The 576,716-nt window shown below is 43.5% G+C and overlaps 7 protein-coding genes and 2 long non-coding RNA genes across 20 annotated transcripts in view; 4 read left to right on the forward strand and 5 right to left on the reverse strand.

Moving 5' to 3' along the window:
- The window catches only part of TTC28 (tetratricopeptide repeat domain 28), a 652,388-nt gene extending 542,851 nt beyond the window's left edge, over positions 1 to 109,537 (reverse strand). Inside the window, exons 1-3 of one of the 3 annotated variants that reach the window (XM_056529536.1) lie at positions 109,520 to 109,537; positions 99,979 to 100,247; positions 35,116 to 35,394 (exon numbers count right to left, since the gene is read on the reverse strand). In XM_056529536.1, the coding sequence (XP_056385511.1) occupies positions 35,116 to 35,394; positions 99,979 to 100,011 (312 nt within the window). In that variant the 5' untranslated portion in view covers positions 100,012 to 100,247; positions 109,520 to 109,537. Of the gene's footprint in view, positions 1 to 35,115; positions 35,395 to 99,978; positions 100,452 to 101,371; positions 101,750 to 109,519 lie in introns of those variants that run through there. The other 2 variants (XM_056529528.1, XM_056529545.1) reach the window with 2 other exon arrangements.
- LOC130281878 (uncharacterized) lies at positions 103,913 to 109,996 on the forward strand. Its single transcript, XR_008846147.1, has 3 exons — positions 103,913 to 104,329; positions 106,036 to 106,157; positions 109,532 to 109,996. It is a non-coding gene; the product is annotated as an uncharacterized LOC130281878 (long non-coding RNA).
- An 86,738-nt stretch (positions 109,997 to 196,734) lies between these two features.
- Positions 196,735 to 284,647, forward strand: LOC130309111 (solute carrier family 2, facilitated glucose transporter member 11-like). Of its 4 annotated transcripts, XM_056552285.1 has the most exons (13): positions 196,735 to 196,854; positions 197,006 to 197,152; positions 235,036 to 235,134; positions 236,116 to 236,276; positions 253,377 to 253,501; positions 261,748 to 261,877; positions 265,508 to 265,656; positions 266,787 to 266,974; positions 270,729 to 270,839; positions 279,051 to 279,152; positions 280,127 to 280,202; positions 282,054 to 282,181; positions 284,259 to 284,647. In XM_056552285.1, exons 2-13 carry the CDS (start codon positions 197,096 to 197,098, stop codon positions 284,460 to 284,462), a joined length of 1,530 nt encoding a protein of 509 aa, XP_056408260.1. In that variant the 5' UTR covers positions 196,735 to 196,854; positions 197,006 to 197,095; the 3' UTR covers positions 284,463 to 284,647. The 4 variants fall into 4 exon arrangements, with proteins under 4 accessions (XP_056408260.1, XP_056408261.1, XP_056408267.1 ...); XM_056552286.1 differs by lacking the exons at positions 196,735 to 196,854; positions 197,006 to 197,152; positions 235,036 to 235,134; positions 236,116 to 236,276 and adding an exon at positions 238,432 to 238,527 and having other exon boundaries at positions 284,259 to 284,645; XM_056552292.1 differs by lacking the exons at positions 196,735 to 196,854; positions 197,006 to 197,152; positions 235,036 to 235,134; positions 236,116 to 236,276 and adding an exon at positions 252,866 to 252,903 and having other exon boundaries at positions 284,259 to 284,644.
- A 5,679-nt stretch (positions 284,648 to 290,326) lies between these two features.
- Positions 290,327 to 291,845, reverse strand: LOC130309157 (uncharacterized). Its single transcript, XR_008857869.1, has 3 exons — positions 291,754 to 291,845; positions 291,317 to 291,435; positions 290,327 to 291,035 (listed from the first exon to the last, which is right to left on the reverse strand). It is a non-coding gene; the product is annotated as an uncharacterized LOC130309157 (long non-coding RNA).
- A 772-nt stretch (positions 291,846 to 292,617) lies between these two features.
- CHEK2 (checkpoint kinase 2) lies at positions 292,618 to 334,455 on the reverse strand. Of its 6 annotated transcripts, none has more exons than XM_056529655.1 (15): positions 334,319 to 334,455; positions 329,663 to 329,901; positions 326,852 to 326,976; positions 322,134 to 322,281; positions 319,554 to 319,644; positions 316,666 to 316,771; positions 307,925 to 307,978; positions 305,124 to 305,188; positions 302,769 to 302,865; positions 298,398 to 298,487; positions 296,747 to 296,910; positions 295,348 to 295,463; positions 295,138 to 295,223; positions 293,772 to 293,843; positions 292,618 to 293,149 (listed from the first exon to the last, which is right to left on the reverse strand). In XM_056529655.1, exons 2-15 carry the CDS (start codon positions 329,877 to 329,879, stop codon positions 293,030 to 293,032), a joined length of 1,551 nt encoding a protein of 516 aa, XP_056385630.1. In that variant the 5' UTR covers positions 329,880 to 329,901; positions 334,319 to 334,455; the 3' UTR covers positions 292,618 to 293,029. The 6 variants fall into 6 exon arrangements, 5 of the variants coding, with proteins under 5 accessions (XP_056385630.1, XP_056385622.1, XP_056385605.1 ...); XM_056529647.1 differs by having other exon boundaries at positions 334,201 to 334,319; XM_056529630.1 differs by lacking the exon at positions 334,319 to 334,455 and adding an exon at positions 333,943 to 334,287 and having other exon boundaries at positions 319,554 to 319,629.
- On the forward strand, positions 334,341 to 362,793 carry HSCB (HscB mitochondrial iron-sulfur cluster cochaperone). Its single transcript, XM_056529671.1, has 6 exons — positions 334,341 to 334,806; positions 336,738 to 336,834; positions 338,975 to 339,064; positions 341,638 to 341,782; positions 360,949 to 360,996; positions 362,297 to 362,793. Exons 1-6 carry the CDS (start codon positions 334,481 to 334,483, stop codon positions 362,383 to 362,385), a joined length of 795 nt encoding a protein of 264 aa, XP_056385646.1. The 5' UTR covers positions 334,341 to 334,480; the 3' UTR covers positions 362,386 to 362,793.
- A 1,022-nt stretch (positions 362,794 to 363,815) lies between these two features.
- LRRC74B (leucine rich repeat containing 74B) lies at positions 363,816 to 402,794 on the forward strand. 2 transcript variants are annotated; one of them, XM_056552297.1, is made up of 13 exons: positions 363,816 to 363,952; positions 371,500 to 371,677; positions 379,389 to 379,531; positions 379,737 to 379,869; positions 380,164 to 380,370; positions 386,781 to 386,890; positions 387,714 to 387,829; positions 389,793 to 389,871; positions 391,002 to 391,097; positions 393,700 to 393,816; positions 394,967 to 395,095; positions 401,242 to 401,327; positions 402,010 to 402,794. In XM_056552297.1, the coding sequence occupies exons 1-13, from the start codon at positions 363,950 to 363,952 to the stop codon at positions 402,035 to 402,037; spliced, it is 1,425 nt and encodes a 474-aa protein (XP_056408272.1). In that variant the 5' UTR covers positions 363,816 to 363,949; the 3' UTR covers positions 402,038 to 402,794. The 2 variants fall into 2 exon arrangements, with proteins under 2 accessions (XP_056408272.1, XP_056408268.1); XM_056552293.1 differs by lacking the exon at positions 363,816 to 363,952 and adding an exon at positions 369,333 to 369,747 and having other exon boundaries at positions 402,010 to 402,793.
- Positions 402,795 to 421,769: 18,975 nt separating this feature from the next.
- Positions 421,770 to 461,538, reverse strand: SLC7A4 (solute carrier family 7 member 4). Its single transcript, XM_056529685.1, has 6 exons — positions 461,502 to 461,538; positions 460,071 to 460,275; positions 442,242 to 443,291; positions 438,346 to 439,040; positions 436,265 to 436,373; positions 421,770 to 422,480 (listed from the first exon to the last, which is right to left on the reverse strand). The coding sequence occupies exons 3-6, from the start codon at positions 443,221 to 443,223 to the stop codon at positions 422,284 to 422,286; spliced, it is 1,983 nt and encodes a 660-aa protein (XP_056385660.1). The 5' UTR covers positions 443,224 to 443,291; positions 460,071 to 460,275; positions 461,502 to 461,538; the 3' UTR covers positions 421,770 to 422,283.
- Positions 461,539 to 475,550: 14,012 nt separating this feature from the next.
- On the reverse strand, positions 475,551 to 492,774 carry LOC130281926 (protein DGCR6-like). The gene is made up of 5 exons (XM_056529689.1): positions 492,471 to 492,774; positions 491,315 to 491,475; positions 488,051 to 488,151; positions 485,341 to 485,481; positions 475,551 to 476,297 (listed from the first exon to the last, which is right to left on the reverse strand). The coding sequence occupies exons 1-5, from the start codon at positions 492,578 to 492,580 to the stop codon at positions 476,211 to 476,213; spliced, it is 600 nt and encodes a 199-aa protein (XP_056385664.1). The 5' UTR covers positions 492,581 to 492,774; the 3' UTR covers positions 475,551 to 476,210.
- Between the last annotated feature and the right edge of the window lie 83,942 nt (positions 492,775 to 576,716).

The following is a 576,716-nucleotide window of genomic DNA, read 5'->3' on the forward strand; positions in this document are numbered from 1 at the left end:
GCCTTCTAGCCACTGTGACTATAGTGACCAACATGAGGACTGCTACCCTTAGTATTCCCACACATCTGCCTCCATTGTTCTATCAGTGCTTCCTCTGGGCTAGCGTGGATGCACAAGGGTGAAAATATTTCATCTCTGTACAGACATGTCATTCCATTCCATTTATATGTCCATTATACAACTAAAGAAAGTAGCAGAAGAATGGTGACTGGAGCACAACCCTATAGAGCAATGTGCCTTGTCAATGATCTGTTTCTAAGAATTGGGCAAAAAAAAGTTTAAGCATGTGACTTCACACACGCAGATTTTTGGCAAAACACTGCAATTTTTACAGCAATTTCTCTTTTATCCCTTTTTTGTTTTAATACCCAAAAGGTGTTCAAAAGGTACAATACATATAAAGGCAATATTAATCCTTCTGTTTGCTGGATCAACTTCTGGCATTTGTAAAAAAAAAAAAAAAAAAAAAAGCAAAGAAAAACTGTGTGTAAAACCGTCCTTAAAGCAATAATAAATATGTCTGTGCTTGAGGAATAACAGAGATCAGGCAGCAGCGGCAGCTGATCATTTCTCTTCTGAGCTAATATAACTTCGAGCTATGTCATTCAGTTGAGCCAATTCATTAAGTCTGTGAAATCATATTCTCTGCTTGATATACTATCCTTGAAGAATAACAGTTTAGCTGGGTTGGCAGTATAACCTTTACCCACTTCATGTGCATACATTATATCTTGCAAATTACTGCAATCTGACAAACTTGCTTCTTAGTTTTTGCTGTACGTACATGAGGGGGGGGGGGGATCCACCTGCTTATTAGACTAAGCGGGAGATCCTAGTGTTTTGTTCATTTGTCTATATAGCTCTTCAGACAATCCTAATGAGCCATGTCTAGTATTTCTAAAAATTGCATTAAAATGACATTTAGAATTTGGGAATAGGATATATAGTAAGTAGTGTCTGCATTTGTATTGTACTACTATGAATTTTATCTTATAACAGAAGTATCAGTCGACATGGTGGTATTGTGCACTGGACTGTACTGTTTGTTTCTATCTGCTATGTCTACATATAAAAAGTAAGAGTACAAACCTCCATGTCAGCATACCTAGTCCATGGATGGTCTGAATTGATAAACACATATATCCAAAGGATAGGGGAAAAGATGCTTGATCGCGGGAGTCCTGCCGCTGGGGACCCCGGGATCTTGCATGCGGCCTGGTGGTCGTCTGTAATCAGACCCGGAGCGAACACGCTCCGGGGACTGATTACAAACAGGGTGCCGCGTGCAAGATCCCGGGGTTCCCCAGCGCCGGGACTCCCGTGATCAAGCATCTTTTCCCCTATCCTCTGGATAGGGGAAAAGATGTGTAAGCACCGGAGAACCCCTTTAAGGAATGTTCAGAAGATGATAGAGCAATTTGTTTTTTTATTAACACACTGGTCCACATGGCTGTTGTGTATGAATTTTGGCTCCAAATGCAGGCTGAATTATGGTACGCAGCAAATGAGACTCATTTATTATGCATAGGGCACCAAAAAGAGTAAAATGTGCCTTGCCACAGGGGGGCATCAGTTATTGGAAAAGGGATGTGACATGGGAAGAAAGGGACATGGCCTAAATTGTGATGACATGCACCAAAAAATGCTAATAGTAAGCCAACTAATAGTTGGTCTGAATTTAGACTAGACAGTACAAGTAGAAGCTACATCAGGCATTGGAAGCATGAGTCAGACCATAAGTGTATGAGTAACACACATTAAATTAACCACAGGACACCCCTCCATTTTGACATCAATAGCCGAGAGATTTAACCATGTAACAAGATTACCACTAATCCAGTCTTAACCTATTTGAGCACTTCACCGGGCAATAGAACACCGCCAATTAGCAGGAAACCACCTGGAATACTAGGATAATCCCAGCTGTATGACTACTTTGTTTTCTGTCTCTCACCCTCTTCACTTTTCTGAAAATACCGTGTGGCTGTCAGCAGTGCTTCTGGCTTTTTTGTCAGCCTTTCTGAATTTCTCTTCTAGTAAATGTGAAGAACTTCATCTCAGGTTGCCAAGGAGCTTACTTTAGTCTTTTTTATTAGTAAGGAATCTTGCACAAAACAATACTGTACAGTGTTGGGCAGACTATGGTACAGACCCATAGGACAGTCAATGTGGTGCCTATGTAAACACCTTCCTATTACAGCTTGTAGTGCAGCATGGCACAATTACCAGGAACTGTAAGAAAAACCTCTATGTGTCTCCACACACATTTAGCATACCACGGACCCTGTATGGAAGGTCAGAATACAGAGCTATAGATACCCTGTGTGCTGTTGTACAAAGCCTCAATTCCATCTAGCACTTGAGCATGCCGCAATTTTATATCTCAAGAATTCATATGGAATCTGTGTGACAACATAAAAGTGGGAGTCACAGACATCTGTACAACGGGGGTATAAGTAATATTGTACAGCCATGTGCAAAGGCTATAAAGGGAAACTGACAGTAGCATAACCCACACTAACCTGCTAATCCTCCTTCACACCCACTAATAAATACGCAAATTATTTCACAATCAGCCAACATCCCTCGGTTGCACATTGTTAGGGCTGACCATGCTGGAGATGCACACCTTTGCTTTGCGTTACTTTGCTCCCATTGGTTTATACTCATATAAATACGCTATTGTTTGACCATATACTACACTCCTCGAAAAAGCCTGCTATCTGGCGAAACGCGTCGGAGATCCTTAGCAGGCGTGGGGTAGAGTCCGGTATTTATATGTCCTCTATTCTTGTACGCAGCTGCTATTCTCCCTTCCTGCACTTTTTAAGTTGTTCTTTTATCTATTTAGCGCCCACAAAGCACTATATATATATATTTTTTTAATATATTTTTTATCTTTCGTTATTACTGATAGTCAGCACGTTGCACTTTGCCCTGCTATGCACTTTGTGATTCATTTTTTCACTTTTGCAGTGAATGTTCTTTGTTTGTAAGCACTTGCACTCATTACAACCGCATCCTCCCCCCCCGTCTTTCCCTTTTGTCTTCTGGTAGCTTGGGCCATACTAGTTGTGCTGGGTCCTTGTTTACATATTTTGGACCTTACCACCTTTTATAAATATATATTTATTCTTCTATATATACCTGTTCTACCGGCTCATATATTTTTATACTCTACCCATATGGACTCCACCCTCTTTTTTCCTGCTTTTATTATTATATGTTGTAAATTTGAGATTAATTTTTATTAAAGGGTACCTCTCATCAAAAAAACTTGATATATTATAGTTTAATGTATGCAGAATAACTTTAAAATTGCATGTTATTATAAAAAAAAATATGCTTCTTTCTATTTAATTTTCCACTTTGAAGAAATGACCACTAGGGGTCTCCCTTCCAGTCCTGGCAGCAAGCATTTCAGACTCATGCTGGAGTCCTAAACACTACGAGCTGCCAGTCTGCTTTGTTCACAAAGGAGAACACTCAGAGCTGCCAGCCTGCTTTGTTCACAGCCTATTTGGCTGTGAACAAAGCAGGCTGGCAGCTCTGAGTGTTTAGGACTCCAGCATGAGTCAGAAATGCTTGCTGACAGAACTGATCGGGAAAAATACAATAGAAAGAAGCATATTTTTCATTAACATGCTATTGGAAAGTTATTCAACATTCATTAATCTAAAATATATCAAAAGTTTATTTGATGAGAGGTACCCTTTTATGTACTTACACTGATTGTATATTATCTGTTCCGTCCTATATGCATATATATGAATATATGTCCTTGTATCTAATAAAACTATATATTTTTATATACTAATTATTTGTTACTCACATTTATTGGGGCTCAAGGGTTACGCCTTGGTGGCGTATTCTTTTCAGAGACCAACATAATAAACTGTATCATAGCTGCAATTCTAAGGAATCTATAGAGAATCTTATTTTCGCACAGGGTTGTTGGATGGAATTCAAATGGTCCACAACTGTACCCAACACTATACCACCCTTTTGAATAACTTACACATTGTTATGTACCTCTTCTATCATTATTATTACAATTAAATTGTATTCCTTCCACTGTATGCCTCCCAATGTACTTGTCACTGCTTAGGCATTCATGCCTATTGTTTACTCTTTATTTCATGTTTGCCATGTTAATACTTTACCTTCAAATGGTACCCAATTGCAGCTGGGGCGCTTGGTTAATCATTTCTTGTCTCTTTCTTTTTTATTCTTCAATGAAAACTCAAATTAATCTGATTCCATATTATGCCATTATTACTGTTGCAGACATCACCCTCACAGCTCGCACCGTGTTTTTTTATTCAATACATACTGCAGTTGAAAAGAAACAGAAATGAGAGACCCAGCAGTTCTACACAACCAACGAATAAGTGCTGATTCTGCAAATACTGTGTTTTATCAGTAAGGCGGAATTCCAAAACTGCAGTCTTTCATATCAAATGCTTTTAAAGATATTAAAGCTTTTTCAAATGGTATTATTGGGCAGCACATGAATCCGCATATTGATAGTAGTTACCAGACATAGAATTATACATTGGCACTTTCCAGGATACACAGGAGTGTGGGAAGTCTAGGGCTGGGTCTGACACATACAAGCAGCAGTAGGACACCATGTAAACAACAATACCAAGGATAAAATTCACTGAGGTAACTGATGTAAGGCTATGATTACTTGATCTACGTTTACCCACCAAATTAATGGGGGTTATTCAGCAAAAATGCCCAGGCTGCCAAAATAAAGGTAAGAAACACTACATTTACCTCTCACTTGGTTCCCATAGCCTGTTGCATCACCATGCCAGTGACCACTGTGTTCCACTTCCTGGTGTGGGACACAATTACTGGTGGGATACCAGCGCAGTCAGTGATTGGCTGATTGGCAATGTGAAGCACACCAGGAAGTAAAGTTTACTGAAAACCAGGTGCTGGGATCCACAAAACACATTGCCGCTCCACTCGTTACCACTGCTGTGGTCTCCGGCTGAGCGGCACTCTGATGTATTGGACCCCAGCACTAGGAAGTGGAGCGGCTAACATTGGATCAGTGATACCTGAGGAGACTACGGGGACTGAGTTAGAGGAAAGGATTTTGTTTTCCTTTTTTATATTTTAGCATTACCACTACAAAGTTCAAACTGAAATAGACTTTTGAAAGGTCGTTTGCAGGTTTTTGACTACTGTGACATGCTTAGGTGCATGTGCGACATTTCATTCACCTACTGTAAGCAAAAAAAGCTCTAAATACAATGATAATTGTCCCCCAAGGTGTGCAGGAATATTGGCCCATGCGGAGAGGATAGATTCTCATAGCTGTTGTAGATTAGATGGCATGCTCTGAACATCCCATTCTACATCATCCTAAAGATGCTTTATAGGATTAAGATCAGGGGGCAGTGAAGGTCGGGAAACAAGGATAACTATACACCCATGACTATACAACCTTTGTAACATGGTGCACTTTCCTGCTGACAGTCTCTTTCTGCCATAGGGTAAACAGCTATCCTAAAAGGATGAACTTGGTCATCACAATGTTTAGAAAAGCCTACTGTCTAAATATCCATCCACAGATGAAGCCTGATTCCATATTATGCCATTATTATGCCAGCTGAAATGATCATACAGGCAGGCGTCATCTAGGACACCTGGAGCTTGTTAATTTTTCTTCTGGTAATTTGTTATCTATAATCCATGTCTATTTAACATTTTATTCTTTCTTCGCATTATGGCACTTTACTTCTAGTGATGGAATGTTTAAATTGGAGACGGCGAAAGAAGCAAGCAGTGGAGCTGCAAATAGAATTTTCGAAAGCTGATGAACTCTCCTAGTAACTACCAGCGGACGTTTCTTTTCTGTTCCACACTGCGTGATTATATTGTTCTGCTGTATTTTTGTATTTCGGAAGAATATTTATAAAGAAGAAGAATTGATGAAGTATTATAGTGTGTGTGAGCTCCCTTTTTTCCATTGTGTTACTACTGGGATTAGAACACCCAGAAACCACATTAAATCTCCCAGAGATTATATCAGTCCCTTCCATATTTGCTTGAATTGAATGTTTACATTACCATTAACTTGGATATTTTTTCATTGATATTATTTAATATATTGTGAATTGCTGACACCTAACAAGAAGGGTCCATTAATTCATGCCTCTTGTGCTAATTTCTGACATGATGCAACACAAACCTGGATTCATCTGACCAGATAGTGTTTTTATACTGCTCAGTGATATGTTTTTTGATCTCTTTTGTGCACTGGAGCTTGGCCTATCTGTTTCCCTTAGACAGAAAAAGCCATTGACTGGTCATCTGCTGTTATAATCTAGTTAAGAGGTGGCACTTTGGGATTTGAAATGAAAATGCCAGGTGCAGTTTTATTGATCTACGTTGTACAGATAATTTACATTGTAATTTTACATGTAGCCATATGGTGCCTCTTCCACATGGCTGGTGCAGCAAATGCACCTCTGCAAGACCAAGACATTCAGCCACGTGCCTGATGAAGGGCAACTGTCCTAAACGTTGTTACCATATGGCTACATGTAAAATTGAACGTTGATTTATCTGTATTATATGGATCAATAAACTTTGCACCTGGTATTTTCACTTCAGATGACAATGTGTTGACTTTTAATAATAAGTATGATTTTATTACCTGCAGAGGTAAACCACAGGTTTTGTTGAGTTTTCAAATTCCTAGGCATTAGAGTTTTTCTTACACATTCCCTCACATTTACTAACATCTACTCTTTGTTTTTGTTTTTTTGTCAAATTGCACAAATTTTTATCTTTTATTAACTGTGATACAACCCATGTGATTTATTTGGTAACGTGCAAACATTGCAATATGCAGTATGTTGGTTACACAACATAAAAATTCAAAAGACGCCTCTATGAGCATTTTCACAGTTCAGATGGTGTGTTAACATTATCTCGTTCTATCTCAGGCTTGTATAAGCATATTATTGAAGTTCACCAAGGTGATGTGTTATACCTGGAAGTATGTGGCATTGAACGAGTCCATCCGCCATAAAGAGGTGGTGATTGGTCTCGGGCCTTGTTAAGAAGAGAGGCTTTTTGGATATTGTCCCTCAATGCCAGGTTCCCACAAGGAATGAACTACTATTTTTTAGACATTCAGTGTATGTGCTTCTCTGGTCTCCCTCCGACAAGAATGAGTTCCTCCCAAGGGAGAGGAGTATGGGTTGTTCCTGAATTGTTTGGTGAAACCAGAGTACAGTGGGGCAAAAAAGTATTTAGTCAGCCACCAATTGTGCAAGTTCTCCCACTTAAAAAGATGAGAGCGGCCTGTATTTTTCATCATAGGTATACTTCAACTATGAGAGACATAATGAGAAAAAAAAATCCATAAAATTACAGTGTCTTATTTTTAAAGAATTTATTTGCTAATTATTGTGTAAAATAATATACCCTTTGTTGGCAATAACAGGGGTCAAACGTTTTCTGTAAGTCTGTAAGTGATGTTTTGGGGCTGTCGCTGGGCAACACGGACTTTCAACTCCCTCCAAAGGTTTTCTATGGGGTTGAGATCTGGAGACTGGCTATGCCACTCCAGGACCTTAAAATCCTTTTACGAAGTCACTCCTTCGTTGCCTGGGCGGTGTGTTTGGAATCATTGTCATGCTGAAAGACCCAGCCACATTTCATCTTCAATGCCCTTGCTGAAGAAAGGAGGTTATCACTCAAAATCACACGATACATGGCCCCATTCATTCTTTCCTTTCAGTTGTCCTGGTCCCTTAGCAGAAAACAGCCCCAAAGCATGATGTTTGTACCCCCATGCTTCACAGCATGTATGTATGGTGTTCTTTGGATGCAACTCAGCATTCTTTTTCCTCCAAACATGACGAGTTGAGTTTTTACCAAAAAGTTCTACTTTGGTTTCATCTGACCATATGATATTCTCCCAATACTCTTCTGGATCATCCAAATGCTCTCTAGCAAACTTCAGATGGGCCCTGACGTGTACTGGCTTATGCAGGGGGACACGTCTAGCACTGCATGATTTGAGTCCCTGGCGGCGTAGTGTGTTACTGATGGTAGCCTTTGTTACTTTGGTCCAGGTTCTCTGCAGGTAATTCTCTAGGTCCCCCGTGTGGTCCTGGGATTTTTGCTCACCATTCTTGTGATCATTTTGTATATCTTCCATTTTCTAATAATTGCTCCCACAGTTGATTTCTTCACATCAAGCTGCTTGCCTATTGCAGATTCAGTCTTCCCAGCCTGTTGCAGGTATACAATTTTGTTTCTGGTGTCCTTCGACAGCTCTTTGGTCTTAGCCATAGTGGAGTTTGGAGTGTGACGGTTTGAGGTAGTGGACAGGTGTCTTTATACTGATGACAGGTTCAAACAGGTGCCATTAATACAGGTAACAAGTGGAGGACAGATGATACTCTTAAAGAAGAAGTTAAAGGTCTGTGTGAGCCAGAAATCTTGCTTATTTGTAGGTGACCAAATACTTATTTTCCACCATAATTTGCAAAAAAAATTCTTTAAAAATCAGACAATGTGATTTTATGGATTTTTTTTCTTATGTCTTTCATAGTTGAGGTATACCTATGATGAAAATTAAAAGCCTCTCTCGTCTTTTTAAGTGGGAGAACTTGCACAATTGGTGGCTGACTAAATACTTTTTTGCCCCACTATATATAAGGTCTGTTTGTAGGTAGTAGATCTCATGCCATGACTAATAACTTTATAGTTTGAAATGTAAGAGAGTAAGTGGGTTTTATCTCACTGGATAACTTATATTTTGTTTTGTTTCTCTCTGGATTTTAACATGTACCATTTATTAAAGGAATAAGTTTTAGGTTTTTGTGGAGCTGAAGTACCCTTCCCCCACTTGTTGGATTGCTGCACAAATTTATATACCAAAAGACTGCCCTCAGGCAGTCCACAAGAACTTTATATTTCCTGTTATACTACTTAAAGGAAAAGTGCAGTGAAAAATAACTTATCCCCTATCCAAAGGATGTCCTGAACGGGGCCCCGGCAGTCTGCTGGAAGCAGCTGTTCCGACCCCTGCAGAAAACCGCGGTCGACACATCCTCCCATGTATCTCTATGGGATACATGGAGGGGGTGTGTCAGCTGCCGCTCCATGTGGGGTTAGCACGCCCCCTTCCAACAGACTGCTGGGGCCCCATTCAGGGGATTGCAGGGGGTCCCAGTGGTCAGACCTCCTGTGATCTATAACTTATCTCCTATCATTTGGATAGGGGATAAGTTATCTTTCACTACAGAACTCCTTTGTAGTAATACTACACACATGTAAATTAAAGGTTCTATATACACTTTAGTTGATCTTAGTGCCTCTTTACAAAGCTAAATTGCCGTATACTGATAAACTAAGTGTGCCTGCAGTATACACCTAGGTGAGTCATCCAATGTATAAACCTATAGGTGTATGCATTGGACACTTAGGGTATAGGTGTATACCCAAAAAATAATCTTGGACAGAATAATTGTGAGCTGCACTCCCTTTTGTATTAAGTGGTCCAATGTATTTAAAATTGATTCAATCAGCCCCCCTTAACATGTTTCATTACATAGCTGTGGCTTTGTCTGATGGCAAAATTATACAAATAATACAAAGAATACAAAGAAATGTAAATCATAGTAATTTCTATCTCTGCCCCGTGTGAGTTGATAACAAGTTGCACTGTAGGAGTATCCCCGCCGAAACAGCCAAATTCTCATAAGAGCTCCATCTCTGGTAACAGTAGACTCACTACAGATATACATGTCTACTAAATATTTTTGTTGCTAGATTACTAAAGTACTCTGCACTATTCTATTTAGTCAGGATGTATTCCACATGCTGATAGTAATGGAAAATACATGTTTCATCTATTAACACCATAATGACAAAACCCAAATTAAAAACCCTGGTGCCTAAGGGGGCCCCAAAGCACATCTTCTGCCCCATAAGAGACCAGTATTATAATAGGCACATGGGGCCCTGTTGCAGATTTTACATCGGGAGAAAGAAGCTACAAGTTACGCCTCAGCCTAAGAAGTATAAGCCTATGAAGTTCACAGGCAGATATCTATTTTAGATGACTACAGGGCAAATTAAAGGGAACCTGTCATGTTAAATAAAGCAGTCTAATCTTCAGGCATCATATTATAGAGCAGATTGATATACAGTTTTGTGATATAAATTCCATGATAAATCTCTGCTCATTCTGTGCTAAGTAGCCAAATGGGCGGTCCTATTCAGTAAACGGCATTACCCTTATCCACAGCCCAGAAATAGCAAAGATTTGCATAAATAAATGACAGGTTATCATGCAACATTTCCAATAAAACCCCCTGCTATATAACATGATGCCTGAAGAATGGATTGTATTTTTAATGACAGGGGTTATACTATTATGAAGAATTCTAAGCAAAAGACTATTTATGTAATTCATTCTCAATATACTCTCATAAAATATTTTTCCTTTTATGACACCCATTTCACTTCACTTTTCACTTTTGAATGGACGGTCCCTCTTTGTTACTTCAATGTCCGTCTTTGTTACCTCAATGTCCCTCTTTTTAACTTGGGGAAAATATTTTTATTAATGAACTTTCTTTATTGCTCCAGAAACTCGCTCCTCACTGCACATTAGACATTAAATGGTTTATCCAAGAATAGAAAAACAGAGCTACGTCCTTTCAAAAACCGCTCCTTGTCTGTCTCCAGGTTGGGTGTGGTTCTGCAGCTCAGTTCCACTGAAGAGAATGGAGACAAGTTGTAATACCACACACAACCTGGGGACAGACAGGGAGCGGTTTTTGCAAAAAATTAGCTCTTGATTTTTCTGTTCTTGGCTAACCCCTTTAACTTCATAATATTCCATTATCTAGTGCAATTCAGACCTTAAAAATTGTTATATTAAGATAAACTGTGTGATAAATAATATTAAAGATGAAAAGTATTAGGGCATACAGAAATGCATGTACAAATGAAAATGTACGAAAATGTACGATGTACAAAGTGTCAATCTTAGGGAGCAGTCACACCAAGTTTTTGCAATACAGTTCCTGTATACATTTTCAATGTAAAAACCGTACAGAACCGTATTGAAAACCGTATGCATTGACTCTCCATTGAAAACCGTATGCCAAACGATGCATCCGGTTGCATCCATTTTGCACCATGTAAGGTTTTGTCTGTTTTTTTTTTCCCGTACCCAAAACCATAGCCTGCCACAGTTTTTGGTCCAGGGAAAAAACCGTATTGAACCGTATATGTTTTTTTTAACATGGGAGTCAATGGGAACCGTACAGAACCATATGTGCGTACGGTTCCATCCGGTTTTCACCAAATGGCTTTTGAATTTGCACAGTTTTTTCTATTGGAATTTCAATCAAACAAGTGAAACTTTATTCATAATGGAATGAAAAGTTAAACACGTATACGTTTTCTTCTTAAAAGACGGATGCAACCGGACATCCTTTTTCAAACCATATACGTTTTTTTACTATATACGGGTTAAAATTTCTACACACATTTTGATACAGTTTAGTCAGGTTTTGAGGAATCGTTTTTTTCATCAAAAACCTGATATGGTAACTGTATCGCAAAAATGTGGTGTGAATGCTGCCTGAAAAGTTTGAAGTTCTGACATTTCACTGTGTTGTTAGAGCGACACCTACTGTTCATTAAGCATACTTATATGGCCGTCCTGATAATCATCCTATGGGTCTGGTCAGGCATGTGCTGCTCAAGCTGTCTCTGTAGTCTGATCATCCGTGTATGGCACATGGCTCTCCATTCTGCACTGACTATCTGCCTGGCAGAGAGAAAGCTGAGCATGTGCACTGACAAGCTATTGCACTGACAGCTGTACAGTATGTTATAGTAAAGAGTATGGTTCCTGCTTGCAGCCAAGTATGTTGAGAACAGAATGTGCAGTGAACGCTATGCAGGGCCTGTGCTCTGGAGGGAGACAGAACAGGTAGAAGCAGTGGAGTGGCAGGATGAGCTAGCAAACGGCAACTACAATAATTATAGTAGGAATGGACAGAGCTGCAGCCACGTGCCACATTCTTGACCCACCCCTAGAATCGCTCCTTTGACCTAAGAAGGGGAGAATGGAAAGCATACAGTCTGGAAAAAATGTATTAAAACAAAATAATCCATTTCTTTTATGTTTATATATAATGTACAGAGTCTTTGGGGGGTAGAAGTGCATTGTGGGCCAAGCTCTTTCTTCTTAAATTTCCTAGTCTGTAGCGTTATTTTCCACCTAATGGTTAACATTTGTAATAACTTCTTATTTGGTGTCTAATGAAAGGCTTAAAGGAGTATTCCGGGCAAAAACATTTTATCCCCTATACAAAGGATACAAAGGATAAGGTGTCTGATCTCGAGGGCCCGCTGCTGAGACCCCCCGCGATCTCCCTGCAGCATCCGCATTCTATGCGGGGACTGTGTCTCTAGTTTCAGAAACCTCTGGGTTTCCGGGACTGGGGACGTGATGTCACGCCCCCTTCATTCATGTCTATGGGAGGGGGCGTGACGGCCGTCACGCCCCCCTCCCATAGACATAAATGGGGGGGGCGTGGCGTGACGTCACATTCCTAGTCCCGGAAACCTGGAGGTTTCCCAAACTGGAGATTCAGCACCCGCATAGAATGCGGGTGCTGCAGGGAGATCGCGGGGAGTCTCAGCAGCGGTCCCCCGAAATCAGACACCTTATCCCCTATCGTTTGGATAGGGGCTAAAATATTTTTGCCCGGAATACCCCTTTAAAGGGGTACTCCGGTGGGGAAAAAAAAATCAACTGGTGCCAGAAAGTTTGTAAATGACTTTTATTTAAAAATCTTAATCCTTACAGTACTTATCAGCTGCTGTATAATACAGAGGAAGTTCATTTCCTTTTGAATTTATTTTCTGTCTGTCCATGGTGCTCTCTGCTGACACCTCTGTCCATGTCTGGAACTGTCTGGAGCAGGAACAATTCCCCATAGCAAACCTCTCCTGCTCTGGACAGTTCCTGGCATGAACAGAGGTGTCAGCAGAGAGCACCGTGGACAGACAGAAAAAAAAATTCAAAAAGAAAAGAACTTCCTTTGTATTATACAGCAGCTGACAAGTACTAGAAGGATTAAGACTTTTAATAGAAGTAATTTACAAATCTGTTTAACTTTCTGGCACCAGTTGATTAAAAAAAAAAATAATTCAGCAGAGTACCCCTTTAAAGATTTCTAGTTGGTATTTATTTAAAGTGGACATGTCAACAGGAAAACAAGGGTGTAAAGAGTGTCACAGATACACTTCAAAGAACACCTCTACTCTGTACACTACAGGAACCATTGCAGCTCTTGGGACTTTGTGGGAAAAAAAAATGGTTACACTGTTTACATCTGAACTATTGAGGTAAAATTATGTGGCACCTTGCCCTCGTTTCCCTGTGGTTTTCTGCACCCATCATTAACACCAAGGGCATCCTGACCAACACTATCAGTATACAGGGATGCGCTCCAAGGGAATTCCACTATGGTACCAGTTCGCACCTAGGGTGGGTTACCAGGGACTGATATACCACTCGGGCACTATTAACATATTGGGAAGACTACTAGTCCCAGCATACAACCTCCTGGGTCACACCCATGTTTAAAGGGGTCCTGTGGAAAACTTTTTTTTTTTTTTTAATCAACTGAAGCCAAAAAGTTAAACAGATTTGTAAATTACTTCTATTAAAAAATCTTAATCCTTACAGTACTTATTAGCTGGTGTATACTACAGAGGAAATTCTTTTCTTTTTGGATTTCTTTTCTGTCTGTCCACAGTGCTCTCTGCTGACACTTCTGTCCATGTCAGGAACTGCCCAGAGCAGGAGAAAATCCCCATAGGAAACCTCTCCTGCTCTGGACAGTTCTTAAAAAAAAAATGTTTTCCACCAGAGTACCCCTTTAACTAGTAGGTTACATTTTGCAGCCCAAAAGTCTATATGCCAATGTATGTAATCTCAAAATCCAGAATTACTTATAAAACTAAAAGTGGACTCGATCAGCTCATGGGGCTGGAAGCTTCCCTGGTATACGTAATATTACACAACAACATTTGATGGAATATAATGTATCCCCAGACAATATTAATATTGAATTTGCTCTCATGTACCGTATATGGGTACTAATGTTACTAAACTGCCAGTGTGGGGGATGAAATATGTACAAACGCTTGCACTTCACATGCCAGCTGGCAATAAAATTTCCCCGTATACTGGCTAGGAGATGAAGAAGTAAAAGTTGCCATGGAAACTAAATTGATGCGTTTTTACAGACAGTCTAATAAAGCTGTGATGGGACTCTTCGATATAAAAAAAGAAACTTCCACCGTAAAAATCAATCATGAAAAAAAAAAAATCAAAGGAAAAAAATCTTACAAAAACTCTCAAACAGCTGCCATTAATGAAAAGTGAAATGGTGGTCGCTAGTTTAAAGCTTAGACAATATGCGATGCACTGAGAAACAACATACGTCTTACATCTCCAAGTATGATTGATATGTTTGCCTTGGGACCTTAACCCTAACAGACTGCCTAATGCTTCAAACATATTTAGGACATTAGGGAATGTTGGGGCCAAGCTGGGTAGAACACCGCCCCGGCCTTTATAATATAAGACTATTAAAAGTCAAGCAAACAACTGATCCTGATAATCCATATGATACAGTATTATATGTAGTCTTCTCTGGAGGATTCACTTGTATTTGCCATCAGAAATACAGGAACCCCTCAGGCAAATAACCTTGGACTATGATACTGCAATACGTTTGCATCCAATAGATTATCCCTACCATATAGTTTAAAGGGGTACTCCGCCCCTAGACATTTTATCCCCTATCCAAAGAATAGGGGATAAGACGTCTGACCGCTGGGGACCCCCGCAATCTCACCTGGCTTTCGTTTAGAGTGTCGGGTGCAGCGCCGGATGCTCTTGATGTCACGACCACGCCCCCTCAATGCAAGTCTATGGGAGGGGGGCGTGACGGCTGTCACGCCCCCTCCCATAGACATGCATTGAGGGGGCATGGCCATAACGTCAAGAGCGGGGCGTGACCCTGACATCACGAGCCTCTGCCTTGCATCGCCAGTCATCCGGCACGGAGTGAAGTTCGGGGTGGCACAGCCGAGATCGCAGGGGTCCCCATCGGCGGCACCCCCGCGATCAGACATCTTATTCCCTATCATTTGGATAGGGGATAGGATGTCTAAGGTTAAAGTACCCCTTTAATTACTTAAACCACATAGAACATCAGGACTTAACTGAGCTATGATCAGCACCTTAGGTTATGTTCACACAGTGTACTATGAGGCCGTAGGAATATGCTTGGATTCCAAGTAAAATGTAATTTTTTAAAACTTTTTGTCATTTATTTGTGTTTATATCCGTGTGTTTTGCTTTACAGAGTGTTTCTCTGGTGTTATACAGGCATTGATGCACATCAGATCTATGCTTGCAATTGTCAAATGTTTTGAAGAATTTGTGCACAAAACATGTACAAATGAAAAGGTAAATAACATGCAAAAATGTTAGTTTTTTTTAAAACTTAAAATAGCCCAAAACATGTACCATTCACCTGGTATAACAGTGGCTGTGAAGTTAAACTGTATGTGAAATGTCAGTTTTTTTCAATTGAATTTAATGCAATTTTATGTGAATAAATGGATGTAAAATGGGCATTTTGAGGCACCAAGCGAACATTTTATACCTTAAAACACCCCCCAAATGTTACATGTGAACAAAGCCTGTGAGCTCTTACTTTTGTATTGTGTTACTTTTGTATTTGGACAATGTTATAATGCTTTCTACATTTTAAGAATTTACAATGAAAGTTGTATACCTCCCTTTAAACACCAGAGGGGGCTAAAGTAAGCAAGATGCAAAAGAACACATTACAATAACAAATCAAGCACCAACATAATACAAATCCCAAGTAAAAATCCTAAATCATGAGAATTTTTTTTTTCTTTCTGCTAAATGACTAGTGGGAAACAACAAGCTGAAAGACACCATAAGAAGACAATTTGGTCTCATATGGATTAGAAATAAGAAAAACTTGCTACATATTTAATCCATATGAGACCAGACAGCCGCTTATCAGTGTTAATTATTTGAGACTGACTGGGAATTTATCCGCACACTGTCTAACATATGTTGAGGATTCTATTCAGGAACAAAAGTCTACAAAGTGGATAAAAAGGAAATTGTAACATTTCGTAGAGGAAAGATCAATAGTGCAGGGAGCACACAAGCACGTGGACTCTGCTGCCTGGTTTTATTGACAAACTGTCTTTATTTAGTCTTTGAAAACGTAAAATTTTCAACCACAATTTCTACTGAAGCCTCAAATAACATGTTTCACGTGCATAAAGTCCAGCTCTGCTATATAACTATCAGGCTGCTTCTTGTAAGCATCAAACCTATAAAAGGGAATTGAAAGATGCAGATAGCTACAAATAAAACGTTGGCTTGACCTTAAATGGTACAGATGCATTACTGTGATTATACAATCATGTGGATTGGACAGTAAGCTGTTATTGTGACTCCTGCTGTCTCCTCTGGACAGTGCCTTAGATGAGGCTTCCACTAGCGTAACCTGTTATTAGAGAGGGGGTCCTTGGTGCGGAGTGCACCTAACTTGTGTGGCACATGTGCTTTATTGTAGTGGAGGATAAAATGTATGTGCTAATTATACAAAAAAATCTACACATCCATGTACCTCTACACTGTTTACAATGGGTTAAAGAGAAGCTGTAATCACTTTCATGCTGCCTGAAACATGAGACATCAGGATGGTCTTCCACGGCTTCTCCGTGCCCCGCTGGCCATGACATGAGTATAGGGATAGATCTATCAATCAAGTCTGGTGGGTGAGGAGAAGCCACTGGGGACCGCCATGATGACACATCAGTCAGTGGATTAATGCTGCCTGAACCATGGGCTGCATCAAATTCCAACAGGCTTCCTTATCACTGACAGGTGGTCTTTATGCCTTCTGGACACTTTCCCAGCTTGGTTTAAAACTAAGTTCTCAGAAATGCCGCAGAGTAAACTTTAGTTGTCAGTGATAAGAACGTAATATTTCAGTATTTGATGCTGCCTGTGGTTCAGGCAGCATAAATCTACTGAGAGACAGTTAAAGGATGCATTCCCACCTGGCATATTTTGCTGTGTATTTGCTGCTGCGTATTTTATTTCCCATTGAAGTCAATGGGTTAGAAAATACGCAGCAGCAAATACGCAGCAAATACGTAGAAAAATACGCCAAGTGGAAACCCTGTACAAAGAATAAGGTAAAAATCTTTCTGTTCTAGTTTTTCTCTTTGATGGTTCTACTCCTGGTTTTAGGTAAAAATACTGACCAAAATAATATGCGTAAAGCCATGCTAAGACTGCAGTCACATCAGCATTCCGTGTAACACTATTCTTCCTGTCAACATGATGGCCAGCATAATAGGTCAATTGTAAGTCAGTGGGGTATCAGGAGCACAGGTGATATCGGTCATATGTCATGTGTTTTAACACAGATGTGAAGAGAGCCTTAGATCTTCCGCAGTGGGATTTACCCTCTCCATTGAGTAGACTATTAGTGTGAAATCTCCCTTAATGGAAACCTCCCATTAGGGGACCCCTCCCAATAGTGGACAGTTTTTAATTCCCCGGCAGGGTCCCATAGAACTTAATGTATTTGCACCCTCCGAATACGGGACATTCCCAATAACGGTTGTTGACACACCCAATAGGGGACAAAACACTCCCAATAGCTGACAAAACACACCCAATAGGGGACAAAACACCCCCAATAGGGGGCAACTAGGCTTATGTGCCCCCCTACCTTGTACACAGATCTGCCATCAGGTGGGTACAGCCAATACCCCAGTAGGTGGCTCGGGTTCCCAGGGGGCCCTGGCCCCTGCTGGACCCCCTTGTAGCATCCCCAGCACACCCCTTGTGCCAAATCATCCCCCCCGTGTCAAATCATCCCCACCTGTGCCAAATCATCCCCACCTGTGCCAAATCATCCCCCCTGTGCCAAATCATCCTCCCCCCATGCCAAATCATTCCCTCGTCCCCATGCCAAATCATTCCCCCATTCCCTCATCCCCTTGCCAAATCCCCCCCCCCCCCCCCCATGCCAAATCATTCCAGCATTCCCTCATCCCCCTGTTCTTCTTACTTCTTACCTGGCCAGCAGGCAGTGATGAGTGACGCTTCTCTGCTCTTCACTCAGTGAGGACAGTGACGACCGTGAGCAGCAGCGGCTGTCCGAAGTGACGAGTGACGCTCCTCTGCGCTGCACTCACTGAGGGCAGCGGCAGCTGCCTGAAATGATGAGTGACATAAGGAGCGTCACTCGTCACTGGTGACAGCCGCTGCTGCCCTCACTGAGTGAAGCGCAGGAGTGTCACTCACCACTTTGGACAGCCGCTGCTGCTCACGGTCGTCACTGTCCTCACTGAGTGAAGAGCAGAGAAGCGTCCCTCATCACTGCCTGCTGGCCAGGTAAGAAGTAAGAAGAACAGGGGGATGAGGGAATGGGGGAATGATTTGGCATGAATGATTTGGCATTACTTTTCCTAATTAATTATATTGTTGAGACGTTTTAAAAGCCTTATTATAGTGCAAAATTTATTTATATTTAGCTTTTTATCGTGTTTTGTCATTAAGAAAGATTTAACGGAGATGTCCGGTGCTCACTTTTCTTATTTTATCCGTTCCGGGCTGAAAAATAAAAGAAAAACATTTTCTCTTACCTGCCTAGGCTCCCCCGGTGCTTCAGTACAGGTGTTCGGTCCCCGGGCTGTATTCTTCTTACTTCCTGTTAGCCCGGCACGTCACACGGAGCTTACACCTATGACCGGCCGCAGCGATGTCCCGCCTCGGCCAGGTAAGCGTATGCTGGTAAGAGAAAGCTTATTTTCTTTTTTTTTGCAGCCCGGAACGGATACAATAAGAAAAGTGAGCACCGGACATCTCCTTTAAGCCCTTTTTCCCAATAAGGGACACCTCCCAATAGTGGACACTTTTTTATTCCCTGTGAGTGTCCGCTATTGGGAGATTCTACTGTACAATGTATTTAATTAAAATAATGTATAAAGAAATCATGTCAAACTAAAGGGTGAGCTAAAATAAAGCAATTTCCAGGGGGAAATGGGAAAAATTCTTCTATGCAGGTGTTCTAGACCTCTAAATCAATAGTACAGCAGTCCATTAAACACCCAAGTTAGATAGCCCTGAAAACACAGTAAAAAATGGTGTGCTGTACACTCGTGCTTGTAATCCAGCCGCATACAGCTGTTTCCTTCTCATTAGATTCCATTAGCATGAAGTATGGCTGCTGACTGCTGTAGGGTAAACACTGGACTGAGAAAAGCCAACAGCGGTGACCAATTGGCAGAAAAGTTTAATAGATTTTAATAGATCATTTTAATATGATAGTTAGAGTAGATAGATAGACAGACAGATAGATAGATAGATAGATAGCAATAGGTAGGTAGTACATATGGAACTTAAAGGTGTACTCCGCTGTAAACATCTAATCCCCTATTCAAAGGATAGCAAAATGTTAGATTGTGGGGGTCCCGCTGCTGGGGTCCCCTGCAATCTCTGCAGCGGCACCCCTCTCATTCGGTGCACGGAGTGAACTCCACTCAGTGCCCGATGACTGGCGATGCAAGTCGCCATGCCCCCTCAATTCACGTCTATAGAAGGAGGCGTGATGGCTCCTCTCATAGTCATGAATGGATGGGGTGTGGCGTCACGTCATGAACGTGGAAGCTGCAAGCTTCCGTGTTCCGAACGCCGCCATTGCCGGCCCAGAGATCGCAGTGGTCCCCAGCAGCAGGACCCCAGAAATCTAACATCCTATGCCCTATCCTATGGACAGGGGATAAGATGTTTACAGCGGAGTACCCCTTTAAGGCTGGGTCCACACTACGTTTTGTCCCATACGGGAGCGCATACGGCAGGGGGGAGCTAAAACCTCGCGCTCCCGTATGTGACCGTATGCGCTCCCGTATGTCATTCATTTCAATGAGCCGACCGGAGTGAAACGTTCGGTCCGGTCGGCTCATTTTTGCGCCGTATGCGCTTTTACAACCGGACCTAAAACTGTGGTCAACCACGGTTTTAGGTCCGGTTGTAAAAGCGCATACGGCGCAAAAATGAGCCGACCGGACCGAACGTTTCACTCCGGTCGGCTCATTGAAGTGAATGGCATACGGGAGCGCATACGGTCACATACGGGAGCGCGAGGTTTTAGCTCCCCCCTGCCGTATGCGCTCCCGTATGGGACAAAACGTAGTGTGGACCCAGCCTTAGCTGGACATGCAAAAGGTTTGATTTTTCCTTTTAGAGAACAGATGACTACTAACGGAAAAAAAGGAGTGGAATGGGGAGGGTCAAACTCATTCCATGGGCTGAATAATCGATGGCAGAGTTTGTACTACATCTGGCGTGGACTGCTGTCAATGGTATTAATATTAACAAGACATAACAATAATAATAATAATTATTATTATTATAATGCAGAAACATCTAACTTCAGTACTTCTACTGACTGATGCAAAGGGTTGGCCACAAAAATATGAATAAAAAGCATTTTCATTTTCCAGTAGCAGACCTATCTCTATATTTTTTCTAACTGATATCATGCAGGGAAACAGAACTGGACACGATTGTAATGGGTGGATGACCAAGTGGTCGCTACTAGAATTGTTACGCTACTCTTCTGCTGAACACCTGCTGCCACAAGGAAAACCACTTATTATTTAGTTCCCTTGGGGCATAACTTTTCATGATGCTGCCAGCATGTGTAAACAATTGGTAGATTTGGAAGTAGTAAAGGGAAGACTAAAGGCCAAAATTAGGTGAGCAACAAAATGCCGAATAGTATGTTCTCTTGTCATTAAAGGGCTATACCCATACCCTCTATATTAATGGCATATCTACAGCTTGTGTCATAAATGTCTGATAAGGTGGGATCAGCACTTATCCATAGTTTGAGGGCTCCCCAGTCACTAGTCTGCCACAGCTGGGGCTGGTCAGCAAGCCTACAACAGCTGAGTGGGCTGTTTTAACCCATTAACTAGGGATGAGCAAATCGAATCTGACAAATGCAAATTCGTTACGAATTTCAGGAAAAATTTGCTTCACAACGAATGTGAATATTGCCGCGATTCGATCGCACCAATTGCTTCATGAATCTTAATTTAGTGTGATCCAGGCTCCAGGGCATCTAAGATGGCGGCTCCACATGTGAAGACATAGGGCAACGAATGCTATGAAGGCGGGAACAAAAGTAGGCGGGATGATCCTGAATCAGCAGCCAGCCACCCCTGTGATGTCACAGCCCTATATAATTGGCAGCCATATTGCAGCCACTCACATCAGCGTTCTATTGCAGAGAGAGAGTGACAGAGAGCAGTGTGTGCACAGAAAAGCTTTTTTACAGCAGCGATTCACCTCCCAGTCACATCAGGGTTCTATTGCAGAGAGGGACAGAGAGCATTGTGTGTTGCACCAAAAAGCTTTTCTACAGCAGGGATTCACCTCAAGCCCAAATCCAGCCTAGAAGCACTGAAAGGGAAGGGAGAGAGATTGAGAGAAAGTGCAATTGTGGGTATATTACAGCAGCGATTCACCTCAAGCCCAAATCCAGCCTAGAAGCACTGATAGGGAAGGGAGAGAGATTGAGAGATACATTTTGGGTGTAGTGCACAGCGACTGTGTGCGGCAGCACTGGTGTGTACAACAACTGAAAAGCTAATAGTAGCCAGCCAGTAAGGGTGAGCAGAGCACTAAAAGCCACAATCACCTGCTATTAGTGCCTAATACTGGTTGAGTAGTGGAGCGTATTGTCCTCTATTAAGTGTAATCTGTGCATACATAGATGGTGTACCATTTTGTTCCTGTTAATGTCTTTAGGGCCTAGTTACTGTTAAAGGCCAACCAAAAGTACACACCTGCTGCTGTTCTAGAAAAATACTGTCTTAAGTGTAGTGGAGCGCATTGTACTCCCTCATAAGTGCATACCACGTATGTACATCTAAGTGGTGTACTACTGTGTCATTCAGCCACTCTCCTCATGCTTCCGCCACCTCCAGGCTGTGTCACTGTACTGCCATGTGGTCTCCTCATGCTGGCACATTAAATAAAACTTTTTAGGTTCATATATTTGAAATCTTCAATTTAAATGTTAAAAAATATATTTAATCTTTTCAATTGTGAGGCCCTATGGTCTCGTCAGGCTGTTGGTCTCCTCATACTGATGCCACCTCCAGGCTCTGTCATTGTGCCACTCTGAGACAGTGATTCTAATAGAAATGCCTCTAATCTGCATGTCATACTGAATAACAGTATTATTTCACTAACCCAGCACACACCCTATGCGTGTTACAGCAAGGCAAAGTGTTCTACACCCCTATTGAGGCTCTCTGTAGGCCTGAAATAGCCATTTTTAATAGAGATTCGCCACAAATAAATTTGTACCGAACCAAATTTTTTCAGTAAATTCGGCTCATCCCTTTCCTTAACAATAGGCTTATTTTCACTTTTTTGGTTTTGTTTCTTCCACCTTGACTTCTAACATAACTATTTTACATTTTTATATACAGAGCCATATGAGTAATGTTTTTGTGCAGGATCAATTGAACTTTGATAATGACTTTTTGGGCCTTTTGTTATAACACAATGCACTTTACAGTAAAACCGGCAATGTTATCTTTATTCCATAGGTCAGAAAAATTTGAGTAACAATAATAATTATATATATATTTTACGTTTTGATACAACATTTTAAAGTAAAAAAAAAACATTTTCTCAAAGTCACCTTATTGGAGTAGATGGAACTTTTAGTATTTTTGCTTCGTTCTCGCTCATCACCATGCAGGATCAAAACAATTTTATTTTTAAGGTGCCACCATAAGGTGATTTTAGTACTTACCTGCCAGACAGTAATGGACATGCATAGGAAGGATCTGTGCTTGTCTTGGGGCTAAATGTCTATGCTGTAAGATTACCATAACGCTGTGGCTATCTTTTTGTGAACTGGGTATTTCCTTTTGGATTTGTTTTCTAAAACTACACATCCCATAGTTCCTCGTTTGATAGTGTGAGGTTACTTTCCTCCCTCCCACACATCAGCATCCCAACCCACTGAAACACAATTGAGCTGCATTCCATTCAAAAGACCAGTGTTTTCTAACCAGGTTTCCTCCAGCTGTTGCAAAATTATCTCTCTCCCACCCAGTGGTTCATCCATTAACCCCTTAAGGACCAAGGACGTATGAGTACGTCCTTGGTTCCGCTCCCATGATATAACGCGGGGTCCCACAGTGACCCCGCATAATATCACGGCGGGCCCGGTGTCATAGTGAAGCCGGAACCCGCCTCTAATAGTGCGCGGCACTGATCGCGGTGCCGCGTGCTATTAATCCTTTAGCCGCGCGCTCAAAGCTGAGCCACGCGGCTAAAAGTGAAAGTAAAAAGTGCAGGTTAACTCAGGGAGCTGTTCGGGATCGCCGCGGTGAAATCGCGGCATCCCGAACAGCTGTACTACAGCAGTCCAATCGCCGATTGAATGCTTCAAGCCTGAGATCCAGGCTTGAGCAATCAATCGCCGAAAACCCTGATCAATGCATCCCTATGGAGATGCATTGAACACTGTTAAAGATCAGTAAATGCAATGTTATAGCCCCATTTGGGGGCTATAATATTGCAAAAGAAAAGTGTAAAAAAATAATTAATCCTTTGAATTATCCCTTCCCCTAATAAAAGTTTGAATCACCCGGCATTTCCAATAATAAAAAAAAAAACTGTGTAAATAAAAACAAAAATAAACATATGTGGTATCGGCACGTGTGGAAATGTCCGATTGAAAAAAATATACTGCTAATTAAACCGCACAGTCAATGTCGTACGGGCAAAAAAATTCCAAAGTCCAAAATAGCGTATTTTTGGTCACTTTTTATATCATGAAAAGATGAATAAAAAGCGATCAAAAAGTCCGATCAATGCAAAAATGGTACTGACAAAAACTTCAGATCACGGCGCAAAAAATGAACCCACATAGCGCCCTGAACATGGAAAAATAAAAAAGTTATAGGGGTCAGAAGATTACAATTTTAAACGTATACATTTTCCTGAATGTAGTTATGATTTTTTTCTGAAGTAATACAAAATCAAACCTATACAAGTAGGGTATCATTTTAACCGTATGGACCTAGAGAATAAAAATAAGGTGTCATTTTTACCGAAAAATTTACTACGTAGAAACGGAAGCCCCCAAAAGTTACAAAATGGCTGTATTTTTTCAATTTTGTCGCACAATGATTTTTTCTCCTGTTTCGCCGTAGATTTTTGGGTAAAATGACTGATGTCATTACAAAGTAGAATTGGTGGCACAAAAAATAAGCCATAATACAGATTTTTAGGTGCAAAATTTTAAGAGTTATGATTTTTTAAAGGTAATGAGGAAAAAACGAAAGAGCAAAAAACGAAAAACGCTCGGTCCTTAAGGGGTTAAAGCAGGACAGGCTGCCTTTGCACACCTTACTAGTGATGTCACGTCTTGACGCACTACAACCTGGGAAAGCCGGAGACCTGACTAAATTTGTTTACTGTTAAAAATTTATATTGGGGAGAAACTGACAGAAGAGTTGCGAGACCACCATCACACACAGGTATAGACACTCTATTATGTACTACACTAACTTGTAGTGTAGCGTTGTTTATATAGTGTCTTGTTCTACAGTGTACCAGTTACGCCTGTTACATTCCCTGACCTTGATTCTGTGACACCTGTCCTGACCTCCTGCCAGTCCTGACTACGCCTTTGTCTCATCCTTACTGTACCTCGTTATATCTCGGCAGCCTGTGTGGACAAGTCATATAAGGGGTAGTGACCTGGGTGCCCACTGCCGTAGCAAGTCCATCCCGCTTTGCGGCGGGGTCTGGTGAAAACCGGCGGCACCTTAGACTCCGCTCCCTGATACGGCCCGAGTCATCATCCACACAGGTTCAGCGGATCCACTTACCACAGCCATTACACCGGGTCATCACAAACCAGCTTTGGGGCCTGACATGCAAGGAGAACAATACTAATAGAGCCTGCAGTCACAACTGATCCTTACATCTAGAAGGGAACACAGACTACATGCTACCTTAGCGAAAACAGGTTCAAATGTACAAAACTGTATGCATCATGTTAATAGAGATGTAATTGCACTTGGAGCTGTCTTATCATAGAAATGTATACTCTGAGTAGTATTTATAAATTGCATATAAACAATATTGTTGCTTTACAGCACTGGAGTCCTAAATTTCAATCCAAACATCTTCATAGAGTTTGTGTTCTCTCCCTGTGCTGGTGTAGGTCTCCTCCAGGTATTGACAGAATAATGTGACACTTAGATTGTGAGTCCCAATGGGGACAGCAACTGAGTGATTTCTTTGCACTATATGAATAACTATACATAGCAGTTCACATAGCACTCTACACAGGAGTTCACATAGCACTCTACACAGGAGTTCACGTAGCACTCTACACAGGAGTTCACATAGCACTCTACACAGGAGTTCACATAGCACTCTACACAGGAGTTCACATAGCACTCTACACAGGAGTTCATATAGCACTCTACACAGGAGTTCACATAGCACTCTACACAGGAGTTCACATAGCACTCTACACAGGAGTTCACATAGCACTCTACACAGGAGTTCACATAGCACTCTACACAGGAGTTGACATAGCACTCTACACAGGAGTTCACATAGCACTCTACACAGGAGTTCACATAGCACTCTACACAGGAGTTCACATAGCACTCTACACAGGAGTTCACATAGCACTCTACACAGGAGTTCACATAGCACTCTACACAGGAGTTCACATAGCACTCTACACAGGAGTTCACGTAGCACTCTACACAGGAGTTCACATAGCACTCTACACAGCAGTTCAGATAGCACTCTACACAGGAGTTCACATAGCACTCTACACAGGAGTTCACATAGCACTCTACACAGGAGTTCATATAGCACTCTACACAGGAGTTCATATAGCACTCTACACAGGAGTTCACATAGCACTCTACACAGGAGTTCACATAGCACTCTACACAGGAGTTAACATAGCACTCTACACAGGAGTTCATATAGCACTCTACACAGCAGTTCAGATAGCACTCTACACAGGAGTTCACATAGCACTCTACACAGGAGTTCACATAGCACTCTACACAGGAGTTCACATAGCACTCTACACAGGAGTTCACATAGCACTCTACACAGGAGTTCACATAGCACTCTACACAGGAGTTCACATAGCACTCTACACAGGAGTTCACATAGCACTCTACACAGGAGTTCACATAGCACTCTACACAGGAGTTCACATAGCACTCTACACAGGAGTTCACATAGCACTCTACACAGGAGTTCACATATCACTCTACACAGGAGTTCACATAGCACTCTACACAGGAGTTCACATAGCACTCTACACAGGAGTTCACATAGCACTCTACACAGGAGTTCACATAGCACTCTACACAGGAGTTAACATAGCACTCTACACAGGAGTTCATATAGCACTCTACACAGCAGTTCAGATAGCACTCTACACAGGAGTTCACATAGCACTCTACACAGGAGTTCACATAGCACTCTACACAGGAGTTCACATAGCACTCTACACAGGAGTTCACATAGCACTCTACACAGGAGTTCACATAGCACTCTACACAGGAGTTCACATAGCACTCTACACAGGAGTTCACATAGCACTCTACACAGGAGTTCACATAGCACTCTACATAGGAGTTCACATAGCACTCTACACAGGAGTTCACATAGCACTCTACACAGCTCAGTAAAATGCTACAAATCTATAGCTAATAGCTATCACTTGTAAAAGCCACTGTTGTCAGATCACCCAACTTTCTATCCATCTGGACTGATATTTCATCAACTTTTAATTAAAACAAATAACAATATAATGAAACACTACAAGACATAACTGCACATCCTGGCGCTCTACTACTCAGTATTCATTGCTGTATATTAACTTTCTATTGATCTCTAAGATTAAATGCAAATTTGGACATTTCTAACCAAACTTGTTTTCTAGGACAGGATATTAAAATGAGGTAGAAGAGATGGGGATTTCACATAAGATGATCTATTGTGTGACGTATGACAAAACAGTCAAATATCTACAATCATTTCTCTACATAAAATAAGTGATGTATTCATATCTGCCGCTGGAGGTTACTTATCTAATCTCCATACCTTACAGTCTTTCATCCTGACCCCATCCCTCATAGTCTCTAAGATCTTGCAAGCAGGGCCTTTACTCTTGTTTGAATATTTAGAGTATAATATTGTTATGTCTAATACTTGTCTTTATTTTTACCCATAAAAATGTAAAATGCTGCGTTATCTATTGGTACTATATAAATAATATTATTACAGGCTGCAATTTATCAAATAGGAAAAAAAATATTTATTTTAAATATGGGATGAGATAGGGTGGAGAATCCCAAATGGCAGCAATGATAGCTACTTGACCACTTTAGCTATAGCTTGTATTGTATTCCTCTAAGCTTATGTGATAAAGAATATACATTTAGCCGAAACAGACATATAAAAGTGCAAATAAAGAAAACCATAAAGAAGCTATGTCAAATAATTTCAATAGGTGAGTGGTATGAGACAACTGCTCACTCATTATACATCTATTGTACAGAAGATTGGAACCTATTACTCTCAAGCTATGCTAAGACAAAATTGGCTCAGACTCCTTAAGTCATATTGATCCAGACAAAAGCTAAAGAAAGAAAAATGATGTGTAAAACATTTGTCAATTACAGCTAATAATGTGCAACAGCTCTTTCTCTGCCTCTGTAACGGCCATCAGACATTTCGCTGACTGAATTCTGAGCATAGCATATCACCAGCCAGCAACTTAGAATTGTCAAAAAAGGCTAAAGAAGTAAAGATGTCAGCAGCAAAATGATCTGTGCTATTTTGTTATATCTACTGTAGACTAGTGGTCCTCAAGATTGTCTTATCCCAACTTTTTATAATACCGTATCGAGTATAAGCAGACACGAATAATACCGTATAATACCGTATCGAGTATAAGCTGACACGAATATAAGCCGAGGCCCCTAATTTCACCCCAAAAACCCAGGAAACGTTATTGCCTCGACTATAAGCCTTGGGTGGGAAATACATCATCCCCCCCCCTGTCATCATCCAGACCCCCGTCATTAACACCCCCGACATCATCACCCTGTCATCATCCAGACCTCCGTCATTAACACCCCCGTCATCATCACCCTGTCATCATCCAGACCCCCGTCATTAACACCCCTGTCATCATCACCCTGTCATCATCACCGCCTGTCATCATCACCCCCTTCATCATCACCGCCTGCCAATCCCTTCATCAGTGGTCTTCAACCTGCGGACCTCCAGATGTTGCAAAACTACAACTCCCAGCATGCCCGGAGTTGTAGTTTTGAAACCTCTGGAGGTCCGCAGGTTGAAGTCCACTTCGGCCTTCATCATCATCCAGACCCCCGTCATCATCCCCCCGCCTTCATCATCACCGCCTGTCAATCCCTTCATCAGTGCTCTTCAACCTGCGGACCACCAGATGTTGCAAAACTACAACTCCCAGCAGGCCCAGACAGCCATGGGCTGTCTTGGCATGCTGGGAATTGTAGTTTTGAAACCTCTGGAGGTCCGCAGGTTCAAGACCACTGCGGCCTTCGTCATCATCCAGACACCCCCTTTAGTTTTCTACTCACTTCCCCTCGGTGGGAAGGAAGGGTGAGCTGGTCTGGGCCATCTATGCTGCTGGGACTGTCTGGTGGGGATGGTTAGTCGTTCCGGGCTGTCCATTTTCACCGGGGGGGGGGGGGGCCCTCTTCTCCGCTCCGGGCCCGGACTACTGACGTTGCCTTGACGACGACGCACAGGGACGTTCATGCGCGTCCCTGTGCGTCGTCGTCAAGGCAACGTTGCTAGTCCGGGGCAGGCCCGGAGTGCGGAGAAGAGGCCCCCCGGTGAAAAAGGACAGCCCGCAACGACTAACCATCCCCACCGGACGGTCCCTGCAGCATAGATGGGCCGGACCAGCTTACCCTTCCTTCCCACCGAGGGGAGGTGAGTAGAAAACTAAAGGGGGTGTCTGGATGATGATGAAGGCCGCAGTGGTCTTCAACCTGCGGACCTCCAGAGGTTTCAAAACTACAACTCCCAGCAGCCATCGGCTGTCCTGGCATGCTGTGAGTTGTAGTTTTGCAACATCTGGAGGTCAGGAGGTTGAAGACCACAGAGAAGGGATTGACAGGCGGAGAGTTCACTCGAGTATAAGCCGAGGGGGGCATTTTCAGCACGAAAAATTGTGCTGAAAAACTTGGCTTATACTCGAGTATATACGGTAGGCATGAAATTCTATGTCTGGTACCACTAGTATTACTAGTAGTATTAAGTATTATAGGAAGACTTTGGCAGTAGCTAGATAGCTATCACCATTTTATAAAAAGTTTTTAGATTTGTGATTACCCCCAGCTATTTATATATACCCCATATCTCCCTTTATAAAGAAAGACCACTGATCCTTTTTAACTTAAATTCATGACTCTTTCCTAGATTAAAAGTTATCTTCTATCCACAGTACTGGGGATAACTAGAGGATACTTTCAATTACAAGACGGTAGGTCTCTCCTCTCAGTGAATGGAACAGCAATACACATACTTGGCGACCACTCAACTCACTCGCAGAACAAGGGAAGATGCCCGACTCCATTCACTGAGAGAACAAGCTAAAGCGTTTGGCTCCATTTACTCGGGGGATCAGGGATCATGCTCAGCTATGACTGGATATTCCATAACAATGCAATGGAGCAGTAGTTAAGCATGCATGCTGCCGCTCCATTCATTCGGGAGACAAGGAACCTCCAGGTAGGAATCTAAGTCTTCAGACCCTCATTGATCACATAGTTAACCCTTATCCTGTGGATAGTGGATAGCTTTTAATATCTTCTTTAAGGCAGATTCTTAAGCAGCCACACGAAAATACTGTATATATATGTATCGTATAGTTGTACGACATTGTCCCAAATTTATAAAGTATGCACATCTTTTCCACTACATTAACCTCTTGTTCAGGGATGTCATAGAGCGTGACTAATTATCTAAATTCATTTTAAAAAGTCTATACAAGATCTATAGTTGAACAGATGACAAATGCTGCATTTTATATACTACATTTTATAAAATACTATATTTTATAGGCAAAAAAAGAAAAGTGTTGGTATAATGTTACCAAAATATAAATCTATACATTCTTAATAAGCAAGTAAAGGCAAACATAATCTTCAGGGAGTTATATTAAACAACTGCCTATTTTGTCACATAAGTGTGTTGCTTATTTGTAATTGTTACATTCCATACAGTACAGTATACCAGCAATTCACCTACAGAATTTTGCAAGAAAACAGTTACCTTTGTATGAACTTATCATCTGTGCAACGGCGGACCACAAATGTGTCATGGCAATATACTATATATTATACTCCAGGCAAAAAGATGTCAAAGCCTCAGCCTCCCTTTCCTTAATAAGCCGTGTTTATATGGATTCAGATTCCATGTAGCTTTTCATTGCTTTTCTCTCATGTGTCAGATTCCCAATACAGATGTGAACAGAAAATGTGCAGGGCTTATACATTATTCTTTGCAGAAACCGAAAAAAGACAGAGAGGTTTTCTGGGACTTTAATATTAAGGCCTATTCTTAGAATAAGCCACTCATATCATATGACTAAGTCCTGAGACCCCCCCTAATTATCTGATTGATTCTGTGAGTGCCGCAGCCCCTTTATAGTTTACCAGGCTGTGTGCTTTATACATTTTGTAGTGGTTGTTGTTGGTACTGCAGCTCCAAAGGATAGGGGATAAGATGTTAGATCGCGGGGGTCCTGCCGCTGGGGACCCCCGCTATCTTCGCTGCAGCACCACTGTCATTCGGTGCACGGAGCAAACTCTGCTCCGTGCCCGATGACTGGCGATGCCGGCAGCCACGCCCCCTCCAATCACCTCTATGGGAGGAGGCGTGACGGCTATGTACTGGCAGGCATCCCGTGCATATGCCCAGGGGGGTCCTGAGACCACCCCCCCAAGTTGGAGATCGCCGGAAATCGCCGAGCAATTCAGACTGGCGATTTTCGGCGATTCTGGGTCATACGGGTCTCCGGTGACCCAGAAAATCAGGGGGATTGGGGGATGTCCAAGACACCCCTGGTCCCCTTGAAGGGATAGTTGAAGGGATAGGAGTTAGGTGGCAGGGGTGCCACCCCTCCTATCCCTGCTATTGGTCAGTCAGAAGACTGACCAATAGCAGATCGGGGGTGGGGGGGAGTTAAAGTTCGGTTCCCCCGTTCTGCCCACCGACAGTAAACCAGGCAGAACGGGGGAACTGTAGCGTGACCGGCGGCGGTGGTGGTGGAGGTCCCTTACCTGCGATTGGCGGTCCCGGGTGGCGATGACGTGCGGCTCCCTCGTGCGGCTCCCTGGTGAAGACTACAGAAGCCGGTGAGTAGTTGCTTAGCAACATGTGGAGGGCTAAAGTTTGGAGACCACTATACAGTGTTCTCTAAACTGTAGCCCTCCAGATGTTGCAAAACAACAACTCCCAGCATTTCTGGATAGCCACTGACTGTCCAGGCATGATGGGAGTTTAGCAACAGCTGGAGGCACCCTGTTTGGGAATCACTGGCGTAGAAAACCCCTATGTCCACCCCTATGCAATCCCTATTTTAGTCCTCAAATGCGCATGGCACTCTCACTTCGGAGCCCTGTCATATTTCAAAGAAACAGGTTACAAATGTTGGGGTCTTTTTCTCCTTTTACGCCTTATGAAAAGGAAAAGTTGGGGTCTGCATCAGCCTGTTAGTGTAAAAAAAAAAAATGTTTACACTAACATGCTGGCGTTGCCCCATACTTTTACAAGAAGTAAAAGGAAAAAAAGACCCTCAAAATTTGTAAGGCGATTTCTCCTGAGTACGGAAATACCCCATATGAGGACGCACAACAAGGCTTAGGAGTGAGAGTGCACTATGTACATTTGAGGCCTAAATTGGTGATTTGCACAGGGGTGGCTAATTTTACAGCGGTTCGTACATAAACGCAAAAAAAATAATTACCCAGATGGAAACTACACCCCTCATGGAATGTAACAAGGTGTATAATGAGCCTTAACACCACACAGGTGTTTGACGAATTTTTGTTAAAATTGGATGGGAAAATGAAAAAAAAATATTATTTTTTTTTTACTAGAATGCTGGTTTCATTTTCACAAGGGAAAATAGGAAAAAAGCCCCCCAAAATTTGTAACCCTATTTCTTCTCAGTAAGAACATACCCCATATGTGGATGTAAAGTGCTCTGCGGGCGTGCTACAATGCTCAGAAGAGAAGGAGCGCCATTGGGCTTTTAGAGAGAAAGTTTGTCTGGAATTGAAGGCCACGTGTGTCTACAAAGCCCAGATCATTTACAGATCCAACTTTAACGAAAAGTCATCAAACACATGTGAGGTGTTAAGGCTCACTGGACCCCTTGTTACATTCCCTGAGGGGTGTAGTTTCCAAAATAATATGCCATGTGGGGTTTTTCTTGCTGTTCTGGTACCATAGGGGCTTCCTAAATGTGACATGCCCCCCAAAAAACATTTAAGAAAAACTCACTCTCCAAAATCCCATTGTTGCTCCTTCCCTTCTGAGCCCTCTACTGCGCTTGCTGAACACTTCACATACATTTATGAGATATTTCCTTACTCGAGAGTAATTGGGTTACACATTTTAGGGTGATTTCTCTCCTTTTACCCCTTGTAAAAATTCAAAAACTGGGTCTACAAGAACATGAGAGTGTAAAAAATTAAGATTTTGAATTTTCTCCTTCACTTTGCTGCTATTCCTGTGAAACACCTAAATGGTTAACACACTTAATGAATGTAATTTTGAATACTTTGAGGGGTGCAGTTTTTATAATGAGGTAATTTGTGGGGTATTTCTAATATGAAGGCCCTTCAAATCCACTTCAAAACTGAACTGGTCCCTGAAAAATTCTGATTTTGAAAATGTTGTGAAAAATTGGAAAATTGCTGCTGAACTTTGGAGCCCTCTGATGTCTTCCAAAAGTAAAAACATGTCAACTTTATGATGCAAACATAAAGTAGACATATTGTATATGTGAATCAATATATCATTTATTTGGGATGTCCATTTTCCTTATAAGCAGAGAGTTTCAAAGTAAAAAAAAAAAAATGCAGATTTTTTGAATTGTTCATCACATTTTTGAATTTTTCACCAAGAAATGATGCAAGTATCGACAAAATTTTACCACTAACATAAAGTAGAATATGTCACAAAAAAAAATCTGAATCAGAATGAAAAGTAAAAGCATCCCAGAGTTATTAATGCTTAAAGTGACAGTGGTCAGATGTGTCAAAAAGGGCTGAGTCCTTAACCCCTTAACGACGCAGGACGTATATTTACGTCCTGCGCCGGCTCCCGCGATATGAAGCGTGATCGCGCCACGATCTTGCATCATATCGCGTCGGTCCCGGCGCTCATCAACGGCCGGGACCCGCGGCTAATACCACACATCGCCGATCGCGGCGATGTGCGGTATTAACCCTTTCGAAGTGGCGGTCAAAGCTGACCGCCGCTTCTAAAGCGAAAGTGACCCGGCTGCTCAGTCGGGCTGTTCGGGACCGCCGCGGTGAAATCGCGGCATGCCGAACAGCTGACCGGACACCGGGAGGGCCCTTACCTGCCTCCTCGGTGTCCGATCGGCAAATGACTGCTCCATGCCTGAGATCCAGGCAGGAGCAGTCAAGCGCCGATAACACTGATCACAGGCGTGTTAATACACGCCTGTGATCTGTGTAAAAGATCAGTGTTTGCAGTGTTATAGGTCCCTATGGGGTATAAAAGTAAAAAAAAAGTGTTAATAAAGGTCATTTAACCCCTTCCCTAATAAAAGTTTGAATCACCCCCCTTTTCCCATAAAAAAAAATAAAACAGTGTAAAAAAAAATAAAAATAAACATATGTGGTATCGCCGCGTGCGTAAATGTCCGAACTATAAAAATTTATCATTAATTAAACCGCACGGTCAATGGCATACGCGCAAAAAAATTCCAAAGTCCAAAAAAGCGTATTTTGGTCACTTTTTATACCATTAAAAAATGAATAAAAAGTGATCAAAAAGTCCGATCAAAACAAAAATCATAGCGATAAAACTTCAGATCACGGCGCAAAAAATGAGTCCTCATACCGCCCTGTACGTGGAAAAATAAAAAAGTTATAGTGGTCAGAAGATGACATTTTTAAACGTATAAATTTTCCTGCATGTAGTTATGATTTTTTCCAGAAGTGCGACAAAATCAAACCTATATAAGTAGGGTATCATTTTAACCGTATGGACCTACAGAATAATGATAAGGTGTAATTTTTACCGAAATATGCACTGCGTAGAAACGGAAGCCCCCAAAAGTTACAAAATGGCGTTTTTTCTTCGATTTTGTCGCACAATAATTATTTTTTTCCGTTTCGCCGTGCATTTTTGGGTAAAATGACTAATGTCACTGCAAAGTAGAATTGGCGGCGCAAAAAATAAGCCATAATATGGATTTTTAGGTGGAAAATTGAAAGGGTTATGATTTTTAAAGGGTAAGGAGGAAAAAACGAAAGTGCAAAAACGGAAAAACTCTGAGTCCTTAAGGGGTTAAGGTGAAAGAGTCCTTAAGGGATTAATATTATTTCCTTTTTAGCATAATTGATTTCAGGGTGCTGTACATATGAGAGTAGAAGAGGGCATTGCAAAGGATTCATGTCTGGTCACTGAACACATATAAAATATAAAATAGGATATCAATCTCAGTTATAAAATTCCAAAGTGTAGAACAAAATAATTATAGTAGAATTGGGAAATTCTTCCAGATATGTACAAATCTCAGACTATACAAAAGCATTTACATTTAAAACATGCAAAATTCATACCTTTGGCCATTTAGGATTTAGCAGGCGCGCTTTAATGGCATCATCCAACGCATTTTCATACTGTGTGGTTTTAAGGTAGGCAGCTGATCTGTTGCTATACAGTATACAGTTCTGTGGGTCAACCTGCAGAGTCTCGCTGTACAGCTCAATAGCCAGCTGAAAGTCTCCATTTTTACAAGCATCATTGCTCTGTCGAACTTTCTCAATAAATTCTTCCTTGCTGAGAAGAGAGTTCTCAACCACTTTTCCTCTAAAAGCTTTCACAGCGATAGCTGATGACTGAAAAATAAGATGCAAGGGGGAGGGGGGCATTAATACCATCTTCACAAAGCAAACAAAGACAATGGGGGAGATTTATCAAAACCTGTGTAGAGGAAGAGGGGTGCAGTTGCCCGTATAACTTATCAGATTCCTTCTTTCATTTTTCAGAGGCAATTTTAAAAATGAAAGAAGCAAGCTGGTTGGTTGCTATGGGCAACAGCACCCCTCTTCCTCTACACAGGTTTTGAGAAATCTCCCCCAATATTTGTATTTATCATAAAGGACAAACAAAAAATAAAAGGGTAGCAACTAATAAGATTCCAGCTTCTGTTCTTAGACAGTTGGATAGAACAAAGAACATTTGCAAATTTGCATTTTCTAGTTTTTATTACTTCACTATATCACATATATATATATGTATATTAAATTTAATAAAGAGTTAGGAGGGCACTGCTTTTACTTTCCATTTATTATGTAACCTCATGGTGGAATAACTAAAGCTGCCAATATTACTGTTCCCTGCCGTGGTGCTAAGTGATGTGAAATACTAGTACAATAATATAATTGTTGAAGAGAAAAATCACTTGCACTCACCGGTCTAGTGGACTTCTGTGTTCCGGAAAATCCGTTGTGCCGGGAGATGTGTGGATGAGGGTGCACCCTCATCCACACGTCTCCCGACACAACGGATAATCCGGAACACAGAAGTCCACTAGACCGGTGAGTGCAAGTGATTTTTCTCTTCAACAATTTTATATATATATATATATATATATATAAAAGTTCAACAAAAAGGACCGCACTCCCGGGGTGTCCACGGGTGCAAGCTGGTCGGGCCCAGGTCAAGAGCCCCCACAAACAGGTAGCAAAGCAAAACAGCAGCACTCCGACTTAGATGAAAGCGTGTCAGGCTTTATTCATCAGATGCCACAACGTTTCAACCGTCTCTCACGGTCTTTGTCAGGCTTGACAAAGACCGTGAGAGACGGTTGAAACGTCGTGGCATCTGATGAATAAAGCCTGACACGCTTTCATCTAAGTCGGAGTGCTGCTGTTTTGCTTTGCTATATATATATATATATATATATATATATATATATATATACATATATATATATATATATATATATATATATATTATTACTTCTGTGAATGAAAGCATTTATATGAACTTTGTTACCGAAATTTCTGTGGTTAAAAGGCCCCATACACATTAGTGGAAAGTCAGCCGGTCCTGCCATCTTTGGCAGGATTGGCTGACTATTTAATGTGCATGGTGGCCTAGCCACTCTCCCCTGATATGATTTCAGGGGGAAAAAGGATTGGGCATATTGGAATTTCAATTCCAATATGCAAAATTGCTGGACCCTTTTGTTGTTGGGGAGGGAAATCACTGCCAGAGGTATATGGCAGCATCTAATCACTCCCTTTTCCCCTGTACGTTCATGTGTACATAGTGATCAGGTGATATGCCTGATGGCTGAACAAACACTGGGCCAACAATTATTATAGGTGTATGGGTGCCACAGAAATTAGTGCCATGAATTCACCCTAAAGTATATCAGAATTCTAACTTGAGAGCAAGGACAGAGGGGCATTAACCATATAGTGGGTTCCGATAGTATACTGCAGTGTCAGCGATATATAGCAGTCAAAGCCAACCAGATTTATTCTGAATGTTTATCGCAGGGATGGTTTTCAAAAGAAATTGTGGTCATTGATTATTCCTGTGCATTTTTTCAATTGACTTCTGAGGTTACACAATAGGAATAAACAAAAACGACATTGCTAGGGTTCATACACACAACAGAAAAATATGTGTGTTGCGTTGCTCCCATGTGTGTTGAGTTAGCTTTGTCTTGAGTTAGCTTTTGCAACTATATATAAAAATAAAAAAAAAGGATTTCTACTCCTATGCTTTCACACCTTTTAGTGATATAACAAGGACAGTCGGACTTATTGCAAGCAATCAGAATCTGCCTTTTTTTAAAAAAAAACAGGGGTAAGGAAGGGAAAATAAGGCTAGGTTTCCACTTTTTTTTTGTTTTCTTACACTTAAAAAAATGCCAGCAAAAACACCAGAAAAACTGCGAGAAGGTTTTTCCTACATTTTGGCAGTTTTTCTGGCGTTTTTGCCTTTGAGTGGAAATTGCATTTATGGCCCCTTTGGTGTTTTTTTCTAAATTTGTTGGGTACTAAAAAAAAAAAAAAAAAGATGCAGTAGGGATGGGAAAACATGTATGTAACAAAATTTTTATTTTTTTATAGCGAAATTATTATTTTTTAATAAAGTTCTCTAATAATAAAGTTTTTTTTCACTATTTAAATTTTTTTTTAGGTAGTACTACTACTCCGGCCGCATCTACAAATGATACAGGAGGATTGCAACGGACCCGGGTCAATTAGTACAGGTACTACTACTCCCATCATGGAACAGTGTGTTCTAGTAGTACTACCAAAAAAAAATTAAAAAAAAAGTGAAAAACAAACTACATTTTTATTATTGTCGGCTACATTTTTAGTGCCCTGCCCGCACACACAAATTGTCCCTGTTTAAAAATTAATAAAAATGTAATTATAAAAAAGATACATTTTGTTAAATACAGTTTTTTCCATCACTACTGTATCCTTTTTATTATTTTTGTTTTAATGGTACCCTACAAAATTTTATCATAAAAAGGTAAGTCAAAAAAAGAATTAAAAACGCCAGAAAGAACGCCAAAGTTAAAACCCACGTGGCGTTTTTCTTGCAGTTTTTATACTCCCATAGACTTCTGTGGGAGGAAAATGCCAAGATTTTCCTAAAAAAAAACGCCAAAGTCTCAACAAGAGGTCATTTTTGAAAAACTGCCAAGGAGCCAAAAATAGCTGAAAAACACCAGAAGGATAAAAAAAAATGCAAAACTGAAAAACGGCAAGTGGATATGGCATTTCCAGTTCACTTTTGACTTTCAGCTAACATCTGGCCGCAGCGTTTTTTCACAAAAAAAAAAACCGCCATGCGGCAGAATGGGCTCTTTTATTGGCAGTTTTGCAAAAAAATAAAAATAACAAGTGGAAACCTAGCCTAACTGCTGCATTCTGATTGGCTAGACTGACCCTATGTGCTCCCAGTAATGATTGCTCAGTATATGGAAAATGTTTAGGGGTGTTATTTAGGTTCTGTTCATGCTTGTTCAGCTTTAACATCTGTTTTCATCATCTTTTGTAACCACAAGAAGGAAATTGACATCAACATGTATCCACTCAATCTTAATGGAATAATGGTTTGTTCCAAAACATCTCCAAATGCTACTACTGCTCATTGTACTGATGGATGTAATTTGTGGTATTCAGAAAAAGAATGCATGTATTGTTATCTGCTTTAGGGTAACCCATGGTTATTTAAAAGTGCAACTGTTGAATTAGAAATTAGCCCTTGGTTCGCAGGAAGAGACACAGTGTGCAATATATATATTGGAGGGACAAACAAGTGACACAGACTCTGGCTGGTATCAAGATGGTTCCTAGTTTATTATTCATAAGCACTAGTATTTATAGTCAAAAATATTAATTGCATAATGATCAAAGGTTATTGTGATTATTCAAAAGCTTGTTTTTTTAGGTATTTTCTACTTGCTTGAGGACGTGGCAAGTTCCGATCAACACTTTCAGGGCCAAGTTTCGATCATGCCACATAGGCCGTTGATGACAAAGTTTATCCTGATTAAGAGCAAGTTTTATTAGTTTTTATTAGGATATTCATTGGAACCTGTAGGTGATACATGATACGTAGCTAACCGTAGAATTAAATATGGATTTCTTACAATGGAAAGCTACTTTTCTTAAAGAGACAGATCCCTACTTTAACAATTTCCCAATTTTTTATAATTGTAAAAATATAAATTTAATTATGCTTTGTTTGTGGCTTAATGATCAAAATGTGATGTACTAACACTAGTCTAGTCCCATGTGGAGTACTTAATCCTGCAGTCTTCATCCCAGATTCCCCCCCCCCCCCCCCAAGGATTTTGACCAATAAGCTTGATTTCCTCATGTGTTGTTGGATAGAGTTGCATCAATATTGAAGTATATGTAACGCTGTGTAGGTTCTTTTTACTGCAACATTTGGGAATCAAGTACATCAAATATACTATCAGAGCAACAAGCGATCCCTCTTCAGTTAATTTAATACTGGCTTGCACCTCTAAATTACCTGCTGGGTCTATATAGTGACAACAGGTTGGTCCAATTGTTTGACAAAAAAAAACCTTGAGCAGCTGTGAGGTAATTCAATACTATTGCATGCTAATTTGTAACTATAATTATTTATGACTGAACTATGTTTGTCTGATTTACCAAGTCCAATGTAGCAAAAATTTGGTCATCTAAATAATCAGTGGCTTCTACTAACTTATCCCACATCTGCATCATCATAGGATATAGGACTGTGCTAAAACATTGAAACAACATGTGGTTTACCATTTGCACGCTCCCTATTGTCTGCTACTCGTCTAAACTAGGTTGTGTCTAGGTATGCTTGCGTATGGTAATCTGTCATCAGACAAGATGAAAGTGGCAGGTGTCAGTCTAGCAAATGTACACAATCTCCCTCTTTGTGATGGTAACCATTTGTAGGCCCTTACATCCACAGACAATGTATATACTAGGAGGTAATGCTAATATAGTATGATTGCGTACACTAGATAAAGCTTTAGCCATCATGAAGTCTGCAATTTTCCCTTCTATGTCTGCCTCAAAGATTGTGCTACTTTTTCCTCCTGCCTTCTCATACTTCATTTCTCTTGCTAGCTCATGTCCCAAATGCAACCGATTAGTGCATGATTCACTAGGATTCCCCATATTTACTCCCCAACATTTACTTTGTACACTGTCTTGTTTGTCACAGGTCATTGTAGGTGTGTGTGGTAATAGTGAATGTCCGTCTTCTACTTGGATACAATTATCTCTAGAGGGAAAACAAACTGTAGTCGTAGTCTTTTCACTAAAAGACATGTCATGATAATCTGGGTCTGCAACATCAGTTAGGTCAAGCACCAGCCAAGGGTCTTCTAACCATGCATCTACTGGTAATGCCACTGCTGCATGTCCAATGTCACCCTCAACAATGTAAGTGTACGTAAAAATTCGAGAAAGATTTCTTATTTCCTGTACAGTGAGTGGTATTCCTAGATATGGCATAGTGTCTGCAGCTATGGGACTATGTGTGCATACCCAGCAATCCTTTGGTTTTTCGTCTGGGTCAAATGCTTTTACAAGTGATAAGTGGTTTGATAAATTATCCCATTCACTATTCAGCAGTTCATTTAGTGCCCTTATGGGGGGGCACTAGCATCATTAATCCTAGCAGCAGGTGGATCATCATCATTATTACTTCCGCTGGTCACTCTTTTGCAATGGCTGGCGAGTATCCAGGTGTTCTTCTCTTCCAATTTCACAGCAGTGCTTGTTATTAGCTGGATTTGGTAAGGACAGTCGTATTGAGGCTTCAAAGCTTTCCTTATGGGTCTTTTGACCACCACCCAGTCCCCAGGCTTCAGGGTATAAGTCCCTTCCAAGGACTCAGGGTATGGAATCAAGGCAAAACATGTTTATGAGTTTCTGTGTGATGTTTATGCAAATGTACAAGGTATGATGTCAGATCCCCATAACCCTTTTGCATCTGCTGTGGAAAATAAAATCCTGTACTTGGGACTGAACCAAACAAAATCTCATATGAAGAGAGTGACGTCCTCTTAGTAGGTGGGGTAGAGTTCTATTGGGAGACACTCAGTTCAGGGTTTCCCTGTTTCTGACATGGCTTTTTGAATCTTCAGTCTGCTACCCATCCTGAGAAAAGGTCAATACAGACAAGTGCATATTCATATACGCCTACCTTTGGTAGATGGATATAGTAGATCTGCAGTCTCTGAAAGGGGTAATCTGTCTTTGGTGTACATTTAACCGGAACCCAAGCTGCCTTACCAGGGTTGTGTTTGGCGCATGCGATGCAAGAACTAACAAACTGATGGGCAAAGTTATTAAAACCAGGCGCTAATAAAGCTGTGCTCACCTGTGCACACATTGCATCTTTGGACATTGCATCTTATAGTAAGCATACCTTTCCCCTTTTTCCCACAGGCCGACAGGGTTCACTACTGTGCCTTTGGCGACCCATTTCCTCCATTGAGCTGTGTCTGCTTGTTTCTGGAGGTTGGCAAGGATTTCTGGGGTGAGGTCTAGTGAGAGCGGTTGTACTGAGAGGGGAGTAGTGGTTTGTCTTAGCTGTTTTAGAGCAGCATCTTTGGCAGCTGCATCGGCTGCAGCATTTCCTCTGGAGCAGTGATCTTCTGACTTTGTGGGTGCTTTCTTCACTATTCATTAGGTTTGCGATAGTCTGAGCATTTTTAATAGTTTTCCCACGGAGGTAAAGAAGTGCTGATACCTCCAAATTGCCCCAAAATCATGCGCGATCCCAAAGCATGTCTGGAATCAGTGTAAATGTTTGCAACCTTACCTTTGGCCAACTTACACACTTCAAAGAAAGCCACTAACTCAGCTTCCTGTGCAGATACACTGGGAGGAAGAGAGTTAGCCATTACAACACCTTTATGATCGACTATACCATACTGACTGCAAGTAAGACCCTAGACCCATCCACAAAGAATTCAAAATCAGGATTGGATAGTGGTGTTTGGTGTATGTGTTCAAAACCTTGTTTCTCCATCTGCATGAGAGATAAACAATCATGTTGGTGATATGCATCAAAAAATTCATCCTCATCATGTTTCTCTAGGAGCTGGTGATGTAGTGAGTGAGGCTCTGTCGTGGTAGGAAGTAATGAAGCTGGATTTAAAGTAGTACATCTTTGAATTGTGAGGCTAGTTGTTCCTAACAGAAGGATCTAATATTTTGTCAGTCTTTGTACAGAAAGCTGCTTAGTCTTTGTTTGATAGAGAATTTCATCGACAGAGTGTGGTACATTGTAAAATCATTTGATGATCCAATACCAGATCTGCTGTTTTGGTCACAAGATCTGCAGCTGCTGTCACTGCTCACAGACAGGCTGGGCTGCTTTGACAACCGGATCCAAATGGCATGAGTAATATCCAAGAGGCCTTTGTTTTCCCCCAAGCTCCTGAGTGAGTACTCCTGAAACATGTCCTCCCACCTCATGGCAATAGAGGTTGAAGGGTAGCTTGTAGTCGGGCAGTCCTAGAGCAGGAGCTGCAGCCACAGCCAGCTTGAGGGAATTTTGGTACAAAATTGTTATAGTAGGGATCTGTCTCTTTAAGAAAAGTAACTTTCTATTGTAAGAAATCTATATTTAATTCTATAGTTAACTATGTACCATGTATCACCTACACGTTCCAATGAATACCCTAATAAAAACTAATAAAACTAGCTCTTAATCAGGATAAACTTTGTCATCAACGGCCTACGTGGCATGATCGAAACTTGGCCCTGAAAGTGTTGATCGGAACTTGCCACGTCCTCAAGCAAGTGGAAAATATCTAAAAAAAAAAACCAAGCTTTTGAATAATAAACTAGGAACCATCTTGATACCAGCCAGAGTCTGTGTCACTTGTTTGTTCCTCCGATATATATCGCACACTGCGTCTCTTCCTGCGAACCAAGGGCTTATTTCTAATTCAACAGCAACAGAAGGACAATGGAAGCCACATTCACATCTGTGTTTCCATCCATGCCTTACTGATAAGTATATTATCAGAAGTATGATAATAACAATAGAGTAAATTTTATATGCAGCAAAAGCAATGAAACATCAGTGTGCCGTTCCTATCATGTATAATTGTATCCCTCCTAGCAGATAAGAGATAAAAGAGAAAAGTATGGCCCACAGAAGAGCAATGCTTATAGTTAATAGTTTACAGTTAGCTCTTCTAAAGTAGGACACTAAATTAAAACCAGCGCTTTCATTAGGAAACAGGCAGAATACCAAAGGTGTATGTCATCACTGGATAGACAAAACTACTACTTAACTTTAAATATAACCTCAAAATAGTAGGCTTTTACTAACAGCAAGAAAAACAAGACATTTAGGCATGGCAAATTCTGACTGGAATGTACAAAGGTTTTATATAGACTTTTTACTCATAATACGTATATATGGTCATTCTTGGCTATACATGCAAGGAAATATTTGAGAAATGCAGAAAGAGATTCTGTAAAATAAGTGAAATAGAACACTATAGTTATGTAACGTAGGTCAACATTTTATAACATGCAAATATGCTGACAGAAATGAGAAAAGGCTTTTATAGGTTCCTCACAGCCTCAATTGCATACTGACTCTCACCTAGTTTTAAAGTCCACTGACAATATCCCTTCTGCACCTGTGTTGATCTGGGCTAGACTGAAATCCAAGTGGCCTAGAAAGAAGAGAGAGCCTACTACCAAACTTGCCCTTCCTCCCCCAAAAAATGCAGGCCCAGTTACAGGATTTACCAATTCTCTAGCAGCTAAATCTCACCAGAGATTTAAAGGGGTAGTCCAGGAAGATGAACCCTTTAGATACTTATCCACTTTCCACAGGCACCTAGAAGAAATATAACAATCCCCAACAAGCAATCCTGGCACTGCCTGTAATACAAATATATATTTCCTACAGACATAGTGGGCAAATAACAGTGCTAGAGGAAATAAATAGCAATCAGACATTAAAAATGATACATACAGTGGTAACAGGGTTATGGGCAATTAAAAATAAACCCAGTAAAACAGTCCTCTTTCAATTGGGTAGGGTAGGTTCACATATGGCATATTCTGTGTTGAAAATACTCAGCATTTACAATATCAGCAAAGCGAAAAATCTGAAGAAAATCCTTACAGAAACTAACATATGGTACAAAATTCAAATATATAGCATGTCAGTTTTTTTGTGTCACAATGGCTGGAGATTTTGGCTGGGATTTGCCTAATGATACAGAGCAAAACACTACCTGTAGACCAGCCGTAAAGTATGTTCCTGCTGCTGGTTTAGGCTATCCAAACATGCATTGGGAAACTCACTGTAGACCCGCCCATGTGAATGTACCCATAACCCTTTGGGGACGGAGGTTTTTTTTTCGTTTTTGCACTTTAGTTTTTTCCTCCTTACCTTTTAAAAATCATAACCCTTTCAATTTTGCACCTAAAAATCCATATGATGGCTTATTTTTTGCGCCACCAATTCTACTTTGTAATGACATCAGTCATTTTACCCAAAAATCTACAGCGAAATGGAAAAGAAAATCACTGTGCGACAAAATTGAAAAATAACTGTGTAAATGTTGGGGGCTTCCGTTTCTACGCAGTACACTTTTCGGTAAAAATTACACCTTCTCTTTATTCTGTAGGTTCATTCGATTAAAATGATACCCTGCTAATATAGGTTTGATTTTGTCGTACTTCTGGAAAAATTCATAACTACATGCAGGAAAATGTATACGTTCAAAATTGTCATTTTCTGACCCCTATAACTTTTTCATTTTCCGCGTAGGGGGCAGTATGAGGGCTAATTTTTGGCATCGTGATCTGAAGTTTTTAGTGCTACCATTGATCTGACTTTTTGATTGCTTTTTATTCATTTTTTGATGATATAAAAAGTGATCAAAAATACGCAATTTTGGAGTTTGGGATTTTTTTTGTGCGTACGCCATTGACCGTGCAGTTTAATTAACTATCCTGGGTCCTTTCCGTTTCTATAACGCAAAGCCACAACGTGATAGCGGGTCGGGCCCGGCCTCTAACAACGGCCAGGACCTGTGGCTAATAGCGCATGGCACTGATCGCGGTGCCGCACACTATTAACCCTTTAGACGTGGCGTTCAAAGTTGATCGCCGCGTCTAAAGTGAAAGTAAACCAATGCCGGTTAGCTCAGGGAGCTGTTCGGGATCGCCGCAGTGAAATCGCAGCATCCCGAACAGCGGTAGAACAGCAGGAGGGTCCCCTGTTGTCTAATTGCCGAATAACTGCTCAGTGCCTGATATCCAAACATGAGCAGTCAAGCAGCAGAATCATTGATCAATGGTTTCCTATGAGAAACCATTGATCAATGTAAAAGATCAGTGTGTGCAGTGTTATAGTCCCCTATGGGAGTTATAACATTGAAAAAAAAAAGTGAATAAAGATCATTTAACCCCTTCCCTAATAAAAGTTTGAATCACCCCCCTTTTCCCATTTAAAAAAAACCCAGTGTAAATAAAAATAAATATAAACATATGTGGTATCTCCGCGTGCTGACATTTTTTGAATTATAAAAATATATCATTAATTAAACCGCATGAAAAAATGAATATAAAGCAATCAAAAAGTCCGATCAATACAAAAATGGTACCGCTAAAAACTTCAGATCACGGCGCAAAAAATGAGCCCTAATATTGCCCCGTACGCAAAAAAATTATAGGGGTCAGAATTTTAAAAGTATACATTTTCCTGCATGTAGTTATGATTTTTTCCAGAAGTATGACAAAATCAAACCTATATAAGTAGGGTATCATTTTGATCTTATGAACCTATAGAATAAAGATAAGGTTTCATTATTTCCGAAAGATTTACTGCGTAGAAACGGAAGCACCCAAAAGTTATAAAATTGTGTTTTTTCTTACATTTTGTCGCACAATTATTTTTTTTTCTGTTTTGTATTTTTGGGTAAAATCACTGATGTCATTACAAAGAAGAATTTGTAATGCAAAAAAATAAGCCATCATATGGATTTTTAGGTGCAAAATTGATAGAGTTATGGTTTTTTAAAGGTAAGGAGGAAAAAATGAAAGCTGAAAAAAAAAACGGAAAAACCCCTGGTCCTTAATGGGATAAAGGGGTACTCCACTGAAAACATCTTATCCCCTATGCAAAGGATAGAGGACAAGATGTTAGATCGCGGGGGTCCCACCGCTGGGGACTCCGGTGCGGCACCCCTGTCATTTGGTGCATGGAGCGAACTCCACTCCATGCCCGATGACTGGTGATGCCACACCCCCTCCATTCACGTCTATGGGAGGAGGCATGATGGGTATTAGCCATCACGCCCCCTCCAATAGACATGAATGGAGGTGGCGTGGTGTGACTTCATGAACATGTGTTCCAGACGCTGTCACTGCCAGCCCGGAGATTGCGGGGGTCCCCCATGATCAGATATTTTATCCCCTATCCTTTGGATAGGGGATGAGATCTTTTCAGTGTAGTACCCTTTAAGCTGTATGTTGCCATACCCATGAAGTTTTTACTGGCTGGCTAAAAAAGAATCCAACTTGCTACAGCATCTTTAGAACATGCTGTGTGTAAGACTCACCGTAGACAACTGTAACTTGGGAGGTAGTAGATCCGCAATACCACGGTGGTCTGGAGCAGAAGATGTAGTGGATCCGCTTAACCTGTGTGGCAGATGGCGCAGGCCATGCCAGGGAGTGGAGTCTAAGGTGCAGCTGGTTTTCACCAGAGCCCGCCGCAAAGCGAAATGGATTTTCTGCGGAAGGAAGCACCCAGGTCACTACCCCTGGCACGGCTCGACCACACAGGCAGCTGAGGTGAAATGTGGCATAGAAGGGAAAAGTCAGGCAAGCAGAAGGTCTGGGCAAGCGGCACAGGAGCATAGTCAGTAGAATAGCAGAAGGTCATTAGGCAGGTGGCTAGGAACATGGTCAGGTCACGGGATGCAAGGTATGGTACACGGCAAGGAACACAGAATACTACTTTCTCTCAGGCACAAAGGCAAACAAAGATCCGGCAAGGGCAAGAGGGAGGAGCTAGAACTTATAAGCGAGGTACAGGTGTCAAGTAATTGTGGGCGCACTGGCCCTTTAAATTTCAATGTCTGGCCGGAGCGCAGAGTATAACAGTACCCCCCCCCCCCCCTTAGTCTCCCCCTCTTTTTATGGGACAAAAATTTCTTGAGGAGATTACGGTCCAAGATGTTCTTCTCGGGCTCCCAGGATCTCTTCTCAGGACCAAATCCCCTCCAATCAACCCAAACAAAAATTCTGCAACATACCGTTTTAGAGGCCAGGATTTCTTTAACTTGAAAAATATCTGAGGAACTGGAGACAGGAGTGGGAGCGGAGTTTTTTCTTTGAGAGTAACGGTTGATAACCAGAGGTTGGAGGAGAGATACATGAAAGGAGTTAGGTATGCAAATAGAAGGGGGTAAATGGAGTTGGTATGAAACTGGATTAATCTTTTGTATGACCTCGAATGGACCTAGGAAACGAGGACCTAATTTATAACTTGGGATCTTGAAACCAATGTAAGAAGATAACAACACTTTATCACCAGGAGAGAAGGATGGAGGAGATCTTCTTTTCTTGTCTGCCTGGTTTTTCATGCGGGAGGAGGCCAGAGATAATGACTGCCGAGTCTGTTGCCAAATGGAAGAGAAATCACGGACAAGTTCGTCTACAGCTGGGACACTGGAAGAAACTGGAACAGGAAGAGGAGATCGGAGCTGATGACCAAAAACAACAAAAAACTGACATTTGTTGTTCTATGCTAACTCCCAAGCAGGGGTGCGAAACTGGACAGCATAGACTCCCACGGAGGAGGTCCCTTGTCTTAGGTTAAGAAGAGCAGTCTCGGCAGAGGAGGCACGTGCGGGTTCTTCAAAAATGGTGCGGAACTCAGCTAAGAAGGCCGTGAGATTAGAGGAAATTGGGTCACTGCGATCCCAAAGAGGAGTAATCCTGGCCAGGTGACAAAAGCCACTTTTGCACGTTCTGTCGGGAACTGATCTGCCATGAGCTCCAGGTGCATGGAGCACTGAGTCACAAAGCCTCTACACAACTTAGGATCTCCGTCAAACTTCTTGGGAAGGGAAAGACGAAGCTTTGATCCAGAGGGAACTGCAGGAATGGGTGGAGAGGCTAGAACAGGTTGCGACTGCGGTTGCATGGTCAAAAGTTGCTGCATCCTGGCAGACAGTTGATTTAGTTGCTATGCCTGACGGGCCAACTGTTGCGACTGACTGATGTTGCGACTGATGATCCGAAACCTCAGCGGGCTCCATGGCCGGATCTTACTGTAAGACTCACCGCAGACGACTAGAACTGGGGAGGTAGTAAATCTGCATTACCACGGTGGTCTGGAGCATGAGATGTAGTGGATCCGCTGGACCTGTGTGGCAGATGACACGGGCCGTGCCAGGGAGAAGGAGTCTAAGGTGCCACTGTTTTTCACCCGAGCCCGCCGCAAAGCAGGATGGACTTGCTGCGGCAGGCGGCACCCAGGTCGCTACCCCTGGCATGACTCGACCACACAGGCAGCTGAGGAGAAGCGTGGCACAGAAGGTACAAGGCAGAACGTAGTCAGGCAAGCAGAAGGTCTGGGCAGGCGGCACAGGAGTGTAGTCAGTAGAATAGCAGAAGGTCAACACGTCAGGTCACGAAATGCAAGGTCTGGTACATGGCAAGGAACACGAAATACTGCTTTCTCTCAGGCACAAAGGCAAACAAAGATCCGGCAAGGGCAAGAGGGAAGAGCTACAACTTATAAGTGAGGTACAGGTGTCAAGTAATTACGGGTGCACTGGCCCTTTAAATTTCAAAGCCCTGGCGCGTCCCGCGATGCGAGTTTCAGCCCTGCCGACGGCTGGAATGTCCGGCCAGAGCACAGGGTAGAACACTGTGTCTCAAGTCTGACTTAAATAGATGACATAAGAAGGTAGAAAGAGTCCCAAGTGTAACAGTAACCTCTGCACTCAACCCTGGAAGAGTAAAGTGCATCCACAGACAAAAAGTTAATGTCAGGGAAGAGAGAAGGAAGAATTTCCATTTTTCATTGGATGATGCACTGCTGACTGGAAAAGCCTACAAACTATGGCAATAACTACCTGAGACTATAGGGTACAGAATGAAGTGAAAATTAGCACAATGCAAATTCCTCTGTCTTGAAACCAGAAAAGTCTCCCAAGGAGGCTGGTATGTAAACCAGGTACAAACATTCCAGGGACCAAATAACTCGACAAGGATTTACAAGCATAATCCCTTTTTAATAACATAATCTCTTTTTGAAAGCAACCACAACAGCTGACACATCCCCTGGGTGGCCCGCTGAAATGAATGTGCCCTTTTTGTTCTCTGCTGACATTGGATTGACACAAAGCACTTTCAACATAGATACCTTTTTTGACTATATAGGATAATGTGGAGTGCAGATTTTATTTTTTTAAACAGAGCACCATGGAAAAAAATCTACCAGGTTCAGGGAAAGATTTTTAACTTTTAAAATATGTTTTACCTATGACATTTTATAGATTTTACCTGACATTTTATACATGGCATATTTTTCACCAGCATTTTGGAGCTTAAAATGCATATTTAACCATTTTGTGGAAAAGTAGCAGTGTTTCCCTGTCAAAACAATGGGACTCCATTACAAATCAGTGTATTGTTGCCAGTGTGTCATCCATTGTAACTGAAACCAAGACACATATAATATAATAAAACCCTGTTAAATACTGAATGTGAAGGATCACTTGAGTTTACCAGGTCTGTACCACTGACCTACTGATGTACCTACTGTTCATTTAAGAGCCATAGCTCTTTTAGTTTTCCACATACAGAGCCACATGTGGTTTGTTTTTTTTGGACCAATTATACTTTTTAAGATACCCTTTAATTTATCATAAATTGTGCCATGAAATAGAAAAAAAAGTATTTGTGGACTGAAATTGAAAAACTCTGCAATTCTACAACTTTGTGCAGTTCACAAATTACAATACACAAGTTATACAATTTTTTTTTTGTGTTTTAACATTTAAAAAATAATCTAAACAAATTAAAAAAAATTGTTACTGGGAAAAGGGGAGAGATTTACATTTTTCAATCAGGCTAAAGTATGAGAGCTCAAATTTAAAGGGTTAAATGGTCATAGTATATTAAAGTTCTGTACTAAAAAGCAAGTGCAGGATTATTTAAAAATGCCAGTTGCAGGAGACTGGATTCACATATATATCAGTCGTCCAGCATAGTTTCCCTTTGGCGTGCACCGGAGGGAAACTGATGCTAGAACTGATCCCATTCATTTGAATGGGACAATTCACAATCATCCAGCATCTCAATTTTAACACCGGATGGTTGGACACGCCAGAGGTCACACGACAGGAGAATGCAGCCTGCTGCGTTCCCCTGTCCACCATCCAGAAACAATGGACGCCGGATGCCATATAAATGATGACAACTTGTCCTCAGCTGTGGCATCAGTTGCATCGAGATCTAGGCTGAGTTTACCTATGCTGGATGCCGGACATATGTGAACCCAACCTTATTCTATGAGCCTTTCTCCTGCAACTAGGCAGAGATCACAGTGAGTCGGGGAGTAAATCGAATGGCCATGCACTTTTCCCCACTAGTTCTAATGATTGTGGGGTCTAAACAATCAGAACCCGACCAATCAAAACTTCTGACTTGTCTCTGTGAAATGTTAAAAATATTGTTAAATAGAAAATAATTTGATGTGGATGTACTCAATCTGTGTGGTGGTCCGAGAACTTTCACCTGGTGGTATCCTCAACCCACCTTAAATATTTGAAAAATAGGAAGTAAAGGATTGGAGAGGTTCTCAAGGACTGTGGATGAGTCTGTGTATAGTGTATGAGAATTAGTACATAGGGGTAGGGCCTAGAAGGTGATGTTTAATTGTGAAAAAATGGTAGTGTTATAACAATGGGATGTTCAGATATAAAGCAAGTACTATGCAAAATGTGTAATGTCGCTGTGGGATATGTAATGTAACTGTGTCAGACTGAGCAAAATGTATCAGGTGTATAGATAACTGTGTGTTAAGCGCTGTGTGTTGTAACTGATGGCAATGCATGTAAGATAGATGTAACTGAATGAAACTAAAACTAAAGGTCCAAGGTACAAGAATATTTATTTGGATATATAATCAGAAAACAGAGAGATGTAGGGCCCTTGCACTCTTCTCCTAAACGCAATACAAATAATAAGGATAATAAAAAAATTGCAAACAATATAAAATTGTGAATGATGCCACAAAAATGCCACAAAAAATGGTCCAATAAGTATGGTATGCCTCAGTTCTTGAGTGAGAATGGTATAAAGTCTTAATGGTAGAACTACAATTTGCAACCTCTGGAGCTACATGAAAATAGCCCACTGTTGCTAGAGTGCCGCACGGCAGCAGTAGATAAGTGGAAAGATAGAACAGATAAATCCTCCAATGTGGTAACTGGGTTCAATGGGGGTGCAGTGGTACTTCCCCTTATAGTGACACGGCGGTCACACAAGTCAAACAGGGGAAAGTGCCAAGGAATATGCAGGGCGGCTTGGCGGCCGCGAACTATGAAGGGCGGCTCGGCGGCCGCGATCTAGTTATTAAGCCTTACGGTACTATGTACCGCTTACCCGTACCACTGAGGATGGACCACGTAGGTCCGAAACGCATCTGATCTTACTGCCACAGACACACATCATCTATCTTTTGAAAGAACTACATCACTGTCAGCCAATCAACCTACCTACAACTATCCGACCTACACCAAATGCTGACATCTCATCACGCAGGCTGACACCACCACGAGGAAGGGAAACCGGTGAACCATCCTTGAAGCAACGAGCGCAGCCAGTGACCGGTCTGTTGAGAGATGGACCTCGCCGCTAGAATCCACTCCGCCGCAGCCACCAGGACACCGAAGACCCCAGCCCCTCCATGGTCGGGAAAGCGGTACATAGTACCATAAGGCTTATTAACTAGATCGCGGCCGCCGAGCCGCCCTTCATAGTTCGCAGGCCGCCATGCCGCCCTGCATATTCCTTGGCACTTTCCCCTGTTTGACTTGTGTGACCGCCGTGTCACTATAAGGGGAAGTACCACTGCACCACCATTGAACCCAGTTACCACATTGGAGGATTTATCTGTTCTATCTTTCCACTTATCTACTGCTGCCGTGCGGCACTCTAGCAACAGTGGGCTATTTTCATGTAGCTCCAGAGGTTGCAAATTGTAGTTCTACCATTAAGACTTTATACCATTCTCACTCAAGAACTGAGGCATACCATACTTATTGGACCATTTTTGTGGCATAATTCACAATTTTATATTGTTCGCAATTTTTTTATTATCCAAATTATTTGTATTGTGTTTAGGAGAAGAGTGCAAGGGCCCTACATCTCTCTGTTTTCTGATTATATATCCAAATAATTATTCTTGTACCTTGGACCTTTAGTTTTAGTTTCATTCAGTTACATCTATCTTACATGCATTGCCATCAGCTACAACACACAGCGCTTAACACACAGTTATCTATACACCTGATACATTTTGCTCAGTCTGGCACAGTTACATTACATATCCCACAGCGACATTACACATTTTGCATAGTACTTGCTTTATATCTGAACATCCCATTATTATAACACTACCATTTTTTCACAATTAAACATCACCTTCTAGGCCCTACCCCTATGTACTAATTCTCATACACTATACACAGACTCATCCACAGTCCTTGAGACCCTCTCCAATCCTTTACTTCCCATCTCATACAGACCACCATAGTTTGTAAAGGTACTTGTCAGTAAGTCTCACTCTCCTCCTATATTTTATTGTATGCTGAGTATGAGGTATGTTCACATATGGTTTTATTGCCGACCTTTATGTGGCAGAAGTTCATTCCATACATATGAATGGGATTGCTCCTGCAGCATGAAAATGGAACGGTGTTGCCGTTCCCAGCACAACAGGATTTTTTTCATGGAAATACCCATAAGATTCTTAGCAATTTTACACGTTCTAGATAGTATTTCGATAATACAAGCTTTATTTTCTAAAAAATGTTAACAAGGAAACATTATGTTATGCTTTTAAGTAGTTTCCAAGTAGATATAATCAATTTTGCAGCTAGCTGCTGATCTCAAGCTTGGGAACACATTTTATTTAATTGATTCTTAAGAGATATCTCTTAATAGATATTTGAGTTTATCAGATAATATCAGGATAATAGCTTCATACCCAAATGGAAAATGCATACACATAATAGAAACCATTAGCTATAAAGATTACATTTTCCTATCTTGGTAATTCTCAAATTGTTGGTAATTCTTAGAGCGCAGTCATTTGGATGGAAGTATGTAATACACTGTAATGATTGGTTTATTTATTGGTCAGAACAAAGTCTGAAGAACAATATTATCCTACTGTACAGATAAAGTACATATAAACAGAATTGTAAAGTGCTGCAGAATATGTTGGTGCTATACAAATTCATACAATTAATTTAATTATTATGATTATTATTATGAATAATAATAATGGATGATGAACCTTAATAATAATAATTTATTATTATTATTATTATTATTATTATTATTATTATTATTAATGATTATTGTTATTATTAATAATAATAATCCTCATAAGAATTCAGTGTTCTATGTTTTGTTTACAATGTTTATAATGATTTGTAGTAGTGTTGAGCGAATTTACAGTAAGTTTGGCCAAACCCAAAAGGCTGTTGATTCTTCAGACTTAGAGATTAGTTCAGTTTTCAGCTAAATGAAAAAAAATCCATATTTTCAGGAATATCACAGCAGTGTTTTTTTTTATTCTAATTTCTCTACATGATTATGGAGACAACCTTCTTGCCTGAACTGCTGCTCTGAAGTTGAGATGAGATGACTGCTGATAAGTGCCCAACTATTATGAGGCTCTGTGGCCTGAGTATAATCTACAAGATTTCAGAATTAAGATGGTAGAAATAATTAAAACATAAAAAAAATATGTTTAACATAAACAATTGATATATTCCATTGAAATACTCTGTTTCATAAAGATGACCCCTTTTGTAATGAAAGTGGTCCAGCCAGCCTTTATGGTATACTGGTATACAATGGTGTCTGTACTCTTGGTTGCTAAAAAAAAAAAAGAGGTTACTCAACAATGGGTGGTAAAAACTGACAATGCAATAGTAGGGTACAAATGAAGAGCTGCAGTATCAATATACAAAGGGTTTATTTATTGTCAGTAAAAGGATATGAACACTTTGTGATTTATTTTAAATATTTTCTTAAAATAAAAGAGTCTACGTAAAGCTGGGTTAACATATGTCCAGCATAGTTTCCCTCTGGTGTGCACCGGAGGGAAACTGATGCTAGAACTGATCCCATTCATTGGAATAGCACAGTTCACTATCATCCAGTGTCTCAATTTTGATGCCGGATGGTTGGACACACTGGACAGCACAATGAAACAATGGACGCCGGCTGCCATACAACTGATGACAACTGATGCACATTGTCATCAGTTATGGCATCAGTTGCATCGAGATCTAGGCGGAGTTCACCTATGCCGGACGCAGGACATATGTGAACCCAGCCTAACTCATTTACCTAGCTAGCTGCCCTGATGCTTTTGACATGCTCCAGAGGAAGTTGTGTAGTTCTTTCCAGAGTGACCACAGTGCTCTCTGCTGCCACCTGTCTGTGTCAGGAACTGTCCAGAGCAGAACAGGTTTGCTATAGGCATTTGTTCCTGCACTGGACAGTTCTTGACATGGACAAAGAGGTCGGCATCAAAAACTGCACTGTGTTAATCATAAGTGGATACATACAAGTAATTGCTGTTTTTGTAATTAGTTTATTTATGTGTTTTGTGTGACCTCTTTTAGATTATTATGTTATAAGAAAAAATTTAAATAATTTTTTTTTAAAGGGGCATGCAAGCTACTGTCCCCCATGTCCTTGAGTTTAAAAAAAAAAACTGTACAATGGCTTAAATTTCCTGCTCACCAAACCTAAATGTCCTGTATAATTTTATTTTTTATCATCTACTCCAAGGAATAAAATAAAATCTTTAAATTTTTTTTTAAAAAGGAATATATATATATATATAATATATATATACACACACTGTTCAAAAAAACTAAGGGAACACTAAGATCACACATCCTAGATCTGAATGAATGAACTAATCACATAAAATACTTTCTTCTATTCAACATAGTTGAATGTGCTGACAACAAAAAAATTATCAATGGAAATCTAATTTATACACCTATGGAAGTCTGGATATGGAGTCACACTCAAAATCAAAGTGGAAAACCACACTACAGGCTGATCCAACTTTGATGTATGTATATATATATATATACTTACATTAGGGCTGTAGCATCTACTGTCGTACCATTCTACAACTGTCTATAATGCAAATGTCTATAAGAATGTCTAATATTTTTCTTGTGTCCACGTGCCCAGGATACTTTGCTGGCCAGAAGGTATTCCTGTTAACCCACTGCGCACGTACAGTAACAAAATAATGTAATAAATGTCTAATGATGTCTAGTGATATACATAGAGTTCTGGGGAGAAGTGTGTCCACCGAGGGACCCCAGTAGCCAAGGCATTGGGTAAAAAGCCTCTGGCAGCCCAATCCATCAGAATAGTTTGTAATGTTATGTATAATGTCTTAGTCATATCTTAAGTAGTCATGCAGTTAATAAATCTTTTTATAGTTCACAGCGTGTATGAACATTTTATAATACATGGACTCTTTGTCTTCATCTGCATCAGACATGGATATGGACGTTGTTTTAAATACCCCAGGAACTGTCTGTGGCCCCTGTGATCATTACGGTACTCCGCCCTTGAGGACTGGACATTGAGGAAGACTTCATTAAAGATGGGGAGTTTGTGGTGGCCCAGTACAGGATGGTGTTTCCATGTACTTCTCCTGCCCTTTCAGGCAGAGTCTCTCCATGTCCCCAGGGCCCCCTTTATGTATTATCCCCTTGGTATATAAGTTGTAATATTAATAATGTACTGTTTCTTTAATTGTTATACCACGTGATTGTTATCCAGGAGGCACTAGTGGCCAGGTGATCCCCCCCCAAGTGACCTATGGGATCCTTGCACAGCCCCCCTATATAACCAGAGGAGGGGCTGCAATCTCTTTCTTAGCACATTGCTACTTCTGCTGAGGTCAAGTCCAGTCAAGTTCTTCCAGTGTCTGTGTCCAGAGCATTGGAGGCCTCAAGCCTAAAGTCCTGCAGCCACAAGTCAGTCATCAGTAAGTCGTCATCTTATTGTCAGTCACCATCTCTGTCAAGTCCATCTGTAGTCACCGTGGCCTGCACTAAAGTCAGTCTAACTACTGCAAGTCCCAGCAAGCCTGCAAGGTCCCCCTGTGTCACTGGTCACCTCCCTGGGATATTTGGCTGTACTGCAAAGACTACATCACCTGTCATGCCTCAGTAAAGCTGCCGTTATCCTTAATCTGGTGTCTTCATTGCCCCAGCCTATCCCAGGATCAGTGGTATAAATTTCGGGTGGTTAAGGCTAAACCACGCCCTGGCGTCATGACAAGAAGGGGTTAATACCCTCTGCCCCTTGGGTCATAAAATCTGCCCTGCATCTACCCTGCATTGCACCCCGACTCCACAAAAGAATAGTGGTTACATTTCCATACAGGTTTCTTTGCTATTGCTCTACAGTACATATATTTAAAAGAGTGTTTTGTAAACGGTGTGACTCCAGCTGTTGAAAAACTATAACTCCCAGCATGCCCGGACAGCCAAAGGATGTCGGGTCATGCTGGGAGTTGTAGTTTTACAACAGCTGAAGTCACATTGTTTGGAAAACACTGATTTTGAAGGTGCTGCAGGAAAGGACCAGGACGGAAGGATTTCAGAGCTGTTCTGTAAAGGATTTGTGAGTGTGTTTTAAAGCCACTCTCTTATAATGACTTTGTGTTTCCAGTGTCAGAGCAGAAGAATTGTAGCTTAGCCAAACACATGGAAATCTGTGCATGCTTTCACTGCCGGCCCTAATCAGATCTTCTACATTGAAAGCATTCCTTTGAAATGCTCATGAAAATAACATATAATTCTAGTAACCTGAATGATCACTGTCAGGGCTGTCTCATGGCAGTATTGCTTTCCTGATTTGTGATGTCCTGTGCAGTACTCATAGCTATGTCGTACCAGATTTATTGTATTCAGTTCAATTCTACTGGATGAATACAGTATCATAAACAATTCATACCGAGTGCATTCAGTATCAGGCAGTATAGGCAGATGAAGTAGTACGGATTGATGACTACTAGAATGCCAGAAAGATTTGTTATCATGTGCTCGAAATCCTAAAGTTCAAAAGAATAGGCACTAGATTGGGGAAAATATACAGACTGCAGAATACGTTTTATCAAGATTGCGTTTAGATATAAAATTTGTCAGTGCTATGCAAGTATCTGATAACAAGAGCTAAGCACATACCTAAAAGGGATCCGATACTGGCCCAGATTTACTATTTCAAATGCATCAGAATTGCACAATTCTAGTGCAATTTTGTATGACATCTGCCACATTAACCATATGTTTTTGGCACTTTTGTTAAGGGAAAACTATCAGCCTGTTCACTTATACTAAACTCAATAAACTGGGTTATAGTGTGGGTGACCAGGAGTCCAATGAGGGGTCACTTTCTTAAATATGTCCAGTAGGTCCTGAGATATGTCCCCCAGAAATATCCTCTGCTAAATTCAGTGAATCACTGCGTGGGTTTAGTTGAATTTAGCAGAGGATCTCCTGGGGGACATATCTTAGGACCTACTGGACATATTTAAGTAAGTGACCCCTCTTTAAACTCCTGTTCACCCACACTATAACCTTTGTTGCCAGGTCCAAAAAGGGGAATTCTGTTCATGAGGAGAAAGAAAAAAGGGGGGGGGAGCATGTGTTCAGGAAAAGGGGTCGTGGTTTTAGGTGGGCCAAAATATGTTCCAAATTCTGATGCATGTTTGAGACAACTAAATGTTTTACCTGTCCTTTGGAAAAACTTTTCACATGTCCTAGCGACATGTCAAAAGTTTTGATCCGCGGGGGTCTGAGTGTTCAGACCCCTGCTAATCAAGAGAACGATGCAAGAGAAGTATGTGCCGCCACTCGCTCCTCTGCCTGCTCTGTGTCACGTGATAGAGACATTCTCCATAGACTTACATTGCGATGGTGTCTTGATCATGTAGCATGGAATCGGGAGAGAATGCACCAGACGACAACTTCTCCTGGCACATTCACCTAATTAGTGAAGGTCTAAACACTTAGACACCCGCCGATCAAAATTTTGAAAAGTCACTAGGAAATGTCAAAAGTTTTTCCAAATGCCAGTGACCATTTTATCTAGACAGACTTAAGATGCAAACAAAATACAGTAGTACTGGCACGCAAAGTTTAAAAATATTGGAGACATACAGATTAAAGATTAAAAAATTATTATTATTTTTATTTCATTCCTTCATATAATAAAATATCATTAAAGGGGTACTCCGCCCCTAGACATCTTATCCCCTATCCAAAGGATAGGACATAAGATGTCAGATCGCCGGGGTCCTGCTGCTGAGGACCCACGGGATCTGCCATGCGGGCACCCCGCTATCATTACTGCACAGAGCAGACTCGCTCCGTGCATACTGACCGGCGATACAGGGGCCTGAGCATCGTTATGTCACGGCTCCACCCCCTCGTGAAGTCACGGTCCGCCCCCTTAATGCAAGTCTATGGGAGGGGCGTGATGGCCATCACGCCCCCTCCCATAGAGGGGGTGGGCCGTGACGTCATGATGTAATGATGTAACGATGCTTCGGCCCCTGTATAGCCGGTCATTACGCACAGAGCGAGCCTGCTCTGTGCAGTAATGATAGCGGGGTGCTGCAGCGGCGATCCTGGGGTCCCCAGCAGCGGGCCCCGGTGATCTGACATCTCATCCCCTATCCTTTGGATAGGGGATAAGATGTCTAGGGATGGAGTACCCCTTTAAGTCATATAAAATAACCCAAATAATAAAGTAAAAAGCTGATATAGATAATGTATACACATATTCACACTCTCTGGCCCTCAGAGTAAACTACCACAAATAATTATATATAATTATATATAATTTGTGTATGTATGTATGTATGTGTATGTATGTATCACTTGTTTTATTATCTCAGGGATGGTCAGATTAGAATTGAAATATGATATGAATTACATTTTCTGTAAAACAGTTCATTACAAGCATTAAAGGGAACCCAGCATGACATGTTACCATATATAACAAGTGGCAATGTGTTATATATGGTAAAACCTTCTTCCTCACCATCCCTGGGAGACATTCCTGCCTGCAGGGATGGTAGGGCTACTATTTTAGAAAGTGTTCCCAGCCAGCCCCATAAGTAGTCCCCAGGGCGGGAAGCTATACTCACTTAGTCCTGTATTCTCTGGCTGTAATCACGCATGATTGAAAGCCTGCGTCACCACTCGTAACATAGATTACGATTAGAATTTATTTGTTACATTGAGAGAACATCAACTTGTTACATACAGATAGAATCCACTAGTTTAATAGAGAGAACATGGCAGTGGCGGCGGGACATGCCACTATAAAACCGGGGACGGGGAGGGAATCTGGCAGTGGCGGCGGGACATGCCACTATAAAACCGGGGACGGGGAGGGAATCTGGCAGTGGCGTCGGGACGTGCAACTATAAAACCGGGGATGGGGAGGGAATCTGGCAGTGGCAGTGGGACTCTGCCCCGACAGAAGCTGCTGCAGTTCAATGATTTAAAGCGCCCGCTTTAAATCATTGAACTGCAGCGGCTTTTGCAGGGTCACAAACAGTCTATCGGCGTATAACACGCAGATAGACTTTAGGCTAAAAATTTTTGCATACAGGCCGATAAATACGGTACTTGTTAAATATAGAGATAATCAACTTGTTAAATAGAGAGGATCCACTTGACAGGGGTGTGGAAATTTTCTAATAAACTACTTGTCCAAAGGACTAAAATGGAGCAAAATCTACTTGTCCCTCATGACGATCCACTTGTCCAGGGCAATTTTCGCTTTTACGCTCTCACTTTTTCCTCTGCCCTATAATAGCCATAACTACCTACTATAATGATGCCTTTTAATTTTTCAATAACATATTCTCTGAACAAAAAAATATATATATTTTATATATATTAGGTGAAGTGAAATTGAAATTGTAAAAGATAATTTTGCAGATTTGGTGGGTTTCTTTTCTACGCCATTTACCTTGTGGTTGAGATAACATGTTAATTTCACACTTTAGGTCGGCCTGATTACAGCAATACCAGATTTGTATAGTTTACGTCATGTTTTACTTATTTTTAAAAAATTCAGAACTTTTTCACATTTTTTTAATTGCCATTTTTTTAACCCCTGTTGCTTTTTTTTCTCGCTTACCAGGCTGTATGAGGGCTCATTTTTTGCGCCATTATCTGTTTTTTGTATCTTTACCATTTTTGTATTGATCTGACTTTTTTATCGTTTTTTAACTTTGTTTTTTCTGGGATATTATAAAAATTGCAATTCTGTTTTTTTTTTACATTTACCGTACGGGATACATAATGTTATATTTTAATAGGTCGTACATTTACGCACAAAGCGATACCAAATATGTTTGTTTTTATTATGTTTGCATGTTTTTTATATAGGAAAAGGGGGTGATTTGAACTTTTAACATGGAAGGGGTTAATGTGTGTCTTTTAAACTTTTCTTAAAACTTTTTTTTATATTTTTTTTACACTTTATTAGACTTATAGGAGGAATCATTAGATTCCTCATACAGATGAATAGATTCTATTGAACTCTATTGATCTGTGTGCTCTGCGATACATTGATGGAGCCTGGTCCAGCCAGGCTCTATCAATGACAGAGCCGGGACAGCAGGGAACAGAGGTAAGCCCTCCGGCTACCTCTATAGTGGATCGCACCCCTGCAATCACGCTGCGGGAAGGCGATCCACCCCACTAGCCCACCAGGGAGCATTCACATGTCCCTTTAGACGCCGCTGTCAACTTTGACAGCGGCGATCTAAAGGGTTAATAGCCAGCCACGGCAATCGCTGCATGCTGGCTATTACCGGCGGCCCCTGGCTACTGAAATCATCCGGGGGCTGCAGAGTATGGAGCAGGCTGGAGTTTGGAGCCTGCTCCATACAGACTGCAGAGCGCCGCATGCCGGCTATTAGCAGCGGTGTGAGGTGGAAACTTTGCCCCGTGCAGACTTGCGGCCGCTCCTCCCCTCAGCTCTCCGAAGCTAGAGCTGACGCAGGCCTGCTCCACACAGCTCTAGCTTCGGAGAGCTGAGGGGAGGAGCGGACGCAGGTCTGCACGGGGCGCAAGTGTCCACAGCCGGGGGCTGCAGAGTATGGGTCGGGAGCCCGCTCCATACAGACTGTGGAGCGCCGCAGATCTTGTCAGGTCTGGCCCTGCTTGCCCGAAGCCGGGCTAAGGGCCGGAAAAATTCACCTGTCCGGCGCCCGGAACTGCAGAATTCCCCATCCCTTCACCTGTTACATAGAAGAATCTACTTGTTACATTGAGAAAGAATACAACTGTTATACTAACAGAACATCTAATTGTTATATAGAGAGGCAATGTTTTACATAGAGAGAGCATACACTTGTTACATAGAGAGCATACACTTGTTACATAGAGAGAGTATACACTTGTTACATAGAGAGCATACACTTGTTACATAGAGAGTATACACTTGTTACATAGAGAGAGTATACACTTGTTACATAGAGAGAGTATACACTTGTTACATAGAGAGAGTATACACTTGTTACATAGAGAGTATACACTTGTTACATAGAGAGAGCATACACTTGTTACATAGAGAGAGTATACACTTATTACATAGAGAGAGTATACACTTGTTACATAGAGAGATTATACACTTGTTACATAGAGAGAGTATACACTTATTACATAGAGAGAGTATACACTTGTTACATAGAGAGAGCATACACTTGCTACATAGAGAGAGTATACACTTGTTACATAGAGAGAGTATACACTTATTACATAGAGAGAGTATACACTTGTTACATAGAGAGAGCATACACTTGCTACATAGAGAGAGTATACACTTGTTACATAGAGAGTATACACTTGTTACATAGAGAGCATACACTTGTTACATAGAGAGCATACACTTGTTACATAGAGAGTATACACTTGTTACATAGAGAGCATACACTTGTTACATAGAGAGTATACATTTGTTACATAGAGAGTATACACTTGTTACATAGAGAGAGTATACACTTGTTACATAGAGAGAGTATACACTTGTTACATAGAGAGAGTATACACTTGATACAGCTTGTCCGCAGGATAGGGGATAAGTTTCAGATCATGGGGGGTCTGACTGCTGCTGCCCTCCGTGATCACCTGTATGGAGCCCAGGCTCTCCCCAGGAGCGGCACATCACAACCCTGCCCAAAGTGGGGACTGGCACGACCCCTCCATATACCTCCATACGAGAACTGTTGAGCTATCTTCGGCTCTTTCATAGAGCTATATGGAGGGGGCATGGCAGGGGTCATGATGCGCCACTCCCAGAGAGAGCTGGGGCACCATACAGAAGATTGCGGGGGGCCCAGCAGTCGGACCCCCCACGTTCTAAAATGTATTCCCTGTCCTGTGGATAGGGGATACGTTTCTCACCACAAGACTTCTCCTTTAATAGGCAGACCAGTATGTCACCCCACTTGGTTGATACAGCCCCTGATAAGTAAGCCTCCCCCATTAAGTAGGTAGTCCCCCCCCCTTCAGGTAGGTATGTCCCTTTATCATGTAGGTAGGTTCCCTCATTAGGTAGGCAGTCAGGTAGGGCTCCCCCAGTATGTAAATAGGGCCCCAGATATATATTATTTCCCAGTTGGTAGGCAGGTAGGGCTCCCCCAGTAGGTAGATATGTCCCTCCTGTTGGTAGAAAGGTAGAGCTCCCAGACAGAGCCCCAGATAGATATGACCCCCATTAGGTAGAGCTCCCCCAGTAGGTAGACAGGCTCCCAGATAGATATGACCCCATCAGGAAGGCAGGTAGGGCTCCCATTTAAAACAAATATATCTACTAAGTCAGAGCTTTGCAAACTTTTCATGGTGACACCCTTTTTAGACATGCATTGTTTGGTGACACACTCCTTGCTATACTGCCAATTACACTTATCGCGTTGACTGTGAACAATGCACAACGTAATACCAGTATCACCATTAAAAACTGTGGCTGCTACCCCCTCTGTGCCATTTAATCCCCCCTTTATTACTCCCTGTGCCACATCTTTCCCCCTTTGATCCTTTCCTGTGCCATATCATTTCCCAATGCCATTTTGCTCCCCCCCCCCCTCTGATGCTCCCTGTGCCATTTTCTTCCCCCCTTTGATACCCCCTGTGTCATAATATTCCCCCTCTGAAGCACCCTATGCCATTATATCCCCCGAAGCCCCCTGTACCCTTCTATTCCCCCTTCTGATGCCCCCTGTGCCATTATATTCCCCCCTGATGCCCCCTTTGCCATTACATTCCCTCTTATGATGCCCCCTGTGCAATTATATTTTACCCCCCCCTTTATAACTCCTGTGCCACATTATTTACTCATTCCGTCCCCTGGTGCGCTCCGGCAAGGCTCAGGGGCTTGGCAGCTTGGCGGTCCAGCACTGTTGTTGCTGGACCAACTCCTAGGTCCTGACGGAGGTGCGCCCGGTGGGTGATGTCATTGCATGCACCTACATTGGTACGATGATGTCCTGCGCTGCACGCTATCGGCTGCAGCATACAGCTGTGGTCTATAAAGGTTAGTGATGGGGCAAAACTGATTGTCCCGTCATATGTGAATTCTTCAGGCCTGAAGCAGGGCTAAATGCCTGAAGAATTCACATGCTTGTCACATAAAGAGAATATCTACTTGTTACATAGAGGAAACATCCGGTTGCTAAAGGTATTCTTTAAATGTTCTTTAAAACATACAAAAATCCAGAAAACCCACAAAAATGAACAAACTGGCAAAATGACCCTTGTGTTTTTATATATTTGATGTTAGGCTGTAAACCTCAGTGAAGTAGTGTCAAATGTTTATAACTGAATGCTATGTAAAGCAGTGCAATTTATGCTGGTTCCATATAAAAAGGGTAATAACCATAATGACTTAGTGAGCCATGGTGTTATTAAATACACAATATATGGAATGGCATCATAAAGGAGAAGAGCTGCATTTGGGCTGCAGAATCCAAGCTTTGTCCGTCTCTGCAGTCGCTGTACAGAACATCCAACCATCCTGAATAACGCTTGCCATAATATTTGCCTTAATTATACTGCTCCAGATTGATTCTACGATAGCTGCATATTACTTTTTCCCTCCCTGGGGCTGGACCATTTTTCAGGCACACAGTAAAATGAAGAGTATCATAAAAAAGAAATGTATTACCGTTTCAGAGGCTCAGATTGTTACCTCCTATCTGCTCCACAGAATTGTTTTTTGTGTTGGGTATGTAAGTAAAAAATTTTAACCAAAGGATTCACTCATTATATGGGATTTCTGTGAAGCATACACTCACCGGTCACTATATTAGGTACACAGGTATAGTTAAATTCTCGAACCTTGTATGTTATAGACTGATTTCATTCTGTTTAAATTGTGTTCTATGCGCAAATCAATCTTATTGCTGAAAGCAAACTAAGATATATATATATATTTTTTTTATTAAAGGGGTTGTCCCAACAGGACAACCACTGTTTATATGCACAGTTAGGGACGACTGCGAAGAACTCCAACTTTAAATTTATAAGCCTGAAAGAAGACCCACTGCAAAGATTCTCTTTCCCTAGAGCACAACATTATCTGGTCAGAAGTCTGCATTATGAGATTAAACAATTCTCAGGGCCTGAGTAGTTGTCCTGCTAAATTTTTGTGTATGGGCTGAGGCTTCCATAAAATTGAAAAAAGTAATGTATAGAGCTTCTCTGATCCCCCACCCTGCCCATGTTCTCTTGACCCACAGGAAAGTCCACTCAGCCACCACTGGCCAAGATAGGTCACAGCTACGACCATTGTGGGATTGGGCAGCACCTTTTGAGTGTTGATAGGAAAGTGGTAAGTGCTGCTCAGCCAGGACACTGCACCATCAGGACACACATGGCCAGGGATGAGGGCAGAAAAGCATATTATTCTTCATAGCAGCCACAGCCTGTACACAAGGAGTTTGTGGAGCTGATCAATCCCTTTATATGTCTTTTTATGTTCCCATAAATGTCTGATAAGTGAAGGTTCCACCTTTAGGACTCCCAAGTATAAAAAGGATAGGAGCCCCTTTCTCCCTGGTTTGCCAGTCCACTGATAAGAAGGAGAGGTGGTCACCATCTCCGTTGTAGTTTATGAGGGTTGTAGTTTATGAACTGATGGTCAAAGTGGTCAACGCATAGGCGCAACACAGGTATAGTTTTGTCTGGACTGCTCCTTTCAGCTCCTCCAAGCTGCACAGGGGCTGTAACTTGTGTCAGTGCAGGCTGCATGTAAGCTGCAGTTTGGTCTCCTTTTCTACAGTAAAGTTTCTTACTCTAGTACTCAAGTGCCGATAACAGGTCATGACTTTAAGATATACCCTACCAAGAGCACTTGTGGTGATGCCTAATGCACTGACTATAATTATATCATCAGTAAAATACTAAGGAAATCCTGAAAACATGACCTAATGTGGGGGCTTGAAGACTGGATTGAGAAAAACTTCCCTACAGAACCATGTATATTACAGTTATGTGAAAACGTAAGGACTCCAATCATCAATATTTAAAGGGTAGCTCCCACCATCCCTTTTTTTCCCTCTCTGTCCCTTCCTATTTCCCATCTATCCCTAACCTCCTCCCTGCCTAATTTCTTTTTTTTTACTATATAAAAAATGCAGTTTTGTCTGCCTGGTAGTGTGCTCACTACCAGGCAGACTTCCCCAGCAGGCGTGAGGGCACTGATGCCTGCTGGGGCTGACTTCTGCCCTTAGTTCATCTACACAGGGTGCCTCCAGCTCTTTCACCACTACAACTCCCAGCTTGCCCTGACATCTATTGGCTGTCAGGGCATGCTGAGAGTTGTAGTGGGGAAAAACTGGAGGCACCCTGTGTTAAAAACAATACATTGCCACGACGCAACCCGAACCCCCGCTACCCCTCCCCTGAACCCCGCTACCCCTCCCCTGAACCCCGCTACCCGAACACCCGCTACCCGAACACCCCCCCCCTAACCCCCCCACCCCCCAGACATACCAAGACAGCAGCGACAGGATGCCAGGAGGCGGGGCCGGCGTGCAAGGCCAGGGAGCAGGGGAGCCAATGCGCGCTTCTTTTGTTCTCAGCGCTCGCTTCCGCCTGTTTGATTGACAGGCGGGAGCGATCACCGCAGTGAGTGAATTCCGACTCATTGCCAGGCTTCAATGAGTCGAAATTCACTAGTGACGTCACTGCCGAATGCATTCGGCCACTAGGAGGGTGACCCCTAGTGGCCGAATTTAAAAGTGATTTTAAACTGTTTTAAAATTACTTTTTTTAATTAAAGTATATTAGAGATATGTTGTAGTACTTAAGTACTACAACATATAAATATTTTTATTTCATGACAGTGCCCATTTATTCTTCACTCTAACATAAAGTATATATAAAGTAATGCTTCTATATAGGAACGAAAGCCATGGAACAACATTACAGCACTAGCTAAACAGTGTTGCGTTCTTATGGAAAGAGACCTTAGCTTAGAGGAAGAAGATCTGTTGTAATAATGTCCCCCAAGGAAATCTGTGGTAACAAATCCACACCAAATCGTGTGGCTTTCTCTGTGGATTTTTTTCTGCTGAAGTTGAAGTTGGAGAGATAAATAAAACTATTAGCCAAAAATCTGGTTCAATTTGCACACAAAACTGGTCTTGGTTACTTGCAGCACATTTTAAACGAAAATCGCTTACGGTACTTGAAAGTGGGTGCGGGTTTACTGCAAAAGGGGCTTGGCTTAAATGCAAAGCTGTCAGAAATTCACCAATGCTGGCATACAGTAAGCCAACTTATAGATAGTTTTAAAGGGGTACTCCGCTAAGCATCCATGTCTATCCATGTCAATCTGCTGAATTCGGTTGCGGCTGTGCCTGGTACAGCAGCTCTTGGCAGCATGCTCTGTGAGTGGGGATTATGCTGGAGTCGGCGACTGGGGCTCGTGACATCATAGCCCTGTCCCCTCATGCCGTCACAACCCCTCCCATAGACTTGCATTGAGGGGGCATGGCATGACATCATGAGGGGGCGGGACTATGACATCACGAGCCCCCGGCGCTGGCTCCAGCATTCGGAACAGTTTGTTCCAAACGCTGAACAGCGGAGTACCCCTTTAAATCCACAATTGCAGATTTTGCTGTGGACCTGCAGGTTATTGCCTTTTGTCATCAGATTAACTGAATAAAGGAGCCACAGTGCTTTAGGGATTGTTTCTTTATCTTCATTATGGGAACAGCCTAATACTTTTATTTGTGGCTGTACCTTGTACTGAAACATAATCCCCACTCACAGAGCATGCTGCCAAGAGCTGCTGTACCAGGCACAGCCGCAACCAAATTCAGCAGATTGACATGGATAGACATGGATGCTTAAAGCTGGACCACCACCATGAAGATAATAAGGATGGGTCATCAATATTACAGTCCTCAAAAATGCCATTAATATCTAAAAGCTCCAAAATGTTTTATACTTGTGAAAAAAAAATCATACTAATGCAGCTCCTTCACTAACTCTGTAGGATTGAACACTTGAATGCTTTTTAGGAAAGGGATGCAGATTAATGGGCTTGTCTTGAAAGATAAGTCCATTGCGATAATGGGTCTTGTATGCACATGAAGAGAAGAACATGAAAGCAAAAGCAAGGTCAACAATCAAAGCCAACACTAATGAGCAAGATAAACAACAAGAACCTAAGAGCATGAGAAAATGAAAAACATATTGACAAAAAGCAAAGGGCAGAATAATGTTACACAACACACATTACACATAGAGAAGAACACTTCTACACACATATTCAGAAGGAAAAGCCAAGTCTATTCACATCATGTTTTCTGAATATATGGTCAGTCAAAATAATGGCAAAATGGTATGCCAACGTAGATGGTGGCATACCTGTTGTTACGCCGAGCGCTCCGGGTCCCCGCTCCTCCCCGGAGCGCTCGCTACACTCTCTCCGCTGCAGCGCTCCGGTCAGATCCACTGACCCGGGGCGCTGCGATTCTGCTGCCAGCCGGGATGCGATTCGCGATGCGGGTAGCGCCCGCTCACGATGCGCACCCCGGCTCCCGTACCTGACTCGCTCTCCCTCGGTCCTGTCCCGGCGCGCGCGGCCCCGCTCCCTAGGGCGCGCGCGCGCCGGGTCTTTGCGATTTAAAGGGCCACTGCGCCGCTGATTGGCGCAGTGATTCCAATTAGTGTCTTCACCTGTGCACTTCCCTATATCACCTCTCTTCCCCTGCACTTCCCTGCCGGATCTTGTTGCCATTGTGCCAGTGAAAGCGTTCCTTGTATGTTCCTAGCCTGTGTTCCAGACCTCCTGCCGTTGCCCCTGACTACGATCCTTGCTGCCTGCCCCGACCTTCTGCTACGTCCGACCTTGCTTCTGTCTACTCCCTTGTACCGCGCCTATCTTCAGCAGCCAGAGAGGTTGAGCCGTTGCTAGTGGATACGACCTGGTCACTACCGCCGCAGCAAGACCATCCCGCTTTGCGGCGGGCTCTGGTGAAAACCAGTAGTGACTTAGAACCGATCCACTAGCACGGTCCACGCCAATCCCTCTCTGGCACAGAGGATCCACTACCTGCCAGCCGGCATCGTGACAGTAGATCCGGCCATGGATCCCGCTGAAGTTCCTCTGCCAGTTGTCGCTGACCTCACCACGGTGGTCGCCCAGCAGTCACAACAGATAGCGCAACAAGGCCAACAGCTGTCTCAACTAACCGTTATGCTACAACAGTTACTACCACAGCTTCAGCAGTCATCTCCTCCGCCAGCTCCTGCACCTCCTCCGCAGCGAGTGGCCGCTCCTGGGCTACGCCTATCCTTGCCGGATAAATTTGATGGGGACTCTAAGTTTTGCCGTGGCTTTCTTTCCCAATGTTCCCTGCATCTGGAGATGATGTCGGACCTGTTTCCCACTGAAAGGTCTAAGGTGGCTTTCGTAGTCAGCCTTCTGTCCGGAAAAGCCCTGTCATGGGCCACACCGCTCTGGGACCGCAATGATCCTGTCACTGCCTCTGTACACTCCTTCTTCTCGGAAGTCCGAAGTGTCTTTGAGGAACCTGCCCGAGCCTCTTCTGCTGAGACTGCCCTGTTGAACCTGGTCCAGGGTAATTCTTCCGTTGGCGAGTATGCCGTACAATTCCGTACTCTTGCTTCAGAATTGTCCTGGAATAATGAGGCCCTCTGCGCGACCTTTAAAAAAGGCCTATCCAGCAACATTAAAGATGTTCTGGCCGCACGAGAAATTCCTGCTAATCTACATGAACTTATTCACCTAGCCACTCGCATTGACATGCGTTTTTCCGAAAGGCGTCAGGAGCTCCGCCAAGATATGGACTCTGTTCGCACGAGGCGTTTCTTCTCCTCGGCTCCTCTCTCCTCTGGTCCCCTGCAATCTGTTCCTGTGCCTCCCGCCGTGGAGGCTATGCAGGTCGACCGGTCTCGCCTGACACCTCAAGAGAGGACACGACGCCGCATGGAGAACCTCTGCCTGTACTGTGCTAGTACCGAACACTTCCTGAGGGATTGTCCTATCCGTCCTCCCCGCCTGGAAAGACGTCCGCTGACTCCGCACAAAGGAGAGACAGTCCTTGATGTCTACTCTGCTTCTCCACGTCTTACTGTGCCTGTGCGGATGTCTGCCTCTGCCTTCTCCTTCTCTACCGTGGCCTTCTTGGACTCTGGATCTGCAGGAAATTTTATTTTGGCCTCTCTCGTCAACAGGTTCAACATCCCAGTGACCAGTCTCGCCAGACCCCTTTACATCAATTGTGTAAACAATGAAAGATTGGACTGTACCATACGCTTCCGCACGGAGCCCCTTCTAATGAGCATCGGATCTCATCACGAGAGGATTGAACTTTTGGTCCTCCCCAATTGCACCTCGGAAATTCTCCTTGGACTTCCCTGGCTTCAACTTCATTCCCCAACCCTGGATTGGTCCACTGGGGAGATCAAGAGTTGGGGGCCCTCTTGTTCCAAGGACTGTCTAAGACCGGTTCCCAGTAACCCTTGCCGTGACTCTGTGGTTCCCTCAGTAACCGGTCTCCCTAAGGCCTATATGGACTTCGCGGATGTTTTCTGCAAAAAACAAGCTGAGACTCTACCTCCTCACAGGCCTTATGATTGCCCTATCGACCTCCTCCCGGGTACTACTCCACCCCGGGGCAGAATTTATCCTCTCTCTGCCCCAGAGACTCTTGCCATGTCTGAGTATGTCCAGGAAAATTTAAAAAAGGGCTTTATCCGTAAATCCTCCTCTCCTGCCGGAGCTGGATTTTTCTTTGTGTCCAAAAAAGATGGCTCCCTACGTCCTTGCATTGACTACCGCGGTCTTAATAAAATCACGGTTAAGAACCGCTACCCCCTACCCCTCATCTCTGAACTCTTTGATCGCCTCCAAGGTGCCCACATCTTTACTAAATTGGACTTAAGAGGCGCCTATAACCTCATCCGCATCAGAGATGGGGATGAGTGGAAAACGGCGTTTAACACCAGAGATGGACACTTTGAGTATCTGGTCATGCCCTTTGGCCTGTGCAACGCCCCTGCTGTCTTCCAAGACTTTGTCAATGAAATTTTTCGTGATCTGTTATACTCCTGTGTTGTTGTATATCTGGACGATATCCTAATTTTTTCTGCCAATCTAGAAGAACACCGCCAGCATGTCCGTATGGTTCTTCAGAGACTTCGTGACAATCAACTCTATGCCAAAATTGAGAAATGTCTGTTTGAATGCCAATCTCTTCCTTTTCTAGGATATTTGGTCTCTGGCCAGGGACTACAAATGGATCCAGACAAACTCTCTGCCGTCTTAGATTGGCCACGCCCCTCCGGACTCCGTGCTATCCAACGCTTTTTGGGGTTCGCCAATTATTACAGGCAATTTATTCCACATTTTTCTACCGTTGTGGCTCCTATCGTGGCTTTAACCAAAAAAAATGCCGATCCCAAGTCGTGGCCTCCTCAAGCGGAAGACGCCTTTAAACGACTCAAGTCTGCCTTTTCTTCGGCTCCCGTGCTCTCCAGACCTGACCCTTCCAAACCCTTCCTATTGGAGGTTGATGCCTCCTCAGTGGGAGCTGGAGCTGTTCTTTTACAAAAAAATTCTTCCGGGCATGCTGTCACTTGTGGTTTTTTTTCTAGGACCTTCTCTCCGGCGGAGAGGAACTACTCCATCGGGGATCGAGAGCTTCTAGCCATTAAATTAGCACTTGAGGAATGGAGGCATCTGCTGGAGGGATCAAGATTTCCAGTTATTATTTACACCGACCACAAGAACCTCTCCTACCTCCAGTCTGCCCAACGGCTGAATCCTCGCCAGGCCCGGTGGTCTCTGTTCTTTGCCCGATTTAATTTTGAGATTCACTTTCGTCCTGCCGATAAGAACATTAGGGCCGATGCTCTCTCTCGTTCCTCGGATGCCTCAGAAGTTGAACTCTCTCCGCAACACATCATTCCACCTGACTGCCTGATCTCCACTTCTCCAGCCTCCATCAGGCAAACTCCTCCAGGAAAGACCTTTGTTTCTCCACGCCAACGCCTCGGAATCCTCAAATGGGGTCACTCCTCCCATCTCGCTGGTCATGGGGGCATCAAGAAATCTGTGCAACTCATCTCCCGCTTCTATTGGTGGCCGACTCTGGAGACGGATGTTGTGGACTTTGTGCGAGCCTGCACTATCTGTGCCCGGGATAAGACTCCTCGCCAGAAGCCCGCTGGTTTTCTTCATCCCCTGCCTGTCCCCGAACAGCCTTGGTCTCTGATTGGTATGGATTTTATTACTGATTTACCCCCTTCCCGTGGCAACACTGTTATTTGGGTGGTCGTTGATCGATTCTCCAAAATGGCACATTTCATCCCTCTTCCTGGTCTTCCTTCAGCGCCTCAGTTGGCTAAACAATTTTTTGTACACATTTTTCGTCTTCACGGGTTGCCTACGCAGATCGTCTCGGATAGAGGCGTCCAATTCGTGTCTAAATTCTGGAGGGCTCTCTGTAAACAACTCAAGATTAAATTAAATTTTTCTTCTGCATATCATCCCCAGTCCAATGGACAAGTAGAAAGAATTAACCAAGTCTTGGGTGATTATTTGCGACATTTTGTTTCCTCCCGCCAGGATGACTGGGCAGATCTCCTTCCATGGGCCGAATTCTCGTATAACTTCAGAGTCTCTGAATCTTCCTCCAAATCCCCATTTTTCGTGGTGTACGGCCGTCACCCTCTTCCCCCCCTCCCTACCCCCTTGCCCTCTGGTCTGCCCGCTGTGGATGAAATTTCTCGTGACCTTTCCATTATATGGAGAGAGACCCAAAATTCTCTCTTACAGGCTTCTTCACGCATGAAGAGGTTCGCGGATAAGAAAAGAAGAGCTCCTCCCGTTTTTTCCCCTGGAGACAAGGTATGGCTCTCCGCTAAATATGTCCGCTTCCGTGTCCCTAGCTACAAGTTGGGACCACGCTATCTTGGTCCTTTCAAAATTTTGTGTCAAATTAATCCTGTCTCTTACAAACTTCTTCTTCCTCCTTCTCTTCGTATCCCTAATGCCTTTCACGTCTCTCTTCTTAAACCACTCATCCTCAACCGTTTTTCTCCCAAATCTGTTCCTCCCACTCCTGTTTCCGGCTCCTCGGACATCTTCTCTGTCAAAGAGATCTTAGCCTCTAAAAAGGTCAGAGGGAAAACTTTTTTTTTAGTGGACTGGGAGGGTTGTGGTCCTGAAGAGAGATCCTGGGAACCTGAGGACAACATCCTAGATAAAAGTCTGCTCCTCAGGTTCTCAGGCCCTAAAAAGAGGGGGAGACCCAAGGGGGGGGGTACTGTTACGCCGAGCGCTCCGGGTCCCCGCTCCTCCCCGGAGCGCTCGCTACACTCTCTCCGCTGCAGCGCTCCGGTCAGATCCACTGACCCGGGGCGCTGCGATTCTGCTGCCAGCCGGGATGCGATTCGCGATGCGGGTAGCGCCCGCTCGCGATGCGCACCCCGGCTCCCGTACCTGACTCGCTCTCCCTCGGTCCTGTCCCGGCGCGCGCGGCCCCGCTCCCTAGGGCGCGCGCGCGCCGGGTCTTTGCGATTTAAAGGGCCACTGCGCCGCTGATTGGCGCAGTGATTCCAATTAGTGTCTTCACCTGTGCACTTCCCTATATCACCTCTCTTCCCCTGCACTTCCCTGCCGGATCTTGTTGCCATTGTGCCAGTGAAAGCGTTCCTTGTATGTTCCTAGCCTGTGTTCCAGACCTCCTGCCGTTGCCCCTGACTACGATCCTTGCTGCCTGCCCCGACCTTCTGCTACGTCCGACCTTGCTTCTGTCTACTCCCTTGTACCGCGCCTATCTTCAGCAGCCAGAGAGGTTGAGCCGTTGCTAGTGGATACGACCTGGTCACTACCGCCGCAGCAAGACCATCCCGCTTTGCGGCGGGCTCTGGTGAAAACCAGTAGTGACTTAGAACCGATCCACTAGCACGGTCCACGCCAATCCCTCTCTGGCACAGAGGATCCACTACCTGCCAGCCGGCATCGTGACACCTGTGGTGGCCGTTGACTTGCAGTAAATAGACCAACTATAGTCTACTAGTGACTATGTACACTATTTCCTGAATGTAGCCTTTATTTTTAATGGGCTCAAAAGCATAGTCTACCAAACATAGACCAAATGATCTATAAAGTAAACAAATGTTGGTCCATTAACATTAATGGGCCATCACAGGTACACTGCAGTATACCAATTTTCCAGTATCCTAATACCATTGACATACCTAGAAAACATGATGTAAATGTGACCTAAAAAGAAGCTTCCTGGGTCCTTTGGCTGTAACTCCTCCCAACATAAACTTTTTACGCACATATATATATATTTATTTTATTTTACTTTTTTACTTTCCCCCTTCAAAAATTTCAGATTGTTTTGCAATTGTATTGTTAGTGTTATAGGTCACATTACAGGTGGAAAAAGTTCTTATAGTATTTATCTTTGTCTCATTCTTAAACATCACAAAAACCTGGCATTTTACAAGGGTGTATAGACTTTTTATATTCACTGTACCTGTGATGGATGCCACTATAAATGTCACGATGCCGGCTGGCAGGAGGTGGATCCTCTGTGCCAGAGAGGGATTGGCGTGGACCGTGCTAGTGGACCGGTTCTAAGTCACTACTGGTATTCACCAGAGCCCGCCGCAAAGCGGGATGGTCTTGCTGCGGCGGTAGTGACCAGGTCGTATCCACTAGCAACGGCTCAACCTCTCTGACTGCTGAAGATAGGCGCGGTACAAGGGAGTAGACAGAAGCAAGGTCGGACGTAGCAGAAGGTCGGGGCAGGCAGCAAGGATCGTAGTCAGGGGCAACGGCAGGAGGTCTGGAACACAGGCTAGGAACACACAAGGGAACGCTTTCACTAGGCACAAGGGCAACAAGATCCGGCGAGGGAGTGCAGGGGAAGTGAGGTATATATATGGAGTGCACAGGTGAACACACTAATTAGAACCACTGCGCCAATCAGCGGCGCAGTGGCCCTTTAAATCGCAGAGACCCGGCGCGCGCGCGCCCTAGAGAGCGGGGCCGCGCGCGCTGGGACAGGACCGACGGAGAGCGAGTCAGGTACGGGAGCCGGGGTGCGCATCGCGAGCGGGCGCCACCCGCATCGCGAATCGCATCCCGGCTGGAGGCGGTATCGCAGCGCACCCGGTCAGTGGATCTGACCGGGGCGCTGCAGTAACGAGAGTGTAGCGAGCGCTCCGGGGAGGAGCGGGGACCCGGAGCGCTCGGCGTAACAGTACCCCCCCCCCCCCCTTGGGTCTCCCCCTCTTCTTTGAGCCTGAGAACCTGAGGACCAGACTTTTATCTAGGATATTGTCCTCAGGTTCCCAGGATCTCTCTTCAGGGCCACAGCCCTCCCAGTCAACCAGAAAAAAGGTTTTCCCTCTGACCTTTTTGGAGGCCAGTATCTCCTTTACAGGAAAGATGTCCGAAGAACCGGAGACAGGAGTGGGAGAAATAAGTTTAGGAGAGAAACGGTTGAGGATGAGTGGTTTAAGAAGAGAGACATGAAAGGCATTAGGAATACGAAGAGAAGGAGGAGTGACCCAATTTGAGGATTCCGAGGCGTTGGCGTGGAGAGACGAAGGTCTTCCCTGGAGGAGTTTGCCTGATGGAGGCTGGAGAAGTGGAGATCAGGCAGTCAGGAGGAATGATGTGTTGCGGAGAGAGCTCTACTTCCGAGGCATCCGAGGAACGAGAGAGAGCATCGGCCCTGATGTTCTTATCGGCAGGGCGAAAGTGAATTTCAAAATTAAACCGGGCAAAGAACAGAGACCACCTGGCCTGGCGAGGATTCAGCCGTTGGGCAGACTGGAGATAGGAGAGATTCTTGTGATCGGTGTAAATAATAACTGGAAATTTAGATCCCTCCAGCAGATGCCTCCATTCCTCAAGTGCTAATTTAATGGCCAGTAGCTCTCGATCCCCGATGGAGTAGTTCCTCTCCGCCGGAGAGAAGGTCCTAGAAAAAAAACCACAGGTAACAGCATGCCCGGAAGAATTTTTTTGTAGAAGAACCGCTCCAGCTCCTACTGAGGAGGCATCAACCTCCAATAGGAAGGGTTTAGATGGGTCAGGTCTGGAGAGCACGGGAGCAGAAGAAAAGGCCGACTTGAGCCGTTTAAAGGCGTCTTCCGCTTGAGGAGACCAGGACTTAGGATTGGCATTCTTCTTGGTTAAAGCCACGATAGGAGCCACAATGGTGGAAAAATGTGGAATAAATTGTCTGTAATAATTGGCGAACCCCAAAAAACGTTGGATAGCACGGAGTCCGGAGGGGCGTGGCCAATCTAAGACGGCAGAGAGTTTGTCTGGATCCATTTGTAGTCCCTGGCCAGAGACCAAGTATCCTAGGAAAGGAAGAGATTGACATTCAAACAGACATTTCTCCATTTTGGCATAAAGTTGATTGTCACGAAGTCTCTGAAGAACCATGCGGACATGCTGGCGGTGTTCTTCTAGGTTGGCAGAAAAAATCAGAATATCGTCCAGATACACAACAACACAGGAATATAAGAGATCACGAAAAGTTTCATTAACAAAGTCTTGGAAGACGGCAGGGGCGTTGCACAGGCCAAAGGGCATGACCAGATACTCAAAGTGTCCATCTCTAGTGTTAAATGCCGTTTTCCATTCATCCCCCTCCCTGATGCGGATGAGATTATAAGCACCTCTTAAGTCCAGTTTGGTAAAGATGTGGGCACCTTGGAGGCGATCAAAGAGTTCAGAGATAAGAGGTAGAGGGTAGCGGTTCTTTACCGTGATTTTATTAAGACCGCGGTAGTCAATGCAAGGACGTAGGGAGCCATCTTTTTTGGACACAAAGAAAAATCCAGCTCCGGCAGGAGAGGAGGATTTGCGGATAAACCCCTTTTTTAAATTTTCCTGGATGTACTCAGACATAGCAAGAGTCTCTGGGGCGGACAGAGGATAAATTCTGCCCCGGGGTGGAGTAGTGCCCGGGAGGAGGTCAATAGGACAGTCATAAGGCCTGTGAGGAGGTAGAGTCTCAGCTTGTTTTTTGCAAAACACATCAGCAAAGTCCATATAGGCCTTAGGGAGACCGGTTACAGGGGGAACCACAGGGTCACGGCAGGGAGTACTGGGAACCGGTTTAAGGCAGTCCTTGAAACAAGAGGTACCCCAGCTCTTGATCTCCCCCGTGGACCAATCCAGGGTTGGGGAATGGCGTTGGAGCCACGGTAGTCCAAGGAGAATTTCGGAAGTGCAATTGGGGAGGACCAAGAACTCAATTTTTTCTTGATGAGGTCCGATGCACATTAGAAGGGGCTCCGTGCGGTAACGTATGGTACAGTCCAATCTTTCATTGTTAACACAATTGATGTAGAGGGGCCTGGCGAGACTGGTTACCGGGATGTTGAACCTGTTGATGAGAGAGGCCAAAATAAAGTTTCCTGCAGATCCGGAATCCAAGAAGGCCATAGTAGAGAAGGAGAAGGTAGATGCAGATATCCGCACAGGCACAGTAAGACGTGGAGAAGCAGAGAAGACATCAAGGACTGTCTCACTTTTGTGCGGAGTCTGCGTGCGTCTTTCCAGGCGGGCAGGACGGATAGGACAATCCTTCAGGAAGTGTTCGGTACCGGCACAGTACAGGCAGAGATTCTCCATGCGGCGTCGTGTCCTCTCTTGAGGTGTCAGGCGAGACTGGTCAACTTGCATAGCCTCCACGGCGGGAGGCACAGGAACGGATTGCAGAGGACCAGAGGAGAGAGGAGCCGGGGAGAAAAAACGCCTCGTGCGAACAAAGTCCATATCCTGGCGGAGCTCCTGACGCCTTTCGGAAAAACGCATGTCAATGCGAGTGGCAAGATGAATGAGTTCATGTAGATTAGCAGGAATTTCTCGTGCGGCCAGAACATCTTTAATGTTGCTGGATAGGCCTTTTTTAAAGGTCGCGCAGAGGGCCTCATTATTCCAGGATAGTTCAGAAGCAAGAGTACGGAATTGTATGGCGTACTCGCCAACGGAAGAATTACCCTGGACCAGGTTCAGCAGGGCAGTCTCAGCAGAGGAGGCTCGGGCAGGTTCCTCAAAGACACTACGAATTTCCGAGAAGAAGGAGTGTACAGAGGCAGTGACGGGGTCATTGCGATTGCGGTCCCAGAGCGGTGTGGCCCATGACAGAGCTTTACCAGACAGAAGGCTGACTACGAAAGCCACCTTAGACCTTTCAGTAGGAAACTGGTCCGACATCATCTCCAAGTGCAGAGAACATTGTGAAAGAAAGCCACGGCAAAACTTAGAGTCCCCATCAAATTTATCCGGCAAGGATAGTCGTAGGCCTGAAGCGGCCACTTGCTGCGGAGGAGGTGCAGGAGCTGGCGGAGGAGATGATTGCTGAAGCTGTGGTAGAAGCTGCTGTAGCATCACGGTCAGTTGAGACAGCTGGTGGCCTTGTTGCGCTATCTGTTGTGACTGCTGGGCGACCACCGTGGTGAGGTCAGCGACAACTGGCAGAGGTACTTCAGCGGGATCCATGGCCGGATCTACTGTCACGATGCCGGCTGGCAGGAGGTGGATCCTCTGTGCCAGAGAGGGATTGGCGTGGACCGTGCTAGTGGACCGGTTCTAAGTCACTACTGGTATTCACCAGAGCCCGCCGCAAAGCGGGATGGTCTTGCTGCGGCGGTAGTGACCAGGTCGTATCCACTAGCAACGGCTCAACCTCTCTGACTGCTGAAGATAGGCGCGGTACAAGGGAGTAGACAGAAGCAAGGTCGGACGTAGCAGAAGGTCGGGGCAGGCAGCAAGGATCGTAGTCAGGGGCAACGGCAGGAGGTCTGGAACACAGGCTAGGAACACACAAGGGAACGCTTTCACTAGGCACAAGGGCAACAAGATCTGGCGAGGGAGTGCAGGGGAAGTGAGGTATATATATGGAGTGCACAGGTGAACACACTAATTAGAACCACTGCGCCAATCAGCGGCGCAGTGGCCCTTTAAATCGCAGAGACCCGGCGCGCGCGCGCCCTAGAGAGCGGGGCCGCGCGCGCCGGGACAGGACCGACGGAGAGCGAGTCAGGTACGGGAGCCGGGGTGCGCATCGCGAGCGGGCGCCACCCGCATCGCGAATCGCATCCCGGCTGGAGGCGGTATCGCAGCGCACCCGGTCAGTGGATCTGACCGGGGCGCTGCAGTAACGAGAGTGTAGCGAGCGCTCCGGGGAGGAGCGGGGACCCGGAGCGCTCGGCGTAACAATAAAGGCATACAGTGATGACATCTGTTGCCCATAGGCTCTCATTAAAAAAGTGTATACCATATGTTATGGTACTGGATGCCTCTGTTAGGAATAGATATTCTATATAGTATAAAAATAAAATAAAAAAGTTCTACTGATGTCTGCCTAATGGAGACAAAAAGAGAACCCCCAATATTACAATGGCAAAAATGCTTCTACTCCCGAAGATATTGCACTATTTTAGGAACCTGCCCATGCGTGCTAATATTTTATACTTACTGGTGACAGATGGGGGTATTGGATGCCCTAAATTGAGAGTTTATTACCACGAGACTCTAATGGATCAGCTTAAGCAATGGTGGTTGGGCCATAATGCACCCCTTTGGGTGGATATGGAGTCTGACCTTCTCGGCCAACCCTCATTACACAATTTCTTATGGTTTGCCTGCTTATCTCCTAATACAGCTACTATTACCCCTTTCCCTTCTATAGCGGCTATATTTAAGTTGTGGTCCAGGTTGCCCAATACTTCTCTCCTAGTGCCTTTAGGTATATGTGACATTCCTCTAAGTGCAGTAAATCAATCTATGTCTAACATTGACTTGGGCGAAGATTTTAGAAGGGCATTTCTATAGGCTATTTGGAACTCATATCAGCTAAAAAAAACCTGACCGTTTTCCCTTCCAATGTAGGTGGGAAGGTAATCTGGCTCTATCCTTCTCTGATGAGCAATGACCGTTTGAGTTTAACCTACATAAAGGTATATCGAAATGTGCTAACCATTTGGAAGCCTCACGTAAATTATTATACCGCTGGTATTACACCATGTAACGGCTGACAAAAATTTTACCCACAGCTTCTTCTATGTGTTGGAGATGTCACAAAGGCTCCGGCACTCTTATAGATGTTTGGTGGCATTGTGAATATATCAAACCCTTAATAAACAATATACAGTCTTTCTTGGGGCAACTTTTGGGCTTGGACATCCCCTAGGGTACAGAGGTTGCCTTATTATCCTTGACGCTTCATCACCTTCCCAAACAAATGCTAGTGGTAATCTTTCACATACTTACAGCAACCAGAATTTCTATTGCTAGTAATTGGAAGTCGGAAAAGGTCCCCACCATGCCTGCTATTAAAACTATTGTCCAACATAACTGTACAATGGAAGGGCTTATAGCCAGACACCTGAACATGGGCTCTGTGGTTAGATTCTGAGTGAGTACTATTGTATGTTTTACACTGCATTACAATTTGCAATATGTGGATCATATGTACCTGTGTTGACAGCCTTTATATATATATATATTCCTGGACATTTTTGTATTATTCCCATCCATTATTGAGTTGATGTGGAGCATTGTTCTTGTTATACCCTCATGAAAACTTAAAGGGGTATTCCAGGAAAATACTTTTTTATATATATCAACTGGCTCCAGAAAGTTAAACAGATTTGTAAATTACTTCTATTAAAAAAATCTTAATCTTTTCAGTACTTATGAGCTTCTGAAGTTAAGGTTGTTCTTTTCTGTCTAAGTAATCTATGATGACACGTGTCTCGGGAACCGCCCAGTTTAGAAGCAAATTCCCATAGCAAACCTCTTCTAAACTGGGCGTTTCCCGAGACACGTGTCATCAGAGATTACTTAGACAGAAAAGAACAACCTAAACTTCAGAAGCTCATAAGTACTGAAAGGATTAAGATTTTTTAATAGAAGTTGTTAGGATTCGGCAGGCTGGATGTGGATACTCTGTGTCAGCGAGGGATTGGCGTGGACCGTACCGGTGGACCAGTTCTAAGTTGCTACTGGTATTCACAAGAGCCCGCCGCAAAGCGGGATGGTCTTGCTGTGGCGGTAGCAACCAGGTCGTATCCACCGGTAACGGCTCAACCTCGCTGACTGCTGAGAAGGCGTGGGACAGAAGGACTAGACAGAGGTGAGGTCAGACGTAGCAGAAGGTCAGGGCAGGCGGCAAGGTTCGTAGTCAATGGTAACGGCAGAAGGTCTGGAAACACTGGTAAGGCAATCACAGGAAACGCTTTCACTAGGCACAAGGGCAACAAGATCCGGCAATGCTGGGAAGGGGAAGTGAGGTTATAAAGGTGTGGAGCAGGTGGGAGCTAATTACACTGATTGGGCCAGGCACCAATTAGTGGTGCACTGGCCCTTTAAATCTTAGAGAGCTGGCGCGCGTGCGCCCTAGAGAGCGGAGCCGCGCGCGCCAGGATGTGACAGCGGGGGACCGGGACAGGTAAGTGGATTGGAATGCGATTCGCGAGCGGGCGCGTCCCGCTATGCGAATTGCATCCCCGTTGGCAGTGTCAGTGCAGCGCTCCCGGTCAGCGGGTCTGACCAGGGAGCTGCAGAGAGAACGCCATGAGCGCTCCGGGGAGGAGTAGTAATTTACAAATCTGTTTAACTTTCTGGAGCAAGTTGATATATATATATATATATATATATATATATATATATATATTAAAAAAAAAAAAGCTTTTTCCTGGATAACCCCTTTAAATAAAATGTTATAATAAAAAAATTAAAGAAGGGAACTCCCAGTGCATCCTGCAAACCAATGTAATGTAAATGCAAACCTTTACATAAATGGTTTTATTACAACATGTAAAAGAGTTGGCTGCCTTACTATCCCTATTGTTATGAATAAATGTGCAGACATTATGATTCATAGTATATGTAATAACTGTAACAGGAGAAAATACATTACATGGTGGTAGTAATTTCCGCTATTCAGGGCTCTCTGAACTCAACAGCTTCCTTTAAATTATATTGGGGTCCATTTAGTTACTCTGAGAGAACCTTTACATGTAAAGAATATTAGAGGTGGAAGGAAAATAAATGGTGTGTTTGTTCTTTTATGTTGTAGATATTTATTTTCTATTTATTTCCTAAAACTTTCCTAGGGGTGGCCATATTGGATATATACACTTCCTTCCTGTAACGGAGCAGCAGGGTATGTATGGCAGCCGAAAAATGAATGGGATTCAATAGAGAAATAAAATAGATAACTATTCTCCATAAAATGATGGAGTACAGCTCCATGACAGGGGAAACGCGTGGAGACGCTTATCTGTGAGTATGGTGTACAGAGAAGGGTTCAAGCAGAGTTCAACACAGGAAAGTGCCAGACGTCCCTATAGCATATACACTGCAGATTTTCTGTGCTGAAATCTTGCAGTTTTCATATATAAAAACTCCCCTTTGATTTCATCATCCAAATACAAATAAAATACACAGTGTTCTACTGCAGACACACCAGGGATCTACAGCAAAATCTGCGACTGCAGATCCCAGAAATGGCGTCTCCATAAGTAGAGTACTTACCCCCTTTGCCAACTGCAGATTTGTAAAGACTAAGCTGTATTGCCATTTGCACATTTTGCACCAAACTCCACAGTGAACTATCTGCACCACAATCAGCACAATTTGGTGCATATTTTGGAGGAAAGTTTAGTGCACAGAAGCTGTGGTTTTTCCACTGGGGAAGATATGTTGCCATACCTTAAAGGGGTATTCTGCCCATAGACATCAAGGGATAAGATGTCTGATTGTCATCTGGTGTACAGAGCAAGGTCCATGCACCAGATAACAGGGGTGCTGCAGGAGAGATCGCGGGGGTTACCAGCGACAGGACTCCCGCAATCAGACATCTTATCATCTATCCTTTGGATAGGGGATAGGATGTCTAGGGGCGGAGTACCACTTTAATTTATTTAGTGATCAAGAAATTAAAGAACCCTCAACAGCAACTGTTATTAGGAAACCCTCCACTAGCTGCCAGCAATGTCAAGTCCTTTTTCGAGGACACCTTTCAGGGGTAGCGACTTTGTAGATTCCAATTGTATCACATTTACTAAAATTGTCAGTATAAAGAAAACAATTTAAATTCTAGTTGGGTCCTGCAAGTAAAAGCCTTTAACCCTTTCACTGCTAAGGAAATAAGCAACATGTCATGACTAGAATGTAAGAGACAGGTCATATTTGTTGTGTGTCAGGGTTTTTAAGGCCTTTAACATGAGAAATTATCAGCCAAACTGGACAAGTATTGCCTTGTGTAGAAGACCCCGTGATCAGCCGAGAAACAAGCAATTGACTGATCGCTGGAATTATCATTGTTGGTTAGCTGCATATATCCCTGTGTCGACAGAAGTGCAGCTGACAATGGTGTTAGTGAAGGGTCACATGAGTGGTCAAGCGAACGTTGTGCAGCCCCGGCCACAATCATTGAGCCATGTAAAAATATCATTAAAGGGGTACTCCAGCACGAAGACATCTTATCCCCTATGCAAACGATAGGGCATAAGATGCCTGATCGCGGGGGTGCCGCCGCTGGGGACCCCCATGATCTTGCACACAGCAACCCGATAGAATCAGTCCCCGGAGAAAGTTCGCTCCGGGTCTGATTGCTGGCGATCACGGGGGCCAGAGCATTGTGAGGTCACAGCCCCGCCCCCGTGTGACATCATGCTCCGCCCCCTCAATGCAAGCCTATGTGAGGGGGCGTGACAGCTCAATGACAGTCAATGAGCAGCAAATTCTGCAGCAGAAAATATACACCAAATATGCAGCAGATCCAGTATGTGTGAACGTACCCTAAGGCAGAAAAAAAAATATCCTCTCATTACATATACCAAAAAGATAACTCTCTAATGGGGTTATGCTAAGAAAATTATTCATTAGACTAACAGAACATGTTAGCATAGCAATAGAAATCCATAAAAACAAAACTGGGAAGAAAAAAACTTGCACTGGTGGTATTGTTCTCTGGAGTTTCTTCTGTCATGGATATGTCTGTCCACCTTTTCCATCAGGCAGCAGTGAGCAGACGTGTTTATTTATTTTTTTCTTTAAATTGACTGGTGCCAGAAAGTTAAACAGATTTGTAAATTATTTCTATAAAAAAATCTTTACCCTTCCAGTACTTATTAGCGGCTGTATACTACAGAGGAAATTCTTTTCCTTTTGAATTTCTTTTTTGTCTTGTCCACAGTGCTCTCTGCTGACACCTGATGCCCGTATCATGAACTGTCCAGAGCAGGAAAAAATCCCCATAGCAAATCTATGCTGCTCTGGACAGTTCCTGACACGGACAGAGGTGTCAGCAGAGAGGACTGTGGACAAGACAAAAAGAAATACAAAAAGAAAAGAATTTACTCTGTAGCATACAGCTGCTAATAAGTACTAAAAGGATTAAGATTTTTAAATAGAAGTCATTTACAAATCTGTTTAACTTTCTGGCACCAGTTCACAAAAAATAAAAAAAAGTTTTCCACCGGAGTACCCCTTTAAGAATTGCTCTAACAGTGTTACCCTTTCATTCTCCTTAATGGGATTATCTAGGTCAGTGATGGCGAACCTTTTTGAGCCCGAGTGCCCAAACCGTAATGCACGCCAACTTTTTTCCCCTCAAAGTGCCAGCGCAGCAATTAAATCGGAATACTGAGGTTTAAGTTTAGAAAAAAACGCTCATACAGTTGCCTTAGTAATTAACATCTTTTGTTAACATTCTAGTAAAGAAAACACACTGGTGGTTGGTGGTGCAATACCTAAATAAGCTCTTGTTTTCGTTAATGTTATATTTTAAAGGAAAACTGTCCGCTTTCTCCCCCCCGCACTAACCAGTAGTACTGACTGCTAGTGCGGGGGACGCTGATCAGTTTGAGCCTTACCGTGCCCGGCTCCGCCCTGCTGTTTCTGCCGTAATCTTCTGTGACATCACAGTGCCAGTTAGCCTGATCGGTGCAAGTTAGCACCTCATTTTCATATATTGAAAAAAGAAGATTATGGCGGATCTGGGCACGCACGGTAAGGCTCAAACTGATCAGCGTCCCCCGCACTACCAGCCAGTACTGCTGATTAGTACGGGGGGGGGGGGGGGGAGAAAGCGGACAGTTTTCCTTTAATAGTTTGGATATTTACGCATGCAGCGATTTTTTTTTGGTAACATTATTTTATATAAAAATGGGGAAAAAGAGGGTCGATTTAACCTTTTATTGGGGGGCTTTAGGGCTTTAAACATTATTTTACATTTTCTTTTTACAAATTCTTTTAGTCCCCATAGGGCAGAGTTTTCCAAACGGTTTGTCTCAAGTTGTTCAAACACTACAACTCCCAGCATGCCCGGATAGCCAAAGGCTGTCCAGGCATGCTGGGAGTTGTAGTTTTGCAACTGTTCTACTACCTGCACTGCAATCTATTCATTGCAGACAGTGATCAGTGTTATAGGCGCTCCATTACTACAGCCTGCAAAGGCTATCAGCATTATTGGAGCGCCGATGGGACAGGACGGAGGCAGGTAAGTAACCTCCATCTGTCCTCTCAGCTGATCGGGACCCGGCAGCATTATGTCGCCGGTGTCCCGATCAGCTCCACTGAGCTACCGGCAGTCACCAGCATTTTAGACGCCGCGATTAGCTTTGATCGCCGCGTCTAAAGTGTTAATGCCGGACATCACTCGGATCGGTGATGTCCGGCATTAGCCAGCATGAAGAGAGCTCAGCTGGTGCACCTGGCCGTGGTGGGGTTAATTCACCTCCCAGCGCTGCGCACTGCTGGGAGGAGACAGTCAAAGTCAGCTGCACAGTGAAGGGACCGGACCGTGCTGCAGGGAGCTAACTTACCGCCGGAGCCCGGCTCTGCTCCCTTGTTTGTCTGCTCCCGTGTGGCCCGGCCGGCACCTTCATTGTGCGACTGATTGTATAAGCATCCATGGCGAACTATGGCTGGGTGCCCACAGAGGGGGCTAAGCGTGCCATAGGTTCGCCATCACTGATCTAGGTGATGGGAGCCATCTTACCCGAAGTATGACCTCAGACTTTGGTTGTAGCGGTCACATGACATCCGCTCCAAAAAAAAAAAAAAAAGACCAGGGTGTCCATGGGAGCCTGCATGGGGGAGGTTCAGAGAGATAAGTAACTGTTAATTTTGATATTTTGATGCATTTGAGGCCCAAAAAATGATAAAAAATAAAACCTGGATAACCCCCCTTAAAGAGGTTGTCCAATACACGCTGCATATTTTTTTTCCAAAAACAGCACCCCTTCTGTCCACAGATTGAGTCTGGTATTTGCAGTTCAGCTTTATTGAAGTGAATGGGACTAAGCTGCAGTACTACTCAAAACCTGTGGACAGAAGTGGTGCTGTTTTTGCAAAAAAAAGAGAAGCAGAATCTTTCTAATACTGGACAACCCCTTAAAGATTTGCCAAGTCATTCTCTCCACTCATTTACTTTAGTTTCTTTTCTTTATTTAAACTAAATGTACCGTATATACTCGAGTATAAGCCGAGTTTTTCAGCACGATTTTTCGTGCTGAAAACACCCCCCTCGGCTTATACTTGAGTGAACTCTCCACCCGCAGTGGTCTTCAACCTGCGGACCTCCAGAGGTTTCAAAACTACAACTCCAAGCAAGCCCGGGCAGCCATCGGCTGTCTGGGCTTGCTGGGAGTTGTAGTTTTGAAACCTCCGGAGGTCCGCAGGTTGAAGACCACTGCGGCCTTCGACATCATCCAGCCCCCTCTCACCCCCCTTTAGTTCTGTACAGTACTCACCTCCGCTCGGCGCTGGTCCGGTGCTGCAGGGCTGTCCGGAGAGGAGGTGGTCCGGTGGGATAGTGGTTCCGGGCTGCTATCTTCACCGGGGAGGCCTCTTCTAAGCGCTTCGGGCCCGGCCCCAGAATAGTCACGTTGCCTTGACAACGACGCAGAGGTACGTTCATTGCCAACGTACTTCTGCGTCATTGTCAAGGCAACGCCTCTATTCCGGGCCGGAAGCACGGAGAAGAGGCGCCCCCGGTGAAGATAGCAGCCAGGAAACCACTATCCCACCGGACTACCTCCTCTCCAGACAGTCCTGCAGCACCGGACAGTCCTGCAGCACCGGACCAGCGCCGAGCGGAGGTGAGTACTGTACAGAACTAAAGGGGGTGAGAGGGGGCTGGATGATGTCGAAGGCCGCAGTGGTCTTCAACCTGCGGACCTCCGGAGGTTTCAAAACTTCAACTCCCAGCAAGCCCGGACAGCCGATGGCTGCCCGGGCTTGCTGGGAGTTGTAGTTTTGAAACCTCTGGAGGTCCGCAGGTTGAAGACCACTGAGGGCGGATGATGAGAAGAGGATGATGAAGGGGGGGGTGTGGGATGATGACAAGAGGATGATGAAGGGGGGGTGTGGGATGATGACAAGGGGATGATGACAAGGGGATGATGAAGGGGGGGGTGGGATGATTACAAGGGGATGATGAAGGGGGGTGGGGATGATGACAAGGGGATGATGAAGGGGGGTGGGGATGATGACAAGGGGATGATGAAGGGGGGATGTGTGGGATGATGACAAGGGGATGATGACAAGGGGATGATGATGAGGGTCTGGATGATGACAGGCGGTGATGATGATGAGGATGTTAATGACGGGTCTGGATGATGACAGGGGGGGATGATGTATTTCCCACCCTAGGCTTATACTCGAGTCAATAACTTTTCCTGGGATTTTGGGTTGAAATTAGGGGTCTCAGCTTATACTCGGGTCGGCTTATACTCGAGTATATACGGTATGTCCTATTTTTCTATTTATTTAATTTTTTTCTGATTAGAGCCAAATATTGAAACATGTTCTTTTTTTTTCTAATATGTTCATATTTTCTGATGGATTTTTTTTCTTTCATTGTAGCACATTTTTTTTTTTTGGGGGGGGGGGGGGTAGCCATCTTACCTGGGCAGTTTTGACAGCATTTATGCTTATGGCTAGCCCGCTGAACACAATAGACTGGCTCTGATGCTATTTACATGAATGGTATAGTTTACTAGGCATGCTATGTGACCTGTCCTGAAGTCATTTCACAGGGAGGAGGGGGCTAAACTTCCTGTCACCTTTCATTGCACTCTTTCATTTCTGCTCGTCAAGACGACTGGGTCGATTTACTTCCTTGGGCAGAGCTTTCATACAATCATAAGAATTCTGAATCTACTGGAACTTTGCATTTCTTTGTAGTTTATGGACTTCATCCTCGTCCTCCTCTTCCTTTATCTTCTTCTTCTGGAGTTCCTGCGGTTGATGAGCAAGTAGAGAACTTTTCCACCATCTGGTAGAGGACACGTTCTTCTCTTTTGCACTCTACGTGTTGAATGAAGTCTCAAGCGGACAAGAAAAGACGTTACCCTCCCGAGTTCTCTCCTGGGGACAAAGTCTGGTTGTCTGCCAAGTATATCCGCTTCAGAGTACCCAGTTATAAACTGGGCCCTCGCTATCTTGGTCTCCATAAAATCAAGAAAAGTTTAAATCCTGTGGCCTGTTTTCTCCATCTGCCATACTCTCTCCGGATCCTGAAATCTTTTTATGTCTCCCTCTTGAAACCTCCCTCTACAACCGTTTCTCTAAAAAAGACATTTCACCTACTCCCATCTCTGGTACCTCTCATGGTTTTGTTGTTAAACAGATTTTGGACTCCAAGTTTATCAGAGGAAAATGCTTTTATCCTGGGGATTGGGAAGGATTTGGTCCAGAGGAGAGATCTTGGGAGCCTGAAGAAAATATCCTGCACCGTGACCTACTCAGTAAATTTCTAAACCACAAAAGGAGGAGGAGACCAAAAGTGGGGGGGTACTGTTACACCTTGCGCTCCGGCCTCTTCCCCTGACCATGAGTGCACTGTCCCTCTCTCCCCTGCTGCGCTGCCGGCGGGGCTGGGATTCGCATTGCGGGACGCGCCCGCATGCGAATCCCAGCCCGTCACTAACGGGCTTCTTCCTCTGCCTCTCAGCTCCAGCGCGTGCGTCCCTGTCTCCTAGGGTGCACACGCCGGAGCTCTGAAATTTAAAGGGCCAGTACGCTCATAATTATGTTATACACCTGACACTATTCTATAAGTCCCTGCACCTCCCACTTTTCCCTGCCAGATCTTCAGTGCCATTTGACTGCGATTAAATGTTCCATACTGTCTGTTTGCCTTGCCTGTGTTCTGACCCTTCTGCTACGTTATTTGACTACGCACCTTTGCCGCCTGCCTTGACCTTCTGCTAAGTCCCACTATGCCTCTGCCTCTTCCTACTGTACTTCACCTCTCCCAGCTACCTGTGTGGTCGAGTCGTATCGGGGGTAGCAACCTGGGTGTCGCCTGCCGCAGCAGATCCATCCTGTCTTGCGGCCGCCTCTGGTGAAGACAAGCGGCACCTTAGACTCCGCTCCCCGATACGGCCTGTGTCATCTGCCACACAGGTTAGTGGATCCACATCCAGCATCATTACAGTGACTTATTGCGATCTAAACCCTTTACATGTCTGGAAGACATGTTAAAAGTTTATATAAATAACAGTAATACCTTAACCTAGAGTCTTTTTATGTGGTTGGTGGGATAACTCCTTTAGGTGTATGCTTTTCCCATAGAAGTCTTATTTACATATTAGGTATTCCTCGAAATCTCAATTTTTATGCTGCAAGTGACTACAATAAAACTATACAGTGATGAAATAACAAATTCATAATACATAAATAGATAAAGCCTACAAAAGCAATAAATAAAGAGAATGTCTAGCATTAGAGCACGCTAAAATCACAGATAATCTCTCTAAAATAAAATGATTTTGATTTGCAAAATTAACAGACAGGCAGTTTACAGACTGGTGGTGCAAGACATAATATTCTTACAAGCATCACTAAGTTGTTATATTTACAGACTGGGGCCCTTGTTGTCACCTTGAAGAGAACAACACACGGATTTTCCCTAGAAAACGCAGAGCAAGTGTATTTTGGACAGGATAATAAGTGGGCATTGGAATTCAGAGTGTGTTCCCAAGTGCAGAAGGTTAGATACAAGTGGTTCATCAAACCATTCGTAGGAGAAACACATAAGGCATGTTCTGGCAGAATGTGAGGGCCCACACATATATATGAGCCGTATGAAAGATGTTTTTTATTTTTACCCTTACAGCTACAATTTGAAAAAGAATATCATTGTTGGGCATCATTGTTGTGAGATTTAATTTTTTTTACTTTTGTGTTCCTTTAAAGGGGTACTCCAGTGCTTACACATCTTATCCCCTATCCAAAGGATAGGGGATAAGATGCCTGATCGCGGGAGTCCCGCAGCTGGGGACGCCCGTGTCATGATCACACCCTATCAGTCCAGCCAAGACGCTAGAGAGAGTGTCATGGTGCAAGGGTTAAAGCCGCCAGACCTCTGTGTATCCACTAGTAGTCCCAGCAAGTCACCAAATTAACCCTTAGATACGTGTTTCCACCATAGCTGCCTTCAGAAAGGTGAGCTCATATATTTAGAGATCAAAGACCAGAGCTGATTAATTAAACATTTAATCTGATAAAAGGTATCACAGTGCTATGCATAAAAATAAACAAATGACATACAGTTACAAAAATGTATAAAAGAGTTTAGCAAGTCAAGTTCAGAAAACAAAAGATGAAGTTCTTACAGCATGATGGTATCAGTCCAAGAGAGTGAGTTTAAGCTGTTCTTAGGATGGTCTTGTCAGCTTATGCCACAGCATTGAACACACTCACTCTAGCATTGTTAAATATTATATATCTCCTTTTTGGAGGGAGACTCCATTCCCCCCTCCCCTCTGATCCCACCAGGGGGGCATCTCTCTTCCTGGCCCTCTTTTCTGGTTGATTATATGATGGGACCAGAGGACATGACTTCAAAGGAGATGTAAACACACAGCCAGACCCCAAATAAACTGCAATACACAAAAAACACAGGATACACCGTCTGAATGACCCCTCACCCCCAGGTCTTAGTTTATACATAGATGCAATTATAAAACACATGTATGTTTCCATAATCAGGCCTTGGGCCTGACAGCCCGTGATTATGCACGTGGCACCCCGTTTGTAATCAGTCCCCGGAGCGTGTTCGCTCCGGGTCTGATTATTGTCGACCGCAGGGCCGGCGGAATGTGATGTCACGCCTCCGCCCCCCTGTGACGTCACGCTCTGCCCCTCAATGCAAGCCTATGGGAGGGGGCATCATCACGCCCCCTCCCATAGGCTTGCATTGAGGGGCGGAGTGTGACGTCACACGGGGGCGGAGGCGTGACGTCACACGCCGCCGGACCTGCGGTCAAGCGTAATCAGACCCGGAACGTGGTGCCGCGTGCATGATCACGGGCGTCCCCAGCTGCGGGACTACCGCGATCAGGCATCTCCTTTGGATAGGGGAAAAGATGTGTAAGCACTGGAGTACCCCTTTAAATAACAACTAAATGTAGAATATACGTATTTTTTGCAATTGCTTCCTTTAACTTTTTTTTTTGGCCCTAGTGTTTAACATATTGTATTCATATAAAGTCATTTTAGTAACTGGCAATGTTAAAAAGTAAAAAAAATTGAATATCAGTTAGTTAAAAATACTACATGGTAACCTGATCAAGCGAAAACACTTTCTCTATGAAATAAAAAATAAAGAAAACTAATGACTAATCCAAGTTTGTAAATACACTTCTTGTGAGTCTTAAAGGACATCTGCAGCGCTCATACATAAAAAAAAAAGTTTGCCTCATCTGATAGCTCTTTCAAAGACCTTTCCAACGATACCTCATTTGTCAAATTTGGCCCAGCCATTCTCTTGTAATTGCCACCTGTAGCAGTAAGCAGCCATGTCATAAAGACTACATTTCCTATGACTCCCTGCACCAGCTTCCTGTTAGCTGCTGCTCTCCCCCCCTCCTCTCCCCCCCCCCCCCCCCCGAGGAAATTATAATAAATTATAATAAAGTGACGCTCACAGCTCCTTCCCTTGTGGTTATCTCCTCCCATCCTCCCAATCCCAGCTCATCAGCCCTCTCCACCCTCACCACATGTACTCATAGGCTGCAGCCCCTACTGTGCGCTCAGCCAATCAGGGCTGAGCGCATAATAACATTATGAATATTTATAAGATGGGAGGAGAGGGGCCAGCACGATGAGCGGCAGGGGGAGTGAAGCAATCCCCCGGCGCATTATGGGCATTTGTGACGTAGCGTCGACCAAGATGGCGGCTCCATAGAGAATAATAGGTCGACGCTACGCGCGATAGGGGACCAGGAGATGACTTCCGGTGGCGGCATAGCGGGGAAACGGGACCAGCCAGGTAATGGAACCCATTATATAACTTGTGATATATAACCCACTTATATAACTTGTGATATTATTACATTTGGGCCCTAATTTGCTAGCGCTGCAGTTGTCCTTTAAAAAAAAAAAATATTTACAAATTGTTTTTTATTTTAAGTTATAAACAAAAGTTCAGGTTTGTTTTATTTTGATGTAAAAAAAAAAATTCTGAACTGCCAACCAATAACAGAATTCACAACTCTGCCCCCTACAGAGGTCACCACCTCCTTTCCTTCATCCATATAATGCTCTCTCTGTGTACATGCCACAGGACCTTGGGAAGATGTGTACAGCTGCCATTATTTCATGAACCACCAGTGTTCTGTAGGACCTTCCCAAACAGGAATACATGGCAAAATTTACACTAGTCATACACCAGTTTTCTTGCCTTCAAAAGTTGTAACATTTTGCCAAAATAGTGTTTTTGCAGATGAATCTGTGTCTTTTATGCTGCCTATGCTACTTTTCAAAAAGAACAAAAAATTGAGAAAGGGCATGGCCTCCAGTAGCCCGGTGGACATAACCCAGACAGGTCAAAACATTTGATCAGTTTGGGTCTGGGTGTTCAGCTGAGCACTTCTCTCTCTATTTCACTGCATGAGACAGGCTCCAAAGACTTCCAATGGAGCCTGTTTACTGTAGCGACACAAAATAGGCAGCAAGCAGGGGAGTAAAGCCCAGACCTCAAATGATCACAACTTTTGACATGTGTGACAGGAACATTTTAAAAGTTTAATAACTGATTGTCTGACTGTCCATAAGAGGTTATCCACCATAAGGTGATTTTAGTAATGGACATGCTTAGGAAGGATCTGTGCTTGTCTTTGGGTTAAATGGAACTGGATATTTCCTGTTGGAGTTTTCTCTTTTACTACAAATCCAATAATTCTACTTTTCTCCCTCCCACAAATCAGTAACCCCACCCATTGAACCACAAATGAGCTGAATTCCATGCAAAAGACCAGTGCTTTCTAATCAGAATGCCTACAGCTGTAGCAAATTCCCTGTGCTCACTCCACCCATTGAAGCAGAACAGGCTCCCTGTCATCACCTGACTAGTGAGGATGCCGCACTACATCCTGGGAATACCGACAGGAGTTATTTCATATGCTGTTAAAGATGAACATTCATAGCAAAGCTCACATAAGAATGCGAGACCAGCCATCAGAGACAGGTGCAGACACTATATTATGAACTACACTAACTTTACAGCCCCTGTAGCACAGTCAAATAAAAAAAATTCCTGGAATACCCCTTTAATCTGTACTAACCCACACATGGAGAATAAGACACATATGTGTGCAGCTTTCTCTGTTATTCCTTAAGGGAGTACAGGAAACAACACCTATGCACAGTTCTCTATTATAATACATAGGATTCACAGAAACAACAGCTAGAATGAAAGCAAGATATAGTCCGCTTCATCTGTATAAAGGAGGTCATAAAACATCTACATTTGTCCCCTGAAGTGTTAAAACCATAAATATACACAGGGGCCTAAAAAAGTAATGTTTAAAATTATTGTTTTTCCAATAGTTTTGAGGCATCTTCTTTAAAAAGTCATGCTCTGTCCCCAAAAATGTATATATGTCACCATTATAGCTTACTACTCCCTATTGCAAAGCAATAGTTCTTTTTCTTTATGTCCCCCACTACATCAGTGCCATTAATTTCCACTTCTGATACATACAGTACTGGTTAAGAAGAAATGGACAACTCAGCCTGTACCAACTAGAGTGACAGAGGTGTGACCCTGCTGCTCTGTCACTGTCCAGTCAGCCTGGCATGTCAATGGCACTGCCACCGCTGCCGTGAGCTGGCTGTAGGTGCAGTGGCTCCCAGATCCCTCTGGTTACTGTCTGAAGTGGTTTAACCTTTATTAATCCCCAAATAAAATCGACTAAACAATATGCAAACAGTGATAAATATAAATATAAATTTGTGATAAAAACAAATTATAGTGTCTCGGTGGTCAGGGGCTGCGAAGCTTGACTATATCGGTATCAATATCCCAACTATCTAGGGAATTGATTTGGTCCCAGACTTTCAATATAAGGCTCTCTCTTTCCCTCCATTTCCCCCTAATGCTCAAATGATCTACAGTATTGGTAGCCATATCAGCATACTAGTGCTAGTACTGTTTATATACTAAAACCTAACTGTGTTGTTACCTTTTACAATATAGTGTGATTTACCCTGCACCTATTTATCTATTCTTATAACATCTAGATAGAATATCGAATTATCTACTGCTTGACATATCACTGATGGATATAAGGCTAAGTTTGAGAGACTATTATCAGTTTGACATATCCAGTGAGCATCACTAATGTACCCCTATATTGGTTACAACCACAGTTGTGTGGTTATTGTTTTTTGGTTCCCTGATGAGTCCGTGAATAACTGACGGTAGAAACGCGTCGGAATAGCTATTGGGAACCACATGATTTTATTCATTTCCTGGTAGCTGATCATGTACCAGTGGAATACAGTTTTATTTATACACATGGTTTTTGTTTGGTGGTACACATTGGGGTGTCCTGGCTAGGGATCGACCGATATCGTTTTTTTAGGGCCGATACAGATACCGATAATCGGTGGAGGTTAGGGCCGATAGCCGATAACTTATACCGATATTCCGGTATAAGTTATCGGCTATTTATCCCCCCGTGACACCACTGCAGATCAAAGATTTAAAGCGGCGCTTTGAATCAATGCACTGCAGTGGCTTTTGCGGTGCCATAGACCGCCGCCGCCACCCGATTCTCTCCCCCTGCCTGTCCGGGGGTCCTGAGACCTATCAACGCCACCGCTCCCCCCCACCGCCGCGCCGCACCGCATCGCGACCGCCGCCGCTGCACTCGCGACCGCCCCCCCCCCAGACCCGCCGCACCGCGACTGACCCCCGGCACCGCACCAGCCCCATTGCCTCCCCCATTATAAAACCGGGGATGGGGGAGGCAATGGGGGCGGTGCGGTGGGAGGTGCAACGCGGTGAGGTGCGGCGGTGGGGCGGTCGCGGTGCGGTGCAGCGGGTCGGGGGGGGCGGTCGCGGTGCATGGGGCAGGGCATTATCGGCTTATCGGCAAGGTAATTGCCGATATCGATAATGCCCAAAATCGTGATTATCGGCCGATAATATCGGCCATACCGATAATCGGTCGATCCCTAGTCCTGGCAGTTGCGGACTGCGGAGTACTTAAGCTAGCTATCTATATCCTCCTTCATTTGACTGTTTATTGTTTTCTCCCTCACTTAGTTACATTCTGGAAGGCACTGTGGTTAAGGCCACCCTGTTAAGGAGGTGGGTCCCTCAAAAGGCAGGGACAGAGGGACGGGGCCTGTAGGTCTAGAGTGCACTTAACCCTATTCCCTTCAACTCTGTTTCCTGACCATTATAACTGAGGTCAAAGAACTCATCAGTAATACTATGGGACTACCCTGCTATATCCACTATTATATATAGGTCCTCTCCATCTGTATTGAATCTGCTCTGCAGCCCTTGACCCCCGTGACACTGTCATTTGTTTTCCTTTTTGTGGAGTGTTCATATTTATATTTATCACTACTTGCATATTGTTTGGTCAGTTTTATTTGGGGATTAATAAAGGTTATATTTTATAACTGTATTGCTATTCAAATAAGAGGCTTGTTTTCAGTGAAACTGCTTGATTTCCTCTTTGAATCACTTGGAAGGAGGTGGGCACTCCTGATCATTGACAGACCCTTGCTGGAGAAATACTGTCTGAAGTGGGCATGATGTTAGCAGATGGTGCAAGTCAGTCAGTCTTTACTGATTGGACAGTGATAGAGCAGTTGAAATGTATGAATACCTTGACAAATAAAAAGATTCATTTTACCAGTTGGAGAAGTGCCCCTACACCCTTTTATTATGTGCATTCACTGGTGAGCAAAGGCATATATACCTTTGTGGTACACCATGCTGCTGCTTTGGGGCCCATGGAGACAAGGGACCCATCCTGGTTGCTTCTATTCCTTTTCTATTAGTAAGAAACTGTGCAGATCTTCTCTCTCCAGGGAACTGCACTGTCAGAAAATTAATGGCATCATGGAAATTAAAGGACAAGTATCATGAAAAAAACGTATCCCCCCGCGAGCTCCTGTTTAGAGCCCCGGCTCTCCTTCACAGTGGCGCATCATGACCCCTGCCTGAAGGGGGGCCACCACGCCCCCTCTATATAGTTCTATGAGAGAGCTGAAGATTGCTGAATGGCTCTCCCATAGAACTATATGGAGGGGATGTGGCGGCCCCCACTTCGGGCGGGGGTCATGACGCGCCGCTGTTTTTTTTCATGATACTTGTCCTTTAAGGGCCCTTTCAAACGGCGGAATTTCCAAGCCTAATCCAGCAGAAAAATTCAGCTCGAAAATATCCATGCAGCAGCCTTCCATTGTTTTCAATGAGATTCTGCTGCACCTGCACATCAGAATTTCCGCAGCGGAAAACTTTGCCATAAAAATTCTAATTGAGGCCCATTTCGATATATGCTATAGGGCACCCTTTATTTTACTTACACCACGGGTGTTGACCATAATTGGTATTTCACAGGGTGTACAAATATATACTAAAACACACGTGGGAGAACCCTTTAACAGCTATTCACAGTGGCAGTAGAAGCAAAAAAATCTCAATTGGGTATTCCAACTTAAAACACTTATCCCTTATTCACAGCAAACTTGAGAACTGGCACTTAAAGGGGTACTCCGGTGAAAACCTTTTTTCTTTTAAATCAACTGGTGCCAGAAAGTTAAACATATTTGTAAATTACTTCTATTAAAAAATCTTAAGCCTTCCAGTACTTATTAGCTGCTGAATGCTACAGAGGAAATTCCTTTCTTTTTGGAACACGGATGGCATCACGACCACAGTGCTCTCTGCTGACATCTCTGTCCATTTTAGCAACCATGCATAGCAGATGCAAGCTAAGGGCAGCATGGTGGCTCTGTGGTTAGCACTGCTGCCTTGCAGTGCTGGGGCCTTGGGTTCAAATCCCACTAAGGACAACAATAAATAAAGAGTTATTGTTATTATTATTTTAATGACGTCAGCAAAGAGCACTGTGCTCGTGATGTCATCAGAGAGAATTCCAAAAAGAAAATAATTTCCTTTGTAGTATTCAGCAGCTAATAAGTACAGGAAGGATTAAGATTTTTTTAATAGAAGTCATTTACAAATCTGTTTAACTTTCTGGCACCAGTTGATTTAAAAGAAAAAAGGTTTCCACCGGAGTATCCCTTTAAGTTTCACCTGGGAAAAGATCAAGGAGTCATGCATGTGCATTGCCATTCCACATTCATTCTCTAGTGAGCTGTCGAAAATAGACAGAGGCTATACAATAAAAATTAAGGCAATAGAAAGTAACAGTGGTTTGCACAAACCCCTTATACCAGCAATCCCCATACGAGAAAATTCACAATGCCAAATGCAGTCCTAGTAGAACTCCTAAAGTGCTGGTGCAGTTACTGTAAACATTCGGGTGCTTTACCAATAAGATAGACAAAGTCCATAATAATCCAATGTGTAGAAGAAGATGACAACACTCACCAGTACAGTAGAAAATCTTCTTTATTGAAAGTTCAAAAACTCACATATAGGTTGGCTGGACCAGGACGCATGCTGCTAATTCTGTCTGGCGTCCTGGTCCGGCCGCACTATATGTGAGTTTTTGTACTTTCAATAAAGAAGATTTTCTACTGTACTGGTGAGTGCTGTCATCTTCTTCTACACATTGGACAATTAAAATTAAGCTTACCTTCACTGAACCCTAAAAGATGCCGTGTGGATCCCTACTTGTCACCGCTGCTTTCCTGTGACACATCATGGACACAGAAACTGCCTTCTCTGCCAATCACTGACTGCAGCGATGTCCAGTGATTGGCTCCACGGGGCAGTTCCTGCAGCAACGACTTATCACAAGAACATGGAGGCAGCACTGACGAGGGGGGATTGGGAGCAGCTGCAGGGGATCAGGGGAGGTGAGTATCACTTCTATTTTATTTTTATAGTGCCTCCTAGCCATATGTAATTTTTTTATTCTTGTGCCACCAATTTTATTTATTGTTTGAATGAAAAATTTAAAAAGTATGGATTCTTAAACATTTGCCCTTTATTGAAAAATGTGGCTAGTGTCAAAACAAGATTCAAAGAAATGATAACATAGCACTCCACTTGCGGGGAAAATAGTAGTAAATTTTATTCTTGCAATCAAAAAATATATATATATGTGACGTTTCGGTCAAAAATGACCTTCCTCAGACCGGATTGCTGCGGAGGAGAGGTGAAGTTAAGGAGAAATGGTATCCTGTGACCGTGTGGCAGGTAAGTGGAGATGGCGACAGAAGTCGCGTGTGAATCCACACCTGCCACACGGTCACAGGATACCGTTTCTCCTTAACTTCCCCTCTCCCCCGCAGCAATCCGGTCTGAGGAAGGTAATTTTTGACCGAAACGTCACATATACATTTTTGGATTGCAAGAATAAAATTTACTACTATTTTCACCGCAAGTGCAGTGCTATGTTATCATTTCTTTGAATCTACATGGGTTGGGACCCTAACAGTGCACCCACGAGTTCACAGAGAGTGCCGTATCTTCTATCAACATAGTCTCAAAACTAGACCACAAATTATGTGATTCCCTTTTTGTTTGGGACTATATGATTTTATATATCATCAATAAAAATGGTGAATATGTCAAATTTTTCTGACAGTCATACAAACACAGTAACAGGTTTTAGAAAAAAAATAATTGGCATAGGACAATTGCTGCTCAATGACTTCCCCAAAACCTTTATATGGCCTCCATTCTCCATAACCCATCCTTCATGTTCATGAATGGCCTGTCCCTCTGCCTTTTGTTTCATACATCTATGCCCCTACTCCCAGACCCCACTTGTTCTATAGGTTTCCTATTTAACATGCTGTTCATCACTTCACAATCTATAATAGAAAGTGCAATATAATGAATGGGATCTAAACTCTGTATTTGTACAAATACTATGTTTCTCTAGTAAAAATAAAAATGACATCGAACGTGTACCACAATGTCATTGAACAGCGTACCACAATGGCATTGAATGAAATTGCTGAAAGACATAAATGGGAATTTCATACATCTCTGTTCACTAACATGTGGCTGCAAAAACTGCACTAGGACGCCACGTGAGAACCAAGACTAAGGGGGTTACCCTGCTGATATGGAAGAGACCAGCACATGTCCATATTCCATTACTGCCTGTTACTGCCCTCCACTGTTGTCATTCCTCTGCCGCCTCCTATTGCTTTGGCATCCCCTGCCCTCACCCTAGAGAGGGGGTCAGCACAGTGTCAGGATGCCTTATAAACTTTTACTACTACTCTCTACACAGCATGGACCCTACATGATCACATGCAGACCACAAAGAGTTAACCCTTATTATCCTACACAGCACAAAGAGCAGGAAAACAAGCACAAGAGGGTAAGAAGGCAGCAATGAAATGGTTACATAAAGTTGCATTGTCTCCAGTGAAAAGCTTGGAAGAACACAAAGGTGTACACTACACCCCCTTCTAAAACACGACCCATCTCTTTGTGCTCAAGCTCATATAATGGAAGCCCCCATTACCATCCCACCTAATAAAAACAATGGTGCCTGCAGGAGGGACCTGCACAAGGGGTTAATTAGAAAGTCAACAAAGAAGTAGCGAGCCTCGTACCCTGTCTTTCCTCTTCATAGCCTGTTGCTCCATTGTTCCTCACACAGTAGTAGCAGTGCTGACAGGGAAAGCCATGGCAGTGCCGGAGAAGTTCTGCTGGTCAGGCTGTGCCTCTAATACTCTTATTACAAGTAACGGTTCGCACTCAGCATTTCCCAGGAAAAGTTCGCCATATTTTCACATCCTTTTCTCGTAGCCAAGTCTCCCCCCTTTTTTTCTAAGGAGGAGGAGGAGGAGGAGGGAGAGGCGGAAAGAGGTTTCAGTTTTCCCTGCAAAGTCAAACAATGAGCTCAGCCCTGCTGGAGTTTAGTTACGTCCTGCATTGAGGAAAGGAACCAAGGCAACAGGAGCACTGCAAAGTGTGAGAAGACTGCACTGCCTGCCACTGCAACTGCCTGTCTCCTGCCACTGCCTGTCTCCTGCCACTGCAACTGCCTGTCTCCTGCCACTGCCTGTCTCCTGCCACTGCAACTGCCTGTCTCCTGCCACTGCAACTGCCTGTCTCCTGCCACTGCCTGTCTCCTGCCACTCCCTGTCTCCTGCCACTGCCTGTCTCCTGCCACTGCAACTGCCTGTCTCCTGCCACTGCAACTGCCTGTCTCCTGCCACTGACTGTCTCCTGCCACTGCCTGTCTCCTGCCACTGCAACTGCCTGTCTCCTGCCACTGCAACTGCCTGTCTCCTGCAACTGCCTGTCTCCTGCCACTGCCTGTCTCCTGCCACTGCCTGTCTCCTGCCACTGCCTGTCTCCTGCCACTGCAACTGCCTGTCTCCTGCCACTGCCTGTCTCCTGCCACTGCAACTGCCTGTCTCCTGCCACTGCCTGTCTCCTGCCACTGCCTGTCTCCTGCCACTGCAACTGCCTGTCTCCTGCCACTGCAACTGCCTGTCTCCTGCCACTGCAACTGCCTGTCTCCTGCCACTGCCTGTCTCCTGCCACTGCAACTGCCTGTCTCCTGCCACTGCCTGTCTCCTGCCACTGCCTGTCTCCTGCCACTGCAACTGCCTGTCTCCTGCCACTGCCTGTCTCCTGCCGCTGCCTGTCTCCTGCCACTGCAACTGCCTGTCTCCTGCCACTGCAACTGCCTGTCTCCTGCCACTGACTGCCTCCTGCCACTGCAACTGACTGTCTCCTGCCACTGACTGCCTCCTGCCACTGCAACTGACTGTCTCCTGCCACTGCAACTTACTGTCTCCCGCCACTGACTGTATTCTGCAACTGACTGTCTACTGCCACTGACTGTCTACTGCCACTGACTGTCTCCTGCCACTGACTGTATTCTGACACTGCAACTGACTGTCTACTGCCACTGTCTCCTTCCACTGACAGTCTTCTGCCACTACAACTGTCTCCTGTCACTGAGACTGATTGTCAAATGCCATTGCAACTTACTATCTCCTGCCACTGCAACTGTCTCTTGTCACTGTAACTGATGGTCTCCTGCCAGTGCCACTGCAACTGTCTCCTGACACTGTAACTGACTGTCTTCTTCCACTGCAACCGACTGTCTGCTATCACTGCAGCTGTCTCCTGACATTGCACCTGACTGTCTTTTGCCACTGCAGCTGACTTTCTCTTGTAACTGAATGTAATGTAAATCTTACTGTCATCCAGTGGAGCAGTCCATTCACTCCTTACACTAGTCCTGTCTCTTGTATTGCACATTGTTACATTTGTATATATTTTTATATTGCTAGTAGTATTTATGTTGTACAGAACATTGTGCCAGCTACATTTTTGGCTTTTGAGACCTTTTTGGGTGATTTTTCTCCCGGCCTTAATTTTGTTACAGTTAGAATGATACAATTCTGTGTATGTTTATAATTTCTGTAATATTTGTTTAATATACACTATATTTAAACAAAACATTGGGTTGTGTTTTTTTTATATGTGCTAGATTATTACTTATGTAATATTTATGTGATTTGTTTTATATTTTTCTGGTTACATTAAAGGATTTTTTAAATTGTAATCTTTTAACCAAACTTGTAAATTCTATTACCTTACTGATTGTGCATATTAGGCTTTTATTTAATTTTTTTGTCCATTGGAGGTATACCTAGTGAGCATTCCCTGATTTCAACAAACTGCAATGTATGCCAGTATATATACACTGACTGCACACTTTTTAGGGACACCTGTTCAATGGGGCTATAGCACAAATAGCTTATCAGCCACTCATAAAGCAGCAACTAAATAGATTTAGGCAGGTAGATATGGTTAAGACAACTTGCTTAAGTTCAAATCGAACACCAGCATAGGGAAGAAAGGGGATTTAAAGGCGTACTCCAGTGAAAAACATTTTTTTTTTAAAATCAACTGGTGCTAGAACCTTAAACAGATTTGTAAATTACTTCTATTTAGAAATCTTAACCCTTCCGGTACTTATCAGCTGCTGTATACTACAGAGGAAGTTCTTTTCTTTTAAAATTTCTTTTCTGTCTGACCACAGTGCTCTTTGCTGACACCTCTGTCTCAGGAACTGTCAAGGGCAAGATAGGTTTGCTATTGGGATTTGCTCCTACTATGGACAGTTCCTGACATGGACAGAGGTGTCAGCAGAGAGCACTGTGGTCAGACAGAATAGAAATTTAAAAAAAAAAGAACTTCCTCTGGAGCATACAGCAGCTGATAAGTACTGGAAGGATTAAGATTTTGAAATAGAAGTACAAATCTGTTTAGCATTCTGGCACCAGTTGATTTAAAAAACAATTGTTTTTCCCCGGAGTTCCTCTTTAAGTGACTTTAATGGGGTACTCCACTGGCCAGTGTTCTGGCTGCGTAAATGTTCCGAACGCACCCAGAACACTGGCCAATGGAGTACCCCTTTAATTTTTTTTTTTTTTTTTTTTTTTATGCAAAAACCATCTTCAGGGTTTACAGTGAAAGGTCTCTGATTAAGAGCAAATTTTCAGTGAGTGGCATTTGTGTGGCTGAAAATGCCTTGTTGATGTTAGAGATCAGAGGAGAGTGGTTTGAGTCTGGTTCAAGATGACAGGAAGGCAACAATAACTAAATAAACCATTTATTGCAACCAAGGTACTCAATGATAATCATTTAAAGGGGTTATTTGGGAGGGAAGGTTTTAAAACTATAACGATTGTGTGAGATATAAAAAAATTAAACTGTACTTACCTCCAGTGCTTAGGTAAGTAAAGGTAAGTAAATCGCAGGCCGCAGCAATGTCCTGACTCAGGGATTTACTGAGTGGTAGTATGACAAATTGGGCCCAGGTGCTTCCCAGAGACAACATGTCACGCTGTACCTTAGGAAGACGGTTGTATTGAAGACCAGAGCAGGACAAGAGGCACTGCAGGAGCACTGGGGGAATTATTTTTTTTACCCCACACAAAGCCCTTTAAACCCCTCTAAAAAGAACAGCCTACCTGTCCTACCTCACTCCAGCAGGAGCATGCCAGACAGTAGACAGTGTTCCGAAGGAGAGCTAATGCTTAGGCACTCTGCAACATCGCACGAGAGTGCCCGAATGCCAACTCTCCAGTGACCCACATGTTGTCCCTTGTGAGTCACTGGATGTAACCGCCATGTAATCTCTTAGGTAGGGCTAGTGCCGAGGTCACCACTATATGGGTCATCATTATTTGGTGGTAATGTTAGTGGACATTTATCTGTTTTATAGTGGTGTTATTGGTAATATTGGTCTCTTTATAGTAGTTTTTATTTCATACCAGTATGATGTTATTATTAAAATATCGTGCATATTAAGTCCTGGTGTTGATGTCTTTTTATTTATTTTTTTATTTTTTTTTTTAAACCACAACCCTAAAAAGATCTTGCGTACACCCCTGGTATACATTGTATTTATCTCTATTCACATACATTCACAGGCAGAGTTGGTGGGGAAAGGCTATAATTTTCCAATGCCCCAGGCTCTGCCAACCCATACTGCACCACTGTATACGCAGCAAAAGAGACAACTTTATATGTTAGAAGGAGCCATGGTTCCCACTTGTCATATACAGAACAGCAGGCCCAATGTCTGAAAGCAATGCTGTATTTGACAGGACAGGAATCATTAGGGCTCACCTTTAAAGAAACCATGCTGCAGATATCTATAATACTTTACCTAAAGCATACAAAATGTATTTTATATGGTTACTTTTGTGCAGAGGCAACTGGGAACATCATGACATGGCATAGTATGCAATATTAATGAGATATTCTTCTATATCAGCACAGAGCATCACACCTGTGCATTGCCTACAGAAACAAAGGATCTGCAAAGACTTTGAAAAGAAAACCAGTGCATGAAGGTATTGGGTGATGTGGGTTTAATGCCATTAAAAAGGAAGCTTAATTTATAATCACACAGATTTTACTGCCAAAATTGTAAGTATATCAATTATAAAGCATTGTCTTCTTCTTTTTGTTGTAAGGTATGTTTTTTCTAGTGGGTAAATGACAAAACATAATATCAAACAGTCTATTGGTCAAAGACAAGGGTCATAGTTTATATCCTAGTCAAAGTAATTTGTGAGAATTCTACAAGAATAGTAACATAGTAACATAGTTCATAAGGTTGAATAAAGACCAGAGTCTATCAAGTTCAACCTATATCCCTAATGAGTCCTTACTGAGTTGATCCAGAAGAAGGCAAAAAACCCTCATACTAGAGGTAAAAATTCCTTCCCGACTCCAAATATGGCATCAGAATAAATCCCTGGATCAACGTTCTGTCCCTATAAATCTAGTATACATAACCAGTTATGTTATTATTCTCCAAAAATGCATCCAGACACTCTTTTACAGAGTTCACCATGACCACCTCCTCAGGCAGAGAATTCCACAATCTCAATGCTCTTACAGTAAAGAACCCCCGTCTGTACTGGTGTAGAAACCTTCTTTCCTCTAGACATAGAGGATGCCCCCTTGTTATAGATACAGTCCTGGGTATAAATAATCATGGGAGAGATCTCTGTACTGCCCCCTGATATATTTATACATAGTTATTAGGTCGCCCCTAAGCCTTCTTTTTTCTAAACTAAATAACCCCAATTCTGATAATCTTTCTGGGTACTGTAGTCCTCCCATTCCCCGTATTACCCTGGTTGCCCGTCTTTGAACCCTCTCCAGCTCCACTATATCTTTCTTGTACACTGGTGCCCAGTACTGTACACAGTATTCCATGTGTGTTCTGAATTATTTCCTTGTCGTGGGCATCTATGCCCCTATTGATGCCCCCCATGATTTTATTTGCCTTGGCAGCAGCTGCCTGACACTGGTCACTACAGCTAAATTTACTATTAACTAAGATCCCTAAGTACCTATGACCCTGGGAGTAACGTTTAGGCAATCTTAAAATTTACAAAACCTATTGGCTCCGATTAGATAAAACAAATAATGAATTAAGTGAAGCAGATAATGCCTCACCATTAGCATCTATAAAGATGGGGTGCTCTCCTTGTAAGAAGACACTGCTTGTGTTGCAGTATGATTGGTAGCCACATTAGTACTTTTGCATGTTATCAAATGAAAAATACATTCTTTATCTCTCATTCAATGAACTGTGATACTCAATTTGCCGTTTACCTGTTGTCTTGCAGCTGTCGTCTGCAATATGTTGGACCATGTGTTCACGCATGTGTAAGCATAGGTCAAATATCAAAAATAGTTATTTATTACACAGCGTTTTGAGACATTTCTCACAAATTTACAGAAATTATATTACTTCTTTAAAACTTGTTATACTTGAAACCATACCAGAGGGGACTCCAAACCGATATCAATGGCTCATAAACCGTGAATCATTTTGGATATTTAAATTGGCAACATTGACACCGCTGGGCATGAATGAGACCATAGAGTATGTTCGCTAATTGTATATGGCACAATTGTGATTAAATGACTATACTGCTGTTCACATTGCATTTTATAATCATGTGACTTTTGTGTTTATTTTTATTATATATTTTCTTTATATGTATACATTATGTGTAGTCTATAATTATGTCATGTATACATGTATTTTGTCAGTGAAACGCATTGCATCTTGGAAATAAAGTTTATATCTCCACCTTGTCCTGCATTGTGAGTAGTTCCTGCGCCCAGCTGAGCCAGCATTTACCTGAAGCTATCCTGATCCATACAGCCGGAGGGCAGCGGAGCTCTCTTTATATTCATTATCATTGTTGTGTATGGAGCTGCACAACATTTCAGGGTGAGCGGTTTGATTTTCTCCCCTTCACCTTTATGTCCCCTTTTTAATTACACTATGGAGCACTCTCTGTACTATGTTTAGAAAGTCCTTTTCCACGTCAGTCGTCCCAAGTGTTCTCCCATTTAATACATAATCCCAGCCCGGATTTTTCCTCCCCATGTGCATAACCTTACATTTATCAGTGTTGAACCTCATGTGCCACTTCCCAGCCCAAACTTCCAACCTATCCAGATCCATTTGTAACAGTGCACTGTCCTCTATTGTGTTTACCGCTTTACAGAGTTTAGTATCATCTGCAAAGATTGCTACTTTACTATTCGACCCTTCTACAAGGTCATTAATAAATATATTAACCTGTTAAAGACCCATGACATACACGTACGTCATGAGTCCGCTCCCAATCTATAACGCGGGGCCACGGCGTGTCGGGCCCGGCCTCTAACAACGGCCGGGACACGTGGCTAATAGCACGCAGCATTGATCGCGGTGCCGCACGCAATTAACCCTTTAGACGCGGCGTTCAAAGTTGAACGCCGCATCTAAAGTGAGAGTGAAAGCACGCCGGTTAGCTCAGGGAGCTGTTCGGAATTGCTGCGGCGAAATGGAGGCATCCCGAACAGCTTACAAGACAGCCGGAGGATCCCTACCTGCCTCCTCGCTGTCTGATCACTGAATGACTGCTCAGTGCCTGAGATCCAGGCATGAGCAGTCAAGCGGCAGCATCATCGATCAGTGGTTTCTTATGAGAAACCAGTGATCAATGTAAAAGATCAGTGTGTGCAGTGTTATAGGTCCCTATGGGAGCTATAACACTGCAAAAAAAGTGAAAAAAAAGTGAATAAAGATCATTTAACACCTCCCCTATTAAAAGTTTGAATCACCCCCCTTTTCCCATAAAAAAACTGTGTAAATAAAAATAAAAATAAACATATATGGTATCGCCGCGTGCGGAAATGTCGAAATTATAAAAATATATCATTAATTAAACCAAACGATCAATGGCGTACGCGCTAAAAAATTCCAAATTCCAAAATAGTGCATTTTTGGTCACTTTTTATATCATGAAAAAAGGAATAAAAAACCATCAATAAGTCCTATTAATGCAAAAATGGTACCGCTAAAAACTTCAGATCACAGCGCAAAAAATTAGCCCTCATTCTGCCCCATATGCGGAAAAATAAAAAAGTTATAGAGGTCAGAAGAGGACAATTTTAAACGTATTAATTTTCCTGCATGTAGTTATGATTTTTTCCAGAAGTATGACAAAATCAAACCTATATAAGTAGGGTATCATTTTAATCATCTGGACCTACAGAATAAAGATAAGGTTTCATTTTTACTGAAATATGTACTACGTAGAAACGGAAGCCCCCAAATTTACAAAATGGCATTTATTTTTTTCAATTTTGTCTCACAATAATTATTTTTCCTTTTCGCCTTAGATTTTTGGGTAAAATGACTGACGTCATTACAAAGTAGAATTGGTGGCGCAAACAATAAGCCATCATATGGATTTTTAGGTGCAAAATTTAAAGAGTTATGATTTTTTTAAAGGCAAGGAGGTAAAAACGAAAATGCAAAAACGGAAAAACCCCGGGTCCTTAAGGGGTTAAATAGAACAGGACCCAAGACTCACCCCTGTGGTACCCCACTAGTAACAGTCACCCAATCAGAATAAGTACCATTAATAACCACCCTCTGTTTCCTATCATTGAGCCAATTACTTACCCACTTACACACATTCTCCCCGAGCCCCATCCTTCTCATTTTATGCACCAACCTTTTATGAGGCACCATATCAAATGCTTTGGAAAAATTGCCCCTGGTCCAGTCTGGAGCTCACCTCCTCATAAAAGCTGATCAGGTTAGTTTGACAGGACCGATCCCTCATAAATCCATGCTGATATGGAGTCATACATTTATTTGTATAAAGATACTTCAAAATAGCATCTCTTAGAAAACCCTCAAACAATTTACATACAACAGAGTTTAAACTAACAGGCCTATAATTCCCAGGGTCACCTTTTGACCCATTTTTAAATATTGGCACCATATTTGCTATGCGCCAGTCCTGGGGAACCTTCCCTGTCAATATAGAGTCCTTGAATATTAAAAATAGGGGTCTGTCTATTACACTACTTAATTCCTTTAGAACACAGGGGTGAATGCCATCTGGGCCTGGGGATTTGTCTATTTAGATTTTTTGTATGCGGCACTGTACTTCTTCCTGGGTTAGACAGGTGACCTGTACTGGGGAGTTTACCTTATCTAGTTGTATTTCACCTGCCATTTCATTTTCCTCGATGAATACAGTGGAGAAGAATTTGTTTAATATATTTACTTTGTCCTGATCCCCGTTTATAATTTCTTCTTTATAAGTTTTTTTTGGGGGTTAGTTTTACTCTCTTTGGCAATGAGTTTTTCTGTCTCTATTTTGCGGCGTTTATCTGTTTTTTTTACATATTTTACATTTTTCTCTATAGCTTTTTAATGCTTCTTCACTGTTGTCCTGTTTTAGTAGTTTAAATGCTTTATTTTTGTTGTTTATTGCCCCCTTAACATTTTTATTCATCCACATTGGTTTTCTTTTATTTCTGACCCTTTTATTCCTTTTATTCCCATAAGGTATATACCTCTTACAGTGAGAATTTAAGATATTTTAAATTAAGAAAAAGTCTCCCATTTAGTGTCAGTATTCTTGTTTTTGAGGACATCATTCCATTTTATATTGTTAAGGGCTTCTCTGAGTTGATCAAACTTTGCCTTCCTAAAATTCATTGTTTTTGTGGCCCCTCGAGAGATTCCCTTATTAAAGAACAAGTTATAATGTATTATATTATGATCACTATTTCCTCAAATAGTCACATTCTTTGCCTCATTGTGTGATCTAAATTCCTTGATAACAAAAGTCTGCTACACCAATAGAGAATACACGACATCCTCGGGACTATTGTGCCTGGATAAAAATAAGTCATTGCGAACTAAAGCAATATGGGGGGAGATTTATCAAAACCTGTCCAGAGGAATAGTTGCTGAGTTGCCCATAGCAACCAATCAGATAGCTTCTTTCATTTTTCAGAGGCCTTTTCAAAAATGAAAGAAGCAATGTGATTGGTTGCTATGGGCAACTGGGCAACTTTTCCTCTGCACAGGTTTTGATAAATCTCCCCCATGGTGTCCACCCTAGCAGAGTGTGCATGCTGGTCTGGCATACACATGCATTCATATTACAGTTACATATATGGCTCAAGTAGACTGGTGAAAGCATGAATTACAGGTGAAATATCATTGGGAAGTCATCTTTACTTACAAAATGCTGTACTATATATACATAGCTTTAGTATATTGGTGTTTTTTCTCACTTTAATTTTTAGGTCAGTGGTGGTTTTTCCAAAATGCAGCATGTAGTAATCCCCAATCCATGGAATAAAGTCGTCCAACCGCTGGGATCTTCCTCAATCCCCATGAAGTAATGAAGTAAAAATGCAGCAAAGTACAGCCCCCTTAATGCACCTGAGAGCCCCCACTGCCCCTTATTGTTCCCCACTATATTTTCTACGTGACCCCACTCAGCACTGATGCACTCTTACAACCCCCAGTGTCACCTTAATGCCCCTACTAACGAAATGTAGTGTTGCCTCCTTATATTACCCATCACTCAGTAATAGTGCTACTCATATGTCCCTCACTTAGAAATGGTCACTCCTTGTGTCTTTGGGCTTATAATCTTTAGGATGCTGGGATGGGATCCTGCGCAGAGATCCTGTCCTGTTGTCTCATAGGCTGTAGGCCTAAAGGACAGTCACATGGAAATCTGGGACACTATTTCAAAAACCTGACATGAGCCCCAAATGTCTGGTTCTAGTAACACTCCTACTTCTTCATCATAAAAACTGTGGAATAGACTACCCCAGGTGCTGGATATAGCAGTTACAGCTGAGTGCTTCAAATTAGGCTTAGATGATTTCTTACAACAAAATGACATTAAAGTTTATGCAAATGTATAGAATTAGAAACACAAGTTGAGTTTGGTTGGTCCTCGGACTTTACCTTCCACAGTGATAGCACATTATTATTTTTGGGTGTTTCTTTTGTTTGCACATGTGCTTAATTGTATTTTTACATGTGAAGTTGTGTCCAAAAGAGCTAAAGGTTTTGTTCTGATGACAAATTCCCTTTAACCTTCCAACGTGTAGATGAGGGAAACTTTTCTAATGTACACAAACATTGGCCACCTGGACTTACCATTTTTTGATCCTTAATAGTTTTTTGTTATTTCAGAAAAAAAGCTGATTTGGAATATTGGAATATGGAATTGCTTTTAGTGGGCACCATATTTATTAATAGGGCATGGGGCATTGTCAGGAACCGGACTGGAAGCGGTAGTGGATCCTCTGTGTTAGTGAGGCGATGGCGTGGGCCGTACCAGGGGACCGGTTCTAAGAAGTTACTGGTTTTCACCAGAGCCCGCCGCAAGGCGGGATGGACTTGCTGTGGCGGTAACTCCCAGGTTGTATCCCCCGATAGTGACTCAACCTCACTAACAGCTGAGATAGGCGTAGTACACAAAGATAAGGCGAGGGCAAGGTCGGACGTAGCAAGAGGTCAAAGCAGGCGGCAAAGGTTCGTAGTCATGGGCAACGGCAAAGGTCTGGATACACAGGCTTGGAAACACACAGAACGCTTTCTCAGGGCACTAGGCAACAAGATCCGGCAGGGACAGGAAGGGGAAGTGGTTTTTTATAGTGTAGGGAGTGTTTGGAACTAATTGGGCCAGGCACCAATTAATGGTGCACTGGCCCTTTAAATCTGAGAGACCCGGCACGCACGCGCCCTAGAGAGCGGGGCCGCGCTCCGGGACTGGGCAGGAGGACGGGGCCGGTGAGTGACACGGGATGCGACCCGCGGGCGGGCACGTCCCGCCGCGGGGATCGCATCCCCGCCGAGAGACACAGAGCAGCGCTCCCGGTCAGCGAGTCTGACCGGGGCGCTGCAAGCAGGAGTGTAACGCTGCGAGCGCTCCGGGGAAGAAGCGGGACCCGGAGCGCTTGGCGTTACAGGCATACTGCATGCAGAAAAGATATTGGCATAATGTTTCCTACCTAAACCTTGTGGGAGAGGAAAAGCAAAAAGCATGACGCTCTTGTCCTCATATCCCGACCTCATATACAGTCCTCAAATCTCGTCCTAATATCTTGACCTCATATCCCTTCCTCAGCTGGGGCTGAGCTGTGAAGAAAAGATTATAGGCTGAAAATAGAAGCCGGGGGTTGACCTTATGGAGCATAGCTCGTTGGAGGGGCGTGGCTTGCAAGCTAAACCAACAAATTCACCCGAAGATGTAGAGCTTTTGGGGTAAGGTAGGGCTGAGCTGTAATGAAGAGATTGTGGTTGAAGGACCTGTGATTGCGCGAAAATGGTGTTTTTAGCCTTGAGCCAAAACAAAAAAAAGGAATGAAAATTGAAGGAATGTGGTTTGTAAAAGGACGTAGCTTGCAAGCGAGACTGATACACTCACCAGGAGATGCAGATCGGAGCTTGTGGAGTAAGGTATCGGAAGTCTCATAGACTTGCATGGGGCTTTAGACAAAAACGTCAACCCTCGAAAATGGTGGTGGGTTAAGGTTAATTTAACTATCCTAGATATAACATGTGTACCAGGTTTCATCGAAAAATCTCCATATGTAGTGATGCTGGAACATACACACACATACATACATAAAGACATTGAGGGAGATTTATCAAATCCTGTGCAGAGGAAATGGAGTGTGGCGCAGCTAAGATAGAAGAAAGGGGAGCAAACGAGAAATGGAAACACAAGGTTTGCAATGTACTTTCATTAAACAGCTTCAGGTTGTCATGGCACGGACAGTTAGGGAAAGTCGGGTAAGACTGCAATGCATAAGCTCCTGCCAAGAAAAAAAATAACAGCTTAAGTAATGAGTAAGATTAAGATGGAAAAATGTGGCCGTATTACAACTGTATGAATCTGGCATTAACCCTATAGCCATCTGTAAATTCACCAACAATTCATAGGGGACTTTAGACAGTGAATATTAGAAAACAAATAAATAACTTAAAGTTTAATGTTTTTTCAAGACTTTGTGATTAAATAGTTCACAGGAAATACTGCTAGTGTTCCTATTATTACTCTGAGCAATAGACATATCAGCTATCGTCTTCACAATTCATTTCATTTTCACATTTGTCCAAGAAATGTCTTTCTGTGATTTTTATCTAAGCTGTCCAGAAAAAGAAAAAAACTGATGGCCACCCTGATCTAGTCTAGAGCTATGTCCTAAGACTATTATCCACTTTCCTTTAAACTGAACTATCAAAAGTACCAAAAGAGCTCTGCATACTAAGCATAGCTAGACAGGGCCAACATTTTTCCATTTTGGTTGCTGGACAACTCCACCACACTTCTACCAATCCTCAACTTGAAATCCTGGTCTCGGCCTCACCTGAGAACATTTTCTGCTTCCTTGTTTGCCAACAATAACTGTTTAGACCACAGACTGTCATTATCCATTAAAATGAGGGCAAAAGCAACCAGCATTAGGCTCCCTACCTCGAGCCCCAAAGCAGCTAGCTACATTGGTAAGCCTGTATAGTACCGCAGTCTCTTAACATGGTCATGCTAATTCTTGCCTATTTTGCCAATAACTACAGTATATATTTATTGTGGCATTTTCTACCAAATTTAACATTAGGAAAAATAAATAAAAGCCCCAAATTTCATAAAATAACATTAAGCACTTTACTCACCTCTCCTATACCAAAGTGATCCAGCAGCAGAAGCTGTGTGGTGTCTTTCTTTACTATAGACCACCACCTGACTCCTGCAGCCAGTGGCCCCAGTGTTCACAAGTCACACCACTGGTATCTTGGCTCCCAGCACCAATGATGATGCCAGTACAACGGTACATGACCACTTAGGCCATTGGCTGCAGCAGTCACGTGCTAGCCACTAGTAAAGATGGGCATCCACCAGAGCTACTGCACTGGATCACCGCTGGAGGGGTGAGCAAAGCTTTATATGTTATTTTATTACATTTGAGGCTCTTATTTTTAATATTCACAACATTGATAACTCCTTTAAAAGGGTACTCCACCCCAAGACATCTTATCCCCTAACGATAGGGGATAAGAAGTCTGATTGCAGGGGTCCCACCGATGGGGACCCCCAGGATCTCTGCTGCGGCACCCCAGACATCCGGTGCACAGAGCGAACTTCGCTCCATACCGGATGATTGGCAATGGGGGCGGAGGCTCGTGATGTCACCGCCATGCCCCCTCAATGCAAGTCTATGGGAGGGGGCGTGGCCATGACATCACGAGTGGGGTGCTGCCGTGACGTTACAAGCCTCCGGTGCTCCACCTGACGCTCTAAACGAACGACGAGTGCAGTAGGGAGATCGGCGATCAGACATCTTATTCCCTATCCTTTGGATAGGGGATAAGATGTCTAGGGGTGGAGTACTCCTTTAACTCCATCTAGGTTAAATATGTCTTCTCCGTATGATATCTGTATTCGCTTTGTATACCTATGTGTAAACCCTTCAGGAGTAAGAATGTTTAGGTAAACAGACTAAACTCATTTATATAATTACTTTCTCCAGACATGCTGAGCATCGCTGTAACCCACAGGGAATAATAAATCCATAACATGTTCTGTGAGAACAGCTAATGTATCCATTTTTAATCAAATTGTTTCACTTGGATGTATTATACAATTACATTATGTTCTTTCTCTTCATTTCCAAGTGTTTAAAAAAACAAAAAAAAAGCAAATTGTACAAAGAATCTTGAACAATAATATCTTACATTTTAGTTTAGACAACTCCTATGCAGACCTATTGGTCTGTGTGGTTAAAGGTTACAAATAAAACTATTGTGAAGACTGATCCCATGGTCATACATTTAGGTTCTCATACACATTCAATAACTGTCAGCCAAATGAGATTATTCATGGTGTGATGGCAAATAGGCAGCTGCCAGACACCTCCATCAGCAGCTTTTCTCCAATAGGAAATTTTAGGCATTGAAATTATTCTTTCCTCTGGAAATCTGCTATTGAGGGGCATACCCCCATATGATAGCCACAAAATTCTGCCAATCTGTGAGGAGTACTCCAGCGAAAAACATCTTATTCCCTATCCAAAGGATTGGGGATCAGATGTCTGATAGCGGGGGTCCCACCACTGGGGACCCCGCGATCTCTGGGCAGGCAGCAACAGCGTTCGGAAGCTTGGAGCTTTTGCGTTCCTGACGTCACGCCATGCCCCCTCCATTCATGTCTATGGGAGGGGGTGTAACGCCTCCTCCCATAGACATGAATGGAGTTGACTTGGCGGCTATAGTCGCCAGTCCTCCAGCATGGAGCGGAGTTCACTCTGTGCACGATTGACCGGGGTTCCCCAGCAGCGGGACCCCCACAGTCAGACATCTTATCCCCTATCCTTCACTTCCCCATCCATGCTACTTAGTAACCTAGCAGAAGGTATATGCAAGAGACCATATGACATTATACACTAGCTTTGTTTGTGGTCTGAAATCATAGAGACACTTATGTCTGCAAATAGAGAATTCCTACACAGCCCCATTGGCCTCACTCTCTTTTCACTTTTGAGTAAGCTGATGTCTTCTGCTGAAGATATAAGCCAGGAAGGTAAACAATGAGAGCAATGTAATCATGGCAGCAGTTTTCTTTCTTGGGTCCTAACAGTGGCCAGTATTGATATTGCCCCCAGGAAACACAGTAGGGCCATACTGAAAAACCATAAAACACAACTGCTCTGCAGCTCTATAATCAAGGAGTCAGAAATCTATATGATTCACAGCCAAGTCCAAACATACTATAAGGGGTGCTCCAAAATAAGTAGCAGTAATCTAGACCACTCACAATTACCCTGTAGGCTAACAGCCCTGGGTACAAAAATCCCTATATAACTGACTACCTATACTAAAACTTAACTTGAGAGATTTGAAGATTTTGCTAGAAGGGGCAAAAGACAGCAACATTTTAGGCCTTACCAAAGACACATAAATGCACAAGCCCAATCCGAGGACGACCGATAGTCTCGGGTAATGGTTGTCTTACTGAAGGGGCCAGTGTTTATGTGGATAAGATACTAACACCATTTGTAAAAACCTTAACATCTTATTTACAAGATACTAAAGATACCTTATTAAAGCTACAGGATATTACAGTTACAGAATTCACATCACTGGCCTCTTTAGATTTAGAAAGTCTCTACAGCAATATTCAACATTCACTGGGGATCACCGCAGTTTCACTTTCTTTTCTGATCACAATAATTTCATTATTGAACTACTTATGTTCATCCTAACTCACAATTATTTCTTATTTAATGGCACCTTTTATCACCAGACACAGGGCACTGCTATGGGGTCATCTTGTGCACCGAATTATGCAAATCTTTTTTTAGGGTGGTGGGAAGACACGATTGTTTTTGGTGATAGTTTTAGTTCCTTTACTGGGCACATTATATTTTGGGGAAGGTATATCGATGATGTCCTGATACTTTGGGATGAAGATAGGGCACTTTTTGAGGATTTTGTTTGTCTTTTAAACATCAACCAGATGGGGGTGCTATTTACGTCGGAATTTGGAGGGAAAGAAATACATTTCCTGGACTTAAACATCTATATCAACAGCCATGGGTTTATTCAGATGAAAATTTATAGAAAGCCTACATCAACCAATGCCCTCTTAAATTGGGGGTAGCTGGCACCCAGGGACACTTAAAAGCAGCATCCCAATTGGTCAATATTTAAGGGCACATAGAAATTGTTCTGAAGAGAGTCAATTTGGAAATGAAAGTCAAGAACTATACAAGAGATTTAGACAACGACAATACCCTAGGAAGCACCTTAAGAAGGCATACAATTGAGCAAGGGGCAGTGAGAGGAGAGAACTACAAACATCAAAAAGACTGGAAGACCAATTTGACAAATGTATCCATTGTATAGGAACCTTTGATGGTTATACTAACCAAGTCATGAGTATACTCCGAAGACATTGGCACCTCCTGACCACAGACAAAGATTTGTCAACAGTGATAAGTATAAGGCCAAGTGTCCCCTACAGGAGGGGTAGGAATTTAAGAGACTATCTAGTGCATAGTCACCTGGACACTGAACCAAGAGGAGCAACATTGCTTACTAATAAAACTAAAGGATACTTTCCATGCGGTACAGCTTCTGCCCACTGATCACTAAGACAAAGGTTTTTACTAATCCAGTGGACTCCCGTATGTATGAGATCCGCCAATTTATAAATTGTGGTAGCAAAAACATTATATACGTGGCTACATGTAGCTGTCCCAAAGTATATGTTGGCAAGACAACCCAGCAGTTCAAAAGGCAAATCTCACAACATCTGAGTACTGTACGCACAAAAACCGATACAGTATTGTCACGACACATACAACTATTCCATGCTGACGACGTTAATGAATTAAGGTTCATGGGTCTATGCCAACAACAATTGGGTCCAAGACGAGGAGATATTGATAAAATGTTACTTAAGGAAGAGGCACGCTGGATCTATAGGCTGAAAAGCCTGGCACCAACAGGATTAAATGAGGGGTTTTCTTTTGCTGCTTTTCTCTAAATAGGGTTTCTTTCTTCTTTTTTGTAAATTTATATATAGATTAGCTAGTAATAATATGGTGATTGAGTATACACACCACCAGAACTAATTATTCACATCTGGACTCTCGAACAGACTATTGGCTGTATCTATTTATTGCAGCATTTGCAGTTACTACCTTATTGGATGCATGTAAATTAATCACTGAGTATATTTAACTATTACAGCCAGGACATCTGTCCTTTAGATAAGAACTATATTATTGGAGCCAGTAACATCAAACTCTCAGATGAGAGTGTTAACCTAAATATCATCTAGTAAAGTATAGTATTGAATTAATATACTAAATTGAATTCATATACTAAATACTCCTCCTATGGTGAGATGTCGAGGCTCAAATAGCTTGCAGAATATATTTATGAACTATGTTGTTGCCGTGATTTATTATGAATACACAATGCAAGAACTATAGTGTACTGTTATGAAATAATTACGATGTACTATGATGAATGCAGAGTACATTTATACATTATGCTATTGCTGTGGATTTATGAACATATAATACAGTGAATATAATGAATGCTCCATGTGAGTAATACTTTAACCTTAACCTTATAGATATAGGTACAATAACCCCCCGACATGCGATGGCCCTGACATATTATCAAATCGACATACGATGGCCTCTCAGAGGCAAAACGATGGCCTCACAGCGCAAAATGCTTAAGCTGCTGTTGGATAGCAGTTTAAGCATCCCGGACAGGTTCACTTACCTATCCCCGCTGCTCCGGGTCCACTTCGCGATCCTCCGGTGTCTTCTGCATCTTCTCCGGGGTCCGGGCCTCGCTTTCCGGCGTCGTTATCACGTCACCAGAAAGCGATGTTCGGACCCCAGAGAAGATGCGGAAGACACCGGAGGATCCCGAAGAAGACGCCGGAGCAGCGGGACAGCATCGGGAGCACCTGGGACAGCATCGGGAGCGGTGAGGACGCGGTCCGGAGTGGCGGGGACAGGTGAGTATTAAATGCACTTTTAACATTGCACGAATCCCTCAACATACGATGGATTCGACAAACGCAGTGCCATGCCAGAAATAGGTGCTGCCTGTTGTAAAACATTATTTATTAAGTGTACCTGTGTACCTAAATATAAGGCTGTCAAACACCATGTCCCTGATATAATACTGCCATACACCTTGTTTCTAAGTATAATACTGCCATTTAAGCCTGCCCCCTATATGAACTGTTCTACAATGCCTTCCTCCCTCATATGAACTATGCCATGATGCCTCACCCCCCCCCCCCACACACACACATATAAGCTATGCCACTATGCTTCCCCCCCATGTGAACTCTCAAGCTGTTGCAAAACTACAACTCCCATCATGCAGATAGAAGAGTATGATGGGAGTTGTAGTTGTGACTCCAGCTCTGATGGGACAAAATTGTATAATGACTCACAGGAGACGTCTTCTCTGTTGTCTTTACTTTTCTTCTTCATCTGGTCCTTGTCTTCATTCAGCTCCATCTTCTCTGCAGAGTCTGATGCCTGCACATCATTGGTTACTTTGTTAGTAGATCCTCTACCTCTGTATGACAACAATAATCATTATAACCCTGCTAGGCATCATTACCCCTAAATATAATACTGCCAGACACTGTTTCCTCTGTTTGTCAGAATCCCACCCCTGTACTCCCCCCAAACCCATTTCCCCTCCTCCTGCAGAACCCTAAGGGCTTCTCCCCACTGTGGACATTTTGTCGGCGGAATGTCCGCTTGCTGCAGGCGCCACTGAAGCCATTGGCGGTAGGACTGCACGGATGTGCGCCATCTCTATAGATGACAAAGCAGTCCGACGGAATTCCACCTGCTAAATGGACGTCCACCTAAAGAACTAACATGTTTGTTCTTTGGGTGTACGTCCATTCTGCTGGGGGAATTCCACTGTGGTGATTCTACAGTATGCCCAGAGCAGTAGAAACCATTGAAAACATTTGGGCTCTGCTGCAAGCAGATTTCCGTCGGAGGAATGTCCTAATGGGCCCCCTTAGTCCTCCTGCAGACTCCTCTGCCCCCCAAGACCCCTGCATCATTTATCTTTACACTTTTCTGTCCCCCCCCCTAGACCCCTCTGTCCCCTTCTTCCTTAACACTCCCCACCCGCATTATTCATCTCCCCCCAAGACCCCTGCATCATTCATCTTTACACTCCCCCCAAGACAAGACCCCTGCATCATTCCCCATTGGCCTCACTCTCTTTTCACTTTTGAGTAAGCTGATGTCTTCTGCTGAAGATATAAGCCAGGAAGGTAAACAATGAGAGCAATGTAATCATGGCAGCAGTTTTCTTTCTTGGGTCCTAACAGTGGCCAGTATTGATATTGCCCCCAGGAAACACAGTAGGGCCATACTGGAAAACCATAAAACACAACTGCTCTGCAGCTCTATAATCAAGGAGTCAGAACTCTATATGATTCACAGCCAAGTCCAAACATACTATAAGGGGTGCTCCAAAATAAGTAGCAGTAATCTAGACCACTCACAATTACCCTGTAGGCTAACAGCCCTGGGTACAAAAATCCCTATATAACTGACTACCTATACTAAAACTTAACTTGAGAGATTTGAAGATTTTGCTAGAAGGGGCAAAAGACAGCAACATTTTAGGCCTTACCAAAGACACATAAATGCACAAGCCCAATCCGAGGACGACCGATAGTCTCGGGTAATGGTTGTCTTACTGAAGGGGCCAGTGTTTATGTGGATAAGATACTAACACCATTTGTAAAAACCTTAACATCTTATTTACAAGATACTAAAGATACCTTATTAAAGCTACAGGATATTACAGTTACAGAATTCACATCACTGGCCTCTTTAGATTTAGAAAGTCTCTACAGCAATATTCAACATTCACTGGGGATCACCGCAGTTTCACTTTCTTTTCTGATCACAATAATTTCATTATTGAACTACTTATGTTCATCCTAACTCACAATTATTTCTTATTTAATGGCACCTTTTATCACCAGACACAGGGCACTGCTATGGGGTCATCTTGTGCACCGAATTATGCAAATCTTTTTTTAGGGTGGTGGGAAGACACGATTGTTTTTGGTGATAGTTTTAGTTCCTTTACTGGGCACATTATATTTTGGGGAAGGTATATCGATGATGTCCTGATACTTTGGGATGAAGATAGGGCACTTTTTGAGGATTTTGTTTGTCTTTTAAACATCAACCAGATGGGGGTGCTATTTAAGTCGGAATTCGGAGGGAAAGAAATACATTTCCTGGACTTAAACATCTATATCAACAGCCATGGGTTTATTCAGATGAAAATTTATAGAAAGCCTACATCAACCAATGCCCTCTTAAATTGGGGGTAGCTGACACCCAGGGACACTTAAAAGCAGCATCCCAATTGGTCAATATTTAAGGGCACATAGAAATTGTTCTGAAGAGAGTCAATTTGGAAATGAAAGTCAAGAACTATACAAGAGATTTAGACAACGACAATACCCTAGGAAGCACCTTAAGAAGGCATACAATCGAGCAAGGGGCAGTGAGAGGAGAGAACTACGAACATCAAAAAGACTGGAAGACCAATCTGACAAATGTATCCATTGTATAGGAACCTTTGATGGTTATACTAACCAAGTCATGAGTATACTCCGAAGACATTGGCACCTCCTGACCACAGACAAAGATTTGTCAACAGTGATAAGTATAAGGCCAAGTGTCACCTACAGGAGGGGTAGGAATTTAAGAGACTATCTAGTGCATAGTCACCTGGACACTGAACCAAGAGGAGCAACATTACTTACTAATAAAACTAAGGATCCTTTCCATGCGGTACAGCTTCTGCCCACTGATCACTAAGACAAAGGTTTTTACTAATCCAGTGGACTCCCGTATGTATGAGATCCGCCAATTTATAAATTGTGGTAGCAAAAACATTATATACTTGGCTACATGTAGCTGTCCCAAAGTATATGTTGGCAAGACAACCCAGCAGTTCAAAAGGCAAATCTCACAACATCTGAGTACTGTACGCACAAAAACCGATACAGTATTGTCACGACACATACAACTATTCCATGCTGACGACGTTAATGAATTAAGGTTCATGGGTCTATGCCAACAACAACTGGGTCCAAGACGAGGAGATATTGATAAAATGTTACTTAAGGAAGAGGCACGCTGGATCTATAGGCTGAAAAGCCTGGCACCAACAGGATTAAATGAGGGGTTTTCTTTTGCTGCTTTTCTCTAAATAGGGTTTCTTTCTTCTTTTTTGTAAATTTATATATAGATTAGCTAGTAATAATATGGTGATTGAGTATACACACCACCATGTCAATAAGTTAGTATCATCCAGAACTAATTATTCACATCTGGACTCTCGAACAGACTATTGGCTGTATCTATTTATTGCAGCATTTGCAGTTACTACCTTATTGGATGCATGTATATTAATCACTGAGTATATTTAACTATTACAGCCAGGACATCTGTCCTTTAGATAAGAACTATATTATTGGAGCCAGTAACATTAAACTCTCAGATGAGAGTGTTAACCTAAATATCATCTAGTAAAGTATAGTATTGAATTAATATACTAAATTGAATTCATATACTAAATACTCCTCCTATGGTGAGATGTCGAGGCTCAAATAGCTTGCAGAATATATTTATGAACTATGTTGTTGCCGTGATTTATTATGAATACACAATGCAAGAACTATAGTGTACTGTTATGAAATAATTACAATGTACTATGATGAATGCAGAGTACATTTATACATTATGCTATTGCTGTGGATTTATGAACATATAATACAGTGAATATAATGAATGCTCCATGTGAGTAATACTTTAACCTTAACCTTATAGATATAGGTACAATAACCCCCCGACATGCGATGGCCCTGACATATTATCAAATCGACATACGATGGCCTCTCAGAGGCAAAACGATGGCCTCACAGCGCAAAATGCTTAAGCTGCTGTTGGATAGCAGTTTAAGCATCCCGGACAGGTTCACTTACCTATCCCCGCTGCTCCGGGTCCACTTCGCGATCCTCCGGTGTCTTCTGCATCTTCTCCGGGGTCCGGGCCTCGCTTTCCGGCGTCGTTATCACGTCACCAGAAAGCGATGTTCGGACCCCGGAGAAGATGCGGAAGACACCGGAGGATCCCGAAGAAGACGCCGGAGCAGCGGGACAGCATCGGGAGCACCTGGGACAGCATCGGGAGCGGTGAGGACGCGGTCCGGAGTGGCGGGGACAGGTGAGTATTAAATGCACTTTTAACATTGCACGAATCCCTCAACATACGATGGATTCGACAAATGCAGTGCCATGCCAGAAATAGGTGCTGCCTGTTGTAAAACATTATTTATTAAGTGTACCTGTGTACCTAAATATAAGGCTGTCAAACACCATGTCCCTGATATAATACTGCCATACACCTTGTTTCTAAGTATAATACTGCCATTTAAGCCTGCCCCCTATATGAACTGTTCTACAATGCCTTCCTCCCTCATATGAACTATGCCATGATGCCTCACCCCCCCCACACACACACATATAAGCTATGCCACTATGCTTCCCCCCCATGTGAACTCTCAAGCTGTTGCAAAACTACAACTCCCATCATGCAGATAGAAGAGTATGATGGGAGTTGTAGTTGTGACTCCAGCTCTGATGGGACAAAATTGTATAATGACTCACAGGAGACGTCTTCTCTGTTGTCTTTACTTTTCTTCTTCATCTGGTCCTTGTCTTCATTCAGCTCCATCTTCTCTGCAGAGTCTGATGCCTGCACATCATTGGTTACTTTGTTAGTAGATCCTCTACCTCTGTATGACAACAATAATCATTATAACCCTGCTAGGCATCATTACCCCTAAATATAATACTGCCAGACACTGTTTCCTCTGTTTGTCAGAATCCCACCCCTGTACTCCCCCCAAACCCATTTCCCCTCCTCCTGCAGAACCCTAAGGGCTTCTCCCCACTGTGGACATTTTGTCGGCGGAATGTCCGCTTGCTGCAGGCGCCACTGAAGCCATTGGCGGTAGGACTGCACGGATGTGCGCCATCTCTATAGATGACAAAGCAGTCCGACGGAATTCCACCTGCTAAATGGACGTCCACCTAAAGAACTAACATGTTCGTTCTTTGGGTGTACGTCCATTCTGCTGGGGGAATTCCACTGTGGTGATTCTACAGTATGCCCAGAGCAGTAGAAACCATTGAAAACATTTGGGCTCTGCTGCAAGCAGATTTCCGTCGGAGGAATGTCCTAATGGGCCCCCTTAGTCCTCCTGCAGACTCCTCTGCCCCCCAAGATCCCTGCATCATTTATCTTTACACTTTTCTGTCCCCCCCCCTAGACCCCTCTGTCCCCTTCTTCCTTAACACTCCCCACCCGCATTATTCATCTCCCCCCAAGACCCCTGCATCATTCATCTTTACACTCCCCCCAAGACAAGACCCCTGCATCATTCATCTTCTCCCCCCAAGACAAGACCCCTGCATCATTCATCTTCTCCCCCCCCCCCCAAGACAAGACCCCTGGATCATTCCTCTTCTCTCCCCCCCCCAAGACAAGACCCCTGCATTATTCATCTTTTCCACCCAAGACAAGACCCCTGTATCATTCATCTCCTCCCCCCAAGACCCCTGCATCATTCATCTCCTCCCAAGACCAGACCCCTGCAGCCTTCATCTCCCCCCACCCCAAGACCCCTGCAGCATTCATCTTTCCCCACCCAAATACCCCTGCGGCATTAATTTCCCCCACCCCAAGACCTCTGCAGCATTCATTTCCCCCACCCCACCCCAAGACCCCTGCAGCATTCATTTCCCCACCCCACGACCCCTGCAGCATTCATTTCCCCCATCCAAAGACCCCTGCAGCATTCATTTCCCCCACCCCACAACCCCTGCAGCATTCATTTCCCCCATCCAAAGACCCCTGCAGCATTCATTTCCCCCACCCCACAACCCCTGCAGCATTCATTCCCCCCACCCCACAACCCCTGCAGCATTCATTTCCCCCACTCCACCCCATGAACCCTGCAGCATTCTTTTCCACCACCCCACCTGCAGCACTCATTTCCCCCACCCCAAGATCCCTGCAGCATTCATCACCCCCAATGGCCCCACCCCGCATAATTACTTGTCCCAACACTGCTTCTCTGTGCCATTTCCTGCGCTGCTCTGCTTCTCTGGTCTGTTCTAATCAGGCCTGGCCAGAGCAGATGATGCAGGCAGCGCTAATCGTGCTGCCTGCATCATAGGAAAAGTGCTGGGGAGCAGCTGAAGGGATGACTGGCAGCCGTGGTCCTGATCTGGACCGCAGTATGCCAGTTGAGTACCGCTGTACTAGGGGAAGATGGAATAGAAGAATGATCCATGCTATTCATAACAGGGTGAAAAGACTTACCAAAAAGTTATTGGTCCAGTTCTCAGCAAGACTATCCTTTCTACATACTGCATAAAATATGACAGGTTCACAATTATCCCCCACTATATGTACTATATAGATTTCTTACCAGGTCCCTTGGAGGCAATTTATTTGCAATAAAACAGTAAGAAGCCATTAAGCATTTGTGTTAATTGTCTATTGCATATTAGGATCACTTGCATATTAAGGACATGTACAGTGGGGAGAACAAGTATTTGATACACTGCCGATTTGGCAGGTTTTAACTGTGTCAACTGTGAGAGACGGAATCTGACATAAAAATCCAGAAAATCACATTGTATGATTTTTTTAAAAAATGAATATGCATTTTATTTCATGACATAGGTATTTTATACATCAGAAAAGCATAACTTAAAGGAGATCTGCAGCGGTATATAACTTATCCTGTGGATAGGGGATAAGTGTTTGATCGCAGGGGGGCTCCGACCGCTGGGACCCCCATGATCTCCTGTATGGGGCCCCGGCTCTGCTGCGGCTTTCCCTATGCAGAAGATGTGTCAGACGCAGCTCTTTGGAAGAGGCAAAGATGCAGCGTTTGCGCATCCCCACCTCTCCCATAGAGCTGAATGGAGGTGGCATGTCTGTCGACCTCTTAGTGAAGGTGACGAAACAAGCACTAACCGCGCAGAGCAGCGACAGTGCCAGGTCCCCGTATGGGAGATTGCGGGGGTCCCAGTGATCCGACCCCCCACGATCAAACACTTATCCCCTATCCTGTGGATAGGGGATAAGTCATATACCGCTGCATATATCCTTTAATATTTGGTACAGAAACCTTTTTTTGCAATTACAGAAATCAAATGATTCCTGTAGCTCTTGACCAGGTTTGCACACACTGGAGTAGGGATTATGACTAACTCCTCCCTACAGACCTTCTCCCGATCCTTCAGGTTTCAGGGCTGTCGCTGGGCAATACGGACTTTCAGCTCCCTCTAAAGATCTTCTATGGCGTTCAGGTCTGGAGACTGGCTAGGCCACTCCAGGACCTTGAGATGCTTCTTATGGAGCCACTCCTTAGTTTCCCTGGCTTTGTGTTTCGAGTCGTTGTCATGCTGAAAGTCACCACTTTTCTTTAATGCTCTTACTGAGGAATGGAGGTTGTTGGACAAGATCTCAAGATACCTGACCCCATCCATCCATCCTGCCCTCAATACAGTAGAGTCGTCCTGTCCGCTTTGCAGAAAAGCAGCCCCAAAGAATGATGTACTCATCTGTCTTCTTCTTCTTCTAAACACGGCGAGTGGAGTTTAGACCAAAAAGCTCTATTTTTGTCTCATCAGACCACATGACCTTCTCCCATTCATCATCTGGATCATCCATATAGTGATTGGCAAACTTCAAATGGGAATGGACATGTGCTGGCTTGAGCAGGGGGTACCTTGCGTGCGATGTAGGATTTTAATCCATGACGGTGTAGTGTGTTACTAATGGTTTTCTTGGAGACTGTGGTCCCAGCTCTCTTCAGGTCATTTACCAGGTCCTGAGCTGATACCTCACCTTCCTCACTATCAATGAAGCCCCACGAGGTGAGATCTTGAATGGAGCCCCAGACTGAGGGAGATCGAACTTTTTCCATTTTCTAATAATAGCGCCAACAGTTATTGGCTTCTCACCAAGCTGCTCGACTATTGTCCTGTAGCCCATCCCAGCCTTGTGCAGGTCTACAATTTTATCCCTGATGTCCTTACACAGCTCACTGGTCTGGCCATTGTGGAGAGGTTGGAGTCTGTTTGTTTGTTTGATTGAGTTCAACAAGTTCAAACAGGTGAAGTTAAAAGGGTATCCCAGTGAAAAACTATTTTTTAATATCAACAGGCTCCAGAAAGTTAAACAGATTTGTAAATTACTTCTATTAAAAAATCTTAATCCTTCCAGTACTTATCAGCTGCTGAAGTTGAGTTGTTCTTTTCTGTGTGACAACAGTGCTCTCTGCTGACACCTCTGTCTGTCTCAGGAACTTTCCAGAGTAGGAGAAAATCCCCATAGCAAACCTCTCATGCTCTGGACAGTTCCTGAGACAGAAGGAGGTGTCAGCAGACAGCACTGTTGTCAGACAGAAAAGAACAACTCAACTTCAGGAGCTGATAAGTACTGGAAGGATTAACATTTTTTAATAGAAGCAGTAATTAAGTCTGTTTTGGAGCAATGATATGAAGTATTATATATATTTTTTTTTACTGTAATATCTCTTTAATACAGGTAATGAGTGGAGAACAGGAGAGATTCTTAACCCCTTAAGGACTGAGCCCTTTTTCACCTTAAGGACCCGGCCATTTTTTGAACATCTGACCACTGTCACTTTAAACATTAATAACTCTGGAATGCTTTTACTTATCATTCTGATTCCGGGACTGTTTTTTCGTGACATGTTCTACTTTAACATAGTGGAAAAATTTTGTGGTAACTTGCATCCTTTCTTGGTGAAAAATCCCCAAATTTGAGTAAAAAAATGAAAATTTTGCATTTTTCTAACTTTGAAGCTCTCTGCTTGTAAGGAAAATGGATGAGTTTTTACTATTGGAAGACACCAGAGGGTTTCAAAGTTCAGCAGCAATTTTCAGGGGTCTTCATATAAGAAATACCCCACAAATGACCCCATTATAAAAACTGCACCCCCCAAAGTATTTAAAATGACATTCAGTAAGTGTTTTAACCCTTTAGGTGTTTCACAGGAATAGCAGCAAAGTGAAGGAGAAGATTCAAAATCTTCATTTTTTACACTCGCATGTTCTTGTAGACCCAATTTTTGAATTTTTGCAAGGGGTAAAAAGGAGAAAATTTTTACTTGTATTTGAAACCCAATTTCTCTCGAGTAAGGACATACCTCATATGTCTATTTTAATTGTTCGGCGGGCGCAGTAGAGGGCTCAGAAGGGAAGGAGTGACAAATGGTTTTTGGGGGGCATGTCACCTTTAGGAAGCCCCTATGGTGCCAGAACAGCAAAAAAAAATACACATGGCATACTATTTTGGAAACTATACCCCTCGGGGAACATAACAAGGTGTAAAGTGAACCTTAATACCCCACAGGTGATTCACAACTTTTGTATATGTAAAAAAAAAAAAAATTTTACCTAAAATGCTTGGTTTCCCAAAAATTTTACATTTTTAAAAAGGGTAATAGCAGAAAATACCCCCCAAAATTTGAAGCCCAATTTCTCCCGATTCAGAAGACCCCCCATATGGGGGTAAAAAGTGCTCTGCTGGCGCACTACAGGTCTCAGAAGAGAAGGAGTCACATTTGGCTTTTTGAAAGCAAATTTTGTTCTGGGGGCATGCCGCATTTAGAAAGCCCCTATGGTGCCAGAACAGCAAAAAAAAACCACATGGCATACCATTTTGGAAACTAGACTCCTCGGGGAACGTAACAAGGGGTAATGTGAACCTTAATACCCCACATGTGATTCACGACTTTTGCTTTTTTTAAAAAAAAATAATAATTTTTACTTAAAATGCTTGGTTTCCCAAAAATTTTACATTTTTAAAAAGGGTAATAGCAGAAAATACCCCCCAAAATTTGTAACACAATTTCTCCCGAGTATGGCGATACCCCATATGTGACCCTAAACTGTTGCCTTGAAATACGACAGGGCTCCAAAGTGAGAGCGCCATGCGCATTTGAGGCCTAAATTAGGGATTTGCATAGGGGTGGACATAGGGGTATTCTACGCCAGTGATTCCCAAACAGGGTGCCTCCAGCTGTTGTAAAACTCCCAGCATGCCTAGACAGTCAGTAGCTGCCTGGCAATACTGGGAGTAGTTGTTTTGCAACAGCTGGAGGCTCCATTTTGGAAACAGTGCCGTACCAGACGTTTTTCATTTTTATTGGGGAGGGGAGGGGGGCTGTGTAGGGGTATGTGTATATGTAGTGTTTTTTTTTACTTTTTATTTTATTTTTTGTTAGTGTAATGTAGTGTAGTGTTTTTAGGGTACAGTCGCACGGGCGGGGGTTCACAGTAGTTTCTCGCTGGCAGTTTGAGCTGCGGCAGAAAACTTGCCGCAGCTCAAACTTGCAGCCGGATACTTACTGTAAACCTCTGCCCATGTGAGTGTACCCTGTACGTTCACATTGGGGGGGGGGGGGAAATACCTCCAGCTGTTGCAAAACTACAACTCCCAGCATGTACGGTCTATCAGTGCATGCTGGGAGTTGTAGTTTTGCAACAGCTGGAGGCACACTGGTTGTGAAACACAGAGTTTGGTAAAAAAAACTCAGTGTTTTTCAACCAGTGTGCCTTCAGCTGTTGCAAAAGCTACAACCACCAGCATGTATGGACAGCGGAAGGGCATGCTGGGACTTGTAGTTATGCAACAGCTGGAGGCATACTACTTTGGCTGTGGATTGTATTTATGCAACAGCTGGAGACACACTGGTTTGCTACTTAGCTCAGTGTTTTACAACCAGTGTGCCTCCAGCTGTTGCAAAACTACAACTCTCAGCAGTCACCGACAGCCAACAGGCATGCTGGGAGTTGTAGTTATGCAACCAGAAGATGCACCACTACAACTCCAAGCATGCACTTTATCTGTTTGTGCAAGCTGGGAGTTGTAGTTATACAACAGCTGAAGGTATACTTTTCCATAGAAAAAATGTGCCTCCAGTTGTTGCAAAACTATAAGTCCCAGCATGCCCATAAGGGAATGCTGGGAGTTGTGGTGGTCTGCCTCCTGATGTTGCATAACTACAGCTCCCAGCATGCCCTTTTTGCATGCTGGGAGCTGTTGCTAAGCAACAGCAGGAGGCTGTCACTCACCTCCAACTGCAGATCCACGCGGCCGCTGCAGGTCAGTCCCTCGCTGCCGCCGTCGCTCCTGGGGCCCCGATCCCAACAGGGACGCCGGGGATCGGGGCCCCAGCTCCCGAGGTCTTCTTCCCGCTCACGTCCTCCGGTAGAGGGGCGGAGCGGGTTGCGGGAGTGACACCAGCAGCAGGTGCCCTGATTTGTCGGCCGACGAATCAGGGCGATCATGAGGTGGCACCAGTGCCACCTCACCCCTGCTGGCTATGGCTGTATGGGGCCGTCAGAGACGGCCCCGATCAGCCAGTAATTCCAGGTCACCGGGTCACTGGAGACCCGATTGACCCGGAATCCGCCGCAGATCGCTGGGCTGAATTGTTCAGCGATCTGCGGCCATCACCGACATGGGGGGTCATCATGACCCCCCCTGGGCGATATGCCGGGATGCCTGCTGAACGATTTCAGCAGGCATCCGGCGCCGGCTCCGCTCCAGCTAGCGGCGGGGGCCGGAAATGCACAGGGCGTATGGATACGCCCTGTGTCCTTAAGGACTTGGAAATGGGGGCGTATGGATACGCCCTGTGTCTTTAAGGGGTTAAAGAAAAAATAACAGGCCTGTGAGAGACGGAATTCTTACTGGTTGGTAGGTGATCAAATACTTATGTCGTGCAATAAAATGCAAGTTATTTTTTTAACAATCATACAATGTGATTTTCTGGATTTTTTGTTTTAATGATAAAAATTACAGAGCTCTAAATGCAAGGCCGTTTGAAGGAATTTGAGGGCCCCAAGCAAAATGGACATGGAGGCCCCCCCCCCCTCCCCCCCCCCCGATGTTCACGCACGTCACGCTCTAGGGCCGGTGCATTGCCATAGAATGAGATTTGCCATAAAATGAGATTATCCGCCTCCATGACATCCTATTGGCTCACACTTGTCACGTGACATATTTAACCGTCACGCATCGACGAGCACGGCAGTCTCAGTTTGGCTATCACAGGGAGAGGATCTCCTCTTCCTGTGATAGCTGAAGCTGCACGGAACTGCACGGAGCTCTCATGGCCTCTGTGGGCCCCGACTTTTACTGTTTTATTGTCACCCGCCAGCGCGCTTGATCACCAGTGCTATCGGGATGCCTATGCCCGATAGCGCTTTCATCTGCTTGTCTCCCGCCAGCGCCATCGGTCGACAGCGCTATCGGGATCCCTATGCCCGATAGCACTGTCAACCGCTTGCCTCCCCGCCCACTGCTCTACTCCCCGTCCCCTGCTAACTCTCAGGGCTACTGGGAACAGAAAGTAGAGCATCGAGCGCAGCTAAAGTAGTGCTGCGCATGTGCAGCACTTCGCAAATAGCGTAGGTAGATTAGTGTAGGTTGTAATTTAGCATAGTTTAGGCTCCACAACTCCCAGCATGCCCAGACAGCTAAAAGCTGCCCAGGCATGCTGGGAGTTGTAGTTCAGCTTAGATTATACAGCGAAGGGACTACAACTCCCAGCATGCAAAGACAGTTTAAGGCTGCCCAGGCATGCTTGGAGTTGTAGTTTAGCTTAGATTAGACAGCAAAAGGACTACAACTCCCAGCATGCCCGGACAGCTAAAGGCTGCCCAGGCATGCTGGGAGTTGTAATTTAGCTTAGATTAGACAGCGAAGGGACTACAACTCCCAGCATGCCCAGACAGCTTAAGGCTGCCCGGGCATGCTGGGAGTTGTAGTGCAGTGAAGTCACCACAACTCCCAGCATGCCCAGACAGCTAAAGGCTGCCCAGGCATGCTGGGAGTTGTAGTTTTACATAGGTATAAAGTAGTTAGCGTAGTGTTAGCGTAGTTAGCGTAGCGTTAGCTCAATTTTAGCGTAGCTTTAGTTTAGTGTTAGCGCAGTTTTACAGTTTTTAGCGTAGCATAGTGTTAGCGCAGTTGTAGCGTATTTTGCATAGCGTAGTGTTAGCGCAGTCGTAGCGTATTTAGCTTAGCATAGTGTTAGCGCAGTTGTAGCATATTTAGCATAGCATAGTGTTAGCGCAGTTGTAGCGTAGCTTAGTGCTAGCGTACTTTTAGCGTATTTAGCGTAGTGTAGTGTTAGCGCAGTCTTAGTGTATTTAGCGTAGCTTAGTGTTAGCGCAGTTTTAGTGTATTTAGCTTAGTGTAGTGTTAGGGCAGTTTTAGCGTAGAGTAGCTTAGTGATAGCGCAGTTATAGCGTAGAGTAGCTTAGTGTTAGCGCAGTTTTAGTGTATTTAGCGTAGCTTAGTTTTAGCGCAGTTTTAGTGCAGTTAGCGTAGTGTAGTGTTAGCACAGTTTTAGCGTATTTAGCGTAGCTTAGTTTTAGCGCAGTTTTAGTGTATTTAGTGTAGTGTTAGCACAGTTTTAGCGTATTAAGCGTAGCGTATTGTTAGCACAGTTTTAGCGTATTTAGCGTAGCGTATTGTTAGCGTAGTCTTAGAGTAGTGAGCGCAGCGTAGTCTTAGAGTAGTTAGCGTAGTGTAGTGTTAGTCCAGTTCTAGCATAGTTGGTGTAGTTGTACACGGGTGTAGTGTAGCAAACTTAGTTTTACAGGAAGATGAAGTGTAGTTTAGATAGTTTAGCGTGGGGTATAGCTTAGCTTAGTCATAAAGTGAATGGGCTACAACTCCCAGCATGCCCAGACAGCCAAAGGCCGTCCGGGCAGAATGGAAGTTGTAGTTTTACAAAAGTAGCAGAGGCAGTTGCACTCTGCTACGTTAATGTAGTATACGGCCACCTGTATAGATGGCTGGATACGGTGATCAGAAGGCCACTTACCCACCTCCATTCCTGCTCCGTCACTGGACTTGTAGCAATGCAGGAAGAGGACGGAGCTGGAACGGGGGTGGTAAGTTAGGTTCTCCAGGTACTAACCCATTTTTTTTGTGTTTTTCTTCTCGTTTCAGATACGTGAATGCGGAGGACTACATCGGAATCGGTGGACTACAACGATGACCTGCAGTTTTTTCTTTTCTTTTAATAAAATGGTTAACGAGGGCTGTGGAGGAGTGATTTTCCTAATAAAAATGTTTTAACTTGTGTGTGCTTTTTTTCTTTGTTATTACTTTACAGGCTTAGTAGTGGAAGCCGTTGTGTATGCGGAGTCCATTACTAAGTCGGGGCTTTGCGTTAGCCCCAAAAACAGCTAGCGCTAACCCCCAATAAGAGCCGATAACAACAGGCCTAGAGCGCAAAATATGGTGCTCTTGGACCTAGGCGGTAACAGGCTGGCGTTATTTAGGCTGGGGAGGGCCAGTAATGATGGTCCTCACCCACCCTGGTAAAGTCAGGCTGTTGCTGTTTGGTTGGTATTTGGCTGAAAATGAAAAGACAGGGAACCACACACGTTTTTTTTTTTTTTTAAACATTGAAAAAAAAAAAAAACGTGTGTGCGTTAAATATGTCACGTGACAAGTGTGAGCCAATAGGATGTCATGGAGGCGGAGAATCTCATTCTATGGCAAATCTCATTCTATGGCAATGCACCGGCGTCAGGATGTAGTAACACCGGCCCTTGAATTCTGGGAGCGCGACATGAGCGAACGTTGATACGAGGCCCCCACGTTAGGTGCAGCACAGTTCCCCCCACATTTGGTGAGGCACAGTTCCCCCCACGTTAGGTGCGGCACAGTTCCCCCCACATTAGGTGCGGCACAGTTCCCCCCACATTAGGTGCGGCACAGTTCCCCCCACGTTAGGTGCGGCACAGTTCCCCCCATGTTAGGTGCAGCACAGTTCCCCCCACATTAGGTGCAGCAGAGTTCCCCCCACATTAGGTGCAGCAGAGTTCCCCCCCACATTAGGTGCAGCAGAGTTCTCCCCACATTAGGCTAGCAGTGTTCCCCCACATTAGGTGCAGTATAGTTCCCCCACATTAGGTTCAGTATAGTCCCCACATTATGTGCAGTATAGTTCCCCACATTAGGTGCAGTATAGCTCCCCAAATTAGGTGCAGTATAGTCCCCCACATTAGGTGGAGTATAGTTCCCCCACATTAGGCAGTATAGTCCCCCATATTAAGTTCAGTATAGTTCCCCCACATTAGGTAGAATAGTTCCCCACATTAGGTGCAGTATAGTTCCCCACAATAGGTGCTGTACAGTCCCCCACATTAGGCTGTAGTTCCCCCACATTAAGTGCAGCATAGTCCCCCAACATTAGGTGCAGTATAGTTCTCCCCACATTAGGTGCAGCATAGTTCTCCACATTAGGTGCAGTATAGTTCTCCACATTAGGTTGGCAGTATAGTTTACCCCACATTAGGTGCAGTATAGTTCCCCACATTATGTGCAGTATAGTTCTCCCCACATTAGGCTATAATTCCCCCACATTAGGTGCAGTATAGTCCCCCAACATTAGGTGCAGTATAGTTCTCCCCACATTAGGTTATAGTTCCCCCACATTAGGTGCAGTATAGTCCCCCCACATTAGGTGCAGTATAGTCCCCCCACATTAGGTGCAGTATAGTTCCCCCACATTAGGCGCAGTATAGTTCCCCCACATTTGGTGCAGTATAGTTCCCCCACATTAGGTGCAGTATAGTTCCCCCACATTAGGTGCAGTACAGTTCTCCCCACATAAGGTGCAGTATAGTTCCCCCACATTAGGTGTAGTATAGTCCCCCACATTAGGTGCAGTATAGTTCCCCCACATTAGGTGCAGTATAGTTCCCCCACATTAGGTGCAGTATAGTTCCCCCACATTAGGTGCAGTATAGTTCCCCCACATTAGGTGCAGTATAGTTCCCTCACATTAGGGGCAGTATAGTTCTCCCCACATTAGGTGCAGCATAGTTCTCCACATTAGGTGCAGTATAGTTCTCCACATTAGGTTGGCAGTATAGTTTACCCCACATTAGGTGCAGTATAGTTCCCCACATTATGTGCAGTATAGTTCTCCCCACATTAGGCTATAATTCCCCCACATTAGGTGCAGTATAGTCCCCCAACATTAGGTGCAGTATAGTTCTCCCCACATTAGGCTATAGTTCCCCCACATTAGGTGCAGTATAGTCACCCCACATTAGGTGCAGTATAGTCCCCCCACATTAGGTGCAGTATAGTTCCCCCACATTAGGCGCAGTATAGTTCCCCCACATTTGGTGCAGTATAGTTCCCCCACATTAGGTGCAGTATAGTTCCCCCACATTAGGTGCAGTACAGTTCTCCCCACATAAGGTGCAGTATAGTTCCCCCACATTAGGTGTACTATAGTCCCCCACATTAGGTGCAGTATAGTTCCACCACATTAGGTGCAGTATAGTTCCCCCACATTAGGTGCAGTATAGTTCCCCCACATTAGGTGCAGTATAGTTCCCCCACATTAGGTGCAGTATAGTTCCCTCACATTAGGGGCAGTATAGTTTCCCCACATTAGGTGCAGTATAGTCCCCACATTATGTGCAGTATAGTTCCCCACATTAGGTGCAGTATAGCTCCCCAAATTAGGTGCAGTATAGTCCCCCACATTGGGTGGAGTATAGTTCCCCCACATTAGGCAGTATAGTCCCCCATATTAAGTTCAGTATAGTTCCCCCACATTAGGTAGAATAGTTCCCCACATTAGGTGCAGTATAGTTCCCCACAGTAGGTGCTGTACAGTCCCCCACATTAGGCTGTAGTTCCCCCACATTAAGTGCAGCATAGTCCCCCAACATTAGGTGCAGTATAGTTCTCCCCACATTAGGTGCAGCATAGTTCTCCACATTAGGTGCAGTATAGTTCTCCACATTAGGTTGGCAGTATAGTTTACCCCACATTAGGTGCAGTATTGTTCCCCACATTAGGTGCAGTATAGTTCTCCCCACATTAGGCTATAATTCCCCCACATTAGGTGCAGTATAGTCCCCCAACATTAGGTGCAGTATAGTTCTCCCCACATTAGGCTATAGTTCCCCCACATTAGGTGCAGTATAGTCCCCCCACATTAGGTGCAGTATAGTTCCCCCACATTAGGCGCAGTATAGTTCCCCCACATTTGGTGCAGTATAGTTCCCCCACATTAGGTGCAGTATAGTTCCCCCACATTAGGTGCAGTATAGTTCTCCCCACATAAGGTGCAGTATAGTTCCCCCACATTAGGTGTAGTATAGTCCCCCACATTAGGTGCAGTATAGTTCCCCCACATTAGGTGCAGTATAGTTCCCCCACATTAGGTGCAGTATAGTTCCCCCACATTAGGTGCAGTATAGTTCCCCCACATTAGGTGCAGTATAGTTCCCCCACATTAGGTGCAGTATAGTTCCCTCACATTAGGGGCAGTATAGTTTCCCCACATTAGGTGCAGTATAGTTCCCCACATTAGGTGCAGTATAGTTCCCCCACATTAGGTGCAGTATAGTCCCCCCACATTAGGTGCAGTATAGTCCCCCCACATTAGTTGTAGTATGTTCCCCCACAGACATACAGCCTCCAGCCATACAGTGTATGGCTGGAGGCTGGATGCCTGATTACTGCCCTACTTCAGTGCTCCGACCACTGCTCCTCTGGTCCGGCCACCATAGCAGTAGGTCCCGGGACTGGAGGAGCGGTGGTCGGAGCACTGAAGCTGATGTGCCGCTGGTCACTTACTATGCTGGCCAGCGCATGTTCTGTTCGCTGCTCCGCTCCTCCGCGTTGCTTTCCAATGGGCGCACGCACGGGACGCCAGTGGGCTAACAGGGGCATGGGATGTCCTTAATCGGGTTGTCCTTAAAAGTGATGGGGAAATTAATCTGGGGGGGTGGCAATTTAATTAATCTGGGGGGGTGGCAATTTCCCCGTCCCCCCCCCCCCTTGGATTCACCACTGCATGCATTATATACACCAGTGATTCCCAACCGCGGTGCCGCGGCACACGTGTGTGCCGTTCGCCACTGGCCGTGGTGCCGCGGGATTTTGCTGTGATTTTTTTTTTTTAAATATCCCGCCCCGGCCTGCGTGCTTATGACTGGCGGCGCAGGGGGGAAGGGAAGCCTGCGTGCGCACTGCGCACACAGCGTCCCCCTCCCCACTGCGTCCCCTGTGTCCCCCTCCCCACTGCGTCCCCTGTGTCCCCCTCCCCACTGCGTCCCCTGTGTCCCCCTCCCCACTGTGTCCCCTGTGTCCCCCTCCCCACTGCGTCCCCCTCCCCACTGCGTCCCCTGCGTCCCCCTCCCCATTCTACCTTGCGGTGCAGTGAGCCGAAAATGGGTCCCTGGGGCGGAACGATCTTCACCTGCGCCGGACTCCCGTGCCTGCCGTGGACCTGCAAAGCTGCGCGGACCGGCTTGCTTAAGGTACTGTACCCTTTCCACCCCTCTGTTACCCCTTCTCAACCCTGTCCAACCCCCCCCCCGCCATCACCCGGGTCCACCGTATACCCCCCCCCGTCACCCATGTCCACCCCCCCTGTCACCCATGTTCACACCCCCCCCTGTCACCCATGTCCACACCCCCTGTCACCCATGTCCACCCCCCCTGTCACCCATGTCCACACCCCCCTGTCACCCAGTCCGCCCCCCTTCCTGTCACCCATGTTCACCCTCCTGTCATCCCTTTCACTCCCGTTCACCCCCTCCTGTCACCCATGTTCACCCCCTCCTGTCACCCATGTTCACCCCCTCCTGTCACCCATGTTCACCCCCTCCTGTCACCCAGTCCGCCCCCCCTCCTGTCACCCAGTCCGCCCCCCCTCCTGTCACCCAGTCCGCCCCCCCTCCTGTCACCCAGTCCGCCCCCCCTCCTGTCACCCAGTCCGCCCCCCCTCCTGTCACCCAGTCCGCCCCCCCTCCTGTCACCCAGTCCGCCCCCCCTCCTGTCACCCAGTGCGCCCCCCCTCCTGTCACCCAGTCCGCCCCCCTCCTGTCACCCAGTCCGCCACCCCTCCTGTCACCCATGTCCACCCCCCCTGTCACCCATGTCCATCCCCCCCCTGTCACCCATGTCCACCCCCCCTGTCACCCATGTCCACCCCCCCTGTCACCCATGTCCACCCCCCCTGTCACCCATGTCCACCCCCCCCTGTCACCCATGTCCACCCTCCCCCCTGTCACCCATGTCCACCCCCCCCCCTGTCACCCATGTCCACCCCCCCCCCGTCACCCATGTTCACACCCCCCTGTCACCCATGTCCACCCCCCCTGTCACCCATGTCCACCCCCCCTGTCACCCATGTCCACCCCCCCTGTCACCCATGTCCAAACCCCCCTGTCACCCAGTCCGCCCCCCCTCCTGTCACCCATGTTCACCCTCCTGTCATCCCTTTCACTCCCGTTCACCCCCTCCTGTCACCCATGTTCACCTCCTCCTGTCACCCATGTTCACCTCCTCCTGTCACCCATGTTCACCCCTCCTGTCACCCATGTTCACCCCTCCTGTCACCCATGTTCACCCCTCCTGTCACCCAGTCCGCCCCCCCTCCTGTCACCCAGTCCGCCCCCCCTCCTGTCACCCAGTCCGCCCCCCCTCCTGTCACCCAGTCCACCCCCCCTGTCACCCATGTCCGCCCCCCCTGTCACCCATGTCCACCCCCCCCTGTCACCCATGTCCACCCCCCCCTGTCACCCATGTCCACCCCCCCTGTCACCCATGTCCACCCCCCTGTCACCCATGTCCACCCCCCCCGTCACCCATGTCCACCCCCCCTGTCACCCATGTCCACCCCCCCTGTCACCCATGTCCACCCCCCCTCCTGTCACCCATGTTCACCCTCCTGTCATCCCTTTCACTCTCGTTCACCCCCTACTGTCACCCATGTTCACCCCCTCCTGTCACCCATGTTCACCCTCCTGTCATCCCTTTCACTCCCATCCATCCACCCTCCTGTCACCCATGTCACCCATGTTCACCCTCATCCACCCTCCTGTCACCCATGTTCACCCTCCTGTCACCCATGTTCACCACCCTCCTGTCACCCCTGTTCACACCCATGTTCACCCTCCTGTCATCCCTTTCACTCCCGTTCACCCCCTCCTGTCACCCATGTTCACCCCCTCCTGTCACCCATGTTCACCCCCTCCTGTCATCTCTTTCACTCCTGTCCCCCCCCCCTGTCCACCCTCCTGTCACCCATGTTCACCCTCATCCACCCTCCTGTCACCCCTGTCCACCACCCTCCTGTCACCCCTGTCCACCACCCTCCTGTCATCCCTTTCACTCCCGTTCACCCCCATCACCCATGTCCACCCCCGTCCACCCTCCTGTCATCCCTGTCACCCCCGTCCACCCTTCTGTAATCCCTCTGTCATCCATGTTCACCCTCCTGTCGACCCATGTCCACTCCTCTGCACCCCTGTCCACTCCTCTACACCTCTCTGTCCACTCTTCTACACCCCTGTCACCCATGTACGCTCCTCTATACCCCTCTGCCACTCCTCTAAACCCCTCTGTACACTCCTCTACACCCCTTTGTCACCCATGTACGCTCCTCTACACCCCTCTGTCTGCTCCTCTACACCCCTGTCACCCATGTACGCTCCTCTACACCCCTCTGTCCACTCCTCTACACCCCTCTGTCCACTCCTCTACACCCCTGTCACCCATGTACTCTCCTCTACACCCCTCTCTCCACTCCTCTACACCCCTCTGTACACTCCTCTACACCACTGTCACCCATGTACGCTCCTCTACACCCCTCTCTCCACTCCTCTACACCCCTCTGTCCACTCCTCTACACCCCTGTCACCCATGTACGCTCCTCTACACCCCTCTCTCCACTCCTCTACACCCCCGTCACCCATGTACGCTCCTCTGCACCCCTCTGTCTGCTCCTCTACACCTCTCTGTCCACTCCTCTACACCCCTGTCACCCATGTATGCTCCTCTACACCCCTCTGTACACTCCTCTACACCCCTGTCACCCATGTACGCTCCTCTGCACCCCTCTGTCTGCTCCTCTACACCTCTCTGTCCACTCCTCTACACCCCTGTCACCCATGTATGCTCCTCTACACCCCTCTCTCCGCTCCTGTACACTCCTCCACACCCCTGTCACCCATGTACACTCCTCTATACCCCTCTGTACACTCCTCAACACCCCTGTCACCCATGTACGCTCCTCTACACCCCTCTGTACACTCCTCTACACCCCTGTCACCCATGTACGCTCCTCTGCACCCCTCTGTCTGCTCCTCTACACCTCTCTGTCCACTCCTCTACACCCCTCTGTCCACTCCTCTACACCCCTGTCACCCATGTCTGCTTCTCTACACCTCTGTCACCCATGTACACTCCTCTACATCCCTCTGTACACTCCTCTACACCCCCCTGTCCACTCCTCTACACCTCTGTCACCCATGTACGCTCCTCTACACCCCTGTCACCCATGTCTGCTTCTCTACACCCCTGTCACCCATGTACGCTCCTCTGCACCCCTCTGTCTGCTCCTCTACACCCCTCTGTCTGCTCCTCCACACCTCTCTGTCCACTCCTCTACACCCCTGTCACCCATGTACGCTCCTCTACACCCCTCTCTCCACTCCTCTACACCCCTCTGTACACTCCTCTACACCCCTCTCTCCACTCCTGTACACTCCTCTACACCCCTGTCACCCATGTACACTCCTCTATACCCCTCTGTACACTCCTCTACACCCCTGTCACCCATGTACGCTCCTCTACACCCCTCTGTACACTCCTCTACACCCCTGTCACCCATGTACACTCCTCTACACCCCTGTCACCCATGTACGCTCCTCTGCACCCCTCTGTCTGCTCCTCTACACCTCTCTGTCCACTCCTCTACACCCCTGTCACCCATGTATGCTCCTCTACACCCCTCTGTACACTCCTCTACACCCCTGTCACCCATGTACGCTCCTCTGCACCCCTCTGTCTGCTCCTCTACACCCCTCTCTCCACTCCTGTACACTCCTCTACACCCCTGTCACCCATGTACACTCCTCTATACCCCTCTGTACACTCCTCTACACCCCTGTCACCCATGTACGCTCCTCTACACCCCTCTGTACACTCCTCTACACCCGTCACCCATGTACGCTCCTCTGCACCCCTCTGTCTGCTCCTCTACACCTCTCTGTCCACTCCTCTACACCCCTGTCAACCATGTCTGCTTCTCTACACCCCTGTCACCCATGTACACTCCTCTACACCCCTCTGTACACTCCTCTACACCCCCCTGTCCACTCCTCTACACCTCTGTCACCCATGTACTCTCCTCTACACCCCTCTGTCCACTCCTCTACACCCCTGTCACCCATGTCTGCTTCTCTACACCCCTGTCACCCATGTACGCTCCTCTGCACCCCTCTGTCTGCTCCTCTACACCTCTCTGTCCACTCCTCTACACCCCTGTCACCCATGTACGCTCCTCTACACCCCTCTCTCCACTCCTCTACACCCCTCTGTACACTCCTCTACACCCCTGTCACCCATGTACGCTCCTCTACACCCCTCTGTCCACTCCTCTACACCCCTGTAACCCATGTACGCTCCTCTACACCCCTCTCTCCACTCCTCTACACCCCTCTGTACACTCCTCTACACCCCTGTCACCCATGTACGCTCCTCTACACCCCTCTGTCCACTCCTCTACACCCCTCTGTCCACTCCTCTACACCTCTGTCACCCATGTACGCTCCTCTACACCCCTCTGTCCACTCCTCTACACCCCTCTGTCCACTCCTCTACACCTCTGTCACCCAGGTACGCTCCTCTACACCCCTCTGTCCACTCCTCTACACCCCTCTGTCCACTCCTCTACACCTCTATCACCATGCTCCTCTAAACCCCTTTGTCACCCATGTCCACCCCTCTACATCCCTCTGTCACCCATGTACACTCTTCTACACCCCTCTGTCACCCATTTAAAAAAAAGTTCGGCGCCTAATAGATTTGTTTTGCAGGTTTAACGGTGAAGAATTGTGTGTGGAAGAAATCGTGATGATGGCCCGGACCAGATGGAGAAGAGAAGACAACATTGCAAATTAAAGAAGATGTCATTGGTGAGTTGCTGTATAAAGCAGCACTTTAAACTACATACCCACTGATAAATAGATATAGTGCATTGCATTTTTTACCATTTCCCCCTCTTTTTTTTTTGCTCGTCAACCTCTGTAGCGGTGCCCCGCGGATTTTTTTTTTTTTCGAGGTGTGCCCCGACCCAAAAAAGGTTGGGAAACACTGATATACACACACACACAACACACTGTACATATTACATACTGTACATGCATCATATACACACACATACTGTACACATTACATACTGTACATGCATGCTTCATACACACACACACTGCACACATTACATACTGTACATGCAATATACATACAACACACATACTGTACACATTACAAACTGTACATGCATCATATACACACATACTGTACACATTACATACTGCACATGCATCATATACACACATACTGTACACATTACATACTGCACATGCTTCATAGACACAACACACATACTGTACACATTATATACTGTACATGTATCATATACACATACTGTACACATTACATACTGTACATGCATCATATACACATACTGTACACATTACATACTGTACATGCTTCCTAGACACAACACACATACTGTACACATTACATACTGTACATGCATCATACACACAACACACATACTGTACACACATTATAAACACAACACACATACTGCACACATTACATACTGTACATGCATCATACACACACACACTGTACACATTACATACTGTACATGCATCATACACACAACACACACACTGTACACATTACATACTGTACATGCATTACATACACACACACACACACTGTACACAATACATACTGTACATGCATTATACAAACACATACTGTACACATTACATACGGTACATGCATCATACACACACACATACTGTACACATTACATACTGTACATGCATCATACACACAACACACACGCTGTACACATTACATACTGTACATGCATCATACACACAACACACACACTGTACACATTACATACTGTACATGCATTACATACACACACACTGTACACATTACATACTGTACATGCATTATACACATACTGTACACATTACATACTGTACATGCATCATACACACACATACACTGTACACATTACATACTATACATGCATCATACACACACACAGATACTGTACACTTTACATACTATACATTTACCATATACACACACACTGTACACATTATACTGTACATGCATCATACACACACTGTACACATTACATACTGTACATGCATCATACACACAGATACTGCACACATTACATACTAAACATGCATCATACACACACATACTGTACACATTACATACTGTACATGCATCATACACACACACTGTACACATTACATACTGTACATGCATCATACACACACATTACATACTGTACATGCATCATACACACACACACTGTACACATTACATACTATACATGCATTATATATACACACACATACTGTACACATTACATACTGCACATGCATCATACAAACACACACTGTACACATTACATACTATGCATGCATCATACACACACAGATAGAATAAATCAGTGTTTCCCAACCAGGATGCCTACAGAGGTTGCAAAACTACAACTCCCAGCATGCCCAGACAGCCTTTGGCTGTCCGGGTATGCTGGGAGTTGTAGTTTTGCAACAACTGGAGGCACACTGTTTGGGAAACACTGGTATAGATACACACATGCACTTTACATATAGTCATCCACAGTAGTAACACACACACAGGCACAGGTCATAGACATACACATATGTACACACACTTATATATCCACACACACATGTTTACACACATTAATACATGCAGGGACACCTACTTTAGTCAGGCCCCATGTTGAACAGGCTCTGCGGTCTCTTTTCCTCACAGCTCTGTGCTCTCTCCTCCCCCCTCCCCCTCCTCCTGCTCAGAAGGCTGAAGGCTGACAGAAGAGTCCGTGGCTGAGGGAACATACTGTTACGCCGAGCGCTCCGGGTCCCCGTTCCTCCCCGGAGCGCTCGCCTCATCCTCGTTGCTGCAGCGCCCCGGTCAGATCCACTGACCGGGTGCGCTGCGGTACCGCCTCCAGCCGGGATGCGATTCGCGATGCGGGTGGCGCCCGCTCGCGATGCGCACCCCGGTCCCCGTACCTGACTCGCTCTCCGTCGGTCCTGTCCCGGCGCGCGCGGCCCCGCTCCCTAGGGCGCGCGCGCGCCGGGTCTCTGCAATTTAAAGGGCCAGTGCACCAATGTTGGTGCCTGGCCCAATCTTCCCAATTACCAATTAGTGTGATCACCTGTGTACTTCCCTATATTACCTCACTTCCCCTGCACTCCCTTGCCGGATCTTGTTGCCTTAGTGCCTAGTGAAAGCGTTCCCTTGTCTGTTCCTAGCCCGTGTTCCTGACCTCCTGCCGTTGCCCCTGACTACGATCCTTGCTGCCTGCCTCGACCTTCTGCTACGTCCGACCTTGCTTCTGCCTACTCCCTTGTACCTCGCCTATCTTCAGTATCTTCAGCAGTCAGAGAGGTGAGCCGTTGCTAGTGGATACGACCTGGTCACTACCGCCGCAGCAAGACCATCCCGCTTTGCGGCGGGCTCTGGTGAAAACCTGTAGTGGCTTAGAACCGGTCCACTAGCGCGGTCCTCGCCAATCCCTCTCTGGCACAGAGGATCCACCTCCTGCCAGCCGGCATCGTGACAGTAGATCCGGCCATGGATCCCGCTGAAGATCCTACACTGGTCGCCCAGCTAGCCCTAAAGATCGCCCAACGAGATCAACAGCTGGCATACTTGACCTCCGAGGCACTGCGTATTCAGTCACAGATACAGCAGCTGCAGATACAGCAACAGCTACAGCTGCAACTACCATCTCCTCCGCCGGCTCCTGCAACTCCTCCGCAGCAACCGGCCGTTCCTAACCCCTGCTTGTCCCTGCCGGACAAATTTGGCGTAAAGATCGCCCAACGAGATCAACAGCTGGCATACTTGATCTCCGAGACACAGCGTCTTCAGTCACAGTTACAGCAGCTGCTGCCGCAGATACAGCAACTTCAGTCACAGCAGCTGCTGCCGCAGATACAGCAACTTCAGTCACAGCTACAGCTGCAACAACCATCTCCTCCGCCGGCTCCTGCAACTCCTCCGCAGCAACCGGCCGTTCTTAACCCCTGCTTGTCCCTGCCGGACAAGTTTGATGGGGACCGCAATGATTCTGCCACAGCCACAGTCCAGTCCTTCTTCGCTGAGGTCCGTGGTGTCTTCGAGGAGCCTGCCCGAGCTTCTTCTGCCGAGATTGCCCTGCTGAACCTGGAACAGGGTGTTTCTTCCATTGGCGAGTACGCCATTCAGTTCCGTGCTCTTGCTTACGAGTTGTCCTGGAATAGTGAGGTTCTCTGCGCGACCTTTAAAAAAGGCCTATCCAGCAACATTAAAGATGTTCTGGCCGCACGAGAGACTCCTGCTGACCTACATGAACTCATTCATCTTGCCACTCGCATTGACATGCGTTCTTCCGGATGGCGTCTGGAGCTCCGCCTGGATATGGACTTTGTTCGCACGAAGCGTTTTTTCTCCCCGGCTCCTCTCTCCTCTGGTCCTCTGCAATCCGTTCCTGTGCTTCCCGCCGCGGAGGCTATGCAAGTTGACCGGTCTCGCTTGACACCTCAAGAGAGGACACGACGCCGCATGGAGAATCTTTGCCTGTACTATGCCGGTACCGAACACTTCCTGAAGGATTGTCCTATCCGTCCTCCCCGCCTGGAAAGATGTACGCTGACTCCGCACGAAGGTGACACAGTTCTTGATGTCAACTCTGCTTCTCCACGCCTTACTGTGCCTGTGCGGATATCTGCCTCTACCTTCTCCTTCTCTACTATGGTCTCCTTGGATTCCGGATCTGCAGGAAAATTTTTTTTGGCCTCTCTTATCAACAGGTTCTACGTCCCTGTGACCAGTCTCGCCAGACCCCTCTACATCTATTGTATTAACAATAAAAGATTGGACTGTCTCATGCGTTTCCGCACAGAACCCCTCCTAATGTGCATCGGACCTCATCACGGAAAAATTGACTTTTTTTTCCTCAGGTTCTTTGGCCCCAAGAAGAGGGGGAGACCCAAGGGGGGGGGTACTGTTACGCCGAGCGCTCCGGGTCCCCGTTCCTCCCCGGAGCGCTCGCCTCATCCTCGTTGCTGCAGCGCCCCGGTCAGATCCACTGACCGGGTGCGCTGCGGTACCGCCTCCAGCCGGGATGCGATTCGCGATGCGGGTGGCGCCCGCTCGCGATGCGCACCCCGGTCCCCGTACCTGACTCGCTCTCCGTCGGTCCTGTCCCGGCGCGCGCGGCCCCGCTCCCTAGGGCGCGCGCGCGCCGGGTCTCTGCAATTTAAAGGGCCAGTGCACCAATGTTGGTGCCTGGCCCAATCTTCCCAATTTCCAATTAGTGTGATCACCTGTGTACTTCCCTATATTACCTCACTTCCCCTGCACTCCCTTGCCGGATCTTGTTGCCTTAGTGCCTAGTGAAAGCGTTCCCTTGTCTGTTCCTAGCCCGTGTTCCTGACCTCCTGCCGTTGCCCCTGACTACGATCCTTGCTGCCTGCCTCGACCTTCTGCTACGTCCGACCTTGCTTCTGCCTACTCCCTTGTACCTCGCCTATCTTCAGTATCTTCAGCAGTCAGAGAGGTGAGCCGTTGCTAGTGGATACGACCTGGTCACTACCGCCGCAGCAAGACCATCCCGCTTTGCGGCGGGCTCTGGTGAAAACCTGTAGTGGCTTAGAACCGGTCCACTAGCGCGGTCCTCGCCAATCCCTCTCTGGCACAGAGGATCCACCTCCTGCCAGCCGGCATCGTGACACATACCAAGTGCAGCGGGGGTGGGGGGAGTGGGATTGTGGTGAGGTGAGAAGAACTCCAAATCTGCAAATGAGTTTATTTATAAAAAATGTCAGACATTTGGGGGCCCTATTGTTTGACTGGGTGCCTAGGGCCCGGAGCACAAACTCCAAAAGCACGATTGTTAATCCGGCCCTGATGATGGGGGGAATTGCCCCGTCGCTACAGGACGGCCAAGCACTGGCTCTGCTCGGGGCCCCCCAGCCAGCTCGGGCCCCAAGCAAATGCTCATTTTGCCTGTCCTGTAGCGACGGGCCTGTCTAAATGCTTTGTAAGTCGGAAAATCTGCAAAATCGGCAGTGTATCAAATACTTTTTATCCCCACTGTATTTCTTTTTCTAGTTTAAATTATGATGATATTTGAAGTCTTTGGAGAGTTCTATAAACGCATGAAAACAAAAACTGGAGGACAGATGGTTTTTCACAGAAATTCAAGCAGACTTATTGCAGTGCCACATACCAGTTAAAATCGGAGGCATATTATGTCTTGTAATACATGTCATAATTACCATGTAGGTGATGACATCAGAGCACATTAATAATAACAACATCCGATCTCACCATCTGTTTGTTGCATCATTTCATAGAATAAGACAGAGGGTGAACTATGTACATGAAAGCTGCATAATATTCTTTAGTGGGACACATTCACCATTGTATTTCCTTTTATAAACTGAACTATTGCTTCTCTATAGTAAGACCTAATTCTGTTAATGAGAATGATGTAGTGAGGAGAAATTGTCTATTTTCTTCGATTTTTACTTATTAACCCCTTAATGCCTTGAAGAGTACCTATTATCAACTTAACTTTCCCTAATCCCCCTCCCCATCAGTCCCTGTCTCTAACTCTATCTATGCTAGCGTTTATTTTAATTATAAACCACATAAAAATACCTTTTTATGTTCATCTTTGGTAGCTCAGTTGTATGAAGTGGGCGGGGCCCGGCAGGCTCGACGTCATCTGAAGCCTTGGCGGGGCCGCTTCCGCCCTTCTTCCTGTATGTCAGACCCAGAGTCAAATAAAATTAAAATATGTTCTCTCTTGAAGAGCTGCGCTCAACTGACTCTGGGCCAGCATGCACCGGCTCTCCTTTTCAGGAGCTTGAGACGCCGCTGGCCGGCAGAGTGAGCAGGGATGCGCGCACAGTGCTCGCTCCCGCTTTTCTGATGACAGGCGGGAGCTGGGCTGAGTATCAGATTTTGGACGTGAGTTCGAAATCACCAAAAGGGACTCCTAGGGTGACCCCTAGTGGCCAAAAGTCTAAATACCAAAAACACATAGAAGAATAAAAAAAAATTTTATAGAACCCTATTAGAAAAGTGTTCTATATATTATAAACTATAAAATATTTTTAAAAAAAATTTGATGAGAGGTACTCTTTAAGGACCAAGTCCATTTTCACCTTAAGGACCAGAGCATTTTTTGCACATATGACCATTAATAACTCTGGGATGCTTTTACTTATGAATTTGATTCTGAGATAGTTTTTTTCGTGACATATTCTACTTTGACATAGTGGTAAATTTTTGTCAATACTTGCACCATTTCTCGGTGAAAAATTCAAAAATTTCATGAAAATTTTTTAAAGTTATCATTTTTCTAACTTTGAAGCTTTCTGCTTGTAAGGAAAATAGACATTCCAAATACATTGTATATTAATTCACATAAACAATATGTCTACTTTATGTTGGCATCATAAAGGTGACATTTTTTTTACTTTTGGAAGACATCAGAGGGCTTCAAAGTTCAGCAGCAATTTTCACATTTTTCACGAAATTTTCAAAATTGGAATTTTTCAAGGACCTGTTCAGTTTTGAAGTGGATTTGAAGGGCCTTAATATTAGAAATATCCAATAACTGACCCCATTACAGAAACTGCACCCCTCAAAGTATTCAAAATGACATTCAGAAAGTTTGCTAACTCTTTAGGTGTTTCACAGGAATAGCAGCAAAGTGAAGGAGAAAATTCAAAATCTTCATTTTTTACACTCACATGTTCTTGTAGACCACGTTTTTTATTTTTACAAGGGGTAAAAGGAGGAAAAAAAATGAGTAAGGAAATACCTCATATGTGGAAGTAAAGGGCTCTGTGGGTGCACTAGAGGGCTCAGAAGGGAAGGAGCGACAATGGGATTTTGGAGAGTGCTTTTCTGAAATGGTTTATGGGGGGCATGTCACATTTAGGAAGCTCCTATGGTGCCAGAACAGCAAAAAAAAAAAAAAAAACATGTATACTATTTTGGAAACTACACTCCTCAAGGAACGTAACAAGGGGTCCAGTGAGCCTTAACACCCCACAGGTGTTGACAACTTTTCGTTAAAGTCGGATGTGTAAATGAAAAAAAAATGTTTTCACTAAAGTGCAGTGTTTTTCCCAAAAGTACCATTTTTAAAAGGCTAAGGGGAGAAAATGCCCCCCAAAATTTGTAACCCCATTTCTTCTGAGTATGGAAATACCCCATGTTAGGATGTAAAATGCTCTGCAGGCAAACTACAATGCTCAGAAGAAAAGGAGTCACATTTGGCTTTTGGAAAGCAAATTTTGCTGAAATGTTTTTTTGGGGGGCATGTCACATTTAGGAAGCCCCTATGGTGCCAGAACAGCAAAAAAAAAAAAAAAAAAACACAGGGCATACTATTTTGGAAACTACACCCCTCAAGGAACATAACAAGGTACAGTGAGCCTTAGCACCCCACAGGTGTTTGACGACTTTTCGTTAAAGTCGGATGTGTAAATTTTACATTTTTACAAGGGGTAACAGGAGAAAATGCCCCCCAAAATTTGTAACTCCATTTCTTCTGAGTATGAAAATACCCCATATGTGGATGTAAAGTGCTCTGCGGGCAAACTACAATGCTCAGAAGAGAAGGAGCGCCATTGAGCTTTTGGAGAGAGAATTTGTGTGGAATGGAAGCCTGGGGCCATGTGCGTTTACAAAGCCCCCTATAGTAACAGTGAACCCCTCCACATGTGACCCCATTTTGGAAACTACACCCCTCACAGAATTTAATAAGGGGTGCAGTGAGCCTTTACACCCCACTGGCGTTTGACAGATCTTTGGAACAGTGGGCTGTGCAAATGAAAAATGACATTTTTATTTCCACAGACCATTGTTCCAAAAATCTGTCAGACACCAGTGGGGCGTAAATGCTCACTTTACCCCTTATTACATTACGTGGGGGGTGCAGTTTCCAAAAATGGGGTCACATGTAGGGGGGGGGTGCATTGTCCTAGCACCATGGAGGCTTTGTAAACACACGTGGCCTTCAATTCTGGACAAATTTTCTCTCCAAAAGCCCAATGGCGCTCCTTCTCTTCTGAGAATTGTAGTTTTCCTGCAAAGCACTTTACAGCCACATATGGTGCGGGGTTACAAATTTTGGGAGGCTTTTTTTCCTATTTTCCCTTGTCAAAATGAAAAATTTTGGGTAACACCAGCATTTTAGTTAAAAAAATTATTTTTTATTTTTCCATCCAACTTTAAGGAAAATTTGTCAAACACCTGTGGGGTGTTAAGGCTCACTATACCCCTTGTTATGTTTCATGAGGGGTTTAGTGGTATTTTTTTATTTTTTTTGCGTTAATCAGCCACCCCTGTGCAAATCACCAATTTACTACTCAAATGTACATAGTGCGCTCTCACTCCTGAGCCTTGTTATGCGACTGCAGAGCATTTGACGTCCACATATGGGATACTCAGGATAAATTGCGTTACAAATTTTGGGAGTCTTTTCTTCCTTTTACCTCTTGTGAAAATAAAAAGTATGGGGCAACACCAGCATGTTTTTCTTTTTTTACACTAACAGCCTGGTGTAGACCCCAACTTTTCCATTTCATAAGGGGTAAAAGGAGAAAAAGCCCCCCAAAATTTGTAACACAATTGCTCCTGAGTACGGAAATACCCCATATGTGGCCCTAAACTGTTTCTTTGAAATATGACAGGGCTCCGAAGTGAGAGAGCACCATGCGCATTTGAGGACTAAATTAGGGATTGCATAGGGATGGTCACAGGGGTATTCTAAGCCAGTGCCTCCAGCTGTTGCTAAACTCTCAGCATGCCTGGACAGTCAGTGGCTGTCCGGAAATGCTGGGAGTTGTTGTTTTGCAACAGCTGGAGGCTCTGTTTTGGAAACAATGCCATACGATATGTTTTTCATTTTTATTGGGGGGGGGGGGGGCAGTGTAAGGGGTGTATATGTAGTGTTTTACCCTTTATTATGTGTTAGTGTAGTGTAGTGTAGTGTTTTTAGGGTACATTCGCAGTGGCAGGAGTTTATGGTGAATTTCCCGCTAGGAGTTTGCGCTGCGGCGGAAAATTTGCCACAGCTCAAACTTGAAGCAGGAAACTCACTGTAAACCCGCCCATGTGAATGTGCCTTGTACATTCACATGGGGGAGGCAAACCTCAAGCTGTTGCAAAACTACAACTCCCAGCATGCACTGAAAGACCATGCATGCTGGGAGTTGTACTTTTGCAACAGCTGGATGCACTCTGGTTGGAAAACCTTGTAGGTTCTGTTACCTAACTCAGCATTTTCCAATCAGTGTGCCTCCAGTAGTTGAAAAACTACAACTCCCAGCATGTACTGATTGCCGAAGTGCATGCTGGGAGATGTAGTTATGCAACAACTGGAGGCACGCAACTACAACTCCCAGCATGGGGAGACAGCTGTTTGCTATTCGTGCATGCTGGGAGTTGTAGTTTTGCAAAAAATGCACAGTGATCTCCAAACTGTGGACCTCTAGATGTTGCAAGACTACAAATCCCAGCATGCCCAGACAGCAAACAGCTGCCGTAGTCTACAGCAGGGAGCCGCACCTCATTGCCACCCGCCGCTGCTCGCCGCTGGTGAGTGACCGTCGGTCACAGCACAGTTCCCCCGCTCTGCCCAGACTATTGTGGGTGGGCAGAGCAGGGGATCCGAACTTTAACCCCACCCCCGATCTGCCATTGGTCGGTCGGTGCCTGCTGAATGATTAAGTACAAGGGCGTCAAGGCACCTGTATGTCCTTGGTCCCTAAGTGGTTAAAGACCAAGCCCATTTTGGCCATAAAGGGGTACTCCGGTAGAAAACATTTTTTTTTAAATCAACTGGTGCCAGAAAGTAAAAAGATTTGTAAATTACTTCTTTTTAAAAATCTTAATCCTTCCAGTACTCATCAGCTGCTGTATGTGCCACAGAAAGTTCTTTTCTTTTTGATTTTTTTTTCTGTCTGACCACAGCGCTCTCTGCTGACACTCTTTTTTATTATAAAAGTACAAAACTTATACAAAAACACAAAACAAGCTTAACCAGCTATAACATAAATAAATACACTGGTACAAAAACGCAAAAACAAAACCCTGCCTAACCGGCCAGCCCAGCTTTGCAAAAACCCAAAATAGGGCAACCCACCTAACCGAACCAAACAACACACTCACACGCATATCAAAAATGAACATAAAAATAGCACAACTTGGCTTATCAAAATATGAAAATAAAATTTAGCACTACCTGGCTACAACTCAAAACCATCCATACTCGGGAAACACAATGAGAAAACAGAACAAAAAATATAACCAGCACAACACTAGAAAAAAATAAAAATAAAATAAATAAAAACAACTTAGCTTAGCAAAATATAAACATAAACATAAAATTTAGCACTACCTGGCTACAAAAAATAAAAATAAATAACACTAGACCAAATAAACTGAAATAAACCAAATAAACCACATAACAACATAATAACTGGTCCGACTGCCATAACTACTGTAATGCTATAATATAAAAAAAACTATATAAACAATATACATACAAAAGCAAATGAACATAATAATATAGTATTTAACTAAAAATAAATATACACACTACAGAAAACCTACAAAAACAATAGAAAACCCTACCAAAATCCCTACACTAAAACAGTACCCTCTCCCACACCACCCCTCCTGCACATGGGTCAGAGTCCATACCGTTCATACACAAAGTCCTGTCCCACACTGACCCATGTCAGGTAACCAAAAGAAAAGCAGAACACTACCACCCACAAATACACCCTCCTCACCTAGCGCTTCTCCCAACCAACTTACACACAAGCTTATACATACTAACATATACACACTGAACCAAAACCACCTTAGGCCCAAGTTTGGTCACCTGTAGCCCTTATTTCCATATCAGCTTAAAACAAAACAAAAACCTAGTGTGCACATGCATTAGCCCCCCACCAGGAAGAAGGATGGCAGACTTGATACATAAAAAAAAAAAAATAATAATAATAATTAAACTCTTTCTCTAACTCCCCCCTACAATTTTCCCTAATTCTATTCCTCCATTAAAACTGAAACTGCTCTCACCCTATCACTATCCCTATTTTTCCTATTTTCCCTTGTCAAAATGAAAAATTTTGGGTAACACCAGCATTTTAGTTAAAAAAATTATTTTTCATTTTTCCATCCAACTTTAAGGAAAATTTGTCAAACACCTGTGGGGTGTTAAGGCTCACTATACCCCTTGTTATGTTTCATGAGGGGTTTAGTTTCCAAAATGGGGTCACTCATGGGTATTTTTTTATTTTTTTTGCGTTAATCAGCCACCCCTGTGCAAATCACCAATTTACTACTCAAATGTACATAGTGCGCTCTCACTCCTGAGCCTTGTTATGCGACTGCAGAGCATTTGACGTCCACATATGGGATACTCAGGATAAATTGCGTTACAAATTTTGGGAGTCTTTTCTTCCTTTTACCTCTTGTGAAAATAAAAAGTATGGGGCAACACCAGCATGTTTTTCTTTTTTTACACTAACAGCCTGGTGTAGACCCCAACTTTTCCATTTCATAAGGGGTAAAAGGAGAAAAAGCCCCCCAAAATTTGTAACACAATTGCTCCTGAGTACGGAAATACCCCATATGTGGCCCTAAACTGTTTCTTTGAAATATGACAGGGCTCCGAAGTGAGAGAGCGCCATGCGCATTTGAGGACTAAATTAGGGATTGCATAGGGATGGTCACAGGGGTATTCTAAGCCAGTGCCTCCAGCTGTTGCTAAACTCTCAGCATGCCTGGACAGTCAGTGGCTGTCCGGAAATGCTGGGAGTTGTTGTTTTGCAACAGCTGGAGGCTCTGTTTTGGAAACACTGCCATACGATATGTTTTTCATTTTTATTGGGGGGGGGGGGGCAGTGTAAGGGGTGTATATGTAGTGTTTTACCCTTTATTATGTGTTAGTGTAGTGTAGTGTAGTGTTTTTAGGGTACATTCGCAGTGGCAGGAGTTTATGGTGAATTTCCCGCTAGGAGTTTGCGCTGCGGCGGAAAATTTGCCACAGCTCAAACTTGAAGCAGGAAACACACTGTAAACCCGCCCATGTGAATGTGCCTTGTACATTCACATGGGGGAGGCAAACCTCAAGCTGTTGCAAAACTACAACTCCCAGCATGCACTGAAAGACCGTGCATGCTGGGAGTTGTACTTTTGCAACAGCTGGATGCACTCTGGTTGGAAAACCTTGTAGGTTCTGTTACCTAACTCAGCATTTTCCAATCAGTGTGCCTCCAGTAGTTGAAAAACTACAACTCCCAGCATGTACTGATTGCCGAAGTGCATGCTGGGAGATGTAGTTATGCAACAACTGGAGGCACGCAACTACAACTCCCAGCATGGGGAGACAGCTGTTTGCTATTCGTGCATGCTGGGAGTTGTAGTTTTGCAAAAAATGCACAGTGATCTCCAAACTGTGGACCTCTAGATGTTGCAAGACTACAAATCCCAGCATGCCCAGACAGCAAACAGCTGCCGTAGTCTACAGCAGGGAGCCGCACCTCATTGCCACCCGCCGCTGCTCGCCGCTGGTGAGTGACCGTCGGTCACAGCACAGTTCCCCCGCTCTGCCCAGACTATTGTGGGTGGGCAGAGCAGGGGATCCGAACTTTAACCCCACCCCCGATCTGCCATTGGTCGGTCGGTGCCTGCTGAATGATTAAGTACAAGGGCGTCAAGGCACCTGTATGTCCTTGGTCCCTAAGTGGTTAAAGACCAAGCCCATTTTGGCCATAAAGGGGTACTCCGGTAGAAAACATTTTTTTTTTAAATCAACTGGTGCCAGAAAGTAAAAAGATTTGTAAATTACTTCTATTTAAAAATCTTAATCCTTCCAGTACTCATCAGCTGCTGTATGTGCCACAGAAAGTTCTTTTCTTTTTGATTTTTTTTTCTGTCTGACCACAGCGCTCTCTGCTGACACTCTTTTTTATTATAAAAGTACAAAACTTATACAAAAACACAAAACAAGCTTAACCAGCTATAACATAAATAAATACACTGGTACAAAAACGCAAAAACAAAACCTTGCCTAACCGGCCAGCCCAGCTTTGCAAAAACCCAAAATAGGGCAACCCACCTAACCGAACCAAACAACACACTCACACGCATATCAAAAATGAACATAAAAATAGCACAACTTGGCTTATCAAAATATGAAAATAAAATTTAGCACTACCTGGCTACAACTCAAAACCATCCGTACTCGGGAAACACAATGAGAAAACAGAACAAAAAATATAACCAGCACAACACTAGAAAAAAATAAAAATAAAATAAATAAAAACAACTTAGCTTAGCAAAATATAAACATAAACATAAAATTTAGCACTACCTGGCTACAAAAAAATAAAAATAAATAACACTAGACCAAATAAACTGAAATAAACCAAATAAACCACATAACAACATAATAACTGGTCCGACTGCCATAACTACTGTAAAACTATAATATAAAAAAAAACGATATAAACAATATACATACAAAAGCAAATGAACATAATAATATAGTATTTAACTAAAAATAAATATACACACTACAGAAAACCTACAAAAACAATAGAAAACCCTACCAAAATCCCTACACTAAAACAGTACCCTCTCCCACACCACCCCTCCTGCACATGGGTCAGAGTCCATACCGTTCATACACAAAGTCCTGTCCCACACTGACCCATGTCAGGTAACCAAAAGAAAAGCAGAACACTACCACCCACAAATACACCCTCCTCACCTAGCGCTTCTCCCAACCAACTTACACACAAACTTATACATACTAACATATACACACTGAACCAAAACCACCTTAGGCCCAAGTTTGGTCACCTGTAGCCCTTATTTCCATTTCAGCTTAAAACAAAACAAAAACCTAGTGTGCACATGCATTAGCCCCCCACCAGGAAGAAGGATGGCAGACTTGATACATAAAAAAAAAAAAATAATAATAATAATTAAACTCTTTCTCTAACTCCCCCCTACAATTTTCCCTAATTCTATTCCTCCATTAAAACTGAAACTGCTCTCACCCTATCACTATCCCTATAACACTGTCCCTAACCAAAATAATGGTACCTAGGGCACATCAAAAGAAAAACCTCTCCACAGGAGAGAAGCCCTACTGGTACCAAGACTGCCATACTCCAAAGACCTGATCTTCCTGAGGTCACCGGTGATATTCCTACAGACCTCCACCTCGGAGAGGATTTCTGTTGGGTCGACACTAAACACTGTGCGTTCCATGTGTAGTACCTAACCACTAAGCTAACTAAGAATAAAGTGCCCCGGTCTCGGCCACCCAGGTTCCTAAATGCCCCATAAGCCCACTCCGGGTAGGTAAGGCCGGCAAGTTGACTCCAGCCGATGAAAGCGCCCACCCGGTTGTAGACCCATATGTTAAAGGGACAATGAAGCAGGAAGTGGCCCATGCTTTCCAGCGTGTCCCCACACTCTTCTCGGGGACATCACCGATCATCAGAGTTCCTACACTTCAAATTGTCCCTTACACATAGCTTCCCCTGAAAGCAGCTCCAGGCCAAGTCCCAAAACTTCTGGGGGATCCTTTTCATGTTTAAAAGATACAACCCCACCCTCAGATCCCGACCTGGGCAGTCCCTGAGCGCCAGAGGCTTCTGGAAGTGGGTCAACAGAACCCGTTTGTCAAGGAACTGCCTTGACTGGGTCCTGATCTCACACACTCCCAGACCCCACCGACGTATCGCCTTCAGAGTCGGGGTAGCGTAAGCCGGAAGATATCCATGGGCATGCAGAGGTCCTTCACTCGCCCTCCTCTCTCCCATTCCTGGAAGAAAGGCCGAAACCATTCCCTGCGGGAGAGTACCCATGGAGGAGCCCTCTCTTTCCAGAGGTTAGCGATGTTAGCTTTCAAGATGCGTTTGTTAAGAACACCACTGGGTTTACCATAGATAAACCCCCTAGTCTCCTTGTGCGGTACGTAACCTCCCTCTTGACTAGGTTCATCCTGTTCCCCCATAACAGTTGGAAAAACAGGCTGTAGATCCTAGTGTAGTAAGCCTCTGGCAAGATACATACGCTGCCCAGATAGATAAACAAGGGGAGCAGGTACGATTTGATCAGGTGTACCCTTTCCCTGAGGGTCATAGACCAACCCTTCCACTGGTCCACCTTCTGAGCGGCATCCTGGAGCTTACCATCCCAGTTTTTGGTGGGATAATCATCCTGGCCAAATGTGATGCCTAAGACTTTTGCTGATTCTTGGGGCCTTGGAAGGGTGTCCGGGAGATCAAACGTGGGATCTCCCCCTCCCAGCCAGAGACTTTCACACTTATCCCGGTTGATCTTAGACCCGGATGCCTCCGAGTAGCCGTCCACCTCTGACATTACCACATCGACCTCCTCTCTCAAGGAGACGAAAATAGTGACATCGTCAGCATACGCCACAACTCTCTGGGTGACATCCAGCTCCACCAGACTCATCCCGACTCCCGCCAATGGTCCGCGACTCACCCTCCTAAGGAAGGGATCGATCGCGAACACATATAAGAGCGGGCTCAAAGGACAACCCTGACAGACTCCGGACCCCACCTCAAAAGAGCGGCCAGACCAACTGTTCACCAGTGGGAAACTCTTAAGATCTTAAGCCAATTCACAAAAGTACTCGGTAAGCCATATCTCAGGAGGACGGACCAAAGGTACTCGTGGTTCACCCGATCAAATGCTTTGGCCTGATCCAAGGACAGCAAGTACCCCTTCCAAAGACCCACACTACTCCGCTCCACTGCCTCCCTAACACTAAGGACAGCACTTAAGGTGCTTCAGCCTGGAACAGAGCAGTGCTGAGCCCCCGAAAGGAGCCGGGGTGCAAACTTCACCAGCCGATTAAACAGTATCTTGGCCAGAAGCTTCCTGTCCGTATTGAGAAGAGCTATGGGTCTCCAATTCTCAATATGGCTGGGATCTTTACCCTTTGAGAGAAAAATCAGGGCTGACCTCCTCATTGAATTCGGCAGAGTGCCCGAGGAGAGACACTCATTGAATACCTCAGTCAAGAGGGGAAATAAAGACTCCTTAAAGGTCCTGTACCACTCGGATGTTAAAGGGGTACTCCGGTGAAAACCTTTTTTCTTTTAAATCAACTGGTGGCAGAAAGTTAAACATATTTGTAAATTACTTCTATTAAAAAATCTTAATCCTTCCAGTACTTATTAGCTGCTGAATGCTACAAAGGAAATTCCTTTCTTTTTGGAACACTGATGGCATCACGAACACAGTGCTCTCTGCTGACATCTCTGTCCATTTTACCAACCATGCATAGCAGATGTATGCTAAGGGTAGCATGGTGGCTCAGTGGTTAGCACTGCTGCCTTGCAGTGCTGGGGACTTGGGTTCGAATCCCACTAAGGACAACAATAAATAAAGCGTTATTATTATAATAACATCAGCAGAGAGAACTGTGGTCGTAATGTCATCAGAGAGCATTCCAAAAAGAAAATAATTTCCTCTGTAGTATAAGTACAAGAAGGATTAAGATTTTTTAATAGAAATAATATACAAATATGTTTAACTTTCTGCCACCAGTTGATTTAAAAGAAAAAAGGTTTTCTCCGGAGTACCCCTTTAAGCCATCCGGACCTGGCGACTTCATAGGGGTAAGCCCCTCTATCGCCAGTCTCACTTCCTCTTCCCTGATTTCTTCTGCCAAAACATCAAGAGAGGGGTCTACCCCTGGATCAGGAATGGTTTCAGTCAGGAAAACCGACATCCTGTCTCGATCTAGATCCTTCCTTCCCAAGAGGTGCGAGTAGAAGGATCTGACGACCTCCAAGATCCCTGATCTGGACCGATTCAGAGATCCCATACTATCAATCAGTCCTGAAATTACTTTACTACTCACTGACATCTTACAGTTTCTGTAAGGGTCGGGCGAGCGGTACTTCCCGAAAACCCTCTCAAAAACCAAAGATGCGTGCCTATCGTACTGACACCTCATCAGCAAGGATTTCACTCTGGAGATCTCCTCTCGGCTACCTCCAGTCGAAACGAGAAGCTCGAGTTTCCTCCTCAGACCCTGATACAAGCGGTACCTGTTCAGGGACCTAAGGCTCGAGAGCTGGCGGAAGCCGCAACCCGCTTCTTGAATATCTCCCACCACTCCAGCTTATTACTACAAAGATCCAGTAAAGGTACCTGACTCTGAAGAAAATCCTCAAAGGACTGTCTTACCTCCGCTTCCTCCAGGAGGGACGAATTCAGCTTCCAATAACCTTTTCCCATATGGGGGGTCTCTGAAACATTCAGGGAAAACAAAATCATACAGTGATCTGAGAACTCCACCTCAACCATGGACACTGCGGAAGAGACGGCTTACTCCTTTAAATAAAACCTATCTATCCTAGACCTGTGACTACCTTGATGATAGGTGAAATCCGCGTGACCCGAGGGGCTGTGGATGTGGAAGTCCTCTAGGCGAGCTTCTCTAGCTATGCTAATCAGTGCCACACTAACGCAAGTCAGCGGACCATTGGAGCCTCTCCTATTTTGGGACCTCGTGACATTATTGAAGTCCCCTCCAAAGATCACCTGCCGACTCTCAAAAAGAAAGGGCTTAATCCTCATAAAGAGATCTTTACGGCCCGCTTAGTTTGCGGGGCGTAGATGTTAATGAGCCAGAGCTCTTGTCCCTTCATGAAGACATCTAAGATCTGGAACCTCCCCATTTCTAATTCAATAACCCGTCGGCATTCAACAGGAGTGATAAAAAGGACCGCCACCCCACTATACGGCTAAGCCGCAAGAGACCAGTGGAAGGGACCGCGCCTCCACTCTCTCCTGGCTTTTACCAGAGAGGCAAGATCTGACAACCTGGTCTCCTGTAAAAAGAAAATGTCGGCTTCAAGGCGGCCGAGAAAATCAAAGGCTGCAAATCTAGCCGTATCAGATTTTATGCTGGCACAATTAATAGATGCCAGCGTCAATGGGGTGAGTGCCGCCATACAGGGTGATTAAATTAGACGGCCACACCCTTTTACCTCTGTTTCCCTTTCTTTTTAGCCCCCTCATCCCCTGAAGAGGAAGAGAGGGCAGGACCACTTTTAGATTTTTTTTTTTTACTCTGAAAGATCCATATGGTCCCCATCTCCGTCCGGCCCCGGTCTAGTCCTGCCCTCTGAGGATGGTGCCTCAACAGGACAGGGCCCAGTTTCCCCCAGAGGCGCTGTCTCCCTAGGCACCCCGCCCTCACCTTCCCCCTCCAAGGAGGGGGAGGAGATGGTATCGAGGATGAGGTACCGGTTTGACAGGTCAATCAGAGGGGGAGCAGCCAGGCTTCTGCTTTGGACCTGACCCATAGTACCAGAAGCTTCAGAGGGCTCTGACCTCTTCTTTCTCCCTTTCCTTTTGCCCTTATCTTTCTTTTTGGGCCTCACCCCACTCTCCTCATCCACACTTTCATAGTGGGAGGAATCGGAAGGGTCGGCCATATTGGCTTCCTCTCTGCGCAGCCTCCTGATCTTCTCATCCAGCACGCTCTCCTCCAGGGCTTCAGCAGTTACATGGCCAGCTTCAGGAGCAGGGGCCGGAGCTACCCCCGCCACCTGGGCACTCTCCAGCTCCCCACGATTTTCCTCCCGCCTTAGTTTGGCGGGGCCCTTTTTCCTCCTCACTAGCCCTGTTGCGCCCCCATCCCTGCCCGTACCCTCCTCAGCCGAGGCAACTTCACAGCTCTCCTCAGCTGGAGCGGCCATTGCACGGGCGAAGGCGCTAGGACAATGGCTGAAAGGATGTCCGAGGACACCACACAGATGGCACTGGATCTGCCTACAAGATGCGGCCAGATGACCCACCACACCACACAAAGCACAGACCTGCACAGTACAGGCCGTGCTAAAGTGGTTGGGGCTGCCACACTTGTGACAGACCTTAGGCTGCCCCTGGTAGAAAATCTGGATCCTATCACATCCAAGGAAGGCGGCTGACGGAATGTGGGCAACCGTACTCCGTGAACGCTTGAATTTGACAGAAAACGTCCAGGCCCCGGACCAGATCCCGTGCTCATCCAAGTTTTTCTTGGGCATGTCCGTCACATCCCCATACCGTCCAAGCCAGGTCATGATGTCATAACAAGATAGTGACTCGTTACGGGTCAAAACAGTCACCTTCTTTACAGAGTTCTGACGGGAAATCGCCTTCACGGCAAAATCCCGCCAGCCGGGCTCGTTCTTAGCCACTTCATAGTTTGACCAGAAGAGTTCGAGACCCTCTGGCCGAATGAAACTGACATCAAACTCAGACGAACCGTAGGGGTGAATCAGGGCAAAGATGTCCCTCTCCCTGAATTCCATCTGAAGGAGGAGCTCAGCCACTTTAGCGCCAGGCGGGCACGTATCCTGCCCCTCCAAATCAGATGGACCACATTCCTGCGGTTATTGTCCTGCCTGGTTTTCGGGAGGGACCAGACCACCTCCCCATTCTGCTCTTGGAAATCCCCCAAACCATGCCTCTCTATCCAGAAAGACAGGTCGACCTCACCCCTTCCCTCTACCTGGATCGACCTGTCGCCCCTGCGTAGAGCCTCCAGGAGGCGCTGTTGCAAGTGGCCCCCAGAGCCGGACAGAGACGGGGACCCCCCTGAACCCCCGGCAGTGACATTGGCATAGCTCCTAGGAGCAGTCACTGCCGGGGGGGCAGCCGGACCAGACCCAGAACCATGCCCAGAACCACCAATAACACCATTCACACCACCACTCTCATCATCTTTATTTCCATCCATACTAGACTTCCCATTCATACCACTACTACTCCCACCAACATTCACTCCACTGACACTCCCACCTACACTCCTCACATCCACAACACTACCACACCCATCAATCTCACATCCTGCACTCTTGTCCTTACTAATAGTTTCTGGGCTGGCTGGGACTTGTAGTACAGCTGGCTTCAATAGAGTCTTTTTTGCAGGCTTAGCTACTTCTGGGGTTGACGCCGATGGCTTCACCTCCATGGCTGAGGTTACTCCCTGAGTCAGGGGCTGCCCCACCAGGCTCATCCCAGCTCCTCCGACAATGCCAGCACCTGCTTTACATGACTGTACGGGCTCTGCAGACGATTCGGCGCCCGGACACTCCCCCCATCACTAAGGAGTGCCCCGCAGCGCCCGCTGAACACACTAAACTCGAAGGACCGCCACCTAGCGCACAGATCCGATGCTCTCTGCCACCGGCACCCGGACTCTCCCCCCTCACAGGGGAGTGCCCCGGAGCACCGATAATGCCCACAGCACTCGGGGAACCGCCCCCCGAGCACACGGCAGCATAACTCGCCTCACCACTGCCCACCATGTGCCCATCCTGCCCCTCCCTACCGGCAGGATGGGTGGGCTTCACATCTATTGCGCCCACAGCCTTTATTGATGCCATGCTGTACCCCCCATGCTGTCTCCGTTCCAACACCAGAAACGGGGTCTGGAAGTCTGGGGGACCCAGCAGCCTGAACCAGCTTTGCAGCTGGCCCAACTGCTGGAAAGGAACAAACATGTACTTCACTGATTCTTGTGTTTTTAGCTTTTTCCTCTTAACTGCCTCATCTTCACAGAGATCATCACCAAAGGAGAAATTCTGGAGGTGGACTAGGGACTCCTGCATGACTATAGCCCTCAGCAATCCCCCAGCCTCACTCTCCACATCCTCCTCCTCACTCTCACTTGAAGGAAGAGCCACCTGGGCCGGTTCAATATAGCTGTCCTGGGTGGTCTGGGTGTCACAGGGAACAGCCACAGCTACAGCATCTTCCTCCACCCTCTCTTCCTCCTTTTCCTCATCACCACCATCCTCACTTTCTTCACCGCCACTGCTTTCCCCATCATCCACCTCCACCTTACCTGGGGATTTTGTGGCGGCAAACCGATCCTCGTTGATCAGCTTCTCCCGGAAGAGACCACTCCCTTCAACGATTTCTGCCCTCCGCACCTCTAACTTCACAATTTCGCTTTTCAGCGCCGAGATCCTTTTCTTTAACTCTGGACGGTTCTTTTTGGACCTCGTATTTGCCAGATTCTGAGACACCCGTAGATACTCTCTGGCCATCCTCAGCTCCTTGCCGCACTGGTCGTACTCTGCAAACCTTGCGGCCAAGCGAGAGCAGTAGGTCGCGCTGGACTCTTTGGGCCCTCTTTCAGCCCACAACTCAATGCTCTTCGCCTTCCTTCCACCAGATCTCTGGCTGGCACCAGTTGCCGGAGGAGCAGAGCCTGAATTGCTGCAAACTCTGCTAGATCTTCTTCCTCTGGCCGGAACATTGGCTGTTGCAGTTTTCTCTCCACTCCCCGCCAGCCTGGAAGAACGAGGAGTGGAGGCCCGAGACTCCATGCAGGGAGGCTCCCCCGAGGAGCCTGCCAGGCTCCTGGGAAAGGCTGATGTAACACCTGCTGCTTTGCCTCTGGAAGTCTGGAGGAGCTCAGAAAGGGACACACCCGCTCGCTGCACACACTGAACTGCTCTGGACTACAGGAAGTGCTCTCTGCTGACACCTCTGTCCATGTCAGGAGCTGTCTAGAATAGGAGAGTTTTGCTATGAGCATTTTCTCCTGGTCTGGACAATTCCTGACATGGACAGAGGTGTAAAAAAGTAATAATAATTTCCACTGAAGGACCATTCCAATAAAATAATTGCATTTTCGTTTTTTCCTCCTCGCCTTCTAAAAATCCTAACTCTTTTATATTTCCATCCACAGACCCATATAAGGGCTTGTTTTCTTAATGCGACCATTTGTACTTTGTAATGACATCACTCGTTTTACAATAAAATGTATGGCGCAATCAAATAAATATTATTTGTGTAGGGAAATTGAAAAGAAAACCACAATTTAGCAAATTTTGGAACGTTTCGTTTCCACGCTGTACACTTTACAGTAATAATGACATGTTTTATTTATTCTGTGGGTTAATACGATTAAAATGATACCCTTGGTTACATGCTTTTCTATTATTGTACTGCTTTAAAAAAATCTCAAACTTTTAAAACAAAATTTCTATGTTTAAAATCACTCTATTTTGACCACCTATAACTTTCTCATTTTTCAGTTTTCCGTTTTTTTTTTTTACGTTTATGCCGTTCACCATATGGGATAAGTAACATAATATTTTGGTATATTTTGGTTTTACACATGCAGCGATACCAAACGTGTTTATTAATAATCTTTTTTTAATGCTTATTGGGATTTAAAAAAGGGGCCACTTGGGGGAGGGGCTTTTTCACTTTTTTTTTCCACTTTTTTAAAAATAATTTTTTTACGCTTTTTTAGTTCCCATAGGGGACTATCATTAGATTGTATATACTGAACAGTGCTATGCATAGGCATAGGTCTGATCATTATTATCAGCAATCTTCTCCTCTGGTCTGCTTGATGTTAGACCAGAGAAGAAGACCCCGGGATGACGGCCGGAGCAGGTGAGGGGACCTCTGGCCGCCACATTGGATGATTGGATCCCCGCAGCAGTGCCGAGGGCGATCCAATCATCCATTCAAACGCCCGCATTGCCGCAGATGCCGTGATCTGTATTGACGGCATCTGAGGGGTTAATGGCGGACATTAGCACGATTGCTGATGTCCACCATTACCAGCGAGTCCCTTGCTGCTGATAGCACCCGGGACCTGCCGTGCATGATGCGAACACCGGTACGGTGCTCGCATCATGTACAGGACGTAAATATATGTCCTGGTGCGTTAAGTATGTCCATTTTCCTTAAGGGGTTAATACCGGGTGATTCTAAAGGGATAGTGCAAAAATAAACCACAGCACAGCTTTTATTTTTAAGAGCCACGTGTGCAATATGCTTCCATACAGTAGTGTGACATAAGATGGTGACATTACAGTAAAAAACTGTTTGCATGCAAGTATTTGCAAGAACTTTTGCAAATAAATGTGCTCCACATAGAAACTGGATATCACATTGGGTGTAGCGATTCAAAACCACTAAATGTTTATGTCTTTAGAAAAGTTTGGGTCGCCATGTATGAACATAGTTCTAGAAAGTCGGACACGCTCACTAGTAAAGAACTACAGGTGCCGCAAGCCAGGGTATGGCACATCTTATGAAAACGTCTGTGTTGTAAGCCATGTTTAGTGATTTCAGAAGGTCATTCAGCAACATTAGAAATTGGAGCCTTTACCTGAAAGATACTCAATTCACCAATAAGTTGCCTCCATGATTACCTGGTCTAACACCCTGTGACTTCTTTCATCTTTCTATTGCAGTGACATAAGTATTCAGACCCTATACTCAGTACTTAGTTGAAGCCCCGTGATTACAGCCTCCAGGCTTGGGGATGATGCCACAAGGTCTGCACAACTGAATTTGGGTATTTTCTGCCATTCTTTGCAGATGCTTTCAACTTCTGTCGGGTTGGATGGGAGCATAGGTAAAAGACATTTTTAGGTCTCTCCAGAGATGTTCAATTGGTTTCAAGTCAGGGCTCTGTTTGGGCCACCTAAGGACATTCAGAGAGTTGTTCCTAAGCCACTGCTGTGTTGTTTTTGCTATGTGCTTAGGGTTATTGTTTTGATGGAAGGTGAACCTAGAGCCCAGCCTGAAATCCAGAAAATTGTGAATTATATTTTATTAAGAACATATCTTAATATCTTTACTTTGCTAAATTCAGCTTTCCCTCAACCCTGACCAGTCTCCCTGTCCCAGCTGCTAAAAATCACCCCCACAGCTTCATGCTGCCACCACCATGCTTCACTTGGATGGTATTGTGAAGGTGATGAGCAGTGCCTGGTTTCCTCAAGACATGATGCTAGAATTGAGGCCAATTTCTGTTTTATCTGTCCTTTAGGTGATTTTTTTTTTTTTTTACTCCATGCAGGCTTTTATGTCGTATGGCTGAGGAGAGGCTTTTTCCTGGCTATTCTGTCATAAAGCCCAGATTGTGGAGTGCTGCAGTAATGGCTGACAGAGTAATGCAACTCCATTTCGAACAACTAATAATTATACTGCAGTATTAACTACTCCCAAAATAATGTAATTACACTAAATGTGCATGTTATTATATGCTCCATAGGACAGCAAGAGAAGCTGTGGTAGGAAGTAAATCTATACAAGTTTGCCATCTGCTGGCTGCACCAAGCAAAGTGAGATCCTAAAGTCTGTCATTCTGTTTAAAAGAATCTAATTTGTGGTGTTAAATACATTTGTGTTTTAAATACAAAAGTTTTATTGGAGTGATCCATTATTTGCTTATCATTATATATCTGCACTGCTCAAAAAAATAAAGGGAGTACTAAGATAAAGTGGGGATCAAAAGTTTGGGCACCCCAGGTAAAAATGTGTATTAATGTGCATAGAGAAGCCAAGGAAAGATGGAAAAATCTCCAAAAGGCATCAAATTACAGATTAGACATTCTTATAATATGTCAACAAAAGTTAGATTTTATTTCCATCATTTACACTTTCAAAATAACAGAAAACAAAAAAATGGCATCTACAAAAGTTTGGGCACCCTGCAGAGTTAATATCTTGTACTGCCCCCTTTGGCAAGTATCACAGCTTGTAAATGTTTTTTGTAGCCAGCCAAGAGTCTTTCAATTCTTGTTTGAGGTATCTTTGCCCATTCTTCCTTACAAAAGTCTTCTAGTTCTTTGAGATTTCTGGGCTGTCTGTCACACACTGCTCTTTTAAGGTCTATCCATAGATTTTCAATTATGTTGAGGTCAGGAGATTGTGAAGGCCATGGCAAAACCTTCAGTTTACGCCTCTTGATGTAATCCCCTGTGGATTTTGAGGTGTGTTTAGGATCATTATCCATTTGTAGAAGCCATCCTCTCTTTAACTTCAGCTTTTTCACAGATGGCATCAAGTTAGCATCCAAAATTTGCTGAAATTTTATTGAATCAATTTTTCCTTCTACTTGTGAGATGTTCCCTGTGCCACTGGCTGATATACAAACCCAAAGCATGATTGATCCAACCCCATGCTCAACAGTTGGAGAGATTCTTTTCATTAAACTCCGTTCCCCTTCTTCTCCAAACGTAACTTTGCTCATTCCGGCCAAAAAGTTAAATTTTAACCTCATCGGTCCACAGAACTTGTTTCCAAAATGCATCAGGCTTGTCTATATGTTCATTTGCAAAGTTCAAATGCTGATTTTTGTGGTGAGGACGTAGAAGAGGTTTTCTTCTCATAACTCTTCCATGAAGACCATATTTGTACAAGAATCTTTTTATAGTGGAATAGTGTACCACAACTCCAGTGTCTGTCAGATCTTTCTGGAGGGATTGTGCAGTCAAATGTGGGTTTTGAATTGTTTTTCTCAAAATCCTGCGAGATGTTCTGCCTGATATTTATCTTGGTCTTCCAGATCTTGCTTTAACTTCCACTGTTCCTGATGACTGCCATTTCTTAATCACATTCCGAACAGAGGATATTGACATCTGAAAATGTTTTGCTATCTTCTTATAGCCTTCTCCAGCTTTGTGAGCGTCAACTATTTTCAGTTTCAGATTTCTAGACAACTGCTTAGAAGAACCCATGGTGCTGATTGTTGGGGCAAGGTCAGATGAGTCTGGGCATTTAAAACCTTTGAGATTGACATCACCTGGTCTTCCCAGATGATGATTGAGAACAATCCATGACACTGGCAGGTCTCAGCTATGCAAAGGGGGAAGTGCATGCTATAAATTCTGCTGGGTGCCCAAACTTTTGCAGATGCCATTTTTTTGTTTTCTGTTATTTTGAAAGTGTAAATGATGGAAAGAAAATCTAACTTTTGTTGACATATTCTAAGAATGTCTAATCTGTAATTTGATGCCTTTTGGAGATGTTTCCATCTTTCCTTGGCTTCTTTATGCACATTAATAAAATGTTGTACCTGGGGTGCCCAAACCTTTGATCCCCACTGTAACACATCCTAGATCTGAATGAATGAAATAATCCTATGAAATACTTTCGTCTTTACATAGTTGAATGTGCTGACAACAAAATTACACAAAAATTATCAATGGAAATCAAATTCATCAACCTATGGAGTTCTGGATATGGAGTCACCTCAAAATAAAAGTGGAAAATCACACCACAGGCTGATCCAACTTTGATGTAATCTCCTTAAAACAAGTCAAAATGAGGCTCAGTAGTGTGTGTGGCCTCCACACGCCCGTATGACCTCCCTACAATGCCTGGGCATGCTCGTGATGAGGTGGCAGATGGTCTCTTGAGGGATGTCCTCCCAGACCTGGACTAAAGCATCCGCAAACTCCAGGACAGTCTGTGGTGCAACGTGGTTTTGGTGGATGGAGCGAGACATGATGTCCCAGATGTGCTCAATCAGATTCAGGTCTGGGGAACAGGCGGGCCAGTCCATAGCATCAATGCTTTCCTCTTGCAGGAACTGCTGACACACTCCAGCCACATGAGGTCTAGCATTGTCTCTCATTAGGAGGAACCCAGGGCCAACCGCACCAGCATATGGTCTCACAAGGGGTCTGAGGATCTTGATACCTAATTGTAGTCAGGCTACCTCTGGCAAGCACATGGAGGGCTGTGCGGCCCCCCAAAGAAATGCCACCCCACACCATTATTGACCCACCGCCAAACCGGTCATGGTGGAGGATGTTGTAGGCAGCAGAACATTCTCCACGGCATCTCCAAGTCTGTCACATGTGCTCAGTGTTAACCTCCTTTGATCTGTGAAGAGCACAGGGCGCCAGTGGTGAATTTGCCAAACTTGGTGTTCTCCTGATGTACTGGCCTGTCTCCTGGTAGCGCCTCCATGCTCTGGACACTACGCTGACAGACACAGCAAACCTTCTTGCCACAGCTCACATTGATGTGCCATCCTGGATGAGCTGCACTACCTGAGCCACTTGTGTGGGTTGTAGACTCCGTCTCATGCTACCACAAGAGTGAAAGCACCATCAGTATTCAAAAGTGACCAAAACATCAGTCCGGAAGCATAGGAACTGAGTGTGGTCTGTGGTCACCACCTGCAGAACCACTCCTTTATTTGGGGGTGTCTTGCTAATTGCCTATCATTTCCACCTGTTGTCTGGTCCATTTGCCCAACAGCATGTGAAATTGATTGTCAGTTAGTGTTGCTTCCTGAGTGGACAGTGTGATTTCACAGAAGTGGGATTGACTTGGAGTTACATTGTGTTGTTTAAGTGTTCCGTTAATTTTTTTGAGCAGTGTATATTTCCAAGCTTTTATAGTACAAAGACCTCTTTATCAGAGACGAGCACGTTTAAAGTCCCAATTACACAGACCTGTGATCAGTAACAAATATCAGTGCCATACAAACAATTATTCCGCTCCATGTAAACATGCAACCAGTGAAGGCTTTTTCATTTGTCAGGTGCTGTGATTGTATATGCAAGCATAAAACAAATGCTCATTGGGAAGCAGAACATCTTCCTGTGTAAATACTGGATGTGCTAACATAATACAATCTGTTTAGGGGGACAAGCAATGGCAAAAATGATCCATCCTCTAACATGTAGTTTGCATCTACCTATGTGAAGGGCCTGTAAATGAGTAAGGAACAAGTTGTTATATCTACATCTATCTATATTGTCATACCACTCTCTTTTTGCTCCATTGCCCCTGTAAACAGGCCTTAAGCATTGTGAAGACATTGGGTGACACATCATTAAGATAAGCCATAGCAATAAAACAGAGGTTTTTGTTACCGGCGGAAGGGCAATAGTGTTGATAACCTAGTAGTCCAGAGATCTGGGATCAGTCTGCTTTGAGTTCTGAAGTGTATCCATTTAATGGGTCATTAATCCTGGTGTTAGGGCAAGTCCTTGTGTCAATGACTGGAATGTTCTTATCTGTTTGTGATCCCAGATTTTTTTTTCTGTCTGCCATTCTGAAAAATTCCTTCCAATATTAAGACTTAAATCTGTTATGTTCCTGGTCCTGGGAAGTGTTTATCCCCTAGGTGTATCAAGATTATTTCTTATGGTGCATCCGTGTAGATCCTGGATTATAGTTTTTGCTTAAACTGGCCCATATACATTAGATAGCTTTGGCCCAAGCACTCTCTCCCAATCCCCTCATACACCTGATACCTGCAATTTGGTAGAGTCGGAATTTCCCTAAATGGCCAACTTTAGAACTTTTCCATCTATCATGGAGGATGTACATGAGAATAAGTGTCAGTGATTTTGTAGTTTCTGCATTTTCTACTGTTACATAAGAGTGTCAAACTATGTTGATGCGAGAGCACTGCTTACATAAAGATTCCTTAAAAGCTATTATGGCTTTTCATTATTTATTTTTTTTAATATTATTTATTCATTAAATGCAAAATTAAAGGAGAACTCCAGCAAAAGTTAACTTAAGCAGCTGATTTCCGGGATGTGACCCTCTGCTCTCTAACTGAGGGGCGCATGTCTTCTACCGGTAGAGGTGAGATAGCACAGTCATCATATACTTTTAGGCTACATACTACCCCCACATAGTATTTGGCCCCCATACAGTTTTAGGGCATCATATGGCCCCACTATAGTGTTAGGCCTCCATATAATATTAGGCTCCAAATGGCCCCATATAGTAGTAGACCCAATACAGTATTAGGCCCTCATACTGCTCCCAAATATTATTAGGCCTCCATATAGTAATAAGCACCCATATAGTATATTGCCCTTATGTAGTATTTGTCCCTCTCTGTGCCCCTATATAGTTTTACATCCCCCTGTGTACTCCTCATATAGTAGTAGGCCTCCTCTGTACCCCTATATAGTACTTGACTCTTCAGTGCCCCATATAGCAATAAGCTCCCTCTGTTCCACCCTCTTGTAGTAGCCTCCTCTGTGCCCCCCCCCCCCATTTAGTAGTAGGGCCCTCTGTGCCCCTTTATAGTAGTAGGCCCCTCACACTGCCCTCCTACTGTAGGCTCTATAAAAAACAATGCTCACCTCTTCATGGTTTCCCCCATGAATCCTTGTCTCTGATCTCAGAAGTGCCACACTGACCTGATGGAAGTGACAAGACGGGGCAGCCAGCTAATTCCTGATGCTGGCACAGCTTATGTTCAACTATGTATGCTGAGCTGAAAGCAGCGCTCTTCCATGTGTCCAGAATCCTCAGGTGGGGTCAACTTCCTGCCAGACCCATGACAATAAACAACCATGGGCAGACTCATCCCCCCCCCCCCCCCCCCAATAAATACTCCACTGGAAATCACATAGGCTATCAAATCGAGGGAGTTTGTTTGCAACAACAGTGACAACTTAATGCCACTTACTAAATGCATAAAAATGCATACATAGAACAAAAAGTCAAACAAAGTCCCTTAGAGCACGTCTTTACTTTTTGGTGCCATTTACTTCCTGATGCCATGGTGCCCAATGATCTAGGACGTACATATACAGCCTGAGCTACATTATGAAGCTGTGCACACTTCATAGACTGTAACGACTGTGAATTGATCAAATCATATATCAGTAAAAATGTACAAAGTCATCAAAAAGTTCCATCTAAACAAACATGCTACCGATAAACACTATAAATCATAGCACAAAAAATTAGCCCTTAAAAGGCTTAAACAGTCGTATATACAGAAAGATACAAAAGTTATAGAGGTAATAGTACGGCAATTGTAAGCATACTGATTTTTCAAAGTAGCACAATAACACAAAAGCCATGTAAATATGAATATTGTTTTAATTGCATTGACCCACAGATTAAAGATAACATGTCAGTTTTACCATAAACCATACCACGTATATGGTAAAACTTTGCTGTATATTTTATAGTAAAGTAAAAAAGGTGTCATTACAACAAACAAACCCCCACATGGTTCTGTGGACCCATTTTATTTATCTTAAATGGCAGAAAAGTTATATCTGGCAATATCTGACATATTTGATATTAGGTTGTATATCCTAAATATTATCTACTTGGTTTTGTACCATTACTCTATTCCGCTTCTTCCTTTTAGATCACAGTTAGTTATACCATACATAAATGAGGACAAATAAGAGAATTTAAATCCATCACATTTCTGTACTCCCCACTATTCTGTTCTCGTCTAGGCACAAGTTGTATTTGCCTGTTCAATAGCTACACACAATACACTAAACAGAGCAAATCTGAGAAAAAGGATGAATCTTCATTATTGTACAAAGAACATTGCAAAAAAATACGCCTTTTGAAAAGATTTATAGTACAAGCCACATTCTAGAAGACAGGAATGCTCTCAGAGAGAAAGAATAGAAGATATAGGGACATAAATTTATCACAACGCTTGATGCACTGAAAACAGACCTCAATTTGGCCCATAGATTTATGTTTATAATCCTTAAGAAGTCTGTCTGCTTCGAACTCTGGGGGTCATCACCTATGTGGAACAAATACTGATTAAAAGACCATAGAACCTCACTCCTTATCTAGGTTGTAAGTTGCCTTTATCATTACTACTCAAATAGATCACTTCCCATATTCTAGTTAAAAAATGTCCACCACTAGGCATATTTCAGTTCCTTACATGGTCAATCTGGAAAAGTGATTTGTTTGTATATATATTTATCTCCCCCCAACTCCTATCTCCCCCTATCTACAGGTGTAGACCTACTGTGCCCCTTACTAGTTTAACTTTGGGCCAAACTAGGGAGCGGAGTCTACCTTGGTTTTCACCCTTCATCCTACTTCAGGATGCGGAAGCTAGACTTCAGCTGCAGGGAAGATACCAGTTCTTGAGTGGTTCCGGTTAAGAGGCATCTGACTCAGTAGACCAGAAGCCCTGGTGCCAAGCACCAGCAATACAGGCAGGAGGGGCAAGCTGACGTTGTAAATGGTAATAACTTAACAAACACAGTCAGATGTAGCAGAGCTGAGTTGGTGTTTACATCATAGCTGAGTAGCTCAGAAGCAGCCAGATTGTGTTAGCTAGCTCAAAATACAAAGGCCTGTGTCATGTTTCAAATCCTTACCTCCTCAGTCCCAGTTTCTAGCTAAAAAGATACATTAGAAAATACCTTGAAAGTGAACCAGTCAGGTCCCTTATAAAATAGGCCAACATGGATGTCAGTTGGATGTCCTTGTACATACGTGAGCACTGGCTCTGCCTGACTGCATCTTGGAAAAATACTGCAAGATTTTGAAGAAAGTCCCTCTGTCTCTCAAGCATGTGTAGTATACCCAACTGATGAAAGATGTGGCTTCTCAGAGTCCCACTGAAACCACATCTTTCATTTATTGTTTTTATAAGGCTTTAATCAGAGCTTTGGTATACTGCTAGAGCTGGATGTCATAGTACACGAAGAGAGTAGTGTTGAGCGCGAATATTCAAAATGCTAATTTTTACTGTGAATATCAGCACTTCACGATTTCGTGAATATTTAGAATGTAGCTCTATATATTCGTAAGGACGAATATTCGTTTTTTTTTTTCACAGTAAACATCACAATGATGTGTACTGTGTAAAAAAAAGAGTGATCATACCTCCCTGCTTCCAGCTTGTGGTCCAAAGAAGGCTCCAATATTATTTACTGTGTGAGTTGGTGTGGAGAGCAAATATTTCGTATATGCGAATATATCCCTTCTTTTAGTTTGTGGGCCAATGAGAAGGATGCAAATACAGTTGTCAGAGGTAAGCAACATCCCTACCAACCAATAGGAAAGTTGCCCACAGATAGTTAGTTGAAAGATATAATCTAAAAGAATTTCATTACAATTTTTGCATGGAAAAAAAACAAAGCGAAAATGCGAATTTACCGTACATAGGACGAATATTCGTCCATATATTCGCGAAATATCTCAAATTCGAATATGGTCTATGCCGCTCATCACTAGAAGAGAGATGTGCTGGAACATCTGTGTGTATTTTGGTAGTACACCCAACCATTACATAGACTTAAAATATCACAAAACAATACTCATTTCTACATAAACACAGTCAGTTGAATCGATATCAGTATACAAAATTTACAATCAACAAATAAAATATTATTACTATGTATTATACATATGTCAGTGTTATTGGTAATTGATAAATATTATACAATTTATCACAACATTGTTACCAAAAAAATAAACATTGTTTACTTTCTGTGAGAAAATATCTGGAGTAGATTCCATATTGTCCCTAAACCAAGTTATTTTGAGACCATTTGATAATCTAAATTAAGAGACTTAAATAACTCTCTCTCAAAAGCAAACAGATCACCATTATCCCCATATATTTCTTCCAACACAACCATCTTAAATTAAGGACCTGATATCTCATCTGAAAGAAGGTTCAAATGACACCAGCATCACCATATACAGTAATGGCCGTAAATATTGGCACCCCTGAAAAGGGAGGGAAAAAAATGCAGATTGGACATAATGTCACACCAAACTCCAAAAATGGGCTGGACAAAATTATTGGCACCCTTTCAAAATTGTGGAAAAATAAGATGATGCTCCATTAAACTCACCTGGGCAAGTAAAAGGTGTGGGCAATATAAAAATCACACCTGAAAGCAGATAAAAAGGAGAGAAGTTCACTTAGTCTTTGCATTGTGTGTGTCTGTGTGTACTACACTAAGCATGGACAACAGAAAAGAGGTGGAGAGAACTGTCTGAAGATTGAGAACCAAAATTGTGGAAAAATATCAACAATCTCGAGGTTACAAATCCATCTCTAGAGATCTAGATTTGCCTTTGTCCACAGTGCGCAACATTATCAAGAAGTTTTCAACCCATGGCACTATAGCTAATCTCCCTGAGTGTGGACAGAAGAGAAAAATGTATGAAAGGTGTCAACGCAGGATAGCTCGGATGGTGGATAAGCATCCCCAAGCAAGTTCCAAAGATATTCAAGAAAATGCAGGCTCAGGGAGCATGAGTGTCAGCACGAACTATCCCACAACATTTTAATGAAATGAAATGCTATGGCAGGAGACCCAGGAAGACCCCACTGCTGACACAGAGATAAAAAAGCAAGACTACATTTTGCCAAAGTGAACTTGAGTAAGCCAAAATCCTTCTGGGAAAACGTCTTGTGGACAGATGAGACCAAGATAGAGCTTTTTGATAAAGCACATGATTATACTGTTTACCGAAAACGGAATGAGGCCTACAAAGAAAAGAACACAGTACCTGCAGTGAAATATGGTGGAGGTTCAATGATGTATTGGGGTTGTTTTGCTGCCTCTGGCCTTGAATGTGTGCAAGGCAACATGAAATCTGAGGATTACCAACGGATTTTGGGTTGCACTGTACAGCCCAGTGTCAGAAAGCTGGGTTTGCGTCCAAGATCTTGGGTCTTCCAGCAGGACAATGACCCCAAACATATGTCAAAAAGCACCCAGAAATGTATGGCAACAAAGCGCTGGAGAGTTCTGAAGTGGCCAGCAATGAGTCCAGATCTAAATTCCATTGAACACCTGTGGAGAGATCTTAAAATTGCTGTTGGGAAAAGGCGCCCTTTCAATAAGAGAGACCTAGAGCAGCTTGCAAAGTAAAAGTGGTCCAACATTCCAGCTGAGAGGTGTAAGAAGCTTATTGATGGTTATAGGAAGCAACTGATTTCAGTTATTTTTTCCAAAGAGTGTGCAACCAAATATTAAGTTAAGGGTGCCAATAATTTTGTCCAGCCCATTTTTGGAGTTTGGTGTGACATTATGTTCAATTTGCTTTTTTATGTCCCTTTTTTGGTTTAGGTCCAATACACACAATTATTTATTTATATAGCGCCTACAGATTCCGCAGCGCTTACAATTATGGAGTACAAACAAAGACAAGTATCAGACATAATATTACACAATAACTATTCAAACAAGAGGTGTGGGGATATGTTGAGGATATGTTGAGGCCAATTAGAGAATGTTATAGGCCTGTCTGAAGAGATGTGTTTTTAGGCCATGTTTGAAACTATGGATGTTGTTGTTGAGTCTGAGGGATTGAGGGATAGCATTCCAGAGAACTGGTGCAGCACAAGTGAAGTCTTGGAGACGGGAGTGAGAAGTTCGGATTATAGAAGATGTTAGTGTGAGATCATTAGCAGATCGGAGAGAACATGTAGGATGGTAGACAGAGATGAGAGAGGAGATGTAGGGAGGTGCAGCATTGTGGAGAGCTTTGTGTGTGAGACTGAGGATTTTGTACTGTATTCTGGACAGAATTGGTAACCAGTGTAGTGACTGGCACAGGGAGTAGCGGCTGGAGAGGAAGATGAGTCTGGCTGCGGCATTAAGGATGGACTGGAGAGGAGAGAGTTTGGAGAAAGGAAGGCCTATTAGTAAAGAGTTACAGTAGTCGAGGCGGGAGTGAATCAAAGCAATAATGAGAGTTTTAGCAGTTTCAGTAGTGAGAAATGGGCGGATTCTGGAAATGTTTTTGAGATGCATGTCACAAGAACGTGAAAGGGACTGAATATGGGGAGTGAAAGACAGATCAGAGTCAAGTATAACTCCAAGACAGCGAGCCTGCTGCCCGGGAGTTATGGTAGTACCACATACCAAGATGGAAATGTCAGGGTTAGGTACAGTTTCAGTTGATGGAGAAAAAACAAGAAGTTCTGTTTTAGAAAGATTTAGTTTCAGATATAAAGAGGACATGATGTCTGAGATGGCAGAGAGACAGTCACTGGTATTCTGTAGGAGTGCAGGGGTGATGTTGGAGGAAGAGGCATAGAGTTGGGTGTCATCAGCATAGAGGTGGTACTGGAAACCAAATCTACTGATTGTTTTTCCAATGCAATGGGGGATGTGTAGAGTGAAAAGAGTAGAGAACCCAGGACCGATCCCTGGGGAACCCCGACAGCAAGGGGAGGAGGAGAAGAAGTAGAGCCAGAAAACGAGACGCTAAAGGAGCGGCCAGAGAGATAGGAGGAAAACCAGGCAAGAGCAGAGTCCTTGAGACCGATGGAGCGGAGACTACTGATGAGGAGTTGGTGATCCACAGTGTCAAAAGCCGCAGACAGGTCCAAGAGAATCAGTAAAGAGAAATTGCCATTTGATTTGGCCGTCAGAAGATCGTCAGTGACTTTGGTTATGGCCGTTTCTGTGGAGTGAAGGGAGCGGAAACCAGACTGTAAGGGGTCAAGGAGAGAGTTCTCGGAGAGATAGCGGATAAGGTGGGAGTAGACCAAGCGTTCCAGGAGTTTGGAGATAAAGGGGAGATTTGAGACGGGTCACAGGACGGGTCCAGAGATGGTTTTTTCAATAGTGGGGTTATGATAGAGTGTTTGAAGGAGGAGGGAAAGACCCCAGAAGAGAGGGAGAGGTTAAAGATTTTAGTTAGGTGACAGCTGATAGCAGGAGAGAGACTGGATGAGGTGTGAAGGCATGGGGTCACTAGAGCAGGTAGTGGGGCGGGCAGAGGAGAGGAGCCTGGAAACCTCATCCTCCGTTACAGGCTCAAAAACTGAGAGTGATGAAGAGGAGACGTGGCTGGGAATTAGATCAGAACTTTTAGGGGACTGGGAGAGGATTTCATCACGAATGTCATCGATTTTAGTTTTGAAGTAATTGGCCGGGTCTTCAGCACAGAGATCAGTGATTGGGGTCTGTACTTTAGGCCAAAGGAGAGAGTTGAACATGTCAAAAAGGCGTTTTGGGTTGTTAGACAGAGAGGAGATGAGGGAGGTAAAATATGTTTGTTTGGCGAGATGAAGAGCGGAGTAATAGGATTTAAGCATGAATTTATAGTGCAGATAGTCTGAAGAAGTCTTAGTTTTCCTCCACAGACGTTCAGCACACCTAGAGCATCGCCTGAGAAAGCGGGTTGTTAGCGTGTATAGCAAAACATGTGTTACTGCAATCCTTTTCTGTAAGAAATACTTCATTTCTTGAAAAATTTCAGGCGTGCCAACATTTACGGCCATGACTGTATCTATTTCATCCTTCCATTGTCCTGTGTTCATATGACCTCATCATGCAATACTGCCCTTCACTGCTCTCCATCATGTAAAGGTGTTGACACAATTCTTCCTTTTTGTGATTATGGATATAAACTTCTGAAAGTTTCATCAATGGTTACAGACTCCCCAGTGATTATATCAAACTATTATGGCATTGCCCTGCTAAGATGATAGAATGATTGATATCTTATCCTACCAGTCAGCATAGCGGACCTCTATATACTATCATTGATGGGGTCTGCATGCACAAACTTCATCTGTAGCTACAGATTTCCTTGTGATTGTATGGAAATATTATGATCTTGCCCTGCTAATATGAGGGACTTTGACTGATAACATACACAGACAGCGAAGAAGGTTTGGACCTCTATAATATCATTCATGAGGTTGCTCTCACTCAGCACTATGGGGAGATTAATCAAAACCTGAGTAGAAGAAAAGTGGACCAGTTGCCCATAGCAACCAATCAGATTGCTTCTTTCCTTTTTTCACAGACCTCTTTAAAAATGAAAGAAGCGATCTGATTGGTTGCTATGGGCAACTGAACCACTCTTCCTCTACACAGATTTTGATAAATCTCCCCAAATGTTTGTGAAAAATCTCTTTTTCACATGTATCACACATACGCCCCAAGATGTCCTACAGGCCTGATGTTGCCCTCTGTTTGTATTCTATGGTTGCATTCTCTCTTTCATTAGTGCATTAGGCCTGATGAAAAGACTAGAACGGTCTTGAAACGCGTTGCGTGTATTGTTATTTTAAATTTAAATAAAAGTTCCTGTTGAAAAACAGTCCTAATTTACCTGGTTTTCCTCGGCAGCGCGATCCTCAGCTTCCACTTTACTGCTCTTCCTCCCGTTCTCCATTGTTTGCATGTTTGCTCGTCAACGTGGGAAGTCGCTGCAGACGATTCTTCTGTAATATATGCTTCAGAGTGTTGTGCCTCTGCCGCAAAACACTACAAGGTGAGCGGGCCATTTAAATTTGTGTGTCCTGATTCCATGCCTTAGTGATTCTACACAAGGGAGCAATCCGGCTGTCATCTGCTTATTAGTGTAAATAGGATTGCTAACTATGGAGTGAATTAGACATCTGGTAGCATATTTTATTATTTTATTTTATTTATTTATATAGCTCCTACAGATTCTGCAGCGCTTACAATTATGGGGTACAAACAAAGACAAGTACCTTCCTATTTTTTCCATTAGCACAATTTGTATTTTGATGCTGGATGACCTGCTCATGGTTTACAGTAATTACTATATTTTTCTATTCCAGAGTCCTCTTTAATAAAAGGGCTAACTAGGGGGAAAAAAGTCTATATAGTATATATATATATATGTAAATATATATATATATATATATATATATATATATAATATTTTTTTCCTTTTAATCGTATGTTTTTTACAACTTTAAAAGATCATGTTCATTGACTTCAATGCAGAAGGTCAATAGCCTTGTTTTCACTCATTTATATCTGATGTGCTGACATCTAGTGGCCAACAGACAAACTGCATTTTGTCATTTAAAATTTTTAGATTGTTAGAAAAGAACACACAAAAATGTGAATGTTAGATATTGTTAAAACCTTAATACCATTGATGATTACTACTGTCCCACAGAAACGTACAACTGTTTAGTTTGGTGTGGATGGAGACAGCTGCTCATGTAGTTTGAAATGCTACATTAGTCCTGCTCCTTCTCTGCAATGTTACTGTGGCGTGCAGGGGTGTAATATAGGGCAGATGTTGTTACCCTGGGGCAGATGTTATTAACCCCTTCTTGTCATGACACCAAGGCATGGTTTAGCCTTAACCACCCGAAGGTAATACCGCTGGTCGTGGGCTTGGCACAGGGGCAATGAAGACATCGACGCCAAGTTACGGACAACGGTAGCTTTACTGAGGGTAGACAGGTGATACAGTCTATGCAGTGCATCCAATATCCCAAGGAGGTGACCAGTGACACAGGGGGACCTCGCAGGCTTGCTGGGACTTGAAGTATGTAGAGACACTTTAGTGCAGGCCATGGTGACTATATAGCGGACTTGACTTGACTGACTTGACAATTGACATGAAGATGACTTTGGGCTGACTTTGTGGCTGCAGACTTTAGGCTTGAGGCCTCCAATGCTCTGGACACACTCTGAGATGACTTCACTGGACCTCAGCAGGAGCAAGAATGCTGGAGTATGCTGGAGCTCCAGTATTGGAGTAGCTCCACCCCTGGTTTTATAGGGGAGTCTAGCAAAGAGCCCATAGGTCACTTGAGCGTCACCTGGTCACTAGTGCCTCCTGGGTAACAAGCACATGGTCACAGTAATTAAAGAAACATTACACTTTTAACATATAACATATGTACATAGGGGATAACACTGCAGGGGGGCCTGGGGACATAAAGGGACTCTGCCTGACAGGGCAGGAGAATGGTACGGGAAAACACCATCCCGTACTGGGCCACCTCATTACACTACAGAGAATTTCTCGTTCTGTGGCTCCAAATTTTGAATCTGACATCATTGAGGGCTGTTTGGGGTCTGCAATGACTGTGGGTTTTCTTCCTTGTCTGACATCACTGCATCACTGCAGAGTCTTTGGGTTTGGGATTAATATGAAGTAGGTCGAGGTCACGTAGTTCATGTAAAGTACCTTAATATGGTGTGTTTGGAGGTATATATAAGGGCAGGACATATGGCCATATATCTTAATGCTACACTACATTGTTGAGACCTACCATTATGTTTCTCCCTTGATCCTTGCCTCATTGTCGTTTGTTGCCAGGAAGTTTACAGAAATGGTATTATTGTGGTGCCAACAAGGAAGATAGGAGTGGTCGTGTAGTTCCAGCTTGCCTTAGTAGTATTCCAGAAAAAGTATATAGGTCCTTGGCTGTACCCTGAATATCTTAGTGGGGAACTCGGCAATCTTTGTTATGTGGGGTCTGCAAGTAGTAGAGTAGTTTGGGACCCTAGTGATGGTGGCTTGGTGCAGGTGTGCCCATGTTAGTTGCAAATAAAATGAACCCAACTCATGTAGACTTCAAACAAGGAACAAAACATTACTTGTACAATTCTCTGTTCACACCAATACATTATACACAGGGTGGTGACAAGTATACACAGGCTTGGCTTCAGTGCATGAGATGTAACAATCAACTTAGTAGATTTCTTGTCAGGAGTAATGTAGTAATTCTCTGGTAACCATGAAAGCACTTTAGAATACACAGTCCAGATAGGTTAAAGTGCAACTGTCACCAAGAGTATGCTTGTGAAGCTGCACACACAGCGCACTAGAACTTCACAAGTATATTCTTGGCCTACCTTTGTAAATAAATTAGGCTGCTTTATACTGACCAAAAATCAGTTTTATCATTTCTCCAGGAGTCGGTCAAAAGTTGGAGAGCTACGTCTGGCTCTGGCTACGTCACACAGTTGATTGACACAAAGGGCTTGCCTGCCCGCACGTCACCTGTGAATCAACTGTGCGATGTAAGCAGAAAGAGGCAGTGCTGCCCTGGAGCAGTGCAGACCCCTGGCTCTGCCTGTTCGACTATTGGTCTGGCTCATGGAGGAATTTTAAAGGTGTTTTTTTGTAAGTATGAAACAGTTTAATTTATTTTTAAAGGTATGCTGAGAATATGATTTTGTAGTGCTAGTGTACTGTGTGTGCAGCTTCACAAGCATATTCTTTGTTACAGTTGGCGCTTTATCTCTACTGAGTGGAGTCTCCACATCTCACTGTGATCAATATGTAGAAGACTTTAATTACTCACAGTTATTTGCATTACAATCCCTTGTCACAGGGTGTAAGCTGGTGAAGGTCGCCGCTTGTAAAACACAATGAGGTGAAAAGAGTCCAGTAGTGGCAGGAGATCACTTGTATAGCTTCTATGTCTTCTAACTTGAAATAATCTCCATTTAGGAGTAAAAATAGGAGTCTGGGGATACCTTTTCAGTAGATATAATCACAGGCCAACCAGGTCTCACTTATGAATTGAGGAAGTACTATGAACTCTGATATGACATCAGGGTAGCCCAGCATACCTGGCATCTAGCAGCAAGATCACATGACCCCAGATTAGACAAGCATTGAGCCAGAGCGCTAAACTCAGATGCCACCTGCATTGCTGTTTCCTGACTGTTTGACTGAAAAAGGAAAGCAAGTAGTGGGCTGACCTCAGACATTACTTTGTCCAGTTGGTGCACTACAAATCCCAGCAGATTAACTGCAGAACAAGCCATACAAGCTATCACATTACAATATAAAACAAGCTGAGCAAAGCATTAACTCCTTAACGACGTATTACGTATATTTACATCCTGCGCCGGCTCCCGCGATATAACGCAGGGTCACGCGGTGACCCCGCGTCATATCGGGTTGGTCCCAGCGGCCATCAACGGGCAGGGCCCGCGGTTAATACAGGACATCACCGATCACGGTGATGCCCTGTATTAACCCTTCAGACGCGGCGATCAAAGTTGACTGCCGCGTCTGAAGTGAAATTGAAAGTATCCCGGCAGCTCAATCGGGCTGTTCGGGACCGCTGCGATGAAATCGCGGCAGCTCAAACAGCTTACAGGACACCTGGAGGATCCCTACCTGCCTCCTTGGTGTCCGATTGGCAAAAAACTGCTCCGTGCCTAAGATCCAGGCAGGAGCAGTCAAGCGCCGATAACACTGATCAATGGCATGTTAATACATGTCAGTGATCAGTGTAAAAGATCAGTGTGTGCAGTGTTATAGCCCCCTACGGGGGCTATAACACTGCAAAAAAAAGTGGAAAAAATGTTAATATATGTGATTTAACCCCTTCCCTAATAAAAGTTTGAATCACCCCCTTTTCCCATAAAAAAAACCTGTGAAAATAGAAATAAAATAAATACATGTGGTATCGCCGCGTGCGTACATGTCTGAACTATGAAAATGTATTGTTAATAAAACCGCTCAGTCAATGGCGTACACGTAAAAAAATTCCAAATCCAAAATAGCGTATTTTTGGTCACTTTTTATACCATTAAAAAATTAATAAAAAGCTATCAAAAAGTCTGATCAAAACAATAATTTTTTACCAATTTTTTACCAATGAAAACTTCAGATCATGGCGCAAAAAATTAGCCCTCCAACCGCCCCGTACGCGGAAAAATAAAAAAGTTCTAGGGGTCAGAAGAGGACATTTTTAAACGTATAAATTTTCCTGCATGTAGTTATGATTTTTACAACAATATCCAACCTATATAAGTAGGGTATCATTTTAATCTTATGGACCTACAGAATAATGATTAGGTGTCATTTTTACCGTAGAAATGGAAGACCCCAAAATTTACAAAATGGCGTTTTTTCGTCAATTTTGTTGCACAATGATTTTTTTTCCGTTTCGCCGTGGATTAATGGGTAAAATGGCAAATGTCATAGCAAAGTAGAATCGGTGGCACAAAAAATAAGTCATAATATGGATTTTTAGGTGGAAAATTGAAAGGGTTATGATTTTTAAAAGGTAAGGAGGGAAAAACGAAAATGTAAAAACCGGAAAACACGAAAAACGGAGTCCTTAAGGGGTTAAGCAGTGGGCTAACCTCAGACATTACTGTGTCCAGTTGCTGCACTACAAATCCCAGAAGTGTCACTGCAGAACTGCAGAACAAGTCCATAAAAGCTATCATGTTACACATTAAAGAAAGTTGAGTAAAGCAGCAGGCTGGCCTGCATTTCAACATCAATATGCCTCAAAACCTCTTTAAAGGAGTACTCCCGTGGAAAACTTTTTTTTTTTTTTTAAATCAACTGGTGCCAGAAAGTTAAACAGATTTGTAAATCACTTCTATAAAAAAAAATCTTAATCCTTCCAGTACTTTTTATGGGCTGTATACTAAAGAGAAATCCAAAAAAGAAATGCATTTCCTCTTTTCCTCTGATGTCATGACCACATTGCTCTCTGCTGACCTCTGCTGTCCATTTTAGAACTGTCCAGAGCAGCACATGTTTGCTATGGGGATTTTCTCCTGCTCTGGACAGTTCCTAAAATGGACAGCAGAGGGCACTGTGGTCATGACATCAGAGGAAATGCATTTCTTTTTTGGATTTCTCTTTAGTATACAGCCCCTAAAAGGTACTGGAAGGATTACATTTTTTAATAGAAGTTATTTACAAATCTGTTTAACTTTCTGACGCCAGGAGATAAAAAAACAAAAACGTTTTCCACGGGAGTACCCTTTTAACACATTCAGGACATGACGTGAAGGGGTGTTACTATTTGTGTTATTTTACCTATTTATTCGGAGAAAGATGTTATATAAGTTAGACCTTTTTACTCTATTATAAAGATAATTAAAAAGTAAAGTTGACATATCTTAAAGAAGCTGGGACTTAGCTTTGTTGGAAACTCTTTTTGTTTATTGTTCATTTCACTTTTAATAAATAGTGTGTTTTTGAACCTTAAAATACACTGAGTGAACGTACCCTTATACCCCTGTTATGTCAATTTTCAGCATAAGAGCTCTTGTCTGTGAACTACATTTAGCACTGTAGTATAGACCAAAGTTCACAGTGTAAAATGTTATCCAATGGAATATGGTGAAATCACTTGTGATACCCAGGGGGGGCCGCTGTTTGTTCTGTGCGCTGCGGCCGGTATGTATTCACGGGAGGGGGGAGGGGATTGTTGCTGTCGGGTGCAGCGTCCGGGATGTATTTACGGGGCTGGGGGGTGGTGGATAGCTGTCACGGAAGCTGCTGCCACAGACGCTGCTACCGGCATGTAATCACGGGACGGAGGGTGGGGGGATAAGCTTTCGCGGGCGCTGCGGCTGGCATGTAATGGGGCATGGGGCTACTATTGGGCGGCCGGCTGTTTGTCAATCACATGTAATTAGAAAGGTGTTTCTAATACATTGATTTACAAAATATAAAACATTTTTGTGGTGACAGGTATCTTTAACCCTTTTGTGCCCTGACCTGTACTGTGTCCGTTTGTTACTTTGACTTTTCTACGCCCTGCACCTTAGTAGTGTGGCGACCGGCTTCGTGGCTAGGACCACCCTGTTATACAAGGTGGGTACCCCAAAAGGCAGGGACAGAGGGTGTGACTCATTTTAGGGCCACACTTATCCCTGTCCAGCGTGACAATCGCCATATATTAATAGTGGAACTGTACTAATTACCTACTACATATCTATAGTACAGTGCCTCCTTCTCGTCCACAATCAACCAATGAAGAGTAATCCTCCTAAATTCATAGCCTTTTTGTTACTTTGACTTTTTTTTTTGCCTGGTTAAGGAACACCCTGGTTAAGGAACACCCAAAAGCCATCTGATATCATGGCACATGAGTGATCAAATATCTGCACTTTTGCTGTGTAGTTTTGAAGCCAATCCAGGTGTGGATTATAATCAGTTAGGTAATATACTGCTCAAAAAAAATTATGGAACACTAAGATAACACATCCTAGATCTGAATGACTGAACTAATCGTATTAAATACTTTCGTCTTTACATAGTTGAATGTGCTGACAACAAAATCACACAAAAATTATCAATGGAAATCAAATTTATCAACCCATGGAGGTCTGGATATGGAGTCACACTCAAAATCAAAGTGTAAAACCACACTACAGGCTGATCCAACTTTGATGTAATGTCCTTAAAACAAGTCACAATGAGGCTCAGTAGTGTGTGTGGCCTCCATGTGCCCGTATGACCTCCCTACAATACCTGGGCATGCTACTGATGAGGTGGCCAAATCCTGGACAGTCTCTGGTGAAACGTGGTGTGGATGGAGCGAGACATGATGTCCCAGATGTGCTCAATCGGATTCAGGTCTGGGGAACGGGCGGGCCAGTCCATAGCATCAATGCCTTCCTCTTGCAGGAACTGCTGACACACTCCAGCCACATGAGGTCTAGCATTGTCTTGCATTAGGAGGACCCCAGGGCCAACTGCACCAGCACATGGTCTCACAAGGGGTCTGAGGATCTCATCTCTGTACCTAATGGCAGTCATGCTACCTCTGGCAAGCACATGGAGAGCTGTGCGCCCCCCCCCCCCCCCCTAAGAAATGCCACCCCCCACCATTACTGACCCACCGCCAAACCAGTCATGCTGGAGGATGTTGCAGGCAACAGAACGTTTATTGGGGTGTCTTGCTAATTGCATATAATGTCCACCTGTTGTCTGTTCCATTTGTACAACAGCATGTGAAATTGATTGTCAATCAGTGTTGCTTCCTGAGTGGACAGTGTGATGTCACAGAAGTGTGACTGACTTGGAGTTACATTGTGTGTTCCCTTTATTTTTTTGAGCTGTGTATAAAGAACAGATGCTTCTTCGACTCTTTTCAGAATCCACTCCTGATGTGGAGTAGACATAGCATCTGGGTCTTTTTATAACATAATTCATTATGATGTATGCCTGCTTTTGCTTCAAAACTGTGGATATTCACAGAGAAATATTTTTACTGAATCTTCCAGGAGATCTTGGAGGATTCCGCCAATAGAATGGACATGTTCATTCTTTTTCTCGCAATTCGGATCAGCATCAGAAATTCTAAGATGCGACCAGTGCAGCAGAATCCTATTGAAAACAAGCATTTTTCGCTCAGAATTACCTCTTGGAATTTCTAAGTAGAATTTTGTCTGAATTGCACATGGACAGTAAAAGACATGTCTAACCTGGGAATACACAAACTGAGTCATTTACATCTGAACTTAATGGAGTTGTGAAGCTATTGAGAGGACCCTTCCCCCGCTGTTATCCACTACATGCCCAGCTGGAGGACAATAGAAAGAGTCCCTCGTTCCCATAGAGGATTCCAAAAATACTGAGGTCTATTGGCTGATCCACACATAAATCACAAAACTATTGACTACTGAAATACACAGACAACTAAACAGACTAAGGAGGTATGTACAAGTGTATTTGTGGAAAAGAAGGGGGTTGTAGAGTGGTGTTCACATGTGCCATGTGGTCTTGTATCCTGGACAGAAAAGATCAGCCACAAGGTTTGGCCATGTCATAGTAGGTAAAATAACATTAAACATTATATTTGCATTAATAGCAAGTAAAAGCAATATGCAATTTACTATTAACATAATCGGGAATCTGGAATATGTTTCCTAAAATACTCTAATGCTATATTTTTTCTGCTGCCGGGCACAGTGGGTACAAACCAATGGCTGTAAAAAGACCAAACAATAATTGATGATTAGATCATTTTTGTCATCATATTTGTCATTCCAGTTATATAAATGTCTGTATCATTATGTTTAATTTATCTGGTATTCCATATAAAAACATTATTTTGTATCTGGATTTGTTTAGACACACATAATTTTCCATACTGATCACTAGAAGTGAAAAAAAAGAATCTGAGTACATTTATCCACTAGATGGCAATGTTTCTGTTAGCTGTATTTTATCCTAAGAAACAAAAAGAAATGTAGAAAAGAAACAAGTAGAATAAATAGTAGATATGTTGTAATTGCAGAATGACCCCATAGACAGTGACAGAAAGCACTCATAAATAGTGCAAGGTTTCCCCTATAAGAACAGCCAGAGTGTGCCAATAAAAAGAGCCTTGGAGCCCCATATATTGTGCCAATGTTCCCCAAATAAACAGTGCCTGAGTGCCCACTTGAAAAGTGATAAAGTGTCAGCATTAACAGTATGAATCCTAACATAAAGTGAAGATGCTTTCATAAATTTAGCCACAATATTTCTATAGGCAGAGCAAGAGTGATCCTATGAGCAGAGCCGTAGTGTCTCAGTAGTCTGATACAAAGTACCTTCACAGACTGTTTCACGCTTTCACAGCGCTTCCTCAAGCCGGCATGCTGCTTGAGGAAGTGCTGTGGAAGCGTGAAACAGTCTGTCCCGGTCCTGCCCCCCGGCTCCACTACTGAACCCGCTTGCCACCATTGGAACACCTGAATAAACCCACATTGTATAGTGAGTGCTGTCCTGTCTTCTGTACTAGCAAATATAAATGAAATCAAGATGCGCCACAGCCACTCGTGCCCAAAGAGTCAGGACGCCAGACATTGTTTTTATATTGGACCGGAGGTAGGGTGAAGCACCGAAATGTGTTGTCTATTCTTCCACCCCATCAATAAAGTGGGCAAAAGTTACAAGAGGATAGAAAGGCAATGGTTACAATTACATGAGCTGAATTTTGCTGGACTCTTGCAGTCTTTGGCAATGCCCTAGGTACTAGCACTATATTTGCATATTAAATAAAACCCTTTTATCCCGATGCTGAAGGGGACAATAAAAAAAAAAAAAACAAGGTATGCCCGGTGTCACGAACCGGCAGGACTGGTAGTGGATCCTCTGGACCAGAGAGGCGATGGCGCAGGTTGTACCAGAGGACCGGTTCTAAGTGGTTACTGGTATTCACCAGAGCCTGCCGCAAGGCGGGATGGACTTGCTGCAGCGGTAACCACCGGGTCGTATCCTCCAGTAGCAACATGACCTCTCTGGCGGCTGATATGGCGTGGTACACAAGGAGCAGGCAGGAGCATAGTCGGACGTAGCAGAGGTCAGGGCAGGCGGCAAGGGTTCAAAGGCGGTAGTAACGGGTTCGGCAACAGGCAAGGCAATACACACAATATGGAACACTTTCTCAGAGGCACTAGGGCACAAAGATCCGGCAAGGGCAGGAAGGGGCAGGTGCCTTTTACTGGGAAGGACAGGGGAAGTGAGGAACCAGCGCACCAATTACTGGTGCGCTGGCCCTTTAAATTTACTGATGGCGGCGCGCGCGCGCACCCTAGAGAGCGGGGCCGCGCGCGCTGGGAGGCAGAGGTGGACGGCGCAGGGAGCGGGGAGCCAGGTAAGTGGAATAGGGATGCGGCTCGTGAACGGGGACCAGCCGTCACGGCAGCCGTGTCCCCGACACAAGGGAAGTCAGTGTGACTGACCGGGGGACGCCGGAATCTCGAGGCAGTAGGCCGAGGGAGCGGGCGCTCCGGTCCGGGGAAGTGGACCGGAGCGCACGCTGTGACACCCGGTTTCATATTAAAAAGCACTATGTAACCATGGGCTTAGTTAAACTATGAAAATCCTGCCGATAATTCTTCTTATAACATCAGAATGTTTCCAAAAACAGAGTATCCTTATCAGGATAGCTAGAGCAAGATTTATTTCCTTTAAACAGTATCATAGAACCAAAGTTCCCCTATAATCAGGATCAAAGAGCTCCATAAATGAAGCTGGAGTGCTTCCATAAACAAAGCCAGAGTTTGCCAAAGCGTAGGGACATTCTCAGGCACTGTGTAAAGCAAACCTGTCAGCAGGTAAACAGGGGTGTAAACAAGTCCATGGCTAGATAGAGCTAGTCATCAGGATTTATCTTCATAGTCCTCTCAAGCCCCAATATAAGCCTTTTTGTTATTATGCAAATGAGAATTAAAAGCCATTAAAAGGGAGGAGAATTCCCAGCATGGAAAGAGCACAGGTAAGTCTACATATGTCTTTTGTATCTAGTGGCTATCAGTCAAACAGGGTAGGCATATGTAAAGCGGACCATGGGGGGGGGGGGGTTGTTGATAAAGAGGACATGGCTTGACTTACATGGGCTCTCAGCACTGGGGAACGCTTCCTGGCACTTGAGCCTCATTTGCATATTAACAAAAAGGCTTATATCTCACTGATGGAGATGAATGTAGAAGTAAAAAGGTATGTGTGGAATCCTGATGACTAGCCCTATGCAACCATGGGCTTAAATACACTCCCATTTTCCTGCTGGCAGGTCTGTCTTGAGTGCTTAAAGGGGTACTCCAGTAGAAAACTATTTTTTTTAAATCAACTGGTGCCAGAAAGTTAAACAGATTTGTAAATTACTTCTATTAAAAAAAATCTTAATCCTTCAAGTATTTGTCAGATGCTGTATGCTCCACAGTAAGTTTTTTTCTTTCTGACCACAGTGCTCTCTGCTGACACCTCTGTCCATGTCAGGAACTGTCCAAAGCAGGATAGGTTTGCTACGGAGATTTGCCCCTGCTATGGACAGTTCCTGACATGGACAGAGGTGTCAGCAGGGAGCACTGTGGTCAGATAGAAAATAAATTAAAAAAGAAAATAACTTCTTGTGGAGCATGCAGCAGCCGATAAGTACTGGAAGGATTAAGATTTTAATTAGAAGTAATTTACAAATATGTTTAACTTTCTGGCACCAGTTGATTTAAAAAAAAAATGTTATCCACCAGAGTACCCCTTTAAAAGAAACCTGTCACAGTTTTATGCAGCCCAAACTGCAAGCAGCATAAAAATAGTGCATGTAGCATGATCCCGGGACACTATAATCTACTCTGAAACACCCAGGCTTTTCTGAGAAATTATAGTTTAAAAAAGTCCCAGGACCCAGTTAATCCCTTAAGGACCCAGCCAATTTTCACCTTAAAGGGGTATTCCAGGCCCAAACTTTTTTTATATATATATATATATATATATATATATATATATATATATATATATCAACTGGCTCCGGAAAGTTAAACAGATTTGTAAATTACTTCTATTAAAAAATCTTAATCCTTCCAATAGTTATTAGCTTCTGAAGTTGAGTTGTTGTTTTCTGTCTAACTGCTCTCTTATGACTCACGTCCCGGGAGCTGTGCAGTTCCTATGGGGATATTCTCCCATCATGCACAGCTCCCGGGACGTGACATCATCATTGAGAAGTTAGACAGAAAACTTCAGAAGCTAATAACTATTGAAAGGATTAAGATTTTTTAATAGAAGTAATTTGCAAATCTGTTTAACTTTCCGGAGCCAGTTGATAAATATATAAAAAAAAAAAGGTTTTACCTGGAATACCCCCTTTAACCCCTTAAGGACCGGAGGTTTTTCCGTTTTTACATTTTCGTTTTTTGCTCCTTGCCTTTAAAAAAATCATAACTCTTTCAAATTTACACCTAAAAATCCATATGATGGCTTATTTTTTGCGCCACCAATTCTACTTTGTAATGACGTCAGTCATTTTGCCCAAAAGTCTATGGTGAAGCGGGAAAAAAAATCATTGTGCGACAAAATTGAAAAAAAAACGCTGTTTTGTAACTTTTGGGGGCTTCCGTTTCTACGTAGTACATTTTTCGGTAAAAATGACACCTGATATTTATTCTGTAGGTCCATACGATTAAAATGATACCCTACTTATATCGGTTTGATTTTGTCGGACTTCTGGAAAAAATCATAACTACATGCAGGAAAATTAATACGTTTAAAATTGTCATCTTCTGACCCCTATAACTTTTTTATTTTTCCGTGTATGGGGCGGTATGAGGGCTCATTTTTTGCGCCGTGATCTGGAGTTTTTAACGGTACCATTTTTGCATTGATAGGACTTATTGATCACTTTTTATTCATTTTTAAATGATATAAAAAGTGACCAAAAATGCACTATTTTGGACTTTGGAATTTTTTTGCGCGCACGCCATTGACCGAGCGGTTTAATTAATGATATATTTTTATAATTCGGACATTTCCGCACGCGGTGATACCACATATGTTTATTTTTATTTTTATTTACACTGTGTTTTTTTTTTTATTGGAAAAGGGGGGTGATTCAAACTTTTAATAGGGGAGGAGTTAAATGATCTTTATTCACTTTTTTTTTTCACTTTTTTTTTGCAGTGTTATAGGTCCCATAGGGACCTATAACACTGCACACACTGATCTTCTATGTTGATCACTGGTTTCTCATAAGAAACCAGTGATCAACGATTCTGCCGGATGACTGCTCATGCCTGGATCTCAGGCACTGAGCAGTCATTCGGCGATCGGACAGCGAGGAGGCAGGAAGGGGCCCTCCCACTGTCCTTTCATCTGTTCGGGATGCCGCGATTAGCCGCGGCTATCCCGAACAGCCCGACTGAGCTAGCCGGGAACTTTCACTTTCACTTTTAGCCGCGCGGCTCAGCTTTGAGTGCGCGGCTAAAGGGTTAATAGCGCGCGGCGCCGCGATCGGCGCTGCGCACTATTAGAGGCGGGTCCCAAATTCACTATGACGCCGGGCCCGCCATGATATGACGCGGGGTTACTGTGTAACCCCGCGTTATATCAGAAGAGCAGGACCAAGGACGTACCGGTACGTCCTTGGTCCTTAAGGGGTTAAGGACCCGGCCATTTTTTGCACATCTGACCACTGTCACTTTAAGCATTAATAAATCTGGGATGCTTTTACTTTTCATTCTGATTCCGAGATTATTTTTTCGTCACATATTCTACTTTATGTTAATGGTAAATTTTCGCCAATACTTGAATCATTTCTTGGCGAAAAATTCTAAAATTTGATGAAAAAATTTAAAATTTTGCATTTTTCTAACTTTGAAGCTCTCTGCATGTAAGGAAAATAGACATTCCAAATAAATGATATTTTGATTCACATATGTCTACTTTATATTTTCATCATAAAGTTGACATGTTTTTACTCTTGGAAGACATCAGAGGGCTTCAAAGTTCAGCAGCAATTTTCCAATTTTTCACAACATTTTCAAAATTGGAATTTTTCAAGGACCAGTTCAATTTTGAAGTGGATTTGAAGGACTTGCTTATAAAAAAAAAAAAAAAAAAAACATAAATGACCCTATTATAAAAACTGCAACCCTCAAAGTATTCAAAATGACATTCAGAAAGGTTGTTAACCCTTTAGGTGTTTCACAGGAATAGCAGCAAAGTGAAGGAGAAAATCCAAAATCTTCATTTTTTACACTCGCATGTTCTTGTAGACCCAGTTTATGAATTTTTACAAGGGGTAATAGGAGAAAAAGCCCCTTCATAATTTGTAACCCAATTTCTCTCGAATAAGGAAATACCTCATATGTGTATGTCAAGTGTTTGGCAGGTGCAGTAGAGGGCTCAGAAGGGAAGAAGCGACGATGGTATTTTGGAGAGTGAATTTTGCTGAAATGGTTTTTGGGGGGCATGTCACATTTAGGAAGCCCCTATGGTGCCAGAACGGCAGAAAACCCCCCACATGGCATACCATTTTGGAAACTACACCCCTCAAGGCACGTAACAAGGGGTCCAGTGAGCCTTAACACCCCACAGGTGTTTGACGACTTTTCGTTAAAGTCGGATGTGTAAATGAAAAAAAAAAATGTTTTCACTAAAGTGCTGTTTTTTCCCCAAATTTACAATTTTTACAAAAGCCAAAATTTGTAACCTCATCTCTTCTGAGTATATAAATACCCCATGTTAGGATGTAAAATGCTCTACGGGCGAACTACAATGCTCAGAAGAGGAGGAGTCACATTTGGCTTTTGGAAAGCAAATTTTGCTGAACTGGTTTTTGGGGGGCATGTTGCATTTAGGAAACCCCTATGGTGCATGAACAGCAAAAAAAAAAAAAAAACACATGGCATACTATTTTGGAAACTTCACCCCTTAAGGAACAAGGAGTACAGTGAGCCTTAACACCCCACAGGTGTTTGACGGCTTTTTGTGAAAGTTGGACGTGTAAATGAAAAAACTTTTTTTTTCACTAAAATGCAGTTTTTTCCCCAAATTTTAAATTTTTACAAGGGGTAATAGGAGAAAATGACCCCCAAAATGTGTAACCCCATCTCTTCTGAGTATGAAAATACCCCATGTGTGGACGTCAAGTGCTCTACTGGTGCACTACAATGCTCAGAAGAGAAGGAGGGCCATTGAGCTTTTTGAAAGAGAATTTGTTTGGAATTTCTCTTTCAAAGGGGGCCATGTGCGTTTACAAAGCCCCCCGTGGTGCCAGAATTTAATTAGGGGTGCAGTGAACATTTACACCCCACTGGCGTTTTACAGATCTTTGGAACAGTGGGCTGTGAAAATGAAAAGTTGTGTAGTTGTGTAGGGTGTAGTTTCCAAAATGGGGTCACATGTGGGGGGTCCATTGTTCTGGCACTATGGGGGCTTTGTAAACACACATAGCCTTCAATTCCGGACAAACTTTCTCTTCAAAATCCCAATGGTGCTCCTTCTCTTCTGAGCATAGTAGTTCGCCCGCAGAGCACTTTACATCCACATATGGGGTATTTTCTTACTCAGAAGAAATGGGGTTACAAATTTAGGGGGACTTTTTTCCTATTTTCCCTTGTGAAAATGAAAAATTTAGGGTAACACCAGCATTTTTGTGAATTTTTTATTTTTTTCATTTTCCCATCCAACTTTAAAGAAAATTCTTCAAACACCTGTGGGGTGTTAAGGCTCACTATACCCCTTGTTACGTTCCGTGAGGGGTGTAGTTTCCAAAATGTGGTCACATGTAGGCATTTATTTGTTTGCGTTTATGTCAGAACCGCTGTAAAATCAGCCACCCCTGTGCAAATCACCAATTCAGGCCTCAAATGTACATAGTGCGCTCTCACTCCTGAGCCTTGTTGTGCGCCCGCGGAGCATTTTACGTCCACATATGGGGTATAGCCGTATTCAGGAGAAATTGCGTTACTAATTTTGGAGGTCCTTTTTTGCTTTTACCGCTTGTGAAGTCAAAAAGTATGGGGCAACACCCGCATGTTAGCGTAAAAAATTTTTTTTTTTTTACACTAACAGGCTGGTATAGTCCCCAACTTTTCCTTTTCATGAAGAATAAAAGGAGAAAAAGCCCCCCAAAATGTGTAGTGCTATTTCTCCTGAGTACAGAAATACCTCATATGTGGCCCTAAACTGTTTTCCTTGAAATACAACAGGGCTCCGAAGTGAGAGAGCGCCATGCGCATTTGAGGACTACATAGGGATTGCATAGGGGTAGACATAGGGGTATTCTACGCCAGTGATTCCCGAACAGGGTGCCTCCAGCTGTTGCTAAACTCCCAGCATGCCTGGACAGTCAGTGGCTGTCCGGAAATGCTGGGAGTTGTTGTTTTGCCACAGCTGGAGGCTCCGTTTTGGAAATACTGCCATACAATATGTGTTACAGTGTGCACTCCGGTCCCCGCTCCTGGACCGGAGCGCTCACTGCCCCTGTCCCGGTCCGCTACGTCCCTGTGCGTCCCGGTCAGACACGCTGACCGGGAGCGCAGAGTGATCCCCGACGGGGATGCGGTTAACGTGGTGGGAAGTTCCCGCTCACGCGCCGCATCCCGACACTGTCCCCTACCTTCTGCGGCTCCTCGTCTCCCCTCTGTGTCCCGGCGCGCGTGGCCCCGCTCTCTAGGGCGTGCGCGTGCCAGCTTCATGAAATTTAAAGGGCCAGCGCACCATTAATTGGTGCCTGGCCCCAAAGTCGCCTATAAATGGTTCCTGCCCCTTCCTGCCCTTGCCGGATCTTTGTGCCTCGTGCCAAGAGAAAGCGTTCCTTGTTATTAAAGTGTTCCCTGCCTGTTGCCGACCCTTGCCCGTGACCACCGCCTCTGAACCCGTGCTGCCTACCTAGACCTGTTGCTAGTGACTACCGCTTCTGATCCTGTGCCGCCTGCCCTGACCTTTGCTACGTCTGACTACGCTTCTGCCTGTTCCTCCTGTACCGCGCCTATCTCAGCAACCAGAGGGGTTGAGTCGCTATCCGGTGGAACGACCTGGGGGCTACCTGCCGCAGCAAGACTATCCCGCTTTGCGGCGGGCTCTGGTGAAGACCAGTAGCTCCTTAGATTCCGTTCCCAGGGTACGGCCCACGCCATCACTCCTCTGGTCAAGTGGATCCACCTCCAGTCACCTGTCCGGGCCGTTACAATATGTTTTTCCTTTTTATTGGGGGGGACAGTGTAAGGGGGTGTATATGTTGTGTTTTACCCTTTATTTTGTGTTAGTGTAGTGTAGTGTTTTTAGGGTACATTCACACTGGCGGGCATTTACGGTGAGTTTCCCGCTAGGAGTTTGCGCTGGGCATTTGCGCGGGGTGCCTGCTGATCGATATCAGCAGTCACCCCGGTCCCCGCCTGGTGCGTGGCAGGGACCGAAATTCCCACGAGCGTACAGGTATGCCCTGGGTCCTTAAGTACCAGGGACCGAAGGCGTACCTGTACGCCCTGGGTCCCTATGTGGTTAAAAGGTTTGTAAATTACTTCTATTTAAAAATCAACCTTTTAGTACTTTTTAGCAGCTCTATGCTACAGAGGAAATTCTTTAATTTTTGAACTTCTTTTTTGTGTTGTCCACAGTGCTCTCTGCTGACACCTCTTTCCATGTCAGGAACTGTCCAGAGTAGCATAGGTTTGCTATGGGGATTTTCTCCTGCTCTGGACAGTTCCTGATACGGGCATCAGGTGTCAGCAGAGAGCACTGTGGACAACACAAAAAAGAAATTCAAAAAATAAAGATTTTCCTCTGTAGCAAACAGCTGCTAAAAAGTACTGAAAGGATTAAGATTTTTTTAATAGAAGTAATTTACAAATCTGTTTAACTTTCTGGCACCAGTTCATTTAAAAAAAGTTTTCCACCAGAATACCCCTTTAACTAGTAATTGGGGCAGGTTGCAAGCACTGAATGATGTGTCTCTCTCTCTCTACAAAGATAGAAAAAAACACTTCACTCAATGTTTGAAGGGAAAAGAGCAGATGCCAGGACCGCCCTCACCCATGACTAGTTACCTGGGTTCTGGCGACATATTTTGACTATGATTTTTCTGAAATGCCCGGCTGTTTCTGAGTAAATCATGTTGTGTCGGGAACATGCTGCCTGCACCTGTTACGTGCTGACTGTTTAAGAAGTTTAAGAAGAATAAAAATGTTAACAAACTACTTTTAAAGGGGTTGTCTGGTGATTAAAAATGTTATATATGGCTGGGGTGGTGTAAAAAACATAAGTGATACTTACTTACCCCGATCCACCGCAGCTGTTGTTCCAATGTCTTCCATTCTATGCTTGTTACTGCTTGTTACTCTTCCTAGTTCCGGTGACACATCATTCCCACAGTAACTTACCTACTGACTGGGCATTTCATACATTGATGACATATCACTAATTGCAGGAAGAGGAATTGATGAGTAGGAACTGCAACTGAGGGGGATCAAAGTTGGTATCACTTCTTTTTTCTTTTTATACCACCCTCAGTCAGATATATATATATATATATATATATATATATATATATATACATATATACATATATATATATATATATATATATATATATATATATATATATACACATATCTATATATATATATTTTTCCCCCTCTGGACAACCCTTCAGAGTGCACCTATAAATAGAGCAAGAGTGTTTTCCGAGACAGTGGTAAAATGCTTCTATAAAAAGAACAAGAGTGCTTTCATAAAAATAGACCAAGAGCTCATAGGAACAGAACCTGAAAGTTTTTATACCAATGACTAAGGGCCTGCTTAAACAGTGCAATGTCCCTATAACAGCATCAACCACATAAAAAGACAAATTATATTATTTTATAACATATTATAGACATGTCTATTATATCCTGTTGTCAGTTTCCCTTTAAAGAAAAAATCTTTCTTGAAGTTTTCTTTATAGATCCTTTTATTTTCACCAATGGCTGCTGATCTGGTGCAACTTTATTATATACAGTACAAAAAAGACATCCTGTGCCTGTGCTGTTTGCTAGGAAACAGTGAAAGAAATTATAAAAAGTTTTTACAAAAGAGTTTTACTATAACTTATTATAAGAGTTCTGTCTATTTATTATACCAAACTATGTTTTTTGTTTGTAGCCATCTGAATGTAACATTCCTTCTATGAGTTTTTTTGATATATAGCCAAAGGGGTTGACTGTCTTATACAACTCTCATCTGTCATTGCAATCATAAGAGCATAATGAAAAAGTTGTCTCTCTCGCTCTTCTCTTCGCATGATCTTTGAATCTGAGACAGCAGACAGGGTTTAAGAATAGACATAAGAAATAAAAAACTCTCCACAGTCAGTCACATGAACATTCCACATCTGCCATACAGAGTAAATTTCCATATCCAAAGTGAAAAAGATTGGGATGTTCAAGGTACGTTTTATGTTTTTGGAATTAATTAACCATGTATCCTATAGACGCAAATGATCCAAAAACTTACAGGCGTAGGTCAGAGCTGTGAAAGCTGCTTGTATTAAATTATGTCTGCATGATCCCTTTTAATTTGCATGGTTTATCCCAATAGTATAATGCTGGATATTGTTTCCACTGAGTGAAAGGGAGAGAAAGAGACAGAAGGAAAAAGACATTGCTTCGATTAGCTAGAGGAACTGCAATGTTGGCGACCGCAATGGAGTATCAGCCCTTATTACACAAGCAGAGTGGAAGCAGGGTAAGTGGCCAGTGTCTGTCGGTATAGATGGTGGATGAATGGATGATGTGTAATCACGACAAACCACTTAGTGTTAATTCTGTCCTTCAAACCAAGCAAAGTTCTATATAGCTCTGACTATCCCTCATATGACTACTGTGTGTTTAAAATGTATGAGGATCCTTTAGAATCATGAACTAGTGTATTTATTCATTGCTTTAGCTGGCTGAACAGTACCCGTTACTGTGCAATGTATTATGACATTTTTACTCTATAGCGCTAACATATTCCACATGGCTGTAGAGATACTCATTGTTTTATGTTTTGCATATTTTACTTTTTATAAATATAACGATGCATGACTTTACAGAAGTTTTAGAATCTTATATGTTGACCTCTGGTGTGATACAGCAATAGGTTAATATTGTGACAATGTTGTGTTTGCCTTTCTGTTTACCATGTGGATTGTGTGTGGTGTTGTTGTTGTTGTTTTTTCACTGCAGTAGTGTCACTTCCTTTTCCACAACTCCACTGCCTCACTGATCAAGATCAAATGGGTGAGGATTATTTGCATCTCTTTCTAATAATTCCTCTCGATATTATAGAAAATCTAGCTAGAATTACTAATAGCTTTAGAGCAAATATCCAGTCAGTCAGTGATCTCTGGCATCACAAGTACTACTATAATTTGTTGGTATGATGTATTTACTGCTTTTGTTTATGCATTTTTGCTGTATTTGCTTTATGTCACACAATGTACAGTAAAAATAGTGTGAGGCCATGTTAGGCTATGTTCACATCTATTCATGTTAGTTTACATTTATTACTGACTTACTAGTCTACTTGTGACTACATTTGGTCAGTTTTCAGACTATAGCATTTTTTATTTTTTTACAGGACTCTAAAACAGACCACAAAAATATATATTTTGTCTTTTTGTAAAGTAGAAATGTCCCCCAGAATGAGAAAAGCACACCACACATGCCTGACCAGTGCGCCGTTCATTTTGTATGGGGCTTCCGAACATTGCCAAGCTCAGGAGTCAGACTCTACCAATGAGTTAGTTATTCCCTGTTGATTTGAAGTTAACCCCTTTAAGATTATGTACACTTTATGCCAAGCATAGTGGTTCTAGTTTCCAAAAGGATCATGTAGATGTTTTGTTTGTTTGGTTTGTAAATAATAAGAGAAAACATGTTATTTTTATTATTTCTACCTTGCTTCTCTCATGCAATTTTTGCTTATCACAATTTAGCATCATCACTGTGTTTATTGAAACCAGGCAATATATGAACGTTAGTTTTATGAATGAATGTTTTTTGTGTGTTTATCTTATGAAAAGTGGGAAGTGTGCATATCAGTTTAAAACAAATATATTTACCTGGGCACAAATAAATAGTAACATATTTGTATTTCATACCATTTCTTATATATTCCAACTAGCATAGAGGACTGAATAATATTGCACAATTTCTATTTTAGGCTAGGTTTCCACTTTTTTTTTTACACCTAAAAAACGCCAGCGAAAACACCGGAAAAACTGCCACGGTTTTTACCTGTGTTTTGGCAGTTTTTCTGGTGTTTTTTCTGACATTTTTCCTGGTGTCTGGAAACAGCAAAATATGTACCCTGTGTCAGTTTTCTCACTGCCTTCAGGTACCACTCTGTGGGTCGGATGCTGAGAGCCCGGTCCACAGAATGTAAGGAGATGAGGAGTGATGTATAGCATTACTACTTACTTCCCCCGGCCGTATAGTATACAGGGGGGCATAGTGTACCCGTGTATACTATACAGGAGCTGGGAATCCTGTCACCAGACTGACAGGACTACCTGCTCCTATAGCCCCTTTGGGCGGTATACAGAATATACAGCTATCTATAGATAGCTGTATATAGTGTATACAGAAGACGAGATCCACTTACCTCTCTAGCTCCCTGTTGGGTCCATGTAGCTCCTCCCCCTAGTGATGACATAATTAGGGGGCAGAGCTACAGACGGGAGCCAGGCTGGTAAGGGTGTGAGGCTCTGTTGTACGTTTTGTAATGTGAACAGAGCCTTCTGCCAGTGTCTTCCCAGACAGGGAGACTCCAGCTGTTGCTAAACTACACCTCCTACCATGCCTAGACAACCAAAGGCTGTCTGGGCATGCTGGGAGTTGTAGTTTTGCAACAATTGTAGGCTCTCTGTTTGGGAAGACATTGCATTATGGGCACAAAAAGAGCGACAAAAATGTCCAAAAATGTTTCTTTTTTCTTCTTGTTTCAGATCCGTGTTTGCAGAGCATTCCGACAGATTCGGAGGACTACTGCAGATGAACTGTTTTTTTTTTTTTTTAATAAAATGGTTATTGAGGGCTGTGGGGGAGTGTTTTTTTTATAAAATAATTTTTCCAATGTGTCGTGTTTTTTTATTAAATTGAATTTTCAGGCTTAGTAGTGGGAGCTGTCTAATAGACGGAATCCATTACTAAGCCGGGGCTTAGCGTTAGCCCCACAAACAGCTAGCGCTAACCTCCAATTATTACCTTGGTATCCACCGCCATAGGGGTGCCTGGAAAAGCCGGTACCAACAGGCCCAAAGCATCAAAAATGGCACTCCTGGGCCTAGCCGATAACAGACTGGCATTATCTAGGCTGGGGAGGGCCAGTAACAATGTTCTCGCCCACCCTGGTAACGTCAGGCTGCTACTGCTTGGTTGGTATCTGGCTAAGAATAAAAATATGGGGAACCCCATGCATTTTTTTTTATAAATAAATTAAAATAAAAAAAAATAAAACACATAGGGTTACCCGTATTTTTATTCTCAGCCAGATACCAACCAAGCAGCAATAGCCTGAAATTACCAGGGGGGCCGAGCACCATTGTTACTGGCCCTCTCCAGCATAAATAACGCCAGCCTGTTACCGCCTAGGCCCAGGAGCACCATTTTTGATGCTCTGGGCCTGTTGGTACCGGCTCTTTCCGACACCCCTGTGGCGGTGGGTACCAGGGTAATAATTGGGGGTTAGTGCTAGCTGTTTTTGGGCACTAAGCCCCGGCTTAGTTATGGTTTCCATCTATTAGACAGCTTCCACTACTAAGCCTGAAAATTTAATTTAAAAAAAAAACACGACACATTGGAAAAATAATTTTATTTAAAAAAAACACTCCCCCACAGCCCTTGTTAACTATTTTATTCAAAGAAAAAAAATCCAGTTCATCTGCAGTAGTCCTCCGAATGCGCTGTAATCCTCTGCATACATGGATCTGAAACGAGAAGAAAAAAAAACTAAACAAAAAATTGGTTAGTACATTTTTGGCGCTCTCTGCTCGGGAGATTGCCCATAATGCAATGTCTTCCCAAACAGGGAGCCTCCAATTGTTGCAAAACTACAACTACCAGCATGCCCAGACAGCCGAAGGCATGCTGGGGGTTGTAGTTTAGCAACAGCTGGAGTCTCCCTGTCTGGGAAGATACTGACAGATGGGTCTGTTCACATTTTACAAAATGTACAATGTGAACAGAGTCTCACACTCTTGCCAGCCTGGCTCCCATCTGAAGCTCTGCCCCCTAATGACATCATCACTAGGGGCTGAGCTACAAGGACCCAGCCAGGACTGGAGGGACGTAAGCGGACTTTGTCTTTGGTATACACTATATACAGCTATCTATAGATAGCTGTATATAGTGTATACTGCCCAAAGGGTTAACCTACATTGTCCAGCAGTGTAAGTTAACTCTTTCCTTGCTGGGCTGGCACATAGCGCACAGCTCAGCAAGGGGCTAAGAGAGCCAGCAATGTGTATACTGTATACACATTGCAGGCTCACTTTAAGTTCTTGCTGGGCAGTAGATATATGACCAGATCGCAGCAAGTGTCACTCCTGACAAGCGCTGTGATCCTCCTGTATAATGTGTAGATGCAGCTGGCCGCTTCTATGGTCCCCTGCACTGCCATATACATATATATATATATATATATATATATATATATATATATATATATATACATACACCTATTCATATTTCCCACAGAGTTGTGATTGGCTGTAACCTTCTGGCCAATCACAGCTCTCTGCAGGAAATATGAATAGGTGTATATATATGGCAGTGCAGGGGACCATAGAAGAGCGGCCGGCCGCATCTATACATTATACAGGAGGATCGCAACGGACCCTGGGCGATCTGTCAATTAGTACAGGTAACTACTACTCCCATCATGGAACAGTTTGTTTCATGCTGGGAGTAGTAGTACTACCTTAAAAAAGAAACCTAAAAAACACACACACTACATTTGTATTATTGTCGGCTAAATTTTTTGTGCCCTACCCGCCCAAGTAAATTGATCCCTGTTTAAAAATTATTATTTGTATTACATTTTAATACAAAAGGTATCTCCATCACTCTGGATCGCTAAAGTCCAAAAAAGAATAAAAACCTCCTGCAAAAACTCCAAAGTTAAAATGCACATGCTGTTTTTCTTGGCGTTTTTTCACTCCCATAGACTTCTATGGGAGGAAAACGACAAGATTTTCCCGAAAAAACGGCAAAGTCTCAACAAGAGGTCGTTTTTGAAAAACTGCCAAGGAGCCCACAATAGCAGAAGTACACCAAAAGGATAAAAAAAATCGCCAAACTGAAAAACGCCAAGTGAATATGGCATTTTGCAGTTCCCTATTGACTTGCAGCTAACATCTGGCCGCAGCATTTTTCCCCACAAAAAACACCATGCGGCAGAATGGGCTTTTTTATGGGCGTTTTTGCCAAAAAAACTAAACAAGTGGAAACCTAGCCTAAATCTGGCCCTGCCAAAAGGGACTTGACTATAACCTCTCCCAGGAATAAAGGTGTAGTCTGGCAAAATGCAACTTATCCCCTATCCATATGATAAGGGATAAGTGTTTGATTGCAGGGGGTTTGACTGATGGGACACCATGCAATCTTCTGCCCGGTGCCCCGACTTTGTACCAAGAGCATGTGCCACAGACTGTTCTCTATGGGGGGACCTGAGTGCTGTACTCGGCCATCCCTGCTACTCCCATGGAATTGAATAGAGAACGTGTCGTCTGTAGCACGCACTGCTCTCAGAGAGTCTGGGCGCAGGGCTGGAGATAGAAGGGGGTTCTAGCGGCCGGACCTAGCGATCAAACACTTATTCCTTAAACTGTGGATAGGTAATAAGTTATTTTTCGCTGGACTACACCTTTAAGCACACTTTTCTGCTTGTCCCCAACAGGTTTTCCATGACAGGTTAACGGTGTCCCACATTCTCAGCAGGATCTTCAGATGTAGCAGTCACAGACTGTTAATGAACTCAGGCTTCACCACATCAGAGGCAGATCGTACTGTAACACTGAGTGGTTCTTAATGATCCTAATAAACAAATCAATACCCCATTGCCATGCCACTTGGAAGATAAATGAACGATTTATTGCAGTATAAATGTAAAAAGACTCTAGAAGCAGATACAGATAACTTAAAGGGTTACAAAATAAAATATAAAGCACTAGTGAAATAATTTATTCAGGAGCAAATGGTTTATGACAATAAGAGTCATAAATAACTAAGCTCCTGTTACAGTGTGTAGTTTTTGACTACTAATAATTCCTTAACAAGACAAAAATATATTATTTTTAAATATTCCCAATAGGCAGGGATTGGGGTTAAAAAGCAAAAAAACAAACCTTACCCCTAAATCCACTGTCACGTAAGCGCTGCTGACACTGCTCTAGTATTCTTCATTGGACATGCTGTAATGATATTGCATATGTGGCAGTGTGATGTAACAGGCCTGGGCCCATTACATCCAGCTGTCGCCCAGCGTATCACTGGCCGTGGCAGTACATCACTGTGGCAAGTGATAAGCTCAATGCAGTGTGACCTGTCAGGCCCCAGAATGTGGTAGAAGACTGGTTCCAGAGGATGGGAGACCTATATCAGCGCAGTGGTGGTGTAACGTCGGCCCTGTATGTCAATCATTCACTTAGCTAAAGAATGGAAAGGGGGACAAAATCAAAACCATTAAACCCACCATGACATACAGTTTCGTCATGGTAGTGTTATGGATGTATGGAGAGGGTTCAGGAGCCAACTCCGCTCTATACCTGGCAGATGCCAGCTGCATTTAGCAGCTGACAACTGGCACTAATAGCCATATTAATTGTTCTTCACTCTCATGCTATAGTGACATCCTGGTGTACTTACTTATGTGAGATACTGTATCACACATGTGACTAGCCAAATGTAAAACTGATTGCCCTTAAACTCGGGAGCATTTTTTGTTCCTTTGTGGAGTCAGATGATTTGATAACATCTTGCTTTAATATACAAAGATCTTATTAATAAGCCGCTGGTCTAGATTAATGGACATTTTGTTGTAAACTTATGCGGAAGTTAAAACTTTCACTAATCTACCATCCAATAACAGAAAATAATTTTGTATTCCCATTTTTACATTCAGCCAACATGTGATGGCGATGGTACTGTCATCCACCCACTATCTAAGTCTATGTTGGTGTTTTAAATACAATTAAACCTCTTCGAGCCATCTTTTATGAAGGAGGAGGGGGCAGGGGGTTCTCTCAAAGAAAAAATAACTATACAGAATGCAGGTTAAATTGTCTTTTTTGGTCATCAAACATGTACAGTTTGCAAATAAACACAAATAATGCTGAAAGAGCAAAAAAACTTATGTGTCCTATCATTTGCCAAAATACTGTTGTCTCAGTATGGTACACCATCTAATTTCTTGTCCCCAATATTGTTGCCCCCAACAAGGCTACCCATCTCATTCCTGGTACCTAGTCTGTTTCACTATCTTATTCCTATCTCCCAGTATGGGTTTCCATCTCATTCCAGGTCCATGAGATGGTTCTCCATCTTATTCCTCCCCCTTGCATTTGTGACCCCTAGCATAGCTCCCCCCTCTCAATCCCAGTCCCCAGGGCGGCTCCCTATCTTATTCCTATTCCACAGTACGGCTCCCCATCTCTCTGGCTCCTTATCTTATTTCTAATCTACAGGATAGCTTCCTCTTTCATTCCTGGTCCACATCATGTCCCTCTTTCATTCCTGGTCCCCTGCATGTCCCTCTTTCATTCCTGGTCCCCAGTCTCTTGACTATGCTGTTAAATTTTAATAGTTCAGAGATTTCTGCATGCAGCTATATCAAATGTTTATGTTTAGTTTTTTTGTTTATACTTTTTTTAAAATAAAAAAGATAAAAAACTTTGTTAGGCTTGTCCCATACCCATACAGAACAGACCCATACTTACCAGCCTCGTTCCTGAAGGTCCCCTTCTGTAGCCCCTCCTCTAGTGACAGCATTTTTAGAGGCAGGGCTACTGAAGAAAAGGCCTCTACCCCAGCAAGCAGGTTGGTAAGTAGATACCAGCTCTTTAACACATTATAGACTGAGGGCGTACAAGTACGCCCTTGAGTCCTGGTGTTTAAGGATCAAGGGTGTACGTGTTACCAAGGTTTGAGGTTTGCTCATGTGCTGTGCGCTTCATACCCGGTGGATCCTGGTTGCTATCAGCATGATAGACCCATGGTTAATGCCGGGCATCACCGATCGGGCCAATGCCCGGCATTAACCCTTTAAATGTTGCAAAGTTGAATGCGGGGTTAATGGTGTCGGCTTGCTCCCGATCAGCTGAGTGGACGGCGGGAGGGCCCTTTCCTGCCTCGTCGCTGTCCGATCGGTGCTCTGAGGTTCCAGTCAGGCTCTGCAGGCTGGAGCAGCAGAGCACTTATAACACTGATCAATGCGGAGGCAAAGCATAGCATTGAACAGTGTATGCAAACGCAAGATTTCATGGTATAGCCCCCTGTGAGGACAGAAAAAAAATGTAAAAAGCATTAAAAAAAAAGAGTTAATAAAAGTGAATTAACCCCTTCCCTAATGAAAGTTTGAATCATTCCCCTTTTCAAATTTGTTAAATAAAATAATGTAAACAATAATAAACATAAACATATGTGGTATTGCCGTATGCGTAAATGTCCGAACTACTATAAAAAATGCCAAAAAGTCAAAAATGTCACATTTTTGGACACTTCATAGACCATAAAAAAAATTATAAAAAACAATCAAACAGTCCCATCAAAACAAAACTGGTACCAAAACTGGTACCAAGATAAAAAATACTAAATTTATTTTAAAACCACCTTTAGCTTGTACTGAAAGTATGATCATTCATTCATTAAAGAGCTACAAGGCATAGAAATAATCATTGATTTGAACAGATTTAATAATTGCCAGAATAAATTAAAGTAAAGATTTTGTACAACAATTCAATGTTCCTCTTGAGAAAAAAAAGTCCATATTATCCAGAAAATTGCTTAGAGCAGAATGAGTTGAAAGAATCATGCAACCTGCATGTGATACTCAGAATCCATGCTACATTAATGCTGACTTTGTAGCATAAAATTGTTCTAAACCGCCAATTGTTCTAAAGCACATTGGTGCTCTCACTGGAACCAAACTCTCAAAACATTATTTTTATTAGTGTTAAATTGTGATTTCAGCATGTATTGTAAAGTGTAGTGATATTACATAGTAGAATACATATACCAGGGGTCCAGAGCTATCACACATTGACATCTGAGGAGCTAAATTACAGAATAGTGAATACATTTAATAACAATTTTGCACAAAACTAAATACACTGAAATGAGGCATCTGCATATTTTGTGATATTAACCCTTCAAAATAATGACAAGGTGATTTTAGCGATATCATTGCTGTTATTGTGTGAGACCCTTAGAGTCCCCTTATGAACCCCACTAATCAATCTCTCAATGTCAGTGGGTAGGGCAAGAGCTGGGATCTTTGCCTGTAGTACACACACAGTTCTTTATTTCCTTTATCTGGTCAGTTACAAAAAAAAGCACATACTCCTCTCCCCTCAAAAGCACATATGGGGAGATTTATCAAAACCTGTGCAGAGGAAAAATTGCCCAGTTGCCCATAGCAACCAATCAGATCGCTTCTTTCATTTTTAACAAGGCCTCTGCAAAATGAAACAAGCGAGCTGATTGGTTGCTATGGGCAACTGGGCAACTTTTCCTTTTGCACAGGTTTTGTTAAATCTCCCCCATAGTGCTGCTATATCATTGCTATGTTATAACATAGTGCTGGTGAAAGTGCAAAAAATAAAAAAGTGCACCTAACACAGACTGAACTGAGCAGGGCCAAAGATTTACACAGTAAATGAGAAGGGGAGAAGAGGGTACTGATTTACTGACTTTGCAAAGTGGTATGTGAGTAGAAATAAAAGAAAAAGCAGTAGCACAGCAAGGAAAGGGTTACACTAAGCACTGAACTGCTAATGGTTCTGCTGAAAAGGTAAAGAGAGGGAGTAGGTACACTAGTATAAGGGACAACTGTCTAGAGCTATTTGGATGGTTAGAGATCAGAGGGAAGACTTGATTTTCTTTTCAGTACAGTGTGGATCATCTTCAGCAGGCAGACTAGCTCTGTGTGCAGGTGTGATGGCACACTAGTGCTTCTGTGTGTGGTGCAAGATTGTGGTTCGAGGTGGTTAGATGTATCACTTTGTGATGCCAGGGCACTGTTAACCTACACAGTCCAATGATAGGACAGCTTCTCCTGGGCCAGGCGTGGGATAAGAAATACACCAATGCCAGGCTACAGAAAACTGTCTTTACTGAGACAGAAGTAAATGTTACAATCCTCACAGTGCAGATTAGAGTAGAGGAGATGCAGAGTAACCCTGGGGAGCCCTGTAGACTTGCTGTGACTTGTAGTATATTACTTGGGACTTTAGACTTAATTCTGAGGCCTCCCATGCTGAATAGCGTTCTGTTAGTGTCCAATTAACGCTACACTGCCATGGTATGAACTATAACTGTGTGGCCAGTCGACTCACCAGGTATTATGCTCACAATTAGGAATTTCTGAATACTCCTGGGCAGGGAACACTTGTAGAACAGCACGGTCACTTGCTTGAAGGTTTGCTTTAAGCTTCCCTTGAATCACCTCACACTCCTGCTGTCTCTTTTCCACACTGCAGTTCACACTGAGCTCTGCACACAGCAACAACACTCACTTAAAGTAAGCACTGACAGGCTAGACTGAATAACTCCTCCCCCCTACACTATATATGGCCTAGCTAGGGGGCCTCCCATTGGGCAACCAGGGTCACATGTGTAATCTGCATCATGCCTCCAGTGCAAAACAATATAAATTAACAGGCAAAGATCATAACAAATATTAAAGCATCACCTGAGAAGCAGGGCCGTTTGCAGGCACCTGAAGCAATGTTTACCTTACAGGAGGCACTTAGGTACTGGGATACCACACCGGTACACAACCAATGCTCTCTCCCGCACTCCTGCAGGAAAGGGAAACCCCTAGTGGTAAATATTTTAGAGCTGCTTTTCTGGAGGTAAGGATTTATTTTTGGTAAGAAAAAAAAAGGGACACATACCCTGGAGGGAAGTTTTATGAAATGACATTGGACATTTAGAGGCTATGCCTATTCTTGCAAACTAATTTTCATTGCTTCATTGCAGCTGAACTGTCTTGGTTAAAAATCTTTTACTATTATAGCTGCTTGCCAAACCTATGTGTCTCCGAGTTAAAAGGCAACACATGGTAGTCTGATTTAACAGTCATATGTCCTTCCAGGGATGATTGGAAGAAATAAATTCAATGACAGGATTGTGTTTAGTGAGTTGACCTTTTACCTTGGGAAGGTCAATCACCGCAATGTAAGAATTTGGGGCTCAGAAAAACTATGTGCCCTCATTGAGCACCTGAGGGACATCTGGATAACGTTTTGCAGTGGTCATGAATTTATCATGTGCCACTTTTTGCACAATTTGTTGCAGACCAGCCCAAACCTGGTTGTAAAAAGTCACATATTTTGGTGCAACAAGTTAAAAAGTCACAGAGGAGGAACACTGACCTACTACCATGTCTGTTTTCTACTTGAGTACACATTGTGTTTTCTATCCCCTCTTTTTTTTTTTTTGAACATGTTGTCTGCACTCTTCCCCACCCCCTCAGCCCAACCCTATATAAGTAGTAGTTAGCTACACATGGGCCTTTTCTTTCCTGGCAGCCTCCCAGTTTGGCTGGGAGAGCATGGTAAGTGTGCTATAACATCCTGTTCACACTGGTGTGGTGCTGTGCGGCGTCCGTTGCTGCTGTGGCGCCGTGTCTGCGGGGAGGTGCGACCCATGGACTGGTTTGAGTGGCGTTGGGGCCGCTCTGCCAGTGGATCGTTCCCCCTGTGGGCACTGGTGCCGCGGCGGTGGTGGTCGCCGCCCAGTGATACGCCATTTTATGCTAGGGACGTTAGGGACCCACTCTAAATAGGTGGCCTTGACGTGGCGGGTGGGCTTTGTACTTTTTGATCAAAACATATATACTAACAACCTGTTAGTTATTGAAATTATGCTGAGAAGCAATTGGATCATTGTGCAAGATTGTAGATGTGCACCATGTCTGTTTTCTACTTGAGTACACATTGTGTTTTCTATCCCCTTTTTTTTAATTTTTTTTAACATGTTGTCTGCACTCTTCCCCACCCCCTCAGCCCAACCCTATATAAGTAGTAGTTAGCTACACATGGGCCTTTTCTTTCCTGGCAGCCTCCCAGTTTGACTGGGAGAGCATGGTAAGTGTGCTATAACATCCTGTTCACACTGGTGTGGTGCTATGCGGCATCCGTTGCTGCTGTGGCGCCGTGTCTTTGGGGAGGTGTGACCCATGGACTGGTTTGAGTGACGTTGGGGCTGCTCTGCCAGTGGGTCGTTCCCCCTGTGGGCACTGATGTCGCAGCGGTGGTGGTCGCCGCCCAGTGCTACGTCATTTTATGTTAGGGACGTTAGGGACCCACTCTAAATAGGTGGCCTTGACGTGGCGAGTGGGCTTTGTACTTTTTGATCAAAATGTATATACTAACAACCTGTTAGTTATTGAAATGATGCTGAGAAGCAATTGGATCATTGTGCAAGATTGTAGATGTACACCATGTCTGTTTTCTACTTGAGTACAAAAAGTTAGATTTTATTTCCATCATTTACACTTTCAAAATAACAGAAAACAAAAAAATGATGTCTGCAAAAGTTTGGCTACCCTGCAGAGTTAATATCTTGTACTGCCCCCTTTGGTAAGTATCACAGCTTGTAAACACTTTTTGTAGCCAGCCAAGAGTCTTTAACTTCTTGCTTGAGGTATCTTTGCCCATTCTTCCTTACAAAAGTCTTCCAGTTCTTTGAGATTTCTGGGCTGTCTGGCACGCACTGCTCTTTTAAGGTCTATCCATAGATTTTCAATTATGTTGAGGTCAGGAGATTGTGAAGGCCATGGCAAAACCTTTAGTTCAAGCCTCTTGATGCAATCCCCAGTGGATTTCGAGGTGTGTTTAGGATCATTATCCATTTGTAGAAGCCATCCTCTCTTTAACTTCAGCTTAATACGAAGCCCATACGCGAAACGTGCGTTGGGGTGTTGGTGCTTGGTGTTCCTGGCTTGTGGGTATATGACTGGTAGTTTCTTTAGGTATTTTTAGTGTCCAACATTTGGTTTTCATTTCTGTCTATAATACTGTATTGCTGCTCCCTATCTCATATTTATGTATGTTAGATGTTATATCTACATTGTACTATACTAGGAGTTTGCAGTTTTGTCAGTTCCTTTATTGTATATGTTCTCTATTGAATACCTACATTACCCATACCAGATTCACTGGCACTTGTTGTCTCCTGCTTAAGGTTATCCTTTGCTTTTTTAATCATTTTAATTGTTTGTCTTATTTTGTCTAATAAAGATTGTCATACTTTTTAGAAATATTATTAGTATTGTGGGTCTCTTTGTTTTTTGGTTATATATTGGTACCCCTGGGACCTACATACGGCGCTTAAATGTTTGCCGTGTTGTTGTTTGGCTAAACCAAAACTATAACTCCTAGCAAGGTCAGTCTGGGCATGCTGAAAGTTGTAGTTTTCCTACATCTATAGAGGGACATAAGATGGCGGTGGGGTCGTGGTGTGGCCAACACCTCTACCCCACCTCCTCACCATGTGGGTCAATGTAGGCAGCATAGTTCCCCCACATTAGGTAGGCAGCATAGTTTCCCTATATTAGGTAGACAACATAGTTTCCCCACATTGAGTAGGCAGCATAGATTCCCCACATTAGGTAGCGCAGTTTCCCCATATAAGGTAGCATAGTTTCCCCATATTAGGTAGAAAAATATACGCACTGCGCAGTTCTACGTTTTTTTCTGGTTAAAGCTAATAGGAGGCACTAAAAGACTTACGCACTATATTGCTATGCTTATTTCTGGTGCAACCGTACTACTTTAAAAAAAAAAGTGAAATATATACCAGGGCTGTGTAGTCTGAGTCAAGAAGTCGGAGTCGGACTAAATTTTGGGTACCTGGAGTCGGGGTCAGCAAACAATGCTCCGACTCTGACTCCTACTAAATTTAGATTGGAATAAGAAAAAAAAAAAGCAAATTTAAATGTCCCAATTCACAAAAAGTTATAATTAATGACTTCTCTATTGTAAGAATAAAGACCAATGCATGCAGGGCCTCACGTAACCGCAAAAACAAACACGTTAAGTGACCGTCAAGAAGTATGTTTTTCATGTACTTCACTATATGGCACACAACGCACAATGAGTGGCAATACTTATACTTTCCATAGTGTTGTGTCCTGCTGTTACAGGGAACCCATGGGTAACCTAGCCTCTCACTGATAAGGTATTAAGTTAATATGTTTTTTGCAGGACTAGAGACACTTGTATAAGTGAAGGGAATGGAGGGTCAATAGTTCAAGACTGAAGCTGTAAACCATTGGAAAAACTGCTGCCATACAGCTAAGGCTATAAAAACTTGTAAACTCTGATTGTTAGCTTAAAGGGGTACTCCGCCCCTAGACATCTTATCCCCTATTGCATAAAGGGGGCGCATATTAATACAGAGGAGTCGGAGTCGGAAAGTTGGGGAGTCGGAAATACAAAAAACTGTGGAGTCGGAACATTTATCTACCGACTCCACAGCCCTGATATATACACACTCCGCAGTTCTAAGTTTTTTCTGGTTAAAGGGGTACTCCACTGGAAAACATTTTTTTAAAATCAATTGGTGTCAGAAAGTTAAACAGATTTGTAAAGTACTTCTATTTTAAAATATTAATCCTTCCAGTATTTATCAGCTGCTGTATGCTCCACAGGAATTATTTTCTTTTAGAATTTCCTTTCTGTCTGACCACAGTGCTCTCTGCTGACACCTCTGTCCATGTCAGGAACTGTCCAGACTACATGCAAAACTGCATAGCAAACCTCTCCTGCTCTGGACAGTGGTGTCATGGACAGAGGTGGACAGAGGTGGACAGAAAGGACATGGACATAGGTGTCAGCAGAGAGCACTGTGGCCAGACAGAAAGGAAATTCATAAACAAAATAACTTCCTCTGTAGTATACAGCAGCTGATAAGTAATGGAAGGATTAAGATTTTTAAATAGAAGTAATTTACAAATCTGTTTAACTTTTTGCACCAGTTGATTTAAAAATAAAGGTTTTCTAGCAGAGTATCCCTTTAACCCCTTAAGGACTCGGCCATTTTTTGCAATTCTGACCACTGTCACTTTAAACATTAATAACTCTGGAATGCTTTTAGTTATCATTCTGATTCCGAGATTGTTTTTTCCTGACATATTCTACTTTAACATAGTTGTAAAATTTTGTGGTAACTTGCATCCTTTCTTGGTGAAAAATCCCAAAATTTGATGAAAAATTGGAAATTTTTGCATTTTTCTAACTTTGAAGCTCTTTGCTTGTAAGGAAAATGGATATTCCAAATAATTTTTTTTTTAATTCACATTTCCAATATGTGTACTTTATGTTTGCATCATAAAATTGACGTGTTTTTACTTTTGGAGGACACCAGAGGGCTTCAAAGTTCAGCAGCAATTTTCCAATTTTTCACAAAATTTTGAAACTCGCTTTTTTTCAGGGACCAGTTCACGTTTGAAGTGGATTTGAAGGGTCTTCATATTAGAAATACCCCACAAATTACCCCATTATAAAAAGTGCACCCCCCAAAGTATTCAAAATGACATTCAGTCAGTGTTTTAACCCTTTAGGTGTTTCACAGGAATAGCAGCAAAGTGAAGGAGAGAATTCACAATCTTCATTTTTTACACTCGCATGTTCTTGTAGACCCAATTTTTTAATTGTTCGGCGGGCGCAGTAGAGGGCTCAGAAGGGAAGGAGCGACAAATGGTTTTTGGGGGGCATGTCACCTTTAGGAAGCCCCTATGGTGCCAGAACAGCAAAAAAAAAACACATGGCATACCATTTTGGAAACTAGACCCCTCGGGGAACATAAGAAGGGGTAAAGTGAACCTTAATACCCCACAGGTGATTCACGACTTTTGCATATGTAAAAAAAAAAAAAAAAATTTTCCTAAAATGCTTGGTTTCCCAAAAGTTTTACATTTTTAAAAAGGGTAATAGCAGAAAATACCCCCCAAAATTTGAAGCCCAATTTCTCCCGATGCAGAAAACACTCCTATGGGGGTGAAAAGTGCTCTGCTGGTGCACTACAGGTCTCAGAAGAGAAGGAGTCACATTTGGCTTTTTGAAAGCAAATTTTGCTCTGGGGGCATGCCGCATTTAGGAAGCCCCTATGGTGCCTCGACAGCAAAAAAAAACACATGGCATACTATTTTGGAAACTAGACCCCTTGGGGAACGTAACAAGGGGTTAAGTGAACCTTAATACCCCACAGGTGTTTCACGACTTTTGCATATGTAAAAAAAAATATTTTTTTTTTACCTAAAATGCTTCTTTTCCCAAAAATTTTACATTTCTAAAAATGGTAAAAGCAAAAAATACCCCCCAAAATTTGTAAAAAATTTCTCCCGAGTACGGCGATACCCCATATGTGACCCTAAACTGTTGCCTTGAAATACAACAGGGCTCCAAAGTGAGAGCGCCATGCGCATTTGAGGCCTAAATTAGGGATTTGCATAGGGGTGGACATAGGGGTATTCTACGCCAGTGATTCCCAAACAGGGTGCCTCCCGCTGTTGCATAACTCCCAGCATGCCTGAACAGTCAGTGGCTGTCTGTTAATACTGGGAGTTGTTGTTTTGCAACAGCTGGAGGCTCCGTTTTGGAAACCGTGGCGTACCAGTTGTTTTTCATTTTTATTGGGGAGGGGGGCTGTGTAGGGGCATGTGTATATGTAGTGTTTTTTACTTTTTATTTTATTGTGTGTTAGGGTAGTGTAGTGTTTTTAGGGTACAGTCACATGGTCGGGGGTTCACAGTAGTTTCTCGCTGGCAGTTTGAGCTGCGGCAGAAAATTTGCCGCAGCTCAAACTTGCAGCCGGATACTTACTGTAAACCTCCGCCCATGTACATTCACATTGGGGGGGAGAAACATCCAGCTGTTGCAAAACTACAACTCCCAGCATGTACGGTCTATCAGTGCATGCTGGGAGTTGTAGTTTTGCAACAGCTGGAGGCACACTGGTTGTGAAACACCGAGTTTAGTAACAAACTCAGTGTTTTGCAACCAGTGTGCCTTCAGCTGTTGCAAAAGCTACAACCCCCAGTATGTACGGACAGCGGAAGAGCATGCTGGGTCTTGTTGTTTGTTGTTGATTCAACAGCTGGAGGCATACTACTTTGGCTGGGGATTGTAGTTATGCAACAGCTGGAGACACACTGGTTTGCTACTTGTTACACAACCAGTGTGCCTTCAGCTGTTGCAAAACTACAACTCTCAGCAGTCACCGACAGCCAACGGGCATGCTGGGAGTTGTAGTTATGCAACCAGCAGATGCACCACTACAACTCCCAGCATGCACTTTAGCTGATTGTGCAAGCTGGGAGTTGTAGTTATACAACAGCTGAAGGTACACTTTTCTATAGAAAAAATGTGCCTCCAGCTGTTGCAAAACTATAAGTCCCAGCATGCCCATAAGGGAATGCTGGGAGCTGTGGTGATCTGCCTCTTGCTGTTGCATAACTACAGCTCCCAGCATGCCCTTTTTGCATGCTGGGAGCTGTTGCTAAGCAACAGCAGGAGGCTGTCACTCACCTCCTGCTGCTGCTTCGGGCACAGGTCAGTCCCGCCGCCGCCGCTGTCGCTCCTGGGGCCCCGATCCCAACATTGACGCCGGGGATCGGGTCCACGTCCCGCACCCGCTCACGTGCTCCGGAAGAGGGGCGGAGCGGGTTGCGCGAGTGACACCCGCAGCAGGCACCTGACGAATCAGGGTGATCGTGAGGTGGCACCAGTGCCACCTCACCCCTGCTGGCTATGGCTGTTCGGGGCCGTCAGAGACGGCCCTGATCAGCCAGTAATTCCGGGTCACTGGGTCACTGGAGACCCGATTGACCCGGAATCTGCCGCAGATCGCTGGACTGAATTGTCCAGCGATCTGCGGCCATCGCCGACATGGGGGGTCATCATGACCCCCCTGGGCGATATGCCCCGATGCTTGCTGAACGATTTCAGCAGGAAACCGGCACCGGCTCCCCTCTGGCTAGCGGCGGGGGGCCGGGATTTGACAGTACGTACTCAAACGTCCTGAGTCCTTAAGGACTCGGAAAAGGGGTCGTTTGAGTACGTCCTGCGTCCTTAAGGGGTTAAAGCTAATAGTGGGCAGTAAGTGTAAAAGCACTAAAAGACTTACGCACTAGATTGTTAAGCTTATTTCTGGTGCAACCCTACTGGGGTGTATTACTCTAAAAAAGGGGAAATATATACGCACTCTGCTGTTGTACGTGTTTACAGTTTAAATCGTATAGTGGCCTTGTAGTGTAAAAGCAGGGATATATACACATTGAGTGTTCCGCAAGTTTCTGTTGCAGCTGTATAGGGGCGTATTTATCTATAAAAAGTTAAATATAGATGCACTCTGCTGTTGTACATGTTTTCTGTTTCAATCGTATAGTGGCCTGTTAGTGTAAAAGCAGGGATATATACACATATTGAGTGTTCCACAAGTTTCTGTTGAATCCGTAGAGGGGTGTCTAGCTCTATTAAAAGTAAAATATATACGCACACCACTGTTCTAAAAGTATGTCAGGCAGAGAAGTGATAGGCCGTGCACAGAGGAGTGGCAGAGGCATAAATTTATCAGGCGCAGGCAGAGGTCGCAGCAGAGTAGGGGTGCGCGGAAGCAGGAGTCGCAGTGAGAGGTCTGAGCTCCCAGTGTCAGCTAGCGATCGTGTCTCGACCAGCAACCCAGCAGCCGTCATTGATTGGTTAACGCTGTCATCCACTTCTTCCCAAGTGACATCCAACACCCCCAGTCAATAGTCAGTGATTTCCTCAGACTCAACCCTCAGTTGGCATGGCCCGGGAGCAGTCCCTGTCCTCCAACTGCCTCTGTCCTATGCTATTCCCTCACGCAGAGAAGTATTGTATGCTGTGGGCTCAGCTCCACTATACAGCGAGGACAATTCACTAGAGGAGAGTCAGCAGCTACTGCCAAGATGTGAAGGAGATATATGCAGTTTCCTCCACTAGGCGGGCAAGTAGTGATGAGGGGAGTGGCCTGGGAGGTGGAGTTGGGAGCTTTCAGGTTCCTGAAGCAGACACTGTTGAAGAACCTGAGGAGGACATCAGTGACGTGCAGGCACAACTCGATGATGATGAAGCCGATCACCCTTGGAAGCCGGGTGCAGAAGGGGCTTCATCATCATCAGGAGAAGAGGGTGTCAGGTTGCCCGTGAGGCAGCATCTGAGCCAGAAAGGTGGTAGCATGGTTGGGAGTCAGCAGGGTGGCAGCAGTGGGAAGTCTGGAACCAAACGTGTCCTGGGTAGACCACCTGCTTCGCGGCAGCCTACCTGCCCGGGACGTAGTGGAGCAGGGGTTTCCAGAGTCCGCAGCAGTAGCAGTGCAAACTGTTGGGGAGAAAATCAGCTACTCAGCAGTGTGTCAGTTTTTTGTCAAGCATCCGGAGGAGGTTAACTTGGCCACATGTAAGATATGTCGGCAGAAAGGTTAAATGTGGCTCCGATGTGGTGGTCCAGCCTGCTGCAGCAACTGCTGCATCACCCAGTGGCACACCGCTCCCTGTTTCAGGCAGCCAACGCTTCACCACCTCAGACAACTGTGTGTCATACCCATGTTCTGTCGGTCCAGATGCTCCTCCTACTTCTCGTCAGTCACTCTGGCAGCAATCCATCACCGAAGCGATTTCCAAGAGACAACAGTGTGTGCCCACTCATCCAACGGTGCAGAAGCTGAATGTGCTCCGGTCCAAGTTGCTGGTGCTGCAGTCCCTCCCTTTTTCAAGTGGTGAACTCTGCACCTTTCAGAGAACTGATAGTTTGTGCCTAGCCAAGGTGGTGAGTCCCAAGCCATAATTTATTTTCAAAAAAGGCAGTAAAAGCCCTGCACAAATATGTAGAACAGAAGGTGGGCCAGTACTTGAGCCTGTCGGTGTGTACCAAAGTGCAAGGCAGCGCCGATGTGTGGAGCTGTATCTATGGTTAGGGACAATACATGTCCTTTACAACCCACTGGGTAAATGTGGTTCCTGCACAGACACACCAGCAACTTGGCCAGGTCACGCTGCTTCCGCCTCCATGTTCTCATGCCGTTGGTCCTGCAACAATGTACGACTCTGCCTCCTCATCCTCCAACATGTCCTCAGCCTCCACTGCACGTACAAGTCACAGTGCCCCTATAGCATACCATGTGTGCAGGGCACAGCGGTGTTACGCTATTCTTCATTTGGTTTGCCTTAGCGAACAGAGTCACACAGGGACAGAACTGCTCAAAGTGATTCATCGAGAAATCAGATCATTGTCTGCATGGCACACGTGTTCAATCTGGTTGTCAAGTGGTTTCTAAAGTGTTCCACCCATCTGTAAGACATCCTAACAATGGCCAGGAAACTTTGCATGCACTTCAGCCACTTGTATACCACAAAGCACCTCTTCCTTGAGCTCCAGTGTCAGAAAGGCATCCTTCAACATAGTCTGAAATTCGACGTTTCCACCTGTTGGAATTCCACCCTCCATATGTTGGATCGACAATATGAACAGAAATAGGCCAACAACAATTACTTGATGATCCAAACGGATCGGGGTACTCCCCTGTGTAATTTTGATGTCAACCAGTGGCAGCTTATATGTGACACCTGCGATTTGCTCAGGCCCTTTGAGGAAGCCACATTATTTGTCAGTCGCCAAGATTACAGGATGATCAATGTCATTCCACTGCTTTATTTCCTAAAACAGATGTTGGAAACAAATGCTGGTCAGGGCACTGGAGACATGGCGCCTGCATCTCACGGCCACATGAGCCCTGTGGGGGCTGAACTGAAAGAGGAGGGGGAGGGGGACAGTGGAGCACAGGCAATGTGTAGCAAAATGGTTGGGAGGAGCAGGAGCAGCAAGAGGAGTTACAGGGTGTTGAGGAAGATGCGATAGAGGATCCAGACACACTGTGGCAGTATGCAGTGGAGATGGAGGCAGGGAATCCCTTCGAGTCACTTGCACAAATGGCACGATGCATGCTCACTTGCTTTAGTAGGGACCCCCGAATTGTCACCATTCGGCAGCGGGATGACTTCTGGCTCTCCACCTTGTTGAACCCTCGCTACCAGCCCAAAATGGGGGCCTTTTTTACACCCACTGAGAGGGAGGAAAAACTGACCTACTACAGAGAAATCCTACTTAGTCAGTTGGCTGATTCCTATCTGCGCCATCGTCCATCCTCTCGCAGGTCTGACTGCGCTCACGTTCCACTGCCATGGCTGCTGGGGAGGGGTGGGGTGGCAGGAGCAGTACCAGCTCCATCAGCAGCAGCCTGAGTCTACAGTCGCTGATGAATAGCTTACTTCACCTGCATAGTGAAGCAACTCATCAGCAGAAGCAGGTAGACCTTGAGCAGGACCTGAACGAGCAGGTTGGCACACTGAAAATCCGCTAGACTTCTGGGCAGACAAACTTAATTAGTGGCCGCAACTAGCAGAGTTTGCCCTGGAAAAGCTGTTCTGCCCGGCCAGTAATGTGGCATCAGAGCGAGTGCTTAGTGCGGCAGGGCCATAGTAACTCCAAGGAGAACTTGCCTGTCCACCAAAAATGTGGAGAGACTGACCTTTGTCAAGATGAATCAGGCTTGGGTCAGTAAGGATTTCCACCCACCAATGCCTGATGCATCAGACTAGATTATCCATGGTGCCAAACCAACACTTTGACAAAAGAGACCGGTTTCTTCTGCCTATCTGACTCAGCTACTATTCTGATCCTACCAACTGCCTGATGCCACACATCTGATGCCAAGTGCTCCTTCTTTCACCCACCTTCATCAGCGGGTAATGGTATTGCCACCCACCGCCCCACTCTGTCACCAGGTCACTTTCAGGACTCCTGATGCTGCTGCTGCCACCTCCAGGCTCTGTCATTTTGCCGTCAAATGATCTCCTCATGCTGCTGCTGCCACCTCCAGGCTCTGTCCTTGTGCCACCATATGGTCTCCTCATGCTGCTGCCACCTCCAGGCTCTGTCATTGTGCCACCCTGTGGTCTTATCATGCTACTGCCACCTACAGGCTGTCATTGTGCCGCTCTGCGGAATACATAGGCTGCCACTACCTCCAGGCTGTGATCACATTGTGCCGCTATGTGTTCTCCTCATGCTGCTGGCACATTAAATTTGTTAATCTCTTCAAAATCTTCAATTGACATTTAAAAAATCTCTTTAATCTCTTCAATTGTGAGGCCCAGTGGTCTCGTCAGGCTAATGCCACATCCAGGCTCCAAGGAAACGGGTTGGAGTGATAAAAAAAACCATAACATGGCACGTGTTCAATCTGGTTGTCAAGCAGTTCCTTAAAGGGGTATTCCAGGCAAAACCTTTTTTATAAATATCAGCTGGCTCCGGAAAGTTAAACAGATTTGTAAATTACTTCTATTAAAAAATCTTAATCCTTCCAATAGTTATTAGCTTCTGAAGTTTTCTGTCTAACTGCTCAATGATGATGTCACGTCCCGGGAGCTGTGCATGATGGGAGAATATCCCCATAGGAACTGCACAGCTCCCGGGATGTGAGTCATCAGAGAGCAGTTAGACAGAAAACAACAACTCAACTTCAGAAGTTAATAACTATTGGAAGGATTAAGATTTTTTAATAGAAGTAATTTACACATCTGTTTAACTTTCCAGAGCCAGTTGATATATAAAAAAAGTTTTGGCCTGGAATACCGTGTTAAGTCTTTCATCCATCTGCAAGAGATCCTTAAAATGGTCAGGAAACTTTGCATGCACTTCAGCCACTGGTGCACCAAAAAGCACACCCTTCTTATGTTTGTTGTCATATATTAGCTCTCGAATTACCACAAGAATCCAAGGAAACAGGTTGGAGCGATAAAAATAAACCATAACTGATTAAATGAAACCTTCGCAGTTTCATACGCAGTTCACAGTACCAGCCATCAGCCATGTTTACTTACATGTGCATGGCTTAATATATTAGACAAGCATATGATACTGGCAGGATCTACCCAGTAGCCCTCCCGGGTCAGGCCTGCACCACTGAGAGGGAGGACAAACTGATACACTACTCTGTCATTGTGCCCCTTTGTTGCCTACATAGGCTGACACCACCTCCAAACTGTGTCATTGTGCTGCCATATGATCTCATGCTGCTGATGGCACATTAAACTCGTTATTCTCTTTAAACTCTTCTATTGACATCTCAAAAATGTCTTTAATCTCATCAATTGTGACGCCATATGGTTTCCTGACCCTGCTGCCACATCCAGACTCTGTCATTGTGCTACGACAAGACAAAGTGTTCAACACCCCTATTGAGGCTCCTTGTAGCCCAGAAATAGCCGTTTTTAATAGTGATTCACTGTGAATATATTTGGATCGAACCAAATTTTTTCGGAAAATTCTGCAAATCGCCGAATCAAATTTTTCAAAAATGCACCCATCTCTACAGACCACTATTAAATTGGCTTATCTTAAAGCATGAAGTGTGCAATTGTGTATCTCCCTCAGCATCTTTGTCCCATATTGGGGGAGATTTATCATTGCCTTCCTTACATTTTATTGGCTGAAATGTTGCCCAGTTAGTTTTTGCGCAAATATTTTGCTCAATTTTAAAATAGATAACTTTGGCAAAAGTGACTGTGAAATGCAGTGCTTTATTTTTTTACTTTACAGTAGACAAGATTCATTAACTGCGTCTTTTTAAAAAGGCGCAAAAATAAAGCGCAAACGTTAAAAAAAAACACAATTTCATACCACATCTGCCTTGCCTTAGAAATATGACATCCTACAGCAAGTTCTGATGGGATTTTTCATTTGTGCAAAATTTATCAAAGTCTGTGTGCCTTATTGATAAATTTGGCGCACATAAGCCAAAAACACATTAAAGAGAAAAGGCTCTGAAGTGACTAAACACAGACACATATTGATAAATCTTCCCCATTATGTTTAAATGGCAGCTTTAAGGCAATGGCCACATGGTAACCCGTCACCAGCAGCAGTATCATTGATGTAGCATAAAGCACAGTAATAGTGGGATGTTATTGTTTCCTGCTTGTGTGGTGTCCCCAGCACCCAAAGGCTGTCCTGTGGGCTAAAGACTGCCTCAGGCATTCCTGCTGTCTATATGTTGGGCCCACTGCTCTATTGTCTGACCTGTGATAATGTGATTTATTGCTGTGCCATGTTATGTCATCATATGTGTTAATCTATACTCTGTACATTTAAGGGGTTGTGGTAGAGGGACCAGGTGACCCTGACACCCAATGGTAGACCCCAAAACATAGGAGGGAGGAGATTTCAGTTAGTGAGGAGAAGTTGTTGGAGTGTGAGCTGCAGTGAAGAGAAGAGTGTCCCAGCTAGCAAGCTGAGGAGGAGTCTAGGGAAAAGAAGTCTACTAAATTCCACACAAAAAGAAAATACCCCGGTGCACAGGTGAATCGTCAAAGCCTGGCGGTAAACGAATCTCTACTTTATTCAGCCAGTCAAGTTAAAGGGGTGCTCCGCCCCTAGACATCTTATCCCCTATCCAAAGGATAGGGGATAAGATGTCAGATCGCCGGGGTCCCGCTGTCACACCCCCTCCCATAGACTTGCATTGAGGGGCGGAGTGTGACGTCACACGGGGGCAGAGTCGTGACGTCACGATCTTCCGTCCTCGTGGTCGAGATGGACTCAGCCTGAGAACCTCCAGCGGTTCCGGAATCTGCTAAAGGTGGGTGCCGCATGGTAGATCCCGGGGGTCTCCAGCAGCGGGACCCCGGCGATCTGACATCTTATCCCCTTTCCTTTGGATAGGCACTCCTCCTCTCGGTGTCCAAAAATCAGGGCCTTAATAACAATTTCTTGAAACTCAAGAAATGTCCCTGTCCCACCTGCATTACGTGATAGCACGTATGCATTGTACAGTGCCATCTGCACAATGTGCAACACAAGCTTTTCGTACCAGGCCTTCATTTTTCTCATGGCACTGTACGGCTTGAGGACTTGATCGGATAAGTCCACCCTTCCCATGTATTTGTTATAATCCAGAATGCAATCTGGCTTGGAGACAGTGTAACTTGTGCCTAGTACAGGGACAGTGGTGGAGCCGCTGCCATGGATGGATGTCAATATAAGGAGATCTCTTTTGTCTTTATATTTTAGCAGCAAGAGGTTATTGCTGCAAAGTGCCCTGCTCTTACCTCTTGGCAGTGGTTGGTTTGGGGAGGCCTCGCTGGTTCTTGTGAACAGTGCCACAGGTGGCAGCAAAGCACTGAAAGAGAGGCAGGCTTGAATAAAAATTGTCCATGTAAAGGTGATAACCTTTGTCTAAAACCAGGTACACCATGTCCCAGACAATTTTCCCACTTACTCCAAGAGAGGGGGGGGGCATTCGGGGGGCGCAATAATGCTGTCTTTCCCTTCATACACTGAAAATTTATGAGTGTACCCCAAGATGATTTTGAACCGCTTGTACAATTTAATTCAGTACCTGACCCTCTTTTTGGGCAGGTACTGATGGAATTTAAGCCGGACTTTGAAGTGGACTAGGGATTCATCCACACAAATATCCTTTTCTGGGATGTATGCATCTAAGAACTTGGCACTGAAATGGTCAATTATTGGCAGAAGTTTATAGAGGCGATCAAAAGAGGGGTCATTTGGGGGTGGGCGTTGGGTATTGTCACTGTAGTGGAGGAATTTGAGGATTACCTCAAATCTTTTGCGAAGCATATTGTTGCTGTACAGTGGGGTATGGTACAGAATGTCCGCACTCCAATACTGCCTCATTTCCGGCTTTTTCACTATGCCCATGTGGAAAACAAGGCCCCAAAATGTCATAATTTCATCAGAAGTGACAGGGGTCCAGTTTGAATATGATGAAGTGGGGTTCTGGGTCAAAAATTGTTGGGTATATAAATTGGTCTGTTGTACAATTATGTTGACCAATTCATCCGAATTATTTTTTTTTTCAATACTCAATTTCAGTAAAGCCATCTGTACTGAATAGGATTCCTCAGCTGGCCATGTACTCAGGAATCTGGGCCTCATCTTTTTCTGGGACTGGGGTCCACACAGGGTCACTTGGTTTGGGTGATGGCTCAGGCAGTGTCCTGTGACGTCTTTGTCGTGGTTCCTCATCACTACTGGAGGAGGATGAGGAGGAGGACGGCAAGAGGAATGGGGTGTATTCCTCTTCTGCATCACTGGCAGTCTCCGTATCAGATGCAAGAATGTCATGAGCCTCTTCTACCATGAACACCCTTTGCGATGAGCGGGTTGGTCGGGACATTTTTTGTGTTTCAAATTTGGGTTGGGGTGTATTTTGTGATTTAACAAGTGTAAGGGGTCTGAGAAATATTAGATTTATTCATGTTACTAAACGTCCCTAAAGCCCTGCCTATTTCAGGAATCTAAGGTCTATATATATATATATATATATATATATATACTAGCTGAGTACCCGGCGTTGCCCGGTTTTTCCTTCCTAACCCTTGTTGGGGAGGAAAATAAACAAAGGAGGAAGCTTTTGACTTCATATCCCATCCTCATATATTGTTGTCATATCCCAACCCCATATCCCGTCCTCATATCCTGACCTCCTATCCCGACCTCCTATCTCGACCTCCTATTCCGTCCTCCTATCACGTCCTCCTATCCCGTCCTCCTTTCCTATCCTCCTATTTTGACCTCCTATCTCAACCTCCTATCTTGACCTCCTATCCCGACCTCCTATCCCGTCCTTCTATCTCGACCTCCTATCTCGACCTCCTATCCAGTCCTCATATCTTGACCTCCTATCTCGACCTCCTATCCCGTCCTCCTATCCCATCCTTCTATCCCGTCCTCCTATCCCGTCCTCCTATCCAGTCCTCCTATCTCGACCTCCTATCTCGACCTCCTATCTCGACCTCCTATCCCATCCTCCTATCTCGACATCCTATCCAGACCTCCTATCCCGTCCTCCTATCCCAACCTCATATCCCGACCTCCTACCCCGACCTCATATCTCGTCCTCCTATCCCGTCCTCCTATCCCGACTTCCAATCTCGACCTCCTATCAGGACCTCCCATCCCGTCCTCATATCCCGACCCGTAATATGTGTACCAGGTATTGAAATATCTCCAGCCGTACGGAAGTTATGTGGGAACATACATTTCCCATTGATTTGCATGGGACTTTAAACAAAAACCCCGACCCTCACAAATGGGGGTAGTTAAGGGTTAAATTAAGTATCCTATATTTTAAGTGGACATATAAGTAACATGTGACCAAGTATTATCGAAATATCTCCAGCCGTTTGGAAGTTATACAGTAACATATATTTCCCATTGACTTGTATGGGACTTTAAACATAAACCCCGCCCCTGGCAAATGGGGGTGAGTAAGGGTTAAATCACCTATCCTATGTTTGTTGTTGACATATAAGTAACATGTGTGCCAAGTTTCATGTTAATATCTTTAGCCGTTTGGACGTTTTTGTGGAACATACATACATACACACATACACACGTTGAGTTTTATATATATATTTATTTTATTTTTTTTAAACAGAAACCAACTGCCTATAACACAAATTTTTTTTTTTAGATATACGTTTTTTTCTTCTTTTTATATAATTTTTTTTAACTTTTTTTATAACAGAAATGTAAAAAATTAAAAAATGCTGCTCTACAAAACATTGTAGTGGTAGGCTTATGACTGTAGGGGGAGCTGTTGTACAGCTAACTAGCTGTTAGCTGTACAACAGCTCCCCCAGGGAAAAAAAATAAATCACAGGTTTTCACGAAAGTGAAGAGAGCCGCAGCCACAGCAGCTGGACCTGGACAGATGGGGGACAAACTTTTGGTAAGGGACACTGGGGACACGGGGGGGATGACGGCACGGAGGGGATGACGACACAGAGTGGATCACAGCACAGATGGGATCACTGGGTCACAGAGGGGATCACTGGGTCACGGATGGGATCACTTTTTACGGAGAGATTATGACATACACCGCTCTGCTCACTGAATGGAAACAGAATGAAGGTGAGCAGAGCTGTGTTTATTATTTCCATTTTAGTGATTTGGCTGCCATTGGCTTGGTCACCCTGGACCATCCAATCGCAGCCAAAGCAACAAGGAGCCACCTAATGTAAACATCGATGATGATTGGTGCTGTGTTTTACAGTGCCAAACACCACCGAAAATCCCTGTTACCGGGCAGGGTAACAGGATTTTTCCCGCGATACACTGTCATCGGCTAGTCAGATTTGACTAACTGATGGCAACGATCGTGGTAGGGGAGGGAGAGGTCGACGAAACCCCCCTGGGTCCTGACACAAGATGACTGGCTATCAGTGATAGCCACCATCTTACCAGGTGCGGCGCTGTACTTTCAGCGGTGGCCGGTATGTACATGACGTACATGTACGTCACAGGTCGGGAAAACCTTCCCGTCCATGACGTACATGTATGTCATGGGTCGGGAAGGGGTTAAGTCAGTGTGTGCTGCTACAAACCTTAAAGCTGCATTCAACAGCCACTACAACTCCCAGCAAGGCATTAAGCTCCCCAGTTTCCACTCTGCCCATCCCTCTGCAACCAAAGTCTGTATTGCTTAACCCCTTAAGGATTGAGCCCTTTTTCACCTTAAGGACTGAGCCCTTTTTTGCAATTCTGACCACTGTCATTTTATGCATTAATAACTCTGGGATGCTTTTACCGATTATTCTGAGATAGTTTTTTCATGTCATATTCTACTTTAACATAGTGGTAAATTTTCGTCATTACTTGCATCCTTTCTTGGTGAAAAATCCCCAAATTTCATGAAAATTTTGAAAATGTAGCATTTTTCTAACTTTGAAACTCTCTGATTGTAAGGAAAATGGATAGTCCAAATAAATTATATATTGATTCACATATACAATATGTCTACTTTATATTTTCATCATAAAGTTGTTATATTTTTATTTTTGGAAGACATCAGAGGGCTTCAAAGTTCAGCAGCAATATTCCAATTTTTCGCAAAATTTTCAAAAAAAAGCCCCCCAAAATTTGTAACCAAATTTCTCTCAAGTAAGGAAATACCTCATATGTGTATGTGAAGTGTTCTGTGGGTGCACTAGAGGCCTCAGCAAGGAAGGAGCGACAATGGGATTTTGGAGAGTGAGTTTTTTGGCTTTTGGAAAGCAAATTTTGCTGAAATAGTTTTTTGGGGGCATGTCGCATTCAGGAAGCACCTATGGTGCCAGAACAGCAAAAAAAAAAAAAAACACATGGCAAACTATTTTGGAAACTAAACCCCTCAAGGAATGAAACAATGGGTACAGTGAGCCTTAAGACCCCACAGGTGCTTGACAAAGCTCCGCTAAAGTTGGACGTGAAAATGAAAAATGTAATTTTTTTCACTAAAAGGCTAGTGTTACCCCTAATTTTTCATTTTTACAAGGGTTAATTGGAGAAAAATCCTCCCCAAATTGTTAACCCCATTTCTTCTGAGTATGGAAATACCCCATATGTGGATGTAAAGTGCTCAAAAGAGAAGGAGCGCCATTGAGCTTTTGGTGAGAGAATTTGGTTGGATGTCTTACAAAAGTAAAAACATGTCAACTTTAACAAAAAATCCAACTTTAACAAAAATTTGTCAAAAACCTGTGGGGGTGTTAAGGCTCCCTATACCCCTTGTAACATTCCGTGAGGGGTGTAGTTTCCAAAATGGGGTCACATCTAGGTATTTATTGTTTTGCTTTTGTCAGAGCCGCTGTAAAATCAGCCACCCCTGTGCAAATCACCAATTTAGACCTCAAATGTACATGGCATGCTCTCACTCCTGAGCCATGTTGTGTGCCCGCAGAGCACTTTAAGCCCACACATGGGGTAGTTCTGTACTCAGGAGAAATTGCGTTACAAATTTTGGGGGGCTTTTTTTCCTTTAACCGCTTGTGAAAATTAAAAGTATGGGGCAACACCAGCCTGTTCGTGTAAGATTTCTTTTTTTTACACTAACAGGCTGGTGTAGACCCCAACTTTACCTTTTCATAAGGGGTAAAAGGAGAAAAATCCCCCCAAAATTTGTAACACAATTTCTCCAAGTACGGAGACAGCCCATATGAAATGAACTCCTGATGCAGACTTCTCTGCTGCTTGAGTACTTGTTGTTTATGAATGAACAACCTTGTATGCCTGTAGGTCAAACAAGGTTAAATAATAGGAGCAGCAGCGCTATCGTAATTTAAAATATCCACTCTGCCCCCCTCAACATGTTTCGCTACGACGTAGCGTTATCAAGAGGTAGCAGGCCCGCTACTTCTTGATAACGCTACGTCGAAGTGAAACATGTTGAGGGGGGCAGAGTGGATATTTTAAATTACGATAGCGCTGCTGCTCCTATTATTTAACCTTGTGTGACTTGCAGGCATACATGGTTGTTCATTCATAAACAACAAGTACTCAAGCAGCAGAGAAGTCGGCATCAGGAATTCATTTCATAAAAAAGAGCAAATGGAGCAAACAGCGCTATTTGATTTTAATATAAAAGTGTGTAGTATATAATAAAGCTTAGGGGAGTTTTAATTTACAATAAGTAGTATATGGGAAATTAGGGTCTTTTTGGATTCCCAAAAGGGAATCTATTGAAAATAAATAAACAAATTTAACCCTCCATATACTGGTCTATACCAGTTATGGTAAACTGTAATGCACTCCCATATGTTAACCAGAGGCAAAATGTGTGTAAGATCAGTATTGGGACATGGAATGAACTGACTAACAAGCAATTATAATCCACACTAAGTTTATGCAGTCCAGAATGTGCTTAGGTATAGATATGTACATATAGTTCTGCAGCACATCCTGCTTGCATATACATGCATGTATGCAGTTATTTACATAGTGCATGCTTTAAATGGCAAGTGAGGGTGAAAGAGTAACCCCCACATGTCACATTAGAGAAAACCAGCAGGCTTGGTACCCAGGACAAAACTAGGAGAGAGATGTGGGGGGGGCAATTAATATAATTGGAATTATAGGGTGAGAGGAGCTGTGTTCCAAAAGTGACAAAACAGAGGGGAAATAGTGTAGCCCTAGAGGCTGGGTGGAAATTAGATATTATGGGCCTATTGGGCCTGATATGTCCCCTAGGTCACCCTGGATAGACCCTAAACCTAGGCGGAGTGGCCGCCCTAAAAAGGCCGGTCCCGCACAGGAACCTAGCCTAGAAATCCCTAGTAGTCCCTGACTCAAGGGTGGGCTAATTCAAGGGTCGACTACGACCCCCCCTAACTACCTGACCAACACCCTCAGATGGTCCCCCTCGATTGTCACAGACTAGCCATCAAAGAACTGGAGAAAAACAACAATTGGGTCATAACACCCTCTGATAAGGGGGGAAATATTGTTGTTATGGGTCGGGAACAATACAAGGATATGGTTATAGGATCTTAGGAAATTTTACTAGCTGACCCCAGGAGTGCCTACAAACAAACATTGACAATGATCCTTGAGAATGCGAGAGCAGACAAGCTCATCAGTGACAAAGAGTTTGAGTTCCTTAATCCAGTGGCGCCCATCACCCCCACGTTCTACGCATTGCCGAAAATACACAAGGAGCTAACCCCCTTGAAGGGGCGCCCCATTGTGTCCGGCATTGGTAGCATCACACAGAATGTGGGGGTGTATGTAGACAGGTTGCTCAGACAATTTGTCACTTCATTGCCGTCCTATAAGAGTGATACCATGGACCTGTTGTCCAAATTGGACGGTATTGAAACTGATGACAATACGCTACTGTGTGGGATTTAAAAAGATTTAAGGGCTGTCGAACATTATCTATCTACAATGGGGACCTACATGCAAAATCACCTCCTTGAGTTTATACTCAGCCATAACTATTTTCTCTTCGATGGATGCCACTACCACCAGCTAAAAGGGGCAGTCCCTGTGCGCCTGCATACGCAAACATCTATCTTAGCTGGTGGGAATCTATGGTGGCGTTTGTCAATGTTAGAGAGAGGTTGAGTGACATGGTCCCCCTTTGGCCACGTTACATAGATGACGTCTTTATATTATGGACAGGAACATCTGATGATTTTAGGGAATTTATGCTCTCTATTAACACTAACAATCTAGGTCTGAAGTTTACATTCACTATGAACGAGAGATCCCTGGACTTCCTGGATATTACCATCTCCAAGGATGAACAGGGAGGTTTAGCGACCAATGTATTCAGAAAGCCAACATCCACGAACAGCCTCCTGAGGTGGGAAAGTTGCCACCCAGGGCCCCTCAAAAAGGGGATCCCCAAAGGGCAATATTTACGCCTCAGGAGAAACTGTTCGAGTAAGAAAACCTTTAATATTCAGGCTGGTGACCTCAGGGCAAGATTTAAGGAGAGAGGCTACCCTGATCGGGTTCTGACCCCAGCCTTTAAGAATGCCTGATCCACTCCCAGGAGTAATCTCCTGACATCCAAACAACAAAACACTGAAACAATGCAGTGCAGGGTGATAGGGACATTTGATAACATGTCAGGTCCGGTCAGGCAGATATTACAGAGATACTGGAGCATTCTTCAAATGGATAAAGACCTGGGCCCTTTGATCAGGGACTATCCCTAAATAACGTACAAAAAAGGGAGAAGTATCGGGAATAGAGTCATGAGCAGTTGTGGTGTCCCGGTACCATATTGCATACCAAACCTAGTGTAGAGGTCCCCAAAGTCAGAGTAACTACGTTCAGGTAGGGTCCCTCAGGTGGGACAGCCCCTAGTCGCCTCTCCTTAATTCTAATTCTTTAATGTTAATACATGTATATATTTAATAATAATACCTTGTGTTCCTGTTATGACCATCTGGTGAAATAAATATCATCCTCTGAGTTGTCGGACGCTGGACTCCTCTCTCTTCTTGCTGCTAATTTTGGGCGAGGTCCACGCCCTATCCGTGCGCACCTGGGGTGAGCTGAAGCACTGTTGTTTCTCTATTTAATAATAATATATATCTAATATAATGTATAGTACTTACCTTGTTTAGCGTCGCAGGACCTTAGCTCATGTGACCATGTTAATCTCCTCAATGGTATGTTGGAGGACCTTTGGAGGTCCTTGGGTCACGTGTTGCCCACAATCCTTTGTAATGGTGAAGTATGGACCAATTAGCACTAGTCCAGCCCCTGCCCATATAAGGGAGCTGTAGCCAATTATCGCTCTCTTGGGTTGCTGCTCTCGTGGATGCCGGACTAGCAGGACGGATCTGCGCAACTTGCAAAGACACGCTAGGCCTGAAAAACCTACCAGCCTCAGCTGAACTAAAACCGTGAGTTCTAAACTACCACCGCTAAAGCTACCGTGACTACTGGACCGCAACTAATCCCCTAAATCCAGCGGAACAGCGCATAATACCTGAAAGACTCAAACTTGCTAAAGTCCCAACCTTTGTCAATCTCCAAAGAAAGCAGTTGTATGCACAGAGACTGTTACGTTATTGAAGCTTGCAGAAAATCTTCAGTAAAAGTTATACCTATTTAAGAAAACTCTCCGGTTGTGGACATTCTATTATTATCTACTTCCCTATCACTCTTGGGAAGGGTGGCGGTAGGACAAGCATTACTGAGGAGCCCTCACCCTGGCGTCACAAATAGCAAGGGTTAACAAGCACCCTTTAATAACCGCACAGCTACACTCCCCATACCCTACACCCCCAGGTTATCACACAGTCATCTCCCAGTGCTACGTACACCAGGAACCTGGTTGGAGAGTAATTGAACCATGGCCCCATACAAATGTGGCCACTGCAGTGCATGTACCTTCATGAGGAAGACTAAGAGCTTTAAATTGCCCCCACCTGCACCCATATATAACATCAAGGGATTGATCAACTGCAGCTCGAGGGCTGTCATCTATGTGGCCGAGTGCTCATGTAACCTCCGATACGTAGGGAAGACTATCCGTGAGCTGCGTAAAAGAGTACTCTAACACATAGGTGACATTAGAAATTGTCGAGACACGGTAGTGGCGCAACATATAAATGAACAACATGGAGGGGACACTAGCCAGATTAGGTTTGCGGGCATTGAGCAGATTAAGCCCTCTACACATGGGGGAGACATGGACAGAATTCTGTTACAACGTGAGGCCAGGTGGATATACCAACTCGACACGGTCACACCGAAGGGTATGAATGAGCAGCTGTGTTTCACAAGTTTTCTGTGACAATCGAGGGGGACCATCTGAGGGTGTTGGTCAGGTAGTTAGGGGGGGGGTCGTAGTCGACCCTTGAATTAGTCCACCCTCTAGTCAGGGACTACTAGGGATTTCTAGGTTAGGTTTCTGTGCGGGACCGCCTAGGATTAGGGTCTATCCAGGGTGACCTAGGGGACATATCAGGCCCAATAGGCCCATAATATCTAATTTCCACCCACTCTCTAGGGCTACACTATTTCCCTTCTGTTTTGTCACTTTTGGAACACAGCTCCTCTCACCCTATAATTCCAATTATATTAATTGTCCCCCCCCCCCATATCTCTCTCCTAGTTTTGTCCTGGGTACCAAGCCTGCTGGTTTTCTCTAATGTGACATGTGGGGGTTACTCTTTCACCCTCACTTGCCATTTAAAGCATGCACTATGTAAATAACTGCATACATGCATGTATATGCAAGCAGGATGTGCTGCAGAACTATATGTACATATCTATACCTAAGCACATTCTGGACTGCATAAACTTAGTGTGGATTATAATTGCTTGTTAATCAGTTCATTCCATGTCCCAATACCGATCTTATACACCTTTTGCCTCTGGTTAACATATGGGAGTGCATTAGAGTTTAGTCACTTAAAGCCATTACTGCTCTAAATTGCTATTATGCATTCAGACAATATACAATCCGGGACAGTGGGAGTTAACTGGCTGCACCTCCACTGCACATGATGACACTGTCAGCCAGCGGGCCTGCCTCCTGATCCATGCGTCAGGATGGGATGAGGCAGCGTTCGCACGGCGCCGCCCACTGATCCCGGAAGCGTATATGATGTCAGACGCTTGTCTGGTCTCACATGTGCGCTGGTAGCCGACGGAACTGCACGGCTCCCTGCCACTAGGGGCACGCACATCGAGACAAGGTCAGGACGCCGGATATGTAAGTGAGCCGTCCTTTCTCTCCTTACAGGCATTACTCCCAGCATAAACTACGGGCTGATAGTGTACTGTATGTTTTGTTTTTCCTTGCATGAACCACCGGACGTACTGTCAACAGTGTCTTTATTGAATCTAACAGAATCTTTATTAGTAACTGTGGGACCGCAACTGTATCGGCGGTCTCACACTATATGTTGCATCCTGTTTCATGACACCTACTAATAAAACTGGTGGATATGAGTACAAGTGCATAGAAATGTATATAGCCCCTGATGAGGTCATTGATATTTGACTGAAACACGTAGGGCAGGGCATTGTACGTATATTACCATATGTTTTGACCCGAGCCGCAACATAAGCAGGTTCATGAAATGGTGATTGCTAGACAGTTTTGATTTAATGATTTCTTAACTGTATGTATTTAGTACGTCATATTGGCAATAGGATCAGCATCAGCATCCTTGACCAATTATCAATATTTCTGCATGAATAATATATGTGTCTTAGCTTCATAAATATTAAAAGTTGAGGTTTAGTCATTCCCCTTTCTATGTAACATAAGATGGGAGAAAGAAGCTTTTGCCACTCTTTATAAGAAGCAATCTAATAACAGACACATTTAACTGGAAAACGTTGTTTGATGCTTGCTATTTGGTGGTCTTCTAGGGACATGGCTATTATGCATAATATATAACTGATCTAGATAGGCGGTGGCCTTCTCAAAGAGGTTTTACTGTAATATCTTTGTTCACTAACAAACTTTAGAAGCAGTTTACACAAAATAATTATTTGCTTTTGTCTAGCTAAATAATCTATAATATTCTACTCATATCTAATTATTTATAATCAATAGAGTCATGGGGGGGGGGGGGGGGTTGCCATGGCCTTCTCTTAGATCATACCTGTCCTGTATTCCTGCTTTCCAACTGTAAGTGCATCATGAAGACGTGTCGAAAGCTTTCCTTGCACCAGGTCTCACTCCTTAGACATGAGACGATCGCAAGTTATAAGGCGGGAAAGTATGCATTATGCACAACTCCCCGCATGCTGCCGCACAGCATCTGGCCAAATGCTATATGGGGCAGAGTGTGGGAGTCTAATACTAGGTGGACGCCAGTGGGGGCCTAACTACTATATGGGGGCACAGTGGGGGTTATTTATTAATAATGGTCTTGGCTAGATGTGTTTTTTTGGCAGTGCTGCTCCAAATTTATCATATTGTTGCAGATTTATCAATTTCACGCAGATCTGCACCTAGATCATTTTTATCGCTGCTTTCAGATCATGTCTACCCTGTTTTTGAGGAGCTTGTTTGTCTGTGTGTTTGTCCTTATATGTTTACTTAAAATTTTAAGGCAAATTAACGTCTAAAAGAAGGTCTGCAAAAAGTGTCACATTTGAATAGTGGTTTACCTTGTCGCAAGCCAGGAAAAAAAAAATGTATTGTTCGAGAGATGTAGGTTTTAGTTGAACAGATTTTTATTTTTTATCTTTCACTTTTTTTTATTTTGCTATCATCACTTTGACGGATATTGTTTTTTAAACTTGGGCATATGAAATTGTTAGATTTTGACCATTGCTAGCAATCTTATTGTTTATTACATCTTTACCATTGCTTTTTTTTGTACCTTTAAAAAATGTATCTGATTGTTTCATGGGCAACTAACTGCTTTACTTTTCATTTGCCCATTTTTTTTATGTTTAACTTACTATGTCTTTAAACGTTCTTATGCTCTACCTTATTGTCTCTCTGTCTCTCTCGATTTGCGTTTATTTATTTATTTTTTTTATTTGCCAATTGCGGCAACATTTGCCCCAAAAATAAAAAACATAATAATAAATAAATTTGTGACCACTGAATTTCTCAAAAATAAAAAAAAATTGTGCTAATTGCTGAGAGCCAAAAAAAGCAATAGAACACAATGATAAATAACCCCCAGTGTTCACTGTGCAGTTATTACTAGTAGCCTCTAATTCCCATCTATTAGGGTACGTTCACACTGACAAATATCTGAGCGGAATTTGCGCTGAACAAATCCACTCAGAAATTACAGTTTTTTCTGTGCAGAATCTGCGCGGAATCTGTGGGGAATTTGCGCTGAATCTGCGTGGAATTCCGTGCGGATTCTGCACAGAAATCAGTGCGGAGTTCAGTGCAGCATAGTAAACTAGACATTGTAAAAAAAAATTGCGTGAATTCCGCGGAATTTGCGCGGAAGTGTGGCGGCCTGAAAAAAAAAATTACATTGACTTCTATGGAGTTACGACGTGAATTCCGCATGAAGAAAGAACATGTTCATTCTTCATGCGGAACGGAATTCAGTGACGGAACTCCGCTAGCGGAAATTCCTCAGTGTTAACTGAGGAGCAGAATTTTCATTACATGCTATGGGTTTTTCACTGCTGAATGATTTGGAGAGGAATAAGCGAGCGGAATTACTTGTGGAAATTCCTCTCCAATTCCTCAGTGTGAACATACCCTTAAAGTGCTAAGTAAAACATAACTTGTATGTCTTACTTTTTACTTAGCACTTGGATGGGAAATGGACGGTTCTAGTGAGGGTTCTGGGCAGCGACCCCCATCCCTTCACAATGGGCACCACACAGAGGTGTCTCAGTCATACTATTCCTTTATACAGACCAGCTTATAGGTTCCATGTGGAGTTTCTGTTATGTCTAAAGACTCAATAAACATGGAGATTGCACATTGTGGGTTGAGTGGTAATGCAAAAGTTCTCAACATTTATTAATTGTCATAAATGAACAACTGTTTTTGTTAGGCATATTAGGTTGTAAACATTGAGCAATGTTTTAGCCCTTTCTCAAGCTGTACTGAGGCATTATATAGTGAGAAAGTGCTGGACATAGCGGATGTCCTGTTGAGCGTCCTTCTATGGGTACCGTACTGTATGGTAGACTCCACGTGGACAGTGCTTCTCCTATGTGGTACCAGCTGTGTGCCAGAAGTGGCTAAGTAAAAAAAAAAAAAATATATATATATATATATATATATATATATATATATATATATACTCAGAACTATATGTGGGCTGTGGTTGCTAATTTTTCAGCAGCACTATTTTTTAAGTTAGACTCTGTTAACACTTGACTTTCTTTTCTAATGTTGTACATCAAACTGCATTGACATAATGTTTTGCTGTAGCACTATTGTGGATTTCATTGGTTTGATAGCAAAAATAGTGCCGCATGTCTTGATGGTGAACATAGAAAAACTCAACAGGCATATGCCTTATTTGCCTATAACCCGGAATTATTAGAAAGTAAAAATGAAATCATATTTTTGTTTATGTTTCCATAGACTCCAAAAACAAAACTATTTTGGGCTGTCTGTGCCGTAGGGATTGGCGGAGCATTTCAATATGGATATAATCTATCAATTATTAATGCACCTACCACAGTAAGTAAAACTCTTTTAAGCTTTGTAGGGAAAGCTTCATTATAGAGTGAAAAGGTGAATTGTAACATTATGGAGATTTTAACTTTGTATCATTAAAGAAGAGCTGTGTTGAATAGTTCAGTAGTTATTTCTATACACAAGAAAGCCTGGAATTAAAAATGAAAATCTAGCTTTGGGTTATGTAAACTGTTTACGTAATAGTAGTTCCAATGTGTTCTGGCATTAACACATTTTTCTAATCCCTTTACGACCAATATTGCATATATTTTTCATGATCAAGTTAAAGTTCCCATATTGTGATAAACATATACTTTACTAGGATCTCATGGGTGTTGCCCAGTACCCACTGCCGCCTCCTTCACTGATCATTCACTCTTAGTAAAAACTGCCTATTACCAAAAGCAGAGATGGAGACAGATTTTCAAGTTACAGCTAAAAAAAGGGAGTGATGGGGAAGCAGAGAAACACATGGGTTGCTGCTTCTTTTAGCTGGGGCGTAGCTAAAATTTCATGGGTCCTCACAAAAAAATATATTTGTCTTGGGGCTTGTGCCTTGATTTTTTTTAAGTGCACAACAGTCTGCATTATTCCATGTACCACCTGAATGGAGGCAAAGATGACACTCTTTTAGCCTTCATTGGGACTGGGTGACTGGAGCTGAAGGTCTAGGAGCTGTAATGCTTATTTTGCCCTGGGCCGCCTTTACAAATGGCTGGATTTATCACAAGGCATGTGCCTCGTGATAAATTCCATGTGATCATACAATGGCAGGGGTTAACATTAGACCAGGGTGTGAAACATCTGTCTTAGTAAATCACAGGGTACTGGGAGTACAGACCATGTTATTGTGACCAGGTCCATTTACAGAAGCTGCAGGAGCACTGAAATTGATAGATAAATTGGTGCAGAGGGTTTAGGTCACTACTGATATGTAGAAATTATTTTACTTTTATTTATTTGATGTTTATTTTACTATTTCAGCATGTCCACAAGTTCATTAATGACACCTGGTATTCCCGCTACCAGTCCCGATTAGATGAAGGTCTGGTTACCCTCATCTGGTCAGTAATAGCTTCTATTTTTACAATTGGTGGACTCCTTGGGACATTTATTGGTGGGCACCTTGCAGTAAAACTTGGCAGGTAAGTGGACACCAATTTTTGAAAATGTATGATACTTAATAATAAATACAGATGCTGCTGTAACAGAGGAAATCACATTCCCCCATAATGATGAAAGCCACAGACATCACATCATAGCTCCAACCACAGTGGCTACATATATAATAGAATTATGCTCATTGATACATTACAATGATAACCACTGGGTCTCTGTATCAGGAAAAGTCCTAGGACTTACATTACAGGGACATACACATAAAAATGCTACCTATAATTCCCATAAGGCTTACATTGACAGCCACTGTGCCTTCATGATACAGTGTCTCAATATCTGTATTAGACTCAGAACACTTCTCCATGGCCCAGTGTTTCTCTCATTTACACTAGCATTGACTTAACAGGCAGTCAGCTGCTTTCATGTTACCTGTTCCTCAGCAATCAGCTTAAAGGGGTACTCCATCCCTAGATATCTTATCCCCTATCCAAAGCATAGGGGATAAAATGTCGGATTGTGGGAGTCTGTATGCTGTTTAGTATGTTTAGAATGCTGGGTTCCCGCGGCAGGGGTCGCGCCCTCACAGCCACGCCCCTCGTGATGTCACACCACACTCCCTCTATTCATGTCTATGGGATGCGCGTGACATACTATTTAGAACGTTGGATGCTGCACAGAGATTTGGATAGGGGATAAGATGTGTAGGGGTGGAGTACCCCTTTAAAGCCGGTTTCACAAGTGTGTAATGCAGATGCTATCTCTCCTATGAAGTTTCCACTTTTTTTTTTTCTGGCAGTTTTGGATATCTGCCACTGCAGTTTTTGAGCCAAAGCCAGAAATGTATTCAAAATGAATGGGACATATAAAGGGAGGACTTACACTTCCCCTCCCTTATGGATCCACTTCTGACTTTGGCTCAGAAACTGCAGTGGCAATATTCCAAAAACTGCCAGAGAAAAAACAAGTGGAAACTTAGCCTTCTGCTAGTGTAAAACCAGCCTGAAGGACTTATGACATTGATGGCTTATACTTAACATATGCAATCAATGTTTTAATACTGGATAATCCCCTGAAAAAGTTTACTTGCCAAAATAAAATAAAGGTGCATCTGTACTGCAAGACTGTACATATCACTCTGGAATTATCCTACTAAATTTAGGTAGATTTTAGGTGCCTGAAAGAGCTGGTCCACAATTCTTTAATTTACAAATTATGTCATCCATCCACCCATAATAGATATACAGTATATATACTTTTTAGACAGCTTTCCAGCAATTAAAGGGGTACTCCGGTGCTAAGACATCTTATCCCCTATCCAAAGGATAGGGGGTAAGATGCCTGATCGCGGAGTTCCCGCCACTGGGGACCCCCGTGATCTTGCACGCAGAACCCAGTTAGGATCAGTCCCTGGAGCGTGTTTGCTCCAGGTCTGATTACTGTCGATCATGGGGCCGGAGCATTGTGACATCACGGCCCCGCCCCCGTGTGACGTCATAGGCTTGCATTGAGGGGGCAGAGCCTTGACGTGACGTCACACGGGGCGTGATGTCACACAGGGGCGGAGCCTTGACGTCACAATGCACCGGATGTCTTAGCAACGGAGTATCCCTTTTAAAATTAGTTTACCAGATACATTGCCCTCTTCTCTGACTATAAATCTATGGGAAAGACATTTATACCTGGACTCCTATATGCAGACGTGTGTATTAAATAAGCTGAAGGATACTCAATATCCATAATAATGCCGTTATGGTCTCCCAAGAAATCCCAATAGCAAAACTGACTGATTATGGAACATTTTTAAAACTTCACTTTTAATTAGAAAATATTAAAATGTTGCTTCAAAAATTCTCAATATGCACATACAATATGTCCACCACCAGAAATGTTGTTATATACATAACCACACTTGTTACATGTATGCAACAGTCTCCAATAGGGACCTCAAATACATTGGGGCAAATTTATCAAATCCTGTCCAAAGGAAAAGTTGGCCAGTTGCCTATAGCAACCAATCAGATAGCTTCTTTCATTTCTAACAAGGCCTCTGCAAAATGAGAGAAGCGATCTGATTGGTTGCTATGAGCAACTGGCCAACTTTTCCTTTGCACAGGTTTTGATAAATCACCCCCATAGTTCGCACTAGTTTAGCCACAAACTGTTTGTTAGTACCAGCAGAAACATGGCGTGGGGGAGATTTATCAAAACCTGTACAGAGGAAAAGTTGACCATAGCAACCAATCAGATCACTTCTTTCTTTGAAAAGGGCCATTATTGGTATTATTAGTATATTCCAACAATACCACATTTGACTAAAAATAAATCTGCCATGCTCTGATCCCTATAACTTTTTTATTTTTCCACCTACAGAACTGTGTGATGCTCGGGTCATGCGCGGCAGGTCCCGTCTGCTGATCGCAGCCAGGGACCTGTCGGTAATGGTGGACATCCGCTACCGCACGGATGTCTGCCATTAACTCCTCAGATGCCATGATCAATACAGATCACCGCATCTGCAACATCGTGGTCACTAAAATGGATGATTGGATCGCCCGCTGCGCTGCCGCCGCGATCCGATCATCCAGAACGGCAGATGGAGGTCCCCTGCCTCCGCTGCCTTCCACATGTCTTCTGCTCTGGTCTGAGATCGAGCAGACCAGAGCAGAAGATAGCTGATAACACTGCTCAGTGCTATGTCCTATGCATAGCACTGAACAGTATTAGCAATCGAATGGTTGCTATAAGGCTAAGTTTCCACTTGGATTTTTCTCTGGCAGTTTTTGGAATACAACCACTGCAGTTTTTGAGCCAAAGCCAGAAGTGTATTCAAAAGGAATAGGAAATATAAAGGAAGGACTTACACTTCTTCTCCCTTATGGATCCACTTCTGACTTTCACTCAAAAACTGCAGTGGCAGTATTCCAAAAACTGACAGAAAAAAAAACAAGTGGAAACTTAGCCTGAATAGTCTAAAAATAAAAGTATAGAAAGTTTTTTTTTAAAGTAAAAAAAAATGTAAAAAAACCCCTCCCCCAATAAAAACGTAAATTGTCCCATTTTCCCTATTTCACCCCCAAGAAGTGTAAAAAAAAATATTTTATATACATATTTGGTATCGCCTCGTGCATAAATATCCGAACTATTAAAATAAAATGTTAATGATACCGTACGATGAACAGCATGAACATAAAAACAATTTAAAGTCCAAAATAGCTGCTTTTTGATAACATTTTATTCCAAAATTTTTATACAAAATTTATTAAAAGTTTTATATAAGCAAATATGGTATCAATAAAAAGTACAGATCATGGCGCAAAAAAATAGCCCTCATACCGCCGCTTTTACGAAGAAATGAAAGTTATAGGTCTTCAAAATAGGGGGGTTTTAAACGTACTAATTTGATTAAAAAGTTAGCGATTTTTTTAAGTGCAAAAGTAATAGAAAAGTATGTTATCATGGGTATCATTTTAATCGTATTGACCCAAAGAATAAAGAACACATCATTTTTACCATAATTTGTATGGCGTGAAAATGAAACCTTCCAAAATTTGCAAAATTGCGGTTTTCTTTTTAATTTCCCCACAAATAGTATTTTTTTGGTTGCGCCATACATTTTATGGTAAAGTGAGTGATGGCATTACAACGGACAACTGGTCGCACAAAAAACAAGCCCTCATACTGGTCTGTGGATGAAAATATAAAAGATTTATGATTTTTTGAAGGCGAGGAGTAAAAAACGAAAACGTCAAAATAAAATTGTCTGAGTCCTTAAGGGGTTAAAGGGGTACTCCAGTGAAAAACATTTTTTTTTTAAATCAACTGGTACCAGAACGTTAATCAGATTTGTAAATTACTGTTTGAGCAGGTGACGGCAATCAGGCACTGCAGCAAGGTATACAGCAGCTTACAGAATAATATAGACAAGATCAGGGTGTCTATTCCCCAATTTTGGAAACTTCCAGTCACTAAGATATTAGAAAATTATGGCAAGTGAATAAAATATAACCTTTAATATACTCATTAAAAAGTTAAACATGTATCTGTGAGCAGTGGTGGACCAATTGTAGCATTTGTCCACTCAAAAACACATACCATATACTAACTGTTAATATAGTGCCTGTAATAAACCAAGGTGTACGATAACCATGTCCCAAAAAATCCGACGCGTTTCCATCCCTCTTTATATGGGGGACTTCCTCAGGGGTTAAAGGAATACATATAGGTGAGACCATTTGTCTCCAACACCTGTAAAGAAATATGGGCAGGGGCTGTTGATGCTACACAGCCCCTGCTATGGACAATATTGGCACATAAATCAGAGCGCCCCACTTCTTGTGGGGTAAAAAGCACAGCAGATACTGTCCGGCCGGATCCTGTAATCTTATTAAGACCAGCAAGAAAAAGACATACAGAGCCTGTATCAGCTCTATTTCTATAGTACAATAGCGGCCAGAACCTGAAAAGGAAGAGATACGTATTGTACTCACAGTTCGCCGCATCGCTCAGTCCTCGTGCGCACCTGCAGTGGCGGGGAGCCGTACTCGGTTACCGGCTTCTAAGCGCACTGGTGAGCGAGTGGTGCTGGCGTCCTATTTACCTTCCGGCCGGACAGTATCTGCTGTGCTTTTTACCCCACAAGAAGTGGGGCGCTCTGATTTATGTGCCAATATTGTCCATAGCAGGGGGCTGTGTAGCATCAATAGCCCCTGCCCATATTTCTTTACAGGTGTTTGAGATAAATGGTCTCACCTATATGTATTCCTTTAACCCCTGAGGAAGTCCCCCATATAAAGAGGGATGGAAACGCGTCGGGTTTGTTGGGACATGGTTATCATACACCTTGGTTTATTACAGGCACTATATTAACAGTTATTATATGGTATGTGTTTTTGAGTGGACAAATGCTACAATTGGTCCACCACTGATCACAGATACATGTTTAACTTTTTAATGAGTATATTAAAGGTTATATTTTATTCACTTCCCATAATTTTCTAATACAGCAGCTTACGATAGAATGAACGATTGTCCCGGCTGATGCAGTGGGGGTGCTAGCTTATGAATACAGTATAGTAATACATGAAAAGATGAAGACAAAAATGAAGCTGCATTCACCTACTTTAAAGTATTTGCCAAGCGATGCTTTTATTGTCAGTGTCTATACAGCAAAATGACAAGTCAGTAGCTGGATATGCGGGGACAGCACTCTCAGGTGAGGGGGGCGTACCACTAGACAACTAGTTTCGCGTCGGAAATGACGCTTCTTCTCGTGGTGAGTACGTCATGCTGCTGTAGGGAAGGTGCTTACATACAGGTGAGAGCAAATGAACATATTAAACAAAAAACTGTGCAATGAATAAAAACACTTTCCTTTTGTTTCTATTGCCCTGCAAATACATTATCCAGTATGTCTCTCTACGAAGTAGGTGGGCATGTCGATCCTCTCCTAGGGGGACATTGTCTATTCTCTCCAGGCCAGCAAATTTAAGATGAGTAATACCGTTGTGATGGCTTTGTTTCATATGATCAATGAAGCGAGTAGTTCCCTTGCCGGTCCGGAGAGAATAGATATCTTCACGTACGCGGGTGCATAATTTTCTTTTATTTTTCCCAATATAATAGAGATTAGAATCACAAATTAATGCATACACCACATACGTTTTGTGACAGGAAATAAATTTGTTTACAAAGATATTTTCCCCTCCTAAAATAAAGTTGCGTTTGCCAATATTTAATTTACAATAATTGCAATTTTTGCAAGGAAATTTCCCTTTGGGGTCAACCTATTTAGCCAATTTTCCTTTTTCTATTGATTTAGATTTTTTCCTTTTTTTATCATGTCACCTATTGTTTTAGTGAGCCTAAAGGTGATGATGGGTCTTTCCCTAGTACAATCATGTATTTCTGGGTAGCATTCAAGGATGAGCCAGTTATTCAAAATACTTTTCTTCATTTGTTCGTTCAAACATGTATTGTTGAAGGAAAAGATGCATCGATTGTTGTCGTTTCGTTTTTTCTGTCATTGGTACAATAAATCTCTTCGATCTTTTTTTTCAACTTTCTCAACTGCTTGATTTATTATTCTTTCTGGGTACCCTTGTTACATAGTTACATAGTTAGTACGGTCGAAAAAAGACATATGTCCATCAAGTTCAACCAGGGAATTAAGGGGTAGGGGTGTGGCGCGATATTGGGGAAGGGATGGGATTTTATATTTCTTCATAAGCATTAATGTTATTTTGTTCCATGAATGTATCTAATCCTGTTTTAAAGCTGTTAATTGTTCCTGCTGTGACCAGTTCCTGAGGTAGACCGTTCCATAAATTCACAGTCCTCACGGTAAAGAAGGCGTGTCGCCCCTTGAGACTAAACTTTTTCTTCTCCAGACGGAGGGAGTGCCCCCTCGTCCTTTGGGGGGGGGTTTAACCTGGAACAGTTTTTCTCCATATTTTTTGTATGGGCCATTAATATACTTATATACGTTTATCATATCCCCCCTTAAACGTCTCTTCTCAAGACTAAACAATTGTAACTCCTTTAATCGCTCCTCATAGCTAAGATGTTCCATGCCCCATATTAGTTTAGTCGCGCATCTCTGCACCCTTTCCAACTCCGCAGTGTCCCTTTTATGAACAGGTGCCCAAAACTGAACAGCATATTCCAGGTGAGGCCGTACCAATGCTTTATAAAGGGGGAGTATTATGTCCCTGCCCCTTGAGTCCATGCCTCTTTTGATACATGACAATATCCTGCCGGCTTTGGAAGCAGCAGCCTGACATTGCATGCTATTCTGTAGTCTGTGATCTACAAGTACACCCAGATCCTTCTCTACCAGTGACTCTGCCAGTTTAATCCCCCCTAAGACATACGACGCATGCAGGTTATTAGTACCCAGATGCATAACTTTACATTTATCCACATTGAACCTCATTTGCCAAGTGGATGCCCAGACACTTAGTCTATCCAAGTCATCTTGTAACTTATGCACATCCTCTATAGACTGTACCGTGCTACAAAGCTTGGTGTCATCTGCAAAGATAGAAACAGAGCTGTTAATACCATCCTCTATATCATTGATAAATAAATTAAACAGCAGCGGGCCCAGTACTGAACCTTGGGGTACACCACTATTTACCGGGGACCAATATGTTCCGATAGTCTTTTACATAAATCATTTAATTGTTGTCTAAAGGTATCTGGGTTACTATTTACCCATTTTAAACTTAACATTTGGCTGTATGGGATTGTTGTCTTTTACATAATTCAAATGGGAGCTTTGATAATGCAAAAGTGGATTTTTTGCAATTGTTTTTCTGTAGCCTGATGTCACTAGAACATTGTTAAGTAATTCCAACTTCACATCCAAAAACTCTAGGTTTTTTCCTCCATAGCAACTGGTGAATAACATATTCACAGTGTTCTCAGTATTTACAGTGCATAGTGAAAGTATTCGGCCCCCTTGAACTTTTCGACCTTTTGCCACATTTCAGACTTCAAACATAAAGATATAAAACTGTAATTTTTTGTGAAGAATCAACAAGTGGAACAAAATTTATTGGATATTTCAAACTTGAAAAATTGGGCATGCAAAATTATTCAGCCCCCTTAAGTTAATACTTTGTAGTGCCACCTTTTGCTTCGATTACAGCTGTAAGTCGCTTGTCCAACCATTTTGTTGCAGCCCTTTCTTTTTTTAGTAAGACTATCCTTTACTGGGGGGTACATTAAAGCTTTTGTTTCCCTAAGGACAGCTTCCTGAAATAAATCTATGGAGCTACCAGGAGGGACAAGAGGGTTAAAAGTGGAAGGATTCCCTCCCTTAAATCTTTTAATGTGAATATTTTCTGTGGACTGTGAACCTGCGGTGTCAAATTCAACATCGCTCATTAATTCACATACCGTAAATATTCCACACATTTTTGTTCCTCGTCAGAAAAATCTTTTACAACCCTAAATCCTAACTGATCAACTCTACATTGGATTTCACCTTCTTTTTGATTTTCACTGCTATTATTTTTATTTTCTGTTTTTGAAAAAAAAAAATTATTTATTTTTCTCAGTGCCCTAAACAAATCTATTTCAAAATTTTCAGGGGAGAAATGTCCATTGATCCCAAAGTTCAATCCCTTTGATAGGACACTAAGACAGTCACTGTCCAATCTTGTGGTGGTTAGGTTATCACCTTATTTGGTGGTATCTTCACTTTCTCCAGGACACTTCTTTCCTTTTCTTGGTTCTTGTCCAGACGTTGCATTTTCCTCCCTCTTCCCCTCCTCGTACGTCTAAAGGGGTAGTAGTTCCAGAAAAATGGTATATCTTGCTGAAAGTCCATAAATTCACCACCGCCCCAACAGGTCGGCCTATAGTGGCAAGCATAAATTCTGTCACTGAGTCACTATCAAGTTACATTGAATGGTTATTATCTCCACTCTTAAAAGGCATTCCCACATTGATTAAAGATACAGGCGACCGCCTCACTGCTTATGACAATTTTATATGGCAAGACAGTTACCAGCTGGTCTCTGTGGACGTTGAAAGCCTGTACACCCGCATCCCTCAGGATGCTGGTGTACAGGCTACAGCGTCCTTTTTGGATAAATTTATGAAATATCACCTGTTTATTTCTTTTATTAAGGATGCATTGGAATTTGTACTTAAAAATAACACTCTTCTGCATGATGGCCAGTGGTACAGGCAGTCCCATGGCACTGCCATGGGCACACTTGTATCATGTACGTACACCAATATTTTCCTCACAATATTTGAGCAACAATACATATTCACCCACAAAAATCCAATTATTAGCCACGTGAAATATTATCTGCGTTACGTGGATGATATTTTGATTGTGTGGGACGGGGGAAAAGAGATATTTGAGTCCTTTGTGAAGTATTTAAATACTGAGAACACTGTGAATATGTTATTTTTATGTGAGTTTTTTGATGTGAAGTTGGAATTACTTAACAATGTTCTAGTGACGTGAGGCTACAGAAAAACAATTGCAAAAAAATCACTTTTGCATTATCAAAGCTCCCATTTGAATTATGTAAAAGACAACAATCCCATACAGCCAAATGTTAAGTTTAAAACGGGTAAATAGTAACCCAGATACCTTTAGACAACAATTAAATGATTTATGTAAAAGACTATCGGAACTAGGGTACCCAGAAAGAATAATAAATCAAGCAGTTGAGAAAGTTGAAAAAAAAGATCGAAGAGATTTATTGTACCAATGACAGAAAAAACAAGACAACAACAATCGATGCGTCTTTTCCTTCAACAATACATGTATGGACGAACAAATCAAGAAAAGTATTTTGAATAACTGGTTCATCCTTGAACGCTACCCAGAAATACATGATTGTACTAGGGAAAGACCCATCATCACCTTTAGGCTCACTAAAACAATAGGTGACATGATAAAAAAAAGGAAAAAATCTAAATCAATAGAAAAAGGAAAATTGGCTAAATAGGTTGACCCCAAAGAGAAATTTCCTTGCAAAAATTGCAATTATTGTAAATTAACTATTGGCAAACGCAACTTTATTTTAGGAGGGGAAAATATCTTTGTAAACCAATTTATTTCCTGTCACAAAACGTATGTGGTGTATGCATTGATTTGTGATTATAATCTCTATTACATTGGGAAAACTAAAAGAAAATTAAGCACCCGCGTACGGTAACATATCTATTCTCTCCGGACCGGCAAGGGAACTACTCGCTTCATTGATCATATGAAACAAAGCCATCACAACGGTATTACTCATCTTAAATTTGCTGGCCTGGAGAGAATAGAAAATGTCCCCCTAGGAGAGGATCGACATGCCCACCTACTTCGTAGAGAGGCATACTGGATAATGTATTTGCAAGCTCTAGGCCCTTTGGGGTTAAATGAGAGGAATGATCTTTCTCCTTTTTTATAATCCGTCTTGCTTTTTACTATTATCTGTCTGTTGTTTCGTATAGCTCCTGTTCACAGGGCAATAGAAACAAAAGGAAAGTGGTTTTATTCATTGCACAGTTTTTTGTTTAATATGTTAATTTGCACTCACCTGTATATAAGCACCTTCCCTACAGCAGCATGACGTACTCACGACGAGAAGAAGCGTCATTTCCGACGCGAAACTAGTTGTCTAGTGGTACGCCCCCCTCACCTGAGAGCGCTGGCTCTCTCTCCCTGCACATCCAGCTATTGACTTGTCGTTTTGCTGTACGGACACTGACAATAAAAGCATAACTTGGCAAATACTTTAAAGTGGGGTAGTGCAGCTTCATTTTTGTCTTCATCTTTTCAGATTTGTAAATTACTTCTATTTAAAAATCTTAGTCCTTCCAGTACTTATCAGCTGCTGTCTACTACAGAGGAAGTTCTTTTCTTTTTAAATTTCTTTTCTGTCTGACCACAGTGCTCTCAGGAACGGTCCAGAGCAGGAGCAAAACCCCATAGCAAATCTCTAAATCTCTCCTGCTCTGGGAAGTTTCTGAGACAGACAGAGGTGTCAGCAGAGAGCACTGTGGTCAGACAGAAAAGAAATTCAAAAAGCAAAAAACTTCCTGTTACGCCGAGCGCTCCGGGTTCCCGCTCCTCCCCGGAGCGCTCGCTTCACCTCCTCCGCTGCAGCGCCCCGGTCACGTCCTCTGACCCGGGGCGCTGCGATCCTGCTGCTAGCCGGGATGCGATTCGCGATGCGGGTAGCGCCCGCTCGCGATGCGCACCCCGGCTCTCCTACCTGACTCGCTCCCCGTCTGTTCTGTCCCGGCGCGCGCGGCCCCGCTCCCTAGGGCGCGCGCGCGCCGGGTCTCTGCGATTTAAAGGGCCACTGCGCCGCTGATTGGCGCAGTGGTTCCAATTAGAGTTATCACCTGTGCACTCCCTATATTACCTCACTTCCCTTGCACTCCCTTGCCGGATCTTGTTGCCTTAGTGCCAGTGAAAGCGTTCCTTGTGTGTCCCTTGCCAGTGTTTCCAGACCTTCTGCCGTTGCCCCTGACTACGATCCTTGCTGCCTGCCCCGACCTTCTGCTACGTCCGACCTTGCTTCTGCCTACTCCCTTGTACCGCGCCTATCTTCAGCAGCCAGAGAGGTGAGCCGTTGCTAGTGGATACGACCTGGTCACTACCGCCGCAGCAAGACCATCCCGCTTTGCGGCGGGCTCTGGTGAAAACCAGTAGTGGCTTAGAACCGGTCCACTAGCACGGTCCACGCCAATCCCTCTCTGGCACAGAGGGTCCACTACCTGCCAGCCGGCATCGTGACAGTAGATCCGGCCATGGATCCCGCTGAAGTTCCTCTGCCAGTTGTCGCTGACCTCACCACGGTGGTCGCCCAGCAGTCACAACAGATTGCGCAACAAGGCCAACAGCTGTCTCAACTGACCGTTATGCTACAACAGTTGCTACCACAGCTTCAGCAGTCATCTCCTCCGCCAGCTCCTGCACCTCCTCCGCAGCGAGTGGCCGCTCCTGGGATACGCTTATCCTTGCCGGATAAGTTTGATGGGGACTCTAAGTTTTGCCGTGGCTTCCTTTCCCAATGTTCCCTGCATCTGGAGATGATGTCGGACCTGTTTCCCACTGAAAGGTCTAAGGTGGCGTTCGTAGTCAGTCTTCTGTCCGGAAAAGCCCTGTCATGGGCCACACCGCTCTGGGACCGCAATGACCCCGTCACTGCCTCAGTACACTCCTTCTTCTCGGAAATCCGAAGTGTCTTTGAGGAACCTGCCCGAGCCTCTTCTGCTGAGACTGCCCTGTTGAACCTGGTCCAGGGTAATTCTTCCGTTGGCGAGTATGCCGTACAATTCCGTACACTTGCTTCAGAATTGTCCTGGAATAATGAGGCCCTCTGCGCGACCTTCAAAAAAGGCCTATCCAGCAACATTAAAGATGTTCTGGCCGCACGAGAAATTCCTGCTAATCTACATGAACTTATTCACCTAGCCACTCGCATTGACATGCGTTTTTCTGAAAGGCGTCAGGAACTCCGCCAAGATATGGACTCTGTTCGCACGAGGCGTTTCGTCTCCTCGGCTCCTCTCTCCTCTGGTCCCCTGCAATCTGTTCCTGTGCCTCCCGCCGTGAAGGCTATGCAGGTCGACCGGTCTCGCCTGACACCTCAAGAGAGGACACGACGCCGTATGGAGAACCTCTGCCTGTACTGTGCTAGTACCGAACACTTCCTGAGGGATTGTCCTATCCGTCCTCCCCGCCTGGAAAGACGTACGCTGACTCCGCACAAAGGTGAGACAGTCCTTGATGTCTACTCTGCTTCTCCACGTCTTACTGTGCCTGTGCGGATGTCTGCTTCTGCCTTCTCCTTCTCTACAGTGGCCTTCTTGGACTCTGGTTCTGCAGGAAATTTTATTTTGGCCTCTCTCGTCAACAGGTTCAACATCCCAGTGACCAGTCTCGCCAGACCCCTCTACATCAATTGTGTAAATAATGAAAGATTGGACTGTACCATACGTTTCCGCACGGAGCCCCTTCTTATGAGCATCGGATCTCATCATGAGAGGATTGAACTTTTGGTCCTCCCCAATTGCACCTCGGAGATTCTCCTTGGACTTCCCTGGCTTCAACTTCATTCCCCAACCCTGGATTGGTCCACTGGGGAGATCAAGAGTTGGGGGTCCTCTTGTTCCAAGAACTGTCTAAAATCGGTTCCCAGTAACCCTTGCCGTAACTCTGTGGTTCCTCCAGTAACCGGTCTCCCCAAGGCCTATATGGACTTCGCGGATGTTTTCTGCAAAAAACAAGCTGAGACTCTACCTCCTCACAGGCCTTATGATTGCCCTATCGACCTCCTCCCGGGTACTACTCCACCCCGGGGCAGAATTTATCCTCTCTCTGCCCCAGAGACTCTTGCCATGTCCGAATACGTCCAGGAGAATCTAAAAAGGGGCTTTATCCGTAAATCCTCCTCTCCTGCCGGAGCCGGATTTTTCTTTGTCTCCAAAAAAGATGGCTCCCTACGTCCTTGCATTGACTACCGCGGTCTTAATAAAATCACGGTTAAGAACCGCTACCCCTTACCCCTCATCTCTGAACTCTTTGATCGCCTCCAAGGTGCCCACATCTTCACTAAATTGGACTTAAGAGGCGCCTATAACCTCATCCGCATCAGAGAGGGGGACGAGTGGAAAACGGCATTTAACACCAGAGATGGACACTTTGAGTATCTGGTCATGCCCTTTGGACTGTGCAATGCCCCTGCCGTCTTCCAAGACTTTGTCAATGAAATTTTTCGTGATCTATTATACTCCTGTGTTGTGGTATATCTGGACGATATCCTAATTTTTTCTGCCAATCTAGAGGAACACCGCCGGCATGTCCGTATGGTTCTTCAGAGACTTCGTGACAACCAACTCTATGCCAAAATTGAGAAATGTCTGTTTGAATGCCAATCTCTTCCTTTTCTAGGATATTTGGTCTCTGGCCAGGGACTACAGATGGATCCAGACAAACTCTCTGCCGTCTTAAATTGGCCACGCCCCTCCGGACTCCGTGCTATCCAACGCTTTTTGGGGTTCGCCAATTATTACAGGCAATTTATTCCACATTTTTCTACCATTGTGGCTCCTATCGTGGCTTTAACCAAGAAAAATGCTGATCCCAAGTCCTGGCCTCCTCAAGCAGAAGACTCCTTTAAACAACTCAAGTCTGCCTTTTCTTCGGCTCCCGTGCTCTCCAGACCTGACCCTTCCAAACCCTTCCTATTGGAGGTTGATGCCTCCTCAGTAGGAGCTGGAGCTGTTCTTCTACAAAAAAATCCTTCCGGGCATGCTGTCACTTGTGGTTTTTTCTCTAGGACCTTCTCTCCAGCGGAGAGGAACTACTCCATCGGGGATCGAGAACTTCTAGCCATTAAATTAGCACTTGAGGAATGGAGGCATCTGCTGGAGGGATCAAGATTTCCTGTTATTATCTACACCGACCACAAGAACCTCTCCTACCTCCAGTCGGCCCAACGGCTGAATCCTCGCCAGGCCCGGTGGTCTCTGTTCTTTGCCCGATTTAATTTTGAGATCCACTTTCGTCCTGCCGATAAGAACATTAGAGCCGATGCTCTCTCTCGTTCCTCGGATGCCTCAGAAGTTGATCTCCCTCCGCAACACATCATTCCACCTGACTGCCTGATCTCCACTTCTCCTGCCTCCATCAGACAGACTCCTCCAGGAAAGACCTTTGTTTCTCCACGCCAACGCCTCGGAATCCTCAAATGGGGTCACTCCTCCCATCTCGCAGGTCATGCGGGCATCAAGAAATCTGTGCAACTCATCTCCCGCTTCTATTGGTGGCCAACTCTGGAGACGGATGTTGGGGACTTTGTGCGAGCCTGCACTATCTGTGCCCGGGATAAGACTCCTCGCCAGAAGCCCGCTGGTTTTCTTCATCCTCTGCCTGTCCCCGAACAGCCTTGGTCTCTGATTGGTATGGATTTTATTACTGATTTACCCCCTTCCCGTGGCAACACCGTTATTTGGGTGGTCGTTGATCGATTCTCCAAAATGGCACATTTCATTCCTCTTCCTGGTCTTCCTTCTGCGCCTCAGTTGGCTAAACAATTTTTTGTACACATTTTTCGTCTTCACGGGTTGCCTACGCAGATTGTCTCGGATAGAGGGGTCCAATTCGTGTCTAAATTCTGGAGAGCTCTCTGTAAACAACTCAAGATTAAATTAAATTTTTCCTCTGCATATCATCCCCAGTCCAATGGACAAGTAGAAAGAATTAACCAGATCCTGGGTGATTATTTGCGACATTTTGTTTCCTCCCGCCAGGATGACTGGGCAGATCTCCTTCCATGGGCCGAATTCTCGTATAACTTCAGGGTCTCTGAATCTTCCTCCAAATCCCCATTTTTCGTGGTGTACGGCCGTCACCCTCTTCCCCCCCTCCCTACCCCCTTGCCCTCTGGTCTGCCCGCTGTGGATGAAATTTCTCGTGACCTTTCCATTATATGGAGAGAGACCCAAAATTCTCTCTTACAGGCTTCTTCACGCATGAAGAGGTTCGCGGATAAGAAAAGAAGAGCTCCCCCCGTTTTTTCCCCTGGAGACAAGGTATGGCTCTCCGCTAAATATGTCCGCTTCCGTGTCCCTAGCTACAAGTTGGGACCACGCTATCTTGGTCCTTTCAAAATTCTGTGTCAAATTAATCCTGTCTCTTATAAACTTCTTCTTCCTCCTTCTCTTCGTATCCCTAATGCCTTTCACGTCTCTCTTCTCAAACCACTCATCCTCAACCGTTTTTCTCCCAAATCTGTTCCTCCCACTCCTGTTTCCGGCTCCTCGGACGTCTTCTCGGTCAAGGAGATTTTGGCTGCCAAAAAGGTCAGAGGAAAAAATTTTTTTTTAGTAGACTGGGAGGGTTGTGGTCCTGAAGAGAGATCCTGGGAACCTGAGGACAACATCCTTGACAAAAGTCTGCTCCTCAGGTTCTCAGGCTCCAAGAAGAGGGGGAGACCCAAGGGGGGGGGTACTGTTACGCCGAGCGCTCCGGGTTCCCGCTCCTCCCCGGAGCGCTCGCTTCACCTCCTCCGCTGCAGCGCCCCGGTCACGTCCTCTGACCCGGGGCGCTGCGATCCTGCTGCTAGCCGGGATGCGATTCGCGATGCGGGTAGCGCCCGCTCGCGATGCGCACCCCGGCTCTCCTACCTGACTCGCTCCCCGTCTGTTCTGTCCCGGCGCGCGCGGCCCCGCTCCCTAGGGCGCGCGCGCGCCGGGTCTCTGCGATTTAAAGGGCCACTGCGCCGCTGATTGGCGCAGTGGTTCCAATTAGAGTTATCACCTGTGCACTCCCTATATTACCTCACTTCCCTTGCACTCCCTTGCCGGATCTTGTTGCCTTAGTGCCAGTGAAAGCGTTCCTTGTGTGTCCCTTGCCAGTGTTTCCAGACCTTCTGCCGTTGCCCCTGACTACGATCCTTGCTGCCTGCCCCGACCTTCTGCTACGTCCGACCTTGCTTCTGCCTACTCCCTTGTACCGCGCCTATCTTCAGCAGCCAGAGAGGTGAGCCGTTGCTAGTGGATACGACCTGGTCACTACCGCCGCAGCAAGACCATCCCGCTTTGCGGCGGGCTCTGGTGAAAACCAGTAGTGGCTTAGAACCGGTCCACTAGCACGGTCCACGCCAATCCCTCTCTGGCACAGAGGGTCCACTACCTGCCAGCCGGCATCGTGACACTTCCTCTGTAGTATAAAGCAGCTGATAAGTACTGGAAGGATTTCAGAGTTTTAAATAGAAGTAATTTACAGATCTGTTTAACGTTCGGGCACCAGTTGATTTAAAACAAAATAGTTTTTCACCGGAGTATCCCTTTAATTTTACATTGTTGACCATGCAAGATAAGGAATGTGACAATATCAAAAATGTTTTGTTTTTTTTTTTTTAGTTCTTGTTCTGTGTTTTTGTGTTTTTTATTTGGAAGATGGGGAAATGGGGGTGATTTAATTTTTTTTGTATATTTTTTTAAAAACATAGGCAGGCTGGTTTGTGGGGACTACAAAGAGAGGGTGACAACTGGGCCACTAGACACCAGGTCTGACCGTCAAAATCTGTATACAGTTGAATGACCAACATAGGAGTGATTTCTGATGGCAGCCATTACTGGCAGGTGTCAGCTGCTGATGGTGGTTATGGTGGGGGAAGAGAGGTTATGTATAGGTATCACACACAGCAAACAGGCTCTGGATGGCCCCTGGGACATTGTATACTTTAGAGTGGATCCCAACAATGTGGATCTCAACCCAGTCTTGGTTATTACAAATCCTTCAGCTGCTTGATTTATCTTTTATAGGAATGATCAAAAAAAATTTCTTATGAAAACCTATTATAAAAAGGACTTGCTTTATCGATATTAGTTATCTACTTATTTTTCTATAATTCTCACTTTTTCCTATTTTTGGATCACATTTTGGTGCTTCAGAACAAAATACCAAGTTTCCATAGAGATGTAGTCTCAACATACAATGGTTTCAACATACAATGGTCATCCTGGAACCATTTAATATTGTAACTTGAGGGACCACTGTACTACTATATGGGAAAAGAAGGTGTCTTGACTAGGAACTCTAATAATGTAAGTCATTCACTTCATTTTATTCAGCCTTGTCATCTTTATTACAGGAAACAGGCCCTATTGGTGAACAATGTTTTTGCAATTCTCGCTGCTCTTTTCTTGGGAACTGCACAACCAGCTGGATTATTTGAACTTTTAATAGTTGGAAGATTCTTAATAGGAATTAATGCAGGTAAGATAACATTACATATATTTCTTTGAATACATAGTTATAATCAACACATCCTTAAAGGGGTTATACACCATAAGGTGATTTTAGTACGTACCTGCCACAGTAATGGACATGATTAGGAAGGATCTGCACTTGTCTTGGGGCTAAATGGCTATGCTATGAGATTACCATAACACTGTGGCTAGCTTTTTGTGAACTGGTATTTCCTGTTTGACTTTTCTTTTTTTTTTACTACAAATCCCACAATTCCTTTTTCCTCCCTCCCACACATCAGCCACCCCACCCATTGAAACATAAATGAGCTGTGTTTTTCAATCAGAGTACCTACAGCTGTTGCATTAGTTGCAGATTGATCTCTCTCCCACCAAGCGATGTTAGTGTAAATAATTTCGATTTTGAGTTTTCTCCTCCACTTTGCTGCTATTCCTGTGAAACACCTAAAGGGTTAACAAACTTTATGAATGTCATTTTGAATATGTTGAGAGGTGCAGTTTCTATAATGGGGTCATTTATGGGGGATTTCCCACAGAAAGGCCCCTCAAATCAACCTCAAACTGAACTGGTCCCTGAAAAATTCAGACTCTGAATTTTTCATGAAAAATTGTAAAATTGCTGCTGGACTATGACGCCCCCTAATGTCTTCAAAAAGTAAAAAGATGTCTATTTTATGATGCCAACATAAAGAAGACATATTGTATATGTGAATCAACATATAATTTATTTGGCATGTCCATTTTCCTTACAAGCAGAGAGTTTGAAAGTTAGAAAAATGCAACATTTTCAAAATTTTCATGAAATTTGGGAATTTTTTGCAAATAAATTATGCTTAATTAGTCTTAAATTAGAATATGTCACAAAAAAAATCTTGGAATCAAAATGATAAGTAAAAGCATCCCATAGTTATTGAAGGAGTACTCCAGGATGGAAAAATTGTCCTCCATACTGCCTCCAGGAGGAGGATCGCAGCGTAGACCAGAGTGGGTTACCGGAGGCACAGAGGGAGCGAAGGAAGGTATGCATCTCTTTATTTTTTTTTACTGCCAGCAGTAGGGAGGACAATTTTTCCATCCTGGAGTACTGCTTTAATGCTTAAATTGACAAAGGTCAGATTTAAAAAAAATGGCCTGGTCCTTAAGGTCAAAATGGGCTTCGTCCTTGAGTGGTTAAACTAGATAGTGAGCTCCCCAGAATCAGATCATAGAGCCCTATTACATGGGGCAATTATCAGCCTAACAGACCAACATCGACCTGTGCAATAGGGCCAAAGATCAGCTGATGAGCTCTTTCGTCGACTGATCGGGTCATTTTGACTTTTAGCATAGTGCTCCCTGCATGACATTACAAAGCCATGTGATAAGCTTTGTAAATGAGTGCCAATCTATGAGATTGGCGCTTGTTTACAGGGCGGCTCAGTTGTCAAATACAGCCCTTAGTGGACACATCTGTATAAATCTTTGGTGGTTGTAAAAATAAAAAAGAAGGTATACTGATAATATGTCGTCTGTGCAGGGACACGTGCAGCCAATCAGTGGCAGCAGCGGTGTTCTACCTCAGTCAGGTGAGTGGGACAGTTCCTGTGGGGACAACACATCATCAGGAACCAGAAAATAACTAAGAGGACTGGGCATGTCTCCTGGGCTGCAGGAGATCAGGGTAGGTTAGTATACCTTTTTTTTCTACATTTTCTCCAGGTATCTTAATCACTGGACAATCCCTTTAAAATATTCAGCTTGCTAAAATTAACAGTATAGCACAAATTCCTGGCAGTGAAAGTGTGGAGAGTAGTGTCTGCTTCATTTATCAGACATGTAAGGTGGGCAATGAATAAACCACAAAGTACAAGACCTTTTTTCCCTATTAAGTTTCTCCTCCTCCCGTCCCTTTATTTACCATTAATGAATCGGCAGTTTATCAAGCCTGTCACAGCTTTGTGAGAATTAAGATTTCCCCACAGCTTTCAGCCTTTACAGAAAGAGCTCCAGTAATAGCCGCTGTGTCCCAGGAGTCGGGAAACACAGGATCTACTAAGACATTTCAGTCTGAAGGAAATTAAAATGTAATTACTTTTCTTTCAATCAGAGTGCCTTTTTGTCTGGACGTAAAAACTTAATTCAATTACACTGAACTTTTCCAAACTAGGGTTTAAAGTGGCTGTTCATGTTAGGAAACAATTTTTAGACTATATACAGCATAGATATATCATACAAGAGAAAACTGTTGTTAAACTTGCAATGAGTTACAGTTTGTACTGATTCAAAGCTGCGTTCACAATCCTGTGGATTTGCAAACTTTAGGCCTCAAGCACCTCAAAGCCCTGTAAGTGACAGCTGTAAAGAGACACATGAAATCCTTAAAGGGGTACTCCGGTGGAAAACTTTTTTTTTTTTTTTTTTTTTTTTTTTTTTTTTTTTAGCAACTGGTGTCAGAAAGTGAAACAGATTTGTAAATTACTTCTATTAAAAATTCTTATTCCTTCCAGTACTTATTAGCGGCTGTATACTACAGTGGAAATTCTTTTCTTTTTGAATTTATTTTCTGTCTTGTCCACAGTGGTCTCTGCGGACACCTTTGTCCGTGTCAGGAACTGTCCAGAGCAGCATAGGTTTGCTATGGGTATTTTCTCCTGCTCTGGACAGTTCCTGATACAGACATCAGGTGTCAGCAGAAAGCACTGTGTACAAGACAAAAAAGAAATTAAAAAAGAAATGAATTTCCTCTGTAGTATACAGCTGCTAGGAAGGGTAAAGATTTTTTAATAGAAGTCATTTAGAAACCTGTTTAACTTTCTGGCACCAGTTGATAAAAAAAAATGTAAATAAAATTTTTTTTTCCACCGGAGTGCCCTTTTAAAGCTTGTTACAACTGGAAACAAGCACTCTGCATGCTGTTCAAAGGTACTGCATAGGATTCCATAGTAGGTCTCCTTCATACTGTGTTTTTTTTTCTTTTGGACAGACTTTTTTTTTTATATATGGAAATTTCTCATATGCATTTTTATCCCTAGAATGTGTTTATGGAGAAATGCCTACCGTAATTGTTTTTCAGCCAGATAAGATTCAAATGTTACATTTACCATTATTTCCATGGCTTTACAAAGAGAGGGGGTGAAGTCTCATCACTGCAGTTTCCCTAATGAGATCACCCGCCTAGACTCCAGCAGCCCACATCCATAACTGCTGTGCTCATATTGCCATGAAGCAGAAGTGATTTGACCTGTAATCACAATTGAGGTATCTCATGAAGATTTTAAGTCTTCAGGCTGTGTTCAAATGTTGCATTTCACCATGTTTTGGCTGTTTTCGCTGTGACTTTCCAAAATTGCAGAAAAAAATGATTCGTTTGTATCATGATTTGTGTGACTGCTGTAAAATAGTGGCATGTTCCTGTAATTTTGGGAAAATCACAGCAAATAAGGCAATGTGTGAACACCTCAGCCTCAGGGAAGGTATATAACTACAATATATCCTAATTCTATAAAGACAGAAGCAGTATACAGATGGATCTGCGAGGGGAGTGGTCTGTGAACAGCCAGACGAGATCTAACAAGTGATGATGTCATACTGTAGTTCACAGGAAGTCAGCTGACTTAGGACAGACCCCCTTCCTCACATACAATAAAGGGGTACTCAAGTGGAAAACATGTTTTCAAAGCATTTGGTGCCAGAAAGTTAAACAGATTTGTAAATGAGTTCTATTAAAAAAATCTTAATCCTTCCAGTACTTATCAGCTGCTGCATACTACAGAGGAAGTTGTGAAGTTCTCTTCAGTCTGACCACAGTGCTCTCTGCTGACACCTCTGTCCATGTCAGGAACTGTACAGAATAGAAGCAAATCCCCATGGTAAACCTCTCATACTCCTAAACTGTTCCTGTCATGGACAGAGGTGTAAGCAGAGAGCACTGTGGTCAGACTGGAAAGAACTTCACAGCTTCCTATGGAGCATACAGCAGCTGTTAAGTACTGGAAGGATTAGGTTTTTTTAATATGTCATTTACAAATCTGTTTAACTTTTTGGCACCAATCGATTTGAAAACATTTTTTTTTCCACCGGAGTATTCCTTTAAGCAGTGAGATTTTCTGTGGGTCAGGTGGTGATCACATGACCAAATTACAGTAACGGAACATATAGATGCAGCTGCCCTGAAACTAAACAGATGGCACTGTAAGATTAGTGATGGTGAATATGCATGATATAGGCAGCAAAAAATCCTTAACATTTCTCATAGATAAGCACAAAGAAGGGGTAAGCTACGGAACATGAAACCAACAGCAATGTCACCTTACTGTCATGATTAATTCCCAACCTGAAGAGGCTGAACACAGGGTTGTTTTAATAGATAAAAATGCAAATGTAACTAATAATGAATGGGTTGGAGGTCTGGAAGATTAATAGACTGTGATGTGTTGACCGTGATCACTATGCAAGTGCCAGCTGGATCTTAACCTTTTGCTTCCCAGTAATATTTAAACCCATCACAGGTGGAATTCTCCAGTTTATGAATAATAATGGAGTAATCTGTAATATCCGATTTTATCTCGGCACAAGACATGTGTAGTCACTTGTATAGTTATCACAAGTTTTACACAGTGGAAAAGGATGTATTGGATATGCATGTTAAAGAAGTTGATGTGCCGTTTAAAATCATATGGCTATAAAAGAATGGATTTCCCTGCTTGCCAGGTCCAAAGCATCATTGATGCTGAAGTGGCTCCAGATCATCGTTCTCCTACTTACTATATAATATATACACTTTAGATTATATGGTTTAAATGAGCTAAAGAAACAGATGAGAGCATACTTAGTATCGGCTGTTGGAGCATTATATAGTATATTAGACATGTATATTGCCTTAAAGGGGTAATCCTGTGGAAAAAGAAAATTCTAATCAACTGGTGCCAGAAAGTTAAACAGATTTGTATATTACTTCTATAAAAAAATCTTAATCCTTCCAGTACTTATCAGCTGCTGTACACTACAGAGGAAGTGGAGTTCTTTGTTCTTTTCTGTCTGAACACAATGCTCTCTGCTGACGCCTCTGTCTGTGTCGGGAACTGTCCAGAGCAGGATAGGTTTACTATGGGGATTTGCTCCTAGCCTGGACAGTTCCTAACACAGACAGAGGTGTCAGCAGAAAGCATTGTAGTCAGACAGAAAAGAACAACTCTACTTCCTCCTGAGTATACAGGAAAAAGGAAGAGAAAAAACAACGGGGCACTCCCTAGTGTAGTATTTCTGGAATAAAAAGTAAAGGTGCAAATACCCCCCACCAGCACCCAAGGTGATGCAGTGACCTTGAGTGGATGTGTAGAGAGGTCAGTGGGGCCTCTGATGTGTGGTTGAGGGTATGCAATGATAGAATTGTCACAGTCTGCTGCTCTCACCCCTTATTTTTGCGTGTTCCCAAGGGAGGGAGACAATAAGGTATTGGGAAGGTATAGAAAGTGTGGGGTTTTTGAGAGCGCTACTGTATCTCGACGTGAGAAACAGTGATCAAGCCGGCACTTACGTAGGACTAGCTTTTATTGGTAAAAGAAGTCAAAAGTGAAACAGGACAATGCGTTTCGGCGCCTTCCACAGGTCCACAAATATAATTTTGTATAGTCCTGGCTGGGGATCCCGGTACCCAGCCCGCCCACTGGATCCCCGGCCAGGACTACACAAAATTATATTTGTGGACCTGAGGAAGGTGCGAGTGTGCGCTGAAATGTGTTGTCCTGTTTTACTTTTGACTTCTTTTACCAATAAAGTAGTCCTGCGTAAGTGTAGGCTTGATCACTGTTTCATTTGACTTCCGGCGAGATATAGTAGCGCTCTCAAAAACCCCGCACTTTCTATACCTTCCACAATATCCTGAGTATTTTTTTTCCCCACTGGAGTACCCCTTTAAAGGGAGGTTCTATGGAGTACTCTGTTTCGAAAGTGTGAGAGAATAGCTCAGGGCAAATCGGAACAGATAGAAGTCATAGACAGGGATATAGAAGTGAAGTTTAGATAGTGCTTCTGTTTTTATTTTCCAGCACAGAAAAATAAAATTACAGCCTTGACACTCAAAGGCATAAAACACAAAATAAATCCTGCTTTTCAAGCACTGACTAAAGCTAAAATTTCCCTATCTATACAGATGGCTTACTACGAGCCACCCAAATCAACAAAGGTTTTACTCACACAGGTTAGAATGTCCCCTTTTGAGACTGCAAAACTCAGGATTCAAACTCTCATCAGTGGTGCAGGTTTTTCACAGCCTTACTTGCAGATTGATTCTCACCAAGTTTTAAAGCCCAATGATGAACTGTCTTCAGCACCCTTGCTGATCTGGGCTAGTCTGAAAATGCAGAATGGCCCAGGAAGGGGAAAAAAGCCCCCACTACCAAATCTGCTTTTTTCCCCATAAAAATCTGGCACACTCACAGGACTTTCAAAGGTCCCTAGGAAGCTAAATCTCACTATGGATTTAAAGTGTTACTGTCGATAACAAAAACTTTTGATATAGTGTAGATAATACTATTATATGCATATTATTATATTATATGCATGTTATATTTTTGGGTAAAAAAATTATGTCCCTGACACTATTGCCTGCGTGTCTCTATGAGAAGACCAAATACAGGAAGTGTGGGAGGGACAAGCAGGGCTCTGAGCAGGCTCCTGGCTTGTCAATTATTCTGCTGTGTGAGCCAGGAGCATGTCAGAGAGCCTCAATGCAAAGAGCCCTGCTTGTCCTCAGTGCACGGAGCCCTGCTTGTCCTCGGTGCACAGAGACCTGCTTGTCCTCAGTGTACCGAGCCCTGCTTGTCCTCAGTGCACAGAGCCCTGCTTGTCCTCAGTGCACAGAGCCCTGCTTGTCCTCAGTGCACAGAGCCCTGCTTGTCCTCAGTGCAGAGCCCTGCTTGTCCTCAGTGCACAGAGCCCTGCTTGTCCTCAGTGCACAGAGCCCTACTTGTCCTGAGAGCTTTGCTTGTCCTCAGCGCACTGAGCCCTACTTGTCGTCAATGCACAGAGCTTTGCTTGTCCCCGTTGTACAGAGCCTGGCTTGTCCTCAGTGCACAGAGCCCTGCTTGTCCTCAGTGCACATAGCCCTGCTTGTCCTCAGTGCACAGAGCCCTGCTTGTCCTCAGTGCACAGAGCCATGCTTGTCCTCAGTGCACAGAGCCCTGCTTGTCCTCAGTGCACAGAGCCCTGCTTGTCCTCAGTGCACAGAGCCCTGCTTGTCCTCAGTGCACAGAGCCCTGCTTGTCCTCAGTGCACAGAGCCCTGCTTGTCCTCAGTGCACAGAGCCCTGCTTGTCCTCAGTGCACAGAGCCCTGCTTGTCCTCAGTGCACAGAGCCCTGCTTGTCCTCAGTGCACAGAGCCCTGCTTGTCCTCAGGGCACAGAGCCCTGCTCGTCCTCAGTGTACAGAGCCCTGCTTGCACTCAATGCACAGAACCCTGCTTTTCCTCAGTGTATAGAACCCTGCTTGTCCTCACTGCACAGAGACCTGCTTGTCCTCAGTGTAGAGCCCTGCTTGTCCTCAGTGTACAGAACCCTGCTTGTCCTCACTGCACAGAGCCCTGCTTGTCCTCAGTGTATAGAGCCATGCTTGTCCTCACTGCACAGAGCCCAGCTTGTCCTCAGTGTACAGAGCCCTGCTTGTCCTCAGTTTACAGAGCCCTGCTTGTCCTCAGTGTAGAGCCCTGCTTGTCCTCAGTGTACAGAACCCTGCTTGTCCTCACTGCACAGAGCCCTGCTTGTCCTCACTGCACAGAGCCCTGCTTGTCCTCAGTGCACAGAGCCCTGCTTGTCCTCAGTGTACAGAGCCCTGCTTGTCCTCAGTGTACAGAGCCCTGCTTGTCCTCAGTGCACAGAGCCTTGCTTGTCCTCAGTGCACAGAACCCTGCTTGCCCTCAGAGCTTTGCTTGTCCTCAGTGCAGAGCCCTGCTTGTCCACCCTCACTTCCTGTATTTGGACTCCTCACAGAGAGACACACACAATAGCTGTAGGGACAAAAATATACAATAAAAAAAAATGTATACTACAAATATACATATAATGGTATTATCTACATTTTATAAAAAGTTTTTGCTAACGACACTGACAATAACTATTTCTGGATTTCCCATGTATCACCCAGCTTTTCCTGGATGATATAAGGACTTCTTGCAACCTGGTGACAGATACACGTGTCAGGTACCTCAAGGAAATATAGTGATCCCCAATGATCATTCCTGTCACTGTCTCACAATAGATATGTTTTCCTTTTTTCTAGGTGTTGGAATGTGTGTACAACCATTATATCTAGGAGAAATAGCTCCAAAGGAAATAAGAGGCCTTACATCTGTGGGCATTAATATCTTTCTAACTATTGGGATCTTGGCTGGACAAATTGTTGGTTTACGGTATGGACTATCTAAACTTACAAAAGATAATACGCTTAGTTTTTAAGCATCTCTTGAAATTAAAAAGTTATATTATATTCTAAATGTATTAATGGGAACCTGCCAAACTGAAAGTATAGTTCAGTCTGCGTTTAGCATTTTATAGAGCAGGAGGAGCTGAGCAGATTGATATAGGCCATTTATTTATGGCATTTATTTGTCTTTACGTTAGACAGCTGACAGAGAACCTCATTCTCTGTAAAGACACTTGCATTAAATGATTAATTTGTCTTCCTCCCTAACTGAGGTCTTTTACCTTCATTTTTGTCTATAAAAACTGAACAGAAGTATTCATTGAGGTAGTCAGCTAATCATTTATCCTCTTCTACGTTCCTTCATTCCTTTGTTTTTAATTCAATAATTTTTTGTTTTAGTTTTTCCATTTAAGCATCTGAAAAATGTCTTATTCCTGTTTTTCACGAACTGAGCTAGTTTATCTTCTGCCTGTGCTTGAGAAGCTCTTATAACTTGCTTGACCTCTTTCTGCCTAATCTTATAGATTTCCCCTTCATCATTGCTCTGATTCTTTTTTTTTCTTTTTTTTATAATCACTAAATACTAGTTTTTTTAATTATTATTATTATTATTTTGGTCACTGCTGAGAATGTTCATTCTTTCAGCATAATACATTCTGAAATGCATTGCAGTCTATGGATATGCCACATTTTACAGTGGTCCTACCGCAGGCTTGTTCTGCCGGAGCCTGCTAGAGGTGGGATCACCACCCCAAAGATCTCCGGGCAGTTATTCTATAGTGTGAATGAGCCCTAAGAATAGCTTTAACTTAAGAGATAAACATAATAGAGCTTTACCGTTATATCAATCTGGCACCTCATGGTTCTTAAAAGTTCTTGATTTAAGGAATTTTACATTAAAGCGGTTATCCAGGAAAAAAAACTTTTTTATATATATCAACTGATTCCAGAAAGTTAAACAGATTTGTAAATTACGTCTATTAAAAAATCTTAATCCTTTCAGTACTTATGAGCTGCTGAAGTTGAGTTGTTCTTTCCTGTCTAAGTGCTCTCTGATGACACGCGTCTCAGGAGCTGTCCAGAGTAGAAGCATATTCCCATAGCAAACCTATTCTGCTCTGTGCAGTTCCAGAGACAAGCAGAGATGTCAGCAGAGAGCACTGTTTCCAGAAAGATAAGAACAACTCAACTTCAGCAGTTGACGATTCTTGGAAGGATTCAGATTTTTTAATAGAAGTAATTTACAAATCTGTTTAACTTTCTGGAGCCAGTTGATCTAAAAAAAAAAAAAAGTTTTTTCCTGGAATACCCCTTTAACCCCTTAAGGACTCAGCCCATTTTGGCCTTAAGGACTCAGACAATTTAATTTTTACGTTTTAATTTTTTCCTCCTCGCCTTCTAAAAATCATAACTCTTTTATATTTTCATCCACAGACTAGTATGAGGGCTTGTTTTTTGCGCGACCAGTTGTCCTTTGTAATGACATAACTCATTATATCATAAAATGTATGGCGCAACCAAAAAACACTATTTTTGTGGTGAAATTAAAACAAAAAACGCAATTTTGCTAATTTTGGAAGGTTTCGTTTTCACGCCGTACAATTTATGGTAAAAATGACGTGTGTTCTTTATTCTGAGGGTCAATACGATTAAAATGATACCCATTATTACATACTTTTATATTATTGTTACGCTTAAATAAAAATCACAAACTTTTTAACCAAATTAGTACGTTTATAATCCCTTTATTTTGATGACCTCTAACTTTTTTATTTTTCCGTATAAGCGGCGGTATGGGGGCTCATTTTTTGCGCCATGATCTGTACTTTTTTTGATACCACATTTGCATATAAAAAACTTTTAATACATTTTTTATAATTTTTTTTTTAATAAAATGTATTAAAAAAGTAGGAATTTTGGACTTTTTTTTTTTTTTCGTTCACGTCGTTAACCGTACGGGATCATTAACATTTTATTTTAATAGTTCGGACATTTACGCACGCGGCGATACAAAATATGTCTATAAAAAAATTTTTTTGCGCTTTTTGGGGGTAAAATAGGAAAAAACGGACGTTTTACTTTTTTATTGGGGGAGGGGATTTTTCACTTTTTTTTTACTTTTACATTTTTTTCCTTTTTTTTTTTACACTTGAATAGTCCCCATAGGGGACTATTCATAGCAATACCATGATTGCTAATACTGATCTGTTCTATGTATAGGACATAGAACAGATCAGTATTATCGGTCATCTCCTGCTCTGGTCTGCTCGATCACAGACCAGAGCAGGAGACGCCGGGAGCCGCACGGAGGAAGGAGAGGGGACCTCCGTGCGGCGTTATGAATGATCGGATCCCCGCAGTCCGATCCGATCATTCATTCAAATCGCGCACTGCCGCAGATGCCGGGATCTGTATTGATCCCGGCACCTGAGGGGTTAATGGCGGACGCCCGTGAGATCGCGGGCGTCGGCCATTGCCGGCGGGTCCCTGGCTGCGATCAGCAGCCGGGATCAGCCGCGCATGACACGGGCATCGCTCCGATGCCCGCGGTTATGCTTAGGACGTAAATGTACGTCCTGGTGCGTTTAGTACCACCGCACCAGGACGTACATTTACGTCCTGCATCCTTAAGGGGTTAAGGCTGGGTTCACACCAAGTTTTTCAAATACGGTTACCGTATACGGTTTTCCGCTAAAAAAACGTATGGCAAAAACTGTATGCAACCGTATACAACCATATGACTCCAAATTAAAATGTATACGGTTTTTCTTCGTACGGTTCTATCCGTTTGCATCAGTTTTTGCCAACGGTTTTGCTATTTTGTTGGAATTAGTTTTCCAGCAATTTAATACAGTTACTATTGTTCTATTGAAATTCCAATCTGCGCATGTGTCAACTTCAAAAACGGATTAGAAAAACCGTGTGCAACCGTATTCTGAAATTCTGTGTTAGGTTCTCATAGACAACAATGTTAAAAGAACCGCATACGGTTCGCATACGGTTTTCCAACCGGAGGCAAAAACGTGGTCGACAGCGTTTTTGCCTATGGTTGAAAAATCGGCAAAACCGTATCCGAGGCAAAACGGATGCAACCGTACACAACATTTGGAATACGGTTTACAATGCATTCTCTATGCATAAGGTTTCGGATACGGTCGTATACGTTTTTTGCGGAAAACCGTATACGGTTACCGTATTTGAAAAACGTGGTGTGAACCCAGCCTAAAAGAGATTTAGCCTATGTTGTAAAATGCAGCTGTCCTGTATGTGTTTGATACAGTGCAATACTCTATTCTTGTATTACACATAGAAACGTGATATTATACATTGTGCAGGATATCCTAGAGACCAGACATTTTTCACTTTCAATGTTTTAAATTTTATTCAGAATAAGTATAATTATTACAGTTAAATTATAATGCAATAAACCACTGACAAAGAACTTTTTTCCTTTTTTTAAATCGCTTCAATGATATATACATTTTCCAACTTTAATGTATTAGTCAAGCTTGAATAACTGTATCTACTTTTATGTATCTACTGTATTTTTTAGGAATAATTTTCTAGTATCTGACAGTTTCAGGAGCTTAATAGTCACATATCTGTGTATTCATAGAGAGGTGCTGGGTGATGAAAACTCCTGGTCTTTACTGTTGTCCTCCTGTGCCATTCCGGCTCTTATACAACTAGTGACACTGCCATGCTTTCCTGAAAGTCCCAGATACCTTTTACTAGAGAAAAAAGATGAGTATCGATGCCAAATGGGTAAGATATGAACTGTAATAAAACTACATTGTAGAATGAACATGAATAATGTTTTCATATTTGAAATTCATGTTTAAAGCTGAAAGAAACTTAGATTTATTAGTTTACAGCAACAACTTCCATTTTTTCCCAGAGCATGTGTGTTTTGGTGTGTGCATTTTACACCGTACACTAAAAATACTATATCTAGAATACTTTAGAGTTCTGAAAGAGGGAAAAGGAAATACTCATGGGGGGTATTCATCAACGGATTTATGTGTTTTTTTCTGTAACTTTGGTGCAATTCTTTGGCGCAGTGTCTTTTTGCGATAAAGTTTGGCGCACTCCCTCCACTGTCATTTTTTAAACTTTCTCAAAATCACACGGTCTTGTGTGTGATTTTTATTTTGGTCAATAATTCATCATTTGCGCCAATCGATCTTTGGTGCACTTTTGGGGTTTTTTTTGTCGCAATTCACCGCCAAGAAATTTTGTACATGGTAAACACACATAACAATGTCAGAAAATGTAAAGGCGTCAAAATACATTACATTTTTTTGTGAAAGCAGCGACGCCTCCAGGGCTGCTTAATACTATCCTGCGACATAGTTGTCTCTTAGGGACCTTCACCCTCTGTTGAGCCAGCATTGGACATGGCCACACAGGTTCGGGAAAGGTAAGCACTAAAAGTAACCCAAAAAAAAACACTCAAGTTAAAAATAAAATCCATTTCATATGGTGGCTATAAACCCCACAAAAGAAAATAACTCACGTCGCTTGCTGATATACTGCAGGAGGGACTCCGAAATGGCTGCTCTACAGGGTAAAATCCTCTGTGGCAGTAAGTTCTGTGTAAAAGGGGCTGTGAACAGCTGATTTCAACATTTGCGCCAAAACTACTAACAACGTTCACCAAATGATAAATTTGGTGCACGTCCACAAAAACCAAAGTGAAAAAAAATAGGGCAAAAAGAAACTGTCAACAGGCAAATTGATAAATACCCCCATGATCCTTTGTGAGATGTTATACATTACAGAGCCAGCCATAGTTTGTCTTGGGATCCCAGCTGTCAACCACGGACTTGATGTTTTTTATTTTTTCCCACTATATGCAACTTTATAGTTTTATGTATTTTCCTTTCTTCACACAGCTCTGAAATCATTGTATGGTTCACACAACTACCAAATAGAAATGGATGATATTCAGAAAGAATCTCATGCTTTAAATGGTGAGAAACCGAAAAAGATACTGGAGCTGTTCTTCGATCAGTCGGTAAAATGGCAACTAATAACGATTATTGTGGCTAACATGGGACAGCAGCTCTGTGGGATCAATGCAGTAAGTGAAACGCTTTCCCTGTACATAATCTAAGACCACACAAGTCCACGTCAGATTTTACAAAGTAGGCATACTAAACATTAGTCATTGTTACATAGTAACATAGTTCATAATGTTGAAAAAGACCAGAGACCATCAAGTTCAACTTCTTGTGTCCCTACTGTGTTCCAAAGAAAGGGCAAAAAACCCTTGAGGCTGATGCCATTTGCCACATTCCTTCCCCACTCCAGATATATCAGAATTAACTTTCTGTCCCTATAAATCTAATGTCCATAACCTGAAATATTATTGCTCTCCAGAAATGCATCCAGACCCCTTTTGAACTTTTTTATGGAGTTCACCATGACCCCTTCCTCAGGCAGAGAGTTCCATAGTCTCACTGCTCTTACAGTAAAGAACCCCCATCTGTGCTGGTGTAGAAACCTTCTTTCCTCTAAACGTAGAGTATGCTCCCTTGTTATAGATACAGTCCTGAGTATAAATAGATCATGGGAGAGATCTCTGTACTGTCCCCTGATACATTTATACATAGTTATTAGGTCTCCCCTAAGCCTTCTTTTTTCTAAACTAAATAAACCCAATTCTGATAATCTTTCTGAGTACTGTAGTCCTCCCATTCCCTGTATTACTCTGGTTGCTCGTCTTTGAACCCTCTCCAGCTCCACTATATCTTTCTTGTACACTGGTGCCCAGTACTGTACACAGTATTCCATGTGTGGTCTGACTAGTGATTTGTATAGCGGTAGAATTATTTCCTTGTCGTGGGCATCTATGCCCCTATTGATGCACCCCATGATTTTATTTTCCCAGGCAGCAGCTGTCTGACACTGGTCACTACAGCTAAATTTACTTTTAACATAAAACTCCTAAGTTCTTTTCCACGTCAGTTTATAGTTTGTGTAACAATTCAGGGAAATAGTCATATGGGCAGGAACTTAATTTTAAAGGAGTACTCCAAGATAGGAAAATTGTCCTCCATACTGCTGGCAGTAAAAAAATAAAAAGAGATACATACCTTTTTTCTCTCCCCCGGTGCCTCTGGTTACCCACTCCGGTCTCCTCCACGATCCTCTACCTGGTTGGGGAGCGAAGAAAGGTATGGATCTCTTTATTTGTTTACTGTTGGCAGTATGGAGTACAATTTTCCTATCCTGGAGTACTCCTTTAAAATGGGAGTGAATGTCAGATGATGGGTGGGGTGATAGTCATACAATGTTGTACATTCAGGTGCATGTATACCTCATACACACTCCCTGAATGATTATTAAAATTAAGTTCATACCGATGTGACCGATTGTCAGACAAACTGTTAGGATTCGGCAGGCTGGATGTGGATCCTCTGTGTCAGCGAGGGATTGGCGTGGACCGTGTCGGCGGACCGGTTCTAGGGTTGCTACTGGTATTCACCAGAGCCCGCCGCAAAGCGGGATGGTCTTGCTGCGGCGGTAGCAACCAGGTCGTATCCACCGGCAACGGCTCAACCTCGCTGACAGCTGAGAAGGCGTGGGACAGAAGGACTAGGCAGAGGCAAGGTCAGACGTAGCAGAAGGTCGGGGCAGGCGGCAAGGTTCGTAGTCAATAGCAATAGCAAGAGGTCAGGTACACTGGTAAGGCAAACACTGTAACACTTTCTCTGGCACAAAGGCAACAAGATCCGGCAAGGAAGTGAGGGGAAAGTGAGGTTAATTAGACAGGGAGCAGGTGTAGGCTAATTAGACTGATTGGGCCAGGCAGCAATCATTGGTGCAATGGCCCTTTAAATCTTAGAGAGCTGGCGCGCGCGCACCCTAAGGAGCGGAGCCGCGCGCGCCAGGACGTGACAGCCGGGGACCGGGACAGGTGAGTGACTTGGGATGCGATTCGCGAGCGGGCGCGTCCCACTATGCGAATCGCATCCCCGCCGTCAGAGTCAGTGCAGCGCTCCCGGTCAGTGGCCGGGGTGCTGCAGAGAGAGGAACGCCGCGAGCGCTCCGGGGAGGAGCAGGGACCCGGAGCGCTCGGCGTAACACAAACTATAAATCCTCATATCTCGGGAACAAAGGGCGTATCAGGAAACCGTAAAAAGTGTGTGATCAGGGCATCCTAAGCTATTTAATGACAATACAATCTTATTTTATGGGGTTGGCCACAAGTCCTCTTTAACTCGAGTTGGTTGACACTTTTGCTGAAGTCCACATTTTTTCTGGTTTCAGATCAGATAGGTTAATAGTAGCTATCCATCATCTCTGGTTATACTCTATATTTTAGGGTCAGACAGGCAGGTCACAGACTTTGCAATCTTTTATGATAATTTTAATTTTGTCTATGCAAAAAAAATATTTAAATACAATCCATCATTTCCAATAATTAATGTGCATATTTACTTTGTATTATATATTTTTTTACTGCATTTAGAAGATAAGGAAAATATATTGTTAAGTATTTACTGGATGTAAGCACTGTTAATATAAATTTGAAACTGTATAGCCTCTTATTGAATATAAAATAAACTCCTATACTAGCTTTTCTTTCCTAGAAGAAAAGAAAGTTTTCCATTAAATAAAGTTTATTGTATAGTGAACATACTGTATATACTTTGTGTCTTATGTACTTATGCAACTTACCGTATTTATCGGGGTATACCACGCACCGGCCTATAACACGCACCCTCATTTTACCAAGGATATTTGGGTAAAAAAAGTTTTTTACCCAAATATGCATGGTAAAATGAGGGTGCGTGTGTGCGCGTGTATACCCCGATACACCCCCAGGAAAGGCAGGGGGAGAGAGGCCGTCGCTGCCCGCTTCTCTCCCCCTGCCTTTCCTGGGGTCTAGAGCCCTGCTGCCGGCCCTTCTCTCCCCCTGACTATCGGCGCCGCTGCCCGTTCTGTCCCCCTGACTATCGGTGCCGGCGCCGATAGCCAGGGGGAGAGAAGGGGCAGCGGCACCCATTGCCGGCGCCGCTGCCCCGTTGCCTCCCCCCATCCCCGGTGGCATAATTACCTGGGTCGGGTCTGCGCTGCTGCAGGCCTCCGGCGCGCGTCCCCTGCGTCATTGCTATGCACGGCGCGGCGCACTGACGTCATGCGCCGCGCATAGCAACGACGCAGGTAACGTACGCCGGAGGCCTGCAGCAGCGCGGACCCGACCCCGGCAACAGGTAATTATGCCACCAGGGATGGGGGGAGGCAACGGGGCAGCGGCGCCGGCAATGGGTGCCGCTGCCCTTTCTCTCCCCCTGGCTGTCGGCGCCGCTTCTCTCCCCCTGGCTATCGGCGCCGGCAATGGGGCGCCGGCACCGATAGTCAGGGGGACAGAACGGGCAGCGGCGCTGATAGCCAGGGGGAGAGAAGCGGCAGCAGCAGTGCTCTAGACCCCAGGAAAGGCAGGGGGAGAGAAGCGGGCAGCGACGGCCTCTCTCCCCCTGCCTTTCCTGGGGGTGTATCGGCGTATAACACGCACATAGACTTTAGGCTAAAAATTTTAGCCTAAAAAGTGCGTGTTATACGCCGATAAATACGGTATGTATTTGTCAGCACTTTAGTTCTTCACTATTTGTATAATATTTTTAAGTAAATGTTAATATGCTTCTTTACATTCAAAGCTAGTATTTTAGTCAGTATTTTCAACCGAAACCAGAAGTGGAACCAACACAGGAAAATGTGAAAATTTCCATTGGATAAGAAATCTGCTTAAAAATTAGACACTGTAATGTCCTTGTTAATGAAGTCATACAGGTATCACTCATTGCTAAATAAGTTCTTATGTCTTACAGATCTATTTTTATGCACACTATGTGTTTGAGAAATCTGGGATTCCCGTTGAAAACATCCCTTATGTCACACTTGGGACTGGAGTATGCGAATGTATCACTGCTATGACATGTGTAAGTAAGCTTGGATTTTGACAGATTCTATGGCAAATTCTTTACATTATTGCTATCCATATATAAACATTTAGGTCACCCAGGCAACACACCTTGGATTCACACAGCGCAAAGCTGAAAATCAAGGCCATACCTACCTTAGGGGCAAGTTGTATCATAACATAGTTCCTATGATGCACCTAAAGGGTGGGGCTAGATCTGGTTGGTTCTAGTCTCATCTTATTGGGTGGCAAGAGCCAGTGCAGGACACTCCTTTCCAGAGTGGGTTAGGCTGCATTCCCATCATGATTTGTGCCTCAAAGACCCTGACACGTCAGCAGAAGCTCAAAATCGGCTGCCAACTTATTCCTGCTCAGATCCATACTGACCCCATGAAATCCATGTTTTTCAGTCAGAAACAAAAAAAACAGATGTGGTCATGAAATGACCTAAACTTATAGGGGGATATTTATCAAAGGATTTAGACTGGTTTTACCTGTCTAAATTTGTCGCACAGAAAATCGCAGTCTAAATATGTGCAACTTTTTCTTTAGAGGATTTTTAGAACATGATGCATTCTAGTCTATTTGAGACGGAAAAATGCATTGGTGCTGAATTTATCACAAGCGACTTTTCAGCGACAAGTTGCATCGGCTGAAAGTACGCTGAAATCTCAGACTATACTGAAGCAGGTTTAAATACATACTAAAGCATAGATCTCAAAGTCTGTGCACAGAATTTATCAAGAGCAAGTTTTTTTTTTCCTGCCTCTCCTTCCTACCCTCCATAAAACCTAATTCCCAGCTAGGATTCCGAATTTCTGTTTGGAGAATTTTTAGTTTGGAGAATTTTTAGGCTGCACAATTTTCCAGCACTTGCCCCACCTACAAACTCCCAACCATAGTGGTCCAAAAGGTAATGATGGCCCTGCTCCTACAGTAGGAGTGCCCTACACCAATAGTGCCCCCTTTTTGTGCTTCTTACAAAGATATGTCCTCTTTGTATCCCCATGCAGTGGTATTTCCATTTTGTGCCCCTCACACGTGTAGTTTTCTTTTGTCTCCAAGTAGACCACCCATGTGGTCGATATATAGTAGATAAGCCCCCTGATTAGCTAACAAACCCCCAATTTTGCCCCATTTGCACCAATTATCGTCCCCTGTATGTAAAGTAGTTGCTTCCACCCCCTAATAGTACCTCCTTTCCCCAAAATTTTTTCCACATTAGGTAGCCCCTCTATCAGACTTTATTTGCACTTTTTACTTACATAAGAGGTTAAGAGGTAAGTCCCTCCAATAGCGCCCCTTTGCATGCATATTTTTCCCCACATAAGGAAAGATAGATAGGAAGGTCCCAACCACATCAGATAACATAGGTAGGTCCCGTTTAATAGTTCCCCCCTCCAATACCCCTCATTCATTGTCACGATGCCGGCTGGCAGGTAGTGGATCCTCTGTGCCAGAGAGGGATTGGCGTGGACCGTGCTAGTGGATCGGTTCTAAGTCACTACTGGTTTTCACCAGAGCCCGCCGCAAAGCGGGATGGACTTGCTGCGGCGGTAGTGACCAGGTCGTATCCACTAGCAACGGCTCAACCTCTCTGACTGCTGAAGATAGGCGCGGTACAAGGGAGTAGGCAGAAGCAAGGTCGGACGTAGCAGAAGGTCGGGGCAGGCAGCAAGGATCGTAGTCAGGGGCAACGGCAGGAGGTCTGGAACACAGGCTAGGAACACACAAGGAAACACTTTCACTGGCACGATGGCAACAAGATCCGGCGAGGGAGTGCAGGGGAAGTGAGGTGATATAGGGAAGTGCACAGGTGATCAGGCTAATTGGAACCACTGCGCCAATCAGCGGCGCAGTGGCCCTTTAAATCGCAAAGACCCGGCGCGCGCGCGCCCTAAGGAGCGGGGCCGCGCGCGCCGGGACAGGACCGACGGAGAGCGAGTCAGGTACGGGAGCCGGGGTGCGCATCGCGAGCGGGCGCTACCCGCATCGCGAATCGCATCCCGGCTGGAGGCAGTATCGCAGCGCCCCGGGTCAGTGGATCTGACCGGAGCGCTGCAGTGAGGAGAGTGTAGCGAGCGCTCCGGGGAGGAGCGGGGACCCGGAGCGCTCGGCGTAACAGTACCCCCCCCCTTGGGTCTCCCCCTCTTCTTAGAGCCTGAGAACCTGAGGAGCAGACTTTTGTCTAGGATATTGTCCTCAGGTTCCCAGGATCTCTCTTCTGGACCACAACCCTCCCAATCCACTAAAAAAAAGGTTTTCCCTCTGACCTTTTTTGATGCCAGAATCTCTTTGACGGAGAAGATGTCCGAGGAGCCGGAAACAGGAGTGGGAGGAACAGATTTGGGAGAGAAACGGTTGATGATGAGTGGTTTAAGAAGAGAAACGTGAAAGGCATTAGGAATACGAAGAGAAGGAGGAAGAAGAAGTTTGTAAGAGACAGGATTAATCTGACACAAAACTTTGAAAGGACCAAGATAGCGTGGTCCCAACTTGTAGCTAGGGACACGGAAGCGGACATATTTAGCGGAGAGCCATACCTTGTCTCCAGGGGAAAAAATGGGAGGAGCTCTTCTTTTCTTATCCGCGAACTTCTTCATGCGTGATGAAGCCTGTAAGAGAGAATTTTGGGTCTCTCTCCATATGATGGAAAGGTCACGAGAAATTTCATCCACAGCGGGCAGACCAGAGGGCAAGGGGGTAGGGAGGGGGGGAAGAGGGTGACGGCCGTACACCACGAAAAATGGGGATTTGGAGGAAGATTCAGAGACTCTGAAGTTATACGAGAATTCGGCCCATGGAAGGAGATCTGCCCAGTCATCCTGGCGGGAGGAAACAAAATGTCGTAAATAATCACCCAGGACCTGGTTAATTCTTTCTACTTGTCCATTGGATTGGGGATGATATGCAGAAGAAAAATTTAGTTTAATCTTGAGTTGTTTACAGAGAGCCCTCCAGAATTTAGACACGAATTGGACGCCTCTATCCGAGACGATCTGCGTAGGCAACCCGTGAAGACGAAAAATGTGTACAAAAAATTGTTTAGCCAACTGAGGCGCTGAAGGAAGACCAGGAAGAGGGATGAAATGTGCCATTTTGGAGAATCGATCAACGACCACCCAAATAACAGTGTTGCCACGGGAAGGGGGTAAATCAGTAATAAAATCCATACCAATCAGAGACCAAGGCTGTTCGGGGACAGGCAGGGGATGAAGAAAACCAGCGGGCTTCTGGCGAGGAGTCTTATCCCGGGCACAGATAGTGCAGGCTCGCACAAAGTCCACAACATCCGTCTCCAGAGTCGGCCACCAATAGAAGCGGGAGATGAGTTGCACAGATTTCTTGATGCCCACATGACCTGCGAGATGGGAGGAGTGACCCCATTTGAGGATTCCGAGGCGTTGGCGTGGAGAAACAAAGGTCTTTCCTGGAGGAGTTTGCCTGATGGAGGCTGGAGAAGTGGAAATCAGGCAGTCAGGAGGAATGATGTGTTGCGGAGAGAGTTCAACTTCCGAAGCATCCGAGGAACGAGAGAGAGCATCGGCCCTAATGTTCTTATCGGCAGGCCGAAAGTGAATTTCAAAATTAAATCGGGCAAAGAACAGAGACCACCGGGCCTGGCGAGGATTCAGCCGTTGGGCAGACTGGAGGTAGGAGAGGTTCTTGTGATCGGTGTAAATAATAACTGGAAATCTTGATCCCTCCAGCAGATGCCTCCATTCCTCAAGTGCTAATTTGATGGCTAGAAGCTCTCGATCCCCGATGGAGTAGTTCCTCTCCGCCGGAGAGAAGGTCCTAGAAAAAAAACCACAAGTGACAGCATGCCCGGAAGAATTTTTTTGTAGAAGAACAGCTCCAGCTCCCACTGAGGAGGCATCAACCTCCAATAGGAAGGGTTTGGAAGGGTCAGGTCTGGAGAGCACGGGAGCCGAAGAAAAGGCAGACTTGAGTCGTTTAAAGGCGTCTTCCGCTTGAGGAGGCCAAGACTTGGGATCGGCATTTTTTTTGGTTAAAGCCACGATAGGAGCCACAACGGTAGAAAAATGTGGAATAAATTGCCTGTAATAATTGGCGAACCCCAAAAAGCGTTGGATAGCACGGAGTCCGGAGGGGCGTGGCCAATCTAAGACGGCAGAGAGTTTGTCTGGATCCATTTGTAGTCCCTGGCCAGAGACCAAGTATCCTAGAAAAGGAAGAGATTGGCATTCAAACAGACATTTCTCAATTTTGGCATAGAGTTGATTGTCACGAAGTCTCTGAAGAACCATACGGACATGCTGGCGGTGTTCTTCTAGATTGGCAGAAAAAATCAGGATATCGTCCAGATATACAACAACACAGGAGTATAAAAGATCACGAAAAATTTCATTAACAAAGTCTTGGAAGACGGCAGGGGCGTTGCACAGGCCAAAGGGCATGACCAGATACTCAAAGTGTCCATCTCTGGTGTTAAATGCCGTTTTCCATTCATCCCCCTCTCTGATGCGGATGAGATTATAAGCACCTCTTAAGTCCAGTTTAGTAAAGATGTGGGCACCTTGGAGGCGATCAAAGAGTTCAGAGATGAGGGGTAGGGGGTAGCGGTTCTTAACCGTGATTTTATTAAGACCGCGGTAGTCAATGCAAGGACGTAGGGAGCCATCTTTTTTGGACACAAAGAAAAATCCGGCTCCGGCAGGAGAGGAGGATTTACGGATAAAGCCCTTTTTTAAATTTTCCTGGACGTATTCAGACATGGCAAGAGTCTCTGGGGCGGACAGAGGATAAATTCTGCCCCGGGGTGGAGTAGTGCCCGGGAGGAGGTCGATAGGACAATCATAAGGCCTGTGAGGAGGTAGAGTCTCAGCTTGTTTTTTGCAAAAGACATCCGCAAAGTCCATATAGGCCTTAGGGAGACCGGTTACTGGAGGAACCACAGAGTCACGGCAAGGGTTACTGGGAACCGGTTTTAGACAGTCCTTGGAACAAGAGGGCCCCCAACTCTTGATCTCCCCAGTGGACCAATCCAGGGTTGGGGAATGAAGTTGAAGCCAGGGAAGTCCAAGGAGAATTTCAGAAGTGCAATTGGGGAGGACCAAAAGTTCAATCCTCTCGTGATGAGATCCGATGCACATTAGAAGGGGCTCCGTGCGGAAACGTATGGTACAGTCCAATCTTTCATTGTTTACACAATTGATGTAAAGGGGTCTGGCGAGACTGGTCACTGGGATGTTGAACCTGTTGACGAGAGAGGCCAAAATAAAATTTCCTGCAGATCCAGAGTCCAAGAAGGCCATAGTAGAGAAGGAGAAGGCAGAGGCAGACATCCGCACAGGCACAGTAAGACGTGGAGAAGCAGAGTAGACATCAAGGACTGTCTCACCTTTGTGCGGAGTCAGCGTACGTTTTTCCAGGCGGGGAGGACGGATAGGACAATCCCTCAGGAAGTGTTCGGTACTAGCACAGTACAGGCAGAGATTCTCCATGCGGTGTCGTGTCCTCTCTTGAGGTGTCAGGCGAGACCGGTCGACCTGCATAGCCTCCACGGCGGGAGGCACAGGAACGGATTGCAGGGGACCAGAGGAGAGAGGAGCCGAGGAGAAGAAACGCCTCGTGCGAACAGAGTCCATATCTTGGCGGAGCTCCTGACGCCTTTCGGAAAAACGCATGTCAATGCGAGTGGCTAGGTGAATGAGTTCATGTAGATTAGCAGGGATTTCTCGTGCGGCCAGAACATCTTTAATGTTGCTGGATAGGCCTTTTTTAAAGGTCGCGCAGAGGGCCTCATTATTCCAGGATAATTCTGAAGCAAGAGTACGGAATTGTACGGCATACTCGCCAACGGAAGAATTACCCTGGACCAGGTTCAACAGGGCAGTCTCAGCAGAAGAGGCTCGGGCAGGTTCCTCAAAGACACTTCGGATTTCCGAGAAGAAGGAGTGTACAGAGGCAGTGACGGGGTCATTGCGGTCCCAGAGCGGTGTGGCCCAAGACAGGGCTTTTCCAGACAGAAGGCTGACTACGAAAGCCACCTTAGACCTTTCAGTGGGAAACTGGTCCGACATCATCTCCAGGTGCAGGGAACATTGGGAAAGAAAGCCACGGCAAAACTTAGAGTCCCCATCAAATTTATCCGGCAAGGATAGGCGTAGACCAGAAGCGGCCACTCGCTGCGGAGGAGGTGCAGGAGCTGGCGGAGGAGATGATTGCTGAAGCTGTGGTAGTAACTGCTGTAGCATAACGGTCAGTTGAGACAGCTGTTGGCCTTGTTGCGCTATCTGTTGTGACTGCTGGGCGACCACCGTGGTGAGGTCAGCGACAACTGGCAGAGGAACTTCAGCGGGATCCATGGCCGGGTCTACTGTCACGATGCCGGCTGGCAGGTAGTGGATCCTCTGTGCCAGAGAGGGATTGGCGTGGACCGTGCTAGTGGATCGGTTCTAAGTCACTACTGGTTTTCACCAGAGCCCGCCGCAAAGCGGGATGGACTTGCTGCGGCGGTAGTGACCAGGTCGTATCCACTAGCAACGGCTCAACCTCTCTGACTGCTGAAGATAGGCGCGGTACAAGGGAGTAGGCAGAAGCAAGGTCGGACGTAGCAGAAGGTCGGGGCAGGCAGCAAGGATCGTAGTCAGGGGCAACGGCAGGAGGTCTGGAACACAGGCTAGGAACACACAAGGAAACGCTTTCACTGGCACGATGGCAACAAGATCCGGCGAGGGAGTGCAGGGGAAGTGAGGTGATATAGGGAAGTGCACAGGTGATCAGGCTAATTGGAACCACTGCGCCAATCAGCGGCGCAGTGGCCCTTTAAATCGCAAAGACCCGGCGCGCGCGCGCCCTAAGGAGCGGGGCCGCGCGCGCCGGGACAGGACCGACGGAGAGCGAGTCAGGTACGGGAGCCGGGGTGCGCATCGCGAGCGGGCGCTACCCGCATCGCGAATCGCATCCCGGCTGGAGGCAGTATCGCAGCGCCCCGGGTCAGTGGATCTGACCGGAGCGCTGCAGTGAGGAGAGTGTAGCGAGCGCTCCGGGGAGGAGCGGGGACCCGGAGCGCTCGGCGTAACATTCATACTGCTACTTTAGCCAATACAGAAACAAAATCCTGTAAGATGGGCCTTGAAAATGACGGAGAGCCTGGAGGCTGAGCAGGGCTTCCCAACAGGTTATGCTAGGGTAATTTTAAGGGCAGGAGAGGAGCAGTGCAGCAGCAGATGCTGTAGTTTACGCCAATTGTGGACAGCAAGATTGTGGAACGCGTTCCACATGGGATGTCTGTGACATCAGAATGCAACGCTCACCCGTCTATGCACTACGATTCGTGCCCCCTGCTGTGATGGACAGCATTGAGTGCTGATTTGTAAACATTAAAAATACTTTACCGAATACAGTATGTTAATCCGAATCCCCTGACTTTTTTTGCATTGGGGGCCTCACTTTTCCTTGCATACCACCGGCACAAACACTTCATGCAGAATATTAAGTAAACCTTCTTAAATTAAATATGTGTGAAGTACATGCACAGTATAAAACTTAGGAAATGACTAAAACTATAAGGCAATCTCCAATAAGCTTAGACTTTATTGTGTATTATTAATATCCATACATCATATAAAGTGATATTAACATTAGCATTATGCCAGCAAGTTCGTAATCTTTTATTTTTAAAGGTGTATTCCAGGCAAAAACTTTTTTTTTATATATCAACTGGCTACGGAAAGTTAAACAGATTTGTAAATTACTTCTATTAAAAAATCTTAATCCTTCCAATAGTTATTAGCTTCTGAAGTTTTCTGTCTAACTGCTCAATGATGATGTCACGTCCCAGTAGCTGTGCATGATGGGAGAATATCCCCATAGGAGCTGGACAGCTCCCGGGACGTGAGTCATCAGAAAGCAGTTAGACAGAAAACAGCAACTCAACTTCAGAAGCTAATAACTATTGGAAGGATTAAGATTTTTTAATAGAAGTAATTTACAAATCTGTTTAACTTTCCGGAGCCAGTTGATATATATATATATATAAAAGTTTTGGCCTGGAATACCCCTTTAACCATTTTTACTATTTTATTCCAATGCATATAACTTATAAAGAGTGATAATTTAAAGAATAACTTTGAGGCCATATTCACAAGTAGCATAGTGGTACAGAAAGTCCATTACAATCTGGTTTTCCTAAATCCCATTGATATTCCGTTAGAAATGCTGTGTTTAGACATGCTGGTCATTATGTGCTTATTGTTTGCAGGGTTTGCTGATAGACAGAGCTGGAAGACGGGTTCTCATAATTGGAGGATATTCTCTGATGGCATTGTTTTGTATTATATTAACATTGACACTCACATTTCAGGTAATTATTATTATATATCATTTGTAGATCTGATGTATCTAATGGTCCCTTTACACAGGCAAATTATTGCCCAATCGACGATATTCAATCCCTTGTTAAAAGGACAATTTACGCAGTCCAGCTAGGAGTGATCGGCAGCCTTTGCGTGTTCATCAGTTGATCACAGTCAATAATTTGGTACAGATGTTATTCCGAATGTTTGTTTGGTTTATAATGCCCTTTTGTATTGGGTCAATAAGGCTAGGGCTAAACAGAGCCTTTTTGTAGTGCTTTTGAAGAATAAGCACGGGTCACAACAGTGCATACTGCATAATCCAGTGCAAACCTTTCAGATTTTCTAGTCCAGCCTAAAATCAGACTATAAAAATGGCCATCGAATAATGATACTAAAATCTTGTTCCAAATTACAATACTTTAATCTTCATCATTCTCAATATACAAGTTTTTTTCTATGTATGTGTGCTGCTGCAACATGAACCTATTCAAGGTTTGTTTGTTTTTCTAGCAGTTAGTGAAAGTGAACTTGTCACAGTAACAATGCAGGCACCATATTATAGAGCAAGAGGAGCTGAGCAGATTGATGTATAGTGTTATGGGAAAAATTTTGGGATAACTTGTCATCTATGTATGTAAACCTCTACTCACTCTGAGCTACGTAGTCAAGTGGGTGGTCCTACTCAGTAACTGACAACTACCTGTGTATAATGGTACATATAGTGAGAGCTGTCAATCACTGGTAAGCATTGTCCACTTGATTATGTAGCCAAGAATGAGCAGATATACATGATTAAATGGAAGGCTGGTACTTTTACAACAAAACAATATATATCAGTCGGCTCAGATCCTTTTGCTTTATAACCTAATGCCTGCAGATTAGACAGCTTTTTAAATATGACAGGTTCCCTTTAAACTTTTGAGCTGTTTGCTGATACCTTACAATGACCTTGTTGTTTTTTTTTTGTCTCTTTATCTAGGAATCGTATCCATGGGTGCCTTATTTTAGTATGACAGCTATTCTTATGTTTATATTAAGTTTTGGTCTAGGACCAGGTATGTACCCAATATGGCAAAATGCAAACAAGACTGTAACGTGATGAGCAAAGCAATGCACATATAGGTTTCAAAGAACAATTTAGACAGTATGAATGTTCAGAAATGCAAGAGATAGAAAAAATAGCAAACTAGCCAAGAAGGATCAGTTGTACATTCAGCCCCATACTTGAGGTTTTAAGGATGGTTCAGCGCAATAAGATTCAAATCATGTTTTTCCTCTGTTTGGCATATAAACAGGGAAATTTACCTGACATTTATGTCTTAGCATTGGTTTACTTCACATTCTTGCCATTCAGTTATTACTCACTTTTTCGCTTAAAATAAATAGCTACACACATTTAGGTAAAACAAAACTATTTAAACCAAATATATGAGTGAAGGTCCATTTTTTTTCAGGCCCCTCAAAAAAACTAACTTAACAGAGAGAAAGTGTAAGCAATGGCAAACAGCTTTGACATATACTATCTTCATTAAAATCAATATTTTCACTGTAGTATTTGTGTATGTTTTTAAAGTACAAAGACTCAAGATGGCTCAAATGTCATGTGAATCAAGAAATAGGTGCATTTAGGCTGTCATTGTCAGATGTTTACAAATTTATTTTTGTCCCAATTGCACAGCTGAGATTTTAATTCTACTATATAAGGATAGGTTCACACATACGCAGATTTGATGCACAGGATTTTCTGCTGCAGAATTCAATGTAAACTAAATGACTGAGCACAGCTTCTAATCTGCAGTTACTAATCCTGCGCATCAAATCTGCGCAGGATCCTGTATGTGTGAACGTACCCTAAGGGTATGTTCAGACGAGTGGATTGTTGCAGCGTATTTCGCTGCGGATCCACCGCTGAAGGACACGCTGTATTCTGCCTTTACATGTGCCTGCTCGGAGCGGCAATACACGGCTACGACCAGACACAGAGCAATGTGCGAGTCGCCGCGCACATGCCCAGTATACTTGCATGTCGCGGCAGCTCTTAGCCTAGCTCATTGAGCAGGGGGAGCGGCCATGACGTGTGCGAGTACACCGCGCATGCGCGGCGACTCGCACATGGTTTCAGTGTGTCTGCACGTAGCCGCGTATTGCCGCTCCGAGCAGGTACATGTAAAGGCAGAATACAGAGGGTCCTTCAGCGGCGGATCAGCAGCATAAAGTACACTGTGGATCCGCTCATGAAAGAGTCAGTGCCAGAGTCAACGCCAGATTTAGGTAACTGCATCATACAGTTGCATCTTTCACAGAATGACTGACGTTTTGAATCCGAATTTGAGAAACACACTTTGTATGTAAGCAAAATAATATATATTTTTGCAGTCATGTGGGCGGTTCTATTCAGTGATTAGATTAGGACCACCCACATGACTACTTAGCCCAGAATGATTTACATAAGTAAATTAGAAGTTTGCCTGAAGCTTTTTTAAGAAAATTATATATATCAATCTGCTCAGCTCCTTCTCTACAACATGATGCCTGCAGATTGGACTGCATTTTAAACAGAATAGATTCCCTTTTACAGCTAGAGGACACATGGATCTAAAATTTGTTAAATACATAAATATAAATTGGGTATCATTGTAATTATGTAGACTTACAGAATAAAGATAATATATAATTTTAAAAAGTGCACTGTGTAGAAAGGAAACCCCGAGAAAAATGATTTTTTTTGGCTTCGCTGTAGATTTTGTGAAACAATGAGTGACGTCATTACAAAGCACAATTGGTCCTGCATAAAACTGAAAATGCAAAAATGAAAAATTGCTGCTTTCTTAAAGGGTTACATTTTTTATGTAGAAAAAATATATATATTTCTGTTAACCAAAACTATTATGCTCTTAAACCAATAGGTGGAGTCACCAATACCTTAACTGCAGAGTTATTCACCCAGTCAGCTCGTACAGGAGCTTACATGATAGGTGGATCTGTAAACTGGACGAGTTTTTTTGTAATAGGAATGGTTTTTCCATTTATAGTGGTAAGTATTTCTGTGTTCAAATACAAATATGTACCTGAACTGAGTGACCGAATGAGTGATTCACTCCCCACTGCTGAACTGCACTTCCTCGCACTGAGCACAGTTAGAAAATTGAAAACAGATTAACCGTTTAAAAGGGTACTCCGTTGGAAACATCTTATTTCCTATCCCCAGCGATATCCCCTATCGCTGGGGGCCCCGTGATCTCCAGCCCGACAATGGCTGCGTCCGGAACACGTCACACCCCCTCCATTCATGTCTATGGGAGGGGGCGTGATGGCTAGTACATAGCCGTCACACCTCCTCCCATAGAAGTGAACAGAGGAGGTGTGGTGGCCGGCGTCACCAGTCATCGGGCACGGAGAAGAGTCCGCTCTGTGCACCGAATGACAGGGGTGCCGCAGCAGAGATCGCGGGGGTCCCCAGCGGCGGGACCCCTGCAATCTAACATAAAGGATAGTGGATAAGATATTTCCAACGAAGTACCCCTTTAAGTGTCTATGTATGTATATGTCTAAGAGGTAATCCACAAATGCACTTGATTGAACAGATCACATTTACAAGCCTTTATATTTTATTGTGGAGATAGCACTGGTTGAGGAAAAAGTTAAACTCCTAGCAGGTAGGACTGAGTATCAAGTATTGTCAGAGCAGTTGGACTTATAGGGAAGTAGTTATTCCCTATCCACATAATCCTGTCTCCTGCCCTGCACCCTGGCTCTCTCCATGCGCAGAGTGACCTCCACCACCACGTTATGAAGGGGTGATCGACACACCCCTCCATGTATCTCTATTGGAGAGCGTTTGGTTATCTCTGGCTCTCACACTCAGATACATGGAGGGGCGCATCGACCACTGTTTCATGCTGTGGTCGACAGTAATCCATGCACGAAGTGTTGGTTGCTCCATGCTTTGAGAGAGCCAGGGTGCTGGGCAGGAGATCACAGGGGGTCCCAGCAGTCGATACAAGACCCAACCCTTCCCTCGCCATGCGCGATCACTTAGTCCCTATCCACAGGATTCTGTGATATGGGAAAAGTACTCATGTACCGGCGATCCCTTTTTATGTCCTTTTACACTGGCCAATTATAGGGCTGATCGCCTACCTGTGTAAGTGTGTGCACACATTCAGGTTTTTAATTGCAATTATTGAATACAAAGCCAGGAACAGATTATACAGGTCTTCCTTTTACAAAGTAAAAACTGAGGCTTCTGCCGTATTCAAATCCAATCATCTTTGCATTCAATCATTGCAATTAAAGGAGAACTCCAGAATATAAAAATTGTCCTCCATACTGCCGTCAGAAAAAAAAATAAAGATGTACATACCTTCCTTCGCTCCCCCAGGGGCCTCCGGTAACCGGCTCCGGTCTCCGCCACGATCCTCTTCCTGGTGGTCGGTGAGTCATACTGCGCTCAGCCAATCACCGGCCGCAGTGAAGTCCCGACTCAGCCAGCGATAGGCTGAGCGGCAGTGTGAGAAAGCTTCAAGACACAAAATTCTTCACTACACCAGCACCTGCTGCCGGGGCGAAAACGTCGCACTGCCACTCAGCCTATCGCCGGCCGAACCGGGACTTCGCTGCGGCCGGTGATTGGTTGAGCACAGTATGACTCGCCGACCACCAGGAAGAGGATCGAGGCGGAGACTGGAGCCGGTTACCGGAAGGTATGTACATCTTTATTTTTTTACTGCCGTCAGTATGGGGGACAATTTTTATATTCTGGAGTTCTCCTTTAAATACCTGAACATGTGAATACAGCCTAAAAGAGCCAGCATGCAGCTGAACGAGCAAACACTTGTTGATTGGATATTTTGTGCATCCATTTAAATTATCACTGAGTTCTACACCAATGATTATTTCTTATTATACCTTATTATATTATACCTTATTATTCACAATTGATGTTCTGTAGTGTACCTTCATGTTTCAAAGTAAAAAATGTATTTAACATCTATTTTACCATAAGACCAAAAACCTAGACTGGAGACTAGCTGATAAAACAGAACTGTTTCATGTGTTATATTATTTTGCATACTTAGTATCACAGTCTCTGTTCCTTTTTTTTTTTCCAGAATGGGTTAAATCAGTTCTGCTTCCTGTTTTTCTTTGTGACCTGCGTTTTAATAGCTGGCTTCATCTACTTGATTGTACCGGAAACAAAGAACAAATCCTTTCTCGATATTAAAGGAGACTTCCATAAACTTAATTATGGACACTCTTCCATAAGTTACCACCTAGTGGAAGATAATAGTATTGCACTAGAAGAAGCCATGTGACCTCTGTGAATGCACACCGTTTATATTAAATAATAAAAGGAAGCTTCATTTATACACTTATCTAATTGCTATAAACATGAGAACTGGTAACATGGCCAGGATTGTGTAACATGCAGTATACTGCTGCTAACATTCGACAAGATAACTTGAAGTAAATAGTATCACTAGTTTTTATTTTGCACCAAAGGCATTAAACATATTGGGGAAAATGTGTCATTCCCTGCACATGCTTTTTTTTTTTTTTTTTTTTTTTTGAGCAAGCCCCATCTTCACACCAAATTTTATGGGCAAAAATGGAACTTGCCAAAAACATTTGCACAATTTTGACACTCTACACTGGCATAGAGAATGAGAAATTCCCATTTGCGGACTGACAACTGTAGAATAAAGAATTAACACATGCACAGAAACAACCAAAGTTTCTATAGTTTTGCAATTTATAAGTAATAGCTCACCACAAAACACACAGTGCCACTATTGCTAAGCCTGAGACCGGATAGTTGGGCCCGAAGGAGGGGGTTATACCTGCCAATATGGGAGACCTCGGTCCTTATATCGAGTTCGGAGGTGCTGGGAACCAGAAATATAGGGAGGGATTTTTCAAAGTTGTCTATTTCCCGCATCAATATAGACCAACCTACAGAGGGTTAGGCCGGTCTATTGTGCGCTTAATTTATCAAAAGAAGCACAGCTCTTGATAAATTCTGTGCACAGACTTCGGGATCTATGATTTAGACTGTATTTAAACCTGCTCCAGCATGGTCTGACATTTCGGTGTACTTTCGGCTGATGCGACTTTTCGCCAAAAAGTCGCTATTGATAAATTCAGCACCAATGCTTTTTTCCGTCTAAAATAGAGTAGAATGCATCATGTTCTAAAAATTCTCTAAAGCAAAAGTCGCGAAACAGTCGCACGTATTTAGACTGCAACTTTCTGTGCGACAATTTTAGACAGGAAAAAACAGTCTAAATCCTTTGATAAATCTGCCCCATAGAATCAGAAACTCTCCCAAGTAGAAAGAAAACGGTTACCCACACTCACCGCAAGGCTTCAGACTTCCTGCTCCGACATGGAGTCTTGAACGGACCCGGTACTGGACAAACTGCAAGGCGCTCAGAGTCTACTGTCGGCGGTTTCACACACAGTGTGACTGCCGGCAGTCGACTCAGCTCCCTGCAGCTCGTCCAGTACCGGCTCTCTTTGAGACTCCAAGTCGGAGCAGGAAGTCTGAAGCCTTGCGGTGAGTGTGGGTAACCGTTTTCTTTCTACTTGGGAGAGTTTCTCAATCTATATAAGTAATGTGATCTGATAAAAGCTGCAACATAGCAGTAAAAGGAAAAGACTGTGTTCATATTGCCAGCAATAGGTTCTATTTGCAGTCTCTGTCACCAATCCAGTCAGAATAGTGGTACCAAATACAGTCCTTTTTCCCAACAAAACAATGAGTAAACAATGGGAGCAGCTGACCTCAAGTGGGGTCCATCAAGCACAAAGGGTACAGATTCAGCACTGCAATATGGTTTCCATTATAAACATATACCCAATATACATGTGTGTATGTTCCAGCATCTTGGCACAAGTTACTTATATGTCAACAACAAACATAGAATAGGTGGTTTAACCCTTACCCACCCCCATTTGCCTGGGGCGGGTTTTTTGTTTAAAGTCCCATACAAGTCTATGGAAAATATATGTTACTGCATAACTTTCAAACGGCTGGAGATATTTCGATAATACTTGGTCACATGTTACTTATATGTCCACTTAAAATATAGGATAGTTAATCTAACCCTTAACTACCCCCATTTGTGAGGGTTGGGGTTTTTGTTTAAAGTCCCATGCAAATGAATGGGAAAGTAAGTTCCCACATAACTTCAGTACGGCTGGAGATATTTCAATACCTGGTACACATATTACGGGTCGGGATAGGAGGTCGAGATAGTAGGATGGGATATGAACATGTAATAGGTTGGGAAAGGAGGTCGGGATAGGAGGACAGGAAAGGAGGACGGGAAAGGAGGACGGCATAGGTCGGGATAGGAGGTTGAGATATGAGGACGGGATAGGAGGACGGGATAGGAGGTCGGGATAGGAGGACGGGATATGAGGTCAAGATAGGAGGTCGGGATAGGAGGACGGAAAAGGAGGTCGGGATAGGAGGTCAAGATTGGAGGTCGAGATAGGAGGACGGGATAGGAGGTTGAGACAGGAGGTCGAGATATGAGGACGGGATATGACAATAATATATGAGGACGGGATAAGAAGTCAAAAGCTTCCTCCTTTGTTTATTTTCCTCCCCAACAAGGATTATGAAGGAAAAAACGGGCAACGCCGGGTACTCAGCTAGTACACAATACAAATGAGTGGGAAAATAAATAAATAAAAGCACAAAAAAACCTGCTAGCATTGTAATGTACTTTAGTTGTGTTTTATTTCATACTTTAAATCAGTATGCACCCATGATAAATTCAGAGCAGTCTAACAGTGTGGGCAAGCTTTTTTTCATTGTGTGTGTGTGTGTGCAAAAGCTTTAGGAAGGTGTGGAAAAATGCTGCTAAGTAACAATGCTTTCAAAAAGCATTGTTACTTAGCAGAATTTTTTTTAATCAAATAGCAAAATGCTACTTAAATGAACAGAAAAGAAAACTAAATCAAATCAATGAGTCCACATGAAAGAAGGTGAAAAAGATTCCGGCACTGCTGTTGTCTTTTCCTGGGTAATCCAATTACAATATGCTGTGTATGCTGATGGTAACTGAATGCCAAATTGTGGATCAATGAGCGTGGTGCTGCATGCTAGTCAAACAAATGAAATCACTACACAAAAAAGAAAAAAGGATTGCGGAGCAGCTCACCAGATCCAGAGGCTGAGGTGGTACGTCCAATTCCCCCCGTACCACCTCACCTCAGCCTCCTTCTACCGCGATGTAATATCCCACACTACGGACCTAGGATCTGGTGAGCTGCTCCCCGATCCTTTTTTTTTTTTTTTTGTGTGTAGTAAATCAAATCAATATTTGTTGCAGCCACTCTTTATCAATATCAAAACTTGTGTAGGGGAAAATTTGCCCAGTTGCCCATAACAACCAATCAGATCGCTTCTTTCATTTTGCAGAGGCCTCTAAAAAATTCAAGAAGCAAGCTAATTGGTTGCTATGGGCAACTCAGCAACTTTTTTCTGGACAGGTTTTGATAAATCTCCCCCTTTGCCTCAATGTAAACTTGCAGGGGTTTTGTAGGATTAGTGTCAGGTGCAAGATTAACCAATTATACCAGTGACAGAATAATGAATATTGTTTTCATATGTAGGTTAAAATACAGTCATTAACTGAAACAGACACAGCTGTGTAGGGGGCTTATAATTGGAAAGGGGACAGCCAAACTGCTACATAGGTGAGGATGGAAAGATAATTTCATTTTTCAGGTACATATACCATGACAATACTTTGCACAAGACAGAAGGTAGTTATACTGCATAAGCAAAGTGTCTTTCGGGTAACGATTTAAAGCAGACTGGGGTTTCATGATGTGCTGTTTACACTACTTTGAAGACGCACAAAGAAGCAGGCAATGTTTATTTCCTACTGTGACACAGCACACACAGCTTATACCATAAGGGGAGGATGTACTGTATAGAAAATGCAATATTATATGACATCCATTTACATTAAATTATGAGTCTGTAGAAACCTTTAGTGAGAGACACCTTTATTAGTTGTTCTCCACACTTTGTGTCATGAATGGGAGACCCCATCTATGATATCCATGGGCCCTATTAGTGCCTTATTTTTCCCCATTACCCTGCTTCTCCAAGAGCAACAAAATATGACAGTGGGTCTTAAAGGACAACTGCAGCCATAACAACTTATCCACAGAATAGGGGATAAGTGTCTGATCGCGGGGGGTCTGACCGCAGGGACCCCCCCACGATCTCCCAAACGGGCCCCAGCATTGCGCATAGCGCCGACCTCAGTGAGGTCAACGCTACGCCCCCTCCCCATACAGCTCTATGGGAGAGGTGGGGAGGCACGGACGCTGCCTCTTCGCCTCTCCTATAGAACTACATGGAGGAGACGCGTTGGCCGCAGCATCATGCCACGGCCCTGTGCAGGAGATCGCGGTGGGGACCCCCCACGATCAGGCACTTATTCCCCTATCCTATGGATAGGAGATAAGTTGTTATGGATACATATTTCCTTTAAGTCCCTTCAAGCTATTCACGGGTAATTCATTTTAATATATAAAGAGGGTTTAAAAATAAATAAATCAATAAATAAAAAGGGGCAAACACTTAAAAAAATGGACAATCCCTTTGAATATGTGCATTGATATAACACATAAGGGAAACTCCTTTTTTCTAAACATTTATGTATATATTTTGTGCTTTATTTTTATTTCCTATTGTGTTGTTTTTTGCCATTACCCTACATCGGTCACAAGATTGCACAAGAATACCAATACATCTTGAAGTTAACGTTTCATATAATGATATTATGTACGGAATAGAAATCTTTACCTGAACCATTCTATGGCTTAGCGAATCACCTTTGTAAACTGGTTTGTGATATTGCCACGTCCTTTACATATAAAAATTACATGTTGTGAATGCAACTTATGTTACTTATCTGATTGACAGAATGATAAAGCTATACTTTATATAGAATCTCTGCTACTGTGTTAAATGAGTAGTCCGGGCAGCATGCTTTCTTATATCTTTACACTGAGGGACATGTATCAAAACATTTTACCCGTTTTGTGTTAAAATTTTTGCACAATATTTTGCGCAAGATGTTTTTTTGCATCTTTTTTGCGCACATTCTGGTGGAGCATTTCCTCCAGATATGTATATTTCGGTGTACCTTGGAGTGACATATTTATTACGCACAAATTTATTAACTGCTTACATTTCATTTACCCGCACAAATCTTGCGCAATGACCATATTTTTAACGCAAATTTAAGCCATCTTGGAGTGCACGTAGTAAAATGCTCTAAATCATCAATTCCATTTTTCAAAGAGTGGATTGAGGAGATTACTATATTTGCCTGCAATTTATGAAACTCATTGCGCTTGATTGATAAATTTTGCGCTTCTGCGCATAATTTAGAATTCGGCAAAAGGGGTAAACTGTTCTACCATACACAAATAATGATACATGTCCCCCATTTTATATATATATATATATATATATATATATATATATATATATATATATATATAATATAATACAGCACCCTATTAATTAGCAAAAAAGCAACCAGGTAGAGAGAGATGCTGGGAGTCCTTCATAAAAATGAAATGTGCCAGACATCATTTCTCTGCAGGCCTTACATGTCTAAAGTGATGATCAGATACAGTCAGTGGCAGAATGAACATTTACATCCAGTGACGTCTTCTCCAATAGTTGTTCTCTAGTGTTCTTTATTCGGACCAGGCCGCCAGAATTCCAAATATATCTCAACTATGGAGTATGCTGCCCCAATGTCCTTGAATTCTAACCCTCTATACTAGCTCCAAATACTGCCACACACTACTCCCCTAAATACTTCCATGTTTGCCCCCCCTGAAATGAAAAATAATGCCTCTCTGACCCCCCCCCCTCCCTTAAAGAGATTATCCAAATCACCTAGTATCAGACTTTTATTGTCGCACGCACCTGTTTTTTCCCTGCTGAGTCCAGCTATGCTTATCTGATCTCCTCATGAAATTACATTTTTTTTGCATTCTGAATTTTAATCCCATACAGCCTGCACCCAATCACTGGTCTCAGTGGTCATACGCTGTCTATTGCTAAGGCTGCTGGGCATATATGGGCACATCATAATTGCAGGGAAGTAAGCAAAAGTGGGGGGAAGGAAAGAAAGGGTAGCACTGAGTGTGCCAGGGATGTACCGTATATAGCAGATTATGGTAACTAAGTCCCAGTTTCACTGACTAGGTCACTAAGCCCCCTTAAAGGGGTACACCGTTGCTAGACATGCAATCCACTATCCAAAGGGTCCAGCTGCTGGGGACACCGCGACCTCTGTTGCAGCATCCTAGTCACTCCACTCCGTTCCGGATGACTGGTGATAACAGTCGCCACGCCTCCTCTATTCATATCTATGGGAGGAGGAGTCATTGTGGTGTGACGTAGCGATCACGGAAGCCCCAGGCTTCCATGACCCTAACTCTGCAGCGCCAGGACGGAGATCACGGGGGATCCCCGCGGCCGGACCCACCCCGATAAGACAGGTTATCCCATACCCTTTGGCCAGGGAATATTATGTTTAGGGTCGGCGTACCCCTTTAAGTAACACAGCGAGTCAGTGCCTCTCATGTATTTGTGCCAATGTGCCTACTTAAGAATTTATGCTTCTGTGCCCCCTTAGGTAATTGAAACACCATACCCTAAGGGTAATTTAAGAGTTATTGTCTGTGCCACCATGTCTCCTGACAATACTCACCTGTCACTGTTTGAATGCTGCTCTGCTGATTTGTAAGGTCTGGTCTGGATGATGTGTAAAGATGCAGCCAGTGCAGATTATGCCACTCACATCACACAGGAATGATCAAATTAAAAAGCTGTGCACCTAAATGCATAAAGAGCTGGATTATTCTTTGTGTTGTTCCCCAAAACTAGCTGTTCACCCCCTCCCTAGGTACAGTATGCAGTAAAGGGCACCAAACATGGGAGGGACCAGGCAGTGTGTACAGTAATGACATCATACGGAGTAATCTGCCTTACTACCTGACCTCTCTTAACATATACATGGAGAGTAGGTAAGGAAAGCTCAATTAGGGCTTGGATTAGCTGGCAAATGCACATGCAGCATTCAAATTGTTCCCTAGCAAGGCATGGGAAGGAACAAACCGAAAGCCAGCTGACTCCCGAGTACTGGCATAGCATCTGAGAAAGAATGAGAGCCTGCAGTCTGAGATCGATCCCTGCCAGGTATCATCTTCTCCTGAAGCAGACCTCCTTGTTGCCACCTGTAGGGACAAGAAGCACTGGGAGGTGGGTTGGGGCCTTTTTAACATATATGTTTCCTGTGCCCACAGTAATGACAAAGCATCCTCTATTCATGGTACAGCCATGAAGGAACAGGCTGTAGAAATGCACATTAAAAATGCAATGATAACCTTTCGAAAGGATTTAGATCTGGAAATAATCCCAAAGAGCAGATCTATCATGTATACTTTTCTGTCATACCGGCAGATTTGTATGCAGATGTCATGCAGTGCGGTAACCCTGTATATGCATTGCTCCACATTCATTTGGCTGTTTTTACAAAATCCCTAAAATGCTACCTGAATGTCATCTTGAGCTTTAGTCTCAGTCCAACAATTCTAAAATAATTTTTCTGAACACTACCAGTTGATGCAACGCTGCTCTGGGTTCATAGCTGAGAAGTAAAAAAAAAAAAAATAAAAGATCTTTATTTTATAACGAAAAGTACTAAAATGTTTTATATACAATCTCAAAAATTTTACTTGCTGTCAGTGAATGAGAATATTTTTTGCTTACGTCAAGAAAATGAAATCTACATAAACTTTATATTTCTCACAAGAGTTTGCTACAGTTTGATCACAAATCTAGAAACTAGATTGGATACAACACCCTAGATTTCAGGGTGATACGATGTAGTAAACATTCCATAAAGAGAATTGTGCAGTTGATATGACCTGTCATTACATATATTGGTTGAAATTGTAGCATGATGTGTATTAGATTTGCATGGGTTTAAAGGGGTACTCCGGCTCTAAGACATCTTATCCCCTATCCAAAGGATAGGGGATAAGATGTCTGAAAGCGGGGGGGGGGGGGGGGGGGGGGTCCTGCCACTGTGGACCCCCACAATCTCTCCTGCAGACACCAACCCATGGCAGCTGCACAGAGCGATGTTCGCTCCATGTCTAAAGGGTCACGACTACGGAGCCGGAGTTTCATGAGTTGTGACATCACAAAACTCTGGCCCCGTAGTCGTGACTCTTCATATACGGAGCGAACATCGCTCTGTGCAGCTGCCATGGGTGGGTGTCTGCATGAGAGATTGCTCATCAGATTGCTCAGAGATGGACCCACACAATCAGACATCTTATCTCCTATCCTTTGGATATGGAATAAGATGTCTTAGGGCTGGAGTACCCCTTTAAAGCCCCTGAAAGAAAAAAGAAAAAAAAAAAAAAAAATATGTTACCATTCACTGACAGCACACATCTTAAGTGCAATAAAGTAAAACACAAAGCATATCAGAAAGTGGCAAAATTTTATATACAATATGGCCACACAACCGCATTACCAATTTTGCTTACAATGATGTGACTTCTCTAATACAATGCAGACAGAGAGAGGTACACAATGCACAATTTCTTCATATTACATGTTGCAGTCTCTTTTAGAAATCCAATTCTTTTTGTTATTTCCATATGAAACAACCATAGCAATGCTACATAAGGCTACGAGTTCTTCTGTTGTGTCAGCAGTAACATAATACAAATAATGCAAAAATTTAAAAAGGGGAGTTTGATTACTGTACAAAGAATACAAATATTAAATAAAGATGTTAGAATTTACAAAACTGCGTCATATTTTCGCTCTCTTTTCATACTGGGTTGTTGAAGTCCCTAAACAGGTAGACGTAGTGGCATCTGTGTCCCCTTCATGACCACGTTTACGACTCTTCATGTCCACATTTACAAAATGCTGTGGAGTAAACCCAAACATGATAGTTATTAAAGTTTGAGCAAATTGTTTAGATTGAGGTAACAGCTATAATAATGTTAACAATAAACACAGCATGTGGCTGCTGAACCACTGATGGCTGCAACAGTCTCTACTGAACAGCATCGCTGGCGACTTGTGAACAAGGTCTGCAGAGGGATCGCCGGGGAGATTGAAGAGGGAAGTACGAGCAGAGCTTCATTTCTGTATGAATTTTTTTCTTCTGCAGAAAGAGATTCAGCCTCTTAGGACTCTCTTCCTACCTGCTGGTATCTCCTAATGACATTATATTGTTCTACTTTGAGAGGCAGGAGACAAGTCTCAGCAGAGACCACAATACCCAGATTACTCAGTTCTAGGGCAAACTGATATTGGGGACCCATGCCAATTTGCAGCTCTCGCTCTGGCAGAGTCCATCTCTTCATGTACAAGACAGCTTTTCATCCAAACGGTGGCCATGTAATGCTACATTTACACTGCAGTGCATACATATCCCTGAAATCCATTAGTTTTCTTATAAAGAACTAGTGTGGATTGAAGTGCTTCTGAGTATTTCCAGAGACCTAGTAAATGGCAGATCCTGCAGAACACAAGGACTTTGTACCTGTGAGGGAGGTAGCATTGGATGCCCAACATCATACATTATCTTGTCAGCAATTCTTTTCATGTGATCATCCTAAGAGAAATACAAATAGCAAACAAAGATCCTAAATACATGTATAGTAAACAAAAATGAATGAATTAAAAGTGTTTCTGAGCAAGAAAACTAAGGGGAGAATGTAGTTAAGCCTGTACCTGGGGCAGATTGTCAAAAAGTGGCATATTTGTGCACAAACCTGATTTTTTTTCGTGGAACTGGTTTTGTGTGAAAGGGGTGTGGCTGCTAATACACAACAGACTTATCTCTGCTAGCATTTGTATACTGTAGTTGAACCCTAAGCAAGCTCACAGCAGGAATAGCATCCCGAGGCCGCTGCACGGGCCTCTTGATAAATCGAGTGTGGCCCTACACTGGCTTGTGAAGCACCAGTCTCGGTAAATTTGCCCCCTTAAAAGGTGTTCACACACATTTACTTTATTTTAAACATGTTAAAGGGGTACTATGCTGCTCAGTGTTTGGAACAAACTGTTCCGAACGCTGGTGCCGGGAGCTCCTGATGTCATAGACCCGCCCCCTCGTCACATCACGCCCCACCCCTTCAATGAAAGTCTATGGGAGGGGGCGTGACGGCTGTCACGCCCCCTCCCATAGGCTTGCATTGAGCGGACGGGACGTAACGGCACATGACGTCACAAGCTCCCGGCTCCAGCGTTCGGAACAGTTTGTTCCAAATGCTGAGCAGCGGAGTACTCCTTTTAAGTGACTTCTGATTCCTCTGCTTTGTCCTTTCTTAGCATAGAACAATAACTCATGTTGGGTTAATTAGCAGAATTTACATCTTTACTTACGATCAGACATTCAAAATGTCAATGTCTTAAAAGGTTTATTAGGCCATATATCCAAAGAACTGCACTGCCGCCATGTTTACTTTAGATTCCACATGATACAGTGTATTTAGTGCAACAAAGTCCAAGTATGAGGCACAGCTCACTCGAACACCCTTCCTGCGTCTCGGACGAGACCGCACCACGACTCATACAATAATGTAGAAAATGAAGAAATGTCCAGCGCAGGTTCCAAGCAATACGAAAAATATTTATTCAGCGGTAACACAGCATGACGACAAATAGGTGACGCGTTTCAGCCACAATCTGCGGCCTTAGTCATACATGACTAAGGCCGCAGATTGTGGCTGAAACGCGTCACCTATTTGTCATCATGCTGTGTTACCGCTGAATAAATATTTTTCGTATTGCTTGGAACCTGCGCTGGACATTTCTTCATTTTCTACATCAGTGTATTTAGTGGTATGAAATCTTGAACAATGCAGCTGGCCATACATGGTGCTCCATAAAGCCCAGATTAATACCTGTAGCCAGGGATGCTCCAGTGCTTGCTGTATTGTAAGTCTCTTCTCTGGATCAACAACCAGCAACTTCTTAACAAGATCTTGTGCTTTAAAAATACAAAGTATTTATTCATAGTTATTCTTGCAAATTTACAAAAGTTACATATAATGTGTCTAAAATTATGGACAGAAGTCAGACAGAAAATCCAGTATTAGCATGTAGTTCTTTACCTGGCTCTGATACATGTGTCCAAGCCTCAGGAATAAAGTTGTAAAGTCCCTTGGTGATCTGATCTTTCAGAGACCTATTACAAGTACCTTCTGAGAATGGTGGGTACCCACTAAGGCTGGAAAATTTAAACTAGATCAGGGACAGTTGTTAATGCATAAAGTGCAATCCTATAGTGAAAAATATTAAGATCCACCAAGCAGTTAATAGGCCTTTAAATTATCTAAATGTCTTTTTCCCAGAAGTCTTAATAAGGAGTTGAGTAGAGCAGTGTGTCACAACCCCAGATCTTCAAAAGGTTGGAAGTGTGACACAAAAATGCATCAATACACATATTAACCTTTTAATGACCAGGTCAATTTTCATTTATGCATTTTTATTTCCCCCTCCTCTCACTCTAATAGCCATAAGTCTTATTTTTTCATCTATATGGCTGTGTGAGGGCTTGTTTTACGCAACACAAATTGAACTTTGTAATAGTCCCCCATATGGGGACTATTAAAGGGGTACTCCGCCCCTAGACATCTTATCCGATTATCCAAAGGATAAGGGATAAAGGATCGCGGGGGGTCACACAGCTGGGACCCCCACAATCTCTGTACAGCACCCAGCATTACTTTAGAACACTGGGTGCGGGTGTCATCACGGCCACGCCCCTCGTGATGTCAAGTCACGCCCTCTCAATGCAAGTCTATGGGAGGGGCGTGGCCGCCAAGCCTTCGGAACAAAATGTTCTGAAGGCTGGGGCATCGGAGTACCCATTTAGTAGTAATTTTGTTTATAACATAGCTCTGATCGGTACTATCTGTGCTCTGCTTACATAGCCTGCCAAGGCAAACTGTATTAGCAGATAAGTGATCTGTTGGCACGGAGCAGATTTTCTGCACATTATTTAGCAGCAAATCAGTCTAGTGTGTGTTTATGGTATGATTGTTCATGCAAGAAACAAATACAAAAAAAAAAAAAAAAAACTGCTTACATAGCATTTTAAAGTAAAAACAGAATGAAAGTTTGCAGCCACTATCAGGGTACGTTCACACGTACAGGATCCTGCGCAAATTTGATGCGCAGGATTTGTAACTGCAGATTAGAAGTTGTGCTCAGTCATTTAGTTTACATTGAAATCTGCAGCAGAAAATCCTGCACATCAAATCTGCGTATGTGTGAATGTACCCTTACACTGATCTGTTCTCCCCATTAATTCTCTAAGGCTGCTTTCACTGTTTTCAGTGTGTGCTGGAAGTTATCCTGGCACATATGGCAACATATTCATAGTTCAACCCTCCATTACCCAGCAAGACACATAAAAACATGTAAACTGGGCATGGAACTAAAAACGTGTCACAAGAAATCTGGTCTGGATAAGGTGGTGGTCTTCTGGAAAGGTTTCACTGTAGTTACCTAACAAATAGAATGACTCCTAAACTCCAGTAATCCACAGCTCTACTGTATCCACCAGTACCAGCAGTGCTCAGCACCTCAGGAGCCAGGTAAGTAGGTGTCCCACACAAAGTCCTCATTAATGAGGTCTCACCAACAATTTTGGAATGCCCAAAGTCTGTGATCTGTAAAATTAATTACAGTGATTAAAATTAGACATTCCAGTTTACTCTTTACACGAGACATCGTTTGTTGATCAAAAAGAGCAGAGTTAGACACAGTAGATCGTGATCCACAAGTAAACATCAAATTAAGGACTAAAAGATCTTTATGTTAGATGGCCTGACCTTTTTATTACTGGCTTCTACACAAAAGAGGAAAGCAGGTAGTGTTACAGTGTGACTGACATCCTTTTCTAGTGAAATTCTCATTGGAGAACCCTGTAGTGAATCATGAGTCTGGACCAGTGCCAATAGTGGGTCTCACACACTCCCTGAAGGCTAATATAGTAAACTATACAGTGATCCCTCATCGTTACTTGAATCCATCGTATGTTGAGGGATGCGTGCAATAGTAATATAGAATGTTATACTCGTGTGTCTCCGCCACTCCGGACCGTCACCGCTGCCCTGGATCATCGCTCTCCATCGCAGTTATCACATCACCGGGGTGTCCTCGCTGCCCTGGATCATCGCTCTCCATCGCAGTCATCGCGTCGCTCCTATTGGATGAATGGACGGCGTGCGCGGTGACATGATGACTATGAAGGAGAGTGACGGCCATGCAGTGGAGCCTGAAGAGGACAGTCCGGAGCGGTGGGGGCAGGTAAGTGACACTCACCAGAGCACACGGGGCACATTAAACGGCTATCCTGCAGCAGCTGAAGCAGTCTACGCTGCCGAATAGCAGTTTATGCGATGGCCCCGACATACAAAAGCGTATGTGGATGCTGCCTTCAACATGCGATGGCCTCCGAGAGGCCATCGTATGTTGAAATTATGATATGTCGGGGACATTGTAGGTCAGGGTATCACTATAAAGGGGTGGAGTAGTATGGTCAATTATGAACGTGGTTTGGCCGTGGTGCAGGTAAAAAAATAATTCTTAACATGCTCTTAAAGGGCAACTAATGATTTCCAAAGCCCTTGACCTACCACAGAAGCTTTGATCAGTAGGGGACTAGGTGCAGAGACTGCCAGTGATAGAAAAAGGCAAAAGTGGTCAGCTGAGCATGCCATATACGCTCTCAGACTTTCTTTAAATCAGTTTACAATTCATACTGCTCTTTGAGTGTTCATTTGGCAAAGTTTGTCAGTTCTCTCAGTGCTCAGCTGAGAGGTTGTGCCCGTTCGTTCTAGCTATCAGCACCTGAGTCCCCACCGATCAAACCTAACGTTAGACTGTTTTGAAAATGATAATTACCCTTTAAATGTTTTTAATGGACTTTATCATTCCAAATACTGCTGAATCTGTATGACAGCCTAGGGGTGAGAGGAAGTGTGTCTAGTATGGCCAAACGTATTTTGTAATTTACATTATTTGGATAAGTCAGTTCCTTCTGCATGAATTTTTATAAAGCCTTGCTCCTTTATTACTACTGATACTCTGGCATGCCCTATCCCCCTTTACTTAACATCAAACGTTATTGGAAATAAAAGCATATAGCACTCACCTTTATACAACATTCTTCTTCAGTAGCTGATGATAGCAGCACATTTTCAAGCTTCAGATCACGATGTATGATTCCATTATCATGTAGATACTAAAAGGCACGACAGGTTTAACAAAAATAAAAAAAAGTTATCTACAGCATAAATTCGTAAGTACCGTACACAAGACAGAATTGTTTTTTTTATCTAAGCACACCATAAATATAATACAAATCCCTTTCACCTCTCCTCCTGCACTGAGGCTTCTTCATGGTTTGCTCCATTATCTGAAGCGGTGCAGAACCACCTTCTTCGCACAGTTATTCGGACCTGTCAGGTGTGATTATGTCATTTTATTCCGTGGCAGGTCCTGCACCACTAGGGATAACTAAGTGAAGCAGAAGGAGCCACACCCTTAACAGGGCAGAAGCCTCAGCACAGGAGCAGTGGGAAAGCTAGTGGGATTTTTATTATTTTCTTTTGGAGGGGACTTATTGGGGGGAAACTACTTAATAAGGGGACTCTACCTAACAGGAGATTCCCTACCTACCTGACTACTTATCTACTGGGGGTTTTAGCCTAACACAGGGGATTTCCTACTTGCCTATCCTCTAAGGGCTTCCCTACCTATCTATCTTCGGTGGTCTAAACCTAATAGGGGGATTCCCCACCTAAGTTCTGGGGGCTTTTATCCTAATTCTGTCCTTGAGGGCTTCATTTTCATCTAAAGCTTTACAATGTGCTGATAAGATGAATTGGTACTCTGTTAAAAATATATATATGATATTGCAACATCCCTAGCTGTAACTAACAACCTGATGTTCAGCAATTACTCCAATTCTGGTAGTTAACCTCATAAAATGGTTTTTGGTCAATAACCACCACAACATCTAAGGCAGGGCTTCACAAATCACAGGCGCCAGTTCGCCACGGCGACTAAGAATTTTGTTGTGGCACCCAGTGTTCATCCTATATATAAAAAAATTTATTTAAAAAAGTACATATATACTACATATACACAAACGGTTTAAGCAGTAATGCTTCATACAAAAGGACTTTTTTTTTTTTTTTGAACCAGTTAAGGACGAAGGGCGTACAGATACACCCTTGCGTCCTAGTATTTAAGGACAAGGGGCGTACCTGTACACTCTCCAGTTTTCCGGTCACCGCTGCGCACTGGGCGGTGATCGAAAGGGGATAACTGCTGATATCTATTGGTCAGCCGAGACCAGCCAACCAATCGCGGCTACTGCTGGAGACGGCAGGTCTGACATACCATGCATGCTGGGAGTTTGCAACAGCTAGAGGCACACTGGTGGGGAAACACTGCGTTAGTCTGTTACCTAACTACATGTTTCCCAACCAGTGAGTCTCCAGCTGTTGCCTAACTACAACTCACAGCATTCCGTTCGGCTGTCAGTGCATGCTGGGAGTTGTAATTTTGCAACAGCTAGAGGCACACAGGTCTGTCAGTGCATGCTGGGAGTTGTAGTTTTGCAAAAACTGCAGGTTTGAGCCCCCGCCCCCCCCCCCCCCCCCCCCCCCCGCCTTAAAAAAATAAAAATAAAATAATTTTTTATTTTCACAATCAACGTTAACGAAAATTCGTCAAACACCTGTGGGGTGTTAAGGTTCACTGTATACCCTGTTACATTCATTGAGGTTTTTTTTTTTCTGCTGTTCTGGCACCATGTGGGCTTCCTAAAAGTGACATGCCCCCCAAAAACCATTTCAGCACAATTCGCTCTCGAAAATCCCAAAGTTGCTCCTTCCCTTCTGAGCCTTGTTGTGCGCCTGCAGAGCACTTTACATCCCCATATGAGGTATTTCCATACTCGAGAGAAATTGGGTTACAAATTTTAGGGACCTTTTTCCTTTTATCCCTTGTAAAAATGGAAAAAATTTGGCTACAAGAACATGTTCGTGTAAAAAAAATTTTGAATTTTGTCCTCCACTTGCTGCTATTCCTGTGAAACACCTAAAGGGTTAACAAACTTTCTGAATGTCATTTTGAATATTTTTAGGGGTAAAGTTTCTTTAATGGATAATTTATGGAGGATTTCTTACAGAAAGGTCCCTTAAAGGGGTACTCCGGCTAAGATGCCTGATGGCAGGGGTCCCGCAGCTGTCAAGCCCCCTCCCATAGGCTTGCATTGAGGGGGCGGAGTGTGACATCACACAGGGGCAGAGCCATGATGTCACAATACTCTGGCCCCGTGATCGTCAGTCATCAGACCCGGAGCGAACATGCTCCGGGGGCTGATGGTAACGGGGTGCTGCGTGAAAGATCACGGAGGTCCCCAGCGGTGGTACCCCTGCGATCAGGCAGCTTATCCCCTATCCTTTGGATAGGGGATAAGATGTCTTAGCGCCAGAGTACCCCTTTAAATCCACTTTAAACTGAACTGGTCTGGAAAAAAAAAATAATCAAGATTTAGAATTTTTCATGAAAATTTAGAAAATTGCTGCTATACTTTGAGGCCCTCTAATGTCTTCAAAAAGTAAAAACATGTCAACTTTATAATGCCAACAAAGTAGACATAATGTATATGTGAATATACTTTCCTTACAAGCAAAGTTAGAAAAATAGATACATTATCAAAATTTCCATGAATTTCTAGGAATTTTTCACCAAGAACATGTACCACTATGTTAAAGTAGAATGTGTCAAAAAAGAGTCTGGTAATCAGACTGATAAGTACAAGTATCCCAGAGTTATTAATGCATTAAGTGACATAGGTCAGATTTGCAAAAAAAAATGGCCTGGTCCTTAAGTTCAAAATGTGCTTCATCTTTAAGGGGTTAAAAGATGAGAAGACACTTATGACTGACACCCAGTGGGAAGATAAGAAGACACTAATGACTGACACAGGGAGAGATGAGGGGACAGTAATAACTGACACACTGGGAGATGAGAGGACAGGAATGACTAACCTTTTTTGCACAACACAACAGAATTTGGTTGGATGTATGTTACATTTCTATTAACAACATAAAAAAAATTAATTATTAAATGTTAATAAGTTAGCTATATGTACCCCAAAACGGATCAGTGAACAACATAAGACATGTATAAAAAAAATAAAAATAAAAAAAAAATAAAAAAAAAATTGAAAAAAAAAAACTGAGGCCTCAAAGCAATTTTGACGGAAGAAAAAAATAAATATAAAGCTCTAGGAAAGTGGTAGAAAATACAGGTATTAGGCCTTATATATATTGTAATGTATCTGAATTATACTATGCATCTTCTTCGTGCACCGTAATGCTATGGAGGGCAATGCTTCTGGTGTTTATATAAATAGATGACTAGTAGTCTGGTTTTAAGTGCCAGGAAATGTCAGCTGTGATTTACGGCTGTGTATATAATGCACAGAAATTACCTTACTCAATCAGACTTCTGGAAAAAAGCTTCTGTTTCATTCAAGATTTACAAACAGACTTTTTTTTATTTTATTATTTTTAAGCAATATATACAAGGTGTATAAATAATTCACTAAGACTAAGCAGATTATTTTTGCATCAAATTCATTGTTTTGTTGTGACTTGCACTCTAGCTATTGAGATTCAGTGTAAACAATTGTTACCTACTGTTTCTAGAAAACTAGGAAAATGTAAAGACATTGGCTCAGAAACAACAATTGCCTATCCACAAGATCAGTAAAACATTTATGACTGCCAGGGAACCAACTGCTGGAACCCCCAGCAATCCCAAGAACAATTCTCCCTGAAGCACTGTACTCCGCTCTCTTCATCAGTCCCATAGACATACAGTTTTACTGTGAATTGCTGCACTTTTACCTGTGCTAGTGTTGGAACTACAGCAATTATTGGTAAGACTGCATGACTATCTTGCTGTGTGGCAAGATCTGTGCCTATTGCTGAATAGACCCCTTAGGGTGCCCGTACATGTTGCAGACAAGCTGCAATGACCATAGGCATTAAGCCGGAGTCTTTACACATAAAAAAGTGTGAAGAAATTTGTTGGAGCTACAGTATATAAATAAATATTACATATTGTGAATATGCTGCATTTTGCTGTAAACCAATTTACTGGAACTTGCTAAGGGTTTGTTTCAAGTACTGTATAGGTCAAGGCTATGGGTTAGAATATGCAGTCACCGCAGCTCATCTGCAACATGCATGCTCCCATGTTTTTAGCTACCACATCTGGTGATATTGCAGTTTTACCGGCAAGGTCTTGTGGTCACTATACGCAGATGTGGTTGCATCCACATACAGTAACTGCAACATGGGACCTTGCCCTTGTTAAGTTGAGTAGTAAATAATGTTTTACACATGTTCTGGGTGTTAAACATTTGTATGTACCTTGTCTGTAGCACAAAGTGGATACTGCTAGGCTCTACAGTGTGATAGTTAATGGAATTGTAATTTACCTGAACTGCAAGAAGCATCTGATAAAAATACAGTTTTACAGTTGTCTCTTTTGGCTTTGATGTCACTACCCTCTCAAATAATTCACCTCCTTCCATCCTAGAAAACAATGGGTCACTGTGTTACAGGTGTACTCAGCTTATAAAAGTTGGTATCTGCTTAAAAGGGTTATCTGTCGGCTCTATATCATACCCAGAACTGCAGATAACTGATAAGATAAAAAATATATATATCTGTCTCTTCGTTTGCAAAGTTATAAAATTATGTTTTACTCCTAAACTCGAGTTGTAGAGGCCAGGCCAAGGTGCAGCATGCATGCCTTCTCCATCCCCAACATGATTGATGTACAAGGCTATGGGCTGGAAGTCAAAACTTAACTAAAAAAAAAAAACTGTGCAGGGGAGAGAGGGGTGTAGAACAGAGGAGGCATGCATGCTACAGCTCAGCCAGATCTCTACGACTCTTGAACTTAGAAGGAAAACAAGATTTTATAACTTTGCATACAGCCATCAGGTAGGAGGCTAGTATCCTCTGTTTTATCTAATTGTCAGTTATCTGCCCATGTCTGTAACTCTGAGCATGGTCTCTTTAGAAAAAGCTGGAGCAACTTGCAACCTATTTTGCAGTGTGTGCTCCCATGTTGAGGTTGTTCTATGCAGTTTTTAAACCCTAAAACCAGAAACAAATCATTAATGGAGGACAATTATGAAGGAATTCATTTCTGCCTTTTGCTTCAAAAACTGGCTTAAAATCAACACACCCTTACAGTTTATTACTTTTATGTAATGCATTTGTAATCTTGGGCACCATGTGGGGTTTAGGGAGTAGCTATACTGAAAGCGCATATAATAGCAATCACTGCTGTACCCCTTCACGACCCCTCGAGTTTTCATTTGTGGCTTATGTACTTTTTATTGGCCTACTTTGTTTAATCATATAATGTATTATGATGCCAGAACAATAAAAAATATGTAAGGTAAAATAAAAAATTAGAATTGTGCAAATTTTGGGGGCAATCATTTTTTCGCTTTCACAATATGACAAAACTGACATTCTAACTTTATTTTATGGTTCAGTGCGACTCTAATACCACCAAACTTGGCTATTTTATGTTTTGGGATTATAAAAAAAAAAAAAAAAAATTGTTCATTCCTGTGTTCTGACATCTATAACTTATTTGTCCACATATGGTAATGTGTTAAAGGGGTATTCCAGGCAAAAACCTTTTTTTAAATATCAACTGGCTCCGGAAAGTTAAACAGATTTGTAAATTACTTCTATTAAAAAATCTTAATCCTTCCAATAGTTATTAGCTTCTGAAGTTTTCTGTCTAACTGCTCAATGATGATGTCACGTTCCGAGAGCTGTGCATGATGGGAAAATATCCCCATAGGAGCTGCACAGCTCCCGGGACGTGAGTCATCAGAAAGCAGTTAGACAGAAAACAGCAACTCAACTTCAGAAGCTAATAACTATTGGAAGGATTAAGATTTTTTTAATAGAAGTAATTTACAAATCTGTTTAACTTTACGGAGCCAGTTGATATATAAAAAAAAGTTTTTGCCTGGAATACCCCTTTAAGAGTTTATTTTTTGCACCATGAATTGTAGTTTTTAACAGTACCACTTTTGTGTAGCCTTTTGATCACTTTTTGTTTAGTTTTGTTCTATGATGTAATACGACAAAAGAAATCAGCAATTTTGTCATTTGGAATTTTTTTGTTACGCTGTTACCTGTGCTGGATCAGGAATGTAATTTTTTTTACAGCGTTTTATTTAAAATATTTGTGGGGGGGAGGGGGGGGGGGGTTATTTTTAAAAACTGTCTGAAACAATCGCCAATCTAGGGAAGACGCTGAGGGACATGTAGGGGCCAGCCTTCCCCAACAACACCGTGACATAATAACGAGACCAGGAAGGTAAGGTTACTACAGCTTGTTCTATTTATTGATTAAGGTAGGCTGCAGTACAAGGAACTGTCCCCCATATGGATTGACAAGCTGCAATGCTGGTGCCAACAATTAGTGCTGTGGGCATTTCTTTCATAAGAAATAATAGGGCCCATCCTGATAAAAAGGCCAAATATAAAATAATAAGTCTAGAAGAACCCCTTTAAATGTGTTTAAAAGATAAAAAATTATAAATGTGTGTAACACATAAAGGCGGAGTGGGGATTCCCTGTTTGTTTACCAGGAAATCTAGATCAGTGGGAACCCAGGCACTGTTGGAATGTCAGCAGATCGGGCAGATAAGTAACTTTTTTTTAAGCCAGTTTTAAAACTGGATTTGTGTCATCAAATAATCCTGTTAATATGATCATTATAAAATGATAAAAACAACAATATATTGTGTACTCACAGTTCCAGCACAATGTAAAAGTAACCTTCAGAGTCAAGAACGTCTTCAATCTTAATCAGGCATGGCTGCACAAACAATATATATCAGAAGTTAAGAAGAAACATTTTACATTTCATATTTAGATTAAAAAAGTAATACAATGTATTTACAAAGATAATCCTGTACTTGTCCTGAGTTACAGCTTGTAATAAAGGTGCAGAGCTGCATTTGCAATTCTGCCTGCTGTTATAGTAAACAGAAAAAATGCTTTACAGTAGCCACAATCCTAGCATCTTCGCTGTGCTTTAAACACACATTCAGTGATGGCTCGGGTGGCGGGATACATGTTTAAAGAGTACCTGTCACCATATTTTCTAAACTAACTCAGATTATATTCCCTAACTACAATTATATTCCATTCCCTAATTTTCCGAGCTTTAAAAATCTTTCTATCATACCTTTCCCCTTGCTCACATAGTGAGCTCCCGGCAGGAGAAAATGGGCGTTCCCCAGCAGACGCAACGTCACTGAAGCCTGCAAGAGCTGTGCCTCGCCATGCCCCTAACTGTTTGACTTGTGCGGGGAGCAGAACAGAGCCACCTAGTGGGCGTTTTTTCAATCACATTAATGGAGAACTCCGGAATAGAAAAATTATCGTCCATACTGCCGGCAGTAAAAAATAAACAGGTACATATCTTCCTTCACTCCCCCTGCGTCTGGCGTTTTTTCTGCCGTTTTTTTTTCATTTGTGTGGAAATTGTACCTTGGCAGTTTTTTTTGGTACCCAAAATTAGTTGGGTACCCAAAAAAAAAAAAGAAGATGCAGTAGTGATGGAAAAAATATGTATGTAACGAAGCAGAGTGTGCTCCATGTTGGGAGTAGTAGTACCTGCAGTTAAGGAAAGATCACAGCGGATGTCACTCGTGACACCTGCTGTGATCCTCCTGTATAATGTATAGATGCGGGCGGCCGCTCTTCTATGGTCCCCTGATCTGCCGTATATATACACATATTACTATTTCCCACAGAGAGCTGTGATTGGCTGGAACCATCTGGCCAATCAAAGCTCTTTACGGGAAATATGAATAGGTGTATATATACGGCTGCCCGCATCTATACATTATACAGAAGGATCGCAACGGGCAATCTGTCAATTAGTACAGGTACTACTACTCCCATCATGGAACAGTGTGTTCCATGCTGGGAGTAGTAGTACTACCTAAAAAAATTAAGTGAAAAACATACACACACACACTACATTTTTATTATTGTCTGTTACATTTTTAGGTCCCCGCCCGCCCACATGAATTGATGCCTGTTTTAAAAATTAATAAAAATGTTGTTATAAAAAAAAGATAACATTTTGTTAGATACTATTTTTTTCCTTCACTACTGTATCTTTTCTATTTTTAATGGTACCCTACGAAATTTTATTAAAAAAGGTATCTCCATCACTTTTTTGGATCGCTAAAGTCCAAAAAAGAATAAAAAACGCCTGCAAAAACTGCAAAAAAAAAATCGCTAGTGGCTCAACATGCTGCGATTTTGGAAAACCGCCAAAATGATTAATAAAAACTCCAAAGTGAAAAACACCAAGTAGAATAAGAATTTAGAGATTTCTCATTGATTTACAGCTAAAATCTGTCCGCAGCGTTTTTTGGCCAAAAAAACGCCATGCAGCAGAATTGGCGTTTTTCTTGGCATTTAAAAAAATAAAAATAAATAAATAAATAAATTGTAGAAACTTAGCCTTAGGAGTCCTACTATCAAGATCATAATGGGTCACGCTCAGATGCCCTCACAATCATAATCAATCCTCTATTCTGTGGACAAAAGTATATATGTTCATGGTAGCAAAACCCTTTTAAAGGGGTATTCCAGGCCAAAACTTTTTTTTTTTTATATATATCAACTGGCTGCGGAAGGTTAAACAGATTTGTAAATTACTTCTATTAAAAAATCTTAATCCTTCCAATAGTTATTAGCTTCTGAAGTTGAGTTGCTGTTTTCTGTCTAACTGCACTCTGATGACTCACGTCCCGGGAGCTGTGCAGCTCCTATGGGGATATTCTCCCATCATGCACAGCTCCCGGGAAGTGACATCATCATTGAGCAGTTAGACAGAAAACTTCAGAAGCTAATAACTATTGGAAGGATTAAGATTTTTTTAATCGAAGTAATTTACAAATCTGTTTAACTTTCCGGAGCCAGTTGATATATAAAATAAAAAGTTTTTGCCTGGAATACCCCTTAATCCAAATTAAAGAAATGTGTCTCTCAAGCTCAAGTTCCAGGAAGATCATTGTATGTTGAAACCATTGTATTTTGAGACCATAACTCTATGGAAACCTGGTAATTGGTTCTGAAGCCACCAAAATGTCATCCAAAAATAAGAAAAGGTGAGCATTATAGAAAAATAAGAAGACAACTAGTACAGATAAAGCAAATCCTTACATATAAAAGTAAGGGTCCTTCTTCAGGGTTCTGTACAGTACACACAGTGTCCCAAAAAGGTAAAATGGAGCTGCTGTCACATTGTGTACACAGGAGCAGCTAACACTGGCACTGGTAAAGAGTAGCACAGAACATGTAATACCTCCCTGTACTGTAGGGGGCGCTACCAGACAGCCAGTCAGTGCATACACTTCAGTAATATCAATGTTTTACAAGTGAAACCTCCATTCTAATTGGTCAGTCCTTCCAGCCATTGACATATTTCACAGATCTTGACCGTCTATAGCATTGTATGTTGAGCCTGATTTCAAGCTTATTATTGTAGGGAATTAGTTAAATATACATTAAATGAATATGTTTTACTTACATGGTTTATTTTTTTTAGAATTTCAATCTCCATCTCTACAGAGCTAGATGGATCCTGCAGAGAGAAAAAAAATCATAAAAATGCACTCCAATAATATGTCTTTATGCATGGTGTAGCTAGTCAGCCAGTTTATATAATTTAGCAAGTATTACCTTAGTTATTTCTATCCGAAAATTCCTTTAATCCTTTCCTTCATCAGGGTCATATGATCCATGATGAACACCCCTCCACTCTCAGAAATGACATATGATTCTGTGCTATCAATGAGGTCATTTACATTTCCTGCATCATGAAACTGTATGGATTGTTCCACAAAGTTCTCCATAGAGGGGGTAGACACACAGTTATAATGCAGGAGAGCAGTTCATTCTTCTAGTGGCCGGATCCATCTTGCTTACAAGTGGTGCTCACCACACCTTTCTTTTTCTGCAATACTTTCTTGAGTCAATACTATAAAGCTCTTGGAATTATCCCTAATTGCATTTAGTATTTCTAAGGACCTATTTCTGAAAGTCTGGCAACCTTGAATATCCTCCTTCCATTACCCTGACATGTCTTATTATATGAGGACATCGCTGCGGCCGACAATACGCTGAGCACAGTATCACCAGGTCACCAGGTTGAGCCCAGGAAGCATTAAGAAGACCAGCACCAGAGGACCAGGACACCAATATCAGTGCAACGGGGGAATGTAGGAAGGTGAGTTTTTTGTATTTTTTTTTTAGTTTTTGCATCCCGAGCACAGGGGAAATGAAAAATGTTTCAGCACAGTTCTCCTTTAACCCCTTAAGGACTCAAAGGATAGGTGATAAGATGTCTGATCGCTGGGGACCCCCGTGATCTCAGCTGCGACACCCCGCCGTCATCACTGCACAGTGTGAATTTTGCTCTGTGCCTGATGACGGGCGATATCGTGACATCACTGCTCCCCCCCTTGTGACGTCACAGCCTTCCCTCTTAATGCAAGTCTATGGGAAGGGGCATGACTACTGCTACGCCCACTCCCATAGACTTGTATTGAGGGGGCGGAGCCGTGATGTCACGATACTCCGCCCCCTGCATCGGCCGTCATCAGGCACAGAGCGAAATTCACTCTGTGCAGTGATGACGACGGGGTGCCGAAGCAGAGATGACGGGGGTCACCAGCGATCAGACATCTGATCCACTATCCTTTGGATAGGGGATAAGATGTCTAGGGGAAGAGTACCCCTTTAACCCCTTAAGGACCGGGGTTTTTTCCGTTTTTGCATTTTCGTTTTTTGCTCCTTGCCTTTAAAAAATCATAACTCTTTCAATTTTGCACCTAAAAATCCATAGGATTGCTTATTTTTTGAGCCACCAATTCTACTTTGTAATTACATCAGTCATTTTGCCCAAAAATCTACGGTGAAACGGAAAAAAAAATCATTGTGCGACAAAATTGAAAAAAAACGCTGTTTTGCAACTTTTGGGGGCTTCCGTTTCTACGTAGTACATTTTTCGGTAAAAATGACACCTTATTATTATTCTGTAGGTCCATACGGTTAAAATGATACCCTACTTATATAGGTTTGATTTTGTCGGACTTCTGGAAAAAATCATAACTACATGCAGGAAAATTTATACGTTTAAAATGGTCATCTTCTGACCCCTATAACTTTTTTATTTTTCCGTGTATGGGGCGCTATGAGGGCTCATTTTTTGCGCCGTGATCTGAAGTTTTTAACAGTACCATTTTTGCATTGATAGGACTTATTGATCGTTTTTTATTCATTTTTAAATTATATAAAAAGTGACCAAAAATGCACTATTTTGGACTTTGGAATTTTTTTACGCGCACGCCATTGACCGAGCGGTTTAATTAATGATATATTTTTATAATTCGGACATTTCCGCACACAGTGATCCCATATATGTTTATTTTTATTTACACTGTGTATTTTTTTTATGGGAAAAGGGGGGTGATGCAAACTTTTAATAGGGGAGGAGTTAAATGATCTTTATTCACTTTTTTTTTGCAGTGTTATAGGTACCATAGGGACCTATAACACTGCACACACTGATCTTCATCATTGATCACTGGTTTCTCATAAGAAACCAGTGATCAACGATTCTGCCGCATGACTGCTCATGCCTGGATCTCAGGCACTGAGCAGTCATTTGGTGATCGGACAGCGAGGAGGCAGGTAGGGGCCCTCCCGCTGTCCTGTAAGCTGTTCGGGATGCCGCGATTAGCCGCGGCTATCCCGAACAGCCCGACTGAGCTAGCCGGCAACTTTCACTTTTAGTCGCGCGGCTAAAGGGTTAATAGCGTGCGGCGCCGCGATCGGCGCTGCGCGCTATTAGAGGCGGGTCCCGGCTTCACTATGATGCCGTGCCCGCCGTCATATGACGCGGGGTTACTGTGTACCGGTACGTCCTTGGTCCTTAAGGGGTTAAGGACCAGGCCAATTTTATTTTTGCATTTTCGTTTTTTCCTCCTCGCCTTCTAAAATCATAACTCTTTTATACACAGACGAGTATGAGGGCTTGTTTTTTTGCATGGCCAGTGTCCTTTGTAATGACATCCCTCATTTTACCATAAAATGTATGGCATAACCAAAAAAATATAAATGCTAATTTGTGTGGCGAAATTGAAAAGAAAAAAGCAATTTTGCCAATTTTGGAAGGTTTCATTTTCACGCTGCACAATTTACATGAAAAATGAATTTTCTTTATTCTGTGGATCAATACAATTAAAATGATACCCATGATTAGCTACTTTTCTATTATTGTACCGCTTTGAAAATAAATAAATAATAAAATCGCAAACTTTGTAACCAAATAAGTACATTTAAAATCCCCCTATTTTGACAACCTATAACTTTTTCTGTATAAGCGGCAGTATGAGGGCTCATGTTTTGCGCCATGATCTGTAATTTTTATTGATATCACATTTGCGTATATAGAACTTACATTTTTTATAATTTTTTGGGGGAATATGTGACAAAAAAGCAGCAATTTTGGACTTTTGTTTTTATTTATTTTTTTGTTTTTTATGTTTACACCATTTACCGTACATGATCATAAACCTTATATTTTGATAGTTTGGACATTTACACACGCAGCAATACCAAATGTGTTTTTTTTTCCCCCCACACTTTTTGGGGGTAATGAGAAAAAGGGACAATTTACTTTTTCACACTTTCACGCCGCGCGCTATTAACCCTTTAGCCGTGCGCTCAGAGCTGAGCCGCGCGGCTAAAAGCGAAACCGAAAGTTGCCGGCTAGCTCAGTGGGCTGTTCGGGATAGCCGCGGTGAAATCGCGGCATCCCGAACAGCTTACAGGACAGTGGGAGGGTCCCTACCTGCCTCCTCGCTGTCTGATCGCTGAATGACTGCTCAGTGCCTGAGATCCAGGCATGAGCAGTCATGTGGCAGAATCGTCGATCACTGGTTTCCTATGAGAAACCAGTGATCAATGATAAAGATCAGTGTGTGCAATGTTATAGGTCCCTATGGGAGCTATAACACTGCAAAAAAAAATTTGAAAAAAAAAAAAGTGAATAAAGATCATTTAACTCCTCCCCTATTAAAAGTTTGAATCACCCCCTTTTCCAATAATAAAAAAAAACACAGTGTAAATAAAAATAAACATATATGGTATCAACGTGTGCGGAAATGTCCGAATTATAAAAATATATCATTAATTAAACCGCTCGGTCAATGGCGTGCGCGCAAAAAAATTCCAAAGTCCAAAATAGTGCATTTTTGGTCACTATTTATATAATTTAAAAATGAATAAAAAGCGATCAATAAGTCCTATCAATGCAAAAATGGTACCGTTAAAAACTTCAGATTACGGCACAAAAAATTAGTCCTCATACCGCCCCATACACGGAAAAATAAAAAAGTTATAGGGGTCAGAAGATGACAATTTTAAACGTATTAATTTTCCTGCATGTAGTTATGATTTTTTCCAGAAGTCCGACAAAATCAAACCTATATAAGTAGGGTATCATTTTAATTGTATGGACCTACAGAATAAAGATAAGGTGTCATTTTTACCGAAAAATGTACTACGTAGAAACGGAAGCCCCAAAAGTTACAAAACTGCGTTTTTTTTCAATTTTGTCGCACTGATTTTTTTTTCTCCATTTCACCGTAGATTTTTGGGCAAAATGACTGACGTCACTACAAAGTAGAATTGGTGGCGCAAAAAATAAGCCATCATATGGATTTTTAGGTGCAAAACTGAAAGAGTTATGATTTTTTAAAGGCAAGGAGCAAAAAACGAAAATGCAAAAACGGAAAAAACCCCGGTCCTTAAGGGGTTAACTATACAAGCTGTCATTTACCCCGCTGGTTATTAAATGTACCGACTGGACGGTATCGCCGTTTAAAACGAAACTGTACAGAAGATAATACATTTTTGGAGGAGGCAGATGGATTGACATTACAGTTTAAGGAAAAAGGATATCCAGAGAAAATGTTAGAATCAACTTTAGAAAAAGTCAAAAAGATGGATAGAAGAACGTTCTTCGATTCACGATCCCATAAAAACTCAGGTTCTATTCCAGAATTCAAAATTATTTTACCATTTAATGGAATGTATAAAAAAGTAGAAAACATATTCAAACATTGGGATACTATAAAACAAGTTATAGGAGACCTTCTACCAAAACATCCACCAACAGTGTACAAAAAAATCACCCAATTTAGGGATTATAATAGCTCCTTCAATCAAAAATCCTTTAAAACCAACAGATACTGAAACTTGGCTGACCACAAAGGGATTTCACCGTTGTGGTCAGTGCAACAATTGTAAAAACACCACTGGTCCAAGAAAAACATTGGAAATATTTTCTAACAGTTTCAAATGGACAATCAATGAGTTCATAACATGTAATTCAAAAGGAGTTTTGTATATTTTGGAATGTGGTTGCAAAAAACAGTATGTCAGTAGAACAAAGAGACCGCTGGAAATGAGAGTCGCTGAACACATTAACAACATCAAAAAGGGAGATCAAAAACACCCACTGTCTTTACATTTCACAAAAATCCATAACAAAGATCCATCAAGTTTGAAATATACAGGTTTTCAGACAATAAAACATGATTGGAGGGGTGGTAGTTATATGCTTAAAATGTCCAAAGCAGAAAGTAAGAAAATATTCGAATTCGGTTCCTTGGAACCGAATGGTCTTAATTCCAGCCTTGAACTGTTTGGTTTCCTCTCAGGGGGTCCCCATCGCAACCCCTTTTTGATTCAAATAGGAAGAGGTCCGTTGGTTGTGACAGAACCCCCTCAGAATTTCCTCATGTCTTGAAGATGCATTATGTTTATATTTATTTGTCTACTTACGGTACAAGTCCTATTTGTTTAGGATATTATATATAGTCTTTTTTATAATTTACACACATTAGATCCATCTACTTTCATACACTATGTTTACTCACAATTTTATTTCCTCACTCTTATCCAAACTAAATTTACTCTCATTTTTATGCTATTCTGCATTTTATCTTTATTTTTACATTTAAATCTACATTTTTATTATTCTCCTCATGTATTATTTTTTATCATTTATCACTTTTATTTTATTTTTATATATTTATTTTCAACACTTATTATTTATCATTTCATATTTATTTTCTTTGTTTATTTACTTATATTTTTATTTATCATTCTATCCTCAGTCCATTTTTTATTTATTTTTCATTTTTACTTTTATTTTTATTTATTTTTTCATTTCTTTTTTATCTGCATCTGTATTGTGTTTTTTTTATATAAGCATATATTCATTTCCATACACATCATTACTACCATCTTGATTATGATTCAATCATTTGTCTCTGTTCATACTATTCGTATTATCTTTACATTCTCTTAGTCCCTATTCACACACATAATCAACATACATAAGTAACAGGTTTCGCAGAGTGAACATCTTTATGGATGGGTTTAGGTAAGTAGCTATTCTACAACCTCTGCAACTATAGACTGCCTTGGTTAGAGTGTGTCTTTATATATATGTATGCACATCTATATACCGTATTTATCGGCGTATAACACGCACTTTTTAGGCTAAAATTTTTAGCCTAAAGTCTGTGTGCGTGTTATACGCCGATACACCCCCAGGAAAGGCAGGGGGAGAGAGGCCGTCGCTGCCCGCTTCTCTCTCCCTGCCTTTCCTGGGGTCTAGAGCGCTGCTGCCGGCCCTTCTCTCCTCCTGGCTATCGGCGCCGCTGCCCGTTCTGTCCCCCTGACTATCGGTGCCGGCGCCGACAGCCAGGGAGAGAGAAGGGGCAGCGGCACCCATTGCCGACGCCGCTGCCCCGTTGCCTCCCCCCATCCCCGGTGGCATAATTACCTGAGTCCGGTCCGCGCTGCTCCAGGCCTCCGTCGTGCGTCCCCGGCGTCATTGCTATGCGCTGAACGGCGCGGCGCATGACATCAGAGCGCCGCGGCGTGCATAGCAACGACGCTGGGGACGCACGACGGAGGCCTGGAGCAGCGCGGACCGGACTCAGGTAATTATGCCACCGGGGATGGGGGGAGGCAACGGGGCAGCGGCGCCGGCAATGGGTGCCGCTGCCCCTTCTCTCCCCATGGCTGTCGGCGCCGCTTCTCTCCCCCTGGCTATCGGCGCCGGCACCGATAGTCAGGGGGACAGAACGGGCAGCGGCGCCGATAACCAGGGGGTGAGAAGGGCTGACAGCAGCGCTCTAGACCCCAGGAAAGGCAGGGGGAGAGAAGCGGGCAGCGACGGCCTCTCTCCCCTGCCTTTCCTGGGGGTATATCGGGGTATACACGCGCACACACGCACCCTCATTTTTTCATGGATATTTGGGTAAAAAACTTTTTTTACCCAAATATCCGTGGTAAAATGAGGGTGCGTGTTATAGGCCGGTGCGTAGTATACCCCGATAAATACGGTATATCTAATATTTCTCAATACATCCAGTCATTTCATATACAGGATTTTTTGTACATTTATTTATTTTTTGGCTGTTCTCTCTCTCCCTGTATGAATATGGCCATAGAAACCAGAAGTTGCCATATTAGACTAGGGCCACTGAATATCTATTGAGGACTAAGATCCATGTCAAGTTTTTGTTTTATCCTTTTGCTCTTAATTAGCTACCATATTTAAGAAAGTGAAAAGCAAGTTTAACATCATAGATTTTTATCCCTACTGAAGAAAGGGTCGAGCTAATATTGGCTATAGCACCCTGAAACGCGTCTAGACTATTGATTTTAATTCTATAAGGCACTTTAGCATCACTTGGACTTAAAACCTAATGTGAACACGGCACAGCGGTGTTTGCTGGTTCAGACAAATCAACTTTGATACCTGTTTCCTGCACCGTTGGTTCGGTCCGAGTCTTTGAACTGCCTCACTGACTTGCTGAGAGGGAACTATCCCCGCCAGGATTTCATCCACCACGAGGGACGCCACGAGATACCAACACTGCACCTGCTGGTTTACCGCAGAGGGGGGGGGGGGGGAGTACGGCTGGTACACAAACGCGCTATGCCAAGCGCACCCCTGAAACAGCGACAGCCCTAACATAGCTGCCTGCACTACTACAGCAAACCCTCACAGCAGCATTCATCTGGTAGTCCCAGGACTTGGTGAGACTGCAACATTAATGTCAGTGATACATTTGTTGAAATCAGTGACAGTTTGATATAGAGACTGATATTTTGTTACATATTGGAATACAGCAGTCCTTTGATTTCAGCTGAGACTGGACCACATATACATCTATACCAAATTTCTTTTGGACATACCATCTATTGTTTGCAGGTACACTGAACTGTCAGTCGCTGAACCACTAGGTTGCCGGAGTATTGGATTGATGCCATTTTTATATATTATATATTATATCATATATTATAATTATTAATGTTCTAATTGCAGATAGAGCCCAGTGGAGGTATATTCCTATATTTAGTGGCAGGATATTTTATACTAATATTTTATGTAAAATAAATATATAAATATAAAACACTTTTCTGGAATTCTTGAAGTGTCATTATGCACCTATGTAGGTGAAATCTTTGAGAAGTGATTATATTTTATTCTATTTTTGATACTATTTTGGCCGGTGGGTTCCGGTACTTAATCACACTATCCTCAGATTTTTGGTTGTGAGCTGAACCATTTTTTAGTTTTTTTTCAAATTTACAAATCTGTTTAACTTTCTGGCACCAGTTGATTTAAAAAAAAAAAAAAAAAAAAAAAAGTTTTCCACCGGAGAACCCCTTTAATTATTACCCTTGTCAGAGCAGGGGCTCCAAATAAGCAGGGATAGGGGATTTAGTGTAAGACTGTGGCTTCACGTTATACCTGGCCATCACATAAAGATTGCCTCAAAATATTACGGCATTAAAAAATATTGCATTGAGATCAACACGTCCCACTTTGGGCATTCTATAGATTGCCTAGGCATTCTATACAATGCTCAATTTCAGGAGTTAATGATGCCTTTAGACCCCACAGGTGTTTGAAAAAAGTTTTTTTTACCATTAAACCGTAAAATCAAATCATATACTGTATGAACTTGTACTAAAGTTTTCTAGGACAGATCAATATTTGCCTTTATGGCAGAGCTGGAGGTAATTTGTCTCTGTGCTTCAGAGGAAGCCCCATTCTCCTGTCAGTGGCTGGCCACTGTATCTATTAGATGCATCTTCACATTCTGCAGTTTTATGTGTGGTACATGAGCCCATCAATAAGTAAAATTATCTTTTGTGCTAAAAATCTATACTTACGAGGCCTGAGGAACTTAAAGAGAACCTTCTCTTACTCATGATTTTCACAGCCACCTTCTTGCATGTTGATTTTTCAAAAGCCAGTTTAACTTCCCCACACGCTCCACTGCAAAAACAGAAGATTTGTTCAGGAAAGTTTCATAAAAGTCGGTGTTAAAATCAGATGAACAGCATAACATATCTTCTTTACCACCACTTAGAAGTGTTGTCTGGTTTAGAAAATTCACTATTAAAATAGGTTGTATTCACACAGTGCATATTTGTTACGCATTTTTTTCAGTTTTGATTGGTGAACATCATAATGTCTCTTAAAGGGTAGCTCCCACCAACCCTCTTTTTTTTTTTCTTTCTGTCCCTGCCTATTGCCCTTCTATCCCTAACCCCCTCCCTGCCTTTATTTTTATATTTATTGACTAATAAATGCCATTTTGTCTGCCTGGTAGTGTGCTCACTACCAGGCAGACTTCCCCAGCAGGCTCCACGTCACTGATGCCTGCTGGGGGCGACTTCCACCCTTAGTTCTAACAGGGTGCCTCCAGCTGTTTCACAACTACAACTCCCAGCATGCCCTGACATCTATTGGCTTACAGGGCATGCTGGCAGTTGTAGTGGTTAAACAACTGGAGGCACCCATTCATACCAAACCCCCCCCCCCTCACCTCCGGGACCGTGAACTCTGCACGGCGAGCTGCGGAGAAACAGGGAATCCGGATGAAGGATGCGCCGGGGAATCCAATTAGGTTACCGGAGTCTGCAGAGAGAGTGCGGCCGCCATGACACCAACTGGGCTGAGGTACAGGCTGTGTGCCTGCTGCGGCCAGGGCGGCTGCTCTTGGACTTTACTGCGCTGGCTTCCTGCCTGTTTGATTGACAGACAGGAAGCCAGCGCACAGTGAACGAATTTCGACTCATTGCCAGGCTGAAATAAATCAAAATTCTGTAGTGACGTCACTGCCGAATGCATTCGGCCACTAGGAGGGCGACCCCTAGTGGCCGAATTTAAAAGTTTTAAACTGTTTTAAAATCATTTTTTTCAATTAAACTATATTAGAGATATGTTGTCGTACTTAAGTGTTTTTGTTTTCATGACAGTGCCCATTTAAGGAGTTCACCAATCAAAACAAAAAAAAAACTTGTTTTACCAATGCAATTAAAAACACAGCCTTAAAAGATACAGATAACGTATCCCCTATCCGCAACATAGGGGATAAGTTTTAGACTGCGGGGGGGGTCCGAGCGCTGAGGCCATCCGTGATAGTCTGTACAGATATCGGCTCTCCCACAGAGCGACGTGTCACGACCTCAGCTTGAAGCGGGGGCCACCACGCCCGCTCCATATCTCTCTATGAGAGAGCCGAAGAATGCCGAACGGCTCTCCTATAGAGATATACGGAGGGGGCATGGCAGCCCCCGCTTTGGGCTGAGGCCGTGACATGTCGCTCTGTGGGAGAGCCGGGCTCTGTAGAGACGATCACTCATCGCCACAGCGCTCGGACCCCTTGCAATCTAAAACTTAGAAGTCTCATGCCAGACAGTATAAAAAAAGTATAAGTTTTAGATAAGTTTTAAATTGCGGGGGGTCCGAGTGCTGTGGCCATCTGCCATTGTCTGTACGGAGTCCGGCTCTCCCACAGAGCAGGGGCCGCCACGCCCCCTCTATATATCTCTATAGGAGAGCCGTTCGGCATTCTTCGGCTCTCTCAGAGATATATGGGGGGGGCGTGGTGGCTTCGGGCGGGGGTCGTGACGCACTGCACTGTGGGAGAGCCGGGCTCCGTACAGACGATCGCGGATGGCCGCAGTGCTCGGAACCCCCACAATATAAAGCTTATCTAAAACGTATACGTTTTTGTACTGTTGGGCATGAGACTTCTTCTAAAATAGATGTTAGAAGGTAAACTAGCAGCAGCATCACCAGCACTAACCTGCTTATACAGGGTAATAGCTGATTTTTGGATCAGTGGCACTGTACCTGGGTTAGGGAATAAAATTCAAATACTTAAATGACCTTCTTTGGTGTGCTTGTGGCATTCCCAGCAGCTTGTTGCTCTGCACATGCCCTGAACTACACACCCATATAACTCTACCGTTTTCTCTCTATTGCACGTAGACACGTTGTGATAACTGCTGTAAGCGGCTCTACTCTCTACTTCTACCACACATGGTGGTGGTACAGGCCGTCTGCACAGGTGACAACGCAGCATGTTTTAGCTAAGTGCTATAGAAAGAAAACTGAACATTTAAAAAGGGGGTGTAGTACAGGGCCGATGCTGACAGGCATGAACATTCCCCAAAGATGATGATTTACAGATTCAAATTTTAGTCCATAACTATGAAATGGCACCACTAATCCCCAAAAAAAGTAAACCGTGTTGGAATCTGCTTCACCCGCACTAAGACTCTGTATAAGCAGGTTAGTGCAGGTGACGCTTTTGTCAGTTTTCCTTTAAAGGGGTACTCCGGCCCCAAGTCCTCTTATTCCCATCCAAAGGATAGGGGATAAGATGTCTGACCGCAGGGGCCTGCCGAAATCTTGCATTCAGCAACCCCCTTTGGGAGCTGCACGCCGCGCTGCCAGCTCAGAATCTGCCGTGTGACGACCACAGGGCCGGAGTATCGTGAAGTCACAACTCTGCCTCCGCTATGCAAGTCTATGGGAGGGGGTTGTGATGTCACGATACTCCAGCCCCGTGGTGGTTGCTGAATGCAAGATCGTGGGGATCCTTTGGATAGGGGATAAGATGTCTTAGGGCCGGAGTACCCCTTTAAATGCAACATTTTTGTACTATATTCACAGTAATACAAACTTACAGCTGCCTAAAACTGGATGTATTTGTAATGACTGGTACTTTTGCATGAATTAGAGCACTGTAATTTTTTTTACCTACCTTCCAATAGTTTTTGACATAATATACTTGTTTCTAAGCTCGACTGGATAAACAGATTGATCATCTGCAGCCAAGTCTGTAAATACAAAAACTGAAAAGATTGTCACATAACTATGTATGAACTAGGAAACGTGGAAATATGGAAAACATATTACATCATAAACAAATAGTTATTAAGGATGTCTCATGCTCAAAAACGTATCCCCTAGCCGAAGGATAAGGGATAAGTTTTAGATCGCGGCGGGGTCCAACTGCTGGGTCCCCCGCAATCTCCTGTTTGGAGCCCCCGTGCGCTAGCACAGGAGCGCGCCACAAGCGGGAGCCGCCACGCCCCCTCCATATAGTTCTATGGGAGAGCCGAAGATTGGCCACACCTCATACCTTAATTTGGACCCACATAGGTGACCCCTAATTGGATGATTTCCATATCATCATCAAATGGAAAAAATCTGGCACAACAGAGACATTACCAAGAACTGGACGTCTCTCCAAAAAATTGATGAAAGGACAAGAACAAAACTGGTCAGGGAAGCTTCCTAGGAGGCCTACTGCAACATTAAAAGAACTGCAGAAATTTCCAAGAACTGGCTGTGTGCTACATGTGACAATAATCTCTTGTTTTCTTATATGAATGGGCTATGGGGTAGGGTGGGAAGAAAGAAGCCTATTTCTTACAAATAAAAACATCCAAGTCTACCTGAAGTTTTCAAAAACAAAACATCAATTCCCGCCAAAGCACGTGAGAAAATGTGTTATGGTCTAATGAAACCAAGGTTACATTATTTGGCCATAATTCCAAAAAAGGTATGTTTGGCCACAGGGAAGCATGGTGGTGGCAGCACCATGCTTTGGGGCTGTTTTTCTTGTTTCTTTGTTCTTTATTGTGGCACAAAACCTTTAGGTGTCCGTTAGAAAGCTGAAGATGAAGAGGAAGTTCACCTTTCAGCACAATGACTTAAAGTACACACTCAAATCCACAAAAGCATAGCACAGATATAATCCATATAATTGAACATCTCTGGGTGATGTGAAGAGGGCTTTGCACAGGAGATGTCCTCCCTAAATGACAGATTTAGAGCATTTTTGCAAGGAAGAGTGAGCAAATATTACCAAGACAAGATGTGCCATGATAATAGACTCTATTTGTTGAAGCAGTCAGCTGTAATAAAATCAAAAGGTGCTTCAACAAATAATTTGTTTAAGGGTGTGCATACTTATGCAACCAGGTTATAGTGTCATTTTTTTCTGACATGATGTATCTGTGTCTCTTCTTGGCATTTTAAATGGGTGTGTAGACTTTTTATATCCACTATATGTATTCCAGCAATGTAGTGGCATAAAAGAAAAATGTCTAACATATGGTACCTAACAAATTGCAGCAAATACATCATGTTATGTGTACTTTTTTTAAAAATACATTTTGCACAATTTGCAAGCATTCAACCAAATAGATAAATATTACATTTTCTGACTATCTTAAGCGATAGCTTTCCATCAACACAGTAGGTCTGACAAAGTGTACAGAATGCATATGTGTACTCAAACGGGCAGGACAGACAGCATGGAAATAAATGAGGATCTGAAGGGGTTAAAGAGGGAATTCTGGAAACCATAGTTTTCATTTATTCCACTAGGCTTAGTAAAGAATTACGATACATGAATATTCTTCCAATGATTTATTTGTAAAGCCTTCTTGAATGACACCCTCTGGCTTGATGATATCTAGCACTTAAATGAAGGCCTGTGTTGCATCCATGACCATACCGGAATAAACTGCATTTGGCTTTATCCATGAGTGCCTCCGAGTTTTCTTCTAATAGACATTCTCAAAGCTGCCTTTCTTGGGGATTGAGCTGCTTTGGTGTTAGTTGCAGCTCACAGTACCTACGGTAATTATACGCAGCAGTGCCGTTTTACCTTTGACTCTTCCTGTTGGCTTACATTATTATGTCATGCACTGGCCCTAAAGCCTCGCACTATGCATATTGGTATCAGATTTGCCTGGAGTGTTACTTTAAAATATCTGTGACCAGAGCAGAATGGGAAGATAGTCAATGTGCTGAGAAATTTGCTGCTATCACCTTACTTTTTGGGTTGTTTTCTACTGATATTTGTGCAAGATATTATTGTCTGTCTGTCAAATCTGTTCCTAGTTTGGTCCAACAGATTCAAAAAGGGGTACTCCACTGGAAAACATTCTCTTTTAAATCAACTGGTGCTGTCTGACCACAAGTGCTCTCTGCTGACACCTCTGTCCATGTCAGGAACTGTCCAAAGCAAGCGAGGTTTGCTATGGGGATTTTTTCCTACTCTGGACAGTTCCTAAAATGGACAGAGGTGTCAGAAGAGAGCACTGTGGTCAGGCAGAAAGAAAATTCAAAAAGAAAAGAACTTCCTGTGGAGCATACAGCAGCTGATAAGTACTGGAAGGTTTAAGATTTTTAAATAGAAGTAATTTACATATATGTATTTACCCTGGAGTACCCCTTTAAATCTTCATTAACAATAGTAAAGATTTTTTTCCATTGTAGTAATATGATCACACACTATATAATCACAGTAATACTAATACAAGAGTACCTTTATTTGTAGGTAATGAAATAGCAATTTCAGCATTATTCGTTAGCGGTAATCTCTTCCCACGTCCAATTAGCTCTTTATTTAAAAATGTTCCATTGCCGCTTAAATCCTCTATAAAGGAGACAAGATACGGACAAGGTCCAGCTTCCTATAGAGAACAGCAATACTATGGTTAAATGTGTAAGCCACTTTGGAAATAAATCTGTACAAAAGAGTAGGGGGAATATAGGCAATTTAGTTATATACAGTGGTACTGAATACTTTTGATATAAAAGATAACCCAAGTAAATACTAAGGAAATTTATCAATCCCTGCACCAGCGCAGAGGGACACAATTGCTAAATTTTTTCACAACCCCTGTCCTTTATGCAAAAAGGAAAAGAAAAAAAAGTTGTGCAAACTCCCTTGCGCAAAAGTGGAAATTGTGGGAAAAATATGCACAACGTTGCCCCTCTGCACAGGTGCACGGAATTATATGCTGCTTAAAGGGGTACTCCGGTGAAAACCTTTTTCCTTTTAAATCAACTGGTGCCAGAAAGTTAAACATATTTGTAAATTACTTCTATTAAAAAATCTTACTCCTTCCAGTACTTATCAGCTGCTGAATGCTACAGAGGCAATTCCTTTCTTTTTGGAACACTGATGACATCACGAGCACAGTGCTCTCTGCGGACATCTCTGTCCATTTTAGCAACCGTGCATAGCAGTTGTATGCTAAGGGCAGCATGGTGGCTCAATGGTTAGCACTGCTGCCTTGCAGTGCTGGGGACTTGGGTTCAAATCCCGCTAAGGACAACAATAAATAAAGCATTATTATTATTATTATAATAACGTCAGCAGAGAGAACTGTGCTTGAGATGTCATCAGAGAGCATTCCAAAAAGAAAAGAATTTCCTCTGTAGTATTCAGCATCTAATAAGTACAGGAAGGATTAAGATTTTTTTAATAGAAGTAATTTACAAATCTGTTTAACTTTTTGGAGCCAGTTGGATTTAAAAGAAAAAAGGTTTTCACCGGAGTACCCCTTTAAATTATCATTTTTTGCACCGTAATCTATAGTTTTTACTAGTACCATTTTGGTATTGGTCAGGCTTTTTGAGGGAGATTTATCAAATCCTGCTCAGAGGAATCGTTGCCGAGTTGCTCATAGCAACCAATCAGATCATTTCTTTCATTTTCCAAAAGGCCTTTTCAAAAATGAAAAAAGTGATCTGATTGGTTGCTATGGGCAACTCAGCATGCCACTCTTAGGGGGAGATTCATCAAAATCAGTGTAGATGCAGTGGTGCAGTTGCCCATAGCAACCAGATTTCTCTCTTTTTTAACAAAGCCTTTGAAAAATGAAAGAAGCAATCTGATTGGTTGCTATGGGCAACCTTTACTCTGCACAGGTTTTGATAAATCTCCCCCTTAGTTACTAAATCAACCAGTTAACCAAACTCAATTTCACTAGCCACGTGTGGGGAGCAACCAATCAGATCGCTTCTTTCACTTTAGAGAAGGCCTCTGAAAAATAAAAGAAGCAATCTGATTGGTTGCTAGGGGTAAGTGGGCAACTTTTCCTCAGCACAGGTTTTGATAAATCGCCCCAATGATTCCTGCCAGACCTATTCACTCTTTACATGTATTTACAGAAATCCTGTCTGAAAATGTAAAGTGGTTAGATCTAGGGATCGACCGATTATCGGTATGGCCGATATTATCGGCCGATAATCACGATTTTGGGCATTATTGGTATCGGCAATTACCTTGCCGATAAGCCGATAATGCCCCGCCCCGGGCTCCGCCCCCACCGCACCACGACCGCCCCGCCCGACCCACCGTGTCACACCCTCCACCGTAGTGCTGGGCAGTATGAATTTTTGTCCATACCGATATACCGGTAGGGGCCCTCCCCCACCCACCGAGTCAATAAAAAAAAATTGAGCTTACCCGTAATGGGGGTGGTCCGGGCCATCCATCCTTCCTGTAGTGTCCGGTGGCGTTCCGGGTGAACCGGTCCGGGCTGTCCTTCCCGGCGGTCATCTTCTCCACTTCGGGCAGGCTCCGGCCTAGTAGCTGCATAGACGCTGTTACACCGTGACGTCAGGTGCGTTGCTGCGCACGGGCGTCACTGCGCAGCGGCGTCTATGCAGCGTACTAGGCCGGAGCCTGCCCGTAGTGGAGAAGATGACCGCCGGAGAAGAAGGACAGCCCGGACCGGTTCACCCTTCATCCGGAACGCCCCCGGACACTACAGGAAGGATGGATGGCCCGGACCACCCTGACAGGTAGGGGAGAGAAGCGGGTGATGGCGGCGGCGGCCTATGGCCCCGCAAAATCCACTGCAGTGCATTGATTTAAAGCGCCCGTTTTAAATCAATGATCTGCAGCAGTGTCACGGGGGGATAAATAGCCGATAACTTATACCAGAATATCGGTATATGTTATCGGCCCTAACCTCCACCGATTATCGGTATCGGCCCTAAAAAAACGATATCGGTCGATCCCTAGTTAGATCTCATAAACACCACATGAGCCCAGGCTCTAAAGCAGTGTTTCCCAACCCATTGTGCCTAAAGCTGTTGCAAAACTACAACTCCCAGCATGCCCGGACAGCCGAAGGCTGAGCTGGGATTGAACACTGTGAAAAAATCTCTCTATTTTTTCTCTCACACATTTTGAGAAATGTGACCCAAAGACGTAAAGATTTGCAGACCTTCCTTGCTTCAGTTCAGGTCAAATGTGTGAAAGACACTAGGCCAAAATGGCCTTCATGGGAGAATTACATAGTGAAAACCACTGCAGACCAAAAAGAACTCAAAGGCTCATCTTGCATTTGTCAGAAAACATCTAGATTGGCGCCTAGACTTTTTTTTATGTATAACATTCTGTGGGCTGATGAGTCAAGGGTAGAACATTTTTGGGGACAGATGGGTCCTGTCACATTTGGTGTGAAGCAAACGCTGCATTCTAAAATTAGAACATCTTGCCGGCAGTCAGCCATGGTGGTAGTAGTGTGATGGGCCGGGCTGTTTTGCTTCTGTATGACCTGGACAACTTGTCATTAATGTTGTCCAGTGACGCGTTGCATCTTGGCTGAATAAAGCTTTTTTTTTTTTTTTTATCTGAATCTACCTACCTGAAGCCTCTGGTCAGTGTCTATGAATTCCCTGTTACTTACGAAGTTCTCACGTGAAGGCTGCAGACGCATAGATAAATCTTCTTTTCTACATGTGCCAACCATTGTTGTGTAGGTCAGTACACAACCAGAGCGGGTAAGAGACCACCTGTATCACCGTCCCTGTCCGGCATTAGCACGTGTGATCCTCCACGGGAAGCGCCTCTGCTTTGTGTTTTGGACTTGTCATTAGGGAACCATGAATTCTGCACAATAGTGGTCACTTTCTACAATGTAAACATGTTAGGCCCCTTTTACACTGAAGTTGTACCCTGTCGGCAAACGTCCTTCAGGCTAGTCTCCTCCCGACGAACGTCACAGTGCCGTGTCTCAACAGCAATGTGAAAGAAACCTAACACTATGATCTTTGCACACCATGCTAGCCTACTTTCACACTACAGTGTAGGCTCAGTTATAAACGGACGTTAAAGGGGTACTCCGCTGGAAAACATTTTTCTTTAAATCAATTGGTGCCAGAAAGTTAAACAGATTTGTAAATTACTTCCATTAAAAAATCTATAAGGACATCTGTAGCGCAACATTAGTTCGGATAGGGGATAAGTTATAGATCAGGGGCCGCGGCAGTCTGCAGGAAGCGTAGTTTTGTCCCCAGCAGAAAGCTGCGGCAGACACCTCCCTCCATGTATCTCTATGGGGTACATGGAGGGGGCATGTCGGCAGCCACATCATACTGCTGCGGCCCCGTACAGGAGATCATGGGGGGCCCCAGTGCTCGGACCCCCCCTTGCGATCTATAACTTATCCCCTATCCGAAGTTATATTGCAATACAGATGTCCTTTAATCCTTACAGTATTTATCAGCTGCTTTTTGCTCCACAGGAAGTTCTTTTCTTTTTAGATTTCCTTTCTGTCTGACCACAGTGCTCTCTACTGACACTTCTGTCCATTTTAGGAACTGTCCAGAGCAGGAACAAATCCCCATAGCAAACCTATACTGCTCTGGACAGTTCCTGACATGGACAGAGGTGTCAGCAGAGAGCACTGTGGTCAGACAGAAAGGAAGCCAAAAAAGAAAATAACTTCCTGTGGAGCAAAAGGCAGCTGATAAGTACTGGAAGGATTAAGATTTTTAAATAGAAGTAATTTACAAATCTGTTTAACTTTCTGGCACCAGTTGATCTAAAAAAAAGTTTTCCAGTGGAGTACCCCTTTAAGGGCTTTTTTCCCCCCATTTTGACCGCCCTTAACGGAGTCTAACGGGAGTCATAACGGGCAAAGAGGATCCCATTTACTTGAATGGGATTTCTCTATCGTCCGTTATTTCAGCCGAAGATAACGGGAGAAAAAGACGTGTCATGCACAAATTTTTCTCCAATTATCTTCCTAACGGACGTCACCTCCCGGGCACAAACAGTAGTGTGAAAGAAGCCTTACCCTAACCGTTGTGCTTATGAAGAATAGCATACAGAATAAAATACCCTCTGTATAGAAAGCATTCCATTCTACCAAGTGTACCTAATAAATTCTCAATTGTATTTATAGATATATAGTATGATCTATTGCAAGATTAGAAATCCTAGAATTTTAAGACACTTACCTTAAAAATCCGGAAGTGCCTTTTACTGTAGGTCTTATATCTCTCAGTCTGGTTTATTATTGGCCTATCAAAGGTATAGTCACAATGTTTATCTCTTCCAAATATATATTCATCGTTCACACAGTCTGTACAGAAGGAAAAACAGCATTATCATCACTATAAGGAGGGATCTTAAGGTTAATACATCTAAGACTCACTGATCAGACACTTTTCATGACAAGCATAAATAATTGATAACAGCAAATGAAACGTGACTACAAGTATAACAAAGCATTATGTCAGCATTCAAGTGATCACATTCTAAAGTCCCCTAGTGGAACAAAAAAAAAATTGTAATTAAACAAAGTGAAATAAAGTTTATATAAATAAAAGAACCAGCAGTCATATTTGCACGTGATCATTGACAATCAGGTAAACAAAGGAGATCCAGGGTAGAAAGATGCTGCCAATACCCTCTCTTTAGTGACGGGGGGGGGGGGGGGGGTTCTAGAGGTAGGACCCTCATTTATAAGATACCCCGTGGTAGGCCATAATTATCAGAAATGGGAATACTCAAGAATTACTGACTAACCTACAAAATGCAAAATGTACTTTACTGCACACAGCAAGAAATCAGATGTAAAATTATCATTTTCACCTTTAGGGTGCGTTCACACTACGGAATTCTCGCGGCTGAATTCCGCAAGCGGAGATTCCGCCTGGCGGCCGCCGCCGATGGTACTTTGGTGCTAAGGCCGCGGGGCACTGAGCCGTCACCATTGATGACTATGGTCCGCTCACGGATTCCGCACAAAGAATGAACATGTTCTTTCTTTGCGCAGAACACTTTCAGCGGCGGAAATGTCCGCTGCTGAAATTCTGCAGTGTGAACGGGTCTCGCGGAAACCCATTCACCCTAATGTTAAAGTTCACACCGCGGAATTGCGCCCGCGGAATTCCGCCGCAATTCCGTAGTGTGAACGTACCCTTACTGGGATTTTAGGAAGCAAGAACAGGTCATCGTGTATCAAACCTCAAAGTGTCACACCTTTAGAAATCTAGTCCCGTAGGCCATTATACCATGGGCAAATATCAGTCATTATTTTTCAATGGTAATTTTATAACAGCAATCTGGCTTGAGTTTCTGTGTGTAGTCAGTATAAGCTATTCTATTCATTTTTATAGGTTGCTTAAAGGACATCTGCAGTGATATAACACTTATCCCTTATGCACAAGATAGGGGATAAGTGTTTGATCGCGGGGGGAGTCCGAACGCTGGGGCCCCGTGCGATCTCTTGTACGGGGCCGCGGCTGTCCAGTGCAGGAGGCGTGCCGGCAGCAGCATGACGCCATGGCCGACACGCCTCCTCCATGTAGTCCTATGGGAGAGGCAGGGATGCAGCATTTGTGCCTCCCCACCTGTCCCATAGAGCTGTATGGGGACCGGGCGTCCATTAACCTCAGTGACAGCGCGGAAATGCCAAGGCCCCGTTCAGGAGATCGCGGGGGGTCCCAGCGGTCGGACCCCCCCGCAATCCAACACTTATACCCAATCCTGTGGATAGGGGATAAGTGTTATATAACTGCAGATGTCCTTTAAAGGAGTACTGCAGTGGAAACAATTTTCTTAATTGGTGGCAGAAAGTTAAACAGATTTGCTAATTACTATTTAAATAAAAAATCTTAATCCTAACAGTGCTCATTAGCTGCTGTAGGCTCCATAGGAAGTGGAGTTTTTCTTTTAAATCTGACCACAGTGCTCTCTGCTGACACCTCTGTCCATGTCAGGAACTGTCCAGAGTAGGAGCAAATCCCCATAGCAAACCTATCCTGCTCTGGACAGTTCCTTACAGGGACAGAGATGTCAGCAGAGAGTATTGTGGTCAGACTGAAAATAACTAATCAACTTCCTCTGTAATATACAGCAGCTGATAAGTACTGGAAGGGTTAAGACTTTTATACAGAAGTAATTTACAAATCTGTTTAACTTTCTGGCACCAGTTATTATCTCTAACATCTCTGCTTGTCTCAGGAACTGCACAGAGTAGAAGAGGTTTGCTATGGGAATTTGCTTCTATTCTGGACAGCTCCCGAGACACGTGTCATCAGAGAGCACTTAGACAGAAAAGAACAACTCAACTTCAGCAGCTCATAAGTACTGAAAGGATTACAATCTTTTAATAGAAGTAATTTACAAATCTGTTTAACTTTCTGGAGCCAGATGATTATATATATATATATATATATATATATATATATATATATATATATATAAAGTTTTTTCCTGGATAACCCCTTTAAAATTGCTGTTGGGAAAAGGCGCCCTTCCATTAAGAGAGACCTGGAACAGTTTGCAAAGGAAGAGTGGTCCAACATTCCGGCTGAGAGGTGTAAGAACCTTATTGATGGTTATAGGAAGTGACTGATTTCAGTTATTTTTTCCAAAGGGTGTGCAACCAAATATTAAAGTAAGGGTGCCAATAATTTTGTCCAGCCCATTTTTGGAGTTTGGTGTGACATTATGTCCAATTTGCTTTTTTTCCTCCCTTTTGAGGTTTAGTTCCAATACACACAAAGGGAATAAACAGGTGTATAGTAAAACATGTGTTACTGCAATCCTTTTCTGTGAGAAATACTTCATTTTCTAGAAAAATGTCAGGGGTGCCAACGTTTACAGCCATGACTGTATATGCTGTTTTAAGGCAAAACTGACACCATCGTGTGACTAAAAAACAGGTCTGTGTGAAAGTGACCTTAAAGCCTTAAAAATAATAATATTTACAAGAAATTTACTCATATATTACTAGCAACGTGCTGTATAAAGATACATGCCATGATTCGGGAATCCTTTTCCAAGTGCCCAAAGTCGACCCCATGCAATTTTATCCTCAAATTCTTCTGGAGCAGAAGCAACATCTTGCACTGGTATTGTTTCTAAAGAGCTCAAAGTCCCAGATCCAGACGAGGATGACTGGCTGTATGACTGAGGAGCGCTAGAGGAAGAGCTGGAGGTGCCTTGAGACTGCTGAGAAGGTTGGGACTCCCCCATTGTATCTCGGGACGGAGAGAACCTAAACAAAGCAGATCACATGTTACAAAGATGAAAAGGTCTCCTGGCGTATATGCTGACCATATGACTTCTATGTGTACTACAATATGCCATGGGGCTATTTACACCTCTCATTGAATCATATTGGGGGAAAAAAGATAATTCATCTACACTTAACACAGTAAAATCGTTTATATTTAAAAAAAATTAAAAAAAAATGTGAAAATGATCCAGTAACCACTAGATACCGTAACTAACTGGGAATAATGCACACACACACACACACGTTATGCAAAATGAAAACATTCTTATGATTTTTACATTTTTTTTATTTTGTTTTTCATGCAATAACCTATTTGGTCTATGAGTAGTTTAGGTTGCCAGTCTCCCCCATCCACTTTACAACACTTTAAGGCTAGGTTCAGACTACGAAATTTCTGCCTGCAATTCCGCTTTGAATTTGCAGGCAGAAATTCGGCTGACTAAAATGTACAAGCTAGTGAATGGGTTTTCCGTTCACCAATTCACACTTCGGAATATCTGAAGTGGAATTTGTGAACGAAAAATCTGCTTTAAAATATCCGTCTGAAGAATGGCGTTGCTCATTCTTCAGGAGGATATCCTCGCAAAACACACTGCAGTCCCCAATAGACTGGTTCACTCGGAACCAGTCAGTCGGACTCTATAGAAGGAATTTTCCGTCTGGAGATTCCGCAGTCTGAACCAAAAGGATAGGGGATAAGATGTCTGATCGTGGGGGTCCTGCCGCTGGGAACCCCCGCGATCTTGGCTGCAGCACCCCAGACATCCGAAGCACGGAGCAAACTTCACTTCGTGCTGGATGACTGGCGATGCTGGTGACTTCACAGTCCTTTGGATAGGGGATAAGCTATCTAGGGGCGGAGTACCTCTTTAAGGGGTTTCATTTATTTTTCCATCCACAGACCCATATCAGAGCCATGTACTTTGTAAGGAAACTTTTCATTTTACCTTAATAATTGGAACCAAGCAAAGTAAAACTTCTTCTAAGACAATTGCCCTATTCTGAACCCTAAATGTTTCACAAATTTTTCATTATTACGAATTTGAGACTTTTTGATTTATTTTTATTCCTTTTTTTCTAATAATTGATGTGACCAAAATGTAGCAATTTTTGTTTTATTTTTACAATATATTGAAATAAAAAATGTTTTTATTATGATTTGTAAAATGGGGAAGGGGCTTATTTGCATTACATTTTTTAATTTCCCAGAGGTTACTATTTGTAGCAATCTTTCGATTGCTATGCAAATGCACTGCCAGCAGACTATACAAGAATCTCATGGAGCGGGTAATGGGACAATGAATATATTTTGGGCCCGGACATCCCTGTGTCCCGAAAGATGTTTTCGGGAGACAGGGATGCCCCCGTCAACTCTCAGCGGCCCCGTGTTAAGTTTAAAAACGCAGGGGCCGCCGGGAGATAGAGCACGCCGGGACGTCACTGCCCATAGCAATGGAGGCGCGGAACATGCGGTCTCAGGACCTACTGCTATGGCCGGACCGGAGGAGTGGTGGTCAGAGCACTGAAGTGGAGCAGTACAAAGGCATACAGCCTACAGCCATAAAGTGTATATGGCTGGAGGCTGTATGTCTGTGGGGGAACTGTACTGGGCACCTAATGTGGGGGAACTGTACTGGGCTCCCAGAATTCAAGGGCCGGCGTTACTACGTCCGTTTTTGGATGCGGCCCACATAAACTTAAACCTTGTTTTTTTGGCCCATGTTAGCCTTTGAGTTTGACATGCTTGATGTAGGTGGTCTGACGAGTGTCACTTAGCTCTGGAACTGCTTTAGATTTTGTGATCAAGCTCCGGCTGCCAACAATAAAGGGAACTAATCATCAGATTTTACCCTATATAACGCTTGGCAAAGCATTATATAGGGTAAAATCTTTATCCTCACCATCCCTGGGGGATGCTCCTGTCCCCAGGGATGGTGAGGATATGAAGTTATAAACGAATCCCCACGTAAGTAGTCCCCTGGGCGGGGAGCTCCTCTCACCTAGTCCTGTTACTTCGGCCGGCAGACCCCCCCCCCCCCCCCACCCCTCCGCTTGATTGACGAGCCGCGTCATTGCTCTGCTCACTGAGCAGACGGAGCAGAGCGATGACGCGGCCCGTCAAGCTGAGGTGGGCATCACTGTCGGCCGAAGTGACGGGAGTAGGTAAGAGGAGCTCTCCGCCAAGGGGACTGCTTACGGGGCCAGCAGGGACTAGTTTAGAACTCCATATTTTCACCATCCCTGGGGAAAGGAGCGTTCCCCAGAGATAGTGAGGATGAAGATTTTGCCAAGTGTTATATAGGGTAAAATCTGATGATTGGTTCCCTTTAAGTAGCCGGCATAAATGGTTAAGTAGCCATTGTTTTGCTGTGGCTATTGGTGACAGACCTAAGCTGCTGAAAACAGCTGGGAGTCCCCTGGTATAGAGCCCCCAAAGCCTCTTTCTACAACCTTCTAGGGGTTCTACAGAGTACGAGATAAGGATCTGGTGGCCCTGGGACCCCCGTTATCTCAATAACCAAGCTCCAAATCTCCCCGTTGCATGGCGCTCCTGCAGAGAATGCAATGGATGTTAGGACAAGACTTTGAGACTTGTAAACATAGGGGGGGGGGGAATTTACAAATATTTGTGAAAAAGTTGTTTAGTTGCCCATAGCAACATGTCCAACTGCTTCAGATTGTTTAACCCCTTAAGTTTTTTATTTATTGTTTTTTTTCCTCTTCAACTTAACATTAAAACGCTTTACGTTTTCCACCTGCAGACCAATGAGGGCAGATGCGCTATCAATTTTATTTTGTAATGATAGTAATTTCCCCACAATCTACAACAAAACAAAATATATATATATTTGTGGGACAAAAAAAAAGCCATTTTTTAATATTTACCGACTTCCGCTTCTACAGTGCACTTTTCATTAAACATCGTTTTTCTCTAAGTCCATAAGATTAAAACGATCCCCAACTTATCTAGGTTTGATTTTGCTTTACTTCTGTTAAAAATGCATAACTGTGTGAGGGCTCATTTTTTGCACCGTGATCTGTAGTTTTTATTGGTACCATTTTTATTTTTTTATACTTATTTTGGGTATACAAAGTGCCTAAAAATTACGCAATTTTGGATTTTTTTTTTTTACATATACGCCATTGATTGTGTGGTTTCATTAAGGTTATATTTTTATAGTTCAGACATTTAGTCCCCATAGAGGACTATTACATGCAATCTCACATACATTGTTCAGTGCTATGTCAAAGCATAACACTGATCAGTGTTATCAGAGCTCTATTGCTCCAGCCTGCCATGGAGCATCTGAGCACCGATCGGACAGTGAGGAGGCAGGTAAGGGCCCTTCTGCTGTCCTCTCAGCTGTTTGGGACATCGCAGTTTTACCACGTGGTCCCCATCAGCTCTGCTGAGCGCCAGGACTGTTATTTTAGATGCTGCAATCAACCTTGATCGTGCAGTCTAAGGGGTTAATGCCGGGCATCACTGCAATCAGCGATATCCGGCACTAGACACGGGTCCCGGCAGCTGATAGCCGCGGGACCACCCTGCTATGACATGCGCTCAGCCCCAGCCATCATAAAAGGGGAGCAGGCTGGTTGTATATGTATGCCCTGCATCTTTTAAGGGGTACTCCGGTGGAAAACTTTTTTCTTTAAATCAACTGGTGCCAGAAAGTTGAACAGATTTGTAAATTACTATTTAAAAATCTTAATCCTTCCAGTACTTATTAGCTGCTGAATACTACAGAGGAAATTCTTTGCTGTTCGGAACACATTGCTCTCTGCTGACATCTCTGTCCATTTTAGGAACTGTTCAGAGCAGCATATGTTTGCTATGGGGATTTTCTCCTACTCTGGACAGTTCCTAAAGGGGTTAAAAAAGGCCTCTGAAAAATAAAAGTAGCACTCTGATTGGTTGCTATAGGAACCTGCTCCACATTTGATAACTCCTCCCCATAGTGCACCAGAAGAAAACCGACACAGACTGAGAAGGTTGAGCAGCCATTTAGCTCTCACTCATAGATAAGAATGGAGAGAAGAGGATCCTCCTGACAGATGGCAGTGCCCACCATTGTACCCCGTGCAGGGCCCGCCTATCCTCCCCCAGTGGACATTAGCGGGATCTTCACACCCTTATAGGCCTTAGGGCCAGTCTAGCTGACTTAGCGGAGGACACAGCTGCCAGCACAGCGCCCCCATGTACTGCGATCAAATGCCAGCTCCCATTAGCCCAGTATTGGGGGACATGTAAGGAAAAGACCCCCGCACTCTCACCTTACAGCAGCTGCATAAACAGGAAGATAGAGCCAGCGTGTTTTACCGCCATTCAGAGTCAAGTACAAACAGCCAATCAACGGCCGTGACGTCACGTATGGGCGGTAAAAATGTTTACCTTTCTCCTCCAGTGACTTTTCCTTAGTGAATGAAGTGTAGGCGTGGCCAGCCCGCACCATATGCGCACACAGCTCGGGGGATTCCTGGGTCTACGCGTGATATGACAGGGATTCGGTGACTAGGGCTTTCCTTCCGGGTCCCACCTCAGTGTGCCGCAGCTATGGAGCTGGCCGCTCGTGTAGCGTGGAGGCGCTGTGTGGCTCTCCGTGCTCCTCCGGCCGCTGCCAGGTCTTTAGTCAGCTGTGCCCCGGTGCCCTGTGTCCTGCCCCGTCGTGTCTCCTTGTCCCTGTGTAGTAGAGCTGGCAGTACCTCTGTGTGCAGCCTCCGGTGTCCGGCGGCCCTCACCCTCCTGAGGACCCTGTGTGCAGGCAGTTCCCGGTGCTGGAGCTGTCAGGTCGGGCTCAGCGGCTCCGAGCTCTTCTGTCCGGCCTGCAGCTCTATCCAGCCTCCTGTTGAGGGCAGAGACTACTACCAGCTCCTGGACTGGTAAGGAAGCCGTGCCATGGGGTGCCTGGAGGCCAGAAATGCTCAACATTATCTTCTATATCTGTGGGCCTCCAGCTGGTGCAAAACTACAACTACCAGCATGCCCGGACAGCTAATGAATGGCCGTGCATGCTGGGAGTGGTAGTCTGGCAACTGCTGGAGGCCCACAGTTTGGAGACCACTGTTCTATATCATTAACCCCTTAAGGACCACAGTTTTTTTTGTTTTTTTTTCATTTTTGTGCTTTAGTATTTTTATACCTTTTTTTTTATATGCTGGTAATATGTAGGAGCACCAAATTTACTAAATGGTCACAGAGCACTTGATACATTTTGTGCAGGTCACACTTCCTGAAACTTCTCTCTTCACATACACCAAAAGCTAAGTCTGGGCTGGTGTAGTTTTGAGACTTTTTTCAGTGATTTTGTGCCTTTTCACAAAAAGGCACAGTTCATAAAACCCTTCCATATCATGTGTATTGCTAAAATCTGTGGATTGTAACTCAAAATCAGTCTAGATGTGTAAACAAGACAATGTATAAACGCCGGCCATAATGCTTTCAATTTTCCACCTACAGACCCATGTTTTTTGCACCACTGATTGTACTTTGTAATTACATTTCACCACAAAATCTACAGTGAAACAAAAATAAAAATCTTTGTGGGTCAGAACTAGGTGGGAGAAGTGCCCAGCAGAGTGCTTCTCCTCTCCTCTCCTCTACTTGCTGCACAAGTTGGGCTCCATAGACTTACTATAGAGTCTGTCTAGTGCAGCAAGATGGAGAGGGGAGAAGCACTAAGCTGGGCACTTCTCCCGCCCCCTTCTGGTGATCAGTGGGGGTCTAAACTAAACTTTTGAGGTCTTTTTGACATATTCTCTGTAGGGTGGATACACAGAACAGTACTATGGCTTCCTTAAGAGCCCTCTACTGTACGTATATTTTTATACAATGTATGAGCTGTTTCTCCAGCTATTGCCTGTGTCTCTATGAGAAGCCCAAATACAGGAAGTGTGGCTGCGACAAGCAGGGCTCTGTGCAGGTTCCTGGCTTGTCAATCTGCTTGTATGAGCCAGGAGCATATCACAGAGCCTCAATGCACAGAGCCCTGCTTGTCCTCAGTGTACGGAGCCCTGCTTGTCCTCAGTGTACGGAGCCCTGCTTGTCCTCAGTGTACGGAGCCCTGCTTGTCCTCAGTGTACGGAGCCCTGCTTGTCCTCAGTGTACGGAGCCCTGCTTGTCCTCAGTGTACCGAGCCCTGCTTGTCCTCAGTGTACCGAGCCCTGCTTGTCCTCAGTGTACCGAGCCCTGCTTGTCCTCAGTGTACCGAGCCCTGCTTGTCCTCAGTGTACCGAGCCCTGCTTGTCCTCAGTGTACCGAGCCCTGCTTGTCCTCAGTGTACCGAGCCCTGCTTGTCCTCAGTGTACCGAGCCCTGCTTGTCCTCAGTGTACCGAGCCCTGCTTGTCCTCAGTGTACCGAGCCCTGCTTGTCCTCAGTGTACCGAGCCCTGCTTGTCCTCAGTGTACCGAGCCCTGCTTGTCCTCAGTGTACCGAGCCCTGCTTGTCCTCAGTGTACCGAGCCCTGCTTGTCCTCAGTGTACCGAGCCCTGCTTGTCCTCAGTGTACCGAGCCCTGCTTGTCCTCAGTGTACCGGGCCCCCGTGTCCACCGTCACTTCCTGTATTTGGACTCCTCACACACAGACAGTAGTTGCAGGGACAAAAATATACACATTTTTTTCAACCAATGTATATTACAAATATACATATAATGGTATTATCTACAGTATATAAAACGTTTTTGTTAACGACAAGTACACTTTGTTATTGGTGGAGCCCCAATTGATCGTAACCATCATGTCTGTTTTTTTTCTTTTCTTTTTTAATTTTTTTTTTTTAAACCTTGATGGTTCTTTTCATATTGAATTTTACAGTGAGCGATCATTTAATATTAATATTCAGGAATTGCAGAGAAAATATAGGAATCTCCAACGTTTTCTTCACCCAGATTACTTCGGCCAGAAGTCAAAGGTAGGTTGTCAGACTAAGGGCCCGTTCACACGTCGGAATTCAAGAGTAATTCGTCTTGAATTATCCGCTCCAAAAGAATTGCCATCTCCTCTGCCATTGACTTCAATGTAATTTCCGCTGTCCTGTTCACACAGCGTAAATTCCGCTAGCGGAATTCCGACGCTGAATTCCGTTCCGCTTGAAGAAAGAGCATGTACGTTCTTCAAGCGGAATCCGCTAGCAGAATTCAATTGAAGTCAATGGGAAAACATTTTTACGCCCGAGATCGTTTCCGCGCGGAATTCACGTGGAAAAATGTGGAAGAGACAGCCCATGGAAAAAGGATGACACCCATTCTCCACCCCACACTCCACCCTTTTTTTTTTTTTTTTTACTCTTCAGCCACATCAACTTGTAATTTGTTTGCAGATTTTTTTCGGGACATTTTGGGGCTTATATAACACTTGCAGCTCTAATTTCTGACTAGCACAATCATAAAATGGCCGATTTGGCCCTCCCACAAACCCTCCCCTTCCTTCTTCCCCCTTTCCGCGCGAAATGAAATTTCGATTTTTCGGACGTAATTTTTTCTGCTCGAATTCCTCTTGAATTCTGACGTGTGAACGCACCCTAAGAATTTTTTTTTTAATGTTGTTACATTCTCTTGAATCTTGTTATAAGTTGGGTAACTCCATGTCTTTTTAAACTCCAGTCTTTAAAGGAGTACTCCAGTGCAATAAACTTATCCCCTATCCACTGGAGTCCCCAGAAAAAGGGCGTGCCAACCCCTGCAGGAAGCCGCGGCCAACATACCCACTCCATGTTTCTCTATAGGATACAAGGAGTAGGCGTGTCGGCCACCGCTTTGTGCGGGGGGTCTACACGCCCTCTTACTGCTGGGGTGCCGTGCAGGAGATCTCAGGGGTCCTAGCGGATGGACCCCCCAATGATCTAAAACTCATCCCCTATCCAGTGGATAGGGGATAAGTTTATTGCACTGGAGTATTTCTTTAAATCCACTCATCATGGAGAAAGCTTCTCTGCAGCTAACTTTTGTTTAATAAAAACCTACCTGCTTTTATTACAATAACCCTCCAGAGTAGTGGCAAGGTGATTTCAGTGCTCTCCCTGTTGTTAAGAGTCTTCTCCATGGTACACAGCTATTTATAATTTTCTCCATTACAGGGGGCGGGACCAGAGAAGGAGTTCTTTCAAGTAGTACATATACAGTTTTTTCTTTCCTTACATGTGCTATATGATGAAATGGTGATGGGGAAAGTGAACTGTACTGAGGTGATTAACACAGTATACTACTATAGATGATGTGGGGGGAAGAAGATGTTACTGATGCACTGGGTTTTTGCAAGGTGCTGAGCAGACCTGAAAGAAAGGGCAAGGAAAAAGTTACCCTTAGCCCCAAACAGGCTACAACTCTGCTGGGGATGGTTTATACAGTATATTACTATAGATGGCATGTTGGGGAAGAAGGGGTTACTGATGCACTGGCTTAAGAAAGTCCTATGAGCCTTAAAGAAAAAAACAGCAGTAGGCGCTGTGATGCGGTAAGTATTGTTATCATCAGTGTCACCTGCACTATACGCCTACAGATTTCCTTTAGGAAAAGGGGATAAGTATAGAGATTCAGAAAAGGCCATAAGCACTCCATAGGCTTTCTTGGAAAAGGAATATGCAAAGCAGCTAATCACACCACCTTCACAGGTAGCATTCCCTAAAATCAGCTTTAGCTCCACTTACGGAGTCTCAGAAACTGATTGGGATTTTATGCCAAGCCAGAATTCTCCCCAGAAGGGAACAGGACCCATCCGCAGACAGCTGTTGGCATAAAATCCCAATCAGTTTCCGAGACTCCGTAATTGGAGCTAAAGCTGATTTTAGGGAATGCTACCTATGAAGGTGGGTGGTGAGATGCTTTCCATATTTATTTTCCCAGATTTCCTTTAAAATCAGAAGCCAGTTTGGTAAATGTTTTTTTTTTATTTTTATTTATTTTTTTGTAAATAATAGTGTTGTTTTCTCTGATTTTGTTTTTAGCAAGAACAGGATATTTCTGAAAAACAGTCTTCCTTGGTAAATGTTTTTTTTTTATTTTTATTTATTTTTTTGTAAATAATAGTGTTGTTTTCTCTGATTTTGTTTTTAGCAAGAACAGGATATTTCTGAAAAACAGTCTTCCTTGGTTAACAAAGCTTACAACACCTTGTTGTCACCATTAAGCAGAGGCATATATCTGGTAAGTTTATTTTTGTTGTTGAGTATACAGTGCAGCATATGTTAATACAGAAAATTATGTAGAGGTACTATTTTATTGGGTGTGACATCTTGATTCCTTCTTACCTTCTGATACAGCTCTCCTAATGCAGCCTACATTTCCCATGATACCTTTTTGCTTTTGCAAAGACCCAAACTCAAAACCCAAGACTCAAAAACATTTCCAGAATCCGCCCGTTTCTCACTACTGAAACTGCTAAAACTCTCATTATTGCTTTGATTCACTCCCGCCTCAACTACTGTAACTCTTTACTAATAGGCCTTCCTTTCTCCAAACTCTCTCCTCTTTAGTCCATCCTTAATGCCACAGCCAGACTCCTCTTCCTTTCCAGCCGCTACACCGACGCCTCCTCCCTGTGCCAGTCACTACACTGGTTACCAATTCAGTACAGAATACAGTACAAAATCCTCAGTCTCACACACAAAGCTCTCCACAATGCTGCACCTCCCTACATCTCCTCTCTCATCTCTGTCTACTATCCTACACGTTCTGTCCGATCTACTAATGATCTCACACTAATGATCTCACACTAATGATCTCACACTAATGATCTCACACTAATGATCTCACACTAATGATCTCACACTAACATCTTCTATAATCCGAACTTTTCACTCCCGTCTCCAAGTCTTCACTTGTGCTGCACCAGTTCTCTGGAATGCTATCCCTCAAGCCTTCAGACTCAACAACAACATCCATAGTTTCAAACGTGGCCTAAAAACACGTGCGTAATGACGGGCAATACTGGAGCCGGAGCATCGTTACGTCACGGCTCCGCCCCTCGTGATGTCACGGCCAGCCCCCTCGCTACAAGTCTATGGGAGGAGGTGTGGTGATCATCACGCCGCCTGCCATAGACTTGCATTAACGGGGCGGGCCGAGATGTCACGAGGGGCGGAGCCATGATGTCACGCTGCTCCGTCCCCTGTATCGCCCGTCATTACGCACAGAGCGAACTCGCTCTGTGTAGTAATGAGAGCGCAGTGCCGCAGCGGCGATCCCGGGGGTCCCCAGCAGCGGGACCCCGGTGATCTGACATCTTATCCCCTATCCTTTGGATAAGGGATAAGATGTCTAGGGCAGAGTGCCCCTTTAAACTTTAAACATGACTATGGGATTCTACTAGGGAAATCATGTTTTATAATAAATGCCCCTTCCTTGATCCTCCCACTGCCCTATCTTCAGCAGCAGATCAGCACACAAACTGTTCAATACAGTAGACTGTTGGCTTCCCAGCCAGTAGTAATGTGGCAATGACATGTATGTTGCCTTTCTTTCCTTCAAGGAATGTATAAAATACATTCACATATTAATACAGAGGAGTCGGAAGTACAGAAAACTCCGGAGTCAGTCGGAACATTTATCTACCGACTCCACAGCCCTGGTATTTCAAGCATCAGTGTTTTACAAGCAGGATGGAGGGAAATCCACTATCAAGCTGAATTTCATAGGACATACTAGAGATACTGCACATGTACTGTTAGGGAAGTCTTAAAGGGAACTTTAATGCGATGTCATAGAGTTTCTAATTAATATATATATTACGAGCTCGGAGAAATGACTGACACAGACACTGTGTTCAAAATCAGTTCTATTGAGGTTGGGGCAGGACCCCCTTATATATGGTACAAGTAGAAAAAACAAGTAAGGTGATGTCACATACATGGTTCAATACTTAATTAATACAAGATGTCTTTTCACGTGCACAATGGGCCTCTAAATTCCTATTGAAAGGGGCCCTTTTTATGGGTAGAGGACCTCTTATGGGTATAGAAAAGTCTCCAGGAATTCCTTGGTTGCCTCTAGGACCATAGTAATAATATATAGTTCAAATATGGTTGAAACTGGACAACATGGCCGCTTAAACCAATTTTATTATTATTCTCTCACAGTAGCAGGCAGGCATCAGGAGTATTACTCTGCAGTAAGGTACTTCCCTACTATATCACTGCTCTCCTGGTCCCTTCAATAAGGCATAAGACATAAGAACTGGGTGTGGAGGGATCTAAACTGCCAGGTGTTACTTGATAATGATAGAATCCTGTAGTCTACAGGTAGTTGGCTGCATAGGATGATCTATTATAGGACAGAGCAGTGATCACACGATGCTGCCGCAATCATAAATAGGATTAATGGGGGAGAGTTTTTTAAAACCAGTGTATAGAGTAGAGCAGTTGTCCATAGCAACACATTCAGACTTTTTCACTTTTAAAAAAGCCTCTGAAAAATAAAAGAAGCAATCTGATTGGTTGATATGGGCAACTGCAACACATTTCCTCTTCTATGGTTTTGATAAATCTACCCCAATATGTATGGATGAGGCTGAGCAAGGATTGAACACATTACACTGCCAGAATATTGCTGCTGCATTAGCATTATATCTGTTTTTCTGCAGTGCTGTGGAGCTATCACTATTTTACAGGTAAGGTCAGAACTTAAAAATATATAGACCTTTTAGTATTTATAAATAATAATTGGTATATTTTTTTCTTTTTTCTAAATAACTTTATTTTCTTTTTTTTTTCTGTTCCCAGTTAAGTCTTCATGGCATCTCAATTCCAGAAGGTACAGAAGGCAGCGTGGATGCTCCTCTTTTGCTTGAAATCTTAGAAATCAATGAGAAACTTAATGACATGAGCGCTGCAAAAGAAATGGAAGAAATTGGGATGTTGGTACAAGGTATTTCTTGTGGGTTTTAAAATAGCATGTAGACAACCGAGACAAGCTAAATAATTGTATATTAAAGGGGTACTCTGGTGGAAAACTTTTGCCAGGAAGCTAAACAGATTTGCAAATTACTTCTATTAAAAAAATCTTAATCCTTCCGGTACTTATTAGCTGCTGAATACTACAGAGGAAATTATTTTCTTTTTGAAACACAGTGACCTCTGCCGAATCACGAGCACAGTGCTCTCTGCTGACATCTCTGTCCATTTTAGGAACTGAAAGAGCAGCATATGTTTGCAATGGGGATTTTCTCCTACTCTGGACAGTTCTTAACCCCTAAAAACTCAGTTTCTCTATTGGCTCCATTGGGGGACACAGACTGTGGGGTGTATGCTGCTGTCTCTAGGAGGTGTGACACTAGGGTAATAAAAAAAAGTCGGCTCCTCCCAGCGGGATATACCCGCCTTTAGGCTCTGAGCTAATCAGTTTAAGCTTAGTGTCTGAAGGAGGTGGACATGGTCTGGAATTCTCCAGACCAGGTCTTCAGATTTTTTGTTTTCCTAGTATAGGGACGTGTTAGTTTTTTTTATTCCTTTTCATTTGTGTGTTCAGGTGGGGACTCAGGGACTCCGGTTCCCTGTTTCCCCATTGCGAGTAAGGGGGCACAGACATTGCGTATATGCGCTGTTCACCCCCCTCGCCAACGGTCAGCGCCTGGGTTGGTACTTCATGGGTCCGGGTCCCCCTATTTCCCTGCTCGCCTCGCTCACGCATAGCAGCCAGGCGTGATGCAAGTAGCTAAAGCTGACTGAAGACTTCACTGAAGGCTCCATTAGGTAAGTTCTTCTGCCTGCTCCACTGCTCCCCCAGACCCCCTGGTGCCCCCTGATGCCCTTTCGGTTCTGGTGGGTTCATCCGCTCCACCAGCCTGGGTTTCTTCCCTGACCCAGTATATGGCTGTCTTGACCCAAGTCTCCCGTTCGGTGGCTGAGGCCTCCCGGGAAGTGGTGTCCGCTTTGAAGGGGTCTTCCCTGCGCAGGGCCTCTGAGAGGGCCCGCTCCTCGTCTCCACATACTTCATGCTCTCACAAGCGTACTAGGGGTGCCTCGTCTGACTCTTCCATTGAGTCTTCAGATAGACCCCCTTGTGGGTCCTGCCCCCTGTCATCTGGGCACAAACGTCGCTCCTCCAGAGAACGTTCTCGGAGTCGCCACTCTGCCACGCCAGAACCGCATACCCGGTCAGGGTCGCCCCCCTCCAGGACTGCCTCTACTTATTCATTCTCCTGGTGGACGAGGCTTCTGAGCCGGCATCTGACTCAGAGGACCGCTCGGACTTAATTGCAACGGTTAACTCATTGGTGACAGCCGTAAGAGACACCTTTCACTTAGAGGACCCAGGATCTTCGGATGTCAATCCAGGATTATCCTTTCATCGTGCTAAACCAGCACCTCAAAGGTTCAGCTCTCACGCTGACTTTGACGACATTCTCGAATCTGCATGGAAACATCCAGACAAGAGGTTTCCGGGAATCAATACGATTCAAGAACTTATCCATTTGACAAGGACTTTGTCACTAAGGTGGTTTCCCCTCCCTCAGTGGATCCACCAATCACCCGGATCTCTAAGGTGACTACACTGCCTCTGGCAGATGCCGCAGCTTTCAAGGATCCCACGGACAAGAAGGTAGAATCCTTAGCGAAGTTTGCCTCTGAAGCAGCTGTCTCTTCTTCCCATCTTCGCCTCGACATGGGTGTCCAAGGCTCTGTCGGAGTGGTGCCAAAAGCTCCATCGCAGCTTCCATGCAGTCAGCCCGTTGTTCTGCCTTTGCTGTGGGTCACCTAGCGGCTCTCCGCCGCTCTATGTGGCTTAAAGCTTGGAATGCGGATGCCTCTTCCAAAAGGTCTCTCACTGAGCTTCCCTTTACGGGTGGCCGTCTTTTTGGCAAACGCCTTGATGAGATTATCTCTGAGGCAACGGGATGTAATAGTTCCTTGTTACCTCAAAATAAGGCTCGCCCTACTTCCCAAAGGAAGTCCTTTTCCTTTCGGTCCTTTCGGACCTCTGGCTCCAGCAAAGGGTCCGGGCAGGCGCCCTCGCGGGACAAGAAGGCTCCCTCGTTCTGGGCACGCCCGTCTTGGAAGTCGGACTCCAACCAGTCCGGCCGTTTTGCGCCCAAATCAGGCAACCGCAAACCCACTTCTGCATGAAGTGAGGCCCCCACCCGTGGTTTCTTCTCGGGTGGGAGGCCGTCTCTTTCTTTTTCGAGACATCTGGACCTCACACATTCAGGACTCTTGGGTCAGGGACGTGGTGTCCAACGGTTACCGAATCGAATTCGCCTCCCTTCCGAGGGATCGCCTCTGGCGAAGCAATTTCGAGCGGCTCTCCAGTCTCTGCTTCTCCAGCGGGTTATCGTTCCCGTTCCTCCAGGGGAGCGGTTTCAGGGTTTCTATTCAAATCTTTTTGTGGTCCCCAAGAAGGACTGTTCTGTGCGACCGCATCCTAGACCTCAAGCGTCTCAACCGTCACTACCTTATCCGCCACTTCCGAATGGAATCTCTCCGTTCAGTGGTGGTGTCCCTGGAACAAGGGGAGTTCCTTTCATCGGTGGACATCAAGGATGCCTACCTCCATGTGCCAATATTTCCAGGCCATCATCGGTACCTCAGCTTTGTGGTTCCGGAGGGGCACTTTTCAATTCATAGCCCTCGTAGACCATAGCCACAGCTCCTCGGGTCTTTACAAAGATCCTTGCGCCAGTGATGGGCCTGTTACGGTCGAGGGGAATCTCGGTGATACCCTATCTGGACAACCTTCTCATCAAGGCTCCAACCAGAGCCCAGACTCTGGAGAATCTGGACGTCACTCTCCTCACTCTGGATCGCTTCGGGTGGATGGTCAACCGGGACAAGTCAGTCCTCCGTCCCACCCAGTCTCTAACCTTCCTGGGACTTCGATTCGACACGGCCTCTGCCCGAATTTGTCTCCCGCCAGACAAACGTCTGGCGCTTCAGGGGTCCGCTCTCTTCGGGCCCAGGTCTCAGTCCCCATCCGCACTTGTATGGAAGTCCTGGGTCAGATGGTGGCAACTATGGAGGCCGTACCCTTTGCCCAGTTTCAATACCGCCCCCTTCAACTGGCGATTCTCTCTCGATGGAACAGGTCTCCTCTGTCCCTCGATCGTCTGATTGTTCTCCCTCGCAGGGTCCGTCAGTCTCTGCTCTGGTGGCTCCGCTCCCCCCTTCTTCTCCAAGGGCGGTCATTTCTTCCCCTTCACTGGCAGGTTGTTACAACGGATGCCAGCCTGTCGGGTTGGGGTGGCGTGTTCAGCGATTGGACGGTTCAGGGACTCTGGTCTCCCCAGGAGACCCTTCATCCGATAAACATATTGGAATTACGGACAATTCTTCTTTGTCTTCATTGGGAGTCCCGTCTTCAGTCCCGTCCTGTCCGCATTGTCGGACAACGCCACGGCCGTGGCGTACATAAATCGACAGGGCGACACTCGCAGCTTGGCAGCCATGGCCAAGGTGACCAAGATTCTCACCTGGGCGGAAAGCAAGGTTCCGGCCATTTCGGCGATTCACATTCCGGGAGTGCTCAACTGGGAAGCGGACTTCCTCAGTCGGTCCTCACCCGACCCTGGCGAGTGGTCTCTACATCCAGAGGTCTTCGCGCAGCTCTGCGACCTCTGGGGCATTCGGGACATGGACCTCTTCGCGTCCCGACACTATCGGAAGATCCTTCCTTTTGTGTCCAAGACCCAGGACCCTCAGGCTCTGGCCGTGGACGCCCTAGTGATTCCTTGGGCGGGGTTTGCCTACCCTTTCTGTTCCCTCCCCTTCCGCTCCTTCCAAGGGTGCTGAGGAAGCTCAAAGCAGAGGACGTCCCCGCCATTCTGGTAGCTCCAGATTGGCCATGAAGGTCGTGGTACGCCGACATAGTCAGGCTCCTGGACGACGCTCCACTGTGCCTTCTGCTCTGTCCGGACCTGACCTTCAAGGTCCTCTTTGCCACCCCAATTTACAGTTGAGGGCCCGCGGGTTCTCTTCCCAAGTCATTCACACCATGCTCAGGGCTCGTAAGCCCTCCTCCACAAGAATTTACCACCGTACTTGGCGGTCTTATTTTCGTTGGTGTGAAGCTCAGGACTTCTCCCCGGTAACCTTCTCTGTTCCCCATCTTCTCTCCTTTTTACAGTCTGGGTTGGAACTGGGGTTGTCTCTCTGTTCACTTTGAGGTCAGGTTTCTGCCCTTGCTGTTCTTTTCCAGCGGCCCCTGGCTTCTAATTTTCATGTCCGGACCTTCCTTCAAGGAGTGGCGCACGCTGTTCCTCATCGGTCACCCTCTCGGGACTTGAATTTGGTTCTGAGTGCCCTCCAGGGTGCACCCTTTGAGCCCCTTAGAGAGGTGTCTCTCCGTCTCCTTTTTTTTGGAAAGTGGCGTTTCTTGCTGCTATCACCTCCATCCGGAGGGTGTCTGAATTGGCAGCTCTTTCCTGCTGTTCTCCATTTCTGGTGATCCACCAGGACAAGGTTGTTTTCCGGCCAGATCATTCCTTTTTGCCTAAGGTGGTCTCCGCCTTTCATCTCAATGAGGACATTGTCCTTTTGTCCTGCTCCTTCTCATCCTAAGGAGCGCTTACTACGCAAGCTGGATGTAGTTCGGGCTGTTGGGTCTTATCTCTCCATCACTACTTTGTTTCGTCAGTGTGATTTCCTTTTTGTCCTTACGGGAAGGTCGTTGCAAGGGACAACCTGCTTCCAAGGCCACCATTTCTCGGTGGATTCGGTCCGCCATTTCGGAAGCCTATCGCTGTAAGGGGAAGATTCCTCCTTTCAGGGTTGTGGCTCATTCTACCCGTTCTTTTGGGGCATCCTGGGCTCTCCAGAATAGAGCCTCGGCCTCGCAGATTTGCAAGGCGGCTACCTGGTCGTCTTTGCAGACTTTCTCGAGGTTTTACAGAGTTCATACTTTCTCATCGGCTGATGCTAGTCTGGTTCGTAAAGTGTTGCAGGCGGCAGTGGATCGGCCGTCTGCTTGACTGCTTATCTGCCCACCCAAGGGACGGCTTTGGTACGTCCCACGGTCTGTGTCTGTGTCTGTGTGGGGGACACAGCTCCCGCCCTTTTTGGTATTTTCCTTTGGTTCTCTGTCCCAGGGTGTGTTCAGTTATGCATTTTCTACTGGTTCTCTGACAGTTTTTTTTTTTTTGACCTGTGTGTCTCCTCTTATTGCTCTGGAACTTAAACTGATTAGCTCAGAGCCTGAAGGCGGGTATATCCTGCTGGGAGGAGCTGACTTTTTTTTTATTACCATAGTGTCACACATCCTAGAGACAGCAGCATACAACCCACGGTCTGTGTCCCCCAATGGATCCTCCGAGAAAAAGATGTTACGGTAAGTAAACAAATATCTATGTTTTTTGCATTTTCATTTTTTCCTCATCACCTTCTAAAAATCATAACGCTTTCAATTTTGCACATAAAATTCCATATGTTGGCTTATTTTTTGCGCAACCAATTCTACTATGCAGTGACCTCAGTCATTTTACCAAAAATCCACAGCAACAGGGAAAACAAATTCATTGTGCGACAAAATTTAAGAAAAAATTTCATTTTGTAACTTTTGGGGGCTTCCGTTTCTACGCAGTGCATTTTTCGGTAAAAATGACACCTCTTTATTCTGTAGGTCCATACAATGAAAATGATACCCTACTTATATATGTTTTATTTTGTATTATTTCAGCACTACATGCAGGAAAATTTATACATTTAATATTGTCATCTTCTGACCCCTTATAACTTTTTATTTTTCCGCGTACGGGCCGGTATGAGGGCTCATTTTTTGCACCGTGTTCTGTTTTTATCGGTTTTTATCCCTGCTCCAGTTTTTATCGGTACCGTTTTTGCATTGATCGGACTTTTTGATTGCTTTTTAATAATATTTTTTTTTATGATATAAAAAAAGTGACCAAAAATACGCAATTTTGGATTTTGGCATTTTTTTGCGCGTATGCCATTGACCGTGCGGTTTAATTAACAATATAGTTTTATAGTTCGGACATTTACGCGCGCGGCGATGCCACACATGTTTGTTTTTATTTACACAGTTTTTTTTTTTTATATGGGAAAAGGGGGGTGATTCAAACTTTTATTAGGGAAGAGGTTAAATGACTTTTTTGTAAAAATTTTTTTTTTTGCAGTGTTATAGGGAGCTATAACACTGCACACACTGACCTTTTAACCTGATCCCTGCAAAGCCATAGCTTTGCATGGATCAGTGAGATAGGGGATTGATTGCTCAAGCCTGTAGCTCAGGCTTGGAGCAATCAGACGCCGATCGGATGCGACAGAGCAAGGTAAGGGGGTCTCCGCTCGCATCCTAGCTGATCGGGACATGGTGATTTTATCGCGATAGTCCCGATCAGCCCGACTGAGCTGCCGCTTCTGAAGGGTTAATAGCACGCGGCACAACGATCAGTGCCACGCACTATTAGCCCAGGGTCCCGGCTATGAATAGCAGCCGGGACCGACCCATTGTGATGCGAGGGTCACCCCGTTTTAAACAACGGGCGCAGGGCGTACAGGTACGCCCTGCGTCCTTAAGAGGTTAAAATGAACAGAGGTGTCAGCAGAGAGCACTGTGTTCCAAAAAGAAAAGAAATTCCTCTGTAGTGTTCAGCAGCTAATAAGTACTGGAAGGATTAAGATTTTTCAATAGAAGTAATGTACATATCTGTTTACCTTTCTGGCACCAGTTTATTTAAATAAAAAAAAAATTCCACCGGAGTACCCCTTTAAAACCATACCCATAGTTTTCGCTGCTTTATCGGTCCTATTTTCTCTATCGGCTCCATTGGGGGACACAGACCATGGGTGTATGCTGCTGTCTCTAGGAGGTATGACACTATGGCAACAAGAAAAGTCGTCTCCTCCCAGCAGGATATACCCGCCTCCAGGCCCTGAGCTAATCAGTTTAAGCTTAGTGTCTAAGGAGGTGGACATGGTCTGGAGTTCTCTCCAGACCAGGTCTTATGTTTTATTATTTTCCGAGATTTAGGGATGTGTTAGATTTTTTTTTTTATTCCATTTTCTTTCCTGTTTTCAGGTGGGGACTCAGTAACTGCAGCTCACTGTTTCCCCATTGCGAGTAAGGGGGCACAGACATTGCGTATATGCGCTGTTCACCCCCTCTCGCCAACGGTCAGCGCCTGGGTTTGTACCTCATGGGTCCGAGTCACCCTATCTCCCTGCTCGCCTCTCTCGCACATGGTAGCCCGGCATGATGCAGGTGATAAAAGCTGACTGAAGACTTCATAGGAAGACTTCATGAGGTAAATTCTTCTGACTGAGGTGAGTATATTTCCCTTTCTCCTTAGGTGCATGTGATTAGATTTAAAGGGGTACTAATCACCCCTTTAAAAATTTGATTGTGTGTTTTTTTTACATTGAAGCGGCTGACAGCCGCGGCGTTCTTCTATGCGGGCGCTCTGAGCGCCGGCTTAGTTTCACTTTCAGCAGCGGCTGCCCCGGCGATGTCTAGTCCGCTCAGTTCCCTGCGAGTACACTCGGGGCAAGGAGCGGGCGCCATTACGGGACTTCTTGTTAATACTTCTCAGGGCGCGAACTGTCCAGTAATCAGCGCTGTGCGCGCAATTATGGTGGCAGTGGCCAATCAGCAGTGCCCCCTGCTCCTAACACGCCCCTCCCTTGCTATTGGCCGGCATTTCTCCTCTCTGACAGCCTGGAGACTACCACGGGTTCGAGTCCCGGGGTGGGACAGTGTGTTACAGTGTTGTGGTTTCATAAAAAAAAAAAAAAAAAAATGTCCATTGTGGTCCATGGGGATCTCAAGGCATGTGAAACAGTAAGATAAGCAGACTATCAGCAACACAGTGAAATGGAACACAGCCTTGGGTGAGAGAGGCCCAGAACGGCCTCCCTCTAAACAGTTAACTGGAGTGTTAGCCACTCCTTTAATCTGTTAATACTGTAACTCTAAACTGTCTGGTTCTGCTGAACCACTTGTTCTGCCTGCTCCACTGCTCCCCCAGACCCCCCTGCTACTCTACTCCGGTTGTTCTTCCAGACCCGGTGGGTTCGGCCGCCCCTCCAGCCTGGGTTCCCTCCCTCTCCCAGTCTATATCCGACTTGGCTCAAGTCACCCATTATGTGGTGACTGCCTTGGAGAGGCCCTCTCTACAACTGCCCTCCGGAGGGTCCCACTCTCCCCCTATTCTGACGTTCTTGCAGCATCATAGGGGTGTGTCATCTGACTCATCCCCCGAGTCTTCGCACGGGCGCTTCCCTTGCAGGCATCGCCCCGTTACTCCGACCTGTAGCAAGCTTCGCTCCTCTAGAGAATGCTCCCAGGGTCGCCGCTATGGCTCGCCAGACCCGCGTACTAGGTCCGTGTCTCTCTTCTAGGGCCGCCTCACAGGTTTCCATTCACCTGGAGAACTTGTGGAAGAAGTTTCTGATTCGGCCTCCGATTCAGAGGACCGCACGGATGTGCTTAATGTGGTGTACTCATTGGTTGCGGCCATAAGAGACACCTTCCATCTAAAGGACCCAGGAACTTCGGACGTAACTCCAGAAGTCTCCTTTCAGCTCTCACGCTGAATTTTAAGCCCTGCGGGTATCCGCCTGAAGTCACCCTGACAAGAAGTTTCAGGAAACGAAGAAGGTTCAAGCGCGGTATTCCTTCACCAAGGACTTTCATTGCTCCGTGGACCTCCTCTCCAACTGTGGATCTGCCGGTCTCCCGCCTCTCTAAGGCGCCTACCCGGCCGTTGGCTGATGCGGCTGCCTTCAAGAATCCTGCAGACATGAAGGTGGTTACTTTGGCAATCTCTGCCTTTTGAGGCAGCAGGTTCTTCCTGCTTTTACTTCTGCCTGGGTGTCAAAGGCCCTTTTAGTATGGTCTCCCAACTCCGCCAGTCTTCACGGTCCCTCCAGAGGATTTATTTAATCTAGCTCTCCGATGCTCCGCAGACGGAGATTTTTCTGTGTTCTGCTTCCATGTGCACTGTACGGCTGTACGGCCTTGTGCACTGTTCCACTGTACGGCCTTTACGAAAAGGTATCTGGTAGCCACCGTCCCTTCATGTGGCTTTAAGCCTGGAAGGACGCCACCTTCAGGAAGTGAGGCGACGGGCGGAAAAAGAGTTCTTTATTTCCTCTGGTGAGACTCACAGAACCGCTTTCCGTCGTAAGTCCTCCTTCCGGTTCTGCGGACCTTTGGTACCATCAAAGGGTCCAGCCAGGCAGCCTTCATGGGAGGAGGGCTCCTCTTTCCGATCCCATTCCTCCCAGAGGTCTGCTATCCGTTCCGGCCATTTGGCGGCCCCATCAGGCACCCACAGGCCTTCCTCGGCCTGAAGGGTCGCCCCCCCCAACCCACCGACCTCTCTCGGATGGTTGGTCACCTGGACATGCAGCTTCAGGGGAATGTTTTCTAGGTTTATTCCAACCTCTTTGCTGTCTCCAAGAAAGCCGTTTGTTTGCCCAGTCTTGGTTCTCGAGTATCTCAGCCAGCATCTTGCGTTCCCATCCCGAAAGGAGTCTCTCCGTTTGGTGCTGGCGTCCATGGTTCAAGGGGAGTTTTCATTCGTCGGTGGACATCAAGGATGCCTGCCTCCACATCTCATTGTTTCCCGGTCATCAGCGGTACCTCCGCTCTGCAGTTGCGGACGGTCATTTTCTATTGTGGCTATCCATTTTGGTCTGGCCACTTCTCCACGGACCTTTACCAAAGTCCTGGCGCCTGTGATAGCCTTTTTACAGACAACAGTTGTTTCCGTGGTTCCTTATTTGGACTACCTCCTGATCTGAGCTCCAGCTGGACCCAGATCCTGGAGAGTCTTAGTCTCAACCTCCAGACCTTGTCTCACTTCGGTTGGTTGGTCATTTGGGACAAGCCCAACCGCTCTCCTGGGGCTCCAGTTCGATGCGGCCTCTGCCCGCTTTCGACTCCGCCGATTCTTTTCAAGAGTCTGACTTCAGCTCCCTGCTCCAGTTTCCATTCGCTTTTGCATGGATGTCTTGGGTCGATTGGCGGCGGTCATGGAGGCCGTGTCATTGGCCCAGTTTTATCACCAACCTCTTCAACTGGTGATTTTTTTTTTTTCCGGTGGGACAGGTCTCCATTGTCTCTTGACCGCAAGATCGTTCTCTCTAGTCAGTCTTGTCGGTCCTTTCTATGGTGGCTTCATTTTCCCCCTCATTTTTTTCTGGGTTGCTCCTTCCTGTCCATCCCTGCCAGTTTGTCAGGCTGGGGAGGTGTTTTCAGGGACCGCCCGGTCTGGGTTCTTGGCCCCTCGAGAAGCTTTTTCCCTTTCAACATTTTGGGGCCTAGGGCAATTCTTTCTTTGCTTGCTTCTTGGGAATTTCCCTCCTGGGTGGAACTCAGGTTTCCGGCTATCTGTTATCTTCAGTCTGGCCATCCCTGGGATGTGGTCTTCTCGGCCGGTCCTCAGTCGTCCAAGGCCACTGGTCCCTACATCCAGGGGTGTTTGCTGTGATCTGCAACCCCTGGAGCGCTCCAGGCGTGGACCTCTGCTTGTCCTGCCACAACCGAAGCGTTCCTCTCTCTTGGTCGAGCCTTGCCCTACCTTGTCTGTTTGGTGGTCGGGCTTTGCCCTACCATATGTTTCCTCCCTTTCTTCTCTTTTCGGGGTCCAGAGGAAACTCTCTGGGACGTTTCCGCCATTCTAGTGGCCCAGCCTGGGCCCGGTCGGCCCATCCTATCATCCAGACATCCTATCTCGGGTCTCCTGTGCCACCCCTATTACAGTCTCTGCTTGACGGCGTGGCGGTCGAGACCGCAGTTTTGAGAGCCGCGGTTTCTCTTCCCAAGTCATTTGCACCATGCTCAGGGCTCGTAAGTCCTCCTCGGCAAAAATTTACCACCGTACCTGGCGGTCTTATTTTAGTTGGTGTGAATCTCAGGTCTTGAATCCTGTTACCTTTTCGGTTTCCCGTCTTCTCTCTTCTTGCAGTCGGGATTGGAACTGGGGTTGTCTCTCAGTTCCCTTATGGGTCAGGTTTCGGCCCTTTCTTTTCTTTTCCAGCATCCTCTGGCTTCTAATTCTCATGTCCGGACCTTCCTTCAAGAAGTAGCACATGCTGCCCCTCCTTATCGGTCCCCTTCTCCCCCGTGGGACTTAAATCTGGTTCTGGGTGTCCTCTAAGGTCCCCCTTTTCGAACCTCTTAGGGAAGTGTCCTTGCGCATTCTTTCTTGGAAAGTGGCTTTTCGTATAGCTATCGCCTCTATTCGGAGAGTGTCCGAATTGGCAGCTCTTTCCTTCCGTTCTCCGTTTCTGGTGATTCACCAGGACAAGGTCATTTTCTGGCCAGATCCTTCTTTTTTGCCTAAAGTCGTTTTGTTTTTTCATCTCAATGAGGACTTCGTCCTTCCGTCCTTTTGTTCCGCTCCTTCTCATCCCAAGGAGCGTTTACTCCACAATCTGGCTGTGGTGCGGGACGTTCGGTCCTACCTCTCTGTCACCGCTTCCTTTCGTCAGTGTGATCCTTTTTCGTCCTTACGGAAGGTCGTTGCAAGGGACAACCTGCTTCCAAGGCCGCCATTTTTCGGTGGATCCGGTCTGCTATTTCGGAAGTCTATCACTGTAGGGGAAAGATCCCTCCCTTCAGGGTTTTGGCTCATTCTACCCGTTCTGTTGGGGCTTCTTGGGCTCTCCAGAACAAGGCCTCGGCCTTGCAGATCTGCAAGCGGCTACCTGGTCATCCTTGCATACTTTCTCGAGGTTTTACCAGGTTCATACATTCGCATCGGCTGATGCTGGTGTGGGCCGGAAGGTGCTGCAGGTGGCGGTGGTTCAGCCGTCCGCCTAACCGGGTTTTCTTCTTGCCACCCAAGGGACGGCTTTGGTATGTCCCATGGTCTGTGTCCCCCAATGGAGCCGATAGAGAAAAGGAGATTTTTTATTACTTACCGTAAAATCTCTTTCTCGAAGGATCCATTGGGGTACACGGCTCCCGCCCTTTTGGGTTTCTCTTTGGTTCTCTGTCCGAGGGTGTGTTCAGTTATATATATTTTCTGATTCTCCGACAGTTCGTGTTTTCTTCTCGACCTGTCGGTCCTCTCCTATTGCTCTGGAACTAAAACTGATTAGCTCAGGGCCTGGAGGCGGGTATATCCTGCTGGGAGGAGTCAACTTTTCTTGTTGCCATAGTGTCACACCTCCTAGAGACAGCAGCATACACCCATGGTCTGTGTCCCCCAATGGATCCTTTGAGAAAGAGATTTTATGGTAAGTAATAAAAAAAATCTCCTTGTTACTTTGTTGTTTTAGGGTGTATTCACATGTGTACAGCATTCTGCATATATTTGCTGTGCAGGATTTGAAGCTGCAGATTTGGAGCTGTGTTCAGTCAATTTGTTTATATTGAACTCTGCAGCAGAAAATCTTCAGCTTCAAATCCTGTGCATCAAATATGCACAGGATACTGTGTGAATACACCTTTAGGGTAGGGTCACACCTTCCATATTTTGCTTCGTATTTGCTGTTTATTTTCCTTCCTATTGATGTCAATGGGTAGAAAATCAGCTGCAGAAAAACCTTCAGCAAAATACAGCACGTGTGACCCTACCCTTTAAGGGTAGGGTAACACGTGCCATATTTTGCTGTATATTTGCTGGTGCATATTTTCCTACCCACTGAAGTCAGTGGGTAGCAAAATACACACCTGATTTTGCTACTCATTGACTTCAATGGGTAGGAAAATACGCAGCAGCAAAATACGGCACGTTTAACCCTACCCTAAGTGTAGTTTTCATAATAAAGTTGCCCAGTGAACAATAGGTGTTTAGTGGTAACCAGTGATTATCTCTGTCTGTAATGATTTTTCTCCTCTATATTAAAGCGTACCCGTCAGATCCAACAACATTTTTTGTTGGTGGTAAATTTTCGTTGATACTTGCATCATTTCTTGGTGAAAAATTTGAAAATTTGATGAAAAATTTGAAAATTTTGCATTTTTTTTTTACTTGGAAACTCTCTGCTCATAAGGAAAATGAACATCCCAAACAAAGTGTAAATGAAAAAAAAAATGTTTTCCCCAAATTTTACATTTTTACATGGGGTAATAGGAGAAAATGCCCCCTCAAAATTTGTAACCCCATTTCTTGAGTATTAAAATATCCCACTCGTGGACATCAAGTGCTCTGCTGGCGCACTACAATGCTCAGAAGAGGAGGAGCGCCATTGACCTTTTTCACGTTTGACAGATCTTTGGAACAGTGGGCTGAGCAAATGAAAAATTTAATACTTCATTTTCATGGGCCACTGTTGCAAAAATCTGTCAGACACCTGTGGGGCGTAAATGCTCACTGTAGCCCCTATAACATACCATGAGGGGTGCAGTTTCCAAAATGGGGTCACATGTGGTGGGGGGGGTCATTGTTCTGGCACTTTGAGGGCTTTGTAAACACACATGGCCTTCAATTCAGGGCAAATTTTCTCCAAAATCCCAATGGCACTCCCTCTCTTCTGAGCATTGTAGTTCTCCCGCAGAGCACTTTACATCCACATATGGGGTATGTGCTTACTCAGAAGAAATGGGGTTACAAATTTTGGGAGGCTTTTTTTTCCTATTTTACCTTGTGAAAATAAAATAAAAATTAAGGTAACACCAGCATTTTACTAAAAAATTTTTTTTTTGTTTTCCCATCCAACTTTAATGAAAATTCACCAAACACCTGTGGGGTGTTAAGGCTCACTATACCCCTTGTTACATTCCGTGAGGGGTGTAGTTTCCAAAATGGGGTCACGTGTGGGTATTTATTTTTTTGTATTTGTCAGAACCGCTGTAAAATCAGCCACCCCTGTGCAAATCACCAATGTAGGTTCAACTGTACATAGTGCGCTCTCACTCCTGAGCCTTGTTGTGCGTCCGCAGACCATTTTGCGCCAACATATGGGGTATTTCCGTATTCAGGAGAAATTGCATTACAAATTTTTGGGGTCTTTTTTTTTTTCCATTTACCTCTTGTGAAAATAAAAAGTATGGGGCAACACCAGTATGTTAGTGTAACATTTTTTATTTTTTTTACACTAACGCTGGTGTAGACCCGAACTTTTCCTTTTCATAAGGGGTAAAAGGAGAAAAAGCCCTCCAAAATTTGTAACGCAATTTCTCCCGAGTACAGAAATATCCCATTTGTGGCCCTAAACTGTTTCCTTGAAATACAACAGTGCTCCGAAGTGAAGACTTAATTAGGGATTGCGTAGGGGTGGACATAGGGGTATTCTACGCCAGTGATTCCCAAACAGGGTGCCTCCAGCTGTTGCTAAACTGCCAGCATGCCTGGACAGTCAGTGGCTGTCTGGAAATGCTGGGAGTTGTTGTTTTCCAACAGCTGGAGGCTCCGTTTTGGAAACACTGCTGTACGATACATTTTTCATTTTTATTGTGGGGGGGCGACAGTGTAAGGGTGTGTACATGTAGTGTTTTACCCTTTATTATTTGTTAGTGTAGTGTAGTGGTTTTAGGGTACATTCACACTGGCGGGGGTTTACGGTGAGTTTCATGCTAGGAGTTTGTGCTGTGTCGGAAAATTTGCCGCAGCTCAAACTTGAAGCAGGAAACTCACTGTAAACCCGCCCGTGTGAATGTACCCTGTTCATTCACATGGAAGGGCAAACCTCCAGCTGTTGCAAAACTACAACTCCCAGCATGCACTGAGAGACAGTGCATGCTGGGAGTTGTACTTTTGCAACAGCTGGAGGCACACTGGTTGGAAAACCTTCAGTTAGGTTCTGTTACCTAACTCAGTATTTTCCAACCAGTTTGCCTCCAGCTGTTGGAATCTAAAACTCCCAGCATGTACTGATCGCTGAAGGGCATGCTGGGAGATGTAGTTATACAATAGCTGGAGGTACGCAACTACATGTTCGTGCATGTTGAGAGTTGTAGTTTTGTAAGATTTAGAGGGCCACTGTTTAGAAACTCACCGCACAGTGATCTCCAAACTGTAGCTTTCCAACTGTTGCAAAACTACAAACAGCTGTCTGAGCATGCTGAGAGTTGTAGTTTTGCAACATCTTTAGGGTTACAGTTTAGAGACCACTGTATAGGGGTCTCCAAACTGTAGCCCTCCAGATGTTGCTCGGCAACTCACCGGCTTCCGTAGTCTGCACCAGGGAGCCAGCCGCATTTCATCGCCGCCGCTGATGGTAAGTGGATCTCCGGCGCCGGTCACAGGACAGTCCCCCCCCGATCGTCTATTGGTCGGTCCTATCCCTTCAGGGGGGATCGTGGGTGTCTTGGACACTCCCAATCCCCCTTATTTTCCGGGGACCCGTATGACCCGGAATCGCCACAGATCGCCGGTCTGAATTGACGATATGGGGGGGTTTGCACTGTATGCCTGCTGATAAATATCAGCAGTCTCCATGGTCCGGTTCCCGCCCGGCGGGGACCAAAATTCCCGGAGGCGTACAGGTACCCGGCCATTTTTTGAACATCTGACCACGGTCACTTTAAACATTAATAACTCTGGAATACTTTTAGTTATCATTCTGATTCCGAGATAGTTTTTTCGTGACATATTCTACTTTAACATAGTGGTAACATTTTGTGGTAACGCATCCTTTCTTGGTGAAAAATCCCTAAATTTGATGAAAAATTAGAAAATTTTGCATTTTTCTAACTTTGAAGCTCTCTGCTTGTAAGGAAAATGGATATTCCAAATAATTTTTTTTTTTTATTCACATATACAATAAGTCTACTTTATGTTTGCATCATAAAATTGAGTTTTTACTTTTGGAAGACACCAGAGGGCTTCAAAGTTCAGCAGCAATTTTCCAATTTTTCACAAAATTTTCAAACTCACTATTTTTATGGGACCAGTTCAGGTTTGGAGTGGATTTGAAGGGTCTTAATCTTAGAAATACCCCACAAATGACCCCATTATAAAAACTGCACCCCCCAAAGTATTTAAAATGACATTCAGTCAGCGTTTTAACCCTTTAGGTGTTTCACAGGAATAGCAGCAAAGTGAAGGAGAAAATTCACAATCTAAATTTTTTACACTCGCATTTTCTTGTAGACCAAATTTTTGAATTTTTACAAGGGGTAAAGGAGAAAATGTATACTTATATTTGTAGCCCAGTTTCTCTCGAGTAAGGACATACCTCATATGTCTATGTAAAGTGTTCGGCGGGCGCAGTAGAGGGCTCAGAAGCGAAGGAGCGACAAGGGGATTTTGGAGAGTACGTTTTTATGAAATGGTTTTTGGGGGGCATGTTGCATTTAGGAAGCCCCTATGGTGCCAGAACAGCAAAAAAAAAAAACACATGGCATACCATTTTGGAAACTAGACCCCTTGAGGAACGTAACAAGGAATTAAGTGAGCCTTAATACCCCAGAGGTGTTTCACGACTTTTGCATTTCACATTTTTGCAAGGGTTAATAGCAGAAAATACCCCCCAAAATTTGTAACCCAATCTCTTCTGAGTATCGAGGTACCCCATAAGTTGACTTGAAGTGCACTACGGTCGAACTACAATGCTCAGAAGAGGAGTCATATTTTGGCTTTTTGACAGCAAATTTTGCTCTGGGACATGTCGCATTTAGGAAGCCCCTATGGTGCCAGGACAGCAAAATAAAAACCCACATGGCATGCCATTTTGGAAACTAGACCCCTTGAAGAACGTAACAAGGAGTACAGTGAGCATTTACCCCCCACTGGTGTCTGTCAGATCTTTGGAACAGTGGGCTGTACAAAATTTTTAATTTGCACAGCCCACTGTTCCAAAGATCTGTCAGACACCAGGTAAATTCTCACTGCACCCCTCATTACATTCCGTGAGGGGTGTAGTTTCCGAGATTGGGTCACATGTGGGGTTTTGTTTTTTTTGCGTTTGTCAAAACCGCTGTAACAATCAGCCACCCCTGTGCAAATCACCTCAAATGTACATGGTGCACTCTCCCTTCTGGGCCTTGTTGTGCGCCCCCAGAGCACTTTGCGCCCACATATGGGATATCCCCGTAGTCGGGAGAAACTGCATTACAGATTTTGGGGGGCTTTTTTCCCCTTTTACCTCTTGTCAAAATGAAAAGTATAGGGCAACACCAGCATGTTAGTGTAAAAAATTTTTTTTTTTACACTAACATGCTGGTGAAGACCCCAACTTCACCTTTTCATAAGGGGTGAAAGGAGAAAAAGCCCCCCAAAATTTTAGGCAATTTCTCGGCGATACCCCATATGTGGCCCTAAACTGTTGCCTTGAAATACGACAGGGCTCCGAAGTGAGAGAACGCCATGTCCATTTGAGGCCTGAATTAGGGATTTGCATAGGGTTGGACATAGGGGTATTCTACGCCAGTGATTCCCAAACAGGGTGCCTCCAGCTGTTGCAAAACTCCCAGCATGCTTGGCCACTCAACGGCTGTCCTGCAATACTGGGAGTTGTTGATTTGCAACAGCTGGAGGCTCCATTTTGGAAACAGTGGCGTACCAGACGTTTTTCATTTTTATTGGGGAGGGGAGGGGGGCTGTGTAGGGGTATGTGTATATATAGTGTTTTTTACTTTTTATTTTATTTTGTGTTAGTGTAGTGTTTTTAGGGTACAGTCACACGGGAAGGGGGATTACAGCGAGTTTCCCGCAAACTTGCAGCCTGATACTCACTGTAAGCCCTCTGCCCATGTGAATGTACCCTGTACATTCACAGGGGGGGGGGGGGACCTTCAGCTGTTGCAAAATACAACTCCCAGCATGCACAGTCTATCAGTGCATGCTGGTAGTTATAGTTTTGCAACAGCTGGAGGCACACGGGTTGGGAAACACTGAGTTAGGAAACAGACAATGTTTCCCAACCAGTGTGCCTCCAGTCGTTGCAAAACCACTACTCCCAAACATTCTCAGGCATGCTGGAAGTAGTAGTTCGGCAACATCTTTAGAGCCAGATGTTGCCGAACTAGAACTCCCAGCATGCTTGGAGTTGTAGTTTTGCTACATCTGGAGAACTACAGTTTGCAGACCACTAATACAGTGGTTCCCAATCTCTGTCCTTCCAGATGTTGCAAAACTACAACTCCCAGTATGCCAAAACTGTCCAGGCATGCTGGGAGTTGTAGTTCTGCAACATCTGAAGTGCCAGATGTTACAGAACTAAAACTCCCAGCGTGCCTGGACAGTAAGGGCATGCTGAGGATGTGTAGTTTTGCAACATCTGGATGGGCACAGTGGTCTCCAAACTGTTGACCTCCAGATGTTGCAAAACTGCAACTCCCAGCATGCCCGGACGCCAAGGGCTGTCTGGGCATGCTGGGAGTTGTAGTGTAAGGGGACCAAATGGAGCAGTCCCAATCGCTTTACGGCGGTCTGGGCTTCAAATGTCCTGCGACGCCGCCGAAGATCCACTCACCTGTCGCCACCGCCGCCTTCAGGGACGAGGTAAGTACCGGGGCTGGGCCCCAGCACTCCCCCGTCCCCCGCCGCGTCCTCCGGTCTTCCTCCCGTTCTCTCCGGACTTCCAGGGACCGGGCAGGGCGGGAGGGAGGAAGTAACCGCCCCCCCCCCCCTGCGATTGGTCGGTTAGCTAACCGAGGAATCGCAGGGGATCGGAGGAGGTGGCAGGCTTGCCACCTCGCTCCTATACTTCAGCATGGTCCTGGCTTTCTGTGACAACCGGGATCATGCAAAATTACCGGGCGGTCGGGTCCCAGAGACCCGATCAGCCCGGTATCGCCGCAGATCGCAGTGGCGATTTCCCTCGCGATTTGCGGCGATCGCCGACATGGGGGCCTACATGGCCGCCCTCGGCATTTGCCATGGATGCCTGCTGAACGATTTCAGCAGGCATCCGCTTCCGATCTCTGCCCGGTGAGTGGCGGAGACCGGAATGACTCAGGACGTATGCATACGTCCTGGGTCCTTAAGTACCAGGGTCCCAAGACGTATGCATATGTCTTGGGTCCTGAACAGGTTAAGCACCAGGGAGCCAGGGCGTACCCATACACCCTGGGTCCTTAAGAGGTTAAGGATATAAGATTGAAGAAATAGACCATGCACTAAATATTGTAATGTAGTGATTCTTATCGTTAATGTGAAGTAATATTTATACATGGTTGTTTACTCTCACTTTCAAATACAGTGTGTGCAGTAATATTTTGCAGTTAACTTTTTAATTGTTTTACAGAGACGTGTCAGTCATTGACTGAAAATATTAGAGAAGCTTTTGAAAAAGGTAAATATTTATTTATTTATTATTTGCTGTGCCGACCTCTAGTGTTCAAAAATAATAGTGAAGATACAGTATCTCAGAGGGGCAAGGCTTTTTAATAGTTTAACATGTGACCAAAGCCTACCCAAATATATACTGTACTTCTACATTATGTATTGGTAAGTTAATTAGGCTGGGTTCACACCACTGTTTTCAATACAGTTCCCATATACGTTTTTAACTTGAAAACCGTACAGAACCGTATTGAAAATCGCATACATTGAGACTCCATTGAAAACCGTATGACAAAAGTTGCATCCGGTTGTGTCCGTTTTTTTTCCCCCCGTTACTCTAAACCGTAGCCTACCACAGTTTTTGGTCCGGGTGAAAAACCGTATTGAAACATATAAAAACATTTTTAACATGGGAGTCAATGGAAACCGTACAGAACCATATGTGCATATGGTTCCATACGGTTTTTGTCTTTGCACAGTTTTTTTCTTGGAATTTCAATCAAACAAGTGAAACTTTATTCATAATGGAATGAAAAGTTAAAAACTTATAAGTTTTTTTCCTTAAAAACAGATGCAACTGGACATAATTTTTCAAACTGTATACGGATTAAAATTTGTACACGTTTTGAGGAATCCGTTTATCAAAAACCTTATATGGGAACTGTATCGCTTTAGACAGTTCTTTGCTAAGCCAGGCCATGACAAAACCCTGATGACAGGTTGACTAAGAATTTCATCCTGGCACTAAGGTTTTGTGTCAGCCCTTTCATTATCTCCTTCCCCACTCATGACATACATTTATGGCATGGGTTGGTGAGGGAGTATGCTACTCAGGTACTGGCTACTATCTGCAGCTGACATCTACTAGTAATGACTGTCATCTGAGATCACTCCATGTCCATTATTTAACCAGTTAAGTGTCACAGCATTTCATCAGTTATTATCTGCAAACTGCAGTGTTTGTCCAAGAAAAAAGGCTGTGACTGCCCTTACACTAATCTTTTGTGGCTGCAACAGTTGTATGTACAGAAGTAAAGTTCTTGTGTTAATTGTGGTAAATTAAAGGAGTTATCCTCTATTCTAAAAACAGCGCAGCTCTTGTCCTCAGTTTCTGTGTTTTCTGTGTAGTATTGCAGATCACTTCCATTGAAGTGAATTGAGCAGAGTTGTTTAACACACACAACCTGAAGACAGGTGTGGCACTGTTTTTGGATAAAAGAATGTTTTTCTACTCCTAGATAAGCACAATACTGCCCCATGGCCAAACATAAAATATTTTCATGCTTATCGTATCTTTGTTCTTTCTTCAGGTGACCTTGATTGTGCTAAAGTGTTACTAGTAAAGATGAAGTACTATGTAAACATACTTGATCAAGTGAAGAAGAAAATGATTCCGTAATAATTGGACTCTGCACCTCTGTTTAGTGTTGACATATACTGTGAGTGATCACTATGGAATGATCACCAAATCTCACCAGGAAAACTGCCTTTTAGCTTCCAAGCATTCTTACACATACTTTTTATTTTATTTTTTTTCTCAACAACTAAAGACTTTAAAAGGAATGACTATTACGCACATATTTGGTACGACTCTGCTGATCCACGTTGTCGTGCCCACTCCTTGAGGCTGCTGAATGATGTCATCTGATTGTGCTGTGGTGAACAAACAAGTGTTGATGACATGTTGTTATTATTGTCATCTGGTTACATTTTAATATATCAATGTATTTTTATCTGGTAGATAACTGTGTTTGGGTTTGACAATTGTTTTCTGCAGTGCAATAATATTAAATTATATTTTTTTAAATGTTGATTCCTATTTGTGGGAAATATATATGTCAATGTATTAGTAATACCAGTTTTATACACAAATACATTAAGGGTAGAGTAATAGTCACACACAATGCCTTTTTTCTTTCAATTGTAATATTCTGGATCAGGTCTAGGGGACAACTGATGTATTGAGTATCACAAGTCGTTGCAAAGCAGCTCATTTCCAGAAGGAAAGAACTTGCTCTACAGTGCTACCCTCTAATGAGCCTTAAAACATGATCAGAGATTAAATGCCAAGCCAGAATTTCCTCCAAAAGGGGGAATTACCCATCTGCAGACAGATGTTGGACAACCAAGTTTGGACATTGGATGTAAGGCGCGCTCCTGCCTGCCAGAGTTTAACCCCTTTTAAAGGGAACCAATCACCACATTTGAGCCCCTGTAACCATTAAAAACATCCAGTATTGGCATGCTGAGGGTTGTAGTTTTGAAACTGCTGGAGGCCCACTGTATGGGAAACACTAGCTAATGTCAGTACATACCTTCATTAATCAGGGTTAGTATGTGATCATTGTGTTTCAGGCTGTCCAGGCATGCAGGGAGTTGTAGTTTTGCAGCAATTATTCCATAGTTGCCCAGACACTGGATAATAGGATAAGCCAGTGTTTTCCATACAGAGTGCCTCCAGCTGTTTCAAAACTACAACTCTCAGCATGCCAATACTGGGAGTTGTGATTTTAAAACAGCTGGAGGCACACTGTATGGGAAACATGGGCATTGGAGATAGGATGATGAAGGTAGTAGGAAAGAACCCCTAGCTAACTTTTTATTAAACAATCTACCTAAAGTAATAGGAAAGCTGTTCAGCACTGTCTGTCCCTTGTTGATCAGATGTATACAGTCCAATGCTTTTGCTGAGGGGAAGGACTGGCGGCGCTAGGACCCAGAGGCAGTGCAGCAGCCTGCGGGATACATGTAGCAGAGATGAAGATTCCTCCATGCCCAGGCTGTTAAACACACCCATGTAGGTGTGTTTAGGACAGGAGGAGAGTGATTACAGCCCTGTACACCGTGACTACATGCAAACTCCACACCGCCCAGGGGACTACTTGAGCTGCATTTGCTTACAGCATGGGACATATTACAACCTCATTTTCTGAAGATTAGTCATCCGCAACTACTATGAAAACATGGTAGGAACATTTTTTTAATGCTCTAGGGGGTGTTTTTAATGGTCACAGGAGCTCAAATGTGGTGATTGAAACGTAGAATGTGTCGGCAGATAAGAACCATTTGGCCCATCTAGTCTGCCCAATAATCTGAATACTATGAATAGTCCCTGGCCCTATCTTATATGAAGGATAGCCTTATACCTATCTCTATCTTATATGAAGGATAGCCTTCTGCTTATCCCATGCATGTTTAAACGCCTTCACTGTATTTTCAGCGACCACTTCTGCAGGAAGGCTATTCCATGCATCCACTACTCTCTCAGTAAAGTAATACTTGCTCATATTACTTTTACACCTTTGCCCCTCTAATTTAAAACTATGTCCTCTTGTGATAGTTTTTCTTCTTTTAAATATGCTCTACTCCTTTACCATGTTGATTCCCTTTATGTATTTAAAAGTCTCTATCATATCCCCTCTGTCTCTTTTCTTCCAAACTATACATGTTAAGGTCCTTTAACCTTTCCTGGTACGTTTTATCCTGCAATCCATATACTAGTTTAGTAGCTCTTCTTTGAACTCTCTCTAGAGTATCTATATCCTTCTGGAGATACGGCCTCCAGTACTGCGCACAATACTCCAATTGAGGTCTCACCAGTGTTCTGTACAGCGGCATGAGCACTTCTCTCTTTCTACTGCTTATACCTCTCCCTATACATCCAAGCATTCTGCTAGCGTTTCCTGCTGCTCTATTACATTGTCTTCCTACCTTTAAGTCTTCTGAAATAATTACTCCTAAATCCCTCTCCTCAGATACTGAGGTCAGGGCTGTGTGAAATAATCTATATTCTGCCTGAGGGTTTTTACGCCCCAGGTGCATTATCTTGCACTTATCCACATAAAATTTCAGTTGCCCGAGTTCTGACCATTCTTCTAGTTTGCCTAAATCCTTTTCCATTTGGCGGATCCCTCCAGGAACATCAACCCTGTTACATATCTTTGTGTCATCAGCAAAAAGACATACCTTACCATCGAGACCTTCTGTAATATTGCTAATGAAGATATTAAACAATATTGGTCCCAGTACAGATCCCTGAGGTACCCACTGGTGACAAGACCTTGCTCTGAATATTCTCCATTGACCACAACTCTCTGTTGTCTTTCACTCGGCCACTTTCTAATCCACTCAACAATATTGGAGTCCGAGCTCAATGACTGTAATTTATTGATAAGTCTTCTATGTGGGACAGTGTCAAAAGCCTTCCTAAAATCTAGATATGCAATGTCTACTGCACCTCCGCCATCTATTATTTTAGTCACCCATTCAAAAAAATCAGGGAGATCATGTCAAACAAATCTTATTGAAGTAAACCCATGTTGTTTTTCATCTTGCAATCCATGGGATTTTAGATGTTCCACAATCCTATACTTTAGTAGGGTTTCCATTAATTTCCCCACTATTGATGTCAGACTTACTGGCCTATAGTTGCTTGATTCCTCCTTACTACCTTTCTTGTGAATGGGCACAACAATCTAATTTCCAATCTTCCGGGACGGCTCCTGTTACCATTGATTGGTTAAATAAATCTGCTAATGGTTTTGCTAGCTCACCACTAAACTCTTTTAATAATTTTGGGTGTATCCCATCATTGAGTCCCTTTTTAAAGAGTACACTCTGGGTTTATGAAGCACACTCAGGAGCAACAAAAAATATTAACATATCTGGTATCTCTGTTTGCAGAATTTCCCAAACTAAATATAATGATTATGATCCTACAAAAACAAATTTAGTCCAAATGTCATATTTGCTGATTTTTTGTCACATATTTCAGGAAAAAAAATAATAAATGATCATAAAGTCTTATCTGAACAAAAATAGTAAAATGGAATCTGTCTACTTCTGCTGGACGGAGATCGCAGTTAGCCGGGAAGTGCAGCGCCCCTCTGGTGATATCTAGAAATTGGTTGTAGTCTGAACATTCAGACCCTCAGCAATCAAAACTTTTTACATGTCTCTGAAATGTCAAAAGTTTTTCTAAATGACAGGAACACTTAAATGTTTAAGCTAAAATTACAAGTTGATGGGGGGGGGATGGGGGAAGAAGTGTTTTCACTATGAATTTTTTGTGTTTTATTATCCACTCCCGGTTTGGGCTTTTAGGGTACGTGGTCCCACATAATGCTAACTCAGCCCCATCCCCCAAACCTCACTGAACATACAGGGCTGCCGATGGGTAGCCCGGTGTACATGCTCTTTGCAGAATATGCGGCATATTCCCGCTGTGCAGCACATTTTACACAGTGTGACATACGGTATGTGGGACAGCACCCTACAGCACCCTAATAAAAAAAAAAAAGTAAAAAAAAAGATACAATATAAATGAAACCTTTAACCAGATTTTAGGGAACCTGTCACCAGGTTTTACCATATATAACTGCTGGCAACATGTTACATAGGGTAAAATTTGGGTTCTCATCATGCCTGAATGTCCTCCTCTCCACAATAGTGCAGAAAATGAGTCTTAACATTGTACTGCATTGTGTCCTAATGAGGCTCAAGCAGTCGTGGGGTGTGTGGCATCCTGTTCTAGTTTCTGCGCCCAGGGCTCTCATCACTACTACTCAGGAGTGGCAGCCTGGGCATGGCTCTTTACTGAAATCTTGTGCAGGCCCAGAAATGATATAAGCCTGGGTATAAAACTGGGCTAGTGCCAGAGTTCAGGGAGCAGAACAGAGACGTCGGGTGTGCTCGGGCTGTCAGTCGTAGGCGTGAGTACAGGGTCTAGTTGGGATGCTGCGCGCCTTCAAGAGCATACGATGTGGGGCACTTTTAAAACTCGTTTTCGGTATCACAAGCGAGCAGAACTTCCAGACATGGTAAGAAATTATACCTTTTATATGACGTGTTGCCATCAGTTATGTAGGGTAAAATCTGGTGACATGTTCCCTTTAAGATGTATGACACACAGATGGGTGCATTTTGATCCTGAGTGTTCTGTAAATTTATTTCCAACAATAGCAAGAGATCTTTTTAGGGAAATGCAATAAAGTTTTCCCCTGAATTCCCTAAACAGGTTCTGATCCAGTTACTGTGACTGCAGCCTGAGGGTATATAGTAATTGAAAATATTAGATAAATATACAGATATACAGATTTATTTTAACCCATTGGAGGCTAGTAAAATTATGGTGATAACAAATGTGTATTATTATTATTATTTAGTTGTTTTGTAATTGAAAAATATTTTTTAAATAAATTGTATTTGTTATAAAAATATTGCAGGAGATTTATGAAAACCCATGTCTCCCTATCAATAGATACGGTCTATTGCAGTGTGCAAAAAGGCAGTGACAAGTTATTATAATGTCTTAGTTGGTTAAATCAACTGGTGCCAGAAAGTTAAACAGATTTGTAAATGACTTCTATTAAAAAATCTTTACACTTCAAGTACTTTTTAGCAGCTGTATGCTACAGAGGAAATTCTTTTCTTTTTGAATTTCTTTTTTGTCTTGTCCACAGTGCTCTCTGCTGACACCTGATGCCCGTATCAGGAACTGTCCAGAGCAACATAGGTTTGCTATGGGGATTTTCTCCTGCTCTGGACAGTTCTTGATACGGGCATCAGGTGTCAGCAGAGAGCACTGTGGACAAGACAAAAAAGAAATTCAAAAAGAAAAGAATTTCCTCTGTAGCATACAGCTGCTAAAAAGTACTTGAAGGGTAAAGATTTTTTAATAGAAGTAATTTACAAATCTGTTTAACTTTCTGGCACCAGTTGATTTAACCAGTTGCCATCTAAGGATGAGCCGGTTTGTCCTGAGACTTCAACCTATGTACGGCGCAGGCTCCTGACTCGAGCAAGCATCATACTGGCCGTCCTCCTGCTGATTCCTGTAGCTCGGGGCCGGCGATAATAGCAGACATGTGGCGATTGCTGTGGTCGGCTATTAACCCTTTAGATCGCCGCTGTCAAAGTTGATGGGGAAGTCTAAAGGGACATTTAAACCATCCCTGGTGGTCCAGTGGGGTGGATCGCCCCTCCGCAACACGATCACAGGGTTTATCTCACGTCCGAACGTCCTATGCTGGCTGCTGCGCTGTGAATGATAAAGCCTGGCAGGACCAGGCTTTATCAATCAACCGCAGGGCACACAGATCAATGTGGTTCTATGAAACCACATTGATCTGTAGGAGGAATCTAATATGTAAAAAGAATATAGGGGGAGATTTATCAAAACCTGTGCAGGGGAAGAGTGGTTCAATTGCCCATGGCAACCAATCAGATAGCTTCTTTCATTTTGCAGAGGCCTTGATAAAAATGAAAGCGATCTGATTGGTTGCTATGGGCAACTTGGAAACTTATACTCTGCACAGGTTTTGATAAATCTCCCCCATAAAGTAAAAAAAAAACACCTATTAACCCCTTTTTTATTAAACGTTTAAATCACCCCCCTTTTCCCAAATTACATATAAAAAATATGTAATCATAATAAAATAAACATATGTGGTATCGCCGCGTGCGTAAATGTCAGAACTATAAAAATATATTGTTAATTAAACCGCCGGGTCAATGGCGTCTGCGCCAAAAAATTCCAAATTACAAAATAGTGTATTTTTGGTCACTTTATATATAATGAAAAAATAAATAAAAAGCAATCAAAAAGTCCGATCAATACAAAAATGGTACCGGTAAAAGCTTCAGATCACAGCGCAAAAAATAAGCCCTCATACCGCATGAATGGAGCTGTGTAGTCTACAGCGCGCACTCCTCACTGAGAGCTGGGTTCGGTGCTGGAGATCGCGGGGGTCTCAGCGGTCAGCCTCCATGATCAGCTACTTATCCCCTATCCTGTGGAGAGGTTAGTTTTGGCTGGAGTTCTCCTTTTAATGCAATTGACAAATCTGTGGCATCAAGTGATGTTAAGCTTCGGACTGCTGCTCAGTTTCTGACAGTAACATTGGTGCTGTGTGTAGATCAGATTTACTTTGCTTGTACTGTAATCTGCTGTGGATTTGCCATGTAAATTTTTGCAGGAAATCAGTCTAGTATATGTTTACCACTTACTATTATAGTGCTGGTCTTCAAGGGGTTACATAACAAGGACTTCATCAGTTACAACAGGGCGGGTGCAGAACAGAGCATTTTTCAGATTTTATTTAGAAACTGTAAGATATTTTTCCACTTCTGATGACTGCAACAGAAATGCGACATGTGAACATGGACTTGTGACATGTGAACAAGTGTGAATGGTGTGCATGCTCTGTGTCAGGCTGGGGATCTCACACATGATCAGAAAGAATCACTGCAGTGACCATCTCCATGGTGACTGTACAACAAACCAAGGTGCCTAGCACCTCCGCCCCTGACTTCTGATTGGCTGATTTCTGAGCTCACCTGCTCCCATTGGTTTGTGCCAATGTCACTCAACATACAGAAACTGCCAAGCAAGGTTATGTGTTGTCAACACAAATCTGAGCAGACTCTGCCTGCTGTCTTCTGTATATAGCATTTAGCTGTGTAATGTTTCTTATTCATTGCTGTGTTTCTTATATTTTGGGGGATATGTTTTAGTAGTAGGTCAGTTGTAACCTTTACTAGGAACATATTTAGAGCTATAATATTGTGAATTGTAAGCCCAGTTCACTGCAATATGGTGTTAAGCAAGAGGTTTTCTAAGGACATGAGTCCAATGCTGCCTGCAGTGGAAGAGGCAAAGGATGCTGAGGAGGAAGAAGTCAGTGGTTCCTTAGGAAGGATCCCTAGCAGACCACCAAGCAGACCACTATCGCACCTGAGCCGGGGTAGCATTGACAATAAAGTAAGTTATTTAGAGAGGATTATTTGTTTGGGCTTTGTTTTGTTGTTGTATGTGTTTTTATTTTATTCATTTTAACACCCTCACTAGAAAAAGCACAAACTATGTAAAATATTATTATGCAATTTTAAGCATCATAAATCCTGTATATTTGTCTAGATTGATAGATATAGAAGTTTTGTAAATTGTATGTGTGCATGCAATTTTTTGACATAAGCCACACACCTATTACAAGCCATTCCCCTATAGCAAACTGAGATCACAGCTAAGAGCTGAGGGGAAATCTGATCATTGCTTTGGGCAACTGCTGCAGTTTTTCCTTAACTTGTGATTCTTATACATTACACCCCTTCTGTATATACTACAACTATACACCTGCCACAAGCTTGTATGGTACACATTACTTGGCAAGTAATGATCATCTCTAAACACATTGAGGGAGATAAATAAAACTGTCTGCATCAACGACCTGGAGCAAATGATTTGAAGCAGGATCTAAAAGGGGTAAAGGCACTGATACAGACACTTATAGAAGAAAATCTGTCAATCACTCCTGTACATATGGAAGTATTCTTCCCTAAAATGAGTGTTTTGGTGATAGAACCACTCTCTCTACATGTGTGGTGGCCTGGTACACCATCTCCAGTTTCTACCCAGCACAGAATAGTTGGGTGGCTGAGAGATATGATAGGTTTGCTGGATGCATAGAACGTTTCTCTCCAGGATTGTATAATAATGCAAAGTGTATTTTCCGCATTAAAGGGGTACTCCGCTGCTCAGCGTTTGGAACAACGGGAGCTTGTGACGACATAGCCCCGCCCCCTCAATGTTATGCCCGGCACCCTCAATGCAAGTCTATGGGAGGGGGCGTGATGGCTGTCATGCCCCCTCCCATAGACTTGCATTGAGGGAGCGGAGTGTGATGTCATGAGGGTGCTGGGCTTTGACGCCACAAGCTCCCGTGCTCCAGTGTTCTGAACCATTTGTTCCAACGCTGAGCAGCGGAGTATCCCTTTGAATGTATTTTCTGTCTTGCACCACAAGACTAGAGCATACACTGAGTGTGCAGGGTTAACTTGTTCACATTGCATTGAATCTTTTGGTCATTCATGGGCTTTGTATGGAGGAACAGTTTTATTTTAAGGGTGCGTTCACACCGATTTTGGTTCAAACTCGCAGCCATTGGGGTCTGCGGTGGATTTTCCATAGCGGAGATTCCGCCATGGAAAAAAATCTGCTGCAGATAGCCCAAGTAGAGCCTGTCCCTTTCAAACTCGCAGCAGGTTTGTAAAACAGAATCCGCTCAGGTGAACGCACCCAAATAGTGGAATACTGGATTAACAACACTTAGCTACATGGCACTAGCTCCTCTGTGGGTATCCTCCTGTAGGGGATGGTTCCGGCCTTTCTTCCAGGAATGGGAGACAGGAGGGCAAGAGAAGAATCTTTGCACACCACATGGGCATCTTCCGGTTTATGTTACCCCGGTTCTGAAGGTTATTCGTTGGGGTCTGGGGATGTGGGAGATTAGGACTCTGTCGAGGAAATTACTACCCTCATCATAACCCTGAACATCATTCCTAGTGCGCACCACATATGTAGCAGTATATGGAACTTGGTATGGGCCATTATGTTCTGCTGTACAGTCTCTATGTACATGGCTCTGCTCTTTGCACGGTCATTTAATAAAATAACTAGGTAGGTTAAAAATGTAAACACTTATGTTATAATCATGAACTATTGCATCTTAACCAGATTGTACCAAGATCAGCTACAGCAATGTCCGTGACTGAAGAAGATGAGAAACAGGAAACTGAGGAGGATATACACCCAAATGAAGAGACAGAAGAAATTGTACCAGAAAATCACCCTGAAGACTCGGACATACCTAAAGACGATCCTGATGACTGGGACACAGACTTAGAAGTTGAAGGTTTGTTATTGGAGTGGATATCTGAGTTACCCATAACATTAGAACACTTGGCTAGGTTCACACTACGGAATTTCCGCCTGCAATTCCGCTTTGAATTTGCAGGCAAAAATTCTGCTTGCTAAAATGTATAGTATAGTGAATGGGTTTCACACTTTGGAATCACATTCTTCAGGCGGAAATACTTTTGGAACACTTTGCAGTCTATTGGAGACTGCAGTGTCCGTGCAGTCCTAGCGCCGACTGATTCAATCGGTGCTCTGCCCGGAGATTCTGTAGTGTGAACCTAGCCTTAGAGCACAAGACAGTTATCAGTGAGCTGGATGGCACATCTAACTTACAAACTGTGTTAGATCTTTGTTAGATCAAAACTTTGATAGATTATGTTGTTTAACATGGGCCGATAAAAATTTTTTTTAATGTATTTTGTTTTTTCCTCCATGCTTTTTAACCTCTTCAGGACACAGGGCGTATGGATACGCCCTGCATTCCGAGTCCTTAAGGACACAGGGCGTATCCATACGCCCGTGGGAAATCCGGTCCCCACCGCTAGCCGGTTGGGGACCGGAGCCGGATACCTGCTGAAATCGTTCAGCAGGCATCTCGGCATATTGCCCAGGGGGGTCATCATGACCCCCCATGTCCACGATCGCAGCACATCGATCGGTCTGCCGCCAGCCTTTTTTTTTGGGCGCAAATCTTTATTTTTTTTTTTTCCAAGCGTGTGTGCGGGACCCTCTTAGTTATAAAAGTGCGGTCCGCCACTGTTTGTTAAAGCCCACCCGCCGCTGATCAGTCCCGTAGTACTGATCAGCGTTTTTTTTTGTGGTGCCGCCGCTTTTTTTTCCGGGTTTTCTAGCGGGTTTTTTTGCACCCATAGGCGGTCCGTGCCACCAGTAGCAGGCGTGTACTGTGTGGCCGGACCTTACCTGTGTGTGTGTGCGGCGTGCCTCACCGCTGTCAGTGATTTATCACTGATCAGCGTATTTTGGATTTTTTTTGTAGTAAAGGCACTTTTTTCGGTTAACGCGTATTTATTTTTTGCGCCCATAGGCGGTCCGTGCCACCTGTAGCAGGCGTGTACTATGTGGACAGACCGTACCTGTGTGTGCAGCCTGGCCCACCGCTGTCAGTGATTTTTTTTTTGGGTTCAGGCGGGTGCATTTTTTCGGGGTTAAGCGGTTTTTTATTTTATTGCCCAACAGTTCGTCGCCGCTAAACTGGGCTCATTTTTAGCTAGACCCGGCGGCTGGACTCCAGTCGATGCAGCCGAAATGAGGACCTTTTGGAGCCTTGCGCTGCATTTGGGTCTAGTTAAAAAACCCAGTGTCAGGCAATATTGGAGTGGGGACGTCTTTTACCAGATCCCGCTCTACAATATGGCCATGGCACGTTCCCGGTTCGAGGCCATTCGGAAATGTTTGCATTATGCTGATAATGCGGCATGTCCCCCCCCCCCCCCCCCCCCCCCCCCCGAACTGATCCCGCGTATGACCGCCTGTATAAAATCAGGCCGGTCATCAATCACTTCGGGGCCAGATTTTGGGAGGCCTATGTCCCTGGAAGGGAGGTCGCAATTGACGAGTCTCTCATCAGCTTTAAGGGGAGACTCAGCTTCCGGCAATACATCCCTACCAAGCGGGCGCGGTATGGCGTGAAGATGTATAAACTTTGCGAGAGTACCTCTGGGTACACTTGCAAGTTTATGGTGTATGAGGGACGAGATTCCCGCATTGAACCCCCAGATTGTTTCCCCACTCTGGGTGTTAGCGGGAAAATCGTTTGGGACCTTTTGCACCCATTGCTAGATAAAGGTTACCACCTTTACGTGGATAACTTTTATACTAGTATCCCTCTCTTCACATCCCTCGCCGCCAGATCCACGGTCGCTTGTGGGACAGTCCAGAAGAATCAGAGGCCTTCCTTCCTATCCCCAGCAGACTCCTATCCCCCAGGGTGAGTCCCGTGCCTTTTCCCATGAGAACCTGTTGTTGGTCCGGTATAAGGACAAGAGGGATGTCCTTATGCTCACCACTATTCATGGGAACGGCAGCACCCCTGTCCCTGTGCGAGGTACCGTGGGACCGGTCCTCAAGCCCGATTGTATTCTGGACTACAATCGGTATATGGGGGGAGTTGATCTTTCTGATTAAGTCCTCAAGCCATATAATGCACTGCGGAAAACAAAGGTATGGTACAAAAAAGTTGCGGTGTACATGGTACAGGTTGCCATGTACAACTCTTTTGTACTGTACAAGTACGCTGGCAACACAGGGACATACCTGGAGTTCCAAGAGGAAGTTCTAAAGGCCCTCATCTATGGTGACCGCCAAAGAGCGGGTCAGAGCACCTCTGGAACTTCAGGTCCCCGGATCGTCCCCGGCCAACACTTTCCAGGTGTGATCCCCAACACTGTAAAGAAGGGACGATCTCAGAAGAAATGCAGAGTGTGTCGCAAGAGGGGGATTCGGAAGGACACCACCACTCAATGCGACACTTTCCCAGATAATCCTGGCCTCTGCATAGGCTGCTTCAGCGAATATCACACTTCCATGGAGTACTACATTTTCCATCCTTTGCCCTAATTTTCATTCCCCAAAATTCGACTCCAATGTACCAGTCCAGGGTACATTGTCTTCCAAATTTTATACCAACCCCCCCCCCCCCCAAAAAAAACAAAAACAAAACCTTATTCCCAATACCCCCAATATCTTTTTTTTTTTTTTTTCTTCCCCCTAAAAAATGGGTCATAGGACACAGAGTCAACAGCATTGGAGGTTTGCAGTTGCCTCAAATGCACAACGCTCTCTCCCCACCTGAGCGGGGTGCGCATTTGAGGTAACAGAATAGGGACAGCCCCACACAGCCCCTTCCCAGAATGATGATTCAGAGTATAGGGTTTGGGGCAGGCATCATTTTTACTTTTGGCTGTACTCTGGGTCATCATTCTGGGAAAATAATTGGCATATCAGTACTAAAATTGCAATTTTCATTCCCCCCATAGTACACTTCATCCATTCCTGGAAAATAAATAAAGGGAACATCCGTCTGTTCCAAATCTCCACTTCACCCTATACACCTTCCCTAGGGGGTGTAGTTTGTAATAGGTTCACATGTGGGTGTTCCTTTCTTGTATTTTCCTCTGAATGTATGTAACTGTTAGGTCCGTACCAAACATCCGCCTCAAATGTGAAGAGTTCTCGCTGAGCTCTGTCGTATTTCCAGGCGACAATTCGGAGTCACATGTTAGTTGTTCCCAGAAAAATGAAGCAGAGCATAGGTTAAAAATTGCAATTTCAAAAGCTACCCTTCATCCATTCCTGGAAAATAAATTTAGGAAACACCCGTGCATTCAAAATGTCCTCTTTACCCCTATACCCATTCCTCAGGGTGGGTACTTTCTGTAATGGTGTCACATGTGGGGGTTTCATTTTTGTATTTTCCTCGGAATGTATGTAACCGTCAGCTACTGATATGCCAAAGGTCACAAATACAAAGTGACCTCTATGACTTCTGAGCCTTGTTGTGCGCCCGCCCAGCACGTTACCCCATATGTGGATGTATTTTCATAGTCAGGGGAAAAAGCCCTCCAAAATTTGTAACCCAATTCCTCATATTACCCCTTGTGAAAATGTAAAAAATTGGGTAACCCCAGCATTTTAGTGTAAAAAAATCCAATTTTTCAATTTATGGCCCACTTTTCAAAAAACATGTGAGGTATTATTTCCCACTGTACCCCTTGTTACATTCATTGAGGGGTGTAGTTTCTAAAATGGGCTTTATAAATGCACATGACCCCCGACTTCAATTTCAACAAAATTTTCACTCCTTCTATTCTGAGCATTGCAGTGCGTCCACAGAGCAATTTACATCCACATATGGGGTATTTTTTTTCTCAGACAAAATTGCTCTACAAGTTTTGGGGGCCTTTTGCCCTATTACCCAATGTGAAAATGAAACATTTGGGGTAACACTATCAATATAGTGCAAAAAAAATCAAATTTTTCACTTTTATGGCCCACTGTTCAAAACACCTGTGAGGTGTAAGTACTCACTGTAACACTGTTACGTTCACCGAGGGGTCTAGTTTCCAAAATGTAATGCCATGTGTTTTTTTTTGCTGTCCTGGCACCATAGGGGCTTCCTAAATGCGGCATGCCCCCAGAGCAAAATTTGCTTCCAAAAAGCCAAATGTGACTACTCCTCTTCTGAGACCTGTAGTGCGCCAGCAGAGCACTTTTCACCCCCATATTGGGTGTTTTCTGAATCGGGAGAAATTGGGCTTCAAATTTTAGGGGGTATTTTCTGCTATTACCCTTTTTAAAAATGTAAAATTTTTGGGAAAACAAGCATTTTAGGTAATTTTTTTTTTTTTTTTACATTTGCAAAAGACACCTGTGGGGTATTAAGGCTCACTTTATCCCATGTTACATTCCCTGAGGGGTCTAGTTTCCAAAATGGTATGCCATGTGGTTGTTTTTTTTCTAATACATTCTACCTCAGTCAGACTGTACTAGCAGAGCACCGATTTAACTTTTCACTGCTATGCCATTGCATAGCATTGAATAGTATAAGCAATGAAAGGATTGCTTATAATAGCCCCCTATACCAGAATTGTATTTACATATTTTCAAAAGAAGTAAAATAAAATAAAACCTATACAAACTGGATATAATTGTAATTGTGTATTTACTGTCTAAATTTTATTGAAATTGCTTAATTTTTGCTCAAATTCTTTGCTCAAACTTAAAGGGGTATTCCAGGCAAAAACATTTTATCCCCTATCCAAAGGATAGGGGATAAGATTTCTGATCAAGGGCGGCCATCACACCCCCTCCCATAGACATGAATAGAGGGGGCGTGGCGTGACGTCCCCAGTCCCAGAAACCCGGAGGTTTCTGAAACTGGAGACAAAGCTCCCGCATAGAATGCGGGTGCTGCAGGGAGATCGTGGGGGGTCCCAGCAGCGGGCCCCCCGTGATCAGACTTCTTATCCCCTATCCTTTGGATAGGGGATAAAATGTTTTTGCCCGGAATACCCCTTTAATACAACAGAAATTGGGTCAAAATGTTGATAGGAATAGGCTGCCTAATAACACCATTGCAAATACTGTGATTTTTAGGCAATATATAACTAGAAAAGAGGTAATAATCATTTTGACAGGTATACCCATTAACATCAAGTTCACAAAGACAATTTTTGTCATATCATGATGGTAAATAAATCTTAGATTTAAATTATTTCTTATTAAAATATTCCACTTTCATAGGCAGGACAGATTCATCAGAGTCCGAAATACAGAGGAGATCATCAACTTTCCTGCCGTAACACTGGCCATGTAATGGATTCTCACAAGAATATACATAGTTCTTCTCAATACATCAAAACATGACTTGCTTTGGACAGTGACTCTTGAGCACACATAGAAACTCCAACTACTTGTGTACAGAGGTTTTTTTTTTCAGACATAAAACAATTGTGAAAGATACCTCTTTCATAAATAATAAATAATTGTGGTTTATGAAAAACTTACATATCTCTTTCATAAACAACTTGGGAGTCCTATCATACACTGCTCAAAAAAGATCAAGGGAACACTTAACACAATGTAACTCCAAGTCAGTCACACATCTGTGAAATCACACTGTCCACTCAGGAAGAACACTGATTGACAACCAATTTCACATGCTGTTGGGCAAATGGCACAGACAACAGGTGAAAATTATAGGCAATTAGCAAGACACCCCAATAAAGGAGTGGTTCTGCAGGCGGCGACCACAGACTACTTCTCAATTCCTATGCTTCCTGGCTGATGTTTTGCTCACTTTTGAATGCTGCCGGTGCTTTTACTCTAGTGGTAGCGTGAGACAGAGTCTACAACCCACACAAGTGGCGCAGGTAGTGCAGCTTATCCAGGATGGCACATGAATGCGAGCTGTGGCAAGAAGGTTTGCTGTGTCTGTCAGCGTAGTATCCAGAGCATGAAGGTGCTACCAGGAGACAGGTCAGTACATCAGGAGACGTGGAGGAGGCTGTAGGAGGGCAGCAACCCAGCAGCACGACCGCTACCTCCGCCTTTGTGCAAGAAGGAGCAGGAGGAGCACTACCAGAGCCCTGCTAAATGACCTCCAGCAGGCCACAAATGTGCATTTGTGTCAAACGGTCAGAAACGGACTCCATGAGGGTGGTATGAGGGCCCGACGTCCACAAGTGGGGGTTGTGCTTACAGCCCAACACTGTGCAGGACGTTTGGCATTTGCCAGAGAACACCAACATTGGAAAATTCGCCACTGGCGCCCTGTGCTCTTCACAGATGAAAGCAGGTTCACACTGAGCACATGTGACAGGCATGACAGAGTCTGGAGATGCTGTGGAGAACTTTCTGCTGCCTCCATCCTCCAGCATGACCGTTTTCATGGTGGGTCAGTAATGGTGTCGGGTGGCATTTCTTTGGGTGGGCGCACAGCCCTCCATGTGCTTGCCAGAGGTAGCCTGACTGCCATTAGGTACCGAGATGAGATCCTTAGACCCCTTGAGACCATATGCTGGTGCGGTTGGCCCTGGGTTCCTCCTAATGCAAGACAATGCTAGACCTCATGTGGCTGGAGTGTGTCAGCAGTTCCTGCAAGAGGAAGGCATTTATGCTATGGACTGGCTCACCCGTTCCCCAGACCTGAATCCGATTGAGCTCATCTGGGACATCATGTCTCGATCCATCCACCAACGCTACGTTGCACCAGAGACTGTCCAGGAGTTGGCCACCTCATCAGGAGAGTGTCCAGGTGTAGGAAGGTCATACAGGCATGGGGAGGCCACACACACTACTGAGCCTCATTTTGACTTGTTTTAAGGACATTACATCAAAGTTGCATCAGCCTGTAGTGTGATTTTACATATCCAGACCTCCATGGGTTGATACATTTGATTTTCATTGATAATTTTTGTGTGATTTTGTTGTCAGCTCATTCAACTATGTAAAGACGAAAGTATTTCATACGATTAGTTCATTCAATCAGATCTAGCATGTGTTATTTTAGTGTTCCCTGTTTTTGAGTAGTGTATAAAGTATAGCTATCTAGCTGGTGAGTAAGAAAACCTTTTCTTTTGTTTCTATAAGGGTACATCATACGTGCTTATTTTTGCTGCCGATCTAATGCAGATTTTGCTGCCCATTGACTTCAATGGGCAGCAAAATCTGCTTGAGCAAATCTGCAGCAGAAAATACGCACGTGTGAACTCCAAAGTCTATTCACACATACAGTATAATGCGCATATTTGATGTGCATGATTTTATGCTGCAGATTTCAATGTAAATTAATTGATTGAACAGAGCTCCCAACCCTGCGCATCAAATATGCAGAGGATACTGTACGTGTGAATAGACCCTAAAGCTGGATTGTCACTGAATAGGGAAGGGAAGAAGCAGCTTGTCGGCCATAACAGTGTGCCATTGCCATCTCAGCAGTACTAATCTGATCTACATTAAGGTGAAGACCTGCTTTGATAGTTGCTAGGGGGATATATGCACATGAACTCATATTCTTACAGTATATGTATGCATTCTATTTCCATTGATGACACACAAGCCTTCACCTATAATTCTATATAATATGCTTTATCATACAGAGATTACTAGATAATGATATGGTATGGCTTTGCTAATAAATAAGCATTATACACCTACTTAGATAAACATGTACTTTATTTTTGCAGTAGTAAAACATTCCTATGATCCCTCTGGTAAAGCCAGATACATCTCAGCCTGCCAGCTATTTGGCGTAGTTCCAGTTTCCTACTTCCTGCGTCATATGGGGGACTCGAAGCTTGTAATGAGGCATCATGGGCTGGGTGCACAGGTATGAACTAATAAAAGCCTAGAAGAGTGTGGAGGACATAATTTTGTTTAAAAATAACTCAAATAAATGAATAATAAATTAAATCTTGAAAAGTCTTGGAACTATAATTATTCTTTATATAGTATATTGTAATACTAATTGTAAAAAAAATCTGATGAATTTCTAATTTTACCTGACTGTAAACTAATATGCTGTCTTATTCCAGGCTACTAAAGCGATAGCTCTTTCTTTGGTCACCAACACATCAATTGTGAATTTAGATCTCAGTGACAACTGGCTGGAAGGAGAAGGAGCAGCTGCAATTGCAGATATGTTAAAGGAAAACTGCTATATTTCAGGTTTGTTTATTTGGTGCTTATGATAATTCACAAGTTAGATGAATATAGTCCTGATATCCACTGATCATAAGTGTCTGCACAAGCAATGGCCACATACAGTAGGTGCCTTCTGGGCCACAATGTACAATTGTCAGCAGAGTCCTCTATGTACCATATATAATACTGGTGTCTACTGTGGCAGTGGGACATTTGGGACTACTACCTCTGCACTCCCTATATCTATGTCCCTGTCTGTAACATAATGTCATTTTTCCAACAATAAGATGCTTATATCTGCCATTTATGTGCTTTCAGAGTTACACTTGTGTGACAATAAACTTGCACTGAAAGGTGCCCAAGCAATCGCACTGATGCTCATGGAGAACATAACCCTTCAGAAGGTGAATCTGTCTGGAAATGAGTTTGATGATCAGGCTGCTTCCTATTTTTCTGAAGCCCTTATGAACAATCAGAAGGTGGAATCTATGGATCTCAGCCATAACATGTTTGGAGATGGATCAGGTACAGAAAAACCTTTCTAAAATCAGACATAAATTTAGATGCCATCCTATCTAAACCATTGCCTAGTGCAACATGGCAGGAAAGGTCGCAGTAAGGCTTTGTTCAGGCTGGGCTATTTTCACGTGGAATCTGCTTCCCATTCATTTCAGTTGGAATCTATGCCATAGCTGATACCCTGAACTACTGTACAGACTTTTATTTTTATGCGGACATTAAATTTGCCTTGTGGAAAGAAAAAGGGAAGAGACATGATATATCTTTGATGTAGCATTGAGAAGCCTTAACATGGGTTCGCCCTGTTGAATCCTCAGCAAACACACTGGAAAACCACTGAAGAAATCTTAGATTATATAACAGATTTCTGCTGCCAATCCCTTAAGAAATGTTTCTGATGTGAGCATTCCCTAAACATTACATCCATTTGCCACTAGAGGGCGATGGTCATACAGTTAACTGCTATATGTAAGATCCTTCATTTTTTGAGACAGCGAAGAAGCTCTTCTTTTCCAAAGAGTTAGGCTCACACAGCCATTGTCACACGTAAGTTCACACAGCCATTGTCACACGTAAGTTCACACAGCCATTGTCACACGTAAGTTCACACAGCCATTGTCACACGTAAGTTCACACAGCCATTGTCACACGTAAGTTCACACAGCCATTGTCACACGTAAGTTCACACAGCCATTGTCACACGTAAGTTCACACAGCCATTGTCACACGTAAGTTCACACAGCCATTGTCACACGTAAGTTCACACAGCCATTGTCACACGTAAGCTCACACAGCCATTGTCACACGTAAGCTCACACAGCCATTGTCACACATAAGCTCACACAGCCATTGTCACACAAACTCACACAGCCATTGTCACACGTAAGCTCACACAGCCATTGTCACACGTAAGCTCGCACAGCCATTGTCACACGTAAGCTCGCACAGCCATTGTCACACGTAAGCTCGCACAGCCATTGTCACACATAAGCTCACACAGCCATTGTCACACATAAGCTCACACAGCCATTGTCACACATAAGCTCACACAGCCATTGTCACACATAAGCTCACACAGCCATTGTCACACATAAGCTCACACAGCCATTGTCACACATAACTTCACACAGCCATTGTCACACGTAAGCTCACACAGCCAGTGTCACACGTAAGCTCACACAGCCAGTGTCACACATAAGCTCACACAGCCAGTGTCACACGTAAGCTCACACAACTATTGTCACACATAAGTTCACACAGCCATTGTCACACATAAGCTCACACAGCCATTGTCACACATAAGTTCACACAGCCATTGTCACGCATAAGATCACACAGCCATTGTCACGCATAAGTTCACACAGCCAGTGTCACGCATAAGTTCACACAGCCATTGTCACACATAAGCTCACACAGCCATTGTCACACATAAGCTCACACAGCCATTGTCACACAAACTCACACAGCCATTGTCACACATAAACTCACACAGCCATTGTCACACATAAGCTCACACAGCCATTGTCACACGTAAGTTCACACAGCCAGTGTCACACGTAAGCTCACACAGCCATTGTCACACATAAATTCACACAGCCATTGTCACACATAAGCTCACACAGCCATTGTCACACATAAATTCACACAGCCATTGTCACACATAAGTTCACACAGCCATTGTCACACATAAGTTCACACAGCCATTGTCACACATAAGCTCACACAGCCATTGTCACACATAAGCTCACACAGCCATTGTCACACATAAGCTCACACAGCCATTGTCACACATAAGCTCACACAGCCATTGTCACACATAAATTCACACAGCCATTGTCACACATAAGCTCACACAGCCATTGTCACACATAAACTCACACAGCCATTGTCACACATAAGCTCACACAGCCATTGTCACACATAAGCTCACACAGCCATTGTCACACATAAATTCACACAGCCATTGTCACACATAAGCTCACACAGCCATTGTCACACATAAACTCACACAGCCATTGTCACACATAAGCTCACACAGCCATTGTCACACATAAGCTCACACAGCCATTGTCACACATAACTTCACACAGCCATTGTCACACATAAGCTCACACAGCCAGTGTCACACATAAGCTCACACAGCCATTGTCACACATAAGCTCACACAGCCATTGTCACACATAAGCTCACACAGCCATTGTCACACATAAGCTCACACAGCCATTGTCACACATAAGCTCACACAGCCATTGTCACACATAAACTCACACAGCCATTGTCACACATAAGTTCACACAGCCAGTGTCACACGTAAGCTCACACAGCCAGTGTCACACATAAGCTCACACAGCCATTGTCACACGTAAGTTCACACAGCCATTGTCACACGTAAGCTCACACAGCCAGTGTCACACGTAAGCTCACACAGCCATTGTCACACATAAACTCACACAGCCATTGTCACACATAAGCTCACACAGCCATTGTCACACATAAGCTCACACAGCCATTGTCACACATAAGCTCACACAGCCATTGTCACACATAAGCTCACACAGCCAGTGTCACACATAAGCTCACACAGCCAGTGTCACACATAAGCTCACACAGCCATTGTCACACATAAACTCACACAGCCATTGTCACACATAAGCTCACACAGCCATTGTCACACATAAGCTCACACAGCCATTGTCACACAAGCTCACACAGCCATTGTCACACATAAATTCACACAGCCATTGTCACACATAAGCTCACACAGCCATTGTCACACATAAGCTCACATAGCCATTGTCACACATAAGCTCACACAGCCATTGTGACACGTAAATTCACACAGCCATTGTCACACATAAGCTCACACAGCCATTGTCACACATAAGCTCACACAGCCATTGTCTTCAGTTCTGTTCTGGGTTCATTAATGTTAAATAACGGAGCACACATTAAACGGATGAAATAACTGAAGTAAACAGATATTTGTTGCCTGTTATTTTAATGGACATCTTGCATCCTTCTGCATCCGTTTATGGGTGCATTCACACCACATTTTAGATATTTTGCCGTACCCACACCATACCTCATTCACTTCAATAAGCCTTACAGAGTCAGCCAGAGACTCTGATCAGCTTGTTTTTGAACTGTATCAGTTTTGTTGCCAAACTAAAAACATTTTTTTTTCTTTAACCATTTTTTGTCATAATTGTTTTTCTTGAATTTAACCTAAAAATGTTTACACCTTTTGACTGATCTCTACCATTCAAATGAACTGATACCACCTTTATAATAAATTCACTATTGTGTAGAGTCTCTGAAACAGATAAGGGCTCTGACTGTCACTTCTGGATTAAAGAGATGGGTACAATTGCTGTGTTGGCCGTCTCTTATGGAAAATTGACTGTCACTAGGCTCTGTTTGCACAAAGCATTGTCAAACAGATTGAAGAATCACAGAATCAGCATGTAATCAGCAAAAAAGCTTAAAGGGGTACTCCGGTGAAAACCTTTTTTCTTTTAAATCAACTGGCTCCGGAAAGTTAAACAGATTTTTACATTACTTCTATTAAAAAATCTTAATCCTTCCTGTACTTATTAGCTGCTCAATGCTACAGAGGAAATTATTTTCTTTTTGGAATGCTCTCTGATGACATCACGAGCACAGTGCTCTCTGGTGACGTTATAATAATAATAATAATAAGTCTTTATTTATTTATTGTTGTCCTTAGTGGGATATGAACCCAAGGCCCCAGCACTGCAAGGCAGCAGTGCTAACCACTGAGCCACCATGCTGCCCTTAGCATACATCTGCTCTGCATGGTTGCTAAAATAGACAGAGATGTCAGCAGAGAGCACTGTGCTCGTGATGTCATCAGTATTCCAAAAAGAAAGGAATTTCCTCTGTAGCATTCAGCAGCTAATAAGTACTGGAAGGATTAAGATTTTTTAATAGAAGTAATTTACAAGTATGTTTAACTTTCTGGCACCAGTTGATTTAAAAGAAAAAAGGTTTTCACCGGGGTACCCCTTTAAAGGGGTATTCCAGGAAAAAACGTATATATATATATATATATATATATATATATATATATATAAACAAACAACAAAAACGTGGTTTCAAATGGCTGGAAGTGCTCAACCCCAAATGCGGTTGTGCATTTATACTGGGGGAGCAGATCCTGCCCTTGTAGTCCGTTGCTAGGGGCGATCCCCAGCATAAAAATGCATACAATGGAGGATGCCTGCAGCGGACTACAAGTGCCACAATAGAATCCTACACCAGATAAACAGTGTGGATATGTAACAATTAGAATACAATACAAGAATATGGATGCACTACTGTGGTAGATGTAAACAATACATTGGCTATCCCTCAACACTGATGTTAAAATTGAGACATTCGCCAGTGTATCCTTATATGAAGGACACACCAGAGCCCGCACACCAACGCCAAGGTTTCTCATTTTGGTGCGAGACCTAACGCTAATCCTACCTGTGCTTGATAAACAGAACAGGGGCCAGTGGGCAATTACGGCAGCATTCGGCTGGCTCACAACTTCCTTCCAGATACCCTCCAGTGTTACTACGCACACATGCAATGGGAGGAGGGAGGCAAGCTGCAAGCCCCACCTGAGTTGGCTATTATGGATGCCTGGCCTCACAGGTGCTACCTTAATGCTGCCTGGTAGATATTCAAGGCGCATTAATGTTGGAGTTTACACACCTCCAAATTTAAAATTTAAACAAACAACAACAACGTGGTTTCAAATGGCTGGAAGTGCTCAACCCCAAATGCGGTTGTGCATTTATACTGGGGGAGCAGATCCTGCCCTTGTAGTCCGTTGCTATTAAAAAATCTTAATCCTTCCAATAATAATCAGCTGCTGAAGTTGAGTTGTCCTTTTATGTCTGGCAACAGTGCTCTCTGCTGACATCTCTGCTTTTCTCGGGAGCTGCATTGAGTAGAAGAGGTTTGCTATCTGGATTTGCTACTCTGGACGGTTCCCAAGACAGATGTCATCAGTGAGCACTTACACAGAAAAGAACAACTCAACTTCAGTAGCTCATAAGTACTGAAAGGATTAAAGGGATATTCCAGGATTTTTTTATTTGACTATGCTACAGGGGCTGTAAAGTTAGTGTAGTTCATAATATAGTGTCTGTACCTGTGTGTGACGGTTTTCTTACAATTCTTATGTGATTTTCACCTCAATATTTATTTTTATCAGTCATACAAAATGACTGTTGTCTCAGATTTTTCCCAGGTTGCAATGCGGCCGATACCTGACATCACTAGTCAGCTGATGACAGGGAGCCTGTCTGCTTTAGTGGGTGTAGGGATCGCTTTGTGGGAGAGAGATTAATCTGCAACTAATGCAACAGCTGTAGGCACCCTGATTTGAAAACCACAGGTCTTTTGAATGGATGTAACCTGTTTATGTTTCAATGGGTTGGGTGCTGATGTGTGGGAGGGAGGAAAATGGAATTATGGGAATTGTAGTCAACAAAAGAAAATTCTAACAGGAAATACCAGTTCACAAAAAGCTAGCCACAGTGTTATGGTGATCTCACAACATAGTCATTTAGCCCCAAGACAAGTGCATATCCTTCCTAAGCATGTCCATTACTGTCTGCCAGGTACGTACTAAAATCCAATTATGGTGGAGAACATCTTTAAGATTTTTTGATAGAAGTAATTGACAAATCTGTTTAACTTTCTGGAGCCAGTTGATATATATATATATATATATATATATATATATATATATATATATAAAAAAAATTATATATATATATATATATATATATATATATATATATATAAAAGTTTTTTCCTGGATAACCCCTTAAATTAATTCTGCCCCCAAACCATGTCCCATTGTTTTCAATGGAAATCCGCATTGTGTCAATGTGTAGAATGTAAATTTTTCATACTGTTTCTACATTGATGTGGATTAGCTCCATTCAATGTGGCTGATCCATATCCAAAACCAAAGCAATCAATGGTGTACAATACTGTTTTCCAACCAGGGTGCCTCCAGCTGTTGCAAAACTACAACTCCCAGCATGCCCGGACAGCCTTCGGCTGTCCGGGCATGCTGGGAGTTGTAGTTTTGCAACAGCTGGAGACACCCTGGTTGGGAAACACTGGTGTACAAAGAAGGGCAGGTGAATCAATAAATAATAGCAAATGGTATATCTCGTAGATATAATGGAGTCTGGAACAAACATAGTCATAGGTTGTAAAGTGTAGACAGGTGAGCATATCCTCAAATTTTTCTGATTAAGATATGTGATGCATAAGGCCTGGAGGCCGGGTATAATAGGGATCGGATGTCAGGTTTCAGAATGTATGATTGATTCGAAAAATATAACATGAAAAAATCCCATATGTAAATCAATATTACGTTTGTGTAGGTGAGATTTTGGGGGCTGCAATTGCTGAAAACACAGGAATGCTGGAAATAAATCTCAGCTGGAACTATTTTCGTGGAAAAGGAGCTGTAGCCATTGCTAAGGGATTAGGGGTAGGTATTAGTAGCTGACATTGTCTCCTAGACTTTATAACACTTAAAGAAAATAATTTGCAAGTGCAATATGTTTATTAGTCTTGTCTTGTCTGTATATACAAATAGTAAATTCTACCTGTGCATTCATGTACTGGAGGAGCTCATTTGCTTTCTTGGGTATTTTATGTAGAAATTTTTAGGAATACTACATATCAACTTTACAGAAGCTATGCAGTCTGAGGCCATGTTCCCGCACTGATCTTGGGCCATTTTTGTGAATCGTAAAATGAGCAACTTTCAGCTGGTTTGGGATATTTTTGTCTGCATTTGTCTGATTTTTAAATCAACTGGTGCCGGAAAGTTAAACAGATTTGTAAATTACTTCTATTAAAAAATCTTTACCCTTCCAGTACTTTTAAGCAGCTGTATGCTACAGAGGAAATTCTCTTCTTTTTGAATTTCTCTTTTGTCTTGTCCACAGTGCTTTCTGCTGACACCTGATGCCCGTATCAGGAACTGTCCAGAGCAGGAGAAAATCCCCATAGCAAACCTATCCTGCTCTGGACAGTTCCTGACAGGCACAGAGGTGTCAGCAGAGAGCACTGTGGACAAGACAAAAAAGAAATTAAAAAAGAAAAGAATTTCCCCTGTAGCATAAAGCTGCTAAAAAGTACTGGAAGGGTAAAGATTTTTTAATAGAAGTAATTTACAAACCTGTAAATTTAACTTTCTGGCACCAGTTGATTTAAAAAAAAATGTATTCCACCAGACTACCCCTTTAACATGGAATGTCATTTCTATTTGTGATACAGGCATCATGCTTTTGGCATTTTTATTGTAGGCCAATATTTTTCTGAGAGCGGTGGACCTATCGTACAATGGATTTGGAAATGATGGAGCAACGGCATTAGGAGAGGCTCTGAAGGTTAATAATGTATTAGAAGAAGTAAATATCAGGTAAAGGTGTTTTTGTGAAATAATAAAAGTATATTCTAGTTACACTTGATATCGTTGTTAGGATAAACCATAGCTACCGTCAATGCAGTGTTAAAACGCATTCAGTGTATCTATGACAAAGTAAGGGAGCCTTCCAGAGACGGTAGGGTTCTGAGGGCCCATTGTATATATTGATATTTGTTGTATTTTATACATATAGTATCAGAGTATCTGACATTTCCTACCTAAGCCTTATGGAAGAGGAAAAACAACAATGATACTCTTATCCTCATATCCGAACTTATATAACAGCCTTATGTCCCGTCCCCCACATTAACTATTCTCTGCACCTGTCTCCCAGACAATCAGCAGGTTGTCCTGGGCAATCTTCAGCCCCATAATAATGCAATCAGAAGATGTATCCAAAGGTTCATAGACTTGCATGGGACTTCAGGGAACGCGCCCCACCCTTGCATAAGATGTTGACATATAAATAACGTGTACCAAGTTTCATCATTTATATATATATATACTAGCTGAGTACCCGGCATGGCCGTTTTTTTCCTTCCAAATCCTTTTTGGGGTGGAAAATAAACAAAGGAGGAAGCTTTTGACTTCATTTGCAGTCCTCATATATTGTTGTCACATTCCGACCTCCTATCCCGACCTCCTGTCCCGACCTCCTGTCCCGACCTCCTGTCCCGTCCTCCTATCCCGTCCTCCTGTCCCGACCTCCTATCCCGTCCTCCTGTCCCGACCTCCTGTCCCGACCTCCTGTCCCGACCTCCTGTCCCGTCCTCCTGTCCCGTCCTCCTGTCCCGTCCTCCTGTCCCGTCCTGCTATCCCGTCCTCGACCTCCTATTCCATCCTCCTATCCCGACCTCCAATTTCGAGCTCCTATCCCGACCTCCTATCCCGACCTCCTATCCCGACCTCCTATCCTGTCCTCCTATCTCGACCTCCTATCTCAACCTCCTATCCTGTCCTTCTATCTCGACCTCCTTTCCCTTTCTTATATCTCGACCTCCTATCTTGACCTCCTATCCCATCCTCCTATCTCGACCTCCTATCCTGACCTCCTATCCAGACCTCCTATCCCGTCCTCCTATCACGACCTCCTTTCCCGTCCTCATATCTCGACCTCCTATCCTGACCTCCTATCCCATCCTCCTATCTCGACCTCCTATCCAGACCTCCTATCCCGTCCTCCTATCCCGACCTCCTTTCCCGTCCTCATATCTCGACCTCCTATCTTGACCTCCTATCCCGTCCTCCTATCTCGACCTCCTATCCCAACTTCCTATCCAGACCTCCTATCCCGTCCTCCTATCCCGTCCTCCTTTCCCATCCTCATATCCCGACCTCCTATCTTGACCTCCTATCCCATCCTCCTATCCCGTCCTCCTATCCCGTCCTCCTATCCCGTCCTCCTATCCCGTCCTCCTATCCCATCCTCCTATCCCATCCTCCTATCTCGACCTCCTATCTCGACCTCCTATCCTGACCTCCTATCCAGACCTTCTATCCCATCCTCCTATCCCGTCCTCCTTTCCCGACCTCCTTTCCCGTCCTCATATCTCGACCTCCTATCTTGACCTCCTATCCCACCCTCCTATCTCGACCTCCTATCCAGACCTCATATCCCGTCCTCCTATCCCAACCTCCTTTCCCGTCCTCATATCTCGACCTCCTATCTTGACCTCCTATCCTGCACTTCATGCATCCTGTGGTCGTCCGCGCATGCAGAGAAAAGGCATTATGCTGCAGAGTGGAGCTCCATTCTGCACCATAGGAGCCTCAGCACAGAGCACACTTCCTGCAAAGACAGATGTCACTGTGCACCCAGGCTTGGGAACAACCGTGCACCACGAAACCTAATTAACATATTAAGAAAAAGAACAATATTGGTTGAACACAGGCATCACGGATCATTAAGTATAATTTTCATCAATGTATCATTGTTACTTTTTGTTCTATTTTTAAGCAACAACCGAATTGCCATACAAGGGGCTGTACGCTTTGCATTGTGCCTTAAAGAAAATAAAACACTGAGAGTGCTAAAGGTAAGTAATGTGAAAAGATATAGATAAAAACAATGGTGAAGATTTATAAAACCTTGTGCAAAGGATCAGTGGAGCAGTTGCCCATCGCAACTAATCATGTTCCAGCTTTCGTTATCTAGAGGCCTTTTTAACCTCTTAGGGACAGTGGGCGTACCTGTATGCCTTAGTCCTGCTCCTGTTGTATAAATTGCTCTGAGGAGCTGAGTGCGTGTCATGCCTGGTGGATCCCGGTTGCTATGAACAGGCAGGACCCACGGCCAATAACGGGAATTGCAGATCAGGCAGATGGCTGGAATTAACCCTTTAGACACTGCAATCAAAGTTGACTGTGGCATCTAAAATGGGAAAAAAACACTCTGCGGTAGCTCAGAGGAGCTGATTGGGACATCTGTGGCAAAATCACAAGGTCCCGATCAACTTAGAAATACCTAAGTCAAAAATTGTGTAGTTTTGGTCACTTTGTATCCCAAAAAAAATTTGAATTGACAAGCTCTGGTAAAATGAAAGCTGAGCTGTGATTGGTTGCTATGAGTTAACCAGACATTTTTTGGTTTCAGGCAGATTGATTAAATGTTAAGTGTCACAATCCTTCAAGGTGCTTTCACTAAGGTGCTTAACTAAAATGATGCACATTTTCTGCAGAATTTTCCCGGTACATCGCTCCAGCAGATCTGACCCAAATTGCGTAAACTTTGTTGTAGATCTGTGTATTCTGACTTCCCCACTGAGTGCAATAAACCCACAACGTATCTGCAGCATTGAACTGACATCATTTACATTCTGTGGGTATGGAATCTGTACCAAAGGACAATTTCCCCTTGGATTGAGCACAGGCTTTTTTTCCGGGTTTTTGGTAGAAGGCTTCTTCAAATCTCATTCCCCACAGTGGCACTGTATAATATACTGCAAGAGTAAATCTGCAGTGTATCCGTCCCATGTGAAAGCACCAATTGTCAGTGGCTCCAATGCAATGCTTTTGTATATGGAACAATGGTATGATGGAGCAAGCCTATTTGATTGCATAGTACAATATCTATTCCACAATATTATTGTACTTTGCAAAAAAAAAAAGTGTGTTTTCTTGATATGCTGTTTTTCTATTATTATTTCCTTTTTTGTTTTCTTTTTAGATGGCCAGAAATCCAATACAAAGTGATGGATGCTTTGCCATTGTAAAGTCAATTCAAGCAAACTCGGAGTCAGCCTTAGAGTCACTGGACTTCTCTGTAAATAGAATATATAAATAACTGTATTTGATCAAATGGGTGACTTCACTCTGTAGACTGTTCACAGAATATTATATAGTGGATGCAATGATATTATGATATGTACTGAAGATCTCATAGTATGCTATTACATAGCAATTATATAGTATATAAAAGGTCCTTGCTCAAAAAGGTGACCAAGAACCGTATGGTCAATCTGGCTGAGCTTCAAAAGTCCTATGTACAGATGGGAGAAACTTCCAGAAGGTCAACTAATACTGCAGCACTCCTCAAATCTGGGCTTTATGACAGTTGCCAGAAAGAAACCTCTCTTCAGTAAAAGACACATGAAAAGTCACCTGGAGTTTGCAAAAAAAAAAAACCTAAAGGACAGTCAGACTGTGAGAAACAAGATTCTCTGGTTTGATGAAATCAAGGTTGAACCTTTGGCTTCAATTTTAACCTCCTGAGCGGTATTCCCGAGCGTGACTCAGGGTTAATTTTCCCTGCCAGGATCGGTAACCCCGAGTCACGCTCGGGGTAGAATTACAGAGTTCCCGGCCGGGCTGCACGATATATCGCAAAAGCAATGCGATATAGCGATGCGGCCCCCAGGAAAACTTGCGATTATCTGCTCTGGTCAGCTCCCGTTGCGGGGGCCGGCCAGAGCAGGTAAAGAAAAATACTAAAAGTCAGTGTTTCCCTACCAGGGGGCCTCCAGCTGTTGCAAAACTACAACTCTCAGCATGCCCGTACAGCCAAAGGCTGTCCGGGCATGCTGGGAGTAGTAGTTTCACAACAGCTGGAGGCCCCCTGTCAGAAAAACACTGAGCTAAATATAAAAGGAAAAAGTAGTAAAATAAAAAAACCTTTTGCTCACCTAATCCCGGTCCCTGAAGATGTTGTTCCCCTCCATGCGCTCTGGTCCCTGCTCTATTCATCTTACAGGACCTTTCCCTTTTCAGCCAATCACAGGCTGCAGTGGTGTAAAGCCTGTGATTGGCTGAAGGGGAAAGGGCTTGTTCTACAGCAAATACACTAGGTTTGAAATCTGCCCGGCAAACCTAGTGTATTCTGCTGCAGGACAAGAAGGTGAGGGGGGGGGGGGGAATGTGACAAAGGGGGGAATGTGACAGAGGGGGGGATGTGACAAGGGGGGGGGGGAATGTGACAGGGGGGAATGTGACAGGGGAGGGGGAATGTGACAAGGGGGGGGGGAAATGTGACAAGAGGGGGGAATGTGACAGGGGAGGGGTAATGTGACATGAAGGGGGGGAATGTGACAAGGGGGGAAGAATGTGGCAAGGAGGGGGGAGAATGTGACGGGGGAATGTGACAAGGGAGGGGGAATGTGACGGGGGAGATGTGAAATGGGCGGGGGGGGAGATGTGAGATTCAGTGCAAAAAATTGTACCGCTTTTGGTACAAATTTCCAGAAAGAATCATACCGCCAGGGAGGTTCAGTGCCATTTCTGGAGGGAATGAGACACTGCTCATCACCTTCTCAATACCATGAGTGGCTGGGACATGAAGACTGGTCAGGGATGGGGGAAAGCTGAATGTAGTAAAGTACAGAGATATTGTTAATGAAAACTTGGTCCAGATTTCAGCCCAAGGCCGTTGCATAACAAATTGTGAAAAAGTGAAAGGGTTGGAAGACTTTGTGCATGCACTGTATATCTGATAAGTGTGGGTCTAGATGGAACAGGTCTTCCAATCCTTGCTTTGCTTAGTGAGCCATATTTAGTCAGCTAGGAGACCATAGGTCTTTTTTCAACATACAGCCCCAAATAAAGCCATTTACACATTGACCTACTGTGTTTAATGGAATCATTATAAAATGGTATTAAGGCCAAGTTCACACAATGGATGAATGCAGATGAACAGGTTTTCCATTAACCCATTCACACTGCAGAATTTCTGTCAGAGAATTATCTGAAATTACGCCAGAAAATTAAAGGGGTACTCTGCCCCTAGATACCTTTGGATAGGGGATACGATGTCTGATCGTGGGGGTCCCGCTTCTGGGGACCCCCTCGATCTGCCTGCTGCATGTGGCGTTCATTTAGAGAGTCGCGTGCAGAGCCGGAGGCTTGTGACGTCACTGACGGCCATCACGCCCACTCCCATAGACATGCATTGAGGGGGCGTGGCCATGATGTCACGAGCCTCTGCCCTGCATCGCCAGTCATCTGGCACGGAGCAAAGTTCGCTCCGTGCGCCGGATGTCTGGGGTGCTGCGGCCGAGATTGCGGGGGTCCCCAGCGGCGGGAACCCTGCAATCAGACATCTTATCCCCTATCCTTTGTATAGGGTATAAGATGTCTAGGGACGGAGTACCCCTTTAAAGTTGCTCAATGTTCTGGCAGACGGTCTGGGACGGCAATATCTGCAGGGTCCTAGCGCCGACTGATTTCAGTCAGCACTGGCCCCACTCGGAATCTCCGGACAGAGATTCTCAATGTGAACCCGACCTAACTGTATATCCTTTAGTGCCTGCTAATCTTGCTAATGGCTTCTAAAATTGTTTAATTTAACACTGCTGCTTTTGTGTGGAGCAATGTGTAGAGATTTATAAAGGTAGAACAAAGGTAAGACCCCTCTGTTATTTTTATTTCTTTAGGATATCTTTGTAAATAAACAGTTTGATGACCTGTATGCTGCAGTAAAGACAACTATGCCAAACTTATCCGTCAGGCTTGGAGGAAATTATGACATGTTTAAAAGAACAATTCATAAGGTAAAGATAACAACAGGTGCCTTACAATTACTATTTATCACAATAAAGCCGATTTCACAAAAGCCTAATATGGATGCAAGTCCCAGTGTTACGGCTGCAAGTCCCTGTCTGATGACCAAACCTACAGCTGTCCGTGTGGGCCATTAGACTTGTAGCCGGGCAAGTGCAAATATATGGCTGTACTACACCTGTGTAAAACCAACCTTAAAGATATAAAATCTAGTAAACCATTAAGTAGTTTACTGAACAGACTTCAGCTGTTACCTGGAATGAGTGTCAGAAGCCAGACCTAAAGCAATCAACTAAATGCTGGGTTGGCTTCATGGTGAGAAAGCCCTTACATGTTTAGGTTTATATCAATGCTCAATGGACCCTATTGACTTTAAAGGGATCCATCTGGTTTCTGTCATAGTTTCCAGAAACAGTGCAGCATGCTTGACTATTTTGTCCAGAATTTTTGACGGAATCTGTGACAGAGGCCCCCTGAGGAACCTACAATGAGGCCTAATTCCAGCTACTACTACAGGTCATTGTGTTTTTATCTTGTAATTTATTATCTCACCACTATTCTCACAGAACAGTAATACCTAAACATCTTCTAATTCATCGAGACGGATAAATACATGATATTGTTATGTGCGCTGCAGATTTTTTTTTATCATAGATTTTCTTTCTAAATTAAAACAAATTTTCCATTTAAAACCTAAAATTGTCAAAATCAGTCCATTTTCTTATAATATTGTGTTTAATTGTTAAAATCATCTGTTATTGCACAAAAAAGCCGGTTTTGGGTAAAAATGGGCGCAATACAAAAATCTGCCATAAATGTTAGAATTGGCTGTAAACCATTAAAAAGATGGCAGATGTTTACAAAAACCCGAAAAAGACAGATTTATATGCAATTACTTCAAAAAAAGTGCAGATTGTTTTACAGCTGATTTTTTTTACGGCTTGAAATAACTGCCAAAAATTATGTGTGAACTATAATTGTACAGTAAGTAAATAAATTATAATGCCAAACTTTGCCTTTCACTAACAAATCAATTGAATGTTTTGGGTTAAAATAGGCAGCAATTACATTGACGATTCACTCTATGATCATTCATACGAAAAGCCGTATAAAATTAACAACTGAATAATTTTTTTCCAGGAAGATCCTATGAGCAAACTAAAAGAGTACGTTAAGAAAAATAACCTGCAGGCAACTGAATTGTTGACAAAAATGGATCAGAAAAACAGCAGCCTGGTGACTCATGAAGATTTTGAACACGACTTAACAGTAAGTTCCCATTTAAAGGGGTATATCAACTGGCTCCAGAAAGTTAAACAGATTTGTAAATTACTTCTATTAAATAATTTTAATCCTTTCAATAATTATCAGCTGCTAAAGTTGAGTTGTTGTTTTCTGTCTGGCAACTGTGCTCTCTGCTGACATCTCTGCTTGTCTCGGAAACTGCACATAATAGAAGAGGTTTGCTATGGGGATTTGCTTCTAAACTGGGTGGTTCCTGAGACACGTGTCATCAGAGAGCACTTAGACAGAAAAGAACAACTCAACTTCAGAAGCTCATAAGTACTGAAAGGATTAAGATTTTTTAATAGAAGTAATTTACAAATCTGTTTAACTTTCTGGAGCCAGTTGATATATAAAAAAAAAAGGTTTTCCCTGGAATACCCCTTTAATATCCTAAAGCAAAAAACTATTTTCACGTGAGTAGCACTGATATGTTTTCCTGTTATAAACAACTTTTGAGTCCTCATTTACGTGTCTATGATATTATAGAAACATTAGTCCCTTTAATGCTATTAAATATCATCTCCCAGCATGCTTTGCTCTACCTCATAGAATAATGCATTGTTTTACTTAAAGCTTATATCCTAACAGCTGCTCTAGTTTACAGCACAATAATACACTCTCTGTAATGAAATAAGTGCATTGTCCACAGTGTGATACAAACATTTTCTAGGCTGAACCTTGAGAGCAATAAGAACGTGGCTAGGTTTACTAATTCCTGGCTTATAAGTCTTATTATACACTGCGTTGTGTGGTATCTGTCAGAATTATACATCATTGTAATATACCAATAAGTATCTAACACTTACCTATGACAGATGCAACGTCATACAGTCATCATGGCCAAAAGTTTTGAGACTGAAACTAATGTGGTTTTCACTAAGTTTGCTAATTCACTGTTTTTAGATATTTTGATGAGATGTTTCTATGGTATATTGAAGTACAATTGTAAGTGTTTCTTAATTTTCTAAACGTTTATTGACAAATACATCCATGTTTATGTAAAGGTTCAGTATATACAGTATCGAGCCTTCTTTTTCAAGACTTCTGCAATGCACCCAGGCATGCTGGATATCTGCTTCTGGGTCAAATTCTGTCTGATGGCAAGGCATTCTTGCCTGGTCAGTGCTTGAAGTTTATCACAATTTCTGTGTTTTTGTTTGTCCACCTGCTTTTTAAGGATTGTCCATAAGTGCTTAATGGGATTGAGGTCTGATGAGTTTCCTGGCCATGGACCCAACATTTCTATGTTTTGTTCACCGAGCCACTTAGTTTTCACTATTTCCTTGTGACGTGGTGCTCCATCGTGTGGAAAAAGCATTTTCCATCACCAAATTGCTCCTTGATTGTTGGTAGAAGTTGCTCTTGGAGAATGTTTAGATTAGGGATTGACAGATTATCGGTTTGGCCGATATTATCGGCCAATATTCACGATTTTGGGCATTATCGGTATCGGCATACCTTGCCGATAAGCCGATAATGCCCTGCACCGCGGCGGCCCCCGACCCGCCGCACCGCGTCGCACCCCCCAACGCACCGCCCCGCCCCGGCCCCATTGCCTCCCCCATCCCCGGTTTTATTATTACCTGTTCCCGGGGCCCACGCTACTTCTGGCTCCTGCTGTGTCCTGCGTTACGCTGTGCGCAATGACGAGTGACATGACGTGTGTGACGTCACCGTCAGTGCGCACAGTGACAGCTCAGGAGGACGCCACCGGAGCCAGATGTAGAGTGGACCCCGGGCCCAGGTAATTATAAAACTGGGGATGGGGGAGGCAAATGGGCCGGGGCGGTGCGGGAGCGGTGTGGGGGTGGCGGTAATAGGACTCAGGACCCCCGGACAGGCAGGGGGAGAGTAGCTGGTGACGGCCTATGGCACTGCAAAAGCCACTGCAGTGCATTGATTTAAAGCGCCCGCTTTAAATCAATGATCTGCAGCGGTGTCGCGGGGGGATAAATAGCCGATAACTTATACCGGAATATCGATATAAGTTATCGGCTATCGGCCCTAACCTCCACCAATTATCGGTATCGGCCTTAAAAAAACAATATCGGTCAATCCCTAGTTTAGATACTATTCTTTATTTATGGCAGTGTTTTTAGGCAAAATTAGAAGTGACCCACTGCCTTGGATTAAAAGCAACCCTATACATGAATGGTCTCAGGATGCTTTACTGTTTGCCTGACACAAGACTCATTGTAGTGTCACATTCTTTTCTACACAATCATTCATCCAAATGTCCCAAACATTGTGAAAGGGGCTTTATCAGAGAAAAAAACTTCATCCTATACAGTCCAATCCATGTACTTCCTGAAGAATGTCTAGCTGTCCTTGATATTTTTCTTGGAGTAAAGTGACTTCTTTGATATCCTACTTCAGGGGTACTCAACTATTTTTAGTGAGGGTTCGCTTATTCAGGTCTGCCATCCGTTAAAGGTCCGAGCTGAATGCTAAGGCCTGGTTCACACCTAGCAGCCTCAGTGCCATGAAAAAAAGAACAAACGAGCTACTGAATACCTGAATGTATGACCTGAATACTGCCACACACTGTACCCCTGAATATAATCATGCCACACACTGTACCCCTGAATATAATCATGCCATACACTGTACCCCTGAATATAATACAGCCGCATACTGTACCCTCTGAATATAATAATGCCATACACTGAGCCCCTGGTATATTACTCCCACACACTGTATCCCCTGAAAATAATTTTGCCACAGACTGTACTCCCGAATATAATACTGCCACACACTGTACCCCTGAATATAATACTGCCACACGCTGTACCCCTGAATATAATACTGCCACACGCTGTACACCTGAATATAATACTGCCACACGCTGTACCCCTGAATATAATACTGTCACACACTGTACCTTCTGAATATAATAATGCCACACGCTAGGCCCCTGGTATATTACTACCACACACTGGGCCCCTGGTATATTACTGCCACACACTGGGCCCCTGGTATATTACTGCCACACGCTGTACCCCTGAATATAATACTGCCACACACTGTACCCTCTGAATATAATAATGCACACACTGGGCCCCTGGCATATTACTGCCACACACTGGGCCCCTGGTATATTACTGCCACACGCTGTACCCCTGAATATAATACTGCCACACACTGTTCCCTCTGAATATAATAATGCCACACACTGGGCCCATGCTATATTACTGCTACGCGCTGTACCCCTGAGTATAATACTACCACACTCTGTGCCCCTGAATATAAAACTGCCACACACTGTGCCCCTGCTATATTACTGCCACACACTGTACCCCTGGTATATTACTGACACACACTGTACCCCTGAAAATAATTTTGCCACACACTGTACTCCTGAAAATAATTTTGCCACACACTATACCCCTGAATATAATACTACCGCACACTATTCCCCTGCAATATTACTGCCACATGCTATGCCCCCAAATACATTTGACAAACACTGTACCCTGTACCCACTAACTATACCTCTGTGCCCAATAATTGATGCCACTGTGCCCCCAGAATTAATTACGCCACTGTGCCCCAGTTATTTATGCCACTGTGCCCCCATAATTAATTATGCCACTGTGCCCCCATAATTAATTATGCCACTGTGCCCCAGAGTTCTTTATGCCACTGTGCTCCCAGAATTAATTATGCCACTGTGCCCAAGAGTTATTTATGCCACTGTGCCCCCAGAATTAAGGATGCCACTGTGCCCCCAGAATTAAGGATGCCACTGTGCCCCCAGAATTAAGGATGCCACTGTGCCTACAGAATTAATGATGCCACTGTGCCGCAAAAAATTAATGATGCCGCTGTGCCCCCAGAATTATTGATGCAACTGTGCCCCCAAAATTAATTATGCCACTGTGCTGCACAAAATTAATGATGCCACTGTGCTGCACAAAATTAATGATGCCACTGTGCCTCCAGAATTAGTGATGCCACTGTACCCGCCCCCAGAATTAGGGATTCCACTGTGCCTCCAGAATTAGTGATGCCACTGTGCCCATCCCCAGAATTAGTGATGCCGCTGTGCCCCCAGAATTAGTGATGCCGCTGTGCCCCCAGAATTAATGATGCCACTGTGCCCCCAGAATTAATGATGCCACTGTGCCCCCAGAATTAGTGATGCCACTGTGCCCCCAGAATTAGTGATGCCACTGAGCCCCCAGAATTAATGATGCCGCTGTACCCCCAGAATTAGTGATGCCGCTGTGCCCCCAGAATTAATGATGCCACTGTGCCCCCAGAATTAATGATGCCTCTGTGCCCCCGACTTAGTGATGCCACTGTGTCCCCAGAATTAAAGATGCAGCTGTGTTGCACAAAATTAATGATGCCCCTGTGCCCCCAGAATTAAAGATGCAGCTCTTTTGCACAAAATTAATGATGCCACTGTGCCCCCAGAATTAAAGATGCTGCTGTGCCGCACATAATTAATGATGCCACTGTGCCCCAGAATTAATTATGCCACTATGCCCCCAGAATTAAGGATGCCACTGTGCCCCTACATGAACTTTGCCACTGTGACACTACAGCTGTTGCAAACTACAACTCCCATTATGAACAGACAGAAGGTCATGATGGGAGTTGTAGTTCTACAACCACTGGAGAGTCACACGTGTGGGAACATAAATATTTACCTCAGAGCTTGGTTCCCCGTGCCAGCTCCCTCTACTTGTCAGGCCTGACCAAAGCTAAGCGCACCACCTGCACCACAGGAGAATCGCCGGGCAGGGAGCACAGCGTTCCCTTGCTCCGGGTCGCGGCTATTCATGTGTATCAGTGTCTTAAAGACACCTATACAAATGAATGAGGGGAGAACTGGCGGGAGGTCCAGATGACTGGCAGTCACAGTCCGGATCTGGACCGCGATCTACCAGTTGAATACCCCTGCCCTACTTTATAACATGCCAGCCTGCCTTCAAAAGCCTTTGCCTTTCTGTGGTTTTGAACCAAACTCATAGCTGAGTCCTTCATAGGAGATGGTCTTGGCACTTGCTGGTATCAAAACATTCTCCAAGAGCAACTTCGCCCAACCATCCAGGAGCAATTTATGATGAACAATGCTTTTCCAAGATGATAGAGCTCCATGTTACTAAGCAGAAGTGATAACTAGGTTGTTCGGGGAACAAAACATAGAAATTGGGTCGATAGACAGGAAAATCCCCAGATCTCAATCCCATTGTGAACCTCTGGTCAATCCACAATCCGGGTGGACAAACAAAAACACTGAAATTGCGATAAACAAACAATTATTAGGCAGGAATACTAAGTCAACACCGGATATACTAAGTCTTTGCATAAACTTGATGTATTTGTCAATAAAAGTTTAAAGACTTATCAACTACTTACAATTGTACTTCAGTAACCATAAAAACATCTGAAAAAAATACTTTTGGCCACAACTAGTGTTTAATATAGTGTTTCTATATGAGTTTTATACTATAAAATAGTAGTCAACTAAAGGTATTGCACCAGTATGCTCTTGGCTATCCTAGGTATTCTCATAGGGGTCACATGCTTGACTACTATGTTTACTAAGGGAACGAGGGACTCCCATGGATAAGTGGTGAAAGGGTAAAATCATAGGATAACTATTTTAAAGACATTGTCCACCAGTGCATACATTTTAATTGGTTTAATATAGTATTTCCCAACCAATGTGCCTCCAACTGTTGCCAAACTATAACTCCCAGTATGCCCGGCATGCTGGGAGTTATAGTTTTGCAACCGCTGGAGGCACACTGGTTGGGAAAGAGTGATTTAATACATGAAGAAAATGTGCAAATAGTTTTGATTACAAATACGGTACTGTTTTATTTTAATTGTTTATAGACTACAAACAACAAACAAATATCCCACAATATTAACTAGTCTGATTCTAAAGTCATTCTCCCTTTTATCTCCTACAAAAGTAGGAGATGGATGGAAGGGAGTATAACTGCAGGATCAGACTACACTAGGGTTCTCTTTAGTCTGTAACCATGGAGACACATAAGTCTGTACATCTACTGAACATGTAAAACGGTAAGATAATAAAAGCTTGATTCTTCATTTTAGATGCAGAGGTGCATATAGCCTAAGCCTTATGTTATTTCATATTTCTGTTACAGAACACTGGGATTGCTATGTCCAAAGAAGAAATTCAGCAACTGATCAATTTTCTGGACAAAGAAAAGAGTGGCATGATTGATATCAGGTGACTAGTCAATATTCTATATCCTTTACATTATCATATACTGGACTATTATGGGCATAAAAGAGTGGCTTACATGAGAATTTAAATAAATAGAGCTGTTTCATGATAATTCACTAAAGTAAGACAACTGGGTGAAAAGAAATCCCAGCTTGTCCCTGCAGCTATTGCCTGTATGAGACAAAATACAAGGTGTGGACAGACAAGCAGGCCTCTGTGCACCGAGGACAGGCGGGGCTCTGTGCACCGAGGACAGGCGGGACTCTGTGCACCGAGGACAGGCGGGGCTCTGTGCACCGAGGACAGGCGGGGCTCTGTGCACCGAGGACAGGCGGGGCTCTGTGCCCCGAGGACAGGCGGGGCTCTGTGCCCCGAGGACAGGCGGGGCTCTGTGCCCCGAGGACAGGCGGGGCTCTGTGCCCCGAGGACAGGCGGGGCTCTGTGCACAGAGGACAGATTTTTTTTTTATCACCAACAAATATACACATTTTTTTTTACCAATGTGTATTACATATGGATATATAATGTTAGTATCTACATTATATAATAGGTTTTTGTAAACAACAGATACACTTTAATGTATGATTTAGAGTTATATTATCCTTTTTTATATAAGCAATCTATGAGCTGGTTCTGTAAGTCTGAATTATTGTATTTTGTTAAATGGCTTTTTGTTTCTTTACAGTGTGTTTCACAAAGCCCTGTCTTCTTGATGTGAGCTGATGCCTTCTTCAGTGGAGCACTTTTATTTTGATGTTACTTGTTACCTTGTTTAAATGTCTTCAGTTGGTAATGTTTTGTTGAAAAGGGTCCTTTAAAAATTACCAAATTACCATAAAGCTATAAAGTCAGATCACTTTGTGTCGAACCCTATGAAAGTTCTACTGAACTCAAGAACTGGTGTATTGACAAGCGGAATCCGGAAATTCTGCTGCAGCAGAGTCCAATTTATTTCATTGGGAGTCTGCTGCACTGTGCACACAGAGGAATTTCAACGTCAGAAACATCTGCCAAGATTTTCCAATTCTGGTGTCCACAGAAACAATGAACAGGTTACTGCGAATTCCGCTAGGAAATTTACAGCTGTCTATGAAGCGGTCATAGTCCTGCAAATGTGTTTTCCGAGCTAACATTCCGCACATTTTACGCCATGTGAACATAGCCTTAGACTGCACTGCTGGCAGAGTGTCCGCCTATTCAGTGTAACTTGTCATTCAACTCAAACCTGCTAGTAAGTGTGTTTTACAAGCTCTTTGGAAAAAGTCTCTTTAAGCAGATCTGTTAAGAAATGTAAAATATGTCATGTTTGTCACTAAACTGTTATATGACCAGTGGTTACAGTTTAGATATAATAAAGTTCAAATATTCTATGGCAGAAATTACAGTGGATACATTCAACTTTTATCATGAACAGATCACTATATTGTTACCATGTTAAAGACCATCAGATTATATTTTTATGGTACTTTTGTGTGGAGTGTGAATTAGTTATTTTTGCAATTTAAAACTGAAAGTACAGCCAACACATTTTAATGGATTTTGCAGAGTTATCCTCGCAGAGCATCACACACCAGCCCTAGGACCTGACAGGTGAGAACAGCATTCTGATCTTCTCAGCCCTATGCAATGACACATAGAGCAAGGGATGTGGCTGCTTCCAGTCATACTTGCCGTGCCCTCCTCCTAAGTGACCACTGACTGCTCATCACGACTTTATACTGCTCTCAGATACAGAAACATAAACCTATTGGTAGATTTTCTTTAATGGAAGGATCTTTAGGTTACAAGATTGGACTTGATAAGGCTGCGTTCACATTACTACGATTAATGCTGCCTGTGACACTTCTGCATCAGCAAACTGTCAAAATGGATTGCCCATATATGACTACAGACAGGCCCAATTGCTTTTAATGGTTCAAACACAGTCACCTAGTGACCAACCAAATTTTATTTTATAAAATAAAACATGCGATGACACATTTCGGGAGGAGCCCTCCCTTCCTCAGATCAGATCAGGATCCTGATCTGAGGAAGGGAGGGCTCCTCCCGAAACGCGTCATCACATGTTTTATTATTTTATTATTTATTTTACCAAATAAAATTTTGTTCCACTGTGGACCTTAAACTAAGCTTTGGTCCTACTCCATTTGTCTGAAAGAGCCGCAGCGCCATCTTCCAAGGGTATTCTTCTTTCTTCTCTGCAATTCATTTTTCGCAGGCCTTTTAAAAAAATGAAAGAAGCAATCTGATTGGTTGCTATGGGCAACTCAGCAACTTTTCTTTTTGGACAGGTTTTGATAAATCTCCCCCTATGTTCTGGTCATACATTGACTTAGACTGAAAAATGGTAAGAGTTAAAAATGTATACATGCAGGAAATTACCTAAATGTGGTTACTATTTGAATTTAATGGTCCAAATGTAGTCAATGGGTCCTGTGCCTGTCCATCTTTGTATACGTTGGCATCCCATTTTGACAGTGTGCCAACGTATACATATCAAATACATGCACACACGTTTAGAAGGAATAAAATAAAAAAGAAGCTAGCCATCTTATTCAGATTATTAGAAACAGATCATTTAAAGGGGTACTCCGGTGAAAACCTTTTTTCTTTTAAATCAACTGTTGGCAGAAAGTTAAACATATTTGTAAATTACTTCTATTAAAAAAATCTTAATCCTTCCTGTACTTATTAGCTGCTGAATACTACAGAGGAAATTCTTTTCTTTTTGGAATGCTCTCTGATGACATCACGAGCACAGTTCTCTCTGCTGCCGTTATTATAATAATAATAATAAAGCTTTATTTATTGTTGTCCTTAGTGGGATTTGAACCCAAATCCCCAGCACTGCAAGGCACTGAGCCACCATGCTGCCCTTAGCATACATCTGCTATGCATGGTTGCTAAAATGGACAGAGATGTTAGCAGAGAGCACTGTGCTCGTGATGTAATCAGTGTTCCAAAAAGAAAGGAATTTCCTCTGTAGCATTCAGCAGCTAATAAGTACTGGAAGGATTAAGATTTTTTTAATAGAAGTAATTTACAAATATGTTTAACTTTCTGCCACGAGTTGATTTAAACGAAAAAAGGTTTTCACCGGAGTACCCCTTTAAGCAGTTTTTTTCAAGCTTACAGAAGAATACATTTCATAGTAAATACTGTGGAATAAAGATCCGTACATAAGGGTTCATGTGGACAAGACAACTATAAAAAGATTATATGTCATACAAGGTGATTACAAAAATGATAGCCTTGGTATTTACAACCATAACACAAATGTATTAACATGAAAATATACACTATCTAGCCCAGTTTTATATATACACTTCAAATGTTCCAAGCTATTTCTTTTGGTAAACAGTAGATATCTAGGTGGTAATCCAGTTCTCTCCAGACATGTGCCAGCATATCCTCAGCTGTCTCTTAAAGGGGTACTCCAGTGGAAAACTTTATTTTTATTTTTTATTAACTGCTACCAGAAAGTTAAACAGATTTGTAAATTACTTCTATAAAAATCTTAATCCTTTCAGTACTTTTTAGCAGCTGTTTGCTACAGAGGAAAATCTTTATTTTTTTTATTTCCTTTTTGTGTTGTCCACAGTGCTCTCTGCTGACACCTGATGCCCGTATCAGAAACTGTCCAGAGAAGGAGAAATTCCCCATAGCAAATCTATGCTGCTCTGGACAGTTCCTGACACGGAAAGAGGTTTCAGCAGAAAGCACTGTGGACAAGACAAAAAAGAAATTAAAAAAGTAAAGAATTTCCTCTGTAGCATACAGCTGCTAAAAAGTATTAAAAGGATTAAGATTTTTTGATAGAAGTAATTTACAAATCTGTTTAACTAAAAAAAATAAAAATAATAAAATTCCACTGGAGTACCCCTTTAAGAATGGAGTAAATGTAAAAAGTCCAAAATTGCTGATTTTCTGGACACATCACATGCCAAAATAACACCAAAAAAGTTACCAAAATGTCACATACATGCAAAAGTGGTACCGCAAAAACTACAGATCATGGCACAAAAGATCAGCCCTCATACAGCCCCAAATATAGAAAAATAAGAAAGTTATAGGGGTCAGCAGATACTGAAATATGTTTTTATTTTCTAATCTGTTTCTATTTTCTCATTACAATTTTCTTATTTAATTTTTTTGTTTATTACTTCCATCTTGCCTGAGCTGTTTTGACAGTATTAAAGGAAAACTGTCACATATTTTCTCCCGCACTTTCCACAGGTATTGGTGGATAGTGCGGGAGACACTAATTAAAACGAGCCCTACCTTGGTCTGATCCGCGCCGCCGTTCGCCCGCAATTGTAGTTTTAATCTCTGTGTATATCGTGCTGTAACTGGCAAAGGCGGGGCTTCTGCGGGCTAATGGACACTGACGTCGGCGCCGCTCATGAATATTCATCCCTCCCTCTGGTTAGGAGCGGCGAAGAGAGGGAGTACAGGAGGGATGAATATTCATGAGCGGCGCCGACGTCAGTGTCCATTAGCCCGCAGAAGCCCCGCCTTTGCCAGTTACAGCACGATATACACAGAGATTAAAACTACAATTGCGGGCGAACGGCGTCGCGGATCAGACCAAGGTAGGGCTCGTTTTAATCAGTGTCTCCCGCACTATCCCCCAATACCTGTGGATAGTGCGGGAGAAAATATGTGACAGTTTTCCTTTAAGTGGTATGCTTTATAGCCAGACCCATAGACATAGACAACATCAGGCAGAACCTGTCCCATTAAGATGAAGTGGAGACACTACTGGGCATTCTCTGTGACCTTTTCAGGGGTCATTTTTACAGGCCAAGGGGAGGCTGAGCTCTGTGATTTGTGGTGGATCCAGTGTTATCTCTCTACTGGTGTCACCTTTTACTGTGCTCCAGAGAAGAAAGGCATTATTGGGAAATAATCTGTACAGAACAGGAAGTCTCAGCTTAGTAAATATAGATACTAGAAAAGAAAAAAAAATCTTTAAAAGTATGGTTTACATGAAAACCTGATTTAAACAATAGGCCATTTTCTGATGACACATTTCCTTTAACTACAAGTCTTCACTTTTGCAACATCCTCTTTAAATCACCATGGTACAGTATTAGCTTAGTTTCCTTTAAAAAGATTTATAGTAAGAAGATACTTTGCTATCATAAAATACACAATAAGCCTCTGTCCTAATAGATACACATATTATGACATGCAACCGACCTTAGTTTTCCAAAACCTGTTTCTTCTGTAATATTACTTTACAGTGTTAGATATGAGCAGCTCTTATGATCATTAAATCACACAGGCAGAAGGGACTTGAAGGCTCTTAACCTCCCAGCATGTTTCTATGCCAACATTCATCGTAGGAAGATGATTCATGGACGGAAAATTGAGTTTCTATGCACAGTTGTACAGGTCTGTTCACTGAAGATCATGACTGTCACTAATAGCTGCTGGGACCAGATGGCTTTTTTTTCCCCACCCAATTAGATAACAAACGTGTTTCCTAACCAGGGTGCATCCAGCTGTTTCAAAACTACAACTCCCAGCATGCTCGGACAGCCAACGGCTGTCCGGGCATGCTGGGTGTTGTAGTTTTGCAACAGCTGGAGGCACCCTGGTTGGGAAACACTGAATTAGTAGATCAGCCTCCCAGGCATTTATTTTACGTGTTCTCCATTTGATGCGGGTCCTTGTAATTATGTGGTCCTGTCTCTTTAAAAACAACTCGCTCTAAGTTTAATGAATTTTAAAGGTTTTATTTTCCATTCCTAGAAATGTTGTTTTGCAGTGTTTTTAACTGATTTGTATTACAATCGTGCATGTTGTTACCATGGTGCCATCTGTTCAGGTGACGCTAGATGCACGCAGGATGGTAAATGGACTCCCTGGATATTTATATGGATGACATCCTACACTAAGCAAACAACACAGACATGTACTAAACTTGCTGTATTATAATTGCCAAATCAGAAGTTCTACCCCTTGCAGGTCTTTATGGGGTTTAGATCGGACAGGCATGCTGGGAGTTGTAGTTTTGCAACAGCTAGAGGCACACTGTTTGGAAAACACTGCTCTTTTGTAATGGATAACGTATGTGGATATGTTTCTGAAATTTTGTGGTGACATATATAGCAGTCATAACATTATTATACTGACAACCCTAAGGGTGCGTTCACACTACGGAATTCTCGCGGCTGAATTCCGCAAGCGGGGATTCCGCCTGGTGGCCGCCGCAGAGGGTGCTTCGGTGCTAGGGCCGCGGGGCACTGAGCCGTCACCATTGACGGCTATGGTCCGCTCGCGGATTCCGCAGGAAGAATGAACATGTTCTTTCTTTGTGCGGAACACTTTCAGCGGCGGAAATGTCCGCCGCTGAAATTCCGCAGTGTGAACGGGTCTCGCGGAAACCCGTTCACACTAATGTTAAAGTTCACACAGCGAAATTGCACCCGGAAATTCCGCGGTAATTCCGTAGTGTGAACGTACCCTAACAGAGTACAGGTTTAGTATCTAGCAGCCTCTATTCTGTTCTCTACCTTGATATTGCTCTGTATGTTCTGCTCAGTCTCAGTCAGGTTCACAGATTTGGAAGGGGCGTTCCCCAGCAGGTGTGACATCAACTGAAGCCAGGGGAGATCTTCCTCCCTCACTCTTCAACACACAGTCCAGAGCAGTTCAGGGTGAGATGAGCTATGATTGGCTAAGGTTGCACACACCCCTCAGCACTCCAGACTGCATTTCCTGATTTTGGACTTCTGCCAGGCCAGCAAGAGTCCAAAGTCTGTGCAAGAGATGGGGGGAAATGTTCTCTGGACAAGTAGGGAGACACCTAGTGGCAGCTTTTTAAACACAAAACATAGAAAACTTCATTTTTCTTAAACAATGTACATTAGAAAGATAGCAAAAATTTGTTTTAAAGGGGTATTCCAGGAAAATTATTATTTTTTTTTTTTTTAGATCAACTGGCTCCAGAAAGTTAAACAGATTTGTAAATTACTTCTATTAAAAAAAAAATCTTAATCCTTCCAATAATTATCAGCTACTGAAGTTGTTGTTCTTATCTGTCTGGAAACAGTGCTCCCTGCTGACATCTCTGCTTGTCTCAGGAACTGCACAGAACAGAATAGGTTTGCTATGGAAATTTGCTTCTACTCTTGACAGCTCCCGAGACATAAGCAGTGAAAGGATTAAGATTTTTTAATAGAAGTAATTTACAAATCTGTTTAACTTTCTAGAGCCATTTGATGTATAAAAAAAAGTTTTTTTCCTGGAATACCCCTTTAATGACAGTGGGCATTTAAATATGCACGAACACTTAAAAAAAAAAAAACTTTTGACATGTTGTAGAGACATATGAAAAGATTTAATGGGATGGGGTCTGAGGTTCAGATCGCAACTGATAGCTAGAACTATCTGAGAGAAGAGCAAAGAGCACGTTAAGCAAGGCAAACTTACAATGTAAGTCAATGGGATTGTCTTGGTCAGCCGCGTTTTCCTCCCCACTCGCTCAAAGGCCATGTTCACATGCAGAATTTTCAAGCGGAATCCGATGGAAATATTCCACTCGGAAATTCAGAACCCCTGCACTGCGCACATGCCAAAATTTCCACAGCAGAAACATCTGTCATGGAAATCCCTATTCCGGCCTCTGCCAAAAGAATTGACATGGCTTTGTCATCTATGGAGACTAATTTCCAAGCAGTCCTAATTTGAACTTAAAGGGGTACTCCACTCGAAAACTTTTTTTTTTATCAACTGGTGGCAGGAAATTAATTCAAATTTGTAAATTACTTCTATTTAAAAATCTTAACCCTTCCAGTAGTTATCAGCTGCTGTATGTTCCAGAGGAAGTTCTTTTCTTTTTGAATTTCCTCTGTCTGACCACAGTACTCTGCTGACATCTCTGTCCATTTTAGGAACTGTCCAGAGTAGGAGCAAATCCCCATAGCAAACCTCTCCTGCACGAAGTGTGCATTCGTTCTACTGATCGGTCAGGTTCTGAACACTAGGACATGTCAAATGTTTTTATTTTGACAGGTACACTCTAAACTTTTGTTGTAAATATGTCCGCTTAGAAAAAACGTTGAGGAGAGCCATTTTAATACAGGACAGTTTTTTCGTTTGCCGATTTGTTTTTTATTCTATAGTATTTGTTTGCATATGGGCCATCTGCCCGGCATGCAGGGGAAGGGCCTTTGGGGGTTTGTTTGTATATATTACTATTTTGTAAAAGCTTTAATAAAAAAAAATATCTGATAAAAAAACACAAACACACAACCACCGGTTGTATCTGGAATTGCAGCTCAGCTCCATTAAAAGGGTACTTTTTTTATTTTATTTTTTTAAATCAACTGGTGTCAGAAAGTTAAAACAGATTTGTAAATTGCTTCTCTTTAAAAATCTTAATCCTTCCAGTACTTATCAGATGCTGTATGCTATAGAGAAAGTTATTTTTGAATTTCCTTTCTGTCTGACAACAGTGCTCTCTGCTGACACCTCTGTCCATGTCAGGAACTGTCCAGAGCAGGATAGGTTTTCTATGGAGATTTGCTCCTGCTCTGGACAGTTCCTGACATGGACAGAGGTGTCAGCAGAGAGCACTGTGGTCAGACATAAATTTAAAAAGAAAAGAACTTCATGTGGAGTATACAGCAGCTCATAAGTACTGGAAAGATTTTTAAATAGAAGTAATTACTAATATAGGCAACCAATGATCAGAAGTGGTGCTGTTTTGCACACATATATATATATATATATATATATATAAATATAAATAAAAAAAAAAGCTGTGTTTTTCCAATATTGGACAACCCCTTTAAGGAGAGCAGAAAGTGGAATAAAAGGGTAGCAACTTATCTCCTGGAGAACAAAAGGAAAACATACCTGATCCTTATATGACATCACGAGAGTCAGGAGGCTGCCATATACATTAGACGGTCAGTCTGTCCAATGTGTCGGGCTTTTGGACCTTAGACGTGCTATAAGATGGACCCATCTGCCACAGGGCTCTATAAACCCTCTAAAGTAGGTAGCAGCTACTATCCCTATCACTGTATAGCAGTGTTTGCCAACCAAGGTGCGTCCAGCTGTTGCAAAACTCCAACTCCCAGCATGCCCAGACAGCCTTTGGCTGTCTGGGCATGCTGGGAGTTGGAGTTTTGCAACGAGCTGGATGGAGGCGCCCTGGTTAGGAAACACCGACGAATCGCAACACCAGCAAAGAAACAGCAGGAGCTTACAAGTCATTGTTGATTTGACTGATTAAAGGAGACTTTAACATTTCTAAACATTTATTAGCTACTTTTATTATGAAATAAATACAACACCATACAGAAAAAACAAACAGAACAAAAGTCGAAATCATTCGAAAAGACATTTGGAGTCACCACTTTTTTTTCCCCAAAAGAATGTTAAAATACATTGATACAAAAATACAAGATTTGTTTTGTAGTCGCCATAAGCACTGAAGAAAAAAAAGAAAAAAAACCTGCAGCCGTCTAGTTAACTTTGGGTGGAAATCACATGATCAGAGCTCACAAGATCAGAAATGAGATGCCAGCTAGAAGAGCACAGCACCAAGTACTGTACTGTGATATCACATTATCTTTATTCTGCAAAAACAAACAGCAAATCTTTACAGAAAAGATTACTAGGCGCTAACTTTATACGGTATTATCCAGTATGAAAATAAAGATGGCTGCTAGAGATGAGCGAACTTACAGTAAATTCGATTCATCACGAACTTCTCGGCTCGGCAGTTGATGACTTATCCTGCTTAAATTAGTTCAGCCTTCAGGTGCTCCGGTGGTCTGGAAAAGGTGGATACATTAATAGGAAAGAGTCTCCTAGGACTGTATCCACCTTTTCCAGCCCACCGGAGCACCTGAAAGTTGAACTCATTTATGCAGGAAAAGTCATCAACTGCCGAGCCGAGAAGTTTGTGATGAATCAAATTTACTGTAAGTTCGCTCATCTCTAATGGCTGCCATGGTTGTGGTAGTACATGCCTTTATATCTTTGTAGCACTGTACCACTGCATTATACATGAACTTATGTCCCATCGCCAATTTTAATAATATTTTTGGGCACGCATTCTAATGCGCAACTGCCAACGGAATTTTGTATGTGAAAGCAGCTTACAATTGCTGCTATACATTTGCCTGTTTTATCTGTGCCTTTATCTTAAAAAAAACTTTTGTCCATGAGCAACAGTTAGATAGGGTGGCCTGGGTTCGCCATGCCTTTCTCCTTTAAGTCAACACTGGGGCCGCTGTGTGATTGACACACAGGTCCTCAGCGCATGCGCTGTTGATCTCTTCTGTAGTAAGTGGCAATATGTCTCAGCAAGCAGGGTGCTGGAGCCAGAAAGTGAGCCAGCTCTCATAGAGGGAGCGAGCTCTCGCTGAGACATATCGCCGCACGCCATATTAGAGATTGACAGCGCATGCGCGGAGGACCTGTGTTTCAATCAAGAAGAACTCCCAGCACTGAAATAAAGGAGAGAGCTGTTGCAGACCCCCCTGGCTACCCTCTCCGACTGTTGCTGACTCTGGACAAGAGTTGTTTTTTTTTTTTGGATGATAAAGACACAGATAAAGCAGCCAAAAGGCATGGCTTCATTCCACTACTAAGCTGCTTTCACATACCGGGCATAGTTTTAGGGTACGTTCACACGCGCAGATTTTTTAGAGGGTTTTCCCCTGCGTATTTGAATTTACGCTGCGTAAAATCCGCCACAGTCCCTACTGACTTCAATGGGGCTTGCGGCAGATTTTCCGCAGTGTACATTGTGCCGCGGAAAAACGCCTGCGGACAGCCGAGAAGAGCCCACCCACTTTCAAATACGTAGCGGAAAACCCACTAAAAAAAATCCGCGCGTGTGAACATACCCTTAGGGTGTATTCACACGTACAGGATTCAAAGCTGTGTTTCAGTCATTTAGTTTACACTGAACTCTGCAGCATAACATCTGCAGCTTTAAATCCTGTGCATAAAATATGTGCAGGACACTGCACGTGTGAATACACCCTTAGGGGATGTTCACACGTACAGGATCTGCTGCATATTTTTGCTGCATATTTTACACACCTGATTTTGCTGCCTAATAACTTTAATTTATGGCAAAATCAGCTGCAGAAAATATGCAGCAGATCCTGTATGTGTGAATGTACCCGTAGGGTAGGGTCACAAGTGCCATATTTTGCTGAATATTTGATGCTGCATATTTTCCTACCCATTAAAAGTCAATAAGTAGCAAAATCAGCTGCAGAAAATATGCAGCAAAATACAGCACGTGACCCTAACCTTAGGTGGTAAATTCTGGAGACAGTTGCACTTTAAAAAGTGAAGCTTTCACGTGTTAAACTTTTAATCACCTTTAAGAATTGTTGTTCACAGCAGATGATACAGTACAGTCCCCAAGATATTAGCATTAAGAAGAGATTGCAGAAACATATGTAGTACAAAGTACTTTTCCATTTAAAGGCATAGTTACAATGCTTGGTTGTCCAATACCCCTTTAACAGCACATAGCAGAGTTAATTTAGAAGTACTATACAATACAGAATACAAAGTTTATTATGGAAGTAAGCAGAGCAATTGCTGCAATCAGAGAGCCGATGTAAGTTGAACATCAAATCAGTAAATATGTTTGAATTAGCAGAACACATTACATTTTTACATAGATGTACTGTATATAGCATGCCATATAAGAACTCCTTGAAGGGGTACTCTGCTGGAAACTTTTTTTTTTTAACTGGTGCCAGAAAGTTAGAAATAATTTACAAATATGTTTATTAAAAAATCTTTACCCTTTCAGTACTTTTTAGCAGCTGTATGCTACAGAGGAAATTATTTTTCTTTTTTAATTTCTTTTTTGTCTGTCCACAGTGCTCTCTGCTGACACCTCTGTCCGTATGAGGAACTGTTCAGAGCAGGAGAAAATCCCCATTGCAAACCTATACTGCTCTGGACAGTTCCTGACACGGACATAGGTGTCAGCAGAGAGCACTGTGGACAACACAAAAAAGAAATTCAAAATGAAAAGAATTTCCTCTATAGCATACAGCTGCTAAAAAGTCCTGAAAAGGTTAAGATTTTTTAATAGAAATCATTTACAAATCTGTTTAACTTTCGGGCACCAGTTGATTTAAAAAAAAAAAAATGTTTTCCACCGGAGTACTCCTTTAATTGGATTTTAAAAAACTAAACAAATTAGAAATTAAAAACCTTTAAAATTTGTGTAAGCAAATCTTAGGCTTTTCCTTCGCATTTTCATACAAATTGTTAAATGGGCACTGTCACCAACTTTTTTTTTGATATGCTGTAGTACTTATGTACTACAACATATCTCTAATATAGTTTCATAATTTCTTATTAACATGGTGTATTTTTAAAACTGGCCATTAGGGGTCTCCCTCCTAGTGGCCGGCTGCAGCCTGGCATGACGTCACGCCTGAATTCGGACCGATGCCGGACGGGCAATCGGTCCTAATTCATTCAGGCTGCACTCGCTCCCTGCATGTCAATCAGACAGGCGGGAGCAAGCACAGTGAACGCTGGGGCTGCACGCATTGGCTGCTTAGATTCGTGCGCAGCCCATCCCCGCCCCCCGGCATGTAAAGTGCAGTGGAGACAGCATGCGCACACTAGTTATCAGTGCCATGCTGCAGCTCCACTACAACTTTACACGGGTCTCGGCAGGTGTATATTTATAGGCAGGCTACTCCTATACTCCTCCTCCCTGGGTAGCACATGCACTGTTAAACCCGAAACAGCCTGCCGTGCGATTCGCTGATCATCTATGCGCGCTCCCAACAGGAGCCCAGCATAGATGAAATGAGGGTGGAAGTCGGCGCCCAGCAGGCGTCAGTGACGTCTTACCTGCTGGGGAAGCCAGCTTCCGGGAGAGGACAGCGCAGCAAGAAAGAAGAGAAGAAGATGACGACTTTTTTAAAGGCAGGGAGGGGGTTAAGGATAGATTAACAATAGGTAGGGACAGAAGAAAACAAAAAAACTGATGGTGGGAGCTACTCTTTAAGTGTAGAGAACACCCAACAGAACGCACGGATCTCAAGCTAACAAAACTAAACGAGCTGTAGTGGCACCATTGTTATACCGCAGATAAGTCTACTAGGCAGCGGCTCTTTTATCACTGCAGGAGACCGAGGTCCTAGGTATGCGGGTCCGGTGGTGCTGGGGACCAGAAAACTCACAATATAGTCTACCAGTCACAATATAGTCTACTAATAGAAAAACCACAGTTACCCGCACTCACCGTTAGGCTTCAGCCAGCCAACTCCGCTACATCTACTTCAACGGACGTCTCCAGTACCAGACACGCTGAAGGGTGCTCAGAGGAGACTGCCGGCGGTTCCGCGCTGTGTGCGCTTCTTCCGGCCTCGTACGAGGCCGGAAGAAGCGCACACAGCGCGGAACCGCCAGCTAGACTCAAGTCTAACAATGTCTACTGTTCATTATAACACAAAGTATGCTCAAGGCTGCTGGAACAGATTCATAAAAACGGCCTGAGGTGTATACAAGGACATGGGAAAGCTTGGGGACATATATAAATGACAATAGCCTTGTCAAGGGACGCTGAAATGCAATAACCAGTTGTCAATGGAACGCTATTTCAAGGGTATCTATACAGTAGCAGGTTATTGGCAGGGACCAGGACACACAATTGGTGACAGCATGTAGCCAATCTAAAGAGCGGATGACATTTACATTTTCTTCAGAAATATAAAGCTATCCTATATATACAGCTGTCTGGGCAGACACCCAAGCTAATGACAGCTACACACTCCGTGAACAGCCAATACTCCAGCCCCATATAAGTGTGCTTAATAGTTTTGTTCTGCTCTATAAAACTGTGACTAGAACAATGATTGCTGCACACGGTATATTAAACAAGCCCTGTAAAACAGGTTAAAACACTGCTCGTTCCAAACACAAAAAACGCGGAATAGACCGACAGATTACAACCCCCGGCGAAAAAAATCATAGCACAACCATACGGAGAAGGATGTTCTCTCAGTGTTTTTACTTTGTAGCAAATACACAAACCATAGATATGACACAATGCAATATTTGTTAAATAGCTGAAAAAAAGGAAATGATTATAAAAATGGACTTCCAACACAGCGTGTGGCAAAAAAGATTGGTTCTTCCCATTGAGCTGTGTGTAAAATTTGGTCCAAGTATAAATAAAATAGGAAGAGTATAAAAGAAAACAGGAGTAGATTCCAACCAATGTAACCCCCCCCCCCCCCCCCCCCCTGCGATCTCCAGAATGGGGCCAGTCTCTTTCCACTGGGTGGTCCAGCCCCCACCTTCTGAAACATACTAGTCTCTGCTGTGACGGCCCACTCAGCCAACTACTGGCCCCATCGATGTCTTCTCTCAGCTGGTGATTGGCTGAGCAGGTCATCACTGAGGTCTCAGAAGGTGAGGGCCAAAGCATTTAGCGGTAAGCCATGGCCCTGTTCTGGAGATTTGTGGTTAAGGCATACTTTTTATTAATTGGATAACTCTGCAGAAAAACAAGGTTGCAATTGGTTACAGGGAAACACTATGGAGTGTGGAGGATTGGATGACAGTGATACTCGATGAATCACCAATTTGCTTTAGTCAAAAAAAGATAATTATGCTTAAAGTGTACCTGATTTTTTTAAATATATCACTCAGTACCTAATCCTGATTATGTACATCTAATTTTTATGTGTTTAGCACCTTTATTTTTTATTACACTTTTAATTTAGCTCACTAGTCTGAATTCCTCTCAAATGGGGGGGGCGTGGCCTCACTGTGCAGGTCTCCACCCCCTCCCTTAGTATGCTGTCTGCTCACATCTCCCCTAACATTAGCCAAACTACAACTCCCAGCTTGTCCTCACTGACAGTAGCGGGACACAAGCTGACAGTGGGAGGATTTTTCCTCCGGGTGTGAGCCCTGCGCTCACAGCTGTCAATCAAGGAAGTGTGTCCATGACATAGGTGATGACGCATGGACACAGCAGGACTAGTATGTGTCCAAGCAGGCAGGGGGGGCAGTTGTTTGACTGGCTTTGTCAGTATGAAATACTGAATATTTTCTAATGAAAGCAATTGCAAAACCTATTGGTTATACATGCTTTACAACATATCAGAAGTTTTTGTATCTGACAGTGCCCATTTAAGCTTTTATCTGGCGATTTTCTAATGAAACATAAAGATGTCTGAAGGGAAAAAAAAAGTCCCATTTCCCCACTTATTTAAGATTATTTATTCCTCTACATTACGTTATTTCATAATAAAATAACTTACTTTCATCTGTCTGAGAAATGCTTCATAAAGGAAGAATGTTGATATCAGATCTGTCATTTGTGTATTTGCTATGAAGGAAAATGCTATATGTGCACTGATTCTATAGTTTTTCCAGGGGTTGTATATACCATTGCATACTTATGGAAAAAGCATGTAATTTAACCCTTCCTTCTCGATATCTATTCACAATATGGTGATACACTGTGTTATCATTTACTATTAGTCACTTTATTATTAGGTGACGTAGTGCAGTGTAATTCACGATTGTATTATTGTGGAGGAACCCCAGAAAAAGGTTTTGAAACTGCTGCTGCCATTTTAACCTTAAAGTAGCATGATGTAGTGGCGGGTAACATACTCTATAATGCTTGCCTAGCACTATGTTCGGATTTAAATTTGTTGATTATTTTTATTATCTGTGGATTTTTTTATTTTTTTATTGGACAAATAAAGAATTCCTTTTTTTTGACCAGTTAAAAACACAATCCTGAAGGATCTATTTTTTGTGTACAGTGTAAGTCTAGGCACCATCCTGGTTAACATTCCATTTTTTTTATTTTTCAATGAAACTTGTAATTGACTAACCTAATTTATTTATATATTTTAAACAAACAGATATAGCAATCCTATAAAAGTGACATTTTAACAGGATACAGAAACAGCATTTTTTAGTCTAGGTTTCCACTTGTTTTTTGGCCCCCCAAAAAAGCTGAAAACTGGCACTGTATTTTTCGAGAGTTTTTGCATTTCTGGCGTTTTCCTCTTTGTGCGGAAATTGTGTTTTTTCTCCTTTGGAAGTTTTTCCTGTTTTTTTTTTTTCAAAACTCTTAATAAATTTTTTTTTAAAAAAGGATCTAAAAACGCCAGAAAAAAAGCCAAATCCAAAACCCACATTGGGTTTTTTCTTTATCATAGACTTCTATGAGAAATAAGAGCCAAGATAGCTGAGATAGAAATAAAAATATTTTGTCTCAACATGCTGGGATTTAAAAAAAAAAAAAAAAAAAAAAAGGTTTTGAGCCCAAAAACAAAGAAAAACATAACATTTATCTATCACCCTGAGCCACTGTTGTTAATCTTACATAGTCCTAGACTATTTGGTCTAAGTATTACACAATTTTAGTAAATCCCCTCCTCAATGCCTGACAGTCAGGGCATAAATATAGGGGTGCAGAAGCAGCAGTTGCAACAGGGCCCTGTGACAGAGGGCGAGCTCCAAGACGCCTTTGCCCCATGAGAAGACACCAGATTTTCCATTAGCGCCCATAAACTACAAGTTACATCTCTGCTGACAGCTATTGGTCTACCATGTCTACATGTGCAAGACTAGATGTGGCAAATTTCCCCACCTTTATATATTAGGTCACGTTTCACTGACAATACTTTGAAGGGCGTCTGTCAGGAGATTCCTCAGGCAGCATGAAATCCCTACATGCTACCTTGTTACCAACTACTGTGTTTTACTTAAAAAAACGCTGTGTTTTAGAGAAAAACATAGCTTAAGGGTGCGTTCACACGCTAGTAGCGAGTTTACCGCTGCGGGAATCCCCTTGGGAGTTACACTAGCATTGATTTAAATGGGTCCACGGACAGTCCGCAAATCTGACACTATTGTAGACTGTCTGTGGACCCATTCAAATCAATGCTAGTGTAACTCGCAGCAGGTTTCACGCAGCGGGCAACCCTCTGCTAGTAATAGCGTGTGAACGCACCCTAAAACAGAGCTGTGCCATCTAGTGAAGGAACTGGGAGGCGGTCACAGTTTTCTCTTTATTTGATTGACAGGTTCTTTCCTATGCTGGAATAGACAGAGGCCTATCAAGCCAAGCTGGGTGGAAAGAATCCAGAAACCCCGTCACTCACAGAACAGGAGGCGTTTATTGAGCCCTGCACACCAGTTTTATTGCATAAAAATCTGCATTCAATAATTTGCAGACAATTAGCAAAAAATAGGCAGAGCTTAGTGGGGGGGGGGGGGGTTATTTACTATTCATTTTGCAAAAAATAAGTGTACTTTAGGCACGAAAGCTTCTCCAGATCATAGCCTGCATAGATTTCAGACCAAAGTCACATGGACAGTCAAAGATGAGACAACTGTAAAGAGGCATGCGCCTGTTAAAGGGGTACTCCCATGGAAAACTTTTTTTTTTAAATCAACTTGTGTCAGAAAGTTAAACAGATTTGTAAATTACTTCTATAATTTTTTTTTAATCATTCCAGTACTTATTAGCTGCTGAATACTACAGAGGAAATGGTTTTCTTTTTGGAACACAGAGCTCTCTGCTGACATCATGACCACAGTGCTCTCTGTTGACATCTGTCCATTTTAGGAACTGTCCATAGCAGCATAAGTTTGCTATGAGGATTTTCTCCTACTCTGGACAGTTCTTAAAATGGACAGAGATGTCAGCAGAGAGCATTGTGCTCGTGATTCAGCAGAGAGCTCTGTGTTCCAAAAAGAAAACCATTTCCTCTGTAGTATTCAGCAGCTAATAAGTACTGGAAGGATTAAGATTTTTTTTTATAGAAGTAATTTACAAATCTGTTTTCTGGCACCAATTGATTAAAAAAAAAAAAGGTTTCCACGGGAGTACCCCTTTAATACACTTGATGCATCTCACTGCAGCTTAGTTTTAAGACTGGTGTAGGAAGTGCCAATTAAATTACTACGTTTCCCTTTTGTGTCTTTCTCTGAAACACCAGATCGTTTCAGACTAGAGAGATTTTGGTAGTAGCAAAGGAAACTGTTGGGATTTCTTGCTGTCCATGGTTCGGGCAGCATTAATCTGACAAATTCCCTTTAAATGTATTTTATCAAACTGTTGTGTTGTCTCACTAATATAGCTGTATATAAACAATATAACCAAAGATCTGCAAAACCAATATATATTCTTGACTATGTTTAATACCTGCCCATTTTGAAACATATAGCTTGCCACACTGTATGCATAAGGCTTTATGATAGGCAATATGGCAGTACTGCAGACTGACGCCTTTCTACCTGTAGGCACCATGGGAGCACACTGCCCAACCACTGGGACCACCCGCAATCTCCTGCTTGGCGCCACGGCTATCCCCATGCATTGAGTGGGCACCACTCCAAGCATGGAGCTGTGTCGACCCACACACAAAACGGTGGCCGACACGCCACCTCCATGCATCTCTATTTGAGAGCCAGAGATGCAGTGCTTGTGTATCTCTGATGCTGTGCCTGCTCAGTGCATGGGGAGAGCTGGGGCACCAGGCGAGAGATCATAAGGGGGTCCCAGCAGTTGGACCCCCCACAATCAGACACTTATCCCCTATCCTACGGATAGGGGATATGTTTTTAAAGGGGTACTCCGACCCTAGACCTCTTATCCCCTAGCCAAAGGATAGGGGATGAGATGTCAAGGGACTGAGTACCCCTTTAATTACCAGAGTACTCCTTTAAAGTCAAGACATTAGTGAGACTGCTAAATGTTATTTCAAGAATGGGCATTTTAGCAATGTAGCTAAGTAGAGTGAAAGCTGTATGAAAAATTCATAAGAGCCGGGGTTCAGAGTTCCTGCCCATTTTATTAGAATTATAATTATTAATTTATGACAAGTAGGGAGACAAGTGGCGCTGATAAGTGTACCCGCTTATCTTTTTCTGCCTTATATGGGTTAAATGAGAACTCATATATAGATAAAACACAGGTTATCCCTTTAACTCCAGACAGAGCTTCTTTGTCAGTTATAGCATTCTCTATCGATTAGGGGACAGTTTTATTTTACTGTATTATGAAACAAGTCTTGATAAAGGATAAGATAATGAAACCCATTGTATGTCTTATCTGTAAACTGTTAACACAAGAAACACAAGTACTTTTATCTCAGCGTTTTGTGATGCCATGCTGCTGAGCTTCTGCTTATGCTATGCATATATATTCTCTATTTATAAGCCTATAATATGCTTCATAATGTACTAGGTTAATGAAAACACAGGCAGCAATAGTTTAGGTGGTTTGTTATTTTGTTACTGTAAATCATTGTATAAAAGAACAATATGGAAATAATAGTAATACCATGGGCCATTTAGATATACTAAAATGTAACAGGTTAAAGGGGTACTCCGTTGGAAACATCTTATCCCCTATCCAAAGGATAGAGGATAAGATGTTAGATAGCGGGGGTCCCACCGCTGGATAGGGGATAAGCTGTTTCCAATGGAGTACCCTTTAATGTACCGGTAATTTGCTGGCAACTTTTTTAGCTCCTGAACTTAGGGCTGGGCGGTATACCGGTTCATACCAAATTTTTTGGGCTACACGATATGAATTTTCCCCCATACCGCAACACCGGTTGGGCCCCTCCCCCTCGGGAATGTATTATCAGCCCAGCGCAGCACTGTCCCCACATCAAGGAACTAATCCTATGTTACCCGCCAGCACTGTTCTGCCCCCCCCCCCCCCCAATTAATGATCAGCCAAGCGGGGTACTACTCACATATGTCACCCGCAAGCACTGCCCTCCTCCTCTTTGTTGGGGGCCGCCGGGCACTGGAACTCTATACTGTACGCCAGTGGTCTCCAACCTGCAGACCTCCAGATGTTGCAAAACTACAACTTCCAGCATGCCCGGACTGCCAACGGCTTCTTACATGACAGTGGGCTCAGCCTAACACTGGGGCGGGACATCGCTGCGGCCGGTGATAAGCTGACAGCTGTCCGACGTTCCAGTCCCCAGCGTGCGGCCGACGTAGGTGAGTTAAAGTTTATTTTCTGTATCTTTTGCAGCCCGTGCATAGGGATACAGCGTACAGCAGTGGTCTCAAACCTGCGGACCTCCAGCTGTTGCAAAACTACAACTCCCAGCCTTTGGCTGTCCGGGCATGCTGGGAGTTGTAGTTTTGCAACAACTGGAGGTCCGCAGGTTGGAGACCACTGGCGTACAGTGAGTTCCATCGCCGGCGGCCCCCAACAAAGAGGAGGAGGGCAGTGCTTGTGGGTGACATATGTGAGTAGTACCCCGATCATTAATTGGGGGGAGCAGAACAGTGCTGGCAGGTTACATGATTGGGGGGGGGGGGGGAGCCGAACAACGCGCACGGGTCACATGATTGGGGCGGGGGGGCAGAACAGCACTGGCGGGTCACGTGATTGGGGGGGGGGTGAAAATACCGTTATTTTATACCGTGGAACCGCCGTAAGTTAAAAAAGTACCGTGATACACATATTTGGTCATACCGCCCAGCCCTACCTGAACTACTGACCCCTGTTGTCTTACAGATATGTACCTTGCTTTCCCATTTTATAACTTTTTTTTATAATACATTTTTCATGTGATTTCCCAATATTTCAGTGCAAATGGCAAATACTTCTTGTGAAGGAATATAGTACAAGATATGCGCTTGCACACTGGTACTAAGCACTTTTGCCCATCTGCTGCCATCTGTGCCCAATAATGAACATATAGGAGAAGCATCCAGTGTAAGCTACATGGGCCCTTTGTTATTTAAAAAATAAATAGATAAATAAATACAGAACAACAGGGCAGTTGGTCCCAAGGCGGCACTATTTTCCATATTACGTGTCAGCAGTTTATACTCCCCATTTCAAGATCATCCATTTCCTTTTTTAGCGATCCTGCATGGATTACAGCAGTGAGTGGTGTGAGTAATGCCAGTGTGCCCATAGCCTGAACTATCATCTCTTATGGATTTCTTCTTCCGTAAGTTCAGCTCTTCCCATGGTGTCTTGAAGACTTGGTTGGATTTGTTGGACTGTTTCTTCTAGGCTGCTGTTTGGAAATACTACATAGCGTGCCGTGACTCCATGCCCTTTTGGACCACGCAAGTTCTCTTTACTGTGCCAGATTCCATAACCAAAATACACAAAGAGACCTGGAAGAACAACATAAGATATTATACATTGTTTTCCCACTGCACTTGTATCCCTGAATTATAAGACAGATTTGCCATTTTGTATTCTAGAAAAATAGACAACAACCCCTACTGGCGGCATGACAAGGGATTCAGTTTCCGTTATCATTTTTTGTAAAACCCCCTTCAAGTGCACATATACAAAAATGACAAAGCGCGCAAACTGCAAACCGAAAAAACATGCGCACAGCAGCAGTAGTCACTGTGCTGCTTCAAAAACTGTTTTTCTACTTTTCACTGTGAGTCACTGCAATTAAAGGGGTACTCCGGTGAAAAACTTTTTTTTTTTTTTTCGTTTAAATCAACTGGTGCCAGAAAGTTAAACAGATTTGTAAATTACTTCTATTAAAAAATCTTAATCCTTCCTGTACTTATTAGCTGCTGAATACTACAGCGGAAATTCTTTTCTTTTTGAAACACAGAGCTGTCTTCTGACATCATGAGCACAGTGCTCTCTGCTGACATCTCTGTCCATTTTAGGAACTGTCCAGAGTAGGAAAAAAATCCCCATAGCAAACATATGCTGCTCTGGACAGTTCCTAAAATGGACAGAGATGTCAGCAGAGAGCACTGTGCTCGTGATGTCAGCAGACAGCTCTGTGTTCCAAAAAGAAAAGAATTTCCGCTGTAGTATTCAGCAGCTAATAAGTACAGGAAGGATTAAGATTTTTTTAATAGAAGTAATTTACAAATCTGTTTAACTTTCTGGCACCTGTTGATTTAGAAAAAAAGACCCATACTTTTTTTTTTTTTTTTTTGTCTACAAAGCTGTGTGAGCGCTAGTTACTACAAACTGGGGTCTATAACTTGTTGCAGGGGTTAAGGGAGAAGACTGAGACATCTCAGTCCCCCGGCTGCCAAAGTAAACCAGCAGCATACCACACACATCACATGTGCTGGTGGACTCTGTTAAACCCCTTAGGTGCTGTGGTCGCTATTAGTTGCAGCATCTATTGTACTGTGTTGTAAGGGGTTAATCCAAAACTTGATAATCCAGAAATGCTGTCTCTGGTACGTGACTCCAGATCAGAACTACAATATGAATGTAGAATTTCCCAAAAGCAGAAGTGCAGTAAAATAATCGGCCAGTAATAAGTGAATCTGAATGATTGATGTCAGGTGTAAATGGAATTAATGCTAAAAATAGTCAGGATTTCCCCATCAGTCCTGGTGTAGATTTAGATTGCTCCTGCTGTTAGTAGCAATGATTTCTTACACACATATATATAATCCAGCAAGTGATGGTGCAGAACTCCATAATTAATAAAAAAAAAAAAGTGAATTTATTCACCACATGTTACCAACTGCAACGTTTCAGCTCAACACTAAAGCCTTTTTCAAGCAATGTTGAGCTGAAACGTTGCTGTTGGTTACATGTGGTGAATAAATTCACTCATTTTTGGATTTATTATGGAGTTCTGCACCATCACTTGCTGGACTGTCTAAAAAAATAAAATAAAAAAATAAATAAAAAAAAAAGAGTCGTGATCGGACCTAGGACGCTGAGCACCCACATTTATTTCTGCAACTACTCAGATTTTTTATATATATATATATATCCATGTTTATTTATTTATATTATTATTATTAACCTTATTATTAATAATAATAATAATAATAATAATAATAATTTACAAGCAATTCCTTAGTCTCTTCCGTATAGTAGCTCTAAAACAAAGTGGCAGTTATAGGCTTCCTGGATAAACCTCATTTAATTCAAGCAGAACAGAAAATACAGAAATGACATCATCTTAAAGGGGCTAATCCGGTGGAAAACAAATGTTTTCAAATCAACTGGTTCCATAAAGTTGCATAGGTTTGTAAATTACTTCTATTTAAAAATCTTAATTCTTCCAGTACTTATCAGCTGCTGTATGCTGCAGAGGAAGTTGTGTAGTTTCTTTCTGTCTGAACACAGTGTTCTCGGCTGCGAGAGTACAAGCAAACTGTCCAGACTACAAGAAAATCCTCATAGCAAACCTCTCCTGCTCTGGACAGTTCCTGATACTGACAGAGGTGTCAGCAGAGAGCACTGTGGTCAGACAGAAAATAACTATACAACTTCCTGTGCAGCATACAGCAGTTGATAAGTACTGGAAGGATAAAGATTTAAAATAGAAGTCATTCACAAATCTGTATAACTTTCTGGAATCTGTTGATTTGAAAAAAAATGACCTATTGATTTATTATGATGGTAGGTTAGTAAATCCAGAAGAGTCTTATCCCTATAGCCTGGCAGTGCGACAGAAAAACATAAAAGAGGATACATTTAGAAGTCCACTTGAAGATGGTTAATAGAGGAGAAAAAGCAAATCAACTGATAACATTAAGCTGTCATAGACATTGCAGATGTTTGAAGCAGCCTACATTGTAATGTCTATAGCAAAGTTTTCCAAGCAGTGTGCCTCCAGCTGTTGCAAAACTACAACTCCCAGCATTTCAGACAGCCAAAAGCTGGTATAGATGATAGGGCAAGCAAATTTAAAGAGAACCTGTCATCAGATTTTACCATATATATAGCGTGTAGCAACAGCGTGATTGACAGCCCTTTTCACTGCTCTGTTTCCTAAGTAGACTGTGCAGAGCGATGACGTGGGCCGTGCACAGGATGTCAATCATGTTGAGGGGGTGTGATTACAGCTGGAGCAGTGGGACCAGGTGAGTATAGAAGAGTATAGCTCCCCGCCAAGGGGACTACATACTGGCCCGCGAGGGACACTTTTAAACTATATATTCTCACCATCCCTGCGGGCAGGAATATCTCCTGAGGAGGAAGATTTTACCATATATAAAAACACGTTTCCATGCATTATACACTGCTCAAAAAAATAAAGGGAACAGTAAGAGAACACATCCTAGATCTGAATGAATAAACTAATCATATGGAATACTTTTGTCTTTACATAGTTGAATATACTGACAACAAAATCACACAAAAATTATCAATGGAAATCAATTTATCAACCCATGGAGATCTGGACATGGAGTCACACTCAAAATCAAAGTGGAAAACCACACTACAGGCTGATCCAACTTTGATGTAATGTCCTTAAAACAAGTCAAAATGAGGCTCAGTAGTGTGTGTGGCCTCCACGTGCCCGTATGACCTCCCTACAATGCCTGGGCATGCTCCTGCTGAGGTGGTGGATGGTCTCTGAGGGATGTCCTCCCAGACCTGGACTAAAGAATCCGCCAACTCCTGGACAGTCTGTGGTGCAATGTGGCGTTGGTGGATGGAGCAAGACATGATGTCCCAGATGTGCTCAATCAGATTCAGGTCTGGGGAACGGGTCAGTCCATAGCATCAATGCCTTCCTCTTGCAGGAACTGCTGACACACTCCAGCCACATGAGGTCTAGCATTGTCTTGCATTAGGAGGAACCCAGGGAGGAACCCCAACCGCACCAGCATATGGTCTCAAAAGGGGTCTGAGGATCTCATCTCGGTACCTAATGGCAGTCAGGCTACCTCTGGCAAGCACATGGAGGGCTGTGCGGCCCCCAAAGAAATGCCACACCACACCATTACTGACCCACCGCCAAACCGGTCATGCTGGAGGATGTTGCAGGCAGCAGAATATTCTCCAGACTCTGTCACGTCTGTCACATATGCTCAGTGTGAAACTACTTTCATCTGTGAAGAGCACAGGGCACCAGTGGTGAATTTGCCAATCTTGGTGTTCTCTGGCAAATGCCAAACGTCCTGCACGGTGTTGGGCTGTAAACACAACCCCCACCTGTGGACGTCGGGCCTTCATACCACCCTCATGGAGTCTGTTTCTGACCATTTGAGTGGACACGTGCAAATTTGTGGCCTGCTGGAGGTCATTTTGCAGGGTTCTGGCAGTGCTCCTTCTGCTCCTTCTTGCACAAAGACGGAGGTAGTGGTCCGGCAGCTGGGTTGTTGCCCTCCTACGGCCTCCTCCGCGTCTCCTGATGTACTGGCCTGTCTTCTGGTAGCACCCCCATGCTCTGGACACCAAGCTGACAGACACAGAAAACCTTCTTGCCACAGCTCGCATTGATGTGCCCTCCTGGATGAGCTGCACTACCTGAGCCAGTTGTGTGGCTTGTAGACTCTGTCTCATGCTACCACTAGAGTGAAAGCACCACCAGCATTCAAAAGTGACCAAAAACATCAGCCAGGAAGAATAGGAACTAAGAAGTGGTCTGTGGTCATCACCTGCAGAACCACTCTTTTATTGGGTGGTGTCTTGCTAATTGCCTATAATTTCTACCTGTTGTCTGTTCCATTTGCCCAACAGCAAGTGAAATTGATTGTCAGTGTTGCTTCCTGAGTGGACAGTGTGATTTCACAGAAGTGTGATTGACTTGGAGTTACATTGTGTTGTTTAAGTGTTCCCTTTATTTTTTTGAGCAGTGTATATGGTAAAATCTTCAGGTTCCCTTCAACGTACCAGTCTTGCAACTAATGGACTTCTGAGAACTTATAAAATTATGCTTTTCACCCAGATGTATGGCCATAGTGATCAGTCGATCACTGGTGGGTGACTTCTTGTGTGTGATCTGCATTTTAAATACCGTATTTATCGGCGTATAACACGCACTTTTTAGGCTAAAATTTTTAGCCTAAAGTCTGTGTGCGTGTTATACGCCGATACCCCCCCCAGGAAAGGCAGGGGGAGAGAGGCCGTCGCTGCCCGCTTCTCTCCCCCTGCCTTTCCTGGGGTCTAGAGCGCTGCTGTCGGCCCTTTTCACCCCCTGGTTATCGGCGCCGCTGCCCGTTCTGTCCCCCTGACTATCGGTGCCGGCGCCGATAGCCAGGGGGAGAGAAGCGGCACCGACAGCCAGGAGGAGAGAAGGGGCAGCGGCACCCATTGCCGGCGCCGCTGCCCCGTTGCCTCCCCCCATCCCCGGTGGCATAATTACCTGAGTCGGGTCCGCGCTGCTCCAGGCCTCCGTCGTTGCTATGCGCTGAACGTCTGACGTCATGCGCCGCGCCGTTCAGCGCATAGCAACGACGGAGGCCTGGAGCAGCGGAGCAGCGCGGACCCGAGCAGCGCGGACCCGACTCAGGCCTGGAGCAGCGCGGACCCCACTCAGGTAATTATGCCACCGGGGATGGGGGGAGGCAACGGGGCAGCGGCGCCGGCAATGGGTGCCGCTGCCCCTTCTCTCCCCCTGGCTGTCGGCGCCGCTTCTCTCCCCCTGGCTATCGGCGCCGGCACCGATAGTCAGGGGGACAGAACGGGCAGCGGCGCCGATAACCAGGGGGTGAAAAGGGCCGACAGCAGCGCTCTAGACCCCAGGAAAGGCAGGGGGAGAGAAGCGGGCAGCGACGGCCTCTCTCCCCCTGCCTTTCCTGGGGGTATACACGCGCACACACGCGCCCTCATTTTATCATGGATATTTGGGTAAAAAACTTTTTTTACCCAAATATCCTTGGTAAAATGAGGGTGCGTGTTATAGGCCGGTGCGTGGTATACCCCGATAAATACGGTAAGTTAGGCTCCTTTCACACTACAAAATCCTCCGTTTTTAAACATCCGTAGGAAGATCTGTGTGAAAATCAGCTGAAAACGGCAGAAACAAAATCCTATACGTCCGTTAGAAAATCCCATTCTAGTCTATGGGATTTTCTAATATCCGTATTAATCAGTTATAGTACGTTATTGATAACGGACATTAGTTTGTTACGGAAGAAATAGTTCATGAACTATTTCTTCCGTAACTATCTTCCGTAACAAACTAACGTCCATTATGAATAACGGACGATAACTGATTAATACGGATATTAGAAAATCCCATAGACTTTAATGGGATTTTCTAACGGACGTATAGGATTTTGTTACTGCCGTTTTCAGCTGATTTTTACACGGATGTTTAAAAACGGAGGATTTTGTAGTGTGAAAGAAGCTTTAGCAGAATACCTGATAACTCCCTTTTCAAGCTCTTATCCCGAATCAGAAAACGCACTATAAAAATACTAAACCAAATGTATATACGGTATAGTTTTTCTGCAGTCAAAACCGGAAAGTTCATCTATTTGAATTCCTTGTAAAACTTTTATAAATCTGAGAAACACATTGACAGATTGGAAATCACCTTCAGTTTAGGATTTAGTCACTCGTTACAATTTATGACTTTTTTTTTTTCAATGTATAATCTGATTAGTTAGTTATTCTATAAAGCTCCTATTATAGGCTTTTACGCACCCTGCTCTGAAGACTTTATCAACTTACAGGATACAACATATGCCTTGTTTATGAACACGTCCTTAGCATATACCAGACATTGCCCAATCAGGGGCCACATAATAGCTGAATACAGACTGACAACCGGTGGTGATGAATATTACATAGACACCTGGACTAGACCATCTGTACAGAAGAAACAGAATGCTAAAGACTGGTAGAATATGATGGCCGGGTACTATTTGGTCATTTTTAGGGTTTTAAGATTTTTCATGAAATAGGAGTAAAAAGTTTCATGAAACCCTCTAAGCAAAACATATATACCTAGTTATGCTTAGTGCATGGTCTGAATGAGCAGGGACTGACACACACACACAAAATAAAAAGAGAATCCCTATATTGTGTACTGTACTAGCATAATATATAATGGAGCATGCCCACCACAATTCAGGCATATGGCGGCCCTAACCATACCCTATTCATTTCAGTGAGCGCTAGTGACTCCGGTCAGCTCATTTTCAGACCATATGCAGTTGCAATTTTTAGCCTGGCAAAAAAAATAAAAAAGCATACAGTCCAAAAATGACCCAACCAGAGTCACTAGCTAACTGGTCCACTCATTGAAATGAATGGGGGTAAGGCACAGGAGAAGAAAACACTAGGTTTGCTTGTTTTTATTCAACTTATTCAACCTTATACTACAGGGTGGGCCATTTATATGGATACACCTTAATAAAATGGGAATGGTTGGTGATATTAACTTCCTGTTTGTGGCACATTAGTATATGTGAGGGGGGAAACTTTTCAAGATGGGTGGTGACCATGGCGGCCATTTTGAAGTCAGCCATTTTGAATACAACTTTTGTTTTTTCAATAGGAAGAGGGTCATGTGACACATCAAACTTATTGGGAATTTCACAAGAAAAACAATGATGTGCTTGATATTAACGTAACTTTATTCTTTCATGAGTTATTTACAAGTTTCTGACCACTTATAAAATGTGTTCAATGTGCTGCCCATTGTGTTGGATTATCAATGCAACCCTCTTCTCCCACTCTTCACACACTGATAGCAACACCGCAGGAGAAATGCTAGCACAGGCTTCCAGTATCCGTAGTTTCAGGTGCTGCACATCTCGTATCTTCACAGCATAGACAATTGCCTTCAGATGACAGCAAAGATAAAAGTCTAAGGGGGTCAGATTGGGAGACCTTGGGGGCCATTCAACGGGCCCACTATGAGCAATCCACTTTCCAGGAAACTGTTCATCTAGGAATGCTCGGACCTGACACCCATAATGTGGTGGTGCACCATCTTGCTGGAAAAACTCAGGGAACGTGCCAGCTTCAGTGCATAAAGAGAGAAACACATAATCATGTAGAAATTTCACATATCCAGTGGCCTTGAGGTTTCCATTGATGAAGAATGGCCCCACTATCTTTGTACCCCATATACCACACCATACCATCAATTTTTGTGTTCCAACAGTCTTGGAAGGATCTCTCCAATGTGGGTTAGTGTCAGACCAATAGCGGTGGTTTTGCTTGTTAACTTCACCATTCACATAAAAGTTTGCCTCATCACTAAACAAAATCTTCTGCGTAAACTCAGGGTCCTGTTCCAATTTTTGTTTTGCCCATTCTGCAGCACCTGAAACTGTGGATACTGGAAGCCTGTGCTAGCATTTCTCCTGCGGTGTTGCTATCAGTGTATGAAGAGTGGGAGAAGAGGGTTGCATTGACAATCCAACACAATGGGCAGCACATTGAACACATTTTATAAGTGGTCAGAAACTTGTAAATAACTCATGAAAGAATAAAGGTACGTTAAAACCAAGTGCATCATTGTTTTTCTTGTGAAATTCCCAATAAGTTTGATGTGTCACATGACCCTCTTCCTATTGAAAAAACTAAAGTTGGATTCAAAATGGCCGCCATGGTCACCACCCATCTTGAAAAGTTTCCCCCCTCACATATACTAATGTGCCACAAATAGGAAGCTAATATCACCAACCATTCCCATTTTATTTAGGTGTATCCATATATAGAATATACACAGGTAAGCCATAACATTGAATCCATCTTCGTAGTATTGTGTAGGGCAGCATCGAGGCATGGATTCCACAAGACCTATAAGGTTGTCCTGTGAGCATCAAGACCTGTAAGGGTCAGATGTGTTTTCCAGCACATCCTACAGATGTTCAGTTTGTGATCTGAAGAATTCGGAGGCTAAGTCAACACCTTGAATTTTTTAGCATGATCCTTAAACCAACCCTGAACAATTTTTGCAGTGTAATGGGGTGTATTACCCTCCTGAAAGAAGCTATTGACATTAGAGAACACTGCTGCTTTGAAGGGGTATACTTGGTCTGCAACAAAGTTAAAGTAGGTGGTATTCTTCACAGTAACATCCGCATGAATGCAGGACGCAGGATTTCTATCAGAACATCCGAGAATTCCTCTGCCAGCTTACTTTCTTCCCATAGTGGATCCTGATGCCATCTCTTTCAAGGTAAGTGACACACGCACCTGACCATGATAGGACAATGGGATTCATCAGACAGGGGTACCTTCTCCTATTGCTCTACAGTCCGGTTCTGATGCTCACATGCCCAATAGGTGTTTTCAGAAATGGACAGAGGTCAGCCTGGGCACTGTAGCCAGAAGGTACATAGATAGCCGACAGGTCACTGCTTCCAAGGCAAATGAAATCATGGGGTGCTTGTGTAGTTAGTATAAGTTATAGTTAAAGGGGTTTTCCAATGGGGGGGGGGGGGAATCAACTGGTGCAAGTAAGTTAAACAGATTTGTAAATTACTTCTATTTAAACATCTTAATCCTTCCAGTACTTATCAGCTGCTGTATACTCCAAAAGAAGTTTTTTTCTTTTTGAATTTCTTTTCTGTCTGTCCACAGTGCTCTCTGCTGACACCTCTGTCCATGTCAGGAACTGTCTGGAGCAGGATAGGTTTGAGATGGGGATTTGCTCTTGCTCTGGACAGTTCCTGACATGGACAGAGGTGTCAGCAGAGAGCACTCTGGTCAGACAGAAAAGTAATTCCTGTGGCGTATACAGCAGCTGATAATTACTGGAAAGAATAAGATTTTTAAATAAAAGTAATTTACAAATCTGTTTAACTTTTTGGCACCAGTTTTTTTTTTTTTTTTAAATTCCACTGGAGTACCCCTTTAACCTGTTAAGGACATAGGACGTTCTCTAACGTCCTCACTACCTGGGCTTTAATGCCCAAGGACGTTAGAGAACGTCCTGTTGTATTTCCGGTCTCTGCCGCGCGCCGGGCAGCGATCGGAACTGGATGCCTGCTGAAATCCTTCAGCAGGCATCCAGGGCAAACGCCGAGGGGGGCCATGTAGGCCCCCCATGTCGGCGATCGCCGCAAATCGCAAGGGAAATCGCCCTTGCGATCTGCGGCGATACCAGGCTGATCGGGTCTCTGGGACCCGACCACCCGGTAATTTCGCATGATCCCGGCTGTCACAGACAGCCAGGACCATGCTGAAGTATCGGAGCGAGGTGGCAAACCTGCCACCTCCTCCGATCCCCTGCGATCCGTCGGTTAGTTAACCGACCAATCGCAGGAGGGGGGGCGGTTACTTCCTCCCGTCCTGCCCGGCCCCTGAAAGTCCGGAGAGGACGGGAGGAAGACCGGAGGACGAGGCGGGGGACGGGGGAGTGCAGGGGACCGGCCCCGGTACTTACCTCGTCCCTGAAGACCCGGATCCCGGCGAGGAAGATGGCGGCGGCGGCGACAGGTGAGTAGATCTTCAGCCGCGGTCGGGCCCTTTACAGCAATGCACGTCGCCGTAAAGCGACATGCATTGCTGTAATGGGACCCCGTAAACTACAACTCCCAGCATGCCCAGACAGCCCTTGGCATCTGGGCATGCTGGGAGTTGCAGTTTTGCAACATCTGGAGGTCCACAGTTTGGAGACCACTGTGCCCTTCCAGATGTTGCAAAACTACACATCCTCAGCATGCCCTTACTGTCCAGGCATGCTGGGAGTTGTAGTTCTGTAACATCTGACCCTTCAGATGTTGCAGAACTACAACTCCCAGCATGCCTGGACAGTTTTGGCATACTGGGAGTTGTAGTTTTGCAACATCTGAAAGGGCACAGATTGAGAACCACTGTATTAGTGGTCTGCAAACTGTAGTCCTCCAGATGTTGCAAAACTACAACTCCCAGCATGCTGGGAGTTGTAGTTCGGCAACATCTGGCTCTAAAGATGTTGCCGAACTACTACTCCCAGCATTCCTGAGAATGTTTGGGAGTTGTGGTTTTGCAACAACTGGAGGCACACTGGTTGGGAAACATTGTCTGTTTCCTAACTCAGTGTTTCCCAACCGTGTGCCTCCAGCTGTTGCAAAACTATAACTACCAGCATGCACTGATAAACTGTGCATGCTGGGAGTTGTAGTTTTGTAACAGCTGGAGGTCCCCCCCTTGTGAATGTACAGGGTACATTCACATGGGCAGTGGGCTTACAGTGAGTATCAGGCTGCAAGTTTGCGATGCAGCTAATTTTGCGCGGCAGCTCAAACTCGCAGCAATCCCCGCCCGTGTGACTGTACCCTAAAATCACTACACTACCACAAAATAAAATAAAAGTAAAAAACACTACATATACACATACCCCTACACAGCCCCCCCCCCTCCCAATAAAAATGAAAAACGTCCGGTACGCCACTGTTTCCAAAATGGAGCCTCCAGCTGTTGCAAAACAACAACTCCCAGTATTGCTGGACAGCCGTTGACTGTCCAGGCATGCTGGGAGTTTTGCAACAGCTGGAGGCACCCTGTTTGGGAATCACTGGCGTAGAATACCCCTATGTCCACCCCTATGCAATCCCTAATTCAGGCCTCAAATGCGCATGGCGCTCTCTCACTTTGGAGCCCTGTCGTATTTCAAGGCAACAGTTTAGGGTCACATATGGGGTATCGCCGTACTCGGGAGAAATTGCCTAACAAATTTTGGGGGGATTTTTCTCCTTTAACCCCTTATGAAAAGGTGAAGTTGGGGTCTACAACAGCGTGTTATTGTAAAAAAATAAATTTTTTACACTAACACGCTGGTGTTGCCCTTTACTTTTCATTTTGACAAGAGGTAAAAGGGAAAAACGCCCCCCAAAATTTGTAATGCAATTTCTCCCGACTACGGAGATACCCCATATGTGGGCGCAAACTTCTCTGGGGGCGCACAACAAGGCCCAGAAGGGAGAGTGCACCATGTACATTTGAGGTGATTTGCACAGGGGTGGCTGATTGTTACAGCGGTTTTGACAAACGCAAAAAAAAAAAAACCCCACATGTGACCCCATTTCGGAAACTACACCCCTCACGGAATATAATGAGGGGTGCAGTGAGAATTTACCCCCCACTGGTGTCTGACAGATCTTTGGAAGAGTGGGCTGTGCAAATTAAAAATTTTGTACAGCCCACTGTTCCAAAGTTCTGACAGACACCAGTGGGGGGGTAAATGCTCACTGTACACCTTGTTACGTTCCTCAAGGGGTCTAGTTTCCAAAATGGTATGCCATGTGGGGGTTATTTTGCTGTCCTGGCACCATAGGGGCTTCCTAAATGCGACATGCCCCCCGAGCAAAATTTGCTCTCCAAAAGCCAAATAGGACTCCTTCTCTTCTGAGCATTGTAGTTCGCCCGTAGTGCACTTCAGGTCCACTTATGGGGTACCTTCATACTCAGAAGAGATGGGGTTACAAATTTTGGGGGGTATTTTCTGCTATTAACCCTTGCAAAAATGTGAAATTTGGGGGGAAACACACATTTTAGTGAAAAAAAATATATATTTTTTTACATATGCAAAAGTCGTGAAACCCCTGTGGGGTATTAAGGCTCACTTTATTCCTTGTTACGTTCCTCAAGGGGTCTAGTTTCCAAAATGGTATGCCACGTGAGGGTTTTTTGCTGTTGTGGCACCATAGGGGCTTCCTAAATGCGACATGCCCCCCGACCAAAATTTGCTCTCCAAAAGCCAAATATGACTCCTTCTCTTGTGAGCATTGTAGTTTGCCCGTAGTGCACTTCAGGTCCACGTATGGGGTACCTCCATACTCAGAAGAGATGGGGTTACAAATTTTGGGGGGTATTTTCTGCTTTTAACCCTTGCAAAAATGTGAAATTTTGGGGGAAACACACATATTAGTGAAAAAAATTTTTATTTTTTTTTTATATATGCAAAAGTCGTGAAACACCTGTGCGGTATTAAGGTTCACTTTACCCCTTGTTACGTTTCCCAAGGGGTCTAGTTTCCAAAATGGTATGCCATGTGGGGATTTTTTGCTGTTCTGGTACCATAGGGGCTTCCTAAATGCAACATGCCCCCCAAAAACCATTTCAGAAAAACGTACTCTCCAAAATTCCCTTGTCGCTCCTTCGCTTCTGAGCCCTCTACTGCGCCCGCCGAACACTTTACATAGACATATGAGGTATGTGCTTACTCGAGAGAAATTGGGCTACAAATATAAGTATAAATTTTCTCTTTTTACCCCTTGTAAAAATTCAAAAATTGGGTCTACAAGAACATGCGAGTGTAAAAAATGAAGATGGTGAATTTTCTCCTTCACTTTGCTGCTATTCCTGTGAAACACCTAAAGGGTTAAAATGCTGTCTGAATGTCATTTTGAATACTTTGGGGGTGCAGTTTTTATAATGGGGTCATTTGTGGGGTATTTCTAATATGAAGACCCTTCAAATCCACTTCAAACCTGAACTGGTCCCTGAAAAATAGTGAGTTTGAAAATTTTGTGAAAAATTGGAAAATTGCTGCTGAACTTTGAAGCCCTCTGGTGTCTTCCAAAAGTAAAAACTCATTAATTTTATGATGCAAACATAAAGTAGACATATTGTTTTTGTGAATAAAAATTTTTTTTATTTGGAATATCCATTTTCCTTACAAGCAGAGAGCTTCAAAGTTCGAAAAATGCAAAATTTTCAATTTTTTCAGCAAATTTTGAAATTTTTCACTATGAAACGATGCAAGTATCGACAAAATTTTACCAATAACATAAAGTAGAATATGTCACGAAAAAACAATCTCGGAATCAGAATGATAGGTAAAAGCATTCCAGAGTTATTAATGTTTAAAGTGACAGTGGTCAGATGTTCAAAAAACGCTCCGGTCCTAAGGTGTAAAATGGCCTGGTCCTTAAGGGGTTAATAGGCTTTTGAGGTCGATCCAGAGATTTATTCTGATTTCCAGACTGGGTCAGGAAGGAAAAGGAAGATGAAGAAATTTGGCTTCTACCTTTTTTCAAATGAATTAATTAATTAATAATTTTATTTACCTTTCTCTAGATTAACATTGCAGAACAATAGGCTGAACTGGATGGACACATATGTCTTATCAACCTTACAAACTAGGTTACTTTTCCATGCTGATAAAAATATAGAACAACTCCCAGATATGTGGAAAAGAGGACATTTTCAGGTAACTATTGACAGAACTAGCACCACATAGTATTGTTTAAGGAGAAACATATACAAATATACCTGGGTGGGCATAAAAGTATTAAATTAATATTAATATTTGATAGAATAAAGTGCTTACCTAAGACTAGCCATACAGTGAACCGTATCCATGTCATGTAGTTGAGCTTTAGCATGAGATAAATGTTCAGCAGGATACTAAGACACGGGATCAGCGGCACCAATGGAACCTATAGATTTAAGTTATATTAGTTACTTACACAGTAGTCCGACAGGTTTTTCCTGTTGCCACTACATTCCCATATGAACATACTTTCTCCTTTCCCCTTCCCATCCTCATCGAGTTCGTGTTTGTATTTAAATTGGTGTGAGCCCAGCCTTCAATTAGCCTAAATTCACACTGTTTTGGGTTAACCTTCAACGTACACATTTTTATCTTTGAAACGTACACATAAACATCGACTTTTATAGTGTAACCGTGACGGATTATTTCCATTTGTCCATGCTTTACTGATTTCCACAGTACAGCACATTAGCCTGCACTATTGTGTACCTGGAAAAAGTATACATTTTAGAATGAAATTCAATTCAAAGTTTTAAAACTTACAGCAGAATCCATTTTTAGCATCTGTTTAGCACATACATTTTAATCCTTTCCAAAATGTGTACGTTTAGCATAACCACAAACGCAGAGTGTGAACCCATCCTTATTGCTCAACTGGAATAATTATCATAAGGAAAATAACAAGAAACTTGTTTGGGGACTACCGTATATACTCGAGTATAAGCCGAACCGAATATAAGCCGAGGCCCCTAATTTCACCCCAAAAACCCAGGAAAAGTTATTGACTCGACTATTAGCCTAGGGTGGGAAATACATCATTCCCCCATGTAATCATTCAGACCCCTGTCATCATCCCCCCTTCATCATCACCGCCTGTCAATCCCTTCATCAGTGGTCTTCAACCTGCGGACCTCCAGATGTTGCAAAACTACAACTCCCAGCATGCCCGGACAGCCATCGGCAGCTACAACACCCAGCATGCCCAAAACTACAACACCCAGCATGTCCGGGTATGTTGGGAGTTGTAGTTTTTCAACATCTGGAGGTCCTCAAGTTGAAGACCACTGATGAAGGGATTGACAAAAAAATCGTGCTGAAAAACTCTGCTTAAACTCGAGTATATACGGTATATACTATTAGGCTGCTTTCACACTATAAAAATACCTCCGTTATAAAAACCCTGGAAATCGGCCGTTAGAAAATCCCATTATAGTCCATGGGATTTTTCCAATAGTTTTAACCTGTTATCGCCCGTTATTAATAACGGCCGTTATTTTGTGATTTTGTGCATGCACTATTTCTCCCGTTACTATCGCCCGTCACAAAATAACGGCAGTTATTAATAACGGGCGATAGCGGGTTAAAACGGCTATTGGAAAAATCCCATAGACTATAATGGGACTTTCTAACGGCCATTTAAAGGCCGATTTCCAGGGTTTTTATAACGGGCATTTATAACGGAGGTATTTTTATTGCGTGAGAGCAGCCTTAGAAAAAAAACTCAGATTTTATATTTTATAAGAAGTTATTTTTTAACAGCTTCTTACAATAATTTGTCTCAGGATAAGAGTAAGAGTAAGTAAGATAAGAATCTTTAGAACCTTAAAGGGGTACTCAGCTGCCAGAGTTTGGAACAAACTGTTCCGATCGCTGGAGCCGGGAGCTCGTGATGTCATAGCCCCGCCCCCTCATGGTGTCACACCCCGCCCCCTCAATGCAAGTCAATGGGAGGGGGTGTGACATCCGTCACGCCCCCTCCCATAGACTTGCATTGAGGGAGCTATGACATTACAAGCTCCCGGCTCCAGCATTCGAAACAGTTTGTTCCATATGCCTTTAAAGGTGTTTTCCAAGATTTAAAAAAAAAAAAAAAAAAAGGTCTGCTTCTTGCTAGAAACAGCGCCACTCATGGGCATGGACAGTGTCTGTAATTGCAGCTCATCCACACTTAAGATAATTAATTGGAGCTGCAATAACAGACCCAATCCATGGACCAAGTGGCACTGTTTCTGAAACAAAGCGTAGTGAAACGGGGGGGGGGGGTGTATCAATTGACTTTAGGATTATTCGGGGTTTGAGATAGAGAGACTGTCTTGGCAGCTACAAATAGCACAACAAGGACTGAAATATATAGGTACCTGGAATGTCACGCTTTTCTTCTGTTGCTCATGAACCCAAATTAAAAATAAACTGACTAAGAACCCAGTCAAAAAAATCACCAGAAGTAAATAAAAACTCCATGTGGGTAGATGGAGCCCATTATTTCCAAACACCAACACCGAGCACAGGCAAATAGCGGAGAACATCATGGTCACTACTGCAATGGTGACCACTTCCCCCGGATAACAGTCACTCAGGAACTTTAGGTATGGCTCAAAGGCCGCCTTCAGGTGTCCAGTTTCTCTTCGCTCTTTGCCTTTTTTCAGTGTTTCCACTAGTTGAAGCTTATCTGAGAAAGACTCGTATTCCTTCATCTCCTCCCCAGCAATCCTTTCTGTACCGATACCCGGGTCACGGTGCTGGGGACTTTGCTCTTGTTCAGCTTCATTTGGAGGTTCTGGCTTTTCCTGTTGAAATCTTAAAACTATGATACTGGCTGCAACAAATGTGTAGGCCAACAGAGTGCCAATAGATAAAAACTGCACTAGTGCTTCCAAGTCAAATGTAAGGGCTAGGAGGGCCATCAAAATACCGAATACCACAATCCCAATGACGGGGACTTTGGTGGTTGGGTTTACTTTAGCAAAAACCTGAAAGAACAACCCATCTTCAGCCATTGCATATACAATTCTTGGGAGGGAGAAGAGGTTACTGAGCAGCACCGTATTCATCGCTTTAATAGAAAACAAAAATTATATTTATTATTTACGCACTCACTATAGCAAAAGATAATAATACATTTTATATACAGACAGAGCAGTCGATATTAAAAAAAGCCAAGTGTTAAAGGGGTACTCCGGTGGAAAAAAATTTTTTTTTAATCAACTGGTGCCAGAAAGTTAAACAGATTTGAAAATTACTTCTATTAAAAAAATCTTTATCCTGCTAGTACTTATAAGCTGCTGTATACTACAGAGAAAGTTCTTTTTTTTTTTGGATTTCTTTTTTTTTTTCTGTCCACGGTGCTCTCTGCTGACACGTCTCTCTATAACAGGAACTGATACAGACAGAGGTGTCAGCAGAGAGCACTGTGGGGGGGGGAAAGAAATCCAAAAACAAAAAAAACTTTCGCTGTAATATACAGATTAACTTTCTGGCACCAGTTGATTAAAATAAAACATTTTTCACTAGAGTACTCCTTTAATGTTCTAAATCTAGGCATTTGGACCTCCTCTAATTAAAAAAATGTAAAGGGGTATTCCGGCTTTATACATCTTATCCCATATCCAAAAGGATAGGGGATAAGATGTATGATTGCAGGGGTCCCGCCGCTGGGGACCACAGCAATCTCGGTGCAGCCCCCCGGCATTCTGTGTCAGACGCTGCTTCTGAGACGGGGACATGACGTCAGGGTGACGCCTCCTCCATTCATGTCTATGCGAGGGGGAGTGGCGTGAAGAGGGGGCATGACCGTGACGTCACATCCCCGTCTCGGAAGCAGCGCCCGGCACAGAATGCCAGTGGCCGCACCGAGATCGCGGGGATCCCCAGCGGGGGGACCCCTGCGATCATACATCTAATCCCCTATCCCTGGGATAGGGGATAAGATGTATAAAGCCGGAATACCCCTTTAATCAAGCCCATCAGGATTAGTTGCAGCACCACTCACCAGGATTAGTTGCAGCACCACTTGAACTGAGTCTGACCACATGACTAGCATCATAGGAAAAAATTTAAGTAGTCATCCACGCTTTTAAAATCTGAAACCATCAATATTAGATTGATAATGCAAAGCACCACAGCACTGTCCTGTTTCGGCAAGCGGGACAATGCTGCAGGTTGTTATAATGTGGCAACAAAAAATATAAGGATTACAGGAATGAGAAGTAGTAAACAACGAAGAGTCTGCGGTACTTGTATAGGTTCTGCGGCCTCTTCAAACAGATGACTGGCCGGGGTGCCGGGTGTTGACCCCTGCTGGTAAAATAATATGGATGTCCCTTGAACTGGCCACACATGGTGTCATTGATGAGCTGGATACAAAGATTACTGGCAATCTGGAAATCACTTTTCAGTGCTCAGTCTACAACAGGAGGAATGAAAATAATCCTTCCTTTTGTCAAAGTGATGGAAAACAATAAGTTCCATAAACAAGTCGATGTCTAGACCAGTATTAGGGTGGGTTCACGTTACCTTTTGAGCTTAAGAGAACCAGATCCGGCTCTCCTGTATCTCCGTGGTATGCCGCGGTTTTAGGTCCGGTCAGAAAACGGGCTATGGGGCAGAAATGAGTCAATCGGAGTCACTATGTGACTCTGGTCGGCTCATTGAAATGAATGAGATACGGGAGCGCCTGGTTTTCCCTTCCCCCAGCCGTAAGCTCCCGTAAGCTCCAAACATAACGTGAACCCACCCTTAGTTACCAAGGTAATATTTTGCACTTCTAGGATCACACAGAGGCCGTGATGTTAAGAGTTTTCTGGAAAATTATTTTTCTATTTAAAAAGACAAAAAATTCTCACCTGCTGCCAATCCCCTGCCAGTACTGTTCTCTAGCCTTACTCTCTTTTCAGCATATGGGAATTGCCTGATCAGCCAATCACAGGCAGAGGTGGGCACCACTAAGGTCATGGATTGGCTGCCCTGGCATTTCTTATGTGCCCAAAAAAAAAGGGAGCTGGCACCATTGGAATGACACTGACAGGGGATAAACTGCAGGTGCAGGAGTTCATGTTTTATCTATTTATTTTTCTTTTAAAGGAGTATTCCAGGCAAACAATTGTATTCAAAATTACAAAGTGATTCTGCGGTGGAAATTGTGTGTTGGGTGCTATGTTATTTCTGCCTTGGTTTATTCGATAAAACTGAGGAAAAGCAAAAATAATGTTTAAAAGCAGTGTTGAGCGAACATCACCCGTATTTGGACGGAACTGTGCAAAAAATACTGCATACTAGCCAGGAAACTCTGTGGCAGGTAGCAATGCTGGAGAGGAGAGTAAAATAGGGTTTTTATTTTAATATATATTTTTAGTAGACACGACTACTTCGGATCAAGAGAAAGAGATATTTTTCGCTTTTTTCAACTTAAAGGGGTACTCCGGTGAAAACCTTTTTTCTTTTAAATCAACTGGTTGCAGAAAGTTAAACATATTTGTAAATTACTTCTATTAAAAAATCTTAATCCTGTACTTATTAGCTGCTGAATACTACAGAGGAAATTCTTTTGTTTTTGGAATGCTCTCTGATGACATCACGAGCACAGTTCTCTCTGCTGACGTTATTATAATAATAATAATAACACTTTATTTATTGTTGTCCTTAGTGGGATTTGAACCCAAGTCCCCAGCACTGCAAGGCATCAGTGCATCTGCTATGCACGGTTGCTAAAATGGACAGAGATGTCAGAAGAGAGCACTGTGCTCGTGATGTCATCAGTGTTCCAAAAAGAAAGAAATTTCCTCTGTAGCATTCAGCAGCTAATAAGTACAGGAAGGATTAAGATTTTTTAATAGAAGTAATTTACAAATATGTTTAACTTTCTGCCACCAGTTGATTTAAAAATAATTTTTTTTTCACTGGAGTACCCCTTTAATAAAAGGGTTAATAAAGGAACTTGGTGACAGTTTATTTCAATAAACTTTTTTATTTTATTTTATTTATTTTATTTTTAAACCTGGTATGTGTATGTATGGGTTTTTTCCATGCTTTATTTTGGCTTAGTAGTATAAGCCATTACTGTTAGTCCGTAAAATGGCTAATGCTAACCCCCCAATTATTGCTTATGTATTACCAGCTAGAAGCTTCTTGGTTAATTTGGTTCATTCAGAAAGCAAAGAATACAATTTAGATATTATAAAGGCTGTAGGCTATCATAGGAAACATACAGCTATGCTAGCAATAAAAGAATATTGAAATAAATAGAAATGTGACTTACCACAAATGGAGCCAGCAGCTACAATGAATCCTGCCCATGAATAACCTCGCCTGTAAAATGCATCAGAAAGCGCAGAGTCTGGTACTAATGTATTCCAAGGCACCATTAGAGTCAATACAACAGACACAAGGACATAGGCCCCTGTTGCAAGACCTAATGACACAGCTGTTGCTATAGGAACCGCTTTTTGAGGATTCCTTGCTTCTTCACTTGATGCTGCAATAACATCAAAGCCTACAAAAGCATAAAAACAGGTGGCAGTACCAGACATGATACCAGAGAAGCCAAATGGAGCAAAACCACCATGTTCAGCAGACCAGTTTTTGGGGTCTGCAAGGATAAACCCAAATATAAGGATAAAAATTATTATTGCCATACTGATGGCAGCAAAAACGTGGTTAAGCCAGGAGGATACTCTGACCCCAAAAGTAATAAAAGCCGTGGCAAACAACAAGATTCCAGCGGCTAGGAAATCAGGGTAGTGGGCCAAAAACGGAACGTTCCAACTACCAACGTGGTTTACAGTAAAGTTTTTGATCTTGTGATCAAATATGGAGTCCAAATACCCGCTCCACGCTCTTGCAACTGCTGCACCGCCAATCATATATTCCAGGATGACATTCCAGCCAATCAGAAAGGCCCATAGTTCACCGACTGAAACATACGTAAACATATATGCGGATCCCGTCTTTGGCACTCTTGCTCCAAACTCAGCATAACAGAGAGCTGCAAGAAGAGAGGCAATACCGGCTATGAGGAATGATATGACCACAGCTGGACCTGCTATCTCCTTGGCCACTGTGCCAGTCAGTACATAGAGACCGGAGCCCACCATTCCTCCCACACCCAAAAGGGTCAGGTCAAGGGTCGAAAGGCATCTTTTAAATGATGTCTCCATCAAGTCATCCTCCAAAGTCTTCACCCTGTTCAGTTTCTGGCAAAACCGAACAACGGCTGAGGAAGAAGGCAGTCTATTCCCCATCTTGTACAGCAGTAGTATGTTACACTTAGATTAGAGGAGAATTTCCTTCATGTCTTTAAGCAGCAAATCTAGAAAAAAAAAAAATATATATATATATTATTTCCATCACATGCATGTTTTATCCACACAAAGCACAGCATAAAAAACCTTAAAGGGGTTATCCAGGAAAAAAAACTTTTTTTTTGATATATCAACTGGCTCCAGAAAATTAAAACAGATTTGTAAATTACTTCTATTAAAAAATCTTAATCCTTTCAGTACTTATGAGCTTCTGAAGTTAAGGTTGTTCTTTTCTGTCTAAGTCCTCTCTGATAACACGTGTCTCTGGAACCGTCCAGGTTTGCTACGGGGATTTGCTTCTAAACTGGGCGGTTCCCGAGACAGGTGTGATCAGAGAAGAACACTTAGACAGAAAAGAACAACCTTAACTTCAGAAGCTCATAAGTACTGAAAGGATTAAGATTTTTTAATAGAAGTAATTTACAAATCTGTTTAACTTTATGGAGCCAGTTGATATATACAAAAAAAAAAGTTTTTTTTACCTGGATAACCCCTTTAACAGGCTAAATGGGCCCAACATAGTACTGGTCTGCAAATACTTTATCAGCCTCTGTCACTAGTCCCCTTGGTATTATGTATTTTTATACTAGGCTATCTCCTGGGAATAGGCTACTAAGGATCCAGAGTAAATTCAGCCTAGATTCAGTAGACAGGAAATCCTGTCTTGGGTGAAGATGTTACCAGCACCTATTGCAGTGACTCTGAATCCATCTGGTTTATCCCCAATGCTAAAATGTTCTGCATGCAAATCCTATTGTCGCATGAGGAGACACATAGCACATGCTTACCGGGCTCAAAAGGTAAAGGACGCCATGTGCTGCTGCGTGGGCTCTGGAAGCCAGAACACTTTGCCATGGTTGGAGTCATAATTTGCATTAGCAGTGAGCAAATGTCCAGAAGATGCTAATGTTCTTAAAGGGGTACTCTGCTGCCCTGCTTTGGAAGCTCCACTCCACAGCGTCCGGAAGTTTATTGTTTCGAATGCTTCATGTGGCCTTCCGTGTTCAGGGCCGCCCCACGTGACGTCACGCCCGCCCCCCTCAACGAAAGTCTATGGGAAGGGGGCGCGACTGCCGTCGCGCCCCCTTCCCATAGACTTTCTTTGAGGGGGGCGGGCGTGACGTCACGTGGGGCGGCCCTGAACACGGAAGCCCACACACAGCGTTCGGAACAATAAACTTCCGGACGCTGGGGAGCAGAGCTTCCAAAGCAGGGCAGCAGAGTACCCCTTTAAAGGGGTACTCCACTGGGAAAAAAAAAAATCTAAATACATTTGTGCCAGAAAGTTAAACAGATTTGTAAATTACTTCTATTTAAAAATCTTAATCCTTCCAGTACTTATCAGCTGCTGTATACTCCACAGGAAGAAGATCTTTTCTTTTTGAATTTCCTTTCTGTCTGACAACAGTGCTCTCTGCTGACACCTCTGTCCATTTTAGGAACTGTCCAGAGTAGGATAGGTTTGCTATGGGGATTTGCGTCTACTCTGGACAGTTCCTGACATGGACAGAGGTGTCAGCAGAGAGCACTGTGGTCAGACAGAGAGAAAATTTAAAAAGAAAAGAACTTCCTGTGAAGCATATAACAGCTGATAAGTACTAGAAGGATTACGATTTTTAAATAGAAGTAATTTACAAATCTGTTTAACTTTCGGGCACCAGTTGATTTAGATTTAGATTTGAAGTACCCCTTTAAGAACAAGATGCAGGATTTCTTCAACAAGGGTTCTTATCATTATAAAAAACTTTTGTCGTGTCATATACAGGTGAAACTCGAAAAATTTGAATATCGTGCAAAGTTCATTTATTTCAGTAATGCAACTTAAAAAGGTAAAACTAATATATGAGAGAGACTCATTACATGCAAAGCAAGATAGTACAGCAGCTGATAAGTACTGGAAGGATTAATAATTTTAAATAGAAATAACTTACAAATCTGTTTAACTTTCTGGCACCAGTTGATTTAAAAAAAAAAAAAAATGTTTTCCAGCAGAGTACCCCTTTAAGTCCAGGGTCAACGCATCCGTCTACAAGGAGATCTTGAAGCACTTCATGCTCCTTTGCTTTTAAAAGGGGTACTCCACTGGCCAGCATTCAAAACTAAGTGTTCCGAACACTGTTTTCACGCTGCGGGGGTCGGCCCCGCCCCTCGTGATGTCACGGTCACGCCCCCTTAATGAAAGTCTATGGGAGGGGGCGTAATGTCACGAGCGGCGTGGCTGACCCCCGCAGCGCGTAAACCGTGTTTGGAACATTTAGTTCTGAACTCTGGCCAGTGGAGTACCCCTCTAAGTTGCATTAATGAAATACAGTGGACTTTTGCACGATATTCTAATTTTTCGAGTTTAACCTGTAGAAGTTTTGATCAGTAAATGTCCAGTTGCTGAGAGCCTCCAAATGCGAAAACAAAGGGGCAGAATCTTTTTAACTGAAAGACATGTTCCTTTGTTTTTTGCTCAGAGTGAGAGGTGTATGGAGTCTATAGATTGTCTATTGATCAGTACACCGCACACTCTCCTGAGCACATCTGATCAGAAACAAAGGGGAACAACTTCTAGCCGAGCACTTCTGTCCCTTTGTTCTAGTGATGGGTACCCTGGACCCCCTTGATCACAACCTCTGATATGCCAAAATGTATTCAATAGCTGACCTTTAGATACTGCTAGAGGATTAATATTACAGATTGTCCTCCTATGCAGACAATTTGTGACATTATTAATTACCATATCTGGACCTAAGGGTGTGTTCCTGTGGCACAGAGCTTGTAGGTATGGACCTCCTATATAAAATTACTGGATTGAGACAACATGGAAACTAGCAGGACCAATATGGGAAAACACTTAGTCCATTCAGATGGTCTTTCTGTTTCACAGAAATCTTTCTTTTATCATCTTGCCTAAATCCAAGCGAGTCACATGACACATGACATAACCCCACAGCTCTACTTTATGTAATTCTGAGACTCTTAACTGACCTAACCTGACCCAACCTCTGGCTATTTCATTATGTTCCAACTCAAGCATTTAAAGGGGCTACTTCGCTGGAAAACATTTTTTTTTTTTAAATCAACTGGTTCCAGAAAGTTAAACAGATTTGTAAATTAGAAAACAGCAAGTAGCCAGCGGTAAAAGAACTTCACTTTATTTCACGATCAGACATCAGTAAAAGCACTCAAACGGCAGTCCATAAAAACAGGAACGCTGAAACATGCATGACGACATTTCTGATCTTGCGACCTTTATCAAATGCAATGAACTGGTGGTGTGGGATGAAATATGTGGGATCCAGACAGGTGTAGGTAATAGGGACTGCTGATGGTGGAGGAGGAGTAAAACTTCCAAACCTCCAACCAAAATATACACCAGTTAACCCCCAAGAAACCTCCTGAAGGGACCCATATCCCATGATCCACTTACAATGCATTAAATTACAAAATGTAATGAATCTTAACCAGGGGTCCTCAAACTTTTTAAACGGGGGGCCAGTTCACGATCCCTCAGACCGTTGGAGGGCCGGACTATAGATAACAAAACATGAATAAATTCCTATGAACACTTATATATCTTATTAGTGGACTACCACTTTAAGTACACAGCACAGTTCCCCCCACATTAGGTTGGCAGTATAGATCCCCCCACATTAGGCTGTAGTTCCCCCACATTAGGGTTGGCAGTACAGTTCCCCCACATTAGGTGCAGTACAATTCCCCCACATTAGGTTGTAGTTCCCCCCCACATTAGGTGCAGTATGTCCCCTTACATTAGGTGCAATATAGTGCCCCACATTAGGCTGGCAGTATAATTCCCCCACATTAGGTGCAATATAGTCCCCCACATTAGGCTGGCAGTATAGTCCCCCACATTAGGTGCAATATAGTCCCCCACATTAGGCTGGCAGTATAGTCCCCCACATTAGGTGCAATATAGTCCCCCACATTAGGCTGGCAGTATAGTTCCCCCACATTAGGTACAATATAGTCCCCCACATTAGGCTTGCAGTATGTTCCCCCACATTGGTGCAATATAGTCCCCCACATTACGTTGGCAATATGTTCCCCCACATTAGGTGCAATATAGTCCCCCACATTAGGCTGGCAGTATAGTTCCCCAACATTAGGTGCAATATAGTCCCCCACATTAGGCTTGCAGTATGTTCCTCCACATTAGGAGCAATATAGTTCCCCACATTAGGTGCAATATAGTCCCCCCACATTAGGCAATATAGTCCCCCACATTAGGCTGGCAGTATAGTCCCCCAAATTACGTTGGCAGTATGTTCCCCCACAGGCATACAGCCTCCAGCCATAAAGTATGGCTGGAGGCTGTATGCCTGTGTACTGCCCCATTTCAGTGTTCCGACCACCGCTCCGGCCATACCAGGACCGGAGGATCGGTGGTCAGAACACCGAAGGGACGCGCCGCTGGTAAACACTTACCTACTACCAGCGCGCTCGTCCTTGCTTCTTCTCTTCTGCTCCGCGCTCGGTTGCCATGGGCGCACGCATGGGACGTCAGTGACGTCGCTGCGTGCGGCTGCTCCCGGCGGTCCCCGCGTTTTTAAAGTAAACGCGGGCCGCAGGGACTTCAGAGGCATCCTTGTGTTCCGAAAGCATCTTTTGGAACACAGGGATGTCCTAAGGCAAAAACACCCGGCGGGCTGGGTAAATGCGCTCCGCAGGCCGCATGTGGCCCGCGGGCCGTAGTTTGAGGACCAATGATCTAAACAAAGAAGAAAACTGAATACAAGAAAAAATGCAGGAGGACATAAATGAATTAAATAGGTAGAGGTGTGAGTAGGTACCCAAAAACAAAACTGAATACAGTCAGTAGATGTTAATAGTGGAGGATAAGATCGGTTTTAAGATTTAACCCTTGCGGGAAGGATGTATGCAAAAGGTAAATCCAGTATACTTCTCTTGAACAAAGGATTTTTCCCGATCCCCTCCTCTACCAGGTACACTGACAGTTTCTATGCCCTGAAAACGGAAATTGCTCACGTCACCAGAATGGATCTCTTTAAAATGTTTGGATACTGCAGATCTGTTCATATTCATTGTGGACCTAGCCCCTCCCAAATGTTCTTGAACTATTTTTTTAATAGATCTGATAAACTCCAAATGTGGTCCGGCAATTGATAAACTGTTTAATTTTAAACTTTTTGCCATCTTTGCCAGTGACTTCGTTGAATTTAACAGCATATTTGCATGTGACACAGCGGGCCAAGCCGCACTTGAAAAAACCGCACATAGACAACCACCTATCATGTGAATTGGGACCTTTACGTAAAGGCAGAACACTAGGGGATAACTAGTTCCCCAAACTCGGTGCTCGCCGGGTAGAAAAATTACAACCATACTGAAGGAATTTGCCAAGAGATGGATCTTGTAGTAAAACAGGTAGATGTTTAGATATGATTTGTTTAATCTTCAGATATTCTACACTGTAAGTGGTAACAAAAGAGATTTTAGGTGGAAAATCACGGTCAGACTTCCTCACTCCCACTTTGTGGTCAAGCAAGTCCGAACGGGACTTGGATTCCACTCTTTTTTTTTTAGCTCTGTCTAGTGCCCAGGTAGGAAAGCCACGATTACTTAATCTGATGCAAATGTTATTACTTTCGGCTAGGAACACTTGTGTGGTAGAACAATTTCTTTTGGCTCTGGTGAATTCACCAACCGGTACTGCTAGAACTGTGTGTTTGGGATGACAAGATTCTGCCCGTAGTATTGTGTTCCCAGCAGTTGGTTTTCTATAAGTAGAAGTGTAGATGCTATTGTTATTGATAGTAAGTCGAATATCTAAAAAAGGGGTGTCTGTATGATGCCAAGAATAGGTGAAAAAGAGATTGTGACAGTTATTATTCAAATAATCCACAAATTGTTTAGCTTCTGATTCAGAAGAACGCCAGATGACAATGACGTCATCTACATAGCGTCCAAACCAGACTATACTATCAAAAAATGGATTATAGTCACCAAAAACGTATTGCAATTCAAACCAAAATACAAATAAATTTGACTTCTATTTAAATATCTTAATCCTTCCAGTACTTATCAGCTGCTGTATGTTGCAGAGGAAGTTCTCTTCGTTTTGAATTTCCTATCTGTCTGACCACAGTGCTCTCTGCTGACACCTCTGTCCATTTTAGAAACTGTCCAGAGTAGGTGCAAATCCCCATATCAAACCTATCCTGCTCCAGACAGTTCCTGACATGGACTGAGGTGTCAGCAGAGAGCACTGTGGTCAGACAGAAAAGATTCTAAAAGAAAAGAACTTCCTGTGGAGCATACAGCAGCTGATAAGTACTGGAAGGATTAAGATTTTTTATATAGACGTAATTTACAAATCTGTCTAACTTTCGGGCACCAGTTGATAAAAAAATAAAGTTTTCCAGTGGAGAACCCCTTTAAGGGGTATTGCTGTAAACACAACGTATCTCTTATCCTCAGGACAGGAAGATAAGTGTTTAATAGTGGGGGGCCACCTGAAATCTCCTGTACGTGGCCAGCTGAACTTATCAAACTCCTGAGCGACCTGGCCCCCACCCTCAGAGACGATCAGGTGTGATGGCCCGCTCAGCTTATCACCAGCTGATACAGAACCCCGTCTCAGCCCATAATTGACTAAGTTGCCCATCACTCTTGCCTGTCTCAGAAGGTGGAGGCTGAAGCATTCCAGGGACTGGGGAGTAGCCGGGCCCTGTTCAAGAGATTGCAGGGGGTCCCAGCAGTCCAACCCCCATAATCAGACACTTATCTCCCTGCCTTGTGGTTAGGGGATAAGTTGAGTTCCCTAGAATACCCCTTTAAGGGGATAAACCCAATCTATTGAAAACTTTGTCAACTTTTGGGTTGATCTTTCATTGGGGGGTTTAAAGGGGTACTCCGGTGAAAATATTATTATTTTTTTTTTTTTTTTTTTTTTTTTTTTAGGTCTTTATAAGTCAACTGGTGCCAGAAAGTTAAACAGATTTGTAAATGACTTCTATTAAAAAATCTTTACCCTTCCTGTACTTTTTAGCAGCTGTATGCTACTGAGGAAATTTTTGAATTTCTTTTTTGTCTTGTCCACAGTGCTCTCTGCTGACACCTCTGTGCCTGTCAGGAACTGTCCAGAGCAGCATAGGTTTGCTATGGGCATTTTCTCCTGCTCTGGACGGTTCCTGATACGGGCATCAGGTGTCAGCAGAGAGCAAAGAAATTCAAAAAGTAAAGAATTTCCTCTTTAACATACAGCTGCTAAAAAGTACTGAAAGGATTGAACATTTTTAATAGAAGTCATTTACAAATCTGTTTATCTTTCTGGCACCAGTTCATAAAAAAAAAAAAAAATTAGTTTTCACCAGAGTACCCCTTTAAGCTACAGGCCTCATTGTTTGGATCAGTGTTTCCCAACCAGTATGCCTCAAGCTGTTGCTAAACTACAACTCCCAACATTCCCGGACAGCCAAAGGCTGGTATAGTCGATAGGGCAAATTTAACATACCAGTGTTGCAACTAATGGACTTCTGAGGACTTCTAAAATAAAGTTTTTCACCCAGATGTAAGTGTCCAGTAGGCGGGGGCTGAACTGCTGCAGCATCATATGTCTCCTTGCAATCCCGTCTCCTGCATGATCAATGTTAAGGTCTTGGTACTGGAAGCCAAACCCTTTACATCAGTGGTCTCAAACTGTGGCCCTCCAGATGTTGCAAAGAAGGCAAATGTTACTGCGGCACTTCAGCAGCTCAGCCCCCTCCTAGGCACTTGAACAAGTGGAAAATTTGTTAGTAAAGTACACAGAAGCCCATCAGTTTTATTTTCTTGCCCTCATCCATACAACGTCTGCAGCTCATATCATGAAAATTTGCTGAGTCCCTTTAATAATACAAACTCCTACATCTCCCTGTATGAAGTCAACTAAATCTACCTCCTTAGGGACCTTAAAGGGGTACTCTGCTGAAAACATCTTATCACCTATCCAAAGAATAAGGGATAAGATGTTAGATCGCGGGGGTCCCGCTGCAGAACCCGTGTCATTTGGTGCACGGAGCAAACTCCGCTCCGCGTGCCCGATGACAGCCGCCACACCCCCTCCATTCACGTCTATGGACGAAGGCGTGACTGGTACGTACTAGCTGTCTCACTCCCTCCCATAGACATGAATGCTGCCGGCCCGGACATCGCAGGGGTTCCCAGCGGCAGGACCCACATGATCTAACATCTTATCCTCTATACATTGGATAGAGGATAAGATGTTTTCAGCAGAGTACACCTTTAAGCAACCACTGAAGGACTGGGAAAGTCCTAGGAGGACATTTATCAAGGGTGGTGAAGGTGAACGATTTTTCTACACCTTTAATTTATGTGGTGGTAATGTGTACGTGCGCCAAAATTATTAACTAGTTGCATGGCATGTGATAAATACGGTGCTCGTGCACATTTTCTTTTTTTTAACTTACATTACTGTACACCACTTTGTATGGTTCCTCCTCTGGGACTTTTATAAGTCTTTTTACCTGTAGGGACTTATTTTTTTTAATGCTGTCCAGAGCCCGTTTTGTGAGCCAGGTCTGCGCTGGTGTATCTTTGTAGTGTAGTTGAGGGCATTGCGACAAACTTGCAACTTTTTTTTTTTTTTTTTTTTTTTATAGAAAACACGCACTTCATAAAGCAACCACTGCAAAAACTGAAAAACTAAAAATGTCATTTTAGTCAAATAAGTCGCACAAATTCAGCTCCGGAGTGCCCTGCTGGAAGTGCTGTGATGGCATTGTGCATGTGATGCTGTAGCAAATAACTGGCTTAAAAGAGCTTGAAAATGGTCCTATGGTAGGACAGAAACGTTGCTGCTATGTGAGCCAATAAACCACTATTTTTTTCACGTATTTGAGGAGTGCTGCGCTTTTTCTACATCTATCTATCTATCTATCTATATATAGCAACTGGCTCCAGAAAGTTAAACAGATTTGTAAATTACTTCTATTAAAAAATCTAGAGTATTAAAAGGGGTTTTCTTGTAAAATAAATAAAACTTTACTCACTGCTCCAGTGATCCCCCAGTAAGAAGGGCTGCGATCCCATACATGCACCCATAGGTTGCTTAAAGGGGTATTCCAGGAAAAAACTTTTTTATATATATCAACTGGCTCCAGAAAGTTAAACAGATTTGTAAATTACTTCTATTACAAAATCTTAATCCTTTCAGTACTTATTAGCTTCTTAAGTTAAGGTTGTTCTTTTCTGTCCAAGTGCTCTATGATGACACCTGTCTCGGTAACCGCCCAGTTTAGAAGCAAATCCCCATAGCAAACCTCTTCTAAACTGGGTGTTTCCTGAGACACATGTCATCAGCGATTACTTAGACAGAAAAGAACAACCTTAACTTCAGAAGCTCATAAGTACTGAAAGGATTAAGATTTTGTAATAGAAGTAATTTACCAATCTGTTTAACTTTCTGGAGCCAGTTGATATATATAAAAAAGTTTTTTCCTGGAATACCCCTTTAAGCAACCTATGGGTGCATGTATGGCATCGCAGCCCTTCTTACTGGGGGATCACTGGAGCAGTGAGTAAAGTTTTATTTATTTTACAAGAAAAGCCCTTTTAATACTCTAGTTCCTACTTAGTTTACTTGTATGCTAAGCCTTGCTACTAAGCCTCAGACACAGATTGCGTTCAAGAGGATTAAACAGAGCTATACGTCCCCTACATGACGGACAATTATAGATCCAATGAAACCTTATAGACTTTAATGGGGGTGCATCAGGTTGTCGTCTGGTGTCCGTCATTATAACAAGATGCATGCAGCATTTTATTTATGCTTATTTAAATGGAATCTAAGGCTACATTCACTCTGCCGGTTGTCTCTGGCAATGTGAAGCCCGTTATTTTAGGATCGAGAATAGCCGCAGAAAATTGTGCTTGCACCGTCTTTTTCTCCCGGTATTCTCTTCGAAAATAACAGCGCCCGAAGGACCCCATTGAGTATAATGGGGTCCATTGGGACCCGTTATTGCTCGTTATGACCCATCAAAATTACAGCCGTCGAACTGCAAAAAAAAAATAAGAAGTTTGACGGCCGTATTTGACGGGGTACACCGGCAGTGTGAAAGGAGCCTAAGCCTGAACAAATCTTTACATTTCATTATGCTATTATACTGATATGTTTATCTTATGTACATACTGAACCACCATACTACAGCTGACATAGTGTAAACATACAAAAAAGGTCCATGTGACTGTATTAGAGATAACTTACTACTTATAAATTATAACACCTATTAAAAAAATTAAATAAAAATATGATATCAAAAACTCCAAAACCAAATACACAGTGGGCACTTGTTAGGCTGGGTTCACATCACGTTTTTGCCATACTGTTTTCAATCAGTTTTTCTAAAGAAAACCATATGGCAAAAAAAGCGGATGGAACAGTATGGAAAAAAGTAAACCGTATGCGTTTTTAAACGTGCATACAGTTCCGTCCGTTTTTATAAAAAATAAATAAATAAAATAAAAAATAAAATAAAAAAACGTAATTTTTGAAAAGGTTGTCCATTTTTGATGGGAGGGGTGTTGGGTGGGGACTTTAGGATGCAAATGCACATGTGCAAAGTAAAAACCATATACTGTTTCCCGTATGGAACCGTATACATGTGCGTTTCCCATTGACATCCATGTTAAAAGAAAATAAAATATGTATGCGGCTGCAGTACGGTTTTTAAATGGGAATCAAACCCGTGGTTGACCACAATTTTGTCTCCGGTTTAAAAACCGTACTGCAACCGCATACATTTTTTTTTCTTTTAACATACAGGAAACAGTATACGGTTTTTACTTTGCACATGCGCATTTGCATCCTAAAGTCCCCACCCAACACCCCTCCCATTAAAATGGACAACATTTTCAAAAATTACGTTTTTTTTTAAATTTATTATAAAAACAGACGGAAGGAACTGTATGCACTTTTAAAAACAGTATATGGTTTAAAAACGCATACGATTTACTTTTTCCCATACTGTTCCATCCGATTTTTTTTGCCATACGGTTTTCTTTAGAAAAACTGATTGAAAACAGTATGGCAAAAACGTGATGTGAACCCTTAACTATGCTAGGAATAGCACATTAAACTATCGTGCAGTAAGTTTTAGATTGCAGGGGTCCAACTGCTGGGAACCCCGCAACCTCCTGCATGACACCCCAGCAGTCCCCAGGAAGGGGACTTGTTGACTCAGAGGTGGCCTTCACACCCTCCATGTATGTTGGAGATAGAACCGGAGATACAACAGGGTGATAAAGCTTCATGCAGGGGTCGACACCCTTCCTTCCTGGGGACTGCTGGGGTGCCGTGCACAAGATCACAGAGAATGGACCCCGCGCCCCCCCCCCCCCCCCCCCGCAATCCAAAACTTATCCCCTATACTTTGGACAGGGGATAAGTCTTACTGCACTGGAGTACTAGGGGATGTGGATTTCCGGGCGCCGAGCAAGTGAATTTTTCCGGCCACTAGCCTGGCTTTGGGAAAGCAGGGCCGGAGCTGACAAGCAGGCCAGCGCTCAGCAGTCTGTATGGAGCGAGCTCCCGACTCCTGCCCGCTCCATACTATGCAGCCCTCAGCTGTTCTCAGTAGCCGGGAGCCGCTGTGAGGTGGAAATTTGCGACCCGTGCAGACTTGCCACAACTCCTCCCCAAATTTTCACCTCACACTGCCGCTAATAGCCAGCATGTGGCGATCGCCACGGCTAGCTATTAACCCTTTAGATCGCCGCTGTCAAAGCTGACAGCGGTGTCTAAGGGGACATGTGAATGCTCCCTGGTGGGCTAGTGAAGTGGATCGTCCCCCTCGCAGCGCGATCGCGGGGGTGGGGGGCGATCCACTATAGAGGTATCCGGAGGGCTTACCTCTGTTACCTGCTGTCCCGTGGCTCTGTTATTGATAGAGCCTGACTGGACTAGGCTCTATCAATGGATCGCAGAGCACACAGATCAATGGAGTTCAATAGAACTCTATTGATCTGTTTGAGGAATCTAATGATTCCTCCTAAAAGTGTAAAAAAAATATATATAAAAAAAGTTTTAATAAAAGTTTATGACACACATTAACCCCTTCCATGTTAAAAGTTCAAATCACTCCCTTTTCCTATATAAAAACATGTAAACATTAAAAAAACATTTAGTATCGCTGTGTGTGTAATTGTACGAACTATTAAAATATAACATTATGTATCCCATGCAGTAAATGACGTAAATGTAAACAAAATACCGAACTACAGAATTGCAATGTTTATAATATCCCAGAAAAAAAGTCAAAAAGCAATTAAAAAGTCAGATTAATACCAAAATGGTACCGATACAAAAAACAGATTATGGTGCAAAAAATTTGCCCTCATACAGCCTGGTATGCAATTTTTTTTTTTTTTTTAAAGCTACAGGGGTCAAAAAATGGTTTCAAAAAAGTTCAGATTTTTTTTTAAATTAGTAAAACATAACGGAAACGATACAAATCTGGTATTGCTGTTATCAGGCGGCCTAAAGTATCAATACAACATGTTAGCTCAACCACAAGGTAAATGGTGTAGAATAGAGAACCACCAAATTTGCGAAATTATCTTTTACTATTTCAATTTCACTTCACCGGTATAGATAGATAGATATATATATATTATATTGGTTCGGAGAATGTTATTGAAAAATCTAAAGGTATCATTATAGTAGGTAGTTATGGCTATTATAGGGCGAGGAGGAAAAAAACGAGAGTGTAAAAGCGAAAATTGGATCGTCATGAGGGACGAGTAGATTTTGCTCCATTTTAATCCCATGGACAAGTCGTTTTTTAAATTAAAATTTCAACACCCCTGGTGCTCCTTTAAAAGGCATATACAATAATGCAAATAGCGCACCACATGTCCCTGTGGCAGTCTAACTGCAACTAGAGTACAAAACAGAAGTCTGTAGATCAGATCCAATGTTATAAAAATCCAACTACCACAAAACAGTAACAAAGTGAAGAAAGTACACACCACAGTGGCAAGCATTCCCAACAAGCGTTTCTCTGTTGCTTACTCTGGGGACACTTAGAGTGCGTTATATACAATAACAGGGTACTTATACTTATACCTTATTTACTAAACTTTACCAAAAACCCACTGTTTAACAAGCCCAATCTGCACCAAAACACATGCATTGAATGTGGTTTTTGGTGCTAATTTGACCACAGAGTTTACTTTTTTGTATAGAAATGAGTAAAATATGGGGCAAATGCTATGGATCTTATAACGCACTAATGCTTACTAATCAGTTGAGAAATAAGAGGCAATACAAATGTATGTGAAATCCATTAGAGACAAAAATCTTCATATTTTGGGAAATATATTTTTACATCTGTTCCAATCTTTAAAGCATATGGTGGCCAAATCTTCATACCTACGGTCAGCTTATCGACCTTACTTACATGATATACTGGGTTGACATCATGATTTTAGAGCATTTTTTCATGTATATTCTGTATGTTTTTCAAATGTTTTCCTTAAATGTAAAGGTATAGGTATATGTACATCAGGTCATATGCTTTAATAGTCTATGGGTACATCAGTCATTATGTTTTAATAGTCAATGGGGGAGATTTATCAAAACCTGTGCAAAGGAAAAGTTGCCCAGTTGCACATAGAAACCAATCAGATTGCTTCTTTCATTTTTTTAGAGGCAATGTGATTGGTTGCTATGGGCAACTTTTCCCTGCACAGGTTTTGATATATCTCCCCCAATATGTTTTAATAGTCTATGGGTACATCAGTCGATGGCCGGCATTTATTATTGTGTTTACTTTTGTTTCTGTCTATATTTGGTGCTATTTTGGCACAAGTGTCTTTTTTTTGCGCCTTTTGGTTTACACATTTCTGCTGATTTTGAGATGCAATCCACTAATTTTAGCAATATACATGATATGGAAGGGTTTTATGAACTGCCTCTTTTTGTTAAAAGGCGCAAAACCACCGAAAAGTCTCTAAAACTACACCAGCCCAGACTTAGCTTCATTGTGTATGTGAAGAGAGAAATTTCCGAAAATGTGACCTGCTCAAAATGTATCAAATGCTCTGTGACCATTAATACATGTGGTGTTCCTACACATTAATAGCACAAAAAAAAAAAAAGTGTAGAAAAATGCTTCACTTACACCTACAATGGTAAATGCTTCACTTACACCTACAATGATAAATTCTGACCGATGTTTTAAAGGAGTATTTCATAAAAAAAATAAAAAATAAAAACTTAGGTCGTGGGGGTGGTCCGACCGCTGGGAACGCTGTACCATCGGCTCTCCCATAGTGACACATGGAGGGGCCGTGTCAGCCACCACTTGCTGTGGTCAACACACTCCATTCATGCGGGTCCCGTGGTCCAACCCCCCACCCGGTCTGACACTTATCCTTTATCCAAAGGCTGGATAATTCCTTTAATAGTCTATGGGTACATCAGATAATAGGTCTTAATAGACTATGGGGGAGATTTATCAAAGGATTTAGACTGGTTTTTCCTGTCTAAATTTGTTGCACAGAAAGTCGCAGTCTAAATATGTGCGACTTTTCTGAGACTTTTGCTTTAGAGGTCTATAGGAAATGTTTTAATAGTCTATGGGTACATTGTGTATTATGTTTTAATGTTTTAATAGTCTATGGGGAATAGGCTATAGGTCTTTGGGCAATATGTTTTATTAGTCTATGAGCAATGGGGGAGATTTATCAAAACCAGTGCAAAGGAAGAGTTGCCCAGTTTCTCATAGCAACCAATCAGATCGCTCCTTTCATTTTGCAGGGGCCTTGTTAAAAATGAAAGAAGAGATCTGATTGGTTGCTATGGGCAACTTTTCCTCTGATAAATCTCTACCAATATGTTTTAATAGTCTATGGTTAATCTATATATATATCTCAAGAGAAGGCCTGACTCACTGACTCATCAACGCCCAGCCTAAACCCTTGGACCTAGAAAGCTGAATTTTTTCACAGGTGTTTTTTAGACATAGAGGAATAAGGGTGCGTTCCCACCTGGCGTATGCGCAGTGTATTTAACGCTGCGCAAAATATGCGGCAGCAGTGAGAAATACGCTGCGTATTCCTTGCTCACTATACACACAGGGCTTTCTGGCGGCAGCCCTATGTGTGCAGTGAGTTTTGGAGGCGGAGTTGCGCGTCACAGTCACGCCAGCACACGGCCCCGCCTCCAAAACTCACTGCACACATAGGGCTGCCGCCGGAAAGCCCTGTGTGTATAGTGAGCAAGGAATACGCAGCGTATTTCCCGCTGCTGCCGCAAATTTAACGCAGCGTGAAATACACTGCGTATACGCCAGGTGGGAACGCACCCCAAGAAAGGATTTTTCTAAATTCAACCCTTAAGGGGGTGAAAAAGGGGTTGAAAGTTTGTATGGTTGTCCGTCATTTTTGAAGCTAGAAGCATGAAACTTTGTTTGTAGGCTAACAATTAAAGATAAAGAAACACGTGTTTTAACGTTTTCTAAAATTCCACCCCTGAAGGGGTGAAACGGGGGTTCAAAGTTTGTATGAATTAACCCCTTGCCGCAAAACGTCTAATATACCTGGCGCTGCGGCACGGGAGGGTTATGAAGCGAGCTCAGGAGCTGAGCTCGCATCATACCCGCACGGTCCCGTTTGCTATCAGCAGCCAGGACCCGTGGCTAATGCCGGACATCGCTGTTCCCGCAGATGTCCGGCATTAACTCTTTAGACGATCAAAGTTGAAAGAATTGGGGTTGTTTGGATGCCCGTAGCTAGTAGTCTATAAATCTATTGGCAACATGTTTTAATAGTCTATAGAGATCTAAGAGCAATTTGTTTTAACCATGACGTGAACGTCCTCATTTGTAGAGATGAGCGAACTTACAGTAAATTCGATTCGTCACGAACTTCTCGGCTCGGCGGTTGCTGACTTTTCCTGCATAAATTAGTTCAGCTTTCCGGTGCTCTGTTGGGCTGGAAAAGGTGAATACAGTCCTAGGAAAGAGTCTACTAGGAATGTATCCACCTTTTCCAGCCCATCGGAGTACCTGAAAGCTGAACTAATTTATGCAGGAAAAGTCATCAACCGCCGAGCCGAGAAGTGCGTGACGAATCGAATTTACTGTAAGTTCGCTCATCTCTACTCATTTTACATAAAGGTATGAAGGCTTCTTTATACTACGCTAAATGCTGCTTTCTATGGCTTATCGCCGTTATTATCTCACACATTATAACTTATTACAGTTTTACTTAGAAACTACACAGTATACATACTACACCTGATTTTCCTGACGTGGTCTACTGGTATTCCCCAACCTGCGGTTGACCGGCTGTTGCAAAACTACAACTCCCAGCATGCCAGGACAGCCTTCGGCTGTCCGGGCATGCTGGGAGTTGTAGTTTTGCAACAGCCGGACAGCCACAGGTTGGGAAACCGCACAGTATGTATACCTTTACCTATGCTCATACTTCACTGTGCATCCAATCCATGTGTAACAACAGCACAATCCAGTGTATAGAGGGTGCAGGCCTCCATGATGAGCAGTAAAGAGAATATATTGCACATTGCCAAGCAGAGAAGCCATAATCCTGCTGCCCCCACACAAGCTGGGAACAGATGCTCCAGGATAAAGGCTGCACTCCCCCAGCGATCATCAATTATTCAGCCCTGCAGACAGTACATGGCACCATGATGGTGGTGGGTGAGGGCACACAATGCACTGGTATCACATAACAGATGACTATTTCTCAGCCAGCCGCCTCCCCATATCCCAGGCATCCACTGTGCAGCTCACCTGTTCCCGATGTACCAGCAGCCACAATGCCCGGAGGTCACAGATCCCTGCCCAGTGCCCACTGAGTGCCCGGTGCAGGAGAGCAGGCAGATCCGGTCACCTGCCTCCAGATCGCCGTGTCTTCAAGGATTTCCCAGCACCGTGAAAGCTGATCGGACTGCTCAGGGCGGAGCACTGTTGACAGATCCCGGACAGTGACGTCGACCTGGAGAGTTAACCCATTCAGTAACTTATTCCTGTTCCTTTCCACAGCTAGGGACTGAAGTACTAACCTCCCAGCTGTCTTTCTTATGGAGGGACATTGTATTTTACTTCTCCATTGCTTTCTAAGTCTTACCCATATATACTTATTACAGTTTTAAAAAAAATGTAAAAAATGTGGCATTTTTTCCCCTACTTATTTGAGTGATCAATTTACTTTTATTGTTACAACATCGCTCATTTTACCACATAAAGGTAAAGCCCTCCCCCCAAAGAAAAATAATTTGTGGGATGAAGCTGAAAAAAAATAAAAAAAAGGTAATCTTGCAGCTTTTGTTTTTTTTTTGTTTTACACAGTGCACTTTACGTTAAAAATAACACCTTATTTTTGTAGGTCTTTATTCCGTAGGTCCATACGAAATAACACCTTATTTTTGTAGGTCTTTATTCTGTAGGTCCATACGAAATAACACCTTCTTTTTGTAGGTCTTTATTCTGTAGGTCCATACGAAATAACACCTTATTTTTGTAGGTCTTTATTCTGTAGGTCCATACGAAATAACACCTTATTTTTGTAGGTCTTTATTCTGTAGGTCCATACGAAATAACACCTTATTTTTGTAGGTCTTTATTCCGTAGGTTCATACGAAATAACACCTTATTTTTGTAGGTCTTTATTCTGTAGGTCCATACGATTACAAGGATACCCAATTTATATATGTTTTGTTTTATTTTACTACTTTTAAAAAATAATGGGAGAGATTTATCATTGCATTAAGAAATATTTTACTTATAAATATCTTACTCGGGCGCACAAAATGTCGCACGTGCGCTTAAAGGGGTACTCCCACCCTAGACATCTTATCCCCTATCCAAAGCATAGGGGATAAGATGTCTGATCGCGGGGGTCCCGCCGCTGGGGATCCCCGCATTATTGCATGCGGCACCCACCTGGTTTTTCACCGGAACCGCTGGAGGTTCTGAGTCGCGACTCCGGAACGGAAGTCCGTGACGTCAGGACTCCGCCCCGTGACTCCGCCCCCGCAACAGACCCTCCAGCGGTTCCGGTGAAAAACCAGGTGGGTGCCGCATGCAATAATGCGGGGGTCCCCAGCGGCGGGACCCCTGCGATCAGACATCTTATCCCCTATGCTTTGGATAGGGGATAAGATGTCTAGGGTGGGAGTACCCCTTTAAGCATTTTTTGTGACTGTGTGCAAACAGCCTTACCTAAGCAAATTTCAGTTTTCACTTTGCCGTGGTCCCAAATTTATGAAGTGCACATTTCCCCATGCAGGAATAAAAAAAAGTCCCAAACCCAGGCCAGGTCAGACCTGGCTTACAAAAATGCCATTGGAAAGCACAGAGAGGGAGAGTTATCAAAACCTGTCCAGAGGAAAATTTTCTGAGTTTCCCATAGCAACCAATCAGATTGCTTCTTTCATTTTTCACAGGTCTCTTTAAAAATGAAAGAAGCAATCTGATTGGTTGCTAGGGGCAACTGCACAACTCTTCCTCTACACTGGTTTTGATGAATCTCCCCCAGAGATTTATCAAAAACTGTGCAGAGGAAGAATGGTGCTGTTGCCCATAGCAACCAATCAGATTGCTTCTTTCATTTTTAAAGAGACCTGTGAAAAATGAAAGAAGCAATCTGATTGGTTGCTATGGGCAACAACTGCACCATTCTTCCTCTGCACAGTTTTTGATAAATCTCCCTCTCTGAGACTTAATTTGTGCAGAAAAGACTCAGAGGAGAGGAGAAATCATACTTAAATGGTGTTCTGAAGTGATTTATTGGTTTTTGCTTATGTAAGCTAAATTTTTCAACCCCCCTTGATAGTATGATAAATAGGTCAGACATAAGCAAAACCAAAGCAAAAAAAAAAGTTTTTATTTTATTATTAAAAAAAAAATGAAAAAAGGGGAGAGTGATTCAAACTTTTTTGTATGTATTATAACATTTGTATTATTTATATAACCCCCATAGGGAACTAGTACATGCAATCTTTTTAGTTGCAAACACTGTTCAATGCTGCTCAATAAAAATTCCGTTCAGAAATCCAATTGATTTCAATGGGATTCTGCTGCACAGTGAAATTTCCGTGGCAGAAACATCTGCCACGGAAATCCATATTTTGGCGTCCACAGAAACAATGAACAGGCTCCTTGCTTCTGCAGCTTTTGCTCAGAAATGCATTTCTGTCAATTGAGACAGCGCATTTCCTATTGGTCCTAGCACCTGCGGAACATGCAAATGTGTGCGGAATGTCCATCCGTGTTTTCTAGGCAGACATTATGCTCATTTTCCGCCATGTGAATATGGCCTGAGGCTAGAAGGGCTCTCCAGCCATAATCCTCGCGGATTGGGACCCTGCTATTACCCCGCTGAGGTCCCATGCAGCCCCCAAACCCACTGGCACATGTCATTTTAACCTTTAGATCCCACAATCAACTTTATGTGATCTAAAGGGTTAAATGGGTACTCCCCTGGAAAAAAATGTTTTTTAAATCAATTGGTGCCAGAAAGTTAAACAGATTTGTAAACTACTTCTTTTTAAAAATCTTAAAGCGTACCTGTCAGATCCAACAACATTTTTTTTTAAATATATCACTCAGTATCTAATCCTGACCATGTACATCTAATTTTGTGTCTAGCACCTTTATTAACTTTTTTATTACACTTTTAACCTCTTAAGGACGTAGGGCGTACCTGTACACCCTATGCCCAGTCCCGATAAATCAAACGGGGTCACGCCGTGACCCCACGTCTTACCGGGTCAGTCCCGGCAGCTAGTGATAGCCGGGTACCCTGGGCTAATGGTGTGCAGCACTGATCGTTGTGTCACGCACTATTAACCATTTAGACGCGGCGATCAAAGTTGATTGCCGCTTCTAAAATGAAAGTGAAAGCTTCCCGGCAGCTCAGTCGGGCTGATCGGGACCATCGCGATCAAATCATTTTGGCTAGCACGCGAGCGGAGGTCCCCTTACCTTGCTCCGTCACGTCCGATCGGCGATTGATTGCTCCAAGCCTGAGATACAGGCTTGAGCAATCGATCGCCTATAACACTGATCAATGCAAAGCTATGGCTTTGCAGGAATCAGGGTAAAAGACCACTGTGTGCAGTGTTATAGGTCCCTATGGGAGCTATAGCACTGCAAAAAAAAAAAGTGAAAAAAAAAAAAGTTAATAAAGGTCATTTAACCCCTTCCCTAATAAAAGTTTGAATCACCCCCCTTTCTCATAAAAAAAAACCCCCAAAAAAAACCAGTGTAAATAAAAATAAAAATATGTGGTATCGCCGCATGCGGAAATGTCCGAATTATAAAAATATATTGTTAATTAAACCGCACGGTCCCAAAAATTCCAAAGTACAAAATAGCGTATTTTTGGTCACTTTTTATATCATAAAAAAAATGTATAAAAAGCGATCAAAAAGTCCCATCAATACATAAATGGTACCAGTAAAAACTTCAGATCCCAGCGCAAAAAAATGAGTCCTCATACCGCCCCATACGCGGAAAAATAAAAAAGTTATAGGGGTCAGAAGATAAAAAATGTTTACGTATACATTTTCCTGCATGTAGTTATGATTTTTTTCAGAATTACGACAAAATCAAACCTATATAAGTAGGATATCATTTTAACCGTATGGACCTACAGAATAAAGATAAGGTGTCATTTTTACCGAAAAATTCACTGCGTAGAAACGGAAGCCTCCAAAATTGCCAAAATTGAATTTTTTCTTAAATTTTGTGGCACAATGAATTTTTTTTCCGTTTCGCCGTGGATATTTGGGTAAAATGACTAATGTCGCTGCAAAGTAGAATTGGTGGTACAAAAAATAAGCCATAAGCCATAAATTGAAAGCGTTATTTTTAGAAGGTGATGAGGAAAAAATAAAAATGCAAAAAAGGAAAAACCCTGCGTCCTTAAGGGGTTAATTTAGCTCACTAGTTTGAATTCCTCCCAAAGGGAGGGGGCGTGGCCTCACTATGCAGGTCTCCACCCCCTCCCTCAGTATGCTGTCTGCTCACATCTCCCCTAGCATTAGCAAAACTACAACTCCCAGCTTGTCCTCACTGACAGTAGGGGGACACAAGCTGACAGTGGGAGGATTTTTCCTCCGGGTGTGAGCCCTGCACTCACAGCTGTCAATCAAGGAAGTGTGTCCATGACATAGGTGATGACACATGGACACAGCAGGACTAGTATGTGTCCAAGCAGGCAGGGGGGGCAGTTGCTTGACTGGAGTTTTCAGTATGAAATACTGAAATTTTCTAATGAAAGCAATTGCAAAACCTATTGGTTATACATGCTTTACAACATATCAAAAGTTTTTGTATCTGACAGTGCCCATTTAACCCTTCCAGTACTTATCAGCTGCTATATGTTCCACAGGAAGTTCTTTTCTTTTTGAATTTCCCTTCTGTCTGACCACAGTGCTCTCTGCTGACACCTCTGTCCGTATCAGGAACTGTCAAGAGCAGGATAGGTTTTCTATGGGGATTTACTCCTACCCTGGAGAGTTCCTAAAATGGACAGAGGTCTCAGAGAGCACTGTGGTCAGACAGAAAGGACGTTCAAAAATAAAATAACTTCCTCTGGAACATACAGCAGCTGATAAGTACTGGATGGATTAAGATTTTTTAATAGAAGTAATTTACAAATCTGTATAACTTTCTGGTACCAGTTGATTTAAAACATTTTTTTTTCCAGTGGAGTACCCCTTTAATGCTGGACATCGGGATACCAGCCATTACTCCAAGTCTATGAAGTGAGCAAAGCTCCTATACTCCTTTTATAGACTGTTCATGCTTCATAACATAAATGTATCTCCTTGCCGCCTATGATTGTATTCCCACCTATGATGGAAATATATGTCATAGGGGGGGGGATTTCAATTATTAAAGGAAATGTATCATGTACAAAAACGTATCCCCTATCCACAGGATAGAAAATAAGTTTTAGATTGCAGGGGTCTGACCGCTGAGACCATAGACATGAATGGAGGGGGTGTGATGTCACGAGGGGGCTTGGGGTGATGTCACATTTCCCACCATGGGAACCCATCGTTCTAAACATATTTTTAGAATGCCGGGTGATGCACAGAGATCACGGGGGGTCCCCCCCTGTGATCAGACATCTTATCCCCTATCCTTTGGATGGGGATAAGATTTCTGGGGGCGGAGCACTCCATTTTTCCTATGAAATACACTCAGGTGAAGAGAGGAACCATGTCCACACATTTGAATAAATCAGCAGTTGGGCCATGGCCCTGCTGCTCCTCTTAACTCTTTGGGCTGGATGAATATAGTTGAATAAGAGGGAGGTTGGTTTGGTTGGCTAGGAATGGATCCAGGGATTTATTGGAGTCGGGAAAGATATTTTTCCTGTGTCATTGTGCAATTGGCATCAGCTTCATGATCTTTTTTTTTTTGCCTTCCTCTGGATCTACACAGTAGGGTTTTAGGTTGAATTTGATGGACTCTTGTCTTTTTTTCAACCTAGAAAGCCAAGCAGGTGGTGCACAGAAGCAGTGAAAGTCTTTAGGGTGATCCTAATAGATAGATAAACCAGAACAGAGCATTCACAAAATATGATGGACACATCTCCTCTCCTGCCTGCATAATGACCTCTGTATGGATCACAGAACCCTACTGCCCATGAGGCTAGCTGTAAAGCCAATATGTAAATCTGTTAACAACAGCTCAGGCAAGATGGCAGCCCCCAAAACAGTATCCTACAAATTTAATTTAAAAAAGTTCTCAAACACAAAAGACAAACATATTAGGAAAAAAAGAATGTTATCTCGGCTCCTACCCCTTATACTCTGATTAGTTTCAACACTTTCAACATGATTTCAACAGTTTCAAAACAATTTAAAAATAGTGCACCCCATACACTTTTGGCAAGATTTACTGATTTATTATTTGGATTACCCTAAAATTCTGTCGTCTAAAATCAAGAATATCAATCCTTTGGTGGCTCACCAAACCTTCAACTTTAAAGGGGTACTCCGCTGCTCAGCGTTTGAAACAAACTGTTCTGAATGCTGGAGCCAGGAGCTCGTGACGCCATAGTCACACCCCACCCCCTCAATGCAAGTCTATGGGAGGGGGGCGTGACGGCTGTCACACCTCCTCCCATAGACTTGCATTGAGGGGACGGGGCGTGACATCATGATGGGGCGGGGTTGTGATGTCACAAGTTCCCGGCTCCAGCGTTCAAAACAGTTTGTTCCAAATGTTGAGCAGCAGAGTACCCCTTTAAACCCATCAGAAAACCCTTTCCATATATTTCAGCTTTTCCCATTATCAAGGTATCTGTGATAGCTTGGGGTGTAGGGTAGCTGTGCGGTAACTAAAGGGTGTTTGTTTCTGTCAGGACGCCAGGGTGAGGGCTCCTCTGTATATGCTAGTCCTATCGCCACCCGTCCTAAGAGCGATAGGGAGATATAATAAATGCAGGTTTTATGCAGAAACAAACAGGAACAGCCTTTGTACATTCAGAGTCTATGAGGATCCTGACGGTTGGTTGGGACCTTTTGAGTTTTAAACTCAGGAGATTGATATGCACTGTTCCGCTGGATTTAGGGGTTGAGTTTAGGTCCCGCAGTCACGCTAGCTTTAGCGGGGAGTTGTATTATAACTCACGGTTTAGTATTATCAGGCTTTGGCCTGGTCTTGTCTTTGTAAGTTGCACGGATCCGGAACCCAAGAGAGCGAGGATTGGCTGGCAGCTCCCTTATATGGGCAGGGGCTGGCCTTGAGCTCATTGGTCCATACCATCTGTCATTCACTTTACAAGGAATTATGGTCTAAACATGTGACCACCCATGTGACCTAGGAAGGTGCTTCAACATACCTTACTAGAATTAACATTAGTCATGTGACCTAAGGTCCCGCGACACTATATACAACATTAAATATATAATTACATATACATATAAACATCATAAAATTAAAGAAGAAAGAGGTGACTAGGGGCTATCCAACCAGGAGGATGCTACTGGAACGAAGTAACAGACTTTGGGGACCACCATACAAGGTACTGTATACCATACGGTACCGGGACACCACATATCTATCCAACCATGCATTAAACTTGCTCAGCTTCACTGTCACCTCTGGTTGCAGATGCACAGAAGGACTGACCTTTTCTGTCCTTCGAACTTTCCTACCAGAGGTTGATTTGCTCACAAATATTGTCAGCTCCCAAAACAACGCTCGATAACCTCACACCGTGTACAGATGCCTTGAAGCTTCAGCCTGTACTTTGCTAGGAAGGTGAAACCCAACACGTCTAGAAGAGGTTAAAAACTGGTTCTTCTTTATTCTTTACAAATGGAGAATCTAAGAAGAACCAGTTTTAAATCTCCTCTAGATGTGCTGGATTTGACCTTCCAACCTGAAGGTAAGTTGTGCCATACCTGGACCCTGCATGTTTAGATATACATGGTTGTTACAGTTTTACACATGGTATAGCAAACACACAAGTCTATTTCTCCTGCCCCTCTCCTTATCTTACTAGCCTCTATTTCTTATCCCAGACCTCTTCCTTGTGATCCCAGCCTTACGTTGTCTCTCACTAATTTAAAGCCTCCTTTTTATGATTTTTTTATTTGACTGTGCTACAGGGGCTGTAAAGTTAGTGTAATTCATAATATAGTGTCTGTACCTGTGTGTGACGGTTTTCTCACAATTCTTATGTGATTTTCGCCCCAATATTTATTTTTAACAGCATACAAAATTACCCACGTCTCTGGATTTCCCAGGTTACAGTGGGTTGAGACCTGACATCACTAGTCAGGTGATCAGAGGGAGTCTGTCTTGCTTCAATGGGTGGAGCGACCGCTGGGTGGGAGGGAGATCATTTTGCAACAGCTGTAGGCCCCCTGATTAGGAAACACTGGTGTATTGCATTGAAGGGATCACAGGTGTGTTTCAAGGGGTGGGGTGGCTGCTGTGTGGAAGGAAAGTGACCTCATACTTACAAACTATGGAACTAGTAGTTTAGAGAACGAAATTCAACAGGAAATACCCAGTTCTGACAGGTACATACTACTAAAATCCCCTTATGGTGGATAACCCCTTTAAATGGGTGATGTGCTGGTAGCAAAACAAAATGAAAAATGAGGGGGACAGTCTGTAATTTAATCACATGGCATCGGTGCTGCTTCCCCATAAATGTGCTGTGTTGTGGTTGTGATATTTTAGTATTTTTGGTTTATAATTATTTAAAAATGGGGAAAAAGAAGGGTGATTTAAATTTTTTATTATTGAGAGGGATTTCTAAAGAAAAAAAAATTGAAAAACTATTTAAATTTTTTTTTGTTAACTCCTTCAGATACTTGAACATGCAGTCTCTTGATTCCAGTCAGTATTGCAGTGTACATTTGGAAGACTGCCTTAGCATTGGTATCCCACGGGTACTAGGTGTTTTGCAGCCTGGAGCCCGCGGTCACATCAATTAGTGCCAAAAAGTTTAACAGATTTGTAAATTACTTATATTTCAAAATCTTAGTCCTTCCAGTACTTATCAGCTGCTGTATACTTCAGAGGAAGTTGTATAGTTTTTCTATGCTCCTGAATAGCACATCTGCTTATAGATGTATCAGTTTATGCACAGGCACATCTTGGAAGCCATGTTGGTTGCAGTATGTGCCATTTAAAGGGGTACTCCGCCCCTGGCATCTTATCCCCCTATCCAAAGGATAGGGGATAAGATGTTAGATCGCCACAGTCCGGCTGCTGGGGACCCCGGGGATCGCTGCTGCAGCACCCCGCTATCATTACTGCACAGAGCGAGTTCGCTCTGTGCGTAATGACGGGCGATACAGGGGCCGGAGCAGCGTGACGTCATGGCTTCGCCCCTCATGACATCACAGCCCGTCCCCTTAATGCAAGTCTATGGCAGGGGGCGTGACAACCGCCATGCCCCATTCCCATAGACTTGTATTGACGGGGACGGGCCGTGACGTCACGAGGGACGGAGCCGTGACGTAACGATTCTCCGGCCCCTGTATTGCCCGTCTTTACGTGCAGAGCGAACTCGCTCTGCACAGTAATGAGAGCGGGGTGCCGCAGCGGGGATCCCCGGGGTCCCCAGCAGCCAGACTGCAGCGATCTAACATCTTATCCCCTATCCTTTGGATAGGGGATAAGATGTCTAGGGGCGTAGTACCCCTTTAAGAGCCTGGAAAGGCTGGGGGATAGTGTTAAGCTGCCTGCACTTATCACTTGATAACTAGGCAGTTTGTGGGAATGGGAGGGACTTTGCAGTAGCGGAACAAGTTTCAGAAGTGGGCAGTAATGAATATGAAATTCATCGAGAGGGGGATTAAGAAAACAGTTCTGTGCAGGGCTCTACTATCATTTAGTACTCGACTAGATGGGCTAAATGGTTCTTTTCTGCCGACACATTCTATGTTCTTATGTCTATGTAATTTCATATTATTGCCTCCCTGTGGCAAGCTGTGGGTCTATCCTGGCAGGGACAGAGACCTTCAGAAGATCCCTGTCTGCCATGACAACCAACTGGCACCCTGAAATTGCATCACAGGGGTACCAATCAATGGTATGAAAGGACAGACACCTGTCATGTAACCTAGATACCATAATTGCTGCTGAATTTCAATTATGGTCACTGATGATAGAAACCAATTGGTCACAGGCTAAACCTTTTAAAATGTCTCCACGCCTGCATGCCCTCCAGAATACTACTATTTTAGGAACAGTTTGGAGTTGCCACTAATGTCCAGGACAAGTTCCTAGTCACACAGCTTTTGTTCTTTCAGTCACTAATATGCTTGAATTATAAAGTATTCAGGCTATTTACCTACAGGCCTGTTTAGTATTAATCTTATGCGCTGTATCCCATTGCTGACAGTACACTGTGCCTGCTTTTCCAGTTGTACATACCCTGTAGCACATTATCACAAAAAAACATAAAATACACAATTAGTAGCACCCAATTACTCTTACTACACATAAAAGCTACACAATATGCAGTGTATTGTAACAGCATTACATTACAAAGCATTCATTGTGCCGGCCTGTTTACCTATAGAAAAGAGCAGATGGGAGATGTGGTGCTCGAAATTGCTGTTATGTTCTATAGACAGTGTTATGAATTTCTCACTCACAACGAATAAGCCAGCGGACACAGAGCAGTATGATTCAGTTTTAAAGGGGTACTATGGTGGAAAACACATTTTTTTTTAAATCAATTGGTGCCAAAAAGTTTAACAGATTTGTAAATTACTTATATTTGAAAATCTTAGTCCTTCCAGTACTTATCAGCTGCTGTATACTTCAGAGGAAGTTGTATAGTTCTTTTCTATCTGACCACAGTGCTCTCTGCTGACACCTCTGTCCATGTCAGGAACTGTCCAGAGTAGGAGCAAATGCCCATAGCAAACCTCTCCTGCCCTTGACAGTTCCTGACATGGACAGAGGTGCCACCAGAGAGCACTGTGGTCAGACTTCCTCTGTAGTATACAGCAACTGATAAATACTGGAAGGAATAAGAATTTTAAATAGAAGTAATTTACAAATCTGTTTAAAACTTTCTAGAGCCAGGCCCTTCAAGGCCTCCATACACATTAGACAAGTGTCAGCCACGTAATGTGTATGGGTACCTCTTGACTGTCCCTTGTCCCCATGCCATAGTAGTGTGTCAGCAGCTTATCTCCTCCTCTTCATTTCACCCCTTAAAGGACAACTGTAGTGCAAGACTTGTATATATTCCTGTGCCCAGGCTGCAAAAATAAACAAAATAAGCTTTAACATACCTTCCTACATGCCCCCGTCGGTCTGGTACCGGCCTCACAGTCCAGCAGTGCGAACCTCATTCAACTTCCTGGGGATGGAGACGTCACAGAGCCGTCGGCATATCACCAACCGCAGTGACGTCCCGCCCGCGGCCGGTGATAGGCTGAGCGCACTGTCATGTAAGAAGCCGGCCAGAGCTCTTTACATGACAGTGCGCTCAGCCTATCACCGGCCGAGGCGGAACCTCGCGGCAGCCGGTGATATGCCGACGGCTCTGTGACGTCTCCATCCCCAGGAAGTTGAATGAGGTTTGCACCGCTGGACCGTGAGGCCGGTACCGGACCGACGGGGGCACGTAGGAAGGTATGTTAAAGTTTATTTTGTTTATTTTTGCAGCCTGGGCACAGGAATATATACAAGTCTTGCACTACAGTTGTCCTTTAAGGACCAAGTGTTTTTCTGTTTTTGCACTTTCGTTTTTTCCTCCTTATCATAACCCTTTCAATTTTGCACCTAAAAATCCATATGATGGCTTATTTTTTGCACCACCAATTCTACTTTGTAATGACAGTCATTTTACCCAAAAATATACGGCAAAACGGGAAAAAAATCATTGTGCAACAAAATTGGAGAAAAAACACAACTTTATAAATTTTGGGGGCTTCTGTTTCTACGCAGTACAGTTTTTGGTAAAAATGACACTTAATCTTTATTCTGTAGGTCCATACGATTAAAATGATACCCTACTTATACAGGTTTGATTTTGTCGTACTTTTGGGAAAAATCATAACTACATGCACGAAAATTAATACATATAAAATTGTCATCTTCTGACCCCTATAACTTTTACATTTTTCCGTATAAGGGGCGGTATGAGGGCAAATTTTTTGCGCCGTGATCTGAAGTTTTAATCGGTACCATTTTTGTTTTGATCACTTTTTATTCCTTTTTTTAATGGAAAAGTGACCAAAAATGCTATTTTGGACTATGGAATTTTTTTGCGTGTACACAATTAACCGTGCGTAATTTACGATATATTTTTATAGTTCGGACATTTACGTACGTGGCGATACCATATATGTTTATTTTATTATGGTTATATATTTTTTTATATGGAATTTGGGAAAAGGGGGTGTTTGAAACTTTTAATAAGGAAGGGGCTAATGTGCATTTTTAACCTTTTTTTTTATTTTTATTTTTTTCACTTTTAGATTACATACAATCCCATTGATCTGTGTGCTCTGCGCAGCAGGGGAGGTAAGCCCTCAGGTTACCTCAGTAGTGGATTGAGCCCCCCCCCCCACCGCGATCGCGCTGCAGGGGGTGATCCACCCCTCTGAACCACCAGGGACTGGATACAGGCACCTTTAGATGCCACTGTCGAGTCAACTTTGACAGCTGCGATCTAAAGGGTTAATAGCCGGCCGCGGCGATCAACTCCCGCCCCCAGCTACAGGAATCAGCTGGGGGCGGCCTGTCCATTGTTTCTGTGGATTTCACTCGGACATGCATTTCCGTCTTCAGAGATGACACATTTCCGAGAGGTCTCAGCACCACTGAGACATGTAAATATGAGGAATGTCCGCCCTTGTTTTCCAGATGGACAATCTGCTCACTTTATGCAATGTGAACATAGTCTAAAATTCTAAAAAAGGGTTTTGAAATTTCTATATACTCTTGGACAATCATTAAAATTGACATACAGATCACTAGTGATTTTTGTTGCATATTCTAATATGCCATATTTTAGCATTTTAATGAAGAGACAATAATGGACATTAAAAAGGTATTCCAGGATTGTTTTAAATTTGATGACACTACAGGGGCTGTAAAGTTAGTGTAGTTCATAATATAGTGTCTGTACCTGTCCCTAACTGCTGGTCTCGCATTCATATGTGATCTTTGCTCTGGATGTTCATTTTTAACAGAAAACAAAATGATTCCTGTCTCAGGTATTCCCAGGATGCCGTGCGGCCGAGACACTACCTCACTAATCAGGTGATGACAGGGAGCCTGTTCTGCTTCAATGGGTGGAGTGAGCACAGGGAATTTGCAACAGCTGGAGGCACCCTGGTTAGAAAGCACTGGTCTTTTGCATATAATTCAATGGGTGGGATGACTGATGAATGGGAGAGAGAAAAGTGGAATGATGGGATTTGTAGTAAAAGAGAAAACTAACAGGAAAAAGCCAGTTCACCAAAAGATAGCCTCAGCTTTATGGTAATCTCGCAACATAGCCATTTAACCCAAAGACAAGCGCAGATCCTTTCTAAGCATGTCCATTACTGCCTGGTACGTAAGTGCTAAAATCACCTCATGGTGAATAATCTCTTTAATCATTGTGTGTCTTTTGAAAGTGTTTTGTGTTTTTTTTTTTGTTAATTTTAGTTTTGCTTTCCTGTGACCTATTTCTCATAACGGCACACTGAGGTTGATAAATTCAGCGCAGACTTAAAGGGGTACTACAGTGAAAACCTTTTTTCTTTTAAATCAACTGGTGGCAGAAAGTTGAACATATTTGTAAATTACTTCTATTAAAAAATCTTGATCCTTCCAGTACTTATTAGCTGTGGAATGCTAAAGAGGAATTTCCTTTCTTTTTGGAACACTGATGACATCACGAGCACAGTGCTCTCTGCTGACATCTCTGTCCATTTTAGCAACCATGCATAGCAGATGCATAGCAGATGCATAGCAGATGCATAGCAGATGTATGCTAAGGGCAGCATGGTGGCTCAGTGGTTAGCACTACAGTGCTGGGGACTTGGGTTCAAATCCCACTAAGGACAACAATAAATAAAGCGTTATTATTATAATAACGTCAGCAGAGAGAACTGTGTTCGTGATGTCATCAGAGAGCATTCCAAAAAGAAAAGAATTTACTCTGTAGTATCCAGCAGCAAATAAGTACAGGAAGGATTAAGATTTTTTTTTTTTTAGAAGCAATTTACAAATATGTTTTACTTTCTGCCACCAGTTGATTTAAAAGAAAAAAAGGTTTTCGCCGGAGTACCCCTTTAAAGGGGTACTCCAGTGGAAAATTTTTTTTTTTTTAAACAATTGGCGCCACAAAGTTAAACAGATTTGTAAATTATATTTAAAAATCTTAATCCTTCCAGTACATGTCCGCTGCTGTATACTAAAGAGGAAGTTGTATTTCTTTCTGGAGTTCATTCCAGTCTGACCACAGTGCTCTCTGCAGACACCTCAGTCAGTATCAGGAACTGTCCAGAGCAGGATAGGTTTGCTATGGGGATTTGCTCCTACTCTGGACAGTTCCTAAAATGGACAGAGGTATCAGAGAGCACTGTGGTCAGACAGAAAAAGAATTCCAGAAAGAAATACAACTTCCACCACCTGGAAGCAGCAGCAGCTGATAAGTACTGGAAGGATTAAGATTTTTAAATAGAAGTAATTTACAAATTTGTGTAACTTTGTGGTGCAAGTTGATTTTTTTAAAAAATGTGTTCTCCACTGGAGTACCCCTTTAACCTACCAAAGACAGTCTTGTCCCTGTAACATCCCTCTTTTGGGTAACAAGACCATGGAATGTCCGCAAGGAAAATTTCTGCGTGGACATTCCCCAGACAACAGAGCACCAGCAGAACGTGCCAGCGCTAGGACCACACGGAAATATGCAAAGACAGCAATGTATTTCCTTGCGGAATTCGCAAAAACATAGATCATGTTTGATGTTTTTGTTGACGCCAGATTCAGGATTTCTGCAGGATTGCTGTAGAGGAAATTTTGCCAGGAGAACAGAGTAGCTGAATCCCATTTAAATCAATAGGACTCTGCTGCACTGATGTCCATGCAGAAGATTCATGTGGAATTCCAACCGGACGTTTTGCCATGTGAATCCAGCTTAATGGTCTATTCACACGTACAGTATTCTGAGCAGATTTGATGCGCAGGATTTTCTGCTGCAGATTTCAATGTAAACTGAACACAGCTTGAAATCCTGCGCATCAAATCTGCACAGACCCTAAGAGTATATAAAGTTACTGAAGAGCGAGCAATGACTATGGTAACTGAAAAAGCAGGAAATCACATAGACATTCACTGCCGGCTAGTCTGAAACATAGCTAGCTAGAAGCTACATGCACTTTCATTGTGACACAATATTTGCTCCTTGGAAAAATGGCGGTAAAACACGAGACAGCCTCTTGTCTATGAAGAACAGATACAATCATTATCTACTTGATTTTTCTACAGATTTCAAGGAAAAAATAGTTTAAGGTCTTATATGCTGGTGTAAAAAAGATGTTAATGAGACGAAAATAAAATAGACATTAGGAATACAATATTTACAGTATTATAAATTCATAGAATTTAAATCATACATACAAGGAAAATCCAATCTGTGTAAATGGAACAAACTTGGCAACAAAGTAATGAATTACATAATAGGTCACATACAATACAGATTCTAGATTACAGCCAACAGAAGAAAAAAAAAAAAAAAAAAAAAAAAAAAAAAAAACACCCCAGAATAACTTGGGGCAAACGGGGGGGGGGGAAAGCTTTCTAAATTCCTGAACCTCTACAAACCTTGTGGTATATTTACAAGCAGCAGATTTTCTGTAGGCATTTAAAGGAGAACTCCAGCCAAAACTAACTATGCCCGAGTGCTGCACTCCCATAGAAATTAACGGAAGCATGCTGCCTACCAGTAGCCAGGGACCAGTTCTGGAGATCACGGGGTGGGGGGGTTGGGGTGTCCCAGCATTCGGATCACCTACTTATATCCTATCCTGTGGATGGGGAACAATTTAGTTTTGGCTGGAGTTCTCCTTTAAGACTGAATAATCTCTCCATTTATCAGAATCAGGTTGTTTTGGTGGAATGCACATTAATTTCTTAAATCCGCCATATACATAAAACGGGACACTCAGAAATGTCTGCAACAAATCCATATTATGGGAATATACCTGTACAGTTACACCAAGAGGCTAAGCGTTTTACCCAGCCTTAAACTGTAAAAAAGAATGAAAGGCAGTGGTCTCCAAACTTTGAAAGATGTTGCAAAACTACAACTCCCAGCATGCTGGGACAGCCCCTGACATAAGAAATAACAGCGCTGTAATAGTCATTAATACTGTTGACTCCTACGGTCATTTGTGACCTACGGAAAATAAATTGTCCACATCACGCCAGAAATTAGGAATATGCTTTGCTTGTTGAAGGACACTCCTTCTGCTGAAGTTTCCGAATTAGTTCCAGTAAATTCATCTGTAAAGTTAGCTCCTTGAAAAAAACAGAAAAAAAAATAAAATAAAAATCTTAAAAAAAACTTTTACATTTCTTTTATGGTAAAATGTATTGAGCAGATGTAATATTTCACTGTACTACTTTTTTTGTGAGCGACATAATCCCAATGCACAGTTTGATTCTTTGTCTGGCTCTGCACCTTGGTCATGAGATCATATGAACTTATAATGTGCTCCAAGTATAAGTGGATTATAGCTGGAGGCAGGCCTTTATTTGCACGAACAAGTCAGATAGAGTACACAAATGTCAACATGAATATCGTTCATAAAGTGCACATGCAGTGGAGGAAAAAAGTATTTGATCCTCTGGAGGATTTTGTAGGTTAGCCCACTGACAAAGAAATGATCGGTCTATAATTTTAATGATGTGTTTATTTTAACAGTAAGAATCAGAACAACAAAAACATCCAGAAAAAAATGCATTTCAGATAAGTTACAAAGGACTGAAATCCAGCAGTGCCAGCAAGGTTACTTTGCTCAAGAAAGCACCTATACAGGCCTGTCTGAAGTTTGCCAATGGACATCTAAATCATTCAGAAGTTCATTAGAAAGCGTCAGATGGGCCTGTACATGTTATTTCTTAAGCAGGGGGACCTTCATTGTGTAGTGTATAACCAATTGTGACTTTTGGTGACTATGGTCCTAGCTGCATTGAGATCCTTCACAAGATCCTCCTGTGTAATTCTGGGCTGATTCTTCACTGTTCCCAAGATCACAGAAACTCTGTTGAGATGAGATCTTACATGGAGCCCCTGATCGAGAGTTTGACGCTCATTTTAGGTTTCTTCAATTTGTGGAAAATCATCCCAATTGTTGTAAACTTCTCACCAAGCTGCATGTGAACTTTTAACAGGTCCCTTAGGCTATCTCACTGGTTTCTAAGCATTGGTCTTTTAACGCTCTCTACAGGACAAAGAGTAGGTCCCCTTTTAAGTTTACTCGTACAGGATCTGCTGCCGAATTTGCTACCTATTGACTTTAATGGGTAGTAAAATCAGCAACAAAATATGCAGCAGATTCTGTATGTGTGACTGTCGTCAGGATAGGCCATGGGATATTAAGTTGGGGTTCCACATGCAACACCCCAGCTGATCAGCTGTTTTCCAGAGCTTCAGCGCTCACATAGACAATAAACTGGCCAGAAGCAGACAGCTCCATTGTGTAGCTGCTGTGCTGGGCTAGTGCAGCTTAGCTCCTATTGAAGTAAATAGGATCTAAGCTGTAAGAACTCAGCGTGGCCACTACACTACACGGTAAGGTGCTATCTGCTTCTAGCTCTGTTCACTGTGTATATGCGTGTGTCACAGCATTGGCTAACAGCTGGAAAATATAATAAGGACAGGTCATCAGTATAAAAAAAAAAGTCCCAGAACCCCCTTTAACCCGTACAGGACCTAGGGCGTATGGATACGCCTTCTGTACCTGGGTCTTAAGGACCCAGGGCGTACCTGTACGCCCGTGGGAATTTCGGTCCCCACCACATGCCGGGCGGGGGCCGGGCCGACTGCTGATATCGATCAGCAGGCACCCCGTGCAAATGCCCAGAGGGGGTCAGACCCCCCCCATGTCGGCGATTGGCGCAAATCGCAAGTGAATTCACACTTGCGATTTGCGCCGATTCCGGGTCATTCGAGTCTATGGTGACCCGGAATAGAAGGGGGGGATCGCGGTTGTCTAGCCATAGGAGTGAGGTGGCAGAGGTGCCACCCCTCCTATCTCTGCTATTGGTGGTCTAGACGCGACCACCAATTGTAGATTAGGGGCGGGGGGGGGGGGGGGGGGGGTTTACTTTCATTTTCCCCGTTCTGCCCACCCACAATAGGCGGGGCAGGACGGGGAAATGACGGGGACCGAACGCCGAAGATCCACTTACCTGTCAGTGGAAGCTGCGGGACCGGATCGGCGGCGGTGATCAGCGCGGGCGGCGATGTCGTGCAGCAGAAGAGGACGGCTCCCTGGATCCGACAGAAGCCGGTAAGTTGCCTAGCAACATCTAGATGGCTACAGTCTGAGACTCTAAACTGTAGCCCTCCAGATGTTGCAAAACTACAACTCCCAGCATGCCCAGACAGCTGCTGGGCATGGTGGGAGAGGCAGTTTTGCAACAGCTGGAGGTCTACAGTTTAGAGACCACTGCACAGTGATCTCTATACTGTAGCACTCTAGATCTTGCAAAACTACAACTCCCAGCATGCCCACATAGCTGTTTGCTGTCTGTGCATGCTGGAATTTGTAGTTTTGCAACATCTGGAGGTCCACAGTTTGGAGATCACAGTGCAGTGGTCTCTATCTGTAGCCCTCCAGATGTTGCAAAACTGCAAATCCCAGCATGCCGAAACAGCTGTCTCTGCATGCTGGGAGTTGTAGTTGCGATCCCTCCAGCTGTTGCATAACTAGATCTCCCAGCATGCCCTTCGGCGATCAGTACATGCTGGGAGTTGTAGTTTTGCAACAGCTATAGGCACACTGGTTGGAAAATACTGAGTTAGGTAACAGAACCTAACTGAAGGTTTTCCAACCAGTGTGCCTCCAGCTGTTGCAAAACTACAACTCCCAGCATGCACGGTCTGTCAGTACATGCTGGGAGTTGTAGTTTTGAAACAGCTGGAGGTTTGCCCCCCCCCCATGTGAACGTACAGGGTACATTCACACGGGCGGGTTTACAGTAAGTTTCCTGCTTCAAGTATGAGCTGCGGCAAACTTTTCGCCGCAGCGCAAATTTCTAGCGGGAAGCTCACTGTAACCCGCCAGTGTGACTGTACCCTAAAAACACTACACTAACACATAATAAAGGGTAAAACACTACACATACACCCCCTTACACTGTCCCCCCAATAAAAATGAAAAATGTATTGTACGGCAGTGTTTCCAAAACGGAGCCTCCAGCTGTTGCAAAACAACAACTCCCAGCATTTCTGGACAGCCACTGACTGTCCAGGCATGCTGGGAGTTTAGCAACAGCTGGAGACACCCTGTTTGGGAATCACTGGCGTAGAATACCCCTATGTCCACCCCTATGCAATCCCTAATTTAGTCCTCAAATGCGCATGGCGCTCTCTCACTTCAGAGCCCTGTCGTATTTCAAGGAAACAGTTTAGGGCCACATATGGGGTATCTCCGTAATCGGGAGAAATTGCGTTACAAATCTTGGGGGGGCTTTTTCTCCTTTTACCCCTTATGAAAAGGAAAAGTTGGGGGCTACACCAGCCTGTCAGTGTAAAAAAAATTAAAATTTTACACTAACATGCTGGTGTTGTCCTTTACTTTTTATTTTCACAAGTGTTAAAAGGAAAAAAAGATCCCCAAAATTTGTAACGCAATATCTCCTGAGTACAGAAATACCCCAGATGTGGGCGTAAAATGATCTGCGGGTGCACAACAAGGCTCAGGAGTGAGAGCGCACCATGTACATTTGAGGCCTAAATTGGTGATTTGCACAGGGGTGGCTGATTTTACAGCGGACTGACATAAACGCAAAAAAATAAATACCCACATGTGATCCCATTTTGGAAACTACACCCCTCACAAAAGTAACAAGGGGTATAGTGAGCCTTTACACCCCACAGGTGTTTGACGAATTTGGATGGAAAAATGAAAAAAATATATTTTTCACAAAAATGCTGGTGTTACCCAAAATTTTTCATTTTCACAAGAAAACATAGGAAAAAAGCCCCTCAAAATTTGTAACACCATTTTTTCTGAGTAAGAGCATACCCCATATGTGCATGTAAAGTGCTCGGCGGGCGAACTACAATGCTCAGAAGAGAAGGAGTGCCATTGGGATTTTGAAGATAAAATTTGTCCAAAATTGATGGCTACGTGTGTTTACAAAGCCCCCATAGAGCCAGAACAATGGAACCCCCCACATATGACCCAATTTTGGAAACTACACCCCTCACGTAATGTAATAAGGGGTACAGTGAGCATTTACGCCCCACAGGTGTCTGACAGATTTTTGGAACAGTGGTCCGTGACCGTGAAAATGAAAAATGTAATTTTTCATTTGCAGAGCCCACTGTTCCAAAGATCTGTCAAACGCCAGTGGGGTGTAAATACTCACTGCACCCCTTATTAAATTCTGTGGGTGGTGTAGTTTCCAAAATGGGGTCACGTGGGGGGGGTCCACTGTTCTGGCACCACGGGGGGCTTTGTAAACGCACATGGCCCCCGACTTCTATTCCAACCAAATTCTGTCTTCGAAAGCTCAATGGCGCTCCTTCTCTTCTGAGCATTGTAGTGCGCCAGCAGATCACTTGATGTCCACACTTGGGGTATTTCCATACTCAGAAGAAATGGGGTTACAAATTTTGGGGGTCATTTTCTCCTATTACCCCTTGTAAAAATATAAAATGTGGGGGAAAACCAGCAATTTAGTGAAATTTTTTTTTTCTCCATTTACACATCCGACTTTAGCAAAAAGTCGTCAAACACCTGTGAGGTTTTAAGGCTCACTGTACCCCTTGATGTGTTCCTTGAGGGGTGTAGTTTCTAAAATGGTATGCCAAGTGTTTTTTTTTTGCTGTTCTGGCACCATAGGGGCTTCCTAAATGCGACATGCCCCACAAAAACCATTTCAGAAAAACTCACTCTCCAAAATCCCATTGTCGCTCCTTCCCTTCTGAGTCCTCTACTGCACCCGCCGTACACTTGACATACACATATGAGGTATTTCCTTACTCGAGAGAAATTGGGCTACACATTTTAGGAAGATTTCTCTCCTTTTACCCCTTGTAAAAATTCAAAAACTGGCTCTACAAGAACATGCCAGTGTAAAAAATGAAGATTTTGAATTTTCTCCTTCAATTTGCTGCTATTCCTGTGAAACACCTAAAGGGTTAACAAACATTTTGAATACTTTGGGGGGGTGCAGTTTTTATAATGGGGTCATTTTTGGGGTATTTCTAATAAGAAGGCCCTTCAAATCCACTTCAAAACGGAACTGGTCCCTGAAAAATTTTGATTTTGAAAATTTTGTGAAAAATGTGAAAATTGCTGCTGAAATTTGAAGTCCTCTGGTGTCTTCCAAAAGTAAAAACATGTCAACGTTATGATGCAATCATAAAGGAGACATGTTGTATATGTGAATCAATATATAATTTATTTGGAATATTAATTTTCCTTATAAGCAGAGAGCTTCAAAGTAAAAAAAAATGCAAAATTTTCAATTTTTTCATAAAATTTTGGAATTTTTCACCAAGAAACGATGCAAGTATCGACAAAATTTTACCACTAACGTAAAGTAGAATATGTCACGAAAAAACAATCTCGGAATCAGAATGAAAGGTAAAAGCATCCCAGAGTTATTAATGTTTAAAGTGACAGTGGTCAGATGTGCAAAAAATGTCCGGGTCCTACAGTGAAAATTGGCTGGGTCCTTAACCCCTTAAGGACTCAGGGTTTTTCAGTTTTTGCACTTTCGTTTTTTTCCTCCTTACCTTTTAAAAATCATAACCCTTTCAATTTTCCACCTAAAAATCCATATTATGGCTTATTTTTTGCGTCGCCAATTCTACTTTGCAGTGACATTAGTCATTTTACCGAAAAATGCACGGCGAAACGGAAAAAAAAAATCATTGTGCGACAAAATCGAAAAAAACCCCGCCATTTTGTAACTTTTGGGGGCTTCCGTTTCTACGCAGTGCATATTTCGGTAAAAATTACACCTTATCATTATTCTGTAGGTCCATACGGTTAAAATGATACCCTACTTATATAGGTTTGATTTTGTCGCACTTCTGGAAAAAATCATAACTACATGCAGGAAAATTTATACGTTTAAAAATGTCATCTTCTGACCCATATAACTTTTTTATTTTTCCACGTACGGGGCGGTATGAGGACTAATTTTTTGCGCCGTGATCTGAAGTTTTTATTGGTATGATATTTGTTTTGATCTGACATTTTGATCACTTTTTATTCATTTTTTAATGTTATAAAAAGTTACCAAAATACGCTTTTTTGGACTTTGGAATTTTTTTGCACATACGCCATTGACCGTACGGCTTAATTAATGATATATTTTTATAGTTCGGACATTTACGCACGCGGCGATACCACATATGTTTATTTTTATTTTTTTTTACACTGTTTTATTTTTTTTATGGGAAAAGGGGGGTGATTCAAACTTTTATTAGGGAAGGGGTTAAATGACCTTTATTAACACTTTTTTTTTACTTTTTTTTTTTGCAGTGTTATAGGTCCCATAGGGACCTATAACACTGCACACACTGATCTCTCATCCTGATCACAGGCGTGTATTAACACGCCTGTGATCAGCATTATCGGCGCTTGACTGCTCCTGCCTGGATCTCAGGCACGGAGCAGTCATTCGTCGATCGGACACCGAGGAGGCAGGTAAGAGCCCTCCCGGTGTCCGATCAGCTGTTCGGGACGCCGCGATTTCACCGCGGCGGTCCCGAACAGCCCGACTGAGCAGCCGGGATACTTTCAGTTTCACTTTAAAAGCGGCGGTCAGCTTTGACCGCCGCTTCTAAAGGGTTAATACCGCACATCGCCGCGATCGGCGATGTGTGGTATTAGCCGCGGGTCCCGGCCGTTGATTAGCGCCGGGACCCACGCGATATGATGCGGGATCGCGGCGCGATCCCGCTTCATATCGCGGGAGCCGGCGCAGGACGTAAATATACGTCCTGCGTCGTTAAGGGGTTAAAGGGTTAAAAGGGGTATTCCAGGAAAACATTTTTTTTTTTATATATCAACTGGCTCCAGAAAGTTAAACAGATTTGTAAATTACTTCTATTAAAAAATCTTAATCCTTCCAATAATAATCAGCTGCTGAAGTTGAGTTCTTTTCTGTCTAAATCGTCTCTGACGACACCTGTCTCGGGAAACGCCCAGTTTAGAAACAAATCCCCATAGCAAACCTCTTCTAAACTGGGCGTTTCCCGAGACAGTTGTCATCAGAGAGGATTTAGACAGAAAAGAACAACCTTAACTTCAGAAGCTCATAAGTACTGAAAGGATTAAGATTTTTTAATAGAAGTAATTTACAAATCTGTTTAACTTTCTGGAGCCAGTTGATATATATAAAACAGTTTTTTTTTTCCCTGGAATACCCCTTTAAATATTGCATACAGAAGATTGGGTTTTCCCACCATTCTTAGAGACAGCAAATCTGCATGTGTCACACCTTCAGACAGCCAGGACCCCACCAATCCCAATAATGCTGTTTTTCACAGTTCTTTCCTGCACAGCACTCCTCACCTTTACCCAATGTGCAAGAAAATGTAACACAGCACCATTCCTTTGCCAGGAACTGTATTCCATTTGTCTGCACAACTGCAGGCTAGAAGCATCCCTATGCAGTAGAAAGAGAAACCTTTTCATAATCAGAAGAAATCCCAGAGGTCAGACCTCTATTGATCAGGAAAGTATAGCATATCCTAGCAATACACCATAACAACTTAAAACTGTAATACCAATAAAAAAAAAATTATTGCATTTAGTTCAACATTTGTCCCAACTGTGACAACATACACACAAAATGAATGAATGTTGTAAATAAAAGAAATCCAATGTGCGTATTTATCTGCAGAATTTGATTCACAGTGAAATCCGTCACAGATCTCTTCTGAAGACAATCTCCAGACACCGCCTTCTCCGGAATGGTCATCTAAACTCAGGTATCAAATGAAGGTTGGGTTAACCATCTGAATAATATATGTAAAGAATTCTAAATATCTATATAGATTTCATAAATTCTCTTTAAGAAGCGTTCCCATTTATCTTTACATGAAGCATAATCCTCCTGCTTTCATTTATCTTCATATGCTCCCTATTTCATCTTTTTTTCTAGTGGCTAAAATACTATATTTCTAGATGGAAATTGCTCTTTAACCCCATACTGATTTGCACCTGGTAACCCCAAATAATAATTACTTTCGCTCAGACAAATGCTATATTGTGCCATTGCATCCTGTAGCATCATGAATTGAGTGACAAAGCTTTTCATTACAATATACATTGTAGCTGGAGGATCACACAGATTTAGGTATAACTAGTTGAGTGGCTGTCGTCGCCGCCCGGGCTTCTTACCTAAACCTTGTGGGAGAGGAAAAGCAACAATGAGGTTCTCCTATTATGTGCTTACTATTCTCTGCACCAGCATGCCAAACAGTCTGCAGGATACGAGAGTAACGCAATCAGATGTACCGGAAGTCCCATAGGATGGCATGGGACTTTAGAGAAGAACTTATCAGACACCTATTCCTTATCAACAAGATAGGGAGTGTATAATCAAGGAGGGTCTGACCACTGGGGCCCTCCATAATCTCCTATACTGGGCCCTGTTTAGTTTCCTGTCCTCAGCACGCTCCGACCCCACCCCCTTCTGGATAATCACAAGTGATGGCCTGCTCCACCGCAGTGATGTACCACTGCAGCTGGTGATAGGGTAAAAGGGACATTTCTTGCACTCATCCAGGAAGGTGGGGGCCAGAGTGCGCAGAGGATGTAGACGGGGCCCTGTACAGGAGATCGCTGAGGACCCCAGCAGTTGGACCTCCCACAATCAGATACTAGTTTCATCTAAATATATCCAACCATTTGGAAGTTATAGTATAGTCTTAGGAGAAAAAAGTGGGTCGGCACTGCTAGAACAAAAGCACACCTGCATACCTGGGAGTTTGTCGCTACAGCAGATCAGCTACAGCCACTTTCCACCCAGCTGTCGGGTGCTCAGTGAGGATAGAAACCACGGCACTTGGATTGCTGGAACACTCGTACTTTTTTATTGTAATACGTGGGTATATAGACACCGTGGAGACGGATGGACGGGACGACGACCAGTTGAAGGGTCCAGTTGAAGCCACAGTTCGCGGCGAAACTGTCGTCGTCCCGTCCTTCCGTCTCCGCTCCCGGTGTTTATATACCCCCATGTTACAATAAAGAAGTACAAGTGTTCCAGCAATCCGAGTGCCATGGTTTCTCATCTCTCCAGCCAGCATTTGGAAGTTATGCTGGAACAGACAGATGGACGGAAGAGATAGATAAACACTTACCTGAGGGTTAGTTGTAACAAAGAAACCAGACACACCAGCTTTTTCTAAAGTACTTTGCTGGTCTATAACTTTTTGGTCTAATTCTAGAACTATCTTTTCATCCATCATTCGTTGTTCCTCTCGAATTCTATGTTCTAGAGCCTATGAAAAAAGGTTAAAAAAAAAAAATTTGTAAAATGCTGACAAAACCCCAAACCTAATAAATTTAGTTCAAAAGAGTCATTTGGTGTTAGATAAAAAAATATATATATATATATATATATATATATATATATATATATATATATTATATATATATATATATATATTAGATTTTTTTTTTTCACCCTCAGAAAGAGCACTATAGACAGGTGTGACATTATTCATGAAAAACAAAACAAAAACAACTACATTTTTATTATTTTTATTCCTGGACCTTTCACAGCTCTACCTCTTCCTATACATTTATGCATTTAAGGAATGTATTTGTCTGAGGTCACTCTTGGACAGAATGACTTTTAGTCAATATCCAGGTCATCTACACTAAGAATAGACATTAACCCTTTAAGGACATGTGCAGTAAATGTACGGCGATGCATAGAGTCACTTCGCGCACAGCGCCGTACAATTACGGCGCGGCTGTGACGCAAGCCATGGGGCTGCTCTTGCTTCATTCCCAGCAAGTCCCGGTGGCTGTTAGCAGCTGCAGACCCACCAGTAATGGCAGACATCAGCGATCGCGTGGATGTCCGCCATTAAACCCTCAGATGCTGTGATCAATACAGATCACTGCATCTGCGGCAGTGCGGCACTAAAAATGGCTGATCTAATTGCCAGCGACACTGCCACGGGGGATCACCTGCCTCCGTCCTTCCCCTGGGGTCTTCTGCACTGATCTGCCTTCCAGCAGACCAGAGCAGAAGATCACCGATAATACTGATCAGTACTATGCCCTATGGGGACTATAAAAGTCCAAGATTTCTGCTTTTTTTGTCACATCAAACTGCAAACATTTTTATAGAAAGCGATCAAAAAGTCACATATGCGCTGACATGGTACTAACAAACTGCAGATCATGGCGCAAAAAATTAGCCCTCACAAATTCCTGAACACGGAAAAATAAAGTTAGAGGTGGTCAAAATAGAATAATTTTAAACGTACTGATTTTGTAAAACAAAAAGTTTGAGATTTTTTTTTTTAAAGAAATACAGTAATAGAAATGTATGTAACCATGGGTATCATTTTAATCGTATTGACCCAGAGAATAAAGAAAACATGTCATTTTTACCGTAAAGTGTACAGCGTGAAAACTAACCCCCCAAAATTAGCAAAATTATCATTTTCGTTTAAATTTCCTTACACAAAATTTTTTTTGGGGGGGGGTTTACCATACATTTTAGGGTAAAATGAGTGATGTCATTACAAAGTGGAACTGGTCACACAAAAAACCAAGCCCTCATATGTGTCTGTGAATGGAAATATAAAAGAGTTATGGATTTTAGAAGACGAAGAGGAAAAAATTGAATTGTCCTTGTCCTTAAGGTCAAATTGGGCTGTGTACCGTACTTAAGGGGTAAATATCCTACCTGCAGACCTCATAGTAACATAAAAGGCAATTTATGCGTTCCATACTAGGCCATAAGTGTACTTAATGTCTTTTCTAACACTCTTGATGCTGCACATCTACAATTGGGAGCTGTAGTTTTGTAACATCTTGAGGGCCACAGTTTAGAGACCCCTGTTCTAAATTATCCTCAAACCTGTCCTGTTATCTATTCTACTAAAAGGGCATATCGACTTGGTAAAAAACATGTCTTGGAAGTTGGTTCAAATAAAAAATAAATAACACTGATCCCTCAGAATACACAATCTGTGGATCCTCACTGCACCGATGCATAAGCTAATCTATCAATAAACAGAGCGAATGATTTTTGATATTTACTTTGGACTGGTATAGAAGTGTGCTTAGATAAATATCCTGCTGAGTGTGAGTGTGTGTGAGTGGGGGGCGGTCATTAGAGATGAGCGAACTTACAGTAAATTCGATTCGTCACAAACTTCTCGGCTCGGCAGTTGATAACTTTTCCTCCATAAATTAGTTCAGCTTTCCGGTGCTCCGGTGGGCTGGAAAAGGTGGATACAGTCCTAGGAGACTCATTCCTAGGAATGTATCCACCTTTTCCATCCCACCGGAGCACCTGAAGGCTGAACTAATTTACGCAGGAAAAGTCATCAACTGCCGAGCCGAGAAGTTCGTGACGAATCGAATTTATTGTAAGTTCGCTCATCTCTAGCAGTCATGATCACCATTACTAAGTGTAGACAGTTGAAGGGAACCTGTTACCTTAAAAGTCAGTTTCATCTAGTGGAATCATGTTATATATAGAGCAGTAGGAGCAGACTGATATACCGTTTCTTAAAAGGTTTCTATATAACTTGTAATACATTGATCCCTGCTTACTTGGGAGTCCAATGGTGGTCTCACACAATGTCGGACTGGTTTCCCTGTAGAAGTGTGCATACAGGCATAACTGTAGGTGGTGGCCAGGAGCGCTGTACTATGCAGGAAAACTAGCGTTGCATACCCTTTATTTTAAGAATCTTAGTAATATGTCACTTATGGAAACTTTTCCTCCATAAAAGCTTCGACAAACATCATAAACAACACACAGAATCATCTAGACTTTCCCCAGGACTCCATCCCAGAAAACACGTGATGCACAGTACTTGCCTCAAGCTCTTTCTGCTGAGAAGATCGCAGTATAGGTAGATTGTGTGCTTTACATGACTGCTGAGCCTCTTTATGCTTCTTCAGGAGATCCTGTTTCAATGCTTTACAAATAAAATAAAAAAGGCACAATGTAAGAAAGATACAAACAGAACTCAAATATTTGTTCTTATAAAAGACAATGATTATGGTTTTGTACGTACTTTTTCCTTCTTTACGCTGGATATTTTTTTTTTTAGGCTTATTAAAGCATTGTTCAACCATTTTGCTGCCAGGTTTGTATGTGTTTGCACCTCTGGTAGCACAATATCCAAACTTTAAAACATTAAAGGGGTACACAAGTGTTTGAAAACGTACCCCCTGTCCACAGAACACAGATTAACCTGCCTTTGGTTATTTTCATGTATCAGGATTCATAAAATATTACCTTTTTGCACTGGTTTAAACATATTTGTATTATAAACTATGATATCATTTATATTGTTTTACTTTTTCTATATACCTTATTGCTGCTATATACTATTTTTTATTTATTTGGGACCCCTGCTATATTTTTTTCCAGTGGAAAGAGAGCAGTAGATTTGCTATATTTATTAACATAATACTTGAGTTCCTTCTCCCCTTACTATGCAGTTTTAATCAGTCTGTGTGTTTATGTTTCTTATGAGCATTTGAGGTGTTGAAATATAATTATTGTTCTAATAACTTGTTCAGAAAATCACCAACCTGGAAAGATATGGGGTCTCCAGAACCCTAAAGATGGATTGTTCTTTGTTACCGATTAACCACAATCACAGCACTACAAGAAACCAATAAGGCCTACTAGATATCCATAAAACATAACTTTTACTAAGCAATTGATAAAACCATTTATTACAACTACAAGGGTAAACAATATAAAAGAGGTCTGTTATAAATAGTGAAGGAACACAAAGAATATACACTGCTCAAAAAAATAAAGGGAACACTTAAACAACACAATGTAACTCCAAGTCAATCACACTTCTGTGAAATCACACTGTTCACTGAGGAAGCAATACTGATTGACAATCAATTTCACATGCTGTTGTGCAAATGGAACAGACAACAGGTGGAAATTATAGGCAATTAGCAAGACACCCCAAATAAAGGAGTAGTTCTGTAGGTGGTGACCACAGACCACTTCTCAGTTCCTATGCTTCCTGGTTGATGTTCTGCTCACTTTTGAATGCTGGCGGTGCTGGTAGCATGAGACGGAGTCTACAACCCACACAAGTGGCTCAGGTAGTGCAGCTCATCCAGGATGGCACATGAATGCGAGCTGTGGCAAGAAGGTTTGCTGTGTCTGACAGCGTAGTCTCCAGAGCATGAAGGTGCTACCAGGAGACAGGCCAGTACATCTGGAGACGTGTAGGAGGTCATAGGAGGGCAACAACCCAGCAGCAGGACCACTACCTCTGCCTTTGTGCAAGGAAGAGCAGGAGGAGCACTGCCAGAGCCCTGCAAAATGACCTCCAGCAGGCCACAAATGTGCATGTGTCCACTCAAACGGTCAGAAACAGACTCCATGAGGGTGGTATGAGGGCCCGACATTGACAGGTGGGGGTTGTGTTTACAGCCCAACACCGTGCAGGACGTTTGGCATTTGCCAGAGAACACCAAGATTGGCAAATTCACCACTGGTGCCCTGTGCTCTTCACAGATGAAAGCAGGTTCACACTGAGCATATGTGACAGACTGGAGACGCTGTGGAGAACGTTCTGCTGCCTGCAACATCCTACAGCATGATCAGTTTGGCAGTGGGTCAGTAATGGTGTGGGGTGGAATTTCTTTGGGGGGCCACACAGCCCTCCATGTGCTTGCCAGGGGTATCCTGACTGCCATTAGGTACCGAGATGAGATCCTCAGACCCCTTGTGAGACCATATGCTGGTGCGGTTGTCCCTGGGTTCCTCCTAATGCAAGACAATGCTAGAACTCATGTGGCTGGAGTGTGTCGGCAGTTCCTGCAAGAGGAAGGCATTGATGCTATGGACGGGTCTGCCCGTTCTCCAGACCTGAATCCGATTGAGCACATCTGGGACATCATGTCTCGTTCCATCCACCAATGCCACGTTGCAACACAAACTGTCCAGGGAGGAGTTGGCCGCCACCTCATCAGGAGCATGCCCAGGCGTTGTAGGGAGGTCATACGGGCATATGGAGGCCATACACACTACTGAGCCTCATTTTGAGTTGTTTTAAGGACATTACACCAAAGTTGGATCAGCCTGTAGTGTGGTTTTCCACTTTGATTTTGAGTGTGGAGAGGGATGGGGGGTAATGTACAATATGTAAACATAATAGTTTGGTTTCTAGGTGTAAACATAGGTATTATGCAAGTAAATAGCTAACATGCCCTTATCCAACGTGTTTCACCCACTAGGTGTGATAGGTTCATCAGGGAACAAGGAGAATAACCCCTATACAACATAATCAAACAGACATACAATTGACGATGATATACTAATATAGACACAAGATTGATAATGATAAAAATAGAAAACACAATGGAAAAAATTATGGAGTAGTCAAGTAGGCAGGGTATAGGTGGATGATAGAGATGAGCGAATTTACAGTAAATTCGATTCGTCACAAACTTCTCGGCTCGGCAGTTGATGACTTATCCTGCATAAATTAGTTCAGCTTTCAGGTGCTCCCGTGGGCTGGAAAAGGTGGATACAGTCCTAGGAGACTCTTTCCTAGGAATGTATCCACCTTTTCCAGCCCACGGGAGCACCTGAAAGCTGAACTAATTTATGCAGGATAAGTCATCAACTGCCGAGCCGAGAAGTTTGTGGCGAATCGAATTTACTGTAAGTTCGCTCATCTCTAATCACAGCTACAAAGCAGGCAGCTCAGCTAATATGGAAGATCTCTGCAGTATGGCTGATAACTTTATATTAATAAGTTGCTTTATTATACTTTCTGACACCAAAGGTTGTTTCTTTTACTGGACAACACCTTTAAGGCTAGGTTCACACTACAGAAATTACGATTTTAATTACCGATGCAGCAGAATTCCATCGCTGGCAATGGGATTCAGCTGCACAGAGCACACTATGGAATTTCAGCGGCAGATGTTCCGCCATTGAAATTCCGCCGTCAAATGAATTGACTGTCCGGGCATGCTGGGAGTTGTAGTTTTGACACTGCTGGAGACACCCTGGTTGGGAAGCACTGGGGTAGAGTAATGTGACTTACAACAATAGGGTAATGAAGGCCTAGTGATGTAAATTTATCCTTTTACCTCTGTGCTCTGCATGTAGCTTTACTCGCTGGCTGTATAGATTCTTTTCTGTCAAATGCTGGATCTCCAACAAGCCTTGTACAATCTCAAAGACGGTGCCATCAATGAGTGCTAGGGCCAAGTCACTCAGAGTGGTGTAAGACAAGCGCTGCTGAACGGAGCTGGAATATAAAAATAAAAAGATTAGAGTAACAGCTAATAGACTAATATAGATTACCTTGAAAATCCAGAAGTATTAAAGAGGATGCATGGCTCTGTGTGTTTTTATTTATTAGGCTTACTTACCTTCCCTGCCCTCCCCCCCAGCTGCTACCATTGGTAGCATCTGAGTCTACCTGATGTCATGAGGAGACTATAGGAGTACTGGGACTTTTCCATTTTGAGGACAGGCCATCAATATGTGATCGGGGGTTGTGCCAGACATCAGCCAGAACTGTGGTACCGGCATATACAATGAATGGGGCCAGACACAGACAGCTCCATATATTATGTAGAGGCAGCACTGGGATCCCATTCACTTCACAGGATATTGAGCCACGACACCAGTGTTTCCTAATCAATATGCCTCCAGCTGTTGCAAAACTACAGCTCCCAGGATGTCTGGACAGCCTTCGGCTGTCCAGACATCCTGGGAGTTGTAGTTTTGCAACAGCTGGAGGCACACTGGCTGGGAAACACTGGGCTACACAAAGTTGTCTGTTGTGTATCTGTGGGCAACACAGCTCGAGCCAATAGCAGATGCCAGGTGTAGGACCCCCATAGATCCTGAGGCTAGGCCATCAATAGAAAATTCCAGAAAGACCCCTCCCCCCCACCAAGGACATGGACTGATGAAAAGAGCGCCAGACTACATGCAGTGTGGTGGCGGAGTACATGTACACATGGTGACATCAGAGGGGTCTGTGTATGACAGGGCATGAGTAGTATACGGAGACAAACCAAAGACCTCCGCCACCCCCTAGTGTTAATACCTTATAACTTATAGAGATCAGTGGAGCTCTGTGTATGTATACTACATGGCAGACAGGTACTGATGGGGGATCACTGCTGACTGATCCCTACAATAGAGATTATATATATATTAATGTCAGGGGGCGGGTGGCCCACCTCACAGGTGACATAGATACAAGCAGCTCCCATTATTTCAGGGTCCCACCTGGGTAAGTCCTTGACGAGGCTCTGCAGCTCTGACAGGAAGTGGTAGTGCCGCTCCTGCTGCCGGGTTAAGTCGCTCGGCTCCCCGTACATCCCCAGGTAGCCGGCCATGGCTGAAATACCGACGAGACCGCTAGGGTTACGTTCATATCATGTGACCAACACAACCAGTCATGTGACGCGTCTCAGCAGTCACGTGGGTATTGCAGTTGCGTCCTCCGGATTAAAAATTACGTCACTATGACCCTTGTCACGGCCTCTAACCCGACCAGACATAGTCCGCCGCCCACCACCTCCGCAGACACCTCTTCAGATGTATTATGTTTGCTAACTAGCGAACCACGTACTGCGCGTGCGCCTCTATGTGGTCATAGACCTAGGGAGGTTTGCCAATATGATAGGCTTACTACACGGTATAGAGCGGGTGAGGTTTAACTAGTGCAGATTGTCACACTCACAGTCCAGCTTCTGCCCACCCCTTGTATACAAATATAGCTCTATCTCTCATATATATATATATATATATATATATATATATATATATGTGTGTGTGTGTGTGTGTGTGTGTGTGTGTGTGTGTGTATATGGACCAAGCCCATTTTGGCCTTAAAGGAGTAGTCCAGGATTGGAAGACGTATCCACTATCCTAATAAGTTTCAGATCACAGGGGTCTGACCGCCAGATAGCGTGTGTCGACCACCGCACGAAGCGGCGGCTGACAGGCCCCCTCAATACAGTGATATGGCAGAGCCAGAGATTGCTGAAGGCAGTGCTCCGGCTCTCCCATAGAGTTATATTGAGGGTGTGTGTCAGACATCGCTTCATTCGGTGGTCCACACGCCCCCTTCCCGCGGACTGTCGGGGCCCCGAATAGGCGATCCAAAACTGTGTCCACTGTGTCCATATGACAAGTGTCCATAAGAGAGTCCCCTTTGGGTGCATTGACACCATGTTTTTGCAATACAGTTCCCGTATACGTATTCAATGTGAAAACCGTACGCAACCGTATTGAAAACCGTATGCATTGACTCTCCATTGTAAACCGTATGCCAAATAATGCATCCGCAGCCTACCACAGTTTTTGGTCCAGGTGAAAAACCGTATGAAACCATATATGTTTTTTTAACATGGGAATCAATGGAATCGTACAGAACCATATGTGCGTACGGTTCCATCCAGTTTACACCATATGGTTTTTGACTTTGCACAGTTTTTTCTTTCAATCAATTTCAATCAAACAAGTGAAACTTTATTCATAATGGAGTGAAAAGTTAAACATTTATATGTTTTTTTCTTAAAAAATTCATGCAACCGGACATCATTTTTCAAACCGTATACGGTTTTTAACTGCATGCGGGTAAAATTTGTACACACGTTTTGATACAGTTTGGTCTGATTTTGAGGAATGTGTTTTGCAAAAACGTGGTGTGAATGCACCCTTACAGACAGGTGCTCACCTGTATATATACATTATTTGTTTGTACAAGTCCTGCAATGGTATTTTTAACTGTAAGATTAAAGGTTAAGTTTTATATATGCAGTTCCTCTTAGTGTTAATATATTTGATTGCAGAGGAAAAATCTGAAATTGGGTTACGGCATCCCATAATATATGCAGTAATAATTTGTGGCTTCTGTTTCTACACAGTGCACTTTTTGTTAAAAATGACACTTTATCTTTAAAGGGTTACTCTGCTCCCCAGCGTCCGGGGAGTTCCGAACGCTGTGTGTGGGCTTCTGTGTTTACTCCGCCCCATCGTGACGTAACGGCCTGCCCCCTCAATGAAAATCTATGGGAAGGGGGCGCGAGGGATGTCACATGATGGGGCGTGACGTCACGAGGGGGCGGGCGTGAACACGGAGCCCGCACACAGCATTCGGAACTCAATGTTCCGGACACTGGGTAGTAGAGTAACCCTTTAATCTGTAGGTCCATATAGTTACAAGGATACCCAATTTATATGGGTTTTATCTTATTTTACTAGATGCACCAAAATTAGTATGCTTAACCCCTTAACGATGCAGTACGTGTATTTACGTTGTGCGCCAGCTCCTGCAATAAAACGCGGGGTCACACATATAGGGTCGGTCCCGGCGGCTATCAACGGCCGGAACCCGCAGCTAAACGGATTGCTGTGTCTAAAGTAAAAAAAAAAACATTCCTGGCAGCTCAGTATGGCTGATCGGGACCACCGCGAGGGACCACCCTACCTGCCTCCTCATTGTCCGATCGCCGAAATACTGCTCTGTGCTTGAGATCCAAGCAGGAGCAGTGGAGCGCCGAAAACACTGATCAATGCAATGCTATGGCATAGCATTGATCAGTATGGGCAATCAGTGTAATGCATTTTATAGTCCCCTATGGGGACTATAACATTGCAAAAAAAAAAAAATGTGAAAAAAAAAGTTAATAAAGATGATTTAACCCCTTCCCTAATAAGAGTTTGAATCACCCCCTTTTCCCATTAAACAATAAATAAATTAGTAAATAAAAATAAATATAAACATATGTGGTATCGCAGTAAATGTCCGAACTATAAAAATATATTGTTAATTAAACTGTACACGTAAAAAATAAAAAAAATTCCAAAAGTCCAAAATAGTGTAAATTTTTTTTATAGTGTCATATTTTTTACAAAGACAATGAAAAAGTCCCATCAAACCAAAAATGGTACCGATAAAAACTTCAGATCACAGCACAATAAAATGAGCCCTCATACATCCCCGTATGTGGAAAAATTAAAAGTTATAGGGGTCAGAAGATGACATTTTTAAACGTATACATTTTACTGCATGTAGTTATGATTTTTTCCAGAAGTCCGACAAAATCAAACCTATATAAGTATTTTAATCTTATGGACCTAAAGAATAAAGTGATGGGGTAATTTTCACCCAAAAATGAACTGCGTGGAAACAGAAGCCCCCAAAAGTTACAAAATGGTGTTTTTTTCTTTCAATTTTGTCGCACAATGATTATTATTTTTTTATTTCGCCTTAGATTTTTGGGTACAACTGGAGAACGGGACAACGATATCGGCACAACGGGGGAACGTAGGAAGGTGAGTAAAAGTTTGTTTTGTTTCATTTTACAGCCCTGGCACAGGGGATTAAAGGGGTTATCCAGGATAAAACTTTTTTTTATAAATCAACTGGCTCCAGAAAGTTAAACAAATTTGTAAATTACTTCTATTAAAAAATATTAATCCTTTCAGTACTTATGAGCTGCTGAAGTTGAGTTGTTCTTTTCTGTCTAAGTGCTCTCTGGTGACACGTGTCTCGGGAACCGCCCAGTTTAGAAGCAAATCCCCATAGCAAACCTCTTTTACTCTGTACAGTTCCCGAGACAAGCAGAGATGTCAGCAGAGAGCACTGTTGCCAGACAAACAACAACAACTCAACTTCAGCGGCTGATAATTATTGAAAGGATTAAGATTTTTTAATAGAAGTAATAACAAATCTGTTTAACTTTCTGGATCCAGTTGATATATAAAAATAGTTTTTTCCTGGAATACCCCTTTAACCCCTTGGGGACGGAGCCCATTATGACCCTAAGGACGGGAGCATTTTTTGCAATTCTGACCACTGTCACTTTAAGCATTAACTCGGGGATGCTTTTACCTCTTATTCTGATTCCGAGATTGTTTTTTTGTGACATATTCTACTTTATGTTAGTGGTAAATTTTTTGTCTATACTTGCATCATTTCTTGGTGAAAAATTCCAAAATTTGATGAAAAAATTAAAAATTTAGCATTTTTCTAACTTTGAAGCTCTCTGCTTGTAAGGAAAACAGACATTCCAAATAAATTATATTTCTCTATCGGCTCCATTGGGGGACACAGACAGTGGGTGTATCTTGCTGTCTCTAGGAGGTGTGACACTATGGTGATAAAAAAAGTCACCTCCTCCCAGCAGGATACACCCGCCTTCAGGCACTGAGCAAGTCAGTTTAAGCTTAGTGTCTGAAGGAGGTGGACGTGGTCTGCGTTGCTCCAGACCAGGTCTTCAGATTTTTTCTTTTCCTAGTTAGGAACGTGTGTTTTTTATTCCTTTTCTTTTCTGTTTTCAGGTGGGGACTCAGGGACTGCGGTTCCCCGTTTCCCCATTGCGAGTGTGGGGGCATAAGACATTGTGTATATGCACTGTTAACCCCCCCTCGCCAACGGTCAGCACTTGGGTGGTACCTCACGGGTCCGGGTCCCGCTATTTCCCTGCTCGCCTCGCTCGCGCATAGCAGCCAGGCGTGATGCAGGTAACTAAAGCTGACTGAAGACTTCACTGGGTAAGTTCTTCTGACTGAGGTAAGTACTCCCCCCTTTTTTCTCCATAGGTACGGACTCGCAGCATCTGGAGACCCCCTGTTTTGTCCCACCTTCAGTTTTTTGGGGGCTAGCTTTCAGGGGCCGCACTTTATTTTTGGGGGAGCAGTGGTACCATGAAGGGTCATCATATATGGGACACTTCACTTATGTGTGTGTGTGTGTGGGTGCTTGGTGCGTTTATTTCACAGCGCCTTATTCCGGCACTTTACTTATGTGTGTGTGTGTATTGGGGTACTTCGTACACAGCGCCTTATACGCGGCGGTCAGCCGCAGCGCTGTCCAGGGCCGGGCGCTCTCAGTGCCGGCTTACTTTGACTTTGCCGGTAGCGCCTTATTCGCGGCTGACAGCCGCAGCGCTTGACGGCAGCGCCTTATTCGCGGCTACAGCCACGGCGCTCCTATGAGCCGGACGCTTCAGTGCCGGCTTCTTTCTTTTCCCCAGCAGTCTCTCGGCAGTTGGCCGCCCGCTCTGTTCCCCCGAGCGCACAAACGACCAACAGGTGCGCTCGGGACAAGGAGCGGGCACCATGGCATACTATTTTGCAAACTACACCCCTCAAGGAACGTAACAAGGGGTACAGTGAGCCTTAACACCGCACAGTTGATTGACGAACTTTCGTTATAGTGGGACGTGAAAATGAAAAATTAGATTTTTAACACTAAAATGCTGGTGTTACCCCAAATTTTTCATTTTCACAAGGAGTAATAGGAGAAAATGCCCCACAAAATTTGTAACCCCATTTCTCTCAAGTAAGGAAATACCTCATTTATGGATGTAAAGATATCTACGGGTGAACTAGAGGGCTCAGAAGGGAAGGAGCAACAATGGGCTTTTGGAGAGCGAATTTTGCTGAAATGGTTTTTGGGGGCATGTCGCATTTAGGAAGCCCCCATGATGCCAGAACAGTAAAAAAAAACACATGGCATACTATTTTGGAAACTACACCCCTCACAGAATTTAATAAGGGGTGCAGTAAGCATTTACACCCCACTGGCATTTGACAGATCTTTGGAACAGTAGGCTGTGTAAATGAAAAATTACATTTTTCATTTTTACGGACTGTTCAAAAAATATGCCAGATCCCTGTGGGGCGTAAATGCTCACTGCACCCCTTGTTACATTCCGTGAGGGGTGTAGTTTCCAAAAAGGGATCACATGTGGAGGGGGTCCACTGTTCTGGCACCATGGGGGCTTTGTAAACACACATAGCCTTCAAATCCAGCCTATTCCTCTCTCTCAAAAAGCCCAATGGCGCCCCTTCTCTTCTGAACATTGTAGTTCACCCGCAGAGCATTTTACATCCACATATGGGGTATTTATATACTCAGAAGAAATGGGGTTACAAATTTTGGGAGGCTTTTTTCCTATTTTCCCTTGTGAAAATGAAAAATTTGGGGTAACACCAGCATTTCCGGGAAAAAAATAAAAAAATAAAATGTTCATGTCCAACTTTAACGAAAATTTGTCAAAGACCTGTGGGTTCACTATACTCCTTGTTACATTCCGTGAGGGGTGTAGTTTCCAAAATGGGGTCACATGTGGGTGTTTTTTATTTTGCGTTCATGTCAGAACGCTGTAAGGATCAGCCACCCCTGTGCAGATCACCAATTTAGGCCTCAAATGTACATGGCGCTCTCTCACTCCTGAGCCATGTAGTTCGTCCACAGAGCATTTTATGTACACATATGGGGTATTTCCGTACATATGGGGTATTTCCTAGAAATTGTGTTAGAAATTTTGGGGGTCTTTTTCTCCTTATAGGGGGTGCATATGTAGTGTTTTACCCTTTATTATGTGGTAGTGTAGTGTTTTTAGGGTACACTCACACAGGCGGGGGCTCACAGTAAGTTTTCCGCTGGGAGTTTGAGCTGCGGCGAAAAATTTGCCGCAGCTCAAACTTGTAGAAGGAAACTGACATCTGACATCTCCCAGAATGCACTGACTGTACACACTGGGAGTTGTAGTTTTACAATAGCTGTAGGCACACTGGTGGGGAACCACTGAGTTAGAAAACAGACTCTAGCTCAGTGATTCCAACCAGTGTGCCTCCAGCTGTTGCAAAACTACAACTCCCAGCATGGCCAGACAGCCATGGATGCTAGGCGTGTAGTTCTGCAATATCTGGCCCTTCAGATGTTGCAGAACTACAACTCCCAGCATGCCCAGACAGTCAGTGCATGCTGAAAGTTGTAGTTTTGCAACATCTGGAGGACCACAGTTTAGAAACCACTACACAGGGGTCTCCAAACTGTGACCCTCCAGAAGTTGCAAAACTACAACTCCCATCATGCTGTCTGGACATGCTGGGAGTTGTAGTTTTGCAGCTTTTAGAAGGCCACAGAGAAGATCACTTACCGGCGATCTTCACTGCAGCCTTCTCCACGCCGCACTTTCCGGCCGCTCCTCCTGCTGCCACCGCTCCTCCAGGATGCTGCCTCCGCCACCTCCGTCGGTCCGGTAAGCCGGGCCATGCTCCCCTCTCGCTGCCCGTGTTCCCCCCCTGCTCTGCCCCGACTTCGATTGAACTCTAACCCCCCCGCCCCCCTCCTGCCATTGGTCATTAGCCTGATCGACCAATGGCAGGGGATAGAAGGGGGTGGCAACACTGCCACCTCGCTCCTATCCTTTAAAATGGTCGAAGCTGTCTCTGACAGCTCTGATCATTCTTATTTTCTGGGTTATTTTCTTATTTTCGGGTTGCGGCAAATGGCCGGTCTGAATTGACCGGCGATTTGTTGCGATCGCCGACATGGGGGGGGGGGGGTTACGCCCTCCGTCCCCAAGAAGTTAGTAATAAAAAGCGCCATAGTACTCCTTTAAAGATTTCCTCTTCTGACCCCTATAACTTTTTTAATTTCCCGCATACGGGGCTAAATGAGGGCTCATTTTTAGCAATGCGATCTGTAGTTTTTATCTGTATCATTTTTGTTTTGATGGGACTTTTTGATTGTCTTTAAAAAAAAAAATGTAAGTATATAATGCGACCAAAAATGTGTGATTTTGGACTTTGATATTTTTTTTTTACGTGTACGCCATCGTCCATGCAGTTTAACTTACCTTATATTTTAATAGTTCGGACATTTACGCATGTGACGGTACTACATATGATTATGTTTATTTTTTATTACATTATTTAATTTAAAAAATTTAAAAAAGGGGGTGATTCAAACTTTGATTAGAAAGGGGTTAGTTCACTTTTATTAACCCCTTAAGGGCCAAGCCAATTTTTACCTTAAAGGGGTATTCCAGGAAAAACTTTTTTTTCTTATATCAACTGGCTCCAGAAAGTTAAACAGATTTGTAAATTTAGGTAGAAGAAACAGACATGGTCGCACATCTACAATCTTGTATAATGATCTAATTGCTACTCAGCATAATATCAAAAACTAACAGGTTGTTAGTATACATTTTTGATCAAAAAGTACAAGCCCACTCGCCACGTCAAGGCCACCTATTGAGAGTGGGTCCCTAACGTCCCTAGCATAAAATGGCGTAGCACTGGACGGCGACCACCACCGCCGTGACACCAGTGCCCACGGGAGGGAACGACCCACTGGCAGAGCGGCCCCAATGCCACTCAAACCAGTCTATGGGCCGCACCCCCCCACAGTCACGGCGCCATGGCAGCAACGGACGCTGCACAGCACCACACCAGTGTGAACAAGGTGTAACAGCACACTTACCATGCTCTCCCAGTCAGACTGGGAGGCTGGTAGGAAAGAAATGGCCTTTGTGTAGCTAACTACTACTTATATAGGGTTGGGCTGAGGGGGTGGGGAAGAGTGCAGACACATGTTCAAAAAAAAAAAAAAAAAAGGAGGGGATAGAAAACACAATGTGAATTCAGGTAGAAGAAACAGACATGGTCGCACATCTACAATCTTGTATAATGATCTAATTGCTTCTCAGCATAATATCAAAAACTAACAGGTTGTTAGTATCCATTTTTGATCAAAAAGTACAAGCCCACTCGCCACGTCAAGGCCACCTATTGAGAGTGGGTTCCTAACGTCCCTAGCATAAAATGGCGTAGCACTGGGCGACGACCACCACCGCCGCGACACCAGTGCCCACGGGGGGAACGACCCACTGGCAGAGCGGCCCCAATGCCACTCAAACCAGTCTATGGGCCGCACCCCCCCACAGACACGGCGCCACGGCAGCAACGGGCGCCGCACAGATTGTAGATGTGCGACCATGTCTGTCTTCTACCTGAATTCACATTGTGTTTTCTATCCCCTCTTTTTTTTTGTTTGAACATGTGTCTGCACTCTTCCCCACCCCCTCAGCCCAACCCTATACAAGTAGTAGTTAGCTACACATGGGCCATTTCTTTCCTAGCAGCCTTCCAGTCTGACTGGGAGAGCATGGTAAGTGAGCTGTAGCACCCTGTTCACACTGGTGTGGAGCTGTGCGGCTTTTGTTGCTGCCGTGGCGCCGTGTCTGCGGGGAGGTGCGACCCATGGACTGGTTTGAGTGGCATTGGGGCTGCTCTGCCAGTGGGTCTTTCCCCCTGTGGGCACTGGTGTCACGGCGGTGGTGGTCACCGCCCAGTGCTACACCATTTTATGCTAGGGACGTTAGGGACCCACTCTAAATAGGTGGCCTTGACGTGGCGAGTGGGCTTTGTACTTTTTGATCAAAACGTATATACTAACAACCTGTTAGTTTTTGAAATAATGCTGAGAAGCAATTAGATCATTGTGCAAGATTGTAGATGTGCGACCATGTCTGTCTTCTACCTGAATTCAGATTTGTAAATTTCTTCTATAAAAAAATCTTAATCCTTTCACTAATTAGTTGTTATTTTCTGTCTGGTAACAGTGCTCTCTGCTTGTCTCGGGAACCGCCCAGTTTAGAAGAGGTTTGCTATCAGGATTTGCTTCTAAACTGGGCAGTTCCCGAGACATGTGTCATCAGAGATCACTTAGATAGAAAATAACAACTCAACTTCAGCAGCTCATAAGTACAGAAAGGATTAAGATTTTTTAATAGAAGTAATTTACAAATTTGTTTAACTTTCTGGAGCCAGTTTTTTCCTGGATAACCCCTTTAAGGACCAGAGCATTTTTTTAACTTCTGACCACTGTCACTCAAAGCATTAAAGGGGGTTATCCACAATAAGGTGATTTTAGTACGTACCTGACAGTAATGGACATGCTTAGGAAGGATCTGCGTTTGTCTTTGGGCTAAATGGCCATGTTGTGAGATTACCATAACACTGTGGCTAACTGGTATTTCCTGTTTGACTTTTCTTTTTTTTTTTTTTACTACAAATCCCACAATTCCATTTTCTTCCCTCCTACACATCAGCCATCCCACCCATTGAAACATAAATGAGCTGCATCCATTCAAATCAGTGTGGTTTTCAATCAGGGTGCCTACAGCTGTTGCATTAGTTGCAGACTGATCCCTCCACCCATTGAAGCAGACAGGCTCCCTGTCATCAGCTGACTAGTGAGTCAGGTCTCAGCCGCATTGCAAGCTGGGAAAAATCTGTGACAACAGTCATTTTGTATGCTGTTAAAAATAAATATTGGAGTGAAAATCACAGTAGAATTGTGAGAAAACCGTCACACATAGGTACAGACACTATATTATGAACTACACTAACTTTACAGCCCCTGAAGCATAGTCAAATAAAAAATAATCCTGGAATACCCCTTTAATAACTCAGGGATGCTTTTATTTATGAATTTGATTCAGAGATTGTTTTTTCATGACATATTCTACTCTAACATAGTGGTAAATTTTCGTCGATACTTGCATCATTTCTTGGTTAAAGATTCCAAAATTTCATAACAAATTTGAAAATGTTGACTTTTTTTTTTACTTTGAAGCTTTCTGCTTGTAAGGATAATGGACATCCCAAATAAATGATATATTGATTCACATATACACTATGTCTACTTTATGTTGGCATCATAAAGTTGCCATGTTTTTACTTTTGGAAGACATCAGAGGGCTTCAAAGTTCAGCAGCAATTTTCAAAATTTTCAAAAAATTTTCAACATTTTCAAAAGTGTTTCCCAAACAGGGTGTCTCCAGCTATTGCAAAACTCCCAGCATGCCTTGACAGTCAATGGCTGTCCGGCAATACTGGGAGTTGTTTTTCAACAGCTGGAGTCTCCGTTATGCAAACAATGCCATACAAGACCTTCTTTATTATTATTGGGGGGATGTAACTGTGTAAGGGGATGGTGTTTTACTTTTTATTTTGTGTAGGTGTAGTGTAGGGTACATTCACATGAGCGGGGGTTTACAGTGAGTTACTCGCTGGGAGTTTGAGCTGCAGCGGAAAATTTGCCGTATCTCAAACTTGCAGCAGAAAACTTGCTGTTAACCCCCCTGCACGTGTAAATGTACCCTGTACATTCACATTGGGGGTGGGGCAAACCTTAAGCTGTTACAAAGCTACAATTCCAAGCATGCAAGTTAATTATAAAGGGAGTGCCTGGAGGAACAGGAGTCCCTTCTGATGAATGCATAATTCATCGTACCAATCATCTTGGTAGCTGCTACATTAGTAGCACAAAAAAATTAAAAATCTGCATAAGTTAAATGAAAGGGAACAGGGAAAATGTTAATGAATTATACTGTGTGTGGGAGGACATGTTGTTTACAGAGGATACAAACACTATAAAAGTTTGCTGTAAGGCTATGTTCACATGGCGCATATTCTGAGTGAAAGAAAAAATTACAAAAAAACAGCGCTCATCAACTTAAAATAAAATAAAGCATAATTGCCCCTGATTAAACAGGTAGACATGGAGTACATGGAGGGCCACCTACTTAGGTATAGTAGCTCCCCACGACACCTTGAGCCATATAAACTTGTCAACAGATGCCTTTTCCTCTTATGCAAGTAGGGAGGGCACAGCTCCAGATCCCAGATAGTTAAAACTCCATCCAGACTCGATATACAGACAAACATAAAAACAGTATTCTTGCGCTCAGCTAGAGAAAAATAGCAGCAGTGAAGATTAAAAGTTAAAAACCAACAAAGATGTAACTCACTCTTCAGCGGGGGGATCAAAGCATAATATATTGGTACCCCCTTCCACGTTTGCTTGTCTCAGGTTCTTTTTCCTCTATAGTGGAACGATGCATCACCAGATCCCACCCAAAGAAGGTACTGGAGGCGTCCGTAGTTAAGGGTGGTTTATTACATATCATAAAAAGATATTAAAAGGTGCTATAGCAACGTGTTCCAGGGAGATAAGCACATAGACTCCCCTTCCTCAGGCTATGTTCCACTTACTAAAACTCCTGACTTAGCTACGCAATTGTACTCACATTTTCATACACCTCTGGTGGGCGCCGCTGGCAATACTGACGTAGGTAGACATCCGGTTTGGGACTACATTGATATTTGTTATGCTACAAGACTGGTGTCACATATGTTTTTATCCTTTACCGCCCACCATCTTAATTTCAATGAGACGCCAGATGCGTTATGGTGCTGCACCGCAGGGTCACCCATTGCTCCACAACGCAACTTGAAATGCAACGTGCGCTCCATTCTGCTTACATGTAACTTCCTTTGCTGTGAAACGCACCATGTGCTTCACCTAACCGGATATTCAGTATTCTGTATTCTTCAATTAAAATAGCGCAAGTCTCACACTTCTGATTATTGCGCTTTACGCATGCTCTCTAATTTTATGGAGTCAATCCATTTAGGTTTGCCAGTGGCCTCCAACTTCTGCTGAGGGGGATGCAACATCTTTCAAAAGGCTAATATAATACCGGCAATGCAATCAATATTGATGCTAATAAAAAAAACTTAAAATATTCAATAAAAACTATTATACTATATATATATCCACTAGTGCATGGTAATTTGTACCCAAAAGACTATAGATCCTCACTAAAGCTCTTCATAACTTATGCCAAACATACATATCAAAATTAATTAAATATTAATATACATATATTGCAAATATGACACATTTTACATAAAACAAACAAAGAAGAGGTTATCTGTGTCACAGGGAGAATGGAACCCATATATATCTCAGTACACTGTTTCAAGTGCTTTGTTCAGCCCATCAGGGCTCAAGGTGTTAAACCGAAATATCCAGTACATCTTCCTGAAGGCACAGATATCTGTACTCCCCCATTTTTATTTGGTCAATAGGATACATTTTTAAGCTAGAACTATTTCCTCCATGGTATTTGGCATAATGTTGAGACACACTATGTAACTCGTATTTGTGGTTAATATTGAATCTATGTTGATTCAATCGTTGTTCCAATATGTTAATTGTCCGGCCTATGTATTTTAAGTCACATGGGCACTCTAGTAAGTAAATTATATAACTACTCTCGCAGCTTAAATAACTATTGATTTTAATGAAGCACAAGCATACAGTTTTTTGTTTTGTCTGTATGGCGCATATTCTGCTATTGTCGTGATTCTTTGCAGCTTTGCAGAGTTTGAGCAGAATTTCAGCTTGATCAGAGTTAATCACGGCATCTAAAGTGCAGAGTTAACGGTGCCGGTCAGCTCAGTGGAGCTGATCGGGACATCTGTGGCGAATTGCGGGTACTGATCAGCTGAGCGGATGGCAGGAGGGCCCTTACCTGCCTCATCACCATCCAATCGGTCCTCTGCTGTTCCCAGACGATTATAGGATTGGCCAATATTTTAGGCCGATGTTCACGATTTTTAAAGTTATCGGTATCGGCATCTAACCTTGCCGATAATGTTTCCAGCGTGTGCACCCCCGGTACCTGCTGCTGTGCGGCCCTGCTCCGCTGTCCCGTTCTCCCGATCGCATCATGGCGTCCTATGGAGGAGCATGTGACACACACGTCACCCCTCCTCCCCTGCGCTCAGCTTAACGCTACGGAGGAAGCAGAGTGACGTGTATGTCACATGCTCCTCCATAGGACGCCATGATGCGATCGGGAGAACGGGACAGCGGAGTGGCAACAACTGAGGACAGCCGTAAGTGAGCTGTCTACAAGAGGAGGGGGGGGGGCTGCTGTCTATAAGGGGGGGCCTGCTGTCTATAAGGGGGGGCTGCTGTTTACAAGGGGATGGGGCCTGCTGTCTACAAGGGGAGGGGACCTTCTGTCTACAAGGGGGGAATATCTGTATACGTGATCGGCTATTGGCCTGAAAGTTCACAAGTTATCAGTATCAGCTCTAAAAAATCAATATCGGTCGATCCCTACTGCAGAGCACCAATAACAATGATCAATGCTATGCTATGGCATGGTATAGCCCCCTATGGAGACCAAAAAAAAAATCACCCCCTTTTCCAATTTTTTAAATAAAATAATATAATAAAAAATAATCATAATCGTATGTGGTACTGCCGTGTGCGTAAATGTCCGAACTATTAAAATATAAGGTTAGTTAAACCACACGGTTGATAGCGTACACATAACAAGAAAAACTCCAAAGTCCAAAACTGTGCATTGATGATCACTTCATATGCCATAAAAAAACTAATAAAAAGCGATCAAAAGGTAGTAAAATAAAATAAAACCTACATAAATTGGGTATCCTTGTGACCGTATAAACCTACAGAATAAAGTGCAATTTTTTTACCAAAAAGTGCACTGCATAGAAACAAAAGCCCCCAAAATTTACTAAATGGTGTTTGTTTTTTTCAATTTCACCCCACAAATATATATTTTTTAGTTTTGTGGTAGATAACCGTATATACTCGAGTATAAGCCGAGTTTTTCAGCACGATTTTTCGTGCTGAAAACACCCCCCTCGGCTTATACTCGAGTGAACTCTACGCCCTCAGTGGTCTTCAACCTGCGGACTTCCAGAGGTTTCAAAACTACAACTCCCAGAAAGCCCGGGCAGCCATCGGCTGTCCGGGCTTGCTGGGAGTTGTAGTTTTGAAACCTCTGGAGGTCCGCAGGTTAAAGACCACTGCGGCCTTCGACATCATCCAGCCCCCTCTCACCACCTTTAGTTCTGTACTCACCTCCGCTCGGCGCTGGTCCGGTGCTGCAGGACTGTCCGGTGAGGAGATCGTCCGGTGGGATAGTGGTTCAGGGCTGCCATCTTCACCGGGGAGGCCTCTTCTCCGCACTTCGGGTCCGGCCCCGGAATAGTCATGTTGCCTTGACGACGACGCAGAGGTACGTTCATTACCAACGTCCCTCTGCGTCATCGTCAAGACAACGCCTCTATTCCGGGCCAGAAGCGCGGAGAAGAGGCCTCCCCGGTGAAGATGGCAGCCGGAACCACTATCCCACCGGATGACCTCCCCACCGGACAGTCCTGCAGCACCGAACCAGCGCCGAGCGGAGGTGAGTACAGAACTAAAGGGGGTGAGAGGGGGCTGGATGATGTTGAAGGCCGCAGTGGTCTTCAACCTACGGACCTCCAGAGGTTTCAAAAATACAACTCCCAGCAAGCCTGGACAGCCGATGGCTGCCCGGGCTTGCTGGGAGTTGTAGTTTTGAAACATCTGGAGGTCCGCAGGTTGAAGACCATGATGATGACATGTGGTGATGATGACAAGGGGATGATGAAGGGGGTGGGGGGGGGTGGGATTATGACAGGGGGATGATGAAGGGGGGGATTATGGCAAGGGGATGATGAAGGGGGGGGGTGTGGAATGATGACAGGGGGATGATGAAGCGGGGAATTGGGATGATGACAAGAGGATGATGACAAGGGGATGATGACAAGGGGATGATGAAGGGGGGTGGGGATGATGAAGGGGGGTGTGGGATGATGACAAGGGGATGATGAAGGGGGGTGGGGATGATGACAAGGGGATGATGAAGGGGGTGTGTGGGATGATGACAAGGGGATGATGAAGGGGGTGGGGATGATGACAAGGGGATGATGAAGGGGGGGTGTGGGATGATGACAAGGGGATGATGACAGGCAGTGATGATGAAGGGGGATGATGACAGGCGGTGATGATGAAGGGGGGATGATGAAGGGGGGATGATGACAGGGTGATGATGATGAGGGTGTTAATGACGGGGGTCTGGATGATGACAGGGGGGGATGATGTATTTCCCACCCTAGGCTTATACTCGAGTCAATAACTTTTCCTGGGATTTTGGGGTGAAATTAGGGGCCTCGGCTTATATTCGGGTCGGCTTATACTCGAGTATATACGGTATGTTATTAAATGATTTATGTCATTACAAAGTACAATTGGTGGCATAAAAAAACGAGCCCTCATATGGGTCTGTAGGTGCAAAATTTAAAGCATTATTATTTTTAGAAGGGGAGAATGAAAAAAATTAAAGTGCAAAAACAAAAATTGGCCTGGTCCTTAACTGGTTAACGACCATGGACGTGTATACTCGTCCATGTGCCGTTAACCGGGTATGACGCGGGCTCCTGACTCGAGCCGGCGTCATACCGGTTGGCCCTCAGCTGATTCTTGTAGCTGAGGGCCGGTGTTAATAGCCGGCGTGCAGTGATCGCCGTGGCCGGCTATTAACCCTTTAGATTGCCGCTGTCAAAGTTGACAGCTGCGTCTAAAGTAAGCTTTGTACACTCACTGTGGTGGTAGCCGGAGGGCTTACCTCTGCTGCTGCCCCGGCTCTCACACTGATCTGTCCCAGCGCAGATCACACAGATCAGGTTCTATGGAACCACATTGATCTGTATATGAAATCTAATGATCCCCTAAGGGGATCCCCTGAGGAATCTAAGTCCCCTAAGGGGATTAATAAAGTGTAAAAAGAAAGTTTAATAAAAGTAAGAAAAACACACATTAACCCCTTTTTTATTAAAAGTTTTAAACACCCCCCTTTTCCTAAATTCCATATAAAAAATATAAAAACATAATAAAAATAAACATGCGTGGTATCGCCACGTGCGTAAATTTCCGAACTATAAAAATATAACATTAATTAAACCACACGGTCAATGGTGTAAAGGAAAAAAAATCCCAAATTTTTGGTCACTTTGTATACTATAAATTAATAAAATTTATAAAAAGCGATCAAAAAGTCCCATCAAAACAAAAATGGTGCCGATAAAAACTACAGATCACGATGCAAAAAATGAGCCTTCATACCACCCGATATACGGAAAAAAAGTTTTAGGGGTCAGAAGACAATTTTAAACATACTAATTTAGTTATAATTTTTTTAATGTAATGAAATAAAGAAAAACCTATATATATATTGGGTATCATTGTAACCGTATGGACCTACAGAATAAATAATAAATGATGTCATTTTTACCGAAAAGTGCACTGCGTAGAATCGGAAGACCCCAAAATTTACAAAATGATTTTTTCCCCCCAATTTTGCCCTAGAAATATTTTTTTTCTGGGTTTACCATAAATTTTGTGGTGAAATGATTGCTGTCATTACAAAGTACAGTTGGTGGTGCAAAAAGTGAGCCAAGTGAGTCTGTAGGTGCAAAATTGAAAGCGTTATGATTTTTAGAAGGTGGTGAGGAAAAAACGAAAGAGCAAAAACGGAAAAACCTGTGGTCCTTAAGGGGTTAAAGTCAAAATGGGCTTCATCCTTAAGGGGTTAAAAAGAGTCTTCACTTGCTTTATTCTGTGTAGTGTTATATCTATTTAATCCATAATTCCTATTGTGTTGCTGTGCACAATGAAGGCGGGGAGCTGGCTCACAGAGCTCCCCTGCCTCCTCAATATTCCTTACCAGGCCCACCTCCGTGATGAATATTGTAATGTATTCACTAGCCTGCTGGTGGGAGTGAGCGCTCTGCTCACTGAGTAGAGTGCAGGCGCCGCTGCCTCACTTCACCTAGAAGGCAGTGGCGCCTGTGCTCTCCTCAGAGAGCAGGCTAGTGAAGATAATTGCATATTCATTACAGGGGTGGGCCATGCTGTGAATATTAAGGAGGCAGGGGAGCTTGTCGAGCCAGCTTCCCGCCTCCATTGCCTGCAGCAGCACAAAAGGAATAGATAATTAAACAGACATAACTTTGCAAATACTGCACAGAATAAAGAAAGTGATGTCTCCTTTTAAAGCTGTTCACCTGCACTGTAACCCTGAATATTAGGTTGAGTGCGGGTGAACGGCCTGTCAGTTTCTCCTTAAATACCAGCATTTTATTTCCATTTTCTATATGTGCCAACAAGTATACCCAGTGGGCACTAATACTCTTATACCCCTTTACCCACTAGATAACTTTTAGAAAGAAACCTTTAGAAAAAGTGATTATTTGAAATTGATTAAAATTACAGCCCCATTGGAAAGGTCAATTCACTATATCAAGAACACATATGAAGTGGGGGACAAAACTGGATCAAAAGATCTCTGACAGTATTCAGGGTATCCTGGGTACAATGTGAATAGACCAGGCAAGTATCTGAGGACTTTGTAAACTAATATAAGGTATTAGAGACAAAGATCAAACAAGTATATAGAGCACAATGACTCTTTATATGCGTCCCAACCAATAAGGATATTGAATGCTACAGAGCACTTGGTCGCAAAGTGTCAAGACGATATCGGCACACTGCAATTCAATCACACACTGTGTAAGGCTGAACTAGAGTAGTATACTCAATTACACAACGCCCTAACACTGGGGATACTGGGGGAGATTTATCAAAACCTGTCCAGAGGAAAAGTTGCTGAGTTGCCCATAGCAGCCAATCAGATTGCTTCTTTCATTTTTCATTGAAAGAAGCAATCTGATTGGTTGCTATGGACAAGTCAGCAACTTTTCCTGTGGACAGGTTTGGATAGATCTCCCTCAGTAAGTGGACATATTTTACTCCATATTTATAAGCCTAGTTGGTTAGTACATGTCAACATAGTATAAAGGATACAGGTTTGTGTTAATTATATGCAAAATGTATCTCCATAGAGGATTCCAGTGGTGCAGTACACCTGCAGTGTGCACAGCCACTATATTCATCCACTTTATTATGCAATTGTTTTAGTCATGGATGCACTAAAGCGGCTACTAACTAAAACCAGATACACTGCTACTTCCTTCATGTTGCGCCACTAGACTGTGGCTTTATCAAGGAAGACCAGAAGCAGACTCGTTCATAAGCAGACTCTTTTCCATTCTCGAATGATCCACCAAAACAGAAAGACACTATAATTGAATTCACACCTAAAATGTATAAGAAAACACATCAAATTTTATTATAGGCAAATGAGTACAACAGACAATTTAATAAAAACATTTAAAAAGCTCATATAATAGCACACTACAAAACTAAGGGAGCAAGACGCTCATCCTAAAGGAGCACATGCACATAATAAAGGAGCACATGCACATAGTACATTACCATCAGCAGACCTAATGAATTGCTATGCCACCTGAATGGGTAAAAATAGGTATAACAAGTGAACTCCTGGTATAAGAGAAATACAAATCCCCTCTTCATCATGGTACTCAGCAAAACTGGCTATGGTAAACCCATATAGTACTGTACGTATAGACCCACACCCAAAAACCAGGTTACCAGTCAGACAAATAGGTACAGCTTACAAATCCAAATGAGTATACACATTCCGTTGCTCTAGGCAACTTCCTGAGGGGAGTAGTGTGTGAGGCAGAAAACATTTCTCTTTAACCCCTTAAGGACTCAGCCCATTTTGGCCTTAAGGACTCAGACAATTTAATTTTTACGTTTTCATTTTTTCCTCCTCGCCTTCTAAAAATCATAACTCTTTTATATTTTCATCCATAGACTAGTATGAGGGCTTGTTTTTTGCGCGACCAGTTGTCCTTTGTAATGACATCACTCATTATATCATAAAATGTATGGCGCAACCAAAAAACACTATTTTTGTGGGGAAATTAAAACGAAAAACGCAATTTTGCTAATTTTGGAAGGTTTTGTTTTCACGCCGTACAATTTCTGGTAAAAATGACATGTGTTCTTTATTCTGAGGGTCAATAAAATTAAAATGATACCCATTATTATATACTTTTATATTATTGTTGCGCTTAAAAAAAATCACAAACTTTTTAACCAAATTAGTACGTTTATAATGCCTTTATTTTGATGACCTATAACTTTTTTATTTTTCCGTATAAGCGGCGGTATGGGGGCTCATTTTTTGCGCCATGATCTGTACTTTTTTTTGATACCACATTTGCATATAAAAAACTTTTAATACATTTTTTATAATTTTTTTTTTAATAAAATGTATTAAAAAAGTAGGAATGTTTGACTTTTTAAATTTTTTTTCGTTCACGCTGTTCACCGTACGGGATCATTAACATTTTATTTTAATAGTTCGGACATTTACGCACGCGGCGATACCAAATATGTCTATAAAAAATGTTTTTTACGCTTTTTGGGGGTAAAATAGGAAAAAACGGACGTTTTACTTTTTTATTGGGGGAGGGGATTTTTCACTTTTTTTTTACTTTTACTTTTACATTTTTTTACATTTTTTTTTACACTTGAATAGTCCCCATAGGGGACTATTCATAGCAATACCATGATTGCTAATACTGATCTGTTCTATGTATAGGACATAGAACAGATCAGTATTATCGGTCATCTCCTGCTCTGGTCTGCTCGATCACAGACCAGAGCAGGAGACGCCGGGAGCCGCACGGAGGAAGGAGAGGGGACCTCCGTGCGGCGTTATGAATGATCGGATCCCCGCAGCAGCGCTGCGGGCGATCCGATCGTTCATTTTAATCGCGAACTGCCGCAGATGCCGGGATCTGTATTGATCCCGGCACCTGGGGGGTTAATGGCGGACGCCCGCGAGATCGCGGGCATCGGCCATTGCCGGCGGGTCCCTGGCTGCGATCAGCAGCCGGGATCAGCCGCGCATGACACGGGCATCGCTCCGATGCCCTCGGTTATGCTTAGGACGTAAATGTACGTCCTGGTGCGTTAAGTACCACCTCACCAGGACGTACATTTACGTCCTGCGTCCTTAAGGGGTTAAAGTGTACTTGTCGTTAACAAAAGCTTTTTATATGAGGTAGATAATACCGTTATATGTACTGTATATTTGTAATATACATTGGATGAAAAATGTGTATATTTTTGCACCTGCAGCTATTGCCTGTGTGTCTCTATGAGGAGTAGTAGGAGGAGAAGTGTGTGAGGGCAAGCAGGACTCTGTGCACTGAGGACAAGCAGGGCTCTGTGCAGTGAGGACAAGCAGGGCTCTGTGCATTGAGGACAAGCAGGGCTTTGTGCATTGAGGACAAGCAGGGCTCTGTACACTGAGGACAAGCAGGACTCTACACTGAGGACAAGCAGGGCTCTGTGCACTGAGGGCAAGCAGGGCTCTGTGCACTGAGGACAAGCAGGGCTCTCTGCACTGAGGACAAGCAGGGCTCTGTGCACTGAGAACAGGCAGGGCTCTGTGCACTGAGGACAAGCAGGGCTCTGTACACTGAGTACAAGCAGGGCTCTGTACACTGAGGACAAGCAGGACTCTGTACACTGAGGACAAGCAGGGCTCTGTACACTGAGGACAAGCAGGGCTCTGTACACTGAGGACAAGCAGGGCTTGTAAACTGAGGACAAGCAGGGCTCTGTACACTGAGGACAAGCAGGGCTCTGTACACTGAGGACAAGCAGGGCTCTGTGCAGTGAGGACAAGCAGGGCTCTATGCACTGAGGACAAGCAGGACTCTGTACACTGAGGACAAGCAGGGATCTGTACACTGAGGACAAGCAAGGCTCTGTACACTTGGGACCAGCAGGGCTCTGTGCAGTGAGGACAAGCAGGGCTCTGTGCACTGGAGACAAGCAGGGATCTGTACACTGAGGACAAGCAAGGCTCTGTACACTTGGGACCAGCAGGGCTCTGTGCAGTGAGGACAAGCAGGACTCTGTGCACTGAGGACAAGCAGGGCCCTGTGCACTGAAGACAAGAAGGGCTCTGTACACTGAGGACAAGCAGGGCTCTGTGCAGTGAGGACAAGCAGGGCTCTGTGCATTGAGGACAAGCAGGGCTCTGTGCAGTGAGGACAAGCAGAGATCTATGCAGTGAGGAGAAGCAGGGCTCTGTGCACTGAGGACAAGCAAGGCTTTGGACACTGAGGACAAGCAGGGCTCTGTGCAGTGAGGACAAGCAGGGCTCTGTGTAGTGAGGACAAGCTGGGCTCTGTGTAGTGAGGACAAGCAGGGCTCTGTACACTGAGGACAAGCAGGGCTCAGTGCACTGAGGACAAGCAGGGGTCTGTGTAGTGAGGACAAGCAGGGCTCTGTGCAGTGAGGACAAGCAGGGGTCTGTGTAGTGAGGACAAGCAGGGCTCTGTACACTGAGGACAAGCAGGGCTCTGTGCAGTGAGGACAAGCAGGGGTCTGTGCAGTGAGGACAGGCAGGGCTCTGTGCAGTGAGGAGAAGCAGGGCTCTGCACTGAGTACAAGCAAGGATCTGTGCAGTGAGGACAAGCAGGGCTCTGTACACTGAGGACAAGCAGGACTCTGTGCAGTGAGGACAAGCAGGGCTCTGTGCAGTGAGGACAAGCAGGGCTCTGTACACTGAGGACAAGCAGGGCTCTGTGCAGTGAGGACAATCAGGGCTCTGTGCATTGAGGACAAGCAGGGCTCTGTGCAGTGAGGACAAGCAGGGATTTATGCAGTGAGGAGAAGCAGGGCTCTGTGCACTGAGGACAAGCAAGGCTTTGGACACTAAGGACAAGCAGGGCTCTGTGCAGTGAGGACAAGCAGGGCTCTCTGCAGTGAGGACAAGCAGGGGTCTGTGTAGTGAGGACAAGCAGGGCTCTGTACACTGAGGACAAGCAGGGCTCTGTGCACTGAGGACAAGCAGGGGTCTGTGTAGTGAGGACAAGCAGGGCTCTGTACACTGAGGACAAGCAGGGCTCTGTGCACTGAGGACAAGCAGGGGTCTGTGTAGTGAGGACAAGCAGGGCTCTGTGCAGTGAGGACAAGCAGGGCTCTGTGCAGTGAGGACAGGCAGGGCTCTGTGCAGTGAGGAGAAGCAGGGCTCTGCACTGAGTACAAGCAAGGATCTGTGCAGTGAGGACAAGCAGGGCTCTGTGCAGTGAGGACAAGCAGGGCTCTGTGTAGTGAGGACAAGCAGGGCTCTGTACACTGAGGACAAGCAGGGCTCTGTGCACTGAGGACAAGCAGGGCTCTGTGAAGTGAGGACAAGCAGGGCTCTATGCAGTGAGGAGAAGCAGGGCTCTGTGCACTGAGGACAAGCAAGGATATGTGCAGTGAGGACAAGCAGGTCTCTGTGCAGTGAGGAGAAGCAGGGCTCTATGCAGTGAGGAGAGGCAGGGGTCTGTGCTGTGAGGACAAGCAAGGCTCTGTGCAGTAAGGACAGGCAGGGCTCTGTGCACTGAGGACAAGCAGGGCTCTGTGCAGTGAGGAGAAGCAGGGCTCTGTGCACTGAGGACAAGCAAGGCTCTGTGTAGTGAGGACAGGCAGGGCTCTGTGCAGTGAGGACAAGCAAGGCTCTTTGTAGTGAGGGCAAGCAGGGCTCTGTACAGTGAGGACAAGCAGGTGTCTGTGCAGTGAGGACAAGCAGGGCTCTGTACACTGAGGACAAGCAGGGCTCTATGCAGTGAGAAGCAGGGCTTTGTACACTGAGGACAAGCAAGGCTCTGTGCAGTGAGGACAGGCAGGGCTCTGTGCACTGAGGACAAGCAGGGCTCTGTGCAGTGAGGACAAGCAGGGCTCTATGTCGTGAGGACAAGCAGGGCTCAGTGCACTGTGGACAAGCAAGGATCTGTGCAGTGAGGAAAAGCAGGTGTCTGTGCAGTGAGGACAAGCAGGGCTCTGTACACTGAGGACAAGCAGGGCTCTATGCAGTGAGGAGAAGCAGGGCTCTGTGCACTGAGGACAAGCAGGGCTCTGTGCAGTAAGGACAAGCAGGGCTCTGTGCAGTGAGGACAGGCAGGTCTCTGTACACTGAGAACAAGCAGGGCTTTGTGCAGTGCAGTGAGGCTCTATGACCTGCCCCTGGCTCACACATCAGGATGATTGACAAGCATACTGGGAGTTGTGGTTTTTCAACAGCTGGAGGCACACTGGTTTGAAAACACTGGTCTATATTAACATTAGGGCACTGTAAAATAAAGTGGAAAGGCTCAGTGAACCAGTACATGAACACTACCGTGATATCCAAGCTCAACAGGACAATGAGCTTGGTAATTGAATGTGTGGGACCTGTGCTCAATGTCCCAGCAATGTCCTTAGCTATAAAATATTATAAAATGTTCTGTCCCTCCACAAAATAAACAGCAGCTGTCAGTGTCTTCTCAGGCCCTTATCCTCTCCTTATTATAATTTATATGTTGGCGCAACATTTCCAACCTCCGTCCAAGCCTCGTATTAATGCATTTTCACATTGAATTTAGCTAATCACGTGACTATTCCCAGCCAACATCTGGCCCGGTGATGACGAACTGTTGGTAATGATGTTGTAAACAAATAAGGCACTGACATAGGAGAAAGAATCTATTTACGGTCTGTACTGATATTTAATTAGGTACTTGCTCATTCATGAATCTGTGTGACCAAGAATGACTAATCATTTCATGCTTAGACCGCTAGAAGAAACCGATGTACAGGCTGCAATACTCTACATGTCCACTAGGTGTAGCTCGCACACCATTTATGGCAGTACCAACTATAAACACATTTTAATGTATTGCTAGAGCGAGTTGTTTCTTTTTTCCTGGCCTTTCTAACTGAAATATGCATCCCTTTTTGTAAATTGAGTTTGTTGCTGTATGTGTTACTCTAGTTTGCATTAATTTGGCAAATAATGAACAGATTTTTACGTGCCAGTAGCAAAATGGGGCATGAGGAAAATATCTTCATCTTAGTTTGTAATATAACTTGGTGCATACAGAATATTCCCACATACCACGATGTTACAGCAGCACGAGTGACAGATGGTCTAGAGGGAAAGGTTTGCATTTTTGCAGATGACACAAAAATCAGCAGCACAACAGACAGTCAGGCGGTATAATATAGCGGTTAGGGATTTAGTCAAAGTATAGCCATGGAGTTTCTTTTGAAAACTACATCTTATTGATAATATGTGCACTTGGCGAAATGTAGTCATAGTGGCAAAATGTTGACAAAGATAGCATATTAAGGGGACCGACTTAACTTGTTACCTAACTTTTTTTTCTGTTTAAAACAAATGTAACAATGTAGCATGAATCAGAGAGGCGTTACAAGCTAAATGTCTTCATATAAAGGTAAAAAATCCCTGGACAGAAGCCACTTAAAAGAGTCTTGTGGAGAAAAACTTATCCCCTGTAAGGAGCCCTGGCTCTCCCCCAGAGCGTCGCGCCCTGCCTCACTCGAAACAGGGGGCTATCACGCTCCCTTCATATAAAGTAGGAGGAGTAAAAATGGGGGGTATGTGGAGAGCGCTACTGTCAGATGGCGAAGGTTGGAGTCAAGAAACGGTATGAGCCAGCACTTATGCAGGACTAACTTTTATTGAAAAAAGAAGTCAAGACAGTAAAAACAGGACAACGCGTTTCGGCGCTCGCTGGCGCCTTCATATAGCTCTATGGTAGAGTTGTTCGGCTATCTTCAGTTCACCGATAGAGCTATATGAAGAGGCCGTGGGGCCCCCAGCGCTCAGACCCCTACCATCTAAAACTTATCCCCTATCCTTTGGATAGAGGATACGTTTTTCTCCAAGAGACTGCTCCTTTAAAGAATCACATTTTTTACTTGCATTATGGGTAGTTCCCTACTATTGATTTATTACTCCAAATGCTAATTTTATATGCTGGAGTGATTTTGATGATTAAATGTGTTGGGGCTATCAATCACAAGTAGGGAAGGGGGGCCCCACCGATCAAAAATTGATGGCCCTAACGCCACGGATGAAAAATGTGCAGACATTCCGCATGTTTGACTAAAGGGTAAGTGCTAGGACTGCTCGGAAATGCATCATCTCATAGACGGCAATTCATTTCCTTGTAGGCTCGGTTTACCTAATTCACCACCCGAGGTATAGCTCATTATTCCTGGGCCAGGCACAGGGCAAATGATCACAGCGACGCAAGGTTACGGAACAATGGTTCTTTACTGAGGCAGACAAGGTGTTACAGTCTATACAGCTCAGTTCAGCACCAAGGAGATGGAGGGAACTTAGGGAAGCGTATTGGCTTGCTGAGACTTGTAGTTGTAATTGACTTGACTGAGGCAGCCACGCTTGGATTAAAGGGGTACTCCCATGGAAAACTTTTTTTTTTAAAATAAACTGGTGCCAGAAAGTTAAACAGATTTGTAAATTACTTCTATTAAAAAATCTTAATACTTCCAGTACTTTTTAGGGGCTGTATACTACAGAGGAAATGCTTTACTTTTTAGATTTCTCTGATGTCATGACCCCAGTGCTCTCTGCTGACCTCTGCTGTCCATTTTAGGAACTGTCCAGGGCAGGAGAAAATCCCAATAGCAAACATATGCTTCTCTGGACAGTTCCTAAAATGGACAGCAGATGTCAGCAGAGAGCACTGGGGTCATGACATCAGGGAAATCTAAAAAGTAAAGCATTTCCTCTGTAGTATATAGCCCCTAAAAAGTACTGGAAGGATTAAGATTTTTTAATAGAAGTAATTTACAAATCTGTTTAACTTTCTGGCACCAGTTGATTTAAAAAATAAAATAAAATAAAACATTTCCACAGGAGTACCCCTGTAATTGACAGACTTGACTATCTTGACTGGACTTGGACTTCTGTAGTTTCCCCACTGGTTTAATTCCTACCTTGCAGCTTTGACTTTCACTACAGGTGCAGGGATTAACTTGCAGTAGAAGCGTGGTTACAGGGCTAGGCCTCAGGTTTCCTTCTGGATCACACAGACAAACTCCTCAGCTTTTCACTTCACCGTACCTCAGCATGCACTGGACTAGAACTCACTAGCTGAACCCTTCCCTCTCTATATAAGGGGGACAGTTTAGTGGGATCACATTGGTCATTGACAAGCCACATGTTCACCTTGCATACTCCCCTTGACAACAAAAGTCCTTAGTAACACAGATTTAAGGTAACAGTGCATATAAAATACATTATATTAACTCTGGTATAACAATACATTAGTAATATATTCCTTAAAGCAATAAAGAGAGTTCTAGGGAGAGGGGACCCATGATGGACATTGAGCTGGATCTGCCAGACAGGATGGGCAGAAGTACAGAGGAATACATGACTCTGTATTGGGTCACCACACTATTCTTTCTGCAGACACAGGAATCTGAATTTCTGCCATGTGAAAATCAATCAATGGGACTCTATGGCAGCGGAATCTCCTTGTGGAATATTCCATGCAAAATGTGTGAACTGTGTGAACCTGGCCTAAATCATCAGAATCGAGACACCAAGTCACAAAAATCCACAAACAATTCACCTTACCAGGGAGTAAATGGTCAGTAAACAATCTGACATTCTCAAAATCCCTGCTTAAGTCCGTAAAAGTCATACATCCAGAACAATAGATATACTGTATGTAAAACAAGATGTCTTGTGCAGAACCCAAATAGATCACAGTTAATAAACAAACTGCGAGAGTAGTGGAATCCCAGCAATCAGCTAGTTATATCCTATCATGTGAATAGAGGATAATGTTCCATCTCTGAATAACCCCTTAGATCTCCAATCTATCCAAAGCATTTATGGACAATGCAAGGTGGAGGTCTGCAATGCACAACTGGTTAACGTTGCCTGGATTCTGTATGAATGAACAGAGTCAAAGCATAAGATGTACAGCAGTGTACTACTACTGATTGATATTGTCATGATGGAATGATCCATCATGAGCCCATCCATCACCAGTGTACCAGTTACAATTTAGTTAAAAACAAGTCCAGGTATCTACAAGGTATTGGAACCTGGTAATTTGAAGGGGACAATATACATAGGTCCTTTTTTATGTTTCTTCATGGCTCAATATATTGCAACATAGGACAAGATGACCTTATTAGATTAAACACATTTTGTGATATTCTGTTTGGAGATGTATAAGTTATATAGTACTGTAAACAAGTATGTACTCTTTTCATGATTTCTTATTTTATTGCACATGTGTCAAACATTTCAGATCATCAAACAAATTGAATTATTACACAAATATAACCCAAGTTAACACAAAATGCAGTTTTCAAGTGATCTTTTATAATAGCTAAAGCTATCAAACCTTTCATGGCCCTAAGTGAAAAAAAGTAATTGCCCCCTCCTTCCCCTTAAATCAAGAATTTACTGTGGTTAATTACATTGTTTGGAAAGCTGAGTTCAATTTCACTAGCCACGCCGAAGCCTGATCACTTAAATAGAACCTATCAAAGTGAAGTAGGCCACAAGATCTCAAAACAGGTAGACATTGTCACGTCTGGGCAGGGAAGGAGTGCACACTATTCTTGCCCACTACCCTGTCCCTGCCTACTTACGTACTTGCCCTGTACGACAGGTCCGTAACCACAGTGACAGTCCCTTCCTAAATAAGTGAGGGACAGTCAAAAAGTCAAAACAATAAACTACAAAACTGACAAAAGGTCGGGAAAGGCTGGAGGTACACGACTAACAGAAAACAAACCTAAACATGCACACACAAAAATACGTAGTCATAGGGCCGAGTCTAAACCTGAAGAGCACGAAGTACAGTAACAGAGTATCAAAGGGAAGTTAAAAGCCAAGCCAAAAGTCACAAACCCAGAATAAACAGAATGAGCACAGAGATAGCTAGGTAAGTTACTAAGAACTATCACAAGCAGGTACAAGTACAAAGGACAAAGATCAGATCAACCAAACAGTATATAAATATAAGACACTGTTCACACTGGGACACAGAACATACAAACTGGACTTCCCACTCCACTATAGGAGTAGCCATTAATAATAAAGCCAAATAGGCTACTGGCCAGCGGATACACTCCACCATGTGGACAAAATGCTGACCCAGTAGGAAACGGAAATATAATACATGAAACAATAAACTAGAACCGGATGAGTCTGAATAGACTCCAGAATACCAAACAGGAATCTATCTATATAAAACTCAATGTGTGTGTGTGTTTGTATGTATGTATGTCTGTATGTATATATGTATGTATGTATGTATGTATGTATGTTCCACAAAAACTTTCAAACGGCTAAAGATATTAACATAAAACTTGGCACACATGTTACTTATATGTCAACAACAAACATAGGGTAGGTAATTTAACCCTTACTCACCCCCATTTGCCAGGGGCGGGGCTTATGTTTAAAGTCCCATACAAGTCAATGGGAAATATATGTTACTGCATAACTTCCAAACGGCTGTAGATATTTCAATAATACTTTGTCACATGTTACTCATATGTCCACTTAAAATATAGGATAGTAAATTTAACCCTTAACTACCCCCATGTGTGAGGGTCAGGGTTTTTGTTTAAAATTCCATGCTAATCAATGGGAAATGTATGTTCCCATATAACTTCCGTAGGGCTGGAGCGATTTCAATACCTGGTACACATATTACGAGTCGGGATAGGAGGTCGGGATAGGAGGTCGAGATATGAGGACGGGTTAGGAGGTCGGGATAGGAGGACGGGGATAGGAGGTCAGGATAGGAGGTCGGGATATGAGGACGGGATGGGAGGTCGAGATAGGAGGTCGGGATAGGAGGACGGGATATGAGGACGAGATATGAGGTCGGGAAAGGAGGTCGGGATAGGAGGATGGGATAGGAGGACGGGATAGGAGGTCTGTATAGGAGGTTGGGATAGGAGGTCGAGATAGGATGGGATAGGAGGTCGAGATATGAGGACTGGAAAGGAGGACGGGATAGGAGGTCGGGATAGGAGGACAGGATAGGAGGTTGAGATAGGAGGTCGAGATAGGAGGACGGGAAAGGAGGACAGGATAGGAGGTCGGGATAGGAGGTTGGGATAGGAGGTCAGGATAGGGGGTCGGGATAGGAGCTCGAGATTGGAGGACAGGATAGGAAGTCGGGATAGGAGGTCGGGATAGGAGGTAGAGATAGGAGGATGGGATAGGAGGACGGAATAGGAGGTCGTGATTGGAGGTCGGGATAGGAGGACGGGATAGGAGCACAGGATAGGAGGATGGGATAGGAGGAAGGGATAGGAGGTCGGGATAGGAGGTCGGGATAGGAGGTCAAGATAGGAGGTCGAGATAGGAGGACGGGATAGGAGGATGGGATAGGAGGTCAGGACAGGAGGTCGAGATAGGAGGACGGGATATGAGGCTGGGATAGGAGGTCAGGACAGGAGGTCGAGATAGGAGGACGGGATATGAAGTCAAAAGCTTCCTCCTTTGTTTATTTTCCTCCCCAACAAGGATTAGGAAGGAAAAACTGGGCAACGCCGGGTACTCAGCTAGTATAACATACAGGGCACAGGGTACAAGCAAGACTCAGACACACAGTGTGAACACAGACAGAGCAGAACAAACAAACATAATTCCCAAACCAACTAATGTAACACAGACTAAAATACAAGGAGTATGCTATATAACCATGGCTAAAAACCCAGATAAAATGACAAGATAAATACAAGGTAAATGCTCAAGCAGACATAGTCAGAATATTGCACAAACAGACATAGTGGCATTAAACTAACAGACATTAGAGTATTGACAGAATAACCAGCCAACCCATTTGCTCTGTTGCCACTTTCCATGTTCTTGATTCCATTTTCAAGTGGACCAGTTGCAAGCACCTCTTCAGCCTGTGACCGACTATGTATATTATGTGTTTTTACGCCACTTTAGCACAGGAAGGGACCGGCACCCAGTTGTCATCCATTGTTTTGGATGGATAGGCAAGCAGGCAGGGAGAGGCAGGGAGAATTTTAAGCCTTGGTTTGGCTTTGAGGACTGGCACCCACAGACTGCGGAGTCCTTTTCATGGTGCACAATCCATACCTTGCTTCTCAATTCATACCTTGGTTGTGCTTTATGCTAGTAGTAAACTTTGGTCTATACATTCAGCATTTTCTGTGAAAAAATTAGCATTTTTCTTAATTTGAAATTCTCTGATAATATTGCTGCATAAATTCGATATTAGATATTAATTCACAATAATGTATGTTGGTGTAATATGTTGAAACGGAACCCTAGTTACACTCCAGCTGCAGGATATCTGTTTGCATTTTCACAACACCTCTGTAGCCCAAAACTTGCTTGATACTTAAAGGGGTACGTGTTTTTCCGTTTTTGACTTACCCTATTTGTTTTGTTTAATTTCTATTCTTGTTGTTTAGGCTACTCTATTTCCATTCTTTGTTGTCTTTTTATCCCCCATTTTGTTTTCCTATCTTTGCTTCTATTTCCTGTTTCTTGCTGTGCTAAAAACTACAAATCCCAGCATGCCACACGCCTTGCTGGTTTGGGGCAGCTCCTTTTTTTTTTTCCGCCCTTTACCAACCCTACTATTTTCCCGGGTCGGCCCCCTTATACACAGCACACTAATATAAATCAGCCCTGGTTGGGATACACTGGCATACACACACAAAAGGGACTACAACTCCCAGCATGTGTCATTCAGGAGTCTTCAGTCTGTGGTATAACACCAACATGCTGCCTCTGTAGTCTCCTGGGGGTTGTAGTTCACCACACCTCTATAGGGCATTCACCAGTGTTTCCCAACTGGGGTGCCTCCAGGTGTTGCAAAACTACTACTACCAGCATGCCCGGACAGCCAAAAGCTGTCCGGGCATGCTGGGAGTTGTAGTTTTGATACAGCTGAAGACACCCTGGTTGGGAAACAATGCACTTTGTTTGTAATATACTAAATAGGCTAGAACAGTGTTTTCCCATCAGTGTGCCTCCAGCCGTTTCAAAAGTACAACTCCCAGCATGCCCAAAGGCTGTCCAGGCATGCTGGAAGTTGTAGTTTTGCAACAGCTGGAGGCACACTGGTTTGTAAACACTAGCATACACACACATAACAGGGACTACAACTCCCAGAATATGTCATTCAGGAGTCCCCCCCCCATTCACACATAGAAATCATCTCCAGTCCGAGATTTATTCCCCTGCAGTCTGTACATCCCCAGCCCGTGCACCTTGTTATCCTCCCCTTCAAATAACACTCTTCTCTTCTCTGTCTTCTTTCAGTGCAGGCCTGCATCCTCAGAAATATGTCCCCTCTCTCCCCCTGCTCTGGCTTCTTTCTCTCATGCACACCTGCGTCCTCCAGGAGGGGGAGATGAGGGGGCGTGGCTTCTTTCTCTCATGCACACCTGCGTCCTCCAGGAGGGGGCGATGAGGTGGCGTGGCTTATCTCGCTCATGCAGTTATGGAAGAACAGAAAAAAAAAAGCTCTGACATGTTGTCCACAGCCTAATCCTAACATGGCCAATGTTCTGGACAACAGTAAGAGATCCAACACAGAACTACAGAACTTCCTGGCCCACAAACAGGTAAGAAGAAAAGACACATGCTACACAAACATATAATACATGTCAATTGCAAAAAACATGAACATTAAAAGAAGATGCAATATAGCCAAAAATCTTCACCACCGGAGTACCCCTTTAAGTGATCAGAAAATGGTTAGACTTACATGGGACTTCTGTCAAATCTGTATCCTGATCACAGTAGTCGTGGGCAAGTCTCTGGCTTTGAAGGTGCTGTGAAAATGTAAACAGGTATCCTGCTGCTGGAGTGTAACTGGAGATTCTCCTAACACATCCTGTAAATTATTTAGAGAGCTTAAAAGTTTTGTAGCAATTTAAAAAAAAATTTGGAGAATTTCTAGATTTCAGATTTTTTTAGCGACCAGTTAAGTTTTATTGAGTTCAGCGATACCACATTTTAAAATATTTATTCATTTTTTCTAAAAACTCCATTTATAAAGGGAGAAAGGAGAGATTTGTAAATTTATTGTTTATTTTTTTTTTTAAATTAATTGCATTTTTTCCCCTTTGTTTTCACATTTTTCTGATCCACTAGATGACTAGACTAAGTTATCCGCTGATAGTGCTTATAACACACTGCATCACAGATCGGTTCTGCACTATATTTGGTACACTTTGATCAATTCACAGGGTGCCGATAAAAAACAGAGCAAGCCCCCTCCCTCTGTAACCCTGCTAGATGTTGCGGTTGCTCTAACTGCTGCATCTAAAGGGTTAATTGTCAGGATTGGAACGTAGCTCCACTCCTTACAGTTATGGAGGGAGCCTGTCAACAAGTGACAGCCAGAATGGCATGGGCATTGCTCTGGTGGGTATATCTCTATGCCCACTTGCAGGAAGAGGTTAATGTCCATTTTAGCAAGTAAAGCTTTCTTTTCAAATTAAGTACCAGACATAAATGATCATCAAAAGATAAATATTTGTCAGAAAATAGGGCCTTATTCACATTGTCATTGAGAGAGTTTCCTTTATAATATGACAGAGGGTGTATAATCCTTAACCTGTTCTTCTTCAGGCACTACGTCAGGACTGGATAGCCTAAAATCAAACAGGCTAGTAACTCTACCATCCTAAATTTCCTTATTTCCTCTCTTTCACTTTCTTATGTGTATCAATAGATTTCTCAACAATAACATTACAACAGGCAACAAAAAATCCAAACTCAAAACCTGCACTGATTAAAGGGGTTTTCCAGGGAAAGATAATTGATAGCCTATTCACAAAATAGGTGGTCAATAGCTAACCGGCAGGTACATCTGTTACCCCTGCTGATCGGCACAGCTGTTACACCCAGATATAAACAATATACAGTAGCCACAAGCCTTGGCTCTGTACATTGTATAGCAGTGTTTGTAGAATGTTTCCCTGGAAAACCCCACCAATGGCTAAAATTGGGGTAAAAGCTAGTGGATTTTACTGCGATTTATGTTAATATAATCATGGTAAAATGCACAATTTTTACTGCGGTTACGGCCATTTACGACATAAAAGTATGTGGTAATTAGTTGCAGTACTGCAGCATGTGAACACAGCTTTAAAGGGGTACTTTGCCCCTAGACATGTTATCCCCTATCCTTTGGATAGGGGATAACATGTCTGATCGCTGGGACTCCCCATGATCTCCCGGCTGGCGCTGTGGTGCTCATGAACATGGAAGCCTTAGGCTTCCGTGTTCATGACATCAAGCCATGCCCCCTCCATTCATGTCTATGGGAGGAGGCCTGACGGCTAGTACACAGTATGCTAGTATGTGACGCCACGCCCCCTCCATTCGTGTCTATGGGAGGGGGCCTGACGGCTAGTACACAGTATGCTAGCATGTGACGCCACGCCCCCTCCATTCATGTCTATGGGAGGGGGCCTAACACGTCATGCCCACTCCCATAGACATGAATGGAGGGGGCGTGGCATGATGTCACGTATGCAAAAGCCCCAGGCTTCATGTTCATGAATGCCGCACCACCAGCCTGGAGATCGCGGGTGGGGGCCTTTGGATGGGGATAACCAGCTGCTGGGGGCCTTTGGATAGGGGATAACATGTCAAGGGGAGGAGTACCCCTTTAACATTGCTTACACCTTTCTAGTTAAAGTAATATTCTTTACCGTTTAACTAGTGTCCAAGCTTTTTTTTAAAACTGATTCCATTGTGCAAGGTCGTTGTAAATTAGTCTGGCTTGCTTTTCTAGAGCTAAGGAACTTTTCATGTGTTCCATCCCAAAAGGAACACTCTTGTTCATGGAGACAGTTATTCATCCATTGGTGTTGCTCCTGCTTCTTAATGTCATCTCTCTACTGCCGCTGAGTACATCAGCTGATCGTCCAGTCAGCCGCGTATTGATATCAGGCCGCTCCCCTCCTATTCCGTCACTACATGCACTTCATTCCACCTCCTGTTAATGCTGCAAGGCGTTGAATTAGAGGATTTTGTAAAAAGATCATTTATAAAGGTTACATTACTGACCAATATTATTTAGAAAATGTATAAATGTTTTATTTGCTATTTACTCCCTTGAAGCTAAAGTTTAGGCGCAATACTTTAATCATCAACTTTTCCCTTAAACTGTCCACAGATAAAATGCATTGCCTATAAAATCTGTATTTATTAAAAAAAAATTCAATGTTGTGCTGTTGATAGGCTTTGGCAATGAAGTAAGCCCATCTGCAGAGCTATATCAGATGAAGTATATGTTAACTGCTCTGCGTATCGTCAGAGCCATTTGACAAATGTGAAATTGAACAGAAATGTATGCAGCGAAAACTAATATAAAATAGAAATGATTGTAAAGTAAATCATAATAATATGTACATAATAAAAAGTAATTTCAATACTGTACTCAAGTTTGAAAAACTAATGCCTGTGATCATATTCTACTGCCGGCATTTCTGTTGTTTTAGATAAGTTCTGGCCAAACTGAATTTAAAATTTTTGAATATTAAAATGCTTTCTGAAAACACAGAAATGACTGTCAGTCCTGGAATGACACAGGGCAACCTAAACAGTCTGAAAAATAATACAGAACACTTACCATTTCATGATTATGGTAATTATTCCTTTCTTCTGCGGATAGTTAATTACACCACATTTAATTGAATTGATTAAATTAAAGGTTGCAAACAACCAATTACAATCACATATCATTCTGTATCATATGCTTAAATATCTATGGCATGCCAGAACTTTATAGATGACTTTGTAACCTCAGAAATGTTTCATATTTTTTTTTTTAGCCCTTGATTCATTTATATAATCATTTTTAGTTCTGGCAGACTTATAGAAACTTTGCACGTGGCTACTACTTCACATTCATGGTGATATTTATTAGAAGGTGAGGTCTGAGGGTTGTTTTAGATGAGTGCTAGTACTAGGCAGATGGTTCAACAATTGACAGTGGGTGACCACACAAACAATTTACTACATCATTCATGTGACCCATCACTAACATCATTGTCAGCACCACATGCCCTGTTTCCATGGGGAGTTGTATGGCCGACCAAGGGTAGGTTCACACTGCGTAATTCCCATGGAATTCCATGAGCGGAATTCAGCAAACGGAGTTACGCGCTGAGAACATAAACATCAGTGTGAATGGATTTCTGTGAGACCCGTTCACACTGTGGAATTTCAGCGGTGGACAATTCCACTGCTGAAATTGTTCTGCGCAAAGATAGAACATGTTCATTCTTTGCGCGGAAGTCCGCGAACACTGAATAGCCGTCAATGGTGATGGAGCAGTGCCGCGCGGTCCTACCACCGAAGTATTTCGGCAGCGGCTACCAAAACTTTAATCTCCGCTCGCGGAATTCTGCAAGCGGAGATTCCGTTCACAATCCGTAGTGTGAACATACACTAACAATGATTTTTAGGCCTACTTGACAGACACCTTGTTGGTCACACCTTAAAAGAAAAGTCTTGTGGTAAAAAAAACTTATCCTGCGGATAGGGGATAAGTTTTAGATTGCGTGGGGGCCAACCGCTGGGGCCCCCCACAATCTCCTGTATGGAGCCCTGGCTCTCCCCGGGAGTTGCACATCATGACCCCCACATGAAGCAGGCCACCATGCCCCCTCCATATAGCTCTATGGGAGAGCCATTCGGCTATCTTTGGCTCTCCCATAGAGCTATATGGAGAGGACGGGCCTCCATACAGGAGATCGCGAGGGGCCCCAGCGTTTGGACCCCACGCAATCTAAAACTTATCCCCTATCTTACAGATAGGTTTTTTTTACCACAAGAAATCTCCTTTAAAAGAAAACTGTCAGCTTTCTCCCCTAACACTAACCAGCGGTACTGTCACTATGATGTCAGCAGCCGCCGGCCGCAGCACCGCCCAGCTCATCAATATTCCTCCCCTCCCTCCACCTCTCCCTCTTCTCCCCACTCTGTAATGAAGAGGGAGAGGCAGAGGGAGGGGCGGAATATTGATGAGCTGGGCAGCGCTGTGGCCGGCAGCCACTGACGTCAGAGTGCCAGTTAGCACTTAATTAGCATATAGGAAAAACGAAGATTTTGGTCAAACTGCGGGGTGGATCCGGCACAGTAGGCATCAAACTGATCACTGCTGGTTAGTGCGTGGGGAGCAAGCTGACAGTTTTCCTTTAAGTCATATATGATTTACAATTGTTAGAAATGTTAAATGTTAAAGGGGTACTCCAGTGGAAAACTTTTTTTTTTTTTTATGAATTGGTGCCAGAAAGTTAAACAGATTTGTAAATTACTTCTACTAAAAAAATCTTAATCCTTCCAGTACTTTTTAGTGGCTACTTACTACAGAGGAAATGCTTATCTTTTTAGATTTCTCTGATGTCACGACCACAGTGCTCTCTTCTGACCTCTGTTGTCCATTTTAGGAACTGTCCAGAGCAGCATATGTTTGCTATGAGGATTTTTTCCTGCTCTGGACAGTTCTTAAAATGGACAGCAGAGGTCAGCAGAGAATACTGTGGTCATGACATCAGAGAAATCTAAAAAGATAAGCATTTCCTCGGTAGTAAATAGCCCCTAAAAAGTGCTGGAAGGATTAAGATTTTTTTTATAGAATTAATTTACAAATCTGTTTAACTTTCTGGCACCAGTTGATTTAAAAAAAAAAAAGTTTTCCACGGGAGTACTCCTTTAAAGCATAACACTTCTCACATTGTCTAGCACTTTCTGTAGCTGTTAGTTTGTTCCAATCAGGGTGTCATCCTGTAACACCCAATAACATTTACATAGGAATATACACAGTTCACTTCATTTTTATGTAATTGTTTTTGTAAATGCCTTTTCCCAAGTACTGTCTGTAGCCACATAGGTACCCATACACATAAGATAACGGTCATCTGAAGGTTTGTTCAGCCAATAGCTATGTCTACCAATCCCTCCATACACATGACTGTTAAAGGCGTACTGCAGTGTAAGACACTTATCCCCTAACTGAGATGGTGGGAAGTAAGCCACTGCCAGGCTCCTCTGGCAGCTTATCTCTTATCTCCTACAACATCATCTGTACACATTAAACTTAAAGGAGAACTTCAGTGATTTTTTTTTTTTTATCCCCAGGCTGCATCAACTTACCTTCCCTTGCTCCCCCGGAGCCGGCAATATCTTCATTCTATCCTTTGCCCCCGATCCTCTAACGGCTTTTGGTGTCTGACACGTAACAATGTGGCTCAGCTAATTGCCAGCTGCAGATGTTGCTGTCAAAAATACTAGAAAGACCAGTTTTACCCAAGTTAATAAAGCATGTCTCTCTTAGACTCCACAGGATCACAGACTATGATTGGGGTATTTGTTAAAAAAAATGAAAAAACATTCACAGACTTCTTTTAAAAAGTATACTTGTACTCTGGACTTAACAGTTGTGTCCGTGGCCACAACATTGCATACATATCTGTATGAATGACATTTACCTTAGCAAAGCAGTCAGAGTTGTGCCATAAACTGCATCCGAGGGCATGCCTATAGAGGGCATACCCTATAGATGAATTAATAAATAAAGGAGGGTTCCGCAAAAGACACGTATGCCCCACCTTAAGGTGAAGGGGGCATTATATACCCACACCTGCTCGCAAAAGGTATGTATGGCGCGCCTCGAGGTGCTAGGGGCATTGTAAGCACATGCCCCTCACACAAATACAGCCTTTACAGTGTGGTGTCCCGGTACAGGACCTTGTCCTGTCCCTGTCTTACGTCCCATCAGTTAGAGTCCCTCCATTCCACAGGTCTCTCCTGCAGGGCTTGCCCCTTGTTCGCCTTGTATAAATGTGTTTCTGAATATTGTACAATATGTATATAGAGGTTGTATAAATGTATAGGACCTTCCTCGGTCATGTGATAATGTCATGTGATGTACCCAGAGTTCTCTGGTTTCAGCACCTACAGGCTTTTTAACCAATGGGCTGTAGTCCAGCCTCCTTAGTATATAAGGGGCTGTGGTCTCCAAATTCACTCTCTTCCTGCTGGACACCAAAGCAAGCAAAATCAGCATATCTCAATTCATCTCAACTAGGCCAAAGCCTAAAGAACCAGCAGCCACTAAAACCGTGAGTTATAAAGCTCTATCTACAAATTCTTTGTGACTACTATTCAACTCAAACCCTATTATTAGTAGCACAGTGGCCTGCTTAAGTCTCAAGACTATTAGTCCCAGCAAAACCTGTGAGGAACCTGCATCCCGGTTACCTCATGAGAAACTGTTTAATTGTAAAGACTGTTGGCATAAGAAGTTCAGCAAAAGCTCCAGTTATCTCATAAAACCTGCTGTGGACATTCCGTTTATTATCCTGCCTTTTGTGGACCGGTTGTCGGCAGAGCCTTCTATACAAAACAACCTCACCCTGGGGGTCACGACAAATCAAGTCATTACATCATATGTTTGGATACCTTCTGGGTGTATGTACTGAATATTCCCGATGATCTGTAAATTTGATGTGAACAGAGCCTTATATGTAGTTATAAACCTTGTGGTGTCTTCTTTTAGTCTTGATTCCATTTATTTTCATATTCTTTTCCTAAACCAGAGCTGGCTGAAAGCAAAACATTTACATTTATGATTCACACTTTCTTTTAAGTAGGAGTTTGCAATGAAGTAAAATACTATACACCCGGCTACTAAATATGTCCTGCTGTTTAGGCTCTGAGAAAATTAGCGGCTTTGCTTTCTAATTTAAATTTGTTCCTCACCACATTGCTTTATAGGCTCTAATTTTTAGGGAGTAGCCATGCCTTACCAGAGTATGTCATTTTCATTTACATGCCGCGAAAATGTACAATTACATGGTGCACGCAGTCTACAGCAGAACGGCCATTAAATTGTCATCCATCCACACTGCATTACTTTGTTTCCCCTGCTGTAGACATTTACTTCACAGAAGGATTTTTCTACACTAAGCAGAAATATAAAAATAAAGCTAAAAAGCTGAACAAATTGATGTAGAATAGCAGTAGAAATGCAATTGTAATGGAAAAGAAATAGCAAGTATGTTTTGGGAACAGAAGGAAATCTTCAAATCTGCTTATCCTGTCATGACATTAGAAGACAGATAACTGGATATTACATAATTGACGGGTTTGTGCAAAGTGAAATACTTAGAACTTAGGTACTTAATCTGGATTATGTGTACCTCAGGGGTTAGATGGCATCTCTCTAGGGCATTCAGTCGTAGCATTGGAGGTTTTATAACCCCTTAAGGACTCAGGGTTTTTCCGTTTTTGCACTTTCGTTTTTTCCTCCTTACCTTTTAAAAATCATAACCCTTTCAATTTTCCACCTAAAAATCCATATTATGGCTTATTTTTTGCGTCACCAATTCTACTTTGCAGTGACATCAGTCATTTTACCCAAAAATTCTCGACGAAACGGAAAAAAAAAATCATTGTGCGACAAAACGCCATTTTGTAAATTTTGGGGGCTTCCGTTTCTACGCAGTGCATATTTCGGTAAAAATGACACCTTATCATTATTCTGTAGGTCCATACGGTTAAAATGATACCCTACTTATATAGGTTTGATTTTGTCGTACTTCTGGAAAAAATCATAACTACATGCAGGAAAATGTATACGTTTAAAAATGTCCTCTTCTGACCACTGTAACTTTTTAATTTTTCCACGTACAGGGCGGTATGAGGGCTCATTTTTTGCGCCGTGATCTGAAGTTTTTATTGGTATGATTTTTTGTTTTGATCGGACTTTTTGATCACTTTTTATTCATTTTTTAATGGTATAAAAAGTGACCAAAATACGCTTTTTTGGATATTGGAATTTTTTTGCGCGTACGCCATTGACCGTGTGGTTTAATTAATGATATATTTTTATAGTTTGGACATTTACGCACGCGGCGATACCACATATGTTTATTTTTATTTACACTGTTTTATTATTTTTATGGGAAAAGGGGGGTGATTCAAACTTTTATTAGGGAAGGGGTTAAATGACCTTCATTAACACTTTTTTGTAACTTTTTTTTGCAGTGTTATAGGTCCCATAGGGACCTATAACACTGCATACACTGATCTCCTATGCTGATCACTGGCGTGTATTAACACGCCTGAGATCAGTGTTATCGGCGCTTGATTGCTCCTGTCTGGATCTCAGGCACGGAGCAGTCATTCGTCGATCGGACACCGAGGAGGCAGGTAAGGGCCCTCCCGGTATCCTGCAAGCTGTTCGGGACGCCGCGATTTCACCGCGGCGGTCCCTAACAGCCCGACTGAGCAGCCGGGATACTTTCACTTTCACTTTAGAAGCGGCGGTCAGAACTTCCTCTGGAGCATACAGCAGCTGATAAGTACTGGGAGGGTTAAGATTTTTAAATAGAAGTTATTAAATCTGTTTAACGTTATGGCACCAGTTGATAAAAAAAAATAATAATAATTCACAGGAGCACCCCTTTATGGTCATTTGAGTTAGGAAAAGAGCTGAGACACATAAATATTAGTGTTGCTCGTGAACGAATTTTATTCGCGAATATCGCATATTTGCGAAATCGCGCATATAGCACTGTATATTCGTAATTACGAATATTCTATTTTTTTTTCACAGTACACATCACAGTGATCACCCCTCTCTGCTTCCAGCTTGTGTGGTGAAAAGAAGGCTCTAATACTACTGTGTGCATATGCGAAAATTAGCATATGGTAATTTTATGCTAATTTTTATATATGCAAATTTTCGCATATGCAAATTTCCGCATATGCGGAAATTTTACACGAATATTATGAATATGCGAATTTAGCGAATATATGATGAATATTCGTCCATATATTCGCGAAATATCGCAAATTCGAATATGGCCTATGCCGCTCAACACTAATAAATATGCCCTATTTGCTCTTCATCTAGAATTTACTTTCAATTTTATTTTAATAAAAATTGACCTGTTTATCTCAGGATATTATTTAAAGGGGTTGTGCGGGGATAGAAATTTTTATATAAAATGTATTCTACAAATTTTCATACCCTTTCACTTTTTAAAATTTTGTTATGTTGCGACCTTGTGCTAAAAAAAATATGAAGGTTTTCCAAGCAGTCTGCACTCATTACCCCATAATGACAAAGTGAAAACTGAATTTTAGAGATCTTTGCAAATTTATTAAAAAGAGAAAACTATTTTTTTTTAATTCAGAACCTTTGCTATGACACTTGAAATTTTACTCTTGGGGGCCTTCCATTTCATATGATAACCTCAGGTAATCATATAATTTGCTGGTTTTATGTCTCAATCAGCCCAATAGACAATAGGAGACAGCAGGGGGGGGGGGAGAGGCAATTTTACACAGCCATAAACCAAATTTTACACAGCCATACTGTAAGGTGTATGTGCTGAGGGGGAAAATGGAGGCCACAATCACACATCAGAAGTTCTTACTGAGAGGAGTGGTGGGGATGATGAAGAGGAGTTTAAAGAGGAGGATATCATTGGGCCTTCTGGTCTGAGCAGCTCAGGAGCAAGTGACGGTGACACTGGTGCTGAATCTAAAGGCTTGAGAAAAAAATGTTCTAGGGGCAAAGTCGGGTGGGGATGTACCTATCTATTTAGTGTTTCCTGCCGCATAAATTCTTTACTACGTTACCAGATGCAGGAAAGCAAGCACAGTTCCATATCTGCAGAGAGAAAGTTGGGCACAGACAGGGTCCAAATTTAGGAAAAGAGGCTTCTATGTCAGCACATGGTGAGGCATCACACAGCCTTGCTAGAAGTATATCTGGTCCACCAATGCTATCTGGTGGCTACAGCTAACAATACCTCACCACTGTACTGCCTGCTGGCTATTGGGTACAGTTACCAGGAGTCCCCGCTATGCACAATCATGTGGTGTTGAGGGTGGGTCACTCCACTCCAGTTTCCAGTTGTCAGAACAATCCCTGCTGACCAGAATTTGACTTATTTAACCTCCTTCTGTACACACGAAAATGCGGTTGCTTCTCCCAAAAAGGGGACATTTTATGAACCCTTGATAAAATCCTTGCCATCTTTGCCTCGCTTGGCAGACTAAAATGCTGTTGCTACTCTCAAAAAAGAATAGTTTTTGTAATGCCTGGAGAAATCCATGCCATCTTCATCGCTTGGTAGACAAAAAAACTCTTCCTACTCCCAAAAAGGGAAACATTTTTGAATGACAGAAAAAATCTGTGCCATCTTCTTCGCTTAGCAGACTAAAAAGCTCTTGCTACTCCGAAAAAGAGATAATTTTTGTAACGGTTGGAAAAAGCCACTGCGGCTTCAGATACCTCCGTGTGCATTTTAAGACTGGCAGATTGCCTGCCGACAACCAGGGATACTGGATGTGGCTTTATTTTAGTGTGAATAAGCCTCAAAAATCCGCCAGCACATTCAAGAAGCTGATAGTTACCATGGGTTAATACATGTTGCCATAACTTAGCCTTAAAACACTTAAAAAGTACTTGAATACATGTTTTTTGAAACCAGCAAGTCGAACTATTCAAAAGTTCGATCATCTCTAATCCTTACAGTGAAGTATATAGATATTCTTAATGAAAACCTGACCTGACTGCTCTGGACCTTAGACTGAACCAAGACAACATAGGTAGTGTAAAAATAAAAAAAGATTCTATACTCACTTACACAGCGCATCCCCCCCCCCCCCCCCAGAGCAGATGCCCTCCAATGTCTCCCGGTCCCTGCTTGAGATTGCTCTTTCCTGGTTCCTGTGATGTGTCATCCCTGAGCAGGGACCAGGAGCAGACAGAAGACGTTAGCAGGGAATCAGGGTAGGGGAGTTCACTTATTTTTTTTTATTTTACACCACCCCCATATTTAAAAAAATGTTATCCCTGGTCAACCACATTAATGTTGTTCTCCCTAGTGTTTTGAAGAAAATGTATGCAATTGTCATTGCCTTTGTTAAGACAGTTCTAAACATAGTAACTAGAGATGAGCAAATTTTTGAAAAATTTGCTTTTGGGCAATTCGCCGAATTTTCAGGAAAAATTGGGTTCGATCCGAATTTATTTATGGCAAATCACTATTAAAATAGCTATCTCTGGGCTACAGAGAGCCTCAATAGGGGTGTAGAACAATTTGCCTTGTCATAACACTCATAGGGAGTGTGCTGTGTTAGTGAAATAATACTGTTATTCAGTATGACATGCAGATTACAGGCATCGCTATTAGAATCACTGTCGCAGAGCAGCACAATGACAGAGCCTGGAGTATGAGGAGACCATATGGCAGCAGAATGACACAGTCTGGAGGTGGTGGCAGTATGAGGAGACCATATAGTGGCTGAATGACACAGCATGGAGGAGGCAGCAGCATGAGGAGACCATTTAGTGGCTGAATGACACAGCGTAGAGGTGGCGCGAGCATGAGAAAACCATATAGTGGCTGAATGACCCAGCCTGGAGGGCCTCACAATTGAAAAGATTAAAGATATTTTTTAACATTTAAATTGAAAATTTCAAAAGAGATGAACCTAAAAAGTTTTATTTAATGTGTTAGCAGCATGAGAAGACCACACGGTGGCACAGTAACACAGCTCCTCATGCTGCTGCCACCTCCCTAATTCTAACTAAAAACCCTGGGAAATGGCAGTGTTTTTAGGTGGAAATCGGGAGAGGTTCCTTTGTAAGGCCACCCTTTTTAGGGTGAGTAACACTTGCCAAGAAGAGAATAAATAGTGCCAAAGCAGGGCCTTACAGGGGAAGTTTTTAACCCCACCTGTTACAATGGACCATATGTTGTTCCCTTCCACCTTTTAGAGGTCTATGCATCACATCAATACTTGGTGGTGTAGGTGGCACATTGTGTTTTTTGCACACCTTTCCTTTTCTTAGATATAAAAAAGATTTGGTTCCATATATTTTATCTTAAGAAAAGTTAAGTTTTAGTTAATGCATATCCTCAATACTTACTTGTGGTCTGATGCCGAGGAATGTCTGTAACTGGGGAGCAGCGCCTTAAATACGTTTTTCCCTTTCCATATTTGTGAAGTGTTGGTGTGGAACCATAGTCAATGTACTCTGATGCATTGGTGGGTGGAAATCTTGGCTGATCCAAGCCTTATTCATCTTCACAAAGGTCAGTCTCTTCACATTTTTCATGGACAGACGAGTTCTCCTTGGGGTTACTATGGCCCCCGCCACACTAAACACCCCCTCTGATGACTCACTACTGGCCGGGCAGGACAGCTTTTCCAGGGCAAACTCTGCTAGTTGCGGCCACAAATCAAGTTTGGCTGCACAGGAGTCCAGCAGACCTTCAAAGTGTGTTGTCAGTGTCATGTCAAGGTATGCTTTCACCTGCTGGTTCAGGTCCTGCTCCAGGTCTACCTGCAACTGATCATTAGCTTCACTATGCGGGTGACGAAAGCTACTCATCAGAGACTTTAGTCTCAGGCTGCTGCTGATGGAGCTGCTACTGGTCCTGCTGCCACCCCACCCCTCCCCAGCAGCAATGGCAGTGAAAGGTAAGCGCAGAGGACCCCCCGAGTCAGACCTGCATCAGCCAACTGACTAAGTAGGATGTCTCTGTAGTAGGTCAGTTTGTCCTCTCTCTCAGTTGGTGTAAAAATGGTCTCCATTTTGTGCCGGTAGCGAGGGTCCAATAAGGTGGAGAGGCAGAAGTCATCCCGCTGTCGAATGGTGACAATTCGGCGGTCACTACGCAAGCAAGTGAGCATGCATTGTGTCATGTGTGCAAGTGACTCAGAGGGACTTCCTGCCTCCATCTCCACTGCATACTGCCATGGTATGTCTTGGCCCTCTGTCTTGTCTTCCTCATCACCCTCTAAGTCCTCTGGCTGCTCCTGCTACTCCTCTCCTGTCAGATGACTATAAAAACCACCCATTTCACGAAACCTAAACTGTGCTCCACTGTCCCCCTCCCCTCCTCTTTCAGTTCAACCCCCACAGGGCTCATATGGCTGTGAGATGTAGGCGACACGTCTCCAGTGCCCTGACCAGCCATCCTTTCCAATAAGTATTGTAGGAAATGAAGCAGTGGAATGACATTGTTCATCCCGTAATCCTGGCGACTGACTAATAATGTGGCTTCCTCAAAGGGCCTGAGCAAACGGCAGGTGTCATGTATGAGTTGCCACTGGTTGACATTGAAGTTACACAGGGGTATCCGCTTGGATCATGAAGAAATCAGTGATGGCTTTTCTCTGTTTGCATAGTCGGTCCAACATATGGAGGGTGGAATTCCAACGTGTAGAAACGTCGCAAATCAGACTATGTTGGGGGATGCCGTTCTGACGCTGCAGCTCAAGGAAGGTGTGCTTTGTGGTGTACGAGTGGCTGAAGTGCATGCAAAGCTTCCTTCCCATTGTTAGGATGTCTTGCAGATGGGGGGACCACTTCAGGAACCGCTTGACAACCAGATTGAACACGTGTGACATGCAGGGCGCATGGCTCAAGCCTCCTTGTCGCAGCGCAGACAAGATGTTCTTCCCGTTGTTTGTCACCATGGTTCCCATTTTCAGTTTTCATGGAGTAAGCCATGATTTGATTTCTTTATGAATGACTTTTAGCAGTTCCTCCCCTGTGTGACTCAGTTTGCCAAGGCAAACCATGTGAAGAACAGCGTGACACCGCCGTGCTCTGCACACATGGTATGCTGGAGGGGCACTAAGACTTATCCGTACAGTGGAGGCTGAGGACATGGTAGAGGATGAGGAGGCGTGGGTGCCCCCTGTCACAGGCCTGAGAGCGTGGAGGCGGAAGCAGCGTGACCTGTGCAAGTTGCTGTTGTGGCTGTGCAGGAACCACATTTACCCAGTGGGCCTTAAAGGACATCTATTTTCCCTGACCATAGTTACAGCTCCACACGTCGACGCTGCCGTGCATTTTGGTACACACCGACAGGCTCAAGGACTGGCCCACCTTATATTCCACAAAATTGTGCAGGGCTGTTACTGCCTTATTCGCAAAGAAATGACGGCTTGGGACTCTCCACCTTGGCTCGGCACAAGCCATCAGTTGTTTGAAATATGCAGAGTCCACCACTTGAAAAGGGCGGGTCTGCAGCACCAGCAACCTGGACAGGAGCACATTCAGCTTCTGTGCCATTGGATGAGTGGGCACATACTGTTGTCTCCTGTACATGGCTTTGCTGAAGGATTGCTGGCGGAATGACTCGAAGTAGGAAGAGCAGGAGCATCTGGAGCGACAGAAGATGGGTATGACACACAGCTCCCTTCGGCTGAGGTGGTGGAGCCTTGGCTGGCTAAAGCAGGGAGTGGATGGCCACTGGTTGATGCAGCAGGTTGGACCACCGCATCGGAGCCACGGTTCTCCCAGGCCGCTTTATAGTGAAGCTGCATATGTTGAAGCAGGGCCGTGGTACCAACATTGGGACCCTGGCCACACTACACCTTCTGCCGACACATCTTGCATGTGGCCAGGTTAACATCCTCCTGATGCTTGATGAAAAACTGCCACACCGCTGAGTAGCTAATTTTCCCCCCAACAGTCCGCACTGATTGACTGCTACTGCCGCCGACTCCAGAAACCCCTGCTCCGGCTGCTGCAAAACAGGTGGTCTACCCCGGGCATGTTTGGCTCCAGACTTTCCCCTTCTGCACACAACCATGCTACCACCTTGCTGGCTCAGCTACTGCCTCACGGGCAACCTGCAACCCTCTTCTCCTGATGATGATGATGAAGCCCCTTCTGCACTTGGCTCCCAAGTGCGATCGGCTTCATCATCATCGAGTTGTGTCTGCACGTCACTGATGTCCTCCTCAGGTTCCTCAACAGTGTCTGCTTCAGGAGCCTGAACGCTCGCAACACCACCTCCCACACCGCTCTCCTCATCACTACTTGCCCGCTTAGCGGAGGAATAGGCGGATGTGTCCTCCACTTCGTGGCTAGGCAGTAGCTGCTGACTGTCCTCTAGTAGATCGTCCTCACTAAATAGTGGAGCTGAACCCACAGCATACGATACTTCTATGGGGGAGGGAACAGCACAGTCAGAGGCAATGGGAGGACAGGGACAGCTCCCGGGCCATACCAACTGAGGGTTGTGTCTGAGGAACCCACCGAATGTTGACTGGGGGTGTCGGATGTCACTTGTGATGAAGTGGATGACCGAGTTAACCGATCGATGACAGCAGATGGGTTACTGGTCGAGACACGACCGCTAGCTGATACCTTGAGCTCAAGCCTCTTGCTGCAACTCCTGCTGCCACTCGCCCCTAGTCTGCTGCAACCTATGCCTGATGAATTTAGGCCTCTGCCACTCCTCTGTGCACGTCCTGGCGCTTCTCTGCCTGACATAGTTATACACCAGCTGAGTGCGTAAATATTACACTTATGAGAGGAGAACAATACGCTCCACTACTCTTAAAACTATATTAGACTACAGATACAAGTGTGTAGATTTGGCTTGCCTTTCACAGTAACTAGGCCCAAATTAGTTTAACAGGAAAAATATATAAAGGACACCACATAGGTGTACGTACAGTTTACACTTATAAAAGGTGGACAATACGCTCCACTACTAACTGTATAAGGCTAAAAAAACAAGTGTGTATCTTTGGCTGTCCTTTCACAGTAACTAGGCCCAAATTAGTTTAACAGGAAAAAATATATTAAGGACACCACATAGGTGTACGTACAGTTTAAACTTATGAGAGGAGGACTATGTGCTCCACTACAAACTGTGTAAGGCTACAGAAACAAGTGGATAGCTTTGGCTGGCCTTTCACAGTAACTAGGGCCAAATTAGTTTTTCAGGAAGAAAAAAAAACTTCACCACGTAGGTGTACGTACAGTTTGCAACTATGAGAGCTGGACAATACGCTTACCTACCTGTGCGTGATAAGCAAAACCAGAGGCCAGCAGGCAATTACAGCAGCATTAGGTCTGACTCAGCAACATTAGGTCTGACTCACAGCCTGCTCCCAGTTACCTCCAGTGTGGCTGGGCACACATACAATGGGAGTAGGAAGGCAGACTATAAGCCCCACCCAAGTTGACTGATATGTAGGTTAGTGTTAGGTCCTGTGCTAATTGAGAAACCTTCGCATTGGTGTGCGGGCTCAGGTATGTCCTTCATATAAGGATATACTGGCTAATGTCTCAATTTTAACATCAGTGTTGAGGGTTAGCCAATGTCATTGTTCACAACCACAGTAATGCACCGAAGGAACAGACTACAAGGGCAGGATCTGCTCCCCCAGCATATATGCACACACGCTTTTGGGGTTGAGCACCTCCTGCCTGCCAGTTGAGACCACCTCTTTTTTGTTGTTTATATCTTATATTTGGAGATGTAAAAACTCCACATTTAATGCACCTTCATTACTACTATAGGCACATTATGGTCCACCTGTGAGGCCAGAAACTTATCAGCCAGCTTGGGTGGGGCTTATAGTCTGCCTCCCTCCTCCCATTGTATGTGTGCTCAGCCACACTGGAGGTAACTGGGAGCAGGCTGTGAGTCAGACCTAATGCTGCTGTAATCTCCCACTGGCCCCTGGTTTTGCTTATCACGCACAGGTAGGTTAGTGTTAGGTCCCGTGCCACTTGAGAAACCTTGGCATTGGCGTGGGGGCTCAGGTATGTCCTTCATATAAGGATATACTGGCTAATGTCTCAATTTTAACATCAGTGTTGAGGGTTAGCCAATGTAATTGTTCACATCTACCACTGTAGTGCACCTAAATTCCTGTATTGTATTATTGTAATTGTTACACATCCACACTGTTTATCTGGTGTAGGATGCCATTGTGGCACTTGTGGCCTGTTGCAGGCATCCCCCATTGTATGCATTTTTATGCTGGGGATCACCCTTTGCAACAGACCACAAGGGCAGGATCTGCTCCCCCAGCATATATGCACAACCACATTTGGGGTTGAGCACCTCCTGTCTGCCAGTTGAGACCACCTCTTTTTTGTTGTTTAAACCTAAAACTGTATGAGGCTACAGAAGCAAGGATGTAGCTTTGGCTGGCCTTTCACAGCAACTAGGTCCAAATTAGTTTTTCAAGAAAAAAACCTACACCACGTAGGTGTACATACAGTTTAACCCCTTAAGGACCCTTGACGTACGCGTACGTCACGACACCCTGGTACTTAATGACCCATGACGTACGCGTACGTCATGGAGAATTCAGGCCCCCGCCACGCACCGGGCGGGGATCGGACCGGGGTGCCTGCTGAAATCATTCAAAGTCATCAGACCCCCCCATGTCGGCGATCGCGGCAAATCGCAAGTGAATTCACACTTGTGATTTGCGCGATTCCCGGTCATTACGGGTCTATGGTGACCCGGAATAGAAAGGGGATCATGGGTGTCCATGACACCTACGCTCCCCCTGAAGGGTTAGGAGTGAGGTGGCAGGGGTGCCACCCCTCCTATCCCTGCTATTGGTGGTCTAGACGCGACCACCAATAGCAGATCGGGGGCGGGGGGGTTAACTTTCGTTTTCCCCGTCCTGCTCACCCACAATAGGCAGGGCAGGACGGGGAAACCCAACAGGGACCAGCGCCGAAGATCCACTTACCAATCCGGAGGCTGTGGGCGACGGAGATCGGCGGGCGGGGACATCGTGCGGCTGGATCCTACGGAAGTCGGTGAGTTGCCTAGCGACATCTGGAGGTTACAGTCTGAGACCACTAGATAGTGGTCTCTAACTGTAGCCCTCCAGATGTTGCAAAACTACAACTCCCAGCATGCCCAGACAGCTGTTTGGGCATGCTGGAATATGTAGTTTTGCAACAGCTGGAGGGCTACAGTTTGAGACCACTATCTAGTGGTCTCTAAACTGTATCCCTCCAGATCTTGCAAAACTACAACTCCTAGCATGCCCAAACAGCTGTTTTTGTAGTTTTGCAACAGCTGGAGGACCACAGTTTGGAGATCACTTTGCAGTGGTCTCTAAAACTGTAGCCCTCCAGATGTTGCAAAACTGCAAATCTCAGCATGCCCAAACAGCTGTCTCGGCATGCTGGGAGTTGTAGTTGCCTACCTCCAGCTGTTGCATAACTACATCTCCCAGCATGCCCTTTGGTGATCAGTACATGCTGGGAGTTGTAGTTTTGCAACAGCTGGAGGCACACTGGTTGGAAAATACTGAGTTAGATAACAGAACCTAACTGGAGGTTTTCCAACCAGGGTGCCTCCAGCTGTTGCAAAACTACAACTCCCAGCATGCACGGTCTGTCAGTACATGCTGGGAGTTGTAGTTTTGAAACAGCTGGATGTTTTCCCCCCCAGGTGAACGTATAGGGTACATGGGCAGGTTTACAGTAAGTTTCTTGCTTCAAGTTTGGGCTGCGGCAAATTTTTTGCCGCAGCGCAAACTCCTAGCGGGAAACTCACTGTAACACGCCAGTGCGAACGTACCCTAAAAACACTACACTACACTAACACATAATAAAGAGTAAAACACTACATATACACCCCCTTACACTGCTCCCCCCCCAATAAAAATTAGAAACGTATTGTACGGCAGTGTTTCCAAAATGGAGCCTACAGCTGTGGCAAAACAACAGCTCCCAGCATCTCTGGACAGCCACTGACTGTCCAGGCATGCTGGGAGTTAAGCAACAGCTGGAGGCACCCTGTTTGGGAATCACTGGCGTAGAATACCCCTATGTCCACCCCTATGCAATCCCAAATTTAGTCCTCAAATGCGCATGGCGCTCTCTCACTTCAGAGCCCTGTCGTATTTCAAGGAAACAGTTTAGGGCCACATATGGGGTATCTCTGTACTCGGGAGAAATTGCACTACAAATTTTGGGGGCCTTTTTCTCCTTTTACCCCTTATGAAAAGGAAAAGTTGGGGGCTACACCAGCTTGTTAGTGTAAAAAAATAAAAAATGTTACACTAACATGCTGGTGTTGCCCCATACTTTTTATTTTCACAAGCATTAAAAGGAAAAAAAGATCCCCAAAATTTGTAACGCAATTTCTCCTGAGTACAGAAATACCCCAGATGTGGGCGTAAAATGATCTGCAGACGCACAACAAGGCTCAGGAGTGAGAGCGCACCATGTACCAAGGCCTAAATTGGTGATTTGCACAGGGGTGGCCGATTTTACACCGATTCTGACATAAACACACAAAAATAAATACCCACATGTGACCCCATTTTTGGAAACTACACCCTTCACGGAATGTAATAAGGGGTACAGTGAGCATTTATGCCCCACAGGTGTCTGACAGATTTTTGGAACAGTGGTACGTGAAAATGAAAAATTTTATTTTTCATTTGCACAGCCCACTGTTCCAAAGATCTGTCAAACGCCAGTGGGGTGTAAATACTCACTGCACCCCTTATTAAATTATGTGAGGGGTGTAGTTTCCAAAATAGGGTCACATGTGGGGGGGTCCACTGTTCTAGCACCACGGGGGGCTTTGTAAACGCACATGGCCCCTGACTTCCATTCCAAACAATTTTTTTCCCAAAAGCTCAATGGCGCTCCTTCTCTTCTGAGCATTTTAGTGCGCCAGCAGAGCACTTGACGTCCACACATGGGGTATTTCCATACTCAGAAGAGATGGGGTTTCAAATTTTGGGGGGCATTTTGTAAAAACTATGTAAAAACTATGTAAAAATTTTAATTTGAGGGAAAACTAGCATTTTAGTGGAAAAAATAATCATTTACACATCCTACTTTCACGAAAAGTTGTCAATCACCTGTGGGGTGTTAAGGCTCACTGGACCCCTTGTTACGTGCCTTGAGGGGTGTAGTTTCCAAAATAGTATGCCATGTGTTTTTTTTTTTTGCTGTCCTGGCACCATAGGGGCTTCCTAAATGGGACATGCCCCCCTAAAACCATTTCAGAAAATTTTGCTTTTCAAAAGCCAAATGTGACTCCTCTTCTGAGCATTGTAGTTCGCCCGCAAACCATTTTACGTCCTAACATGGGGTATTTCCATACTCAGAAGAGATGGGGTTACAAATTTTGGGGGTCATTTTGTCCTATTATCCCTTGTAAAAAATTTCAATTTGAGGGAAAACTAGCATTTTTGTGAAAAAAAAAAAAATCATTTTCACATCCAACGAAAAGTCGTCAAACACCTGTGGGGTGTTAAGGCTCACTGGACCCCTTGTTACATGCCTTGAGGGGTGTAGTTCCAAAATAGTATGGCATGTTTTTTTTTTTTTTTTTTGCTGTTTTGGCACCATAGGGGCTTCCTAAATGTGACATGTCCCCCAAAAACCATTTCAGAAAAACTCACTCTCCAAAATCCCACTGTCACTCCTTCCCTTTTGAGGCCTCTACTGCGCCCACCGAACACTTGACATACACATATGAGGTATTTTCTTACTCGAGAGAAATTGAGTTACACATTTTAGGAAGATTTCTCTCCTTTTACCCCTTGTAAAAATTCAATAACTGGGTCTACAAGAACATGCGAGTGTAAAAAATGAAGATTTTGAATTTTCTCCTTCAATTTGCTGCTATTCCTGTGAAACACCTAAAGGGTTAACAAACCTTTTGAATGTCATTTTGAATACTTTGAGGGGTGAAGTTTCTATAATGTAGTCATTTTTGGGTATTTCTAATAAGAAGGCCCTTCAAATCCACTTCAAAACAGAACTGGTCCCTGAAAAATTTCGATTTTGAAAATTTTGTGAAAAATCGGAAATTTCTGCTATACTTTGAAGCCCTCTGATGTCTTCCAAAAGTAAAAACTTGTCAACTTTATGATGGAAACATAAAGTAGACATATTGTATATGTGAATCAATATATAATTTGTTTGCAATATTCATTTTCCTTATAAGCAGAGAGCTTCAAAGTAAAAAAAATGCAAAATGTTCAATTTTTTCATCAAATTTTTGAATTTTTCACCAAGAAATGATGCAAGTATCGACAACATTTTACCACTAACATAAAGTAGAATATGTCTCGAAAAAACTTTCTCGGAATCAGAATGAAAGGTAAAAGCATCCCAGAGTTATTAATGTTTAAAGTGACAGTGGTCAGATATGCAAAAAATGGCCGTGTCCTACAGTGAAAATTGGGTGGGTCCTTAAGGGGTTAAACTTATGAGAGGAGGACTATGCGCTCCACTACAAACTGTATAAGGCTACAGAAACAACTGGGTAGCTTTGGCTGGCCTTTCACAGTAACTAGGCCAAAATTAGTTTTCAGGAAGAAAAAAAAATTACACCACGTAGGTGTACGTACAGTTTACACTTATAAGAGATGGAAAATGTGCTCCGCTTAAAACTGTATAAGGCTACAGACATAAGGGTGTAGCTTTGGCTGGCCTTTCACAGTAACTAGGCCAAAATTAGTTTTTCAGGGAAAAAAAAATAACGTACACCACGTCGGTGTATGTACAGTTTACACTTATGAAAGCTGGACAATACGCTCTGCTTAAAACTGTATAAAGTCACAGAAACAAGGGTGTATCTTTGGCTGGCCTTTCACAGTAACTAGGCCAAAATTTGTTTTTCAGGGGAAAAAAACGTACACCACCTATGTACGCACAGGTTACACTTATGAGAGGACAATAAGCTCTGCTAAGCAACCTGCATTAGGCACTGTAATCAGGTGACTATGGCTTTTCGTGCTCATCCTAACTGGCCCCTGTTAGCTTTACAGTTGTTGTACAACCAACTGCAGAAGTACAGAATTGCTGTGTAGTAGAACCCAGTACAGTATTAGTAGACACTAATAGCTGGTGACAATGGCTTTTAGTGCTCTGCCTAACTGGCCCCTTTAAGCTTTAGAGTTGCTGTACACCCCACTGCAGCAGTGGAGTCGCCGTGTATTACACACAAAAGTGTACTTTCTCTCTCTCTCTGTCAGAGCTTTTATGCAGTGATTTGGGCTTGTGGTGAATTGCTACTGTGAAGCTGTTTTTCTGTGCAACGCACACAAAGCTCTCCCTCCAGTGAAACGCTTTTTCTGAAATAAAATGCTGATGTGACTGGCTGCAAGATGGCTGCCGATTATATAGGACTGTGACATCACAGGGGTGGCTGGATCCGCCATTTTAGATGCCCTGGAGCATGGACTGCACTAAATGGAGTTTAATGAAGCGATTTGTGTGATCGAATCGCGGTGATATTCGGATTCGTTGTTTTTTCCTATGTCCACATAATATTTCCAGTACAACAGAATTTCATGTATGCCCAATGCAAAATACACTCTCCCCCAGGCTTAATAGTTTTTCTTCAATTGAAATGTCCCCTATTTTTCTTTGGTGAGTGGGTCCCAAGAGCTTAGTTTGTCTTTTTATCAGATCACATCACTTTATCCCATGACATACTTCAGATGTTGTACATTACAACTAGATCACTGGTAAGGTTTTCTTCAGATGACTTTTGTAGGTAGTTTATGTTTATGCCAACAGTATAGCACAGTTTACCAATGTGGCTCTACTTTTATTTTCCAGGTTATTCTTTTTTCTTTTAACTTGTTTTATTTTTTAAGTGAAAAAAGTAAAATATATATATATATAGTTACAGCAATATGCCATATGGCAATATAAAATGTATAGCAATAACGATGTACAAAAGTATCAAATACTGTATATCATTGTCTTTGAACAGAAAGAAAAACAGTCTTATAAATATATGTCGATAACAAAACCTTAAAATCTAAGTGCCTCTATAATCAGAGTGAAAAAACACAATGTCAATATGGCGGTTAAACCCACCCACAGATTGCAAAAAGATAAGGAAAAAAAAGGGACCAGCAGAAAAAGGAGCACCCCAAATAGAAGAGGGAGAAAAGGTAAAAAAAGGTAAAAGAAGAGGACTAGAAAGGAAATCTAAAGCCACCGAAGACAATCTCCGGAAAGGCAGAGGGAGAATATGGAGTAAAGGTTAAACTACACCAATCCCCCAGCACCTTAAGGAATTTATCAGGGCCCTTCCTGTCTTAAAAGACTGCTTGTTCAAAAGGGAATAATGGCATTCACTAAGCATTTCCATTGCAAGAGGAAATGAGGGCAGGGATTCATCCATTTAAATGCAATCGCCTTTCTGTCCAAAAAACAAGAAAAATATTCTCGAAGGAAAATCCTCATATGGTCTTGCCACGATTCCGCAGACAGTACTGCAAAGAGACATATCAAAGAGTAGAGTGGCACTGGAATATATATCAGAGAGGAGAGGAAATCAACTACTGTATACCCTGCCAATAGGATTTAAGAATGGGGTGCATTCAAATGATATGCCAAAAGTCAGATCTCGGGTAATGGCACCTGTGGGATACACTGGAAGGCACCCGTCCAATTTTGAACAACGGAACGGAGTAAGGTAACTGAAATGAATGATATAAAGTTGTATCAGCTTGTTGTTCACAGTCAGGGATATCCTCCGATGAGAGGACACAATATCAGATCAGTCAGATAGGGTATTCATGTCTTCCAATAAGCCTCCCCAGGATCAAAGACCGAAGAGATCTTAGCATGAGTCAAATGAGTATAAAAGATAGATGCAAGACCCTTAAGAGCAAAATATTGGCAAGTCAGTGCAGGGCGTAGTTGTAGGTATCTATAAAATGCCTCATGAGGGACATTAAGGTCACATTGGACCTGTGCAAAGAGCTTCAACACATTAGCCCTCATTTACTATTGCAAACCCGACATGTTTTGTTGGGTTGTGCACCAGAATCTGTCGCATTGCGCCAGAAATTCTGTCTGCACCAGATTTTGTGCCAGAATTTGCGCCAGAATTAAAAAAAACCCCGACTAACTCTCCATTTTGCTAAGAAAACCCGAAAAAGGGGCGTGGCGGCCGGGAAATGGGGCGAGGTCTCCGAAAAGGGAGCGTGTTCCCGACATTTTCACAAAAACCCAACATATTTACTAAGGTTTCCACAGAAAATGTGGTGGATTTGAGCTGAAGAAAACCCTACAGATCAGAGCATGTGTAAAAAAAAAGCAAAATGTAGGGAAAGTGGAAAATGTAGGGAAACCTTAGTAAATGCCATGGAAAAAAAATGTAGGGAATTAAAACCCACAAAGAAATCTACACAACACTCTTAGTAAATAAGGGCCCTTATCTGTAAACATGTCACTAAATTATGTGACCCTGTTGGCCGTCCAGAAGGGAGGTGAACAAAGTGGGGGTTCTTACACAGGGTGAGGTCCACCTTAATTTCAGTGAAGGAGTGAATAGCTAGTATTTGCCTCCAAACTTGTAGGACTAGTTTATGTAGGGGAAGAGGTGCCCTCAGCATTACCCTTCAATGCCACTTGATGCTGTTGGCGCTAAGTGGGCAATTTAAAGGGGTATTCTGTATTTTTGTTTTTTATTTGACTATGCTACAGGGGCTGTAAAGTTAGTATAGTTCATAATATAGTGTCTGTACCTGTGCTAGATGGTGGTCTCGCAGTTCTGTGATTTTTACACTAATGTTTATTTCTAACAGCATACAAAATGAGTGTTGTCTGTTCCATTCACAACAGCATGTGAAATTGATTGTCAATCAGTGTTGCTTCCTGAGTGGACAGTGTGATTTCACAGAAGTGTGACTGACTTGGAGTTACATTGTGTTGTTTAAGTGTTCCCTTTATTTTTTTGAGCAGTGTATGTGCATATAAACTGTTTGGGTATATAGCCACATCAGTTAATCTGGTGCCCGAAGGGGATGAAAGTAAAAATACAATCCAGATAAATGGATATAACATGTAGGATATATGTGCATTTTGCTATAATGTCATAACAGAATGAATATGCAAATTGTATGTTACTTGAAGAAGCTTATATGGGAGAAGAGAGAGTGTGGAAGACACTAGAAATGACAATTTCATTTTGTCAGTGACATATGCATATGTGTTTGTCAATAGTGTCATGCTGGTACAAAAGGGAAGTATCTATGGTGCTTGACACAGTGGATGATATGGACTTAGTAAGTACATGTTGAGTGTTTAAAAAATATAAAAAATATATAATGGATGCACATGGGTCTAAAAAACACACTAGATGTTTTCCAATTCTTCATTCAAACCAAATGGATGCAGCGTGTTTATTTTAAAGATCCAAAATGACTCACACCTCTTCAGACTATCAAAACAGTCCTGTGCATTTATGGGTATCTGTTCAAGAGCTGTCACTTTAAATGCTGTAAAGTTATTGTTATGAAACTCGGTGGCATGACGGGATACACTATGTTTAATGAATCCATGAAGTACATTATGGCGATGGTTATTCATTCTGGTCCTTAACTGTTGCATTGTTCTACCGATGTACTGCAACTTACAGTCACATTCAATCAGATAGATGATATAGGTGGATGAACAGCACAACCAAGTCCTGATGAAGCTTTCTCCTGTGCTGCTGCTTGTGTACGTGGTTGCTCCATGATTTATGTTCATGCATAGTTTGAATGTTTTTAGTCCACATCTGTAGCAACCAGGTTTTTCTTTTCCACGATATCCAGGATTAAAGTAAGTATTTTTTGTTGTTATTGTTTTTTTGGTGCAATGATGCTTTTTACAATCCTAGCACGTCTATCGGTTTTTCGGGTATTAATTTATTTAGAATCGGATCCAATCGTAGGATATCCCAATGTTTTTCTTTTGTTTCTCTAATTTTCAGATGCCCAGCTGAATAGTTGGTAATTAAGTTTTATCTGAATTCTTTATTCTCCTGTTGTTCCTGATCTTTCTTTTTGTCCATCTTTCTTCCTAATCCCTGGTGGGTTCTTTAGAGCCTTCTTAAATGCTGGTTCAATGATGTTCTTTGAGTAGCCTTTTTCCACCAATCTTTTTTTTGATGGTACCACCCTGTAAAATATAATCAGTTGTCTTAGTACAATTCCGCCTAATCCGGTGGAATTGGCCATACGGTATATTCTGTTTCCATTTTTTAAAATGGCAACAGGTAAAATCAAGAAGGCTATTGCAGTCTACATTTTTGAAATGGGTCCTTGTAATGATCTTCATATCCTAAGTAGTCAATTCCAGGTCCAAATATTCAATAACTTTTTCTGTACATTTCCCATAGAATGATAGATTCCAATTGTTGGTGTTAAGGTACTCCCTAAATCTTTCGAATTCTTACTCTGTCACACTCCAAACGAATATGAGGTCATCTATGTACCTTTTATAAAATTTGATGTAATCCTTCCAGGGGTGTTCGATATAGATATATTCATCCCCGTAGCCACCCATATATAGGTTGCCAAACGATGGGGAAAATTTTGTCCCCATCGCTGTGCCTGTTATCTACAAGACCATCTTGGCTTGGAAACAGTAGTAGTTGTGGCTAAGGTAAATGCAATACTGTCTGCCACAAACTTTTTTTTGTTCAATTTGCATTGACAGGTCTTTATCCAAGATTCTTGATATATTGTTAATTCCTTTGTCATGTGTGATGTTTGAATATAGGGCGGTGAAATCTAAAGTGGCCCACTTATACCCCTCTTCCCATACTTGGTCTTCCAGAAGTTCTATTAGGGTTGGGGTATCTTTTAAGTATAAACGGAGTTGAACAACATACTTCTGAAGTAGGAGGTCAACATAATGTGAGAGATTACTTGTGAGAGAGTTGACACCCGAGATTTTTGGTCTTCCTGGTGGGTTGTCCACATCTTTATGGACCTTTGGGAGGTGACAAAATATCAGTAATCTTGGATTTTTTATTTTGAGATATTCCTTCTCTTTTTTAGAGAGAACTTCTCTTTCAAATGCTTCATCCACCATGAGGTGACTGTCACGATTCGGCTGGCAGGAGGTGGATCCTCTGTGCCAGAGAGGGATTGGCGTGGACCGTGCTAGTGGACCGGTTCTAAGCTGCTACTGGTTTTCACCAGAGCCCGCCGCAAAGCGGGATGGTCTTGCAGCGGCGGTAGCAACCAGGTCGTATCCACTAGCAACGGCTCAACCTCTCTGACTGCTGAAGATAGGCGCGGTACAAGGGAGTAGACAAGAGCAAGGTCGGACGTAGCAGAAGGTCGGGGCAGGCAGCAAGGATCGTAGTCAGGGGCAACGGCAGGAGGTCTGGAACACAGGCTAGGAACACACTGGGAAACGCTTTCACTGGCACGATGGCAACAAGATCCGGCCAGGAAGGGAAGGGGAAGTGAGGTTAAATAGGGAAGTGCACAGGTGAATTGTCTGATTAAGCCAACTGCGCCAATCAGCGGCGCAGTGGCCCTTTAAATCGTAGAGACCCGGCGCGCGCGCGCCCTAAGGAGCGGGGCCGCGCGCGCCGGGACAGGACCGACGGAGAGCGGGTCAGGTACGGGAGCCGGGGTGCGCATCGCGAGCGGGCGCCACCCGCATCGCGAATCGCATCCCGGCTGGGAGAGGTATCGCAGCGCACCCGGTCAGCAGGTCTGACCGGGGCGCTGCGATTGCGAGGATGTTGCGAGCGCTCCGGGGAGGAGCGGGGACCCGGAGCGCTCGGCGTAACAGTACCCCCCCCCTTGGGTCTCCCCCTCTTCTTGGAGCCTGAGAACCTGAGGACCAGACTTTTGTCTAGGATGTTGTCCTCAGGTTCCCAGGATCTTTCTTCAGGACCACAGCCCTCCCAATCTACCAGAAAAAATCTTTTTCCTCTGACCGTCTTGGAGGCCAGTATCTCCTTTACGGAGAAGATGTCAGAAGAACCGGAAACAGGAGTGGGAGAAACAAGTTTGGGAGAGAAACGGTTGATGATGATGAGTGGTTTAAGGAGAGAGACATGGAAGGCATTGGGAATACGAAGAGAAGGGGGAAGAAGGAGTTTGTAAGAGACAGGATTAATCTGGCACAAGACTTTGAAAGGACCAAGATAGCGTGGTCCCAGTTTGTAACTGGGGACACGAAAGCGGACATATTTAGCGGAGAGCCATACCTTGTCTCCGGGAGCAAAGATGGGGGGAGCTCTTCTTTTCTTATCGGCAAACTTTTTCATGCGAGATGAAGCCTGTAAAAGAGAATTTTGGGTCTCTTTCCATATGGTGGAAAGATCACGAGTCACTTCATCTACAGCGGGCAAACCAGAGGACAAGGGAATAGGGAGGGGGGGAAGAGGGTGACGGCCGTACACCACGAAAAATGGGGATTTAGCAGAAGATTCAGAGACTCTAAAGTTGTACGAGAATTCGGCCCAAGGTAGAAGATCTGCCCAGTCATCCTGGCGGGAGGAAACAAAATGCAGTAAATAGTCACCCAGGACCTGGTTAATTCTTTCTACTTGCCCATTGGATTGAGGATGATAAGCAGAAGAGAAGTTTAATTTAATCTTGAGTTGTTTACAGAGAGCCCTCCAGAATTTTGACACGAATTGGACACCTCTATCCGAGACAATCTGCGTGGGCAAATCGTGAAGACGAAAAATGTGTACAAAAAATTGTTTTGCCAACTGAGGCGCTGAAGGAAGACCAGGAAGAGGAATAAAATGTGCCATCTTGGAAAATCGATCAACGACCACCCAAACAACAGTGTTGCCACGGGATGGGGGTAGGTCTGTAATAAAGTCCATACCAATCAGAGACCAAGGCTGTTCGGGGACAGGCAGAGGGTGAAGGAGACCAGCAGGCTTCTGGCGAGGAGTCTTATCCCGGGCACAGACAGTACAGGCCCGCACAAAATCAACAACATCTGTTTCCAGAGTCGGCCACCAATAGAAACGAGAGATGAGTTGCAAGGACTTTTTGATGCCCGCATGGCCTGCGAGGTGGGAGGAGTGACCCCATTTGAGAATCCCGAGACGCTGGCGTGGAGAAACGAAGGTCTTCCCTGGAGGAGTTTGCCTGATGGAGGCTGGAGAAGAGGAGATCAGACAGTCAGGAGGAATGATGTGTTGCGGAGAGACCTCTACTTCCGAGGCATCCGAGGAACGAGAGAGAGCATCGGCCCTAATGTTCTTGTCGGCAGGGCGAAAATGAATTTCAAAGTTAAAACGGGCAAAGAACAACGACCACCTGGCCTGGCGAGGATTCAGCCGTTGGGCAGACTGGAGATAGGAGAGATTCTTGTGATCGGTGAAAATGATAACTGGAAATTTTGATCCCTCCAGCAGATGCCTCCATTCCTCAAGTGCCAATTTAATGGCCAGTAGTTCTCGATCCCCGATGGAGTAGTTCCTCTCCGCCGGAGAGAAGGTCCTAGAAAAAAAACCACAAGTAACAGCATGCCCGGAAGAATTTTTTTGTAGAAGGACCGCTCCAGCTCCCACTGAGGAGGCATCAACCTCCAATAGGAAGGGTTTAGATGGGTCAGGTCTGGAGAGCACGGGAGCAGAAGAAAAGGCAGACTTGAGCCGTTTAAATGCGTCTTCCGCTTGGGGAGACCAGGACTTAGGATTGGCATTCTTCTTGGTTAAAGCCACGATAGGAGCCACAATAGTGGAAAAATGTGGAATGAATTGTCTGTAATAATTGGCGAACCCCAAAAAACGTTGGATAGCACGGAGTCCGGAGGGGCGTGGCCAATCTAAGACGGCAGAGAGTTTATCTGGGTCCATTTGTAGTCCCTGGCCAGAGACCAAGTATCCTAGGAAAGGAAGAGATTGACATTCAAACAGACATTTCTCAATTTTGGCATAAAGTTGATTGTCTCGAAGTCTCTGAAGAACCATGCGGACATGCTGGCGATGTTCTTCTAAGTTGGCAGAAAAAATCAGAATATCGTCCAGATACACAACAACACAGGAATATAAGAGATCACGAAAAATTTCATTAACAAAGTCTTGGAAGACGGCAGGGGCGTTGCACAGGCCAAAGGGCATGACCAGATACTCAAAGTGTCCATCTCTGGTGTTAAATGCAGTTTTCCATTCGTCCCCCTCCCTGATGCGGATGAGATTATATGCACCTCTTAAGTCCAGTTTGGTAAAGATGTGGGCACCTTGAAGGCGATCAAAGAGTTCAGAGATAAGAGGTAGGGGGTAGCGGTTCTTTACCGTGATTTTATTAAGTCCGCGGTAATCAATGCAAGGACGTAGGGAGCCATCTTTTTTGGACACAAAGAAAAATCCAGCTCCGGCAGGAGAGGAGGATTTGCGGATAAACCCCTTTTTTAAATTTTCCTGGATGTATTCAGACATAGCAAGAGTCTCTGGGGCGGACAGAGGATAAATTCTGCCCCGGGAGGAGGTCAATAGGACAATCAAAAGGCCTGTGAGGTGGTAAAGTCTCAGCTTGCTTTTTGCAAAATACGTCAGCATAGTCCATATAAGCCTTAGGGAGACCGGTTACAGGGGGAACCACAGGGTCACGGCAGGGAGTACTGGGAACCGGTTTAACACAGTCCTTGAAACAAGAAGTACCCCAGCTCTTGATCTCTCCTGTGGACCAATCAAGGGTTGGGGAATGGCGTTGAAGCCACGGTAGTCCAAGGAGAATTTCGGAAGTGCAATTGGAGAGGACCAAAAACTCAATTTTTTCGTGATGAGGTCCGATGCACATTAGGAGGGGTTCCGTGCGGTAACGCACGGCACAGTCCAATCTTTCATTGTTAACACAATTGATGTAGAGAGGTCTGGCGAGACTGGTCACTGGGATGTTGAACCTGTTGATGAGGGAGGCCAAAATAAAATTTCCTGCAGATCCGGAATCCAAGAAAGCCTTAGTAGAGAAGGAGAAGGTAGAGGCAGATATCCGCACAGGCACAGTAAGGCGTGGAGAAGCAGAGTTGACATCAAGAACTGTCTCACCTTTGTGCGGAGTCAGCGTACGTCTTTCCAGGCGGGGAGGACGGATAGGACAATCCTTCAGGAAGTGTTCGGTACCGGCACAGTACAGGCAAAGATTCTCCATGTGGCGTCGTGTCCTCTCTTGAGGTGTCAAGCGAGACCGGTCAACTTGCATAGCCTCCATGGCGGGAGGCACAGGAACGGATTGCAGAGGACCAGAGGAGAGAGGAGCCGGGGAGAAAAAACGCCTCGTGCGAACAAAGTCCATATCCTGGCGGAGCTCCTGACGCCTTTCGGAAAAACGCATGTCAATGCGAGTGGCAAGATGAATGAGTTCATGCAGGTTAGCAGGAATTTCTCGTGCGGCCAGAACATCTTTAATGTTGCTGGATAGGCCTTTTTTAAAGGTCGCGCAGAGGGCCTCATTATTCCAGGATAATTCGGAAGCAAGAGTACGGAATTGTATGGCGTACTCGCCAACGGAAGAATTACCCTGGACCAGGTTCAGCAGGGCAGTCTCAGCAGAAGAGGCTCGGGCAGGTTCCTCAAAGACACTTCGAATTTCCGAGAAGAAGGAGTGTACAGAGGCAGTGACGGGGTCATTGCGGTCCCAGAGCGGTGTGGCCCATGACAGAGCTTTCCCAGACAGAAGGCTGACTACGAAAGCCACCTTAGACCTTTCAGTAGGAAACTGGTCCGACATCATCTCCAAGTGCAGGGAACATTGTGAAAGAAAGCCACGGCAAAACTTAGAGTCCCCATCAAATTTATCCGGCAAGGAAAGTCATAGGCCGGAAGCGGCCACTCGCTGCGGAGGAGGTGCAGGAGCTGGCGGAGGAGATGATTGCTGAAGCTGTGGTAGTAGCTGCTGTAGCATCACGGTCAGTTGAGACAGCTGGTGGCCTTGTTGCGCTATCTGTTGCGACTGCTGGGCGACCACCGTGGTGAGGTCGGCGACAACTGGCAGTGGAACTTCAGCGGGATCCATGGCCGGATCTACTGTCACGATTCGGCTGGCAGGAGGTGGATCCTCTGTGCAAGAGAGGGATTGGCGTGGACCGTGCTAGTGGACCGGTTCTAAGCTGCTACTGGTTTTCACCAGAGCCCGCCGCAAAGCGGGATGGTCTTGCAGCGGCGGTAGCAACCAGGTCGTATCCACTAGCAACGGCTCAACCTCTCTGACTGCTGAAGATAGGCGCGGTACAAGGGAGTAGACAAGAGCAAGGTCGGACGTAGCAGAAGGTCGGGGCAGGCAGCAAGGATCGTAGTCAGGGGCAACGGCAGGAGGTCTGGAACACAGGCTAGGAACACACTGGGAAACGCTTTCACTGGCACGATGGCAACAAGATCCGGCCAGGAAGGGAAGGGGAAGTGAGGTTAAATAGGGAAGTGCACAGGTGAATTGTCTGATTAAGCCAACTGCGCCAATCAGCGGCGCAGTGGCCCTTTAAATCGTAGAGACCCGGCGCGCGCGCGCCCTAAGGAGCGGGGCCGCGCGCGCCGGGACAGGACCGACGGAGAGCGAGTCAGGTACGGGAGCCGGGGTGCGCATCGCGAGCGGGCGCCACCCGCATCGCGAATCGCATCCCGGCTGGGAGAGGTATCGCAGCGCACCCGGTCAGCAGGTCTGACCGGGGCGCTGCGATTGCGAGGATGTTGCGAGCGCTCCGGGGAGGAGCGGGGACCCGGAGCGCTCGGCGTAACAGTGACATTTTTCTATGAACCTTTTGGTGGGGTCATTGGATAAAGGTACATAGTAAGCTGGGTTAGCGATGATTTGCAGTGCCTCGGCGACATAGATGCTTATGTCCTGGATAACCACTCCCCCACCTTCATCGGCACTTTGTGTTACAATACTTGAATTTGCAGCCAAGGATTTTATTGCATCATTCTGTTTCTTATTCAAATTGTGTTTATACTGATTATTTTGTATTGATAGTTCTGAAATCGCGGGTGACCAATGAAAATTTTTTATCTAAATGGTGGCCCCTATGATGCAAGTGGTAAAATGTTGACTTTGGTTTCAAACCGGTGTTTATTGAAGGAGGGTCCAAAATGGTGGTATTGGTAGCTCTTGTAGTGTTTAGAGGACTTTTGTTTGTTATCTGAAAATCCCTTGCAAGAGTAAGTTTCCTCACATATGTATCTAAGTCAACGAAAAGATCAAATTTGTTGATCTTATCTGATGGAAAGAAAGAGAGTCCCTTATTTAGGACCTCTCTTTCAGTTTCAGACAATGTGTGGGTAGATAGATTGAAGATTCTTAATGGAGTTTTTTGTTTTTCTTTTCTGAGTTCTGGACCTTTCTGTTTCTCCCTTTTCCCCTGCATCCTCTCTTAGTGGGTCTCCTTCCGGGGCCTTTCTTTTCAAGAGAGAGGGACTGTAATACTCTGTTATCAACGTGGTGAGTGACTCTGTTTATTCTCAGCCAGATACCAACCAAGCAGCAGCCTGACGTTACCAGGGTGGGCAAGTACCATTGTTACTGGCCCTCCCCAGCCTTAATAACTCCAGCCTGTTACTGCTAGGCCCAGGAGCGCCATTTTTGATGCTCTGGGCCCGTTTGTACTGGCTCTTCCCTATACCTCTGTGACGGTGGGACTGGGGAAATAATTTTGGGTTAACACTAGATGTTTTTGGGGCTAACGCTAAGCCCCGGCTTGGTAAAGAATTCTGTCAATAAGACGGTTTCCACTATTAAGGCTGAAAATTCAATAAAAAAAAAAAAAACATGACACATTGGAAAGATTATTTTATATTTCAATGTGTCATTAGCCATTTTATTAAAAGAAAAAAAAATCCAGTTCATCTGCATTAGTCCAATGAATCCGCCGTAATCCTCTGCCTACATGGATCTGAAACGAGAAGAAAAAAGAAACACAAAAATGGGTTAGGACATTTTTGGCGCTCTCTACTGGGGAGAGGGCCCATAGTGCAATGTCTTCCAGAACAGAGAGCCTCCAATTGTTGCAAAACTACAACTCCGAGCATGTCCAGACAGCCTTTTGCTGTCTGGGCATGCTGGGAGTTGTAGTTTAGCAACACTTGGAGTCTCCCTGTCTGGGAAGACACTGGCAGAAGGGTCTGTTCACATTATACAAAATGTACAATGTGAACACACTTACCACTCTGCCTCATGTCTGTAGCTCCGCTCCCTAATGATGTCATCACTGGGGGCGGAGCTACATGGACCCAAAAGGGAGCAATGGAGGTAAGTGGATGTCCTCTTCTGTATATAGTGTATACCGCCCAAAGGGGCTATAGGAGCAAGGAGTCCTGTCACTTTGGTTACGGGATTCCCAACTCCTGTATACACGTGTACACCCCCTGTATACTATATGGCCAGGGGAGGTGAGCAATGATGCTGTACATCACTCCTCACCTCTTTACCCTCTGTGGACAGGGCACTCAGCATCCGACACAGAGTGGTACCCTGAAGGCAGTGAAAAAACTGTGACAGGGTACAAAATTGGCTGTTTCAACACACCTGAAAAAACGCCAGAAAAAACACCAGAAAAACTGCCCAAATGCAGGAAAAAGCTGCGGCAGTTTTTCTTGCATTTTTGCTGGCGTTTTTTAGGTGTCAAGTGGAAACTTAGCCTAAAGCTGTTGAGGTTATGGTACTTATGGTAGATTATGGTACTTATGGTAGGTTATGGTACTTATGGTACTCAATGGTTTTATATTGAAAAAGTATGATGCTGTCTAGACGCTGGTCATATATGGACAGAATATGGAACAATGTAAGAATATTTGGCTCTGTTTTGGGCATTCCCATGACCCTGTGTGAGCAAAGCACTATGCAGGTATCGTTTGGCTTTATGGGGCACAGTATGACCAACCACTTGGTTGGGGTACAATGTATGGCTTTTTGGTTGGTATAGTCTGCAGTGTAAATGGGTGTCATATGTCACTATGTGGTCACATGGTATCCTATGAGTTCAGTATTTACTATTTGTTGTGGGACTGTATGGCAATGCATTTTACATACATAGGGTAAAAAAATATTGTTTAAGCCAGGCTTAAAAATACTATTACACTATCCTTTCTAAGAAACTTTGGCTGATGCTCATAGAAGAGCATTGTTGCAGCTCCTTTTATTTAGGCTTTATTAGAACACTGAGTACAAGTATATATCCTTGCATTCTGAGTGTGCCTCCTATTTTAATGTATCCCCTTAGCCCATGTTCTTTTTTGGAATAATGTGCAAGTGTAAAATACAGGGCTGCTGGCAATTGGTTTGTGACTTAAACCTATTAATAATATATCATAATCTTCAAATGGGTAGTATTTCAGGCCGAAATGACAGTGAAAGTGATGTTATAAAGGACTTTTTTAAATCAGTCTTATTTTGTGTTATGACAGCTGACTCCATCTTGATGCAGTAATTCATGAGATTACTTTGTAAGGTGTCTGACATTGTGCTAAAACACTTGAGGTCTGGCCAGTGGTAAGAGAAGTTGCTACCAATCCCAGACCCCCCCCCCCCCCCCTTCCCAAGTAAAATTTCTTGGTCCAACCCTGGGTGTGAGGTCTCTCTTCTGCAGCCTTGTACATGACCCTTAAAATGTTTAAAGTACTCAAAATATTACTCTGCAATGTGAAAGACCAGCTAGGCCTGATGAATGGGCTCTATTTAAAAAATAGAGCAATTTTACTTTTCCCAGATGACCTGAAATATTCTGAGGCAACCAGGGCCAGTGTTTTAAAAATTCCTTTCCGCAGCTGCTGTCTTAATGATCTGCAGTTCAAACCATGAGCAAAAAAATGACTCTTCTTTATTCCCATGAATAACTGGAGTCTGCTTCTGCCTGTACAATGTTTTTTCTTTGTTTAACTTATGAGTAATTCCATTTGACTGATACCTCTGCTAGTGCTTTTTGGACAGGATTCACAAGTTACAGCTCAACAGCCTTTTGCTTGTAACACATGCTTTGCATTGCTTTATTGAAATCAGAAAATGCCATGCAACATTAAACCTTGGTTATAGTCCAATTTATAGAGGAAGCCTACTTTATTTAGACTAAATTGCACTGTTTAACTTTTAAATACAGAAGAAGGCTTTGTCTGAAAATGTAGGCATTTTACTGTTGCTGGGATACTGTTCTTTGTAAACATAAATCTCCTATCTTGAGATACTAAGCACCTATTTTAACATTTAGTTTTGGCCAGTCTATATATATATATATATATATATATATATATATATATATATATATAAAGGCGTAACTTGTAGCTTCTGGGCCCCAATGCAAAATCTGCAACAGGGCGCCATATGCCATTTATAATACTATTATACACAAAAAGTTCCATCAGGCCTCTCGGCCTAACCCCATTACCTATAATATGCATATTGCTATGGGATCAGTAATGGACTAATCTTGAGGAATAGCATCCTCTATCAACTTGAATTAACTATGTATACCCAGAAAAAACACCAGTTGATAATCAATGTAAGATGATAAAATCAATATCTTTCTTCATACAAATATAATATTGCATGTATAATAGGTGCTCAGATAAAAGTACAGACTGACAATAGCTAGGAGAAATACACTTGATCACGAAGTCATCAAAGGTATAAGTGCCAACCTATATTCACATAGCGGTGTGAGGGTGTAAAGCACTCACACAAGAGGGAAATGGCAGTGCTATAAATAATGCAGCAACAATAACTAGACTATAATATGAGCATTGTTGTAAACATATTACACATTAAGCAGCAAGACATGTCAGGTCAGAAAACTTTGTAGCCATAATAGGCTCCGACCACCTGACATCACATATAATGATAAAGTGCATAAATTACCTATAACTGCTCAAAAAGTTGCTGATACTTACCCATGCTATGTAAGACAGTGCTCTCCTAACATCCCGAGGCTAAAAACACAATTCTTGTATGATACACCCACATCACAGGACCTTCAACTACAAACTCTTCATCACAGCTTAGCCCAACCTTCCTTGACAAGCTCTGTATCTATTTTTGGCCTACAATCTCTTCATCACAGCTCATCCTTACCTGATGACATTATATGAGGTCCAGATATGAGGTCAGAATACGAGGTCAGGATATGAGGGACATGGGACATGAGAATGTAATATGAGGACTGGATATGAGGACAGGATATAAGGACAAGAGCTTTTTTTTTATTGCTTTTCCTTTCCCACAAGGTTTAGGTAGAAAAACCAGGCAATGGCAAGTACTTTGTGTGTATATATATATATATATATATATATATATATATATATATATTGTAAGGATTTCTCCCTGGGGTTAGCTCTGGGATTGTCCTTGACACCGCCACAGGACACGTTTCCACTTCAATAAACCGGCAAACAACAGTACTTTATGTAAGTCCAGCCCCCTCATCAGCTTTATTAGACAGGTTGCAGGATAAATAAAAAATAACACAGGAACAAAATTAAAATCCTAGACCGTCTAGTCACTAACTGAACAATCAACTGGTGGTCTTTTCCTGGCTAGTTAAACTTATATCTCCTGCAACCTTCTACTCACTGTTCACACACAGCATTTGCAACCTCTTGCTGTGTGTCTTGTCTACACCACTCTTTGGGGCCACTCACAGCTCGGGCTGTGTGTTCCTCACCAGGACCCCTGCCTCCCACCAAAGCCACCTTGCTGTCTTCTGGGGAGAGCCCAGATTATTCTGTTTGACTTCTTTTTAAACACACTTTCCCTTTCTGCTACCTCATTAATTAGGCCACAGGTGGAGGTTTCCCCAGGGTTAGCTAGGGAAATACACTCTTTCTTTGCCACACTGTCACAATTTATATATATATATATTTATTTTGTAACAGTGTGGCAATGAAAGGGTGTATTTCCCTACCTAATCCTGGGGAAACCTCCACCTGGGGCCTAATCAATGAAGCAGCAGAGAGGGGAAGACTGTTTAAAAAGCAGAAAAACAGAATAGTCTGGACTCTCCCTTAGACAAAAGTGGCTGTTAGAGGGGGAGACATCAGGTCCATTGCCAGGCGGGCTGCAAAGGACAAAATTGTGGACTCACAGAGTGAGAGCAGTGGCTCTGGTAACATACAGCAGGTGGCTGTATGAATGGGACATTATGTTCAAATGTGAATTGTATCTTATAAGGCTGCAGGACTTATTGCGTTTAAACTGGCAGGGAAAAGTCCCCCAGTTAATAGTCAGGGCATGCTACATGTGTAATGACATGGCTGGACGGCCCAGGTGTTATTTTTCTGTTTTATTTATTTTTGTTTATCCTGCAACCTGTTTAATAAACCTGGTGAGGAGCCAGAATTGCAGAAAGGACTTACTGTTTGCCAGTTTATTGTGAAAAAATGTGTCCTTTGGCTACGGCAAAGGACGATCCCAGAGTGGAACCCCTACAATATATATATGTCTCCCCCATAGTTTTGTACTCATTATACCATGATGAAAAAGTGGAAACAGAATGTTAGAAATCTTTGATAATTTATTGAAACGGATATACTAAAATATTGCATTGACATAAGTATTCAGACCCTTTACTCATTACCTAGTTAAAATGCCTTTGGAAACTATTACAGCCTCCAGTCTTCTTGAGGATGCCTCAAGATTTGCACTCCTGGATTTGGGGATTTTCTGTCATTCCTCTCTGCAGATCTTTTAACCCCTTCATGACCCAGCCCATTTTCACCTTCATGACCTGGGCATTTTTTGAAAATCTGACCACTGTCACTTTAAACATTAATAACTTTGGAATGCTTTTACTTATCATTCTGATTCCGAGATTGTTTTTTCGTGACATATTCTACTTTATTTTATCGGTAAAATTTCACTGATATTTGTATCCTTTCTTGGTAAAAAATCTAAAAATTTCATGAAAATTTTGAAAATTTAGCATTTTTCTAACTTTGAAAGTCTCTGCTTGAAAGGAAAATGGATATTCCAAATAAATTACATATTGATTCACATATACAATATGTCTACTTTGTGTTTGCATTAAAAAATTGACAAGTTTTTACTTTTGGAAGACATCAGAGGGCTTCAAAGTTCCGCAGCAATTTTCCAATTTTTCTCAAGATTTTCAAAATCTTAATTTTTCAGGGCCCAGTTCAGGTTGGAAGTGGATTTTAAGGATCTTCATATTAGAAATACCCCATAAATGACCCCATTATAAAAACTGCACCCCCCAAAGTATTCAAAATGACATTCAGTAAGTGTTTTAACCCTTTAGGTGTTTCACAGGAATAGCAGCAAAGTGAAGGAGAAAATTCTAAATCTTCATTTTTTACACTCGCATTTTCTTGTAGACCCAATTTTTTAATTTTTACAAGGGGTAAAAGGAGAGAAATCACCCTAAAATTTGTAACCCAATTTCTCTCGAGTAAGGAAATACCTCATATGCGTATGTAAAATGTTCGGTGAGCGCAGTAGAGGGCTCAGAAGGGAAGGAGCGACAATGGGATTTTGGAGAGTGAGTTTTTCTGAAAGGGTTTTTGGGGGGCATGTCCCATTTAGGAAGCCCCTATGGTGCCAGAACAGTGGACCCCCCCACATGTGACCCCATTTTGGAAACTATACCCCTCATGGAATGTAATAAGGGGTGCAGTGAGCATTTACACCCCACTGGCGTTTGACAGATATTTGAAACGGTGGACTGTGCAAATCAAAAATTTTATTTTTCATTTTCACAGACCACTGTTCCAAAAATCTGTCATACACCAGTGGGGTGTAAATGCTCACTGCACCCCTTATTACATTCCGTGAGGGGTGTAGTTTCCAAAATGGGGTCACATATGGATATTTATTGTTTTGCGTTTGTCAGAACTGCTGTAACAATCAGCCACCCCTGTGCAAATCGCCTCAAATGTACATGGTGCACTCTCCCTTCTGGGCCTTGTTGTGCGCCCTCAGAGCACTTTGCACCCACATATGGGGTATCTCCGTACTCAGGAGAAATTGCGTTACAAATTTAGAGGGTCTTTTTTCCCTTTTACCTCTTTTGAAAATGAAAAGTATAGGGCAACACCAGCATGTCAGTGTAAAAAATTTATTTTTTTACACTAACATGCTGGTGTAGACCCCAACTTCACCTTTTCATAAGGGGTTAAAGAAGAAAAAGCCCCCCAAAATTTGTAAGGCAATTTCTCCCGAGTACGGCGATACCCCATATGTGTCCCAAAACTGTTGCCCTGAAATACGACAGGGCTCCAAAGTGAGAGAGCGCCATGCGCGTTTGAGGCCTGAATTAGGGATTTGCATAGGGGTGGACATAGTCACGCCAGTGATTCCCAAACAGAGTGCCTCCAGCTGTTGCAAAACTCCCAGCATGCCTGGACAGTCAATGGCTGTCCGGCAATACTGGGAGTTATTATTTTGCAACAGCTGGAGGCTCCGTTTTGGAAACAGTAGCGTACCAGACGTTTTTCATTTTTTGGGGGAGGGGGGCTGTGTAGGGGTATGTATATATGTAGTGTTTTTTACTTTTTATTTTAGGTTAGTGTTAGTGTAGTGTAGTGTTTTTAGGGTACAGTCACATGGGCAGAGGTTCACAGCAAGTTTGCCGCTGGAAGTTTGAGCTGCAGCGCAAAATTTGCGCCATCTCAAACTTGCAGCACTCACTGTAAACCTCCGCCCATGTGAGTGTACCCTGTACATTCACATTGGGGGGAGGGGGCAAACATCCAGCTGTTGCAAACTCCGAGCATGCCCTTTGGCTGTCCGTGCATGCTGGGAGTTGTAGTTTTGCAACAGCTGGAGGAACACTGGTTTGGTAATAAAGTTAAGTAATAAACTTTCAAGTGTTTTGCAACCAAACTTAGTGTTTCCAAACCAGTGTGCCTCCAGCTGTTGCAAAACTACAACTCCCAGCATGCATGGTCTGTCAGTGCATGCTGGGAGTTATAGTTTTGCAACAATTGCAACAGCTGGAGGCACTGAGGTAGGAAACGGACAATGTTTCCCAACTAGTGTGCCTCCAGATGTTGCAAAACTACAACTCCCAGCATGCCCAGACTGCCAAGGCATGCTGGAAGTTGTAGTTCGGCAATATCTGAAGGATCAGATGTTGCTGAACTACAACTTCCAGCATGCCTGGGCAGTCTGGGCATGCTGGGAGTTGTAGTTTTGCAACATCTGGAGGTCCACAGTTTGGAGACCACTGTATAATGGTCTCCAATCTGTGCTCTTCCAGATGTTAGAGAACTACAACTCCCAGCATGCCTGGACAGACTGAGCATGCTGAGATTTGTAGTTTTGCAACATCTGGAAGAGCACAGATTGGAGACCATTATACAGTGGTCTCCAAACTGTGGACCTCCAGATGTTGCAAAACTACAACTCCCAGCATGCCCAGAAAGCCAAAGGCTGTCTGGGCATGCTGGGAGTTGCAGTTTTGAAACTCTCAGAGGCAGCAGTGAGATCGCTTTACGGCGATCTCACTGCTGCCAATGAAGATGCTGCACTGCTGCCGGAAACTCACCTCCGGGACGCAGCGCAGCCGGGACCGCATGGAGGACGCTGGGACCGCACGGAGGACGCCCGGACCGCTCGGGACACCGCTCCGACGGGTAAGTGACGCCGGGGGACGGGACAGGGACACTTAGCAGAGCGGTGTGTGTCCCGATCCCCGTGATCGGGACTCACACACCGCGCTGCTAAGTATTTTCATAGCGAAACGCTGCTATCAGCTAGTCAGATTTGACCAGCTGATAGCAGCGATCGCTAGGGGGGGTGGGGGATGAAACCCCCCGTGGTCGCACGGTAAGATGGCTGGCTATCAGTGATAGCCACCATCTTTCCGGGCGCTGCGGGATGCCGCGAGTAGCGGCAGTAATATCCATGACGTACCTGTATGTCATGGGTCGGGAACACCTTGCCACCCATCACGTACAGGTATGTCATAGGTCGGGAAGGGGTTAAAGGGGTACTTTGGTGGAAAAAAAAAATTTTCTCCAAATTAACTGGTGCCAGAAAGTTAAACAGATTTGTAAATTACTTCTATTAAAAAATCTAAATCCTTCCAGTACTTATCAGCTGTGGTATACTCCAGAAGAAGTTGTGATTTCTTTCCAGTTTGACCACAGTGCTCTCTGCTGACACCTATGGCTGTAACGGAGCTGGATGTGGATCCTCTTACCTGTGTGTCTGATAACTTGGACCGAATCGGGGATCGGAATCTAAGGTGCCGCTTGTCTTCACCAGAGCACGCCGCAAGGCAGGATGGGCTTGCTGTGGCAGGCGACACCCAGGTCGATACCCCTGACAGGGCTCAACCACACAGGTAGGTGGGCAAGGCGAGGTACCGAAGGATAAGGTAGTAGCGTAGTCAAACGTAACAGAAGGTCAAGGCAGGCGGCAAAGGTGCCGAGTCTAATAAGGTAGAGGAAGGTCTGGATACACGGTAGGCTAACAGGCTATAAGAGTCGCTTAATCTCAGGCTAGGGGCACTGAAGATCCGGCAGAGAAGTGTAGCAGGTACAGGGACTTAAAATGTGGTGTTATGGTTCAAACACTAATTATGGGCGCACTGGCCCTTTAAATTTCAGAGCTCCGGCGCACGTGCACCTTAGGAGACAGGGACACCCGCGCTGGAGCTGAGACACAGAGGCAGCAGAGGAGTCAGGTAAGTGATGGGCTGGGACTCACATGCGGGCACGTCCTGCGATGCGAATACCAGCCCCGCCGACAGCAGGGGCAGCAACAGACAGACTACACCTGGCTGTACATGGGATAAATTGATATATCCATCCAAGCATACAGTATGAGCAAATGTTAGTTTTTCCTATGCATCATACATAAAAATATGAAAGATAAATTATGTAAACAATTACTAGCAGAGTTATATCACAATACTGTGTAAGTGCAGTGGCAATTACAATACACTAATAAAATATATATTCATGATAAACCAACAACATGATAAAACAACATAAATACCATAGGGGAACATAAAAATATGAGAAAAAATCAGCCAGAACTGGGGGGATACCCAACAGCACAGATACCCTAGAAAACAGGTAACTCCCAACTGCGGTCACCTTATGCAAGAAAACAGAAAAAGTCCATCCAAAAATCTTGCAGGTAAGGCAACCCCTAGACATATACCCACATGATGGTCCTGGTCTGCCATGTGGGTATATGTCTAGGGGTTGTTGCCTGATCTGCTGGATTTTTGAATGGACTTTTTCTGTTTTCTTGCATAAGGTGACTGCAGTTGTGAGTTACCTGTTTTCCAGAGTCTCAATATATGTGCGGTTGGTATCCCCCTAGTTCCAGCAGATCTGGCTGATTTTCTCTTAACTTATTTTAATGTTCCCCTATGGTATTTATGTTGTTTTGTAGAGATGAGCGAACTTTAGAAAAATTTGATTTGGCCGATTTGCCGAATTTTTTGAAAAAATTAGGTTCGATCCGAATTTATTCGCGATGAATCTATATTAAAAACCACAGTTTCTGGACTACAGAGACAATAGGGGTGTAGAACACTTTACTTTGTTCTAACACGCATATGGAGTGTGCTGGGGGTAGTGAAATAATACTGTTATTCAGTATGACATGCAGATTACAGGCATTGCTTTTAGAATCACTGCCGCAGAGTGGCAGAATGACAGAGCCTGGAGATGGCATCAGTATGAGGAGACCATATAGTGGCTGAATGACACAGCATGGAAATGTTGGCAGAATGAGGAGAACTGTAAGGCTGGGTTCACACTATGTTTTTGCCATACTGTTTTCAATCCGTTTTTCTAAAGAAAACCGTATGGCAAAAAAACGGATGGAACAGTATGGAAAAAAGTAAACCGTATGCGTTTTTAAACAGTATACTGTTTTTAAAAGTGCATACAGTTCCGTCAGTTTTTATAGAAAAAAAACCCATAAGTTTTTGAAAATTTTGTCCATTTTTAATGGGAGGGGTCTTGGGTGGGGACTTTAGGATTCAAATGCGCATGTGCAAAGTAAAAACGTATACGTTTTTCCCTTATGGAACCGTATACATGTTGTTTCCCGTTGACTTCCTTGTTAAAAAAAACATATGCGGTTGCAGTACGGTTTTTAAACTGGAGTCAAAACCGTGGTTGACCACAATTTTGTCTCCGGTTTAAAAACCGTACTGCAACCGCATACGTTTTTTTTAACATGGACGTCAATGGGAAACGCACATGTATACGGTTCCATACGGGAAAAACGTATACGTTTTTACTTTGCACATGCGCATTTGAATCCTAAAGTCCCCACCCAAGACCCCTCTCATTAAAAATGGACAAAATTTTCAAAAACGTATGGTTTTTTTTTCTATAAAAACTGACGAAACTGTATGCACTTTTAAAAACAGTATACTGTTTAAAAACGCATGCGGTTTACTTTTTTCCATACTGTTCCATCCGTTTTTTTGCCATACGGTTTTCTTTAGAAAAACGGATTGAAAACAGTATGGCAAAAACGTAGTGTGAACCCAGCCTAAGACTCACCGCAGACGGCAAGTACCCAGGGAGTAGTAGATCCGTAGTTCCACGGTAGTCTGGAGCTGGTGATGTAGTGGATCCACTGGACCTGTGTGGCAGATGACGTGGGCCGTGCCAGGGAGTGGAGTCTAAGGTGCTGCTGGTTTTCACCAGAGCCCGCCGCAGAGTGGGTTGGACTTGCTGTGGCAGGCGACACCCAGGTCGCTACCCCTGGCACGACTCGGCCACACAGGCAGCTGAGGTGAAGCGTGGCACCGAAGGAATAGGCAGGACGTAGTCAGGCTGGCTAGAGGTCAGGGCAGGCGGCACAGGAGCGTAGTGAGTAGGGTAGCAGAAGGTCAATAGGCTGGCGGCTAGAAACAATGTCGGGTCACGGAATACAAAGGTATGGTACACGGTAAGGAAACACTAAGACTGCTTTCTCTAAGGCGCAAGGCAAACAAAGATCTGGCAAGGGTACTAGGGAGGTGCTAAAACTTATAATAATGGTGCAGGTGTTAATACTAATTACGGGCACACTGGCCCTTTAAATTTCAATGCTCTGGCGTGTGCTAGTAGGCGGGCACGTGCGCGTTGGAGCTGAGAGACAGAGCCCGGGGACGGAGGTGAGTGACGGGCTGCGGGTCGCATGCGGGTGCGTCCCGCGATGCGAATCCCAGCCCCGCCTGGAGCAGACATACGGGGAGAGATGCGCTCACGGCCGGTATGTGTGAAGGTGTTGGCAGCATGAGGAGACCATGTAGTTGCTAAATGACACAGCATGGAGGTGTTGGCAGCATGAGGGACCATATAGTGGCTGAATGACACAGTTTGGATGTGGCTGAAGCATGTGGAGACCATATAGTGGCTGAATGACACAGCGTGGAGGAGTTGGCAGCATGAGGAGACCATATAGTGGCTGAATGACACAGCGTGGAGGTGTTGGCAGCATGAGGAGACCACATAGGGGCAAATTGACACAGCGTGGAGGTGTTGGCAGCATGAGGATACCATATAGTGGCTGAATGACACAGCTTGGATGTGGTTGAAGCATGAGGAGACCATATTGTGGCTGAATGACACAGCGGGGAGGTGTTGGCAGCATGAGGAGACCATATAGTGGCTGAATGACACAGCGTGGAGGTGTTGGCAGCATGAGTAGACCATATAGTTGCCGAATGACACATCCTGGAGCTGGCAGCAGCATGAGTAGACATTAGGGCTTCACAATCCCTAAGATTAAAAGTTTTGAAATTTATGGTAGCTAGTGCTAATAAAAAATATGTTTAGGCCCAGGCCCAGCAGCATCAGTAAACCATATATTGGCTGAATGACACAGCCTGGAGGTGGCTGAAGCATGAGGAGACCATATTGTGGCTGAATGACACAGCCTGGAGTTGGCAGAAACATGAGCAGACTATTGAAATTAACGATTTTTAAATAGAAATGTAAGATTTTTAACTAGAAATGTAAGATTTTGAAATTGAAATTGAGGATTTTCAAATAGAAATTTTAACTCCCAAGTTTTAGTGTCCCGGGCCCCGGCATGTGGGTACAAAGGACCAAATCTAACGAGGAGTCATATGTCACATTGCAGCACAATGGAAGAGCCTGGAGGTGGCATTAGTATGAGGAGACCATATAGTGGCAGAATTGCACAGTCTGGAGGTGGCTGAAGCATGAGGAGACCATTGAAATAGAAATTTTTGAAATGTTTGAAATTTAAATTTGAGATTTTGACATTTAAATTGAGGATTTTGGAGTCGCATGTCACATGGCAGCACAATGACAGAGCTTGGAGGTGGCATCAGTATGAGGAGACCATATAGTGTCTGAATGACTGCCTGGAGTTTGTGGCAGCATGGGGAGACCATATAGTGTCTGAATGGCACAGCCTTGAGTTGGCTGAAGCATGAGGAGACCATATAGTGGCTGAAATGCACAGCCTGGAGTTGGCTGCAGCATGAGGATATCATATAGTGGCTGAACGAGGCAGCCTGGAGGTGGCAGCAGCATCAGGAGTCCTGAAAGTGACCCTAATGCAGAGGAATTTCTGAAACTGGGGACCAGCACCTTAATTTTGTTTTGCAGTATCCATGGCAGCACAATGAGAGAGCCTGGAGGTGGTAGCATCAGCATGAGGAGACCATAGAGCAGCACGATTAGAGAGCCTGGAGGTGGCAGCATGAACATGATGAGACCATATGGCGACACAATGACAGTGGCTGGAGGTGGTAGAATCAGCATGAGGAGACCATAGAGCAGCACAAATAGAGAGTCTGGAGGTGGCAGCATCAGCATGAAGAGACCATAGAGCAGCACAATTAGAGAACCTGGAGGTGGCAGCACGAACATGAGGAGACCATATGGCGGCACAATGACAGTGCCTGGAGGTGGTAGCATTAGCATGAGGAGACCATATGGCGGCACAATGACAGAGCATGGAGGTGGTAGAATCAGCATGAGGAGACCATATGGTGGCACAATGACAGAGCATGGAGGTGGTAGCATTAGCATGAGGAGACCATATGGCAGCACAATGACAGAGCCTGGAGGTGGTAGCATTAGCATGAGGAGACCATAGAGCAGCACAATGACAGAGCCTTGAGGTGGCATCAGCAGCATGAGGGCCACTGAGGGTTTAGTCTGAGGAACCCACCGCCGGTTGACTGGGGGTGTCGGATGTCACTTGGGATGAAGTGGATGATCGAGTGAACCGATCAATCACGGCTGCTGGGTTGCCAGTCAAGACACGACTGCTAGCTGACACCAGGAGCTCAGACCTCTCGCTGCGACTTTGGCTGCCACACCCCCCTACTCTGCTGCAACCTCTGTCTGTGCCTGATGAATTTAGGCCTCTGCCACTCCAATGTGCACGTCCTGGTACTACTCTGCCTCACATACTTATTGCGTGTATGAGGGGAGTACAATACGCTTCACTACACTTAAAACAGTGTTTGTCTAGAACAGCAGCAGGTGTGTACTATTGGCTGTCCTTTCATAGTATATAGGCCCTTGACAGATTGACAGGTACAAAATAGTACACTAAGATGTAGGTATGTGGTATGCACTTATGAGGCAGAGAAATGTGGTACAGTACGCTTAAAAAGACTTATTTTAGTTAAACACCAGCCGGTGATGACTTTTTTCTGGACTTTCACAGTATCTAGGCCCTTGACAGATTAACAGGTACAAAATAGTACACTACTTAGATTTACGTATGTGGTATGCACTTATGAGGGCAGAAAAATGCGCTACAGTACGCTTAATAAATGTATTGGAGTAAAACACCAGCCGGTGATTACTTTTGGCTGTCCTTTCACAGTATGTAGGCCCTTGACAGATTAACAGGTACAAAATAGTACACCACTTAGATGTAAGTATGTGGTATGCACTTAGGAGGGCAGAAAAATGCGATACTGTACGCTTCAAAAATTATTTGAGTAAAACACCAGCCGGTGATTACTTTTGGCTGTCCTTTCACAGTATGTAGGCCCTTGACAGATTAACAGGTACAAAATAGTACACCACTTAGATGTAAGTATGTGGTATGCACTTAGGAGGACAGAAAAATGCGATACTGTACGCTTCAAAAATTATTTGAGTAAAACACCAGCCGGTGATTACTTTTGGCTGTCCTTTCACAGTATGTAGGCCCTTGACAGATTAACAGGTACAAAATAGTATACAACTTAGATGTAGGTATGTGGAATGCACTTATGAGGGCAGAAAAATGTGCTACAGTACGCAAAAAAAAAATGTTTTGCCCACAGCACCAGCAGTACACAACAATGCTGGAGCAAACAGTCACTGTGTACTAAACCCAAAATTGCAAAAATATTCTCTCTCAAATACTATTAGGAATGGACCAGTTGTTGTGGAAGCAAGACACAGATTTGCCCTAAAAAATAATTTCTCCCTCCTGTGTGTTACGCCTAGCGCTCCGGGTCCCCGCTCCTCCCCGGAGCGCTCACGGCGTCTTTCTCCCTGCAGCTCCCCGGTCAGTCCCGCTGACCGGGAGCGCTGCTCTGTCATGGCCGTCGGGGATGCGATTCGCACAGCGGGACGCGCCCGCTCGCGAATCGCATCCCAGGTCACTTACCCGTCCCGGTCCCCTGCTGTCATGTGCTGGCGCGCGCGGCTCCGCTCTCTAGGGCGCGCGCGCGCCAGCTCTCTGAGACTTAAAGGGCCAGTGCACCAATGATTGGTGCCTGGCCCAATTAGCTTAATTGGCTCCCACATGCTCCCAGACTATATCTGCTCACTGCCCCTGCACTCCCTTGCCGGATCTTGTTGCCTTGTGCCAGTGAAAGCGTTTAGTGTGTCCAAAGCCTGTGTACCTGAACTTCTGCTATCCATCCTGACTACGAACCTTGCCGCCTGCCCCCGACCTTCTGCTACGTCTGACCTTGCCTCTGCCTAGTCCTTCTGTCCCACGCCTTCTCAGCAGTCAGTGAGGTTGAGCTGTTGCTAGTGGATACAACCTGGTTGCTACTGCCGCAGCAAGACCATCCCGCTTTGCGGCGGGCTCTGGTGAAAACCAGTAGCCTCTTAGAACCGGTCCACTAGCACGGTCCACGCCAATCCCTCGCTGACACAGCGGATCCACAACCCGTAGCCGAATCGTGACAGTAGATCCGGCCATGGATCCCGCTGAGGTGCCGCTGCCAAGTCTCGCTGATCTTCCCACGGTGGTCGCTCAGCAATCGCAGCAGATTGCCCAACAAGGACAGCAGCTGTCGCAGTTGACCGCCATGTTACAGCAACTTCTGCCTCTGCTACAGCAGCAACCATCTCCTCCGCCAGCTCCTGCACCTCCTCCGCAGCTAGTGGCCGCTCCTAACCTACGCTTGTCCCTGCCGGACAAATTTGATGGGGACTCTAAACTCTGCCGTGGATTTTTGTCTCAGTGTTCCCTGCTTATGGAGATGTTGTCGGACTTGTTTCCTACAGATTGGTCTAAGGTGGCGTTCGTAGTGAGCCTTCTTTCAGGAAAGGCCTTGTCATGGGCCACACCGCTCTGGGACCGCAATGATCCTGCCACAGCCACAGTCCAGTCCTTCTTCGCTGAAGTCCGAAGTGTCTTTGAGGAACCTGCCCGAGCCTCTTCGGCTGAGACTGCCTTGCTGAACCTGGTCCAGGGTAATTCTTCCGTTGGCGAGTACGCCATACAATTCCGTACTCTTGCTTCTGAACTATCCTGGAATAATGAGGCTCTCTGCGCGACCTTTAAAAAAGGCCTATCCAGTCGCATCAAGGATGTGCTGGCCGCACGAGAGATTCCTGCCAACCTCCAAGAACTCATCCATTTGGCTACCCGCATTGACATGCGTTTTTCTGAGCGACACCAAGAGCTCCGCCAGGAAAAAGACTTAGATCTCTGGGCACCTCTCCCACAGCATCCTTTGCAATCTACGCCTGGGCCTCCCGCCGAGGAGGCCATGCAAGTGGATCGGTCTCGCCTGACCCAGGAAGAGAGGAATCGCCGTAGAGAAGAAAATCTCTGTCTGTACTGTGCCAGTACTGAGCATTTCTTGGTGGATTGCCCTATCCGTCCTCCACGCCTGGGAAACGCACGCACGCACCCAGCTCACGTGGGTGTGGCATCTCTTGGTTCTAAGTCTTCTTCTCCACGTCTCACGGTGCCCGTGCGGATTTCTCCTACAGCCAACTCCTCCCTCTCAGCCGTGGCCTGCTTGGACTCTGGTGCCTCCGGGAATTTTATTTTGGAGTCCTTTGTTAATAAATTCAGCATCCCGGTGACCCGTCTCGTCAAGCCGCTCTACATTTCCGCGGTCAACGGAGCCAGATTGGACTGCACCGTGCGTTACCGCACAGAACCCCTCCTCATGTCTATTGGACCCCACCTCGAGAGGATTGAGCTATTCGTTCTCCCCGGCTGTACCTCTGAGGTCCTCCTCGGTCTGCCATGGCTCCGGCTTCATTCGCCCACCCTTGATTGGACCACCGGGGAGATCAAGTACTGGGACTCTGCCTGCCACAGGAAGTGCCTCTCCCCCCCTCCCAGTCCCGTCTGGCGAGCCTCTGTGCCTCCTCATGGCTCCCGTCCTTGTGTCTCCCTGCCCCGTGCCAAGCTTCACCCTCTGCCCCCCCTCCCCATTCCTACTCCTGCTGTACTGCCTGCCATTGAGGAAACCATCCATTCTTTCCCGGTGTCCTCATCCCAGGGGAGGCAGTCACCGGACAAAAAAAAGGGGAGACCTAAGGGGGGGGGGGGTACTGTTACGCCTAGCGCTCCGGGTCCCCGCTCCTCCCCGGAGCGCTCACGGCGTCTTTCTCCCTGCAGCTCCCCGGTCAGTCCCGCTGACCGGGAGCGCTGCTCTGTCATGGCCGTCGGGGATGCGATTCGCACAGCGGGACGCGCCCGCTCGCGAATCGCATCCCAGGTCACTTACCCGTCCCGGTCCCCTGCTGTCATGTGCTGGCGCGCGCGGCTCCGCTCTCTAGGGCGCGCGCGCGCCAGCTCTCTGAGACTTAAAGGGCCAGTGCACCAATGATTGGTGCCTGGCCCAATTAGCTTAATTGGCTCCCACATGCTCCCAGACTATATCTGCTCACTGCCCCTGCACTCCCTTGCCGGATCTTGTTGCCTTGTGCCAGTGAAAGCGTTTAGTGTGTCCAAAGCCTGTGTACCTGAACTTCTGCTATCCATCCTGACTACGAACCTTGCCGCCTGCCCCCGACCTTCTGCTACGTCTGACCTTGCCTCTGCCTAGTCCTTCTGTCCCACGCCTTCTCAGCAGTCAGTGAGGTTGAGCCGTTGCTAGTGGATACGACCTGGTTGCTACTGCCGCAGCAAGACCATCCCGCTTTGCGGCGGGCTCTGGTGAAAACCAGTAGCCTCTTAGAACCGGTCCACTAGCACGGTCCACGCCAATCCCTCGCTGACACAGCGGATCCACAACCCGTAGCCGAATCGTGACACTGTGAAAGCGTTTCTGCAGCTGAGGTAACACAAAGGTCTCTGCCCCTCTCTTTAATACAATGCTGTTCACAGTGACTGAGGGGTTAATCGTGGCAGTAAGAATTAATTTCTGTGCAAATACACTGTGCTCTGTGTCCTATTGAAGGCTGAGGGGACTAGGAGGTGAAATGCTGCAGCAACAAGCTTTTCTGTGTAACACATAAACAGCGATGTCCATCCTATCTCTATGCAGTGTAATGAATGATATGAGGAGCCGCAAAATGGCTGCCGAATATATAGGGCTGTGACATCACAGGGGTAACTGGCTGCTGATAGGCTGCATCCTGCATGTGATTCCGAGTCATCCCGCCTACTTCCCTTTGCGCCTTGCCTTCCCCCCTTCCCCGCATTCCTTGCCCCATATACTGACATGTGGATCAGCCATTTTAGATGCCCTGGAGCCTGGACCGCAGTAAATGGAGTTTAATGAAGCGATCTGTTGCGAATCAAATAGTTAATGAAATTCGTAACAAACTCGGGTTCGTCAGCTTCGATTCGCTCATCTCTATTGTTTTGGTTTATCATGCATCTATACAGTTTTTTATTAGTGTATTATAATTGCCACTGCGCTTACACAGTATTGTGATATAACCCTGCTAGTAATTTACAGCATTTATCTTTCACACTTTTGTGTGTGATGCATAGTGATGAGCGGCAAGGGCCATATTCGAATTTGTGATATTTCGCGAACATATGGCCGAATATTCTTCCTATGTTCGCGAAATTCACATATTCGCTCTGTTCATTCTTTTTTTTTTATGTGAAAATTTGGAATGAAATTTGCCCAATTTTATCTTCCACCTAAAAGAAGGGAGGGATCAGTGTCCAGTCTGGATGTGCCGACATTCGCATAAATTGGCACAAAAATTTGCATAAAAAATAACGAATGTTCTTAATTACGAATATATATCACTATATTCTAAATATTCACGAAACCGTGAAGCGCCGATATTCGCGGTTAAAATTTGCATTTTGAATATTCGCGCTCAACACTGGTGATGCATAGGCAAAACTAAAATTTGCTCATACTGTATGTGTGGATGGAACCAATTGTTATTTCAGTTTTTCCCATGTACAGCCAGGTGTAGTTTGTCTATTTTTTTTTTTCAATAAAGATTATTTAATTGTTTACTATTTTCTGGGTCTAGGTGTGATTTGATATGTGTTCTTTTTAATAAATTAGCAAATCATTTCAAAATGATGGGGTATTGAGTGCAGAATAAAGGGGACATTTTTATTTTATTTAGCAAAAGGT

The sequence above is a fragment of the Hyla sarda genome, chromosome 1 (genome assembly GCF_029499605.1).
Source record: "Hyla sarda isolate aHylSar1 chromosome 1, aHylSar1.hap1, whole genome shotgun sequence".
NCBI lineage: Eukaryota > Metazoa > Chordata > Amphibia > Anura > Hylidae > Hyla > Hyla sarda.

What these genes read in the sequence shown, in the direction of transcription:
- LOC130281926 (XM_056529689.1), bottom strand. Translation starts at nt 492,580, where the DNA reads ATGGCCGGCTACCTGGGGATGTACGGGGAGCCGAGCGACTTAACCCGG. An exon ending in CTCAGCAGAAAGAGCTTGAG is followed by an intron (nt 485,482 to 488,050) that starts GCAAGTACTGTG and finishes CTTTTTTCATAG; the next exon opens with GCTCTAGAACATAGAATTCG. An exon ending in TTGTTACAACTAACCCTCAG is followed by an intron (nt 476,298 to 485,340) that starts GTAAGTGTTTAT and finishes GTTTTTTTCAAG; the next exon opens with GAGCTAACTTTACAGATGAA.
- LOC130309111 (XM_056552285.1), top strand. Translation starts at nt 197,096, where the DNA reads ATGTTGGCGACCGCAATGGAGTATCAGCCCTTATTACACAAGCAGAGT. An exon ending in CTTGCAGTAAAACTTGGCAG is followed by an intron (nt 236,277 to 253,376) that starts GTAAGTGGACAC and finishes TCTTTATTACAG; the next exon opens with GAAACAGGCCCTATTGGTGA. An exon ending in GGACAAATTGTTGGTTTACG is followed by an intron (nt 261,878 to 265,507) that starts GTATGGACTATC and finishes GTGTATTCATAG; the next exon opens with AGAGGTGCTGGGTGATGAAA.
- SLC7A4 (XM_056529685.1), bottom strand. Translation starts at nt 443,223, where the DNA reads ATGGGGAATAGACTGCCTTCTTCCTCAGCCGTTGTTCGGTTTTGCCAG. An exon ending in AGCTGCTGGCTCCATTTGTG is followed by an intron (nt 439,041 to 442,241) that starts GTAAGTCACATT and finishes TTTCTATTAAAG; the next exon opens with CGATGAATACGGTGCTGCTC. An exon ending in CACTGTATGGCTAGTCTTAG is followed by an intron (nt 422,481 to 436,264) that starts GTAAGCACTTTA and finishes TTGTTCTTCCAG; the next exon opens with GTCTCTTTGTGTATTTTGGT.
- CHEK2 (XM_056529624.1), bottom strand. Translation starts at nt 333,998, where the DNA reads ATGGTGGGCACTGCCATCTGTCAGGAGGATCCTCTTCTCTCCATTCTT. An exon ending in AAAAGGATTCCCGAATCATG is followed by an intron (nt 326,977 to 329,662) that starts GCATGTATCTTT and finishes CCTTCTGTACAG; the next exon opens with ACTGTGTGAACGATGAATAT. An exon ending in AAGAAGAATGTTGTATAAAG is followed by an intron (nt 296,911 to 298,397) that starts GTGAGTGCTATA and finishes TTAATTTTACAG; the next exon opens with ATCACAGACTTTGGGCATTC.
- HSCB (XM_056529671.1), top strand. Translation starts at nt 334,481, where the DNA reads ATGGAGCTGGCCGCTCGTGTAGCGTGGAGGCGCTGTGTGGCTCTCCGT. An exon ending in TACTACCAGCTCCTGGACTG is followed by an intron (nt 334,807 to 336,737) that starts GTAAGGAAGCCG and finishes TGAATTTTACAG; the next exon opens with TGAGCGATCATTTAATATTA. An exon ending in TAAGCAGAGGCATATATCTG is followed by an intron (nt 339,065 to 341,637) that starts GTAAGTTTATTT and finishes TTCTGTTCCCAG; the next exon opens with TTAAGTCTTCATGGCATCTC.
- LRRC74B (XM_056552293.1), top strand. Translation starts at nt 369,580, where the DNA reads ATGGTGTTAAGCAAGAGGTTTTCTAAGGACATGAGTCCAATGCTGCCT. An exon ending in GGAAAACTGCTATATTTCAG is followed by an intron (nt 379,870 to 380,163) that starts GTTTGTTTATTT and finishes ATGTGCTTTCAG; the next exon opens with AGTTACACTTGTGTGACAAT. An exon ending in TAGAGTCACTGGACTTCTCT is followed by an intron (nt 391,098 to 393,699) that starts GTAAATAGAATA and finishes TTATTTCTTTAG; the next exon opens with GATATCTTTGTAAATAAACA.